Raw genomic sequence first — 537,500 nt, 5'->3', positions numbered from 1 at the left:
TTCATGATTCAAATTTGATTTTCAAAAGTCAAGATCACTGGGACCTCACAAAACATAATGATAGGATAACATTTAAAACAAAAGCCAAAGGTTAACTTTACTTCCATTATTCAGTGCTGTAACTCAGGGACATGGGGAGACATTTGCTCAGATACTAATCTTGGGTGTCCAACTTTAAACTGTGCTGATTGTGTGGATCTTCTGTTCTGCCTGGTTAAGGATGTATGTATAGGTATAACAAGAATTCTTGTTTTAGAAAATGTAGCTTCTTTGTTACATCATTTACAACATTGTCTACTGTCATGGCTACTTAACAGGCTGGTGAGACATGGATTTAAACTGTAACTGCTGCTTGACTGGTTCCAACCGCAAGGTGGTAATTCTAGTTCTAATTTTAGTTTAATTATTTTCCTCTTGCACACACCCCATATATGTTCACACACACTATTGGAATCTAGAAATATCCCCTCAGCTCTCATTCTCATTTTATATTGTGCTCTCTTGGTTTTGGGTTAGAAAGGGATAATTATTTCTGAATTGTGAGACTGGGGGAAAAAATAGTTTAATTCGAAGCAGCTACTGTTATTAGAGTGGCCAGTCCTGTCGATTGCTTCACGAACCCATGTTGAGTTAAACAATATGTCAGCTGTCAATTTTCAAATTTAAGTCAATAACAGTTTGAGACACAGGAGGTGTGATGGTCACCAGCAGAGCAATTAAATACATTTAGAGCTGTTGCGCAATGACTGTATAAACAACTGCATGAGAACTTAATAGCATATAAACAGCTGATGGCTGCTTTATAAAAAAGAATACAGGCAGGCTGTTGATCCATGAATAGCACTACACCTGTTCACAGAGTTTTCTTGGGATGCCTATAGTAGCTATTCATGAACTCAAACTAAACAAAGATGATGTTTTTTGGTTTTTTTTACCTCTGTTTGCCCCTTAAAGTTCACTGCACTGTGGATGACATTGGTCGTGGACATATTCTTCACAACTATGTATATATGTATGTTCAAAATGCTCAAAAGTTTAGACCTAACTTTTATGTTTTTCCAGATCATTCAAACAAAACAGTAGAGTGCTTAATAATTCCTTAAAGAGCTATGTGAAGGCTAATGAATAGGAGTTGACTCCTCCTAAGTCACCCATAAACTTAATGTTGGTGAGAGATTTGTAGGCTTACCAGCAGATATTTGACATATTTTTTTCCAGTGTTGACTAGATTTTTTTTTACTTATTTCAAAGGTAAGAAACTGTAATGTCAAATGCAGGTGCAACTCATTTTAGGCTTTGAAGTGGACCTGGAGAAAATCCACATGGACTACTAACCCAGTTCTTAAATACCTACTAGTTTCTGAGGTAAATTTGGAACAATGGGACCCAGATTAGAATTATGGAGGGAGGAAAAAAGAAACTAGCTGTAGATATTTGTCATTGTCATCTGTGAGGAAGCCCCAGATACTGGGGATTCATCATTGTTAGGACAGACTCCAGTAGATACATTTCCTAAAAGAAACAACCCATAACAGCCTGATTTTGCAAGAGCAGTTCTCCTCATATTAACTACCACTCAAGAGTGTAGTGGAGGGTAAACCTACTTCTCACATTTAAATAAAGCATTTTTCAAAATCTCCTGGGCATTTTGCAGAGTTTACAATGAGTAGTGCTCTTATTCCGGGGAAGTCTGGAAACACGAATGTAGCCATCCAACTGATCATTACATTACTTTTGAGCGTGAGACAGCTATTAGGTTACCACCCACTCATGCTATACAGAATATAAGGACCAACCAAGGGGAAATTGGCATTTTACGAGCTGTTTCCCTACTGCCTTTTCGAAATAGAAAGACAAAAAACGGAAAACGATCCATTTTTCATGTTTTGTTTTAATAATTATAATCGGAAAACGAAAAAATGGCTGATACAGGTGGAGACAGAAATCAGGCATTAAAATATTTGTGTGGAAATCTTCTGTCTCAATTTTGTAAAAACGTTTTTTGTTGTGACCCCGAAGTTTTCAGTGGTTTTCCACTTGTCACATACCTGCAAGGTACTACTTGAAACAAAATGTCTTTGCATGAATATGCAGAGAAAAGAATAAATGAAATGTCTTGTGGTGAGATGGCCACTGTGTTTGGTATCCAGTTTGGAACGACATGGGAGTTTACTGAGAGGAATGTGCAGAGGCGTTGTGCTGAGCAGAGGCTTGTCAGGGACTTCAGCTCCGATAGCCAACTTGTAGTTGAGGTTGCTGAAGGTATTGCTGAGGTTGATGTTTGTTTGTTTTTTAAATCATCAACTGCACATGATTACCGCTTTTGTTAAACATACAAATTAATGTTGCTCCTAAATAAGTACATAAAAGCAAATAAAAAGCTGACTTCATGTATATGTAAAGTCAGGTATCAGATTCTCAGTATTAATTCGATACATGTTGGGTTGTTTATCAGCTGAGGACATTTGACCTGGTCTGTGCATAAAGCAGGTCTATAATTCATTTGCAGTTGTTTATGTTGTTTGGTAAACCATCTGAGTTTCTGGAGTATTTTCTAATTTCATTGTTCTACTTGTGCTTGTGTAAACGTATGTTGACGAGTGTGTGAGCTCGTTCTTCAATGGCCAGTGTTTCCTAAACACTGGTAATGCTAATGAAGACACACAATGAATTGAAAATTGAAAGGTACAGTCAAGAGCAGGAAACACAGGTAGCTCGCCTTCAAAGTAAAAGTTGTGTGTTTTCCCCCACCATCAAAAACATGTACTTGGTACTCCTTGCTTATGCAAATTTCAGTGCAGATGAAATCCTACATTGGTCTTTTTTTATTCAGTTACAGCAGATTAATATATGTTCAAGCCACAGAAAACTCCAACACATAACTGTTCTGATAGACAGATGAACTTTCATTTTGGACGTATGGGAATGGACAGCAAAGTTTTCTTCAGTCTTTAGAGACAACACTGAAATCTGACAATTTGAACTCAACAAGCACTTTTGTCTTGCAAAGCATTCTGCCTGTTTCCCTCATCCCTTCTTTCTTCAGCTTTGCTTTTCATCCAACAATGACCTTTATGAATAATGAGTTGCTCCAAAGGTAACCGTGACAACGGGTCTACCTTGGAGGCGGCAAATAGGCACTGAGATAAAGTAATTCAACACCTGACAAGGAAGTGCAATGTGTTCGCTTCATCCTCTGAACAGAGGGACGGAAGTCTGCTGATTAACGCTGACAGTCTGAAGAGCACATTGTGCCAGAGCATTAATAATAAACTCTTAAAATGCCTGTGTATGCTTTTAGAGAAGGTTATACAGCCATGAAAGGAAGGTAAGATGTGGGAATGAAGGATGAGCGAGGGATGGCAGCAGGGTTAAAAGATAACTTGGCTTGGTTTCACACATTTTATTTGTGGTGCTTGTCCTATTTAAAGGTCTTAAGAAGAAAAATTACTAATTTTTGGGGGGTACTAATTAGCTCATTTTTTCAGCATAGGAGGATATTTTAGTATGTACAAAGTGCATAATTAATAAGCCAAGAAACTTAAATGGCTTCCGGGATGTTCAGCATTAATTGCCTCAGCAAATTACCATATCCGCCCCATCATTTTCTCCCACTGTGACTTTAACACTCTGGCTTACTCAGTTTTAGGAGGAGCCTCCCTCACAGGGGTCCAAGAGAGGTCATGAACCTGAGAACACATGTGGTATATTTGTGTGGTACATCAAGTATATTGTTATCCTCATCCATCAGGATGGTATCTAAAATCAGAGTTTCCTATTTCCTGTCCTCCTTTAAAACATGACAAAATCAACTTTTTGGTGTGTTTAGATGTCTTTATGCATGTTTGGATATCAGACTGTGTTTTTGTTGGCAGTATGGAAATCTCAAACACAGACTATGGTAAACAAAGCTGCTACTGTCTAAACTGCATTCAGTTTATACATGAATATCAAAGAGAATTTTTTTTATCATAAATGAATGTGCCTGTGGTTGTACACTGCTCAGATCATGTGAGCGCTGACCATTTAACCATCTACTAAACAGCATTCATAAAAATGGCTAATCCACCCCAAACATTCAAATGCATTTGAAAAGATGCATTTAAGGTATTTTAAAACCACTAAACTATGACATAATCAGAGACAGTTCAGAAAGGAGATGGCCCCTTTACTATGCTAGTGGCAGGTTCAGAGTCTCTTCACTCCCGTGCTAGAGGTGAACATGAGAGTACCTATTATGACCAATTATTTCGCCCCATCGTCACCAAAATAAATACTGGACCCATTTCTCACAAGCCACATATATTCTGATAGCCAAATCAGGAGAAGCTATATTATGCAGGATTTGTGACTTACTATTCGTAAACACAACATTTCAACATGATCCCTCCTTCCTCTACGCTGCTCATACTTACGCTGAAAGCAACCATTATATGAACGGTAAATCTGTTGTAATGAAAAAGCTGAAACTTTAGCAAGTTAACTCAGCTAACTGAAGGCACCTTCCTGTCCAACCAGCTTGTTCTCATTCTGAAGTCGTCAGGTACTGCCATTGCAGTGATTTCTGTGTATGATCCCGGCGCTAAAAGCCACCTTGTTCGGCTGTATGATGCGGCTGTATGATGCGCCACCAGGCGATGTCAGCTGACAACACAGCTGGATAGAACTGCGCATGACATTATGATAAATGGCCATATAGCTGGACAGCACCTGCAGTGGATTTGTGATAAGCAGACTGGCAGCGTCAGTTAAGAACATGGCTAGTTAGAATGTGACAGGTCCACATGATGCACTGCTAGATGGCATTAGGTTGAAAGCTGCCAGCAACAATGTTAGCACAAAGGTCCCTAAAGGGTGGGCAGGAGGGCTGGTGGATGGATCTAACAAACCCTGGATTTATTGCGGGAGTCCAATATTGCTTCTTGTATGAATATTATGTTTTATTAATGTACCTTACCAGGTGCCTCTTTTGCCTTAACCTAACCATCCATGCCTTTGTTGTCTAATTCTAAACATGTGCTTTTGTAGTATAATCCAGCCATATGCTTTTGTTTACATCCCAGCGTCGGTAGTGGCAACATGGAAAGTCAACAGCAGACACAGAAGGATACCCAGGGTTTAATATAAAGATGTGGAAGTCCACTGGCAAAGGGGCACTATGTGGCGACTTGGAATGGGAATGTGCTGGTCCAACAGAAAAAGGCCATGTCTGTGTCGCTCTTCTTCCTCTGCTTCAGTGCTCGCCAGTGAAAGTGAAAGCCATCCCCAGATTCACTCACATTGTGGGTGAATCTGGGGATGGGATTTTTCTGTGTTTCACTATGTTTGCATTTTTTTAAGGAAAAATCCTGCAAAGCAATAACTGATATGATTGTACTGCGTTGATATCAGATATTAAGCTACCAGATAAAAAAAACATGCAAAACGATAAAAAAGGCAACAAAAAGAGCAAAATTTACATTTGAATTGTATCTAATGTTGTATTGTTTTTTCAATCTTTTATCATCCATCTACACAATGTTCACAGCACCTCAGCACAAGCTGGGGAATTTGGGTTCACACAAATGAGGATGAATTGGTTCTCAGTGTATGCAGGGGATTTTTTGCAAACCTCACAGACTGATTTAATCAAAGAAAGCTGTGACATAACTGTGATATGAGGGCAATATAAAAGCTATTAAAATCCATTTGTTCAGGGCTTTAAGCATATTTAGGGAAATGACAGCTTGTGTTAAAACTTAGTTGACTTGTACCCTGCGTAGACGCAGTGATGTGTGCCCAATGTGCCAAGCCGATGTGCCAGCTCAGTGGGTGCAACTCCCTCAATGTCAGATGACCAGGTTGTGAATCATTGATCTGAGCAAATCAATAGTCGGCACGTCCATCTCCCAGTCACTCTCAGTGGGTTGCCATCTGTGTGTGTGTCCATATCCTGTCCGAAGCCATCACAGGAACCCATCAGCACGCACCAGGTGGCTGCCATCTGGGTCTTGCCGCTTAACACGCAGCATGATTCCCTGTGTAGGAGAGTGTTGTATGTATGCATGAGTCTGCAAGATAGAGAGTGACCATTAAATGTCACATTTGTGGGTGTGTATACTCAGTGACTGTGCTGTGTCTAAGTGTTGTTGAATCTGAGTCAGTGTGTCAGAATTTGTGTAGATGAAGATTTAACGTGAATGTAAAGGTGTTGTCCAGCACTGCAGAAAGCTGGGTAATAATAAAGAGGTAACAAGGTGATTGTTGTTTTTGGCATGCCTCTATCATGACAATTGGCTGTGAAATACTTTGGAGGAAAGACTCAGCTTGTTTGCATACTTTGGTCTAAGTACAAACTTAGATGTGTTTGATGCGTTGGTGTGAGTTTCTGACACTTCTTGACTAGCTCGTCTTCTCACTCTTCAGATTCACAGGGCTTTTTGTATGTGTTGGTTTGAGTCATGACACTCTTGACAATCATACCACATAAACTCAAATTTTGCTGTTGTAATGGGGACTAACTCCAAGTTGTTCCTTGTTAATTAAAAAGTCCTCATTCCTCTGTCTAGCCAGAAGGGGCAACCTCCAAACCTTGAAACCAAAACCAATGCAGAAGTGTCAAAAACTGCAGTTCATTGAATGGCCACTTGAGGTTGGCTTCAAAACAGGGTAAATCCCCATAGACCCCCATGTTGAAATGCCAAACTTTTACACCAGAAATAAACATGTTTACAGCCTCTATATAGCTCTCTATAACTAATTTCAACATTTGTGAGAACTGTACAACTGCTACAATTTTTTAAAAAATTGTTTACAGGTTTACAGGAAACCAATGGATGATGACACCGTAGCTACATCTATCATTTATACAGTCTATGTTCTCATCCCTTATACAGACATGGTCTCAAATGTTGGGGGCAGGGGACTAATAGAGCTGTTTCTGTAAAAAAAAGTGAAAGCTGGCTGAACTGTTTGATTATACAGTATATTATGTACTTAAAGCAACTAGTAGGAGTTTGCAGCTAAGGCCTGTTTCGCACAGCATGCGCCACCTGTGTGTGACTTCAGCATCGCCAAAATGCAGCGCATTTCATTCTTGTGGTGTTCACACATGCAGTGTTGTTGCAACATTGCTATAGCGTCACAGCTGCGTTGCTGCCTGCTGCTATAAGTTCTGTATTTCCATATTTATAAGGACAACTTCCACTTATTTATGAAGTTATGCAAGCCCCTGCATTGCTGAGGATGAGACAGCCATATAACAAGAATGGTAAATAAGTGTAATGGCCATGTTATGCCATTTTTATTGTATGCCAGTGCATCACTACCTGATGCGTATGTTATATGTCACACTCGATGTTGAAGCTGTTACACATCACACCTCATTTACTTACGGAACACTGGCGTGTTATCTAAAATCGCACACTGGGACGGCAGTATGCCTGCATTGTTTGTTTTTGTATAATAAAGCAAAGCAGGCATTACAAAGTGGCTTTGTTGCAGCAGTATTGCAAGATCTCTTCAAAAAGGGCTTCTGTTTAGTAGGTATTTCAAAGATCCCCTACCTGAAACATCACATGGTGCAAGTTAAAAGTACAGGATTTATCTTTTTGTGGACTGCATATTGGTTCAGTACCTGCACAGTGAGATCTGAAGAGGATCCTGCCATTTCCTTCTCCACAGTGCTTTGACTCGGGTGCAGGGTGGAATTTGTTGGCCACAGTTAGTAGCACTTCCTCTACACACATATTCTGCTTCCTTGGCTGGAATTGATAGATGTAACCCCCAGCCATGGCTCCAACTCTAACCTCAAAGACAAGACCCTGCTACATTTTCAAACAGCAGTCCAGCCAGTGATGCAACTGGAGTAGAGTACATACTGTATGCTATGAATATGTGCCCCACTGGTTCTTCTTTAATAATGCACTTTTAATGCAGGCATACATGTATGCATTAATGTACTCATAAGAACATTTACTTTGAAGAAGTAGCTACACTGCATGTTCGTGCATATACTTTCCACCACACCACTGGTTTCAGACCAGATAATGACTCTCCTCCAAAGTCAAGGACCAAACCCCCACAGAGTCATGATACACTGCATTGTGTTCAGGACTGTTTTTCTCTATTGTTTCTACCAAACTCTAGACATATGACTGTACTACAAACCTGGATTTGTGAAGGGATGTAATAAATACTCCTCAGACCTTTCCATATTCACCATACTACAGAAGGTCTAAGACCAAATAAACCACAAAATTAGCACATTAAACACAAACTGTATTTAAAGTGCAATGCATTTTGCTTTGTAGTTACATCTACATGCGTACAGTATGATATATTATTGTCTGTGTGTGTGTGAGAGAGAGAGAGAGGGAGAGAGAGAGAGAGAGACAGGTATGGATACAGGCACAAGGCCTCCTGGTTGTATTTTGAGTTACCTGCACGTTGTAGAGTCAATGCACATATCCTTTCTGTAAGATTTTCTCCTCTGCAGCATCTATCACTGCCACAACCAACAAGTATGGCACACCCCCGCTCCTGTTTGTGTATATGTTTGTATCGATACATACCTGCGAGTATGTTCTCATGTGAGTTTGCAAGTGTGTAGGCGTGCACATTAACATGCACATACTGTGTGCTTGCAGAGTCTTTGTCCCAAATCCCCAAACAGTACTACCTGCTATCAGAGATACAGTTACACAGGCTGCGCTGTGGAGCAGAAAAGTAAACACAGTGTGAAACACACTGAGTCCCTTGGTAAAACTAGCTGTGGCCATACATCACAGGAAACTGACCTAAAAAAAAGAAAGAAAAAGACAGATTTGCGTTCAAAGGCGAGGGTTGCCTAACTGAGAGGGGAAGAAGCTTGGAGTGATCACAAAAACAAAGAAAATATGCATAGGTGTTGTGTAATGCAAGTCCCAATGATTTTTCAGAAAAATGTAAGTCCGTTACATCAAGACATTTCATGTTTGTTCATCCCTTGTGTGATGACAAGGTGGTGTCTTTTCTTCAGCCAAAAGATGTCAGTAGTGGTTTGTGACCTGATGATATGACATAATTAAAAGGGAGAAGGTTTTTAAGGAAGACCAATGTACCTACAACCTCTAACCTGCTAATGTTGTTAATTAAAGAATAACTCCATATGATACAAGACTCAATTCATTGTTGCCACAACAAACAAAACACCAGAAGTGTTTTTAGCTACACTAGTGGCGTGACTAGGGATTGCAATGCTGGTTTTTCCACCACTCTGGTCGAGACCATTAACTGTAGACATAAGAGATGTAGCTACCGTAGCACCACACATTGGTTTATGGACTGCCATTTTGAAGCCTGGCTTGCAGCATTTTGTCCATTAGCATTTTTGTTTTTTTGGGAGGTTTTTTGTCATGAATGTTGAAATTAATTCAAGAGACCAAAAAAGTTTGATTTTTGTTTGTTTTTCCACCAGACTGCGCACATGTGGCATTTTAACATGGGGGTCCATGGGGATTTACTTGGTTTAATAGCCAGCCTCAAGTGGCCACTCGAGGAACTACAGTTTTTAACTCTGCTGAATAGCCTTAATTTCTTCGCCAAAGAGGTTGCCACTGGGTCGAAACTGAAATACTTTCATAACTATTGGATGGACTGCTGTTATGTTTGGTACAGACATTTATTCTCCCTTCAGCATGAATTGTAGTAACGTTTTGCAATCCCTCAATAATCTGTCTGTTATCCCTGTTATTGTCTGTGTATTCTTGCAAAATTAATGACATTTAGCCTCAGTTTTCCCTTGTTATAAGTGCTTCATAGCAATTACTAGCATACTAACATGCTAAAATTAGATAGTGTACAAAGAAAACAGCTACCCATGTTAGTTTGCTGGTGTTAGCATTTAGTCCAAAGCTACACTGTGCCAAAGTATGGAGCCGCTAGTATGGCTTTAGCCTCTGAGTCTTGTTATTATGAACGGAAAAATTGGATTTAATTTCACCGGTACAGGTTGCTAGTGTTACATGCACTGTTGAGTATTTTGAATGAAAAGAAACTTTGTTTGGGTTTTTCTGTGTGTTTTATTTAGCATGTCTTTTCACTGTGATGACCTCAATTTACACTTGCATGGCTGAGCAGGTCTGCCTGTCCTTCCTGCTTGATTGATTTTAAGAGGATTGTACACTGCCTAGTTTTATTTTTTTCTAAAACTGAAAATAAGCTCTCACAAAGAAGGTGGATGATGAACATGCATATATGTAGAGTTAAGTTGAGTTTCTGTATGTGTGTGCGTGTGCCTCTGTCAGCGGATACTTTGCGTCATTTCTCCAAGTTTCACAAGCCGTTCTACCCTATGAAGCTGAGATGACAGGGTCGTATGTCATCTCTCCTCTTTCCCTTCTTCAGGTGTCAACTTGGACAGGAAGTCAGAGGATTTAAGCCCTGTGCTTCCTGCCATAGTATGACTCAGTTATCGTTCAAGCACAGCTGTTTCTGCTGAGAAGTGTTGTCAACCCCTTGTTGCCAAGATCATTTCGAGTTAGGTATCTGTCACACATGCTGATGCATTTTTGAAAACGAAGACAGCCGAGTTCAGAGAAACCTTCACGAAGCACTGTTGTTTAAAATTCTGACCTTCAAAGTGCACCACATAAATTTAACACTTAACAAAGCAACAATTTGACAATGCACAAATCTTCCAATATTTTTCTCTTAGAAGGAGATGAATCCAGTGATTTATCATTGCATGTGTTTGGTCTTTTACTTTAAAGATTTTATAGCATATAGTCATAATAGGCATTTGTTGTGATTCAGGACTTGAAGTAATTCGAGCACAAATCAACTTTCTTCATCCCCAAAATGTCAACCTGCCATCTTGTTCTGTCACCTACTCAATAGTGAATAAACTGAATCAATATAGTGCCTTTAGGGCCCTCACACATGCTGCATTTTTTGTACCCTCAAATCTGTTGTTTTAAATGTAGATGTTTGGAAGGCGCACTCAAAAGTAAGAGCATCGCCTTTGTAGCATGCAGGCCTGGTGCCTGTTTTTTATGGTGCGACGGCTGCACCTTGAAATAAAAAAAAGTTTAGCTTTTGGAATGTGGACCGCATTTCATGTGATGAGGAGCAACCAATTGCAGTCGGTTTCTTCCGTAAATTTCGGTCAATGATAAATATGGAGCAATACATCTGTCACAGAAAATATTTTAGGCCTCATACACCAAACTCCAAACTTGAGATTTCTGTTAAGTAGGCTATGGTCATAGCAGTGTTGTACTTGATTCAGTAGAGTGTCAGTAAATCAGATTCAGCAGTTCCATACGAATATTCAGCGATTCTTTTTTTTTTTTTTAATACAAAGTTCTACAGTTTGAACAGGCTCAGCGGGAGGTTCAGCGTGACAGCAGTATTCATGTGATAAAGTAAACAAGCTAATAGCGCTAACAACAGATTGCAAATGTGCAACATTTTTTTGCTGAGAATAGATATCAAACAAAAGCCATATTATTTTGCTGTAAGCTGTAAAATCACCACTAATAAGCACAAGAGAGAGGATAATGTTATCTCAGAGCCTGATAGGATGATTTTCTAGGATGACTCTTATTCATGAAATTAGACAGGAAACGTTTAATACGAGCGCTCAGGTCAGTACGGAGACAAGGTAGAATGGCACAAGTTGCTGTCTGACACAGGGCAAAGGGAAAGTAGTGGTATTTGTACTTCTTGCCACTATACATATGGTTTCTATCAGTTAATGACACGTCAGGTGTAAGTCCACAGGGATAGATAAAAGATGTATTTCCAGACTTGCTGGCGCTGTTCCAGCACGACTATACAAAAAACACGAGACCTACTGTCCCTCAAGTATTACCATATGTCTGAACACAACTTACAGAAACAAAGAGCTTACTTTAGCTAGGTGCACAGTTATAAAAATCATATTTACAGAGCAGAGGTCACCCCCTGTCTACCAAAGAGTAGTGTGACAATCACTCATTCTCCAGCAAAGTCTGGAGACCAAAAGGTCCCACAGCACACTAACCAGCAAAAAACTAAACAAAACAAATAAACAAATAAAAACAAACTCGCTTGACTTAAAGCTATCTGTCAACCGAGGGGGTCTCCAACTGATGATTCAAATCTCTGACACCCGGGGGTAGTCCTAAATACTGGTTGCTAAGCAACTTTAGACAAAACTTGGCTCTACACCATTGAAGGATGGCAGCGATTAGGAACAAAAGTAGCATCCAGTGCTTGACCTTGCGTTTTGTTGCATACGTTCCGACCCTTAACAGACAAAGCGCTTTGCAATTTGCCTCTTATTTACCCTTTCAGACACACATTCGTACACTGGTGGGTGCAGGCCTGTCTATTGGGACCAACTTGGGGTCCAATGTCTTTCTCGAGGACATTTTGACATGAGAACAGGAGGAGCCAAGGATCGTACAGTACCCCCTGAGCTGCAGCTGTCCCATAGACACCCATTGAAATGGTCCCAGTCTAAGACTGAAAAAGAAGCCCAACTCTATATATTGTGCATTAGCCTTATTATAGCAGTTGTTTAAAGCGAAACTTGACACCATTCGCACTTTGATATTGGAGATTATGTCTAAGGTCTGCTTGGCCTTGGTCCATAACAAGTAGCTGAACATGTTTCATGGAAAAGAGTCAAAGAAAGCTACAAGGACTATGGCACTGAAAGAAGTTAATATGCTAAAAAAGTACAAGGGGATAAAGGACAATAACATAAACTGAAGGACAGTAACATAATTTTTAACCTTTTGTAGGTTCAGTTCTGGCAGCATGTTTTGCTCACTTGTGTAGGTCATGGTGTCAGGGATGAAGCACGCTACTAAACAGACTTTCTGTAGCAGAGCAGAAAATGTGACAGTATAGGAACAGTGTCACAGTTCAGTGTCCACTGCTTGTTCATGTTGTTGTTCGTTTACATAGAAACTGAATATAGCATGTGATCCATGCATGCATATGGTCTTGTATGGCACAAACACACTAAGAAAGCATATGATATGTTTTAAAAATAGGATTTGAGTCTGATTGGTCAATAGACTGAATCACTGTAACATCGCGCTAAAAACAAAAATCACTTCCAGTTAGATAACAGGCTACTGATTTGAATTGCGGAAACATGTAAATTCAGCAAACTTGTCTATTTCTGTTGTCATTTTCAGTTGTAACTGTAACATATACAGATATAGAATTAAACATAGTGGTCCGAACCATCTGACATTCCTATTGTGTTTCAACTGTGTTGTCTTGTTGTACGCTATATTTGAATATTTGCTCCTCTTTACTTTACACAGTATCTGATAGAGGCAGCGGTGGACCAGCAACTCTGCTGTTCAGTGGAGTAACGTTACTGATTTTCCTCAGTGGAGTCTGGATTGATGTTGATTTTTTTTTTTAAGGTGAGTGTTTTTTTTAAACGAATCAATTAAGGCGGAGTTTGCTCAGTGCTGTTTCATGTTATGTACTGTTGTACCGCTGTGGCTTAGATGTAATTTTAAGAAATGTCAATGGGGTAATTAGGGTTTGATGTGAAAAAAAAAAAAAAAGTATTTAAATATTTAAAAAAAATAAATAAATAAGAGTATTTTCAGATGTGTTAAAACATGTTGGTTATAGGGCAATTTCAACAATACGTATTACCATATATTTCAAAACCAAATATTTCATTACGAATTTCATGTAAATGTATAAAATTATAAAAAGAATGTAATGGTGTATTCCTAAAAATAATAAACTACTAACACTTGGGAAATAGGGATAGATCACATGTTTGTAGATTTGTAGAGTTCACAGGTTGATGTCACTGTCTGCATCATTCATGCATTGTTGTTTGAAACACTGCACATGTAGGCAATTGTTTTTCCCATGTTTCATCAGTCCAGAACTACATGCCAAAGATCAATGGACACTCATTTAATGGGTCATTTACCAGTTGGTCTGCATTGAGAGCAACGAAAAATCAGGAAGCTATTTTCCCATCTTCTTGTATCACTGACTTGTGTGATAATCAGTTTATAAGTGTGTTTATTTTAAATTTGAAGCATTCTATCTTTATTCAATATATCTGAAACAAAATTATTTAAAGCAGTGGTAGTTTTGCATTTTACAAGGTATAATGTAAATAAATGCATACAGGATTACAGCTCACGCCTTTTAATGGTGCTTGTGTTGTTAAAATATAAATGCTTTCCTAACCTCTGACTAAAGCTTTAAACTCTCTCCTCAGGTGTTGCCAGCAGCCCTCTTAAGGCACAGGTTGTTTCTTTCCTTTAAGTGAATGGGTTATCATTATCACTGTGTTCATCTCAGACAGGTCATTTATAACTAGCACAAGGTTAATTAATTAATCAAATGTAATGGAGGACCTTGAAGTTCCCCATGAAGAAATATGTGTTTTATAAAGGCCTTAATGAATGTGGCTTCTCTGTTTGCCAGGAGTTTATTGATCGGAAAACCTCATTCTTTTTAAAGGTCTGAGTAAGTCATGTTTTTCTTCAAGTATGTGAGATTTAGTTCTCGTCAGTTTTAGGCAGCAGTCGATGTAATTGTAGGTGTTGAATATTTTAAAATGAGTCATTTTCTTGTATTTCAGAGAATTTTATAAAAAAAATAAATTTGTCAGGCATTAGAGTACGGTTAAAATAATACATGACAGCTTTACGTTTGAACCGTTTTTACTGCTCAATGTGATTATTGTATTACACTATACATCACATAATTGACCACAAGGACTGTAATGATGATATCTAAATACCACTCTTTAAACAAAGCAAAGCTGATTCCCTTAAATCTAACTCTGTTTGCAGTACTTGTTCTGGAGTTGCGTAGAGTTCTCTGGGTTAAGTGAAGTAATTTAGCAGTCTTAATAAACATAACAGCTTCAGTTAATCCTCAGAGCTTGGGATAATGTATCAAATTCCATTTCCACTGAATTCCAGTTTTTATATCAAGTAGAAACAATTGCCCCCCCAAAAGCGGCAAATTGGCGCTTTTCCAACTGGCCCTGCTGGCAAAAATAATTTGAGGTTAATATTACTGTCCTAAAGAGGCTGTGGTGTGCTCATTTTTTAGCTAGAAACTAGACAGCTTAAGGCATCCATTAGTACCAGCCATGTTGGTTTAGCTTGATGAAGCATTTCAAATTTTGGCTAAATTTTGGCGAGCAAACAAATGACCTGAAAATTTTCTGAGTGGTTCCTTGAAATTTCACCTTAAGATATCTAAATGAAAATGGTATATCTGTACCCATGTGTCTGTGTTAAACTTGAGGAGACTTGTTCCCAGTAAATGTTTTGTTCCGTACAATCAATATACTCCTTCAAATCAAAGCAGTAAATTTGTCCTCATAAAGAAAAGGAAAACCAGCCTATTTGAAGAACAATACATACAGTACAACATACAGATACCTTACACATTAAACAAGGATTGTTATGGAACTCAAAATTTCAACTGTACCACTATTAATCTATGCATATCCGATAATTCAAGACATTGATTGCAAAACTGATTCCACTCTTCATAATGACATAGTTTTCAGCCAGCATATATACGACAACAGCATATGCGAATTCCTGAAATTCAGTTATGGCTTTCAGTTTTGATGTACTACTCCATGATTTTAAGTGGCCCCAGCTGGCCACCCCTTTAAAGCATAAGTAATGATTGTAGTCTCATCTTTTGCAAGAACTTTTTTAGGTTTTATGTTTCTAGGTTTATGTCTCCAGTCAGTGAGCGCTATTTGTCAAAACAAACAAACAAACAAATTTATACTCGTCTACATAGAGTTTGATTACTATTCTGGCACATAAAGAATGTGCAAGATGGAAAAGTAGCGAAAGCATCTCTGGCCAGATCTGCACTTCTTTTGGACATATCCAGAGTCTCATTGGAAGAAACCTAAATCCAAAAGCCATGTCTGATTGTAATCAAAGGTTTTAGAATCATGGCACTAACAGCTCTTCTTTCAGAAGAAGTGTTGAGAGAGGATTGTGGTAAAGCTGAGGTTAAGTCATTATTTCACTGCTATCATCTTGCTTATCAGCAGGGGAGAAGCACAGATGAAGCATTACGCATTTGGTCTCAAAGCATCACAAGGACTCCCAAGTTAATTCCTGTCTGTGTTGATTTTATTTTAGCATTTAACACTGTGCAGCCGCAAATCTTCATTTAGTAAGCCAGGGAAATTTTTTATCCAGTAGTGAGCAGTAATAACAATTGTCTGTCAGTACCAAGGTCAGTCAGCATGGGGGCTCCAAAAGGGTTGTTTCAGATCTTTGGTCTGATTCACATTGTGTACTGCATCGTTTTCTAGCCAGAGAGCTCATGTTATTAAGTTCTCTCATGGCAAAGCCACTCTTGGATGCATCATATTATCTCCTCGAAATATGTGTCTGCAGTGTGATTCAAAACATCAAGAAGATACTGGTGTTTGATCTCAGAGCAGTGAGTGAGTGCCGGCCAGTTATCATCTGCAGCCAATCTTTCACCCAGGTCAGCTCTTATAAATATCAACTATGTTGATGATGCAGTCAGCTGGAGAACCCATGATGAAATTTTAAGGTCAAAGCTGAATCAGCAGATTCATTGTTTTTACACAGACTTTAGTTTTTTGGTATCAATGAGAAGCGCGGTTAACTTTTTATAATACACTAAGATGTGGGAGCTTTATGGCTGCCTATGGCTTTCATAAAAGTAGGCAGATTATAACAACACCAGGCACCTTTATATTATAAGGGGCAACTCAGTTTAAGCAAAATTGTCTGAAGCAGTCAGTTGTACCTATGGCAACTGAACTACCAAACACCAAACGCTCAGATGTATCTCAGTGTCTTAGACGGAATTTGACTGTGTAATTTGTTGTGTGTGTGTAGAACCTGTTTATACACCTTATGGTAGGATGCTCTAGTGTCTCAGTTTGCTTTTATGGTTTGTAATTATAGTGGATCAGCCCTGCTGTTAGTCCAAAGAGAAGTCACCCCATGGGGATGATAAAGTAGGCTATATTATATCTAATCATAACATGCAGTTTGATTTTTGCAGGCACATTTTTCCAGTCATTCATACTATACCCTCATTTTGTTTAATTTTGCAGCATGGTCATTTATATTTCTGTGGCAGAGCTCAAAGACTATAAATCTACAACTTGTTTTTACCACATGATCACACAGAAATTACAGCAAGATTTAAAAAAAAAATACTTCTTTCTACAATATCTGTTCTTGTTAACTATTTTAATCATTGAGGGGAAAAAGCAATATTATTTGCAAGTCTTTAGTCTCTTGAGGCAGTCTCCATTCAGCATCCTGAACCCAATGCCAATTAGGTTTTGCTGTAATAAATAGCAGTCACACTTTGTTTACATCTATTAACACTGGATATAAATTGTGTTGCATTTATCATTCGTCAAATAATACGGGGTTAGCCTAACCCTTAACCCTAGCAATCTTTGCAATTATGGGCTGGATTATTATATCCTGTCCATTTCAGTTAAACAAGTGTCATCCTCAGTTTCATACAGATCATGCAGTATGACTCATAATTTTAAAAAGGAGTAAAATAATCAAATGCACTGTCCAACCACTATTAAACAATGCCAGTGTTGTTTGAGTTAAACAAATTTGTTCTCACTCCTTTGCCAGAGGCATCATCAGTTAGCAGAAATTTTGCAGATTTTGTAAATAGCTAATTAAGCATTGATGGTAAGGAGACACACATCATCCTTGTTTAATGCACTGGCAGACACACTCACTTGTTTCATAAACACAAGAGAGCATCCCAGCGTGAAATGAAAAGGTGTCCCTACTGGTAAATGTTAGGTTTATATTCCATATTAGCATGCAAGGTGTAATTAAAAATTGAAGCAAACTACCTGCACGTGGCCTGTGAAATGGAGTGTGCTGATGAAGCTGCATTAAAGCATTGGTTTTTAATTAGCAATCCCCAGGTGTGACATGAGCTGAAACGTGATTAAATATGGTTTCTGATTTCCACCTCTTATTTATCTTACATACATTTTTCTTTTTATATTAAGTATAGTTATTACTTGTGTTGTTCATGCTGTTTATGTTCATATAGCACATTAAAGCCATAAGGTGTCACTTTAACTTCTTTCTCAATTCAACAGCTTATCCTACATAAGCAAATTGCATTCTTGCCAGTGGTTTATTAAATTTACAATAGTGCCAGCATAATACAGAACGTAATTCCTCCTGCATTCTTTGTATCCATTACCGTAATATGACTGTTGAACTATTGTGATAAAAAGGGGATCCTGGTAATGAGAAAATCATACTACAGTATGCAGCAAACAACCATTGAGCAAATACTATATGTCACTCTAATCCACTTTGTGTATTATTCATATCCTTATGGCTTCAGTGACAGCGTAGTGCTGCTGCTGCATTTGCCAAACTGCTATTAACCTACCGTCATTTCCAAAGAATGGGCTCAATGGTTTGTTAAGCCAACATGTCGTTTCTCTTCCACATCTCATTCTGTGTGAATGTATTGTTTTTTTTCTCCAATCTTTTTAACAACTCTGTCTGGTCCTGTCAAATGCTCAGCTGGCTTGTATTTTCAAAGTTGTTAGAGGGCCATAAATTTCAAGCGTTTCACTCAGAATGAGGTGAACTGTAACTCAAACAAATGCTTTGGATAACGGTTGACCATGAATGAATGTGTACCACTTGATAGGTTCATTTGTAGTGGACGAGGACAGTTTGCTATTGTAATGTTTAAAAAAATATTTTAAAAAATATATGGCTTACTTCTTCTCAGTTAAGATTGTATTAACAGGTGGCTGATCTGGACTATCTTTAGAAATATGGATACTGACACTAGATACTATGACTTGCTCATTGTGTCTCATTTCTCGCAGCAACAGCTGTATGGAATAATCACATAGAAAACACAAGATGATGATGCATACATTGATGATGCAAGATTTCATTGCATCATCAATGCATTTTTGTGGAGTCTCATTAAATATTTTCAAGTTACTTTTTATATATTCAAAATTTCATTCCATATTTTCAAATTTTGAATTTCAAATATTCAAACTTAACATCAATATAATATGTACTGTGCACTGATTTTCTTTTAAAATCAAAACGCAAGCAAACACAGGTTTACTCAGGTCACTTTGGGGAATTTATTTCCTGATTTAGCCGAACCAAAACTACTACTTGTCTAATTCTAACCCTAACCTTAACCATTTACCCCAAAATCAGCATTTTGGTACTGGGAACATGATTCATCCCCTATGAACTGGTATTTAGTCCAGTGTCCCAGAAGGTAACTTTCGTCATACCAGCACGTACATAAATGCTTATACACACTCACACATATCCATTTGTTTTACACTGCAGCTTTAGTAAGCCAGGTTCTTGTACCATGATGCTGATTGATTGAACAGCCTTATGTATTTACTGCATCATTTACAGTGTCAAATAAATCATGCTAATCTGAGGTTGCCAGTCACAGTGCAACTGAAGCAGAGAGCAAAAGGTCTTTTTGTGATCTCCACACACAAAACACATATCTGACATACACAGACACACGTGCATGCATAAGCACATGCACACGTGCAGTCAGTTGGAAAATTGTTTGGTGGTGATGTTCCGTGTGTGTGGGGAGACAGATTGGTAGGGAGACAGTGAGAAACAGAGTGAGAGAAAGCAGGGGCTGTCTGTTTAAATACTGACAAATCCCTGACACTTGGACAGTCTGTTATCTTTCCCCTCTCTCATGCAGTTTGCTTTCACATATTATCATGTGATATTTTTTTATGGATTATGAAAGTGTTGGCTTGATTTGATTCACAGTGGTTTTAATAGTGCAGAATCAAATCTTTATTTCTAAGAAGAAAGGTCCAGTTGGTCAGGATTATCTGATGCATATCTACCAACTATTTTTAAATGTGAACTATGCAGACGTCTTAAAGTCACAGTCAAACAGAAGTTAGATCGTATACACTTTATCATCTGTAAAGTGACAGAGGTCTGCAGAAAATTGAGCAGAAAAAACAGCAGGCAGCAATTCAAATGCAGGGCAGCAGTGGTATTGACAAGGCAGAGGGAGAGCTGGGAAAGTTTTGCTTCTTAAATAAACTGCCAAATATGGAGGGTATGTTTTGTGGATGAGAGTGATGTATGACGTGTATGTATGAATCAGTACAGCTCGAGTTGACTGTCTAACTTCTACATTTAAAGTTTCTGTATGTGACATTCAGAGCATTAATATAGCAGCAAACCACTTTTTGCCGTGTTGAGATAGAGTGGGTGCCTGCAGAGTGCATGTGTGTTTCCCAATGGGTGGCTCATTACCACCGTTTTGCACCATGCTCTTCAGCAGTTATTGCTGATATTGAGACGGCTTTGTAGCAGAAGCGTGGTGTCCAAATTCCAGTTCTGCCCTTATTAACACTGTTAGCTCTGTCAGCACTGTTGCCATTGTTTACCGCTCTATGTGGAGTTAGCACCATTAGCTGCCAGCCAGTGGCATAGACATGTTGACAGTCATGTCCAGACAACTCATACGCTCTGAATTTTGTATAGAGGCCCTTTAAAGGGGTATATATTTGCAGAAGTAGAATAGAATAGAATCTACATAATGTTTTCATTACTTTAGGATCACCTGGAACTACAAATTGGTTGTGTTTTTCATTAACCTAGAATGAGCTGTTTATACCTTCCATGGAGCGGGTCCTCTTCCATGGAGTCCAACATGTTTTTTTCAATAGTAGCCAAGAATGGACAAACCAAACACAGGCTATATACAGGGCCATTCCATGTCTTAACATTTTTGCGTTGGGCACCGTAGTTGTCCTTCTTGGCACCCCTAACTTCCTCAATAAATATGATGTGGTTCCATCTATTTAGATTGCAAAAAATTACAACAGAAACAGAAAAAAATGGTATGAACTCACTAGTAACAAAGTAATTGACAAAGTCTGGAAGAATTTGGGAGGATATATTAAATCAACTGTGACATATGACAAAAAAGGGTTTTAAGTTCTCTAGTAGTATTTCCCACCACTTGCAATATTTCAAACCTGCTTCCAAAAAACAACCTTTAAAAGGAGTTGTAAATAGTGATACTGACAAATGCAGACATCACAAAAGTGATTGCTGGGCTTCCCGATAGTTGCTAAAATGACTCATCACAGAGTAAAAAAATCCTCTCAATTGGTGGTTACAGTGTAAATCACACAGTGAAAACAAGCCTTTGATAGCGTTGTCTCCCCTTTGTATCCTCTCTCAGAGATTTCCTGCTGGAATTTTTGTTTCAGAAGGCATGAAGCAGAATGGTGATTTTGTGATTTTTAATTAAGGCCGTTGGTTATGTCTTTGGCTTGATTATAACAGTGTGGCACAGCTCCGTTTGTGATGGAAGAAAGAAGCAGCTCCCCTCACATCGCTTCTCATTAGAGACACTCCCGGGGCCTCATCAAAGATCTTCCCCCCTCCTTTTCTGCAACTTCCCTCCCTCCCTTCTTCCATAATGCGCCGTTTTCCCAGTACACTGCTCCCTACAGCTCCAGGACATGCTTAACAAACACACCAGCAAAACACTCCTCCTGATGCTAACTTTTAGCCGTTTTGCTCCACCACCAAAAGAAAATCATAGCATAGTTCACTCTTGCTTCTTTGCCAACAAATGAGGTTTTCAGTGATGGATGTTTGATCTGTACAGCATGAAACAGCAGAGTTCCCTGTGCTAATGTTGTTCTAGACAAAAGTGATCGGGGGAAAGAGACATGCACTCTACAGGTGGAAAAACCTAAAACAAGGTACTTTAAGGCTGATATCAGTGTCACTATAGTGTGTTAGGTTTTCCACTGTTGCTGTTAGAAAAGTCATAGCATTTTATGGTAATAAAACAAATGAAAATTTAATTGTTGGCTATACAATAGATAAATGGTACTCCCTGGTTTTATTAGATGGTCAATAAGATAAATTGAGAAAATGTAGGGCATACAGAATAAGAGGAATGGACTTTTTATTTCTTTAGAAATTGTTTACTGCTTTCTTGTCTCTGGTTTCACTGACTCTTGAACGGTCTGGGAGGCATCAAGTTATGCCTGTTCTATTTAAAATTTACCATCTTGGTATCACTGTAGCATTATAATAGTTTCATGCAGGATTAATTGGCCCACCTGACTGTAAAATAGTTAACTCAGATGGAAAACCCATCCAGTGACTAAATGAAAATTCAGAATGAAAGAAAGTACAGCCAAAATGCAACTTAAAATGATGTACAAAAATGTATGATAAGTAATCACATTTGTACTCTTAATTTGAAGCAATGAGCTTTAGGATCAATTAAATGTATTTTCTGTCTGCGTTTTCTTCACGCACTCATACACAAACTCGAAAACATAAGCTCTTTCATTAACCAGTCACACAAACAGTGGATGGTTAACAAGCGCAGTTGCCAGCTCATGAATCATGAGATGACAGAAGGCCAGAAAACTTGTGGTTTCTTCGAAAGCCATTTAAGAAAAAGGCAGAAATGTGAAGCAGGTAGAGAGTAGAAAGGAAGCAAAACATGAAGTGCAGGGCTTTTATTTATTTATTTATTTTTAAGCAGACCATAGTCAAATAGTATTTAAATATCTTCAAGGTCTGGCTTGACAGTGCAAGACAGCAAATAGAATACCACAAAGTATTATGGAAAAAGTATTTTCTGTGTGGGAATTCAGTTTTATTTTTTGAGAAAAACTTTGCAAAGCAGGTTTAGAAATAAATGCCATTATTTACCTGCCAATACCATGCAACCAAAGGCTGCCTTATAATAAATGTTCTCAATAAATGTAAATGGGTGCAAGGGTTTAGTAGGAGCTGACAACAAAGAGATGAGTACTAGTCAGCATTAGATAAAAAAGAATTGTCCATTGGGTGAATTATGAGGAATGCAGATTTAAAAATGGCTGTTTGAACCCTGGACATCAGTTAGTACTGATGATTATCTGAGCCACAGCTGCTCAGTGGCCAGCGGTGGGCTGAAAGTCAAAATCATTAGGTATTTTTCGGCTACAGAAGTTGACAAAGTGGCCGCTCAGTTCTTTTCATTTTTTACATTACAGAGGGACAAACTAGGTACAGTGCCATGATGGGAAAGGGTGGTTCAAGTAACATTATTTTTTTTATTATTCATGACTTCAGAGAGGAACATTATTTACAGTGAAACATGGCTCTTGAAGTAACACCAAAGGGCTTAAAAACTGGTGCTTCATTCTTCATTCTGTAGGATATATTTTCCCTCCTCTGACTTCTCCACCACCAAAAGCTGAAGAAGGAGAAAAATTGCTTTTAGGATTTTACTTGTTTCTTTTGGTTAGACTTTAAACCACAAACACAGTTCTACAAGTCTGCTCTGCCAAGGGCACGTCCTTGTACAGACATATTGTACAACACCTTGCTGCCTCCCAGCATTCAAATTTGATAAATATTGACAGCATGTATCTGAAAATTGAGAAATCGGAAAACAACAAAAATATACCTTAAGGAGTTAACAAGGGGACTGAGCCACTGAACCTAATAGAAGCATTTGTTGTATTTATATTAGTATATTGGTATGACCTCTCTGGGATAGGTCACCTCTGAAACACTGGGTTTCTAGCCTCTTTTACCTATTTTAGCCAAGCTAGCAATTTGCAGGTCTGTTCACCACTTTGGTCCAGATTTAAATATCTCAATAACTTTCACATTGATTGCCATTAAACTTTATACAGATATTCATGGTCACCGGAGGATTAATCCTGCCGACTTTGATGATCTTCTGACTCTTCCTCCAGCCCCACCAGTAGGTTGATATTTTTAGCTTCACTGAAATATCTCAGACTATTGGATGGATGGCTATGCAATTTTAGCTTGTTGTCATTTCGACATTGTCAAATATTGCCACTTTATCAGTACTTTTGGCATATGATACTGACACCAGAAGCCACCTGTCACATCCACATATTACGCCGCTGGACAGCAGCAGCTGAAAATGGTGTTATTATATGTTGACGGATGGCTGGACAGCACCTGCTGTGGCTGCCTGATACACTGACGGCCAACATCACTTGAGACATTGGCCTGACGTAATCTGTCATGTCTGCAGAATGTCATCAGGTTGAAACGCTGCTGGTAACAGCGTAATATAAAGAGCACAAGGGCGCCTATAAAGTGGGCTGGGTGGGCAGTAGATGGTCCAACAAACCCCCGACTTTCATGCGAGAGTCCTATGTTTGCTTCCAATTGGAATGTGATCATTTTTTTCTCCTTCCCCTAATCCTAACCATTCGTGTCCTTGTTGCCTGATCCTAGCCACCCGTGCCAGCATGTGTGTTTGTTGACATCCCAGCATTGGTTGCCATGTGGTTTTGTTGACTAAACATAACCACTTGCAGTATAATCCCACCATGTGCATTTGTTGACATCAAAGTAGTGGCATCCCGCAACATAAATAGCAGATGCAGAAGGATACCTAGAGCGTAATATGTAAAAGCATAAGTCCACTGCGACGTGGCAATATGTGAAGACTTAGGATGAGAACCTGTTGACAATTTTGTACATATATTCAGGGTGCCCCTGAATATATGTACAAACTGAACAGATTGGCACAGAATTGGGCACATACATCCCTGAATGAAAAATCCTTAAGACTTGATGTTCTGGATATTCTCTCAGTACCACCATGAAGTTGACATTTGTAGTAAGCTTCTTAAAACATCAGGTCAAAATTCCGATGTGTCCAACATCAGCTTCATTACAGTGATTTTTTTTTCATAAAGCAGCTAAACCAGCAACCAGTTAGCTTTGATCTGTTCATTGATTATGTCAATATACAGCTCACTTAACACCAATCCTGAGCAGAACTCATTATATGCCATCAAGTGTTTCTATTGCATATGTGTCAACTTTCACCCATATCAAAATGTATAAGGCAACTTCCTGCAGACATTTAACTTTTATCACCAATGACACATGAACACACATTTAAACCTGTGTGTGTCATTCACACCTTAAAGATAGATGAGAGTTGTTGAGGTCACATGTGAGTTGTATGGTTTTCTCAGTCTTGTGAAAGTGGTGTAAGTGAAAGTGTGAAATGCTGAAAGGGATGTTGGAGTGTCATTGGAGGCAGCCACACTATTTCCGATTTTGCCAAAAATATCAATCGGAACTCAAAGAAAAAAAGGAAAAGGAAGAAAAGATGTGTAAGACTACACAGAGTTTGCAGTACTAGGGAACCATCTCATTGTACACAATGTGGTCTAATTATCTTCCTTTCGGTAGTTTGACTGGGGTCAGACAGAATAGAAAAATATATATTTAAAAGAGGGAAGTTGTGATCAAATAGATGGCAGAAAACATGCTAAGCCATCCTTTATCCATGCTCTCACTCCGTCTCCCTCTTTGTATTCCTCCCTCCATTCACAGCAAATTGCTCTGAGACTTATAAACTCCTCCAGCAGAGCCCTCACCTGGGAACTGGCCCGGGTCTACGATCTATGCCTCATGCACTTCTAACTTTAAGTGCGTTGCCATCAGCTCAGCCAATTAAGCCTCTTGTTTCCCTGAAGTCCTGCTTCCTCCTCTAACACAAGTCATTGGAAATGAAAATAAGGTAGAAGGTTTCCCCCAGACGACAGAGGGGAATAGTGTCTTCAGCTCTGTGTCTGCTGTTGGACATATCAAGCTTCTGATGTGAGCCTAATCTGGAGTATAAAGAGTAAAAATAATACAACCCTGCAGAAAACTGCAGGGCTTTTCATCGTGAGGTTAATAAATATCTTGTCAGCGAGCCTTGTCACCCGTCTGCAGCTATCAGAAGTCTAATTATGTACAATCCCAGGCCTTGCATGAGATGGGAATATTACAGGATACTAGCGTTAACCCCTTGAATACTAAAACCTTTACAGGTAAATTGCAGTCAAGAGCTGAGGGAAGAGTGAGGTGCAGGTAGCATATTAGGCTCCAGATTTTTAATGGTGTCCTCTGAGACTAACTTGGAGTTCCTTTTGTCCAGAATGGGCCTTTGCCTCTTCAGCTCATTGTGAAGATGTATATGGAAACATAAATGCGTATAGCCAAATGTGATATATGGCCAAATAAAATATGCATCTTTTATTGACCTCCAATGTGCCTCCATGGAAATGTTGACTCAGCTGAAGAAAAGCAAGTTAGGGATATTGAAAACAGGCTCTTCTGAGGACTAAACATGGTAGTCTTCTTTGTCTAGTGGTCTGTCCAAAGCTGGTTTAATGTTACCCATATCCTGCTGCTGATGTGAGCCTGGAGAATTAAATGTCCCTCTGAAATAGAAGCCTAATTTATGGTCAGTGTTCTGTTTGTGCAAGTATAATGGTATGTTCACAAAGAAAGAGCGAGACAAAAGCTTATATATTTATATACCGCCTTCATATCAAAATATTCGTTCTCATTTACCTGTTTTACCACATATGTGCACAGAAATATTCCAAAAGCTCTTAAATACAGTTAAATCTTAGACCGAATAAATACTACGTATAAAAAGTAGGTAAAAGTAATCGAACCTGCACCCAGTACAAAATTGCACTAAATGTTTAATGATTTAACACTCTGAAATGTACCATTCTGCATGTTACTTTGATAAATTTTGCTTTTGCAGAAGTACAATTTTGATTGGATTCCTTTTTTGACATTATTGTACTTTACAACCCTTACTCTGTGCTTTAAACTGTTCTGGACAGTTTTATAGTTGCAGAGCTTATATTCTTCCTTGAATAATGCAACATATCTCTTACTGTATGATCTATTATATTTTGTAAAAAATCATTGTTGCAACTATATCTTTCATATTCAAAAACAATTTAATACACCTTTTGGTTATTTGTCAATACATTTTTAAACAGTCATGTTGTATTATTAAAGTACGAGCACATTTCAAATGTTATTAACCATCATTAGAGCCGCCACAGGTTTGATTGCGGCAGTTACGCCGAGCTCAATGCTGCATAACATCAACGAAAGTCATTCATTTCTCACGCAAAATTTAATGATCAGCATCAGAATTGTAAGGTAAAAAGCATGGATTGTCAGGAAGGTGAAAATATAAGCTTTATTTATCAGAGTCTTTCTTGAGTCAGTGGAGTCCCAGCATATACCTGTCAGTCTTTTATTTAGGTCTAAAGAATGTGTTCTACTAGTTTTTCAGTCAGTCATAAATATGCGGCTGCCTTTCAAAAACTTAGAGATTAAGAAAAGTAGATTTGTACAGAAAGAGAATCTAATATGGTAAAAACTCCAGCTCTGTGTGTTTTAAAATCAAATTGGAAGATTATGGAAAACAATACATAGATTTATTCAAAATAAATTACTCTAAGGAGTAAAATACTGACTCTGTGTAGTTTGGTCCATTCTTATCGCACCTTGCTGCACATGGTAAACAATATTATTCTTACTGGAGCTGTGTGGTACTATTTCCTGGAGCTTTTCCCACTGCTTAAAAATACTTCTCATAAGTTGTTACATAGACATATTATGACCCTTCTGAATTCAGCCATGCCAGGTTTCTGCTTCCTTTGAGCACAAAACAGTAAACAAGTGCTAAAAACAGTCTTTAATTATGCATGGTATTAGAAATAAAAGTGTGAAAAACAGCATTATTCAGATAGGTGACACCTGTGCTTACACAGCTGTAAGAACTCAGGTAAACATGTTTTTCCTACAGTTGTTTTGTGTCTAATGAATACAAATTAATATCAGCCAGTCACAAGACAGATACTCACACCTCTCTAGTTTGTTACATTAATTCAACAGTATATTGATATCAAATACATTGGCATCTTTACAGCTGATAGTATCTTTATAGTGTTAAAATGTCAAAGTTGACACATATCTTTGTATCTATTACACATAGTATCCAGCATATTAATGTGTATATAATGAGCAGATTGTTCCAGCTACAGTTACAAGCACTTTCAAGCAATAAAGATTTCTGCACAAGTAGTTTCAACTTACACAGACCTTTGTGAAACAAAAGTCAGTTCCCAGTCATAATAGACCTGCCTACAGTCATCATATCAGTAATTATCTTTTAAGAGGAGAGTCAGCTTGCTTCTCCTGTATGGGTAAGATAGTAATAACGAAGAAGCAGGAGCACAATACTGCTCATAATTCAAGTCTACACTGTTATTTTTTATCTTGCTTGTCTGCAGGAGGCACTCACATTTTTACAAGCAGTGTCATTACCATTTTCTAAAGTCAAAGTATTGAAGTTCAAGATGTTGTGTGCATTATTTATGATATAGGATGCCATTTAGGACTCCATATGGACTCCTGTGTTCACATGGAATCATTTGACCCTCTGGCAAAGAGCACTATGACTTAAATAAAAATTTTGATATATACACCTTATGGAGTTTCGGCATGACCATAAACATACTGATATAAAAGCTCAGTTCAGTAATATTTTGAACATTCAATAGAGGGTACTGAAAACTAAATTATATCCCACACAGTAACTTGAAAGTCACTGTGTGTAGAGTTATTAAAGCTTACCTGCTCCTCCAAACCCACTTGACCCTATTACACACATTTACAGCAAAAGCATATTGCCAAATTCGTTTGACAGAGTTTAAAAAACAACAACAAAAAAACCCCCCAACCATATATCTGCAAGCTGCATCTCTAAAACTGTCATTTGGAGTCGAGAATGAAACGGGTTTGGGGAATAATCAAAGAAATCAGAAATGCATCATGTAGAAAGCTTGTGCTAATTATAATATGGATCTTCTGTTAAAATGAACTCTGCTTCAACAAGAACATAGATTCAAATGAAAAGTGAAATGAAGGCCAGATATGGCTAATATGAATATCATATCTATCTGCTTGCCTATGCTGAACACTGAATTAACTTTTCCATGTTTTTAATGAAAAAAAGCAAAACAATATGTTTTTCATAGTGTTATTGGCTTCAGTACTAGTATTATTTAGAAGGAAAAAAACCCACCAAGAAAAACCAATCCATGATATTATTGGTAGTGTAAGCTTTCAGAACTTGTCTATCTCAACATGCATTATCCATTCATTCCCTCCCCTCACCTCCTCCCTTTTGTGTGACGTTCATTTGCGCCCTGTAATTAACTCAGCATATCTCTGTCATGATGTAGAAATAAACCGCAATTTAGCTCACAAGGTAATTTAAGCAGGCGTGTGTGTGTGGAGGGGTAATGGTACAACAAATGATAGCAAGAGGTTAATAGGAAGAGAATTAAAAGTGAGATTAGACACTGATTAGCTCATATAGTGTGGTGAGAGCCAGATGAAGAGGAGAGGAAAATAAGGAATCAGAACTGAAAAGAGGAATAGAGGGAAGGAAGGATAGACGTTAAATGGAGGGAGGGCCTGAAGATGAGAGGAGATGTGGAGCAAAGAGAAGAGTCTAGATGAAAGCAAGAGGGTTTTAACTTGTGAGAGTGGAATATTTGTAGGCTATAAAACCAAATGGTGTCACATTTGTCAGCCAAGCAGAAATGCCTGATATCATGAAGTGGACGAGATAAGGAGCTCACACTTTCAACCATATGGCATTGAGGATTGCTTGAAGCAACCTGGGTCCTGTAGGCACTTTTTTTTTTAACAAACTGTCCCTTTTACCTCTGTTTATACTTAGTGGCAGAGCATGCTGTAAGTCCGAGTTCTCTTCATTTTGTGCCCCATCCTAATAGAGACCACTTTCTCCTTCTCATGTCCAGCAGTGAGACAAAGAGTGAGATCAAATGAATCCCACCGAGCACTGATCTGGCTAAGGCTTACGCAGGCTGGCTTGAGTTTAAATTTGTCAGCATGAGCTCTGATGAAGTCTCCATTAGCTGTGGCTGAGCAGCTAAGTCTATTAGTGAGGGGATGAAAGTAATTGACAAAATAGAGGAAATAAAAGAGATGAAGGGCTCTATTTTCATGCTGGCAAAAGAGCTGTGGAAGTGCAAATGTTGTAAATTGGCTTTCTTTGTCTGCTTGTGCCTGTTTGGTAATTTAACTCTGAGCAAACCTGTGGTGAAGCTGGTATTAGTTTTGGTCTGCGCTAGAGGACTGTATTGGGATTGGCATCCCAACACCAATCTCCCGGGAGCATGCAGTTTTAACTTTGCTGTCGGTGAGAGGGGGCAGTCAAGAAATATACTGTGGGTCCTGCAATTTGTTGGAATACAACACTAGAAGCACTACTCTTGATCAGTGCCTTAAAATTAGGGATGGGTATCGTTAAAATCTTAACAACACTACTACTCTCACCGATACTGCTTATCGATCCGATACTTGAATAGTACTGTCATTGGTTCGTCTTGGGGGATTTTAAGAGAGATAGAGAAAAAATCGGCAAACTGTGATTTGGTCCTCTCTGTGTGCCTGTCATTTGGGGTGTACACGCGGGCTCTCTAGTCAGTCACAACCAAGATATGCAAACTGGGGCTTGCATCAGAGTCTTTGCCCTGACCTCCTCTGTCGCTACTGTTGCAGCCATAAAACAGTGAATAAATTGTTTTGAGCGTCACGGTTCCCGCAAAACGACTCATTTTGCTATTCTAATTTGATCACTATGGCCAGAAAACATTTGGAACAAGAAGAAGAGCTGCACGATTGAATTGTTTTACTTTCACACTGCACTTCATATGTGAGCAGAGGGTGACGGCTATCACACTGAACTGCCGCTTGCACACTTGCAATGTTCACATAGTGTTTTTGCTGCAGCACTGCTGCAGAGATGCCTATTAGTCAGAAGTGGTATTAAGTCAGTATGACCATTAAAACACTATGTTCATTGTCTATGCTGAAAACTGTGTCACATTGTAAAAATCGGCAAGATTCCATTTCTGTAGATGTTGCAGCACTGCTCTCTACAGTGTGGCTGCTCTAACCTGTTAACATGGGTGCCTAAATAAATAAAAACAACAGGTGCCGCTATACACACCGCTGCTCACACAGGCAATGTGGCCTGGGCGTTATTCCCAGAAAGATTAGCACATGGCTAAAGCAGAAGCTGGTGCAGCTTGTGGAAGTCTCTATGCATGCCTGTGTGTGTGTGTGGAGGTTAGGGATGGAACCATAACTGACTGCTTAACATATGTAATCAGCCCTCACACTGGGCACCCCACGACATTCGTGCAGCGGGTACGGGCTTTTATTTTAAATTGACACATTGTGCATGTAACGAGCGAAAATTGACATGGTGTCCCTGAACTTCCAAAACTGATGCTGTAGAGGTACCTATAGCATCATAGTTTGACTTGAAGGACCACTGATCAAACATCGATATTTGACGAGATGGGAGTGAGAATGTGTTAAATTGTACCACTAAAATTACATTTGTTGACCACAACCATGTACACTGCAAACCTGCACTTGACCATGTGCTTGTGCCCAGATTTATGATAACAAATTTTATCACAGTAGAATGCTGTATAACCACAAGGCAACAGACTGTCACAAAGTTCAGTTCAGTTTGTTAGCAAAGGGTTAAAAGTCTCAAAACCAGTCTGTGTTAGGACTTTGATGCAGCAATGTCATCTGAGATGAGCTATTAATCTTACATTCATCACTTAATGAAGTGCCCTGTGAACAGGATCATTTTGGTTTAAAAAAAAATCCAACTCCCGTCTTCTGGCAAAAGATTTGTTATACAACAGGTAATGATTGTCGAGTGTGGGTTTTACTAATAAAGAACTGGACGGTGGCCTGAGGAAAATGTGCCAAATTACAACAGTATACTCTGTAGTCATCCTGCTCATTTGCAACATTATCTACATTTCCACCCTTGTGTTGAATGAATACGACAGCATGTGATAGAGGAAAAAAAGAACATAAAACAAACTTGAATCAAACCTCTTCATTTACTCATTTTCAGCATGCAAAGTTGTTTTTTATCAGGCGCATCTGAACACAATCAGCCCCAAAGCAGGTTTGTTCGTCTTGTTTTATGCATGCACCCCTCTTGTTTGTTTTGCAGTTATTTGTTGATGGGCTTTCTCTTTTGTATTACCAGAGCAAATTTAATTAGAGCTGAAGGAATACAAATCAGTGTTCACCCACCAAATGCTATTTGGTCCCCTAATAAAGGACTCGGAGAGAGGAAGGAAAGAATTACAAATGTGTTTTCAAGAGCTGGAGAGAGAATTGCTTGAGGAATGTGAGACTTTTAACAAATGAATGTAATTTTACAAACTAGCCCTACAGGCTAGAGTAAATGGAGCCACTGGAGAATAAAAGGACAGCGTTTTCTGGTGTTAGTCTTGATATGTTTTGATATCAGAGTACAGAACCTCGTCAAATTGCATGAAGACTTCACTTTTGGACTAATCTCAAGCTAAAGCATTACACGTGGTGACATTACAGAAGGAACAATGCATGAAAAAATGACAGTAAACGGTAAAAGACAGTAAAAGACAGACTGAATTTGATCCCATATTGAGCCATAAACTGCACTTTTCAGTCAGAAAAAAGACCTCACATCAAACAACTCCCATTGAGTGTAATTTCAGTCAACTTTTTAGTGTCCCTTTATCCTCTAAGGAACCTACTTTTAACAACAAAAACAAATAGCCAGGAAAAATACAAAAATGCAAAAATACACATAACCAGGCTTTCATCTAATATTCACCTACTGTTTGATAGTGATCGATTAATTATGTCTGTTTTTCTCCAGACATCCGTAGTTTACAATGTAAAATGACTAAATGCTTTCTCACTATCTTCATCCCACTGCAGTTCTCCTTCTCCTTCTGTCTTTTATTTCCCGTACCTCTTGTTCTCCCCCTAACCTGTGTTGGTTTGTTTTCCTCCCTTTCCCTCACTTCCTTTCTGCTTATTCAGTTTTCATTACTGCTTTTACTGTGTTTTTTTTTGTATTACTGCTTTCTCCACCTCTCTCCTTTTCTCCCTCCTTTCTTCTCCCTACCCCACTTTACTGCACTTTCTTTCCCTCACACTCAAACACACACCTTGACCTCGACTCCTTCCCTCATTCTCCCAGAGGCCAGCTTTGTTTCCCAGTATTAATTGGCCCGCTCTTCCTTCTGTTTCATGGGTCCATTAATAAATTATTTTATGGCTGCAGAGGTTAGGGAGCTGCAGGTCTGGGTCATCAAGAAACTGCAGCACACTAACATGTAAGCAGGCACACAAACTCAAACACAAATGCATTTCACACACGATTAACCTGCTTAACATTTGTTCAAATGTAGTCTTGGCAATAGCACTTAATTCGAACCTTTACCTAATATATTTCCAGCTTTTAATGCAATGCAACCTATTACAACTCTTCTGACTGCAGTCTGATCTCCTAGGAATTAGGTATGTATGTTACCAAACTGCATACATAATTGTGTTGTGGTGACAACATAATTGCTGCCTGGATAATGTTCAGAGACAATGGTTTGTTGAGTTAATGAAACACTATATTTACATAGCAAATACCACATGTGCAGTGTGCGTCACACCAGCTTTGCATCCCGACTCCTGTCTGTGCTCAGGTTTAGGCAACAAAAGCACTTAACTAAAGATTGCGATTTCAGTCAAATGTTAACAAAAATAAAAAAAAATCTGTAGCCACTACAACTGGATAGTGTATTGCAAGATTGCCTATTTTGGCAGAAAACAAATTAAATATGTTGTCAGTAAACGTTTGCTGTTAAGTTCAGTATCAACATCTTTTGATACTTTCTAGGTATGTTAATTGGCAACATTTACTTATTGTGTAAGTAAAAAAGGTATTCGCATGGCATTACGTTTCTCTCAAAAACGTATTTGCTGTTTCAAATCAGTTGTATATAAAAACATAATTTCTAGAAAACATGCTGCTGACAGACAATACAGAAAGGTCTCCTGTCGCTTTATTTATTGAAAGCTGCATTGTGTACATTAGGTTAATTACTCCTGTCGGTGCTCCTGACCAAGGCACTGACAGAAGACCTGGAGTTGGTTTCCAAGCGCTGCTCGCTCATTGCTATATAGAGGATGGGTAAAATGCAGAGGACAAATTTCACTGTACAGTGTACATGTGACAATAAAGGATCCCTCTAATGTAACATAATTGGAGGCACAAAGGTGAATTTATAGAATCTGCTGTTCTCATGCACAGTTTTTGCAAATACCCATGAAAAGTAATAAAAAGTAATTGAACCTGCAATTTATGTATAGGTCACGTAGTTGGGAAGGCTGTGGTCATGTGACCAATGTGCTGACAGGGGTAAAGAAGTAAGTAGTCTCCATTAGGAGGCAGGTTTGGTTTGCGGATGGGTCACAAAACACAAGATTTTCCCCCAGGACATTCCCAAAGGTGTTCTGGTGTAGGTACATTGTCACCATGTTTCTTTTCTACACCTAACCTGTGTAACTTTAGGTTAAGTATGCAAGTTGAAAAAAGTATGTAACGTCATTTGTGGGGCACTAATTTGTTAGATATCATATGAAATATTCAGTCTACATTTTCATAAGATATCATACGAACTGTGGCTAAGCTGTTATTGCAACACAGAGCAACACCAGAGACTGTGGTTTGATACATTTGATAGAATTGCTCCTGTAGTTGCTGGTTACTTCTGGCTCTTTGCTGTTTCATGCTGGGTATGTAACATACAGCCTCTTGAGAGATTTGACAAAAGTGTCTGGATTGGTTTTAAATGGGAAGTTGATTAGAGCAGTGAGACGTAACCACATCGCACAGAAAATCAAACCAATGAACTAATACTCTCCTCTGCTTTCAATGTTAAAATAAAAAATATTACTTTAGCCTGCGCTGCCCATTTAAAACAGCTCCCCTTTTTTCAAAGCTCATGCTTGGTCTTTGTGGTAGCTGAACTGTACAATTAGTTCAGCAATGAACTAATTTCCTGGTTACACTATGAGGATAATTAAAGGAGGATGTCTAAAACTTTGCACTTGAAATATTCCCTTTTAAAGCTAAATAAGAAAAGTGTATGTTTTATGGGTTCTTTGCTTGAGATCTGTAACAGACGCTGTAGTGTTTTTACACAATTTAAAGTTTCATATTTTCCTCGCACTCTTCTCTATTAGTTTTTCTTTTTTTCTGTTTTTCTTTTGCTGTCTATCTTCAGTACCATGTGTATAATACTTGCTACTCTCAAGACTTCATTGTGAAGATAGGCAAGGGCGGGTTTGAGGGGATTTGCTTACTCACTCCTCTAGAGTGTGTCTGCATGTGTTTGTGTGTGAAGGCAGAGCTCCGGCTGCAGCAAGACACAGTATCGTTACTCAGTTAAGTCCACAGCAATCAGCCTGAAACAAAACCAGTCCTCCAGGAATTCTCCCAATCCTTCTGATAACCAATCTGTCGCTGCTGATCACTGTATTATATCCTGCACTAACACCCTGCCCCAACAGGAGGTACATTAAGAAAAAAAAGAGAAATGTCATAAAGCCTTAAACCCATCTTCTTGGTGTGATTGCCCTGAAGTCACACTTCTGTCATAAAACTGCATAATTCTTCAGTCCATGATGTTCAATTAGTGTTAAGAGATCATGAAACTCTGTCATGGGGTGCCGTTAGACCAGTGGGCCCCAACCTTTTTCCTGAAGGGATCCTTGTCTATCAATAAGTAGAAAGACATACCCAAGTGGCAAATATTTTATATTATATTTAATGTTTTTATAATAATTGTACAGAACAAATGATAAATTGTACAACTAACCCAAATAGTGAATGCAATAACTACAGAAAGTTGGTAAAACAAGTAATTTGTATTAATTTTAAGCAGAATATTTCCTGTAAATGTTGCATCAGAGGTGAGTTTTTCCTGTCTTTTTTTTTTCTTAATGCAAGACAAGCCTGTATTAATGTTATTGTTATTATTATTATCATGATTATTTAATCTTTAAAAATGCCAATTTAATTTAGTTGTCCTCACAGAATTAGTTGAAATGTTAAAAAATAGACTGACTGTATATTGTAGAAAAAAAAAGTTTAGTACACCCCACAAAATCAAAAATGCCTCGAGACCCCCTGTGAAGCTTTGGAGACCTCTGGAGGGGGTCAGGACCCCCACATTCAGAACCACTGCTTTAGAGTGGTATGTAGTTGTACTACATATGTATATTTTACCCACAGCTGCAAGTTGTGCTTAAATACAGCACTAAAAATAAGCATATATGTAATATGCCTCAAAACCAAACTTCTCTTGCTTTATATGCTTCTATTTATCAAAACATGCCTTGACAAAATCAGTGTGTTTTTTGGGTGGGGGGTTCAGTAAAAATCACAATTGAAAAAAAAGGGATATCCTTAATGCAAAGCAATGCAAAAAGTTGAAGACTGTGACTAATAAGTAATTTCCCAGTAAAGTCATTTAGTTGGAGTTTTCAGAGAAGCCGAATCCACTTGACTGTATTATTCTTTAGAGCAAATCTACATTTCTGAGACCTGGATCTGAAACTGCATGGACAATTTGCTGCTTATAATTTTGAAAAAAAAGATTGTTGAGCTTCCAACTGGTCTATTCTGCAGACCTGGCTTCTCCTCTGATTGTCAGAGGTGGTAGGCAGGCCTTTGATACTAGACAAACATTGATTGAATGACTGGTTGAATGATTGCTGCTACCTTGACCTTTTTGCCTAAAAAGACTGAATAAAGCAATAAGTATAGAGTAAATACAGAACCACCTGGTATCTTTACTGCTGGATCATGAGCCAAATTGGGCCTGATGCTGGTCAATGCGGGTGAGCAACAGTATAACCACAGGGTGGAGGATAAGAGTGTTTCTTCATTTTGGCTCCAGGCCAAAAATGCTAAATAGATTTTTTTATGCACAAATACTGTGCTGTGACATGTTTTTTAAAGTAAGAGAAAAAAAGATACCATGTTGAGTTCAGAGAAGAAAAGCTTACCAAAACACATGTCTGGAAAACTTTGAAACAAAATAGATTCCACGTCTCATTGGCTCTTGGCTACGCTATGCAGAGATAGCTTTGCTTTACATGCAGTGCTCACGTCAAGGCCCTGCTGTATTTGTGGACACGTTCCTCTGTGGATGATACCATTTCCAATTTATTAAGCCACGCTTTGTTTGAGAGGGCCCACAAATTAGACTGCCGGATGTTGTTTTTTTCACCCTCTTCCCAACCTCCATCTCTGTGTATACTCTTACACAGCAGAGTGCTGCAGCGAGCATGACTTTGTCTCTGATCCTTTAATATACAGCTTGGGTCCTCTGTGCTCTCCACTGTGTGTGTGTTTGTGTTCTGTTGGAGTCCTCTCTGCTCTGCCAAAGAAACTCAGCCCAACTGAGTTCTTTCAATTCATTAGCTCCCAACCAATGTACCCTGCTAAAACAAGCAGAAGCGGTGCTTGTTTACTGCGTGACAATACACACTAGACTTAATAAACAATCTGATTCAACAAATAAGTATTCTATCTTTGCTATTTTGTGGATGTTGCACACCTTAGGAATTGGTTGTTAAACCAATGGAGCCAGTTAGGAACATTTCTGATTGTCTTCTGTTTTTATCTGTTCTGTTCTGTTTTCTTGCAATATTACTATTTCAGTGCAGTTCAGATTTATTTTTTTTTTACTAATTTATACAATTTTTACATTTAAAACATGGCAGTTATTTGTGACTCAGAGTGTGCTTCAAGTGACTGTACAGTATTGGGCAGATACTTCCCCCAGTAACAAGTAGTAGTAGTAGTAGTAGTAAAGAATTACTAATGAAATGTCTTTAGTTTTATGCCAGTTACCCCTAAATAATTAATTAATGTAATAAATTAATAATTTATTAAGTTACAGGCTTACTTTTATGGTCAGTCCCCTACAGGTTTGAGGCCCAACAATCAATCACATCTCCAGATTCATTTTTGCCAATGATTCACATGCACATCACTAAGCAGCAAGCTAGCTTTGAGGATGGAAATGCCTTAGCTGTGCTTACTGGAGATTACCCTGACATTCACACCGAGATGCACATGTCATTCTGTTTTTTGAGGTAAAAAGGAAACAATTACCAACTTTACAGGGGTGTTACAGGAAAATGAATGTGAGGACTGTAATGAACTACCTATGACAAGTGATACATTTACTTTTGAAAAGAGTAATGAACAACAAATTCATATTTTTGAGTAACAAGCCCATCACTGTTACCCAACAAGTAATGTACAGTAGTCACTGCTTTTGGCCAAATCTTCATGCTAACATTCTCACAAATATGTAGTAATATGGAAATTTTTAGTAGGCTTCAAGTTTACCATGCTCAAAATCTCATTTTAGTGTGTTAACATGCCAGAATTTACTAATTAGCACCTAAAGTGACACAACATTCAGCTGAGGCTGATGTCTAAATGTCAGTGGTTTTGTATTAATTTGGTAATGAACACCAATTTTTGATATGTCTATTTCATTAGACAAGTAAAATTTTTGACCTATTGGTGGCACTAGAGGAAAAGTCAGGAGATCACCAGTGTTTGTATGGGCCCGATCCTCTGGGGACAATGAATGTCTGTACAAAGCTTCAAGACAATCCATCCATTAATCGTTGAAATATTTGAGTCTGGACCTAAGTTGTGGACAAATCGACCTTGCTTAAACCAAATGATCAATAGTGGTATTGGATAAATGCATTCATATCCCAGATACCTACAGTTGTGTACCAAATAGATTTTGAATAATGTCACAGGGAAATCCAAAAGAAATAATGTTTCCCCTTTTTGGGCAGAGATATAGAGTATATTGAAAGATTTATTGCCTTCTTCCACATTTTATACAGCAACCCCTCTGTGCTTTAGGTAAGAATAATCTTTTTAATATCACCTCCCGCTCTTTTGCCTTCCCACCATTTCCCTCAATAAATTTGTACAAACCACCCAATTTACAAACCCAAACAATCTGGTTCAAAGTTCCACAGAGAGAGGGTAAGCAATATAGTGAGAACATTAACTCAGCTATGTTTTGTTTTCCTGTTCACTGTGTACTAAAATGTCTTTGTCTCTGCCTGAAGAGAGCCACACAATGTCTTGCCAAGCTGTATGTAAGGCATGCAGCATTTTAAAGGTGGAATCAGCAATTCTAATCCAATACAGTTTTTGTCAAATTCAGAAAATATCTCCCTAAGTCCGCTAGCTGTCTGCTCTGTGTACCATGGTTGTCTAAAGGCACCTGGATACAGCATTTGAGGTGGGACCCTGTTTGTTCCCATGAAAGTTTCCTATAGGTGCATGAAGCCAAAAATGTAAACTGATGAAGATAAAATGAGCCAGATAATTTGTACTGCTACTACATCACTGGGGCCATTGAGCAGGCGCACAGGAGATTTTAGCTGGCCAAGCAGGCTACCTCTGACTTAGCGCTCTACTAACTTGAAAGGGAAAAAAATATTTCCTTGTGCAACTCTTCCAGAGTTTTGAAATATTATTGGCCGAAATAGATAAAATTCTGATATTGAAATAAGTCATTTTGTGCAGGGTTGTGATGCTGAAAAAATGCATCCACTGATTTACAGATGTCTCATTCATTATGTAAGCGTATGGGAAAAAGTCTGGACAATGGCATGATGTGAAAAACTCTAAATCTGTAAATTCATTATTTTGCCACTACGAAAATTGGCTTTAATGCCCTGCACACTCGCCAGGGGCCTGGTGTGTACACTAAAAAATTATCTAAAAAACAGTGTTCATACAATGCCCAAAGAAAGCAACTCGGACAGAACTGCACAACACAATTCGAGCCAGTTACCAACAGAGTTTTTTTTATGCTTGTGCACAGGACAGGGGAAAGGCCATGAATGTATAAAAGGAACACAAGGGGTAGTATATCTGGCATGATGGGTGCATTTGTTTGAGTGATGAGTTCAAATATCAACAGTCTTTCTCCACAATAGCTGACTCCACCTTTAATGTTTTTGCATTTTTGTCCACTTACCGCATGGGAACCCTCAGCATCTTTGCCAAAGGAGTCTTCCTCACTTGTTGGCATTGATGGAATTTTGTTGCTGCAGTTCAACAGCAGAGGCGGTAGCAGATAAGCATTTTAGTAAAGTTGAAAGAAAGGAGGAGGAGGATGGCATTACCACGATGCCTCTCTATGAAATGCAAGTCAGGTTTAGCCCGGCTCCATGCTCTGGCAGAGGACATCTCACCTAATAAAGTTCTGAGAAAGGAGGACATGAAAGACAGAGAGGGAGAGAAACAGAAAGCATGAGGCCAAGACAGAGCCAGCACTCTGGGAGAGAGACCGACCGAGCAGAACATGCAAAGAGCTGAGACAGAGAGAGAAAGAGCCCACAGGGGGAGAGCCAGACAGAAAATAAAGAGTTTGGGTTTAATCCAACAAGTGCTTTATGCATTTTTTGCTGGTTTTGTGAAATGTGATGTTTTGGTGATAATTTAATTCAGAAGTAGTTTTTTTACTGAATCAACTTTTTGTTTCCCCTGTGGTTGACTTTCTGGTCATCACAAAAGCTATAGTTTAGCTGTCAAACTTTTCCAACAACTTTTCAATAACAGAGCTCAAAGATAAGCCAGTCACATTGGTGATTGTATTAACTGTTATCTAGCTGTTAGCACCATTGGAGAGCAAACATACTTAGTGCAATGCTCTATATCTGGTCCATGCTGATGTGGACTACACAGTTTGTACTGATTGTGGGTGTTTGTGGTTTGTGTGTGTGTGTCTGTGTGTGTGTGTGTGTGTGTGTGTGTGTGTATGACCACATTTATGCAGAGAGTGTGCAAACACGAGAACAGATAAGCAGTCGATTCAGTGAGAGTGGGTATGAGACTAATTGGCCAGTAATAAAACCACTGGCTTAATTACTCACACAGATATTTAGCTTGTCTTAAGCAGAAATCTGAGTACTGGAAAAATCTGCACAAGGTCAGCCATGCACTATAGCAACTCAGAGAGACCACAGCAAATTATATATGTATATACAGCATGTATACTTGCATCTGTCTGTTTATGTATCTATCTATCTATCTATCAGCGCTGTGCTATTGATCGAATTTCAATTTTGATTATGATTTTGGCTTCCCTCAATTGTCAAAACAAGATAATGGCGATAAAACAATTTTATGCAGCATTATTTGTAAATCAAGCCCACCCTTTCCTAGTGCAATGCACTGCCTCTCTGGTTGTTTTGAAACTTAAGTGTCTCAGTTTGGATCTAGACAGTGTCCGCAGCGAGAGCGCGAGTAACAGTAAGCACGAGTGGGGAGAACAGACGCGTATGTGACGGTGACAGTGAGGCTGCAGCGAGAGGAGCAGAGAATATGAGGTGAAACGTGGCTGTGTGATGTGTCAACAGTTGAGGCTGTTTGTCTGTGAATAAATGCTACAAAGACCCAATACACATTCCCATTTCTAGCTCACCAGCTGCTGTTTAAAGTGACAGAAGTTAGCCTCAAAGCAAGCTAAGTTAGCTTCCCACTGGAAACAGACCAGGCTCCCTTAAGTTGGACTGTTAAGGTGGACCAGCTTTTCTCATTATAGTGACACACCCAGCTGCTTCTAAACAAATAATGGAGAAATGTCTGTCTGCTGAGTCTCTCCTGATTTAGTGAAACAAGTATAGTTACATTATATTAGTTTGGTTAGGTCTGCTACAATACTTTTGGTAGGTACAAAACATAGGAACATTGAATAAAAACAACGTGCTCTGGTGCAATGATGAATTCTTTTTAACCATTTTTAACAGATTATCCTTGTTTGATTTTTTTAAACTTATGTATGTATGTTATTGTATGTAGTTTTTACCTGTTGAAGGGCCAAGGAGCTGTGGGAAGAAAAAACAACAAAAAATCAGCAATGTCAAAATAGAGATGAGCAGCATGATGCCTGCACAGGTGTGTGTGGCTTTTGTGGACAATGACGTTGATGCGACAAACCTTGTTTACACACCCATCAGAAATGGGAAAAAATTAGCATTGCTTTTGAGCCTAAGTTTACTGTGCTTTAAGCTATGTTTTACTCTCCACCTACTCCTGAAATAAATATGCAGCTCTTTAGTTGCTAAATGCTTCAGTGTGTCCCCAGCTTGTCTGTAACTGGTAGGTAGTGTATTGAGACATATCCCTGAAAACAGCTTCCTGCTGTAGTTGGAATTAGGGTTGATGTAGCGGTGAGCCAAATACAAAGTACAAATACAAAAACAATGAGCTGAAAGATGCAAGGTGATCATTTTTAGTGGGTTTGTCAATACAAGTTATATCCCCACATGATGTATGGAATATATAGTTATCCCTTGCACAAATACCAAAAAAGGTGTGGTAGTGATACAAGTAGGTATTGGGGCAAAAATTTAAGGGTGACGTTTTTCTTGTTGAATAAAAACTTTATATACTTTATATTAAAAAGAATTAAGGATAGAGTTCGGAGACATAAGAAGGTCACTATTTATTTTTTCACTTTGTAATCATCATCCACTATCACAAGAATATTTCATGTACCACAGCACTGTCAGTGCATCTGCACGTGAACTTAAATGTTGTATTAAACAGAGTTTGCTATCCATTATGTATTCAAAACTTTTAGTAGGAGGATTCTCCAGATGACCTGATCGCATTAAGCCAAAAGCTTGTAAATGTAAACGGATTCTTACTCCCACCTCATCATTTCCACTTACTGTTTGCTAATGAATAAGGTGAATGAATTAATTGTTGGGAACATTTACCAAAATTAACAAAGGTTAAAAGAAAAAGAGAAAAAGTCTTACAGCAATCTCAAGCTGCTTATGGATTTTTAAGTATTACATGAGAAAAAAAGTACTTAGCAGTGAATTGACACAGCATGTGACTGGGAGTTGTTATACTTCTCATTAATAGGACATTCAATGTCCTGCCTGCTGAGAGAACACATTGACACATTGAAACTTGCTCTTTAAGTGTATCTCAGAGAATCTGTACTCGTTTTTAAACATCTTTTGAGATGATTTTTTTATTTATATATATTTTATATATTTTATATATATATATTTTTATGATGAGTGGCTACAGACATCAAAAAAGTGAATCATGGATAAAAGAGAATGGAAAAGAGTAAAAACATGAGGCATTTAGGTAGATGCACATTTCTGGATTACTCTTCCATTCATTGCCCGCCTTGGTTTTCTTTTTATTCAACAGGTAAAATGTAGTTTTGTGAAAGGATGAGGCAATAAAGGCACCTCTGGGAATGGATGTGCTCCAAGGCCTCTTCTACCAATCTCTGGCTCTCTCTCTCTCTCTCTCACACACACACACACACACACACACAGACACACACACACACACCCACACACACACACACACACACACACACACACACACACACACACACGAACCAAAACACATCTCCTCTTGATGAACAGACCATTTACTGCAAAGATAATGTGATATTAGAAAACCCAACATTTCAGGGATCCATGTGATGACAGACTACACACCATAATTTTTCACAAAGTTCAATAGGTCTATTCTGAAGCCCCTTTTCCACTGGACAAGAAAACCTACGATTTCCCACTAACATCTGGCTTCTGTATTTAGTGGGAAAGTTTATTGGGATTCATTCTGGGGTCAAATGTCTGCTATAGTCATCGGTATTTGTCGACTCCAGCTCCCGCAATTTTCCGCAATTTGCACGAAGAAACAGCAGATAGGTGTTAATTTTGGTGGAAAGAGTATAACAATGTCTTGCATTCTCAAAAACCATCCTAACAACAGTAATATTAAACTCAGTTTAATAATTACAACAGTAATACACAGTAACGACTTTCAATAATTGAGTAATATTGTAAACATTACCACCAATATTTTAACACACTCTGAATAAAATATATATAATAATATAATAACATTTTAGAATATATTTTATTTAAAAAAGTATTAAAGTTTTGGCAAATGTAAAAATCATTTTGTGACAAGAAGGTTCTGAAAGTGAGGAAGAACTTTTTCAATTATTTCTGAGTCATTCAGAGCAACTTATTCCTCTTGGCTCCAGGACTGAATGCTTCTTTGACCCTGGGAGATGGCTAATAGGTGAATGAAGACTTTTCATATTTTGGAGAGCCTTTATGTTCTTTTGAATTACTACAGAAGTACAGTATTTAATAAAAGCAAAAGAAACAGTGTAGCTCAACAGCAACCTTGGTTTGTTTTTCACTCCAGACAGTCCTGTCTTGCATCGTTCATTGACTTCCATTGACTGCCAGCTGCTCAGAGAGGATTGACAGCCATGGTGCATGAGGGCTTATTTAAAGCTGTGTGATACATTAAGTTGTTCCACAGAGCTGCAGTAGTTTGCAGAACATTAATCAACAGCAGTTAAACATGGTCTATGCCCTTTATAAGTGATTTTTTTCAACTGGGTCATCAAATACTGATGACCAGACCACCAACCCAAAGCATCTGTATTTTTAGTTAGATAGTTTAAGCATGAAAGGAGGTGAAGAAGAAGATAACATGCAGAGGGCTACAGTTTGAAGCCAATTTGGCGAGGACACAGCCTCTGTACAGGGGGGGTCCGCGCTACTGGGTGCCCCAAGCATTGGTAATTTTTTTTTTTTTTTTTTGGTGTGTTTTTGTTTTACAATGTCTTAAATAGACAGACTGCAGCAATGGGATGTATTTCAAATGTTTACATCATATTCATTTCAGATTAACCTGGGATAACACTGATCTAAATGTTAAATGGATTGGTATTGTCTGGTAAATCCAAATGTGATTAAACCTGCTTCCTGCGAGGCCCCCATTTTTGTCTCTGTTGTTCTTAGTCGGAGAGTTTCTGTTTGACCTTGCCTATGCGGCACGGACCGATCAATAGCTGTGATTATTACAGCAATGTGAGTCACTTTAATTCCAGCTAGATGCCAAGGAGCATCAGTATTCATGACAACAGGTCATACTCCTTGGTATTTTCCAATCTCTAATAAAATTGTGCTGATTATCAAACCCTTTCTTGTTTTTCGACCAAACCCCTGTCCCATACGTCACTCCACAACGAATGACATGCAGAATTAAGTTTACTATGGACTTGTAGAGCACACAACAACAATTATTTCATAATGAGACCAAGAGTCTACAGTAGGGCAGCTCTGAGGCCACACTTTGGCACAGTGATGATTTGAGCTAAGTGATAATGTCAGCATGGAAAAATAAAAATGATAATGTTTGATGTCAAACACATATAATATTCATCATCTCAGGTTTGCAGGATGGCATGCTTGCATTTACTTATTAATAGTAAACTAGAATGGCATTAGTTTTCAGTTGAGACTTACCTACGGCCACATTGGAAAATGTTTCACGATGGCCCGGGCGGCACGGTGGCGTCGTGGTTAGCACTGTTACAAGAGGCTCCCTTGTTCGAAACCCGGTTGGAACGGGGTTCGGTCCGTGGGCGGGGGCCCTTCTGTGCAGAGTTTGCATGTTCTCCCCGTGTCTGCGTGGGTTCTCTGCAGGGTCTCCGGCTTCCTCCCACAGTCCAAAGACATGCAAGTCAGGTTGATTGGTGACTCTATCCAGGGTGTACCCCGCCTTCCGCCCTATGATAGCTGGGATTGGCTCCAGCCCCCCCACGACCCTTACAAGGACAAGCGGTTACAGAAAATGGCTGACTGACTAATGGTGGCCCAAGATTAAAAGTTAAAAAAATCATTAGTTATTACAATTCATACTGAAGGAGGCATGAATTTATTTGTGTATATATATTTTAATACCTAACGTTTTGCCTTTTCTTCCCTTAGAAAGTTTTAAAAAATAATTTTCCAAATCTACTTATTTCTTGCAATTTTGTGAAACATTTCTTGCCAAGTAGCTCATGCCTTTTTTTCTCCATGGTTTTGAAAGAAATCACTCTAATTTGCTTGGGGCTCAAAGGTTTAAATACTTGTGAAAGGCGTCTGAGGGCAGTATGAGAAGAGTGATGTCACTTCAGGTTTTAAAGGGTTAAACCAAAATCTTACAGTAATTCTTCCAATAGTCGAGAGCCATACAATTCAACCTCATGGTTATGCTAAAGGAAAAATCTGAAGATTTCTAAAGTCATGGGACCCACAACTTTAATGCCAACCCATTAAGTAGATATTGAGATATTTACCACATAAGGCACATGTTTGACCTGATGGTGGCTCTAGATATCAGAGGCTCACCATAGTCATTAGGAGGATGAGGCCATCTAGAAACTGTCCCATTTTAAATGCACAGTGTCAGGCAGGAATATATTCGGGGGAATCTGCACAAAATATATCAGTTCAGAACAGAAAGTAGACACTTGCTATCTTGTGTTATGGAGTTTGTAGGATTCTAATCTTTCTCCTTCTAATTAAGCCTTGCATGTCGGATAGCTAAGATCATATCACTGTCTAATATTTGAACTGATATTTGGACCAATGTGATCCTATATCTGTGAATCTGTGGTTAAATGTGTGAGACTTTCCGAGGTTAGTCAGAATGTTTCTGACTAACCTAGCTTTCACAGATAAAGATAGATATATTAAAAATGTATATCTGTTTAAACATATGTTACTATTCATTAACAAAATCATTCATCAATGCTGCCTATAAACTTAAAAAAAAAAAAAAATTAAATAAAACAAAATAAAAAAATAGAAATTGACTCATGAAGTCAACGAGTCATGAATGAACTTACCAGCGCAGTTTGAAGGGTGCAGTTACTCCTTGTCCTCGAACTAACACTCATCTTTTCAAGAAGCACCTCACATTCCCTCTACACTGAATTACATACCCTCTGTTTGACTCACTGAAACCGCTCTCAGATCGTCCTGAACTCTCCCTAATGTGTCTCTTCATATCACAAAGGTCATACATGTTCACCAAAATTCCATCTCTTCCAACCAAAAATAAGACACAAATAATAAATACCTAATGAATATACATACATGGATCAAATCAAAAGCTATTGATCCAAAAACAATAGCTTGCTTTCTGTTTCCGTCTGAAATAAGAATCATTAAAGCTCACAGCCCTCAACGCAACTGCTGCTAAGCAGAGGAGTCATCGTCCTGTAAACAACTTTTTCTTTTTGTTCTGCTGACATTGAAACAATGTCTGTACTGCTTGTTATGTTTACTCTAGTCCATCCAGTCTGTGTGTTTTCATGGTGATATCCAGATTTTTTTTACTATTTGTTTATTCATATGGGGATGTTTATGAACAGGATATAAGAAGAATTCAGAATGCTGTCTACCAGTCAACATGTTGAAGTATCTTTGGGCAAGATACTGAAACCCAAATTGCTCCCGTTGCTGCGTCATCAGAGTGTGAATGCGTATGAATGATTACTGAGTAGCAGGTGGCACCGTGCACGGTAGCCACGGCCACCAGTGTGTGAATGTTTGTGTGAATGGGTGAATGTGACATGTAGTGTGAAAGGGCTTTGAGTGGTCAAAAAGACTAGAAAGGCGCTATACAAGTACTGTCTATTTACTATTTAGGTAAAGTATGCCATAAAAATATACTAATACTGTGATCATTTTGTGCTTGCTTATAGCAAGGCATTAATTCATAACTGAGAATAGCAACCAAGTCTACATCCTAGCAGCAGTAAGCCAACACCTCCTGTGAGCAAATTTTTTGGGATAATGGCCACGCCAGGGCACCCTCAAAGGAAGAAGAACAGACCAAGGCATTCAGCACATGTCTGGGACTTACATATCTAACAGATATGCTGCTCCTGGCTGGCGATGTGGAGCTAAATCCTGGCCTGCTGCCCACAGATGCAACTAGCCTGGCTATTATCCAGCTAACACAGCCAGTACAGTTAGCCCAGCCACTACAGCTAACCCGGCTACCATGAACTGTACCCCATTATCATAGCTGCCATTTTTTGGGGGCCCGAATGGTTCAGGAATTCAATACTCATAGACGGTGATAATACTGCAGTCTAAGAGATCCTAAGATATATCTCGTTATCCAGCCATACTGCTGTTCCTGCACAGACTTATGCAGTTTTATTATAAAAGCTCATTCCATTCAAAAATCAGCCATGCTATGTCGTCCAAAATGGCATTAAAACTGCAAACTATAGTATATTGTCCAAAATTGAAAAAGTCATATTATAGCATGTCATCCAAAGGTGTGCCAAAAAGTCATACTAAAGCATGTTGTCCACAATCGCTCAAGAAAAAAAGATAATATAGCATGCAGTCGAAAATTGCGCCAAAAAGTCATACTTAAGCAAGTTGTCCAAAATTGTTCAAATATATCATAATATAGCATGCCGAACAAAATCGTTTAAAAAAGTCATACTTCCGCATGTGGTACAAAATCGCTCAAAAAATGGATACCCTACCATGTTGTCCAAAATCGCTTAAAACAGTCACATTATAGCTTTTTTTCCTAAATTGTGCCAAAAAGTCGACACCATAGCATGTCGTCCAAAATTGTGCCAAAAACTCATGCTTTAGCCTGACATCCAAAATCACTAAAAAAAAAAAATCATACTACAGTGTGTCGTCCAAAATCATGCCAAAAAGTCATACCGTAGCATGTCGTCCAAAAACTCTTTAAAATAAACTACTATAGCGTGTCGCCGAAAATCACTCCAAAACGTCATACTATAGCATGTCATCCAAAATTGCACCAAAAAGTCATACTATTGTATGTCGTCCAAAATCACTCAAAAAACATTGCAAGCAATGTGTTTTACATATTTCTTCACCAGGCATGCCATTTTATAGTTTTTTTTCAGGGCATTTTTTAGATGCATTGCATAACAATTCAAATACTGATACCACCAAATTAGCTAATAATGTGGGCAGGGGGATTTAGTGAGTCAAATCAACTGTTTGGATGTCTCTGTGTGTCTGTGTGTGTGAATTTGAGGTCGGATGATACAGGCATTAGAGAAATAACAGTAACAGAGTCATGAAAATGAGTGTGTTCACATTTATATCTGTACATTTACTTCTATGTTCTCTATTGTATTACAGAGGATGAGAGAGGGGATGCCCTGGCCACTGTCCTCATCAGCATGCATCCTGCAGACACTGAGGCTAAAGATGTGTCCAGGATGATCCATGCTGCCAGCAGAGGAGAAAGAGGGCCACTACATACTGTCCTCCAAACCAGTCCCTATACTGGGGAGGAGAGGAGGAGAAGAGGCCGTGCAGCAGAAAGGGACTTCATTTGGACTCAGTATGTTTCCCTCTCATTTTTTCCAGCTTTATGAAGATCATTGCACTGTTTGTTTATTTGCCAATGACATAATATATTTATCTGTCATTCTTTGCATAATTTGTAAAGATCGTTTGCACTATTTGTATTTAGTTTCTCATTTGCAATCAATATGTTTCTCTCTATTTGTATAGAATTTGTGGTGACAGTTTTCACAATTCATTTCACAGTTTGCATTTGTTGTTCATATTCAATTGATTATATATTTCTCTAAAAAAAGTCCCTTTTACTTCAGTCTCCTCTGTTATTATAGAAAACATTTTCTAATTATTCTCTGAATTTTTCTTTTTTCACATCTACATGGTCAGTAAAGAAAATATAGGAATAAACCTGTTTTTCACTGACTCCTGGGATAAAAATAAATGGCTATAACTTGTTGACGGAAAGTGAGAAATAAAACAAAATTAATTTGGAAGTCCAAAACATCTAACAACAACCTCCTAAATTAAAAAAAAACAAACTTCATGAAGTTCTCACTGTGTTCACACTAAAAAACACACACACATTTTCTTTTTAAATTCTGTTAAATTCATTCGTTATCAGACAAAGAATGTGTAAAATTGTAACTTAAAATGAGTCAGACAGAAGCTTTAGATCCATCTGAATAAATTTAGTATGGCACTTGATTCTGACTTGATAGAAAGGGTTATAAAATGAAAATAAATAAAGGAAAGGCAGGCGGCCCCAAAACTGCTTTAGGTCTTTAAGGGCTAACATGTTCATGAATGAGCAGCAGCAGCCGTTTGAGCAACTGTTGACAGGAAACCACATGCAGAGGGTGGAAATTCCCCAGCAGGAGGAGCAAGTTTCTACTCGAACATGCCAGCCAATGAGGAGAGACAGAGAGTGGAGAGAGTGATGAAGCGACGGACCTTCAGATGATAGAGGAACAACACATCACTGTGTGCGCTTTTTGCCTTATCTTGCCTAGACTCTGTGTTAGACAGTATATGTAGCTCCTGCAAAAGGGAGTGAGGTAACTGTTGCTTTTGAGTTATGCTTTTGACATTTTTACCTTTGAATAAAGCCTGCCTTGAGCAGTTTTAAACTTTTTCTTCCGTCCTTGGGTGTTCGCATTTGATTCCTCTGCGAATCTGTTGAGTGGGTAAAAGACAAAACAAGACAAAGAACAAACAGGTTGCTGGACAAAGCCAACCTTCTGTTTGCTGCCTTGTTTTGACTACGAGTGAATAAAACTCACAAAAAACAAGGGAGGGTAGTACCAGAGGTACTCCCAGAGCTGCCGTAAAAGCAAAAAGTCGATACCCCAAAAAGGGACGGTCTGGAGACACTCCCTTACCACCAGTGGTAGAGGGTTTTTCTCCTGGTTTGGTCAACCAAAAAGTAAAGACTGTTGGGTATCCATCACTCAAAAAGAGAAAAGACACCTTACCTCTCTAATAAGCCACTCTCTCACAGATCTGAGGTGGCGTTTGATTATTTAGAATGTCTGAGTAAGGGGGAGACACAGACTCTTAAAGAGGAGAGCGGCAACTCCTTGACATATAGCATGTCATCTAAAATTGCTAAAAAAATTCATACAATAGCATGTCGTCCATAAGCGTGTCCAAGAGTCATGCTATAGCATGTCGTCCAAAATTGCTCATGAAAGTCATACTATAGCATATCGTCCAAAATCGCACCAAAAGGTCAAACTTTAGCATGTCATCCAAAATTACTCAAAAAAGTTATACTATAGCCTATGGTCCAAAAACACTCAATAATATTATAATATAGTATGTCGTCCAAATTCGCTCAAAAATATCATACTGAAGAATGTCGTCCAAAATAGCAAAAATTCATACTAGCATGTTGTCCAAAAGTCATGCTATAGCAGGTTGTCCAAAATCGCTCAAAAATATATACTATAGTATGTCGTTCAAAATCGCATGAAAATATCATACTGTAACATGTCGTCCAAAAGCGTGTTCAAAAGTCACAATATAGCATGTTGTCCAAACTCAACTATTGTCTCATACAATAGGACAGTGGTTCTCAAACTGTTTTCGTTAATGTAACCCCTTTTAAATATTTTCTCAACCAAATACCCCCTAACCAGCACAATCACTTTTGTTAGAAAAAAAAAAGTTCCAACACAGCCATGCGCCATCAGTGTCTGATTAGTTAAACAACATCCTAACTGAAAAAATCATTTCATCAGATCATCAATCATTGTTGACATAAATTAAAACGTTGTTGTATGTTGTTTTCATCTATTTTCCAATATTTGACATTTTGCAACATACTATAATAACTTATGTCCTTCACAGCCATTATTGCGACATATTATATTACAACGTTTTGGGTCTTTTTTTCAAATTGATATTCTATGAAGTGTCTCTACAAGTTATAATATTTTGTTTTTTAGCCATATTTTTGACATGTCAAAATTTGCAGATTTTTAACTTAGTATACAATGTTGTTTTCAGATATTCAGACATATGACAAAAAATATCAAATTTTGAAGTTTCAAAAAAATGTCTGAAAACTACATATTATGTCTAGCAGAGACACGTCATAGTATAGCATGTCGAAAAAAAGGCCATAAACGTCACGATAAAGCATGTCAAAAAAATCCTTGAAAATTTTTGCAACAACTATGGAGTGTCTTGGCAAGCTATGTTTTGCTCTTTCAAGGTGTTTTCAGCTGTTTTTGGGACATGTCATATTTTGACATTTTTGCCATATTATAACCTTGCCTTTTCGGTGACTTTTTCAACATGCATTTTTATGGGGGGGTTTTGTTGCTATTTTTGCAACATTCTATGCTATGGCATGTCCTGGCCTGCTATTTTATGCTGTTTTGAGGTGTTTTCAGCTGTTTTTAAGACATGTCACATTTTGACATTTTTGCGATACTATAGCCTTGACTTTTCGGTCATTTTTTAAACATGCATTTTTTTGGTCTTTTTGGACGTTTTAGCTGAATTCTGTGCAATGGGGTGTCTCGGGACACTATTTTATGTTGTTTTGAGGTGTTTTTTCAAATGTTGTTGGGACATGTCACATTTTGACATTTTTGCAGTACTATAGCCTTGCCTTTTTGGTCACATTTTCAACATGCATTTTTTTGGTGCTTTTGAATGTTTTAGCAAAATTCTATGCTATGGTGTGTCTTGGCACACTATTTTATGCTGTTTTGAGGTGTTTTCAGCTGTTTTTAGGACATGTCACATTTTGACATTTTTGCAATACTATAGCCTTGCCTTTTAGGTCATTTTTTCAACTTGCATTTCCATGGTGTTTTTGGACTTTCTAGAAAAAATCTATGCTATGGTGTGTCTTGGCACACTTTTTTATGCTGTTTTGAGGTGTTTTCAGCTGTTTTTAGGACATGTCATATTTTGACATTTTTGCCATACTATAGCCTTGCCTTTTTGGTCATTTTTTCAACATGCATTTTTATGGTGTTCTTTGCTGTTTTGGCAACATACTATGCTATGGAATGTCCTGGCACACTTTTTTTATGCTGTTTTGAGGTGTTTTCAGCTGTTTTTGGGACATGTCACATTTTGACATTTTTGCCATACTATAGCCTTGCCTTTTTGGTCATGTTTTCAACATGCATTTTTTTGGTGCTTTTGGACATTTTAGCCAAATTCTATGTTATGGTGTGTCTTGGCACACTTTTTTATGCTGTTTTGAGGTGTTTTCAGCTGTTTTTAGGACATGTCACATTTTGACATTTTTGCCATACCTTGCCTTGCCTTTTTGGTCATTTTTTAAACATGTATTTTTTTTGGTGCTCTTGGACATTTTAGCCACATTCTATGCTATGGTGTGTCTTGGCACACTTTTTTATGCTGTTTTGAGGTGTTTTCAGCTGTTTTTAGGACATGTCACATTTTGACATTTTTGCCATACTATAGCCTTGCCTTTTCGGTCATTTTTTCAACTTGCATTTCCATGGTGTTTTTGGACTTTCTAGAAAAATTCTATGCTATGGTGTGTCTTGGCACACTATTTTATGCTGTTTTGAGGTGTTTTCAGCTGTTTTTAGGACATGCCACATTTTGACATTTTTGCCATACTATAGCCTTGCCTTTTTGGTCATTTTTGAACATGCATTTTATGGTGTTCTTTGCTGTTTTACAACATGCTATGCTATGGCATGTCCTGGCATGCTATTTTATGCTGTTTTGAGGTGTTTTCAGCTGTTTTTAGGACATGTCACATTTTGACATTTTTGCCATACTATAGCCTTGCCTTTTCGGTCATTTTTTCAACTTGCATTTCCATGGTGTTTTTGGACTTTCTAGAAAAAATCTATGCTATGGTGTGTCTTGGCACACTATTTTATGCTGTTTTGAGGTGTTTTCAGCTGTTTTTAGGACACGTCATATTTTGACATTTTTGCCATACTATAGCCTTGCCTTTTTGGTCATTTTTTCAACATGCATTTTTTTGGTGCTTTTGGACGTTTTTGCAAAATTCTATGCTATGGTGTGTCTTGGCACACTTTTTATGCTGTTTTGAGGTGTTTTCAGCTGTTTTTAGGACATGTCACATTTTGACATTTTTGCCATACTATAGCCTTGCCTTTTTGGTCATTTTTTCACCATGCATTTTTATGGTGTTCTTTGCTGTTTTTGCAACATACTATGCTATGGCATTTCCTGGCGTGCTTTTTTATACTGTTTTGAGGTGTTTTCAGCTGTTTTTAGGACATGTCACATTTTGACATTTTTGCCATACTATAGCCTTGCCTTTTTGTCATTTTTTCAACTTGCATTTCCATGGTGTTTTTGGACTTTCTAGAAAAATTCTATGCTATGGTGTGTCTTGGCACACTTTTTTATGCTGTTTTGAGGTGTTTTCAGCTGTTTTTAGGACATGTCACATTTTGACATTTTTGCCATACTATAGCCTTGCCTTTTTGGTCATTTTTTCAACATGCATTTTTTTGGTGCTTTTGGACGTTTTTGCAAAATTCTATGCTATGGTGTGTCTTGGCACACTTTTTTATGCTGTTTTGAGGTGTTTTCAGCTGTTTTTAGGACATGTCACATTTTGACATTTTTGCCATACTATAGCCTTGCCTTTTTGGTCATTCTTTCAACATGCATTTTTTGGTGTTCTTTGGACTTTTTAGAAAAATTCTATGCTATGGTGTGTCTTGGCACACTTTTTTATGCTGTTTTGAGGTGTTTTCAGCTGTTTTTAGGACATGTCACATTTTGACATTTTTGCCATACTATAGCCTTGCCTTTTTGGTCATTTTTTCAAATTGCATTTCCATGGTGTTTTTGGACTTTCTAGAAAAATTCTATGCTATGGTGTGTCTTGGCACACTTTTTTATGCTGTTTTGAGGTGTTTTCAGCTGTTTTTAGGACATGTCACATTTTGACATTTTTGCCATACTATAGCCTTGCCTTTTTGGTCATTTTTTCAACATGCATTTTTATGGTGTTCTTTGCTGTTTTGCAACATGCTATGCTATGGCATTTCTTGGCATGCTATTTTATGCTGTTTTGATGTGTTTTCAGCTGTTTTTAGGACATGTCACATTTTGACATTTTTGCCATACTATAGCCTTGCCTTTTTGGTCATTTTTTCAACTTGCATTTCCATGGTGTTTTTGGACTTTCTAGAAAAAAACTATGCTATGGTGTGTCTTGGCACACTATTTTTTGCTGTTTTGAGGTGTTTTCAGCTGTTTTTAGGACATGTCACATTTTGACATTTTGCCATACTATAGCCTTGCCTTTTAGGTCATTTTTTCAACTTGCATTTCCATGGTGTTTTTGGACTTTCTAGAAAAATTCTATGCTATGGTGTGTCTTGGCACACCTTTTTATGCTGTTTTGAGGTGTTTTCAGCTGTTTTTAGGACATGCCACATTTTGACATTTTTGCCATACTATAGCCTTGCCTTTTTGGTCATTTTTTCACCATGCATTTTTATGGTGTTCTTTGCTGTTTTGGCAACATACTATGCTATGGAATGTCCTGGCATGCTTTTTTATGCTGTTTTGAGGTGTTTTCAGCTGTTTTTAGGACATGTCACATTTTGACATTTTTGCCATACTATAGCCTTGCCTTTTTGGTCATTTTTTCAACATGCATTTCCATGGTGTTTTGGACATTTTAGAAAAATTCTATGCTATGGTGTGTCTTGGCACACTTTTTTATGCTGTTTTGAGGTGTTTTCAGCTGTTTTTAGGACATGTCACATTTTGACATTTTTGCCATACTATAGCCTTGCCTTTTTGGTCATTTTTTCAACATGCATTTTTATGGTGTTCTTTGCTGTTTTTGCAACATGCTATGCTATGGCATGTCCTGGCATGCTTTTTTTATGCTGTTTTGAGGTGTTTTCAGCTGTTTTAGGACATGTCACATTTTGACATTTTTGCCATACTATAGCCTTGCCTTTTTGGTCATTTTTTTCAACATCCTTTTTTTTGGTGCTTTTGGCTGTTTTTACAACATGCTATGCTATGGCATGTCCTGGCATGCTATTTTATGCTGTTTTGAGGTGTTTTCAGCTGTTTTTAGGACATGTCACATTTTGACATTTTTGCCATACTATAGCCTTGCCTTTTTGGTCATTTTTTCAACTTGCATTTCCATGGTGTTTTTGGACTTTCTAGAAAAATTCTATGCTATGGTGTGTCTTGGCACACTTTTTTATGCTGTTTTGAGGTGTTTTCAGCTGTTTTTAGGACATGTCACATTTTGACATTTTTGCCATACTATAGCCTTGCCTTTTTGGTCATTTTTTCAACATGCATTTTTATGGTGTTCTTTGCTGTTTTTGCAACATACTATGCTATGGCATGTCTTGGCACACTTTTTTATGCTGTTTTGAGGTGTTTTCAGCTGTTTTAGGACATGTCACATTTTGACATTTTGCCATACTATAGCCTTGCCTTTTGGTCATTTTTCAACATGCATTTTTATGGTGTTTTTTGCTGTTTTTGCAACATACTATGCTATGGTGTGTCTTGGCACACTTTTTTATGCTGTTTTGAGGTGTTTTCAGCTGTTTTTAGGACATGTCACATTTTGACATTTTTGCCATACTATAGCCTTGCCTTTTTGGTCATTTTTTCAACATACATTTTTTGGTGTTCTTTTGCTGTTTTTGCAAAATTCTATGCTATGGTGTGTCTTGGCACACTTTTTTATGCTGTTTTGAGGTGTTTTCAGCTGTTTTTAGGACATGCCACATTTTGACATTTTTGCCATACTATAGCCTTGCCTTTTTGGTCATTTTTTCAACTTGCATTTCCATGGTGTTTTTGGACTTTCTAGAAAAAAACTATGCTATGGTGTGTCTTGGCACACTATTTTTTGCTGTTTTGAGGTGTTTTCAGCTGTTTTTGGGACATGTCATATTTTGACATTTTTGCCATACTATAGCCTTGCCTTTTTGGTCATTTTTTCAACATGCATTTTGTTGGTGCTTTTGGACGTTTTTGCAAAATTCTATGCTATGGTGTGTCTTGGCACACTTTTTTATGCTGTTTTGAGGTGTTTTCAGCTGTTTTTAGGACATGTCACATTTTGACATTTTTGCCATACTATAGCCTTGCCTTTTTGGTCATTTTTTCAACATGCATTTTTATGGTGTTCTTTGCTGTTTTTACAACATGCTATGCTATGGCATGTCCTGGCATGCTATTTTATGCTGTTTTGAGGTGTTTTCAGCTGTTTTTAGGACATGTCACATTTTGACATTTTTGCCATACTATAGCCTTGCCTTTTTGGTCATTTTTTCAACTTGCATTTCCATGGTGTTTTTGGACTTTCTAGAAAAATTCTATGCTATGGTGTGTCTTGGCACACTTTTTTATGCTGTTTTGAGGTGTTTTCAGCTGTTTTTAGGACATGTCACATTTTGACATTTTTGCCATACTATAGCCTTGCCTTTTTGGTCATTTTTTCAACATGCATTTTATGGTGTTCTTTGCTGTTTTGCAACATTCTATGCTATGGCATGTCCTGGCATGCTATTTTATGCTGTTTTGAGGTGTTTTCAGCTGTTTTAGGACATGTCACATTTTGACATTTTGCCATACTATAGCCTTGCCTTTTTGGTCATTTTTTCAACTTGCATTTCCATGGTGTTTTTGGACTTTCTAGAAAAAAACTATGCTATGGTGTGTCTTGGCACACTATTTTATGCTGTTTTGAGGTGTTTTCAGCTGTTTTTAGGACATGTCACATTTTGACATTTTTGCCATACTATAGCCTTGCCTTTTTGGTCATTTTTTCAACATGCATTTTTTTGGTGCTTTTGGACGTTTTTGCAAAATTCTATGCTATGGTGTGTCTTGGCACACTTTTTTATGCTGTTTTGAGGTGTTTTCAGCTGTTTTTAGGACATGTCACATTTTGACATTTTTGCCATACTATAGCCTTGCCTTTTTGGTCATTTTTTCAACATGCATTTTTATGGTGTTCTTTGCTGTTTTTACAACATGCTATGCTATGGCATGTCCTGGCATGCTATTTTATGCTGTTTTGAGGTGTTTTCAGCTGTTTTTAGGACATGTCACATTTTGACATTTTTGCCATACTATAGCCTTGCCTTTTTGGTCATTTTTTCAACTTGCATTTCCATGGTGTTTTTGGACTTTCTAGAAAAATTCTATGCTATGGTGTGTCTTGGCACACTTTTTTATGCTGTTTTGAGGTGTTTTCAGCTGTTTTTAGGACATGTCACATTTTGACATTTTTGCCATACTATAGCCTTGCCTTTTTGGTCATTTTTTCACCATGCATTTTTATGGTGTTCTTTGCTGTTTTTGCAACATACTATGATATGGAATGTCTTGGCATGCTTTTTTAAACTGTTTTGAGGTGTTTTCAGCTGTTTTTAGGACATGTCACATTTTGACATTTTTGCCATACTATAGCCTTGCCTTTTTGGTCATTTTTTCACCATGCATTTTTATGGTGTTCTTTGCTGTTTTTGCAACATGCTATGCTATGGCATGTCCTGGCATGCTTTTTTATACTGTTTTGAGGTGTTTTCAGCTGTTTTTAGGACATGTCACATTTTGACATTTTTGCCATACTATAGCCTTGCCTTTTTGGTCATTTTTTCAACATGCATTTCCATGGTGTTTTTGGACGTTTTTGCAAAATACTATGCTATGGTGTGTCTTGGCACACTTTTTTATGCTGTTTTGAGGTGTTTTCAGCTGTTTTAGGACATGTCACATTTTGACATTTTGCCATACTATAGCCTTGCCTTTTTGGTCATTTTTCAACATGCATTTTTATGGTGTTCTTTGCTGTTTTTACAACATGCTATGCTATGGTATGTCCTGGCATGCTATTTTATGCTGTTTTGAGGTGTTTTCAGCTGTTTTTAGGACATGTCACATTTTGACATTTTTGCCATACTATAGCCTTGCCTTTTTGGTCATTTTTTCAACTTGCATTTCCATGGTGTTTTTGGACTTTCTAGAAAAAAACTATGCTATGGTGTGTCTTGGCACACTATTTTATGCTGTTTTGAGGTGTTTTCAGCTGTTTTTGGGATATGTCACATTTTGACATTTTTGCCATACTATAGCCTTGCCTTTTTGGTCATTTTTTCAACATACATTTTTTTGGTGCTTTTGGACGTTTTTGCAAAATTCTATGCTATGGTGTGTCTTGGCACACTTTTTTTATGCTGTTTTGAGGTGTTTTCAGCTGTTTTTAGGACATGTCACATTTTGACATTTTTGCCATACTATAGCCTTGCCTTTTTGGTCATTTTTTCAACATGCATTTTTATGGTGTTCTTTGCTGTTTTTACAACATGCTATGCTATGGAATGTCCTGGCATGCTTTTTTAAACTGTTTTGAGGTGTTTTCAGCTGTTTTTAGGACATGTCACATTTTGACATTTTTGCCATACTATAGCCTTGCCTTTTTGGTCATTTTTTCAACACGCATTTTTATGGTGTTCTTTGCTGTTTTTACAACATGCGATGCTATGGCATTTCCTGGCATGCTTTTTTATGCTGTTTTGAGGTGTTTTCAGCTGTTTTTAGGACATGTCACATTTTGACATTTTTGCCATACTATAGCCTTGCCTTTTCGGTCATTTTTTCAACTTGCATTTCCATGGTGTTTTTGGACGTTTTTGCAAAATTCGATGCTATGGTGTGTCTTGGCACACTTTTTTATGCTGTTTTGAGGTGTTTTCAGCTGTTTTTAGGACATGTCACATTTTGACATTTTTGCCATACTATAGCCTTGCCTTTTTGGTCATTTTTTCACCATGCATTTTCATGGTGTTCTTTGCTGTTTTTGCAACATACTATGCTATGGAATGTCCTGGCATGCTTTTTTAAACTGTTTTGAGGTGTTTTCAGCTGTTTTTAGGACATGTCACATTTTGACATTTTTGCCATACTATAGCCTTGCCTTTTTGTCATTTTTCAACATGCATTTCCATGGTGTTTTTTGACTTTCTAGAAAAATTCTATGCTATGGTGTGTCTTGGCATGCTTTTTTATGCTGTTTTGAGGTGTTTTCAGCTGTTTTTAGGACATGTCACATTCTGACATTTTTGCCATACTATAGCCTTGCCTTTTTGGTCATTTTTTCACCATGCATTTTCATGGTGTTCTTTGCTGTTTTTGCAACATACTATGATATGGAATGTCTTGGCATGCTTTTTTATGCTGTTTTGAGGTGTTTTCAGCTGTTTTTAGGACATGTCACATTTTGACATTTTTGCCATACTATAGCCTTGCCTTTTTGGTCATTTTTTCAACATGCATTTTATGGTGGTTTTTGCCGTTTTTGCAACATTCTATTCTTTGGTGTGTCTTGGGACGCTATTTCGTGCTGTTTTGAGGTGTTTTCAGCTGTTTTTAGGACATGTCACATTTTGACATTTTTGCCATACTATAGCCTTGCCTTTTTGGTCATTTTTTCAACTTGCATTTCCATGGTGTTTTTGGACTTTCTAGAAAAATTCTATGCTATGGTGTGTCTTGGCACACTTTTTTATGCTGTTTTGAGGTGTTTTCAGCTGTTTTAAGGACATGTCACATTTTGACATTTTGCCATACTATAGCCTTGCCTTTTTGGTCATTTTTTCAACATGCATTTTTATGGTGTTCTTTGCTGTTTTGCAACATACTATGCTATGGCATGTCTTGGCATGCTTTTTTATGCTGTTTTGAGGTGTTTTCAGCTGTTTTAGGACATGTCACATTTTGACATTTTGCCATACTATAGCCTTGCCTTTTGGTCATTTTTTCAACTTGCATTTCCATGGTGTTTTTGGACGTTTTGCAAAATTCTATGCTATGGTGTGTCTTGGCACACTTTTTTATGCTGTTTTGAGGTGTTTTCAGCTGTTTTTAGGACATGTCACATTTTGACATTTTTGACATACTATAGCCTTGCCTTTTTGGTCATTTTTTCACCATGCATTTTTTTTGGTGCTTTTGGACGTTTTTGCAAAATTCTATGCTATGGTGTGTCTTGGCACACTTTTTTATGCTGTTTTGAGGTGTTTTCAGCTGTTTTTAGGACATGTCACATTTTGACATTTTTGCCATACTATAGCCTTGCCTTTTTGGTCATTTTTTCAACATGCATTTTTATGGTGTTCTTTGCTGTTTTTGCAACATACTATGATATGGCATGTCTTGGCATGCTTTTTTATACTGTTTTGAGGTGTTTTCAGCTGTTTTTAGGACATGTCACATTTTGACATTTTGCCATACTATAGCCTTGCCTTTTGGTCATTTTTTCAACATGCATTTTATGGTGTTCTTTTGACGTTTTTGCATCATTCTATGCTATGGTGTGTCTTGGCACACTATTTTATGCTGTTTTGAGGTGTTTTCAGCTGTTTTTAGGACATGTCACATTTTGACATTTTTGCCATACTATAGCCTTGCCTTTTCGGTCATTTTTTCAACTTGCATTTCCATGGTGTTTTTGGACTTTCTAGAAAAATTCTATGCTATGGTGTGTCTTGGCACACTATTTTATGCTGTTTTGAGGTGTTTTCAGCTGTTTTTAGGACATGTCACATTTTGACATTTTTGCCATACTATAGCCTTGCCTTTTTGGTCATTTTTTCAACATGCATTTTTTTGGTGCTTTTGGACGTTTTTGCAAAATTCTATGCTATGGTGTGTCTTGGCACACTTTTTTATGCTGTTTTGAGGTGTTTTCAGCTGTTTTTAGGACATGTCACATTTTGACATTTTTGCCATACTATAGCCTTGCCTTTTTGGTCATTTTTCAACATGCATTTTATGGTGTTCTTTGCTGTTTTTACAACATGCTATGCTATGGCATGTCCTGGCATGCTATTTTATGCTGTTTTGAGGTGTTTTCAGCTGTTTTAGGACATGTCACATTTTGACATTTTTGCCATACTATAGCCTTGCCTTTTTGGTCATTTTTTCAACTTGCATTTCCATGGTGTTTTTGGACTTTCTAGAAAATTCTATGCTATGGTGTGTCTTGGCACACTATTTTTTATGCTGTTTTGAGGTGTTTTCAGCTGTTTTTGGGACATGTCATATTTTGACATTTTTGCCATACTATAGCCTTGCCTTTTTGGTCATTTTTTCACCATGCATTTTTATGGTGTTCTTTGCTGTTTTTGCAACATGCTATGCTATGGCATGTCCTGGCATGCTTTTTTAAACTGTTTTGAGGTGTTTTCAGCTGTTTTTAGGACATGTCACATTTTGACATTTTTGCCATACTATAGCCTTGCCTTTTTGGTCATTTTTTCAACATGCATTTTTATGGTGTTCTTTGCTGTTTTGCAACATACTATGCTATGGCATGTCTTGGCATGCTTTTTTATGCTGTTTTGAGGTGTTTTCAGCTGTTTTTAGGACATGTCACATTTTGACATTTTGCCATACTATAGCCTTGCCTTTTGGTCATTTTTTCAACATGCATTTCCATGGTGTTTTTGGACTTTCTAGAAAATTCTATGCTATGGTGTGTCTTGGCACACTATTTTATGCTGTTTTGAGGTGTTTTCAGCTGTTTTAGGGACATGTCACATTTTGACATTTTTGCCATACTATAGCCTTGCCTTTTTGGTCATTTTTTCAACATGCATTTTTATGGTGCTTTTTGCTTTTTGCAACATACTATGCTATGGTGTGTCTTGGCACACTATTTTATGCTGTTTTGAGGTGTTTTCAGCTGTTTTAGGACATGTCACATTTTGACATTTTGCCATACTATAGCCTTGCCTTTTTGGTCATTTTTTCAACATGCATTTTATGGTGTTCTTTTGGACTTTTTTGAAAAATTCTATGCTATGGTGTGTCTTGGCACACTATTTTATGCTGTTTTGAGGTGTTTTCAGCTGTTTTTAGGACATGTCACATTTTGACATTTTTGCCATACTATAGCCTTGCCTTTTTGGTCATTTTTTCAACTTGCATTTCCATGGTGTTTTTGGACGTTCTTGCAAAATTCTATGCTATGGTGTGTCTTGGCACACTTTTTTATGCTGTTTTGAGGTGTTTTCAGCTGTTTTAGGACATGTCACATTTTGACATTTTTGCCATACTATAGCCTTGCCTTTTTGGTCATTTTTTCAACATGCATTTTATGGTGTTCTTTGCTGTTTTGCAACATACTATGCTATGGCATGTCCTGGCATGTTTTTTATGCTGTTTTGAGGTGTTTTCAGCTGTTTTAGGACATGTCACATTTTGACATTTTTGCCATACTATAGCCTTGCCTTTTTGGTCATTTTTCAACATGCATTTTATGGTGTTCTTTGGACTTTTTGCAAAATTCTATGCTATGGTGTGTCTTGGCACACTTTTTTATGCTGTTTTGAGGTGTTTTCAGCTGTTTTAGGACATGTCACATTTTGACATTTTTGCCATACTATAGCCTTGCCTTTTCGGTCATTTTTTCAACATGCATTTTTATGGTGTTCTTTGCTGTTTTTGCAACATACTATGCTATGGCATGTCTTGGCACACTTTTTTATGCTGTTTTGAGGTGTTTTCAGCTGTTTTAGGACATGTCACATTTTGACATTTTTGCCATACTATAGCCTTGCCTTTTTGGTCATTTTTCAACATGCATTTCCATGGTGTTTTTGTTGTTTCTAGAAAATACTATGCTATGGTGTGTCTTGGCACACTTTTTTTTGCTGTTTTGAGGTGTTTTCAGCTGTTTTTGGGACATGTCACATTTTGACATTTTGCCATACTATAGCCTTGCCTTTTTGGTCATTTTTCAACATGCATTTTATGGTGTTCTTTGCTGTTTTTGCAACATACTATGCTATGGAATGTCTTGGCATGCTATTTTAAACTGTTTTGAGGTGTTTTCAGCTGTTTTAGGGACATGTCACATTTTGACATTTTTGCCATACTATAGCCTTGCCTTTTTGGTCATTTTTCAACATGCATTTTATGGTGTTCTTTGCTGTTTTTTGCAACATACTATGCTATGGCATGTCCTGGCACACTATTTTTATGCTGTTTTGAGGTGTTTTCAGCTGTTTTTGGGACATGTCACATTTTGACATTTTTGCCATACTATAGCCTTGCCTTTTTTGGTCATTTTTTCAACATGCATTTTATGGTGTTCTTTGGACTGTTTTGCAAAATACTATGCTATGGTGTGTCTTGGCACACTATTTTATGCTGTTTTGAGGTGTTTTCAGCTGTTTTTGGGACATGTCACATTTTGACATTTTGCCATACTATAGCCTTGCCTTTTTGGTCATTTTTTCAACATGCATTTTATGGTGTTCTTTGCTGTTTTGCAACATGCTATGCTATGGCATGTCCTGGCACACTATTTTATGCTGTTTTGAGGTGTTTTCAGCTGTTTTAGGACATGTCACATTTTGACATTTTTGCCATACTATAGCCTTGCCTTTTCGGTCATTTTTTCAACTTGCATTTCCATGGTGTTTTTGGACGTTTTTGCAAAATTCGATGCTATGGTGTGTCTTGGCACACCTTTTTATGCTGTTTTGAGGTGTTTTCAGCTGTTTTTAGGACATGTCACATTCTGACATTTTTGTCATACTATAGCCTTGCCTTTTTGGTCATTTTTCAACATGCATTTTTATGGTGCTTTTGGACGTTTTTGCAACATACTATGCTATGGTGTGTCTTGGCACACTTTTTATGCTGTTTTGAGGTGTTTTCAGCTGTTTTAGGACATGTCACATTTTGACATTTTTGCCATACTATAGCCTTGCCTTTTTGGTCATTTTTCAACATGCATTTTATGGTGTTCTTTGGACTTTTTAGAAACATACTATGCTATGGTGTGTCTTGGCACACTTTTTTATGCTGTTTTGAGGTGTTTTCAGCTGTTTTTATGACATGTCACATTTTGACATTTTTGCCATACTATAGCCTTGCCTTTTTGGTCATTTTTTCAACATGCATTTCCATGGTGTTTTTGGACTTTCTAGAAAAATTCTATGCTATGGTGTGTCTTGGCACACTTTTTTATGCTGTTTTGAGGTGTTTTCAGCTGTTTTTAGGACATGTCACATTTTGACATTTTTGCCATACTATAGCCTTGCCTTTTTGGTCATTTTTTCAACATGCATTTTTATGGTGTTCTTTGCTGTTTTTGCAACATACTATGCTATGGCATGTCCTGGCGTGCTTTTTTAAACTGTTTTGAGGTGTTTTCAGCTGTTTTTAGGACATGTCACATTTTGACATTTTTGCCATACTATAGCCTTGCCTTTTTGGTCATTTTTTCAACTTGCATTTCCATGGTGTTTTTGGACTTTCTAGAAAAAAACTATGCTATGGTGTGTCTTGGCACACTATTTTATGCTGTTTTGAGGTGTTTTCAGCTGTTTTAGGACATGTCACATTTTGACATTTTGCCATACTATAGCCTTGCCTTTTGGTCATTTTTCAACATGCATTTTATGGTGTTTTTGGACTTTTACAAAAAACTATGCTATGGTGTGTCTTGGCACACTATTTTATGCTGTTTTGAGGTGTTTTCAGCTGTTTTTAGGACATGTCACATTTTGACATTTTTGCCATACTATAGCCTTGCCTTTTTGGTCATTTTTTCAACATGCATTTTGTTGGTGCTTTTGGACGTTTTTGCAAAATTCTATGCTATGGTGTGTCTTGGCACACTTTTTTATGCTGTTTTGAGGTGTTTTCAGCTGTTTTTAGGACATGTCACATTTTGACATTTTTGCCATACTATAGCCTTGCCTTTTTGGTCATTTTTTCAACATGCATTTTTATGGTGTTCTTTGCTGTTTTTACAACATGGTATGCTATGGCATGTCCTGGCATGCTTTTTTAAACTGTTTTGAGGTGTTTTCAGCTGTTTTTAGGACATGTCACATTTTGACATTTTTGCCATACTATAGCCTTGCCTTTTTGGTCATTTTTTCAACTTGCATTTCCATGGTGTTTTTGGACTTTCTAGAAAAATTCTATGCTATGGTGTGTCTTGGCACACTTTTTTATGCTGTTTTGAGGTGTTTTCAGCTGTTTTAAGGACATGTCACATTTTGACATTTTTGCCATACTATAGCCTTGCCTTTTTGGTCATTTTTTCAACATGCATTTTTATGGTGTTCTTTGCTGTTTTTGCAACATACTATGATATGGAATGTCCTGGCATGCTTTTTTAAACTGTTTTGAGGTGTTTTCAGCTGTTTTTAGGACATGTCACATTTTGACATTTTTGCCATACTATAGCCTTGCCTTTTTGGTCATTTTTTCAACATGCATTTTTATGGTGTTCTTTGCTGTTTTTGCAACATACTATGCTATGGCATGTCTTGGCACACTTTTTTATGCTGTTTTGAGGTGTTTTCAGCTGTTTTTGGGACATTTTATATTTTGACATTTTTGCCATACTATAGCCTTGCCTTTTTGGTCATTTTTTCAACATGCATTTTTTTTGGTGCTTTTGGACGTTTTTGCAAAATTCGATGCTATGGTGTGTCTTGGCACACTATTTTTTGCTGTTTTGAGGTGTTTTCAGCTGTTTTTGGGACATGTCATATTTTGACATTTTTGCCATACTATAGCCTTGCCTTTTCGGTCATTTTTTCAACATGCATTTTTATGGTGTTCTTTGCTGTTTTTGCAACATACTATGCTATGGCATGTCTTGGCACACTTTTTTATGCTGTTTTGAGGTATTTTCAGCTGTTTTTGGGACATGTTATATTTTGACATTTTTGCCATACTATAGCCTTGCCTTTTTGGTCATTTTTTCAACATGCATTTTTTTTGGTGCTGTTGGACGTTTTTGCAAAATTCGATGCTATGGTGTGTCTTGGCACACTATTTTTTGCTGTTTTGAGGTGTTTTCAGCTGTTTTTGGGACATGTCATATTTTGACATTTTTGCCATACTATAGCCTTGCCTTTTCGGTCATTTTTTCAACTTGCATTTTGTTGGTGCTTTTGGACGTTTTTGCAAAATTCTATGCTATGGTGTGTCTTGGCACACTTTTTTATGCTGTTTTGAGGTGTTTTCAGCTGTTTTAAGGACATGTCACATTTTGACATTTTTGCCATACTATAGCCTTGCCTTTTTGGTCATTTTTTCAACATGCATTTCCATGGTGTTCTTTGCTGTTTTTGCAACATACTATGATATGGAATGTCCTGGCATGCTTTTTTAAACTGTTTTGAGGTGTTTTCAGCTGTTTTTAGGACATGTCACATTTTGACATTTTTGCCATACTATAGCCTTGCCTTTTTGGTCATTTTTTTAACATGCATTTTTATGGTGTTCTTTGCTGTTTTTGCAACATACTATGCTATGGCATGTCTTGGCACACTTTTTTATGCTGTTTTGAGGTGTTTTCAGCTGTTTTTGGGACATGTTATATTTTGACATTTTTGCCATACTATAGCCTTGCCTTTTTGGTCATTTTTTCAACATGCATTTTTTTTGGTGCTGTTGGACGTTTTTGCAAAATTCGATGCTATGGTGTGTCTTGGCACACTATTTTTTGCTGTTTTGAGGTGTTTTCAGCTGTTTTTGGGACATGTCATATTTTGACATTTTTGCCATACTATAGCCTTGCCTTTTTGGTCATTTTTTCAACATGCATTTTTATGGTGTTCTTTGCTGTTTTTGCAACATACTATGCTATGGCATGTCTTGGCACACTTTTTTATGCTGTTTTGAGGTATTTTCAGCTGTTTTTGGGACATGTTATATTTTGACATTTTTGCCATACTATAGCCTTGCCTTTTTGGTCATTTTTTCAACATGCATTTTTTTTGGTGCTGTTGGACGTTTTTGCAAAATTCGATGCTATGGTGTGTCTTGGCACACTATTTGTTGCTGTTTTGAGGTGTTTTCAGCTGTTTTTGGGACATGTCATATTTTGACATTTTTGCCATACTATAGCCTTGCCTTTTTGGTCATTTTTTCAACATGCATTTTTATGGTGTTCTTTGCTGTTTTTGCAACATACTATGCTATGGCATGTCTTGGCACACTTTTTTATGCTGTTTTGAGGTATTTTCAGCTGTTTTTGGGACATGTCATATTTTGACATTTTTGCCATACTATAGCCTTGCCTTTTCGGTCATTTTTTTAACATGCTATATTTATGTGTTTTTGGACGTTTTTGCAAAATTCTATGCTATGGTGTGTCTTGGCACGCTATTTTATGCTGTTTTGAAGTGTTTTGAGCTGTTTTTGGGACATGTCATATTTTGACATTTTTGCCATACTATAGCCTTGCCTTTTCGGTCATTTTTTCAAATTGCATTTTATGGTGTTCTTTGCTGTTTTGCAACATACTATGCTATGGTGTGTCTTGGCACACTATTTTATGCTGTTTTGAGGTGTTTTCAGCTGTTTTTGGGATATGTCACATTTTGACATTTTTGCCATACTATAGCCTTGCCTTTTTGGTCATTTTTTCAACATACATTTTTTTGGTGCTTTTGGACGTTTTTGCAAAATTCAATGCTATGGTGTGTCTTGGCACACTATTTTTTGCTGTTTTGAGGTGTTTTCAGCTGTTTTTGGGACATGTCATATTTTGACATTTTTGCCATACTATAGCCTTGCCTTTTCGGTCATTTTTTCAACTTGCATTTTGTTGGTGCTTTTGGACGTTTTTGCAAAATTCTATGCTATGGTGTGTCTTGGCACACTTTTTTATGCTGTTTTGAGGTGTTTTCAGCTGTTTTTAGGACATGTCACATTTTGACATTTTTGCCATACTATAGCCTTGCCTTTTTGGTCATTTTTTCAACATGCATTTTTATTGTGTTCTTTGCTGTTTTACAACATGCTATGCTATAGCATGTCCTGGCATGATATTTTATGCTGTTTTGAGGTGTTTTCAGCTGTTTTTCGGACATGTCACATTTTGACATTTTTGCCATACTATAGCCTTGCCTTTTTGGTCATTTTTTCAACTTGCATTTCCATGGTGTTTTTGGACTTTCTAGAAAAATTCTATGCTATGGTGTGTCTTGGCACACTTTTTTATGCTGTTTTGAGGTGTTTTCAGCTGTTTTTAGGACATGTCACATTTTGACATTTTTGCCATACTATAGCCTTGCCTTTTCGGTCATTTTTTCAACTTGCATTTTGTTGGTGCTTTTGGACGTTTTTGCAAAATTCTATGCTATGGTGTGTCTTGGCACACTTTTTTATGCTGTTTTGAGGTGTTTTCAGCTGTTTTTAGGACATGTCACATTTTGACATTTTTGCCATACTATAGCCTTGCCTTTTTGGTCATTTTTTCAACATGCATTTTTTTTGGTGCTGTTGGACGTTTTTGCAAAATTCGATGCTATGGTGTGTCTTGGCACACTATTTTTTGCTGTTTTGAGGTGTTTTCAGCTGTTTTTGGGACATGTCACATTTTGACATTTTGCCATACTATAGCCTTGCCTTTTTGGTCATTTTTTCAACTTGCATTTTGTTGGTGCTTTTGGACGTTTTTGCAAAATTCTATGCTATGGTGTGTCTTGGCACACTTTTTTATGCTGTTTTGAGGTGTTTTCAGCTGTTTTTAGGACATGTCACATTTTGACATTTTTGCCATACTATAGCCTTGCCTTTTTGGTCATTTTTCAACATGCATTTTTTGGTGCTTTTGGACGTTTTGCAAAATTCTATGCTATGGCATGTCTTGGCACACTTTTTATGCTGTTTTGAGGTGTTTTCAGCTGTTTTAGGACATGTCACATTTTGACATTTTGCCATACTATAGCCTTGCCTTTTTGGTCATTTTTCAACATGCATTTTTATGGTGTTCTTTGCTGTTTTGCAACATACTATGCTATGGCATGTCTTGGCACACTTTTTTATGCTGTTTTGAGGTGTTTTCAGCTGTTTTAGGGACATGTCACATTTTGACATTTTTGCCATACTATAGCCTTGCCTTTTTGGTCATTTTTTAAACATGTATTTTTTTTGGGGCTCTTGGACGTTTTAGCAAAATTCGATGCTATGGTGTGTCTTGGCACACTTTTTTATGCTGTTTTGAGGTGTTTTCAGCTGTTTTTAGGACATGTCACATTTTGACATTTTTGCCATACTATAGCCTTGCCTTTTTGGTCATTTTTTCAACTTGCATTTCCATGGTGTTTTTGGACTTTGTAGAAAAAAACTATGCTATGGTGTGTCTTGGCACACTATTTTTTGCTGTTTTGAGGTGTTTTCAGCTGTTTTTGGGACATGTCATATTTTGACATTTTTGCCATACTATAGCCTTGCCTTTTTGGTCATTTTTTCAACATGCATTTTGTTGGTGCTTTTGGACGTTTTTGCAAAATTCGATGCTATGGTGTGTCTTGGCACACTTTTTTATGCTGTTTTGAGGTGTTTTCAGCTGTTTTTATGACATGCCACATTTTGACATTTTTGCCATACTATAGCCTTGCCTTTTTGGTCATTTTTTCAACATGCATTTTTTTTGGTGCTTTTGGACTTTCTAGAAAAAATCTATGCTATGTTGTGTCTTGGCACACTATTTCATGCTGTTTTGAGGTGTTTTCAGCTGTTATTGGGACACGTCATATTTTGACATTTTTGCCATACTATAGCCTTGCCTTTTTGGTCATATTTTCAACATGCATTTTTTTGGTGCTTTTGGACGTTTTTGCAAAATTCTATGCTATGGTGTGTCTTGGCACACTTTTTTATGCTGTTTTGAGGTGTTTTCAGCTGTTTTTAGGACATGCCACATTTTGACATTTTTGCCATACTATAGCCTTGCCTTTTTGGTCATTTTTTCAACATGCATTTTTATGGTGTTCTTTGCTGTTTTTGCAACATACTATGATATGGAATGTCCTGGCATGCTTTTTTAAACTGTTTTGAGGTGTTTTCAGCTGTTTTTAGGACATGTCACATTTTGACATTTTTGCCATACTATAGCCTTGCCTTTTTGGTCAGTTTTTCAACATGCATTTTTATGGTGTTCTTTGTTGTTTTTGCAACATACTATGCTATGGTGTGTCTTGGCACACTTTTTTATGCTGTTTTGAGGTGTTTTCAGCTTTTTTTAGGACATGTCACATTTTGACATTTTTGCCATACTATAGCCTTGCCTTTTTGGTCATTTTTTCAACATGTATTTTTTTGGTGCTCTTGGACATTTTAGCAAAATTCTATGCTATGGTGTGTCTTGGCACACTTTTTTATGCTGTTTTGAGGTGTTTTCAGCTGTTTTTAGGACATGCCACATTTTGACATTTTTGCCATACTATAGCCTTGCCTTTTTGGTCATTTTTTCAACATGCATTTTTATGGTGTTCTTTGCTGTTTTTGCAACATACTATGATATGGAATGTCCTGGCATGCTTTTTTAAACTGTTTTGAGGTGTTTTCAGCTGTTTTTAGGACATGTCACATTTTGACATTTTTGCCATACTATAGCCTTGCCTTTTTGGTCATTTTTTCAACATGCATTTTTATGGTGTTCTTTGCTGTTTTTGCAACATACTATGCTATGGCATGTCTTGGCACACTTTTTTATGCTGTTTTGAGGTGTTTTCAGCTGTTTTTGGGACATGTTATATTTTGACATTTTTGCCATACTATAGCCTTGCCTTTTTGGTCATATTTTCAACATGCATTTTTTTTGGTGCTGTTGGACGTTTTTGCAAAATTCGATGCTATGGTGTGTCTTGGCACACTATTTTTTGCTGTTTTGAGGTGTTTTCAGCTGTTTTTGGGACATGTCATATTTTGACATTTTTGCCATACTATAGCCTTGCCTTTTTGGTCATTTTTTCAACATGCATTTTTATGGTGTTCTTTGCTGTTTTTACAACATGCTATGCTATGGCATATCCTGGCATGCTATTTTTTGCTGTTTTGAGGTGTTTTCAGCTGTTTTTGGGACATGTCATATTTTGACATTTTTGCCATACTATAGCCTTGCCTTTTCGGTCATTTTTTCAACTTGCATTTTGTTGGTGCTTTTGGACGTTTTTGCAAAATTCTATGCTATGGTGTGTCTTGGCACACTTTTTTATGCTGTTTTGAGGTGTTTTCAGCTGTTTTTAGGACATGTCACATTTTGACATTTTTGCCATACTATAGCCTTGCCTTTTTGGTCATTTTTTCAACATGCATTTTTATGGTGTTCTTTGCTGTTTTTGCAACATACTATGATATGGAATGTCCTGGCATGCTTTTTTAAACTGTTTTGAGGTGTTTTCAGCTGTTTTTAGGACATGTCACATTTTGACATTTTTGCCATACTATAGCCTTGCCTTTTTGGTCACTTTTTCAACATGCATTTTTATGGTGTTCTTTGCTGTTTTTGCAACATACTATGCTATGGCATGTCTTGGCACACTTTTTTATGCTGTTTTGAGGTGTTTTCAGCTGTTTTTGGGACATGTTATATTTTGACATTTTTGCCATACTATAGCCTTGCCTTTTTGGTCATTTTTTCAACATGCATTTTTTTTGGTGCTGTTGGACGTTTTTGCAAAATTCGATGCTATGGTGTGTCTTGGCACACTATTTTTTGCTGTTTTGAGGTGTTTTCAGCTGTTTTTGGGACATGTCATATTTTGACATTTTTGCCATACTATAGCCTTGCCTTTTTGGTCATTTTTTCAACATGCATTTTGTTGGTGCTTTTGGACGTTTTTGCAAAATTCTATGCTATGGTGTGTCTTGGCACACTTTTTATGCTGTTTTGAGGTGTTTTCAGCTGTTTTTAGGACATGTCACATTTTGACATTTTTGCCATACTATAGCCTTGCCTTTTTGGTCATTTTTTCAACATGCATTTTTATGGTGTTCTTTGCTGTTTTTACAACATGCTATGCTATAGCATGTCCTGGCATGCTATTTTATGCTGTTTTGAGGTGTTTTCAGCTGTTTTTAGGACATGTCACATTTTGACATTTTTGCCATACTATAGCCTTGCCTTTTCGGTCATTTTTTCAACTTGCATTTCCATGGTGTTTTTGGACTTTCTAGAAAAATTCTATGCTATGGTGTGTCTTGGCACACTTTTTTATGCTGTTTTGAGGTGTTTTCAGCTGTTTTTAGGACATGTCACATTTTGACATTTTTGCCATACTATAGCCTTGCCTTTTTGGTCATTTTTTCAACATGCATTTTTATGGTGTTCTTTGCTGTTTTTACAACATGCTATGCTATGGCATGTCCTGGCATGCTATTTTATGCTGTTTTGAGGTGTTTTCAGCTGTTTTTAGGACATGTCACATTTTGACATTTTTGCCATACTATAGCCTTGCCTTTTTGGTCATTTTTTCAACTTGCATTTCCATGGTGTTTTTGGACTTTCTAGAAAAAAACTATGCTATGGTGTGTCTTGGCACACTATTTTTTGCTGTTTTGAGGTGTTTTCAGCTGTTTTTGGGACATGTCATATTTTGACATTTTTGCCATACTATAGCCTTGCCTTTTTGGTCATTTTTTCAACTTGCATTTTGTTGGTGCTTTTGGACGTTTTTGCAAAATTCTATGCTATGGTGTGTCTTGGCACACTTTTTTATGCTGTTTTGAGGTGTTTTCAGCTGTTTTTAGGACATGTCACATTTTGACATTTTTGCCATACTATAGCCTTGCCTTTTTGGTCATTTTTTCACCATGCATTTTTATGGTGTTCTTTGCTGTTTTTACAACATGCTATGCTATGGCATGTCCTGGCATGCTATTTTATGCTGTTTTGAGGTGTTTTCAGCTGTTTTTAGGACATGTCACATTTTGACATTTTTGCCATACTATAGCCTTGCCTTTTTGGTCATTTTTTCAACATGCATTTTTATGGTGTTCTTTGCTGTTTTTACAACATGCTATGCTATGGCATGTCCTGGCATGCTATTTTATGCTGTTTTGAGGTGTTTTCAGCTGTTTTTAGGACATGTCACATTTTGACATTTTTGCCATACTATAGCCTTGCCTTTTTGGTCATTTTTTCAACATGCATTTTGTTGGTGCTTTTGGACGTTTTTGCAAAATTCTATGCTATAGTGTGTCTTGGCACACTTTTTATGCTGTTTTGAGGTGTTTTCAGCTGTTTTTAGGACATGTCATATTTTGACATTTTTGCCATACTATAGCCTTGCCTTTTCGGTCATTTTTTCAAATTGCATTTCCATGGTGTTTTTGGACTTTCTAGAAAAAATCTATGCTATGTTGTGTCTTGGCACACTTTTTTATGCTGTTTTGAGGTGTTTTCAGCTGTTTTTGGGACATGTCACATTTTGACATTTTTGCCATACTATAGCCTTGCCTTTTTGGTCATTTTTTCAACATGCATTTTGTTGGTGCTTTTGGACGTTTTTGCAAAATTCTATGCTATAGTGTGTCTTGGCACACTTTTTATGCTGTTTTGAGGTGTTTTCAGCTGTTTTTAGGACATGTCACATTTTGACATTTTTGCCATACTATAGCCTTGCCTTTTCGGTCATTTTTTCAAATTGCATTTCCATGGTGTTTTTGGACTTTCTAGAAAAAATCTATGCTATGTTGTGTCTTGGCACACTTTTTTATGCTGTTTTGAGGTGTTTTCAGCTGTTTTTGGGACATGTCACATTTTGACATTTTTGCCATACTATAGCCTTGCCTTTTTGGTCATTTTTTCAACATGTATTTTTTTGGTGCTTTTGGACGTTTTTGCAAAATTCTATGCTATGGTGTGTCTTGGCACACTTTTTTATGCTGTTTTGAGGTGTTTTCAGCTGTTTTTAGGACATGCCACATTTTGACATTTTTGCCATACTATAGCCTTGCCTTTTTGGTCATTTTTTCAACATGCATTTTTTTGGTGCTTTTGGACGTTTTTGCAAAATTCTATGCCATGTTGTGTCTTGGCATGCTATTTTATGCTGTTTTGAGGTGTTTTCAGCTGTTTTTAGGACATGTCACATTTTGACATTTTTGCCATACTATAGCCTTGCCTTTTTGGTCATTTTTTCAACATGCATTTTTTTTTGGTGCTTTTGGACTTTCTAGAAAAAATCTATGCTATGTTGTGTCTTGGCACACTATTTCATGCTGTTTTGAGGTGTTTTCAGCTGTTTTTGGGACATGTTATATTTTGACATTTTTGCCATACTATAGCCTTGCCTTTTTGGTCATTTTTTCAACATGCATTTTTTTTGGTGCTTTTGGACGTTTTTGCAAAATTCGATGCTATGGTGTGTCTTGGCACACTTTTTTATGCTGTTTTGAGGTGTTTTCAGCTGTTTTTAGGACATGTCACATTTTGACATTTTTGCCATACTATAGCCTTGCCTTTTTGGTCATTTTTTCAACATGCATTTTTATGGTGTTCTTTGCTGTTTTTGCAACATACTATGTTATGGCATGTCCTGGCATGCTTTTTTATACTGTTTTGAGGTGTTTTCAGCTGTTTTTAGGACATGTCACATTTTGACATTTTTGCCATACTATAGCCTTGCCTTTTTGGTCATTTTTTCAACTTGCATTTCCATGGTGTTTTTGGACTTTCTAGAAAAAAACTATGCTATGGTGTGTCTTGGCACACTATTTTATGCTGTTTTGAGGTGTTTTCAGCTGTTTTTGGGACATGTTATATTTTGACATTTTTGCCATACTATAGCCTTGCCTTTTGGTCATTTTTCAACATGCATTTTTTGGTGCTTTTGACGTTTTGCAAAATTCGATGCTATGGTGTGTCTTGGCACACTTTTTTATGCTGTTTTGAGGTGTTTTCAGCTGTTTTTAGGACATGTCACATTTTGACATTTTTGCCATACTATAGCCTTGCCTTTTTGGTCATTTTTTCAACATGCATTTTTATGGTGTTCTTTGCTGTTTTTACAACATGCTATGCTATGGCATATCCTGGCATGCTATTTTATGCTGTTTTGAGGTGTTTTCAGCTGTTTTTAGGACATGTCACATTTTGACATTTTTGCCATACTATAGCCTTGCCTTTTTGGTCATTTTTTCAACTTGCATTTCCATGGTGTTTTTGGACTTTCTAGAAAAAAACTATGCTATGGTGTGTCTTGGCACACTATTTGTTGCTGTTTTGAGGTGTTTTCAGCTGTTTTTGGGACATGTCATATTTTGACATTTTTGCCATACTATAGCCTTGCCTTTTTGGTCATTTTTTCAATATGGATTTTGTTGGTGCTTTTGGACGTTTTTGCAAAATTCTATGCTATAGTGTGTCTTGGCACACTTTTTTATGCTGTTTTGAGGTGTTTTCAGCTGTTTTTAGGACATGTCACATTTTGACATTTTTGCCATACTATAGCCTTGCCTTTTCGGTCATTTTTTCAAATTGCATTTCCATGGTGTTTTTGGACTTTCTAGAAAAAATCTATGCTATGGTGTGTCTTGGCACACTTTTTTATGCTGTTTTGAGGTGTTTTCAGCTGTTTTTGGGACATGTCACATTTTGACATTTTTGCCATACTATAGCCTTGCCTTTTTGGTCATTTTTCACCATGCATTGTTTTGGTGCTTTTGGACGTTTTTGCAAAATTCTATGCTATGGTGTGTCTTGGCACACTTTTTTTATGCTGTTTTGAGGTGATTTCAGCTGTTTTTAGGACATGCCACATTTTGACATTTTTGCCATACTATAGCCTTGCCTTTTTGGTCAGTTTTTCAACTTGCATTTTTATGGTGTTCTTTGTTGTTTTTGCAACATACTATGCTATGGTGTGTCTTGGCACACTTTTTTATGCTGTTTTGAGGTGTTTTCAGCTTTTTTTAGGACATGTCACATTTTGACATTTTTGCCATACTATAGCCTTGCCTTTTTGGTCATTTTTTCAACATGTATTTTTTTGGTGCTCTTGGACATTTTAGCAAAATTCTATGCTATGGTGTGTCTTGGCACACTTTTTTATGCTGTTTTGAGGTGTTTTCAGCTGTTTTTAGGACATGTCATATTTTGACATTTTTGCCATACTATAGCCTTGCCTTTTTGGTCATTTTTTCAACATGCATTTTTTGGTGCTTTTGGACGTTTTAGAAAAATTCTATGTGATGGCATCTCCTGGCATGCTAATTTATGCTGTTTTGAGGTATTTTCAGCTGTTTTTAGGACATGTCACATTTTGACATTTTTGCCATACTATAGCCTTGCCTTTTTGGTCATTTTTTTCAACATGCATTTTTTTGGTGTTCTTTGCTGTTTTTACAGCATGCTATGCTATGGCATGTCCTGGCATGCTATTTTATGCTGTTTTGAGGTGTTTTCAGCTGTTTTTAGGATATGTCACATTTTGACATTTTTGCCATACTATAGCCTTGCCTTTTCGGTCATTTTTTCAACTTGCATTTCCATTGTGTTTCTGGACTTTCTAGAAAAAATCTATGCTATGGTGTGTCTTGGCACACTATTTGTTGCTGTTTTGAGGTGTTTTCAGCTGTTTTTAGGACATGTCATATTTTGACATTTTTGCCATACTATAGCCTTGACTTTTTGGTCATTTTTTCACCATGCATTTCCATGGCGTTTTTGGACTTTCTAGAAAAAAACTATGCTATGGTGTGTCTTGGCACACTATTTGTTGCTGTTTTGAGGTGTTTTCAGCTGTTTTTGGGACATGTCATATTTTGACATTTTTGCCATACTATAGCCTTGCCTTTTTGGTCTTTTTTTTAACATGCATTTTTTTGGTGCTTTTGGACGTTTTTGCAAAATTCTATGCTATGGTGTGTCTTGGCACACTTTTTATGCTGTTTTGAGGTGTTTTCAGCTGTTTTTAGGACATGTCACATTTTGACATTTTTGCCATACTATAGCCTTGCCTTTTTGGTCATTTTTTCAACATGCATTTTTTGGTGCTTTTGGACGTTTTAGAAAAATTCTATGTGATGGCATCTCCTGGCATGCTAATTTATGCTGTTTTGAGGTATTTTCAGCTGTTTTTGGGACATGCCACATTTTGACATTTTTGTCATACTATAGCCTTGCCTTTTTGGTCATTTTTTCAACATGCATTTTTTTGGTGTTCTTTGCTGTTTTTACAGCATGCTATGCTATGGCATGTCCTGGCATGCTATTTCATGCTGTTTTGAGGTGTTTTCAGCTGTTTTTAGGATATGTCACATTTTGACATTTTTGCCATACTATAGCCTTGCCTTTTTGGTCATTTTTTCAACTTGCATTTCCATGGTGTTTTTGGACTTTCTAGAAAAAAAACTATGCTATGGTGTGTCTTGGCACACTATTTTATGCTGTTTTGAGGTGTTTTCAGCTGTTTTTGGGACATGTTACATTTTGACATTTTTGCCATACTATAGCCTTGCCTTTTTGGTCATTTTTTCAACATGCATTTTTTTTGGTGCTTTTGGACGTTTTTGCAAAATTCGATGCTATGGTGTGTCTTGGCACACTTTTTTATGCTGTTTTGAGGTGTTTTCAGCTGTTTTTAGGACATGTCACATTTTGACATTTTTGCCATACTATAGCCTTGCCTTTTTGGTCATTTTTTCAACTTGCATTTTTATGGTGTTCTTTGCTGTTTTTACAACATGCTATGCTATGGCATATCCTGGCATGCTATTTTATGCTGTTTTGAGGTGTTTTCAGCTGTTTTTAGGACATGTCACATTTTGACATTTTTGCCATACTATAGCCTTGCCTTTTTGGTCATTTTTTCAACTTGCATTTCCATGGTGTTTTTGGACTTTCTAGAAAAAAACTATGCTATGGTGTGTCTTGGCACACTTTTTTATGCTGTTTTGAGGTGTTTTCAGCTGTTTTAAGGACATGTCACATTTTGACATTTTTGCCATACTATAGCCTTGCCTTTTTGGTCATTTTTTCAACATGTATTTTTTTGGTGCTTTTGGACGTTTTTGCAAAATTCTATGCTATGGTGTGTCTTGGCACACTTTTTTTTATGCTGTTTTGAGGTGATTTCAGCTGTTTTTAGGACATGCTACATTTTGACATTTTTGCCATACTATAGCCTTGCCTTTTTGGTCAGTTTTTCAACATGCATTTTTATGGTGTTCTTTGTTGTTTTTGCAACATACTATGCTATGGTGTGTCTTGGCACACTTTTTTATGCTGTTTTGAGGTGTTTTCAGCTTTTTTTAGGACATGTCACATTTTGACATTTTTGCCATACTATAGCCTTGCCTTTTTGGTCATTTTTTCAACATGTATTTTTTTGGTGCTCTTGGACATTTTAGCCAAATTCTATGCTATGGTGTGTCTTGGCACACTTTTTTATGCTGTTTTGAGGTGTTTTCAGCTGTTTTTAGGACATGTCATATTTTGACATTTTTGCCATACTATAGCCTTGCCTTTTTGGTCATTTTTTCAACATGCATTTTTTGGTGCTTTTGGACGTTTTAGAAAAATTCTATGTGATGGCATCTCCTGGCATGCTAATTTATGCTGTTTTGAGGTATTTTCAGCTGTTTTTGGGACATGCCACATTTTGACATTTTTGTCATACTATAGCCTTGCCTTTTTGGTCATTTTTTCAACATGCATTTTTATGGTGTTCTTTGCTGTTTTTACAGCATGCTATGCTATGGCATGTCCTGGCATGCTATTTCATGCTGTTTTGAGGTGTTTTCAGCTGTTTTTAGGATATGTCACATTTTGACCAAACGAACACCGCTTAAAGATGACCTCCCATGTTTTGACAGTTCACAGTTGAGTTTTAGGGGTCTTCTAGGGATTTGGGGCACAATACTAAAACCAGGGAGTGTACTTTTAGTGGATCAAATCATTATCAAAAGCTGTTGCAGACTGTTTCAATCAACAAACTGTATTCTATTTATAAAAGCCAACCAGAGCACAGCCTGATTAGTGTAGGATCAGTCAACTGAGCCAAGAGACATCAGTGGCCAAAGGTGCATTTCGGTCATTTTTTCAACTTGCATTTCCATTGTGTTTCTGGACTTTCTAGAAAAAATCTATGCTATGGTGTGTCTTGGCACACTATTTTATGCTGTTTTGAGGTGTTTTCAGCTGTTTTTAGGACATGTCATATTTTGACATTTTTGCCATACTATAGCCTTGACTTTTTGGTCATTTTTTCACCATGCATTTCCATGGCGTTTTTGGACTTTCTAGAAAAAAACTATGCTATGGTGTGTCTTGGCACACTATTTGTTGCTGTTTTGAGGTGTTTTCAGCTGTTTTTGGGACATGTCATATTTTGACATTTTTGCCATACTATAGCCTTGCCTTTTTGGTCTTTTTTTTAACATGCATTTTTTTGGTGCTTTTGGACGTTTTTGCAAAATTCTATGCTATGGTGTGTCTTGGCACACTTTTTTTATGCTGTTTTGAGGTGTTTTCAGCTGTTTTTAGGACATGTCATATTTTGACATTTTTGCCATACTATAGCCTTGCCTTTTTGGTCATTTTTTCAACATGCATTTTTTGGTGCTTTTGGACGTTTTAGAAAAATTCTATGTGATGGCATCTCCTGGCATGCTAATTTATGCTGTTTTGAGGTATTTTCAGCTGTTTTTGGGACATGCCACATTTTGACATTTTTGTCATACTATAGCCTTGCCTTTTTGGTCATTTTTTGAACATGCATTTTTTTGGTGTTCTTTGCTGTTTTTACAACATGCTATGCTATGGCATGTCCTGGCATGCTATTTCATGCTGTTTTGAGGTGTTTTCAGCTGTTTTTAGGATATGTCACATTTTGACATTTTTGCCATACTATAGCCTTGCCTTTTTGGTCATTTTTTCAACTTGTATTTCCATGGTGTTTTTGGACTTTCTAGAAAAATTCTATGCTATGGTGTGTCTTGGCACACTTTTTTATGCTGTTTTGAGGTGTTTTCAGCTGTTTTTGGGACATGTCATATTTTGACATTTTTGCCATACTATAGCCTTGCCTTTTTGGTCATTTTTTCAACATGCATTTTTTTGGTGCTTTTGGACGTTTTTGCAAAATTCTATGCTTTGGTGTGTCTTGGCACACTTTTTATGCTGTTTTGAGGTGTTTTCAGCTGTTTTTAGGACATGTCACATTCTGACATTTTTGCCATACTATAGCCTTGCCTTTTTGGTCATTTTTTCACCATGCATTTTCATGGTGTTCTTTGCTGTTTTTGCAACATACTATGCTATGGCATTTCCTGGCGTGCTTTTTTATACTGTTTTGAGGTGTTTTCAGCTGTTTTTAGGACATGTCACATTTTGACATTTTTGCCATACTATAGCCTTGCCTTTTTGTCATTTTTTCAACTTGCATTTCCATGGTGTTTTTGGACTTTCTAGAAAAAAACTATGCTATGGTGTGTCTTGGCACACTATTTTTTGCTGTTGTGAGGTGTTTTCAGCTGTTTTTGGGACATGTCACATTTTGACATTTTGCCATACTATAGCCTTGCCTTTTGGTCATTTTTTCAACATGCATTTTGTTGGTGCTTTTGGACGTTTTTGCAAAATTCGATGCTATGGTGTGTCTTGGCACACTTTTTTATGCTGTTTTGAGGTGTTTTCAGCTGTTTTTAGGACATGTCACATTTTGACATTTTGCCATACTATAGCCTTGCCTTTTCGGTCATTTTTTCAAATTGCATTTCCATGGTGTTTTTGGACTTTCTAGAAAAAAATCTATGCTATGGTGTGTCTTGGCACACTTTTTTATGCTGTTTTGAGGTGTTTTCAGCTGTTTTTGGGACATGTCACATTTTGACATTTTTGCCATACTATAGCCTTGCCTTTTTGGTCATTTTTTCAACATGCATTTTTTTGGTGCTTTTGGACGTTTTTGCAAAATTCTATGCTATGGTGTGTCTTGGCACACTTTTTTATGCTGTTTTGAGGTGTTTTCAGCTGTTTTTAGGACATGCCACATTTTGACATTTTTGCCATACTATAGCCTTGCCTTTTTGGTCATTTTTTCAACTTGCATTTTATGGTGTTCTTTGTTGTTTTTGCAACATACTATGCTATGGTGTGTCTTGGCACACTTTTTTATGCTGTTTTGAGGTGTTTTCAGCTTTTTTTAGGACATGTCACATTTTGACATTTTTGCCATACTATAGCCTTGCCTTTTGGTCATTTTTCAACATGCATTTTTTGGTGCTTTTGGACATTTTAGCAAAATTCTATGTTTTGGTGTGTCTTGGCTCACTTTTTATGCTGTTTTGAGGTGTTTTCAGCTGTTTTTAGGACATGTCACATTTTGACATTTTTGCCATACTATAGCCTTGCCTTTTTGGTCATTTTTTCAACATGCATTTTTTGGTGCTTTTGGACGTTTTAGAAAAATTCTATGTGATGGCATCTCCTGGCATGCTAATTTATGCTGTTTTGAGGTATTTTCAGCTGTTTTTGGGACATGCCACATTTTGACATTTTTGTCATACTATAGCCTTGCCTTTTTGGTCATTTTTTCAACATGCATTTTTATGGTGTTCTTTGCTGTTTTTACAGCATGCTATGCTATGGCATGTCCTGGCATGCTATTTTATGCTGTTTTGAGGTGTTTTCAGCTGTTTTTAGGATATGTCACATTTTGACATTTTGCCATACTATAGCCTTGCCTTTTTGGTCATTTTTTCAACTTGCATTTCCATTGTGTTTCTGGACTTTCTAGAAAAAATCTATGCTATGGTGTGTCTTGGCACACTATTTTATGCTGTTTTGAGGTGTTTTCAGCTGTTTTTAGGACATGTCATATTTTGACATTTTTGCCATACTATAGCCTTGCCTTTTTGGTCATTTTTTCACCATGCATTTCCATGGCGTTTTTGGACTTTCTAGAAAAAAACTATGCTATGGTGTGTCTTGGCACACTATTTTTTGCTGTTGTGAGGTGTTTTCAGCTGTTTTTGGGACATGTCACATTTTGACATTTTTGCCATACTATAGCCTTGCCTTTTTGGTCATTTTTTCAACATGCATTTTTTTGGTGCTTTTGGACGTTTTTGCAAAATTCTATGCTATGGTGTGTCTTGGCACACTTTTTTTATGCTGTTTTGAGGTGTTTCAGCTGTTTTTAGGACATGTCATATTTTGACATTTTTGCCATACTATAGCCTTGCCTTTTTGGTCATTTTTTCAACATGCATTTTTTGGTGCTTTTGGACGTTTTAGAAAAATTCTATGTGATGGCATCTCCTGGCATGCTAATTTATGCTGTTTTGAGGTATTTTCAGCTGTTTTTGGGACATGCCACATTTTGACATTTTTGTCATACTATAGCCTTGCCTTTTTGGTCATTTTTTCAACATGCATTTTTATGGTGTTCTTTGCTGTTTTTACAGCATGCTATGCTATGGCATGTCCTGGCATGCTATTTCATGCTGTTTTGAGGTGTTTTCAGCTGTTTTCAGGATATGTCACATTTTGACATTTTTGCCATACTATAGCCTTGCCTTTTCGGTCATTTTTTCAACTTGCATTTCCATTGTGTTTCTGGACTTTCTAGAAAAAATCTATGCTATGGTGTGTCTTGGCACACTATTTTATGCTGTTTTGAGGTGTTTTCAGCTGTTTTTAGGACATGTCACATTTTGACATTTTTGCCATACTATAGCCTTGCCTTTTTGGTCATTTTTTCACCATGCATTTTTATGGTGTTCTTTGCTGTTTTTGCAACATACTATGATATGGAATGTCCTGGCATGCTTTTTTAAACTGTTTTGAGGTGTTTTCAGCTGTTTTTAGGACATGTCACATTTTGACATTTTTGCCATACTATAGCCTTGCCTTTTTGGTCACTTTTTCAACATGCATATTTTTGGTGCTTTTGGACGTTTTTGCAAAATTCTATGCTATGGTGTGTCTTGGCACACTGTTTTATGCTGTTTTGATGTGTTTTCAGCTGTTTTTAGGACATGTCACATTTTGACATTTTTGCCATACTATAGCCTTGCCTTTTCGGTCATTTTTTCAACTTGCATTTCCATGGTGTTTTTGGACTTTCTAGAAAAAAACTATGCTATGGTGTGTCTTGGCACACTATTTGTTGCTGTTTTGAGGTGTTTTCAGCTGTTTTTAGGACATGTCATATTTTGACATTTTTGCCATACTATAGCCTTGCCTTTTTGGTCATTTTTTCAACATGGATTTTGTTGGTGCTTTTGGATGTTTTTGCAAAATTCTATGCTATAGTGTGTCTTGGCACACTTTTTTATGCTGTTTTGAGGTGTTTTCAGCTGTTTTTAGGACATGTCACATTTTGACATTTTTGCCATACTATAGCCTTGCCTTTTCGGTCATTTTTTCAAATTGCATTTCCATGGTGTTTTTGGACTTTCTAGAAAAAATCTATGCTATGGTGTGTCTTGGCACACTTTTTTATGCTGTTTTGAGGTGTTTTCAGCTGTTTTTGGGACATGTCACATTTTGACATTTTTGCCATACTATAGCCTTGCCTTTTTGGTCATTTTTTCAACATGCATTTTTTTGGTGCTTTTGGACGTTTTTGCAAAATTCTATGCTATGGTGTGTCTTGGCACACTTTTTTATGCTGTTTTGAGGTGTTTTCAGCTGTTTTTAGGACATGCCACATTTTGACATTTTTGCCATACTATAGCCTTGCCTTTTTGGTCATTTTTTCAACATGCATTTTTATGGTGTTCTTTGCTGTTTTTACAGCATGCTATGCTATGGCATGTCCTGGCATGCTATTTTATGCTGTTTTGAGGTGTTTTCAGCTGTTTTTAGGACATGCCACATTTTGACATTTTTGCCATACTATAGCCTTGCCTTTTTGGTCATTCTTTCAACATGCATTTTTTTTGGTGCTTTTGGACTTTCTAGAAAAAATCTATGCTATGTTGTGTCTTGGCACACTATTTCATGCTGTTTTGAGGTGTTTTCAGCTGTTATTGGGACACGTCATATTTTGACATTTTTGCCATACTATAGCCTTGCCTTTTTGGTCATATTTTCAACATGCATTTTTTTTTGGTGCTTTTGGACGTTTTTGCAAAATTCGATACTATGGTGTGTCTTGGCACACCTTTTTTATGCTGTTTTGAGGTGTTTTCAGCTGTTTTAGGACATGTCACATTTTGACATTTTGCCATACTATAGCCTTGCCTTTTGGTCATTTTTTCACCATGCATTTTTATGGTGTTCTTTGCTGTTTTTGCAACATACTATGATATGGAATGTCCTGGCATGCTTTTTTAAACTGTTTTGAGGTGTTTTCAGCTGTTTTTAGGACATGTCACATTTTGACATTTTTGCCATACTATAGCCTTGCCTTTTTGGTCACTTTTTCAACATGCATATTTTTGGTGCTTTTGAACGTTTTTGCAAAATTCTATGCTATGGTGTGTCTTGGCACACTTTTTTATGCTGTTTTGAGGTGTTTTCAGCTGTTTTTAGGACATGTCACATTTTGACATTTTTGCCATACTATAGCCTTGCCTTTTCGGTCATTTTTTCAACTTGCATTTCCATGGCGTTTTTGGACTTTCTAGAAAAAAACTATGCTATGGTGTGTCTTGGCACACTATTTGTTGCTGTTTTGAGGTGTTTTCAGCTGTTTTAAGGACATGTCACATTTTGACATTTTTGCCATACTATAGCCTTGCCTTTTTGGTCATTTTTTCAACATGCATTTTTATGGTGTTCTTTGCTGTTTTTGCAACATACTATGATATGGAATGTCCTGGCATGCTTTTTTAAACTGTTTTGAGGTGTTTTCAGCTGTTTTTAGGACATGTCACATTTTGACATTTTTGCCATACTATAGCCTTGCCTTTTCGGTCATTTTTTCAACTTGCATTTCCATGGCGTTTTTGGACTTTCTAGAAAAAATCTATGCTATGGTGTGTCTTGGCACACTTTTTTTATGCTGTTTTGAGGTGATTTCAGCTGTTTTTAGGACATGCCACATTTTGACATTTTTGCCATACTATAGCCTTGCCTTTTTGGTCATTTTTTCAACATGCATTTTTATGGTGTTCTTTGCTGTTTTTGCAACATACTATGATATGGAATGTCCTGGCATGCTTTTTTAAACTGTTTTGAGGTGTTTTCAGCTGTTTTTAGGACATGTCACATTTTGACATTTTTGCCATTCTATAGCCTTGCCTTTTTGGTCACTTTTTCAACATGCATATTTTTGGTGCTTTTGGACATTTTTGCAAAATTCTATGCTATGGTGTGTCTTGGCACACTTTTTTATGCTGTTTTGAGGTGTTTTCAGCTGTTTTTAGGACATGTCACATTTTGACATTTTTGCCATACTATAGCCTTGCCTTTTTGGTCACTTTTTCAACATGCATATTTTTGGTGCTTTTGGACATTTTTGCAAAATTCTATGCTATGGTGTGTCTTGGCACACTTTTTTATGCTGTTTTGAGGTGTTTTCAGCTGTTTTTATGACATGCCACATTTTGACATTTTTGTCATACTATAGCCTTGCCTTTTTGGTCATTTTTTCAACATGCATTTTTTTTGGTGCTTTTGGACTTTCTAGAAAAAATCTATGTTATGTTGTGTCTTGGCACACTATTTCATGCTGTTTTGAGGTGTTTTCAGCTGTTATTGGGACACGTCATATTTTGACATTTTTGCCATACTATAGCCTTGCCTTTTTGGTCATTTTTTCAACATGTATTTTTTTGGTGCTCTTGGACATTTTAGCCAAATTCTATGCTATGGTGTCCTTGGCACACTTTTTTATGCTGTTTTGAGGTGTTTTCAGCTGTTTTTAGGACATGCCACATTTTGACATTTTTGCCATACTATAGCCTTGCCTTTTTGGTCATTCTTTCAACATGCATTTTTTTTTGGTGCTTTTGGACGTTTTTGCAAAATTCAATACTATGGTGTGTCTTGGCACACTTTTTTATGCTGTTTTGAGGTGTTTTCAGCTGTTTTTGGGACATGTCATATTTTGACATTTTTGCCATACTATAGCCTTGCCTTTTTGGTCATTTTTTCAACATGGATTTTGTTGGTGCTTTTGGACGTTTTTGCAAAATTCTATGCTATAGTGTGTCTTGGCACACTTTTTTATGCTGTTTTGAGGTGTTTTCAGCTGTTTTTAGGACATGTCACATTTTGACATTTTTGCCATACTATAGCCTTGCCTTTTCGGTCATTTTTTCAACATGCATTTTTATGGTGTTCTTTGCTGTTTTTGCAACATACTATGTTATGGCATGTCCTGGCATGCTATTTTATACTGTTTTGAGGTGTTTTCAGCTGTTTTTAGGACATGTCACATTTTGACATTTTTGCCATACTATAGCCTTGCCTTTTTGGTCATTTTTTCAACTTGTATTTCCATGGTGTTTTTGGACTTTCTAGAAAAAAACTATGCTATGGTGTGTCTTGGCACACTATTTTATGCTGTTTTGAGGTGTTTTCAGCTGTTTTTCGGACTTGCCACATTTTGACATTTTTGCCATACTATAGCCTTGCCTTTTTGGTCATTTTTTCAACTTGCATTTCCATGGCGTTTTTGGACTTTCTAGAAAAAATCTATGCTATGGTGTGTCTTGGCACACTATTTTTTGCTGTTTTGAGGTGTTTTCAGCTGTTTTTGGGACATGTCATATTTTGACATTTTTGCCATACTATAGCCTTGCCTTTTTGGTCATTTTTTCAACATGTATTTTTTTGGTGCTCTTGGACATTTTAGCCAAATTCTATGCTATGGTGTGTCTTGGCACACTTTTTTATGCTGTTTTGAGGTGTTTTCAGCTGTTTTTAGGACATGCCACATTTTGACATTTTTGCCATACTATAGCCTTGCCTTTTTGGTCATTTTTTCAACATGCATTTTTTTTGGTGCTTTTGGACTTTCTAGAAAAAATCTATGCTATGGTGTGTCTTGGCACACTATTTCATGCTGTTTTGAGGTGTTTTCAGCTGTTTTTAGGACATGCCACATTTTGACATTTTTGCCATACTATAGCCTTGCCTTTTTGGTCATTTTTTCAACATGCATTTTTATGGTGTTCTTTGCTGTTTTTGCAACATACTATGTTATGGCATGTCCTGGCATGCTATTTTATGCTGTTTTGAGGTGTTTTCAGCTGTTTTTAGGACATGTCACATTTTGACATTTTTGCCATACTATAGCCTTGCCTTTTTGGTCATTTTTTCAACTTGTATTTCCATGGTGTTTTTGGACTTTCTAGGAAAAAACTATGCTATGGTGTGTCTTGGCACACTATTTTATGCTGTTTTGAGGTGTTTTCAGCTGTTTTTAGGACTTGCCACATTTTGACATTTTTGCCATACTATAGCCTTGCCTTTTTGGTCATTTTTTCACCATGCATTTTTATGGTGTTCTTTGCTGTTTTTGTAACATGCTATGCTATGGCATGTCCTGGCATGCTATTTCATGCTGTTTTGAGGTGTTTTCAGCTGTTTTTAGGACTTGCCACATTTTGACATTTTTGCCATACTATAGCCTTGCCTTTTTGGTCATTTTTTCACCATGCATTTTTATGGTGTTCTTTACTGTTTTTGCAACATACTATGCTATGGCATGTCCTGGCATTCTTTTTTATACTGTTTTGAGGTGTTTTCAGCTGTTTTTAGGACATGTCACGTTTTGACAATTTTGCCATACTATAGCCTTGCCTTTTTGGTAATTTTTTCAACATGCATTTTTTGACATTTTAGCAAAACAGCTGAAAACACCTCAAAGCAGCATAAAATGTGTGCCAAGACACACCAAAGCATAGCATTTTGCTCAAATGTCCAAAAGCACCAAAAAAATGCATGTTGAAAAAATGATCGAAAAGGCAAGGCTATAGTATGGCAAAAATTTCAAAATATGGTATGTCCCGAAAACATCTGAAAACACTTCAAAACAACATAAAATAGTGTGCCCAGACACCCCATTGCATAGAATTTTGCTAAAATGTCAAAAAATACCAAAAAGATGCATGTTGAAAAAATGATCGAAAAGGCAAGGCTATACTATGACAAAAATGTCAAAATGTGACATGTCCCAAAAACAGCTGAAAACACGTCAAAACAGCATAAAATAGCATGCCAGGACATGCCATAGCATAGAATTTTTCTAAAACGTCCAACAGCACCAAAAAAAATGCATGCTGAAAAAATGTCCAAAAAGGCAAGGCAAACTATTTTATGTCGTTTTGAGATGTTTTTGGGACATGCCATATTTTGACATTTTTGCCATACTATAGCCTTGCCTTTTCGTTCATTTTTTCAACATGCATTTTTTTGGTGCTTTTGGACGTTTTAGAAAAATTCTATGCTATGGTATCTCCTGGCACGCCTTTTCGGCCATTTTTTCAACATGCATTTTTTTGGTGCTTTTGGACGTTTTAGAAAAATTCTATGCGATGGCATCTCCTGGCATGATATTTTTTGCTGTTTTGAGGTGTTTTCAGCTTTTTTTTTAGAAATTGAGCCTCTAGGTTATAGGGCAATGACCTGAATATGACATTTTAATGCAATATTAATATTATATACATATACATTTGATGTTTGATGATTTACATTTTCATACACATAGAACTTCTTTGTGAAATTTTAAACAGCATACTTCACTGTGACATTTTATGCTATTTCTTGGTGACATGCCGCACTGTGACTTAAACCAAATTACAGTGTAAAATGTCAAAAAAGTCATAGTATAGTGTGCCAAAAAAACTCAAAAAATAACTAAAACAAAATAAATTGAGATGTCCAAAAATGTCAACAAAAAATCAGAATATATTATGTCGAAAAAACATATAGTATTTTGAAAAATTACAGTAGTAGTAGTAGTAGTAGTACAGTAAAGGAGTTCAAAAAACAAGTAATTTTATAATATGTTCAGTATGGGTTGTGGAAAAATTCATATTATAGTATGTCCAAAAAATAAATTTAAAACAATCATAGTTTAATATGTCCAAAATGGCGCATGGAAAAAAGTCATAGTAATGTAGGTCGAAAAACTCCATATAATTAAAACAAAAAAAAATAGCATATTATATTAAAATAAGTCATATGGTAGTAAATTGAAAAATAATCTAAAAGTAATTTAGATTAATGCCAGTATACAGAGGACAGGGGTGGTTTGTTAGGCTCCACTTTAATCCAGTTTGTAACACCTATCCTGCTGCTATGTGATGTTTTTAATAATGTTTTTAAAGAGGCTTTTCAACTGATTAACGCCGATGTCAAGAAAGGTCCCAGGCAAGGAAGACAACTTGCAAACAATGGAAAAGTTCAGAAACTGGCCTAAACCAAACTCTAAACAATGGGATGCCAGGATTCTTTTCAGAAGGCACAAAGGCACAAAACGGAACTCTTTAGGATGTGGGCAAATTATTGTTAACTCAATCTGCATGCAAAAAGGATTACAAAAGGGACAATCCAAATCTGACAGATCCTCCCATAGATATGACAAATAGCACGCCTCAAAGATAATGTTCTTTCTGAAACTACTTGCCGGCGATATTCAACTGAATCCGGACTGCCTGTGATAACACAATCTACAAACAATTACAATATGTCATGTTAAAAAGGGGTCCTACCGGGCTGGCCAGGACTCCGGTCGGTAGTGTGGAGCTGAATGGTGTCACCTGGCTTGGCTGTGGACACCTTCGGCATGGATTCTCGCTTGCGCTGGGGACCCGAACCTGCTGGGGCTCCCGGTGGCGGTGGAAAGCTGGATGGTGCGGCCCCATGCACGGCTGGCACCGGTGGTGTCTCGAGCCAGGATCTTCGCTTGCGGTTGGAGCAGGGCCGGCGGGTGGCGCTTGCAAGTGCCGATGGGCGTGGTCTCTGCGCCGTGCTGAGCACGGACTGTAATCCAACAGGTATGCCAGCTCAGCACACAGGAGTTACATGGACCTGGTGTGGGGGACATGCTTGCTGGGGATTTAGGCCCAGCTAAACTACAATGAGGTAAGAAGCGAGCAAAGCCCTAGACTGTCAGGCAGCGCGGAAAGAAACACAATACATTTTTTCAAGACGGTAAATCACGCAAAAGTGACATGGGATGCACAGTCCAAGCCAAAGGGGATTTTAGGTGGACACCTGAAGAAGCATCATCGCATAAGGGGACCAGATTCACACATTACTGACAGAATCAAATTTAGACTACCTTTGTCTAAGAGAAACTTGGCTTCATTGTAATATTCCAACAAACATAAACGTCCCTGGCTAAGTCTGCTATAGAAAGAACAGATCATCTGGCAGGGGAGGTTACATTCCCATCTACTTAAAAGACACATTTAAAAAGAAGTGAATTACAACTAAACTCTGCTCTTAAATGTCTTGCTCTGAATATAGTTTTATCACCTCAGTCTAATTTTAATATTGCCTTTTTGGATAATCCTCCATCACACAATGTTTCTTTTTATAATGATATGCAAGAGCTAATGAAAATACTTGATTTCTATACTGACACTATTATATATGGGGATTATAATATTAAATGACTAGACAAGCAAAACGAACAGAAATTGAAAATAATCATTTCTACATACAGTTTCCAACAAATTGTCAGTACCCCTACAAGAATAACTGGAAATAGCAGAACATTAACTGATCTAATATTCACCAATAGAGAAGAATGGATAACAAAAATATATAATCTAATAACAGGATTCTCTGACCATAACATAACTTTGGCTGTGAGCTGCCAAAGATCCAAAAATGGGAATAACCAAAGATAAAATTAGACAGTTGGAAAATGATATTAAAGATATGAACTGGGACAAGTCTTTGCAAATGGATGCAAAGACCCAGTTGTTGTTGTTCACAAAGGAAGACTCGCCTACGTTGGTTAAATAGCAAAATCTTTTCACTCATGAAAAAAAAGAGATCTTGCTCTTAAAAATGCACTATCAAGTGGAATGTCCACAAAATGTATTTTATACAAAAGTCTTAGAAATAAAGTGATAATAGATTAAAGAAAGGCAAAGGCTTCATATTAAATCAAATCAAATCAGCTTTCATACTCTGAGCAGTTTGGGTTTCGACATAAACACTCTACAGAAACAGCAACTTGTTTTTTTGTTGAAAATGTGAAGCACTTAGTGGATAGGTAATGTTGTGGTGGCAATGTTTCTTGACCTAAAGAAGGCATTCGACACTGCCAACCACTACATCCTTTATCAAAGCTGACTAAATTTATATTCTCCAAGCAAGATTTTAGCTGGTTGGCTTCTTACCTAAAGTCGAGAGAGCAATGTGTAAAGATAGACTCAAAAAAGTCTGCTCTCAGACAAAATAAAATGGGCATCCCCAAAGTTCAACATTAGGCCCACTGATTTTTAGTTCTTTTTATTAACAATCTGCCTGAAAGTCCGGGGGCTGGTTGCCAGCTTCATGCTGATGATAAAGTTATCTAGCCTCAGCAAAGACAACAAATGAGGCACATTAGATATTATCATTACATGTGAACAGAGTATGTAAGTGACAAATTTTTATAAAAAATTTCATCCATCAAACTGATTTTTAAATGTCTTCAAAATTTAGACCCGGACATTTCATGCAAATTTGTCAGCAGGCAAAATGGTAGGAACACTACAGGCACAGCAAGGGGTAATTGTAAAATTGTGCATCGGAAGACCTCCTTGGGGCAGTCAGCCTTTTCTATAAAAGTCTCTAAATTATGGAACACACTACCAATAAAAAATTAACACAAGATACTAAGATTTTTAACAAAAGTGATGTGAGCATTCTTAACTCTTCTATAAGGTGAGTGTTATAACTGTATGTAACATTGATATTGGTGTATTTTTATTTTATTTTTTGTTTGTTTTTGTTGAGTTTTTTTTAATGTTTTTTTCACTGTCACTGTATATTGTACTTCTATATATGTACGTAAATGTACACCTTTTGTCTTATTTTTACCATAGCTGTTATTAAATGTGAAACATCAGTTACTACAGCTTGTTTCTAACAGGCAGAAGTTGCACCATGTGTATTCGCATGTTCCCTATCAGATAAATTATAAATTAATAAATTAATATTACCATATATTGAAAATAAATAGGTAAAAGAAATTTTTAATAATCCTGAGTGAGAATCCAAATGTCAGAGGTATTTCTCAGGAGCAAAGTTTGGATGCTATCATTATGAACCCTGCAAAGTCTTTGAATCAACAGGCGCAGTAGCAAAGCCCTTCTTCTGTCTTCTTACAAGTGTAAGGCAACTAGAGTCACAGGCTCAGTAAGAAATCCCACCTCCCCAGTGTCAAACACAACAAATGAAGGAGAACAGTGCAGCTCTGAACCATTCAGCCCAATTCCCTCTACCCTGCGCTTCACTAAGAGGCGGCTCAGAGTAGAAAGCACACATTAATTAGACCTCTATCTGTACATCTCTGCCTCACTCAATTGAGAGAGGAGGAGAGAGAGTGAAAAGAGATGAGAAGGGCCGAAGAGAAAAAGAGCTGTGTGTAAGTACATGTCTCTCATGTCTAATTCTGTGCATGTAAGCCTACACCAGTTACTTCTTTTTCTCTAGTTTTCTCTGATTTAACTATGCCTTATGAGAAAGACATATAGAAGCACAATCAAAGATATAAAATCAAATATAAATGGAAGGTAGCAAAAAAGGAGGGTGGAGCTTGTGTGTATGTGTGTGTGAGTGAAATTGTGAGAGGGAACAGCTATGTCTCAGCTAGACTTTGAAGTTTATTCTGAGAGGAGAGAGCTCTCTTACCAGAAGTCAAAGGTCAAAACGTACAACAAACAACTTGAGCAAGAATAGCTGAAAACTCAGGTATGTGACACCTATCACTTTTCCCAGCTCTCCAGACTGAAGCAAGCATACTGAACAGGAGCAGACTGTTACAAGAAGGTCAAAACTAGACAGGTTCTTTATACTGTCTGTATATTTTTGGCCTGTATCTATTTCAGTTGTTTTGGAACAGAAAAAGGAGACAATGATGGAAGAAAAATGACAAAAAGCTGAGAGGAAAAGACAACAACAGAGTGGGAGAAACAGAAAGAAATTGAAAAATACATTTACAGCTAGTGTTAATGTCAACACAAGTGAGAAGATAATCAGGCGCCATCGGAGTGTAAATGAGTTCCGATTATTGCATTCGTTGTGATGGTATGACTTTGTGGTGACATCCTATGCCAAGGTGCTGAAAGATGGGAGAAAGCCATTCGTGTGACTTCCATGTACACATCTCACAAATTAGGAATGCATGAGCTGGCAGCTTTGGCAGTAAAGTCATTAGCGAGCAAGCGCTGAAATTTGTTTAGCAATTTATTCATTCCTGAGGATTCTCATTAATCGTATGTTGCCACCATGACACGTGTGATCTATCACATCCACTCTGAACACAGAGCATTAAGGTCACGTCCACATAAAATACATGATAACAAAAATTATTGAAGAAATGCTTCATTCACAATAAGGCCGTTCAAACCATTAATTTTTTAAATCACAATGAAAGTTTCAAAAGTTAATTGCGATTAAACACCCTTTTTTTAATCACCTGTTTTCAGTCCCATTATTTTGCATTACAAAGCTGTTCCTTACGTCTTCTTGCTTCAAATGATACCAGTATCATTACACTGGCTTTTATACTCAGCCTAGTACAGCGTCTAAAAGATAGGAATGTTGGCCAGCAATTGTGATTTAAAAAAAAACAAACCCAAACAACAATTTCCAAATCACATTGCTGTTAAAACACAGCCCTAATTTGAAAATGTATAATAAATATCTACTTGTTTCTAAATCAAACCGGGAAAGCTACTTATATCTTTGATGATCTGTGTACTACTTGTTTTTTTTTTGTGAAGTCCAAACACATTGGTCTATTAACCAAAATGAGTTATAAAGTGTGTGTAGTGATTAGGCACATGTAACACTTCCATAATTACCCCCCTGCTGTTGTGATGCATTTCCTAGCAACAAAGGTTGCACCAGGCAGCATCTCAGGCAGTCTGTCTCAGCACTGATCTGCAACACTTAGCCAGATTGAATCACAGTCATTTCATGGTATAAACCGAGTCATTCTTGAAATCATACATACAGATGTTACTGTAAATAGCTCTAGGACATTTGTGATGTACTCCACTGCTGGCAATGATCTGGCATTAGAATAGTAGTTTCAGAAAGGTAGCTGGAAAAAATATTGATTGTACTATTGTTTACAATGACATCAAGACAAAAAATGGAAGAAAGAAAGAATTACTTATATCGACAGCCCTGACTGTAGATTAGTTTACTGTAAAGACTGTGAACACAGGACACCCTTGCCTGGCTTTGTCCAAAATTAGAAAACTGGCCTCCCAGCACCTCTTTCAGGGGGCTCACTAATGAACAAAATCTGAAGTGTAAAAACAACATGTAACTTAGGTTCTACAGGGGGTTAATGAGCCTGGACTATTTCTTGGCTTGGAAAAGTACATTTTTGAAGTCTCCGCTGGTTGCCTGGCAACCTCACTGTGACAACAAGGCTACAGAAGGTTACTCCACCCAAGCCAAGGAACTGCCCGGCACATTTCTTGGCTTGGAAGGGGTAATACATGAATGACTGTGTTATGAATGAACTCTCTTATCTCTAATGTCTGGTGTATCGGAAGGTATTGATGTTTGATGTGTTCATTCTAAACAAAAATTCTGTTCAAACTAAGAACTTGTTATTGAAAATATCCATCAAAGTCAAAATGCAAAACACGATACAAGCAATGTCAAGGGCATCCCAAACCAACCAGCGGCAATATAACCCTAACAGTAAGCCATGCAAAGAAGATGATGCTGAAGCCTTAGAAGCCTGAATAAAGTTATAACCAGAAGGCTTCCTGAAACAGTGACCTCTAAGCACATTCTGACACCTCTGTTCCTTACTTTAGTGGAAAAGTAACTTTACATTTATGCATAAACATGTAAATAGTCCTGTTAGCATTTTAGGTCAGTTTCTACTGACCTAAAATGCAGTGTATGTGTGGCCAAAAATGCATTAAAAAACCTATGATTTCAAATTTACCAGTATACCTGTAAACTAGGCCTTAGAGTCAGGCTAGCCATTTCCTTTTGCCTCTGGTGTTTATGCTAATTAGGATAGCTAGCTGTAGCTGTGTATTTTATGTACAGACATGAGAGTGACATTGAACTTCTCATTTCACTGCAGAGACAGAATACATGTTTCCCAAATATAGATTTGCTTTTCATACAAGAGCAACTACTGCAAAAAACACTTACTGAACCTGTTTGTTTCATCAATGTTTATTTATACCTTTCTGAGTCATATTTCAAATATATTTTTCCTCTAAAATACTTAAGTACATGACAGAGATATACAACACCCAGCACTGTTTGAGACCCCTCTCCCTTGTCTTTCCACGAAAGGTGCATTTCACATCTTTTGTTCCAAAATGGATCAATACATAGACTGGTGTATGCTGTAAAAGCTGACAGTCAGCATGTGCACTATCATTGTGGCCAATGCACTGTTTCCCAAAACTTACTTAATGCCAAGACAAAGCTTGTCACAGTGAGATACATTAGTCAGGTGAGCCCTAAAAAGAGTCATTTTAAAGGTTTTAAGGCTTTTCACTTTGAAGCTGCTAGGTGAACAATGGTTCCACAGAAGACAGAGACACCTTTGTGTAAAGATGTGCCAGATGTTGAGCATAAAGTATAATTTTTCAGAATTATTTTATTTTTATTAATCAATTCATTTTGACCTTGTTTTTGGGAAACCAGGGCAAGGGCCACAGCGTATTGTGGAAAAGGTCCAGTCTGTAAACCAAGGCTGTAATACCCTCATTAGGTTTTAAGTAACATCACAGGGAAGCTATACCCAAGAGTGTTACCAGCATTTAGACACTGATTATTTCACAATGTCTGTTTACCCAAAAAACAAACAAAATACGAAACAAAACAGAACAGAACTTTTGAACATGTACCTTATTTATTACTGTTGCCAGGAGGAGTACTTGATCTATTGCCACACAGTTGCTCAGCGTATTGGCAGGTTTTGCAGTTAAGGAGGGGACAGAGGCTGAAGACTTCCAGACAGACTCTTTCAGGTCAATTCCAATCAATTCAACAGTATTCAGTCCTGTAGGTGGACAATTAACAGTCGCTTTGTCATTCCAGTTGTTGTTATCTATCTGTATATGTACTGTATGTGTGTGTACATGTGCAGCTCTACAGGGGCTCAGTAAGCAAATGAACGGGCATGTTGCTAATAGGAAGTGGAAATGACCAAGTCGCTCACATTAAATCGACACAAACAAGATCCCACAATGATGTACTTTTTGGGGAGACTACACTGAGCACTGGTGCTTTACTGACTTAACCCAAATTAGAGAATGTCAACTGAAATAGACCTTTCAAATATTACATTTTGGAATAAGACTCTTTTTTATTTAGGTAGATTCACTGTGTCCTCTACCTGATAAGATAAAGTCAAACTGGTTGGGTCATTTTCAAGACTAATTCATGTGGTGAACATTTAACTAGTTGTCTTATCTTTGGTTTGTCTTTATCAAAACAATTTAAAACTGGATTTGAAATCAAATTAATCTGGGATTGCCTTCAGTGGGCCCAGCAGACACTAAGTGGTTTTTAACTGTTGGACAACAAAACATTGTTTTTGCTAAAGAAAAGTCACAGAAAGTGATTAAACTGAACCTCTGTTTGGTTCTATTTACAAATAACTTTTGATTGACCTTCATTCTTCTCTTTCACTAAAAAATATCAGTCATAGTCATTCCATTTCTGTTCTACAGTTGTGCTACACATCTCACTGTGCTTAGTCACAGCACTGCATGTCAAACCACGACATATTCTTATTATTGAAAAAAAGCTTTTCATTTTGTTGCTTTTTTAAATTTTTAAACAAATGAGGCAGATGAAGTTATTTTCTACTCGAACAATAAATGTCACTTTCAGCATGTGAATTTATTATGAAAGATATATGCAAACCTTGCTTTGCACATGTCCTAGACATGGCATTAGCAAAATGAAGAGTTGCTACAGGTGTGATTACACCTCTAAATGTCATGATATGGTAACAGATGAAGCATTATTAAAATAGTTTGTATGGGAACAAAACCAAACACAAATACAGTTGCTTGATTTACATTCTCTTGAAAACACTGTTTCCCAGTTGGACTGTCATCTACTGGGAATCAAGCACAGCTTATGATGACTCAGAGTTGTCTGTAGTGTGCAAATTTGGAGGAATTTTGTTGATGCTTTTTTTCTTTTTCTTTGCTCAATCAGTCAACACAACAGTAACAGAAATGCTCAGCAGTGGGTTGAATTATTTGCACTTGTGTATGTAACTCTTTGATATTCAGAAATTATACATTGTCTTCCTTTTAAATATTGTAATAAAAAGCCAAAACAACCAAAGTGTGTCAGTATTGGGAAATATAACAAAGGCTACAGACAATACTTGTTAAGATTCCAGAGTATTATGTCTGTTAATTTGCTGATGAAAATGCAATGACAACAACCGTTTCTGCTGTTTCTACTACCATTGAAATATGTGGCAGTATGAGGGATGATTCAACAGTTAGCAGGGTAAAATGCCATGCACACCAATGCTTTATGATATTTCTAAAACGTATTTCATACTATATCAGTAACATATTGACCCATACTGTGCTGCTTTAATGCTGAATAATGTTAAGCTGATATAAATGCATGTAGCCAACACCCTTAGCCACATAAGCTGCTAGAATTGGAGGTGTTGCAATGAATACCTAAAAACAACCTTTTTGCCCAGTTGTGTTTTGAGAAGATGACAGGGGCATTTTGAGGAGAATATTTTTTAAAAAAGGAAACATTTTCAGCATTAGAGTATATGACTGCAAAATGAATAAATTACATTTACAGGAAAGCATGTCACTCAAATTCCTTTTCTAAAATAGTTTGTGTCGTTCAGGTACAGTTTGCCATCATGTGAACTCAACGAACCAAAGCAAATTCATGATGACAGAGTTAAAGCTAAGATACAAGAGCAGTGAAGGTTTGCTTACAGTAGGTTTCAAACGGTTTCCATGATCTTATGATACACGACTATCAGAGGAGCTTCACAAATTTCTCCCACATGACGTATGCAGCTTTGTGTTAGCTAAAAGCTGGCAATGATACAGTGTGATTTTCCATACATACATCAGTGCCAATTTAAAATGGGAAATGTCACTTACACCAGACTGGGGCAAGTCAATTAGGCACATTATGTCTGTATGTTATGTATTATTTCTGATTATAAAATCAATAATACAATATGTACCGACCACAAAAAAAAACAACTAACAAAACAAAAAAAAAGTGCAATTATCAAATGAGAGTGACATAGCATACAAAAGTACACAATGACTGATTAAGATGTAACGCGCATGATACGGAAGCAGATCAGCATACACAAGTAGATCAGTTACTGGAGCAGGACGGTCAAAGTGGAGCTGTCTTCATTTAAGTTGCCACACAATGCAAACATACTGACTGTCCCATGAAAGATTCACATAGCTACAGCTTTAATTATTGAATTTTTATGAATGGTGAATACAATGGTTATTATAAATCAAAACTGATGACAGAAGTACCCATGTGTTTTGACAAGATATTGCCCTCAAAGCAATCACAAACTATTGTATATAGATCTATAGATATGAGTATTGCTTAACTTTAACAATCATATCTATGTGATTATGAAAAACTGTTTACACTACAGACATTCAACGTTATTTAAACAATGACAGAGAATCTGATATGCAATCCACGCTGCACACCCGCCAGATACTGACAATCTTCTTCATCTTTCACTCGTGTGAAAGAAGTGTATGGGGAATTCATACATAACATTCAATAACCTGTAGAGAAAGAACTAAACTTACTCCAGGCTCTTTTCTGCCCTCACATACCACATTGTGTTTTGCTCTTCATTAGAGACATGTCCAGCTTTTCCGTCGTTGTTGATCAATACGGATCATCTCAGTCATGGTGTCCAGTGATGGGAAGTTCATGGTAAGGGAGCAGAAATACGAAAACTGCATCTAGCATCCATGGTTTTCCTTTTGGGTCATTCAGAGATGAGACATGTATTTGAGGCAGAGGGTGAGCTGACTGCCTGGCTGCGATGTCAGCAAGGAAAACGATGTATTTGTATGTGTCTGTGTGTGTTCACTATGTGTGAAGAAAAGTTGAGGTTTCTATCCAGGTAACTTGGGTCATCCTCACATTTCCCTCCCCGTGCTCAATTCTGGACCACAAATCATCTTCTCTTCTTCTCATAAATATTAATATAATACTTAATTACCCATTGCCCTTGACCCCTTATAACGCCTTTAACAAAACAAAACAAAAAAAAAGCAAAATATCAAAAAGGTATAGGTCTGACAAATTGCAACATCACATAATAGGTAGAATAAAACCCAAAGGATCAGCAGAGGTTGTATAAATGTTGTGCTTCTTTAATTTCACTTTGTAAAGTCCTCCACTGTCCTAGTTGTGTTTTAGTTTAAACTTTGTTATATTTAATATATAGAGAGATAAATGTACACGTATAATCCGCACTGAGGTTCGTCTCTTGTGGCAAGCAGAGGGCAAGCAGAGAGGCTACCAGGAGCAAACTTCTTTTTCCCTCTGTTTCTGGTTCGTTATCTCCTCAGAATTTATCCGGTTATCATTCATTCATTTATCAGTGTTCTTCTCTTGGTCCATCTCTTTGTCATTCAGTAGCTCCCATGGTCCTGAAGGTTGGGACAGAGGGGAGATGGTCCTTGGGAGAAAGAAGGATTTTACCCACTTTCTCTCTCTCACTCTTTCACTTTCTTCCTGGAATTCCTGTTCCCTCGTTTTATTCCCTCAGGTCCTTTGTCATCTTTGGTAGAGTGTCCGACACTTTGGTGTGTCTGGGGAATAGGGTGGAGGGGCCGTTGAGGATTGCGGTCCAAGGGAGTGGAGATACATGAGAGGGTGCATGTATGGATGAAGGAAGTTGATGAAGGAGAGGAAACGGTGACAAAGTGACAAAGATCATTAAGTATGTTCACGTTAAATACAGTATGCGCGTCACTTGGTTATACTGAGTATCTAGGGGGGAAATGTTCAAAGAAAACAGAGAAGGAGAAACTAGACAAAGACTTTGTGTTACCATTAATCTAAGCAAGAAGGACGAGATGGATGCATGAAGGATAGAAAGACAATGAGGGGAGAGGGACAGACAGTTAGGGATTCAGAGAAGTAGAGGAGAGGACAGGGAGAAGGGTAGAGAGAGAAGAAGAAGAGCGCGAGTCAGGGCAGTGTCTGTCAATACAGACAGGTGGTGCTGCAGGAAGTGCTCATCATCTGTAGAGTAGCGACAGGAAGCAGGAGAGGCCAAAGGTAAGCCAGCTGGCCAATGGGAGTGAGTGTGATCCACCGATCAGAACTATGGAAACAGACAAAAAAAAAAGCGTCTTATTGCTTCCTACATAAAATACTGATGGATGCCTTGTTGCCAGGTTCTGCTGTTTATTCAGGACTCCAACTGGTTAAATGGTGACGTTCCCACAGACACGTGGATTACTCACTCTCCATCTGTCTTTTATTTTTGTAAAATACTTAAAATTAAAGGCGTGCCAAAAAATCATAAAAGCTTACACTAGCCATCAATTGCCCTAGAATTCATTAAACATTTTTTAAATATCAATAAACAATAACATAAAAACAGTATAAAAATTAATCAAATTTCTGATCATCTGTAGCACACAGAAATGTAAAATATGAACATTTGAAAGTTGACAGTACATTAAGATTTTTTAAACATCAATAAACAACAACAAGACAATTATGAAGAATAACTAACTGTATTATTGTTGTAAATCTGTACTGTGGGATTGAAGGATGAGCTGCTTAAAATCACCAGGCCTATGAAAAATCCACCTGGCGACTTGGTCACGTTTCTGCTGGTGGCATATACAATTCCTGCAGTGCATTTTTTGAATTTGCTTTGGAGTCTTGTGTCCCGGCAAGTCTGAACAAGGTCCACCCATCCAGTGCAATAGCTTGATCCGGGATGTTAGGGGTTAACCATGTCTCTGTCATAATATGCGCAGAGCAGTCTCTGATTTCCCATTGCTAAGTGAGCCTCAACCGCATGTCATCTACTTTATTCTCCTGTGACTGGACATTAGCCAGAAGAAGGCTTGGTAGAGGAACACCTCTTGGTCCAAGTCGGGTCAGCCTCGCCCTGATGCTGGCTCTTCTCTCTCTCTTCGTCTGGCGCTTTCGGTTTGGTTTCTCCCCTCTGATCTGACTGGCTGCTTGGCATATGCTATTGGTGGGGATCCTCTTGTGGTCTGCTGCATTCAGACCAAGCCCCACACAACTTTTTCCGATGCTGATAATGACTTCTCTATTGTAGAAAAGTCATTCTTCAGCAGAGGGGGGCATGGAGTCCAAAAAACAGAAAAATATGGCAAAAAAGAAGGAAGGATCTGAGGAGCTACTGGCTGCTGCATCTAGATACGCCGTAGTCATTTACATAAGTAGGTGAGGATTCTCTGACGCTTGCAACAGTGGCGAGACATCCATCAACAGATGAAGAAAGAGAGACCAGAGATGCAACATGGGGATGTAACTTTTGGAATGAACACTTTTGTTCCTGGACCCAAGGAGGTACAGGGCTCCGCAGAGTCGAGGGCGCCCTACCTTGAGTGTCTGCTATTGCACCTTAAAAAGTTTGCCATACTAATTTATGACACTAATAAAGAACTGCCCTCAAAATACACCCGCTAAGTAAATCCATGATATACCTACATTTGCAGGGGTTAAAATGCCCTTTTGAAAATGACTGTATCCTCTTAGTTTATTTCAGCCGTCTTTCTGACTGTGAGCAGCCGCAACAGGTGTTTCTTTCAGAGGGAGATTTAGTGATTTCAAATGAGGTTTTTCCAGATGAGGTCAAACTATTAAAACCCACACAGTAAAAGTCCTACTATCAAATGTTTAATTAAAGTGAAAAGTGAAAGAGAGGAATTTTTAGCACAATGCACTTAAATTCACTTACTGCAAGTTGATGGTGGAGCTTTCGATTCTAATGTGATGCTGAATACTTTAATGAATAATAACGTACTATATTTTAATTGTTATATTTTGTGATTAAAATTGAAATCTGCAGCATAACTTGTGACATGTCTTTGTCAAGTATTTGTTGTAGCATGTTTTCCTCTTAAGTGTAAGTAGTATAAGTATTATTGAGTTGCATATATTTTTAAGTGCATTGGAGGTCTTATGTACATTATTGACCACAATGAGTTAAAATAGCAATATAATTCAATATTTCTTTTCATATCTAAACATATATATATATATATATGTGTGTGTGTGTGTGTGTGTGTGTGTGTGTGTGTCATCAAAGTACAAACTCTTCCTCCTGAACACACTGTATACTGTATTTATCAGAAGGTGTAAATGTGATGTATAATATTTTTGTCCCTTTTAAACTGCATTTTATAAATAACAATCTCACCTTGACATAACATTAACCATAGGCTAAGTAGATAACCGTACATGTATATATTTATCTCTTTGGCCTAAGGCTGTTTTTAAGCCTGAGGCTGACTGCAGAGGTATGTGAAATGAAAAAGCCCTGGTGTGGCAGAGAGTTTAGAGTTTTCTGTTGTGTAACAAGAAGCATTATTTGAACAATACCAAACCAGGTTACCAATGTTGAAAGCAGGATAAGGGTTGTAAAAAAAACAGGTCTGTGTTTTATGATCTCACGTGGAGAAAAGCGAGAGACTGTCAGGGAAGAAATAAAGAGTTGAGCGGAAAACGATGGACGGGGAAAGAGACAGAACCAAGAATGAGGGGGCGGATGAGTAAACAAGTAAGAGAAACAGAGATTCACCATTGAGATGCTTCACTTTGTCATGACAGCTTTGAGATATTAATGAGAAAAAGAAGTTGCAATCGATGTCATCATCACCAATATGTGATGGATTGTTTTTCTTCGATTTTTTCCCCTGCACATTGTTACTGTTTATGCGCAGTTTGAAGATGCAGTACACACGTCTTCTGAGGTGTGATTTGATTGTTCAGACCATTCACTGATAAGACTTCCTATTTATTTTGTTTTCTGTTAAAATCTTAAAATCCCACACAGAAGGAGCATACAAAAACACACTCATTCTCTTCTTTTACGTGCATACAGTGAACTCTCTCTTTTACTGTATGCACATTGTTACAAAAATGCAGAAACAAATCACACATGCATGCTGCTCAAAGACAGAGTTTCATTAATAAAAAGTAGGTATTGTATTAAAAAGATCAATATGATTTCATATCAAGGGTCCGTCCTCCAGGCAGAAAATCAATATTTATAATATAGCTTTGATCTGTACACCACACACACACACACACACACACACACACACACACACACACACACACACACACACACACACACAAAGATTACGGTATCCTATCTTGTCCTATCCTCGCTCTCTCTCTCTCTCTCTCTCTCTCTCTCTCTGTCTGTCTATCTATTTATCTATCTATCCATGCATTAAGTATTGTAAGGGAGCAGTGAATGATACAGATGTATACATCATACATCTATTGGCTCTGTAGTGGAATTAAAACGAAGTTGAAAGAAAATGGATTACTGTAGGGGTATAAAATGTATTTGTGTTTCACTGTACATGTGTGTATGTGGTGGGTGGTTCCCTGTATAGACAGTGCACTGGCATTTTCATCCACTCACATTCATCTGAGTCTCAACACCTGCTTCTTTTTGCTGCAGCTAACAACAACATCAACAAAAAACAAGCTGTCTGTTTAGCTAATGGTCTCCAAATGATCAGAGGTAGTCATAAATTCAAAATTACAACTAAAGCCTGGTATACAGTGTGATTTTGAGCTGTCCCAGATAAAAGATGCATAATGTGACAGGAAGAATATCGTCTGTTGTGGCTCTAAAATGGTGGTCCTACGTTGCACAGTGAGAGAGGTTCAAAAGTGGCAGTTGTCATGGTCTTGCAATCAATGACAGCCTGGGATAAAATTCTGAATGTCAGAATTTTGGGATAACCATCTCACTGTGTGACTGCTGTTAAGACCTACTTCTACTGACCAGTGAATAGAAATTAAGCATGAGCTGGATCTGTACAGTGCAACACTGTTAAGTGCTAGTAGATGGTAATCAATACTTTGACCTCTTTTTGCAAAATTGGCTTGCCAAGTTGGCCTTTTTTTCCTCTGCCACAACCGCATCCACATCCTCCTCCTCCTCCTCTGTCTTTTTTTGTCACACATAAATGCCACTATAGCGAGGACTCGATTCATGTCAGAGGACATATTCCTTTATTTTTGGTGGACTGTAGGAAAACCGTGCCCCGTGCATTAACCTGAAATAAATGTGTGTGCATGTGAGTGTGAGAATGCATATGCTATTGTTGTCATTTGTGAGCATCCCTGTGCATGTGTATGTGCCTACATATACAGTAAGTATGAAAAACCACTTGTATCAGTTAGTGTGTATGCATTGTGTGCATGAATGTGGGTGGCACATGTGATGTGTTGGCTGTGTGACACTGCCAGGCTCACCTACTCTCCCTCCAGATCATATGACATGCAGCGAGCAGCAGCAAAGTGTCATATTGTGCACTCTGGCTCAGAAACATACTGATTCTCTCTCTCACACACACAACAAGCCATATGACAACTTACTGATCAAAGCTCCTATTGATGTTATTTGCTGCTTTGTACTTGTGTATTCAAAAGCACTACCTCACCATGCATGTCTGTTTTAAGCTATTTGTCATTTAATTATCCTATCTATCTATCTATCTATCTATCTATCTATCTATCTATCTATCTATCTATCTATCTATCTACCATCTATACATCCATCTAAAATACCTGTACCTATATGAAGAGCACCTTACCCAAGAAATTTGTTTCACACTCAAAAATGGAGCTAGTGTAAAAATTACCTTATGAGACTCCTCCACAAGACTTCCTATTCCATATTAGATTCTGCATTGAGTGTAATTTGTGGTATGAGTGACTTTGTGAGGTAAAGTGAGGATTAGAGAAGGATTAAACTCAATTTGTGATGAAAGGTATGATGAAATCAATGGAGTATGAGTTAGAGGAAAACGCAAACTCCAGAATCTGCACTCAAGACAGACGCATTTGTGTTTCTTTCAACAGCAAAGGCTCTTCAGTCGCCTGCCTGATAATAACCCATCTGTCAGCACTGGATGTCTCTGCCTTCACAAAACCTGCAGGACACACATGCACACGCCAAAACGCGCACACACGCAGAGCTCAAGAGCTTTCCTCTTCCTGTTTACACCTTCATCCATTATTCACTCCATCCGCCAGTGTCTTTACATGCACATATGTGCGAGATCGCACACATACGCAGGCGTCTCACAACTGGGGGTTGAAGAAGAAAAAGAAGGTAAAAGCAGGATGTTAATAATTCACTTTCTCATTTTTTGTGTTGTTTCCATGGCTCTAATGTTATTGTGTAGTATGTCCTAATAATAAAACCATGTTGCTACATTAAACCTTTTGTACTAAACTCTGTATACAACATCTATTACATGTCTGTCCTTTCTGGAAGTGGGTACCCCTCTGCTCTCTGTACCTAAGGTTTTTCCCTTTTTACTCAATTAAAAGGTGTTTTGACTTTTGTTTTAAATCAGAATTGAGGGTGCCGTTTTCTGCACAGATGGCAAATCCATGAGTCGTGTTGGACTATATGAACAAAATTAACATTACTTAATTAAAACTAGTAACTCTATTTGCACATAAAAATGTGGCTTAATTTTCATTAAAAGGGAGTCCACTACCCAGTGGCTAATGCCAAAATAACATGCAGTCAAATAAGTTAGCTGAATAAATGGTTAAAAGATCAGTTGTGTATTCTTTTATAGTAATGATAATTGCATGGTAGAATACACGTTTGATTCTTGTTCAGTTTCACAGTTTCAAGTGTCCTCATTTCACCTAACAGCAATGGCACTGTGCAACAAGAAAACGGTGCCAACTAGCTGTTGCCGTGCATGTCTGTAGACAGAGAGAAACCAATGAAGGCTATTACGAGAATTTAATGATGTTTATGCGGTGTGTGTGTGTGTGTGTGTGTGTGTGTGTGTGTGTGTGTGTGCGTGTTTGTATGCACGTCTTGGCTGGCAGAGGGCAGCTCTACTGTAGTTAAACTGCTGGCAGGTTTTAGTTTCATATTCTCTTTCTTCTTGCAGTTCTTGGACCTGTTTCTCTCACCATTTCTTTCTCCCTCTCTCTCCTCCTCATACACACAGACGGCACTAATACACACTCACACTTGAACACACTTTTGGTCACTGTCCGTCTTTGACCTTTTCTCTATCTGTGTCTCCTCTTCACACCCCTACCCTTTAGGCTATTCGAGTCTCTCTCCACATGCTTACATGGACATGCACTCACTCCCTGAAACTCACTTGTTTTTCTCTGCGGGTCACCCTGAAGGCAGAGTGGACCGTCACAAACAGTATTTAAAAGCAGCAAAATAGTATTCTGGTGTTCTATTTATAGGCAGAAACCTTGGCCTACCTTGTCGAGCATGTCAGCATGAGTTGGAGGAGAAATTATGGTATGGAGTAAAGTAACTCTCCTGGTGGACTGATGCGATTGAGTGGGGTGGCATAGCTAACCTATCGTTTGTTTTTTAATAAAAGCACCAAATTTGGTACAAATATAGCCTTTGTGTATCTAACTCCCTTGGATTTGTAATGCTGTAATGCATATTTGATTGGCTGAGTAGCGTCACAAGAGATGATTTAATGCATGCAATTGGTCTGTGAGTTTCCTGGTCCGCTAAACCAATGACACAGACACTGCACCTGTTAAAATAGACATCAAAATGGAATAATTCTCAATAATTTATCCATTTTATGAACCAGTTTCAGTGACAGAAACAATCTTTGGGAAAAATGTATTTGGCGTGTACTTTGAGTTTTTAGTTTGTCCCTTGTTCATTCACTAACATGGAGGGGTGGGCTATAGGACCTATACTGCAGTCAGATGCCAGGCTGTGGACGAGATTGAAAAGAGACACTTTGGTGGAGCTTTCATGTTATCGATCTTTATATACAGTCTATGAGTCCGACACAGAAGTAACCAATGAATTGCTGTGGATGGTGGTCAGCATTAAAACATATTTTAGCAACCTAAAAAAATCCTACCTTAAAAAAAAAAAATCTACAACAGATTTAGTGTATGCCATGTTAAGAGTATTTTCAAAACTTTACTTTCCGTCGGACAGCCATGTTTTAACGGGGAAGCTGTGAACGGCTTCAGTTCCGGATCTATGCTCTCTCTCTTCAAAGCCACTGGACTCAAAAACAATAATTTTAGCTCGCTGCACACAGGAGCAGCTGGTGTACCGCTGCCTCCATCAGTTAGTGTTTGTGTTATTGTGTGACTCTGATGAGTTTAAACTAACCACTTTAAAAGCCAAAAAAACCAAAAAAATAACTGATCAAGGCAGCTTTACACGAGCAATCACTCCTATTCTCAATAGAGTCTGGCTTTGAAGAGAGTGATATAATGGCTTCAGTTTCCCCAAATGTGCCTGCACACATATACAATACAGGAGGGGAAACACATAATCACAGATGCATTTTTGTGTTTCTCTGGGTGTTTATGTCTATCTTACCTGTCTTACCTGCGCTGGCTACAGTGTTCTCCTGCTTGCACTTCCCTATGGTGATGGACACGTCATCGATGGCAATATCCCCCTCGAAACTTGGGCCTCGGATTCCTTCAAACACAATCTGTTTAGGGAAGAGACAAAATGACAGATGGATGCTGGGTGAGTAAAGCATATGATACAATATCCTGTATACTGTTAAGTCCAAAACACAGCCATTGCACTGCTAGAATAAATTTGATTCAAATAAAAAACCTATGAGGAATTTTGTCTGAATAAAATTCTTGCTGAATGTACTAAAGAAATTGCTGTTTCCCAGTCTTAATATGGCTAAATAAAAAGGAATTTAATGATGAAACTTGTTTATTTTAGACTGAGCATAAAAGATCTCAAACTGGTCAAATGAATTAATTAAATGGCAATGCATTAAAAGTAAGACATTATGCTGAAACATTAATTAAAACAAACAGCAGAGTTAACAGAGTTAAGCAGGAGGTAGTACTCTTATTAAGTATTTAAAAGTTGTATTCTTATCCCATAATCGTTTATGGAGACACAACAACAAGCCCAAACAGGAGACTCATCTGAAAACTTTCCAGGCGACTTCCCCATCTTAGCCACCAGCCATCTGGTTTTGACTGACAGCCTAATTACTGTGGTGTACCAAGGCACCCAGCTAATCAAAAACCCAGCGAATTCTGTGTGGAATATGAGGAGGGAAAAAGCGAATAAACAAGGAAACTTTGTTGCTCTGAAATAACAACAAGGCGACTCTCTTGACTGTAGTTGTTATTGGCTTTAACTGCAGACTTTGGCGCTTTGTAATGTTTAATTTAATATATGATAGCCAAAGTGCTTGCTGTGTAATGATGTCTGAGGGATTTTCAATCCTGCAGTAATAATGGCTCATTTGATCTGTTAAGTGGTTTCTACAGAAATGCGCTGCATGCTGAAATCGGTGCGTGGGCTGGCACATATAACAATATTTTCTTTTTTTCTACATCTTCCAAACAGCTCCTGAGCAAGGCACTTAACTCATGAGTTATTCCAAACAGACAGAGGAGCAGGTGTGACTGTATGTATGAATGTGATGCTGCTGGAAAAACTGCCTGCATATATGCCTGTATACATACATAACAAGAGAGCAAGCAGGTGCATACATGGAGGGGTGCCAAATGTGCACGACTGGCCGCCCTTTAAGTCCTCCATCTGTTAAGACCAATGCACTCTGCAAGAGTATATACAGAGTGTTTACAGTAACCTGATGAACAAGCAGAACAGACCTGCCATCTATCTGTTTATTAATATATCAAGCTGCTATATGAAGAGGGGGCATCACTTAACCCAGTTCTGACACGCCACAGAGAAAAACCTGACCCAACTTCATGTTTTGAATCAAACACCACAGCAACCATCTTGCAATGCAAGGGCTTTCTATTACCTGTGTTTTAATCTGCAAGTGTTGCTGTTGGCGAACAGCGATGTCAGTTTGACATATCAAACAGAAATTCATGGGGCAGATACCGAAAACCTATTCATTGCCACAGACATGGAGCAGCTCGGCTGTGTGCATGTGAGGTAATTTCTCCAGTTCACCTTTGCAGCATAATCATGAAAAGCCAAATTACAGGTGAATAAAGACAGAAGGTGGAAATTGATCATTCTTTAAATGCTCTCAGTTGGATCGACCTCTGGCTCAGTTGTTGTAGCTCTTACTGGTGAATTGCCAGACATTGTTTGCCTGCCTGTGTGACCTCGACCAGCACAATGCAGGGTATGCCATGGCTGAAGACACAGCCTTGCTCCTCTCCTAAGCCAATACAAACTTGCATGTGTTTATACAAGTATCAATACAATTCAATAATTTTCCTGCTGTTTCTCTGTGTCTTGCACTGTCCTCCAAACAGAAAGCTCAATCAATTACATTCATAAAGGGGAGGGAAACACTAGAGCACTTCCACCTCTTTCCCTCATGCATTCCAATTAAGCCCCGAGCAAGAGATCTTCTTTGAATGGATAAATAAAAATAATTAGGAGAACCTTGAAGCTGATTGGGTGGTGTTGAGGGAGAAAGAAAAGAAGTGCAGTGGCACAGGCTGGATGGGTTTAGCTGGTCACCTCATTTGTGCAAAAGTCTTATTTGAATTACTTGGCAGAAGGGTAGCTGTGAGGGAAATTACGGGGTAGAGAAAAGAGACAAATTGGTCAAAAGGCCACGGTCATCTCATTTATAAACGCCACAGTGTTGATTCTTTACTGTGTGTCTGTGGTTAACATTTCGTTTTATGTATGTACTCTCCTCCTCGAGTCGTATTCTCTGTGTGCATTCGTGTCACTAAGAGAACCAGCCCAGCTCACTACGGGATCCCTATAGGCAACAACACCTACAGTGGCACTTAGCTGGAGCTACGCATGCCTGCCTCTGTGCACCCGCGAGCATGTCTGCATTAAAACAAGTCGAAGCACAGACACCAGATTGATGTATAATTAGACACGATGAAGGAAGCCCAGAGAATTACACCGGCCTTGACACACAAATCAGCGCAATAAAACAGCACAAATAACCGTCCTCCTACATAATCACACAATCACACTGAGCATAATAATTTAAAAAAGATAAAGATATCAAACAGAATGGCACAAAGCAATGTAATATCCTGCCATGCAATGCAGGATGGCAACATAATGATTCTGTGTGTTTATTTATTTTTTTCAGGAAAAGCTCAGGGAAACAGGCCTGTGCCCTTTCACTTTATGTTCACTGCTGACAGATCAAGCTGAAGTGTGAGTAGCCAATGCCAGCAGTGCCTCACACTTAAACATTACTGCTGGGCTCTGTGCTGAGGTGAAGTATATCTCAAACTTTCCCAACCATGAGAGTGGAAAGGTTGATTGATATACGGTCATGGAACATTTCAGGAGCAGTACTGACCTGATATTTTCCAGATATATTTTAGTTAAAAATATAAAGTACATAGGGTGCAATACATCATTATTTTTGAAGGCCTATGACCTGTGCCAAAAAATAAAGTATGAAGGGATATTTTTTTAAATGCACATGATAACTTGGACACCCAATTCTCTTTCTTGGGTCTTCAACAGTCTTGGGTCTCATAAAAAATAAAAATATAAATAAATAAATAAATATATACATACATAGGCTGCTATTAATAATAATAGTACTAACAATAATAATAACAACAAACTTTCTTCATGAAGCACTTTTCAAAACAAAATTACAAAGTGCTTTACAAGGTTGATCCCAGATTTAAAATATTGCAGGATTAAAGCAAATAAATCAGGCAATAGAACTGGTTAGCTAACAGTTATATACTCTAGTGTACGGACATTCTTGTGAGCCATAATGGATTGCTGGATCGGACTTGGACACACTGTCCATCTTGGAAACCAGCTGCTAAAGTGCAGACTGGGGAGGCTAACACAACTAGCCATACTACAACTGCCACAGGCAAGCACAATTTGAAAAGAGAAAATTATTCAGAAAAAAAGTGCTAAGGGTTATGAGATTGTAGGATGTAAAATTGGCATTGTGGGCCATAAAGCCTGGTGCTTTATCTAATGTACGTGATATTTAACTTTGACTTTTAAACTAAAGAAACAACACACTGTTTCGGAATGGTAGACTACAAAAAAATTCTAAGTAGAAATCTCAAAATTCCCATTTCTTGTCATAACAGTGCGCAGTGTGTGAGAGTGTGTATGACGACACCTGAATTGAGATAGACAGCTTGTGTGTGTGTGTGTGTGTGTGTGTGTGTGTGTGTGTGTGTGTGTGTGTGTGACTACAGGATCAAAGGGTGTTCAGTAAAGTGTCAGGTTGGTGTTGTGAATGTGTCGTTTTGTCGAGGCTTGTAACCTTTAATGTTCCCATTGATGTGCTGTCCATATACCAGAGGGGACACAGCCGAGAAAGAGAGAGAGACAGACTGTGTGTGTGTGTGTGTGTGTGTGTGTGTGTGTGAGAGAGAGAGAGAGAGAGAGAGAGATGTACAGAGACAGCTTTGAAATACTGGTGCAGAAGAGAGTCAGTGTAGTGTGAGGCACACAAATGTGGGTTGGCCTGGTTTCCAACAAGCCCCCCAGGTACCAAACACTGCGAGGAACACAGATGGCCTCTGGGTAATCCACAGAGGAGCGAGTAGGGACACAAATAATCTACTACAACATGTTACATCTTTCTTTTTTTTTTGTAACTCCATTGATTTTATGTGTACATGTAATTTGTGCTTTTTAAGTTGGTTTCAGTGAACAACCAGCTTCAAGGCCAAAATACTGATTATTTTAGGTTTTAGACATGAAACGTGATTGGCAAGACTGCAGAAGTGAGACAGATGGTAGTTCTATGGACAATAAAGACATTCAGCAACAGCAATCGTTGAAGATAAAATGATTGACAATTTTAAACATGTATGGGCAGCTCAAACAAAAGCATTTAGTTTTTCCTAAAGATGCAACAAACCCAAAATCAAAAGTAGAAAAACTCATACAGTGGCGGATCACATTTCATGAATTTACAACTTGAACGTACACAGGCTGTAATCACAGCCAACGGGCAGTAAACAGTTTAAATTCTAATGCTCCCTTATCGGTTGGCTCTACCACTGTTTACAATAAAAGCCTTGTATTAATGCAAGCCATCGGCTGGGCTACAGCGCTTTGAGAAAGGCAGGAAAGGAAGCTGTTCTCAAAAACATCATTACTTTTGTTGGATAGAGCACAAAGAGAGGGGAAATGCAGAGACGAGTGGCAACACCTCAAAGGCCTTCAGTGTATGCAGTCAGTGAGCTGTGCACAGGACTAGAAAGTTTGTGTTCTCCATGGACATGCTCTCTACATGAAGCAGAAATGAAACAAGCATCAATATGCAGTCACTCCTGCACTATGTGGAACAAAACAACATTTACTTCAAAAAGCAATCCTCTGCGAATTCTTCTGAGTTATAAAATCATATGTGTGTTGTTCAAAGGGAAATTTTGAGATAAAAGATAATGGACATGATGAGGTTATCACTGTTTCTTTTTCTTGGGAGTTTAGGTTAATGGTTTCTTTAAATGCAGAGATAAAGAATCAACATTAAACTGCAAAGCACTGTACTCAACGATTCTGCTTCAGGCCAGTTAATAGAGGTTTATTCTGCAAACTGTATGATAACAGTGGTGTAGAACCTCATTGGTTAAAAATGCAGTACCGTGGGTTGAAATCACATGAGGAGACAATTCTGAAAAGGTCTACATGTGTCACCTGACCTGGATTCACTGTCTTCCTCCTGACCCCTGATTTAACCCAGTATGGACTTTACTCGACTTTGGTAAAGAGGCCTTGGAATGAATGTAGCAGGACTGACATTTAATATTACCAGATTTCCAAACCTCTTTGAAAAGATCACAGAGAAACAATAACACAGAGACAGAACGGCGTGTAGAGTGGGTGAAACTGAAACTTAAAGGGGCACTCGACTACTTTTTCAGTACATGTTAAAGAAAATTAAGTAGTCAAAGGCAGTACTACTCAGCTGGTAAAAAACATTGTATGTCTTCTGTGGTTCTGGAGAAGCTTTTTCATGTCTAAGAAAATAACCCTGATGATGTCAAAAGCATCATTGCCACTGTTGCCATCTAAGCTTTTTGGAGTCAGAGTCATATCTGGATGATAGGTTGGAGCTGTGAAGGAGTGAGGGGTAGATCTGACTCATAGACTGCAGTGATGCCTGGCAGACAGCCTGATACTGCAGCCCTGCCCTTGAATATGAGTAAATTTGGGTCTCAATAAAATGTAAAAGGCTGATTTATAAAAAATAAATTAATAAATAAATCACCCTGAATACAATTGTTATGACAGTGAAATTCCGTTGTAGACACCAATTTTTTTTTGGAACCAGACTGTAAACATAAAATTGGAAATTTAAAATGGGGGTCAATTGGGATTTACTCAGTTTTGGAGCCAGCCTCAAGTGGCCATTCCATAAACTGCGTTTTTTGGCACTTTGGCATTGGCTTCAATTTTTAAGCCATGGAGGATGCTGCTTGGCATTTAAATGGCAGGGAGAGTCTAACAAAAGAAATCAAGTTGCATTGTAGGAGGCGTAGGTTCCAATGTTTGTGGAGCTTGACTGAGGGTCGATCAGGATATCTTTGCTGATAGATTCTGTTACACTGATTTTGTCCAGGCTTTTTTGTGTACAATTATCTCTTACTGTCCCCAACTGTGTGGAGTTGTAATACTAAATCAAAAGACTACTGGCTTAAGGTTTTTTGGTTGTAACATAATTCTAGGTGATTCTTCTGCAGACTCTGTTAACACTGACTATCAGAGATTGTGGAGACTGTGGAGCTTTGACTACTAGTAGCGCCGGCTTGTTTTGTTTGTATCCTGTGCACGCACAAGGCTGCACATGCCCAAAATGATGCAATTCACATTCTGCTATTGATTTTATGCTCTTCTGTTGATGGACAGTTCGTGAAGGTAACACATCAAACAAGGCAGCAATGCACTAACAACAAAGACAAAAAGGAGGACTAGCAATTAAATATCGATGTAAACAATGCAACATTTTAAATATTTTGAAAATCAGCTTTGGAAAGTCTAAATATAAACATTATCTTTGTTCATTTACGAGAAACTGCCATCTCGTATGAATGGGATCAATAAATGTATATTGAATGTTGACTGTAAATTCAGTAGACCAACATCAGACGTGACTTTTCCTGCTTCAAAGGGGTTATAGGTAATTTACATATACTGTAGCTGAAGCCCAACATTTTAAACAAAACACTTGTGACTAATCCATGTGCAACATGCTGTCTTTACAGTATTAGAACTTATGGAAATAAGCAATGAATATGGACAATGTTTGATGCCGTTTACCTACCAAAGGCTCCAAAACCTTGCATCATTTACTTGTAAAAGCACAGCAATGTCTAATACAATCATTTGCCTCCCAGCAGCGAAAACACAATCCCCGGTCATCTTTAACAGTCTTTTCCTCCATTAACATCACTAAGCAAGATTTTGAGATGCAGCGATCCACAGCAATTGGCAAAATAAACCTAATAGAACTGTTCTTCACAATTTCAAATTGTGGAAAAGAAGCTAAACAGCCAAACACAACAACAGCAATTGTGTCAGGTAATTCCCATTGTCAACAGCAGACAGCTCAATCATTATTATTGATTGTAAGGAAACCAGCACTCCCTGGAGACAGAGAGAGATAGTGAGGGAGAATGAGAGACGGATAGAGAATGAGGGAGGGCAGGGCAACTGGACAAAACATCCGCAACAGAGGGCAGTGGTGGGAGAGGCAGGGATGACATCTGAAAGAGAGTAGGGAGGATGGCAGAGGGAGAGAAATCAAGAGAGACAGACAGGTATATAGTCGAGAAATGGGGTTCACCCTTCATATTTCATTTCATCAGGCCCTTGGGGAGCTCAATACATAGCAGAAAGAAGTCAGAAAGAAGGAAAAGTGAGAGAAGGGGGAGAGAGAGTAACAAAGTATGTTTATCCGTTCACCTCCTCTGGCTGGTGCTGGGATCAAGGCTGCATGCTCTCTACATTATTTAACAACTCTATTTGTTACACAGCAGCTCTGTGTGTGTATGTGAGTGTTTGTAAGTGAGTGTGGGCAAGAAAGTGTTAAACAGATAGAGCAAACTGAAGAACTGAAATGCCTCGTAACAGTATTGTGAAGGGAAAATTACTAGAACCGGAATTTTAAATGATTAAAATAAATCTGAATTCTTTTTTTTCCCTTTTAGTGATTTCAGTTATTTTGGCTAGATTGTAGCATCCAAGGCCAGTCCTATACCCACAAAACTCTGTCCATGGGTGAGTGAGTGAGTGACTGACTGACCGAGTAATGAAGCTGAAGTACTGGTCAGTGTTACTGATGGTGTGATGTTGCTGTTTCCCATTGGCCGTTGTTTTTTTGAACATGGACTCCATCACAGGACATGGTGGACATGATGGACAGGCTGACAGACGCTAACAATCTGATATTACTCTAAAGTTATTCCTCATTCTCTGTAACCAGTGTAACATGGTAGCTTAATGGAAATAGAAAGCATGATAGCTCACTAGCCATCTGCGGTCCATGTGTCAGTTTTGGATGGTGGAGTGAGGATCACCTCATCAGTTTGGCTAAGGAACAGCCCTGCCTGTTAGACACAAGTCTTACATTTATTTAAACTTAATCAACTAATTTGTGTTACAATGTCAGAACAGGTGGCACTGCCCTTATAAAGAAAAGAAGAAATTAAAAATCTGATTGAAACTGAAGTTAATACTTCATGTTACAGTGTTGGACCAAGAGGCGCCGCAATGACAAGAATTTCCATTTGTTAATCAGCGCCAATAAGACAATTCACAAACTGGTGGTATCAGCAGAGCTTGGCTCTGATAGTGGCCAAAGGCAGCACAGCCTCCGCTGGTCACACTAGGACATTCATCCCCAGGTCGTACCGAGCTGCAGAGGGAGGATGTGTTCAATGATCAGAGGGTACAGATTCTGAGAAAACAGCTCCCCTCCACTATGTGACCGTGCCTAATGTTAAGTGTATTGTTCAACATGTATTTAGGCTACATTAACTTTTGGTTGTAGCGCAACAAGGCATCACATACACCTCTGGTTCCCAGCCTGGGACTTCCTGGCGCACTATGGTTGCCAAAGCTTCCCAGGGGAGCATAGACTGAATATAGAGTGGTGAAGTAATGAGTCCTAAAACGCGGAAGTCGTATAGCCTTTTTGCACCTCCAGTTCCCTCGTTTTAAAGTCTATTGGTTTTTTGAATGGGTTTTCAGTAAAATGCCTTCAATAAGGTCTGTGGTTAACACAGGCAAATGATATTTAGACATAATGCGGCACGGTGGCTTTGTGGTTAGCACTGTTGCCTCACAGCAAGAGGGTCACTGGTTCAAATCCCGGTTGGAACAGGGTTCAGTCCGGGCAGGGGCCCTTCTGTGCGGAGTTTGCATGTTCTCCCCGTGTCTGCGTGGGTTCTCTCCGGGGTCTCCGGCTTCCTCCCACGGTCCAAAGACATGCCCTTAGGTGTGATTGTGAGCATGTATGGTTGTCTGTCTATATGTGTCAGCCCTGCGATGGTCTGGCGAACTGTCCAGGGTGTACCCCGCCTTCCGCCCGATGACAGCTGGGATTGGCTTCAGGACAAGCGGTTACGGAAGATGACTGATGACATGAATGATGATGACTGTTCCGCAACATAAAATACGTCCGTATAAACCTGATTTTTTAACTTTTATGGTTTTACTCATCTTAAAAAAGTAGAAAAAGTAGACTTCTAACAAGTGACAAAATGGGACTACAGCACATTAAATGTCATTAAATTAAATGACATTAAATGTCATCACACTGACACAAACTCATTAAGCCCACTTGCCTGCCTTTATAGCTTTACAGAGTCACGCGGAGAGTTTCTGTCACTGAAGGTAGTTCTCATCACCCTGATGTTCGTTCAAGTATTTGTTTTTTATGATAAGTTCGGTTTTAGTGAGTTATTGAATTATAAAAAAGGAGGCTATTCTGCCATGACAGCCAATCTGTGCAACTCGCATTCAATGGAGCTGCTCAAGATTGGTTGGACGGGTGTTTGGGCGGGAACTCCCCCACCACGGATATCGCTTCTGCGCAGATGTGGGATCTCAATGACATCACCCTCCCAAGATGGCATCGCTCATATCTTGGATATTTTAACCTCACTTCAGCATAGCAGGGGTAAGTGGGAGTGTGTCGTCCATCTATATTCACAGTCTAGGGTTGTAAGGCCTTCTTTATTTTAAGGGGTGTTAAAAAAAACTATATCTAAAATAAAATGAACAGTAGGTCTATCTCAGCATTTCATTTATTTCTGTGAAGATGACTAAATGGAATTAATTTTTTTTTTTTAAGTTTAGATTAAAATTCAACATGTACTGTTTTTTTTTAAATCTCATGAGGCAAAGTGAGAACCTGAACACAAGGGGTGTTCACGGAGCCTTCAACCTGCTAAACAGCCTTGTCCTGTTGTAGAAAAGATTGCCAAGCAAAAGGAATTTCTAAAAAAAAGAAGCCTTTAAAGAATGTATGATAATAGATATATTGAATCCTATAATAAATTAGAACAAATATCAGGAAAACTATATTCACAGGAAATAATATGCTCAAAATGTATCATAATTGCTAACACAAACTTCATGCAGTAGGCATTTAGGTTAAAGCTAAAGTTCATCAGTTGTTCTCTATTGTTATTGTTAGCAATTTAATATAATATGAAATAACACTGAATGATGTTATCGGTTTACTCAATGATAGTAAAAAGATCCCTGAAGAAAAAAGGTTTATAACCACTGTACAGCAGAATATGAGATTTTAACCTAGTTTTGTTGCTTAAAGGGACAGTTCAACCTTAAATCAAAAACATTTTTTTCCTATCTTGAGTGCTATTAAGTAATCTAGATAGCACTCAAGATTTTTTTTTCTTAATTTAAATTATTATTTATCTATTAATCTAGATTTTTTTCGGCATTAGCTGCTAGTGTCGAAGATATCATAAGAGATGTCTGCTTTCTCTTGGATGTCATGGAAGTAGATGGCACTCCAGAGTGACGAGTTGGGATGAGAACATGTTGCTACAGCTACTGTATGGATTCATAGCACTACCAGGTAAGAGGAAATAGGAGGATATGTATTTTTTTGTGAACTGTCCTTTTAAACTCTTTGCGAGAGAAAATTATGTTGTGACAGAAATCGTTAACTAATCTGAACTAATAATATGCTGAGCATATGGTATTTATTTGGCATGCTAAACCTGTGGTTTACTTAATACTGCATATACCCTCAGTGGTTTTCAACAAAATTATGCCAGCATTATAATACAATGCAGGTTTTCCCTCCACCCAGAACACAGCAGCAGTTTTCACTTATTAGCAAGTGTTGAGCCAGAGACAGATCCTGTGATAAGCTGCAAACTACAGCAACCAGCAGACATTTTGACTTTCCATAGCAGGTAAAAGCACAGGTGATACAAATTTTATTAACAATGGATCAGTTCCATTAAGTTTCCTAGTAAGCCATGTCAGTGAGCCAGCATGCATTATACCACAACAGTGGAACAAGTTTACATGAAAGGCATTCAGTCATATAACTTGTACATCTATTAATTACACCTGTGCTTTTGTTGATATACCAAAATGTGAAAAGGGTCTACTGGACCTCAGTAGAACATGCTTGAGAAGCCCTACATTACTTAATATAATTAACAGTTAATATAGTAGTTAGTTAATAGTTTCCGGTACATACTTGGTCAAAGACACACAAACACAAACATGCGATGGATGTATGCATGCACAAATGTGAGAGAAAAGTGAGGGCACACAAAACCACATTCATACGCCCCCTGTGATGGAGTCGACAAGTGAAAAATAGTCATATATGAGGCAACCTTCAGTTGCCAAGGAGACAATCTCTCTCTTGCTTGCATGCATCCTTTCTCATTCATCCATCCTGCCTCACCTACCTCAGCCTGAGTCACGATACAAATGGAGGGATGAATATTTAAGATGCATTAAGTGCTTTATTGATGAGACAAACACACATTCACATCTCATTCCTACGTTGCACACCCTCTTTCTGTGCCTCTAAAACACTTCCCACTTGCTCACAAACACATGTACACGGTTCTCCTTGCTGTCGTCTACTTGACTGTATAATTCCTATTCATTACCAGCAGGTTATGGTGTCTGAACTAATTAAGCTGCCTTCTTTAACACTCCATAGACACAGTGTGGAAAGGACATGGCTCTCCCTGGTGTCTGCCTCTCATGGCACAGTGTGGGTAAACTATAAGTTTGTCGTGTGTGTCTATCAGCACATGTCTGCATGTCTCTATGCTGTGCTGAGTGGGTACGTTCTGTTTCAAGCTCTAGAGGTGATACCTTCAGACCTTTGATATACAATTTTTTCCCATTTGGTCCTGAACCTGCATCACTGACCTTGGTCTTCTCTGGTGATGCAGTCTCCTATTTTCCATTCCCCCCTACACACTAGTACTTACACATAAATGGAAAACATAAACAATTCAGGCTGCCTTAGTGTGGGGGTACGAATAAATTCTGTTAACACACTGGATGAACACTCAAGTGACTTGACAGGCGTTGACAAGAGTGTCTGTATCAGACACTTATATTTAATGTTTTTTTTAAAGACTTTTCAAGATTATTTTTAAGCCAAATTTAAGACTTTTGGACATCATATTTTATTTATTCAAGCATTGCAGGTAAGTATAAACACAAGTACGTGTTAGGATTATGTTTGTATGTTTGTTACATTTAGAGATTTTTAACATCAGAAATTTGGACTTTTATGCAAAACAACTTGGCTCATTTGACAAAAAGGAAATTTAAAGATGGATAACTTAAATTAAATAAAATGTTTGTGGCAATGAAAACCTCAAATTCACGATTATTTAATGACTTCTAAGGCCTAATGAACTCTGCCAGTTAAAACCCCGTCACTGGAAGTTATGTATCTTGAATTTAATCTCTCTCTCAGAATTAGCAACTGTAAGTAAAATTTTCACACTATTAATTCTGATTTAACTGAGTGCATCACATGAAAAGCAGCAGTATTTTGAGAGTCCTCAGCTTTAGGCAAGTGGGATTCAACACTTCTTTTAGACTTTTTTTTAATGCCACCCAATTACATTTAAGACCAATTTTAGACAAAAATTGAAATATTTTCTTGAAATAAAAAATAAACAATGACATTTAAACAATTACTTGCAGTTGGGGAATTTTTTTCCTAAATATTTATTGTAACATAAAATATGACTTTTGGGGGCATTAAGAAGAGACACAAGTTAACATTTATTTTAATCAAACTATTACCAATTAGTTTACAAGACTTTTGAAAGATTGATTTAAGACACTGTAATACCAATTAAGGCCTTACTTTAAGATTAATAAAGTTGATGCCTTTTAGGACTTTTTTAAGGATCTGTGGGAACCCGAACAAAATCTTTTGGACACACACACACACACACACACACACACACACCATCAGTCTGTACAGTACAGTAACATCAGTATGGTAGCTAATTACGCAGAAACATCTGAAAATGATGGTAGTTTGTGTATTAAGTGCATGTTTCTTTCCTCAATTTACACACTGTTTGGCATCAAGTCACACAGTCTCTTATTTTATGGCAAACGCATCATATGCGGAACAATATGGATTAGTAACTAATAAAAGAAAAGAATTTAGACTAAACTAACACAGGCTTGATGATATACAGTACATAACAGTAAAACATAATAAATTAGCTAAAAACATAATACAGATCAGTAATGTCAAAAAGTGTGACTGGTTCAGAGATGACACCAAGTTAGCCTTGTGTAGGAGAACAAAAAGAGGCTGTTGTATTCTGAGTGTGTGTGTGTGTGTGTGTGTGTGTGTGTGTGTGTGTGTGTGTGTGTGTGTGTCTGTGTGTGCAGCAGGTGAAAACTTCAGTCCAACTGACTCATTAACATGCAAATACCATAAAACTTGCACTATATGATATCACAGAGGAGCCCTTAAACATACAGTATGCCCACTGTTTCAGACTTAATTTTCCCTTTAATGGTGAAAGAAACATGGTGCTGCAGAGGCATAGTTAATGAAGAGCAAATGCAGCCCCCAGCTAAGGCCTTCAGCCCACATTCATCATGGATTCAATTTCCCCCATGCACGTACAGAGAGTATCTGGAATCATTACAACACAACTAGCAGGCATCCCTTGCTCATAAATAAGCCTGTTAATTGACCTGTCATAGCTAATTGCTGCAGGGGATAGGAGACTAGAGCGTGTGTGTGTGTGTGTGTGTTTAAAGAAGAGTTTGCATGTGTGCATGTGTGTGGATCTAACACAGTGTTTATGCATGAAAATGTGAGTGTAAGATAACATAGACAGATATATGGAGAGAGAGAAGGTGTGTTAAGGGTGGTTAGTGTATGAACAGTTGAACACTCTCTTTCCTGGGTGTGTTGATTTTAGAGCCATTAGTCATCAGCCTTGAGACATGGGGGTGTGAAGTGGACCAGGGCAAGAATCGACCCAACTGGCCCGCCCGTCCCAGCACAGGGCCGGAGAAAAGAAAAGCAGAGACACAGAAAGCAGAAACAGAGAGAGATCGAGAAACACACACAGGAGGATAGAGGCACGCAAAACAAAACTCATCATCTTTTTCTTTTTTGCCCTCACTTTTTACCCTCTCAGCTGGGTTGAAAAAAAAATACACACTCATACACACACACGCACAAATAGATACAGTGAGGTAAAAAAAACAAACTGGGAAAATGAGTGAGAACGGAAGCATCATGTCCAGTCAGAAAGGAGGACTGAGTCATAAAGTTTACTCGGCCACATCCCAACAGGGAAGAGCTAACTGCAAGCGCAGCTGCCAAAGAGCCAGAGGGACCTCAATGATGTGTCAACAGACAGTGCTCAAACACAGGCGCTTCCTCTGTTATGTCTCCCAGTCCATTTTCTTCCACTATCAACTGAATGTGTACAGTAAACTTAAACTTTAAACTTCTGGTAAACTTCAACAAGAAGAAATTATAGCTCAGCTCAAATGAAGGAAGGTTGTACCCCACAAGCTTATTCTCTGACCAAGCTCATTTGAGCTCATTTGAGCTTGGTCAGAGATTTAGATATGAGAAATGTTTGCATCACTTCTTAATCGCATTAAACAAAGTTTAAAAGGGAGCAACATTAGTAAATAAATATCCTTGTATCAGCAAATAAAATATGACAAGCTGGGAATTTGCCCAGGTGGAAGCTTTCTGTACTCTCTTCTAGTTCACAAAATTCATGACTGGTTCGATGCAATACGTTGGTGTCACGGTTCAGCACGTTCTTTCATACAGCAAAAGTGTAAATGCCAAAAAAATAGCTTGATATAAAAAAAATTAATAACTAAATACATCACAAGTATGATCGTTTCTGACTTTAAACAGTGATGGAGCTATACCTGAGTGACTTATCTTCTGCGGTGTGTTTTTAGAAGCAACAAAATAATAAGAAGCAAATAAAAAACAGGAAGTAATCCTGTTTCTGAAATTGCTGGAAAAATGTCCTTGTTTTTTTTTGTTTTTTTTTTTAATGTTTTTAAACTTACATCATAATTTAGACTTTTTGTGAGGGAAAACTGAAATGCACTAAGTGTATTCATAAAAAACTATGTTTTCCACTAAAGAGTAGGGTCTCATATCTTTTGCTGCTGTTTGAATTAGTTGGGAAAGGCTGCCAAAATGCAGCAGGGATAACTGCTTGCTTCTTGTTTTCATCTAGATCCTCCAACTGACACACTGGGGTGACATTGGGAGTATTCCCGATTACCGTGGAACCTACTGTTGTGTAACAGATGTGGCATACCCTTGTTTCTTATCCACCAACAAGGTTTATGAGGCCCGTAGATTATCATAGGATCTCCTGTTTGTCGTCTTGTAACTTACTAACCATATTGCAACAAGTTAGCTCAGTGCAGCATGCCTCCCAGTGTGTCTCATTGGAGGAGAACATTTTGGTTTGGGGGAGGGGAGGGCAAGCAGCATTTTGCCTGTTACCTCATGAAGACTGCCTTGTTAAATGCAGCGGCACTGTGAATGTTATACTAAACACAATTCAATTTGTCTATTTCATTTTCCAAATGTAATAAAATATTCAACGCATCAGTGGGTTTGTAATGCATACCAGAGCCTCTTACCAAATGGTTGAATACAAATATGTGTATTTTTACAACCCTTCTCTTTTGCTCTTCAATCATATGCATTGTCTCACAGTGCGTTGGTTTCCAGAGTGTGCCTGTGCATTCAAACTATATTCAAATTAAAATGTACTTTTTACTTTTACTGAATGGCATACATGAATATAAACTCTGGCAAACAAAGTCCAACTCCTCAATAACATCCTGTATGCACTGATCCTTCTCTCTCTATACTGATAGTGATTCTGACACTGAACTCAGGGTATTGGTCGATACAGAGTACTGATCTCTTACAAGCGCTCTTTTTCTTTTCACTTCAAAACCTGTATACCTCTTTGAGGGGAAATAATTGGGATTATTCAGGTGATGCTGTAATTACACAACACTTCTTAAAGAGCAACTTAATAGCCCATTACAGCTTGGAAATATCAAATCCCATCATTCTTTGAAAAAATGTAAATGATATTATTGCAATTGGTTTTTGAAATTAACTTCTTATAGTTTTTTTTAAAGCAAGGAAAAGAGGTGTTTAATTTTGATTGGTCACATTTGGCTTACTTCTTACATGTTTGTTTGTTTTTTTTCTATAATATTATCTTTCTTGGACAGTGAGTAGCTACATAAGCATGCTATTTCTAGATCTTTCAAATCAGTGAGAAACCTTGTTCACTGTCCTGAGATCAGCACATTCTTGATGAAGCGAATAATCCTCTGGTTACTGTGTGGATGGGCTCGTTGCTGACATTCAGCAGAAAATGAGCTGAATGTTCACTCAAAGGTCCTCATTTATCAATATTCCCCTCAGTACGAAAATGTCAAAATGCTGTACCAACACTTATTTAACAAAAGAAAAATGCACCCAAGTCTCTCATTTAAAATCTTGAGGTTAATTTATATTTATCACATTTTTTCATTGCCTTCATTAGTACAACTTTTGTCACCAATTTGTGTGGCTTGATAAATAATAATGTGATGCCATATTGATTCCAGTGTGCAAGCACTCTCATTGTTTACATCCTGAGACGCAGGCACTGGCAGAGGCACAACAGGGCAGGTGCTTGCCAAAAGAGTGCTTGAGTTCTTTCTCTAACCTTGCCACCACTCTGCTGCTTAAAACCTTAATTTATGCCTAATGCCTGTTGATATTTTGCCAAGGAAAACAAGAAAAATGTTGGATATGTGTTTATATCACATATGGCAAAGATTCTGTGAGCTTAACAGAAGATTTATACTCAATGACTTTCTCAGGGTCTTTGGGGGTTTAAATGTCACCGTGGAGAATCTCCTGTGAAAATTTAATCAAATTTTCAGCAGAGTTAAGAGCCATTTTTTTTGGTATTCCCTCGAATCTTAACAGCCACAAGAGTATAAACCCCCTCCTGTTCTTTCTAGGCTGCAGTGAAGGCCTTCCTCTAGGGGAAAGACACCGAGAGAGGAAATGGCTGCAATAGATGAAACATCTCAGAGCTGAGATAGATGGCAGAAAAAGGGAATACAGTGATCATAATGTCACTCCATTTTTTTCCTTCCTCTTCCTCTTAGAGCAAGACAAAGCAGACCTGACAATGCTGTCAGCACATGAAGGAAATTAACCCTCAAGAGGTGAACATTGGAGGCTGATTCCAATTCAGAGGTTGAGGTCTTCCAACATCAAGCAAACAGTATTCAACTTGCAACAACTGACCCACTCATACCTTTAGACCAAGTTATGCCACATATCTCAGCTGCTTAGTGTGGCTGCAGGGCGAAGGGGTGGAGGGTGGGAGGGGGTGATGGCTTTATTGCTGTCTTTAGCTCTTAGTTTACATCCTTTGGTCTGTTGTATGTATGTTCATCTATAGCAACAGATATATTCCTTGAACACTATACTGCTGCACTGTGCACTTTCTTCACTGCTGTATTCAATGCTGTGCATGAAGGTGCTTATGTTTTTGGTGAACATTGAACTGAAATCATTCATTTGCATCTAATGAATTTAAACATCGTTAGCTCTTGAGTCGGCTAATGACATTTATGCTCAGTGTTTTATGGCACCCAAGAATTTATGGCAACTGGCATGCTGTTGTTGTGTTGAAAATAGGTAGGTAGATATTAGTTTCCTCAAACCTTAATCTGAACCAAACCTTTACCTTCACAGAACAACAAAAACGAGAGGGAAAAACTATTCAGCTAGGGAACAAACTTCGACATGATTGCTGCATGGCTTTTGCAACATACAAGTGAGACGAAGCAGCTGCTGGTAACTACTGCTGAAGCCAGTTCATCTGAATATTTGAAGGAGTTTTACAAACAAATCAATACATACTCCATCAGAAAAAAACAAAACTTAAATTTTTATTTAAATTGTTAAGCTAGGTGTGAAAAAACAAGTCCAAACATCAGGCACATTGGCAATATATTTTTTAGACAACACACTGAGTTGAATCATCTAGCCAGTTTTATGAAATATATACGAGTAAATGATAATCAAGATTTATTTTTGTTTGTTTTAGTACTAGAATTATTGCCTAGCGGTTGAATGCCTCTGCAAACCAGTCAAGTTGCACTTACAGTTGACATTTATGCCTGCACTAACATGGATGCTTCACACACATTTTCCCTCCAGCAGCATTGAAGATCTATCCAGTCAGTGTGTTTTCAAGGTGGACACCAAAGATTAGCGGCACCAATAGTATCAGACCAAATGTCTCTTCTTCTTTTCCTAAGTTACATTGAATAATGGCCAGAAAAATGTTATTGCAAAATATTATCATATGACCTTTGACCTTTTGTATAAAAAATTAATGGGTTAATATTTTTTTCATATTGAACATTTGTCTAAAATTTTGTAGTAATCAGTGTATGAATTAAATTGAATTGAAAGGCATGGCCAAAAATGTGTTTTGTGAGGTCATATTGACCTTGACCTTGGACCTATGACCACCCATTATAATTTTATCCATAAGTCCAATTGGATGCTTGTGCCAAATTTGAGGAAATACCCTGAAGAATATATGGAAGTATCACATTCACAATAAGACAGACCAGGTGACAGTGACCTTGACCACCAAAATCTAATCAATTTATTGTTAAGTCCAAGTGAATGTTAGTACCGACACTGAGTGCCTCCAGCCACAGCTATCACCAGCGTAGAGGCATAAAAGGGGAGAAATGAATGTAAAACAATTCATTTTTTGTGTGTATTTTTGTCTTTTTTTAAAAAAAAATCTGTGTGATTTGAACTTTGAGTTAGCTCCTGAAGTGTAAATATGAACAGCGCTTGCTTTATTGTTGCTTTTATAATTTGCTTTGTTGAGGAAAAGAGTAATTACCAAGTCATTTACCTGAAAAGGTCCACTGGGACTGATATCGAAGAATGCTTTCCTCCAGTCTGGCCCCTGATGACCAGATTTTGTCCACACCACCGAGTCCACAGAGGCAATGCTTCTCACTCTCAGAAGTACGTTTAGAGTGCCTGTGAAAAATATGCACACATGCATTCCCACAAGCACACAGCCACACACACAAACAGTACAGATCATTAGAAACTGTCAGTGAACTGTCAGCAAGCAAAGACAGAGAATTGAGTCATATTAAGCTGTTTACAGACTTTAAGATCATTAAAATCTAAGGCAAAACATTCAAACATATCAACCCACGCAAATTGACTTATATCTTGGCAGTCAGAAAGGAGCACATATCGAATGACAGTTAAAGCACCTAACAAATACTGTAGATTATAATGTGAGTCATGTCTGAACAGTTCTGGTGCCTATATCCAAACTGTAATAGCCAATAAAAGTTATGTGTGTCCAACTCTTTATCAGCTACATTAAAGACAAACTAATGATAGACCCTACTGTACCCACAACAAGACAGAGTGTTTGGTTGGACCGTGTACAGTGGTTCCCAGCCTTTTGCCTTCAGGGATTTCTTTACTATCACTGAGTAAACTGAAGAGATATTTTAGGGATATTTTATATTCAATTAAATTCACAACAATAGTATTAGAGAACAACTGATAAACTGTACAATTAACCCAATGCCTACTGCAGGAAGGTTGTTCGATTGTTGTTAGATTAGCAGTTATGATGAACTGTGAGCAGATTATTTGCTGTGAACATTGCATCAGAGATGAGTTTTTACTTCTTCTATAGCTGCCAACAGCCTGCCAACATTAGTTGTTAAAGTTAAAGTAAGGTTGAAAATAAGGCAATGTGTCTGTGGCCCAGAGGCCCTTAATCACTGCATCTGTCCCTGGCAATAACAATGAGAGCTCAGCGCAAGCGGCTGGATGAGACACGGAGCGATGCGTCCTAGTGTTTCTAAATAATTCAATCCAAAGTCTGCATGAACCTGAAACTAAAACAAAATAGTCTTCATCAGTCTAAAGAAGTCACTTTCCACTGCTGAATATCTGGTTGATTGTTCATTCAGACACTTTGGTGCTGTGAGGAGAAGCTGTTTGTCTGTCTGTCTCACTGCGCTGCTGTTAGACCATCAGCTGTTTGATCCAAGATAATGAAATGCTGCTCTGTTATCAATTACTCAGCTATATCAGAGTCAAAATCATTCACTGTATTACATGACTGTTCAACACTTTTCTGCTGTGGCAGTATTTTGGCATCAGATTTGCGTAGACAGCGTGAGAGCGTGAGACTGACGTTGAAAGTGTGTGTCACACGCCATGAGCATGAGAGTTAGCAACCCTTAAATATGTGCTAAATGTAAAACAATACACTTAATGTTAGATGCAGTCACACAGCGAAGGGCAGCTTCTTTCTCTAAAGATGTACCTGCTGATCAGTAACACATCCTCCCTCTGCAGCGCCCCCGTCTGACCAGCGGAGGCTGTGCTGCCTGCAGCCGCTATCAGAGCTAAGCTCTGCTGATACCAATTGTTTGTGAATCGTCTTATCACTGCTGATTAACAAACAGAGAATTCTGTCATTGCAGCAGCACCCAGTCCAACACTCTAACACATAATGTTCACTTCAGTTTCAATCAGTGTCTGATTTTCTTCTTGTCTTTATTATGGCAGCGCCGCCCATTCTGACACTGTAACACCTATCAGTTAATAACTTTGCATAACTGTAGGGCTCCGGCTTTACAGACATATATTCCTCAAACAAACTGATGGGGTGATCCTCTCTCTCGTCCCTCTAAGACTGACATAAACACTGCGGATGGCTCATTAGCTGTCTGTCTTGTTATTTTCACCATGCTGCAATGTTATACTGCTTACAGAGAATGAGGAATAACTTTATAGTACAGGACCATCAGCGTCTGCGTCAGCGTGTCCACTGTTTCCATGCCTATTTCATTTGAAAGAACAACGGCCAACAGGGAAACAGCAACGTCACATCCTCAGTCACACTGACCAATGATGCAAATGCACTCACGCACTAACGCACTCACTCACTCACTCACAGAAAACCCAATTTCTCTGGCTGCCCCACACGCTGTATGTAAATGATTATTTGTAGTCACAAGAGAAACAGAGGTTAATTGATTATAGCCACCACCTTCATCCCAGAGAAGCCCAGCAACTCAGCAGGGTTCTGACATTGTCATTTACATAAATCCATCCAACACTACCAAATATATCTGCAGTCAAGCTGTTAACATTAAATGCTAGAAAAAAAGGAGTGTTTTCCTCACAAAATCTAAGGAACCAAACTCTAAGCAACAGAACACACTGCTAGATGTGCATTTGACCAGATACTTGAAATTGCCTTTATTTCTATTGGCAAAAACATGGCTGTGCTTTGGACATCACCCAATTTATATAGGAAGTGGAAACAAATGAATTGCATACTTCATATGCTAGGGTGAAGTTCTGAGGTCAGACACTATATGTGGATGACATTTAGGTGGGAATGAAATGTGCGGGGGCCCTTCTTGAACCCTACATTGACAGTCCACTGGTTAGTTGTATTTTGCATAATGGAGCAAAAGGACAGCATAAAGGAGGAAGAGACAAAGAGAGAAAGTCAGATAGAGGTAATGATGGAAAGGTGATGGAGAGAGGTTGCAAGCAAAGAAGGTTTCCTGTAATCTGAAGTATACATGTCGCTGCCAACTAATGTTTGGTTTAATTCCTTAAAAACAAACGACATGAAGATCAATTGTCCTAAATGCTGAAAAACGACCCATAGAGAATGACACCATTCAAGCCAGAGGGAAGTGATCCAAATAGTCTCTCTCTGTGTCTCTCTTTGTCTCTCTCTCTCAGGTCTCTAAGGTGCAAGAGACCCATTCATCTTCTTAACGATCCTCAGCTAGCTCCTAATTGGAACATTAACCAACCACCAGTCTCTTAAACAAATATGCAGGCAGGGGGCATGCTCTCGGTGCGTGTTATATTTTATATGTATGTGTGTGCGTGAACATACAGTATGTTTGTGCGTGTAGATGTATAAACACAATTTTTGCATCATTCTGTTGTGTGTGTGTTTGTATCTTTGAACTAATGTTCTTAAAACCTTGAAATAAGCAGAAGGCTGGCAGTAATTAACTTCTTCCTTCATCACAAGAGAAGCGTGACAAGGAAAGTGTAGTGTTTACAGGGGCAAACAGGGATGTTGCGTAAATAACATGTTGAGGATATCTGTACGTATGTGGTACACAGAAAAAAGCCGTGGGAAGCAAACTGTCGATCTAGTTGTAAACATTAGTGGAGCCTTTGACCATCTATACATTCGCAAATAAGAGTTTTCCGATGTGTATGCAATCTTATTTAATGGAACATGACTGAAGCTAAACAAATCATTAAAAAACATGCTTGTATCTAAATCTGTCAGATTTGTAAAATCCTGTGGACTTTGGGGTACTTTTTGTTTTGCTGGGGTTTGACATGGGAAATGTGCTTGTCTACTTATTTGCTGAGAGATGACAATATACCATACGCCATATCTGTCCATTCCAGAGCCAGCAGTTGGTTAGCTTAGCTTACCATGAACTGGGGCCAGAAAATATAGAGAAAATCAAATAACACAATATTTTTGACCACATATCCTGATATTGACAACATTTTAGGGCTGATTATTGGTGCTGCCTCAAAAAAAAAAAAAAAAAGAAATTTTGAGATTTTTTTATAAATAATTATCGGTAATTGGATATAATGAATAAGTGGGTAAAAGCAAATAATAAAAACATTCTGGTAAGGTTAAAAAAGTTAAAATAGTCAAAGGCAACATTTATTATACTACCTAACTGAAAATGTACAAAAATAATTGGCCTTTTATTAAGATATCAATATAATTTCTATATCATATTTATGTACTCCTGGTTTTAGTCTTATACTAACCTAAGCTAATTAGCTTCTGGGTTCTGACTGAAAAGACTGTAAAGATAATGGACATAGCAAACCTACATTACCAACTGAGTGATGGACTGCTGTTTTATTTGGAGCCAGAAGTGACGGTATTTTGACGACAGGGTGGAGTTGTAACAGAGCTAATGGTGGATCTGACTCATAGACAGTAGCAACACCTCACAACCAGCCTGTAACATGTTTATTAATATTGTGAAGTTGGGCATTTTCACATACGTCTACGGATATTTTGTCTGTTTTGGAGCCAGCCTCAAGTGGCCATTCAAACAACTGCAGCTTTTGGCACTTCCACAGAGGCTCCATTTTTCAGCCTCAGAGGTTGCCACTTGAGTATTGATTTTATCGTCTAACTCTCGGCACAAAAGCATATAAGATTATTTTCCCAAAATGTCAGACTATTACTTTAACAGCAGTTTTTTGGGGTTTTCTTTGTAAGGTTGTCTAAAGTTCGGATCATATTCCATGAAAAACGATGTACTGATATTGAAGCTGGAATAGCCACATTTAAGAGTCACATGCAACTGTTCATCACATTGAACTTTTAAAGGACATGGGTGGCACTGTAGTTATATAATGGAGAGGAGTATTAGCTAAATGCTAGTGTAGCCCACTTTCACCTGTTCAGCCCACTCTCTCATTCTACCTCCACATATCTGAGCCTCGACTGTTTCTTCACTCACCATCCATTCTCTCTCTCTCTTCCTATCTATGTTGCACCCTCACCATCACCACCTACACACCCACATACGCATGCTCGCACACATGCACGCACGCGCGCGCGCACATACACACACACACACACACACACACACACACACACACACACACACACACACACACACAGGATGGGAGGAAAGAGGACTCTGATAAACAGTCTATTGATTGGACGGAGGTAAAGCAGAGTGTGTTGGTAAGAGTGTCAGAAAGGTAGAGGAGAAGGCACAGCTCTATCAGGGCTACTTGTCTGTAGAAACGTTAGTGGGGATGAAAGCAAAGATAAACAGTCATAAACACAAAGACAGAAATACACATGCACTGCCATACTTGAACTCAGCTGAGTTATGCTGTCTTTTGTTAGATTATTAGAAGTAGGTCTGCATTGGATCTCTTCTCCCTCTATCTCTCATCTGCACTTAATTAGGGTCCATGCCCTGTTTGTCTCTGCTGCTGTTTAGCCTTAGTGCCAAAGCTATGCTAAACTGTGCATTGAGAATGACACCATTTTTCCACCAAAGTTAGTGCATGTATGCAGGTTTTTTATGGAAAGCTTGTTAAAAAAAATAGCTTAACCACTGCTTTCCCTTTGCCGGTAGTAAACCAGCCCAACACATTCTCATACCAAATCGTCAATATCACTGGTGGGTCAATAGACTTTATCATCTACTTATGAGACACTCGGTATCCTGCGTCTATTGTTGATGTTCTGGGAAGCCATGTCAATTTACAGGTATTGTGTCTTTTCAAAATACACTTCGGTTTCACAGGAGACGTACAATTTCTGCTTGTTAAATGCATAGAGGTTTTTTACAAAATAAACTTATAACATGGTTATAAGATACCTTTTTGCGTTGGTGTCTGATGGAGAAATCGTTGACTGAGGGGTACATTTGATGTATTGGAAATGAGAACTAGCAGACCAGCTATGAACTCAGTAGCAGATGATGTCTGCCTTTCTGCATTTGTTTGTTGTTGTTTTTTCTCATGTGATACATTAAACATGATGGTTGGCTGGAAAACAAGTTAGTTAACAGTAGGAAGCAGCATAGAGGAAAGTGAAAATGTTATTGAGGTGACCTTTTACTTATTTCTGTCACCTACACTCTCTATCATAAACTAAATGGAATAAATTTTGAGCAATGTTTGAGCACTCCTTGGACGAAAAGTATTTTGTGGAGGCCTGTCTTCGCATTGCACAGGCAAAATTAGCGTGTCCACCCGAGTGTCATGTTTCCCTCACTGCTGATCAGAGATAAAGCTGATAAATACCCATGACTTCTGCAGAGTTATTTGTCCTGGGAGTTAATGCTGATTGTAACCTTTACCATTAAATACAAAGCAAGACATAAGCAGGTGTAGGTGATTTTTTGTGCAGTAGGAAATGGACTTTAGAGTCTTACTTCAGCCACCAAACAAGCAAAAGCACTGAAATTAAAGTTCTGTTTAGATAAACAATTGAGCGTGAGAAAATGAACAAATCTAACACCAACCTAGCTAGACAACAAGCTTATCAAAAGGTTTTCCTGAAAATGAGAATCTAACCCTAAGAAGTTAGTATGAAGACATCTTTTAGCTAAACACAGCTACACTGTCACAAAGGCACACTCTTCCTCCTCCACACAGACCTGTAAAACATCAACACAGCAAACTAATTTCTTAAAACAACATACAAGAAGTATAACATTTAAATAACCTCAAACTCTAATTTGCTTCCATCACTGTGAAGTAAAAAAATAATCCAGTGATTCCAAGTAAGCTTGCCAATGGCACTCCGCAAACCTGAGCCAGTCTAGAATACTACCCAATGCCAAACAAAACTAATTAAATGTTGTTTATTGTTGCTGCCAGCAAGCCCAAAGAGAAACACATTAAGGTGAGCAAGAAAACACATCACATGGGGAGGTCTTTATTTGCAGTGCTGGCCTATTTCACACCTGAAATCCAAAAAAGCACTGTGCTCTCTTTCCTCATTTTGCAAAAACCTCAAAAAAGATACTTTTACCTGTTTCGTATTCACATAATCTCATGATTATAAAACAGCTGAGGTATATGGGTCAGGAAAGAGCAACATTTCAACAGCATTTCTAAAAATTTCTTTTGTGTCAAAGTACCTAAATGCTCTCAACATATACAGCCCTTTAAACACTTTACAGTACTTTAAAGCTATACTTTCAGGTACATTAAAACTAGTTAGAGTGCTTAAGCATAAAGCACTACCGCTTGCATTCTCTCCTCTGAACATTAACAAGTTGATGGCCTCTCCTGCAGCCCTCTGCTCGAGCCTTTTTTTACTTCCCTTCTATGCCTCCTCATACTTGTTTCCTCACACTTCCTTTGTGGTCGCACTTCATTTTTCTCAGTCTGTCTCTTTTCCCTACATTCCTCTTTGCTCTGTCTCTTCATTAAACCTCCTTTTTTCTTCCGCAGGCTCGCCCACCCCTCATCGTCCCCTCACTCTTCTCGTCTCATCTCTCCTCTCACTGACCCCCTCTGTCTTATCCTCATCTTGTCTCTTTTCGTCATTAAGAGTCACACTGTGTCTCTCTAGCAGGAGTGTGAGCTCTGCCAAGGTAAGGCAATTAAAGTGACAACAGATTGGAACAGACTGGGAGAACAACAGAGTAAATTGAGGGAGGGCTTGTAGCAGAGCTGGGCGTAACTGGCAACAGAATGTGCTAATCGTAGGCAAGCGCTGTGTGACTGATGTGGCATTGTTTTGCCTCATTGTTTTGCTGTAAAACACTGACAAGACTTTGAGCAAAATGCACAATACAAGTGGTATAGCATCCATTACAGATGGAAACATAAAGTGCTTTGAATTGTGACATGAAGAAATTTGTTGTAGGAGATGATACAGAATAGTCAGATGGAGCAAGGAAAATAAACACACTCTGCTGAAGGTTTACTAAAGTAAGACAGCTATACATAGGTACCAGAAGTTTTTTAGGGGAAACTGTAATATTTACTTACTTTTGAGGCCTTAACTAATTTTTAGACACTATGAGGGATACAAACCTAAAAACTGAAATTAAACCAGCACTATAGTATTATTGGTTTATCAAGTACTTATTGCTAGTTAGCAAACAACTGGCCACTTGCGCAGGAACACTGCAGAATGGGTATCCCATTTGGGACATGTTTCTAGCTGATTTATAAATGTCAGTCCAATAAATATTTAACTTTATGCTCTAGTTTGGTCCATTACCTCTTTGACTTTTAGGTGCACTACTTGGTTTAGTTCATAACTTTAGCATTTTGTGGGGCTGCACAATATGATTATAATAAGCAATAAGGTGTTGAATATTGTGATATATTATTTGCAATAAATAAACAGATATTAAAGCATACTTAGTTTACATTTTCTGCTGCTTTCAGTATACTAAAAAATACAAACTGCCTGGTGAATTAAAAAAATATCTCCAACATATCTTTTATTGAAAATATTTAACACTGAATTGAACACAAAAGGATACCAATAGAAAAAAGAATGATAGTTACATCTACTGCTTCTCTCAGCTGTCTCAAAAAATCCCAATATCGCACAGTGTCACAGTCTTTTGCGATGTGTTTTTTGCGCAAGCTGACGATAAGAAAACAATAAATTGTTGAGCCCTGGTACTTTTGCTTGGCAGGCAGTGTCATTGGTTTTTCTTGCCCCAAAACAGCTTTCCATAAACAGCTTCCAGAGTGTATAAATCTTAAAAGGCCAGCTTGGTAATTAAGTTTAACCATTAAGCAGGAAAGCTGAGCTTCTGTAAACCAATGATGTAAGTTAGCCCACTGAGGGCCAGGGGCTGTGTAGCCTCTGTCACCTAAAAACTCCTCTGTCATTGTTAATTTCAGAGATCAGTATAACAAAATACAAAGCAAGAGCTGTTATCATTAACCTGGATCTATGCTGAGTGTCAGATGATGATACAATTATAAAATAATGATTTTATCACCACACTTCAGCTGCTTCAGATAGCCTGGTGGTTTACAGGTAGTATTAATGAGACATGATTAATTCATTTTTTCATACTTGTTCTGTTGTCCGACGATGGAAACAGAAAAATATGTAAATGAGAAAAACTATTTCATAATTTGGGCTATATTAAAACATATTATATGTGGTCAAAGAGAGCAGGAGGCTACTGAAGATTGGTTGAATAGGCTGTCAGAGTAGTTGTCTGTGTGTATAGCCTCATCACTGATGGGGGCTGTATGGCAGCACAGTCAAGAAGAAAACTTTATATCGTCTTTAACTGTGGTTACTTATCTTTAAAGGTTGATTATACAGCACAGCTGTTGTCATTAACTTGTATTTATGTATGTCAGGCAGTAGCCATACAGTGTAAATATGGATCATAACCAAATAACCAAGGTAGCTAAAAGTGACTAAAAGGTGCAGAGTTAGGTGTTGACTCTCAGTTGGTGCAGCACTCTAGTAAAAAAAGATGGTAAGGGACCAGTTCATCAAGGATCAGTTTCATACAGCTTTGACATGTGCTAGTCAACATAAAATTAATTAAATGATTTAATAAATCTAATGTATCTTTATCTAAATGAATCAAATGCTTTAGTTTGTATTTATTTTTCTTTGTGCTTTTGTAGGAGCGTTTTCAAATCTGCAAGGCGGTGTCTACATAAATACTCTCAATAAATAGTGTCACTGCCTGCCTGCAGGTGAAATGGTTATATTCAGCTTTTCACTGTGTTTGATTTATAAGTGAATACAGATTAGGCACTTCAAACTCTTATCAGTGCTGCAGTCAAGTGAGAAACGCAAACAAACCTGGGACAAGGGTTCACCCAATAGTCGGAAACAAGTCAGCTATTGTAGTAGCTCTGTGAGACTATAGTTCAATGCTCACATGCTCACAATTAATGAGTGGAAGATTCTTATATTATCTTATCTAATCTGATCTGATCTGATCTGATCTGATCAATAATAATGCTAGCATACTGAAATTTAGCTGGTATAATATTACCATGTTCACTGTGGGTTCTTTTTAGTGTGTGAGCACGCTAAAATTTGCTAATTAGCATTAAACACAAAGCACAGCTAACTAAGGCTGATAGAAATGATACATCGTGTAAGTGCTATGAGAATGAAGCTTCAAGAGAACTTAAAAATCGTTGTGTATGGCATGGCAGTCTATCTGATAGTTGTCCATTTAATAACTCTGAACCACATATGTCATTTTACTGTGGCGGTGAAGGAAATGTATGGGGGTCTGTAGGATTCATCTTCCAGTGACCAAGAATGAATACAATTTCAGAACAATCCATCTGATTTTGTTGAGATGATTCAGGTTATTTCAGTTAAATAAAATAGCGACAACAAACAACAGATATTGCCATCCTATGAGCCAAACCCAAGCATGGCTAAAAATGTTATAAACTTCGAGCAAATGAGTGAGCTTCTCTATATCATATCTATTAAAACCTCCAACTAGTTTTAAAGAAAACACCTTTCGTCTCATTTATACACTTAACTACACATAATCATTACATACTCTTATCTGCACAGACAAACACTGTGTCCTTCTATACACGCCAACATTCATGTGACATGCATTACATACGAAACACTTTGACATAAACATGTTACAGTGAAATCTGTATACTTCCGCTATGGACAATCAATAATGTGCATGTGTGTGCTTGTATCTGTGAATAAATGTGGGTGTGCCTTCACGCATTTGTAACTTTTACCATATGTGTTCTGTGGAAATTTTGTATGTATGCTTGTGTGTATAAGTGTGTATGTGTGTTTGGGTGGTTGGTGTAAAAGTGTGTGTGTGCAGGTGTGTATGCTACAAGATGTATGCTTTCTAGCGGTGTGACAGAGCATATTATGATGAACAGCCCCCCCAAATGACTGATTGTGTCTTGCCGCTGCCATAAATCATACACCCACTGCCCCCTTCAGCCACCTCCAAACACACCAAGGCACAAGCAGAAACATACAAACAGAACTTTGGTAACACCCCATCGCCCCCTTTCTCAGTCACTCGCTCTCTTTCTCAAACACACACACACACCCACGTACAATGTTGCATCTGACAAGCTCTACAAGCAAGGGTCAAGCACAGGGTTCAGCTTCTGACAGAAGCTCAGTGATATGAGAACCCCGATAGTATCGAGTGTCAGCATGCTCTGTACTGAACTTCCATGTGTGTCGTGGTTTTTCTATTGATGTTCTCTTCTGGCAGTGGACAATGTGTGTGTGTGTTTGTTTATGAACATTTTTCTCCGTTGTTCTACTCACCGATATGTTTGCCCTTCATGTGATAGTAGAAAGAGACACAGTATGGGACTCTTCCGGAGCCCTTGGGGCCTCTGACGGAGGTCACATTAAAAAGTGGAGAAAGTAGACGAGCCTTGTCCCCCTGAACACGTGGCCGTGATGCTTCTATGTACATGTAGTACCCTGAAACCAACAAGAAAACACTCTATTGTCCACAGTCTTGAATACAACACAGCACTGAAAGTGATTATGATTCTGTGTATTGTGAAATACAGAGTTCTGTCATGCTCTGCTTTAAACTACTTCACACAGAACTGAACCTGCATATAAAAAGCTTCCCCAGTTTCCTCACCCTCCTTGGTTCCACTTCTGTCAGTCTCGGGGCCAGTATTGGCAGATCGTTTAGGATTCTGTGTCAGGTGATTTTGTCTCGTCCAGTCAAAAACATCACTTCGATCTTGAGAGAAACCGCAGATCCTATCATCCTCAAAACCACACACATGGTCTGGAATGTGTGTGTGTGTGTGTGTGTGTGTGCGTTTGAGCATGTGGGTGGAGGAAAAAACAAGACAGGAAAATACATTAGATCAGTGACATGTCGTGCAGGTGGCATTAAAAACTACAGGTGAAATAATTTACGGGTGTTTTTGGCCCACTTTTACCAGGAAATTAATGGCGACAATATAGCTGTATAATAACCTCTGCAATATGCACTTCAGATGTGAAGATCAGACAGCCACACAATTACCGCCAAAGTGATAGGTACTGTGTAGGAGGAAGGGTGTATAATGTGAAACTTTGAGTGGATTCCACACATTATGCATATTTTGATGCATGACTCCCACATGCAGAACATTTTACAGGTAACTATGATTAGGTCAGGCTGTGTCAAATGTGATAAAAGAAAAAAAAATTAAAAAGACTTTCATCGAAAGGTTTTATTGTCAGAAGATTTGTGATAAAAAAAAAAAAAGGTACGTAACCGGGAGATATTCTTGAACAGAAAAAAAAAACACAGCAGAGCACAATTATCAGAGGAGAAGCTGTTGACCCATTGAACCCTGGTTTAACAAGCTGTTTCTTCAAATATGACATTTGTTGACACTTTTCAGGCAGTAAGAAAGATACTGCTATGTAAAGCTCCAAGTTCTCTGAATGGGGAGACTGGGGGGCTTACATTCATGGGTTAGTATGTTTTGAATGTAATATATATACATGCACACGTCCACTTTTCTTCACCCCTGTCTCTCAGCTGGCTTTGATTCTCTCTAAATATTCCAATATGCTTTATTCTCACAACAAATTTATGATCAGATGCAGCCCCCATATGACAAACAATCTTCTCCGATCCATAAATTTTGGCTGTTTGCTATTGCCACAAACATCAGCAAGTAAAAAAAAGAAGTATATACATTTTGAGGAAGACCTCTGCAAGGCAATTGTCATTATCCTTGAAGCTGATGTGTCTTGTTAAGCCAGATAGAGGGGCTTCTCTCTGTGGTGTCATCCCTTTCATTAGCCCATCTGGAGAGCCCTGCAATTATCGGAGACTCACCAAACAAATGAAAATCGAGGCAAGCAAGTAAAACGAAAACCATCCAAGCTGACAGATTCCGTAAAAGCTTCCCGGACACTCACACAGTCCGCTGCAGATGCATATGGCTCACGCTACCCACGAGGATGGTTTGTGTGTGCCGCTTTGTTTTAGGGAGCTAATCTATTACTATTCACACCCTGCGCCACTACATGCGCTCCTTTCAATTTGCACTGTTGTTCTCACAGTCTGTTCCAATCTGCTGTTGTTTTAATTGCCTCACCCTGACGGAGCCAACTGCCACTCCTGCCAGAAAAATGCTGCGTGTCTCTTAATGAAGAAAATAGACAAGATGCAATTGACTGAGAAAGAGAGAGGGATGGCAAGAGAGAGGATGAGAGGCAGGATACGAGCAGGAGTTAGTGCAAGAGAGCAGCGGGCGGGCTAACAGAGAGAAAAAATAGGGATACATTTAAGGTAATATGTAACATAGTTTAAATATATTTTCATAAAGTTAATTTCAAGTACTTTTCCCATAAACCTTTTAATCAATTCCATTGCATTATCCAGTCTCATATCCTCCGATCATAGGCACTAGAATGACATTTTTTGCCTGCATCCTACTGTTACCCCACCCTCCTCCCTAGCAACAAGATTTAATCAAGGCCAAGGCTGGGTCCTGACAAACTTTGCCTTGACAAACTTGTGCTGACATGGCTTGCAGCATACAGGCTAAATTAGCTTGCATCAAAATTCAACATGCCTTCCTAGCTTCACCACCCTGTCATCAATCAGGTCACAACAACGAGCTTAAATCTGTGACTTGTAGAAATGTGGAAGAGCAGAGAAGGGTAGTTGTGACAGCTGTCTCACCTGAGGGTCTTGGGTAGGTGTAGGCTGTAAGAAAAAAAACGTTGATTAACATTCACACATGTACAAGTCAATTAAACATGTTTTATTAAATGTACACACATGTAAATAAAAGATAATGGCTTCAGAAAAAAAGATGAAAAAACAAGACTCACGCTCTGAGTACTGTATGATGCGACTGACGTAGTCCCCGGTGCTGTAGGTGGTGACTGGAGCCAGTCGGACCTCATAGGACAGAGGGATTCTTAGGTCTGATATGGTATGGGTCATCAGCACACCCTTCTCTGGCTCCTTGCCCTTAAGGTCTATTTGCTGCGGCAGCAGGTTCTGCTTGTTCTAGGTTTGTGGAGGTGAACACACACACAAGTGGGGAAGATGCAGACATGTTAAAATGTATACTCAAAAATATGCAGTGCGAAGACAAATAGACACAGCAAACAAATAAGATTATCACCAGTAAATCTGACAAATCTGAGCAAAAGTACGAGGACTTGTTGTCAATATTGTCAGGCATACCTCTGATCTTTCCTCCTTCCTTTGACACCCTCACCCTCATTTCCACCATTTAATGTTGATATACTCAGGTATTAAAACTCCAGTAACAACACAGATGTCAAAGTTATCTCCAGTCGGGATGATTTTCACTGCAATACTAACTTCCAAGATAACACTTGTGATAACACTTTTATGGAATTTTGTATAAACACGCAAACAAAGTCAAACTCATGTTAAAGGTCCCATATTATACTTATTTACAGGTTCATACTTGTATTTTGGGTTTCCACTATAACATGTGCAAATGCTTTTATGCTAAAAATACTTTATTTTTCTCATACTGTCCATGTGAATATACCTACATTCACCCTTTGTATGAAATGCTCCATTTTAGAGCCTGTCTCTTTAAGACCCCCTCCCAAAAAAGCCCAGTTTGCTCAGATTAGTCCAGGTCTTCCATAACTGCGCTCTCAGCTTCTTTTCACCCCTTTGCATTCAGAAAATGTTTATAACAGTGCTGTAGCAACACTGTTTACCAATATATAGTGTACTGGTGACATCACAACTTCACAGAACTCCTGATAGCTCGTTAAAAGGTGAAATCTTTGAAAACTAGCTGTGTGCATTTCTTTTTGAGCGATTTGATACTGTTACAGTATTTACATAGTACCTTTACCTGTTCTAAAATTAAAAAGAGATGGAAATCAGATTTTTTATAATAAAGGACCTTTTAAGATATGTTTTGTTTTTTTTCTGGCTGGCAAAAGCACTGTCTGCTCAAATATAGTTTAAGTCCCTTACCACTGATCAAAGATATTTGCTTTGGATTGTTGAAGCAACAATCCTTTATCTACACACAGGCTAATAATCATATATCATCATATTATCTTAATTTCCCATATTTGTGCAAGAGTCCTCATATTTCCAGTTATTGTCAATGAAATTTTGTAAGGGCATACAGCCAGTTCTGGGCATATAGCCAGACAGAATACCTCATGACTTGGATTGCACCTATCTTGGACTGCATATATTTTCAATCTCATCTTTTATGCAAAGCAAAGTTAAGCAGATGTCCAGGAACCATTTGCAACAATCACTTCTAACAAAATATTTTAATGCCAGGACGTTACTCTCAATACAGAGGTTGTACCCCCACAAAAATCTGCTCTCAGAAACACACCTTGTTCCAGGATTATTGTAGTAAGCAAGCTTTGTGATTTCCACCTAGTGTATTACACACACTCTTAAAACATGGACTTAAAAAATATATAAATTAAAGGCATATTTCTTTCACAGTACAACATACTGGCATTAAATCCCAAAAGGCCTTTAATAAATTGAATTGGCTGTGCATTACAGGAACCAATATACAAATAAAAAATAGTTATGATGTTAATCCAGTCAAATTGTTGTCTTCTCATTTTTCAAAAGTTAAACTAGTGATGGTATTTTTTTTGTTAGCACCACTTTTAATAGAGCTATCACTATGTTATTCCACCCACGGAGAGAAGGATCCATTAGCTGTGTATCTGCCTCTGATCCCAGCTACTTAAAGACCTGACAGTGAGCTCAATCTAATGCATTAGGTCAGCCACTCCACCATAACACCTTAGTACACCCACAGCATGCCATTATCAGGTAATGCATGCAGCAGAAGTGTGTGTAAATGTATGTGTGTGCTTGTGTGTGTATGGTAAATGTCTACAGCACTGAGCCCTAACAACAAAAGTTCGCTACAAAGGTTGATAGATGTAAATGAGGGCCAAAGAGAAGCAACATAAAAGTTGTAACAATTTAGCTATTTCAATTTTGTGGGATAATAATGCTAAAAAGAAAATAAGACAAGCTTTATATAAATAATAAGGAAAGAGGCTGAAATGAGCATGCTTGCTGTTCTTCTTCTACACAGCTCCTCCATTCCAAAGAGTAACAGTTTGGCAGTTTGGTAAGTCATAGAGGCACTGATGCATTCCATAACTTTCCCCATAATTGCTACAATACTGCATGCTCTGACACCGCTACGGTGAAATCTGCTTTTCCTCCTGTCCTCTGACATTCAAGTTGAGGTGTGCTATTCCCATTGGATGTCAACTCACCACCACAAATTCCAACTCAGCTAGACTGAGCTGATCATTTCTATTGACGAGACCATGGTGCCTCCTGCCCAGGCTGCAAAGAATTAGGTCTGACTGCAATTATTGTGCAAGTCTCATATGGCAGTCACAGCCTGATCTCTGCAAGTTTGTGCTGGGCAACATACTTGGAATCAACTCCTTTCTTCCTCACCAGGCCCCGTGCCACTAATAGCTGTTAAATCTTCTTTTCCTAGTGCCAGTGTGGCTGTTTCCATTTTTCTCCAAATTTTCATCCCCTTTTGCCAGTCATGGAACGTCCTTTTCACGCCTTGCACAACAGCAGGTACCTGTCAATGTAGGCGAAATTATCTTTTTTCTAAACATAAACCGCATTTCCACCCAACAAATAATATGCCCTCTTCTCTAATTGATGCTAAGTGTTCCAAAATAATCATCCCATCTGCTCTTTCACTACCATTTCCTAAGCAAATTCAATTCAAACCATTGCATTATGGGACCCAGGATTGTCTTTGCTTGTACCATATTTATAGTGTTGTGTAATTTTGGGTTAATCTACTATTGTACCCACTGAATTATCACTCTGGTTAGTGGCATTAGCTAAAAGGGAATTCAGAAAAAAGAGACTTTACAAAGGACTTAGTAGCAGGATGTTGTATAACAGGATACTGCTTTTTTCAATGAAAAGGCAGCAAAGTGACCTTTTAGTTTAAGAGACCATCACATCAAGGAAAGGTCACAGGTTTCGATTTCTTAAACAGTGATGTGTCTTGTTGAAGTTCTCATGAGTAAAGTCCTGGACCCCTAGCTGCTAAATTGTTCTGAGTCCTGATAGTGTTATCAGGTAAATGTCTAGTATTAGTGCCAAATTGAGCTTTTGAACAAATAACAATTTGGGTGTATGCAGGTCACTGTAAATATCCTCTGTGTGTCTGTAATTGAGGACAAAGAGGGATAGTGAGAAGAACTTCTATTTCTGAGACAAAGTAAAACAAGTAAAAAGTGAAATGCAGGCTCTCCATTCATTTTTTGGGAGCACACACTTAATGTAATGGCTATCGTCAAAACCAGTAGAAGATGCAATCAAATCTGATTTTTTAAAGTCCCAATGCAACAATGTAAAAAATAGCCCATAAAAGTTCTCCATTTAAAAATCTCACAAACGAAAAGTACAAAAATACTATGATCAAAAGACAGGGTTGCCACACATTTTCATGGACAAAATTTTCAACCTTTCTGTGACTTTGCAAGGACTCAAAATGAAATTTAAATGACCATTCACGATGTATAAAATGGACATTGTTCTATCTTAAAAATGCAGTAGAATTAAACATTGGAAACTAAATTACATTTTCAAAACACATCAGATTTAAACTCTATTCCGACATGAATCCAGCAAATTGGAATACAGGGAGGGCAAGCTCGACCGTGGAAAGAAAATGTATATGTAGAACATACGTGATGGTCAACAAAACCTCACACATCAGAACATATAGGCGCTACGTTACATCAAAAGCTAACCTACAAGAAATAAACGTGCTGTTATGTTACATTACATGAAAGGTTATCCACAGAACACTACTGTAACAATTAAGTTATTATACACAACAAAATTCCATGACTTTCAAAAAAACATCTAAGGATTTTACCATGACTTTCCCAGGCCTGGAAAGTCATTTCCATTGGAAACATCAAAAGATACTAAAAGAGTTTAAAAAAAGTAAAAGTAAAAAGTATTTGCTCTGTAGCAGGATGTCACTGTGAAAGATAAATTATTGTATAATGCAAACCATTTAGTGTGACTTTTTCATACCCAAGTGAATTTGTCACTTTATATTTAATGGATCAATCTGTTACATTCTGATTTAATTTTGCATTCAATATTCAACACTCACTTCATATTTTAAATTTACTCTTAGATATCCCATATACCTCTTTATGTCTGTATCCATTGTGTCTTAAACTAAACTGGGTCCAAAGCTGGACCTCCCTCTATCTATGTATGGTGAACCAAGGTTGGTGGGGGTTAAGAAATCAACATCTCATTTCCATCAGTCTTAAGATTACTATAAAATAATTCGTTATCTGTACTAACATCCGAACTGGTATTTTATCTGGCATGGAACTTAAGAGTTTTCACAAGCTTTCTTGGACAAGGGCTTTGCCACGTCCATGGCACAGAAGCACTGCCTACACACACACACACACACACACGCACACACACACACATGAACAGGTGTCTGCACTTAAACAATCAATGCAATATAAGCAAAGGGATTTCTGTGTCCCTTCGCTGATTCTCTGATATACCTTGTACACTGCGATCTGTTCACACGTAATAATAAATGTACCTTTAATAAGAATCTTTTTGTCGCTTGAATAATTTAATTTTCCTCTGATTCCTGACTTAGTTATCTTCCTTTCAGAACCACAGGTTGATTCCTCAAGTGTTGTATTTCATAAGCTTATGATGTGTATTTTTTTATAAAATCTGTAAAGTAACATATAACTACATCTGCTGTCTGTGGTGGTATTAATCCTAGTATTGGATTAATACAGAACTTCTACCATTTTTAGTTTTTTAATTACATTTTTCAGTCTGAGATTATATGAAGCATCTAAATGCCCCTTACATTGATGGTGCATTGCTTGGCACTTTTTCCACTGTAGACATATTCAGTAATACTAAACGCTCTCAGTGTAACTGCATTGAAAGAGATATGTTTAGATATTTGCTTTGTTGCCACTATAGCTGACTCCACAAACACCTCATATATTATAATACCCTGTATAATATTTCACATTGAAGCAGTTACATAGTAAAATGCATTGTGCCCTTTTAATACCCATTTATGCTCACAATCATCCATATAAACATTTACAGACTGCTCATACAGCATATGCATAATTATGTGAAATATAGCAGAAAAGAAAAGCTATGCTCATGTAAAATGCATAGAGTGTGTGTTAGCGGGGAGAGATGAGTTAATAATGCTGAGAAATTGGAGCTTTAAAAGAAAGAGGAATGTGCTTTCTTTATGACTGGACACACACACACACACGCACGCACGCACGCACGCACGCACGCACGCACGCACACACACACACACACACACACACACACACACACACACTTATTTTAGTCCTGGTTACAGTGTGTGGGATATAGATGGAACAAAAAATGATCTAGACTAAAAGCATGAGCAGACACACACACACACACACACACACACACACACACACATATATACACATTGCAGACTTGAAAACACACACTGGATCAATGAAGTGCTGAAGTGTGACTCAGAGGAATTCAGAATCTCCTACTGCAGGTAAAAGTCTGTCTCCTGACCTCTTCCTCTGTCTGCTTCCCTCCCCAGGTCAGTGGACAAAATGTCTGTGTGTCTCTGTGTGCTTGTGCCTATATGACAGGGGAAGGGGCACAGGGAGGGAGAGAAGGATAGATAGTGTGTGTGGACAGAGGACCAACAGAGGGAGAGTCAAAAGTGACCAGAGTGACTGTGGCAGATAGGTGGTTGGTTGATTAAATGATATGGAAGTCCATATACCTCTCTTGACGTGTGTGTGTGTGTGTGTGTGTGTGTGTGTGTGTGTGTGTGTGTGTGTGTGTGTGCGTGTGTGTGCACGCCTGCGTGTGTGTTCCTTGGACACATGCTTTTAGGAATTTCAGCCAGACAGTGTTTTTAGCTGTGTCTCCATCAGGCTGTCATCAAAGAGACAACAAGACAAAGAATGTGTGAAAAAGGGTGAGAGCGACGGAGCAGCCGTGAGATAGAAACACAGACACACAGTGACATTTGTGTGTATGTGTGAGAAATTTGGAATGACAGCGTGAGAGGAGGCGGCCTCTTCAAACAGTAAGGAGTGTGAGGTTAATTTTTCTATTATCTCTCTTACTGATTCCCTTTCATGACCGATCCAGCAGTTCACTGATATTTACTGTGTGCACGTGAACAAGTCATCATCTGTGCCTGTCTGCATGAATGAGTAGGCTTATATGCTTTCTTTGTGGCTTTTTGTGTGGATAGACTGTATGGGTATATCTGCATAGTGAGGTTGGTTATGTACATAAATTATTCATACATTTGATTTAATGTACAACTCTAATTCATCATGAATATTCTTAATTTCTCATATATATGATAATGGGGATGTGTGTTTGCATGGGAAAGCAACTGTGTGCGACTGTGTCTCAGTTCTGAAAGAACCTGGGTGTAGTTATGATCTGAAGCCAGGTCAGCTACACTACTTCAGTGGCACACATAATACACAATTCAGTGCCTGCAGGCAGACGAGCGGTCGATAAAGAGATGAGGTGGAAAGATTAAGAAATGGGAGGAAAAAGGTGTGAAGAGGGAGAAAAAAGCAATAAGGACGGCACAATACAGAATGACACAAAGTAAGGAAGCAATGAGAAATTTGTCTTTCAATGTAAAGCACTTTGAGTTTACATGTAATGAAATGTGCTATATAAATAAAATTGCCATTGTCATGTTTATTCTGGTATGGTAGTTCTCTGAACAAAGTGTCTCTGCAGTGTATGTGTACAGAATATGTACATTTTGCTGTGATACATGCTGTGTGTGCTGAAGGTTTATATTGTATGTCTGCATCACGATAGTCATCATTTCAAAGGCACTACATCGTAACACATTAAGTACAAAACACACATAAAACTAGGGCTGTACTGAACAGTTCAAAGCTTTAAAGTGCCATTTATAAGGTTTTATAAGCTGGGTAATGCTAACAGTGGATCCATGGGGTGGCCTAACAGCAGTCTAACTGCACTATAAATTAGATTTATTGACGAAAGAAAATGACCAACTCATTTAATCCAAACAATCATTATATTCATATAGAGAATTTTGTTCGTTTTGAATTTTGAATTTTGTTTTGTTGTTGTTTTTTTTTCTTTTTTAGGGGGATGGCATTGTAAAATTTGACGACAGACATTCAAAGCTTTGTTTGAAAACCTTAACAGAGGCTTTGAATGTTCAAAAAAGAAAAAAAAAGACATTTGGTTCAACCCCACATTAAACCTATTCCTTACTGAAGGCATCAGATTGAAATGGATAAACATTAAACATTTACCGAGGTCACACCAAGGTCTGGGCATAAACTATGTTGATGTAAATGACGATGTAAATATTTTTTATACATTCAATAATAAACAAATGCTGTATGGGTAATCAAACTGCTTGCTGTGATTTCAACTAATTTTCAACTGCTTAAAAGTGAAAGGATAATGTGGTTAGGCCCGAAACTTCCGAGTAAACCATGGATGTCTAGATGCACAAATATTTTTAAAAAGTGCATATCTCGGGGCTTTATGAATCTGCTTAATGAACGTACAGAAGGTGAGCAGAAAAATGAGAGAGATGGTGGTAAAATTACAGAAAAAAGTTGAGTTCCTGTTGTGAGAAGCTGAGCTAAGCACAAACACACACAAACAAAACACCATACATAGAGACAGTGCATCTGGTACTAGCTAGCTATCATTTGTTTGGCTGGTACATTGGATGCTGGAATTGGATATAGAACTGCACAGTCAGGGGAACAGTTCAGGGGTCAAATTCACACAGTTGAAAATTAACTTGGCTTTCTGTTGGAACACACAGTAAAGGAGTGGAAGAAGAGATAAAGCAATGTTCACTGAGAACATTAGCACCTCGGTGAACATCAAGTTCAAAACTTCTCTCAGCACTTTGCTTGTAAAATTATCATTTGTCAGATTGGCTAATAGATGTGTTGTTGTTTGTTCGTTTTTGTACGCATATATTGAAGCTAACTTGCCCACTGTTTTGTATGTGTCTGATACTAAGTTTTCTACAGAGGGCAGGTTACTTAAATTTCCCCCTCCCTATACATAACCTTCTTCAGAATATGTGAACAAAGTAGCAAGCAGCTACTTACAGGAGGAAAAATTTTCCACTTAAATGTGACCCTCCCAAATTAAGTAAAAGTGAATGCAACATAATATTTGCACCCTACTCCCCTGAATGCATATGCATGAGCAACATGCACTGCATTAATTAATAGGGTGTGACTGTGAAGACAGATAATTTTCTTTTCCAGTGTGGCCAAATAAAATGAGCTAAAGGATTGAAAAAAAGGTAAAATCATCACATGTTAATTATCTCTCATGAATCAAAGTACTCATTTAAGAACCGTGGGGGTTGAAGTTGATGTGTAAAAAAGGGGTGTGAGGACAGCTTGAGGAAAACAAGGAGGGCCTGTCAGCTCTGTTAATTCCTACACAGGGAAACCCCCTGCAGGGAGAATGAAACTAAATTGAGAAGTGTAAATGGGGATTTTACAGCCTGGCAATGACTCATGGAGCAAAGCATATCATCTGCCAAACACACACATGCACACACACACACACACATAGATGAGCATACACTATAAACATCCCTAAATACAAATCCATTCGAGGCTATTCATATAAACATACATACATAAAGGTAAAAAGCTTTATAAATATACAAAACCTCATGTTAGAAACACACCAGCTTACACAGAAACAAAAGGAAAATGGACACACTTAACGCATATGAGCAAAAGTTATGGGCGTGTGCTCAGAACTAACGTAGAGAGCACTGCTCCGCTGAACTGATCTGAGTCCTTTTTATTCCCCTCTGTGTCTGCATGTCTCCCCCGAGACCCCCTACATCATTTTGTATGTGCTAAAAAGATAGAATGTCAAGGCGTTAAGAGGATGAGCCGAAGAGAGTGTTGCAGAAATAGATGGGTTGTGAAATTGAGATGGTATTACATTTGAATGTTCTCGTACTCTATTTAATAGTCGAGAGGACCAGTGAGATTCACTGTTTTTTTTTAATTTGCATCTTATTTCTCTCTTTTGCACCCTTTCATTCACTCCCTTGCTCACTCTCACCGTCTGCTCTTCTTCTTTTTTTTTTTCCTGTCTCATCTTTGCCACTCTCTGATACACATGTAAAAAAAAATGTATTCAGGTAAAAACCTTGAAATTAAATTAAAGTTTAACAACATTTAAGACGGTCCTTAACTGCCACTTATTGCAACTCATTATTTTAACACCGGCAGCATAACAACTCGCAGCGACTATTTATCAGCGCTATTTCAGTTACTACGGTTCACCCAGCATTAAATGCCATTAAGTCTGCACTCAGTAACTCAAAGCTGAAAAAACTAAAAGGGGAGAGGGATAGGGAGTGAGAGAGAGACCTGCACTGGTGGAAGCAAAAGAAGACTGTGAGACTGCAAAAGAAAGAGGAAGAAATTGGGGAGAAGAGGAAGGCATGCTGTGTCTGAAAGATAGAGAAATATTGGTAGAAGGACAGAGGACAAAAGAGAGGGAACAAGAGAGAGGCGGAGTGAGCATTTTCAGAGAGCTGAGGCATGCAATCAAATGTGCATCTTAGGAAGGCCAGTGCTCATTTTCTGTCTCCCTGTAGAGTCTTACTTAATGAGGTAAGCAGCCAAGTTTTAAAGTAGGAGGGGAATTAGCTATTCATCCACACAAAAGCAAGCTGGCAGACCCTGCATTCCCTCTGTTTCAGTGCCTCACACACATATACACACACAAACACACACACACAGACACATGCACACACACACCTACCCCCAGCCAGTTGTGTATAATTCACTATTATCCTTCCTGTCTTCTGACTCAAGGCCAGTAGTCTATGAATAGATGTTTGAAACAAAACAAGAGGGTGGCCTGAGGTTGCTCTCCTGTTGTGGACAAAGGTTTCCAACTTCCGATCAGGGGCCCGCTCACAGGGCTCCAAAACTGTTTATAGGAAGGTTTGCTTGGTGTAAGCAGAAACCCTTTGAGTTCCTTGAAGATAAAATCTTCGGCAGGTAATTTGGTTCATGGTAAAAACCTCCTGAATGTCTTGATCACATGAAAGTTGAGCACAAATCAGCAGGTGCTGGACTCACAGCCCATCTGCAAGGTGGCGAACAACATAAGAGAAACATTGATTTGTAACTTGAAACTTCTTTGTTTAGTAATTATACCGGTTTTAAGCACCTGGTCGGTTTGTTTTGTAGAGGAGATGACCTCTGTGATAAATTCAGCTCCTGGTTAAAAAGCTCCAACTAAATGAACACTGAAGGAAATCTAACTGGAAAAAGTTTCAACTAGCTGAAATGTGCAATCCTCACTTCTAGATTCCACTAAATCCATCTAAATTTTAAACTCTGCTCCTTTAAAATCTACTTAAGGTAAATATAAGTATTGAGGCATAAGAGGCTATTTAAGTGCATCCTCTGAATTCAAGTTTGTGACTGCAAGACTAATTTAACACCCCTCACAGAGTTGTGAAAATTAAGTCATGCCAATGCAAAGTCACTAAATTAAGAACAAGATAAAACATGAAAATACCATTAAAAATGTACTCTCTTAACTGTCTCTGGGCTGAATTCTGGCTAAAATGAGATATGCTGGCAGCAGAGGCCTGGTCTTTCAAAATTGTGGTTACAACACAGTGAGCACATTTGTGTCTGCCTGGCATTCAAAGCAAGAATCTTGCAGTGAGAGCAAAGTAACTGTATGCTGAAGTTTGGAATGATGGTTAGGCATTGTAACCTTACTTCTGTGAACACAGCATAACCCTCTGATGGGGCTTTTCAGGGCTGGCCACTCATTCAAACATGTATGGGTGCTGGAAAGTGGAAAATGAAGTGAGTGATGGGAGCTGAAGGAGATATTTATGAAAATAGAATAACAAGAAGAGAGGAGACAACATAAGAGGGAGACAGCACAAGAATGGAGTTCCCTAGGGTTCATTTAAAACAATCTGAGAATCTACCCATGCTTATTTTTGATATTGTATAAACTGGATTAACAAAATGTAAACATCATACAAAATAAAATGAAATGCAGCTTGTATTTCCTCTTGCTTACTTATTTTGATGCATAATAGGAGTTAGGTTTTCATTTGCTTTCTTTTCTATCTGCTTTGTTTTTATTGAAAGCATTCTGAAATGTGCTTACTGCATGATTTGTTTACTGTGAAGAGCTGTCCTCTCGAAAACAACAACTTCTCTGTGCATGGGAACATGAAATGTGGGTATAAATTGCATCAGAATAGTCTGTTATTTAAAGAAACTGGGTTATTTTTAGTAAAAAATGGTAAATAAACTTAAATTATGAGCTTCAGAAATCAAGGAAAGGAGAGGAGAGGAGAGGAGAGGAGAGGAGAGGAGAGGAGAGGAGAGGAGAGGAGAGGAGAGGAGAGGAGTGGAGAGGAGGCTGCAATGTTGTAATTCAGTGCAGGTCTCACATTGATTGACTACACGCGCCGGACACTCTCCGCAAGCTCATAAAGCCCCATGTTTACTTAGCATACAGACTTCACTACATGCAGACTTGTGCGTCTGTGTTCTTGTCTACATTAGTTATGAGCCTGTTCAGTCAAGGTGAAAACAAACTTGCAAATAAAACCAGGTGGCCAAAGTTTGCTTTAGTTTAAGCCAGACTGATCAATGTCAGTCTCAGCAGTATTTGATGAACAAAGTCAGTGAGTTCCTGTATGTCAAACCATGAACCTGCCTGTTCAGATCTCATGCATATATGAATGCTTAAGTACAGTACATGGAAGTGTTTATGCATACATGTGTGCAGCCTGGCTCTGAGCTTGGCATGAGTACCAGCTTTTTCATAGGCTTATGTGTGTATGTGTGTGTGTGACGTATACTTGTTTTTGTACAGTGTTACTTTACCTTTCTGACAATAATCCAGTAGCCTATGATTCTGTCCGTGGCCTCTGGATCTTTCTGTGTCCACTGCAGGTTGTAGGAGTAGTTGTTTCCTTTTAGAATCCGCACTGGATTTGGTGTGTCAAAGTAGAACTCTGCGCTGTAGGGTTGTGCTGTGGTTTAGAGGTAAGAGAGAGAGAACCCAGTGTCATTGTTAAATGGATCTGATGAAGAGATAACTGCTCGATGCTGAGTATAAATACAAGACAGATGGATGAATAGTAGATACGTCGATATATACATTGATTACTTTCCACAAATGGATAACTACTGTCCCAAGTCTTTTCGCTCACCAGATACATTAAATGTGCAAGATGATGTCCCTGCACTGTTGCTGACTCGGCACTCATAAGAGCCGTTGTTGGTGGGTTCCAGTTTAAACTTCAGCTCCGGTGTCTCTTTCAGGTCTGGCATGGGCATGCGGATGAAGTCACCGTTACGGAACCAGCGGATGTCTGTTAGGCGTGGTGGGTTTGACCGCATGACCGTACACCTCAGGGTCACCATCTGGTAGTTCCTAGAACGCACGTCCTGGAAGACTGGGTCTAGAATGGGAGGAACTGCATAGACAACAGAGCTATGAGTTTTAGTCAATTTAAAACATTTGGTCATTTATGTTTTTAAGCATTGTTTAACCTGCCATGATAATAGATAAAAAAGTGATAAAAAAGTGATAAAAAAAGCCATGTGTGTCTGAGTTGCAGACACACATGGCTTTAATAGCATATGTAGATGCTGTCCATTAATGTATTCATGCTTTGCATTATTTACTGCAAACTTAAGCAGTGCTTACGCTTTTATTTATTTATTTGAGGGGTATTTCCATTGCCTAAAAACATCAGACACGCTGATTTCAGTCACTCCTGTCACTTTCTCTGAACTGAGTGGACATTAACAGGTAGTTCATTTAGATAAATATTCACATCAGTTAATCATTGAGACGTTATAATTACTTATTATGTCCAAAGACATTCTTTTTATGCCAAGAAATCTTTAATGATCTACATCAACAATTTAATCATCTAAATGAAGTAAACAAACTCTAATTTCTCATTGTTGTTAATTTTATCTTTAATATGTCGTAACTTTTATTTAGTCACATCTGTTCATCTTTTGCAAGCTCTCTCTGTCAGAAGCAATAGTACAGTTGAAGGTTTTGGTTTTGGTTTTGGTGGATTAACTTAAATATATCTTGTGTGCATTTCAATGTTTTTATTTTCAAGGCATAAAAAATCATTTCTAAGCAATGACGTAGTCTTGTATAGTATGCAGATGGCTAGTGTTATAATGTCACATGTTTTAGGTTTCCATGGTATAACAGGATGTTATTGGAGGGACATGTGCATTTTTTACTCAGCACAGTCATTTTTCTGCACTGCACAAACTACAGTAATGTCTTAATCTTTGATTTCTGGGTTTCAGAATGTTATCCACTTTTGTACTCGAAGTCACTATACAGTACCTCTCACATGCTCATATACACTGACTGAAAAAAATTGGGACACTTACTTTGTGATTAAGTATGGTTATGAGGTGTATCCATGTAAAACCCATTATCTCTAATCGTTTAAAATCTATTTCCATCATAAAAGGGGGTCGAGATAAATTGAAGCAGAACAGGTTGAAAAAGAGATTTCAGCTTGGAGATGTGGACAATGCAAAATGGACTGCAATGAATACATCACCACCATCTCACCTTGCCTGCATTATCTTTTTGTTCTCTGCAGTGTAAATGTCCTCACAGCATCAGAAAACATTCGTTTTGACAAATAATCCAACACAGACCAAGTGTTATTGCCACAAGGGATCAGGCATTTTTACAAACGTAGTCCCATCTCTGCTGCTAACCTATCCTAACCAGCTGTAATTATCCTGTCAGCAGGGATGTGCGGCTCTGAGCTTAATGACTGACTAGCTGTTGTTGCCCTGGGGTCAGCCAAGACACAAGACAGCCAAATGACTCTGCCACAAATCACCAGCCAGCCAGTTCACCCCTGGCTAACCATGTAGATAATAGACAAGATGCTAATGGTGGTATAGCGGTACTAACAGTGATGAGATCTGGTGTTGAGGCCCCTAGAGGTGAGGCAGCATGACTAGAGTCCCTTATGAATCAAGTTTATCAGACACAGATGTGTAATTATAGTCTAATCTGTGTTATGCCTGTAATTTAGATGGATAGGGCCTCCAATGAGCTACAGTAAGGAGGAGCGGAAGAAACAGACAGAAAGATAACACGAGGAACAGGGGAGAGGACTGAAACAGAGAGACGCTCTTATTGTGCTTGATACAATGTGGAAATCTCTGAGCAGAATTAACTAGCCCAGGGGTAATGAAAGTAATAACAGAAAGTGATTCAACAAGGAATGTATCCAATGACAAATTATTCTGATGTTGGAGGAGGAGTCTATGACATCTTGTTTACTGAACAATGATTACCCTGTGCTGACATCTTTGAACATCAACTTAAAACCTACCTCTTTAGCTTGGCTTTTTAAATTGGAGGTTTTATACGTGTTATTTAGGGTCAGGGAAAAATCAATACAACATAGTATTACAATATATTTTTGCTGGGCAATACTGTATCAAAACACAGATGCCAAGTATCAACTATTTATTATATAAATTATTAATATTACAAATTCTATTTTGGTAGCCTACTAGAATAATAAAATCAATTGCTTTTACAGGCCATTAGATACAATTTCACAAAATACAAACTTAAAATGTTATCTTCAAAACAGATGTAGACAAAGTTTTCCTTTTGGGACAGAATTTTTAATCGAGAAAGGAAAAATATTGCATGTTTGTTATCATAATACTCAGCCTACAGCAACACATTTTAAATCGCAACAATATTGTATCGATTGAGGCTTAAGTATCACCATAGTATTGTATTTTGATCATATCAGCCTCTAGTGATTATTATTATTTTATTGACTTTTTTGTATTGTCCAATGTGCATCTCAGCTTTTTTTTCCACTAACTGAAATTTCACATCAGTCTCAAATTATTTTATTGCACAGACTCTGTTAAATGCAAATTGAAATACAAAAGCTCACCAAAGAGACGACAACCGTTACCAGGGTTTGAGCTCATGCAGATATTGACTGTGCCTATATGGCTGACAGTGTTGTTGAACTCAGGATTTTTTTAAATAAAAGCCTTATTGTTAGTCAGTTTGTCCCTGCTCACCACCACTGTGGCTGGATGTATAGGTGTAATGTCACTGAATATGATGCTTTTTCTACATCTTGTTGGTCATCTTTCAACCACAAAATTGGTTGAATCTGGCCTCCACACATTTTTACATAGTGAAAGTTAATAAAAACCCAACAAATGTAACTAACTAACTAGTTATCACTGCAGACACTGAGTCTTCCTTTAAAATCTGGACCTTGCCTATTCTCTGTGTGAGTAAAGCTTTCACTGTTTATTTTTGCTATGAGTACATTTATGTGCAGCCAAACCAAATCCTTGTTTGGAATCATAGTTTACCATTCTGTGCTTGCACTCACTCAGAGGAACATGAGTAAGCACCTGCATGCTAACAAGACTGGAAACCACCATAAGATTTAACTTCTTAGCTTCTGTGTTGATTCAGTCTAGACTCCCAGCATGTGAATAAAACATACATACAGCTTTCTGACATGTAGAATCTAAGTTGTCGTTTGCTGCTGTGTGTCCAGTCATTATTATCTTCTGACCTTTGGAAATAACTGTGTTGCTCGTACTTCCCACAGCCACAACAGAACCATGTGATAGAGCTGAGAAATGGGGGAGCGGTCAAAGGTCATATTGCAATCCGATGGACTGATTAGTGTATGGTCACATACCCTGCTCCTGCTTATGGACACACATGTGCATACTGATGGCTATGTGACTTTGAAAACAGGTGGCAAGGGTAAAGAAAAGCAGGCAAACCGTGGGGCGATGGTAATAAGATAGGGAGCAGGGAGGGAAAGAGGAGGAGGTCTGTTGTGAGCTGCTTTGTGAGCAGTTTATAAATCATCCCATCCCCAGAAGAATTTGGTAGACAAGTTATTACAGACCCCTTACCCAACCTTAAGTGTTTATTTCAACAATTACGCAAGTTTTGTAGAAGAGTGCTTCACTTTTTGAAGTCGTGGGGTTACTTCAATGTCTAACCCAACTTTTAGAATTCTCTGCAGCATAGTTTTTGCATTTATTTGCTCCTCATTTGGGACTCACAGCACCACATTGCAATGTTTCATAGTGTGAAGACCATAATCCATGTAAACGCGCCATCGCTATCTGTCTTATCGAATGCAAAATGGATTCCATCCGGGAATGCAACACTGGCCAAGCCAAACATTTACAGTACACAAAGAGAAAATCAATTTACATGAGACTGAGAGAGGAGGGAGGTGAGTGGGGGGAGGAAGGCGGGATGAAGGGAGAGAGAAACAGCTCTTAAAGGAGAAGACAATGAGGAAGACAAATGATAGGGAAAGTGCGGTGTGAAAGTGAGAGAAGTCGATGATTGAGTATGGGAGGTGGGGAGAGAATGAGAGAATGCAGGATGCAGAAAGGGAATGACAAGACAGAGAGAGGTCCTTTCTCATGGCCAGCAGTTAGCTGATTGATGATGATGAGAATGGCAATGAGGAAGAACAGCCACCTCTCTTGCAGGAAAAGTGGGCAAGTAGAGAAGGGATACAAGGCGAAAGGAGGAAGTGGGTGAGGCAACAGTGGCAAGAATCTGCGTATCCTCTTAATTATATCTGCCATAAAAAATGATGGCACCTTCCCTAACATCTATCAACAGTGCTGAGTGGAAGGAGGCAAAACAAACCCGATAAAATTAACAAATGAGGTAAAATGGATGCACAACATCAAGAGGGGCAGTGGGATAAGAAGAAACACGTTTTTGTTGGCTGTAGATATACAGCAATAGCTCCTCATTTAAGGTGTTTCTCCATCTGCCAATCTGTTTCTCTTTTTTCCTCCTTTCCATCTTCCTAACCCCCAAATCACACATTTTTTCTTAGCACCTTACCATCCCTAACCCTGCTCTCCTGTTTCAAGTTTGTATTCTCTCTCTCCCTTGGTCCTGCTCATGTATCTGTCTCATCTCTCTGTCTCTTTCTCTGTCCAGAGTGGGGTGGCCACCTGGTCCATTAATCAGAGTTGGCCAGTGTGGACAGCAGAGCTCACAGAGTGTTGCCCTTACGCCCCGCCTGCATTAGAAGGGCCTGTAAATCCTTCTTTAAGAGGAGAGGAGAGACAGAGAGAAGAGAGGGCACTGATTTGGGTGTGCTTTCATCAAGTATGGGAAAGAATATAGGTCCAGGGTTTAAAATATATTTATCCAGATACAGTATATCGTCTCTCTGTAGCATCAGAATGTGAGAGTTTTGGTCCAAGAAGGAAATATTTCTCACTTGAGGTTGCCTGATGAATAGAGGCGTCCAGCCTTTCATTCTTCATCTCTTTTTGAATCATTAGTTGTTTTATGTGTTTTAGATGTACTGCTCTTTCTTTTTGTATCCTAACATTGGTACATTTCATCACTTTAATTAATAGTAGTCTTTTAACTTGACCTTGTACACAGGGCACACTGGGAGTGTGCCAAAAGGGTTGCACTGAATACTGAATTCCTGTTACCATAAATTTACTAAATTAAACCAAGCACTTAGCAATGTAATGATACACTGCTGTGCAAGAAAGCAAGCTTTAAACTATAACGTACACATCTAATGCCACATCTAATAACATTTACAGTAAATTTATATTTCTCAGATTTAATTAAACATCTTGGATGACTGTTAAAACAACAGTAATACTTAAGTTTGGTGTCTTTAATTGTCCAGAATAAGCCTGTGGTGTCATGGAGAAGCTCAGACTCAACCGATTACCCTCTAGAGAAAATTATTTTCTATTAGTTATTATGTCTGATTTTACCCATTGGTTACAATACACCACATGAATGACAACCCTGTCACTAACGCAGGGAAATTCAGCAGGGGACCCTGTGTTACTGCTGCTCTTGACAACTTCTATATGGAGCACTGATTGTGCCCACCTGGTGCGAACAGAAATGAAACACAGCTAGTGTTAGTTCAAAGAAGAATAAGTATATTTACTGTTTTGTATATGTAAAATATTTTTTCTGGCATTTTTATTAAAATATATAAATGCATGTTTTTATGTTTTAAAAAATTTAATCAAAACAGGCTTGCAAAGCCCACAAAACGTAGAAATTGCATGTCATGTATATCGAGTGATTTTGTATGGTTTATTAGATACATGAAAATGCCTAAAGTATGTTCATATTAATTGATAGTTTCCAGACAAATCTGAACCAAATTTGTATTTCATGTTGAGCTCTAAGCAGTCTCAATAGTCAGAAGTGCCATTGCTTAGTACCACTACATTTCAAGCATTGTAAAAGTAAGTAAAAGTTAGTAACCTCTTGGGAAGGGAAACGGTATTGAAATCATGTGTTACTTTAGCAAGACAGACTCCTTTCTCAAAGCCCATCCTCTGGGAGAATTATAATGGCAGCCCCCACTGAAACGCTCACAAAGGGGAAGGGGTGGGTTGAGAGAAAACAGCCTTAAAGCCATAGGTGTATCCTCAATTCCTTTTACTTTTCTCCTTTGGCATCCTTTACATTACCATACACGTCCTTATTTGTCTTTAGGGTACACAGTTTTGGAAGTGTTTTTAAAGTGTGAAGATTATGCCATTACTGAGTGTAGGGCAAAATAAAAATGCAGTGTTTTAATGCATCGCTGATATTGCCATAGCAACACATACTTTTTATGGCCTATGGAGGTCTACACAAAGGCACTACTAAAAGATCTGTATTTAAAAAGTGAACTTCTGTCACAGATAGCTTTTATATAGTCATTGAGAACAATACCTACAAAACATTTTTCTCTGCTGGTATTTCCACTGTTACTGTTAATGCCATATACCTGCTATCATCAGTATGTTTTACACTTATTTTTACTACTGTAAATATTCTAGTTCAGAAGTTCTGTTTTGTTTAATGCAGACATTACATGAATACTATTACTGTTTGCTACTGCCCCAGGTATCAAATAAGTTTCATATCAGCCTATCCTATCCTAGTAGTACACAAGATGCATTAATAATAGTATTTTAAAACAGGTCTGGACTCAGTTAGCAATCCTATTTACACCACAATCCACTGTAGGAGATGAAGTGCTGTCAACAAGTAACCCCAGCCCTCTTCCTCTTCTCCCTCTTCCTGCCTCCACTGGGTCATATAATTCAGATTTTTTTCTTTTTTTTTCCACTAATATGCCAACGATGCACAATTATATCTACCATTACGACAAAATTATCCCAACTGATTTAGTACTCTCAGAAACTCTCTCAAGGACAATAACAAGGCCTGAAATTCATTATTCAAAGTAGTGGAATTCCCTCCCTTAAATGCTTCACTTATGGTGGATATTTACACTTAAAATCTCAGACTGCATTTTCTCTTCTCCTCTCAGGAGTCTATGAGCTCCACTACATTTGATAGAAGGCAGACATCTTCATGGTACACATCTCATACACTACAACTCACATTAAGACAATCTAGATGGATAAATAGCACTACAGTTAAGAGAAAAATATGTATTTTTGGTTTTTGGGGTGAGCGGTCCCTTTAACTCTTTACACTATAAGCAGGAACACAGCCTTAGATGTTGAAGCAAGTGCATTTGGGTTGCTCCATGGTCCAGACTAAAGGCGACTGCACTTTACAGCACCTGTACTTTGGAAAAACTTGTATGAGGGAATCAGGTTAGCAAAATCCCTTCTACATATACAATGTTATAAACAGGCCTTCACATGAATTAATTCCTGTGAAATCACTATGGGGTCTTTTCAATTGTATCACCCTGTTCTTCGATCTATTATTATTTTTCAGCGCACACAATGTAAAGCTTTGACTTTTTCTTAATTCTATCCTGATTTGTTGGTGTGTTTTTAGTTTTATCCGTTTATCTGATAAAATACTTTTTAATTATTTATTTTTTTATTGTTGCTTATTATTGTAATATGTAAAGCACTTTGTAAACATTGTTTTTTTCAAAGATAAAAATTAAGCTATTACTATTATTATTATAAAACAATGTTGTTGTATGTTTAAGGTCGAGTTCTTGTTTAAGGATGAGGTAAACATAATCTGATCCCTACTTACACAGCACATTGAGTTGGACCTGTGCCTCTCTGCGTTTGATGTTGAGACCGTTGTATGGAGCAGTCTGGCACCGGTACGCTCCCATCATGTCCCTGCTGACGTTCTTTAGCCTCAAGCGGCCATCAGGTGTCTCCATCATGGTCCTCCCTGATGGCATTAGCAGATCCTTCTCTGTCCGTGACCAGAGTATAGGTGGACGTGGTTTACCGTCTACCACCAAACACACCAGGTCAATGTTACCACCTTCTCGCACACTGACCACCTGACCTCCTGGTGGAACTGCCAGCACTGGAGGAGAGACTGGAGGGAAAAAAGAGGAAGGAAATAGTAAGAAAAGGTATTATTCTCTAATGAAGCCAAAGGAAAAATCAATAACTCTAACTTATAATTATCAGCTAAAATGTTATATGCAAAAAAAAAACCCAAAACATTTCAGGATACTATTTTAAAAATACAACAAACACAATGCAATAGAAAGGAAGAACTACATGTTTTGTAACAAGTCTGGAGGAGGATATGGCATACAAATTACAAAAGGTGTGAACAGAAAAACTGGGTAACAAAGACATACGGAGAATAAAAACGTATGAAAGAAACCGACATTGACAAGGCTAATTTTACTGGACAATCACAGTTTCAACATAAGGACAATAAAAAAGATTACTGCTCAGTAATTAAGTGCCAACATTAACCACACATGAGAAGGCACACATGAACACAAAGAGACACAAAGTCCTTAAACAACTTGACAATGACTGTGTATTCATGATATATTCATACTGAATAATGAATTTACAGCCTGTAAACCCAAACATGCCCTGATTGACATTTTTGTTTCTTAAACTGTAAGCACTTCAATACCTCTGACCAGTATATTTGCCAGCAAATACAATATTGACTGATGCTACTGATGAGCAGCTACTTGCATACATTTAATTACAGCACATTGGCACAGTTAATACAGAATTGGCCAATCGAAGGATTTTTGAGTGAGCTATATTGTCTTTCTTAGTCAGGCAGAGATATAAAACAAAAAAGAAAGGAAACCTCACCACTGTTCTGGGAGATGTTGACATCCACACGGAGCTCCGGCACTCTGCTGCCTGGGAAGTTTGCCACACAACTGTAGGTAGCCAAGTCTCTGAACTTCATGTCCACAATCTCTAAGCTACTGGTGCCGGGTGCCATGTCTGGGTCGCTGCGCAGCAAGATTAGGCTATCTGAGTTGAAGACGGGCGCACCGTTCTTGTACCAGGTGTAGTTGACCTTGTCCTGTGGGGTAGCATCAACATGGCACGACAGCTTGAGGTCCCGACCCATCTGGATGGTCTCGCTGTCCTTGTTGGAGTCTGGAGTAATCTGGAAGGTCAGGTTGCTCATCGCTGTGTGTGGTGGTAGTAGAGTGAAGAAAAAGAGAGACAGAGGGGTTAAATAGATGGTACAGAGTCAGAGGTTGGCTGTAGTGCAGTCTTGAAAACAACAGTTGGGGACGAGACTATTTCAAATGCTTATTAAGAATGGACTGGAAAAAGATCAAAACAAATTGAAGGACTTAATAAATTTTCTCCTTACATAATTACACGTGATCCCTATCATATTTCCCTTTCAGCCTGAATGATATTTTACAATGCAAAGCACATTGTGGACTTAGCTTGTTGTTCACTCACAAAAAGAAGACGCTATTATTTGGATATAGTTAAGACATTACTATCAACAAATAGCACAAATACGCCAACATTTGTGTACCAGTACACAAAAACAGTGATCTCCTGTCTGTTTTGCTGTCATGGTAAAACTGAATTTACCACCTTGCAGATGTATGCCTCAGCGACGCAGTCAAGTTGCTGTTACAGTTTATAAGCATGTCCATAAAAACATGGATGCTTCACACACATTTCTCCTGGCAGCACAGAAGATCTTTTTAATCAGCACAGTTTCAAGGTAAACACCTAAGATTATTGTCATCAATTCAGTATCTGACCAAATGTCTCCCCTTCTGGTTCTGACTTATGACATCGAGTAATGGCCAAAGAAGTGTTATTTTTGCAAAATATTATGATGTCATAGTGAAACTGACCTTTGACGTATTGGATATAAAATGTCATCACTTTATCTTTATATCCTATTAGACATTTGTGTGGAATTTTGTATGAATTCTTGATGTATGGCCACGAATGTGTTTTGTGGGGTCACAGTGACCTTTAACCACCAAACTAATCACTTTATTCTTGAGTCCAAGTGGATGTTTGTGTCAAATTTGAGGAGACTCCCTTCAAGGTGTTTCTGAGATATTGTATTCAGGAGACTGAGATAAACGAAAGGTCACAGTGACCTTTGACCACCAAAATCTAATGAGTTCATTGTTTAGTCAAAGTGTGCCAAATTTTTAAAAAATCTCTTAAGGTGTTTTTGAGATATAGCATCCATAAAAATGAGTCAGATGAGGTTACATAGACCTTCACCATTGACCACCAAAATCTAATCAGTTCATCCTTAAGTTCAGATGGATCTTTATGTCAAATTTAAAGAAAAGCCCTCAAGGTGTTTTTGAGATATAAGGATGTATAAGGATAGGACCGACAGACCACCCAAAGACAAAATTCCTCCTGCCACAACTAGTACTGGCAAAAAATAAGCACATTTTTAAGGTTTTCAAAAGCATTTTGTCACATGCTTAATACAGATATGAACAAATAACTCTTGCAGCAACCTCTTGTAGCATTAAAGCTGATAGATAGTTTTAAGCGAGGTCAAGGTGCACTGAGTTTAATTGATAACTTGTGATTGTCAAATCAAAATTGCAAGTGCAAATCGAATTGTGCTTGGCATTGGTGAAAATCTGTTTTGTATTGCATGTTTATGAAACTGTAAGTGTTGATTAATCTCATTCTGTTTACATAACCTTTTTATTTTTACATTCTTTGACAACACGTCATGCCAATATCGTTTGTTTGTCATTAACTCCAAGAGAGTTTTGACATAGTAGTTAGGATTAGGGATAAGGAGTGAGTAAAAAAGCAATTAAAACAGAAAAAAAGTGGATGGAGGAGGTGGAAGATGGCTAATACAGAACGGTAGATGAGTTTGCGACACAGCGTGTAAGGAGGGGGCAGCGTGACAAAAAGAAACCAAAGGGAAAAGGAAATTGAAGAAGAAAGAAAGAGAGAGAGAAGGAGGAAGCAAATTGTGAAGGAGGGAGAGACAAAAGGAGCCAGATACAGAATAAAATAACAGGGGGATAAGGAGGAGGGGGGGAAACAAAATCAAGGACAAAGAGTAACTCTCACACTGTCACATTTAATTTTCAGTTTCAAAGGCTGCGTTTCCCCAACAGATTTCCATGTTGAATACAAAACAGCTCTCTGTTTCCTCACTAAGGGGAGAGACAGGCGGCAAGGAGGAGAAGAGGAGAGTTGATTTAAACTCCTCTCAAGCTTATTAACAAGATGCTTGGGAAGAGCCACAGATAGAAAGCAGTGACCATATGTTTAACATGATCCTGCAACTTTACCTGGTTAGTGCGGAGACAGTGTCGCATGTACATGTGATGTAGTAGCCCTTGGTTGTGTGCATCCATGTTCATTTGCATTGCCTGCCTACCTGCAGACTTTTATCTCCATGCACTCTCTGAAAGCAAGTGTGTGTGTGTGTGTGTGTGTTTCTTTCACCATCTTGCCACCTGTGCTGGTGTGACGATGCGTTCAGGCCCATTAAGCTAACAGGAGAAACCCATCCAGCATACGTTCTCTACTGTGTTAACTAACAGAAGAGACTGTCGCTAATTGCTTCCACTCCAGTCTAACTAATTGGAGTGAATAAAGATGATTAAAGGGACTAAAAATAGCCAGAGGGGAGAGAAAATGGAAGGCTTCTCTTTAACAGCAGGGGAATTAGAAAAAGAGCGATACTTAACTCGCCTATTCTGACAAGATTCACATCAGCTCTCTCTAATGATGGATCAGCTGCTTGCCTGTCACAAACCACACACACACATACACAAATGAATACATTTGCACACTTTCACACATTAGGGCCGATGAACAAAGCTTACAAGGACTGGACAGATGGCACTTTTAATTTTAAGTAAGGGAAACTATTTCAGCTTTAAATACCTTAATGAAAAAGGCATGGACTAATGTGATGAAAATGAAAAATATAGCATGTTTGATCAAATAATTTAAAGAATATTGAGATATTTATCAGGTGTGTGTGTATTCGCTTTGTCAAAAACAATTTAAAAAATTTGTTGGCATATGGCATAATTTAAAGTAGTTAAAGGAATCAAAAGTTGCACAATTTATTTTGAATTCTTTGCAAATGTCTTCATTGTTGCTGAGTGAACAAAACATCATTTATGCCAAGTTTGGACCGAACAACAGCAGCACGAGAATAAACACACACACACACACACACACACACACACACACACACACACACACACACACACACACACACACACACACACACACACACACACACACGTGTTACTTACTCCTGACAACAAGATTGACGTTCTTGCGAGCCGGGTTGCCCACATTGTTGACAGCCGTGCAGTTGTAGAAGCCTGCGTCAGCCGGCATGGCGGCCCGCAAAATCAGTGTTGCCCCTCGAACTTGGGCACTGAGGGGAAGAGGGCCTGGGTAACGCGACCACGTCACAGCGGGAGGTGGGAAACCTGCCGTCACCTCACAGTTTAAGAACACATCCTGGCCGGGATCAACCACCACCGTGTCGTTTACTGACAGCCGGATCATTGGGGGAGCTGAGGTCGGGGGAACATAAGAAAGGAGGAGAGAAGAAAGGATTACAAGGAGAGCAAATCACTTTCTCTGTGGTTACATGGAACAGGGCTAAGTTGTTTTTCTTTTTTGCAGCTGTTGTACAAGAGTGGCAGTTGAGTGATGCTGACTCCGACAGTTGATGTGAATTGTGTTAACTGTCTCTCTGCAAATGTAATACGTAGATTCAAATGAGGTTTCCTGGTGGGATTGCAAGATGGTTACAGGATTTTGCAAATGTAAGTGATGACATTATTTAAAAGAACCTTGTGTAAGATTTAGGGAGATCTAGTGGCATTTGAAAAATGCAAATTGCAACCAGCTGAAACTTCATCTAGTTATAATTCTTTCAGTGTTTATGGTTCAGGAGGTTTTTACGGGGAGCCGAATTATCCAAAGAGGTCTCCGCCTCTCAAGAATAAATGCACTGAGCAATTAAAAAAACATATTCACGTTACAAATCAGCAGTTCCCTAGTGCTGTTTGTCATTGTCCATTCTGGGCCACTGTAGCAACATGCTGGTGCAACGATTACCATAAATGAGGAATATATATATCAGCAGCTCACTCTAAGTTCACAAAATCACAAAGACTCAAGGTGATTATGCACTAAAGAAAACATGCTTGATATAATATTTTTTTATTTCTGCCAATAGATACCCCTAAATCCTACACAATGGACCTTTAAAAGTGAGAATGGGAGTAAGACTATGTGGTAAGTTGATGTGTGCATGTGCGTTTAATATAATGTACGTAACATTATCTGACTAAGGAAAAACAATTCCCCTACTAATTCCTTTAATATGAGGTTCTGGACTTCATAGGCACCTTTAAATATCACAGCTAATAGATTTCAAGTTGCTCTAAATTACCGTAAATGTGTTTATTAGGTGTGCAACTCAATTCTTCTCTTTTTGGCCAAAGTAAATATCTGGAAAACTGTGGTATGTGAAGACCGGACATGCAATGGTATGACTGAATCTCTATCGGCAATGAACTCCCAGATGGTCAAAACCACTTATGAATGCTTCAAGGGAGAGAGTTGAATCTGTCTGTATAGGATCACCACTTCACTTTGTAAATCCCAAGACACAATATGTGACCTCCAACCACATTAGCAAACAGTAAATATGTTCTGATTGCAGATATGATGTGCGTGTATAAGTGTGACTATGTGTGTTTTTTTTTTGTTTTTGACATTGTGTGTGTGTGTGTGTGTGTGTGTGTGTGCGTGTAAGCATGTATGTTTGTGTGTGCACACACAAGCCTGTGAGCCACTGTACAGTCATGTGAAGGTTTTTGAATTCCTAGCCTTTTCTCCACATCAGTAAACCAAAGGTAATTCTTCTCCTGTTCTCACATCAACCAAATCTTCCTCAAGCCACTGCGTCATATTCCTATGACTGACCTAACAGTAAAAGTACAGGATGACCCAAAATGCATCTGCAGAGAGGGGAACAAAAAAACCTGCTGCCAGACAGAGATCGATTGGACCCCAGCAGTATCAAAATACAAAAAAAAAAGGGCACAGCAGCGGGAGTGAGGGGCACACACACAGTACAATACTGAACATCTGAAGAGGAAGGAAAGAATAAAAGACAGGAAGGGCCAAAAGACAAAAAAAAGGATATTAATCATCTTTGAGGAGGTTTGGAGAGAGGGAGGAAAAAGAAACACAGACAGTGATAATGAAACCAGAATGTACACACACACCTTGATAACTGCATGGCATCATACAGTGAGATGTGTGGAGATAGTTGGATCCTCATATGACAGCTTTCTCACTCTGTCTGTAAACCCCAAAATCCACTGATATACTTATACAAGAGCAGAGTTACTGTTGCATTTTTGTTTTACTTTAAGATCAGCAGATAGAGTTGTCAGGAGACAATAAATGTCAGGTGTGCCAACTGATGGCTCAGCTGCATCAGGCTGATGATGTCACTGTTTGTTCCTCTCCGTGCGAGTACTTTTTCTTTTTGCAAATGAAATACAGTGCAGATACTGTGTAAAGGAGTTTGTGTTTTTGATTCCACTTGCCGTATATCCAGCAGTGTAGGGTTAGTGATTCACAAGATTTCCTCCTCAGTAGGTAGGCTAAATGCCACTGGCAGTTGTGTGTAACTTGCCAGCTGATGAGAGATGTGCAGAGGTAGCAAAGGTTGTCTTGCTCAGAGTTCAGTGCAACTTTGGGAAATGACATGCTCTACAGAGTTTTGAAAATGTTACCAGGAAGCGCTTGAGTATAACAGTGCTAAGCTGGTCATAGAATGTAAAACTGTGCAGCCAGCAAACAAGCTACCTAACATAAGTAAGTGCTAAAATAACCATCAATCATTCCTTCATCCGACATCAAATGCCACAGCCTTTTTCCTGTTTTCTCTAGTCATGTTGCACCAATTTCCAAATTATTTGTGTCTTTCTTACATTACTCCATAGGCACCTAGCCTAATTTTATGAAAACACCATCTTTCCAGCTGTACAATACCTACTCATCTTGCCAGATATAGTGGTTTTAAAACACACAATCAAATGATAAATGTAATGCAAAAGACGTTTCTCATGACAAAGCCACAAAAAAAGACAGCCTAACATTAGCCTCTTTTAGCTCATGTTACTTGCTATAGTTTTTCAGTTAGCCTAACTGCAGCCAGACCCTGGAGCGATGGAGTGATACTGTTGTGTCGCTCTGTGCTTAATGGTTGTATAAGGGTTTTTTTTGTTTGTATTTTGCTAACATGTTAGCCATAGCAGGTTTTTAAGATGATATGTTAATGCTGGTATTCGGGTATTCTGCTCCCTAGTGGCCAAAAGTCATGTGATGTAGCAGGTTTGGTTTAACAAAAAAACCCAAAACATAGTTTATTGGTCTATTATTATTATTATTATTATTATTATTATTATTATAAATTGGCTGACATATAAAAAAAACAGTTTAAACAGTTAAACAGTTGCAAGGCATTTGCAGTTAACCACAAAAATAGAATTTCTATGCAGTAAACACACCTTGTCATTTTGTTTGTCTGTGTAAATCTAAATTAGTACCAGCTGACTAAAACTGTGTTGGCTACATTACTAAATGATTGTGTAGAAGCCTAAACCGGCCATAATAATTCCAACAAACTGTGTGTAACCTACTACTGAAAACCCTTTTTGTAAAACAAGGCTCTCCTTGTGGTCAATTAGAGCATCAAGCAGAGTTTCCCTGCAACCGAATAATGGCAAAACCCGATTCACATGGTTGTAGGCTACAGTCTAGTTCAATGTAAAACTGAGCACTTTTTAAGGTACTCAAAATAGGTGGCACCCTATCTGCAACATCCTGTAATAGGTTTTTGCATATCTTGCCACAGGGCGTAAATGGGGTGACAGGAGGGTAACTTTGAGAGAAATGAGCTTGTGACCAAAATGTCACCTGTTTAAATCCCTGGAGTGGCTACAAAAATGTTTTTTGGTAGAGTAATATAGAAAGGTCTCCCCCTCCCTCATCAACTCCAGTAAAAACACCCTGGGGCAGAGCAGTCAAGCCCCAGTTTCTCTACTGGAACTGCTTCACTGGCCACGAGTTACTAATCTGTGGTACTGCTGAGCTCTGTGCTGTGAATTGTGTGTGTAACTGTGCCTCTCTCTTTAAGTATTTGGCCAAGTTATAGCAAAAAATAAGAACAACAAGGTCATTGTAATTTGCTTAAATGTGCTCAGTCAACCTGCCTCTTTGAATTATGTCTTAAAAGCTGCCATGTCACATGGGGTAATGTTTGTTTTTGTGTAGCAACCCTGTAAGAGCAGGTGCTAAATCTATACTGTTTTGTATATGAAGGCATGATGATTTACTTTGTTAAAAAAAGTAATTTAGGGTCATTTTGGATATAAAATAAAAGCATATGCAACACATCTGGCTGCTCAACTTGTTGCACAAAATTCTCCCAAGTTTCTATATAATAATTTATTTCTCAGATAAATGCCTCTTGTTTGGAAAATGTGTTTCTTCTGGCACAAAAACTAAACAAGAGACAGCACACACACACACATGCACGCACGCACGCACGCACGCACGCACGCACACACGTACGCACGCACACACACAAAATAAAGAGCTGTAGCTACAGTGGTAAACACCTACTTCATTTTCCAATGTGAATTCATTCCAATTTGATGGATGAAGAAAGATGAAAGAAGCTTACATTCTCTAATAGGTTTAGATGCTTGAAGAAAATAAACAAATCCAATCTCAGAGTCAGAACCAGGTGAGCCTCAGTAAAGATTTATGTGCAGCTGTTTGTCCATGTCATCTCAGTCTACCACAGGCGACATTCAGGACCTTGACAGCATTGTACACTTCTATACCCTTAAATATCAGTCACAAATAGTTAAAAAAAAAAAAGAAGTAAGCTGAAGAGAATTCTGCCCTTTTTATTCTTGACTTTTAAGGTGTTACATTCAAACAGGGCCTATGATCCAGTATAAATGCAGGTTAAACTTCTTTTTTATTTTTATTTTTTAGTCACAGTGGTTGAGAATTGTGTGCGTGCGGGTCCTGACAGCTTTGAGTTTTTTTGGGTCTTGTCTGAATGCCTCTGTAGTCAGCAGACAGGGAGGAAGTTGAAAGGTCAGTTCATGGTCAAAGAGACATTTATCCATCTACACATCTTCTCTCTAAATTCAACTGCCACTTTCAGTTTGATAATCCAAAATCCCATATGGGATTGTGATTGCATGAGTTTGTCTTTGTCTTTGTCTTGTATTCTAAATACAAGAGAAGAGCCTAACAGCTCCCAAAAAGTGAAGCCAACTCGATTGCCCTTTTGGTGGCTGGTTGCAATATAGGTCATAAACCACACCCCCTTCTGTGTTAGTGGATGGGATGTACGCCCAACAAAAAACTCAAAGTACACACCAAATAATTTTTCATCATTTGTCATTTAATGTAGTTCTTATCATTGTGATGTTTGTTAAAGGTCTGTTTTCCTGATAAATTTGGTTTTAATTAGTTCATTGATGCATAAAAAAGGGGACTTTACCTCATGTTTGACAGTTGTGTGTGCCAATCTTGTGCTCGTGTTCAATGGAGATGCTCGTGTTTGGTCAGATGGGTTTATGGGCAATAACTTTTAACACCGAAGAGACTGCCACTGTGCAGACTCTGGCTTCAAATGATGTAGACAGAGCAAGACGGCAGCGGCAATGTCCGGGATATTTCCCCCCTAAGGTTTGCCTAGAAGTGCTAAGGGGAGATGCATTGTCCTTCTTTATATAAAGTCTAATGCACAATGATCAATGCAGAACCTGTTACATCATCCTATAAAGTAGGCCTTCTGCATATCAAAACTTTATAAATGTTTTTTTTGTTAGTATTAATTAATGGATGTTTGAGTAATGCATTACAGTGTATTCAAATTACCTGTAAAACAGTAAAAGCATAATATAATAATGATTATATTTTGGTAAAATTAGAATCCATTGAGTGATTACATATGAACTTATAATTACAATGCTATTATTAATATTGAGCCATTACAGTGATGATACAACATGAATTAATGCATTTTCTGTTACCATTAGGTTCCCTTGAGCAAGTAATTTAGTTAGTAATGCATTATTTAAGCATGGACGTGTGTACACTTATTAAATGTTACCATTTAATGTTCATTTTTTTATACAAAATGTTTGTTTATCACCAAACATATTGAGTTATTAAACCTTCTGCATGCATATTTAAGGTTTTAAATATTGATGTGTGAGCATTTTCAAGGAGTGCACACCAGATGAGGTCTTTTAAATGACTCTAGAAGACAAGAAGGAGGAGAATCCAGGGTTTTTATCGACCCGAGAGAGAGTTAATCCTTAGTGAAAGAGCAACCCCACAGAGTACAGGAACCAATTCATTCCTCTAATAGTCTTTATGCAGTACATCCTCTCATCTAATCTCTTTTTTAACAGATTGCAATCGCCATAATGAAAGCGGTGCATGGAGACTCAATAAACTAGTTTACCGGCGCATGTTTTTACAAATACAAGGACACGCACGATGTCGTGCACACACAGAGACAGGCTTTTCATTCTCTCACATGGGTGACAAAAATGGGCATACAAAAACACACACTAATGGGACATCTCTTTAGCTAACCTCACTAGTGATGGCTCTCAAGCTGACAAGACATTTCACTGGTGTAACAACTGCAATCAGCACATAAATAGCACTGTCCACTTCCATTGTATCAAATCACAACGCTAGGAAACTAAACCCCTGTAGACGTAAAGAGCTTTAGAAGTGCTCCATGAACCTTCATGAAAATTATGTCTGTTTAAGTACAGTTACATTAAAACAGAGTATCAGAGCAATTAATAATATATTTTAGCAAAGCCCTGTATTTTGTCATACTTGATTAGACTAGCATTTTAAGATCCACTAATGGTTTTCTTTAAAGGGCACTGTTTAACCAGACTCTAACTTGAGTTATAGGTGAATGTTAATATATAACAGTATAAGAAAAGTGTTACAAATGAATAAACAACTAAATAAATTAAAATTTCTGGAAGAGAAAAGGCCAAAAGTACAGTTGGGGAAAGTCTGGGAAGAAGAAAAAAATAAGAGAGAACACTATATGTGGAGCCAGGGGGGGAGGAACTGAGGATTGGAGAATTATAGCTTCAATTTCCTGGGGATGCGTGGGTGACGGTAACGGTGGGATCAGCCAGCGCTCTTCCCAAAGTAATGGGATTTATGTGCAGCACAGCGGTTTACAACCAGGTAACAAATGCCTCTCTCTTCCACGCTCACACTCCCTCTCTCGCATTTTCTCTCTGTCAGTTTGTCACCTCTGTATCTTCAATATCGGTCTTTTTCCCTTCCCTTGTCTCTCTACACCTGGTTCTCATTCTTTCTGCATTTTCTGTTCACTGCATTTTCTCTATGACCTGCTCTACCTCTCACTACCATGCTCTATTGCCTGTTTCAGATTTGCAGGACTTAATTAATCTATGGGATAAATGAAAGAAGGGTATTGGTGGAGGGGCAGGTGGAAATTACAGCTCTAAGGTTTGTATAGAGGAGAATTCCGACAGGTGCTGTTATTGTTTTGTACCCAGGAACAGAGGGTGCCACCTTTACATCAGCCATAAATATAGTGTATAGGCATATAATATATATGCCTCAGGCGTTAGGTTTGTGTGTGTTTGTGTGTGTGTGTGTGTGTGTGTGTGTGTGTAGTCTTCACTCTTTACACTTGAAAACTGAGCCATCAGCATGACTTTGTGTTGTGTTTACATCCATAGTGATTGTGTGTGTTTGTGTGTGCACACTTATGTTTGTTTATCTGGAAACTGGTGTACATAAGTACATATCAGCTATGCAAGCAATTATGGAAAATACACACCACAACAGGATGAAGCAAACTGCTGACCTGTGTGATTATGCATTTACAGGTGCACAAATACAAATAACCCAACAGTTTAATTGATGCACTATATGTAATTAAAATAGCCAGGTCGAAGACAGTGTTTTCAGGTCAGAACAAGTTAAAATATTTTATCGGAAGCCAGGACTTAGGGAGTGATTCAAAGATGCAGATTGTGACCAGAATGTTGCCAATTTAGATCCCAAGTACTGAGCATGTGTAGAGTGCGGGTCATGAGTAGAAATGTGCGTCATTCTGTGAGTGTGAAGCAGAGTGATGCTGAAAAGAGGCTGCGAGTTCACTTGTGTAATTAAAGCAATGTGTTTCAAAACTGGACAGGTCAAATGCAGAGGGCACAGAACTGAAATTCGAGATTCTTAAAGCCCCTTCCAGTGACTTCACCAAAAAAATGATCAAAGCAGCCTTACAAGTAAAGTGATTCTTGCTATTGGTGTGGCTGTATATCCCATCCTGATCCCCTGACTGAACTGGATTTGAGACTGGTGGAGAAAATGACCTGGTAAAGACGTTCAGTAACCAAACAGTGTAAAACATTCCTATGGGAGATCCTAAACCTATACAGCTCAGACAAACATGATTACTCTGAGATAACTCTATATGGAGACAAATAAAAATTGAAACAAAGAGGGAGCATTGTCAGGGATAAAAACACAACAGCTTTAAATAAATATAAAGCTTTTAGTTGATTTTGGATGACTTAAATGTTTTTTTTTCTTGCCCCTGTTATTTTTCTATTATTTTTCCTGATTCTCTCTATATTTCACATGACCACACTCAGACATGGATTATAGCACAGAAATGCACTACAATGTTCTGCCACAGAGGTTTTACAGTAATAAGAGTTATTGCAGATTGCCCATCGATCCTCAATTTTCCAAGGGGGAATTCATGTGCAATAGCATTTGCCACCTATTGATCTCATCATATATATTACACACTTGTACGACTGTCATATTATTGTGAGGGTATATTGTAGTAAGAGTTACAGTAATCAATAAAAGACTGAATCAACTCTTCCATTGCTCAGTCTTAGCGGCTGACTCAGTTCACTCAAAGGTTTTCAGCAGCTTTAAATCAGAGTGTGTGTGTTTGTTTGTTTCGTTTAACACATCTGCCACCGACATTACTTTAATTAATTTTTTCAGTAAATGTGCATTTTGCTCCATTTATGTCAACAGAAGAGGAGAAAAAAAAAAAACATCATCTTAATGGATGCATAGAGCTGTATGATGAGTTTCACAAGTTCATCAAAGGCATAGCTCTTAATGTCAGAAAGTCTCTGATGTATATTAGCTGTGAATAGTTTTCTGAACCTGACAATTAATAATTATTGTGACAGATATAACAAAGCCTATTTTGCATTACCTATTTTTACTTTCTGTATGTGGGAAATCTCTTTATAGTTATTATATACATACACATATTGTCCAGACTCCAGGCTACTTTTGTTTTATTTTTTTTACAATAGAGTGCTGCAGGAATAATGCTCTAAAACCCAGAAATTAGTTAGTATTTGAGCACTTTCAGATCGCTCATCTCAAGGTAAATGGGCTTTTGGAATGATGCCTGAATGTCTGTGATTAACACAAGCTTAAAAGACAAACATGTTTTGTTCTACAACTTAAATTATGTCAGTCAATACCCCATTCATGAATTTTGAAGCCTTTATGTGTCTTAAAAAAAAGCCAAGACTGTGACTACAGAAAGTCATCAAACCGAACACAGCTTTCTGGCATTATTATGGTGGTGACATTAAGTCATATCACCATGGTGAATTTCGATTAGCCTTACATAAGCTTTTTACTTCTGATGATTGCATTTATGCTTCAAAAAATATAAAAGTAGTGCTCATTTGTGAATTTTATCTGGCTGAACAAAATGTGCAAATATCATAAACATTTGTTTGCCACAGAGCTTATTTATTATAATCGAAAATCTTATGAAAAAATCCCATTGATTTTTTTTGGTGAGGGACCCAGGGCAATGCCAACTTCTACAAATAAATATCATCCCCACTGCACTTTAGAACTCTGCAGGAGCCCACTACTAGAAAATACCTAGGGTCAGATTAATAATAAAAAGTTTTGGCTTCAACTCAAACTTAAATAAATAAAATAAATGGTTTCCCTCCTTTTTCAGTTTTTTTCTGTTATAGAACTTGCAGGTGTTACTAGCTGCTTAGAAGCAGCCCACTGGGAATGGTAGTGTATTCAGGCTATAGGTAACGGTAAAAGAAGAAAACGACTGATATGATATATAGATAAAAAGAGAAAGAAAAATATTTTTAAGAACTTTAACATATACATCAGTAGTTTGAAATAACTGACTGGTTAAATTATTACTTTTTCATTTTTATTTTCTCAAGCACATTTTCCACTCGCAACAAATGTCTAAAGTCCACATTTCGTTATGCTAGAAATCAATCTAATGCAATCTACTGTTTTGCTCCATCCCTCCACATGTCCAGGCCTTGTTCCATTACCCCCCTCCACCCCTGTGCTACACCACTTTAAATAACATGACAAGCTCCGGAGCATTGCCCCTGTGTTCTCTTTATGAGAGGCGGGGGAAGAGGATTTGGCCGCTGTCAGCAGTTACTGGAGGGCAGAAGCCCCGTACTCAAATCCCTGGCTGGGATTATGATATAAAAATCAATCAATCCCCTTGTCCCAGCGCGGTGAATCAGCGGTGATGGCGTGACCTAGTTGGATGAATCTAATCTAAGCAGTGACTGACGCCACAAGGACAAAAGGGAGCTCTGTGGGGAATAACAAAATACGCTCATTAGATAAATATTATAGAGGATAAAAAACAAAGCAGAAACTCACTGTTTGTTTTCCTCTTTTACAATCTCTCTCTATCTCATGTGTCCTTCTGTCTGTCTCTCCCCCGCTCTTTGCCCTCTGTGTATCTCATTTTCTCTCTTCTCTCTTTGTACTTTTCAGTGTTTTCCTGTCTGTAACTTTTGTCATTTCTGTGTTATTTTGTCAACCTGAGTTGTGATTTTTCTAAGATAACATCATGTTTACTCTTGTAAACAAGTGTTATTTTTCTCCTGTATTATTTTATTTTCACTTTGCCTATTTGTTGTATATATATTGTATCTGAGTGCTGTGGTGATAATGTGTTATAACAACCTAAAAAGCTAACTTTAAACATTTTATTGTGAGAGATATTTTTGTTCTTTTTCACTTTTGTTGTACTTTTTTTCTTTCTTTTACTGTATTGATACCAGCATTTACTCTTCATTTTGAAGAGTAAATGCAAGGTTTACGGCAATAAGTGTATCATTTGGGGAAACATGTTAATGTAGTTTGTAACATGTTTTGGTTTTTTTTAAAGTGTTTTAGAAATAGAGAAAAACTGTTTAAAAAAAAGAAAAAGGAAATTTCAAAAAACATGTAAAACTTGTAATTTCTTGACATGTAGCTTCCTCTACCCTTTACTCCTCGAGTCAGTTCATCTTATTAGTGACCTGATCTCTCTATCTCTCTGTATATCTCTCACATGCATGCACACCAAACGCATGCACGCACGCACGCACACACACACCAACCTTCTTTTCACCCTCTTTTTTCTTTCTTCCCACTCTGTGAGGCTGTGAGGTCCAGACAGATTGGCTGCTCTGGCAAGTCTCTGTGTCCGTACATGCCAGCACCAGCAGACATTTATTGTTATGGTGACTGACTGTGTGTGTGTGTGTGTGTGTGTGTGTGTGTGTGTGTGTGTGTGTGTGTGTGTTGACTGAGCTGTGGGGATGCAATTGATCTGAACCACAGGAGTCTAAAAGGGGAGGACAGGAAGACAGAGGGAATAAGAGTGAAGAACACCTATCACATACAGCTAGAGTATTAAGACCTGTTTGTTTTTCCGTCTGACCTGTTGATTTTGGACAACAGTTTTTGTGACTGTGTTGCAAAATAAGACACACTGCAATGCACTGATCTAAAAAATCTATGGACTTCTAACTTGTAGGCCTTCAGCTTTCAAACAAATATTACCCCCTGTATCACTTTTGGAACAATACTCAGGATGTTTTCAGTGACTTTCAGTTGCTCTTACTGGTTTTAATATTTTCAAATTTTATACATTTTCATTTTTATTGTTTTAAGTTCATCTAACAACTTTTATTCTGTTTCAGTTTTGTGATATTACGTTTTATTTTTTCCATTGTCGTTAATGTTGTTATTGTGCCTTTTTAAATATAATTCATGCCTTATTTATGTTATTTTACTCACTATTATTGTGCCCTTCACTCTTATTTGCGCAGCACTCAGTAAATCTGTTTGGTTTTAGATGTATATTTAAAAAAGAAAAAAAAACATGACTTGACATTCAAAAGCCATTCATGTATTTAAATAAATCAGAACCATGACTCAGATAGTAAGCGCTGGTCAATATCAGGACTTAAAGGTCCAGTGTGTGGGATTTAGTAGCATCTAGTGGTGAGATTACAGAACCGAAACTTGTCCCCTGTGCCAAGCATGTAGGGACAGCATGTTGGCCGACACAAAAATGCAAAAAAACACAAATTATGGCTCTAGAGCCAGGGTTTGGTTTGCCCATTCTGGACAACTGTAAAACATGACAGATTCAGAAGAAGACCTGCTTTGTATGTAGATATAGATGGCTCATTCTAAGGTAACAAAAACACAACGGCTCTAATTTTCAGGTAATCATAAACTAATTAAAACATAGATATGAATATAATATACCATTTCTGCCAATAGATACACCTAAATCATACACACTGGACCTTAAAAGTCCAGAAAAGTTTTAGCTTTATTTTTTTTTAGCTTATCTCAATTTTTGTTCAGTTTTGGTTACTGTGTTAAAAGCATTTCTCTTTTACTATAATCTATCATTTATCATCTCTAGTTATATGTGTTATCTGCTGTAACTGATCACCTGTCACCTGAGGCTGATTCATTAGTGTCACTCCATTTTGTGAAGCATTTCTGCAAGCAGTGTCCATCTCTCTGTTCTGTTTCATTCATTGCGTCTTTCATTTCCTCCTCTTTTTCTTTTGGTTTGCAACCCCCCTCTCTCATGCTCAGTCTTCAGAGATGCCAGACACTGTTTCCACTCCTCTTATCTTTATCACAGAGTCTCTTTTTTATCTTCTCCACCTTCAGCTCACTTTAGAAGACTCCTGGGAACATTTATCTCTTATCTGAAAGAGGCCATATTGCTCAATTGATAACCTCTCCTTAAGTTCAAAGTCTATAAATAAAAGCTAAAAGTAAAAAGTCGTGGAGACTTGTGGCCATCATTAAAACATATTGTACCACTGACTATTTCTGATTTTTTTTTAACCTTGAAATATCTTCCTAATTGTCTTTTTCTGCATCACATCCAGAGTTAGCATTATTCCCACCATGAGAACTGAACAGCATAGAACATGAGTTGCCTGTCTAAACAGGCGTGGTTTAAAGCCTTCCTCAAGGGCAACTTCATGTTAAAGGTATATTTTTACATTTGAAGAGGCATTCTGATTTGCTTTCTTGCCGATAGCTAAAAGAGAAGATCGATGACACCTCATAAATTGTTAAATATGAAGCTGCTAAGGTTATGTACAAGAACAACCTTCTGTTTACACACATTTCGTGTTGATTAAATAGATACTGTAGATACTTATGTACATACATCAGAGTTGGGTCGATTTCCGTGTTTGTCGGTCCTGTTGTATGAGCTTAAACCAGTTTTCATCCATTTTTTTCAGTGGTTTCGTCTACAGTCTAATTTCCAGCACATAGCTCTTATCTACATGGTTTCTGACAACACAGAAACCAGAATTTTCATTTTGTTCACAGCAAAATGATAGTTAGATGTTTAAAGCAGTATGATAGTCAGATGCAAGATAACTGTTGGGACACAGTGTGATTATGTTCCAAGTGCAACACCTGGTAAAATTTAGCATACTGGCCCATTCTGGCTCTTAATATTTAACCGGTTTAGCTCAACCATAGCATACAGATATACACATATTTATTTATGAGAAAGGCTGTTTCCAGTCTTTTTGTTAAGCAACACTAATAGGCTGCTGGCTGTAGCTTCATATTTTGCTGAGCGATATGAGAGTGTCAATCATGTAATCTAACAAAGGGCAACAAAGCAGATACATGTATGTCCCACTTTGTCAAACTGTTAAGGTAGTAATCATTTTAAGCACCAGTTTGCAGATTTAAAGACACTATATTTTGGTAAAAAGGCTGCTATTCTAACCTAACCTAGATGTAACATTAAAGCACATTTTCAGTGCTTATCCATTCTGACCGTCTGACTGTGAGAAATACTGGATTAAGATAAGAAACCCTGAACAGTCCTTCCTATCTTCAAATGGTTCTTGAGCATGTAGGATGCATGTTTCATAAACAAGTACCTTCTATATTCATGCACTCATGGTACTACAAGGAATTCAATAAAACTGATGGTGGAACACATCACTAAAACACTTTGAAGCAATCCACCTTCACATTTAGAAAATGAGACAAGAAGAAAGAAAAAAAACACTAGAAAAAAGTGCAGGGCTTTCCCTTGCGGTGTATCGGTCTGATTGTAACAAACATGACAGGGTTGTCAACAGCAACAATGTTGTCGTAAGTAACAGAGTTGCTGGGCGGTGGTGTGGAGATGGACAGAGCTGTGTAGAGTGAATTGGAGATAACAGGGAGGGTGACAACTGAATTACAGCCGACGGCCTTGAGATGAGCTCTCAGCAAAAGAAAAACAAGACAGATAGACAATACGGCACACTGGGAGGCAGGCGAGGAGACGGAGGGAACGAGAGCAAAATCTGAGTCGAGAGTCAGAGGTAGAGGTAAAATTCGGAGAGAAAGGAAAGGAAGGCAGAGAACGAGTTAGATTAAAGAAAGTGACAAAATAAAGAGGACGAAAGCAGACACAAGTAAAGATGGGAGACATTTTTACAGTGAGAGAAAGAGACAGACAGCAAAATTTTCCTGAGCTGAAAGACAACAATCAAGCATAGAAAAGTCTGATGAGATGGGAGAATCAAAGAAAAGAGTATAGAAGTCAAAGCAAGAAAATGAGATTGGAGGAGAAAATCTTGGCTTTGTAAAGGCATGTAAATGTCAGTGAACATACAAGCATTTGTTTGTCTTCAGTATGAATTAAAAAACAATCAGAAGACTCACATGTGGCATTGGTCAGCCTGAAGGTCACAGATTTGTCTTCGATGTTACACACATTGCGGACAGACACCTGGCACGTGTAGTCAGCAAAGTCCTTGGGTCGGAGATTTTTCAGCTTCAGCACCTTGGTCTCACCCTGGTAGGATGCAACACACACACACACACACACACACACACACACACACATACACACACACACACAACATCATGCAAAGATATAAAAAACATTCTCCCACATAATCTTTATGAGACACATATAACCATTATGACCACATTTCCAAAGGCCTACATTACACATAACGTTGCATCAATGAGAAAGCTCAGAGTCTAAACTGGGTTGTAATCTTGTATAAAAGTGACTTCAATTTTTGATGAGCTGCAGCGTGATAAACAGGGTCAAAGCCACACTGAAATAAACACACACACACGCAAACACATACACACACACACACATGCACACACGCACGCACTCACTCACTCACACACACACACACACACACACACACACACACAGTATGCCTGGCATGCCCTCATTATCAACTGAAGCATCTCAAATCTACATATAGAGTAATATGAATGATGCATTTCAAATGGCTTTCACATGAGACCATTAGGAAAATGAAAGTGATCTGATTGCCAAAAATAAAAGCTAAATCCATCTGTCCTCCATCCGGACTATTCATAAAACAATGTCTCTCACAACTCCTGAAGTCCTCTCTGTGGCTCTCATGTGGACATACTCAACACACTCTGCTGAACATACAGAAGAAGTCAAACATCTTTTTGAGTATCACTGATGATTTTTAGGATCAAGACTTTGAGTCTGATACTGTATAACAGTCTGTCTGATATAGTGGGAGGTGATGGGCCAACAGTGTCTTAGGCAGCCATGGGAAGAGCTTTGCTTACCGGCTAATTGAACTCAAGGGGCACTGCTGTGTGGCTGACTGATGCTTTGAAAAGTGGAGAAAAAGGGAGCAGTTTTGCTACGCAGCAATTATGTTTGTAAAATTCCCCTGCTTTGACTAAGTGCCATTTCTATTCTGACTGTACAAACAACAATTATGTGGCTTACTCTGATATTGACAATTTAGTCTGAAACTGAGGAGTCCACAATTGACTGTTTGTAAAGGTCTTTGCACATCAAGAACATATTTTTCAGCTCAAATTATTGCACATTTACAAAACAAATGTGTCAAAAATGTTTGCACACCTCCATCATTGCTCCATCATTTTCTTATAACTTTTACACTAATTTCTTGCTAATTGTTGGGTCATGTCTTGTTAAGGTGTTCATTAACTTTTCACCATCATCAAAGGGTTAACAGTATTCATGTAAACTCTTAATATTAGACACACATGGATGGAAAAATTAAATAAAAATAAGAGAGACATTTGAAGAGAACAATTCTCAAGACAAGGGTAAAGGAGAATAAAGTGGGGATGATTTTCAGAGGCACTTCTTAAAAAAGTGAGCAGAAAGCAGGTAGTGACGGCACACCTGGCCGCTTGTCTGCGCCATGTATGTGTTCATGTGTACCTGAGTGTAAAGCGGTTCATAGATGTCCACTCCATTGTCCTTGCTCTGTTCGATGAGCATGCTCCCACGTTTCCAGATGAATCGTGCAGGAGGGTTGGAGTTGACGGTGCAGCGCAGAAACACTGTCTTCTCCTGGTAGTAACTGCCACGCACATCGCTGATGGTCTGGTGCACCGTCAGAACAGGTGTGTCAAGGTCTGCAAAACACAGCAAAAGGCACAAAAAATAAAAACACGAAGAGTCATGTATTGCTGCAAGGGGAGAATATTAGTTATGACATTTACAGAAGCTTGTTCAATAACACCTTATTCTGCCCCACACACAAAAAAACCCCAGCAAGGACCCCACAAGGTAGTTTATAAAAGCACAAATTTGACACGGTATTAAAATAACCTTCAGTTTGTATCGTGTTTTCTGTGCAAAACATTGGCAATATTATGTGTGGCAGGAATGGGATTTGGTAACTGGGACACAACTGTAAATAAGGGCAAACAAGTGCTGTTTGTTGGCTGAATTTACCGCCCACACTGACCAAAACCGTCCAAACAGTCGCCTATTGATCATGGCTTCTAACAAGCACAAATGTCCAAACAATCTGCGTGTTTTGCCATTCCCTATCTGGCTGTGATTTCCTCACACATTATTATTTATATATTACTTCTGTCAGTTTTATCTCTTTGCCCTCCTCTTGCCTCGTTTCCCTGCACATTTTCCTTCTCCCTTTTCCTCCAGTGGATAGGATTTCAGCTGCTGTCACGAGCATGGAGGCTGCTCTCCCCTGGTTTCTGCCATCTCTCCAAAACTCACTGCCACTTTCACTCCTCATCACCATCCCTCCCTCTCTATCCCCTCCTCCTCGCTCCGTGCCTCTATCTCTTACAGGGCAGAGTTGTGTCTATGTGTGCATGTGTAATCCCAATTCTTTGCAGCCCAATTGGGATGTTGCGGACTTCAAACATCATGGATACAATTTCTGCCAACAGCGGGGTAGCCCCCCCCCCCTTATCCTGCCTTTCTAGCTTACCTCTCTCCTTCCCTTTTTTCTCTTCTCTGCCCCTGTCCCTCGCTTCCTTTTCCCTGTGTCAAACCTGCTGCACTCTTTCAAGAAGGCATGGTGCAAGCTATACTGTAGAAAAGAGGTGAGTCGGGAGTGCAGCCACTATGTTCTTTTCTTCAGATGGGAGCATTGCAGGGCCAATGTGGCAGAGGAAGAACGGAGGCATTCATATTTAATATATCTTTGGTTGAGACATTTGAGAGAAACAATGTGTGGATAAGCATGCTCGATTTTTGAGTGCCGTTGAAAAGGGCACAGCTGTCACACGGGGGCTGTGTCACATACACGTGCGCATGCATGCACACTCACACTGGCATCTGGACCAGCATCTTAGTGAGTGCAGCTTCAGCACAGCATCAGAGCACTTTTGTAGTCTGAAGGTTAGAGCTCCGGGAAAAGACTGGCACATAAACACACAGAGGCAACTTGAACTCATTCAGGTGATTTTTGTGACTCAAAAAAAATATATAAAAAAAACAAGCATTGCATGACACTACAGCTTTATTTTTCAAGTGAAAGGTGAGTCACAAGGGCATGGAAAGATTTACTGATTCGTAGCATGTGATATAACTATTTCTTGCATGCTTTGAAGCAAGGTACAGTGTGCAGAAAGCTTGCCTGAATCTGACGGGGAAAGAAGGGTGAGTCAGAATGGGTACGACACTGAAACTTTCATGTGAACACTTGTGACTACAGATGTTTCGTCAAATCATCTTCACAATAGTTTACAAAAAGGAATCAAAGCTGCAAAATTTGGTTAGGGGCTTTGACCTAACGTGTTTTTGTTTGAGTATTCTGTTAGTTGTGATACCTGTGCAAGAAAACTATGCAATTAATAATTAATATGCAAAAGCAAAACAGATAATTCCTGCAAAGTTGCTTTGAAATCCACTTAATCAAATCAGCATCTTTCGTCAGCATGTTTGTCTAGAAAGATTTAAGTATATAAAGTTAAATATGAAAGCATAGGATCTTTTTGGGGGGAAAGGGTAACAGATTTCTAATAAATAATGAGCTTTCTGTGTTTTTTTACATGTTTTTTTTCTATGGTGATGTATTTTTGGATCTCAAGATTGTGTTTGTTGAATGTCCTATGATTCTTTTTTTTTTTTTTTTTTAAGAAATAAGCATAATTATTCTAACATGTTCAGCCAAAGATAAACAGGAAAGGAAGGAGAGAGAGGAGGGACAACACACAGCAAAGGGCCATGGGTCGTAATCGAACCTAGGCCACTGCAAAGACCTCAGCCAGAGCACAAACTTGACCTTTTGAGCTAGAGGTTGCCCCACAAAATTAGCTTTTACTGTAAAAAAAACCCCCAAAACATTCTTGCTTTGTTTTATTTTTTATATTTATCTATTCAAATATTGTTCATATAATAATTGTAGTTAAAATTCTACATATCCATCCTTATAAATTTGGTGAAATAGAGTGAAATGCATGCAGTTGTTATTTGAGCATTTAGAAAAAATAAAATTTGAGCTTCTAATATAATGTCTGACCTGATACAATGCTTTCTCTAATGCACAGAGGCATTTTTGTGTCTCTGTTATTTGAGATTTTCTCAGTGATTCAGCGCTGCGCTCTGTGAAGTGCTCACCTGTTTCCATTCCTTTCATCTCCCCGTGGACACCCTCATTTATAAAACGACAGCCCACAGATTGGGACAAAGGGCCCAGCAGGAAACCAGACACTGAGGTACCAGCAGCCTCTCTAAAAGCCTCTGCCAGTAACAGGCCATCAAACCTGGGCACCTATCAAAGATATCTGCCCCTTGGTTCTGCCACATGTGCATGTGTGTGTGAAAGAGATCTGGCAAAAGAGCAAGCACCTTTGTATATTTCTATTTGTGGATAGGTGGATGCATGCGTGTGTGTGTGTGTGTGTAAGTGTGTGTGTGTGTGTGTGTGTGTGTGTGTGTGTGTGTGTGTGTGTGTGTGCGCGCGTGCGTGCGTGCGTGCGCGTGAATTTGTCCAAGACTGGCACAGGATTTCTGTATGATTTTCACAGATCATTTGCAGCGCAGAGGGGATCCTTGCTGACTAATGCCCTGGTAGTTTGTGTGTGTGTATGTGTGTGTGTGTGCATGTGCGTGTGTCAGAGAGTGAGTGAGAGTGACTATCTCCTGTCATTCTGTCTGTTTCCTGACACTATGAATGTGGTGAATGAGAAGAAAGTGGAAAGTGACAGATTGACACAGACAGATGCAGATACAGATGAGTAGATTTCCGAGCACTTCACACAACTTTAAACAGACAATCACTCTTGAGTCAATCAGGTGTCCACTGTGTATCCTCATATATATCATAAATAACATATTAATAGCAAATATTGGAAAACATAATTTACTTACACTGCCAGTATCAACTCAATCAAGTATATTTGTGCAGTGCAAATACTAAACTAATATTAAACCTACGTACCTACGTGTACTAAGAGCATGTGTGTGGGGAACAAGGAGGTCGGGGCACTAGAAAACAGAATTTCATTAAAAATGTTGTAAAAACTGTGAATCATCGTAACCATGAGAGGTCCTTGAGCATACATTCAGAAATACGCAGACAAATATAAGGCTGATGGGTCCATTACCATGTGAGATTAGCTACGAACAGACAGACTAACAGACGGACGGACACACACACACACGTACGCGACCAAGGCCAACGCCTGTTGGAGATATAACAGATATGTTGGTGGAACACACACAAAAAAAGTTCCTGCTGCCCTCACATTTCAAAACTCCTTCACTGTGGTCATGGTAAAAAAATGACAATACTTTTACTGCTATTTTTTTCAGACAGCAGTTGTGTTGTTAAAGCTTTTACAATCCAAGCTCCCAGGGTGAGTCTAACTTTATTCAGTTTGGGCCCTTAAGTAAACAGAGACACAAGATGAAACTGCAAGTGTACAGAAATACAATATGAAACTTTAATGAAGCTTCTGATTTCCCCAACGTCCTGCCTTTGCACACAGTTTAGATCAATTGCACTGCACTGCTTTTGTTAGCCACAGCTTTTAATGTACATCTACGCTTTCAAATTACAAGCTGGACTGAGGGTCTGGCATTGCTTCCCACACAGACACCACACAGTGGTGCTGACATGAAGACATTTTAGCTCTCCCTTGGAGTGCGGCCCTTAGCTTAGACAGATACACGGAGAAGGCACAAAATCACGAATCTTGTATAAAGTTAATACTATGTAATAAAATGACCTGACCTCAGATGGCTAATATCTACTATCTATACAGATTTATGTCTGTCCTCCAAGACAAGTCTTTGCATGTTTGTTCTGGATTATATCTCGTTTTAAACTCTTGATTTGGGTATTAAGGGGGCAGAGCTGTCTTTTAATAAAGAAAACAAGTACTTTTTTCTTACTTCTAATATAATAATGACGATTTTTCTATGAAAGCACCAAACTGGATTCAGATCAACAAGGTCACAGATGTAGAGTTCGCCTTAGTTACTTGGTTGTTATCAACATAAATTTAAACAGCACAAACAGACAGCAGCTGGAAACTAGAAAACTGTCTACAAAAACTTCATCTGCTGGCGTTTTAGCACTTTAACACTGACATAATGGCAAATACCTCAGTTAAAATCAAACTTTGTGAGTAAATTTAACATTGTTTCATTAATTTTTTTTTTGATTAAAAAAAAGAAGAAAAAAGGCATATCTCTAGGATGCAGTCTTATCTGGTTGACACAAATGAATTCAAACAGGGCAATCCAACACTGTGATTTATACAGTTTTGATCAGGCAACCAGATCCTGTTAGACCAGCTGCTTCTTAATGAAATTCCTTTATCATTAGAGACAAACACTGTTGAGTCTTTTACTTCTATTCGCTCAAAATTATTCTCAGGTCCCAGTTCATCCCAATTATATTAAAAAATGATGCAGGAAACCCTCTTATATGGCAGCGAGTGCTTCAATATTACCAACTTGTTCGAGGTATTCCCTGAAGGGTCGGACTGAGTTCAATTTTGGTCAGGTATTCCAATTATGTTTGCACTTGAAAATTGTGTTTGTTGTTTAAATACTAATTTCAGGGTGAACTTACTAGCACTCCTGTACAGACTTTGTTTGCTTGTTATCTGAAGAATTCCATGATCAGAACAGTGATCAGAATTACAAGTTGTCACAGACATCAAGTGAGAACGCTGCTAGAAAATGGAAAACCCAGCAAGGAGAGGAAGCACTTTTTCTCCTGTACTGACCATCAGACCATTCAAAGAGTTTATCTGACGTACTTTAAAATGGTTTCATGACTTGTTCTAAACCCCTTAACTCTGAAAAGTAGATTAAATCTTGAGTGACAATGTGGAAGAAAAAAGGCCTTGATTTAGCTTCAGACAGTCATACAAATGAATGCACAGTATCTTCTTTAGTCTCCTGGTAATATGTCTGCATGCCATCAGTTACTCGCAATCACACCTCAAAAATCGCCCTGAAATAACTGTAGTAACCATGGCAATGATGGAAACAGAGATTTACTCAGAAGCAATCCATCTGAGCGGTCAGGGTTGACCGAGTGTGTTTTTGTAACAAGTTGACCTCTGCTGGGTGCTTTCCCCTGCAGGAGGACGCCCTGGACTCCAAATCCTCTTTGATTTCCAATAACATGTCCTGTACTCTAATAGCTCTCCAGGAGTAGACGGCCATTAGGGGACCAAAGAGAAGATGACAGGTTCAATTGAGTGTGAGCGTGCAATGGAGGAGAATAAGGTGTGGTGTGGTGTGGTGCATGTGTGTGTTTGTGTGTGTGCTCATGGTTGGGTGAGGGGATGTGATTATATGAGCTAGTATCTATTGTACAACACAGAGCACAAAGTTTATTATCCTCAGTAAACAGAACTGTAATTGTGATTCACTAAAGAATCCATTATGACTTTGTGAGATAATGAGCAGGAAAGAAACTGTATATAAGATAGACAAAAAGAGAGAGAGGGAGACCAAGCCAAGCTGTATTCTTGCTAAACGAATGAGATACAAAAAGCTTTTCTTATTCGACACAGAAAAAACAGGTGAATAGGTGCTGCTGCACAGCTTTAGTTCTGACGCTGAGCACAGGGCTGGTCAAGAATTTTGTGGCTGATGTGTTTAATATGAACATATAAATTCAGAATGCTACAGAACCCAAAGGCAGCTGACAGCTGAGAAATCGAGAAATTTACGTTGCATTAGAGGACAGTTTAGAGAAAAGAGTGTCTCATTTCTATAAATATCTCATATTTCCTCAATTTGTGGATGTCATTAAAAGAATTGGGATGTACCTCAAGAGTCTCCAGCCATGCCAGCGACTCTGTAAACCTGTACTTTGGCATAGCCGTGCTTTACACTAGGCACTAACATCTGCATGTTAATGAGCCACGCTGACAATGCTAAAGCAAATCTTTACCATGTTTCCTGTTTAATTTAGCATACTAGCATGCCAACGTTTGTCAGTTAGCACATAACATAAAGTACAGCTGAGGTTTTGCAGAAATTTGGTCTTAAGCAAAATATACAACATATTACAACTATGACTCGATGATGGCACTAGATGAAAAGTCAAATGATCACCAAAATTATTGTATCCTGAGGGGGACAAGACTGCCTCGGCAAAAGTTCATGGTAATCTGTTCAATAGCTGTTGAGATATTTTAGTCTGGATCAAAGTGGCAGGCCATTCGAAAGACTTGCCATACATAAAATTAAAAATAAAAAAAAACACTGAAAATAAGTGCTTTAAACTTGGTTATTTCTGAATAACTTTCTGAATAACGGATGTCATTGGAAGTCAATCAGATTTAAATCTAAATCAATAAAATGTCTCAAAAATCAAAAGCACCTGGTTTTCTTCACTGCCACGATACATAAGATGCAGAGATTTATCATCTTTGGGGATATACAGAGATGTAAATACGCAGCCAAAATATTCCCATTATCAGTGAGTTTGAACATGGATGGTTAAAGTGATAGTTGACTGATGAGAAATAAATTCAGAAAAATTAATAAAGATAAACACAGATTTTGTGATAAAGACAACAAAGGCAGTGCTTCCTCATGGGCGATAATGTGACAGACATTTGGATGTAATCAAAACCGCTTCATCACAGTTGAAAAGTCCACAAAAACCCACTGAGTTCTTTATGTAAAAACAGCTATTTCTATGATAGAAAGTCCAAACCTATTTCAGTCTGCAGTAATAAGTGATCATCACACCCACTACAGAAAAAAACAGAAAACTCTGTCTGACTCTTTTTTATCTTTTGCACACTCACATACAGACACACAAGTTGAACACACAGTCCTATAGGCTATCTACCACACAAACACTCATGCATGCACACACTCACACACAGAGAACAGCCTGTGCATACAGAGAGGCACAAACAGAAGCAGACTTGCCGTTTGATCCAGCTTCGCGTCTCGTCAATTATTCAGCATTCTGCTCATAGACATCGCCTTAAAGAGGACATAAAACATGCACGAGGCCCACATTTCGAAATAACGAGAACATTGCCTGTGTTTAAAATGCAATGTTGAGAAGTAAAGATTGATTTAGGCAGATTTTCTCCTCTCGGTTTTTTATGTATAAAGACAGAAATCACTGGTCTTTTGCATTTTTTAACCTCACTAATTATGGGTCTGTGTGCCGCACTCTCTTTATTGATGTTACACATCAAGCAAGAAAACTAATGATGTAACTGTGATGAGACTTTGTCATTATTATTAATATCTTTGTATACAATCAAAAGAATTAGATCTACATTCTACATGCCCAATGCAATTAACATCAGCAATGTGATTTATGCACTGGGCCTTTTGCAAAAAGAAAAAATTAAACCAGAGTTTACTCAAAAGAGACATAAGCTCCCTTTAAATTGCTTACTCAAAGCGGGAATGTAACGCTGTTATTCTGCCTTGCTGTTCTTTATAAAAGGTAAAATCACAGAATGGTGGGACAGAGCTGTCTTGTATTTAAGCTGGCAGCGGTGGTAATAACAGTGCCAAAATCAACGTTTGTCTAAAAGGGACAGCCAGCAGGCACGTAACGACGACTTGTTATGTGTGCGATCTACCGCAGGAAGATGTAAAAAGCACCTAGCAGCAAACTCAAGAAGGAAGAGCAGTGGCTGAAAACATCTACAAGTTGGGGAGACAATGAGGTTTCCATTTGAGCAGACGATGAGATCAGCTACCATGTACTAACAGAGATGGTAAATGATTGTTATTAGCAAATTCTGCCATTGCTATTTTTTAAATAACGCCGCAAACACGTATGTTATGTGTCACACTAATGGTGGAGGCTGTTGAGGTCCATGTCACGCCAGTCATGCCATTTATGCTTCTGGGATGCCAGCATGCTAAAAATCACATAGCAGGGCAGCATAATGTTGCCGATGTTTGGTTCTATGTAAAAATGGTGGCATAATGAGAGGACTTTATATCTGCACTATAGCGCAATCTCTGCGTAAAAAGGGCTACAGAGAAGAATGGAGCTGGGACTAAGTTACAGTTTAGATCCACGTCTGTCTGGTGACAATGCTTAAATTTGGATGTTGCTGCTAAGACGCTGCATATTCTAAAACATGGATGCTTCACACATCCTCCCCTTGGCAGCACAGAAGATCTGTAAAATCAGAACATAAAATTAGTGTCATAAATTCAGCATCAGATCAAATGTCTTACCTTATGTTGCTGATTTATGACATCCACTAATGGCCAGAAAAAAAGGGAATTCTGCAGAACATTATGATGTGACAGCAAAGCTGATATAAAATGGTTTGGATATAAAATGCCAGCACTTTGTCATTTTTGATATTTGTGTGAAATCTTGTTGGAATTAGCTTAAGATTTCTCCAGTAATGGCCAAAATCATATTTTATGAGGTCACAACATATACATACATATATATATATATATATATATATATATACTTTTTTTTTTTTTTACATTAGTTGCCTTATTGTAGCAAAACTGACTCTTCACTAAAATAAAATAAAGCCCTTTAACTTTCCTGATAACTACAAAGAAAATAAACCATACTGCAGTCCACCTATGATTACACAGCATCTCGTGTTACACCTCGTATTGTTAGGCTAACAGCAGGGCACAAGAGACTCTGTTAAGAAGAATTACACAGTGAGTCTTCTCCCAAACTAACACTCATGAATTTGCTGAAAATGGCGCATTTTCGTCGAGCCAGCGCGTTATGTACAAGCCTTAATTATGCTTTTGTCAGCAGAGAGCCTGTGAAATGGTATTAAACATTCATGATGGTGTGACTCTATTATTTTAGGCCATAAAAAGACTAATTTGGGCACGGTTATTTACCCTGAGTGCGACAGTGTAGCTGCACAGCAGCGGTGACAGCAAAGAGGGTGTTAAGGGACAAAGAGGCATAGTTCAGTCAATCAGCCTCCAGGCTAAGGTAACACAAACACACAAAAACACACATGAAAACTTGGACACTGTTATGCAATAATACAGACGCACACATATATGCATACGCACACATATGCACTCAAAAACAAATACACACACATCAGGGCCAAAATAACACATGAATCTCAGTTCCCTCGCTGCAGCCCCTGAGGGCAAAAACAAGAAAGTCCTTCCGTGTCCCTGTAAGTGCCTTCTGAAGTGATCTATGGGGAGCAGAGTGGATAAAGGATGCCCTTCTTACTTCTTCTGTGGTCATATGAATGCCTGGGTCACGGTGTAACAGCTGGGCTCCATGCAGCACTGTGTGACTGTGAGCACTGTTTTGATGCCAGGTTTAAGAAAACAGCATGATGACATCTAGAGTCATATGTATCTGCTCCTTAACTGTGGCAAGAGACATTCCTGTTACACTTGTGTCAGTGCCAGTGTCTATCATGCACACAAATACATACACAACCAGGCACACATCTGTAGTGCCCGTGGCCTGCTGTATATTTAATTAACTCTGTGGCATGCAGGGCACTCTGGAGCACAACAATAAAGCATATGGAAACCACATATAGGAACACAGTGGTAGAGACTGTTGCTGCTCTTAGAACGATCAAATTGCTTGTGTTTTATTGTGTTGTGGTGCGGGACCAACACCAAACTCTGGGGCAATCTGCACAATGCCTTTATTAAAACAACTCTAGACCACCTCTGTGGATTCCTGCGCAGGTACTGAAGTGATAGTCAGGCACAACTTCACTTTCATTGTCTTCATGGTTAACAGGAGACAGTCAACAAATAAATAAAGAAGAGCTTGCGAGCTCCCAATTTAATGACAGGCTGGAAAGTGCTGGAATGTACCGGTCTCATCACCACAGAAGTTTCAGCGCTTGGCCTTAAGCACGCCATTGTAGATGATGTTTTACAAACTGTAACACTGCGTTAAATTTTATCAGTCTGTTTTCTTGCACTGTTCATATGCTTTCCCATGAAAAGCACCAAAATTCATAAATATTCCACTTAATCATGCGAAGTTAATTTGTGCATAACCTACACATTGGAAAGGAACGTGTTTCTTTTACCAAACCTGACCTATGCAACTGAATGGTAATTACATAGCTTTACGTTAAGGACATGACTTCTTTCTTGGTGCACTACTTCTTTGGGTATCATACCAAGTATTGTTCATATATTGTCATGTCATTGTGATATTGTGCAAACTGTTGTAGGAGGATACACTGACTTTGAATACATGCTCAAGTAAGTTCATGGAGTGACACGTGATAGTAAAACATCACATTACTCTAAAAAACATCAATCTTCGTTTATTCAAAATAAATCTTGTTGCCATACACACACACACAAAAAAAAAACACTAGCCGTCACATTTCCATCTCCTACTTTAAGGGTATTGAGGTTATATAACAGGAAGTACTGACCACCTCATACTCACAGAGAGTCAGTATGGATTTTTAAAGCAGAGTTCCTGTGGTTTTATCTTTCCTTGTATTATTTTCTATTTTAATTTAATTTAATTTAATTTAATTTAATTTAATTTAATTTAATTTAATTTAATTTAATTTAATTTAAGTTTAGTTAAGTTTAGTTTAGTTTAGTTTAGTTAAGTTTAGTTTAGTTTAGTTTAGTTTAGTTCTTGCTAGTTTCACCATCAGAGCCATACGGGGAGCTGACCACACAAAGCTATGGAGGTCACGATTAAGTAGAGGACAAGGATACTTAACTGATCTTAACTCTCAGGTAAGCAGTGAGTGGGCCAGTGGGCTTTTGGTTTGTCAAGTGACCACATCCTCTGTGGCTAAATAAAACCATCCATTTACTAATCCACCACCTGTGAAATCCATTATATCAGTTTCAATTTAATGAGTCAGTACTGAAGCATAATGTATTCAATTGAGGAAAAATTGAATACATCATGCTGTTTCTGGATTAACAAGATTATTACCTCTACCTATCATGAGAAATTGCCATGGATTAAAAAAACCATTGAAAAGAAAAAAAAAAAGCTTTTTTTTAAAGACTTTACAAGATTATTATCTTGTAAATTTAAAGCAGAACAAAATCAGAATGTGTTTTCCAATAAACATCATAAAGAGTTTAAACATAATGATCTGGTTAATTCAGAAAAAAAACAGGCAATGTTTTTCTCAAATGAATGGACTTGTTCCTACAAGTAAGTGTCCCAAAAACATTTAGAATGTATATGGTTTTATTTGCAGTGCATTGTCTGTATTTATAATTGCCTGAACTACCTAATATCTAGTCTGTGTTTTTCTGTTTTTAGGAGGAATATTTAAGTCAAAAGTAAAATTTGAAAAACTGTGTTAAAACTCAGGAAGCTCCACCCTCAGCAAGAATTTATCAAAACAAGATTATCTTAGTTGTGAATCCCAGCCAATGCTGTACAACAACGTGATTCGAGAAAATAAAATTTAAAAAAAACAGTGGATAGTGAATAGCTTATTGATACAAATACTATTGAAGTTATGAAAATAAATAGAGGTGTAACAGTTACATGTGTAGTAATACTTACAACCTTTGTTATAAATATCAGTCAATTTCCAATACTGTCATCCCCTCACAGTTAGTTCTTCAGGATCTATAGAGCAATGGCATTACCAAATATCTTTACTATCTCTCCTGCAGGTCAAAGGGTCAGCAGCCCTCAGCGGCAGCTAATAAGAAATCTGACCAAACTGCCCTCAAGTATTACACCAGTAACCCATCTGCTTTCCCCATAAATATTTAACAGCCCCAGCTAAGCACTTGAAATGTACATATACATTTTGAGACAACAGAGATTAAAAGCACTTTTAGATATCATAAATCTGACTTTCATGTTACTTCAAACATACAGTAGATCATGTTTCAACTGAGATTTGAGGTCACGTGATATAATATTTGTGTTAGATCTTATCTTAGATGTTCCCTCATGAACCATTTGGGAAAAAATGAATTGGTACAGATGCATTTCGCCTATTTTGCAGTCATGCTAACAATTTATGTATTCTGGATATATGGGAATTTAACTCGTGGCCTTTGTGACCTTCACAATGCTTTATGGGGTCAAAGGTCACAGGGAAATCTCAGTTTTTCACTGTAATGCAATGTTATGAGCTCAGCAGCAGATGATTGTGTCAAAGCACAATTCAATTTACATGACATATAGAAATACTATTGGTGCAATATACAAGAACACTCATAGTGAGAGTAAATAAATATATTTGATGAAACGATGAAATTAAAAGCTACTTAAAGCACCCTTCACAACTCATGGCACACAAACACACACATAGAAACACACACACTAACATAAGTGTTAGTGTGTGTTAGTGTTGTAACATCTTTGCAAGTCAGTGTTGTTGCGTTTGCTGTTACAGGTTTAATTGTGTGTCTTTTGGGATAGAAATGTCTAGTGTGCTCACATTTTGTCACATATCAGGCAATTACTTGGTTTGTTCAAACTGGTACCAACAATAACAAAAGAGAGAGAGAGAGAGAGTCTGGGAAGATTTACGTGTGTGTCACCTTCCAAAAAGGACACATTCCCTCTCTTGCAAAAGTCAAACCCCACCATGAAGGATCTATTTCAAACCAAAGAATGGCTTTTCGAACCGCCAACAATCCTCCAAGTGTCATTTTAGAAACTGCCCACAGCAAAAACTCTTCACTGGGCTTATTAGGCAACACCTTGAGAGAGAGCATACCCCCCACTGCCTGTGGCTCTGATGGTTATTGTCTCTCCAAACTGATTTGTGTGGCACTCGCCACCACCAGCACCCGCAAAGTGCTGAGCTCGCCCACTTTTAACAAAATTTAACACCAAGTGTGTGCGGTAGTGCACCCACCGGATACCTGTTTCAGGTTTTTGCTGGGTTTATTTTCTGGTTTATTTGCTGCTTTCTTTACATTTTTATCTGTTTGTGTCTCTTACAGTTTTTCTTTTCTTCCCTACTTTTTCTAAAGATTATTTTCCCCAGCTGAAGCTCCTGCAAAAGTTTTTGTGAACAGATTTTGGGTCAGGGAGTGAAAATGCTACATTATTCACTTGCTATAATTCACTTTGGACTGAGGTTAAAAGCTTCATATTACTCCTTTTCTATATGTGCACCAGATGAAAAAGAAACAACAACAACTTTTCTCCAGTGTGAGAAAAAAAAACATGGCTTCTATACCTTCTTTAGTTAGTTTAATTAGGTGTGTTATGTTTAATTGAATGGATTGTTACAGTCAGCACCATATAATTTCTATGTGTGTACGTAGAGCATGTAATATGTCACCAAATACCCAAGTGAAGTGCATTACTCTGCAGTGATCAAAAACCAGTGAGTAGCCCTTTCATAGCCAAGTCCCTCCCCTCCATCACTTTTTATTATTCTTTGTATCTTATTTCGCTTTATTTCTCAGTCTCTGCAAACTCAGACTCCAATCACTCTTTCACGCTCTGTTCTTTCCAAGCTGTATCTTTCCTCACAAGTAAAGAGACATCTCTTTCTAGCAACTGATAAAAAAAAGATCAGGGTTAAATAAATACTTCCTAAGGAGATATCTGTTTATTTGCTCCATTGATTAGACATTTTTCAGAAAAATATATTCACTCTTTTTCTCTTTATTTCTAGCACATGTTACAGAATAGAAAGACACTCCCATACCAGCTTTCTTTGTTCCTGTTATATTTTTCTACATTTGTCTAATCTTGGATCTTTCTATGTTTCATGGCCATCTAATCCTCTCCTCTCTGCCCCTCTGTCTTCATCCTCATCCTATTTCAATTTTTCTATCTGCCGATACACAGGCTTTGAGCCTGCCCGGAGGCACCTCCCATACTTTATAACACTGCCTTCATTACCAGGCTTGCTGCAGCTGGCCATAAATGAAAAACTGAAGATGTGAGAGGAAGAAAGTAAGGGAGGAAGAGGAAAGCAGAGGAAATGGTCAAAAACCACAGAACGAGTCAATCGTGAAAGAGATAGTAAGAGTAGAGATTTTGAGACTGAGAGTGACTGAGAGAGAGAGAGAGACTGAGAGTGAGTGAGCATGAGAGTAAGAATGAGGAACAGTATTCAGAGACACACTGAAAAGGGAAAAAAAAAGCCAGGAAGAGCAAAGCCATAAAAATTCTAAGTTGGAAGTTATTGGAGACTGGCTGGATGAAAAATGCCATTGCCATAAAATAATATTAGAATTGGTCTGGCCTTATGGCATTGATGAATACAGATGCTACCCAGCGGGGTTTTTCGCTCGGGGGGAAGTGGCTAATTTGAACAGCCATCCCACCTGTGAGGGCGGTAAAAAATATTAAAGGAAATGAAATGAAAGGTTCACTGTCAGTTGTTTGCTTTATAGCCTCACATTTCCATCTAGTAGCTGGTTAGGTGTCAGACAGAAGTCCCATTTGCTTAGAATAGCTACCAGCAGGGGAGTTAGCCATGTGTGCAGGATTTATCGTTAATATCCTTAAAATTAACTACAAACCCTGAGCAGAAATGGACCCGCTGCAGCTTTAAACAAATAATGTATGACAAGAATCAAACCTTCTCTCCACCTTGCACACTGAAATTAAAGCTTATTTCAGCCTCATCCCACTCCAACACGTCGTCAATAATTAGCCCGGAGGGGCCCTGAGTACTGGCAAATTGATGACGGCTGAGTGAAAAGGGACTAGGTGAAATCTGATCAGCCATATTGACTGGAGAATATCGAAAAGACAGCTGGACGTCTTAATTACTGCAACGTCATGGTAATGCCATTTTATCACATTTGAACTGGGTTTACAGAAGGCCATCAGCAAACCATGAGGTCATTTTAATGACAGGGGAAGTGAGTGAAATGAAAATGATTCTCATTAATGCCTCTCAGCAAAGATCAATGGTGCAATCTCTGTAGAGACTTACAAAAGTGGATTATGCTTAAGAAAACAGTTGGGATATGTGGCATGTAATCTAATCTATTTGATTCTAATGAATATGTGCTGTTGTTATACCAGGCCTACAGTGTAAATCTATATGTCTATAATCTATTAAAATAAGTCATTCTTTTCTGCATAAAAGTTGCATGCTGTAGCACTTTACTACAACGGTTGATCATGGAAAAGCACATTACACATACTTAGCAAAGTGTCTCAACACTTACATTTGTCTTTCTTTCAGTTCCCTTCTTTTATGATTCCCTGTCTTTCTTTATGTTGGCAGCAACACGGGAAACCCTCCATGAACCACTTGATTTATGCTTTATTCCAGTGCAATGGTTATTTTCTCAGAGAAAACATCAGCGTGTGCTACAAGAGCCTGTGGTAAGGTCAAGATAATTCCAAGCCAACACTGCATGGTGTAACCTTCGTTGAGAAGAGAGTCAATAAATAAGGGATGGAAAAACAAAGTGGAAGGTAGAGAGAAAAAAAACACTCCAGATAAAGCTGGCCAAACGATGTCGACAAGTGGGGTGGTCTTATCTCCTCATGGTCTGCAGGACAGCTTATAACCAAACCATACTTCACCCCGTGTGCGTGTGTGTTTGCGCACACTCACAATGGTGGTCTAATGCTTCAGTCCCCATCAGGTGCCTCAAAATCCAGTACAGATAATTTATGTATCTAATAAAAAGGAAACATAGATTTTAGAATATGAAAAAATCAAGATTGTGATTATAGTCTATCCCCGTGGATTGAATACATTTACACATGGCTATGTCTGTCTGTCAGGATATCTCCTCCACATATATTCTTTTATTTCCCATTCCTCTCTATCAATGTCTGACAGTCGGCCTTTTTGATCGATAAAACACAGTTTTCTTATCTTGTCTCCACCCAGCAAAATGATATAAAGCCTTACCTTACTTGACTATGTATGAGACATTGGCGAACTGCCATAAAAAAAATCCACACTCCTCCCGGCCATTTTTTAATGTCTGAAGCTATGGTGTTATGGTTTCAACATCACAATGGCTCACACACTTTTACAGCCACTCTCTATTACGCTTTTTTTTTGTATGTTTTACCAATCATCAGCTGTGCTCTACATTTCACTGTGTTGCTAGGCTTCTTACCTTTCTTCATTTTCTCCTTACTCATGCATGTTATCCCCTTACACCTGCCTTCATCTCTCCTTTTCTCCACCTTCAAACCTCACTGTTTTTCCCCCATACCTTCATACTGTACTTTTTTTTTGACAAAAGCCTTCAAAGTGCTCTGATTTTAAAGGGGTTAACCATGATGTAGTACCAGAGTGTGGCTGGGTGGGGACATGGGCGACCCCAAACTGTCATGGAAGCCCATGTCACATGTTAGCAGTGACTCACCACGCTCGATAACTGGGGACTCTGGGTAAGGAAACTGTAAGGAGATTGTGGTAGGAAGCAGATGGTTGTCTGTGTATGCATGGAGACACACAGTCACTTAAGCTCATTCTATCAAGACCTCATAATTTTACACATTTCTTTAAGGATGCAAACACACAACACCAAACAGCATCACAATATATCAACCAAACTGTAGTCAAAAATCAGGCATCTTCCCTCTGTTCTAACTCTATGGGTGCAGTCACTCAGTTGTTGTCTTTATGATATGGATGGGTACATTTTGACATGAATCTCCAACGTATTTCAGAAGAAAACAAAACTTTGTGCTGATCCACTTGTGTGTGTGTACATGTTCCACAAAAGGAGGCTCTAATGGTTAATTTATGCTCAATGTTACATACATACACAGACACAAAAGGAGCCTTCTGTCTGCACTCTGCAGAATTACAGCCTGTAGTTTGAGTAACAGCCCCAGGACCCAGTGAAACTGAGTTTCACCAGGGGGGTGAAGGTGGGATATCTACACACTGTTTAGATGGAGGAAAGTTTACCACAGTTCATCTACACATACTTCCCGCATTGTTGTGGTACAAAGCTGGTTGAAAATCAGCAAAATATCCCTGTAATGGTCTCACAGACCACTGCCATCTACAACACTTCCCTATTAAAAAGTGCATTATCACACACCCCCACACCACCGATGTCTCATTCTTTTTGTGTGAAACTTTTAACATTTATTGCCTGTATTAATGCAATTATCAAGGACGCATAGAAGTATGAAGGCTGTGATGTTTACAATGTTTGAAATGGATGTATCTATTTTCATACATAAAAAGGGAGGCTTTCAAATATGTGGAAAATACATCCATTATACAGCAGTGGTTGGACCAAAGCGAAGCCTTGTTGTAGATGGCCTCTTTCAGTATGAAACGTAGCCTTGTGTGTCATTGGGCCCACCTATATATTAACTGACATTTGTTTAAAACGAAAGGACATCAAATACTTCCTCCAACATACGTGACTGGGGTTCAGGGTTTGTGCATCAGTGGAAACTGAAATGCATGTCTATGATAATGTATTGTTTAAGCAGATATCTGTGGAGTTTGTTGGAGCCGAAAGCAGAAAATTTCTCTCTCTTGAAATCTTGAAATATTTCACACAGTGCGATTACAATTTCTTAAGAACTATTCAGAGAGGCCATTGGCGTGATCTAACCAAAATCCAGAATTTGGATCTGTTAGATGCTGCTGTGTTGAAGCAATGTGACACAACTAGATGGTGCCTGAAATTTGGATAAATGAGGCTCCGTTGTGACAGTGTAATTGTAACATGTCATATTAAGCATATGTCTGGGAAGTAATGGCAGGCTGATTGTGGTTTGTGCTCATCACCTCCATCTGCTCATCCATCTGTCCTGACAAATACAGCTGATTTGCAAGCAAACCATGAAACTTCTCAAGTCGCACTAATTGGGGACCTTTGATAAGGCTGTGTTAAAATGACCTCATTAGTTCTGTGATACAGTGGTGATTGTCTTCCCAATTCTATGCTTGCTGTAGGCTAAATTGATATCAACATTAGCTATTGTAGTAGTCCCTCTCAATAGTGCCTGAGTGAAGGACCTCTATAACAGCTACTAGACAAAGTTACAACAATTCTAATCAATTTTCTATAGCAGCTGTGCATCAAATTGCTGCAAAGGTTAACATTTTTGCAAATGAAAACACTGTTATTGCATTGAACTTTTATCCAGAAGCTGAGGCAGACGGTTTACCTTAACATTCTTAATGGGAGCTAGCGTTACTGTTCTTTTTTTACACTTTATGTCACACAGTTTATTGAGGAAATGGCACCGAGCTAATTACTATAGTGTCTGCACGACGATTGCGGGCTGTTTTTTAAGCTGCTCGCACTCAGCCTGTCAGAGGTGAATCAATACAGTTCAATACAGAGTCATATAAACGCGGCTGTAGTTACAATAAAAGGTGTCTTAGAGCAGTGCCTGTCAATATTTAAATCTCTGAAACTAGTAAACCATATCACCATCTGCTGCTTTCAAAATGGTATTTAATATTCAAGCTGGTGTCCTTTTAGATTATAAGAACCATTAACTCCCCAACACCAAGACTACCAACACAATCTCAAACATCCAAGCATGCAACCATCCACAGCTCTCTAAAGCTTACACTTTGCATCATATCCAGATCTTATATATATATACACATATATATATATATATATGATATTAATTAATATGATATTAATATTTCTTTTCCACATAAGATCCATTTGAGATCAGATCACTCCATCCAGGTCAAGCAGCTGAAGGGTTGTAGCCGTTTTCTAATTTTGACTGTGGCCCCTCAAGAATAACCCCAAAGGCCCCCCTCCGTCTAAACAATTCCCAAAACATTACAACTACATACTGTAGGATGCATTTCATTATATTGTTTGCATTTTCAGAACCAATGTTGGTGAAAAATAAAAGAAAAATTGAAAAAAACTATTTGTAGGTTTTCTGTGTTTCGTTCGTACATCAATGAGGAAGATTTAGTAGGCATCAGTGAGGTCAGTGAGGATGAAGCATGACTTTCTGATTGTAAAGACTAACAGGAAGAATACATTAAAGATGTGGGAAACACCTCAGTAGTGTCAGCATCAGAAGAGAGAAAGACCACTGTGCGCCTTGGAGCTTCAGCGTCAGGTGAGAGAGAGCCCTGTGTGCCTCAAACAGCTTGACAGCAATCGTGATACTTTATAGTTTGTAATGTTAAAAAGCTCCAGCATTTAGCCCTCTCAAAAGGCTAGAGTTTAGCGTGTAATCAGTGTTCACTGTTCTAAAATGCTCTGTTTAATTTTGTTGTGCATTTGAAATGGTAAGTATCCTCAAGCAGGCTAAAAATAGCCTGCTCTGTGCTGCAGTAAAAGGGCACAATCAGGGTTAGCTGTGGGGGACCCTCACATGTTTGCGTTAATGTTGCTGTCTTGACTGCATCCATGAGTGTCTTGCATCCATAAGTTTGCTAACTGGCTAATGGTTGCTACCTTGCTGGTTTGGAACAGTCATATGCAATTATGTACGTTGGCTAAATCCTGGAATACCAGACAACATTCAACAAAGCGACTCTTTTTCTCTGTGCCAATCAAACAAATCAGAAGACTCTGGCAAGAGAAAGAAAGGGGGTGTGCGCTTCATGACAAATAAAGACAGGTTTGACAGTAGAGATGCCTTGAGATGGCAGTGTAAATGGGGCTTGACTCTGTGGTGGATTTAATTTGTAAAACAACAGAAGCAGCTGTACCCAAAACTACAGTTAAATCATTTCACAACCACAAACCATGGACTACCAGAACCATTCGAAAACATGGACAATTATGAAGCAGCAGCCTACATTACACGAGGCAAAAAAGGACTAAATTGCAATGCACAAGTTAAAGTAGTTGACATGATCGCATTTCACTGGAATTTAACCTTATATGATTTTATGTGACAAATGATTGATTAATGTGTTTTGGGTCACATCTGTACCTTCATGTGGTCAAGCACTATCTGATTGCAATCTCATCACTCAAAATGCATTTTAATGCAAGGTGTACAGGGCTCTAAACGAAAAAAAACTGCCACGTGTGCTGTAAGCACCCTTGGTATTTTCTAATCCTCCTCTGAAGTCCCGTGTGACATACAGCTATATAATTGTCCCGGCTGAATGGTCCTCCAGGGAAACCAAATGACCTCTCACAATAGAGAGACTAGGGCTAGAGCGGGAGAGAGGACATAATTCTTGCATAATGAACAAAGTAATTGGCCCAGAGCAACAGCACTGTGACAGCATGATGTTTAAGGAACAGAGCCACCGATACAGTAAGGTGTTAGATACATTCTGGGTCAGTGGGAGGACATTTTTATGGAGCCTTCTCTGTGTGAAACACTTTACCTGGAAGACCAATTCATTTTAATTCAGTTCTTTAAGGCTGCTGATGAAATGATTCAGCAGCAGTTCATTGTTTGCTAAATAGGAAAATTACACTTTGGAAGACAACAGCACTTTACTTTGGTATTAGCAATTCACTCCAAACTTTTTGTCCAAATGGCACTGGCTCCTAGTAGTTTGTTCAGTATAAAACAGAAATTAAGGTTCAACTCCATAGTTTAGCAAGTTAAGTGCTTAATGGACTGAATATAAATATGTAGTAGTGTTAAAGAATGACAACAAAAATTAACAAAAAAAGAGTTTGTTGCTGTTTTAGTGAATTGAGCCCATTTTGAAAGATTAGCATAGCCTTTATGGAAATGAAGGTGAAAATCGACAGCGTACGTTTAAAGGTTTGACCTATAGCAGCCCCATTATGCAAATCGGTGTCATTTGTAAGCATAGCTTTATGTGTGTAGCAGGTTTTATGTTAACCACATTTACGCTGTGAGAATTTGTGCCTCTAAAAGATTAAAATTCTGACCTGTAATTATATTACAGCTATCAGACAAATTAGAGCATTTTTTAATACTGCAACATCAAACAAAAAAAGCATCACTTCAAGAAAAAGAAAGGTGATGGCTGGGATATCATCTGAGCTATCACATGGCATAAACCATGCTACCCCCAATGTTTGAGTACTATTGAATAATGAAACTATACCTGTGAAAAATGAAAAATGAAAAAAAACAACAACAACAACACATTGCTAATATAAGGTACCGTTATATGCAGGGTGATGGTGGAGGAATTTTCACATTGGCCACCTCTGAATAAGTGTTATCAGAATGAAAGCCTCCTCTTTCAGACATCCTCTCTGTTAAATATTTTAAATCACAAGCATTTAGCTAAACGTTGTTCTCTAGAGGAACTTATAGTACAACAGCTTCACTCTTTTATGTGAATGTCACTATCTGTAACATGACAAAAAAATCCCAGTACTAGCGTGATACGGGGAGCATGAAAATATATCACACAAGATCAACTCTGTGAGGTTTTAAAAGCAGAGAGGATTTTTTTTATTCTGTTCTCTTTCCTGATCAAAAGATTTGTGGGATTCATTTAAGTGCGTTTCCCTGTTTGGTTTGATCCATATTCTCTTGGACACAGAGAAGCCATTATCTGCAGTTGTGGTTTCCTTGATGTCTCAGTATGTTCCTGCGTCAAGGTGACACCAAGCGACTTGTCAGTGAATGCGCATGTCAGATAGTAAAAGATGCTTTTTGCTTGAAGGCAAAGGCTCTGCTAAAGACTCAATCCAGCCCTCTATCTCACTCTCTCCCTGCCTTGTACAAGCGCACACAGTGTCTGGCAGCAGGAGAAAATAATTAGGCCAGGGTGGCAGTCTGAAGCATAAAGATCCATTAGTAACAGAGCTTATACATTACATGCTGTCTTTAGAAAGGTAACTGGGGACTGATGAGGAGGGCAAAGAGAAACCACAGATCTCAAAAGGAACACACTCCTCTGTCACCTACACTGTATTTACACCACTGTAAGCTAACATAAAAGGCCGCTAGCAGTGTCCACACACGTGCAATACTTACCAAAATGCACATTTGGCCAAATGCATCTTTAACTGTGCACATTCAACAAATGAAGGTATCCAGGTAGTTTTATTTAGAAAAGGGTGGCTTCCCTTTTCAGGAATCATCAGTTTCTACTTTTGGAAGCTCCACACCTGCTAACAATTACCAAGAAGGACTGAATCAGGGTGCATTTTTGAAGGTGCAATCCTGAAATTCTGCATATTTACACTGGCAATTTCCAATAAGCACACTGAAACTAAAACATAAAAAAAAATACAAATGATGTTTTCTGTGATTGGTTAATTTCACCATTTTATATTGTTACTAAGCAATATGGAATTTGTTCTAATTTGTATTTGCAGATGTTTACTGAGGAAAATCTGGAAACAGAAAAATACCCTGGCATTTGATGACATATGGTATGATAAAGGCAAATCTCTCTGAAAATATTTGAAAGGAATCATATTGAATGAATTGAATTAAATTTTGAAAAACCATTATTCTCAACAGATGTCATGAAATTCCACTCACTTGTGTGGGCAGTTGGACACCCAGTAAAACAAATATGACCCCATGGTACATATTCACAGCGCTGTCACCATCACAAAGAAATCATTTTATACTCAATGACATCACAATGTACACTGTGAAATGTGAACTACAGACTGCTGTTAAAAACAACTGAAAGCCCCCATTATTTTCATGTGTTATTTGAGATATTATAGCATTGTGTCCCTACCCAGAAGTATTCTTTTAGTATTAAAATCCAAAATTTCAAATGTTGGTGTAATTATGTTTAAGCATCAAAATGCTGTTTTCCTATGCCTTTCTAAAATCTTTTCCCACTTGACATGGTTTCTGCATGACAATGTCGCTATTAACCCCGCGGCTCACTTAATGTGCCTCTTTGTGACTGAGCCAAGCCTTCTCTGAGATATGTGTTATCAATCCTGTGTCCTTCCAGGTTTGGAGAAGCAGTTGGGAATAACGACACAGAGGCTAAGCAGTATACTGCTGTAGATGCCACATTAGTGCCTTAATGTTAATCACACAACACCACAAACAAACTAGATGATCAAGGCATCAGTCAACCAGCAACTATCTGTGTTCTACAAGGTAAAATGACTGTTTCTTTCAATGGGGTCTGGTGACTTGGAGGACTGCGAAATAATAACTTCAGTCTCCCGGAAAAAAGTGCTCTCTGACAGCAGAGAAAGGTGGTAACAATTTTGTTAATATAGCATATACTTAAATTTTATTTCCTTAATATGCAGTCACTTTTTTAATAGGCTACAACACATTATGCTGCTGTCCCTGTCCACAGCCACCAGAGTCCTTCAATAGAAACAGCCGTTTATCTCACAGAACAGAGGCAGTTGCTGGTCTACCACTGCCTCTGATTGGTTAGTTGGTTGTATAATTGTGTGACTTTCAGAAATGAAGTAATGTGGAATACGCAGCAGTAAATTCCCTACCATTTGTGCCAGGGTACATCTGTCTGCTTCCCCAGACTGGGAGCATGATGACTGTCATCTACTGTTAGTAATACACAGACTATGGATCTTTAAATGTGTAAACAAATAAGAATAATATATATAAATATTAGTTGATATTTGCAGGATACATGTAGTGTTATATTATATTGAATCTCAATGTGTCATCTGGTTAAATAAAGGTTTAATAACAATAAAATCATCTTCCAGCTGCAAGCCCAAATCTCCAAAAAAGCCAAACAATCACCCATATTATACATGGAAATATAATGCCAGTAGTGCGGTTACATACAATATGTGTACTCAAGATTTTGTCATCATTTAAACCAGGACCTTAAAAAAAACAATCTACCCACACAGTGCTAACGCATGACTGCACGCACTTACAAACACACACACACACACACACACACACACACACACACACACAAACACACTCACAGAGAGAGAACAGTGCAAAACAAGATGGAAAAAGATATTTTTATTATAAACACACCCAGGAGAGGGCTGCCTTTGCCTTCCGAGCACTGAAAATAACTCCAAGGTCAGTGAGCTTCCATTAGGGATTTATACCATAGCAAAGTGCTAATTAATTAGGCCTAATGTGAGACAATGGTCGGATTGCCGGCTCGTTCCCTTGTAGGAGATACAATGCAAAGCACTGCTGGTCTTTTAGAGGTTATTTCAGGTCAAATAAAAGCCTGTTTTTGCCTTTATTTAGCTGACAGGCTTTGTCTAATATGCATGCTTTTTCAGCAGTGCTCTAATACATGTGGTTGGCTAAGCCACATTACTAGCAGGAGGCTTTTATGAAGCATTTCAGGGTTAAGTGCCATGCATAGATGTCTTATAAGAAAGGCGACATTGTTAACCAACTTGTTCATACCGGCAACAGCAGCTATGCGGCAACTCCACGGCTACAATGGTGTTACCATTTTGCTTTAGTCCTATCAAATTTTTAGGTGAAGAGGGGAATCTGTCTTTTTTGTTTAATTATGGAATCCCCTTATTAACAAGGCACATCCTCAGCAGACACATAATAAAATGCCTTGTACTCAACCAGAACAAAGACTGAAATCTAGTACAACTGCCAAAGAGAAGTGCGATCATTTCATAGATGTCATTTCACAGCAGGATCATTATTGGTTCATCTACTTTAATCACGAGATCTTCATATTACTGACTACCATTTTCAGAACGTTACATTGTTAAGGGTTTACTAATATGTTTTATCTACTGTACTTTCCACCATTTTCCATTTATTTCCATGCAGTATATAATCTAATTGCATAGACATCACACTGAACATCATCTCTGCCTGCATACTACATTACTGTTGAGTTTTGCTCTTATAATGCGTTGCAGAATAACAATAACGATATAACAATAATGAATCACTTCAACTGAAATATAAGCAGAAATGATGCTCACAGTGATGGGTTATTGGGTCTAATCCTCACAAGTTTCACATATTACTTCAACATTTCCTATTCTGTACTTCATATCACATAAATCTGTGTAATTACCCTATTGACCTTATTTAAACTATCTATATCGCATGTTCTTAAGTGCATGGCGCAAGTTCATTTAAGTTGTGTCCAACCATTTTTGTTACCTAACTGGTGCATAATCTGAGCGCAAAGTAAGGCACAAGAAACACATGGTTGTATTTAGTCCCTTAAATAATTATGTATGTGTTTTGGCTGCACAATGTAATCAACCAATCAGAGTGTCTTCTCCCATTCCCTCTAAAAGCCAAGTGCGCCTAGAGTGTTGCAGATTCATCAAATTGGAGAAGTGAGCAGTTTTCTGTTGAGAGTAATGAAGACCACTGGATGTTTAATCAGGTTCAAGTTCAATCAAGACTTTCTTCATGCGTCATTTTTTCACAACTTTCTCTCTATCTCACTCCCCCCCTCTGCTTCCTCCAATCAGTTGATCCTGGGCGTTTGCTCTTCCAGTTAACCAATCAAATTTTGTCATGATCTCTCTCAGCCAGTAATGCCGCTACTGCCAAACTCTAAATGTGTTCTCATCTCTGCTGCTGTCAGCTGTCATTTTGGGCAGATTGATCATACCCTCCTCAACCTTATTCATCTCCAGTCATTGTAACCAAAGTCCAGAGCAAGCTCCTCAAAGCCTACTTCTCTTCACATCCAGATCCTCGGCATCCTCTATATCTCATCAACACCACTACCCCCACTAGTGTATCGACTCCATAAGAGGGGTTCCCTATTCTACTATGGCTTCACCACCCTCCTTAAAATACGACATCACAATGGGGTCTAAGCTTCAAAAGGCGATTCACATTTCTAATGTGCGCATTTAAATAAATACTCTATTAACTCAGGATGAGTCTCTCCTGATTGAGATGCTGTGAGAGCAGTAATGTCACGGCAGCATATACTGTAGGCAGCAAAACTAAAAACTGTGGTTATAAACTTGACAGAGGAAACGACCAAACTTTAGCTTCTGAAACGATTGAAGTTACTCTGCTCCTCAAGTAAATGTAAACATAATCTCTTTTAAAGGAAAGTCGGACAGCAGCTCTGCTCTGCTCTCTGCTATGTTCACATTTTAGAGAACGTAACCCATCTGCATGTCTCTGTGTTAATCAAGTAGAGTGTACGTGCATTGTGAACCCGCCAATGAAGGCACAGTTCACCATCTAAAAAAGTCCAAGTCTAACTTTGGATCATGTATTTGCTGGTCAATGGTGCACTCACTTCCTGCTGCCTAAAAATAGCAATGAGTCAACAATGTGCCTGGCCACACCTCATACATTTACTATAGGTACACAATATGGGTGCTGGCTGTGAAAAATGACAACTGCATCTGTCTGAAACTAGCAAGAACAGTTGTGCTGAGCTTTGTTTTGGGTGTAAGATCGGCCCCTTTATGTCTCTCCTGACTGATGGAAATAATTGGAAAATGGCAGCATGGAAAGCATTCAAAAATTCCGTTTGTACAAAGTACAGCTGTACGAGAAGGCAAGTACAGCAAAGAGTTAGAAGATCAGTTAGAAGATGTTTGCTATCCATAGCAATGTTTTTTATAGGATTGCTGTGAACTGGTATACTGTGCACTGCACCACTAAGCTGACACAAGAGGCAAAACATTTTCAAATAAACAGTGAGCTAAATAATTAGCTTTCTCATAAAGTAGATATGACAGAGACCTTGAAGCTGAATGTTGTGCGGGGAACAAAATCTCTCTCCGTTGGGTTTATCCAAAGGACTTTAGATATCAGACAGATGAACTTAATCAAAAATATGTATTCATGAGGAACAGGACAATAGCTCCCTCACCTTTTCATACCTCCCTGCCTTCCCATATCTACAGAACATCTTTTGCCTGTTCAGTCATAAAAATAGGATGCGCTGTGGGACTAAATTAGATTTTATAGAAAGAGAGGGGTATTGTTTTCCTATGACAATAGTCCTCCTGTTGCTGCTTTGCATACACACTGTCAAGCACATACACTTGGACACACTCAGTCACTTGTACACACATACTGTACAAATTCATTTTACTCTGAAATACAGACGGACACACGGTCTATTTCGCTCACACACACACACACACGCACAAAAAACACACAAACATTCAGTATCTTCTATTAAGTCAAGCCCATTCATCTGAAAGAGACCGAGTGAATATATGTGATTGGTAATGAAATCCACCTTAGTATTCCATCATATTAGTTCTGAAGTGGATCTGACAACGATATGATGATAATCTGGAAGCTGTGGAGGTGATAATAATCATATTCTCCTCCTTACAAAGTTCAAATGAGAGCCCAGAGTGACTCGGCTCCGGCTCCTCATAGTCCTACCGTATATTTTACTTCATATTGTGAGTAAAATTATTTCATTTACATATTTGACTGAAGGTGAGATAGTGGTAATGAGAATCTGTTAGATGCACAGAGTGAGCAAAGAACATGACCGACAGGTCTGTCTATTACTGTGCATGCATTATAAATATTGAATAAAGCTGCATAGCTCTCCCTTGGATGTCGGTGCATCAACTTTTTTTCAAAATCAATTGCTAACTGGGTTCATGTTAAGTTCATGTAACTATAGCATAAGTTTGTTTTAAGATAATATCACTGAGGAGACATGAGCAAAACTAGTATCCAGCGACATTCAGTATTGATTTTACTGAGCTGCTCACAGGCATGCACATGGACCACCTTTGTCACGCTTGCTACTGTATGGAAACATCCAGCCTGTTCTCACCCCCAACTCGTTAAATACCACGGCTTTTTCAGTGACGTCGGCATCAGACCAACACAAAGAAGCACCTTTCATGGTGGTATGATACGCAAGGGGCGTGTCAGCTTTAGAGGTGGTGGGCAAAAATCTTACTCATCAAACACTGGTGCATTGTCAGTGGAAATCAGCATCAGAAACAGATGCACCGAGGCACCTTTCATAGTGGTATGACACGCACAGGGTGAAAGCAGTGTTTAACATTGCAAGCAGCTAGTGTAATATAAAGAGCCGGAGAGAGGGACCTCATAGGGCAGGTGGGAGAAGTGATGGACATGTCCAACAAACTCTGGACTTTGACCTGGTAGCCCACTTTTCCCTTATTGTGCAAATTTCAAACTAAACCACTATGTCTTTTTCTAAACCTAACCACATGCTTTTGTTGCCAAGAGTTTTACGTACTATGTTGAAAGTTTAGTTTGAAAAAGCCTATATGCATGCAACTGGCAAAAACTATATATCACTTGTTAAAACTGAAGAGACTTGATACATATAACAAGCACAAATTCACACACTATCCCATAACATCCAAACCAGATGCAGATGGAGTACTTAGTGTGTCATATTTATGCAGGCTGGTCCAAATGACAAAGCAGTGGTATTTGATGAGTTGGGATGAGAATCATATGTAGCCAACAAAATAATGGAAGCACATTTTAGTCAACAACAAACTATGGCTTTAGGTACTTCTAGATACAAAATGCAGCATTAAAAAGTGACGTAATTTGGCGGTGTGTTGTTGTACATTGACACGGTGTGACTCTGAACCTCAGGGCCACAACACAACAGTGTCCTATTGAGAGAGGCCTAAAGCTGTTTACACATTATCAACACCAGAATACTAAATGTTGCATCAAGACAATCTTTTCTGATGGAGGGCGCATTGACACCGCAATGCTAGCCTATAATAAGTGTAGCAAATCTATGCTGAGCCATGAACCTCAAAAGTTCAAGTGAAACAGTTGTGTGTGTTGGGATGTATTTGTGTGCAGGAGAAGCTAATTTTTTGTGTGCTTGTGTTTGATGTGAGATTATGACACAACTTGAATAACTAGCTTCTTGCCATAAACACTGAGTGCCACTGTCAATGCTTCTTTTACTTTTAGGTTCAAGTACATTCCTGCAGCAGGATACAGAAGCATTTACCATGGATGTATTAAAGAGGATCAGCTAGTATTTTTGAAAGCCACATAAGTTGTGCTTCAATAATGTTTCAACATCCCCTCCAACATATTGCTTTTTCCTCTCTGCACATGAAGTAAGGCTGTATCTTCTACTTTAAACTGAAGCAGAATTATTATAAGCTTCAACAACATACTCAACGTTCACTGCACTGTATGTGATTTGGTAGACAGTTTAATCCAAAGTGCATTGCTACAATATGAGTGGCAGATGGGCCCAGTGGGACTTGGACCCCTAACCCTGGCAGTGTTAGCACCATATTAAACTCAGTGAGCTACTGTACAGCGGTGCCCATACATCACTTAAGTGGAACGTTTTTTTTACTTTCAAGCATGTAGCCTTTGGTACTGACTGCCCCAGATAGCTACTGACAGCTCACAATGTGTGCACATCACAATGTGGATGTTCACTCTAGGTATTCAAGTGAACACTGCTTTAATCTGGAAATGGATTTAAAAGAAAAATAAACCAATAATGTAGAGTCTAAGGCTGGGATTTGTGTTTTTCAGAATGTGTGGGATTCATCACGCCATACCTACCACTGAAGACAACAAGGTCATGGCATGTTTTTCTTTTTTTATTCATCTTTTATATAATCCACTTCATTTAGGATGTCTAAATATTAAGACAGTGAAAGGACTACCTGAATGGACATCTTTGTCTGTGGGACAACACACACTTAGAATCTATGTATTGTCTTTTGCGTCCTCCTGTATTCTGAAGAGGTCAGCCTGAAAGAATGTCTTTTTAGAGACAAATAATGATTTGTCCATGCTCTAAAACATGTGCCCACTCATCTTAAGGTTATTTTTTAAAACTCTGTCTCCATCCCTCTCCTCTTTTCTCTTTCATGTCTTTCATGTGTGCCAACTGCATCAAATTGCTTTATTGAATTACTATAGTGGATGATGAGGACAACTCTTGATAAGAAGATATTCAACTGCCTAAGCAAAACTGAAACTTATTCTGGAGATTCCTTAAATGACCCTCGGGGTCAGCTAATGGACCTAACTGCCTTGTTGAACTTACGACTCTCGTAAGCAGAACTAAATTACGACAAATTTTATTGCCCAACCGACAGTTTGAGTTAACTTACGACTCATTTGGGGCAGGGAGCTGTCAACTGAGCTCCTGCAAAAACTCAAGGAGATACAGGAGATCCCTGCACCATAGAAACTGATAGTTTATCTACAATTCTACAATTTCATTTAGCAGACGCTTTTATCCAAAGCGACGTACAACACAAGCAAGAATTTAGACTTAGCATCTGAGATTCAACAATCTCAGTATCACTACTTACGATGACAGTCAACATACAACATCACACAACTTTGTCAGTGCTAGATAATCATTAGGTGCTGGGTTTTGGACCATCTGACTTAATCTACCCCAAAGGGCAAAGAGGAGAAGAGTCAGGTTACGTGCCTAGGTGTTCTCGGAACAACTGAGTTTTCAATTGTCTCTTAAAAGTAGAAAGGGACTCAGCAGAACGCACAGAGTTTGGAAGTTTGTTCCACCATTTGGGAACAACAGAAGAGAAGAGTCTGGCTAGAGATTTAGAGCCGTGCTGGGCTGGAAGCACCAGGCGTCTTTCGCATGCAGAGCGTAGTGGGCGAGAAGGAGAGTAGACCTGCATCAGGGATTCCAGGTAGGCTGGAGCAGTTCTTGTGATTGTTTTGTAAGCCAAGAGAAGTGCTTTGAATTTGATTCTGGCTGCCACTGGAAGCCAGTGAAGAGAAATTAGCAGCGGGGTGACATGTGCTCTTTTGGGCTGGTTGAAGACCAGACGTGCTGCTGCATTCTGGATCATCTGAAGAGGTTTGAATGAGCATGCAGGGAGGCCTGCCAGAAGAGAGTTGCAGTAGTCAGTGCGTGAGATCACAAGAGCTTGAACCAGAAGCTGTGTGGCCTGTTGGGTCAGGAAGGGTCTGATCTTCCTGATGTTGTAGAGGGCATTACGACAAGACCGAGAAACTGAGGCCACATGAACCTTAAAGGTCAGCTGGTCATCAATCATGACACCCAGGTTTCTGGCTGAGTTTGTGGGCACAAGTAGGCTCGAGTCAAGTTGGACACTGATCCGAGGCTGAACAGATGGACAAGCTGGGAAGACCATGAGTTCGATCTTAGACAGATTTAGCTGAAGGTGGCGTTCCTTCATCCATGTGGAGATATCAGCCAGACACGCTGATATCCGAGCTGAGACCATTCTGTCATCAGGTGGAAAGGAAAGGAAGAGCTGAGTGTCATCAGCATAGCAGTGGTAGGAGAAACCATGGGAGCGGATCACTGCACCGAGTGAGGTGGTGTACAGAGAGAAGAGTAGGGGACCAAGCACCGACCCCTGAGGAACCCCTGTCGATAGGCCATGTGACCTAGACACCTCTCCTCGCCATGACACTCTGAAGGATCTGCCTGTGAGGTAGGACGTGAACCACCATAGGACAGAACCTGAGATGCCGAGCTCAGAGAGTGTGGAGAGGAGGATTTGATGGTTCACCATGTCAAAGGCAGCAGACAGGTCCAGCAGCAGTAGGACAGAGGATTGACCAGCAGCTCGAGCCAGTCTCAGTGACTCAGTGACTGACAGGAGTGCAGTCTCAGTGGAATGGTCACACCTGAAGCCAGACTGAAAGGAGTCAAGTAGGTTGTTGTTCCGCAAGTGTTCAGAGACCTGATTAAATACTGCGCGCTCCAGTATTTTCGACAGAAATGGTAGAAGTGAGACTGGCCTGTAGTTTTCAACCTGGGCGGGGTTGAGATTAGGCTTTTTGAGCAGTAGGGTGACATGGGCTTGCTTAAAAGTAGCAGGAAAAGTGCCAGTTTTTAGGGAGGAATTGACAATGTGTGTGACTGCAGGTTTGATAGTGGGCAGGATGGTCTGCAGGATGCGGGTGGGTATTGGATCGAGAGGACATGTTGTAGGTTTTGAGCTCAGAAGAAGTCTGGAGACCTCATCCTCGGTCAGAGGAGCAAAAGAGCAGAGTGAATCCGGCAGTAGTGGATTTGAGCTGACTGGGCCGGTCAGGCTCAGAGAACTGGTTGCTGATTGCAGCCACCTTTTCAGTGAAAAAGGAGGAAAACATGTCTGGAGTCAGTGTGGTGGAAGGCTGAGCAGCTGGAGGAGAAAGCAAGGAGTTAAACACCATAAACAGTTTTCTGGAATCAGTAGCAGCACAGATCTTGTTCTGATAGAAGGCTTTCTTAGTGGACTGCAAGAAAGAGGTAAAGGAAGCAAGTTTCTGTTTGTATGAGGACAAATCAGTGGGTTCTTGGGATTTACGCCACTTTCTTTCTGCTGCCCTGAGTCCAGTTCTTTGTTCTCTCAGAACTTCAGAGAGCCATGTCTTTGCTGCTCAACTAACACATGACATACCCGCACATCTCCAGACTGAGAGGACCACATTAAGTGATTTTCGTTTTCAAAGTAAAACGTACTTTGAAATGTTGTGTGGAAGTCTCATATCTACAGAACTGGAATTTTGCTTACCTGCCGATTTTGAGGCCAAACTCACAAACACAAGCTGTGCCTGTGTGTGTGTGTGGAGGGGTGTGACCTTTCATAACCCCCTGCCAGCAGCGTGCTACACACTGAATGGAAAGACTTTTACAGATGTGTATTTTGATATGCATCTCCTCTATCTGTATTTTAATCATCCTTACTTTAAACTGTTGTGTACAGATGCTATATTGTTATATAATCATGCAATTTGTGATTTTCTAATTATAGGTTTTGTTGATAGACTTTTGGTCATATTAAGTTAAAAAGTTTAAAATTGGCTATATATTGACATAAGTTTTAGGAGACAGGATCTGTGTGTTGCATCTTAAAGACAGCCAACCCCCACTTTTGGTGCCCCTTCCATACTCAGTGCATCAGAGCGCTGTAATCTGCCACAAACTGCTCCTTTTTAATAAAAGAGGAAACCTAAAGCATACGTAGGACGGCCTTCCATCTAATATTATGGTGAATCACTCCTTCAAGACGAGAGAAAGGTTTCTTTCTCAGTGAGTGAATTCAGAACTTTATTGTATTTATAACTTTATATTATTATTTTTTTACTTGACAGACAGATCAGAATTGTTATAAAATATATTTTTAAAATAGGAAATGTTTGCAAGTTTGATTAGAAAGCAGCAGCTCTTTCCACATTGTGTGCAGCAGCATGAGTGTATGTGTCCACACTGGATTTGCCGGCTCCGGAGGCTCGGGGGCAACGTGAAGCTGGACAGAAATGCTCACTCTCTATTCCAAGCCCTCTTGTCAAATGCAATAAATTTTAAAGATTTCACAGTGGGGAGATGAATATCTAAAGCTTTACAAGGCAAGGGTTTTGCACACAAGGCAAGGATTTTTTTTTCCCACCCATTGGACGCATGATGTCCAACACTGTGCTTCAGGATGCCTCTGATGTAGATCAATATATGCGATAATTCAAGCAGAAATTTTACATTAGCTGCCACCAAAGACATAATTTGAAAGATGATAGTCATGGGATTAATCTGGGCTGGATTTCTTCTGTTTTCTTTATGATCTGAAATAAGAGGAGTTTCAGGTGTATGTCCATTTTACTGTATCTATATTATGCAGCCATAAGACTATAGACTGCCTGTGGCTGCCAATTATTTTGAGTGAGGACTATATCCATACATACTCTGCATACACACGCACACATACACACAAAAAGCAGATACTACACTTAGTTACGGAGTGGCAGGAAAGAACATGGTGTCATGACAGCACAAAGCAGCTGATAAAACAGTGCACCACTTAAGAGAAGCATCATAGAACTTTGTCTTACATATAAAAGTAAATAAATGCTGAGTTCTCTCCTTAATTATAGTAAATGTTTGCCATAATAGTAAATATATTTTTATTTACCCATACAAGCTATACCAAGTCCTGTCAAGCATGTCAAGCCTGATTTGGTCTGATGTCCATTCCTAAAACCAAAATCAAAATAGGACTGACGATGTTAAAATACAATTCACTTTTTTTGATGAAACTGCTTTGCTTGTTCTATTTCTTAACATCATATAATAAAAGAGTTTTTTTTTCTTAACTTCCTCCAGCTATGAAAAGCATTCCTTGAAAATTTGACATCATGCTATTCACACAAAAGTTAAAAAGAGGTAGAGGAGAGGATTTTTACTTTGACAAAAGACATTTACACTATAAATTAAAGCAGAAAAGGCAGCAACTGGTGCATACAAATTCACCAGAGTGCAGGAAATCAATAGCCTGAAATTGCCAGACTTATGAATTCACAAATGTGAATAAGGAAACCATTCAGTTCATCTTCTATTTTTAGTAAGCATTATCAATGGACAAAGACCACAATGCCTCTGGACTCAGTCGGAGAGACTTTGAACCAATCAGAGCACTATGAAGTAGCGCTGAGTGACAAATGCAAGTTGGGAGAGTGCTTACACTTTTTTTTTGTTTCTGAAAAGATTTAAGGCGTAAAATAGTCAAGGCAGTAACAGAATTGCACTGCCCACTTAGACAGCTGGACCTGACTTTCATGAGTCTGGTGCATTGTACAGGAAGGAGAAGCTCAATTACAAACTAGAATTAGATCATTGTTGAGTCCAAGTGGACGTTTGTACCAAAGTTGAAGAGATTCGCTCAAGGTGCTCTTGAGATAACACTTTAATGGGAATTAGAAGGATGCAAAGTCATAGCGACCTTGACTTTGACCACCAAAGGTCTGTCCACCTGAAACCACAGGACATTTGTAACAAATTTGTTCTTGAGATATCACATTCAAGATAATGAGATTGAAGGACGTACCAACGGAGAGATGGATGGATAATCCAAAAACATAATACCTCCAGCCACGGCTATTGCTGGAGGCATAACAAACAGAGAAGCGAAATGTGTAACGTGACTTTTCAAATCTGGACTGATGTTGCTTCTTTATCAAACATTGTATCAAACCCGCCCCATATCAGATCAGCAATTGTGACTGACCCAGCTCAAGTCTGATTGGCTGGAAATCTGTTTAAATGGGACCACACATATCTGCCAGAGTGAATGAAACATGGTGTTTCGAATCAGTGATGACCATCTCCATTTAAAAGACAAAAGAAAGGCTGCTTTTCACAGAACCAAAAACCAGAAAATCCACACAAGACCAAAAATCTAACGCTATGAGGCAGCAAGCAGCCGTATTCAAAAGCAGCGGTGTGGATACCAAATGGTTTTCTCCTCTGAATGACACCATATTTCACTTTACATTGTCTACAGTGTATTATAGTCCTCACTGTACATCTTTTTACATATCAGATTCACACACATTGTACCTCCACTTTTTTAAATACCTTTCAGTTTCATTGTGTGTTATAATAGAGCTTTCTCGTGGCTGACATTTTTATTTGTCAAATACGTGGAACTAATAATGGCTGCATTCAGGTGTAGATGTTCCTCTCACAGCACCCTGGTTTTGCACATACTGGCTCATTGGCACACCTTAATGGACCAGAGCATTTTATTAATGTTAATAATTACACCTTCGCTTTTGGTGCAATGACAAGGCACAATGTCGACTGAGAAAAAGACAGGCCTTTTAAATTCACTCTCGGTGATCTCTTTCATTTTTGTAAATTGGGAAACATGAAGATTATTGGTCATTAACAAAGAATGCTGTCTAAAAATGAGTCTGGCAGGCTAGGGAGGGTTCTTTCAAAGGCAACACAGAATAAGACAATTTGATCTGTTGAGAAAGAGGAACGTAGAGAGTGAAATACTGAGTTGACACACACAGTATCCACAGTCACATAAAAATTTCCTTTTGACTGTGTGTGTGTCTGAACATCAACAGAACATACTGCACTTCCTCCAAGCCAACGAGAGCTTCCAGATTACTAGAATCTGACTTGATCCAACACATTTCTTATGCGTTTGTTCTAAGTTTGTGCTGCAGACCGAATCTAATCATGGAACAGCAAAGTAAAAATAGCAAAACAGCAACCATATAAACTAAAATCACCTCCTCAATATCAGTCCAGTAGGGGAACTGCGGTCATCCCTTTGCAGACAGAGACAGAATAATAAAAAGTGGACAGGGGATGACACTAACGAAGAAAGCAGAAAACACATATCCCACAGAGACGACGCTAACTGACAGAGAAAACACAGCAGACCAAAGGAAATCACAAACAAGCATGCACAAACAGAAAATATATATTGAAAGGACTGCCGAAAGTAATAACAAGTAACACACAGGGAGAGAGGCATTGAGCGCCACAGAGAAAAGGATAAACAGAGAATGTTAGGAAGAGAGAAACATGTGGAATGAGATGTGAAATAGATGATGAGCAAAGGAAAGAAAGTTTGTGGGAGTTTTGGCCACTCTGTGTGACTCAGACGGTAATGTGGTAGTCCCGATGATTCACCCTGCGGCTTTTGCTTCGATCCCACAGAAAGGTCAAAGCTTCTTTTAAACTACCTGTTACCGCTTTCCCCTTTATCTTTCCCTGTCTATGCCTCACATTTACTTGCTTTCTGTGTCAAAGTGTGTGTGTGTGTGCATCGTGTGTGTACAGCGGAAATGTCCATTTCTCCTGCTCCAACCAGGACTAGCGTCACCCTGAAGCATAGAGCCCATGTTGTGACAGAAGACTCTGGACAACAAGGACAGACTGAATGCCACCAAGCTGGCTGTTTATGGGTGTGAAAATGTGTGTGTGTGTGTGTGTGTGTGTGTGTGTGTGTGTGTGTGTATGCGCGGGTGCGCAAGCATGCAAGCCATTGTTAAAAATACCGATTCTAAAGCACTTGTCCACTGCACTGGGACTATTTCTAAAGCCACAGTGTGGGAACAATAGATTACACATTCCTCTATTGACCCCCATAGCCAGTGGCAGTAAGGGTGATAGCTGCCAAAGCTGTGAGAGAGCTTGTGTCCGTTTTGAGATTCATGATCTTATACTCCATTGACTTTTTCCTGTCATTACTAAAAATGCCACAAAAGGTTAGTGCCAGTTTCAGAAGCCAAAATCAGCTGAATTTTAGCAACTGGATTTGCTTGGCAGTTGTTTTGTCTGGGACGGGAGACCCACAGTGGCTACTTTTACATCCACGCTAATATCCCACTACGATTCCCAAATATGACAGCATTGGATTAGATGCAGGTCGTGTAAAGAGCATAGTCTGTTTAGATTTAAAGAATTATGCCTTTTTTCAAATGTAGCATTTTTCAATTAAGACGTGGGATATATCGGAATTCGGATATGCCAAATATGCTGGAATTGTCCAGGTTTTAATAGCATTTTTGGACATATATATATACTGCATTCAGAATGCGTCTCAACTACAACAACAACAACAACAAAACTGGCCTTCTCAAGAAGGAAGAATGAAAGAGAGAGGCTGTGGTTGCATGGTCGAGCAAGTCAGCCACCGGTGGAGAACTTTGAAAAAACATAATTTGAGGCAAAGAAGCAAAATGACAAATAGTTCCACAAGCCATTCCACTTTTCATATTTGACTTCATAAACAGCATGTTAATGCATGTTAAAGGGAGTATGCAGTAACCATGTAAAGAGCTTGGTAGGAAAGTAGGAATATTGTCATTTCAGAATAAGGGCAACCCAGAGTATTCTGTGCATGTAAACATAGTCGGTGTCACACTTTTAAAACCTCTGCTTTAGGGTAATAAGTCAGTTTCACTTTTGCATTGTCTTTTGCAACATTGTTGAGTCAACTGTTTCACTGACACACAGCGACTAAAAACAGAAAAAAATAAAATAAAATCCTGCAAAGGCATCATGAATATCATCATCGCTGCTACAACATTAACATTAACATAATCAACATCAATATAATTACCATTACCCCCCCACACTTTTCCACTTACCTGGTGGTGTCCTGAAGAGAGGCATGAATCCACAGAGAGGATTTGAACCAAGCTGAGCTAATCTTTTTATAAAAATACATTTTTTAAGTGTGATTTTCTCAAGATTATCATTGGTTGGGTTTCTGAACCAAGTCCATCCCATCAGTAGAGGCTACTTAAAGTTAAACCCCGCCCGCTCACTGTCCTACTGCCTCAGTGGTTAGAGTGCCAGGTCATTGGTCAGCTGGTTGATACAGGTGGCCCCCGTGTGATGGAGGCCAGACAGGGAAAGAAGGCTGATGGGTTGATGAGGTGCTGCTGAGTAGAAAGCATTTGTGTCAGTCTGAGTGTAGATTGATGGAAAGATTGCTGTGCTTTGCCAAAATTAATAATAATAAAAGCTTTAATTTTTATGGCGCCTTCCAAAGGACCCAAGGACGCTTTATGTATAATATATGTGTAATTGGAAAGGAGAGGATTGACACGTCACCTGTATTTGCTCATTAGGTACACAGACTTAAGACTTAAGACTTTTTGGCTGAAGGTCTTGCATGTCGATTCATATGGGAAATAAGCTGACTGGTATCAACAATTCTCTACTAACTGATTTATTTAAATAGTCCTATGGTTAATAAGTAAATACCTGCTAAATTAATAACACAGGCTTGATTCAGAGTAATGAAATAAAATGAGGGACTTGTAAATAATGAAAAAAGGACAGAGGAAAGATTTCTATGTGTGAGTTGTGGAAGAAAAAAGTAAAATTATGAATTGGGATGCAGATACGGAAGACAAAATGGAAAAAAAAACAGGAAGATAAATGAGATATGTGGATACAGGATGTCGGCTACAGAAATACATAGGTGACTTTTCCTCTATGTGCCTTCTATTCATAGAAGAATATTGACTATGCACCTTTTCTTTAATCCTGAAACTCTCCACTCATTTTCTCTGCAGTTTTTTCAGCTCCAATCCATCATTCACTCTTTCCCCTCTTCATTCTTCCCTGCTGTTCCTCTTGCTCTCACACACTGAACTTTGAAGCATGAGCGTGTGCTTTGGTGTGTTTGCGTGTGTGTGTGTGCACGCATGTGTTTCTGTGCTTTTGGACATATTTGAGTATATGTACATACTTGAGAGTGCATCTGTACTACTGTATGCATCAGAGTGCGCGAGTGAGAGCAGGCAGTTGTGTGTGTGTGTCTGTGTGTGCATGTGTGTCTTACACACCTGCTTGCATCCATGTGATTGTGTGAAAGCAAAGTTAAAGCCGAACGCACGACAGATGACCTAAAGGTAGACACTGCTGTGTTTGGTTGAGCCTCACAACTAAGAGGAGAGAGACCCCAGCTGAATCACTTCACTTCACAAAAAAAACCAAAAAAAAATACACATCATTGTTTCCTAACACATTGCTGTGTGTGTTTTAGAGAGGACGGCAGGAAGGAAGGAAAAGATGAAGAACTACATGAAAGAATGAGGAATGAGGGACGGACAAGAGCAAAAAAACGATTGTAAATAGAAAGTCCAATGTGTGGTTATATCAGTTAAAAAAAGCTTTAAAAAGACATAAATTTTGTGATTGAGAGAAACAGGGAGAGCTGAAGCTCTTCTTTGTACTCTGTGCAGGTAACAACATGTTCTGCCCTCTAGTCCAATAACAGGTCTGTTGGATGCATCCAAATTGAAAAGCATATGAGTGCATCTACCGTATTATGTGCATCTCTCTCTTTTCCCTCCTGAAATTCCATTTCTCCTTTTCACTGTCTTCATTTTTTTCTTCTTTTTGCCTCTTCCTCCATCAATCTTACTCCCTTTCATCTTATTTTTTGCTTCTCCTTTCCTCTTTTCCCCCTTTTTTGAGTAGAAATTACAGCTCCCTCAATTCTACAATCTACTCAGTCATAATCAATTAACATTCTTTTCTATTTCCGCCTTTTCCCATATTCACTGTTCATTTTTTCCCTGGAAAGGTAGAGTGCCCTTAAGATTTGTACAATCTGACCTGCATGTCCAATAGACAGGATCAGGGTCAGCATTAATATACTGTATATTTGGTTTACTAAAATAAAGTAACATTTTCTATTCATACATTTTCTCCTTCACATTTGTGCTTGAACAGCACTTGTTTTTCCATTCCCTTGTCCTATCTCTGCAGGCAAACATGGACATATCATCTGTGACGTCTCCCGTTGGCTTTTGACAGAGCTTTTTGGAGCCAGGAGTTTTTGTTTACCACTAGCTGCCATCTTGTCAATTGTTTAGAGCCAGAAAAAGCCACATTTTGGCAACACGGTGGAGTCTGGATGGAACAGATTTTTGTCAAACAGGCAGCAATCACAATGACTAAGTGTTCAGACCTGAAAGATACCTGTCAATCAAGCAAAGCGGACAAGCTCCAGCTGCCACACAGGGCACGAGGGATCTGTGAATGGTTTGACAAAAATTAAAACAATATGATTTAAATGCCACAGCATTCACAGTCAACAGAGCTAAACCCAAAAGACCTATTGGAGATTTTTGAGATGCTACAGAGTTTCAAAGACTTGTTGAATCTATAGCTATTATCGTATAAGAGTTGTAATTTGCTTTGGCTTGTAATTTGTGGTGTTTTGCTTTTCCTTTTATTTGTCTTAACGATTTCAGCTTTCACCTTACTGTCAGAAATTCCCCAATCTCATCATTTTTCCAGTGAGACTTTTTATACACCTCTTTGTGTAAAAGACCCTTCTTCTGTACCCTCAGATGTTTACTATGTCTTTGTGTTATGCAAGCCACACAATAGAAACATCATCAACACGCCCATTGGCTGGTACTCTTTGGACGATTACCTGCTCTCTTTACACATGGGCTCAGTCGCACATTATACTGACTTTGCTATAGGGACTTGGCAGAGCAAAGTTCATTTAATGTCTGATCCAAGTGATTTTGACATTTGGGTTCTCATCTACAGCTTCTCTGGGTAATGATAATTTCTGGTTTGCAGTGCGTGTATGAAAGGGGCTTAGGTGAAGAGTACAGAAGCTGTTCTGGTGGCTTGCAGCGCAATGCATTACTAAGAATCTGCACTGTTTCTCTTTAAATTCATCATCCATCTGTGCATTAGAAGACTTGAAGTAAATTTACTTGTTTCTGTAATTCCAAAGAGAATTGGATGGTCTTTCCAGCTGGCCTTCTGTTCAAACTGCATCTTCAGGGACATTCAGCCGTGGTGGTCCCTGCTTGTTCCCTCTCTGCTCATGACCCCTCTTTCCTCACTCTCCAATCCATCTTTGCCTCCACTTTCATTTATCTCTCTCCCTCTCTTTCCCTCTTTTTCTGTGGTAGCCTGGGCTAATTGTTACATCCCTCTAGCACTGAAGTCGCCCTGTGTAGGAAGCGTGGCTGATCGCCGCTGGGTCTAACACAGCATGGGGGATGGGGAATTGAACAAGCATTGGCCGTCAGAGCTGGTTAGCCTCACAGAGCTCCTGTCACAACTACACTCACAATACAACCTGTTTACTACCCAGGCCCCCTGCAATTACCAGCTCCCCAACAGGGGCCAAGCTGGTGCCTGGGGAGAACCGACACAGCAGAAAGGGAGGAAGAAGGAGGGAGATGGAGGGGGAGCCCCATTAAGAGGCTGAGGCAGGGTGGTGTGTAAGTGACAAATCCTAGAGGGACAAACATGGGCCGAGCATGTATTTGTGTGTATGTGTGTATGCTTGTGACTGTACAGTTTGGTGTAAGAGCTTTGATGCTAGAGAAAGAATGGCAGAAGATGGTGTTGTACTGATCACAAAGTAGAGCAGACAAAGAAGAGTATTTAGAAAATGAAAGGTAGGTAATGGATGTGTAGTGTTATAGGGCCCTTGGAAGATCTGCCGTTTTCTATTTGTCTATAAACCAACCATTAAAATGATTGAATCAATGAAGAAAGAGACTATCGACGCAATAAAGTGATGTAACGGATGTATAAGGATTTTAGGGCACTGGGGTATTGACCTGCTGAGTATACAGTTGCGTGTGCGTCAACCTGTCACCATGACCTGGCCCCTGACTCACAGGGACAGTGGGGCAGTGAAACAAGCAGCAGCACGGGGCCCCTACAACACAACACTGCTTCTTGACTGTCTGTCTGTGTGACAAACACTAACAAAGGGCCCTTTATAGAGCCGCAGACTACAGGGACAGCTCAAAGGATGTGTAACAAGGTGTGAAAAGGAAGGGTTATCTTTTAATTATCAGACAATTAGTAATTTAGATGCAAATTGTGGCAGGCACTGTGAAATCTGAGGATGTGACCGAGCTAAACAGCAAGAAATGTTAAGGATGTCTCAGTTTGAACAGCTAAAAACCTGATTTTGTGGTTGTAATTTGGATTCGCTTACAAACAGTGGGTTAGGGAGCCCGTGCCACCTGGACTAACTGTTAGAAAAACTCTTGATATGTCCCACAGACTTCACTTTTTTCCAGGAGTGTCTGACAAAACTTATTTTTACTTATTAGTACCTACCCCTGCATTAACCCTACAATAAACCAATGATTATTGTAGGTTTGGAACAGGCACACATTTGAAATGTGTTGCATCATTACCTTTTCCAAATACTGCACTTCTATTTGATCTGTCCTCTTCCCCCCTAATCCTCCCACCATGCTTTTCATCCTTTCCACCATAAGTCATCAGATACTCCTGGAAGCCATTCCCACCCGAAATCTCATCATCCATCCAATCTGTCTTTCATCTTTCCTCCACCAATCTTTCCATCTCTCCCCATCTCCATCTCCTCTAACAGTGGGAATAGCTGTAGTGATAGTAAGCTGTGGTCCAGAAGTGGAAGGAGGTTGTATTTTTTTCCTCTTTCTCCCTGCCCACTTACACTGCACATCTACGCGGATGGACTTGATGGCAGCCACCCCCACCCCGTTGTCGGCCTTGCAGTAGTAGCGACCCCCCTGCACCCTCTGGATGCCCTCGATGCGCAGTGTCTCGTTGTAGATGGATGTTTCCTGGAACTTGTCTGATGCACTGCCCGCCGTCTTCGTCCACCGTACCTGAAGAGAGCAGAGGGAAAAGGTGAAAAAACGGTGAATTGACGAAGAAGCTGCCGGTAAAAGCAAGGTGTAGCAAGGACATAATCAGTCAAAGTGTGATAGAACAAAGTTAAGATGGAAGCAGTGAAAAAGACTACCGAGGTAGGCTTTGACATTTTATTTCCAAAAATACTTAAAAGAAAGAGTGTAAATAAAAATGTTGAAAAGCACTCACTCAAACTTCTCTCCACCCAAACAAATATTAACGTTTATGCACACAATTTGTAGTCACACCAATAAAAGTATATTTCAAAATAACATTCTGTTCTCATTTCCTATTAAAGAAAAATAAGTGTCGCATAATAATCTAATAGATGATTTAACCTTGATTGTAAATGAAACGCAGTGTGTCACTGCCTCATTTGGAAAGGTTTGAATTATACTGTCTTAACATACAAAAATTGATTGTCTGTTTCAAACATTGTAAACATTAATGCCCTCGTACTTCGGTGCGTCCTTTATGTTGGCATAGATGCAGCCAATAGATGGCACCAGACAGCGGAGTCAAAAGTTCTAAACAACAAACAAGTCAAAGTTGAAAGAGGTCGTAATAATGTACCTTTTAATGGAGGCAGCGTTGTAGATGACAGTGGTCTGTGAGGCCATTAAATACATCACAACACGTGGACAGAAAATACTTTTCACTATATTATCTATTCATTCTATTCCACCTTTTTAAAAAATGTCTGTCGTCTCCTGTGGTTGTATTTTGCTTGATCTACACTACATTGCTCTCACAGTATGTGGTGGTACTGCTCCGTTTAATCTGTAAGCTTTCAAGAAGCAAATAAGGCTGAAATGAATGCACAGTACAGACAGAAGGCTCCATTCCTGCCTGCATACATATCTAATATTAAGTTTACATGAGTTCTAAATCAATTTCTCTTTTGCACTTGTAATCACATAGTGATGTCACAGTGTACTGAGACATCTTGTAGTACATTTCAACATCACTGCAGCAGCAAGTTGAGTTGAGTTGATAAAACCTGTCTTTTCGACAGCATCAGTAATTTTTGCAAATAGCTGAAAACAACATATAGTATGTTAACATTCAGCAAGTGGCTACAGGAATCATGACTCTCATCCATTGGACATTTTGTTTGACTGTGATATGCAGCTACAAAGTACACAAAAAAAAATCTTAGTACTGGAGTCTGGCTTTGAAGAGAGTAGAGATGATTAGTGTCACCTTTCAAATAGTGAGGTTTTGGCAAAAATGCATGTTTCCAAATAATCACTAAACCAATATGTTGGCTGTTTTCAAAGGAGGCATGTGAAAAAAAACAAAGTTTTCTTCACAAGTCAAGATAATATGGCATGACTAGATGATTTTGGTGAAGTATTCCTTTAACCATGACCACCATTTTTCAATGGTCTTCAAATCTGAACAAAGTTAAAATTTCAGACCAAAATGATTCCTTTACGTTAACCAAGTAGTTATTCTAAACCAAGCTATCATATTTTCCTAACCCTGACCACATTGTTTTTAAGCCTGAACTTACCAAACCATAGCATTGTCACATTTTTAAAAAAAAGTTTTATTTTTCAGCTATGACAGACAAATGACATGGTCCTGAGAGCATGATGTCACTCTGAAGGGCAGTTGAAAGGTATGTCTACATGGGGAGAATTCATTGACCTGAAGTAATAGAACAGAGTGAGGCAGACAGAAAAAGTCATTTCACTCAGCAGGTCATTAAATCTGAATAACTAGAATAAGTCTGGTCAAATTTATAAATGCAGTTATGACTTTTTTCCCCAGTGATAAAATCTCTGTCTGCTCCATAGAGTGGAAGTTAATGACACTAAGCGCCGTACTCATTGCATCCATGATGCTAAACTCAGACCATTAAGAGTTTTGACAAACTCTATATGGCTTTTTCACGCCTCAATTATCCCATCAAGCCGTGGGAATGCTGCGTGGCCGACAGCTACATGATACTTTCACTCTATTAATCAAATGCGCAAACACACACACACATGCGTTGGAGATACATGAAAGCCTGTAAACTCATCAGCACTGGAACGTTATTCTCGCTCTGTGTGTGTGTGTGTGTGTATACAGTCCATTAATCCCTATTAACCCTTCTGTCTGTTATCAAGCTCGACGAGACTATCAACCACGTCCTGTTGAGGAGGTCAGAGAGGATAATGGGCACAAGCCACTGATATGGCGTGTGTGTGTGTGTATGTATGCGCACATGCAAATTTTTGTGGGCATAAGTGTGAGTTTCCTGCTTTCATGCACAGTCGTCGGCTTGTGTTCCTGGGTATGTACACAGAATTGGTGGACATATTCACTCCTGCATGCGTCTGAGTGCATGTGAGTGTGAGAGTGTTGGTTAGAAAGCAGGTTATATGGATTAGCAGATTATCAGGGTCTGTGTAAATGCTCCCTGCCTGTTTATTCAGCTCTGTTTGTGGGAAGGATTTGGAGAAGGCAGACTGCCATTGATCAAACCAGCCAAGGTGAGCAATGAACCGAACCCCGTCTCTCCATGGTTTAGTGACTCCAGTTTGCATGCGCGCGTGTGTGTGCGTGTGTTGGTTGGTTGGTGTGTGTGTGTGTGTGTGTGTGTGTGTGTGTGTGTGTGTGTGTGTGTGTGTGTGTGTGTGTGTGATTGTGAGTGAAAGTGAGCATGAAGTGTGCATCTGTGTTTTCTTGCTTTTATCCTTTCTATTCAAGGATTAAAAGATGAGCAGAAATCTTACAAATTACAGACATTTTGTTTGTGCTCGCTTTAGAGTCGTTCTTAGGATGAGAGTTCAGGAAACATTAAGATTAGTTTCAAGTTCAGATGATTTTTAATAGTAAGATTATGTGATAAAGGCTTTGTAGACAGAGTGGCTGCGCTTGGGCCCCTAGGATGGGATGGCCCATGGAGAAAGCATGCTGGGCAGAAAACAGACCCTTGCAAGTGATTCAGATTGCCACCTTGGTTATACAGAAGTGTTCGGGGTCAGCACAAAATTGAGCATTTATTGACATAAACTATGAACTATCACACTCCCAAGAATGAGATGAATGCAAGGTCACGGTGACCTTTGACCATCAAAATCTTATCAGTTTCTCCTTGAGTCCATTGGGAGGTTTGTGCAAAATTAAAAGAAAAAGGCATTCTTGAGATATCACATTCACTACAATGCCTCTGTCCACAGCTATTACAGACGTGGAGCCATAAACATTATTAATTAAATGAATAATGTTTTGATTTTCTTTAGACTTTTTTTGTTATATACAGATATGCAATGATTATTTCTGGGTGATATGGAGGTTGATGTTGTTCAGTTTCAAGTCACTATTCGATCATGTGACAAGATGATACAATTTAGATTTGCTAGTGTGGGCAGAAAATCTGTCAAGACCGGCAAGGTAAGCACATATGCAAGCTAAGCGTGCATTTTTTTTAAACATTAAAGTGTCAGAAAGACATATTGTTGATGAAATCTATATAGGCATAAAGCTATGTGTGTGCTTTATAACTAGTAACTTGCGTGCACTTGGACCTGTCATGATAGCATGCCCTGGCTCCCATTGCAACTACCTTACGCCACTGAGCTTTGGTACGGGGGAATAATATATTCCAGTTAAAAGCAGTGTCCTCATTTTTATGTGTATATAATGAAACTTTGTGTGTGTAAAAAAAGGGGATGAGCTTAAATTTAGGATGATGTATTGCACTCAAAAGATTACAGAAAGTCAATGGAAGTGGAAGTTGCCTGAGGGCTTATAATAATACTGCTGAGTGTTGTAATATATGTGGATTGGGGGATAAAGGTTGTGCGTAAGGTCTGTAAAGGGACCAGAGCAACAAAGTGTGAGGAAAGAAAAACAGCATGAGATGGTGAGGAATATAGTAGGTAGGGAAAGGGTTTCGGAGGAAAAAAAGACTGCATGTGTAAGTGAGATATAGTTTTGTTTTTTTTTTCTGCAAGTTAGAGCAAGAATAAGAGGGAATGATATATCCAGTATCGCTGGCAGCTGTGTGATGGGGAGAGAAATAGTGCATCACGCTCAGGGCTGCTACTCCAGGAAGGCAGATGAAGCAAAATAGAGAGAGGTGATATTGCGAATAAAGGGGACATTGTGTGCTATGCAGATGACAGGCAGGCAGCAGAGGAGCCTATATCCGCCTGTGACACCGGCAGCTTAAAACCATCACCTGCGCTCTCTTTCTCTGACCTCGTTCCCTCTCCCTCCACACCTCTTTCTTCTCTCTTCCTTCAATAGACGTGTGACGCTGCTCTATTTTTTCCACTGAGGTCCCGACGGATTGGTCTGGATATCTCTGCCGGTCCTTTTTCTCTCCCTCATCTTATCCCTGTCTGGGCGCTTTTTCTCTGCCTTCCCCGCCTTTATTCCTTTACAAAGTACAGGAAAAGCCAAACACTGACTTGCCATCAGATTTTGTGTCTAAATGCACATCCATTTACACACATAAAACACACACACATATTCCCCCAGACTTTTTCCCCCACACACATGCTGGGAAATGAAGATGCTTTTGTTGAGTCAGAGCCTTTTGTAATAATAGCTCTTACATTTGGTTAGAAGTGTAATGTGAAGGGAAGGTTCGGGATCCCCTGGGATCCAGCTCGACATGAAATGCAGCAGGTTTTTGTTCGCTGTTTCTGTATTCAGCTGGGGGAGCTGTATGCTGTCTAGGACACAGATGTTTCAACAGGAGAACAGAAACAGTGCAGAGTACAGGCTTGTCAGAGTATTGCGAGGAGGAAGTTGGGGACCACTTTGTGCTTGTGGTTTTATGGGAGGGTGGGTGGATGCTGCTTTTAGGCCCAACTCAAACTGTGTTCTTGACAGGTGCACTAAAAATACTGACCAGAGCCAACCTTCCATTAGTTGTGTGAACATCATTTGCAAAAATCCCCCTTCCAACCACCACCAGTTCTACATTGAGAAATTCATTAATGCTAATAACCTGTCCTTGAATCTATCACTTTGTTCTTGTTTACACCGATACAAACGAAGGCAAGTGAAGATGTTTGAGTCTGTGTGCTGTTTGACACAAATAGAGTTAAGTACCCCCTATCGCCTAGTATTGCATTTGTTTTGAAATTCATTTCAAGATTTCACCAGGTGTTATTCAGTTGCCTTGTCTTTGAAGTTTGCAACGTTCAAACTCAGAAAGTGAAGTCAATATTGTTGGGTGAAACGCGGCTCTCTCCATTTAAGGCTTAAAGCAGCAGTCCTCTCCAGCAGCGTGCACACAGCAGCAAAGATGCTTTTGATGAGTCGTGGAATGTTTTGTGGACACCTGCTGTTTGTAAGAATCTGATAAACAGACTTTATTGCCATTGTCAACCATGTTGCAACCTGACAAGCAAGTCAACACATTCTTTGCGGTAGCTCACAGCATCTCCAGCCACAGTAAATCTGCTGTACTCCATCACACAGATGGATATTTTAACAATAGACCCTGGTGCCAGTTTATTAGGCACACACACCTTGCTAAATCCACTGCAATCCAATACACAACAGGTCTGCAATAAAACCTAACTTTATAAAGCTTATAATGTTCAGTTTTTTGGTTGAGACAGCGGACAAAATATTAGATACCGCTTTCAATACCCAGCAACAAAAATGATGGAGCTGAAACAATAGCTCTCTGACAACAAATGCAACATTATGAGCTTCTTAAAGTTGGGATTTATTGCAGAACTCTCTTGGATTTAGCTGTTTGTGTATCTAGTAAACTGGCAACAGATTCCAGCTTCGAATCAGTAAGTCGTTGTCGACTTGCAGGGATAGAGGGAAGGACAGCTAGTTATGTATGAGAAATATGGATGGGAAATGATAGAGAAGAGAAACAGTAAAAGGTATGTGCTTCTTTAGGTGTTGAGGGAGAAGAAGGCTAATGTGTGTCAACGACACCGACAGGTGGCCTGCAGCTGTCTATCTAAACACCTCTCTCCCTCCACTCACTCTCTTTTCAATATGTGTGTGTGTTAGGTCAGATGTGTTTGGTAGATGTTTCTTTAACGTCTCTCATATATCTCACCTCCCCTTCACACGCACGCACGCACGCACGCACGCACGCACACACACACGCACACATACACACACACACACACACACACACACACACACACACACACACACACACACACACACACACACACACACACGTTCCCCCCCTCTCCTGATCTGTCTCTGAGCCTCTCACTTCTCTCCTCAGAGTGACACATCCCAACAGGATCTAGCAGACATGGTCCAATGACTGTCAGACCCTTTTGCCCCACTGTCTTAACTGGAAACTGTCAACACTATGCAACAACAGATGAGAGACCTTAATGCTAAATTAATATTTAGCCCAAAAAAGGGAGGTTGTAATGGTTGTTCACATCTTGCTCTTTATGTTAATTTGCCATCAATATTCAAAACATCTCTCACAAATAATAAAAAATAATGCAGACAGCCCTATTTGATCCAGAATTATAAGGAAGCAGCTAATGGACTGGAAGAGTCACCCATCCAGTGCTTCACACTCCCATTTTTTACGTTTACATTTCTACCTCAGCAATCAAGGGACTAAAATCAGCCTGGCTACATTACATGTTACATTGGTAACACTTGATGGTAAGGGTACATGGATTACCATAAATTCAAAAAACATGAACTCAATAATGTACGTTTTAAAGCTAGAACAATATGTAAATTAATGCAACAACTGTCTACTAAGCATTGGAATCATTTTGATTTTTGGAGGTATGATGTTCCCCTCTTCTTAAAAGGCAAGTCAGCACTTAAAGGGACAAACAGGCTCGAAAACTGACCAGTCACAGCAGTGCACATGTAATCTGGCGAATTCCAAATGTTCTAATTATGATTAACTGAGCATTACCTTACGAGGCTTGAAATACTACATGCATATGCGCATTTGAGCTGCACAGAATTTTAAGCTCTACATGTACCAGTGCATGACTCCAGGCATGGTCAGACGTGTGAAATTAACGTTGGCTAGTATTTCCCCCCTCGTTCACTTCAGTTCAGTGCAAGCAAATGGGTGAATAAAACATTTGTTTCCAGTAACAAAGCCAATTTGGATCTGAGCATTACATGGAGTTCAACTTTGCTGAACTTTGACTGGCCAAGTCACAGCCCCAGCCAGCAGTAAAGAAGCATGTGTGGTCGTCCCCGCTCGACTGTCATTGGCTGCAGTTCTCAGAGTAAGCCAAGATGGAGGAGACACTGATTGTTACCTTGTCAAACCAGCCATGAAAAAATAATGCCCTACATGAGAGATGCTGCTTGCTGGCAGTGAGTTAGAAGACAGGCATGGAACGTGAGAAAATGGAAAATTAATAAATAAATAAATAAATAAATACATATCTCAATATTTATTAGCAAGCTAGATAACATAGCACGAAAATCCCCTGGATAGACGATGGTCACTTGCCGGTATTTGCTCACAAGTGACCGTAGCCTCAAGCCACTGACACTTTTAACATGCTCTCAAGCTACACGTACATTTTCTCACGCAGTGAAAAATAATGTTGCGGTGCAAAAAGGACACTGAGCACACAGACAGACGAGACAGATCAGCACAGTGCAACTGCAGCGGCATTAAAAAAAAACTGTGTCAAGCCAGCCAAGGTGAAGTTAGTTTTAAGTTGGATATGTGTTCCGTATGCAATGATGTCTTCTTGCTCAGTTTCATCAAATGTATATATGTATGTAAATTCCTGATAGTTTATGGGGTACTACTTGAATGAATATATACTTTTCTGTGCATGAAGTCATACATGATTCACGATAATTTATGTACCCGTACCCTTAAAATGTTACCACTACATCTCCTTGTTTTGTGGACCAAGACTGCAGTGTTTGTATTCAATTTCCATCAACCACAGAGAAAATACTGCTGTGAAAAGTTAAATCCTTCCTTGTCTGACATCACTGTAAGCAATGCTTAGCTTGCAAGCCTGCCCCGCTCTAAACCACTGCTGCTTCCTGGGGTGTTACAGAGCTTGAATCCTTTATATTCCCTCTCAGTAACTCACCGAGAGCTTGCTAGGCCTGCCTTCTACAATTTTTCTAACTCTTTTCTTGATGTAACGCCAGCGGAGTTGACGATACAGTGCTTTATCCATCCAACTGGCTCACTTACCGTGAATAGGCTTAAGATGGTAATCCTGTTATCGGGGAATACTACTTGGCACGGACGCAGACCCACACACACACACAGACGCTATGACATACACAAACACATGCGTAAGCACACAGGATGCAACATCTGAGGGAAAGTGTGGGAGCGGAAAAGAGAGAACAGGCAGAAATGACAAAATGACAAAAAGAGGAGCAGTGCAGGTTGATAATGGCAGCTTGAACAGATACTGAGGTGTAATGGCTCCCGCTTTGCTTTAGAAACAATGGTTAAACTGAATGACTTAAAGTGACAAGGTGTAGATGACATACAGTATAAGACTAAATAAAGTTGCTCATGGAAATATCCATTGTAATTATCTGTCACTGAGAGAAGAGACTGGGGTATAGAGTGAAGCAACTGGGAAGAGAGGAAGGATAAATGGATGGTTAAAAGAGTAAGAGAATAAAGTGAGCAATAAATATAATTTCAAGCATCGCTGCCTGAATGGACGTTGCTTTGCTGATTCATGGCATTATGTGGGAAGCTCAGGGGAAAAGAGCAAAGAAGGAGAAATGTGTGGGAACAGGTGAGTCAAAGAAATAAAGGCACAGAGTTTTCTTTCTTACTTTTCTTTCATCTCAAAATGAATTTAAAAATGTGGGAGAATAAAAGAGGTAGGTGAGGAGAAACTATCAGTGAAAGGGTGTAATGGAGAGGAGGAGAGAGCTGTTACTGTGAGAAAAAGAAGAGAGGAGAAGGCAAAGCAGGGGAGGGAGAAGGGGAGCACAAAAAAGGGTTAAGTGACATGAACAAATTTGGGAGCAAATAAAAGTATAACCAATAAGTGAGAAAAGCAAAACTAAACAAAGATTATAGCAGAAAACAGGAGGGAGCACAGAGCAGACATTTTAAAGAGCCAAATAAGAGGAAAAATGAGGTGAAAAGATGAGATGAATGTATTCATATGTCAGTTAAATGGTATTTTCATGATGTAATCTCCATTTATTAACTATGGCCTGTTTAAATGTCTAATCAATAGCCTAGGTAATTGACAGGACTACTTTAGGCAAGTAGCGTAACTGGATTATTGTCAATATGAACATAATTGATTTCACATTAGTAAGCTCTTACATACGTCATTCAATTCAACTCTATGTGAATAAAACTGAGCAGCAGTTGCCACCAGGCTGTTTTTTTTGTTATGTTTTTTTTTGTACACACATCAGAGTTAAACACCTTCCACCCCTCGGTGCAGAGATCACACAGTAAAAAGTTCAATCAAAATGACTCATTGATATTGAATACACCATCCCTCACCCTAACCTTGTCATACAATACGAATGTCTTTCTGCTCTTACTGCCTGTGTAATATGAGAGCAAGGCTGCGATGAAATTACACGAAGCTGAAGAATCATCAGAATTTACGATAATGTCCTAATCTATAAAAGCATCTATGATATGTGCTCTTATGTGTTCATGTTGATGGTGATGTTCACTATGTTTGTAAGCATGGATAATAATTAATTTAAGGGTGCAGGTTTGGTTTCAACCTTTGGGACGGACACGTATGAAACTGGGTTTTGGGGTCTTCAACCCTTGGTGGAAATGTCTTTCATTCTGCCAAAATAAAAGTCATGTTCTGAGGAAGACGAGTGTAGCATCTTCCCTGGATGAGAGAACATGACACTTAGCTCAACAAATGTTTTCCATTGCTTGTTCGAGAAAGACACCTGATTTTTAAGCATATTCAGATATTCTACTCATTTGCCCTCTCCAAGTTGAACAAAACAAACAACATTTACATTTTTTTCATTGGAAGGGTTCACTGAGCATTTCCTTGAACATTAGATTGCTTGTGTGTGAATACAACAAACCACTGCGTACAAAATTAGCAGACATAGACAGCTCTCTCCGAACGGCCCAGTGTCTACAGCATCAGCAGCAGTGTCAGCCGCAACCTTACACGCTCCGCCCATGTTGGATGTGTTTGTTGTAATGAGCAATGGCTAATTAGCACAAGCATGGCATGAGATGGAGAAATCTGAGCCCTTGCTTTTATGTGTGTGTGTGTGTGTGTGTGTGTGTGTGTGTGTGTGTGTGTGTGTGTGTGTGTGTGTGTATGTGTGTGTGTAAAGAAGATGATGTCATTGCTGAGTGGCATCATGATGCTGTGCAATTAGAAACAGAAGGAGGGAGGGGTGTAAAGATCAACTAGTATGTTTCGGAAAACCAATAAAATAGTCATTGATTTTCCTACATTGATATATAACCATTGATCTGACAAACACAATATTACACTTGATCAGATCACTGTAAACTTAAATTTCAAACGTTTGTACTGGACAGACATTATGCATTACATGTTTCGAGCTAGCCATGTAACATACCGATACAAACTATGTTAAAATCTCAGAATATCGATCAATATCTCTGTTTCTCAGTTTCTGTCTAGCCACTATTCAATATAGAGTCTTTTTTTCCAACTTTGTGAACACAGATATTTAGACATCACCTTTATTATTTTTAACCTCAGAGAGGAGCTTGTCTGAAAAGTACAGTGCGTTGCCACGGCAGCAGACACTCCAGAGACAACATACAGACAAGGCATAGAGTCCAGCACAGACTTGACCCCCCAGACTCATCACCAGCGATATTAAGTGTTTTTGTTTTTCTTTCAAGATCGAATTTGATTCTGTCTTTGTTTTCTCTCACCGTCTCAAGCAGTCGAGGACACAGATGCAAAAACTTGCTTGCACGTCTCACAGACTCATCTGAAGTAGTTTGGATTTGTTGTGCTTCTCTTTGAACTAAATTGTGAAGTAAAGTGATATTCACACACAGCACAAAAGCTACCTTTTAAAGTCACATTCATCAAATGTTGGATAAGTGATTGCAGTGAAAAAAGTGGACTACCCTGCTAATGCCACCAGACACTTCCTCGTGACATAAGACAAACAACAGCAATTCCTCCGCCTTTTAAGGCCTTTATACACCAGGGGTGGCTTTTGCACCACAAATAAAGGTACAAACCAATCTTTTGCAAAACAACATATTTCTTGTGTCCCAACTGTATAGTCTATGATTCGAACCAAGATGGCAAACTTTATTACACCTTTTAACCATGACAGAGGCAACACATAATTGATCCACTCCCTCTTTTGTCATCTTTCCCAATAAAAGCCTGTTCACCAGAGGGAATTTAAATTCACTCAGAGTGTTTTGCTGTAAGGCAACTCAACAAATAGTTCAGAATCCTGTTCTTAGCACTGATCGTAAGTATGCCAAAGAAAAATTATGCACCACAATTTGTATTACCCATGTAATCATGAGCCAGTAATTTGTGTTTCACACACCTATTGTGAAGGCAGCAATCACACAAACAATGTGCTGACGAGAGTGAAAAAGAGTATGTATGTATGAGTAAGTATGGGCATATGTAGGTAGGTTGGAGTGATAGATCGGTCAGATAACGCATGACTTTCCCTCAGGAGATCGGTGTCCTGAACCATTTGAAACCTAGGGAACTTTGGGTTATTTTAGGGTACGTCATCACCATGTTTCTTTTCCTAAGCTTAACCTATCTAATTTACTAGCCTAAACCGGGGGTCTCCCACACATCTGTTTGTGGCAGCCTGCCATGATCAAAACATCTACAGCCACGTATTGATTTTATAGTTTGGGATCTAGACTGTTCAGTAGGAGTGCTATTGGAATATTTCGGCCATTCGGTTATGCATCACACCACACTCTTGGAGTTCAGAGCATAAATTGGGCACAAACGGAGCTGAAAAATGCCAGAAACAGTAAAAGTGAAACTTCTTCTCTCATCCATAGATATGATCAGCTCTGACCAGCCTAACAGATCAGTATTGAGTGTTGAGAATGTAAAGTCATTCTTGGTGTGCTAATTCATTATGTTTCATACAAACTGTTGTATGTGTATTTTCACCAGATAACACACATCATTGGAGGATACATACAGTTGTTCAGGCTTTACAGCAGCATATCTCAAACAGACTGCCCAGATGTTGCTCTGGGTCAAAAGGATACAAGTAGTTTTCTCCTCTGTCTCCTCAGATGTGGAGCTAGCCTCCACAGAAAGACCTTAGTGAGTATTTTACCATTGCATTGTTTATTTGTCACAGCCCTGGTTGGAAAAGACCTTAAGACATGGAAAGGGGCAACAGTATTATCTCTGTCTATGCCACATTTTGCTGTATCTACTTATATAAAAAGCACTTCTGTGTATATCTTAACAACAGAATGACCTTCCAAAACACGAAATGAACAACAATGCTTTTGTGTGCAGCACACTGTGTACACACGATGCACATGATATGGATTGCACATGTTCCCTCTCCTCCTCTATTGAAAGCTTGAATTCATGGAAAGAGCTTCTAGGTAAACTTCATATAATTATTTTCGTCTGTTTACATTCTTCATCCCAATTTGCACATCATCAGGCTGCTCACTCTCATGCCTTAACCCTGTCTGTCCCTTGCACAGCGCTGTGCTCATCCCGATATTCACCGGGAAAAAGCACAGCGCTTTTTATTTAAGTTTTTCTCACTCTTCCACTTTCTACATCTTTAACTTGTGCTGTTTTTCTTCTTCTAATTAACATTCATACTCTCAAACACACAAATGTATATACTATTTCATATGGTTGTGGGTGTATTATGTTGTTTTGAAGCATTTGTCTTCTTATGATTTTAAAAGGAGTCGTATCATCAAAGAGAGTCAAATGTATCTCCCCCCGCTTTCTCTTTCTAGAGTATATAACATTTTTGTGCCTGATGTTCTTATTGTTTTATTCCACCAGCATACTGTATATCCCTGACTTGTCTCCTTTATCACATATTTATTTTACCCAAAGCTTCCTTCATTTGCTTCCATGTTTGATTTTTCAGAGAAAACCTAGAAGATAAAAAAATTGTTCAGTTGCAACTTTAACCTCTTCTCCCCAGTTGTCTAGTGACCCCACACCTCTTTAACCTTTTCCTACCACGCTTGAGCTTCTTCTTCTACTCTCTTCTACCTCTTCTTTCTGTCTCTCCATCCAGTTAGGGGTCGGGCAGTGACCTTGTTTGTGTCTAGGTCGTGTTCCCGCTGAGTGCCTGTGCAGCCTCGTGCTGCCACCCGATCAGCCTTGCTTTCAGCCTCACTATCGATCGCCTTCCACTCACCCCTCAAGGACGGAAATCCAAACCCATATTCCAAACCGCAGCCCTCATCTCCCCGACCCTCCCTCCCTCCATCCCCTGCTTCTTTCTTTTCTCTGCCTCTCCACTTTTCTCTTCTATGGCTCTCTCTACCTTCTCCTCTCTTATAGAATTCATCACACACACACACACACACACACACACACACACCACACGGTTCTCAAGGTTGCAATGACCAGCAGACCCATGAATAAATAATAAGGAGGTAGGAATCACTTTCAGAAAAACCATTTACTCTCCTATTGTGTTCTTGAAGAAGCCATGTGAGTGAGTGTGAGTGTGTGCGCGTGTGTGTGTGTGTGCGCTTGTGCCTATGTGTGTATGCGTAACAAGAAAAGCTTTGTGAGCGAGACTACAGTGCTTTGTTAACTAAAAGCCCCGCTGTCCCTAGAGTTAACTTGAACGGTGCTACAAGCACCTTTGAGGTGACCTCTAACACTAAGGTTTCTTCTTGTCTTTCTTCCTTTCTTTCTTTCCTTTTTTCTTCAAGTAGTCTTAAAATAAAGAGAAATAATCAATGTACTGTAGGAAGAAATCCTTGCATATCATTGCCTCAGCCAACTGCCTCCTGTTTTCAAACTCTGTACTGAAATGCTTAAAATTTCGTAAAGTGGTCTATGGTAATATTTGTCACAAGAAAGAGAAAAATATAACACCTAGGTTTGAACCAGCAGTTTCTTGCTGCAAAAATATGCACACAAAATTGACTTTTCCCCAAACCAAGCTGCTCCTTCAAGTGAACTAACTGTTTCTGACTTGATGTATGGCTTGTTGCAGTTGGTCTGAAGTATGGAGAAGATAGAGGAGGGAGAAAGCCTAGAGAAAAGGGGGCAAGGAATGGGGAAATTGGGAAAGCCAGACAGGGACAGGAATGAAGAGAAAAAGATCAGTTTGGAAGAGAGGAATAAGACAAGGGTGAGAGAAGAGCGGAGAGAACAAAGACATGCAAAGAGATCCGTGGTGAGGGATGGGAAGAGTGAGACAGAGAGGGAGGCCAAGACAGAGAAAATATGAGGGAAAAGGCTGCAACAAAAAGAGGAAGAAAAAAGGCAGACACAGAAAGACAGAGAGAGAAATGATTAGATTTCTCTCTCCTCTGTATAGATCAGGGCGAGAGCTCCCTTTTCAATCCAATCAAGCTCAGGCAAAGGTAAACAATCAGTCTTGATAAAGGATTGGATAAATCCTCAATCAGACTCATTCTCAGTAAAGCAGCTATTTATTGGGCCGGCCTCACATGGCTAAATTGGATCCTCCTCCCTCTGAGAGAGGTTACGAGAGAGAGAAAGTGGATGGAAAAGTCTACATCATTTCAGTCCGAGAAGGCGTGGATTAAATTTTTGGGAGCAAAACAGTCTTTGCATTACAAAATAATACACACTCTAAAAGTCTTTTTCGGTAATACATCTCGACTCAAAATGCAAGAGAAAATCCACTGCCAATCACAACTCATACATCATATTCCTATGATCTTAAATAGACCCATCAAAATGTGGGACACGAGCAGCTCTATCCCAGAGCTAGAAACCAAAGACAGATAAAAGATCCCGAACTGCTATGAAACAACTTATCTGATTAATAAAATATTACAGTGAGCTCTAATGTCTTTAAAAGGCTGTGTGGTCCGCTCTGCAGTGGGTGTGTTTATCAATAAATGTATTAAAAAACGTTGTCGGCACAAATTTGTAAGCGCATTGTTTCTCTGAAGGGTGAATACAGAGTGCATTATGAGGACATTCACGCTAAACTGGAGTACATCCATAAATAATAACAAAGCAGCCAGAAGACTTGAACATCTTGTGTGTCTGCCAGCACCTTGAGGCCAATACAAACTTCTCAGTGCAGATGGAAAAAAAGGAGACATGGTTCACTTTGGTAGCTCTTCAACTGTTGTATTTCTTTTTCTTGTTCTTGAGGAGAATCCATGAGTACTCTTGCTCCAAAATAAGAAGAAAACTAGATTATTTTGATATCCCTCTGCTTTAAAGATACTGACCATTCTGCTTTACATGTTTATCCTTCAAGACGTTGGTTTGGGTATATTGTTAAAATGACGACTTTCATGTATGCAACATATTTGTCAGACGTCAATGTTAATTTGCTCAGTTATATCAAGAACCTTTGCAAAAATTACAGACTGAATGGACAGATATAAATCATATGTATGAGTCACCCAATTACAACATACTAAGCATCTAGTCAGCACAAGGAAGCAACATCCAATTCAGCAAAAACAAATTCTATCTAACCACTCAAGTTTGAGTCATGAATTTAATTCTTTTGACGCATGAATTGATGTAAGCTTCCTTTAGGTCAATGTCACAAATTACTTTCACCCCAAGGCCCCCTGAGCTTCCTGGTTCCGGTATGTTGTCGTCATTCTGAATGTGAATCAAACAGCACTGAAAGGCTTGAAAAGCTTTATTCACATTCACGTTGATAAAAATATGATTTAAAAAAATTACGTCAGAAACTAGAACTTTGTGCAATGACAGGACACTGTGTAAAGAAGAGGAGGTATGGACAGCTGTGAGGATGGATGAAGGAGAGCTGGGGTGACAGGGATCAGGTTATCAATACAGCCAATGGAGTGCAGTGGAAACACTGTAAGCCCAATGGGACCAACTGCAGAATGCTGCAGTGTGCTGCATAAGCAGAAGCAGTGGGACAGAGGTCAGCACACTCACTGTTTACTTCAGTTCTGCTCTACTTTATTCTGTTCTAGCTCGCAGGCTAGATAGACAGATGCCTATCTGGCTTCTCTACTTATTGTGTGTGATTGTTCTTTTCTGAGTTTTTGGCAGATTTGGACACCTTGAGTCGTAGAAGTTTTAACCAACCCATAGAGAGTGGTCTGGTCTTGGTCTTTCTTGGTTTCAATCCCTCAGAGTCTTAATCTTGTCTTAGTCTCAATACACTCCGTTCTTGGTCATGACTTGGTCTCTGTTTAAATGTTCTTGAGTACAACACTGCCACTTTTCTCTTCTATCATGCATTGCTACTATTGCTCAACATGCACAGAGCAGCAATGCATAAACTGGTTAGGATGTACTAACACATACACACGCACACACACACACCATTATCTTGACTTTGAATCGTTCTTTCCTTCTTTCCTCTTTATCACAATAAGCATCAACATTTTTTCCCTCTTATCTCTTCTCACTGTGTCTTCTTCATTCCTCTAGAGCAACCACAATCTGTCATCATTCGATTTCTCTTTTATTGTCCTTACATTGTTTTATCCTGTTGTCATTATCTGATCAATCTCTCTCTCTCTCTCTCCTCCTGAATGTGTATATACATTCTACCAGAAAATCCTCTCCTTGACAACACTGACACATGTTGCCACATGTTGTCGTTTATATGTGCTGCACTCAATAAAAACCTTCAGTAATACAGCATCTTGTCTGTTTGAATCTATTTTTACATATGTACTGACATGGGCCAATTAATGTTTGTGTGTCATTGACAGATATAATCTCCAAGGTTTTAAACTTTCATTAGGTTTCATATTTGATGTATAGTGGATGTAAAAAAACAAAACTGTGGGCTATTCAATAGTTTTAAATGTATACAGTATAAAATCAGAAAGCGAAATGGGATTTATCAGAAAAAATGTTCTGTCATCTGGTACTTTTTCTATCACCATGGCAATAGGTGCTTATGTTGTTCAATAAAATGTGTTTGCATTATATTGTTGGTTGCTTTCCTTGCAGCAGTCAGTGTCACCATTGTTTGATGAATTATTTCAGTGTCAAAATTAAGAATAATTAACTCACGGTGCACTTACTATATTTTCTCAGCTTTCTGCTGCATCATGCTGTCTTCATCAGCAAATCAAATTAGTTCAGCGGTCATCTGACACTGTGATATCACATAATGACATCTTGTCAGATAACACCTGAGCCAGCCTGACATGCTGACAAAGACCTTGAGTTGTGGTTAAAAGCCCTGGAAACAACTAGTAAGTGGACATTGATTAGGATTAGTTTGTCACTATCAATCCTAAAAAAATTTAAGAATTAATTTCTGTATGCAAAAAAACAATTCAGGTCATTTTTAAAAATTTTTTTTTTAAGTTTGTGCACACACCATTAAGTCTTACGGCACACCATAAAGTCTGAAACAAGTTCAGAACCTCAGTTTGCCTTTTTAAAATTGCATACATTTGATCTGGTCATCTTTGGTTCCAAATGGCAATTATATGAGTGCACTTGAGAACAATACATGACATACCCTGTTGTAATCACTTTTGTGAGCTGCATTTTCAGATACTTGACATTGATTGACATTGACAGGCTCTTCTGTGTATCCTTCCGCTCTCATCCTCTCAGAAAATAACTAAATGTAGTACTTATTTTTTCAGTTTTGCCCAATTGACTCTTTATAAAGTCATTGGGCCAAATGTCAATAAAACATTTGGTCTCGACTCATCGTCCTCTCCCCATGTGCTACTTCTGCTCATTTTGTTATGTCTCTCTCTCTCTCTCTCTCTCTCTCTCTCTCTCTCTCTCTCTCTCTCTCTCTCTCTCTCAACCACACACGGAGTTATTTCTTAAAGAAGCTGTGACTCTTGTATGACATGATGATAGCCTGCCAGGACTTACTGTAAAGTCGAAACCAAAAAAAGGCTTTTTACACTACAAACAAACTGGACCATAATATTGTTTGATCCGAACCACGGCCACCTCTTTTTGTCGAACAAAGGCTCAGCTGTTGGGTGTCCAGACTGAGGTTTCAAACCTAGAATTTTGGTCTGGATCCAAGTGAAAAGTCTGGCAGTCCAGTGCAAAATACATAAAATTTGTTTAATTTTAGAGAGGTGATGACGATGGAAATACATTGATTCATTTGAAAAACATACATGATTTGATTTACTTGATCTGCCTCTGACCCTTTAAGTGGAAGATTCAATTAAAGATTATTATGAAGATTACTCAGTTGATTTTTGTTTTCTTCACATTTGATCATATTAAATGAATTTATTCTTGAAGGCCCACTGCTTTAGACTAGTGGTGGAAATCTTTTTCAAATAATAAAAAAAATTGAGCTGACCCTTACACCCATGTTTTGCTCTTCAGTGTTGATGAATTAAGAAATGTTGTCTCAACTTCAGTTTTCCTGTCCGATGGCATTAGGTTACCAAAATGTTTTCACTGCTGCAGCTCTTTGCCTTCGTCTGTTATCTGCTTCTTTGTCTCTGTCTGCCTTTGTTTGTTAGTGTGTGTCAACATACACGTTTTCTCACAGACAGACATGCAAACGTAGACACACATACACACACACACTCACTCATCCAATGCCTCTTTGCCAGAGGCAGTGTAAGTCTTGACTTGTGCGCACACTATATATAATTTACATTCTGACAATGTGACCAATGTGATCATTATTCAAAATACACTACCACCTCTGACCCAGAGAACAAGCAATCACTGACGCAATTTCCTACATCTTTGAACTGCTCCGGGGAAATGAAGTTCTGTAGTATGTTATGTGTTTTTCAGAGAACGTTTTTATGATGATTATTATTCCAGTGTCGGTCAAAATAAAAGTTTTATTTAAGTTGGTCTTTATTTGGTTTAGGGCATGCAGCCTGTAAATGTGGTGTGTGTGTGTGTGTGTGTGTGTGTGTGTGTGTGTGTGTGTGTGTGTGTGTGTGTGTGTGTGTGCGTGTGTGTGTGTGTGTGTGTGCGTGTGTGTGTGTGTGCGTGTGTGAGAGTGAAATAGCCAGAGCAAGATGGATGGATCAAATGAGAGAGAAATGACAGCCACAGTTAGTACAGGCAGGTTAGGTCAACAGTTCGGTTTGCAATTAGATTTCGCAGCTACATATAAATGATTAGTTTGCAGCTGCAGCTTCACACAAGCAAGCTGCCTCTTACACAAATGCACACACACACACACACACACACACACGCACAAACACACACACAGACAGAGTGGATACACACATAAACAGAAACAGAAGAAAACAAGGCCTAGACACAGGCGCTGTTTTATTCATACTGATGTGATGCCAGTGGACATGCACCCGTGAGGAACACTGCTTTTCTCACCTCACACACTCCCACACAAATACACACAAAACACACAATCCCACTGCAGTCACCTCAGTTCATTCTATATCTAGCTCTGGAAGCTCAAACACACACACACAAACCAACACCACATGCACACGCACTCACAGAGTCCCTGGTCCAAAATGTTTTGCTGGAGTTCAACCCAGGAAGCCAGATGTGTCCACTATTGGCTGAGTCTACTGCTGTGTGTGTGTGCGTACATGTGTGTGTGCGTGCATGCGTGCGTGTGTGTGCGTGTGTGTGTGTGTGTGTGCGTGTGTTAGCTGATTTGATTGTATGTCTGACTGCATGCATGTACATTTCTGTGTGTTTAACATGCACATTCAAAGTCTGCACGTGCTTTAATGCACTTGTATATAGAATATGTCTTTATAAAAGAAAAAAGGCTATTCTCTTTTTTTAAACCAACTATTGGGCTCCACTCCAAACGTGTGCAATCCTGTCTGAGCTGTTGTATAATAGCATTTGTTCTTCTTCACTTCTTTCCAGTGTTGCTAAAGAGGACAGAAGGAAATCCAGAAGCTCGCTGAAGTGGACAGCAAATAATTTCATACTGTTGTGCATTGAGTTTTTACCTTCAGACATAATCTTTCTTGTGTCTTGCATTTTAATTGTGTATGTCATATACAAAAGACCCGCTGGTGCACAGTTAGCCTCGCTAAAAGGCAACATGTAAGTAAATTGTAACTGTTAAGAGCTGCAAGCACACATTTAGCTCACCAGCTGTTCTGGGGAATTAAACCTTAAGTCACTGTCATCACTGTCAAAATCCTGAGCTACTGCTGCGCCTATTCATCGTTCTGTATCATGTTAACCCAGAAATACTGAATGTGTCAATAACAACACAGTGGACTCAGTTACTGTAAGAGCAAACTGATATCAAACTGAAGCCGGGTATGATTTCAGTTAGTGCCACTGTAAAGTGAATAAAGAAGGAGATGGTGTGACTCAGCACAAACAGAAGAACAGTGACACTGTAAACATGACTAATGACTTGTGGATGTGTCATATCATTTATGCCAGCCAGGCCAGCACATGTTTTGTAACTGATGCTCGTCAGAGAATATGTCCATGTCGCCTGCAGCCTTTTTAGTCACCAGCATGTTTTGCCCCAACATACCTGCATATAAACAGGCACGCCATGTAACCAGATTAAAGGAGGTGTTCAAGCATTACAGCAACATCAACAGCTTGATAGGACCTCGGGCTTTGCTATATTTGTGTTAGGAAATGAGGACAGAGGTATTAACTTGAATGTCAGACATTCATTAACAATCTAGCAAGATTTAAGTAGGAGAGGTCTGTAAATTCCAAATGTTTTAAAGATAGAAGTGGGCCTGAGTGCTGACTAATGCTTATTGATGACATCATTGCCTAAGTCTTCAACTTTGATTGGCTAGAGAATGGATGGCTGGCAGATGCTGATTTGGGATAAGTGCAAGGCTTTTAGGTTCTATTTTATGGCATTCTACAATTTAATTGTGAAACCACACTGAAATTATGTTTAAATACAATATTTTTTTCTCAGGTGGCTTTATGACACCAGGCTGACTAACCAATTTAATAAATCTATTTAAAATATGTAAATGTCTATGTGTGTTACTTAAGCAAAATTGTGAAAACGCTCCATCATCCATTCAAACATCAGTTGCCATGTTCAGCTACTAATTGCAGAGTTTGTAGCATGTTGGATTGTTGACAAGTTGTGTTCACTGTCGCCACAAACATAATTGTTCTAGTGTCCTTGAGCACCTAAGAATCTCAAAGCCTACCTGCTTACTCGGTGAAAGCCTCTCTGAATAACAGGATTAGCATCAACATGTATGTCAAACAGTCCATTAACAAATGGCACACACACTTTTCTCAGCAGGTGGTTTGGGAGTTTACCTGTGGTCGTGGGTGTCCTTTAACAATACACTGCAACACAAGTGTGTCTCCTTCTTTGATGGTGTAGATTCTCTCGCTGATGTTATCATCCTTGACGTTACACGCCGCGCCTGAGTGCACGATCTGGGCGTTGGCTGGAGCTGTGAGTGAACGCATGGACACACACACATGCAGAGACAGGCATGTAGCCATTCGGACAAACACACACAGAGACACAAAGGGAGAGAAACCATATTACATATTTAGTAACGTCTCTGCAGCAAGAAAAAAAGGTCACTGTCTTGTGGGTGTATGTGTAATACTAGTGCTAGTATCGATGACTCAGATAAATAAATATATCACATTACCCCTGCATCTGCATGAACAAGGCCTTTTGCAAAAATGCTGGAGTGGTACGTGTGTCAGTGTTTGATGAGAGATGCAGGCTTTTATTGGGAAACTGAAACTTTGGTGTCCATTAGAGGGTCAAAAGGCTGATTCTTGCTTTTGTCTTGTACAGTACAGAGTGTGCATAACAACAGTCATAAGTTAAGCGCTCAAAAGCTCAAGTTTAATGAAGTCTTGGTTGTAATTTACGTCAGATGTGCTATATCAGTTTTGAGGCATGCCAGATTGTGCAACCAGGGAAGAAAAGGTAAGATGAGTTGTCAAATTTTCAAAGTAAGCTTGAGGTAAAAATGTTTTTTTGGTGCCCTGCCCCCCCAACAAGACCCCAACCCCCCACCTAAATTCTATTTTATTTAATTTTATTTCATGTATAGTGCCAATTCACAACAGAAGTCATTCAAGGTCACTTTTCATATAGAATAGGTCTAGACTGTTTTTACTAACTAAATATGCTTTATCAAATTTATGTTTCAGTCTCTACTGCGTCACTGTCAATTTTCCTCCACTCACACGGGGCTTTGCCTCGACACGCACGCTCTTGTGTTCAATTACACTCGGTTGGGTGGAGGCAGCTCTCTGTCTACTAAGCATAGTGGCGCTACATAGCACAAAAGGAAACAAAGGAAGAAGACGACTGAGATAAAACAGTCAGGTGATGTACTGAACTGTGTCGCTGTGATCTGAACTGGTGATCATTATGTTGTAGATCAAAACGCAAGTGTGCACTTACTGTGGTGCACAGTCCGTGCGCGCTCAGTGTCCTGTGTTTTACTGAACATCCAACATGCAGCAGCTGGTTAGAGAGTTAATAATAAAAATGCACAGAAACAGTTATTGTTTTGTTGTTACGAAACGTGCCTGAATACAGACTGTGAGCCAGCTGTCTGCACATTTGGATACTACTGAGAGCTGCTCTGGCCGCTCATGTTTGAACCCAAGTGACTGAGCCCAACAGATTAATTTAACCATTTTCAACCACTGACAGAAATGCCTACGTCTAATGAAAACAAATAACACATTTTGCCCATCACACAGCTAATCAATAGATTGCAGCAGACTGACAGCGAAGCCCTGTGACACAGACAAACAGCGTTTTTTCCTTTTAGCGCCACAGCGTCTGAACAGTAAAATGTTAAGAAGGGGGAAGTCCCTTCATCAGACTTCTACAGATGACTTTGTTTTAGTTCCAGTTTTTAATTCATAAGCTATAGATGAATACAGTACATACAATATGAATGGGGAATCATTTAAATTTTCTTTATCGGATGAAAAACATCAGCCACTACCATCTGTGAATCTCATCTTATTTGCCAATAGGCAATAAGGCAACTAGTCGAATACTGACTGATATGGACGATCAGCTGATAAATTGGTGAATCCCTACTGAGAACCAATCATTTGGAAAGTAAATTTGTTTTTCATCTGACTAAGGTAGAGCATATGACATAACAATATTTAAGTTGTCTCGTAACCACAATCCCAGGCGAGATCTACTCAAGTCATCACATTGCAATATGACAACAGGCTGTGACGGCTACCGTAGGAATAATGGATGACAGATGCATGATGGGAGAACTCTGCAGCGACGACAACTACAATATCTGAGTCTCCACTGCGCTCACCCATGAGGAGGGCTGGCTTGCGTGCGAGAGGCCTCAGATGGCTTCACCTCCCTTATGATGAAGGGAGACAGAAGCGAGGAGGGGAGAGACAGAGACAGAGACAAAGAAACAGCGGGTGAGGAGGAAAAGGCCAGAGAGGAGTGTGAAACCCCAGAGAGAAAAAGAGAGAGAAGGCGGCGTGGGGGACGGGGGAAGCACAATGATGTGATTAGCATCGATTCACAGGGGGAACAAATTTTCACTGCGCTCTATGACTGTTGTCATTGAACAGACAGGGAGGAAGTGGGCGGCCTGTTCACCTTAAACTTCAACTTGATCAGACGTTAAAAACAGAGTGCGATCCCGAGAAGAGATTTCAAGTTCATACTAAAAGAAGAATCTGTCGTTGCATGTTCTCTGATATGGAAAAAGCTGGAGCTGTTAATAGCTTCAGGTATTGAGACGTAGAGTGCGGCTGTCCACTTATATTTTTGTGACATTGCCACTATGGATTTTTTTTTCTCTTTCAAGAAATACTACAGAAAAGGAAGTCAAGAAAAACAGACTGTAGGTCAGATTCAGTCATGGTTGTAAACATGGTTATTGAAGAACTGTGCCGTTGTCTTTTGACTGTGCTCCACAACCAGTTAGATAAATGCACAAACAGCCATACTTACAGATCACACACTTACACACTTAAAATAATATCTTCCAAAGTCCGAGTATATCAAAAAAATAAAACCCTCTGGTATAAAAGTGGGCATTTTGAAGATCTTAAGAAAATACTACTGCAGATCTGCACTTCACTGTAACTGACAACTGAAAACAGTCCGCTCAATATTTATCCTCAGCTATCATTCCTTTTGTTCTTATTTTCACAAAGTGGATGTTTTGAGAAGAAAAGAGAAAGCAAGAGTGTTTGCAGTGTGATTCCCACAATGCCTACTGCATATACTCCTCTCTGTTTGTGTGTTTCTGTGAGTGTGTGTTTGTGAGAGCCACACTGTTGTGTTTGAGGAGCTCATCAACAGAGCAGTCAATCATTCACTCCTTCAGGCTTTTCATTATTCTTTCAAAAGACCTCTTTAGCATAACACAGCCATTTCTTCTCCAAAGTAGCAAAATATACGCATACATGCAAACACAGACATACTCACTAAAAAACGCGCGTCTGTGCACAAATACAGCTACCCGCATACACAGTGCGCTACAACACTCCTGCAGCAGCTCTCTACATTAAAACAGGCTGCTTGTTAAGTTCTCTTCTTCTTGCTCTGTTGCCCTTCTCCATCTTTCGTCTTAACCTCGGTGTGTTTCTGTCTCTGCAGCACATGGTGTCTGACTTAAAGGAGAAGACAAAAAGTTCAAGCGCACTCGAGGAAAAACCCCACAGCACATCCAACAGTAGTGAATATGGGTTCAATGTTAAAGGCTACTCCAAGATATAGAAGGTGGGAGATTTAAACTGGTTTTAGTTTATATATTTTAAAAAAATAACTCGCATTAAACAAAACTTAAATTACAGCAAACTCTCAGCTTCAGTTTTATACAGTTACATATATTCACACATGGGAACTGCCCTGTATAACTGCAGTCTTTATCCACTGGACACTGAGCAGATCCAGTGGAGCAGTTGGGGGTTAAGTGCCTTGCTGAAGGGCATTTTGATTGCAGTTGCTGTGAGATGGGAGATCATGCTTTATTTATATTCCCTTCTCCCACATTTTCTCAGTTGGCTTACATCTGACCAACAATCTTTCAGTAACAAGCCAACTGTAACCTTTAGGCTGCAATTCTGCTACAGCAAATCTCTAGCAATCAGTCAATGAAAATGTTAACCACAAAAGGATGAAAGTATTTAAAACACTATGTGGGGTAACAGAGCCGGGCTCTAGAGGTGTGCTGCGCTAACTCAGTGAGACGGTGAGCTGATATAAATGGTGAATAATTGTCTCCTTACAGCTTATTGGCGTGTCGGCATTAGTTTGCATCTCCAGAGAGGGAGGGAGGTCGGACAGAGCGGCTCCTCTGTCTGCTCTCGCCTCCGGCAGCTTGGCTGCTTCAACTGTCTGATCGACTAGGGAAAGGGAGGCCGAGAGAGAGGAGGAGACAAGAAAGGCAAAAGAGAGAGGAGGAGGAAAGAAAGGTGAAAGAGAGAGAGAGAAAGGAGGAGGATGCAAAAGAGGGAGAGCAAAATTGGGAGGGAGACAGAAAAACAGCAGAGAAGAGAGAGAGAGGAAGGAGAAAAGTTGGAGGAGAGACAAACAGTAGAAGCAAGGAGAGCAGAGAGAATGAGACTTAAGACGGGAAGCAGGGACAGAGAGAAAACTGATGTAACCAGGGATTTGATAAGACAATTGAAAAGAGATCAATGAGAAGGGGTGCTTCAGGTGAACAAGAGAAATGGCAAACAGAAGTAGATGGTAATAATCATAACACAAACAAAGAATATTGTTGGTGGACTATGAGAGACTGACAGCTGGGCCAGGGGGCGGAGATGGAGGGAGGCTCCTCAACAGGGCGAAGCAGTCAAAGGCAAAACAAAGGAGTGATGCAACCAAAGCAAGACAGCTCAACCTGTTACACCACAGAGACTCTAACCCTCGCCTCTCGTCTCACACACAGCACAGACATACCAACACAGATCACATCATTGAAAAACCAGCCAGACAGTGTACCGTGCCAACTAACTGACATTTAACAGCTTTTGTTAGTATTCCCTGAAGAAACACGATGCTTGACAACTTTTATGGTTAGAGCTGTTGCATTCTCACGTGTGCATGATGGTTAACATACATACAGCATCCCCTGCTTTGTTGCTTAGCAACGCAAAAGGAGCATCACAGATTACTTTACACACTTCATGATTAATTTAGCACAAAGTGGCAAGATTGTCGTGAATAAGGTATTATAAATCAGCATGATTACTGTAATAAAAACTGTTGTCTTTTTTTAAATTGCTTGAAAATGAAACCCAAATTTTTACAGTTTTACCATCATTCTGAAGAGATCTGATAGTGCTGCAACAAGGTTTTACTTATTTCTTTGTGCCATAAGAAGTAACAGCAAAAACATATTATTCTAAAAAGGCAACACAATCAAATGTCTAAATCAGGCCAAAGGCTGTAGCAGGGAAGAAAAGAAAAAAAAAATGCGGGAAGTAGTTATTAACACAAACACCGGCACAGTGTTGTGTCCTGCTCCGAGGTGCGTCAATTCAGTTAGTGTGGAAGACCGTCATCAGTCATAGAAAGCTGCTGTTTTGACAGCAATCTATCTGACTCTGATGATTCATCGATCAAAACTGCTCCAGGGGATGCTGATTGAAAGTGTTGTCCATGCATTATTGGAAACTTTCAGAGACATTCAATGCGCATTAGTTGTAAGTGAAACATAACTATCGGCAAATGCCTCGTCTGATTAATTGATTCGTCACCGCCTGCCATGTTTGTTTTTGTTGAGGGGACAGGACATCTCTCACTAAAACTAATGATGAGACGGGCGAGCTGGTGTCAAACCGCAGTGACAGAGTGCTGAGCAGTGTGTGTGTGTGTGTGTGTGTGAGTGTGGTTGGAAGAGTGAATGAGTGCGTGATATGCGAGCGTACGTACATGCATGTGTCAGTGTCTGCGCGTGTGTGTTTCTGTACTGTATCTTGCCAGAGGAATCCCTCAGAAGGTCATGAATCCTGTCGAACACGAAGACACGCAGAGCGTGATTGATATGCGTAGTTACTTTATGGGAGCTGCTCATGCATGCCAATGAGCACTGTCTCAATTCACTTCATTCACAAGAGACCATTTAGATGCCTTGGCCCTTCCCCTGCCATCACAAGTAGAAAGGAAAGGAAGAGAAAGCGGGAGAAGGAGATAAGAGTGGTGGAGAGTGGAAACCCGAGGGAAGAGTCACAGACTTTATTGATTAACTGCAATAGAGGGAAGTGTTCATCTGACCCAAAGAAAGACTAATCACACACACATACACACACATAAATACACAAACACACACACACACACACACACAAAAACAGCCTTATGACCAAAAGCCTGGGTGACTCACATTGCCTCATCATTTTTATCAGGATTCTTCTCTGCAGACAGGACGGAGAGAGATCAAACTGTTGATGTCATGACCCCATCCTTTTCATTTTGGCTCGATTGGAGCTCCAGATATCAAAACGCGTCTGGGACATTGATTTAACTTCTGACCTAACCGTTAAATGGCTGTTGTAAATGAAAGGACTAACCTTCAGTAACCTCTCTGGCGCTTTCAATCGACTGTAAACTGCCGTTTCTTCTCGTACACACTGATATAAACATGCATGCACACAATGAAATAATAAATAAATGTATATTATCTAACTGTGCAAGTTATTTTCTTTACATATGCTTCAATGAGTCACCAGCATACAAAGTCACCCAAATGTTCCCTGTACCACTAAAAAAAACACAACCTCTTTTAAGCTAGTGCTGTGTATTCCATACAAACATGAATTTAAATGGTGCAGAATTCAGTGGCGGGTTTCCAAATTCAGACTGTGACCAGTAAGCTGCCTTTTTTTTCTCTCTGCCTTGTGTCTCCTAATTTGATTCTGATTTTGGTGCCATCCACGTCCGTATGCAATTTTCCATATGCAATTTTTCCTTCAGGCAGATTCAAAGGTTAAAAAAGAAGCTGTAGGAAAAACTGACAATACTGATATCCATTAAAATGCACATTCTTATACTAAAATTCAGTCACTTAATAGTAAATGGAGACATATATTAAAACACAAGAACACTGTGTTACAAATACAAAGTGTCATGACTGACGATGATGATATCTCCCTGTAAGCTACCATAGCTACCATCTAGAGGCAAATAACTAATATCTTATATTTTGTGGACAAGTTATGAATTATTTACATGAAGAAAAAAAATACTGAATGTATTGTTTGTTTACTCCAGAGCTGGCCTTGGGAAGGAGGAAAAGAGATCTGAAGTAGCTAAGGAACACAGCCAGCTTGATTAAGCATGGTAACTGTAGGCTTCTAAATCATTTCTAATGCAAAACCTGCTGCACAATTAACATTTTTGTAAGACTGTATTTATTCATTGTTTCAAAGGAATAATTCATCATTAGTCTGTATAAAAAAAGTCACTTCCTGGAGTCTTGTCATTGCTGTGGGTTTGAAAGCAATGTTGCCAATTTGGCGACTTTCTTGCTAGATTTCACAACTTTTCAGACCCTCTTAGTGACTTTATCTCAAAAAAGTGACTAGGAGCGGAGTAGGCGCCACTCACTGCAGAGTTGGGAATTTAGTTGTGGTGAGTTTCTGTGGTTACGTTGACACTCTGACTCTCTGGACTGAAAGTGCAAGAAAGTGGTGCACTACAAGTACCATAGCTCTAATGCAATAAAGTTTTGTTGAGAGTTCTTATATTAGATCTAATTTGGCAATGTCCTGATGCTTTTATTGTGCTATATGCAAATGAACGTGCAATGGTGTCACCAATGTGCAAATGAGCATATGGTATCATTCTGCAAATTTTGAAGCTAGTGCTAGCTATGGGAAAAGAGTTGGCAGTCGTTGCTCCTGGCCAAGAACTAGTCTGGCCCTTAATTCCTTGTAAATGTCCCTGTCACTTTTACTTACTTTTTAATATTTCCTTTCTCATTATCTACATTTTTGAAGTGCCTGGACTTCCTCTCTGTGTATCCTTTGGTTTTGAATGTATTAAAAAATAGATATAATGTGTTAATTCTGTGAGCTTTAGAGGTGCGTGCAAGTGGGTTTTCTTAACTTTGGACAGAGCCAGGCTAAATGTCTCCCTCTGCTTCCAAATATTTTGCTAAGCTTACCTCACCAGATGCTGATTGTAGCTTCATATTCACTGTACAGACACAAGATTGGTATCTATCTGTAGGCCGATGGATATATTCAATTCATTAGATCAATTAGAATTTTTGTTTTTACACAATGTGTGAAATCATCACATCATCAATATCAGTTATTACAACATGCAGAGAAAGTTACGTAGAGGACTTGCTATATTAAGTCTCATGAATCACCTGAATCCCTTAAACTGTGACATAAGTAGATACATGATCTGTGCACCAGCCACGACTGTGGTGGCTCCACATGGCTAGCTGGCTCTTCTATCTCGTAGTAAAGGGTTGCATCGACAAAGCAGGAAAGACGGCACACTGATTTGCACTCTTGCTTTGTGTTTATTCACAAAAGGCAAAAAGGGTCAAGCCAGGAGGAGTCAAAAGACCAGTGCAGATTCTACTTTGTTAGGTCTGTCCTACCTGAGGGTTTGTAACGCTAGCCAGCTGAGATATCAGGCTGATGCCATGAATACATAAATGTATCAGATGCATTAGACTTTTCTGCTCCATAAGTGCTGAAAGTCACTATTAAAGAGGATGCCTGTGCTGTAACATAGTTAAGGCATGGAAAACAGAACAACAAACACACATGATGTGTTTTGGGGGTTTTTTGGTCTGTCAAAAACTAATATAAGAAAGGGTGAGGAAGCAGCCTGGTCAGGACAGTGAAAAACACACATATCAACTGATCACAACAAGCTGAGAGGTATTGATTAAATGACCACGGCGGAGGAAGAGACAGTAAGCCAACGTGAATCAATTACACACACGCGCGCACACACACAAGCACCAATCATCACTTCCCTGAGGGGAGCTTAATGCAGAGTGCAAACAGGAGAAAAACATTGGCAGAGAAAGAGTGATGGAACAGATAGACCAGGACAGAATCTTCTTTCCAAGAGAAACTTATTCTGGTTATCAAATAAGGAATCTCCATATGTCTAGTAATTCCGTAGGTCTTCATTCTTTCCTCAAAGTTTGGCTGATATTTTGATGCTGGTAGTTATTTATTGCAGTGTATATTTGTGTGCAGTGCTTTAGATTGGCCATGGTTTTCTCTGTGGATGACCACGGATGAGACAGAGTGTATTTGTTAGCCAACAGTACATTCAGCCAAAGCCAGCAGCTCGAGCCCCGATTCAACTTTCATTCATTTTATCCACACCAACCGAGGGTTTTTCTAGGATCATGAAATCGGCGTGTCAGGTTGTGTTTGATGGTGTGTGATACACCCGATGATACCTGGGGTATGTGTGTGAACCTGTGTTTGTGAGGTGAGTGACTGTGTGTTTTCCACCACAATCACTGTAAGAGGGGAAAGAGATTGTGCGATCAACAAAAGTATCAGATGACAGCAAAAGCTAATAAAGGGGATCATTGGAGAGCAGAGGGTAGATTGGAAGGGCACAAAGGTGGAGAAACAAAAAAAAACTGTAATGGAAAAGAGAGAGTGAGAGAGACGGGGAAGAAGAGCGGCAGTTTCTTGGCAGCACTGCAGGCTTCATATCCAAGGACAGTGAATCTTCTCTTTGAAATATTGTTCGATATAGATTATTGGCAGGCAAAGAGCACGCAATCCAAGAGGAAAGGGAGGCAAGAAGAAATTCAAAAGATTTCAACTTTGTCCATAGCTGAGCTTCTTTTAATGTCAATGTGAGATTTTGTCTATTTTCTCATACTTTTGAAGCAATCCTGAGAATTACCCCTTCGCACCTCACCCTGATCCTATCCTAAGATCCCAAAATGTTCTCTTTTTTTGCCATCTTACGATATTTTAGTCTTTGCTCCCAAGATAACAAAAAGGTCCAAAAACAACTCCAGAAATTTTAATAAATCTGGCTTAAGCAGGAAAGAGAGAGGTGAAATTCCAATTAAGTCTGCAAATCCCCGACTTATTACATCAAACACTTCTTATAAGGGAACTAACACACAGGTTTGGGGATGCATAACCAGGTGAATTTAATATGTGAATAAAATGACCGTAGCTGTTTGAAATGTAGACAGAGAGAGGTGAAAGAGAAGACAGAGAGAAAAGACAACAAGGCATTGGTGGGGGAGTCGGGGATGCGTCTGTTTTGAGGACTGGAGTGATGTGAAGTGATCAGGGGTTTGTAGAGCACGGTCAAACATGACTCGTTCTCGTCCATGGGAGTGTGCGCCCGCCGTACTCGAGCTTTCCGAGGATGAAAAGATGAAGAGAGGAGGGAGAGAGGGAGAGAGTTCCGACAGAGATGAAAACCCGCTTAGATCTTTGGCAGAGACGGACGGAGGGGGAGACGAGCGGAGAGCAAGGAGCGGGCGGGAGAAAGGAGCGAAGGACGGCGAAGAGGAGAAAATAAAGAGAAATGTGTGGCTGGCATTGTCTTTGTGAGCGCTCCATTCACAAAGCCTGTCGTATCTAATATACGCTGGGCTGACAGGCCGAGGAAGAGGAGAGGAGAGAGGACAGATGAAAAAAAACAGGGGAGAACATAGACAGCTAGCTGCCTTATTGGGTTTCATGAGCACAGCTTAGAGATTTTGTTGATATCCAACATTTTCTGCAAACAAAACACTTTCTTTCTATCTGCTAATCATCAGTCATGTAGTGTTAATTCAGGGGGACACATTTCGTCTATAATGTCTATAACATTAACTACCGGTTGCATTGAGAGATGTTAACATCCAAAATATTACCCACACGGTTACACCCAAGTGGTTCTGAATCCAGTGATTCAAGCAGCATCTGAGCACAGTAACATAAAAATAACATTAATATATATTCTATACATGGCCATTAGCTTTATGTGTAGTCTATAGAGCTGCAACTAAAAGTATTTCAGTTATTAGTCCATCTGACTACTGACCACTTTTTTTCCTGAGAGACCAATGCCAGCAACGTGGGTCTAGAGATGGCAAAATCCATCAGTTTGTCATTATACAAGGTACATGGTATATTTATTTGTCATTTTTCTTAAATGTGGTTTAAGAAAAAATGAAATTAAAGTTGACCCCAAATCCTGCTACATCTTTTTGGTGTCGAAGGAGGAGTTGAGGAGCCTCACAGTCTGTGGAAAGAAGCTGCTCCATAGTCTGGTGGTTCTGCAGCGGATACTTCTGTATGTTTTCCCAGATGGCAGCAGGGTGAAGAGACTGCGGCTGGGTGGCTTCTGTCTTTCAGTGTTCTTTAGGGTCTGAGCAGACACCTCACTTCACAGAGGTCACTGATGCTCTGTAGATGGGAACTGGTGATGTTCCAGGCAGTTTAATCACCCGCTGTAGAGCCTTCCTGTTCTGAGCTGTGCCTGAACCATGCCAGTTTGTGATGTTTCCACTCAGTATGCTTTCTATTGATCCTCTGTAGAACTCAACCAGGATCTTACTCTGGAATTTAACCTTCCTAACTTTCCATAGGAAGTAGAGCCTTTTCTGTGCATTTTTAACTTGGTTGGTGATGTGTGTTATGTGGGTCGGTCCATCATAGTGGTATCTCAACAACATTCGCCATGAAACTAAAGGCTGAAATACAGTAGCGGCAAAGCCACCCCTGCTTTTGTCTATGTAGAACCCTGCAGCAGCCAGCGCAGCGGCAGCTAGTCACGCGGCAGTGCTCGTGGTAATAAAGCCCCACAACACTGCATGTCATATTTATTTCTATAGCACATTTTGTACAGCAGGCGTTAACTCGGTATGCTTCTTTTTTTTCTAGTCTCACCACCCCTGAAAAAACATTTTTCCCCTCTTGCTCCCTGCTTGTACATCCCAGGTCCTCTAGCAATTCTTCTTCTCTGCTCCCATGGCAGCTAGACTCCTCTCCTCACCATGGATGTATAAAGAGAACTCTCATCTCTTGCTATCACTTCTCTCATCTGTCAAAGAATGGATGAGGACAGACTAGCTGTTGAGGTTAAGAAATATCCTAACTTATACGGCCCACAATCTTGCATTATGTAGAAGATGGAAAAAAGGTTATTGCATGATGAGCCACAACTCCGGAGTTTAGCAGTTCTGGTAAGAAATCGAGTTAAATCAGTAGTACAATTTAAATTAATGCAGAGTTGGCATAAGAACAGATTACAGACTTTCAGCAAAAGCCTTAGGGTCCCCCAGGAGGAGCTGGAAAGTGTTGCTGAGGAGAGGGATGTCAGGAATACTTTGCTCAGCCTGTTGCCTCCGCGACCTGGCTCCGGATAGGCGGATGAAAATAGATGGATGGATGTTCGGATGCATGGATGGATGATCTGTTGTTTGTTGATGCACTCCAGCGGGACTCTTCCTATTGGTGCTAGGGGCAACACTTAGCTTGTGTCGTGTATTTTTGACTTCAGACATTCACTCAGATCCTTTTAGATGAAATACTTGCAAAACTAATGACATTACCATTAGCCTCAGCTGTGTGCTAATTAGCACATGTTAGCATGCTAAGATGATAAGCAAGAATGGTGCTTAACATCAGTGTGTTAGCACTGTCATTCTGAGCATGTGCTATGTCAATGTTTAGCATGCATGGCTGTAGATTGTTAAAAAATGCATTGAATAACTGTTGATGACTAATGGATTAATCACCTTATTATTTAAGCACTAGTGTAGACTGAAGGCTGCTGTAGATTACTCATGTTTGTCAATTTTGAAGGTCTACAAAAGGAGTATCTGTGCAGATGGACCAAGTGAAAAAGATTTCCTGTTCGAAGACCCCGTTATTGTTGAAAGATCATTGTACCTCCAATATCCCAATGAATTCTGAGTGTTAATGATGTGGTGAGGGCCATGTAAACATTAACTGAACATATACTGGCCTTAACTGACTGTAAAAAGATTGGAGCATAGGGACTAGATCATGTGCATATGTTTTTAAAAAACACATTTAAAGACTTTTGACTGAAAAAATAATACTGAAGTAGTCGATGTAATTAAACCTAAAGTAAAGGAAACAAGATACGCAATGACCTCCAGTTTGAACTTGAACAATACATCAGTGTGCTGTTAGAGTTACTACAGCACATATTGATATCTTGATTAGACTTGTGTTCAGACAAAGTCGTGTACACAGACAAATCCACCCTTGCACAAACACAAACACACATGCATCTCTCTGAGTGGAGCTTCGTGCTGTTAAAATCAGCAGTAGCTTTGTGCCCGGGGGGTGGGTAAACACATCATGGCTTCTTGCAGTTTATTTGAACTAATTAAGTACAAAGTTTGGGGGTTTTGACATGAATAAAAAACACAATGATGTAAGATTTTCACAGATCTTAGCTGGACAAAAATCTGCTTCATCTTTTTTTTTCTTTTTCAAATGTTTAACCAACGATGTTACCTAAACGTCTAAATTCACATCAGGCCTCTCTTGCGGACACACATAAATCTCTCGCCTTAAACTACAAGACCTCTCCTGAGGCTTTCAAAAAGTTATCCTCACTCAAATCTTTTAATAGTGTGAGACTGAGCTTAATAGGGCACCCTGCTGGGCAAGCTGTGAACCCCTGCTATTTTATGTTTCAGCTCATCTCTTGACTGTCGCAAGTTAAGCCTACTGCCCTGTTATATGCCACTGTACACGCTCCATTAATATTGTCAATATTATTTGAAAATAAAGCAATCTCATGGGGGGGGCACAGCTGATTCATAAGTCACGCCTTCTTTTAGAAAAGATACTACTGTAAGTGATGTTTGAAACTGGCTTTCCACACTACCTACACCATCTTACCCACCAACCTCTGGGTCTCTTGGAGCAACATCTGTTGAGACGGGGAAATATAGAGCAACGAAAAGAAAGAAAGAAACAGACAGAGGACAGTAACAGCTGGTGAGGCTTAAAAAATTGCAGCAAAGGTTTTTACGTCTTTCATTGTGTATGTGTGTGTGTGTGTGTGTGTGTGTGTGTGTGTGTGTGTGTGTGTGTGTGTGTTGTTTTTTTCCTGTGTTTGCACAGCATATGCCACACAAACCACCTTAGGTGTAACATATGGTTATTCTAGTCAATGTAGCTTTCTGGAGCAGGGTAGTCTTGATGAGGAGAGACAAGTAAAAAGTCTCCTTACTCTCTAGTTTCTGTGATGACACTGATGGAGAGGAGAGGGGAGAAAACAGAAAGTCACGAGGCAGAGAACAAAATACTCAAATGACAGGGAGAAAAGCACAGTATTTAGGAGAAAGAGAAGAAGTGGAGATAAGGCCGTGTGGTGTGGAGGTCATGTGCCTCACATCATCCATCTGCCTGATTGTCAACCTGACCTTATTCTATTTAACCATAATGCTTCAACTCACATAGAAGTGTGTGAGTTCACATGCAAACACATGCAGTGCCAGATAGCATAGGGGCACTTGATGCGCAGTGGCAGTGCATGTGAAAAAAAGGCAAAAATTCTTGTCTGTGTACGCACAAGAGTGCAGCGGAGAGCAGCCAACAATGCAACAACGGTCAGCCCAGGTGAAGTGGTTGGAAGGAAGGAGATACTAAGAAAGGATGTCGATAAAGAGAAGAGCGAGAAGAAACGCTTGAATAAAAGGTCAAAGTAAGAGCTGGAGGTAAGGCAGGGAGGCAGATGTGTGTGTGGATGTCTGTGTGGAGGGAGGAGGTTCCTCACAAGTAAAGTGGAGACCAGATATTATGTATTCTATCCGTTCAAACGGTCATGCCAAAAAGTGACTGAAATTGGAAAATTGAAACTAACAGAGAAAGGCAGACAGACAAAGAGTCACCGGCACAGAAATGCTGAGGCAGACAGAGGAAGAAAGGCACAAAGAGAAATTTCCTAACAAGAGCAATGTGTAAATCATGCAGAGAGAGAGACGAAGAAAAGGTGAAAGGGATAAAGTATTGAGTGCAGGTAGAAATACAGACTCAATTGTAAGAGACAGAGAAACAGCAGCAATTACTTAAAACTTAAATAGAACTTCCTGTCAGCCTGTCAAAATAGCCTGACTTCTGATATTGATATCAGATACCACACACAACCACTGGATCCATTTTACTAACTGATACATTAAACGCCATTAATGTGTCACTCTTCATTTCTCGCGGGCCCTTTTCAGCAGCATAACAACACTGATTGGTGACATTCTTAGTTGGCTACCCCTCAGTGGCCCAGAAAAATATGAGTACAGTGTAATAAATAAGATTAAAATAAAACAGAATACCCACTTGCCTGAATGGGCTAGTGGCAAAAAAAAAGTAGAATTACCGACTTTCGGTTATATGTCTCCACGCATAAGTCAAGTTGTACAAACAGCTTAGATCCATGTCTGTGAAAACATGGATGCTGCACGTTTCCCTCGGTAGCACAAAAAGTCTATAAAATCAACATCGCTTGAAGATAGGCACCAGTGACTAGTGTCAACAATTCAGTATCTGCCCAAATGTCTCCCCCTATGTTTATGTGTTATGATGTGAAGTTATAACCAGAAAAGTGTCTTTGCAGAACATCATGATGTCACAGTGAGGTTGACCTTTTGGATATAAAATGCCATCACTTATCATTTTATCCTATTGGACACTGGTGTGAAATTTTGTTGTAATTACAAATGAATTCTTGAGTTATGGCCTAAAACATGTTTTGTACGGTCACAGTGGCCTCGACCTTGACAACAGAATCCTAATTGGTTCATTCTTGAGTCCAAATGGACATTTGTGTCAAACATAAGAAAACTCAAGGTGTTTTTAAAAAATATTGTGTTCGAGAGAATGAGACAGATGCAAGGTCACACTGACTTTGACCACCAAATCTAATCAGGTCATCATTAAGTCCAAGTGGATGTTTGTGCCAAATTTGAAGACATTCCCTCAATGCATTGAACAGATAGATATCGACGGACAGATGAACTGACAGATGCACAACCCTGAAAACACACTCTTATCACTGGTGTGATAACACTCACACACTCAGTCACTCACTGAGTCACTCACTAGCTAACAAAGGAATCAGGTGGAATCACAAAAAGAAAAATGTTAGAGACAATTTGGAATGACATTTAATTCTTTTTAATTGATAAAAGCACAGGCATTCTAGGAGTATGCACTGCGCACAAGTGCTAGCTGTATCTGATGTTTATGATATTTATGTAACTGATGAGTAGAAAATGTACCATATTCTTTTTAAGAATATAATTAACATTCTTTGACACAATAACAGTATAATGTAGCACTGTTTTCCCTCAGTGCCAAACTGCTATCTTTATTTTCACTCAGAGTAAGAGAACTGTGAAAGATTGTTAGGGGGTACAGGGGAATTACATCTGGTGCATTTGGCAAAGACAAGCCATGATAATTACAATTACTGAAGGTGTGTGCGGAGGAGAGGAGATGGAAAGAAAAATAGAAAAGACAATAATGCACATTAACAACTGTTGTGAAAGCGTAAATCTGGCTCATCTGAAAACAGCTTGATAACACACTCACAAAAATGCCGCCTTCATAAAAGCTGGAGCATTTGCTAAGCAAAACTGTTATGGAAATCACCACATGGTCAAGTGGTTTGTAATGCACATCAAACATAACCCTTCTCAGAATATCATATGTCATCACCCCTCTTCTTTTTGCACAATGTCCGGAGTTTGTGAAAGGAGAGAGACAGAAAGCTAGAGAGGAGAGGGAGGGGAAGGGGAAGGAGCAGAGATGGGGTTTAAAGGATAACTGCAAGTGAGAGACTTCTTAAGTGATGTGAGAGAGAGTTTAAATTCAATTTGCTATGCTTTGGAATTTGTATTCTGAGTGATGACTAAGAAGAGGAGATGGGTTTAAAATCTTACCGAACACAGACTCACATACAGGTACGCACTATTTCTGACAGTATGCGTTTTAGTATGTTTTAATTCATTTCAGAGAGCCAAAAAATTCAGTTATCAGTGAAAAAACTGAAATTGCTGAAAAGTAAAACTCAAAATGTGTATGTGTAACACCCAGTACCATCAGCTATGATGGATTATGAGCTATAGGGCTGCCCTGGATGAGCCCTTATATGAAATTGGAGCAGTGAGCTGCACGTTAAAACCTGACAGGGGCAGCTGGCCAAGGATTACCTTCACTGGCTGTTTGGTTTGAAAGCGAGGTCCGCAGGTTAATGTAGACTAGGAACTTTTTTTTTTAAAACTTAAATGTTATGCTTGCTGAGAAAAAAATGTATATAAAAAAAAAAAAAAAATTGTGTTATTAGTTAGGGCTGGAGCAAATACCAGCATGCGCTGGGCAGACACAGTACAAGCTACACAGGTCATCCATCTATCACGGGGCTAACACACATAGATTTACAGTCATGTTCCAAAACATTTTCACTCCCAACTCATTAAATACCAATGCTTTGTTAACGCTCTAGGTACTAGGTCAAACCAAGAAAATTACAATGTATGAGGAAATGTTATGTGAATTAATGTACCTAACGTACACAAGAGTCAAAAATGTTACCGAACATTGTCGATGGCAGGATAGGGTTTGGCTGGGCTACAGCCCACCCAGAAATTGCCTTAGCCCCACCTTAGACCTACCACTAAACAACCAAGAAAAGTACCATATCAACTCTTTTAATTTTCATCTATGTTTGCCTGTACTCTGTGCTCTACTGACAAGGTCCAACAGCGCCTCTGCATCTTAACAGTTAAGTGCAGTGTCATGTAGTGATGGTGGCAGCTTCACACATGAAACTGATCCGAGTTCAGGAGTTAAATCGCCTTTCATTCATTAAATTTCCTGGTTGGTAAACAACGTAAGGTTATCACTGACTTGAGATAAGTGACACAGCTCGGACATGCTGCATCACTGACGTTACTCGCGTGCCGCCGCGCCTTCACCAGCTAAAATTCACCACTTACTACTGTCAAAACTAGCTAGTATCTAACCGAATTTAAGTTGGGAAAATTGAAATGTCAAAATGGACCATTTCATTTTCAAATGATAGAAAATGTGCCAGGCATGTTGGATAACTTTTACATCCACACCTGAGGAGGAACAGGACAGGGAGGAGCCCGCTTCCTCCACCTGCCAGAGCAAGTGAATGTAAATATATTTAAATCAATCAATTCAATGTCTCTCTCTCTCTCTCTCTCTCTCTCTCTCTCTCTCTCATTTTGTGTGTTTGCGTGTGTGTGATACATGATTTCAAATGCGCAAGGTCTGGCTGCCGGTGTGTCAGTGCAAGGAGTCAGTGCAATCATCCTATAGAAATCATCTCAACTCATGCATTATTTCTGTTTTTTTCTCAGCAAAAAATAACATCTTTTTTGTGGCACTATCCCTACTGACTGGTTGCTACAAAACACCCCCATTTGGAGCCTAAAAAGCCAGTAGAAACACAGCAATGACACTGCAGCCTTTATAAGAGCCGGAGATGAGGGCAAATAGGAGGGCAGCCAGGTATCAGACCTGTGCAGAGCATTAGAACAAAAACACGGACACATCACCGACAGCAATATTATCCAAAACACAGGTTTCACTCTCAGTGGTGTCTGTGAGCCTGATAAGACCATCCTGATGACGTGAGCTTAACACTCTGCCTCACTCTCTCCATCACTCTGGACTCTCTTACGCCATAACACTTTCCAGAAATTAAAATCCAGTCAGAGCCAATAAGGGATCCACGTCAAATACAGGCCTCCACTTGCAGAACAGTAATGGCATCTCCCACGGTCGCCCCAATTCAACAAGTTAGCAGAGTAAACACAGCAATAAGTGAAGTTAAATCAGTAATAGTGTTGATAACATCAAATAAACAACAAGAGGATGGACTCATGGAGTTTATCAGAGGAAATGATGAAAAGACTGAGTCTCATTGCCATGCAGATCAGTGTTCACAATGCTTTGGACAGACAACAAGGGCACTGCCAGCCAGTATTAAGCAGTCCAGAGGCAGCTAGGTGCTGAATGAGAAATGGCAAAATATGCTGGCAACGCCAGTGTATCGCTAAAACCTCATCGGGATTGTTGTCAACAAGGTACACATCACATACAAATGGCAAACATACATAAATTGTACTTTTTTTATATCTATTGTTACTATCTAATCTAACAATGAGTTTGTTTGTCAAGGTGAGAACATATGCCCACAGAAAATGTTTGGAGTGGCAGAGAGTCCCGACTGATACAGTGAAAGACAAATAATGGTGAGGTCATGTGCTCAGGATTACCAAGTTAGGTGTCCGTGACATGAAAAGTACTTTTACAAAAAGTCAAGTGAGACCACCGTACAAGGATTTGTTGTTCACAGTGTAGCATTATTAGGGAAAGAAAATAGTGCATACCCCAGATGCATCAATGGCTAGTGTACTGAGTCCATGCAGATTCAGGGATGCAGGACGCATACCTTGCAACAAGACTGAGACAGGTTGCACAGTGTGACTGGTTGACAAGCATTTTAATGAGAGCAAATATCCCCCATAAAGAATTCCTTTCACATATTTGTAATTATCACATTGCCTTTTAATACCTACCTGTAACCATAGCAACTTCTGATTGGCCACCTCCTGGGCAACACAATTAGCATCACATATTTTACTAGGATGGAAAATAATAAATTCTTTTCTTTCAAACCTGTTGGTACCTGAAAGCCTTTCATTAGTTGTAGATGGTACTTAATAAAGACATGTAGTTCTGCATGACTTGCAACCTGTCCTTTGTGAACTGAAAGTTAAGTTAATTTCCTGTCTTTGCCAGACACAAGATCTCTTTCTTCCTGCCCTCATGAAAAATCAGGGCTGTGGTGGAATCCAGAGCTGTAGAGATTCTTCTTCTAATCAAACTTGATTTTTGGCTTTAATAAATTACTAAGTGAACATTTTTATAAATCTTTAGACCGGTCATTTCATTAACTCATGTGTGATCATTAAATACACAAGGTCTCCATTAATTACAGACGAAACATTTGTAAATGAACTATCAAACTAAAAGCATTGTATTTAAAACAATCCCTGTGTCAGAATGTTCCGAATTTTTAAAAATGTTAAATTTGGAAAGTGTCAAGCCTTAGATATCTTAGATTTACTTCAGTGGGAGAAAAGATAGTGAGATAGAGAAAAGAACCCAAACAGAATAAAGACTTTTGAAAGTCTCACACTCTTGGAAGGTATTCTTGTCAGTCTGTCTGTCTCCTGTTGGCATATTAGATCTCTTTATATATGATAATGCCTCTGTCCTCCATGACGTATTTGATGTTATATGCACGGATATATCAGCCAAACTCACACAGGCAGAAGAACACTGAGGGTGGATAAAGATCCCAATGGATTATATCCCAACTGAGCATGCATCAGATACTGACTTAGCTAACAAGAATGAACTGTGTAAGCTCCAAAATTCATTGCAAGTGGGAGGTAAAATGTCCAAATGGGGCTTATAGTCAAGAAATGCAGTCTGCTGAAATACAAGGTAAAAACGGACATCTGTGCTTCCTAATTGACCGTGTGATGTTGAGCATGCAGGCCGTCTCTGTCTGACAACATGTTAGTGTATTCTCCACGCTGACACAAGTATTTAATTCAATGCAATAATCATATTCAGTAGTATTTCCACTTCTTCATAGCAAACACACCCTCTGAAGAACACTGCCCATTGTAAACAGAGTCAAAGAAGCAAAGAACCCCATATTGCAGCAGTGCTGTTCCAGTGTATTTTTTTCATCTACGGTTCATGAGCCCAGCCAGGGTGGGGAAACTATGCCTGGAGGGTCCCGACGGCTTGAAAAGGCTGCTGACATGTTTTTCCAAGGCATTTTTTCCAGGGTGAGAGACAATATTTTCCAAATTTGCAATATATGCCACAGAAAACAAATACTCCTAAATGTGTTTGAAAGACAGATTGTGACTCATCAACAACATGTTATTTAACAGCAGATTAAATATTAACTCGCAGCTAAGAAGAGTCAGACGCGAAACCCCAGAGGAGGGTGGATAGTAAGACAATAACAGATTGATGAAGAGAGATTAAGTGAGAACGAGAGGCAAAGAAAGGCAACAAAAGGACAAATGGTAAAAAGAAAGCAGAAAATAAGACAGAAAAAATAAGACAGCAACTACAGCATGGACCTGCTTAATTACAATGAGCACCACCTTACAATAGTATGTACCACATGAGAAACGTATCACTTAATGTGCGATTAAAACTTTCATCAGCTTAAACCACACTATCGTGAAAGGTTAGTAAAGGCTATCATGACATCATGTTCTTAATGAATCTTCAAATATGAAGTAAGACACAGAAAAGACCTCTCTGAGGGAAAAATCACAGGCTGAGTGCCACTCTGGATTCTTAAAGAGGCTAATAATGAATTTAGAAATAGTGTGAAGTTGGTCATGGAAGAGTCATTTTGTACATCCAACACAAAATTATAAAATATAATCAACGCATTTAACAGAATGAGCTTCAGCCCGTGGTGTAACAAGTGTGAAAAACAATGGGATTTTTTGGGACGTTTTTCCTTAAATTTGTTCTTCTACTCATGACGTGGTCCTAATCCACAGATTTGTTTCAACCTGTGTTGTTATTATGATGAATCCCATTGTCCTTGTAATTTCAAAGCATCTGCTAATTACTACTAAATAGCAATGGTAAGCAACCAACCAATCCACAAAAAAGGCCATGAGACTAAGTCTCTGGTGAGCTCGGCAAATGGTGTTTTGTTTTATCTCCAAGGTAATCATAAGTGATAACGTTAAGGCCTGCTGTATTGCAAATCACAGATGTTTCTTTTCATTTCAAATTTTGCTCTGCAGACCACGAGGGTTGTTTGACTAGGAGGGCCAAAGTTCAAGGCGCAATGTTATGACAAAGAAGTACATCGTTTTTGCGTACATACTGCACACAAAGGGCACCTGCAGCACCTACTAAAAGTAACTCAAAACACTGAAAAATTAAGTAGTTCTGTTAAGGTACCACTATAGGAAGTAAACACCAAATGAACTATTATTATTGTAGCATTATAAGTGAATAAAAAATAAAACAAAAAAAGATGCACGGGATGCTATTACTCATTCAGCGTACGCTGTATCCAGAGAAGGTCGAACAACTGATGAGGTGAAAAAAAAATCTCAAAACTGAGGCCAAATATTTGCACCTGACCTGACCACAGGAGGTGGACAGGCTAACCCGCATTACTCTGTAAGCAGATGTACATGAGCTTGGTGGATATATTGCCTCCTCATGGCGTGATCTGTTACCTTGCACAGGGTGCAGAAATTACATTAAACTTCAATTAATAGCCCAGGCGATTATTTGGTCTAATCACTCAACAGGCTTATATTTGGAACAGGTGTTTATATGGGATGAGTTTTTAATGTTGCTAAGCAAAGATGGAAATTCAATTAAATAGTTTTTTTTTGTTGTTGTTGGCGCCTGTCTTGTTTACTATGCCGGTGTTACTCTTTTCTTGAATTGTAAAGAATCTTACCAAGCTAATGATGTGTGCAGCATGTCCATATTGATAAAAGTTTAAACATATATACGGGGATTTGCATGATCTAAGCAGCTAACTAACGTTCCTGTGGGTAGCCAACAACTTGGTTTTATATATCCAAAGAACTAAAAATGAACTGCATGGCAACTAGGCCAGGCTTCTAATTGAGACAGGCGCTTATTCGTAAAAATGTGTGGCCACACCCGGCTAGTAAAAGGGACTGTGTGTTTAATTGGGACTGAGCTTTTATTTGAAGTTTATCGGCAGGCCTACTTTGGGTTTACGTATAAGTAGTGTGATACTTCATTAATTATTGGATGTAATTTTCAAATTCAATTTAAGTTTTAGTGTAGTGTGTGTCTTCAAAGACCATAATGCTTTAGAAAATAATGAGAATAATGAATGAAAATAACATAAATCATGAAAAATATTTAAATCCGATCATATGACTGCATTATGAAAGAAAACACACTAACAAACTACTTTGCACAAACATGTCAACACTCATATATTCTTAAGTGTGCTCTTGAGTTTGCTTAGAATTAGCTGCATACAGTAAGTCAGCTTGAATGTCTTACACACGCCACATATCATGAACAATAAGACACAGAGCATCAAGTGATTTTCTGTGTGTCTCTCACGTACATACAGATAGTGAACATTAAACCACACAAACAGTATTAACCATTTCAGCAGCACATTTTTTGCACACAAACACACAGGTGGAAACACACACAGACAAATACACACACACACAAAGCGTGAGGCCCTTTGAGCTTTCTGTGTTGTCATCCAAGCACCTCTGTAGTTTCACTCTGGGTTTCAGAAAGACAGAATTGGGGGGAAAAAAACAAGACAACAGAGTCTTTTGAAGTCTCCTCTCCCCTGTTGTGTCAAATAACTTTGACAACAGTGGAGGAGGAGTGTGATGAGAGCAAGAGGAGATGGATCCTAATTGGCTGCATGAAGAAGGGGAGGACAATACCAAGGAAGCTTCTTGATAAAACGCAGAGCTGTGAGTGACAGCTTGGGTGCGTGCATGGTGACAGCACTCACAGGCTAGTATTCAATTCACTCCAGTGACAACACGCAATCAGTGGATTTATTTACAGGTAAATCCCAAGGGGAAGTACAGCCAATGCGGAGCTGCCTTAGCCTGCATTCATTCTAATGGCAAACAGGGCGACTCCAGTGACTGTCAGAGTCCATGAGAAAATGACCCTTCTTCTCATTTGATTTATTACCTCAGTAAACATGTTCTTCATTAGTTATGGTCTCAATTGTTAGTTACAAGTTTACTTTAATAAAGCATTCATTCGGTAAAATATGGTACCAATTAGAGTAAAATAGACAAAAAACAGTGTATGCTTTTGCATGTGGCTGGCTTTTAATTGAATAGTCTCTACTATGGTGATTCAGGCACTCAGATTTATCACTCACTCCACCCCAGCTCCACTTATCATGTTGCCTTGCCAGTGGTAAATTTATAATAATTATAATTATTATATAATAATTTTTCACACAGAGTTCAACTTTGGTGAACTCTGACCAACCAATCTGCACCATTCACAAACAGCAATCCATCTTGATGTCATGTCCTGCTCTGAGTTAAGTTCCTGCTATTTTTCATTTTTGTCAATTCTTGCACTTCCTGTTTTATTTTGGTGTCTTACATCTCGTTTCAGATCCAACGTCCTGTCAAGTTTCCCTCTCGTGTGATTGCCTGCCCTGCCCTAATGTGTTTCCCCTGTGTTACATTGTCTCACCTGCCCCAGTGTATTTAGCCTCTGTCTTCCCACTCCTCTGTGCCAGATTGTTTTTACCACCGTGTGAGCTTTCCAGCATTCTTCCCAGTGTTTCTTGTGTATTGATATTGATCCTAGCTTGTTTTTTGACCACCCTTTTGCCTGCCGTTTTAGATACCTTTACCTGTGGACTGATTTACCGTGTTTTACCGACCTTGCTTGTAGTAAAGATCCTGAACTGCTTCTCTGCCTGTGCCTGCTTTATGAGTCCTTCATTTGTTTGAGCCTGACACTTGACAGTGCAGACTTTAGAGATATGGATGATTTATTACATCCAACAACCAAACTCCAAGATGGTGCCTATTTAGACCAATGACAATTCCTTGCCTGGAAAATGTGCCAAAAAGTTTCCAGCTCACAGGTGTTTATCCAGGATATTCAGCCCACGGACTACATGAACAGTATTGTTTCTCCTGCTGGCTCCACCTGCGAGTTCCCTCTTGGCTAATAAACTTAACATTATGATGTTTTTGTTTGTCTTGTTTTTTTTTCAGCTCAAGGGAAGTTTGGCAAATATTAAAATCTCCATTGGTCAAAAATTCCTAATCAAAGGAGTCAGAGTTGACCTTATTGGCAGTTAAAGATGTCCTGGTTTGACAGATGTCTCCTTTATAATGGTGGTCTATGGGGAAAATGCTTTTTGGGCTACAATACTGCAAGTGGCCACTGGGAAAAATGATAGCAAAACTAAGTGGTGTTTTCTGGGGTCCTGTTTTGAGGTATCAGAGAGCTAGAAAGTCCAACATGGAGGAAGCTTTCAACGGTGCTTCTCCACGTTCTTTGATTTAACCAGCCCTGTCAGAATATAACCTGCTTTAGAAATGCCTGAACTTATTGTCCCATTAGCAGTTGCTACTACAACTAATAATTAGGGCCAAGTAGTCTCAAAACTTCTCCAGTCAAACAATACCAGCATGTGATCCTTCATGCTCCAGGAGTTTTATTGCCCTGGATCGCAAACTGTCACTGGCGTGGAGCTCACACTCCTGTAGCAGCAGCTAGAGCCCATACAGTCTGTGGTCTAGTGAAGTCGAGCGCTGAGTGGTTGTTCAGTGTGCCAGATGCCACTAAAATGTTTAGAAGTATGGCTGTACTAACACTTTTCCATTCACCTTATGGGTACTGAATGAACTGTTCTATTGGTATCTGTGCCACTTTAAGGGTACTGTTATTGGTACTGGTGTCGTCATGTTTTAAATGATTACCAGCCCTACTAATAATGCAGTACTCCACTGCAGTAATAATGAGGACACATTGAGGATACGCAGAAGTAGGATGGGGGAATTCTATAATGGCTGTTACTATACATATTCAAAAGCATGCAAGCATACAGCAACATCTTGCTCAAGGACACCATCATGAGTACAAGATACAGCAGCAACAAAGCTTTTCTTCTGCTTTTCTCATATACTGTATGTACAGCGATGCAGGAGATTACATATTTTGGATTTTCTGTCAAACTGAGTATTCTGTCACATCTTAACAACATCAGCACAATGTGGGTCATTGTGGAAGGAGCAGGGAAATATATGTCACAATAAAAAGACTAGACACTCCATAATGTGCACGCATGCACACACACACACACACACACACACACACACACGCAAGCACAAAAACAACTCATAGAGAAAATCCCCAGATGCTGTTTGAGTTTCACAACCAACTTTTCAACACAACCATTAGAAGCTTTGAAGAGCGTAGGAGGCAGACGAGATTGAATTAAAGTGACAGAAAAGAAAAGAGAGGCTGAAAGAGGAAAAAGGAGAGTGAAAGGAAAGTAAATTAGGAAGTCAAGAAATAAAAAGTGCAGAAAGAGGGAGGAGAGAAAATAAAACAAAGCAACAGAAAGAATGAAGAGGAAGAAAATGTTCAAAATTGAAAGGAAAGAGAAAGTGAGAAAGAGAAGAAAAGAGAGAGAAGACGATGACAAAGGCATGGGTAGAGTAGGGAAAGCGAAAGTAAAGAGCGAGCGATGTGCTGCCACTGAGTGAAATGCCACCCGGCCTGTCACATATCTCTACAATATTAATTACACTGTGCCACGCTTCTGAATAATGGAACAGCCCTATTTAACCAGACTGAATAATTTAGCAGCTGCTTGGCCTAGTGTATATAACAGGATCGATAAGCACCGAGTACAGGTAATGAAATTCCAAAGGGAACCTCAAGGAGGAAAGTTGAGTTCACCTGCACTCGGAGTTGGAGCCCATTCAGACGACCTGTAAGTGTGTGTGTGTGTGTGTACGTGCGTGCGTGTGCATGCTTTTGAGTTTATTTACTGCATTATTATGTACTTAAGAATAGAGTCCCTTGAGAAGCCTTTGTGCATGTTTGTGGGTTGGCTTGCACTCACATTTGATGTTTTTATGAATATGTATTAGAGCTCCAAGGTGAAGGCCTTTGTGTGTGCAATTCTTACAGAGCAAAAACAAGACAATGACAATGCAATAAGGCTCGCTTATTAATTTTGCCTTTCTTATTGACAAACTGAGTGTTAGTTCTGATGCTGGACTGTCAGCAGCTACTCGAGCAAAGCACCAATCTAAGGAATTTTAAGCTTACAAAGTTATGTATCAGATAAATGTTAAAAATATGACTCCTACCTGGGGGAAAGTGAACTTCACAGTGAGAGTTTGGAAGATTTATTGACAGCGTCAGGTTTTTGTGAGGTATACCAACACAACTCACACTGATGGTCTGCAGGAGATGTATTTTCTGTAACCTGTATTTATCAAGGATATTTGCCCTGAGATCAATGCTATGTATTTTCTACAGAACCACCGAGAACACACACTCAGAGTTTATACACATGCATACCTGAAAGTTGCCCTGCACAGCTTAGTCCTTAAAAGAAGAACAACAGCATCAGCAAGTGCCCCTAAACAGCATAAACTGTATGGATATTGAAGTGACAAAGCCCTAAATGTGGCTGTTGAAACTGTGGGAGCCGTCACAGCCCTCCTAACATACTGTAATTGGAAATATAATGAGGGAATTTTCTATGAAGTTTTCATACATTAGGCTGAATTATAGACTGCACAACTCATGGATAATTCCAAGTGCATTCCCAAACGGTTCTAGACCATTTTTCCACGCTGTTTGTGCTACTGACGAACAAGCATTCATGGTTAGAATACCACACCAGACTTCGGCCCAGGACTTTACTCAGGAGACAGGTGTTTGGAATTGTGCGAACTTTAAGGGAACTTTGTGTCATTTTAAGGTACAATGTCACCATGTTTCTTTTCCTAAACCTTAACACAGTAACTTTACTTGCTTAATCCAAATCTAAATTTATGTGAAGTACATAATGTCATCTGTGGCGGAGTGCTAATTCGTAGGATATCATATGAACTATTGTGTGTTCATTTCCGTAGGATGTCATACAAACCATTATGTTCAGATATGTTGCACTTTTACACCTGTTAGAACCCAACAGGAATTGGATTGACATCCTTCCCATTTCGGCTACCATAAATGTATTCCAAAGACATAAAATCAACTAGTCCATATAAAATCCAAGACAGTACATGACAACTTCCTTCCTTTTCTACATGTGCTACAGTATAGCTCTATTGGTGCAGAGTGGCATGTTTTGAGAACTGGATACAGTATGGCAAAAATGGTGCCCATTCTTTCAAACAGAACTTGCTCGCTCATCACATGCAGCTCATGATGAATGAACTTTGTTCCCCTGGCTCCACCTGGCCTGCATCAACAAGGTTTAGTCCGCAGGGACATACATAGGCTACTGTCTTTGTACACTGAGATGACGTCACAAAAATGAGCTTTTCTGGGCTCAGAAGATGGAGATTTAAAGATTTAAGATCTTTGTGGTTTGAAGTTAATACAGAGAGCAATAACTGACATTTAAAATGTCATGTCAATAGTGGTGGTTTATATTTAATGAGGTTTAAATGTCACAAATGTCAGAGGTTGTTGCTTAACCTGAACGTATGTCACACAGTATGATGATCTTATATCAGGGCTAACCTGGTGTGTGCTGCCACAATTACCACACTCATTAGTACATACCTGACATACACTAATATTCAACACATTTTGCTCTCAGATTTTACAGATTCACAGATACAGTACAGATATATTTAGATAAAGATTCCAATAAAAGCACAACCTTGGTATATACATAGTTGAAATGCAAGCATAAATAGGCATACAGACACAAAATGGTCTCAGTGGAGGAGTGACTTGCATGAAAGCTGCTCTTTTTAAGATTAAACATTCAGATAGAGCAGTCCCTGTGAGAGAAGTCTGCTCTCCTGGAAAAAGGTTGTAGCAATAATGGCATTGTCCTTCTGCTGAACGTGTTTTTGTGTTCACACTGTACACAGCTGTGTGTGTCCCTTAGGTAACATAGCCCTGTGTTCATATACACGTGTGAGTGAGTGTATATACAAATATCTTAAAGGAGCCCGTGTGTGGGAGGAAGGTGCTTTGGCTGGGCACGGCAACCCTCTTCACAATTAATCAGACCTGCCATCCTCCCCTCCCTGGGAAATGGATGTAAGCAAAAAGTTAAAAGACTTAATTCATAAATAAATCACACAGTAAATAATAGGTGTTTGTGCTGCCCGCGACAGTAGACAAGGCTGTGAGTAAGCCAAGGGAGGGAGAAGATTTACTCTCACACACTGCACATGCTGGATGAGGCAAGACCGCTGAAGACAATAAATATGCATTACTGGCGGCTGATAGTGAATATAGCCACAAAAAGCTAAGAATGAGGAAAAGAATGGAGGAGATGGGGCAGAAGAGGTTGGGGAGGGAAGGGGGTAGGATGCTGTAGGAGAAGGAAACATGAGGGAATCATCAAAGAGGCAGAGTAGAGGCAAAAAGGGCTTGCAGAGAATGCAGGAGAAGAGAAAGTAGGATGGTATTACAGATGATGGGCTGTGGCAGAGATTGAGTGAACAGATGAAGGTGAGAAGAAAGAGGAGTGAGGATGGAGCAGGCCAAAGGAAAAAGCCTTTTTTTGTTTTAGGTTAGATATAGTGAAATAGCAACAGATAAAAGCAGTCTTACTCCTTTGGTTTCGACTTGTAAACCGCCCTGGAGACGACTAAAGAACAAATGCAGTTTTGTTCAACTGCTGTGTTCACACAAACAATTTGCTGAAAATATCCATTACTAATTCAAATGGCCCAAAAGTACTTTTTTTTTTTTTTAAAGCAGTGGCCTATTTACAAACTTAAAGGATAAAGTGAGATAATAGTTAACAATTTGGACCACAGAATGCTCACCTTTGTTTTTTTGCCTGACCATTTCATTGCAATGCATACACGGACATAAGTACCCCTCTTCCACCAACACGGAACAGCCTCTGCTCTGATTCGGACATCTAATTTTTAACTTTCCAGAGCATTTTGACCAAAAATAACTTGGTTCAGTGCAAACTATGACAACACCAGTGGGCGTGTCATATCCTACAGTTTGGAAGGAGAGGATGGAGAGGGCAACAATGGCGGAATCAGTTATCTCATTAATAGTTGGTCCATGCTTGTTTTGATGGCAAAAAAAAAAATCTATAACCTAATAAAGGTTTGTAGGTAATCAGTGTAATCCGCAATTTTGCTAACACTGTTTATTTTTGTTGTCCACTGTGCAATGCCCTCTGTTGAGGAGACATTTTTGATAACAAAGGTTGCACACAAAACTAGTGGAAAGGTGGGCAGGCACTAATTTGGTACATGAGAGCACAAAAGAGAGTGGCACTCCAGCAGAGAAAATTGTTCCAGTGTTAGATACATATATTTACATAGATGGAGCCTTCTGTCCATACTTTGTATTCATTTTGTCTGTATTTGTGCATGTTTTCTGAAAACTTACAGATATGGACGTATGAGGGCAGTGACTTTTACAACATTTGAAATGGACTTGATGGACCTTATTTTTGAACGTAAAGGGAGTATAAATGAGCCCTTGGTAGCACATCCATCCTGGACATACAGGGCTTTGGACTGCTGTTAAGCAGAATGAGGTGTAACTGCTTTACTTTTTAAATGCACTTACTCACAGCACATGCTTAAGACGCCATGAGACAATTAAATATTCACATGCAAAGAGAGAGGGGGGAGAGATAATCACATGCACACACAATCTACTTACTCAAGCATATATATTCTAGTTTGCCATGTATCTTTATGGGCACTGAGCCATAGCCTATAGAGTTATTACACCTCCACATCCTCTCACTCACTCTCTCTGTGTCAGTTTCTCTTTTTTTTTTCCTTTTCTTCTATAATCAGCTCATTCTCTGGCTCGGTTTCTCTCCCAGCTCATCTGGAAAACACAGCCATCACTGCGGTTATTGTCTCTCAATGAATGGTCATTACTTTGGGGATAAAACACAGTTCTTAGTACTGCTTGGAGCTACAAGATCCAACAACAAGTGTCTAATGCCTCAGTAGCTAAAAAGCCATCCATCAGCATTTATTATTATGTTGTACTGTGCCAAAACTATGTATGATCATTTCCTTTTGGTACTTATTTGGAGTCTTTGCATCAAAATGCAATATGTAGATTGGGGTGTAAATACGATATTGTGCAAAAAAGGAAAATGCGCCATATGTCACAGACTTATACAAGTCACAAGACATGAGTCACAGTTTCAAAACTGCCAGTGAACTGAATAGAAATAAATGAATATCTTCTTTTCTTATGTTTTCAATGTCTTATCAACTATGCAAGATGGATGTACTGTTAAGGCCCAGACACACTAAACCGATATTAATAAACAAGTGGTGATGAAAACTAACTGTTGCGTTGCCTCACATTGCCTGTGTCTCTGCAAAAAAGTTGCACATGAACACACAGCAAAGACTACAGCCAACGGCAAACTAGCATGTGCATTTTGCTCTGTGTTAGAGGAAATAATTATCCATACCAGCAGATGGCTGTAGACTGTATTCACCAATTACAAAGGGGAAACTTGTAGACCATCAAGGCTGTTTCAAGACACCAGTTAGCCAGTTAGCACAAAGCCCAATGTTGAAAGAACAAAGCTTATTTACCTGCGCAGGCGAACAATAACACAAACAGTTGCAAAATGCTTTTTGCCAAAGAGCTCAATGCTACAAAGAAAAAAAAACTGTATGACAGGTTTGTTTTAGATGTCACTTCTTTTTTTCATTAGTCATTTGTTTAATTTTCTCACTTCCATTTCTCTTCTCATACATTGAGGTTAAATGCCAATAAGAGGGATGTCATTCACAGATGGGCTTCGCCATCCCCAATATCAAAAGCTGAAACAGCTATAAAAAAGCTGGCAACCCCACCTAGGTGTTCACTATGTCTTATGGAAGGATAACCAATACTCACAAAAGCCACGTTTCCACTAAAAGTATTCAGTATATTACCTTTGAAACCAAGAGTACCACCTAATAAGATTTACATGGACCCTAGTTCTGTGTAGTGTATCCACCACAGACAGTACTGTTGGCAGGTTGTGGTCACTCACTGCTCAGTCCTGCAGCATTTGCTGTATTTCCTTGTTCACCGTTGACACAGAGTGAAGTCAGCAATCTGTTTATCGTCCACAAAACGGGGCTGCACAAAAAGAGCAGGCTGCAGAGAGTTTCTCTATGGGATATTTCCAAATAGCGGATTTGTGCATTGACTCCTTGTCAGGCAAGAATGTGGGTATATTCTGCCCGAGCACACCGAATGAAGCTCTGACAGTCCGACACGTTCTTTTTCCCTGAGTGAGGATTAGATTCCACCTTAAAAGTGGCCTGCAGTCAGCCAGTGAATTACTTTTTTTCCCTCAGTCTGCAGCTGCCGCTAGAGGCTGCAAACATCCTTTCATTTTGTAGTAAGAGTTTACTAAGATATGAAAAACTTGTCACGGTATGAACAGTAGTTAAACCAGCCTCAGCAGTGTTGATCCTCTACTGACCAACGAATGGACTGAAGCACTTCTAGCTCCACCTTTTAGGACCCAATCTATGTGCTAGGTACCCCAAGCACAGGGGTGTCAAAAAATGGAAATGGTTCCAAAGGTACTAAAGGTGCCATCAACAACTTTTCACAACGGAAACTCAAAAAGAAATGCATACCGAACTGACCTGAACCCTACCAACCTGCTGGTGGAAAAGCCCCATAATGGCCCGACAGTGTCCAATGGCTGACCTTCGGCTTTGTGTGTCATGGCCCTATGGTTGATCTCCATTCGTTCTAACACTCCACTCACAATTCGTCAGTTTTTGTAAGTGGAAATAACCAGATACCTTCCAAAAACCTGTGATAACTGTGGGAATCCTCAGATGCATCCTAAAGTCTAGGCAAGGACCAACAAAATCAATGCTACAAGCAGAGATCATGTGGCTTTTACTACACTTTAGGGCTCTCTACAGATACGCCAGTGCTGTTCTTAGCTCATTTGTGTCTGACAGATGTTCTATACCTTACTGTAGCTGAGGAAATTCTATTTTGAGTTGAATACTTTTCACACAAATGCACACTTGTACACACGGCGTGTTCTTTAAATATCCCTTCTTATCCCCCTGCAGAGCCTCCCTTTTTCACAATGACTTTCATTTTTATTAGTGCACTTGGCATCTGATTAAGTCCCATTTGGAGTGTTAATTAGCTGAGCTGCGCTGCTCCGGTTGCCTATACGCCAAATAAGGTCAAAACAACAATGACAAGACCGTCAGGTTTCTTCGAGAGCAATGCCGAAGTTCACTGACTGGGACATTGCAAGCTCTTTTTTTCATGGGACAGGTCAGTTTCTTTTGATTCTCACATCAATAGAAGCAGGTGAAAAAAGGCAACCTGCAGCCTGTAGTCTGACACCACTTCTAACAAGACTGTCCTCACTTGCATTAGATGTCTGTTTCAACTCTTGAAGCTTCCGTTTATGTTTCGTGATAAGCAACTTCTCAATAGGCCAAAGTATAAGTGCTACAGTCTTCTTAGATGCTTTTGATCTGGGCTTTATTTAGCCAATTCCTGTGGCCAAACAGCAAAAGTACCCAAAAGGCACTTTTTCTTAGTACATAAAAAATGAATACTCTGAAGATACATGGTTTGCACAGATCAACATTAGATAACATTGCATAATGTCAAAATGTTTCCACGAGTACAATTGAAAAAGTAAACAGGGACATTTTCTTCATTGATGATTTCACAAATGTTTTGTTTTTTAGCCATGCCTTCAGAATGAAAGAGCCATGGCTTCTTTGTAGACAACAGTTTGCACAAATGTTTACCAACTACCAGGGAAAATCTCAGTAGAGGAGGAAAAGATACCAGTTTTACCCCTGACAGTTTCCTTAAAAGATTAAAATTCAACAGCTCTAAAATACACACTTTTTATGACTGGAAAGGCTCACTGTTGTGTTAATTCATTTTTGGCCTCTACACCTGCTCATACCAAATGCAACAGTTCCAGGTGTTTTCAGTGGGAGTTATCTGAAAAATGGAAATTGCTGTTTAAACAAGGCCAACAAAAGAGTATATGATAATGTATTGGGTATCCAAGGATTCACAGACTTTGTTTGTATGAGCAAACAAAATCTCATGACATCCACTTTACTTTTCAACACATCTGTTTCAGTCTAGATTCTCTTTTAGCCGTACCAGCACTGACAGTAACAGCGGCCTGTGTTGCCATGGCAATTAACTAGACTTGTGAATATCAAAGTCACAGAGACAAGAGGCTTATGACTTTCACACACAGAGATCACTCAACTGACAAATGGATTAATTAAAGCTTGGGCTTACTTTCACACTGAAAGCCGTGATTGTATTAGTTCCCCTGATTCCAGTCAAACAAAGGCTTCTTGACAACACTCCACATTTTATGAAATTCTACATATAGCAGTAATCTCAAACAGCTTATATCATTTATGTGTGAACAGGATAAGTGTGTGTGTGTGTGTGTGTTTATGTGTGTGTACTTCTAACTTCATAAGAGGCAAATGTGAGTTTAAGGCTTAATAATAATAATATTAATAATAATATATTTGCAAACAGATGTGAGTCTGGCATATCCTCTCTGTTTAACAGGCTATTTGAGGGCAAGGATCTGGGTTCAGTGTTGAAGGAACAGTTCAACATTTCTGAAAATATGCTTAGCTGCTTTCTTGCCAAGTGTTAGGTGAGATAAATACCACTCCCATGCCAGTCTCTTAAATATAAAGCTGCTATAGACAACAGTCAGTTAGTTTAGCATTGAGACTGGAACCAGGAGGAAACACCTAGCCTGACTCTTACTAGCTTTTGATCCACACAAAAATTAAAAGTGTAAAATCTACAAGCTTTGGAGAGTCAGGTTAGCTGTTTCCTGTCTTTATGCAAAAATTTAGACCCAACGCTATGAGCAATGCGTCTGGTGCTCTACTGCTCCATCTGTGCCCAGAGTACACTCTGCATTGTGGCACAATGAATAACCAAACAGTATATTCCAACAGTGATCCTAATGAACAGTCCAGCTCCGAAAATAAAAAAATCAATATATGGAAGCAGATGTTGTTATCATGGTTGGCCACCACAACTAAAAGAATGTGTGGAAAACATTCTTTTTTAAATAAAAATTTCTTTCTTAACATCTCTACTTTGCCTCTCCCTCTTCCCTTTCCAACTTTACTACTGATGTCATCACTGCTCACATTTCAGGTCAAGAAATACCTGATATTTTTGGTTCAAGCATGGAACCAACTTTTTGAAATCCAAACCAATTTACTTTTTTGTTGAAATGTTCTTTCAATGTTCGGTTCAAAATGTCCAAGTTAGTGGAAATAGCATAACAGCATAATAACTTTTGGGAAGCAACTTTTTTTCAAAAATGAATGTTCACTATCTTTTCAGCATAGTTAGCAACTAGCTGGCAAACACAGTGGAGCATTTAACACCTTCTGTCAGGAGGACAGAAACACACAACTCTGAAGGAATTATCATATTTCTCTGTAACTGATGAATGTGTAAATAAGTAACTGTTCGGTAACAACTTCCCTGTATCAACTCAAAAGGTGATGATCTGTCAGTGTTTTTTTTTCCTGCTGCCCCCAAGTGGCCAATAGTACTTATTGCAGGTTCAAGGTTGATCTGTGATGATGGGGATGTAAGTTGTTTACTGAAGGATGTGCATTTACAAAATATGTGTGCAGGACTTTGTGCTGTATGTGTGCTTGAGCATGTGTGTATAATAGGTTTTGGTTTTACTCCTTTTGGCTTTGCTGAGTGTATAAGCAGAGCACACCATTGAATAATGAGGCTATTACAACCACAGCAGACCACAGAGCACCGCCTGCTCTCATTCAATAATGTGTGTGTGTGTGCGCGCGCGCCTGTGTGTACTGTAAACGTGTGTGTGTTGTAAGTGTGTTAGTTAATCAATATGCGTGATGGACCCTTGCTCTATATTTTCTTTCTGTGAAACACTCCTGCTGGAGCATCATGGGGTAATTCAATATTCAGTTTATGGAATGAGTCCTGTGGAGAATTGGTAAACCTGTGTGTGTTTGTTTGTGTGTGTGTGTGTGTGTGTGTGTGTGTTTGTGCAAGTGTGTGTCTAATATTTAAAAATTTAATACGCGTAAGCATGCATTTGTGAGAGCATTTTATTGACCGTCCTTCATTCTGAAAGCCTTTTACTCCAAATTAACTCACAGATACATGTCTCACCCTTGGCCTTTCTACCTTTCCTGAATATTATGTGTAACCTCGTCCCATAATTTTTAAAATATCTCCTCCCTTATGGAGGATCAGCAACAATGCGCCATCATTTTCTGAAGTGCAGCCATATCTGTGAGGATTTCCAAATTGATTGTGATCAACGTAAGGTATGGAAATGGTTCTACTTTTGGCTCACTCTCACTTAATACACACTGTCCTTCAGAGTCAGTCGTTGCCCTTTGTAGTCCTTCATTAGGATCATTGACAAATCTGCAAGATTACAGTACTACCCACTCCCCATCCCCCTGATAACACTTCTGACAAATGCCACATACTGTTTGCCAATGGAAAAGAACAGATAATTCGCGTGGCTTTGTGAGTCTTTGTGTATGTGTGATGTGAAAGGCAGTAAGAGATAAAATCAAATTAAATACAGTACAATAGAGCTCTTGGCCTTTTGCATGCATGACATTTTTAAACCCCTTGGGGTCAACTAGATGCAGAAAGGTAATTTATGGCTGCATCCTTAAAAACCTTTTTTTCTAAGTATGAAGCAAAAAAGTACAAGAGTGTCAAAAAAAGGATTGAAAAGGATAGATACGTGGCTGGTGTGTATTGTGTATACAAGATTTCAGAAGTCATATAAGAAGTCTAAGGTCAAGAGGTTTTCCTGTGAGATCTGATACAAAGACTGCAGATACTTAAAAGGTGGGAGGATTAATGGTGTGGAAAGTGAAAGAAAAAAAAGATCATGACAGTAATTATACAACAGAGTTGTAATTACCTAAATTTGCTGATGATTTTTTAATCATCAGAAAAGAAAATGTTATGAAAATGTATCAGAGAAAAAGTCCTTTAAACCCTTCCCTGAAGTGAGCTTGGTTGTATTTAAGACAGCCAGGAAGACAGCACATCTCTCTGTGACCCCGTCACCTCCTGCAGCTTCTGATAATGGCTGCTCTGTGATCAGTTCCCCTGTGTGAAGACATCTTTGCACCTCCCCTGTGGCTGACTTTACATCTGTCCCAGTTCAGCTCTGAGCAGCATGAGAAGACAGTGAAAAGAAAATCCACCCTCAAAGACAATTCACTATGACCCACTGTTGGAGTTTCACAGGTGGGCTACTTGACTTTTCTGTGTGTCTTCAACCACAGTGGTTTTATCAGCACTCATATTCTGATTGTTATTTAAAACGACCCCCACTGAAGTGAGCAAGGCAAAGTGTGTTGAGGGGGGTCCACCCCCATTTACAGCTAAGCTCAAATAAACAATCTTATTGATCATGCAGCATTTGTAATGAGGCGCTAAGTCAGGAGAGATGATTCACCCACCCTGAAAGGAGACGGGGAAAAACATATATTCTCACTTATGTGTGTGTTTCTGTTTCTGCGCAGTATGTGAGTACACCTCAGAAAATCTAAAGGCAACTGCATCAAGTTACACATAAGGAATACATATACCACATGAAGCTACAGCAAGCAGTGAGCCAGTTAAATTTCTAATGTGGACATGGTTCATTAATGTGAGGTCAGAAATTAACAAGTGATAGATGGCTTCTGTGCATTGATTACAATATGGTAGCATGATAATAATCTGATAACATCATGTAATATGATCTCTGTAGGAGACTTTTGCTTGATATCAGGAATTGTGTTGTAGGTCGTGTTTAAGTAAAAGAATTTCAGGACACCTCAGCAGCATAGACAGACTGTGTAATGTTCTTAGACCTGCTGAACTAAAAGTGCTACATTTAATGAGCATCTAGGATCGATATGAAAGAGGATTTACATGTTAAAGATGACCAGTAAGTAGGATTAATTAAATACACACATTCTACCAACCTCCACACATTAAAGGGTAAGTTTGGTATTACTCAATCTGGACCCTGTTTCCCAGGTTTTTATGTATGAGAGACAAATGGAAACAATGATTTTTGAAATTGGTCCAGTATTGAGAGACAACCAGCCGGCAGCAGTGAAACAGGCTGCAATGTCAATTATATATATTATAACTTTTAAGGTCTGACGACATTATGGAAAGCAGATAAAACCTTTTTGGTAAAAATCTTTGTTGTTTAACCAGAAACAGCCCTGAAATTGCTTTTATCAAACCCACCAGAATCTATTTCAATACACACTAATCATAACATCGTAAAACACGCTTCATTCAAAGTCAGCAGAAACAAAATAAAACTCACAAAAGTTATTTTGGTTGGACTTCCCACTGCTTCCACAATCACCAACTCCTGTTTGGTTTAAAATAAACCCTTCATTCACCCACTTAGATGTGAGAATATCCAAGATACACCCTAAAATTGTTCTTTATGTAAATGGAGTGCAGTGGGTTTGGTGGCGAGATTTCCGGGCTCTTTCTGGTTAAACAAAATGGATATATACATATTTTTAGCAAAAACAAGCACTTTTAGGGAACATAAATTGATGGTGCACAAATGCCTCAAGTGGTAAAAGTGCAGCCTGTTTTGCCACTGCCGACTGCAGCATTCTCGCTCAGTACTGAACCAGTGTCAAAAACTGTTGCTCCTTTTCACTTAGCCACAAAACATGTGAAAATGCAGTCCAGGTTGAAAAACACTAAAGTTACCCTTTAAAATCATTCTGTTACCTTTATTAGTTTTAATAAAACACTTCATTTGAAATCCCTTGTAAAGCTCAAGGACAAAAGCTAGAACTAAAAGTTAACCCGGGGATGCTCGCAAACATCTTAAAGGGTAGTATCTGCTCTAAACCCGAGCCAAAGTACATTCATCAACACTCTGGCAGGGAGCCGATAGCGTGGTGAGGCACATTGATATTGCATCAACAATTTTCAATTCAATTTGGCACCAATAAAAAACATATTTTCTTTGGGCATGGATTCAAAGCCTTCACTGCCAAACAAAAAGCAGCAATTAGAGAAGTGGGCATCTTAAAGGAAGATGAAAGTGCATGAAATCCCCCGTTTACCAATTACAGAATTCATATCTCCTGTGGGTGAAGTATTCGCGGTCTGGTCAGGCTTTTAGGAAAAACCCAAACATAAAAGATGGAAAAATGTTCTTATATAAACCCTTTAACATAATGTCTTAAATTCTTATCATTTTATTTTACTCCAACTACTTTATTGCTATTTAAACACTTTTTCCACTGCCCTAGTTATGTTTTTTTTCTTATTATTATTAGATTTTTTTCCCACAAATAATGATTTATGGATGTTTTCCTATATAATACACATAATATTCATGAGTGTCTGTTAGTGTCTGTGAGTGTGTTGTGGCAGGAATCTTTGAAAAGTTCAGACAGCAGCCCTTTATCTACGAGTATGCTCTTGGAAGTTCAAATGCAGTATCATAAAACAGATTTTATACAATATGTAATGTCAAAATAAAAAAACATACTTTGTATGAAAACAACAACAAAAAAGCAAAAAAACAGAGTGCACCAGGTCTAACAAAAACACACAAAATGTTACCAAATACTACATGCACTTGAAGTTTGATTATTAAGTAATTATGTTAATCCAAAAAGTCTGATTCAGTGAAGTGGCTTTGTCTCAGTGAATTCCGACACAAAGGAGCACTATGTTGTGAAATCAGTCTACAATGTGCTCCATCAGCCGAAGCAACAACTTCATCTATTTCTATGTCCTAATGATAATGTAAATGTATAATTAAACTACTCTGATATGATTACCTTTATGTTTTTTATTCTCTCACACATCAATAGTTTTGTTAATTTGTTCAGTGTAATTTCGTGTATCATTTTAACTGGACTGTCGTTGGACAAGTCGAGGATTTATCCCTCTCTCTCTCACATCAGCATATTTCCATCAAGAGCACTTTAGGAGTCCAGGCTGCACAAAGAGAAAATGGACTGAATGATGCATCTAATGCTGTAAATCCATGAGCTGCATGCATAGTTTCACTCTTTGGTGCACTCCAACCCATTGTTCATGTGAGTCCCTCCCCAATCACATGGCTGCTGCAACACATAGGGGATACACTGCTCTGCACATCCATTCCCTACACATCCTGTATGAATAAGCCCCAGGGCTTAAGTAGCCTATTACATATTATATGATGGAGTACCTGGACAGATCTCAGTGGGCCAGAAAGAAACAAGCAACAGTTTTTCTTATTCTGGTCTATAGTGCAGCACCGTGTGATAACCAGTACAGCCAGTGTTCTCACATTACTTGTGTGCAAAGGCATCACACACAGATGCTTTGATCAAAGTACCAAACACTTTAATGCTTTCTATTTGATTTTCTCACTAAAGTCTCTTTGCACTGTGTCCGTCTTACTGTCCAGCTCCCATAATGCAGAACAGAGAAGACAGGAGTTGGTACACTAATCCAAATCGCCTACAATTTACTGTGTGTTCAAAGCAACACATTTAATGAGCAGGAACAAGCAATGCAGCCAGTGCTTTAAGATTTTTTTTAAAAAAAAATTTTGTACTTATATCTTTGTGACTTTAAGATGTGTCTATGTTCTTTTGTTCCTGATGTGATTACAGTGCATGGGGTGTGGCAACTCCCACGCTTGGATCCATTATCCAATAGATTTGAAATCCTCTGCAACCAATTATCCAAATTGGACGCATGTTCCTTTTAGACTCTGATGAAGACACACAGATACAGACACATAAAGGCTGCAAATCAGTCACTGTGCTCCAGGCCACTTTTTATTGCCCTTGAAAGTTTGCTGTCCTTGTGATTCTGATGCAGACTGCTGGAAGGTGGCGTGTTTAATTTTTGTTTGTTTTTTGTTATTTTACAATTGACCAATTCTTGCTTATGATAAGAGGAACTAGAAAACTGGGCCTCATTTACTAATCCATACAAACGTCTTACTCTGCACACAAAGTAAGTGTGCACACAAAACCATGGATTCATGATACATGCACACCACCACATCAGTTGACTTTGTTCTTACTATTGTGCATATGGTGGGGAATCAAAATCATTCTAAATTCTCAGGCATATGCAGCTTACTGCCGCGCCCACAGTACTCTACATAAGGAAATCCTTTTGACTGAAAAGCTGTTTGTCACTCGCTTCAAACATGTTAGTCTCTGATGTGCTCTCTTATGAAGGCACGGACTGCATCATTTTCCAGCAAGGTTAGAAATGCAACATCTGCTTGGAGTTAAATCAGATTTTTTTATATTCCCTGCATGCTGATGAATAAGCTCCCAATTAACCAGTTGGCTGCAAGTGAACATACAGTATGCACAATTTCTATAACAAAAATCGGCACTGTCCATTTTCGTAGCTGAATTTAACGAATATGTAATGAAGGTAAAAGGGTGTCAACTTTATGGTTAATACATCTGACCAATTTATTAGTAAATTAAAGGTTTTAGGTGCTGTTTATATAGCTTTATTCAAATAATTCTGGTTTTAATACATTATGCATTTATTTAAAAGTTGTGTTTACATTTTCTAAGAAAGTCTGACCTTGTCATTTGTGTGTTGGTATGGTCTGAGGTAGTTCTAAATTTGTTGGCGAAGTACAAGCAAATTCGGGTAAGGAAATATTGACTAACCCCAGATTTCCAACTAAAACTTTTGTACCCACGCCTTGAGCACAGATTTGTGCGGAAATACTATTTGTGAATGAGGCTCAATTTGTCCAATACACTGAAGAAAGATTTTCAGTATTGGCATGAATTTATGCAAGGAAAAAACACAAGATAAAGAGTGAATGAAACAGAGAGACAGAGAGAGAGAAGGCAGAGACGGAAAATGACACATTACATGTCAGAATGAAAGACAGACAGACTGTTAAATATGTAATGACATCTAGACCATTACCGCACTTTTTCATGTGAAGTTCTCAGAAATGTATATTTGGGCCTGTATGATGAGAACCTTGATATATATCCCCAAAGCATAATTTTTTCATGTTTCATATCTAAAATAGTTCCATATGGTAGTTCAATGCTTCACTATTCGGTCCCAAAGTAAACCCAGTTCCACATACCATAGAGACGATGTCAACAAAACTATATTTCTCTAATGCTTTGCACCTTGAACCCCTCCTGCCTTTGTCCTTACAAATCTATACTCTCCAATTCTTTCATCCACCCCTCATTCCTCCCTCCTTCCTTCCTCTGCGGCCCACTTCTGCAAAGAGGGAATGGCAGCAGCAGCTTCAATAATTCACTTCCCCTCAGAACAGGTTGTGTTTGCATTGCAGGGTGCTGCAGGCGAGAATAGAGAGGGCGAGGAAGAAAGATTAAAAACAAGGAAGAATGAAGAATGAAGTCGGAATGGATGAAGACTTTGAATAGAAAGATAGAATGAAAGTAAAGGAAGAAATGCAGCAGAGGAGAGAGCCTGTTGTGAGTAATCATGATGGGAGAAAACCAAAAAAGATAAAGAAAACCAGGAGGAGATTGTTTTGGAGGTACTAGTCAGCTTTTTCTAGTCTCCTGTGTTTGCCTTAAAAGGTGAGAAAGAGTAAGATAAAGAAAGAGACGGGGAAAGTAACTAGAACAGGAGAAAGGCTCCCAATACAGAAAGGGGAAAGGGAAGAGATGAGGATAGTTAGACTCTGATAAAAGCCAAAGCAGTAGTAAGCCAGCACCTATAACTGACACATTTTCCCTCTGCAACCTGTGAATACCTCACGAGGATGAACTAAGTCTCAGAAGTCTCAGCCTCCATCTTTGTGAGCTCTTTAGATCCACAGCGGTGTGTTTGTGTGTGCAGTGTTTGAAGCTCTTCATTTGAATGTTAAGTCCTTAAGCTTGGCTCGTTGGCCAAACCAATGCCAAAAATCAGACAGCTAAGATGATTAGCTGATTCACTCAAAGGTTAACCAGCAACAACTCTGAAAATTTAATTAAAGTTTTTAAGGAATAGTGTGTAGGATTTAGTGGCATCTAGCCATGACGATTTCAGATTGAAACTAGCTAAAATTTCCCCCATGCGTGAATTTCCCGGTTGGGATTCTTTCAGTGTTGTTTAGGAGGTTCTTACTGGGAGCCGAATTTTTCAGATGCTGGCCTAGCAGCTGCTAATATGTGCTTGCCTTTCTTTTCCTGAAAACTTGACAGTGCTCATGTTTTTTTCTTTGGTAACTTAAGATTCAGATGTTGCCATGAACAGATTTTTGGAGCTGGACTGTTAATTAAGAGTGCTATCGGAATACATATAATGTTTGGTTATTTACAGCGCACTTGGGGCACAGATGGAGCAGCAGACTTTCAGACGCTTTGAAAGTGAAACTTAACCATTCATTCTGCGGAGTCTAAAACTTTGTTATCACTTACGAACAACTGCAAAAGCTCCTGCCATCCATTGATGTGGTCTGATCAGCTGTGAAGGGTTTTACAGATCAATCATCCACCAAGCAAACAAACTGCTTCAGAGTTTAAAAAAAAAAGGTCATGAAAACTTTGCCTGCTGTGCTGCATTCACGGACACACAGAATAATATGATTATATGATGATAAATTAAACTGAAGTAAAATGCAAGCTGAACTGTATTTTTCCAGATGTTGTTTTCATGAATTCTCTCCTGGTTTGGTGAAAAGTTTCAGCAAAGAATATGTCCATCAATCTCACCTTGAAGTTACAGGAAAGGAAACCAGATTTGTTTCATTGCCAAAATTTGACTGAAGTTCTCTCATACCTGAGCTAAAGCAAATAAAGTTTAGGTCGCAGCCTCATTCCGACTTTGTCTCGCTCTCTCACACTGGCTCGTTCCCTCCCATTTCTTTCTCATTTTCTGAGCCCCATGTTGGTCTAGCTCTGTGTCTCTAGGGAAGCCTTTCTTCTTTTAGCTGCTCTGTATCTGGCCCTGCCCTTTTCAATGTCACTCTTGCTGTGTCTCGCTCTGTTTTTCAATATGAGCCCTTCGCTCTGCCACGTGTACTTTTTCTCTTCTTTCATAAGCCCAATCCAAGTAATTTTATTGAATGTCAAATTCAGCTACAATCTCATCAACTTCGCCTCGGTGTTATAATGCCTGAAGTGGAAAGGTGTTGTTGCTGATGAATAAATATGGTGATACATTTCCAAGAAACAAAGTTATGTCAGTCCCATGAAATTATTTAACTCTGATTTCTTTCCAGATCACTTCAAATCCTCAAGTGTCTTAAAATATGTACATCCCAGCTGCTCACAAAACCTTCTGTTGCTTCTGTCTGCGTTATGGCTGTATGGCCATGAGATCAGCTGACGAATCAGAATACTGCAGGGTGTATCTCTGGTGTCTTTCGATCAAAGTGTGAATTACCTGATACATCACCCTGCTGAAAAGCACCTCCACCTCAAATGAAGTGTGTGTAGAGAAATTATGTTCTATGTGGGATAACTTGTCCCTCTGAGCCACAGGCATCATAGTGATTGAGTTAGAAATGATATTCTCACACATGCACCTGGAAATAGCAGATCTCATTTGGGGGGTTTTTCCTGTCCTCGTTGAGCTCGTTTCAACAAGATTGTTACATTGTGAGCTCTCTAACATTCCCACAAATTAATACTTGGATCGTTTCCATCTCACAAGACTTTGATTAGAAAAGACTTCCATCAAGTGATTTCCAACCAGGAGTACAGCACATGTGCCCAAGGGGGTTCAAGGAAAGATTGTGGAGTAGTAAATTGAGCAAACAGAAATTTAGATATGGTCAGAAAAAATTTACCCCTGTATTTTAGTTGGGAAATAAACACACAAATACGATTACCAACTGCCAGCCACAATACACAACTGCACTTGACACCACTCACACACTCAACACCTTCAAAGAGTACTCCACAGATTTAGCATTGCACTCAACATTGTTGAAATCATGATGGACAGTTTTTTGAAGTATCAAAATCTATGCCACAGAGGGCGAACTCTAGCTCAAAAGGTAGAGTAAGCACCCAATATACGCAGAGTCCCTCGCAGCAGCCCAGGTTCAATTCCAATCTTCGGCCCTTTACAGCGTGTCATCCCCATTCTCTCTGCCCCTTTCCTGTCAGTTTATAGTCATCCTATTGTAAAGGTAAAAATCATACAAAATAATCTTTAAAAAAATATTTGCCAAGGAACCAGATATATCAACTTGCCACCTACATTACCTACAATGCAACCCCACCACCAAATAACCTATGGTTTAAATTCCATTAAAATGAACTCATTTGGAACATGACAGATGGTGTGGATGAGGGGGTAGCTGATATTATTTGGTCGGGCTGTGGGGGTACGCCAGTCAAAGGATGTGTCGTCCACACTCAGCTGGACTTTATGTGAACTAGGTAGCAAGGTTTGCATAAAATTCACTAAATTTACACTCATTCTTTCTGTTACTGTCAAATTCCAGTCAGGGTTTAAACTACACATCTCTTCATATAACATAACAAGCACTTCATTGAATTCACAACTGTTAAATTACAGTCCCCTGTTTGTGTCACCTACTTCCACCCAAATCAAACCCCCTCGCCTCATGATGCACCTTTCCCTCTGCCCTCATTTCCTGAGGTGGCTGCTATAGTGCGGGCTGTCTGCTTGCTCCCCAGTGTCAGCCCTCCACCCTGCTTCCCAAAGCCTGTCTCCAGCTTTCAATGACAGTGCGTGCTATGTCCTATATATTCAGTAAGTGGAGAGGTGGGTGGATGCTTGCCACAGAATCGGCGGATGATAGCGAGAAGATGACAGGGCTTTGGAGGAGAGAGGTGCTGGGTGTAAAGAAAGGGAAGGATAGTGAGGAGGGAGAGGGGGAAAGAAGCGAGGAGGAAAAGCGGCGAGGAGAGTTAAAGGGATGTATGTGTTGAAAGGGTTTGGATGAAGGGAGAGAATTAGGATGGAATGAGGATGTATGGGTACATTTTATCCCATTTTGACATGTTAAGGGTAGCTATATGGATGGCTGGAAAGGAAAAGAGGATCAGAGAGAAGGGAGAAGAAGGGAAGAGAGGAAGATGACAAGAACATCTTTCTTGACAGGTAAAAGTTTAGCAGATGGGTAAAGACAGAATGAGGGAGGAGGGGGAGGAGGACAGGGATCAGGATGTGTAGCTTGTGGCAGGTAAATTGCTACACTGACAACATGGGGACTTTTTAACATATCCGACAGATTATACCCCGTCTCCTCTGAGCCAGCTGAGATGCATGGAGAAAGACGGGAACGTGTGAGAGCAGCAAGCTAAAATTTCAAACATTTAAAGTGCCAGATTTTTTTTTTTTTTTTTTTTTTTAACTGAAACCGTCATGAGCAGGAGGGGGAGAGTAGTTTGCTGCTGAGAGCGAGCAAGTTTGAGAGTGAGAACTAGAGAGAGAGAGGACGAGATCTCCAAGCAGCACGCATCGCTGAATTATTGAGGCCAGACGTGTGTAGGAGCAGAAGATAGATTTCCAGTGTTGATCCCTTCCTGCTGTCAGAAAGTTTAGTTGGACACGACCAATTCCGGCACTTGTGGTTGTTTTGTTGTTGTTCGGGGGTTTTCAGCGCACACCGCAGGGAGAGGCAGAGCATATGTGGGAGGAGCAGTCTTAAAAAGTGTGGTTTTAGCAGAGTGTGTGTGTGTGTGTGTGTGTGTTTGCTGACACTTAAAGTCGGATCAGATCTGTATGATAAGGTTTTCCCAGGCAGTCAGGAGCTGTGTGCAGGCTTCTGTGAAGTGACAGATCAATATACGTCCGTGCTGAAGGTGCGACAGGCGGCGAGAATGGCTGGCTGTATGCATGGCACTTTGCACACTGTGAAACCTCACCATTTGCTCAGTGTGAGTCAACAATAACAATTTAAAGCTCCCTGAGGAGATTTACACCTACTCTTAAGACAGGCACAGTGTGCCGATGCCAGCAGCTAGGGGTTGTCAGAAAATATTAAAGATAACCAAAAATAATAAAATTAACCCTTAACTGTTACATTCTAAGCAGCTTACATGGAAATAAGGTTTGTTTTGTATACCATTAAGATCATTTGTTGATGAAAAAAACATTCAAACCTTCAAATCTTCACACAATACTGTTTTGCATATTGTTACTTAACATGGATGTTTGAGCTTCACTTTGCTGAATGATGTTTGATACTAGAGGGGCATTTTTAAATGTATCTGCAGAGAGGGGAAGTTTCTCTGTGGTCACCTGAAATCTCTAAAACGCATGGGAATGATTTTGTGGCATCACAACTCGATTTAAAGCCAAATATGGCCCAATATATAACTAACAACCCTGTGACAATGTGAAGCCTCCAGTGCAAATGCAAGGGGTTTTTTTTTTTGGCTTGGCAGTGTGCTGTGGAGACGTTTTAGCCCCAAGATTTTACTGCAGGGTGAGCGCTCTTGACTTTCACGCTACTCTTTGGTACAAGCAGTTGCAGACACAAAGCACTGACACAGAGGAGAAGTGACCCTGCACTGAGATACAGTATCGTCTCTCCTCTGCTTAGAAGTGGTTAGTTTACAGCTCATAACAACTTAATATGACAAAGTCTCTGGCTTTTGTTTGACATCTAGCCTCACCAAAAAAAAAAAAAAAAAAATGTTGCACATTTGCGATCCGTCAGTCGTGCTATTGGCTTGTTTACTATAATAATTGACCGTCATCGTCACACTGAACATCCTGCTAACAAGCTTTTAAAGTGTGACTGTGATGTGTGTGTTTTCTGATATGCTTGTGTTATGTTGCTATGTTTTTGTCTTTTGTTGTTGTCGTTTGAAACGCTCTATCTATTGTACAGTGTCTTTGGGTTTGTGAAAAGCCCTTTATAAATGAAATGTATTATTATTATTAATAACCTTGTTGAAACTTTGAAACTTTATATGGAAGAAAAACAGATTGTCAAATATTTGTATTGAACTGAAGAATTTGACACACTTGACATAAATCTGAGTCTGGTACAGGCCTGTACAATACTTTTTTTCATTTTCTGATAACACAACAGCAAAATTCGCGCACGGACATATTAATAGTACACCTTTATAGCTCATCTCTTAACCTTGTGCTCTGTTTACATTTGTCCACCGCTCAGGGCTACATAATGTCATTGCTCCGTTTGATTGAGGGTCTATCCAATTGTGTCCAGAGCTATTTTGATCTATGGCTGTTGATAACGCTCTTTAAAAATCTAAAATATACTGAAAGATTCCAGGCTAACACATCTACAATTTGGTCCTGCAATTTCAGGCTATTTCAAATCCACAATGGTAGCAACAAGAAAGACACTGTGGCAGACACTGGTGCAATACTGAAGAAAAATGGCATAAACTGCATTTATTTTCACTGGAGGAGTAATTATTTTTTTCCAAAGATAAAAAAAAAAATCACATTAAAAAAAAATCCTACACATAGTGGCTTAAAAATTATATTTCAAACATGACCTGGAATTTCAAACTAAAACGTGCAAAAACATTTCAAATACAAAGTTTGTTAAAAAGAATGACGCCAAAGTAAGAAATAAGTGGTGAAGACAAAGAACAGGAGGGTGAAGGAGAAGGCAGTGAAGAGGAAAGAGAGTGACAGTGTGAGAGAAGTGCAGGGGGAGGCAGACGGTCTCTGATGTAAGTCATGTTCTCACCGCTGTTCACAACCGTCCTGTCGCCTTTATGAATAAGTTAGATGCCAAATGTTCCCTCCCTCTTATGTCCATGCATGGAAACAAACACACACAATCACACACACACACACACAAAAAGCCTTATTCAGTCACTCTAAAGTCACTGAGATAATTAGTCCTTGCCCACACAATAAAATAAACACACCTAAAAAAAAAGCCTTTTTTATTTTAACCTTAGCTACAGTAACTAGACTATTAAATGGCCTTGCATTCATAAATTGTGTACAAAGACAAGACCACAGTCACACATACGTCAATATTCCCTCATGAATCTGAGCAAGTAAGAGGTGCTTGATAATGTCTGACAGAGTGACAAGACTACAGAGGAGAAAAGTGAAGTCTCCTTGACAGTTTTTCCTACTCACAGGGCACCCACGTCGTGCTGTTACGCTCTGGACCACTCTCATCTGAAGAAATGTGTGTGTGTGTGGGCCTGTGTGTTATTACTGTGTGTGTGTGTGTGTGTGTGTGTGTGTGTGTGTGTGTGTGTGTGTGTGTGTGTGTGTGTGTGTCTGTGTGTCTGTGTGTGTGTGTCTGACACTGACTAACATCCTGGTACAGAAGCATGAGAGTGGGTGAGAGTGAGGTAATGATCTATGAGTTCAACGAAAGGTAAATGCAGCGAGAGATGTTTGTGCACGTGCATGTCTGTATGCGCATGTGGAAAACTGTGCGTGGGCTCTTGTGTGTGAGATATGTGTGTGGATGTGACCTGCATGAACAAGAACATCATCATCCAAGAGAGTGGAGTACATGGAGAGGCAGAGAAAGAAATAAAAATGAATAGATAGAAAGGAGGGTTACGCGATGATCTGTGAGCAAAAAAATTTGAATAATTCCGTTGGCACTTTGGTACAGACGCACACTGCTGGAGCCTGCAGTCTCAACATTTCCCTCCTTCTCGTCAAACTTCTATCTTTGATTTCTTTCTCCTAACTTGGAAAAAACGGAAACGTCTTCAGGGAATGTAGATAATAAAATTCAATCAGTCCATCAATCTGTATTTATTCAAGCACTGTGGACTGGCAAAGGGGTTTTATAATAAAGGCTGACAGCGAACAGACAAGATATATGTCACACAATCAACCACGTCAATCAATGGGTTTTAGTGCATAATTTTATTAAAATGTACCTCTTGAAAGGGATAGCTTGACATTTTGGGAATAACACTTATTTGCTTTTTTTGTCGGGCATTTGACGAGAAGATCCCATTCCCCAAGTTTATAAGAAAAACGTAAAAGTCAGGCAGACAGCTTACACCTCAGTGTTAACGCCTATATATGCCACCACGACTTGCTAGGCTTTGCTTTCTAAGGAGATACATTACTATCGCACCTCACTCTGGGCCCCTGTGTGCCAGACTGCCCACCTCTACCCTTGCTTTGTGCCCACCGCAGGCTCAGAGTGTAACTGGTGGGAAGCAAGGTGATAAATCAGACCTCCCAAGACGTTGTCTTAGCACTCTTATCCTTTAGCCCCAGGTAGCAGGGCTAGTGTAAACCACAGTCAACATATCACTTTGGCCTTTGGCGCATAGGCCTATGGCTCTGCTGCTGACCTGCAGGTTAATAGAAATGTTGTCAGGTTTTAATATCCAGTCAACCATACAGAAAAATACGAGGAGAGGAGAGGAGAGGAGAAAATCAAGGCCAAAAATAGTGGCAAAGAATGAGCTGAGTAAGCATCAAAACAAGGGGGCTGCGTATTGTATTTTGTGTGTGAATGTTCTCAAGTAATGACCTTTTTAATATTAAGGTAGCAAGGGCAACACCGCCACACAATGGACCTAGTTAATGTGAGGAAGAAATGGGAGCAAGACGAGATAATTAAAGCAGCATGTGTGCTAAAATTTTTAGCAGAAGGGATGGGATCAGAGGGACTGACAGAGATGAGTGGAGACAGACACAAAGAGAGGGAGGGACGGAGACAAAGAGAGGGAGCAGGCAGATACCACCATCCCTGTATTAATAGGTAAATTGGTTTACATGAAAAAAAAATTTTTAATTATGGCTAATAATGCAGAATCTGATGTACATTAAACACACTTGCCAACAGCTCTCTATCTCTTGACATCCAATCACCTCCTATCTGTTCTGTGCAAAGACCACGTTTCATAACCATCTTGCACAAACAATTAAGCTTTCTGAAAAGAGAAATGGCTAAATATTTACATGCTTCTCATGTCTCTTCTCAGATTGTCTGTCTGTCTGTGCAACACACTGTCAGTCCCAACTCATCAAATACCAACGCTTTGGTCAGTGGCCCTAAAGTCAAACTTTGATGCTCTTGGTACCCTCCAGCTTCAGTTATAGATACTCAGGGACACCATGTCTATTTAGACTTGTTACATGCATTGCATTTTTTCAAAATAAACCTTCGTTTTCATAGGAAGTGTACACTTTCAGCTTGTTAAATGCATAACATCTCTTTTCAAAATAAACAAAGGATGTGGGTAAATCTTTGTTTTTAGGTTTACTTACTTTACTTTAGTACTTCTTCTTTACTCCTTTACTTCCGTATTTGACTGTCTATCTATTATTCATTTGGACAGTTTGGAAAAACTGTTTGAGCATGACTAACAATAATTCCAAGGACTTTTAATCAAACCTAATACAGAGGAAAAGGTCATTCAACAATTGTGGTGTGCGTGTGTGTGTGTGTGTGTGTGTGTGTGTGTGTGTACACCTGTGAGTACAGCTAGCAGAAAAATAAAGCAAAGAGGTAAAGAGCGAGAGGAGAACAGTAGGTGTCAGATTGTGGGAGGTAAGAGATTATCATCATCTCTAGTTTAATGCTTCAGTCTCTTTCTATCACCATCTCCCCTCCCCTCCTCCATTGCCTCAGAGCCACCAATAAATTATGGATGCTTATTAGAAAAGGGCAATATTCAGCATCCAAAATAAACTCAGTAGCAAGAGACATAAAAGAGACACAAACAAAAAGTGCTGATGTGGGGAGAGGAAGAGTTAAAGTCACAGGGGAGCCAGTGGCCAGGCCAGTTAAACCTGGAATGATCTCTTTCTAGGTCACCGGCTTTCAACCCATGTGCCACAGCAAACTAATGTACTGCAGCGAGTAAAGCTCCACATTAAGACGACAACCAAATGTCGGGTGCTCGTCTACATGCTCATACACGCAGACAGCAAATTTAAAAAATAGCAATGTATTCCAAGCCCTTCATTCTTCCTTGGGCAACATCTTCAAAGTGATGTTAAATTTGTGCGCAATGTAGGCATATTAAACTTTTTCACTTTCTGCATCTCTTGTAGTGCTTTGTTCTATGGCCAGTGGCAAGGCCTCAACTCTGAAGCTGCTGCGAGGGCCTTACTCAAATCTAACACTGTTAAGCAAAATCATTGATTTAAGTTCATTAAATTTCCTGTTAACAAGCACATAATGAAGCATCATATTGCAGGCTAATGCAGCTTGGATTCCATCTACAGCACCGGCTAATGGTTTTGTGTGACTTTGTCGAGCAATCAATAATTTGGTGTCCCTGTGAACTCTGTTGCCTCGCACAGTGTGATGTAATGCGGCACCATGAAGATGGAGAGACACTTTTTCTGGTACATTTTGTCTGTATTGACATTGTAACTGTTGAGTCCTCCGGATGCAAGCAGTCACATCCTTCAAGAATGTCTCAAAATTTTCTGAACCTCCCCTAATCCTTAAATACGTTAAGAGTTGCCGCATGAGAATGCCACATCAGGCTTGTAATGCCTTGGATTACAGTATATCCAGATTAAATGGAACTTGAAAATCGCTGTATATGTATGCGAGGATGTTTGTGACCAGTATGTGGAGATGCATATAAAATGCTTATCCTCAACCCTGGAGGAGAGCACTCTAATAAAAAATACATAATATAAAATGATCTTAATAGACCTGCATAACAACGCTATAACAAAATCTGGTGTGCAGCTTTTCCTTTTTCCTTTGAAATAAGGCATGGCATTTCCTCAGTGCACTTGTCTGTCCAATTTCTATTTGACAGACAGGTGTTACAAGCTTTTTGACAGCCTATCAAAATTCACAGAAGTACAATCAATACTACACTGCTGCAAGAGAAACAGTGACTGATCCACAAGTCCCTGCTGAGCCAGCAAACTGTTGCAGTGGGAAGAAAAGTGTGTCTGCAGCACAAACACGTCCCACTCACACACACACGCATACACACAGGCTCACAGGTTTCGCAGGCTCACACGCTTCAGATCCATCCGTGCGTTTGGCATAACTCACACTCACGAGCACGAACACCTGCACACACAGCCTCACAAGCGCGAGCTGACAAAAATGCGCGCATCCAAACACACCCCAGAGAAGGCTACAGTAAATGAACCTCACAGCCGTCCAAAGCGCTGACATCAATCAGGCACGCTTACACCGTTGGGCTCCCGACGGACGGCGAGTCGCATCTGTCTGCTGGAGCAAGTGCTAAACAATTCCAAAGTGAGGGAAACCATTTTATGCATATCTGCATGCACAGCGAGCGAGCGTGCCAAACTCATTGGCTCCCTTCCCAATCTTCCCCACTTGTGTTCTTCGCCGCAATTGTGCAAATTGTGAAACGATTTGTTCTGTCTGAATTGGTCTTTTTAATGATGATGATTTACCCATACATAAAAACTGTTGTTGCACAGGTATGCACAGCTGAGCACTGCCGCCACACAAGCCACCCGGGAATGTGGGGCCTGTGAATGCCGGCCAGTGTGATTCCCACAAAGCTTTGGGAGTTTTGGTCCCTCAGCAGAGAATGAAAGGCGGCTGTTGCACACAAGAAAATAAGGTATTACACTGGGAAAAAAAAATGTTAGAAAAAACATATATTATCACAGCCTTCACCACTGCCACTGACTGCATACCTCTCTGCTCTGACCCGCTACATATTTGTGACAGAGCCCATGAGGCACGGATGCACAAATTCTTTATGACAATCAGTATATCACCCTGTAGAGAACCCAAAACTGTTATTATGGAGAAAAAATGAGGACAAGAATGCACAAGGGCAAACTGGAGATGTGTCTGCAGGACGGCGTAACTAGATCACAAAAGTCACTCCATGAGAAGAAAACATGTGAAACACGCACTCCTACAAAATGATTTCTGGCATTGTAGGCTCTGGTTATCATAATATTTTAAAAATGTTTTGTTCTGAAATATCTCAAATACAAAAGCTGAAAATATTTTTGGAAGGAACATAACAGATTTATGGTAAACCCTGGCTTTATCACAGCGGATAAGGCTTGCACGAACAGGTAAATATCCTAGGTAAGTGTGATGCTAAGGTGCATCAGGTACACTCTTTTTCATTATACCGCCATGCTTGACATTTCCTATAAAACCAGGTAATGGGAAAAAAAAAGGCCTTGCAGCACTGTCAGTGCATACACACTGCGACTGTAGGTCACTAAAATTCAACTGATTTTGAAGATAAAAACACATGCCTTTGTTTTGTTTATGAAGGCATCAGAATAATACTTCAACTGGTGGTCAAAACTAAAAATATAAAGGACACTATGCACTCAAGTTAGATATAATTTACAGGAATACTGACAAGTCACCTGCAGCATGAAGTATTAGGGCAGTCTAAGCCTGATTAGTTAGCAAGGACCTCAACACGGGCCTACATGCTTCAGCAAATGACAGATTGTCAGCATTTCTCGGCGTGACAGCAGGCTGCGGGATTGCTTATGACAACAGCACTCCATGCTACTATGACTAAACAGACCTTGTTTTCAATGGCTGCCACATGCCTTCAAACATCAAAATCAAAGTATCAAAGCTGACAGATCATTTTGTGTGTTTGCCTTGCCCGAAGGGACAGGACGATGCATATCTGGCCCGTAGCTGAAGAAACTGAGCCTCTGTAGTAAAGCGAGGCAGTCTTAAGAGGGAACAAATCTCTGCTTTATCCCTCAAAAGCACAGTGTGACTGTCCTGTTTAACCTGAGAAAGGCGAGCCACGTCTCCGAGAGCTCTGCCACTCTTATCCTCCTGCTGAAACCTGTTGTCTGTCTGTCTGTCTGCGTGTGTGTGTGTGTGTGTGTGTGTGTGTGCAGTAAGAGGGACATAGTGTGAAGTTAAACAGTGGCCAAACTACCACTATTCAGTAATAACCGTAAACCTTGAACAATAATTTAAAGTTCGATCGTACTTTGTGTAATAAAGAACTAATCTGCAGGCCTAATGTGGATTGTTGCCATAAAGATTTATATCAGCCTAAAACTTGAATTAGATTGGATTTACAGTAGGTGGGTTTCCCCCTTCACTCCAGTGCTGGATGTTTTCCCAGCCGCCTCCTGCGACTTCTAAGAAGCAATATCTCCCTTTCAAGTTAATTTGCTGTCGATCTCCCTAAAGCTATTCTCGCAGTAGTTTAAACGCCAGTTATTATTACTGCCTCCTATTAGCGTGTGGTGCTGAAACGTGGACAATATGTGGCGCACAGAAGCCCTTAATTAAGATTATGGGCTAATAATTGGACAAATTAACATCGCTGGCTGCACTGGAGCTCAGTCAGCCTGCACTAATAAAGCATGCATTGATGTGATAATAGGAATGCATTTGTAAATATCTTACCGTAAACTCCTTGGCCCCAGGCAAGAGGGTAGACACTAGAAAATAAGAAAATCCAGAAAAGCTCCATGTTCAGCTCAGTTCCGTCATAACCTGAGAGACAGGGGAGACAAAGAGAGAGGGGAAGGTGAATACGGAGAGGAAAAGCCTGCAGATGTGTGTGACAAACAACTGCTGAGTGATTGTTATCAGAGGGGAAGAAGAGGTACTTTGAATTGTTTTTTTCATGTTCAATTATGTCTCCTTCAACCCCTTAAGCCGTGAAAATAATATAACAGAGCAATTCAGCTCCCCGACGCACAGCCTACATGGTTTCATTCGACTTAAGGGACGCGTAATTCAATCACAAATCGTGGATTATACAAAGTTTACGAGCAGGGTTGTTGTGTGTGCTTGAGAATCTGAGATTGTCTGCTGTTAAGCGTGACTAAACTTCCTCCTCACTGGTGCCCAGGAGGAGCTGGAGGAGCTGGAGGGAGGGAGGGAGGGGGCAGGTGTAGTCAGGACAGGAGAAAACTAAAGGATCGGACAACTGCGGTATTCATGGAGGATTACCTACAACAAGTGGGGTCATGCACGTTAGACCCCAACCACCCACACATGCACACAACGCTTTTGCTTTCAAATCAATATGATCATTTTTGCAGTGTTTCTGCAGTAGCAAAAGGGTGATAGGTCCATTGAAAAAGAAAAACACACTTTTATGCTGGTATTTGCAGCACCGGCTTTAAATGCACCACATGCCTTTTATTTCTCTGTACAATTTGTGTAAAAGCTGGAGAGAAAAAAGGATGAGAGGCAAGTGGAGTCAAGGGGCTAATAGACCCTCTTATGTGACTCTTCTGACCGAACATGAGGATTTCCTCCGACGCCTGACCCTCACACATTTTGTGCAGCGGCACTGAGCCGGCTGCATTGACAGGTTGCATGAGACAGCGCGCCTTGATCAAAGTTTCACACCATGCGTGTGAGTTAATACCCTGCATTAATGTCAGCAGGGTGCGCTGAGTTTGACTTGCTTATACTGACATGTAGTCCTGTAGATCGTTATATTGCCTGCGTAAAAAGAGATGATGCAAATTAAAGAAAGGCGGGTAGGCGAAACCAAAATTTGAACGTCACCGGTAAGGCATATTAACTGTGATTACAAAGCAAAGGTCAGATTTGGCACTGAGGCAGAACAGAGTAAAACTGAATACTGTGTGTTTTAAAACGTTCACACATTTAATTATTTTATATGCAAACAGACATGATCCAAACTCACTGTAATCCTGACAAAAAAAATAAAGCATAGTCTGCGTGCGGGCGTGTAATTCCTACCGCGTCTCTACCTTGTCTCCGAGGTGCCGTCCTGTGGGTCAGTCTGCTACCCAGCGCAGCGCGCACTCCTCGCGGCTCAACGAAGAGGATTCCTCCGCTCCCCGTTCAACCAACCCGCTTCCGCGTCTTTCCACAAAATGCGTTAAAAAAAGTTATAAATCCTCCTCCTGTTAGTGTCCGGTGTGAGCTTTACAATTCCCGGGGAGTCTAACGGAGAGTTTGCAGAGCTCCCACACCTCTCAAATTATCTCCTTGGTGTGTTAAACTTTATTTTACGCACGACGAGAAGCGGAATCTTACCGCTGCTCAGGTCCACACGAGAGTCCCTCTTCACAAAGATTAAAAAAAAACTCTTTCCTTTTGAAAAACTCAAGCAAGGCTAGTTTGGAAAAAAAAAATCCTACGTACTCCGTCTTCTCTTTTGTGGGTTATATACTTTTAAAGGCGTGGTTGAAATGTCTTTACTGTCTCTGTCTCTTTGCCTCTGACCGGTGACAGTCAAGTGAAGCCCTTCTAACACAATCATGCGCTCTGAAAATGAGCTCCCCTCCACTCGTTCAATCAGCGCTGTGTCTGTGGACTCCAAGTGATGCTGGCCAAGTGGAATATGTGCGCAGACTGAGAACGACCGCCCCTGTCTATGAAGGGAGAGAGAGGGATGGAGAGAGGGGAGGGGAGGGAGGACAGAGGCTTCCACATAGATGCGCTCAAGCCTCACAGCTCCACACTGAACAGGTTGTCAAAAGAACAACATTGCCCCCCTCTTTCTCTCTCGCTTTCTTTTTCTCCCCTTTACCGGTCTCTCATTCAGTCTGAAATAGATTTCCAACCCTTTGGGGTGCCACAGGATGTCTTTAAGAGCCGAGGGGGCAGCGGTGGTTTTTATGTTTTTCTCTGTTGTCGACTCTTTGGTGGAGTTCGCCAGCTGCGGTGCCACCAATCGTCGGTGCCAATTAGAACTGAAAGGCGCTCCGAAAGTTTTTCTGCCTAATGGAGGAGCCCTTAACACCACCGCCCCTCCCCGTGGACCAATTATTTATGACAGCAAAAATAGACCCCCCCTCCCCACAAACACACACACGCGCGCGCGCGCGCACTTTCTCTCTCTCACACACACACACATACAACAGAGAGAGAGATACACACACTTGCATCGGCTGCCCCCACTCGCTCTCTGTTTCTCCACTCATTGTGCCGGCGGGTTTTTCTTTCCACCGTGGCCACAGGGGGGCGTGCTTCAGCTCCCTGCCACCATTGGGATGCATGTGCGGGCGCGCGCTTTCTGTGTGTGTGTGTGTGTGTGTGTGTGTGTGTGTGTGTGTGTGTGTGTGTGTGTGTGTGTGTGTGTGTGTGTGTGTGTGTGTGTGGGAGGGGGGGTCTTAAAGCGTCCTGTGTAAAGGGACCCCTTGTATTTCTGGCCTCTCCACGAGAGCTGTTGGTTTATCACAAAGCAGTGTCTCTGTTCGCAGCTGGACTGAATGAAATGGACACTTTAAATATCAAGCAGGCTGCTTATCAGAGCGGAGCAAGCAATCTGTCACTGAAGACAATGGAATCAATTTCACTGCCTTGATTTTGACCCTACAGCAGCCTACGTGTTTCACGAGGACAGGTTTTAACTAAAAAAAATTATTCAATACCAAGCTAGTTCTCCTTAATTAAAAAACTTCTGTGTGACAAAAATATCCATACTTTAACTTTGAGGATCTACTGCAGATCTTATTGGTAAATATTTGCTTTAGTCTGCTTTAAATACTGAGCGCATGGATACTATAGTTCAGGAGAATGGTCGTGTTGGAGAGTGTATGTCACCTACTACTAAATTACAGCATAATTGCATAAGATAATATAACATTAATATCCCACAGAATATCTACATCTGTTAGTTTATATTTTAACTTAATTAGACACACACACACACACACACACACACACACACACACACAAAGGTGTGTTTCCATCACTTCAGTGGACATTACATTGACTCACATACATTTCCTACAGACTTACCCTAACCACTACTTGCCTAACCCTAACCCCCAACCTTATCCTACATACCACTACAATTCAATTCTATTTTTTATTTGTGTTGCAGCAACTGTAAAAACATAGGAAAAGCACATAAAAGTACAAACAATATGACACAGAAACATATGACAGCTGACATTAATCTGAGGTCGAGTGACTTGCACCTGTGTACATTCAAGCTCCACAGGAAGATTAATAAGTGTCCACCCTAACTTCATAGAGCCTGTAATAACTCAGTGAGCATTAAATATGACAAACATCTCCTAATAATATAACCTTTTTCCAATGTAGAATACATCAACAGTAACAGGTCACAAAAGTCACAATAATGCAGCATCAGGACTAGCGCCATGAAGGTCACTTCTACAGTATAACACACACGTACAAAATGTACTGCTATTGTTACCATTTCACTGTCATCATCATCAACATCGTACACAACAACATTAACTTTAACCCATCTTAACCCTAAAATTTAATGATTTACAGTATGAGGACTCACATTATGTTCCCAAAAGGAAGACAAGTCCCCACAATGTTGGGGCAATGTTGTTCTTTTGACAAACAACATAAGTAACACACACACACACACACACACACACACACACACACACACACACACACACAGTATAAGGCATAAATGTCCAAACACAGATATAGTAATTTACAGTGAGACTTTTATCCAGCTTCACTGGTGCAGCTAAGGGTGCTTTGCTCAAGGGAACCTCGGCAGTTGTTGTGGCAGTGAAGAGCATTCCTCATTCTCTTCAGCTGTCAACATTTCCCCGTATTGTGTGGGATTAGAACTAGCAACCCTTCCAGTCAAATACTTCTGCAGGCGGTCACAGCCTCTGATGTGAAACTTCAAAGTGGTCTGTACTCTGAATGCCTTCTTTCTGCTGACATAGCTGAGGGATAATGCCTGACGAGGTGTCCATTATCAGTAATTAATCGACTTTGCGGGGGCGCCACTGTGCAATGGACAGTTCTGGCCACCCCTTTGTCCATTAATTCCTGCTTATGGATACCTCAGAGAGCATTATCCTGCTTATACCATGGTCATGTGCAATAGAAAATTGCATTGTGCAATCAAGATCAAAAGTTTTTCCCACATTAGCTGGTAACACCTGAGGTTTTGACTAATACCTGGAGCAATCGTTACCATTCTGTAAGGTTCTTATGCAATGAAAACATTCACTACTCCAGTAAATCCGATTATCCTTAGATACAACTTGGCAACGGGAGATACTTCTAGTCTGCTCAGCACATAGAACCATTTGGCTCAGAAAGCGAATGTTATGCTTGCAAGATTCGAATCCAATAACACTGCGTAGCAACTGAATTGCGTGCAACTGTGCAACGCTCATACCACATACATAGCCACACAGCACATTAACTTCAAATATTGAATACAGTTTTACTGTGACTACATTGTAAGTGTCCTACAACGATATTAGGAATTAATGGACACATCGCAGCCAATCAGAATTGAGTATACACCTATACCATGGTGTATGCAGCGTTTATTAACCTCATGTGACAGTCTGAAACACGCTAAACAGAATTAAACTTTTTCAAATAATTCCATTTCGATTATGATGGTTCAATCATAAAAGTACAGTGAACTTGCAGTTTTAAATTAGGTATTTAAACTGGGGGACTTAGATGTTGCATACAGCACTGAAAGAAATGAATTTATTCCTCACTCTTGTCACAATAACCAGACACAGAGCATTTAAGCTATTTTGTTATTCAGCTGAATCATAATCATGACCAATGGGAGCAAAGTTTTTAGAAGAACAAACTTTTAACACTGATTGCTCTGTGACTAACATACAGTAGCGGTAACATTTGTACACTTCAATCTGGGCAACAGTGAGCAGTAAACATTCAGGGTTTTCTTCTGACATCCATAAAACAGAATCAAGACACTCAGTAATTACTTAGCTCGTTCAATCCAAATGAATCTTTTACTCAGAGTAAACAAAATCATGGGATCTGGCTCAAGTATCTGTCTCTTTCCTTCCCTTTCTTTCCTTTTTGCCCCTCATGTTGGGCTACAGCCAGCACTCTTGGCATGTCTTGCTGAGAGCGCATCATCGCTGCTTAAGGCAATGAATCTCAAAAGACAACATGTTGTAGGAACAACCTTGGGTGGCAGCCACACACACACACACACACACACACACACACACACACACACACACACACACACATCCCACTACACAAAACTATGTTTTTTCAAAGAATTGCAAAATGCTTCTGAGAGAGGCAATAATTGCAATATGTAGTGAGCCAACAAAGAAGTGAACACAACAAAACACTGTACCGGCCAAATTCACTATTATGATTCTGCTGCACACTCTCACAGATGCACTTCTTACTGTTGAGTAAGTTGGTGGAGCTGCACAGTTACTGTTACATGGACATCGACAGTTAGAGATCAAATACACCATTTTCTTTCAGGATTTATTTACTTTTAACTGAAGGGGCCATTTACACGGCAAACGGTCTTGCATAAAACCTTTGCTATGGTTCAGACTTTTGTCCACACAACAGCTGTGTTTTGGGGGCCTGAAAACACAAACTTTTGCAAGAGCGTAATCTTTTGCAACCTCCTCTGTCGCCGTGTAAACTGGCAATGCGGGGATCCTGTGAGAGGGATGATGTCATGGCCGCATTTCGCATGCTTGTGGTGTTCTTCTATGGTGGGTCATTACAAAGTTACACTGCTATCTACTTGCTCAGCATGCACGCTACAGCATTTTCGGTTGTTTCTGAGGATCCGTGTATATGAAGATCATTTTTATGATGTTAATATATGAACACAGATTTTTTAATCTGAATGCCAAGGAAAGACTTCTGTTTTTAGTAGGGCCATTCTTGTCTGAACATGGCTGTAGTGTTTCATTTAATTATTGTTCAATTATTATTATATAAATTGTTCCAACCAAGCAATCTGATTGGTCGACAAGACCTGTAGAACTTGCTCAAATATGCATTACAGCACACCTGCCTCAGCACTAAAAAGATTACTCTGCCGTTTCTGAATAATTGCTCCTGGAGACATTAATTTATTACCGCAGTTATAGAAGTAGCGGACAGCAGCAAGTAAAATATTATCATTACATTGATAACAAAATGTAATTACCTTTAAATACAGCTGAAAAAATGAAAAGTAAAAGCCACCTCACTAATGGTGTAAACTAAAAACTAACACAAAGGCAAAATTAATCAGAATGAATTGCCATGTTCTTCACAGATATGTAAAGTGAAATTTGTGTGTATGACCAGAAAACAGCAAACTTATCTGCAAACTAAAAACCACTGAGTCAAAATGTAGGCATGATGGGAAAGTGATTAGGACCGCAGTGAAACGTGAAAGTCTAAACGGCATCAAGAAGCAGAATATTTTGCTAGATAACAAGATTTTTTATCTAGTTATTTGTTATCTGCTTGCGGAAACGCCTCGGTCCTGACCGCATCACTGTCGTGCTCAAATTACGTTTATACACACCTCCTCATGCAATATTGCTTAATTTCAGATTAAAAGTGACCTGTGGAGGTTTCTAGCAACCAAGCAAAAGTTATGTTTACATTTAGTGTTAGTCACCAAAATGTGTTGTGTATATCCTTGAGCTCTGTTGAGTTAGATAAATGCCTCTCTTTCTCACAAAACATTTGCAAAGCTGTTTTTTTTTAGGAGTTTCAACTCTGCACCCACTAGCTGAGTCTTCTCCATTGCCTTAGCTGGCACATTGTTGCATTACTTCCACCTTCTGATCAGTGGCATATGGTGAAATCTGTGCATGACACATATGAATTGCACTACCAACATGCCCTTTCAAAATGAGGGCCCACTTATAAAAAAGAGGGGGGGGGGGCTCCATAGGGTACCTATCTAATTATATAAGGAAAAATGATAGTCACACAAAGTACAATTGAATTAATTTAAATTTATGAAACATGCTCAGGATTAGAGATTGATACCTTTATATTAAAAAAAAACCCAATACCACAATGCCACCACCACCACCACTCATCCCCATCCAAATCATTTTACACAAATACATTTTGAAAATGTTCAAATTATTAAAACATTATTAAATAACTTTACAAAAACAGATGTATGGGGTCACAGTTTTGCATTTAACAGTGATGTCGAGCTATTTTAAGGAACTATTTGTTATAGAAAAAGAGACTTAAGGAAAATTACCATGAAAAAGATTTTAATATGTAATACATATTAAATACAATTTTTACTGAAAGGCAAAACAAAATGCTTTTAGTGGCTTGGCACATACATGTTAACTTTAAATATGTGGAAATGGCATAAAGAAATATTTTCTTGTCATAAATTTTAAGAGCACTGGAACTACTATGAGCAACTACACTAAAATTAACATCTTAAGATAGATAAAATCCTTGCTTGCGTCTTTAAATGTACTCTATCTCCAGCTCAGACTTATTTTTGCAGTGCAGCAGAGTCTGCAGACTGTAAAATGATCTGTGGTGCCTGGTTAAGTTTTTTTTCTGGTACCATACTCAGTAATTGATGTTCCCATCAGTGTAATTCAATCAGACCTCAAAGTGCTGTATATCAGCAGCAAGCACTTCCCCACATAGAAACAGTTAAATGGACAGAAAAGATACACTTGAGACTGCCAATAATTTCATTGTCTGTGTCTGTGTGTTTGTGTGTGCGCGGCAGACACACTGAGTAAAAGAAAAGCAATGTAACTCTTGTAAAAAAAAAAAAAAGATGTGATAACAGGCATCTCAAGCTGACAACTCAGCACGCCAATACAGAGGAGAGTAAGGAAAGTGGACGATGCAAAGGGCCGACAGGATTCAGGATACCAGAGAAGTTAAAAACCGACATCTGAGGACAGAAAGACGATGGGAGTTTTTGCCAAATACACAGCGAAGATTAAGCATTATTATTTTGGTTCTATAAGCACATATTAACCCTTTGAAACCTCAGCAAATTTGCTTGTTTTCTCTCAAAAAAAATTTAAAAAATGGGAAAAAGGCAATGCAAAACTTAACAAGAAAAGACCCAAAAATTAGCAAGAAATTAGTACAAAGTTACAAGAAAAAAAATTAAAACAGAACCAAAGAAAAAACAAGAAATGCAACAAAAGAAACAAGAAAATGACTTTCAGAAAGTGCTATCTATCTAATATATATATATATATATATATATATATATATATATATATATATATATAATTTTTAATTTTCCTGTAACACAATTTTAGATCTAAAATGGTTTTCTGGTGGATAAGGAAAAACTCATCCCTTTGAACCTCCATTGATTATGTGCTTGATTTAATATTTCTCCTATATCTGATTATTGTAACTGAGGAACAGATAAGGTAAGGTTAATGAAGAAGTTCAATACAAAATCAAAAATACATATTAGTCCTTTTACCTGTAGTGCTATCTATCAATATAGGTTGTTTGGGTGTGAGTTGCCAAGTGTCAGAGATATCGGCCGTAGAGATGTCTGCCATCGCTCAAATATGATGGAACTAAATGGCAATCAGTTTGTGATGCTCAAAGTTAAAAAAAAAATGCACAGACCTCGTTGTGAGTAGTTTCACATAGAAACAGTTTTCTTTCTACCAAACTACACCCACCAACTGTATCACTGCGCAGAAGGAAGGATGCATCTACTCATGGACGAAAGGCCTGTGACTACGCGTGGCGTAAACATTAATAGCTTCGTTTTCGGCTGAGCTGTAATGTTAGCTAGCTCAGTGGTGCTAGGTGAGCTAGCAGAAGATGTACGCCTCCTCCTGCACAGTGATATAATAAGCAGATGTAGTGCGGTGGGAGGAAGATAGTTCCTTCATGAAACTGCTTAATACAAGGTCTGTGGATTAGCTTGAATAATCGGGTCATGATTTCTGGAAGGAGATTTTGCTTATGAGTTTTTAAGTGCCACCTAATTCCATTATATTAGAGGAAAGGCAGACATGTCTACAGCCAATATCTCCAACACTCTGCAGCTCACACCAAAACAATCTACACTGATAAATAGGTAAGAGATAAAATCATTAATTTTTATTTTGGTGTCAACTGTCCCTTTAAGGTTAGAAAAGTTAGGAACCTACGATATCCACATCCTCACTGATGCACTGAGCTAAATCAATGGGCCCACAAGCTCCCTCACTGGCACTGAATGCTGGCATTTAACACAAATCACTACTGCACAATTGTCCATTGTGAACATAATTTGCAGGAGGCTGGTATTTTATGCTTTTCACATTTTGATCAACCTCCTCTTCCAATACATTATCTTGACTGAGGGCAATTTGACAAACTGGCAGACATGTTTCATTGGCAGTTTTTAAGAGAAACAAGTTTTGAAGATATAAACTATTATCGTTGTTTTGACTGAGAGAACAAAACTGCAAAGGGTAGCAAAATGGGCTGAGATGATTAACAGATTGGCTGCAGTATGATAGAAATGGGGACCACTGACAGATGGCTAATAACCGATGTCTATCAAAAACTCTGCTCTTTTGCTTTGGTATAATGTCTGTTGTCTGCTGGAGTTATGGTGTATTATGTGAGACTGATCACCACCAGCACAAAAAGCTCTCCCCAGTGTGTAGTAGCAGACATCCTGTAGTCCTCTTAAGCTGATGGATAATTTGCTACACCTACACAGCCTCCAAAAAACAAAGTAAACACAGAAAACAATGATCCTCATCAGTCACAATGTGCAGCCTTAGTTAAGTAAGCGTGTGCGTGCATGAGGGTGTTTTTGGACAGAGAGGAGGCATAGCTGTCCACGAGCATGTGACACCAGCTGGTCTGTGTCAACCTCTCCACCCACCTCATAAGCGCACACACATATCTGGGTGCAAACACACACACTTACGTCCAAGAAAGGGTCATTTTTCACTGGGTAATTGGCGGCGAGGCACATTGCCCTTGGGATTCGATAATTCATAACCTCCTCCCATCCGATATCGGATAGCGGGTAGAAATGGGCTGAGACAAGGGGTGGTGTGCGGAGAGAAGAGAGGAGGGAGGGGGGGGGGCTGCATCATTAGAGAGGAGAGGTAATGGCTCTTATTGATTCCGCCCCGCCGGGCCCTCTCACCATTTCATGTTTAAAACAACACTGATCCTCATTACCCAGGCAGCCGCCACCGCCCTGATAAGAAAGAGAGGAAAGAGACGGAGAGATGAGGTGAGAAAAGAGTGAGGAGAGGACAGGGAAAAAAGAAAAAGGAGGAAATGAGGGAGGCGGGTTAAGACAGAGACAGACAGTGAAAAGGAGGAAACAATCAGGTGAGGGAGGAAAAGGAAGAATGTGGGTGCACAGCTTGTGTATTTAATGCCTCAGTTTGAGTGGTATAAGTAATTACTGTCACCCTTTAATGCGTGTAATGCAGTATTACTTGTTTAAATCTCTCTACCCCACCCCCCCACCCCCCGCAGTGTGTAATAAGGCTAAAGAATTGACTCAAACACAGACTGCAAGGATCTGTCTAATAATTCTCTGTGCTATTATCCTCTCTTTGCTGCTAACACACAGCTCGCTCTCTCTCTCTGTGTTTGGCCACAGGCAAACACTATCATTACTGCAACAGTGGTATAAGCCCAGCTCTAACGTGCGTCTCTCTCCCTCCTTACTCTCTCCTTGACTCTTTCCAAATTTGAGATTTTATTAGAGGGAGGTAATTTGCAAGCTAAAATTGCTCCAAACTCACAACTGTAGGATCAAATATCTTATTAATTTCCAAGTCTGTATCTCAAGGACTAACTTCTTAGTTTTTCTTTCTCTTATTAGTCAGCCATGCGTCCCGCTGGCCTGTATATCTAATGATTAAATGCCTCCTTGCATTGAGCTTGTTTGTGTTTATGTGTCTGTTCTTGTGTCTTTCAATATAGTGATTAAACACAGTACCACCTGAGCTGAAGTCCTCATCAAATTTTAAGATTTAGTCATTTTCCTTTCTTTGATATGCATCCTGTTCTTGGCTTCTGGGCCAAGAATTAACATAGATATGAAGTTTTTCCAGCTGCCTGAACTTTAAAATAGCTGAACAGAGGTGTGAGCCTCTTGCCTCTAACAAGACAATTCTACCGTGTGAGAGCTAGGTATGATGACACTATTTTTAAATGCTATTTATGCTCTTCACAGAACACTGACAATTCACTGCTACTACCATGCCACAACTGTTTATGACATGCAGAGGGTGCATTATTGGCACATAGAATTCAGATTGGCACCTCTGGATTCATATTACTTCCTATACCAGAACAACCAGAGGTAATATGCATTTATTAGAAAAGGTATTAGGCATTGCACCAATAAATAAAATAAATGGCAACCATAAAAAGATAAAGATTAAGTCAGTAGCCAAGACGATCTGTTGGATGGAGTGTGTTTTATTTCAGTTGTCGATAAAGTGTAACATCCTTCTATAGTTTAAGTTGAAGCTTAGCGCACCAAGCTACACAACAGCATTGCATGTGTGTAAACAGAAGCCCCTGCAAGTAAATAACCACCAGCCTCCACTGACCAACATCCCTGGCCTGCATGTTGTCACATCAGTTGATTAGCTGTGGGTTACAACTTGAGTTTTTTTAAATATACGTTTACATTTTGGAACTTTAGCACCATTATTAATTTCTGTTTGCAATGTACCCCCTAATGTAGACTAATGATCACTGAATTATTTTGATACTGAAGACAAGTTAAAAATGTGATGATACTTCAGTTCTGGAGTTGGAGCATCCTTTTTGTATGATTAGTAGCAGATTTATTTAAGATGTTTATTCTCTATGATCATCAGATAGTGTTAATTCTTGGGCAGTGAAAAACTGCACATACCATGAACAATTCAGCCCATTTCTTGCCCAATTTTTGAGCTGTATGACTCGTTTTCAAGGCGGACTGAATTTCAGCTTCGTTACATTGTTTGTTATGCAGTGTATGGAGGGAGCAAGGAAAGATCATGATTTGATCAACTGCTCTCAACCAGCTGTCAGACATGCAAATGAATTTCTGATGTCATAAACTTATAGTTATCAGGCTCTTGTACAGTGGAAGCAAAGCAAGTTAATTCCCCAAAGGTAAGTGCCTGTCTTCTCACTCTATCAGTCATACAATGTAGCCAATACGAGATAGTTTTAAGCTGTAAGTGTGTGTGTGTGTGCGTGCGTGTGACTGAGAGAGAGAGCGAGAGAGAGAGAAAGAAAGAATAAAAACTTGGACTGAGACTGATCTGTCTCCACACTATTGTGAAACGTACCTCCGCTAGCAAACTAACTTCTACCTTCTCACACTTTGAGCTTTCAAATGAATCTATTGACAATTGTCAAAAGCCATAACATTCGACAAAGGCCACCCGTCATTTCATTGTCTACTACATGTACAGTGGGAACACTCAGGTCATGGGTTGATGATTGGACAGCATGGCGTAACAAACAAATCGTGGGTTTTGGTTTTATATTGCAAATGATAAAAATTGTGCAACACATGCCCAGCTTAAGTTGGACTGAATCTAAAATTACAGTATGTCTGTGTTTTACCATGTCTGTGTGTTCAGACTTGTTAGAAGCATCTTGGGTCACCAGCCTCGCACTGAACTCTGCAGTGCTGTTAGTTCACTAACAAACAGACCCAGACACAAACTAAACTAAAATTATTCAGAGATGAAGGTTATCACTCATTGTCCATCATGGGTTTGAAGAAAAGTGCCTTGTAACAGCAGTGCACTACTCACACGCCCTCTGACAGGCTCATATTAGGTTGTTTTTTTTTTTTGTGAGCACTTTTTTTCAGATGAATGAAAACTGTCCCAGAACCACAACCTCAAGCACAATTATCAAAACTCATCAGATTTCTCATGAGATAATTTCTTCAGCATTAGCTGTGTAACCATGACACACTGAGAGCACACAGAAAAAATTCAATCTCTAAGCAGCTGTTTGCCGTCACCTCTATTGTTGTATTCCTAATCGCAGATGAAATTAGTAAATTGAAGCAATTCAATCAGACTGATTTTGCAGTAGCCGAGTTGTACAGCGCTGTTGAATGCAGAATGGTAGATCTCTGCTGTTCAAGGGCCACTCTCATATATGAATCATGTCTGTTTTTGTCTGGATAAAAGATATTCTTAGAGAAGGGACATCAGCTTTGGCTCTTCAAAGAGCTTTTCTGCTTTTTCTCCCACCACAGACCACAGAAGAGTCTAGGATACCAAAACAGTCAGTTGTCTCCCTGCCCATTGCCTCACCCCTGCCTCCTCTCTGATGCCCTCTCACTCTGCCCTTGTTCCCTGACAACAAACAAGCAGTCAACACTCTCCACTCGCTTTCAATTATGGGTCCTTTGTGACGCTGGCTATCCCCATACAGGCCAGTTAGCAGAGCAGAGGAGTAGCAGAAAGGGAAGTAAATTGGAGAGGTCGACCCCTGAGGGGATAATCCTTGTTCTGTGGCGTGTTGAGGGTCAGCTCTTCGCATGCTGCATAGTAACGAGCAGAGCATGAGAAAGAAACAGAAGAGACACTGATTATTCTGATTAGCTATGCATTCTTCCATCCATCTAACCCCAGTGCAATGCTGCCATCCACACATCCACACAAAGCCTTACCAGACTACCAGCAGATCCTGAGATAAGCTAGCTAAAGGGCACTCAGAGTGTCCACAAAGCTGAATGCGCACAGAAAATCATCAGCAGACAGACATGTCGGTCTTCGTCTTTTGACCTCGTAGATAAACCGCTAGCTGTATCAACTCAGTCACGGCCTGAAAAGCCATCATGCCCCCAAAGCACCGCTTCTACATCAAGTGCTCTGTGAGTGTGTATGTGTGTGTGTGACTTGAGCATTAATAAATAATGATTTGCCACAAAGAGTCTGTCTAGGCCTCTGCATTCCCATCTCTTAGATGTGCAGTTGCCGTCACCCCCTCTGTGTGCGTGCATGCATGTGTGTGTGGTTACTAGTGGAGACATACTTTCCGCAAAATGCCTCTATTGATGGTAGTCAAGTCAATGGCATCCTTGCAATAGTCATCCACACAGTCAATTACCTCACAGAAAGATGGGTTATCTCCCAGATAGTCTGAGCCGGAGCTGGCAGTGTGCCCAGAGTGTCTGTTAGGCATGAATGTCTTTCTAGAAACAGCTCCTTTTTTAGGATATAATAGGAATTCAAATATTGGGCCTGTCTGCAATTGACACTGAAATGTGCAGAGAAACTGAGGTCAAGTGAGGAGAATGGTTTTCATTTTATGCCTGGACCAAATCAAATCTATTTTCTCAGCTTGGGTTAGGTTCAGGTTTGTTTCCCCCTAATTATCTCATCATCTCAGGTGTTGGTTAAACAGATTTGAACACACATGTAGTTGAGTGGCAGGTTAGAAGCTTTAATCTCACCATGTCCAGTTGACACAACAACCCTGTGGCTGTCATGTCTCTGCAGACTAGAGCTCCAAACGAGTTTTTTAATCTTGCCCCAGGAAATCTGGCTCATTAAGTACTCTGGTAGTCTTATGATGTGGGGATAAGACAGAAACTGGTCTACTGTAATGCCAGAATTGTCCTCTTGTCCACACACAATGGGGGTTTTCATCTGCTACTCTGATGTGTCACTCAAGAATGCGTTTGATAGAAGCAAGCAGTTTGCTGAAAAATAAGTAACTGGATTACTTTTACTCTTCAGTGCAGTTCCAGACATGCCCTCAAACTACATAGCTGCCACACCAACACATCATATGTTCAGTATGAATACAAAACGAGGCATAATGTATTACGAACAGCCAGCTTGGAGGCGTTACTGACCATCAACAGCAAGATTAGGATGACTGAGCACAGCACTGCAGAAGTCCTGTCCTGAAAATGACGATGAGGGGTTCACACTCCCTTCAAACCGTGAAACCCAGAGTATGCCTGAATAGAGGTTTAGCAGCTAAAAAGACACAACATATAAATCAGGCTTTTGAGTTACAATAAGAGGTACAGTAAGAAGTAGCGTACTTCAGCATCAGGCTTGTAGACCCCAGTCAGTTTTTCCACTGAATACACCACTTCAACTTCTGGCAAGACAGCAAACAAGCAGACCCTCCAAACAGTTTAAAGCCTCAGTCTCACTGCATAAAAAAACCTGCTAGCACCGATGAACATCTGGCTTTTTAATGCCATGGGAAAGTGTACAATCTTCACATCTGGGTTAAATGACTCTTAAATGCAGTTGTCACAGGTATTAATCGCCTCCGACTCCAATTGGCATTGATGGGAATGCAATACCCGCGCTAATTTCAGCTGCTTAAGTGATGGGATGCAATGACAAGCCACAACTAATTACTGTCCCTCTCCATCTAAGCAGCACTAAGACATCGATCCGAATTAGTCTGCACCAAGTTTGAAAGAGAGACTGAATCAGTCTGAGACATATAAAAAGAAGTAACCACCCTAAGTTTTCACAGACCTGGCCATGCTGCTTTCTACTGCTTACCTGTTCTCCTGCCTGTCCGTGACGTCGACCGTGGCACACCAAAACAACCCACACAAGACCCAAAAATTCAGTTGTTTGATTAGTGTAAACACGGTGTACCCAACTGTACCCAGGCAAAATTTGTCAATTTGTGCCTGGGTCCACTTAAAAAGGTGTTCTTGAGTATGGTTCATGTGTGGTCAGGTACAGTTTGCACCAGGTGTGAAAACCAACTCTACCAAAAGACAGAAATGGGCAGCTATTAATAGCAAGTAGCAGTTGGCAAGTACAGTTGCAAAGGAATTTCTCAATGCCACCAGTCTCTGTATATGCGACGCACACGCTTATCTCATCCTCTGAACTGCACTTTCATTTGTGATGATGGAAAAAAAACGGTGTGAGCTGGAGACTGATGACTGAGAAACTCAGGAGACTTCGATAAATTACACACAGTGTTTAATAAAGACTCGATCGAGGAGAATCACAGTTGAACATGCAGAGTGTAGCACAGTGTATGCCGCCCAGAGACTCTGAAGGTGTCCTTGTCTAAGGCTGGTACTTTGATTTGATGAGGACTACTACAACAGTCTTCCCTAGGAAGACACCACATGTTCCCAAGTAAGGTTATTTTGCATACATCTATGAGTGAGAGAAGATTCTACCAGTCCCTAAGTTTAAACAAACAAAGTTTGCTCACCCTGCACGTCCCTAAGAGACACTGAATCTACTGAGACCAAGATAAAGAAGGGCAGCTGTGTCTCTTATAGGTCTGGTACTGACCTAACTTTTGCTTCACCAAAAATTCTCCATCAGGTGATTGTATAAGAAATAAGGCGAGTTGGTCGTTCTTGACATCGTCTCCAAAATATAAACCATAGGCATGATGCGAAAGTTAACTTGATGGTAAAGGCCTGGGATCTTGTGATATCTTGTGATGCTTTTCTACACTGCAGCCACAACATAAACAAATGTCACATAGATGATAAGACAAGATCATTTTTCTGATGCAAATAATAATGATCGAGATATTACCATGGCAATGGTTTGCAGGTACACGTTGAGAATTAGTGGTATTGCTGCTATAGATAGGCACAGCCGTGCATGATGACAGCTGCTCTGGTGCTGTTGGAAAACTTTGCAGATAAGACTCAATCGCTAAAACTGCACTGCTTCTTTGCCATTCTTCTCATTCATCCATCCATCCCATCTAATAGTTCTTCAGGCATTTGCCCATTACCAAAAATGTCAACTTCATGGTGGCACTAGATAAAAGGTTAGGGCATCACCCAAAAAAGTAGGATACATCATCTAGGAACCATGTTTGTCTATACAAAATGCCAATGTGCCAATCCATCTAGTAGACTTTGAGATATTTCACTTTATAAGTGAAAAATTGGACCTGCTTATGACTTTAGAAGAAAAGACAGGGTATCGTGTATGATATTATGATTCAACTTTTGGGAGCTACGAATGTCTGTACAAAAATTCACGACGAAATGACCAACCAAGACTGCCATCCCTCGAGCCATGCTGCTAGCAGCCCCAGGAACAGCTTTCCAGGTGATCAGAATGGACCAACATTAATTCTTGTTAGACATTTTTAGTCTATTTAGGCACCTTCCTCAACATTCAAAGTAAATTTCCTTTTATCTGGCCATTATTTTACATTTTCTTTGTGATCTCTGACCAAACAAAAACCACTGTTTTAAAACCACTGATAACATGCTTTTCACAAAAATAAGACAATGGTTTTGACCTCCGTTAAAAATAAAATCAGTACCCTGGGAGACAACCCTATTACAGGTGGACAAAAGTATTCTTATTTAAGCAATTATTTGAAATAAATAAAATAGACAGGTCTAAAGCAATGTTGACAACTAGCTGGATAGAAAGAATAAGATGGGAGTAGAGAAACAATATGAACAGAACTCATTTGAAACCACCCAGGAGTTAGTTGTCATCATGTGTTAATTGAGCGCTACAATGAATAAGCACGCATCAGATGAGACCTTCTCATTCAGGCGTTGATCAGCTATGGGAAAGTGATGAGAATAGACTGAGAGTCTCAATTTCCAATAGCAATCACAGTGTGACATCTCTCTTTCCAATTAGGACTGAAGAGGAGAGCTGAATCCAGTGGGAGCCGGTGTTGCTTTGAATAAGTTGTTGCCTACTTTAACAGTCTCTTTCCCTCTCTGACCTGTAAATGATGCGGACACTGTTGAGCCCACGCACACGTTCTGACAGCAGCTATTGTGTGCTGCTGGGTGAATTACATACCACATATTGTGTTACTTTCAAACAACTCTTTTATTTGCTTGTCTTGAACTGTAAGCAATCTGGCCGCATGTGAAGCGCAAGTTGTCCAGAAAGGCTGAATTTGCTTTGACGAAGGCAGGAAGCAAGTCTGTGTTAGAGAATAAGATGTTTTAAGGAAGGGGAACCCAAAGTGGTTATTTCTCTTTGACCATATACAAAAATGCATGTTATATTCCACTAACATGTTCATGGTAACAACAGAGGCTCGACACAGAAAAGAGCAGCAGATGTAATCAAATTATGTATTTAATTTCTTTTGAGTATTTTGTTGTTTTTTCTTTGCTGGACTAGAAAAAAAAATAATTTGTGACAAAGTACTCTATGACTATTTCATTTTATTCTCAACATATTTTTATCCCCAGGTTTAAACTGTAGTTGTTGTTGGTATTTGGGGGGAGGGGTAGAGTCTGGTATCATTGAAAACTATGATCAGTATCAGTATCAATGCCATAAAGTGATGCAGATACCATCAGAGTACTTCATCCAATACATATAATGTGAAAGGAGTTGTGTGTATTGTAGCAATACTAAATATTTTGGTCATCAGCATGCCAATTTGCCGACATTTCTTTTGTAATTGTTGATTTTTTACTTTGTTTGTAATTGTACATTACATACAGTATTTTGCATGTACACAAAAATTTGAAAGGGAGCAACTGTTTGAATAATTTAGCAAGCAAGAATGAGCCTTATTCCAAGAACATATTATTCCTGACAAATAAGTTGGGTAGCCTAAATCTTATTTTTTGCTGTATGTATATCAGTGTAAACAGCATTATATTATTCACAAACTAGTATATTTCTTGAAGTTAACATTATATAAATGATACTTACTACTAGCTAATTAGTCAGAATGAAACACTGCTGACAAAGCTGTACCCAAAAGTGATAAAATATGAACACCTTTTAGTTAAGTGAAATATTGCTTATTATGTCAGCTGCTATACCATGTCATCTTATTACAGCTAATTAGCACATAGCAGCAAGTGTTTTAACGAGCAGGGTAGAGAGCCACAGGTGTTCACATAATTAAATAACATTTCCCATTGGATGTCTGTTATGGAATATGTACGGCAAAGGAAATATGTAATTACTTTACTGCTTGAAATCTGTGTGTAGCTGCACAGTTACAAAACACAAAATAATACTGTATGATAAAATAAATGTGAATGGATCACCATAGAAAATGAAAGAAGATGATGCATAGAACTAAAATAGAAATGCAGTGTTGTACAATTTGATTTGATTTTTAAGTTTTCATGGTTTTTGGGATGGCATTTTATGTCTAGTGGTCAGTCCATCCACCACTGTGGTCCAGACTGGTATATGTCAACAATTATTGGATGGATTGTGCCCAAACATTCATGATACCCAGAAGATTAATCCTACGAACTGGAGTTTCTCTGACTTTTTCAGCACCAAAAGAGGATCAAAGTATTTCATTAATTCAGTAAAACATATCCATATGTTGGAGTGGCACCAAATCTTGAACACAAATTCATGGTTCCCTGAGGATGTCGTGTCGAAATTTTGATCCCTGAATTTTAAACCAGCATCTTCATCAGGTAGAAATTTCAGTGTGTTAAATAATACCAGCAAAACTCATGACATCAACCTCTGCTGTACTTTGCTTGTATGCAAATACGTAAATGTTAAAGTGTTAATCTGCTAAATTAAGATGGCCAACATAATACCAGCTAAACATCGACATGCTAACATTATCATCGTGATATGTTATAATGTGCTTTTTCATGATGACTAGTCTTCAGCGTGAGGCCGTGGACTACACACTTCACACTTCACACTCTAATTATTCTATTCTGCAGCCCTGTGCATCCAAGCACAGCATTAAAAAAAAGCAACTTCTTTTTCCAGCTACCCTCACTCCCACCTGAAAGATCGATTAAAACCAGACAAAGGCTAGACTGTCCACTCCACTCCCCTCTCTAAAGTAAAAGGTAGCAGAGGGGGTTGTCAGGTGTTCTCCATTAGAGGATAAAAAAGCAGCATCTCACTCCCTGCTGACTGTACACTCACACAGCAACATGAAGGCATATGTGTGTGTGCGTATGTGTGTGTGTGTGTGTGTGTGTTCATGAAAAAGGAAGTCTGAGAGGGCAGAGAGAACAGAGCAGCAGCAGAGCGAGATGCAGGTCACAGCAGCAGGTAGAAATCCTGTTTTCCTTTTTTGGTAGTCATTTCGTTTCCAAGGTAACTTTAAACATGCTTTTTCTAAAAATCTAGACGACATCACCTAATGGTGCCTCAGTGGGCAGTGAAGGTGACTAGTCCATCTAGATCTCATAACAGGCTTATGGGAGGCTGCAGACAATGCGTGCACCAGCAGACACACATCTGCTGTTTTAGAGGTACAGCACTTACCTATTAAATAAGTATGACAAAGTTTGTCACAATAAGAAAATACACAAGCTGGAGTTAAATAATGATTCCTTCTCTGATTATTTGAGAGGCTGAATGTATTGAATTTTGACAAAAACGGACACACAAGCAGAGCTTGTCATGTGTCACAGGTAGAAATGTAGATATCTTGCCTCTGAACATATCCCACTCAACGAATACGTTTGGCACCACAGATTGGAAAACAGATTAGTACTATGTAAAAGTAAATTGTGAGGCTGATTTAAGACAGACCACTGAGACACAATCCCTTACAGTCACATGGACTAAACTGACAAGAAGAAAATCAAGAGGAATGGGAAACTAATCATCACTGCAAAAAACACATCAACAGTGATCAGTCTTTAAAAGGTGATTTAGACAAAAGACACTGTTTTTTTTCAGCTAGCCAGAGATGGTGTTCTTCTGTTGCTGCTCAGGGATAAAGTTACTCACTTCTTAAAAAGGTTATGATGTCAGAGATACAACTGAAAGCAAAAACTTCACCTGTGGTAAAAGTAATTGGAAAGTCTTGATGTCAACACAAAACCAGGCGCTAAAACCTTTCCAGTTGTAGGTGGATTCTGCAATGCTTCTTTGAGCCTGAAGCAAAGAGGCTTGGCAGAAGGAAATAAAATAACAAGTGACTTTCTCCATGTTGCTGATCAGACAGTTTTTTAACATGCACAGTACTTAAAGATAATAGTCTGAAAGTGTGTGCAACACTTTTCATTTTTAACAGTATGAAATTAAAGCACTGATGCTTGGTGTTTAGCAACCAACTAACAGAGGTTTCAGGTTTGACAAAACTTCAACAAATTTGCCTTGGAAAACTGACTCTTCCTGTTCACACACAATTCCTTCATGGGAAAAATGTCAAATTAACTGTAATAGCTGCATTATGTGAAAACACCTTGTGGGTGCTACATAGTTTGTTTGTCTGAGATGAGCTTTTAAATTGCTTTACCGTTTGGTGTAGATGTGTCCCATGAGCAGAAGTAGTGCTGCAGTGGTCACCAGCAGAAGGCTGCGGTGTGAAATGAACACCTGCCAATTTACTTTAATGTATGGATGCGGAGCAAGTGTGTGTGCTCAGGAAACTTGGATCGATAAAGGTTTATGCGACTTTGAAAGTGTATAGTGTAATTTGATTACATACATCCTGTAAATGCTGTTTGGTTTCATGATCATTTCTGTTGCACGTATGTAACAGTGCTTCCACGTCCGAGGTACTTCAAGCTGTTTTTTATTTAGACGGCAGTTTATGGTTTATTTTAGGAGAAGGATAAGTCTCTAACACTAACACACACACACACACACACACACACACACACACACACACACACACACACACACACACACACACACACACACACACACACACACACACACACACACACACACACACACACACACACACACACAATCTGCTTTTCTGTGAAACCCAACCTGGAATGAGCTGTCCGCGATCACTCTGGATAAATAAATTTACTTTTCCACTTCCTCCTGACTCAATCCCGTCTCCACACACACACACACCACAGAATTACAAATTGTTAGCACCCGCTGCCTGTAATGTGATATTACAACAATTAGCAATTAGACACTATACAACACTGGTACATTGAATTTATGTTTCTGTCTGCGCCTTTTGCAGATGCGATGGTGCTGGGTGTCACTGGGAAATTTTATCACTGCTTGGGTAATGGAATCGGGGAGGGAGGTGGGAGGGGTCTGAGAGATTGTGTTGTCAGGGCTTCCTGACAGACGAGCAGAGCTTTTCCTTGCAGACCCTTCCCAACCCCCTTACTCCTGCTCTTTCTATTCACTTTTAATGTAATGAGCTTCACTGGTATGAAAGTTCACAAACAATTATTGCCAAGGAAATTACATACAATTAATATAAAACTTAGATAATGACTAGACCTTCCTTGAGTCCATGCTTGTGGATTATTATAAGTGGGAGTGTTTAACAAATTTAAATTTTAAGAAAAAAGAAGCAGAATAACAAAATAATAACAGCAACGCCAAAGCTCATGAATAAGAAAAAGAAACGGGTATATTATGTGGAGAAAAGTAACGATTTCATGTGATGTGTTGATAAATTGTTTTTCTCCGTCTCTGGTAAGCGCTATTACATTTTTCTACCTTTAGGGTACCTGAAGAGCTTTTGAATCATAAATTGTTCTGAGGATGCATCAAAGTCTTTACATTAATGCATTATTTAATATAAGAACTTCATCATTATCTGACTGTTTTTCTACAGTAGAGTACACAGTATTGGCAGCAAGGGCTGTTTGAGTCTATGATAAGGTTGTGGTTAATGAGTCCACACAGTTGCTATTTTTCTCAGTTTAAATTGGTTCCACTGGTCAAGAAGTCTGCTAAATTGTACTTGAAAAATTAATAGTACTGACATTTGCAATGAGTCATTGTCCATCTATTGTGTTCATCTTTGGTTATAATTTGGTTGGGGCAGGTTGCTGAGGCTTGTTAGTGGATGTGGACTCAGAGACTCTTCTCTATGTTCAAGTGTCAACAACTGTCCAGTCACAAGAGAGACTCAAATTTAACTGTCAGTGGAAAATTAAGGCTCATGAAAACATAAAATGTGTTTTTATAATGTCTTTACAACAAAGCTTGAGTCAAGGGACTGTGATTAGTATAAAGAAGTGTTTCACCGCTGGAAAGACGTTCTTTAATATAACTGGTCTTTCTATGCAGTAAAGCTTTGGCATTTGCTTTTCTCAAGAGGTAGAAAAATCTACAATAACCAGAATGCATCCCTTAAATGTAACTAATAAACCAAACTTTTTCTTTAATGAGCCGATGATCCATATTTTATAGCAACAATGCATCAAATGACAACATGGAAAAGTCAGCAGTGATGATGAACCTACACTAACCGTACTTGTGGCATTGTTTCCAGCTGCAGCAGGCAGCTGTTTTCAGCAAAAAAAAGCTCTGATCAATCCACTGTGCTACCAGCTCAGCAGAGGGCAGACAGATTTTGTCTAGCTGTTAAACATAGTGGAAAATTTAGCAGCTAAAGAGTGTTTTATTTCCCTCAGGAGTGAGTGGACCAAAAACAAAGTGAAAAGAGAGCGCTAATATTGGACTTACATTCACCAGGTGGACAGAAACATGACTCCAAATGAATGATAATGTTGCTCCGCTTACTGCTTAAGGACTAGTAACACGTTTGCCATATCAACTTGCTAATGCTGTGTTCAAAACTCACACATGTTGCTCCCAAATTGCCAAAAAAAATCAGTTATTGCATGTTTAAATCAAAGAACCCTTCCAGCCCAGTGATTATATTTGGGCCATCCACACCAGACTTCAAAAATAGGCCAGAGTTCAATCTGCAGTGAAAACGATTGCCACAGGCATATTGCCAAAGCACATTATGCTTTGCAGCGATGATTGAGGGTCATAAATGTTACCTGCTCTGCAAGGTTTAGTAATTCCTGGGGTGATTACTGGGGTGTTATTATTCATGACCCTCAATCATTTTGTGCAAGCAGCTGATAACAGAAAAATATGTCAATGACAACAGCGGTTTTGTGTGATCAGCTAACACACAAAAGACATCACAGAGTGTCAGAGGCTACAGAAAGACGGCTCCTTGACATCACAGACAAGCACTATGTTAGCCATGTTTGTTAGATACATAGCAATAATACATCATCGTTTTCAAAAGGATTACTCTACTGAGGAGTTTTTGAAAAGCTCAGTTTTATGCTGGTCAAAAATACCAACATAGTGTGGTTGAAAAGCCAAAAAAGTTTAGTTATGTTTTCACATTTATAAGGTTATTAAGGTTATCAAGGCCTTAAGGTTACTTTATATAATCCCTGCATCCATGTGTCCATGGGGGTATGTGGGGGTCCACTTTGGTCATGTGACATCTTTGGTGAAAAAAGAAGGATAAGAAGAAGATTAAGAAGATAACAAAACTGATGCTTGTTCTGAAGAGAGGCTGTGCAGGAAGATCCACATTTATATAATTTGTCTTTAAAAGAGCTCAAAGCCAGCCAAATGTAATGCTTCTTCTTCATTATCTTGATTTTTATGGCGGTTGGCAAACAGCTTTATGGCATATTACCACCACAAACTGGAATGGAGTGTGGATCAGGAATAGGTCATACCAACGCAGATCCTCAATTGTAGTTTCAATGGAACACAGTGCAGTACTCGTGTACCCAACTGGCACAAATCTGCAGCTGTCTGCGGATGCGGAACGCAAAAATATGTCTGAGTCTTTAGGGCGGACGTGATCCTACACACACAGGTACACACAGATACACACACAGTGGTCTCTCTCATCCTATACAGTTACCAGATCAGCAGCAGATAAGGAGAGCAGTGTGAGAGGGAGATTATGGTAAATATAAAAGTGTCAAAAAGGGTTAAGAGACAGAGAAGGAGGAAGACAGGAAAAGAGAGAGCAGAAGAGGGAAATGCATGTGTGTGTGAGAGAGAGAGAGAGAGAGAGAGAGAGAGAGAGAGAGAGAGAGAGAGAGAGAGAGAGAAAGAGCTCAGAAAAAAAGAAAATAATAAAACATACAAGATAATTTGCAGTCAATCTTTCCCTAAATACTGAATGCTGAGTTTTATAAGATGTTTTTGTGTCAAAGAAACAGGACCGAGAGAGGGGTGTACAGGAAGATGCCAATTTGTGTGTGTGTGTGTGTGTGTGTGTGTGTGTGTCAGTATAAGTGAGTGTGTGAACCCTCTGAGATGTAGTTTAAATGCTATTTAACATTTAACAGCTACCACAATAAAATAACTAATCCAAAACCTGTGCAATGAAAAAGTTGAAAAAACTTACCCAGGCTGACATTTACCACACAGATACGCACTGCAGAGGCACACACAAAGATGCACTTGCATACACTGAGACATTAAGGCACACATATAGTGCATGAACACATACTCCAGGGGGTTTATCCTGGGTTATCAAGGATCCCATTTCAGGAGATGGGCCTCGACTTGGATTGGTTTTCCCACTTGGGAGAGAGAGAAGGAAATGGATTGTAGAGCCGTCCTCTGATTAATAAACCGCATATGTGGTTTCCTCAGCTCGCCCTACAAGCATGTCTAAAAGTGAGGTGGTGGAAAATGGGAGTCTTTTAGATTGAGCTGATACTAAAGGACTCTTGACGTGATGTAGCTGTGTGTGTGTGTGTGTGTGTGTGTGTGTGTGTGTGTGTGTGTGTGTGTGTGTGTGTGTGTGTGTGTGCATAGCTGTGTGAGTTTATACACTTCTTTTATTTAGCTCTTGAGTAGCTTCTTCTTTCTGAGCAGCAACAACACGCTGTTGCGTCTTGCATGACAAACAAGGACATCAAATCAGAGATTTATTTTGCAAATGGATGTTTTTTCTTAGTTGCTACCCTATCAAGATCACCCAGCACAAATACAAAGCTTTGTGACATTGGCATGACCAAAATTTAAGTGTAGCAATAATTGGTAGAGTTCTCTTGTTATTATCTTAATTGAAAATGTGTGCTCAAAAGTAGCCACCCACGTTAAGACGTAGAAAGAAAGAAAGACAAAAGTCTAGTTAAAGTTAAAATTATGGCCTTGAAAGAACAGGGAGTTTTGAATCTTGATGTGCTTGACATTTATGGGGATGGATCACAAGCACCGTCTCAGAAAGGACTGTATAGGCATGGTAAGACACAAAGGAATTTTTTTTTTGGCCAACACTTTGATTGAAGCTAAGTGTATTTAAAGGCATGCAATACTCCCACATTCCCACAGAAATCAACAAAGTTATGTTTTTGTTTACAGCCCCATCAGAATAGCAGGCTAACTCAGGACATACAGTATCTGTGCTGCAGGTATTTTGCAGCCGCTGTTACAGCATACACCAGCTGCTTAGCTCAGTGAGAACAACAAAACAAAAACACTTACATAAATGATTGTGAAACTTTCAATATAATGGTTTCATAACAGTTCTACAGCACGTTCACATTCATGCATCAACATCAGATGTCCTCTGCTTTCTATGCTACTGTAAAATATTCCCTTATCTGCATCCTAAAGGCCAAACTGTCTCTGACTGGTTCTGACTGGATATGCAACACACAAAGTAGCAACAGCAGGAGTAAACTTTCAGGTAATTTTTCACAAGTGTGAATTACCTGCAGCATTCAAGGCCCAGACACACCACTGACATCAAAGAACTAGTGTGACTATTTGCGTAGTCTCACATTGCCTGTGTCTCAGCCAAAAGGTTTTACTCGAACACATCTCGAAGACTACAGCCAACAGCCAACAAGCACGTATGTTCTTCACCTGTGTGACAGGAAATAGCTATACATGCCAGCAGACAGCTGTAGTCTGAATTCAAAAGGGAAACCGCAAGACCAACAGGGTGGATTCAAGATGCCAGTTAGCACATTGACAACACGACCCCGATGTTGAGAGAAGAAATTGCATTTACTGTGTGCTAGAAAAACAATAAGCAAACGTTTTTCTGCTAAGGTGCTAAATGGCTAATTTTTTTTACCCAATATAACAAGTTTGTTTCAATCTCATGCCATTTTGACTTTAGCCATTTTTTTGTGCTTTTCTCACTTCCGTTTCTCTTCCTGTGCACTCAGCTCCACTTTCAATCAGAATTTCTCTCACTGATAGACTTTAAAGTCAATTCAACATGCTGAATAGTGCCAAATAAAAAAACTAAAAAGAGCCAACAACAGCTGCTCGGTGCCAGCGGTGCAGGACTGCAAAAAACTAAGCCAACAGACACTCACTGACAGCCCGACACTGACCAGTAGCCGATCTTTGGTGTGTCAGGACCCGTAAATTTGAATTGCAGTAAACTGCATTTATTGAGGTTTTAATAAGGATAATATCAATAATGCATGCCTAATGCGTGCCCCTATGCACATGAAGTGTGATGCAGACTAAATAAGCACAGACGATGAAAAATCCCAATAATAAAAACATAGCAGTACGATAATTAAAATTCAGAATTACAGTATATTACACAGCCCAGTCAGCGTTCGGCAAGAATTGATCAAATGGCTACCAGAAGAACACTGCAGACCTGCACAAACTTTACTAAGCTTTTTTTAGCACTGTGAAAGTAGAAAAAAAGTGCTAATATCAAAGGCAGTGTATTCTGCACTAGGCAGGGAAAGTGACTGAGAAACATTTAGCAGCTGCTCTTAAGGAGCGGCATGCCCAGCTGCTCCAGTCAGGTCCGAACAGTGAGGGATTGTGACTCAGCTGGATAGAAGCAGACTGCATGTGTGAATAAGTGCAGGTTTTGCATGGAGAACAGCACTTGCACTAACTGGAAAAAAATGCATATGAGAAAGATATCAAAATCTCTTTCCTATGAAATGATCCCAAATCTGGGGGACATTAGGTGGCCTTAACTGGCTACAATGCACAGCAATTCTCAACTCTTGTTATGTTGTTATGTGAAATTTTCCAAAAATCAATTGGAGGAAATAATTCTAAGTTGAAATTGAAGCTCTCACCTGCTTCAGATTTTTAGTGACTTAAAAATGTTAGAAAATAAAAAGTCTTTCCAAATTACCTCAAATTTTAGTTGTCGTCTTCATCAACAAAGTACACCTTAATGAGTTGAATCAATAAGAATGTAATTTTACATGCAATGTGAAGGTATAGTTTGTAAGATGTCTTAAAAGCAGTTTTTCTATGAGCGCACACTGCATGTGTGATGTACTGCAGATACATGTCTAATGCATTATAACACATGCAAAATATATCTCAAGGATTTATAGTCAATTATTCAAGATGCATTATGTCTTATTAAAATGTGCCTTAAAGCATTACAATTAACAAATAATTGCCTGTATTTGCTTTATGTTTATAAAGGTTACACTGCATGATGTAATGACAACTGCTACACATTTTTGGTTGCTTTGAATAAACTGATAAGAAAATCCAAACAATTCAGCCACTGACATTTACTACAGTAACAAATATCAAGATGTGATACATGCACATATATTCCTTAAAATAATTCCATTTGGCTGTAGAAATATTAGAAAAGCAGGGTTGCATAGAAAACCAGTTAAGTATAACATGCTATTCAATTCATTTACACTCACACTAGTATTTTCTGATGTCATTTTTGAGTCATCCAAGAGTATGGGGGCTGTGGGTTGCATATAGCCGGTATTCCCAGTCAGTTGGTGATGTCCTTTTAACAAGGCTGTGGCTCTGCGGCGCTGCCACACTTCCACTTTGAATGTCTGTCATGCTCTCTCGAGATTGTGAATGCGAACTGTGGTGTAGGGATCAACAAACAACATGATGGCTGTGTCCTGCTCCTGTCAGAGCCCTTCAGCAAAGTGTGTTCACCGGATACAAAACCAACCACATTCATCCATTACTGCTACACAAAGACTTAACGTAACATCTTATGAGTGCCTTACAATTGATAATGCATGACATCATACTATATTATGGAAGCTTTTAACAATTATTAATATTTACACATGTAGGTATACTTTTGCCCAATAAAGGTATGGGCTTCATATTTGATATTACTGAAACCTTTAGAAAGAGTGGGTATTAGTAGAGAGTAGATGAGTTAAATTCTTTTTTGAAATATATGCATTTGCAGAATGGACGTTAAAGGTTTAGTTTGTAGAATATAGTGGCATCTAGCAGCAAGGGTTGCAGATTGCAACCAACTGAAACTTCTCCTCTTTGCCAAGCTGACAGGAGATCTACGATTACCAATATTAAAATGTAAACAACTCCAACATGGTGGACCCGCTCCATGTGTAGATATACAAACAACTTATTCTAAAGTAAGAAAAGCACAATGATTCTTAGTTTAATGGCTTAGTTTGATAGCAAATGTTGCAGCTCATAAATTTAAGATACCACGGTAACAAATCAGCACAGTTTTGACTGCACTGGTTATTATTAAAGAGGTATTCCTGGAATTTAGCATTGCACCTCCATAAAATTTGGAAGAAACACTTTTTTTTCTTTTTTTTTTTAAATGCTCAAAAAAAAAGCACAGGCCAAGATATAAGTACTTTTAATCATAGCTAGCTAGCTATAGCTATAATCATAGCAACCCCCAAAATGGGTGGATCCAACAATATCCATAATGCAACTTAATGGCATCCTCTGTAGGACCCATCCTGCTTCAAAACATGCTGATCCCAAATCTTAGGCAAGCCACACAATACACTGTCCAGTCAGGTCTCGTTTCCAGGGCTGCTTGCTTGGGCAAAGTCTCCAGTGTCACTATGATGACACCTGGGTCATCCATTAACGCCTGTATGGACACACTAGGCTTTCAACCAACTCCAAATAAAACCTATTTGCATAATTATTGGACGTTCACAGCAACAGGCGTAGTATAAAGAGTGCCAAGTAAAGAAACCTTAAATGGGTAAAACAAATAAAGGACTTTGAACCAGGAGACTGGTGTTTCTGTCCCATGTGAGACTAAAAGTCAGCATTATTTTGTCATATCAGTCATTAGTTACATCAATTGTCACTTCTTATTCATTCACGTAGGTCATCCGGCATGAGAAACATCAACCACAATCTTTTCCTAACCTGATAACAAAGTGGTTTTGCTGCATAAACCTAACCGCCTACTGCTTTCTAAGTGTAACTTGTGTTACCAGCTTGCAAAAAATTAAGCAACTTATTCAGACAATCAGGAAAAAAGCCAGAAATAGATTAAGAGACATTGTAATTTATTCTCATGCACGCTGCTGAGAGTAATTGCAGTCCACAGGTCTTCTGCAGACAGTCCGGGACCTTTTGTGCCATATGCAGGAAGTTGGTAGATGAGGGCCAGGCAGGAGAATGCTGCAGCCTGCTGAAGTTTTGGTTTACTTTAACTACACTTCTACTTTGCTACTAGAAGAGCATCATAAGAATGCAGTTAATTTAACCATTTAAAATTGTAGTCTTTCCTAACTCACCTATTTACAGACATAGATACTTACACAAATTATGTCTGTCTCTCTCACACACACTTCACACTGCTGATTTTCTCATATTTCATAATAATCTACTCAAAGACATAACAGCCTCAGCGGTTTCAGATATGTCCAGAAGGCAGAGATTATTTGATAGGGAGCTGAATGCTTCAACATTTCCTTGATGATGAGATAAACAAGTCACGCTCTTCTAACCACAAAGAGGGAGCTGCTGATGAGGGTTGACATAGAGCTGATGTGGTGAGTGATGCAGGTGTTTGCAAGACAGTCACAAGAAGACCTCTGAGCAGAATGGCTGCAGTCACAGAGCTCTGCTTCCTGCTGTTCGCTCTCATCAACAACATGCATGCAGAAGAACTCATCATCATCAAGGAGGAAGGTTTCTCTTACACCTTTGACCTCCCAAAGGAGGCCAACTCCTGCCTGATCTCCAGATATGTTGGTGAGGAGAAGCTTGTCCTGTGGAATACCTCTGACCTCTGGTCTGAGAACTCCACACTGCCTGAAGACTTGAAACGACGCCTTTCAGAAGTCAGCAGGGAGAATATTTCTTCTTACGTGATTAACAAACTGACCCATTCAGACTCCGGACCGTATCAAGAGGAGTGTTGGACCGAGGGCAAAGCGACACATGAGAAAAATATCAATATCATTATTTGTACTTCCAAGATGAATACCCTGGTAGAAATTCCAGTGAGACCTGGAAGAACACTGGCCCTCAAATGTACTAGAGGGGCTGACAATCAGGATGTCCAGTGGTTCAAGCGTGACTTTAGAAATGAACGAGGTGCATGGACCAGAGTTTCTGGGGACAATGCGACATCAGTAGCGGAGCATCTAAGAGGAAGATACCAAATGGTGAAAAACACATCAGTTCTCCGTATAATCAACTTCACAACAACAGTCGTTACAGATTTTATCTGTCTGGTGATGAAGCGACAGCAGTGTGTGGACAGTGACTCTACAAGGTTACGACTACTACCAGAGACAATCTACCACTCAGTGGAGGAGACGGCTGTGTTGCCATGCACTGTTAATGATTTAAGTATTAGCCAGCCCCCACAATGGATATCCTCCAACACTGACTTCAGTGCGTCTTCAGTGAACCAAAACTACTCTCTGGTGTTTTCATCACTGATGCTAAATCAGTCAGCTTATTACTCCTGTAAATCCTCTATGGGACTAAAAGCATATTTTCTGGTGGTGTGCCCCAAATTTGGCCCACCTGCTGTAGAGCTCTTTTCAGTGGGGGAAAAAGTAACTCTCAGATGCAAAGATTTGGTAGGAATTACAAAGGTCTATTGGTTCATCAAGTCAAACCAAACAGAGGGCAGAATCTTAAGCCTGTCTGATCTGAGCATGAGCACTATGAGAATGTCCCCTGATCAGGGGTTGGATATCTTTAATGTCTCACTGAAAGACACAGGAGAGTATTGGTGTGCAGTTTTGGACATAGATTATCAGTGTCTGTCAACAACCAAAACTCTTGTAAAGTACAGAGAGCCCTTTGGGATTCACTCCACCTTCTACAAAATAAGATGCGCAGTGCTCAGCAGTCTGCTGGTGATCCTTTGTGTTGCTGCAATCGTTGTGATGGAAAAGACAAGGAGAGGAGAATAGCTTTGAGTTCAGACAAATGCATAATATGCATGTTTATTTCCTCACTGTCTTTAATAAACTGTGTTATATACTTGATTTAAAAACAATGGCAGTTAGACATTCATGCAAATGACAGAAAGACAGAGAGAGATCTAAAAGACAACAAAAAAACAATATGCACCCATTATGTTTTTATGAATGAGTGTGATGACGATGAGTATGATGATGATGAGGATTATCATTATTAAGTGAAATGACAATGTAAAAAGTACAAGAGGTGAAATATGATAAATTCCTAATTAAGTAAATATCAGATTATAATAATCATAAAATTTGTATGGTAACAATGAAGTTCTTCCGGTTTGAAGTCAACCTTTGATCCTGACAGAATGCAGATATATACATGTATATATTACATTTTCAACATTGCTTTTATTGTGGATACACGTGATTTTAGGGATTGTTGCTTTGAGCTGCACCTGACACACAGCAGAGTCTGTGATGTGATATTGTATATAATATTGATATTTCAGTAATTAACTTTTGAACATTGTTCTCTCATAAGTTTTTTTTATCGTGTGTAATGTACTGATGTTTCATTTTAAATCAAATAATTAGTCTGTGGTGTTTTTTTTAATTATATGTGAAGGAATTGGAGTTGCCTTTTATGCATTTATAATTGTTGTATCTTGTGGTTACAGCACTGTTACATGACGTTTTTATACCTCGTCAATATCAATCAATAATCAATTGTCTCTATAATAAAGGTAAAATATAAACAATACCACTTCGTTTCCAGTTTTTACTGTTTTGATTGTATTTTCTGATTTGAATTATTATGAGCAACATATCTCTGGTTGTGAAAATGTATCTTTTATTGTAAAAAAAAATACCAATTCCAAAAAAGCTGGAATGTTAAAAGATAAATTAAAACAGAATGCAATGATTTGCAAATCCATTTGACCTATATTCAATTGAATACAGTATAAACATAAGATATCTAATACTCAAACTTGTTAACTTCATTGTTTTTTGTTATACACTCATTCTGAATTTTATGCCAGAAAAATGTTAGAAAAAAAAGTTGGATGTGGGCATGTTTACCACTATGTAACATCACCTTTTCCTTTAACAACAGCCAGTAAGTATTTGGCAACTGAGGACACAAATTGTCAAGTTTTAACAGTTATAAAGAAAAATGTGGGTTCACAAAAGTATCATGACAGATGCAAATTTTAAACTCAACAGAAGACAAAGGATTGCGCGGCGCAAACACCGACAAAATAATGGACCAGCAATCAACAACACTGAGTAAAAACGCACGTCGCGTGTAAATACACACAAACGAACACAACAGCATGACCTGCAGTGCTGCCTAAAGGTGCAGACTTATGCACAAATGAATGACTGAACAACATAAAAGTATTTTACACATCGGCATGGCCCAAACCATTGCGTAAATAAATTTGCACCAAAAAGCATCACGACAACAGTTTTGTTTAGGCCCTATACTAGCCCAACCAGCTGCCCACGGGCAAACAAATACACACAAAATACAGAGAAACAACACTATAATCAACAGCATTGAACAGCAGACATGACATAATAATGAAAACAGTCTACTCACCCTCCCAGTCAGCGCTGCTCTGCTCCTTGTTGATGCTAACAAAGCTGGAGACTTTCTCCCTTGAAAGAGAATTTCCTTAACACACAGTCTTTCCACTCATCCTTACATTTCTGGCTCAAGTCCTTTTCGAGCTGAATTAGGTGAGCTTCACGCGGATAAAGCCTACTCCTTCGGTGAAACGTCTTTCAACGCTGAAAACGAGCTAGCACGCGCAACTTCTCGGCTAGCTGCTTCAGGTCCAGGGTCGTCCTCTCACCCGACATGTCCTTGGGTTTTAACCGTATGTCCATCATGAGTTTAAAACACAGTACCGCCACTGCACGTTTTTCTAGCTTACATAGCTGCTCCGGTTTCTACCTGTTTGAAAACTCGCACGTGAGCTGGGAAGGCAGACACGTCATATGGGCGGGGCCGGCTCGGTGTGGCCCGTCCTTTACAGCGGGCTTGTATTTGTGCCGCTCTAATTTTATGTTTTTCACAAAAATGTATGTAGTATTTAACTGGATATACACAAGTTTCATATTGCACTAACCACTAACAACAGAGAAGCATTGCGGTCACAATTTTCTAATCAGATGTCATAAAGATGATAAAAGGGAGGATTCTGCCAAAAGGGGAATAAGAGAAAAAAGGCCAATAGGGTCTTTTAAATCCAGTGAAGCAAAAAGTGGGCAGTATGTTTTGCTGCTTATTATGCTGCAGCTGTCAAAGCCGCTTCTTCAGTCCAAACTGAATTCAGCTTTCTTAACCTCTGGGTCTTGGAAACAGGCCGAGCATACCAGCAACAGAAGTAGAGCAGAACATTACACCAATGAGTAAGAAAAAGGAGAAATCTAGGAAGGGACAGTTTGGAGGTAAAGGTTAGGAACACGAAGGATGGAAAGGTGAGAAAAGACACACAGAGAAATAGAGGGAGAGAGAGATCCATTCAAGCTGCCCAGTTTGGCTTCTGTTTAGATAACTGAGAAACAGGAAATCAATAGCTGCGGCCACCCAGGCAGCCAAATAATGGAGGCTTTACAGTGATACCCAGCAAACGATGACTACACATTAATAAGGGGAATGCTGGTTGGTGGGAAATGAGACGTATGCTGTGGCCATGTTGTGGAATGTGAATAGACATATAGTTTGACTCATCAAATGTAATGCTGATTTTGGCCACCTTCCTTCCACTACCTGCACATTATCGTTTCCAAATCCCTTTCATTGCAGGGTTCATTCGGGGCTTCCAGGATCCAGTGAGTTCCTCCAGAGCTAGAGTCTAGTAGTATGTATAGTATTGCTTCACCTCTAGGGCAGCAGTTATCAAATTATGTTTGCCTTTTTTATGTCTAAAAGTTTTTTTGGGGTTGCATTTTCTTTTGCAGGGTCATTTTTATAACAGTGCTCACCTTCCCACATGCAAATGTTCAGCCCGTTCTCACAGCAGAGAACACTGGCGACTGCTGCGACACCATGATACACAGATGGTTGGCGTCTGTCGATAATGCAGCCAGATTGTACCTGTCACATCTGCATGATAAGCCACTGGACAGCGTTAGGTTTTAATGTTGCCAGTAATGATGTAATATAAGGGGCACATAGGTCTATATAGGTTTGGTTGGAGGAACAGTGGATGGGTCCAACAAACTCTGGACTCTCATGTGGGAGCCTGGCGTTCGCTTCTCATCTGAATGTTATGTGTTTTTTCTTCTACATCTAAGCATGTGCCTTTGTTGCCTAATCCTAGCCATCCATGCCAGCATGTGCTTTTGTTGACGTCCCAGCATTGGTCGCCATGTGGTGCAGTCTAAACGTAACCATGTGCAGCGTCATCCCACCATTTCTTGACATCACTATGCTGCCATCCCACAACGTCAACAGAGGCAGAAGGATACCTAGTGCGTAAAATGCAGACGCAGGAGTCCACTGCAATGCGGCAATATGTGAAGACTTGGGATGAGAACATGTTGAAATGTTCTACAAAAATAAGTAACCCCTGACTCTATTTTTAAGGGGCACCGTCGCTGCATCCTGGGCTTATTGCTGCCCAAGACAATGAGATTGGTTTAAAGAAACAAAAAAAGCCATTTCATTTTTTTCCCCTATAGCATAAAGATAATCAGTGAAGCCTGACCTTTCTCTGGCACTGACAACACTGTGGAGATAGAGGAAGTGACATAGAGCGGCGGCTGAAAAAATAAAAAATATCATGCGGATATCTACACTACTCCTATGACTTTATCTCATAGTGATCTCCTGTGAAATGTATTATGTGTTAGATCGAATGGCGTAAAGTGTTGCAAAGAAAACATATGAGAATAGACAGAAAGCCTTTAAGATCTGAAACCGGTATAGTTTTCTGTAGTCTTGACTGTTTTTCGGAAGGGTTCAAAAATCTAGTGGGAGTTATATTCACTGTGAGGACTTTTTAGCCTTCAGTCTTCTTGAACCATGATATAATGAGTGAAGCGGGGCATTTTAATCCCAGGTAAATAATGACTGAAGATATAATACGCCTCTCTCTCTTTAATTGCAAAACTGACACAAAATTGAGGCAGGAAATTATACTCACTGTCGGTAAAATTACTAAAGCTTTGTGAAACTGAGCTTGTCAATTTGCTATTTGAAACCTGACACCTTTCCTCTTTGTATCCTTTACAGGCCTGTCTCACTGTAATGCAGACTTCCCAATTGGTAAGAAATTCTTCATTAAAGTCTCACCCTTTCTGCTGGTTTAGCTCACTCTGTTGAAGTCATCCAGTAATTGAAGAGAAGTGTGCAGTCAGCTTCCTTCTTAAAGGTCACACGGAGGAAAAAAAATGTCCGACTGACAGTAACGGCTACACTGGGATTGGATCTTCCACCGTAGCTGCTAATTTCCTCTTAAACCTGACCAAATGTCAGCAGCACGCCTGTTTGAGGCTCCTGCAGCATAGTGTCAGTTTGTGGTGGATAAAAAGGATGGTACTGAATGGCACAGGAACATTTGTTATGGTATGAGAGGTGTCTCTGGGTGTAGGGTTACACTCAGAGACTATCAAAGAATACACCTCAACTCATGATGCATGATAATAACATAGATAGATCAGCAGGAATGCATGCTGTCCAGCCCAGTTGCCTAAAGAAAATGTTGCTGTTTGATATGAATCATATCAATGTCTGTAAAGCGATGTAGTTCTGATTGCATGTATATGAGCTGGCTTTGTCATTGTTAGGTAAGGGGGACGGTGTGACATCTGGGCAAGGTGGCTGCCAAGCCACAGACCACTGCTTGAGACCAATAAACAGCAAGCAAGATATTACAGCATTTCCAGCCAAGCATGTGGCACTAAAACTGGGTATTTTGAGCCAAAACATTTTCTTATTATATTATAAAATCTACATTATAAATATGCAATTGTACTATGAATAGAAAATATTTTCTTTCTTCTTTTGTTCTTACAAGAATAGAGGAGGCAAGGTCATTATTTCAGAGTGTAGAGTGAGTTTATCAGACTGCTGACTGCACCTGGACACAACACTAATGAGAGCAGTTAGAGTGAAACAATATATTTGCAAACTTTTTATTATTTTTTTTAAGTAGCCTGGATCCCCACCAAAGATTGTTGGTTTTGGCACTTAGACTTACATGTTGCCTTATAATTTCATGACTCATTGTCTCTGCAGCTGCTTTGGAACTGTAACTCTCTCTTCCTTCCAAATGTAAAATAATATGCAGTCCTCTTGAATAAATCAAGCAAAATTTAACCAAAGCAATACAGCCTTTCACTTTTTCAGTACTGCTATATTCATATATTTGAGACATTTGAAGAATAGCATCATTTAATCTTTTTCACTCAAGTACATATGCTAGGTTATGAAGATCTGCAGTCTGTTGGCCTTGTTTGTGTCATTTCTTTGTATAAAAAATGAGAAAGGAACATCATCTGTGCTGAAGTAGATGTAATGCATCCGATGTAATTACAGACACACTTTCAAACTCACAAGTGCTGAGGAAATGTAATAAAATCAATAAGTGATTATGCCATTACACAGGGTAACACCAGCACAGCCTGGAAAAAAGACTGAGATATGAGACAGTGAAACTGATCCTGTGATCACTTGAATGTATCTACCGTTAATCCTTACCACATAACTGACATCACTCACTGCTTTCCCCACAAGTGTTGACTCACATTTGCACAGTACAAAATAACAACAACGTTTCAACAACAGAGACGTGAAGGCGCAGATGAACTAGCAAGAGAGACCAAGTGTTTAACAAAGCAAAATCCCATACAAGGATGGTGTATATAACTGATGTTAGCCAATCAAGGCAGTGAGAATGGCAGGCTTCCTTGTTTGTAGAGCTGTAAGGAGATTACTAACCACCGGCCATAGCATCTTATCCCCCAAATCCCTCTCTAACACTAGGCAGCCTCCTGCAAATACAGATCTCATGCTCCTTGTTGCCACCCAATCCTGGCACTGAGCTTTGTCCTGTGTGTGAGGATATAATCAAGACAACATAAAACACAAGAGTGCAGACACTGACAAACAAAAAAAAAAAGGAGAGAGCTCTTAAAAGCCAGAGAGGGATTTAAAAGATTACAACCCACCCCAATGTATTACAGCCAGATTCAAAAGGCTGAAATGTGGGAAAATATGTACTCTTCTCTTGAAAAACTGGGAGTCAGAGTCAGAATATTTCGGCATTTACACAGTTAAAAAAGAAGAAATAGAGTAGAATATGATGAGAATGTTTTCTTTAGTGTGATCATCAGCAGAGTATAAGAATTCAGAATGTACAATTCAAGCACTGGACCTAAACAAAACCATTTGTGTTTTTGCATCAACCACCATAGTTAGCAGACCTTCCGCAATAAGCCAAACAACATCAGAAAAAACACTGATTTTTAACATGAAACTGCTATATTTTGTGTTCTACTGGTTTAAATTACCTGGTCCATTTGTTTTGCTGAGGAGGAAACCTCTGCAGATAATGTTGCTCTCTGGAAAAACCTCCTGAATGTCTGGATCTTAAGTTGTAAGATGAAAAGGTGAGCACACATTAGAAGGTGACGGGCCAGTGGCCCATCTGTGACAAGTCGAGCAGTGTCTGAGAAACACTGATTTTTGAGTTTTAAATTCTTTACTCTGTTTTTAAGCTGTTTTAATAACCTGATCGGTTTGTTTTGGAGAGGAAGAGACCTCTGTGGAAAATTTAGCTGCTGGTCAAATCCTCCTGACAATTGAACACTAAAGGAGGCCTGACCGGGAATTCACACATGGCACTTTGCAGTCGGTTGTAATCTGCAATCCTTACTGCTAGATGCCACTAAATCCTACACACTGATCATTTAATATATACTGTATGTCAACATATGGCAAGCTTTTGTACAAATAAGAGTATAAAGGGAGCCCCAAATGGAACAAACAGAAATGATCTTTTTTAAAAACTATCTTTTAATCAAAACTATACCTATCAATCTGTATCTCCTGTGATACAGTCTGCATGTCAAATAACTCCATGTGGGGTCCAAAACCAGGGCTGAGAAACTTTGACGGAAAAATCGACATAGAATGTAAAATTAGAATTACACAAGGACACACAGGGCAGGTTTTAAGAGATCAAAAAACTGTCTGTAACCCAGCAGGGTTGTTCAAAGTTTCAACCACCTTGACAAAGCAGAAACTTTTAACTTCTTATACAACGACTTCACATTTGGTGTTGGTAACTTTCTTATTTTTGGCTCAGTTTGGGGCGAGGAGGAGGGTGAGAGATTACGCTGAGGCTGGCGGCCGGCCAACTTCAACGTTTGAAGATGCCTTTTGATCATGGCTACATATGTTTTCTTTTTTTTCCCACAACATTAATTAGTGCAGCCGGCCCACAAGGCTCATCGCTGCCATCAGAAGGCTCTTTAGTTAAAATTCTCCATTAGCGAGCACACATGTTCACTTACACACACACACACACACACACACCCGCACTCAAACAGATTTGTTAAGTAAATGAGAGTAGCTTTATAGCAGCCCTCTGTGAGTAGTAAACAGACATTTACATCACTATAAAAATTGGCAGGATGTTAGGACATGGCAGAGAGCCAGCAACATGTTGCAAGAAGGCTTTGACTCTTAACCAACCTGGGCTAACACATGTTTCCATTACAAATACACATTATGCAAAATATGCATATATGCTCACCCCAATCACAAACTTTCTCCTGCAGAGTGCACCTGCAAAATCAAACTAGAGAGGTGGACAAAAACATAAACTATCCCTCATCCATTCACCCATCATGTCAATAAGCACAAAAAAGATGTTCACACTTTGTCTAATCAGGTTTATTCTTTCTCAGTAAAAGAAAAAGTCAGAAAGGTGAAGCATAAAGTAAAGCCATGGAAACAAAAATATAGAATTTTCCACATTCATTTTCCCGTTTTATAACCACATTACAACAAAAAAAGCAGCTCTACACTAAAGTGTAAGTGGAAAGAAAAAAGGGGTTAAATGAGGTTTTCTTTAAGATACAGAATATTCATTCGTTATGCATTTTCTGTTCATTCCTTCCATAGTCCACCAGGAAAATGTTTGGAAAGTAATTATTTGCTGATTTTAACTTTCAGCACTCTGCTCACCCCGCCTGCAACCTCTCTCCTCTACAGCAAGAGCGAAGGGAGGGGGAGACAGAGAGGGTGAAATAAGGAAAAATAGAGCAATCAATAAGGGGAAAGATGAGAAAAGGAAAGTGAAAGACAGGAGGAGGAGAATGTGTGAGCTCATCATGCTAGCTGGAAATGGAAACATGGGGCATTAAAGGAAGGATGACCGTTAAAGTACTGAAAACCAAAGACGTCTTGTATCAAATTACCTATAAAATGTGGATAATTGAAATGAAGGCCTAAGACAAAATCCTGAACTGTAACAACGGTCACCAATCTCAAACAGAAAACTGAGTGACACTCTTCTGCCATCTCAGCTTCAGTCAAACTCAAATTGTAATGCAATGATCGATCTTGCCCGTGTGTGCTCAAGCTGAGCGCATAGAACAACACAAAAGAGTGTGTGTGCATTTATAAAAGTATAGAGATTTGTGTACAGTGCAGACATTTCAGGCCGAGTCATGAACCATATGCACACTTTAATGTACGTCATGTCCCTGTAAATGCTGTCTTCCAGGAGTTTGTACACCAGCACACATAATCCACATGTTGCTGAAAGACAAAACATGTGGAGAGGACATGTTGTCATACGGTAGGGCTGTAGGGCAGATGAAGACTGAGACAAAAAGAGGAAGACAGGGGAAATCTGACAATTTTAAGTCTTGATCACTCACATCCCAACATAGCGATCCAAGGACAACCAGCTGCAGCTGCCACCAGCATAGTGTGTTTGAGTCCGGCTCACACTGCAAGTTCTGAATTTAGACTTACAGTATCACCCCAGTTCCATTACAACAGCCTCCTTAACAGAGAAGAAACACCTTTAGAATAATACAAAGGAGTAAAAATGTGTCCTTTAGATGAAAAGAGAAGGATGCAAGTTGGCAAGGGGAGCAGTGAAGATCGGGGTTTGATGTCCTGATAACCTGAGGTGGGTGATTAACAGGTGTTTCTACAAGTTTAGGATTAGGAGTAGCGGACGGCCGGGGGGTAAGACAATGACTTAAACTGAGGCTGGCTTGCTCCGTTTGCTTCACAAAGTCCATGCTTGGCGCAGAGTACAAAGCAGCTCTGTCTGATTTTGAGGTAAAGAGCACAGTCTATAAACAGCGCCAAAGCATAAGTGTACGGAAAAAGTAACCATCCTTTTCTCTTCCATCTTGTCATTCTTTCTTTTTTTCTTTGTTTTTTTCTGAGGTAAAGAGTATAGTCTTAAACTGGCTTCCAGGACAAACATTTGTATAAAGCATTTTATTTCTTCTTGTCATCCTTTTATTCATTCTTTCTCTGCTCACACTTGTGTAGTCAGGAGCTTTCAAAAAATGTGAAGAAAATGTGTATTTCCTTTGCTCTTTATTGTTCTGTAATTCCTGGGTTTGGATTTTCCAAAAAGCATCTTAGCAGCAGGGATAAGATGAACAGAGCCAGAAAACAAATGGGATATGGGTAATAGTGAGATTTAAAAAGAGCGAGCATAATTTAAAAGAAAAGGGGTGGTTTGTATCCAAAAAACTGCAAAAGTCTTGAAAAACCAAAATGAGAAGAAAAAAATCAAATCCCTGTTGGTGCTAAGACACAGTCTGAACACCGAGATTCTGCTGAAGGCGTGCCCTGCTCAGGAGCACTCTTCTCCGATGCGCTGACATGAACGGCCCACCTTACGGTCGAGCTTGACCATCTTTAGGACCGCCTCCTGACGACCACGGCCCAGGTGGTCAAAGAGACACTCGTGCTGCTCTGGGAGCCGATGGAGCATACAGAAGACATAACCTGGAAGGTGGGTGAAGGGTTGGGGTGCATAAGAGGGGGAGTGGTTAATTTTAATTTTTAGTTCAGCAGATGTACAGTACAGTTACAAATTAGTGTGGCTGTGCTTAAATTAAATCTGAATTTATAATGCAGGACACAGAACGCAAAATAATATATTAAGTTATATAAACACTTCATTCAACATGCATCTCTACATGCAGGGTAATTATCTGAAAACATTTGAAATCACTACAACTTACACAAAAAGTAAAAAAAAAAAAAAAAAAGAAAGCAACACTGTACATGCCAGAGAAAGCTGTAAAACATTTCCTTGAATTTAAAAGTACCTTTTTAAATGCCCATGGGCAGATAATATTTACTGCTTTGCTACCATGTCTTTGTAAAAAGGTCTTTTTGCTAGAAAAGACATTCTAGTTGATAGCTTCCTCTTTTGACTCTATTCAACAGAGGCAGACAACCCTCATCTCTCTCATTGACTCTCTGTCTCTACTGTAGCACTCTCAACAAAAGGCCCTGCCACTGTAGGAGGCTCGTTAAGCTCAGAGAAGCTCGTTAGCTCTCATCGTCTTAAATTCATTCATTAATACACATAATAACACTGCTGGCATTCAATGAGTGGTGATTAAAGGCCCAGTTTGACAGCTGGTTGCTATGCAATTAAAACCTATGTGATTACAGCGCACACGAATGGAGTGGAAGGGAGAGAGTTGTGTAACATTTAAGGCTTTTAAAAAGGGAATGGGCTGCTAGACACTGTCCGAAACCAGCAGACGGTGGAAATCACAACTTCTTACTTTAATAAAAGTACAACGGACTATAAAGGATATAAAGAGCTCATGAAAGATTCTTTATACTATGTATGATAGCATGAACATATCAATCTTTTTTAAAGGAAAAACAAACATAAATACAAATGTTGATTTCCTCCAAGCATTTTAGCTGCCTGAAAATAATTTGCGACAGATGTCCATTACGCCATTTAACTGCACCCACTGACAATAAACACAACGTTTAGGACTCTTTTACGACCCTATTTTAAAACGTTGAAATAAAATACTGTGATTTTGTTATTTCCCCCATTAGAAAGCCTATATCAATAATGTTCCATGGATCTCACAGCTGATGCTTTGTAAATGAACTGTGAATCGAGCTGAGTTTTAAAACATCGATGAGCTGGGAAGAAATTCAGTGATTTCAGTATGCATTTGGGCAATATCTATGGTAAGAAAGTTTTGAGTTTTCAAAGTTTTTATTGCATAAAAACCAAACTGTCTTAAATATTTATTCTGCCTAAGGTGAAACTGAAAAAAAAAGCAATTTCATAAGTAGCTGCGACACACACACACACACACACACGCACGCACGCACGCACACACACACACACACACACGCACGCACGCACGCACACACACACACACACACACACAGTAGAGAAATGCTTTAAACATCTCCAGTTAGTTTAGCAGACATTAATTAATAGGCTAATTATGTTATTAAGTGTTTTTTGCCATCACTGCCACTGCACATGCAGGCAAGACCAAAAGAATTGCAGGCATGGTGCGATTACAGCATTCAGTAGTATGACTGGATGATTACTTAAACAATCAACAGTTTAATCAGCTTAATTCTTCATATACTGGAGCCTGATCACTAACAAAGATTACTGGTTATGGAAATAGTACTGTTTCTCTGTTTCTCTAATTTTATGATAGTTTCTTGCAAAATGAAAAACACGCTGAAGTGCCAGGCAGGAATAAGTTCTTGCTTTTCTTAGATCTCAGAGGAGAGCCTGTATGATCCAATTAGCTTTTTAAGTTCCCGTGCTTTCACTCTGTGTCACACTAACACCTAGTCAGATGAATGTTATAGTCGCTGTGTAGCAGCAGAATATACCGAGTGTGACAACACTGGCTCAGATTCTCTGCTGGAGCTATATTTTCTCCCTCATTTACTATCTGCAAAGCATTTGTGCTTTCAACTCATTATCAGACCTTCTTGGCTTACACTGAGACATTCTGCAGAACCATTAGCAAAGTAATCTGCAATTACAGCAATAGTCAGAAATCACTATAATTGCCACCATTTCCCCTTCAGTCTGTAAAAAGCATGTTTTCATAGTAAGCATTGGACTATTAAGAATGGATGGCCCGTGATTTAAGCAGCGCCTGGTGGAAAAAAAAGGCAAGTCAATTTCCAATTTAGAAATTATTGCGTGGGTTTAAGCAGATGGTCTTTAAGCAGTGAAGAGCTGTGACTTTTTAAGTACTTTAATTTGTATGCAAACAAGTTGATTAGCAAGCCAAGTATTGCTTTAAACTGCATTAGTGTTTGTGGTAATTGGCTTATGTTTTATGTGCAATGTGAAACATTCAGGCTTTCTGTAATGGTTCCCCGCAGGCTAGCACAGGCACTCTGGTCATCGACATTTCTGTCAACACACAAACACATGCTCAGGTAGTACATTCATTTCACTGCACTGGTTATAATATTCACAAAACCATGACTTAGTTAACAATTATGTATTTATGTATTTAGGGGGCAATATTAAAAAATTAAAAGTAATTTATCACCCCAAACACATGCAAGCAGCAGTCTGAGGTCTGTAATAATAGCTACCACGACTTAAAGCTGGGGTACAAAACTTTTGCCCAGAACACCACCAAAATATGGTCAGAGCAATTGGATCCCAAGACGCATTGAAAACACATTGGGTGCATTCACACCTGTACTTAGAGCAGTCTACTTATGAGCCGATCACCCAGGACGGATGTTAATACCAGGTGTAAACAGGGCCACAATCAGCATTGTGTTAACTCATTTGGCAAGAGCTAGAATGTAACAGAGATGTAACAAGTCCCACACTCCAGCTTATATGTGTACGCTCTTATGTGTGAGTGAGCCTGTGCATATACAGTTGTTACCGTTGATGTGGTTGTGGGTTAAAGTATGTATTCTAACATATGTTTATGCATGTAGAGTTGTATCATCGTACCACAGCGACAGGAGCCCAGCTCTTGCTGAACCAGCTCCAGTTTGGTTTGGCAGCGATGGCAGCGTTTGCGGCTCCGCTGTTTTGAGCTACTGCGCGACGAGGATGATGATGATGCAGACAAAGATGACGATGAAGACTCCTCACCCTCTGGCACCTCACCCACTCTCGCTCGCTTTTCGGGTGAAACATCGCTTTCTGACTCAGAGGCTGGAAACACACATTGGCAAAAATAAAAAAAATAAATGTGACTGTTAGCTGCAGTCATTGTGATCCATAAATGCAACTCTATTAATGTATTTTTCTATTTAACATTTTTGCATTTTTCACAAAAGTAAGAACAACTAAAAGTCAGGAGTCAAATGCAAATAAATAGTAAAACCCTGACAGCTCAACAGTGGATACTAGAACGTCTTAAAAAATTGCTATTGGGCCAAAACTAGTCGATGCAATACAATAACACATGTTTAATTATTCTGTTTATACTCTCCTGTTCAACGCAAGGTAATTTCAATAATGGCAACTTAAAATATTTATCTTGGGCAGACTGTCTGCTCTACTGTGTTTGAAAATACGAAATGTGAAGTTGTATGACCTAAAATATTCATTGTATGTTGCAAATTTCCAATTCTCACAATTGTAAAAATATTGAGATCATAGTGTGTGCTAAAAAGGAAAAAGAAAATAAATAAAGTCAATCTAGCATCATCCTGGGGCGATATAAACTGGAAAAAAATCAGCTAGTCAGATATACAGAATTAGGCAAACAAATAGGTTTGAAAAAAACTGTTTTCTGTGGTGGACAAATACAAAAGCATGTGAAGGTTAATTGACCTGCAAGAAATGGTTTTAAATAATTAATATACCAATTTACTTTCAGCTAAAAATTCTCTGCCGTTTATTAATCCCACTACTCACATAATAATTTAAAAGGATTTATCTCTTGTGTCTCTCGTGTGTCCAGGAGAGCTACTTTGACTAGAATTTCAAGAGAAAACTTGAGACCTACAAAAATAAGCTCTCACAACTACCATTGAATACAAACAAGGAGAGAACAGATCATGGCATGCTGGAACAAAAACAACACTTTGTGTAAAATAAAAAGGGTGCTTTGGAGATTAATGATTCTCCTGCATTGGATTACATTCAACTCAGCACCTGAGACAGGTAGAGTATGTAGCTGGTTCCACTGGCCGGCTGGAATTTCAACTCAGCTTTTCTCATCAGTCCTGCAGACTTTTTCCCCTGGCCCAGCCGAATGCTGATCAGCACTCAATAAATCTCTGAGAACTAGGCCAAGCTGAGCAGCCAGATCCCCCTAGCCTGCCCCATCGATCCCTATATGTGCGAGAGCATGCGTGTCTGTACATGTGCAGGCAAATGTTGTTTAAAAAAAAACAAACTGTTTGCCTTTTATTATCCTGGTAAATCTCTGTGGCCAATTTACACCAGCTGTCAATAACTAGCAAGTTATTGTATTTTTGTTGTTGATTAAAAAAAAAAAAAAGACATTTTATTGATGAACCGATTCAAGCGTTTAATGGGTTGCACAAAAGTGTATCCGGGCTTTAAACTAAAATACATTCAGAGAGACTGCAAAAAGAGAAACGTCGACTCAACTCGGTCACAGCACAAGGTTTAAATGATGCTGTGTGTGCTCACATGATCCCGCTGCATTAGACAAGGGATCAACATGTTCACACACCATTGCTGAGCCTTGCCAGCTCTCCAGTTGTCTTAAGTCATGTGTGAGTTTTCACGTGTGTGAGTGCAGCAGGTGGTGTCACCTGAGGGTAAAAGCACAATAGAGGAAAATGTACTCTAGAAGAGAGTCTGCAGTCTTTAAGACCTCATTAAATTCATTTTAATCAATACTGCTAATGCTACCATCTACACCAGTTCCTACATGTTCTGTGCATTAGCTCTGTCAGAAGTGTGTCATTATGTCCTTTTTTCTTTTTAATAATGCAAGAATCAAACACAGGGCGTTCTTCATAAGATGTGAGAGTGAGCTAAACTTCGCTTTTGTGTAACTAATGTATATTTACATATTGTATATATACATTTGTTGAAAGGTTTAGTCTACAAAGCACTTGACATACTTTACATTTGCACCTTCTCACAGATGCACTCTAATGCATCCCCAATATCCTTCACTTTGCTGTTGCCACTGGAAGTACAATTAACCTGGCTATTTTGGGATCAATCCAGTGACGTTGAGGCTAATGGATCCCCACTCCAATACTTTAAGTGGACATGACAAGCACACAGTACAAAACACAATAATGGACATTGTAATGGTAGCGCTGAGGTGTACCTGACTCAAAGGAGCGTTTTGTGGGAGTGGAGAGTGAACTGAAGACTGTTTCTGTGCTGGATACCTCTGGAAGAGAGATACAGGGAGAAAAAGAAAGAGATAACGTGAAAGGAAAGAGGAAGAAAAGAGGACACAAGGACATTGGTTTCTTACTCGTAAGACGTTGTAATTTCTCTAATATGAGTGTAAAACAAAATCAAATGTCTTCTGGCTATATCGATTTAGAGCAGACCAATGAATAATTCAACAATAAATCCTCTAAAAATAGACAATACAATCACAAACTGTATAACAGTCCTGAAATTCACACTTGCTCAAAAATATTTGTGCCTTTGCAGTGATGGCTCCGACACTATGGAACAACCTTCGTATAGACGTACAATCTGTGATTTCTGTTGAGGTCTTTTAAACGCAGCTTAAAATTCTCTTATTCAGGCATTTATTTAGCCGTGTGGTGTCTAGTGTTTGTAAATTTAGTGTGTTGCTTATGACTATTGTTATGCCCGCCACACTTAAGCCTAAAGGAGATCATGCGTTTGCGTGTGTGTGTGTTTATGTATGTGTGTGTGTGTGTGTGTGTGTGTGTGTGTCTGTCTGTCTGTCTGTCTGTCCGCAGCCAATGTGGCAAACTACTGTACCAATCAGCCTAATAATTTTTTTGTGCACATTTATGACTGAATGCTCAAGGCCCTCTCATGGTTGCAGCAATTCGCAAATGTTAAAAACCTATTTTATTGGCTGTTTTTTACCATCATGTGCTTCTGAATTCTCACTTCTTTTTTTTTAAGATAACATTTTTTGGGCTTTTGCCTTTATTTGATAGGACAGCTTAAGTGTGAAAGGGGAAGAGAGAGTGGATGCATACAGCAAAGGGCTAAGGCCAGAATCGAACCTGCGGCCGCTGGGGCGTGGACAAAGCCTCGGTACATAGGGCGCCTGCTAAAAAAAGCAAGCCTTATCTAGTCTGTTGAAGGCCACATTTTGGCTTTCATCTGAAATCCATTGAAAATCTGGGTCTTATTTTGAACCAGAGCATCTGCAGATTAATTCCATTCCTAATATGTTGTGATCAGAAGCTAGGTACAAAAGGAGATCAACAAGCCAACTGTATTTCTTATCCTCATCACCATCTTGACTGTAAGGGATCCCCTGAGCGTATCTGGGCCTCAGTCCGGTTGCCTGGCTGCTTTGTTGTCATTGTTATTTGATAATTGTGCCTTTATCCTAAATGGTATCTTTTTTGTCTGTTTTAGTTGTCTTTTTTGTTTTCATTTACTCCTTTGTTGTGATGGAGCCTACACACAGTTAATACCATTTAAAGTCCAGTTATGAACAACATGGATAACAGATTTCTGGCTGTGTTTTAGTAATTTAAAATATATGCATCCTCATAATTACAAAGTATCTATATTTCATATACAATGCCTATTGGCAGAAGAACTCAATCTGCTCTGTCCAACACGTTGCAAACTTGTCAAAAATAGACAAGGCAGTTTTTTTTCTTTAACTTCTGGGACACCTCTGAATCGGGCTGCGGCGCATTTGCCACAATTACGAGAATTGTCTAGACTGGCGGATATCTGCAGCCTAAGTGCACTTTTCTAGTTATTCCTTTTTTACCATTTTTATGGTCTTTTTTTTTTTTTTTAACAATTTTACTCCTGTGAAGCACTTTGAGACCTTGCTCTTTGAAAGGTGCAATACTATATAAACTTAACTTACAGACTACACAAACACAAAAACAACTACAGAAGCCAAACAACTGTGTAAAACCTTGTTAAACCGCAACTGGTTAACAGATTAGGTTGCCCAAAAAGGAACATAGTTAATATTGTAACAAGTAGAGGACAGATGATGTTGGAGAGTCTCCTGGTTGTTGCTCAGATACTGCGGTACCATTTTCTACACGGTAGCAAGATAAAAAGACCGTGACTGAGGTGTGTGGAATCCTTTACTATGCTGTGGGCTTTTTTTCACAGAGACTGTGATAGATATCTGTAAAGGAGAGACCACCGTCTGTATGTGTGCAGACTGAAGACAGTCAAGACATGAGTGACTGTAGGTTTAAAGAAAAAAGATATTATCCACCTAATCCTGATACTGCTTTAAATGCTGGTCTTGAATGTCTTGTTTTGCACAGCCAGTAGTTAGAATCCCAAAGATCTTCAGTTTACATTAACATAACTGAGAAAAAGAGAAAACCTTTACAGCTGAAAAGCTAGAACCCATTGACCTGTTGACATTTTGCTGGAAAAAAAAACTAAAGTAATTAATCAATTATTAAAATAGCTGCTGATTAATTTCCTGTCAACTGACTAATCAGTAATTCAGTAATTCAGGAATTTATATAGGCTTCTCTACATGGGTTAAATGTTGAACTTAAGTTGAAATTTTTACTTGTTGATGGTGCATGAATGAAGTTAACATGAGTAAATGAGTTTGTTAGGTGAATGTTGAGCCAAGTTCCTGAGGATCATTTTTTAATTTCCCAAATCATGCAGTAGTCATGCACATATGCATATCACCCAAAAGCTCCTGCTCTAACAGAGGACCAGGTAAGTGTGGACACGTTTTTTCACAAGTTCCACACATCTATTTGGTGCCACTTGTCCTGGATTGGCCTCCACAAATAACCTTGTCACTGTACAGTGACCGATGAACTGGAAATTGTAGGTGTCCCTCTTAAAACCTTCACTTGTGAATGGATACCCTTTGCTATCATTCTTTCTATCTGTGCCATGAGGACAAATATAGCCAGGGCAGGGGCACTGCAGCTGCTGCTGATAGAAAGAAGAAGCAGTTTTCTAAAGAAGGATGCCCTTAACTAACACACTTCTAAATAGGCAGCCGATGTAGCATACATTGCTTCAACATGTAGGGAAGCATTCCAAACCAAAACAGACTGTCTTATATAGGCCTTACAGCGACATTATGCAACTTTCTACCCTCGTTCATTCCCACACCCCAAACAAGTGTTCTTGCACTATTTAAGTTTGGTGAGCAGGTAGCATCTCCTAAGGGAAGTACATAACACTTTATGACATTTGTTAGCTTGGCTGCTAGCTCAGTATTCTTAACACTGACATCATGGCAGATGTAAAGAGACCGAAGAGGAAGCATGCTTTTCTGGCTTTTCTGACCCACAATCCTCTGCGCAAGGAAGGACGCGTCACATTGTCTGAGCTGCAGATGACAGCTCGACAGCTCGTTGACAGCTTATTTTGACAGCTGTCAGAAGCCACAATGACAAATGACAACCAATCAAGTGACTGATGACCAGTTGAATAGATATTAATAAAAGGAATAGGAATTGTTTGAGTGAACAAAATAATCCTAAAGATAACCAACAACAAAAGGACATAACTATGAAAATGACAATGACAGACATGCATATGTAATTTTACTGTCATGAACATGAACATACGTTGGAATCTAAAGTCTCTTAAGTTATTACTTAAAATTAAATCTACATAGATTGCAAAGTAATGGATACATAACCTAAAGGGTCAAAGTTTAAAGCGCAATCTAATAACAAAGTAGTATGTCCCAATTTTATGCATACTCTATGCAACAGTAAAACAGTGCTTTGTAGGGGCCGCTGCAGTTCGTACTGATAGTATAAAGAAAAAATAGCAATTGGGAACTCAGAGATAAAGTGACAGAGCAAGAGATGAAGCAAAAATAAACTAACAAACAGACAAATGCAGGTTGCAAACTTTTTACAGTGGAACTGTCCTGATGTAAGCTATAGTGATCCATCTCACTGCTAATGGGAAAAAAAACGACAATATGACAGCAAGGTGTCCATCACTGCCAATGTTATTTCTGAAAAATTGCCTACAGGCTTTAACCATATTGGTGTCATCACCGTGTTGCTGAGTTTCATAGTTTTCCCAAATGCCAAGAGTCACACTTAGCAAAGCATATATGTGGGCTGAAAACTATGGCCCATGGTAAGCCACTATAGTACATGAAAAACCCTTTGAGCTAAAAACAAAACCTTATAACATGAATTCCTTACTGCTTAAATGCTGTCTTACCATCCTGAGCAGGTAGAGATGGCGCTCCTGTCTCTCCTGGTGAAGAGTTGCCTGATGTGTTAGGCAGCGACATCAGCGACTGACTAATGCTGCTGTTTGGTTCGTTACAGAAGATGTCTGCTTGGCTGCTGCTGGAGCTTGAGGAGGCCTTTGGGGCACAATCTTCATCTGGCTGTTTCTTCTGAATGTCTACAAAAAAATGTCATGTGGTCAAACATGTGTGTGCACCCGTGAAACATGTTTAAATGCATCTTGCTTTGGGTTACTGAGTGGTTGTTAACTTTTTGACAGCCGGACAAACAAGAGTGGCATAGGAGGAACTCAGGTGCACTATTGTATGATGCTAAATTTCATTTAGAACTGGTGGTACACTGACACAGTTCTGTTTAAATCTTATGTAAGCAGACAGAATTTTTAACTCATAGCTCTGGCAAACTTCTTGTCAGAGGATGGACTATTGTGACATGAGTGAAAAGAGCCAAAATATTCTGATGAGATCTGAGCAACGCTACCACACATGTGACTGCCAAAATTTGTGGTTGTGATGACAAGAAGTTTATAGAAGTTACCAGCAGCTGTGCTGAACGAGAGGCAGAAATGACCATGTCCACCCAGGTGTCATGTTTTAATTGTTGCCAACTGGAGTGGATCAGAGCTGGAGCTGATAAATACTAGTGACTACTTGTATTCGAAATGAATGCTGATTTTTGCTTTTTGCACTATAGACAAAGACCAGATGTTAGTGGGTGTTAGTGGATTTTTGTCCAGTGGAAAAGGGGGTTTAGACTTTTCACTTCTTGTCATTTCAAGGCCTTTCCACAATTGCTGAAACACAATATCAGTCAACCATACAAGAACACAAAAGAACAAGAACTTACCTGCAAAACATTTCGAGCAGAGATTCATAGTTTTGCTCGACCTGAGGGAAAGAGAAGACAGGGAAAGCATGTGTTAATCAAATAGCATGAACACGAGTTGCAAAAGATGCAGAGTGGGATGCAGAAAAAAACGGCTCGTTTTAACAACATGTTTCCACGTTCCCAGGATGATGCTTTATTTCTCATTTGGGATCCCAGCAGGGGAAAATTCAAGATTGTGATCTGGGCTACAGTATTAAATTATTCACTGAATCCAAAGCTGCCATGCTATGTACAAGGCTGTCAAGGTCTAAGCAGCAGACTTGCCGGGAGGATAAATCAACTGAGGTGTGACTTTTGTTTCGATCTATTTCTGCACATCTTGCAACCTACGCAGGAATATCAAATATAAAAATATTAACTAAAAATTTAAAACCTTACTTTAGTTTAATGTTTCTGAAACCCCAAATGTTGCCAAGGTTTGCAATTTGTAGGCAGTTAACACACAATGTAATTGCAGATGCAGAGGTGATTTTGCATTAAAACAGTTTTTTTCAATATTAACATGCAATCAGTTAAGTTTCTTTATTCCAGCAAACACGCTCACTAATGTTGACTATACATGTAACTGTAAAGCAACAGGGAGCTGCAGTAAATAGATGTGGGAATCACCAGTGGTCCCCCTATACAATATTACTGTGATTTTAAATGTTTTGCGATTACACACAGTGTGTTATATTGCAATATATTACAGTTTTCCAACCACAAATTAAGGAAAAAGTTGGGAAAAGTTAGATTCTCAGTTATTGTTTTTGTAGCCTAATTTTTTATATAGATCCGACAGGAATTTGGACTTACATATAGCATATCGGTAGTGGTAGATATATAACACAATCAAAAGTATGGTGTGTAGGATTAAGTGGCATCTGGCAGTGAGGCTACAAGTTCGTAGAAAAACTAACAAAGCCGACACAAAAATATGAATAAGCCTTTAAAGAGCCAGTGTTTTGTCCATTCTGGGCTACTGTAGAAAACATGGTGGAACAGGAGGGAAAGGAAACACTCCGTATGGCAAATTTGTGTTTCCTATAGCAGTTGTGTTTCATTGCCTCAGTCTAGGCAAAAGGATTGAGATCATCTGGGGCAAGAAAGTTGGGGTAAGCCAATGAGAGGCAGAGGTAGAGGGGAATCTATCCTCGGCTATCCTAGGAATCGCAAATTTGCGCTCAATATTTCTATATAAAGACCTCATTCTTAGTTAACAAAAAATAAAACGATTGATGTTTTCAGGTGATTATGAATAAATGACAATGGAAGTATGACAATTACATACCCTTTCTGCCAATAGATTCCCTTAAATCCTACACACTGGGTCTCTAAAAGGTTATAGTCAGATAATAGTCAATGTCAGTTATCTCTGACTAACAAAGACTGATTGTGTAGTAATAATAATGTTGCAGCAGTGAGGTTAAAAAATGTCAGTATAATGGAGCAAAATGGTAAGTAAGTGTTGATTTACAACAAAAATCTGAAGGTCTCTTGCCTGTGTGTTGGCAATGCACACAGTTGATGTGGTCTGATGAAGGTGAGCAAGAGAAAATTACAAATGTCTTCAGCCTGCCCTTTTTACAAACTACAAAAGCTTCTGAACACACGTTTCCCTCCCTGTTATGGATAAAGACCTTTGATATAAAATTGCTGTTATAGGTTTGATCACTGAAGCCTTGCTTATTCTGGTGGCACAACTCGATCACAACAGATGGCTCTAGCTTTCCTCTGGGAGGGCTCCTCTCATTTCCGCTCCAGCCCTCGTCCTTACTGTCTGCGCACTGAGCGTGACGGTCGCTGCTATCAGTCACATTCTATTTATTTTGGGTGCTTCGTTGCACACCTTTGTCCTCATTTCTAAATGTAGGGGTCAGCTGCAGTCAACCTGAGGGTTGTCTATCAGTCTGCTGGTATGTGTGTTCTTGGGTATGAAAGAGAAAGGAAGAAGCAGGAAAGAATGATAGAGAAGAAATCTCATCATGAGACAAAGGCGGTGAGGAAGGCGACAGGTCATATCCTCATGTCAACCTTATAAATCAGAGGCAATCAAGTCACAGATTAATTAAGGAACTAAAAGGGGCGAGAAAGGATGAGAAACATAAACATGCAGGAGGAAGCTGCTGCCTGCTTGTTAGGCTGAGTGAAGTTTGAACAGAGTGCACACAATCAGTCGATCTCATAGTCAGCACACTGCTGTTACTAATAAGTATATCTGATTGGAACAGACAGGAAGATGGGCTCTGTCGCCTTGGTGATGCAGCTGATGAGTGACACAGAGGAGCAAAGGGTTGGATTGGTGATAAATGTTTTGAGGGAATTAAGTTCAGCTGAATATGACTGATATGAGCAGTAAAGTAAAAAAAACAACTTCATAAATAGAGATAGGAGTCTGTTAATAGAGAGGCATTTTGTCAGCCAAGCACAGTTAGCTATTAAAAAGTGGTACATCTATGGGGAACGAAACAGCGACAGAGAAGAGCTCAGCTGTGTTATATGTTAGAGCGCGAGGACAGATTATAAATTACAGTTCTACATTTACACCTGGAACACATCCAGTTGTTCTTTGCTATGCTGATGGGCCCCTCAATAAAGGCCGTAAGGCCAGCACAAGTTTGCTGAGCTCATCCATCAACAATTCAAAGTGGCAACTTCCATGTTGAAAACCCATGCATTCAATACTGTTGTTAATCTGAAACATTTTTGCCATCAACAGCAATTCAGGGCTAATTAATAAATTAATTGATTGCTTGCAATTGTGTGACTAATCCAGCTATTCTCTATTGCCCTGGCAACAGCAATCTTCATTACTTTTCAGCATTATACATCGTTTGTGCTAATATGAAATCATTACGGTGGGTCGGTAATGTAGTGGTATGGATTTTACAAATCAATTTCATTATCATGTATCCCACACAAAATACTTCAAACAGAAAAGAAAGCATATGATGTAAAGCATAGTTTGGCAAAATAATGAATATTTATCAAGAGGTAACATCATTTCTACAGAGGTATCTTTAGTATTAATTAATGTTTTAGGCCTTTTCCAGCAACAGAAATGCAATGATTAATCAATTAGTTTGCAACTTTTAAATTAATCACCAGCTAATTGATAACTGATTAACTGGTTTCAGTATTTTAAGAAAAAAGTCAAACTTTCTGATTCCAGCTCCTTAAATATGAATGTTTACTGTTTTTTTTCCTTAAGGACATTATACTGAATATCTTATTAGTCATTTGAGGTCATCATCTTGGGCTTTAGGAAACACTTTTTGGCACTTTCCAGCATTTTTCTTTTACATTTTATAGACCAAACAACTAATTGACCATTTGATAAAATAATCTACAAATTGAGAATGGAATAATAATAATAATAATTGTTAGTTGAAGCCCTAGTAAGTAATGCTATATTGTACACAATTGAGCAGATCAATTTTATGGCAAAATTGAAGTCACATTTGAACCTTAAAATAAATGTAACATTACATATATGCTCCACCAAAAACCTACAAGAACTAACTTAGCAGCTAACCATAGAATAATTTTTTGCAAATGGACATGACAAAGAAACAGGACTTTGTTTGATTTACTATGTTAAGACAAGCCCCATTTAAGCTGCACTTGCCAACCTTGACATGAGCTCCATGGACACATGCACAAAACTAACAGAGCCCAATACAAACAATCCACGCCTGCAAGGAGAAGGAATGCAACAACTGATAACAAGAAGCTTGCATGAGCAGATTGTAAATAACTAACCTTACATCCGACAAATTTGTGATTACTAAGCCAAGACGTAGTTCAGGTTCATGCCTTCTGCAAATAAAAATCATCTTCTCCTCCAAACTAGGCAATCCAAACAAGGCATTCAATAATCTTGGTTTATTATGATACGTTTTAGAAGCCACAGTCAGTGCAGCTCTGCCAAATCAGCTACAATCTAAATTTCGAAAAGCACTCCAGGAGAACCTCTCTGATACCATACTGAGAAAAAACGACTAAGAGGGGTGAATAAACATATCATTTCCGCTTCTTTATTTGCCTCCCCTGTCAAAGATCACTCTGAGACAATTAAGTCTCTGCTCTCAGGGAGAAATAACAAAAGGAAGAACAAGCATTCATCTCCTGCTGATGTCAGACGCAATTATGGTTTATGAGCCACAGAGCACCAATCACAACCATACACTGGTGCACCTGAAGGACCCTCTTCAAGGAAGTTTGGGGCAGAAAGAGACAAATAGAAGTCAAAAAGTAAAGGGAGTGTCCTGATGCTATGAAACAACCTGAAGGAACTTATGTTTCAAATGTTGTCATACATCATGCTGACAAGTGTGGAGCATACAAAACGACTCAGGTGATTTCAACCCATTCCCATTTCTTTGTCCCAACCTAATGACATAATGTAATAGTCCTTCTGTCCTATGGATGATCCAAGGACCCACACACACCCCACAACAAAGCCTATGAGCAGGAGAATCTGAGTGGACTTTTTACACAAAATCCATCATAATCAAGAAACAAGGCCTGCCCTATTTCAAAGGCCCCACCTAAAAACTAGAAACAGATAAATTTAACCTTATTTTGCCCAAATCTTGAAGACTCTATTTGTGCATACTTAGTGCACTCTCAATGTCCCACAAGCCTCTGGTCAACTGTGTAATGACACATTCTGTCAACTAATAAAGTCAGAAAATTTGACACACATGACCACATCACATGTATTATTTTCGAATATGTCATTTGTTACTGGTACATTTATCACCTTGAAACTAGGATGAACATGTTTCCAGGGGCATTACAGATAAATGGAAATTATCGATATATTAAATGAACATTATTTGGCGATTTTCCGCTCTGGGGTTAAGTGAAAGATCATAACTTGTACTGAAAAACACTGGTGTCTTCAACCCTTGCCCCACCCCTGGTTTCCAGTGTCAGTGTTGATCACAAACTTTGAAATACTGTAATTATTATAATTGGAAGTTTGTTCTTGTGTCCTCTGGTATCAATCGTTTTCATTATTAGATAGTCTGCAGAATATTTATTTGACTGATTGATAAGTTGTTGGGTCTATATTTCATCAAATTCAGGAAAAATGCCTATTATCTTATTGGGATCTTGTTTTGTCAAAACTTAAAGATATTAAGTTAACTATAATAAAGGAGTAAGAGAACCAGAAAATGTTTACATTTGAGAAAGTGGAGCCAGAGAACTTTAACCATTTTTTCTTGAACGATTAATCAGTATGAAAAATTGTTGCCAAAAGTTTCTGGCAATCAACTAATTGATTGATCAACTAATTGGCTCATGTTTTGCTACTACAGAGGACACAAATTCCTACCGAGCAAAAGCATCTCCAATCAGGTGAACCTTTTCCTCATTTTCAATAGGGAAGGTGGGGGTCTTATAATCAAGGTTAACTCATATTCAGGCAACACTGTAAATGACAGCAGTTATGATGAAGTGGCTTTAAAAATTAAAGGTTGTTTTTTTTTCAATTTCTTACGCAACAATGTCAACTGATCATCATCTACAAAATCAGTCACACATTGTCAACTAACGAGGTATTCAAAACAACACTCAAAACATTTTAATGCCAGGTGTGACATGACAAACTTAGAGCTTGTGATCAGATCACCCAAGATCCATGTTAATGCCAGATATAAACAAGCTTAAAGACATTTTTTGATCAAATACTCTCTGTGGTATTGAGATCTAATGGCTGCAATAGTTTTTCTTTCAGGTCATTTCCATGCTTATCCAACCAATGAGTGGGTGAGCGGTTGCTTCCAAGCTAATCACTTCTTAAAATATGCAAATTGTGAATATGGTACTTTAGTGCACTAGGGAGGCTCCCTGAGCTTATATTTAAATGGGAAAAGAAAGAAAAGAATTATATTCCTCTACTATTAAAAAAACAGTCTTCATTGGACTGGTTGGGTAACACATTGCTTCCACTCCTTTATAACTGAGTTGAAAATTGAAGACTGTGAAAAAATGTAAGCCATTTAAGTAGAACATGTTAACCATATTGTGTTCCAAAGGTGTACAAACATGAAAAAAGCAAGCCCTATCTAAAGTGGGATCTTTGTACAAAATGTAGCTCATAATAACATTTAGGTTAATGCAAACAGTAAACAAAATGAAAAATAATCTCAATTTAAAAAACCATAATGCATTTCTAACTGCACGTTTCTGATATTTTTTAATGTCTGCTTTTTCAAATCATGTTTACCACCGCAGATGTCCTCTAGGGGGGGTGTAGGCAGTATTTAAGCAAACTAAATTGTCATGAAAAGTAATGATAAAATCATGTGAAGTGCTGGTAAATTAATGCCACAAAACCTCATGGTATCTTGGGTTCATATTACTTTGTTGAGCTGGGCAAAGCTGACACGATTGCCAATACGCCTGACACCATATATTGTTCTCATGATGACTTCTGTGAAAAGGAAAACTAAACAAGTATAGAGTTTCCATTTGGGATACGGCGAATTGTTGACATAATTACCTCAGGTAGTTGCACACTGCAACATGTATGGTTGAAAGAAAAAATGCTCCACGTTGGAGGAGTTGACTTCCAAAAGCTGGAGTGATTACTGTAGTGTGGAATCAGTGGCATTGTTAGGTTTAGGCATCCCAAGCTACAGCCCTGAATGTTTTAGCAACAGACTTTTTGGCCTCTTCTGGCAATGACGCTTTCAGTAAACTCAGTTTCCAGCTCTTCTGGCCGAAAACAACTGAATCATCAGCTCAATCATAAAGGATTTTTCCAAAAGAGACAGAAATTGCCTGTTAATTTATTTTATATGTATACACTATAGACTCAAGGGTACTTATTTTGTATTTGGCAACTGTTTAGGTATGTCATTTATGGCTTTTTTTGTTGTTGTACTAATTATATTTTAACCAGAATCTGAATCTCACTCTGAATTACTGTTGCTCAGAAAACGAAAGAAATGAGAGACAATTTTTGTTTAGGTTTTACTAGGGCTGTCAGCTGTAACACTTTAATCGTGATGCGAATAAGGTGCGGACACAGTGCATAACTTTTTTTCTTGTTAAATCATGTTAATTGGCTGTACCAGGCTGAGTTTTTAAGCTACACTGATGAAACTAGAAGACTTAAGGAATCCAGTGGTGCCAACCAGTCATGCTTCTCAGGTAGGGGGCTGGATGACACTCCAAAATTAGGATACATTTTGGCAATGGAAAAACAGCAAGGCCATTTCACAGGGGTCCCTTGACCACTGACCTAAACATTTCTGAATGAAAATGTATTTTGTGGATACCAGTGAGTCTCCCCTTTACAGACATGCCCGCTTTATGCTAGTCTCAGGCACTGTTTTGCTGTCATTTGATTCCTAATCAAGACAGTCTGGCAAGAATTACTTGCAATGTTCTGTTTACGCAGAAATATGAAACTGTGACAACTGTTGTTTTGTTGCAATTGTTTGTTTTTAAAATTAATATATAATACGGTTTTTTGTTTTTTTTTTAGAATTTTGTCATATCATCAAGAATATCGTTATTGCAAAAAATAGGCCATATTGCCCATCCCATGTGTCCATATGTTGCACTTTATAGCACAATTTTCACCGATAAAAACCGTCAGTGCCAAGTTTCCACACAGCTCCAAATGTGACAGTCTAACAGCTGCCCTGTGTGCTAAGTGCTTCATTTCTCAACTTGAATACTTAAAAACTAGTCAGCATATTAGCGCTGTCACACCTGTCACATTACCTGCATGGCTTATCCCACACCTCTACCCTGCTCTTTGCCTCTGCATGAGAAGGTAACCGAGGCCAGCTGGTGTCAAGCTAGCAGCTAATGCTACAAAACAATGGGGAGGGGGTAATAACAAGAAAAGCAGCTCATCCCTGTTTGAGCTGCTAACGCTAGTGGCTAGCGACTCTGCTAAGTGCTGGCAGGGAAAGAAAGCAACTGCGAGCAAGACATTTGAGAGGTTTTTCGCCTTACCCCCAGAAGCCACAGGGGCAGCGAGGAGGTATAACGTTAACGTTACTCGGAGGTTTGCTGCCCTCGCTCCCCGTGTCCCCCATGTCGGTCTTCCGTGTGAGGCTCTCCGCGTAGCAGGTGAATCCGGGGATGGAGTGAGGGCCTCGTATTGGCGTTCAGTTCCTCTAGCTTTGACAAGTACACAGTCAAAACCCCGGCCAGCTTATCCTTCAGTGGTTCAACAGACGAGGAACGATTTGCCGACACGAGCGGCCACTGACTCCGTTAACTGAAAACCGTTTAAATAGACGTTTAAACATTGAAGCCGTCAGAGACAACGACGGGCAGAGCCACCGGGGAATCCTGGGCCGATCAGCTGGAGAGGGGAGCGAACCACTGTCCGAGAGGGGGGTGTGTAGGTAACAGGGCAGCCAAAATTTAACTTTTGTGACAGAAAGTGACAAATACAGTTATGATAAATATAAATGGTAAACGTGCTACAGTGCCAAGGGAACGCAGCGTAGGCTGTGCTTCACTTTTAAAGGTTTGCTTTTGAGAAGTACTTCAGTTAACATGGTATGATCCGCACAAAACTATCTTCCCACTAGCTCCGCTTCCTACAACTAGAGAGAGCCCACAACACCGTGGTACAGTATTCACAGCTGTCAGTAGGCATATTTTACAGTTTTTTTCCATTGCATACCCACAAAAGATGGAACTGTGCACACAATTTTGAACAGCTTGAATCTCGTGTATCAACAACAGGACTTCAGACTGCTTAACTGAGCATATTATCAGTATTTCCACTCAACTCATTCACTTGTTTTCGTAAAACTCTAAACACAAATTGCATCATTTAGGACACTTTGTTCACCCAGAAAACACTGTCCGGCTTCAAATTGCCACACTCTTAATACCAAATGGTCTCACTCATGTCTCACCTGTTCAAACTCAGTTGGCAAAACACTCCAATCATGTGTCAGAGCACAAAAAAAGCCCCTCAGGTCACCTCCTGTAGGGTAAAAATGGAGCAGTGTGGAGAGCAGAGAGGAAGGCCTACAATTAAAAAAATGTCATTTTTCAATTATTTGTAGTACAGTAACAAACCAATATTTGCACCTTTTTGTATTTATGCCCTGATTTCATCTCCAGAAAGACAGACTGAAAATATTCTTACTGCAGTGTTTCTCATTTCACTTACAGTATCAGTGACAGAAACTGTTTTGCCAAAATAGGTAACATTTGTTTATCCCCAGAACTTATACTGTTTGTCCTAAAAATGCAGCCTATTTTGGGTCAAATAAACTTCACCATAAAAAAGGGGGTGTTATATATGTATTACGCAATTTTCATACATCTGAATATGTAGTATGGCCTCCTGAGGCCAAAACATATCTAAACAGTATTTTGATGGTGTTGTTTTAAATTTATCACATCAGTGTTAACTGGTGTGTGTATTTTTTTTTTTGAGAAGATAGACTATAGTTTTGAGCACAGCATTTCATTTTGCTAGACACCTGTGGGATTTTGACAAAATGGTTTACTCTTTACACTTTTGTGTTCAGAGTTTTGAGAAATTTAGCTATAGTTTCAGGAAACATACTTATGGTTGAGGATAAAGGTAGGTAGAAAAAGAGCAAATTTGGTCTATATTTCCTTCATTTTCCATGGTAATATCTGATTTCATTTAACTGGACCCACATTTTTGTTGTAATAACATGTTATTGTATCTCTTTTTGTGAGACACACAAATCTCTAAAAAGGCATGTTTTTCTATGTCCAAAAAGCAGAATCATGGTGAACATATGCAATCCTACCTCCACAGGCTTTTGTTTTTATATGTAGGTTGATGAAATTTACCATATTACCATAGCAACAGGTGTGCAGTGGGCTGAAAATTATCCTTTGCCATGCAAAACATTGCAATTTTAACATGTAACAAAAGTGTAGATAAAGTTAAGGATGGCTGGTTTCCATTTAGCTGCCTTGGTTTTAGGATTCTGGCTTGAATGGGACAGAGCCATCTTTAATGTCATTAGTAACACCTCCGCTTTTCCACTTTGACAAGTTCAAATGCCTGTGAAAAGGTCTATTGTGATGTATTTTACAATGTTCCTTTTATAGCGATAATATGCGTAAACTGAGCACAGTCATAACATATACACAACATAGCATGCCTTTATCACCTTAACTTACAGTTACTTTAAAAGACTGCTTAGGCAGTTTTGATCCTCGTTAGCTTTAGGATGGTAGTGTCTGCCGGTCGTTCAAGATGTCCTTCAGTCTGTTTCCAACACTTTATTAAACTGCTGAGGGTAAAAAACTCCAAAGTTAGTGGATGGATTGCCGTGAAATTGTGCTATTCATCTAATTTTATAAACCCAAAAGGACAAATTCCATAGCAATCACCCCTGAAATGTAACTACCTGAGAACAATGCAGCCTACTTACATGAAAATGTCATATGTTAAATACCAGCATGGAACATCCATTAAGTCTCTCTCATTCTGACTCATCAGGTAGAGGTGTAACTAATAATGTCAGTGTCTACAGATGACGCCTTCTTGATGTCAGACATTGGTTTCTGGACCGCCATTTTTTGAGTTTGGCATATTGGGCATTCCCATCTTGGTTTTTTGGATCAAGTATTTTTTTGGTGGATGGGTGGCGCTGTGGATGAGCAAGGGATGGATCTGACTCTTAGACTGTGGCAATGCCTCACAGACAGCCAAGCAGCCCTACTCTTAAATGTATGTAACTGTAACCTTGATTAACCTAAATTAGAGAGTCAACAGGTTTGTGCTACTTAATTCATTACCAAAAACATGTAATCCTAAGCAATCATTTTACTCCAAAAAACACGTGCAACTTGTTATGACTAAAGAAACCTAAGATTTAGTGTTTTGCTGACATCACAGGTGGCTACAGCTGTCTGGTTCCTAGCTTGGGGATGAGGTTGTTTCATGTTCACAAATATTGATGGCACTGTCTACGACAACAGAAATAGCATCAGTGAATTCTGCTTTTCACCTCAAAATGACTTTCAGAAGAATGCAACACTTTACTTTGGAGCCAGGAGGTTTGGATTCCCCTCAGCAAGACCTGCCAAGAAGTAGCTTCTGTCTGCAGGGAAGGACAAGTGGGCCCTGGGTGGAATGAAGATAGATAGCTGATAGTTCATTAGCTAGTTAGGCACAGGGAGGGGTATACCGCAGAGGATTGCAGAATCTTGTATTTCAGCATTGCTCAGAGCCCATATTCCAGTACAGGGCCAAACAATGCCCAGCAAGGGTTTGGTTATTATTTGCCTCTCAGTCTTAATCAATGCACACTTTTCTTTGGTGACCTTCGCACCTTAAGACTGTGTATTTCTGATGGGACATATTGTTTCAAAATAAACAGATAACAATGGTAATTTGGTGTGGAAAACATGGCCATGGCGAGCCCCAATTTTGGCCCCACAGTGGAAAAATGGTTGTTACTTCTCTCCCCACAGCCTGAGTCCAGCCTCGGGCTTGGTTATCCTCTAGAGATTTGCAGAACACCACTTCAAAGACAGATCCCCTCTCCTTACATACCGTATACCCTCTCTCCCCTCCCCTGCTATAAACACAAGAACTTAAGGAATTAATTAGACACTGGATCAAACACGGGTTAGCAAATTCAGCTTGCTGAAGATACCAGGAGTAGTGTAATCACATGTTGAGTGTTGTATCTCTTGTCATGCGGGGGTATCTTTGATATGTATGTGGAAGCCTGTATTTCATTTCAGTTCCAGCATGACAGCTTTTGCTGGCAGTCTCTTGACCTCTCTCTTATTCACTGAGGAATACGGTTAGGGATATTTTGCAGAGCTTTGCTCCTCACACTGAGGGACAGTACTACCGCTCTGTAAAAATGCAATGAAAAAAATTTCTTCATACAGCAACTACTCCTTGATGGCCTGTTCTTTAAAGAGAGTCTCTGCCACAAGGGCAGCTCCCAAATTCATTCTTCCATGGCTCACATCAAAGACGCAGAAGTTCTGATAATCTGTGAGACATTACACAATCCTTTTTGTGTGGAAGGTGAAAAGGTGGAGTAGTTGAGCAATATATTTATGTTTGGGGTAACCTAAGATGGTTTAATCGTTATCCAAGGTGTTGCTTTTCCATCCATGTACCAGTGATATATATTTATTTTTAGATAAAGTAACAAATCGCAGCTTACACTGTGCATGCCGATTACCCAGCTACACTTGCGTTGCTTCAAGTGTCAATAAAGAGAGTTGATTCATGGCTGCTAATATGAAACGCAGGCTCTCTACAGTATGCCATTGATGGATTGTATGGGAAATCTATGTGAACACATTTGTCCATAAATGAGAGTCTTTCTTATCTTTTAATGCCATTCCCAGATAGGCAGGTGGGGTGTTATTGACTGGGGGACCAGCAACATGTCACAGCTTGTAAGATTTGCTCTGAGGGGGGTATATCAGAAAGCAGTCTTACCTAGTTTTGTCAGATAACTGTGAAAACAACATATTGATTTGAATAAGCTAGCTATTTGGATTTTTTCTTTTTGGATATTCTTTGTTATATTTACTGCAGGCCAGGTTTTAAGTTTATTTAATAGTTACAAAATGACATAACAGTCCTATGAAGTCTGCCTTAAATGATTATTCAAGTTCAGTCTCTCATGCTATTCCTCTTACTGTATTTTTGCAAAACACTTGACAATGCATTGTAATGTATTGCACTTGCTCTGTTTTGGTTGTTGAATGGTGCTAAGTGAAAATGCTTTTTAACAATATGACATTTCATCTGCACAAATGCTTATTGACAGTCAGGGAAAACCATCTTTGACAAGGAGCTGAGAGATCATGGCACGGCTGTAGCAGCAATGGCTGAAGATAATGTTTAGAAGTACACACAGGCAGGATACACATCAGAGATGACCCTGCCAGGCAGCCAGTAAAAGCTGTTTGTGCTCCTTCATTCAAGACAAAATGACCCCCACCCCCAAATAATTCCTTCTTAATCATCATTCCTTCTTGTCTCTCCTTTCCTCTCTTTCACCACAATTTCTTTCTTTACATTTTCTTGCTTATGTACATCTTCCTCTAGCTTTTTCTGGCTCTCTGTCATTCTTTTACACAAACACACACACACACACACACACACACACACACACACACACACACACACACACACACACACACACACACACACACACACACACACACACACACACACACACACACACTAACCATCCAGCCTCCCACTGTGTGCAGAATGTGTATAGGGAAGCCACCCGTGCATCAGGCGGGGGAGCCAGCATAACCAGCCTCCCTACCATCTCACTATCTGCTGATCAAAGAGCCGCTAAACAGCCAGAAACTACAGCGGTTGCAAGAGCGGAGCATGCACAGCAACACAATTAGCAAGCACCACTTTTTTTATATGCTAAATTCCACTCTCGATCCCTGACATTTTCACACACAAACACAGGCATGCATATATGTGCATACAAATTTGGGAAGTATAAACACAAACATGCAAATACCTCTTGTATTAAATATTTTGCACACACGTATACAAAGATGAACTTTGGTTTCACCTGTGATTGACTGTTCACGATGTCATCAGCCACTGATCTCTAAGTTGCTCAATTAAAGTTAGTGAAGAACCTTAACAGGGCGAGGAGAGGGAAGGAGGAGGGAGATCAAAGAGAATACAGAGAAAATCCTGGCAGGAGAAAGAGAGAGAGAGCGAAGGAAGAGTATGTGTGAGAGAGTGCACAGAGACACAGGGTGTGAGTGAGAGAGAGACAGAAAGGCTGGGAGACAGTGAAAAAACAAAAACAGAAAAACTCACCCAGTTTTCAGGTTTCTGTTGTAATAAACTGTCTCCACCAAATGATGTAGGAGTCATTGCAGAAGTCATTTTTATTGAAAAATCCCCATAAGCTGGTAGAGTTGGTGAGAAAACAGAGGTCAATTCATGTCATTAACAATTTATCAGCAGCAGCATCCACTGCCCTGGGCACAGCTCCTCCACACCTGGAAATGGTTGAAACACAAAACAGACAAACAAATCCACATTTTTTAGATTGGTGGGCAGTTTGTGTGTGTGTGTGTGTGTGTGTGTGTGTGTGTGTGTGTGTGTGTGTGTGTGTGTGAGAGAGAGAGAGAGAGAGAGAACGAGAGAGAGAGAGAAAGAAAACTCAGGATGTCAATGCTGATGAATTCATACATAACTAATAACTTAAATGAATATGTAGACTTTTGGGAAGCTTCTCACACTTATAATAGGCACACCGATTCTTCTCACAGTATCAGTTCCTTTGAGTTAATACAGGTAAATTTACAGAACCTGTGGAGTTGTGATACTTTTGTCAAATATGATGTCAGTTTCTCTGTGACAGTTTGTTATAGTACATGGGTGTTCAACAGCTAGTGCTACCCACCCCACAAAACTTTGTTTGAATGCATTACCAGTCATCATGTATAGATTTACATTAATAAAAATAAAATATCAATTTTAAGGCATAGATTCAGCATCCCACCTGTATTTAGGCTATGTCTGCTCAATACGATGACAGTAATCTCGCTGACCAACAATCTGTTGTACAAGGCAAGTAGCATTCTTCCCAGTTACCTCCATAGCCTTGTGCTGAATTCATGTAGTGTCAGAAAAATCTGAAAAATGAATTCCCAATCATATTCCATGGCTTACCTGGTCCGTGCCATTTGCTATTCATTATTATCAACAGGCTCTTTAAACGCTCTGAACAATAAAATAATCCATGTGGTTTTAACATTACAGCCTAATGTCCATAAACACACAGAGGTTCATCCAAGGAGAACATGAACACACCATTGGCCTTGGCTAGTGGAGGCCCCTAATGTCCAATTTAATAATTTCTTGCTTATTCATTCAGTGCCATTGCTGTACTATGTTACAATGCAACACATTACATATCAAGCACTCATAAGAGTTATTGGAAATGTTACGTTTGCTCATTTAGCCCATCACCGTCTTCCACACAAAGCTTTAGAATTAAAGCAAGACTGTTGAATTGAAGATCTTAGGACACCTGATGGATTCATAAGCACACAAGAGAGCTAGGTTCATTCACTTTTGCCCATCACTATCTTCTACACAAGGCATGGGTATTAAAGCAAGATTGTAAGTGCAACACAAAATAACATTTATCTTCAAGTAAAATTAATAAGCGATAAAACACACCCTTGCTCAATGGTAGCTCATGTTAGCAAGCTTTAGAAAGATATTGCTGCATAAATGACCTCATTGGGTTGATTTTAAGACTCTTTCCTACTTCTGTTACTGTTATACTACATTTTAGCCATCAACATCATCCCATAAATGCCACCAGTGACATTATTCAGTAAACATTAAGTAGGCCTACCGTCTGGCTGGAAAGAAGAAAGACAAACAGGCATTCCTGGTTGCAAGAGAAAGGCTGTCAAACAATGTTATTAATGAGACATTTGTGAGAGAACAGTCATTTGAAACATAATAATTCAAATTAAGAGCATTTTTTCATAATGTTCTTAACACTAAAGGCAATGCCAGGACATTTCTGGGAGCAGTGCCAGGTGGGGGTGAGCCACAAATCTAAGGAATGTGTCTGGGAGAAATGGATGTGGATCCTCTACTGTAAAAGGATCACAGTGCACATGAAAAGGCTCTGGCTCACTTCACCACCAGTGCTTATTCAAGTGTGCCCTCCAATGGAGGAAAACGAGTCATGTTGACAAAATAGACTCCTCTGCTAGATATTTAAGTGATACTTGATTCTTTTTTTTGTCACTTATGTTTGGGCCCTGCAAAAATGTTATTTCCTGCTGTGACTTAATTTTCTCTGCCCGCAGGTGCCAAAATCAGTGAGATGAGTGCATTTACAGTTAAACTCTAAAATCACAGGCACTTGTAACCATTAAGTCTAATTTAATATTGCAAAATACTCGGTGGAGCAAAGTGAATAACTCAAGTCAAGGATGTCAGATGAGTCCTGAGTTAGCCCAGGAAATTACAAACCTAAAGTTTTGAAAACTGAACATTTTTCACTCTCTAAGGTCTTGAAGCATTATTTCAGATAATCCAAAAACAGTCAGAACAAGACTTCATTTGTAGCATATGTTCATTAGTGACACATTATAATGCAGTTTTTGGAAAGGTCGCTGAATGATTGCAAGGATTTTATCCAAATGCTAATTCAGTAACTGATTGGAAAAGCGCGGTAATGTGATGATAATAATATGCAGATGAGTTCTCATCAGAGCTGTCTGTCCATTAATGAGATGATATTTGAGTGTACTGTATGTGTGCATGTGTGTGCATCATGTGTGTCCATGCAGGCAAGGCTGTATGCATATGTACAGAGAGTATGTGTATGTTGGAGTGCGCATTCACTTTCATCAGAGTATTTAGCATATTAATGTTTAATCAATCTGCACGAGTGCAATGTTTGATTAAGACAGGCCAAAGTCGGTAATAAACAGACAGGAAGCAAATGCATTTGATTATGTCACAGCCAGCTTATCTGCTTTAAGGAAAGTTTTTAATAAATTTTGATGGATGACCTGAAAAACTTTTAGGCCAGCATATGAGAATTTTATGTGTGCAGAGAGAGTTGTAATGCAGGTGACAATCAGACACTGTTGTGTAGTGTCCAGTTATGTCCTTGTGTCCGTTTCCTGATGGAGGTATTTGAGCTCAAGTCACTCTCCCAAAAATATGCTAGTAAGTATTAAACTAAGCTTCTGAATTCAACACAGTTGTGTAAAGTAACCAAATAGGCTTACTCAAGAACTGTACTTAAGTCAAATTTTGAGGTACTTGTACTCATATCCATTTTAGGTCACTTTATATGTCAAGTCCATGAGATTTCAAAGGGATATATGATGCTTTTTACTCCACTACATTTTCTAACAGACAGAGTCAGTAGATACTTTTTACAGATTAAGTTTTTGCATTAAACAATTCATATGATAAGCTCAAAAATACAATAAATTGTTAAACATTAGACAGGTGGTTTAAACAACAATTGAAGGTTGAAGGAGGTAAAATGATCCAATATTTCCCCAAAAAGCAAAGATTAAAGAAAAGTCAAAAAAATGAATATACATTTGTGGTAGATGGATCTGCCCTTGTATAGCACCTTTCTAGTATTCTGACCACTCAAAACACTTTTACACTACAGCCTTTCACAGACACATTCACACATTGGTGGCCAATTAAAGCTACCATACATGATGCCACCTGTGGCTCAGAAACCATTCACACGCACACCATGGAACAGCCACCTACAGCAATTGCAGCTGCCCTTGCCCAAGGATATTTTGACATGCGGTCTGAAGGAGCCAGGGATCAAACCGTCAATCTCTGGATCAGTGGACAGCCCACTCTACCTCCTAAACCACAGCAGATAATCAATAACATGATATGCGGCAGAACTTTCTTCTTTTTTTTTTTTTTTTTAACTTTCGATACATTAAGTACAGTTTGTTCACAACAGTAACAGTTCTGCATTTACTTAAGTAGGATTTTGAGTGTTTTTTTTTTTTTTTTTACATTGTTGTATTTTTACTTTTGCTGTAAAGAATAATACCTATAGCAAAACAGCCATTTATGTATCTATTACTCACCGCGTTTTACCTGGAATTTGTGAAGGAGACTTTTTTTTCTTGCATGGCTCCACAATGAATAAAAAAACAAAAAAAATAATTTTAACAGCAAAACTATACCAAAGCATCCGTTTACAAATTCTCACACAACTCGTGCAGTATAATCTAAGTCTCATTTATTCACTCATATCAGTATTTCTCAAACACATGCATATTTGCTAAATGAGATTGGATAAATGAGACTTGGACTACACTACTTACACTATAAGAGTTGCGTGAGAATTTGTAAATAGCCATTTTGGATTCTCTGTCCACTGTGGAGGCATGCAAGATGAAAAAAGTAACACATGGTGAGTAACTGATATACAAATAGTTATTTTGCAGGTGAAGAATCTCTTTGAGCAAAGGATCTAAGGACTTCTACCACTGATACAAAGTAAAAAAAAAAAAATGTATGTGCCATTTTGACAATGTCAGATCAGTAACAAACAATTTGTATGCACTTGATCAATGTAATGAGACATCCATATTCATGACACTGAACTGAGTAACTGCTTCATCTGTCCGGCTCCCACACCATTAGCAGCAGGGAGAAGGATGCCTCATTTTATCAAGCACACTGAGTCATTCATGAAAATTCACACACACATATCCAACAGAGACATAATTCACACTCTCCTGTGATCTAAGTGAGTTCAGCGTAGATCTCTGAACATGAATAATTATATTTCACAACTACAAATAAGTCTCATTCCTAATAGCCATCAAATCCCTGAACTCCACTGACACTGAATGGAGAGTTGTCTTGCATCATCTCAAAAGCACCAACACCTCATAAAGACTCACTCAAATTAAGTTTTTTTTTTTTTTTAAATTTTTTGTTTATTCAGAGTGATTTTACTTTTTCTTCCCAGGATCCAAATGAAAAATGTTGTTTCTTTCATCCTGAGACCCAATGCCCATTAAAATGATGAAACACAATGTAACTGCTCGTCTGTGCTTAGTGCAACATTTCAAAAAGCCAAAAAATATAGGGGGAGATATGTAAGCCAATGCACTTATGTTATGTTATGTGCACTGAATCACAATTCCATCTTTCCAGCTGATTCCTGCAGGAGAGTCCTGCATCTTGTCAATGTGCCCTCATGTGGGACCAGTTGAGTTGATTCAGGACAACCAAGAACATATAAACAGAGTCAAATGTAACAGGTTACACACCAAACATGCTGCTCCTCTACACATTTCCAATCTAATATGGCAGAAGTAGCAGTTTCTCTGAAAATGTCCTCTCATTTAGCACAGCCAGTGCAGAATTAATGGCACAGATGGCTCAAAACCATCACTTTTACAGGGATCGTGTTTGAGAGACCTCAGTTTGACTGTGTATGTAGAGACTATGTGCCACTAGAGGGCAACAAGAGTTTCTGCAATAGGTCTGTCATCTGTATGAACATACAGTGTAGAACTTCATTGTGCACTTGGCCAGAGACATATTACCTTGACTTATGCTTCCTCATTCTGCCCTCCAAAGTAAGACTGTCACTGCATATTCTGACAATGATTACACTTAAATGAGAACCAGAATCGCACATGTGCCTTTGCAGGTCTGTTTAACAGTGCTATATTGACATCTGGTGGCCAGCCTTGGTACAGTTCAAATCAAATACAGCTGAGAGTATCAAACATTTTCTCTAAAATAGATAATGGTGGTTATATCGTGAGGACTCTTTTTTTTTTGTTTATGTTTTTCTAGACATTCACACATATCCGTATATATGAAAATTGTTTATTATTTAATAGGTTGTTTGTTTATATAACAGGTTTTTTTCTTCACTTTTTGTGAGTTTTTCTCCTTTGTTTTTTGTAGGAATTTGGTCTTCTTTATCTTTTTATTTATTTATTTATTAAAATCATTTTTTGGTGTCTTTTGTGTGCATGTTTTTGAGATTGTTTCTGCTCTGCTCTTCATTTTCTACTGGCCTACAATTTTGAATGCAGGTGATGTAGACTGATGATGAATTTTGATATAAAGAGTTTTGATCAAATATTTGTATCAATTGAAATATCCTTTGTGGCTGATATTTTTTCAATGTGGCCTCTGCATCACTGCTTTCTTTCTCCATGTACTTTATTCTATGTATTTTCTATGTATTTTTTTGGATTGTTGATTGTCACTGATTCACCACCCTGAATGGTATAGATGGTTAAACACACCTGCCACTATAGCTTGTCATCCTATTAGTATGCATTATTGTGGTTTCATCCTTTAAAAAAAAAAACAGGCCTAAACTAGCTACTGTATGTCATATAGTCTTGTCAAATGATCAAATAGAGACTTGACGATGGGTATACATATTACAGAGCAATTATCATTACATAATAAAAAAAAATAAAGAAGGAAAACAAGAAAGTATTTATGTACTTCAATAGTTTTATGGTGTATTTATATTTTAATAGTTTACATAGAATAAGCATAAAATGTTGTTAAATCACTCCTGTCGGGCACAAACCTCCTATCTCCAAAACGGCTATTTTTCAGGAATTGGAAAAAAAACCCCAAAAAAACCGCTGTGTTTTTTAAACAGATCCAATGGAGATAACAGGTTCAGTCATGATGAGAAACTTAAAATAGTGAAATAGTAACATTTGTTCTTTGAATGCAACATTGATACAAGATGACAATCTGAAACATTGCCATTCTCTGCTTGATACACGGGCCCCTTTCACCCCACAGCCCTAGTGCAACTGTACTCTCTGCACTGTTTATATGTATGCCCTTGCTACTTTGCTGGTAAATAGGAATTTGTTGAAGTTCATCATCACACATAACTAGCCACATTTCACTCTATTATTTCTGAGTTTGTTCTTAACCTACATTAGACATAATACAAGCAGTTTCACAAAAGATACTGAGCTAAAGATGCAGCTAGGTGAGGAAGACACAGAAGGAATATTCACTGGAAACCCAAATTGTTTATTTCCCATGCCCACTTTATGCTCAGCAAGACTGATGCATTTAATAACCAACAATAAACACAATGCAGCACTGCTCCAGTATATTGCAGTAGGAACGATAAGAGTGAGAGCATTAATAAACAATACGCAATCACCATTCAAGAAACTCATCTTTCAGTTTACAATCTCAGGATCCAAATAAACAAACATGTTTCCACATCTTGCTGAATGATCTGCTGAGCCGTCATGTTGTCTCTGCAATACATTTAACATGTATTCCTCTTCCTTTTGCTCAAGTCCAGATTAATGCATATCTACTTCCTCCCACAGCTCAAGTGATCTTTGGCCTAGTAAAAACTTCATTGTACAGTAACTATATGAAGAAACAGCATGGTTTATGTTAGTGATTTATTTCTTCATGTGGAGAGAGACATTGTGTGAACACATCCCTCAATTTCATTCTGGCCTCTATTTCAAATAATTAAATATATGTTTAAGTGAATTCTCAAATTAGAGTTATACATATAGAAGACTCTCTGGAATCCTCTTTTATAGTCCCTGAACCCAAATGCCTAATGTTTTTATTTTGTAGTGACACCACTACAATAAAATAATATCCACACATCATACAGGTGTCTTTTGAAGTTTATCTTTTCTCTCTCTCTCTGTCTCTCTTTGTCAGCAGACACTAGGAAAACTACAAGAAACCAAAATACAAAGTTTCAACTATACATCTCTCCATAAATCATCCATTGATAAACAGAAAATCTATCATACTGTCCATGTTAAGGCGCATCAACAAACAACAGATACAAGTATGAAACAAATAAAAGAAAATCCTTTTGAACCTCATGGTAATTTGGGGACCTTATATACATCTTCTGCATCCATATTGGTTCATACCCATAATGCAGCAGTTATGTTTTTAACTAAACTCTGGTCATGTGACCTTTACATTTAACCTATTCTGCCCAAACCTAATTATCAATACCTCATCTTTTTTTCTTACTCTTTTATCCTCTTTTTTCTTACATTTTAATAGTTTTTAATGACTTTATGAACTCAATTAATCATGAATCAGAAGCATAGAACATAGAACAGAAGCATAAAAAATAAACATCTCAATGAACGCAGTGCATCAACATTCAACAGCTCTGATTTTTGGCTCTGATCCACTCTTGGCTCAAAATTGTGAGGCCCACTCTTTCCAAAACCAGCATGGACATGTTTCACGACAAGCAGCAGGGGTTGACCTGGTTGTCAGAGTCCTTTCTCATTCAGTTTTCTCAGGAGGAACTACCTCCATCAGCAGCTGTAAGTGCTTAGTGATGGGCCCTACGGGGGAATGGAAGTCATGACGTCTCAAAGATGTCAACTCAACTTGACAATGTGTTTCATTTATTTCCTCCTTTTGAGGACATTTCTTCATATTTTTTTCTATACTGATGTTCAAGAAGTAACAGAAATATTTCAACTTACTCATGAGTTTGCGTCCCCAGTTGACCTTTCGGTGGACAAACGGGTAGTAGAAGAGAAGTCCACTGAAGATGAAGATAGTACAGTAGAGGTACTCCAGTTCTGGCTTATCAATGATGGGAGCCAGGACCAAGTAGCAGGACACCAGGACCATTAGCACTGCTACAAAAATCGGCACCTTTGAGTAATTGTAGAGTCCACTGTTTAGTATTTACTTGTACTTCTGCTATGTCATCACAAGATTAAAATCTTTAAAAAATGTGCAGTTGTTACTGTCGCAGGGGTATGTTATATGGAGGTTTATTTTGCAAACAAAATAGAAAAATATAATAATATAATAAAATATGATCTACTGTTTAAGGCAAAAAAAGCTAATGCAAATGTTTAGTTTAACCTTCAAAATGTCAGCCTATATTGGGTTTTCTTTTTAAGAATAAGAAGAATTTCAGCCTATATTGGGTTTTCTTTTTTCAGTTTAACCAAGAGTAAGAAAATATATTTTTTTCGTCCCATATCATATTCATCAAACAACATTGTTTTGGTGTGAACTGCAGAGTTTTGGAAATAGCTGTCATAGAGATGTCTGCCTTTTCTTGAAAATAATGGATGTAGATGGCACTTGGCCTGTGGTCCCACAAAAATACATTTGTCAAACTCAGCAGTGATGTCTCTTTCCAGAAATCATGACCTGGATACTCAAGATAATCCACAGATCTTGTTGTTAGCAGTTTCATGTAGGAACTATTTTCTCTCTACCAAACACCTGCCAAGTGTATCACCACGCAGAAGGAACCATGCATCTACTGTTAGTTGGCACCACTGAGCTATCTAAAATTACAGCTCAGCCAAGAACGCCATTAAAGTTTGCATCTCGTGCTGTCGAGAGCACGGGTCTCTCGTCCATGAGTAGATGCATGCTTCCTTCTGCATGGTGATATGGCTGACAGGTGTAGTTTGGTAGAAAGAAAATAGTTTCTGTGTGAAACTGCTCAAAACAAGGTCTGTGGAATATCTTGAATTACTGGGTCACAATTTCTAAAAAAAGAGACATTACTGTTGAGTTTTTAAAAGTATATTTTGGGTGCTTTGAGCATCACAAGGCAAGTGTCATCTTGTCACTTTATAGTTTAGAGATGGCAGACATCTTTACAGTCGACGTCTACAAAACTCCAAATTGAAAATTAACACTACAGGTAAGAGGAAAAATATGCATTTTTGCTTTTTCGGCTGGACAAAACACCACAACGAAGAGCTGACTCTAAAAGGACAACTGAGAACTCCTTGGTCAACAAGCCTCACCTTTACAGGTCTATGGAGCTCCTTCCTGGTGAAACGCATAACTATGAGAGCCAGCGCTGCCAGACCATAAAACCCCCACTGAGCAAAGCTGAAGTAGTTAATGAGGGTGTTGATGTCTGATGGAATAATGTAGAAAATAGCCAAAATACCCTAAAACAGAAAGAAGCCGAAGAGAGAAATATCTTGTTTACTTGACAAGAAACAGCACAGTGAATAGATTATTTATCTGATAAGACAGTAGTAAATATATACTGTTAAAATTACACAAGGAGGTTTTTTAAAGGGAGCATAGTGAATGGCTATCCAGATGATTAAACATTAAAAAGTCAGATGGTCAAACCAGTTTAAAAAGTATTCAAGGGACATTGGTAAATATGAAGGACTCACATTGAATATTAGGGCAGGGGCTGGAGTGTAGCGCTTCAGGCTTATATAGGACAACACTTTCACCATGTGACCCTGTCTACCAGCCACATAAGCCAGTCTGTGAGAAGAGGAAGATAGAAATATGTTTTGTGTTATTGAGTATTCTTGTTGTACTGTACTCTCTCGAGTTTTTTTTCTATTTCTATCTCTTTCCTCTTGTCTGTCAAAGTCTTCCCACCTCTAAAGCATATCAGCATTCTCACATTCACTTTCAAACTCTGTTTACTTGTGCTTTCTTTCTTGTACATACAAATATGCACACCACACAGTTTTATACAGACAGACAGAAAATATATTCTTAAGCTTCTGTAATTCATAAATAATGTGACAGCTGTTTTTGTTTATACCTGCCAGCAGTGAAGCAGCTTCCATTGGCAGAACCAAATGTAGAGAAGACAACAAAGAGAGGAACGATCCAAGACATGGAGTAAAAGACTCTTTCTCCAAAAGTCTAAAGAGGCATAAACAAATCCTTCAGAAAAGACAAGGGAGCGGAGTAAATTAACACTGAGCTTTCTCTGAGGTTTAATCTAAAATTCTGCAATATAAAAAAAGAGTGTACATTACTGTAAATTACTGTAAAGTCATTGAACTACTTTAAGAACTTAATGGCTCCAACTTCTCTATAGGAAAAAAAGTCAGCACACTTACTCTGTGCCACAAAAGTTTATCACAGACAATGTGTCAATCTTACTTGGATCTTTATCTGGTCAAAATGTTTGCAAAGTGAAAAGCAGACATTGAGCATAACGTTCAGGCAGGCCACTGTGATGAGCTCAGCTCACATTCCAGCTACATCAACTGATCTCAAGCAGCCCAAACAGCTGATGGACCACATTATACCCTTCTATGCAACCATTTGGCACATTTCATTCTGTGCACCCTATTTAATGAGTTTTAGCCTTCCTGCCATTGCTGCTTTCTCTGCGAGCCACTTTGCAACCCACCTCCACCCCAGCTCCTCCTTTCATGCTGTGTCTGACTTTTCAATTAAATTTCTGATTGTCACTGTTGCTTGCTCTGTTCTGTACTGGAGGTCTTTGACATTGCTCTCCCTCCTGGCTTTCCATGCATGCGTGTGAAAGGGCAGAGTGGTGCGCTCTTTTTGCCATAGGCTTTCCAGACCCAGCATGTGGAAGGGCAGAGGGGTTCCACAACAGAACCACCAAATGTCATACTGCAAATAGAAATAAAGCTGTTTTTGGCTGAAGTTGTCCTGACTGAACTATATTTATACATAATACAAAAATAGAGGTGTGGTTTCCACTTCTCAAACATTGATATCTTGAATAAGTATGCAGGCATTTTCTTTACGTTGTATGTTATAGCCTTGCCCCCATAAAATGATTGGTACTTTCTTTACTTCTCTTTAACCAAGGCAACATTCCATGCTTCTTACCACGGCAACGGCGGGAGACAGCAACAGTTCAGTGGTTGTTAAAACAGTGAAGTAAGAGACGTTGACCAACACATAGCACACAGATACCAAAGGAATCCCAATGAGAATGGCCAGAGGCAAGTTCCTGAAATGAATTGACAGAAAAACTATTTACTCAAAAGGATGTGCAGCCAACTTTGTCACACTTTGACTTTGGATAATGACCATTACATAATTGCAAAAAAATTCAGACTTCAGTTGTATATGTACATCTTGAAAACTACTGAGTAGTATAAGGACCTTTTAAAACTGAAAGATATGTTTTAGTTTGTCTCACCTGAATGGGTCTTTCAGCTCTTCTGTGATGAAATTCAGTTGATTCCTAAAAGAACAAGGAATATGTGTCATTTCTGAAATTAGCATTTGGCCATAAAGTACGAAATACAACAACTGCTACAGTCCATTTATCACAAGCATTTGTCCTCAAAGTAATCTAAAGCTTGATCACTCTCCTCTGAAAAGCAGCACACTGAAATTTGCATGGACTTGCATAGCCACTCAGACAGGCCTATTTTCCTTGTAGTAGGGAATCACTGTAAGCCCTTCAGTTTCCGTGACATAATATTTTTATTCTATGTAGTTTTTCCACACAAGAATCACTATCTAATTGGCCTTTATTGGTACTCAGGGTTATAGTCTGATTCTCACACCCCTGCAGTGATCTCAGCATGACATAAAAATGAAACCTCTCCAGGTGCCCTAAGAAAATGTGACTAGAATAGAGACAGATCCATATTGACCTTAAACATAATAAAGACAGAAACCTCGGCCATGTAACAATGCTCTGCCACACACTCCAGTGTCAGGAGGAGATGGATGGAGGCTAACTAAGATCTCTCGGAACAGCACAGGAAACCAAACAGTGCAGACACAAGCACAGGAAAGGGACCCAGTCATGGAGAGGAGGATCTAACACAAAATTACAGACTTAACCCAACATTTACCAGAAATCTGGAGTATTTTTAGTCCCCTCACCAACAAGCTGTGCAGACAGGGTTGTACCAATGGATGCCTTATTTTGTCTAGTTTCACAAAGATACCACCAAGTTTTGCCTGGCGTAAAAAAGGAGCATGCTACAGCCTCTTAAAAGCAGTACTGTCTGCCTCCAATTAATTTTATCAGGAGGGCCGGTGGAAGGTGGGGATAGACTGACTGACTGAAAGAATGGAGGAACAGTAAGCTACCTGTGATATTGCAGGCTATTCTCACAAACGGTTTGTACATTCTCCTATGAAAAATGAATGCACCAAAACGTGTGCATATTACACATATTTTAAAAGGTTGCATTTATGTGTCCAATTCACTGATGGAAGTAAACAACAAACCAGTCCCAAGCAGTAAGATAGTAACCAGGCAGGCTGGTGTGGTAGATAAGTCACAAAATGCTAAACTTTTACCCAGGACATTCCCATGGAGACCTGTGTTTTGAAGCGTGTGAACTTTGGTTGATATTTAAGTCATTTTAAGGTACGACCTCAACATATTATTTTTCCTAAACCCAACCACTGTGACTCTACTTCCCTTAACCTAAAGGAATCCAGTCATATTTCTTATCCCAAGCCTAATGATAGTAACTATTATTGCCGAAACCTAACCTGGAATCGTACATTGATTACGCATTTGCATAGGATATCATACAACCTGTTCTATGAGAATACGTTGCATATTTTTAGTCTTGGCGTATCTCCTTGCCTTTTGAATATAGCATACATATACCTGTTGATCATATTTTCCTATGACAATCCCTAACTTGGTTAACTTCTGTCACTGCACTATGTAGAACATGGCCTACTCTGGAAATCATGATTAGGTTGCCCTGGGGCTTAATCCTTACATTTGAAGAAAGGGCAAGAGGCTCAAGAGTAGCTAAAAAGGCTGAGTGTGGTCACAGTGCTCCTTGTATACATCAGTGTCACAGGAAAAGGCTGAGAAAGTATGTACACTTCAATGCACTGCTTTAGAGAGGAGCTTGGTCAGCACATCCTGTTACAGGGAAGAGTGAAGTGACATATAACTGTTACCATCCATCATAAGCCCAAAGCCCATTATAAAATGCAAGTCCAATTGCTCCAACAGACGTTGATGCACCATCAAAAGCATTTGACAAAGTCTCTGTGTTTCCTGGGCAAAAATACAAAACAATATATGAATATTAATTGCTATTATGAAATGTTTCATCAAAAAAAAAAAAAAAAAAAAAAAGAAAAAGGAGTTTTACAGTAAAGACACTGAGAGTGCAAGCAGGCCCACCTTGTGCCAACATAATCATGCCGGCTACCACTATGACAAGAATGATGAAAAGTTTGGCTGCAGTAAAGAAGTTCTGCACGTAGCTCGCCAGTTTGACGCTCAAACAGTTGATGATGCTGATCAACACTGAAAAGACACAAGAAATATAAGAATATACAGTTCAACATTCTCACTGAGATTTTTTTAAATTAATTGTGTTTCTTTAAAGATGTCATTCTTTCCAAACTTCTATCAACTCAAAAGTCATGTTATTTTCCCTTTTACATAGATGTGAACAATTTCATAATGATTCATATTTGTTTTTCATTTATAAATGTGTTAATAGTATGGGTTTCAGCATAATGCATGTGTTTGAAAAGTACTGAGCATACGATTGGACAAAAAAAGTTTGGATTATACTGCATGAGTTTTGTGAGTTTATTTAGGGATGTTTTAATAAAGTTTTGCTGTTGTTAAACTCAGCCCCCTATGACTTCAATTCATCAAGAATTTTCTCAGTTTTTGGATTCTTCTTCCACTGTGGAGGCATGCAACAAAAACTTTTGTTTTTTCACACATTTAACATAGCATGGGGTAGGTAACTGATATAAAAATGTTCATTGTGTAGGTGGAGTATTTCCTTAAGTTACAGGCCATAAAACCAAAACAATTGCCTGAAACTTGCCAAAATGTGATGGAAATGCATAGGATGTAATTCTCTTGTGGTTTAGCACTGCAACATTTTACTTTTAACAAAGTAATTTGATTTGATTACTATAAAAAAAACATTCATTACAGCAGATTTAAATATCAATAAGCTAAGTGCAATATATTGCTTTTAACCATTAAGTCACAAGGATTAAAGTAAAACTTACGTATAGCTGCTGCAGACAGACACTTGGTAACAATAACAGGAGGCTTACAGCCAGGGTAAAATGGTGTAGAGGCATATTCTGCAAAGCTCAACGTGATGATGGCGAAAGAGGAGGGCTTCAGCACCATGATAGTGGTCCAAGAGTAAAGGTAGGATACAATGGAGCCAAAAGCCTCTGTTAAATATGCATACTCTGCCCCCGATTTGGTGATCATGGTGCCAAGCTCAGCATAGCACAATGCTCCTATGTGGCCACACATACAAATACACACAAACACAGAGGCAGAGAGAAGAGGACATGTAAAATAAAATCATGTAGGGGACTTCTAGTAGAAAGTTCAAGAAAAGTTCAGAATGTCTTTTTTTTTTTATTCATCTTAAATCTGTGTTTATAACTTTGCCCCATAGACAATGCAACCCCAGTGATATACAGTACACTATAAGGCTATTGGGCACTGTAATAGAAATTATACAATTACACATTTGAATATCTTTATTACACATAGTCAGGATTAAATATATTTATTAGAAACTGCATTGTTATATAAAATGCAGTGTTTTAGTAATGTTTTCAGCAGCAAGTTTTCTTTTAGTTCCCAGAATGTTCTTCTTAAAGTTAAGGTAACATTGTCTATAAACATCATACAAATATTATTATCATTATTATCTTTTAAACAGTGAAGAATTTTGTTAATTAGCAATGATTTGAAATGTCAAGGTCAACCACCTTGGCTAAAGGGAGGTCAACCAAACAAAGCAAAGGATAGTACCACTCCAAGCTGTAAAGGAGATGCACTCCTTCTCCTGGTTGTGCACTATTTGAACCAACTTTTGTTTTGCTCTTTGGATTAATAAATTGTAATAACACTGTGGGAGACTTTAGTTACATTTCACTTTTGTCAAAGTGGAATAGCAAAATTATCATGACACTAATGGTAATAATTTGTATGGAGCATTATACCGCACATTTTCCACTTTGTTTTTTTATAAGGAAGCAAATAAAGTAAATGTGCTCATAGACAGTAAAAACAAAACACTGTAAATGGGTCAGTTTTGCAGATGATAGCAGATCCAGTAGTTTCCCAGGGATTTTACTGCAGTCTAAGGAGGAGTGGTCAAGTAAGCATTACAAGGTTAAACATTTATGACAAGTAAACACAATATAATTCACCATATTCTTTAAGGTTATGATAAAGTAATTTAAAGACATAGATTTGCAGCTCATATAATTGTATTACACAGATACAGTATTTTCAGTGTGTTTTCAGCTATGTCTACACTTTTGTTGGTTAAACTTGTAAACCAACCCTTATATTACAGATAAACATTAACATTTACCACCTAAAATGTAAAGGACAAAGTCTTGTGCATCCATATTCTGAGCATTTTTTACAATGCCCCAAAAGAGCAGCTTTACTATGGGGAAGTCTGGGCATTTTTCCATTACCAAAACAACAGCGTGACAGCTTTGACACTGACTCAGTAACAGTTATTGGATTGCAGAAGCAATCACACTTTCCTCACCAAGCAATTCATTTTGTTGTTGACAGTTTATTGTGTCAGTTTCTCTGCGTGTCCTTTCAGTGACATCATTCTGCCCATTGTGGCCCTCCAGTCAAAGTGCTATGGATGGCTTACAGTGTGTTTACAAAGACAGAGAGAAATGGCATAAAACATGCTGCAAGCAAACATTAACTGAAAATGTGAGCAAGTTGATGTTCTCCCTTTGATAACATGGCCATACATATACATGAGTATTAAAGGTCCCATGTGATAAATAGTCAGATTTTCATGTCTTTTTAAATGGAAAACAGCTGTTAGATGAATGCTGTGAGAGTTTGAAACACTCAATCCATAGAGCAATTCACACAGTCTGTATGCAGAAACTTTGTTTTAATACAAGCCGTTAGGAATTCCATAAAGTTGTGATGTCAAAACTTTACTGTATAAACTGTTTCACTTTAAAAACATTCTAAATAGAGTATTCCAGGAATATGTGTCCTAAAACCTGAAAATCAGTTAGCATTTCAGCACCTCTGGCTCCTTCATCTAAAATTTAAATTTGTTATTTGTACGGGTTTTGGTTAGATGACTTAAAAAAAGGTTAGTGGTTTCACACAAGGTTAAGAGACTTGTTTGTTACTTCAATGTTTTGTTTAACAACATAAAAAACATCAGTAAATATCCCAATTGTAAATTTTTAAAAAGGTAGTTACCAACTCTTTAAAAAGGCAGTTGCTAACATATGGCTAAAGGATTCCAAAGAACGTCATCCCACTAACATGGCTTTGCAGCCTTGTGGTAGTGGCAATGTTAATCATGTGACCATAGTATAGTTTGTTTATAGCCTGTTTGTAGCTGTTTGTTTCTGGCAAATGCATGTAGGCCTTAAAAATCCTATAAGTGGTGTTCATTAAGATTATTTGCCTGAACGCGTAAGTATCATAAATATTTGTTTGCCCCAGAGCTTCAATTTTACCATAATCCAAAATCCAATGAAAAAAACCTATGATTTTGATGAGGGAATCAAGGCAAAGCTAACTTCGGCCTTCAGAAAAAACATCATCCCTGGGGCACTCTGTGGGTCCCTTTGTATTTCCTGCAGTTTCGCTTATGTGAATGACATCGGCTGACAAGAATTAAATATGAACCCAAGCTGTTGCCTCATGATGCAATTCCAGTAAAACAGTCTATAATGATACAAAGTGGTGTTAGGGTCATTCTCCTTTCAATGACAGTGCTTAAACTATAGTGCAGATGAGGGAGTCCTGCACACACTGACCAATCAGAGCAGACTGGGCTTTTTCAGAAGCGGGGCGAAAAGAGATAGCCACTAAAACGGAGTGTTTTAGACAGAGAGTTATTATAGGTATATTTAGGCAATGAGTCTATGAAACATGAAAGCATGTAAACATGTTCTAGTGGAATCCTAAAATACAAGTATTAAACTAAAAATTTACATAATAGGAAACCTTTAATTAAGTTTGTGTTGCATTTAGAGGCAAGTTTTACTTAAAAATATGTTTTCTCTTTAGAATCAAGTACATTACCCCATAAGAAGATGCCAGGCAGTGGAGAAAAATATGACAAAAACAATGTTACGCCACTGACCTCGAAGATGAAAAAATAAAAGAATGTGTATTGTATCACAAGTCCTGTCATTATTTTTGTGTCCATGTTATAGTGTGCTTGCTGTGTATTGTATAACATAAAATGCTTTGTGAATCTCAATTAAAGTGATGTACTGGCTTGGACGCTGTCTCACCTAACGTGGATAACACGCCACAGGCAGCCCAGATGAGGAGGCAGGGTCCCACAGCTCCAGAGTACAGCAGGACAGATTTAGGAGAGATGAAGATGCCCGAGCCAATCATCGTCCCAACAATCAGACAGATGCCACTAAACAGGCCAACCTGAACACACATGTGAAAAAACAGTGGTAAAGATACTACTTCAATTCTCATAGCTGAACTTTCTTGAATGTTATAATTAAATTTGTCTGGGAATTGTTGGAAGGAGTTGTGTGAGCGTGCATGTGTGAGAAAGGGAGAGAGTTTCTTCCCTTTTCTGCAATCAGTCAGTGCCCAATCTAGCTGAACACCTGTAAACAGCTCACACTTACCCACTCTTTGCCAGGTCATTGCCTCAGCTTATTGTGGTAGTTAGATTTTTTCAGGTCTCCAGGTAATTCTGTGAACTTTATTGGTATTGTTTTATAACCAGACATTAACTGTGTTTTCCCCCTGAGCCTCATGATCATCTGCCTTTCTGTTTTCCAGCTGTCCTCATGCAACCTCTCCCTGCCCATGCCAACTAGTTTGCCATCCGCCTCTGCTCTCTGCCTCAGAAGGCCTCTTTGCTCCACTCCCTCCTTTGTGCCTACAATAAATATTACCTTCACAGACCTCAGTGTCAGTGTCCTGTATTTGGGTCCACCTACCATAACTATATGGTTTATTTAAACACAAATCTGGTCTTCCCAGCATATGTTAAACTGACAGTAACACGAATAACATGAAATAAGGAAATATCCAATGAGAACAGTCAAATGTCTGCAATACACACTATTGTGAAGGGTTCTCCCCATAACCTTCCCCATGCCCTGATTCTCAATGGCAGTCACTGACTTCAGCTTGATTAGGACACCTGTGTCCTGTTAGACAGACTGAAGCTACCAATTAAGTGTTTTCTCCCTATTGTTCCCATTGAAATGACTCAAAATTGGGTTTTCATAAACCAGGTATTGTGTTTATATATAATAAGTATGTTTTACTCTTTGTTCACCAGGGCCATTGTGATTGCCACAGTGCTCTTCTTTTCTTTTCTGGTTTATTAATAAATTACTGCCTTTATTTTTTTTTTTTTTAACATGGACCTCTGCCTCCTGAGCTTCCTTAATACACCACCTGGTCCATTTAATTCCAGAGCCAGCCAGCCACACCAAAAAAACAAACAAACAACAAAATCCTACATTTTGCGGTGGTGCTGTTTGCACCGTTAAAATCATATTATGAATTTGACAGTTTTGATACCAGGAGGAGAGCACATTCTCTGGGATCTAAATTACCAGATGGCCTTTATCTCCTCACATAGTCAGATATGTGTAAACACCATTGTGACCCATCTAGTGAAGGCCAACCAAAGCAAAAAGGTATGTTAAAATTGGACATGTTTCTGTGAGTCGATTTGATGTGTATGGGCAGATGCCTCCGTGCATGAGGCCTTCCTGAATGGTTTGGTGAGGATGCAAATGATTTAAAATCACCAGATCTCAACTCAGTGTAACACCTTCAGAAGATTTTAGACCAACATGTAAGAGAATGCTGTCCACCATCGTCCCCATGAGCCCAAATGATATTAACTTTCAATTTTAAATCTATGAGTGATGTCGGTGATTGTCTCTGATGGTTTTATATATAAATGAGGGAATATTTTATGGAGAAATAGCGTTCATCCCTACAATGGAGTTCAACAGGCTTGGTAAGGAGCACTAAAACTGTTGTAGCAGCATCTCATTGCCAAACACTATACTAAGACTTCTCTTGTTTTTCCTATAATTTTTCACCAATCTGTACAGTATTCATTATCCATGACCGCTCAGCATGTTTGAGGTTGCGGAGTGGGGGAATGGGCTGGAGCCCACCTCAGCCACATTCTGCAAGAGGCAGGGTTACACCCTGGACAGGTCACCGGACAATCACAAGCCTGACACATAGTCAGACAACCATTCATGCTCATATTCACACTAACAGGTTACAAATGTAAGTACAATGTTACAACTTCCACTGTTGCCTCTAGTGCCATCTATTGGCTGTATTTTTGCCAAAATAAAGGATGCATGAAAGTATTATCTTGACTAACATATATAATCAATAAACTATTGAGAATTCATGTTGACAGAGTGATTTTATTTCCACAAGTGCTGCATTTGTAGTACTGGTTTAGCAACCAGGAAACTCACAGATCAATTGCTTGCATTAAATCATCTCATGTGATGCTACTCAGCCAATCAAATGTGTGCGTTCTGGAGAGCACTGTGACTCGAGTAAGCGAGATACACACACAGGAGTGACAAGTTTAGCTATTTTGTATTATACCACAAGTTAAACATTTCTGTTAAAAATTAACAAATCAGCTACTGCTCCTGAGCAGTGACATTAAGCCCTACCAGCAAATCCAACATGTCACTTATCTAACTAAAAAACAAGGAGTCTCTGTCTGTCTGTCCTTCTCATATCTCTAATTTGATCATCTGATCTACTTGACACTTGGGGGGTGTATTTGTTGGCGACCCAAGGGTGCGCATTGTCAAATTTGATGCAATTAAGACATGCAACATGTTCGACATTGATCTGTTTTGAAGATTATTCTGGGGGGCTTTTATTGCTTTTTTAATTGCAGCTGGACATTAACAGGAAAGGGAGAGAGAGGGAGGAGATGACATGCAGCAAAGGGCCACAGATTGGAATTGAACCTGGGTCATAGCACAGGTCTCAGCCTATCATGGGTGCACACTCTACCAGGTGAGCTAGAAGTGGCTCCGCAACATGTTCAATATAGATACATTTTCAAGCTTAATAGAGCGGGCGCCCCATGTACAGAGGCTGTATCCTCACCGCAGTAGCTGCTGGTTTGATTCCATTCAAATCAACAATATTTGACTTTGTTCAACTTTTGTTTATGAACATGTTCTTTCGAAACGAATGATTTTTCCACCACCTTGCATTAATCCAGCCTTACAGAGCTGCTCGTATGATTGGAAACCCCTTGTCATGTGATTCCGACCTATTCTAAACTGTAATGGATGCACAAGCAATGCTGACATGTCATGGATTTTATCTTGATGAACTCACTTTAGCCATCTCATAAAACCAGATATGTCACCTCAAATACCTTAGTAAAGTGAGGTAAAATAATGAATATTATTAATCATTTAAAAAAAGTCATAATAATCCTTATTTATCCACTGAAATGTATCCTTTCATTCCCCCTAAATTCACCTTAGGGCTTAGGGAGCTTAAGGGGCCTGGACAGCACCACTCAGTAGATCATTGTGGAGTTAATATGTCGAGACGGTTGTTGTGGTACCGCCTGGTACTCAATTCCAGCCTAGCTATTATTAAAAGGTACGGATGGTGGGATCCTACTGTGTGAACATCTAATGAGACTTGTTCTCAGGAACACACTCACATCTTTTTGAAGCACAGTGGCCTTCACAGGCTGGTTGTCTTTGGTCTGACAGTCCAAGCTATGGCTGGTGGAGCCGTTCTGCAACTCCTCCCTCTTCCCGATGCCGCTTTCATCCATTTCAGTCTGCTGGTGCATGTGAAAGCACAAATGTGTGCACAAATTTTACACAATTTGTATTAACTTTTACAACATGTTTTACAAGTTTGTGCTACATAGTTGAGTTAATCGGTGATAGGGTTTACTCTGCTGCTAGCAATATAATTTCCTCTCATTTAAACAATGAGGCTCACACAAGCATTAGAACTCAGTGAAAATCCACCCCAAAATAAATCTATTTACATTGTTAATCCGGGGATTTTACGGATTGTATGACTGTAAAGGGCCGTGATCCGACTTTGAATTTGACTTTGCACAGTGTTTCTTTAGGTTTCTAGATGATGACTGTGACATTGTGGTTCTGAACCACAAATCTTGCCAAACCAAGTGGCATCTTACAGTGTTTACCATAAATGGAGCAGCATAGGAAAAGGTTGACAGTCTTTGAAAGCGACTTCGTCTGCTGAAAAGCAGCTAAACTTCTTTACTCTGGTTTAGGGTGGATTTTCACTTTGCTGTAAGAGGACCACCATACATTCCAAGAAATTTTGCACCTTGCATAAACCATTGTTTGTGGAGACTTTTAATTCAAATCACTCCAAGTACAGTACAAGTGATATCTCAATTTTGATTTAGATAGATAGATAGATAGATAGACAGACAGATAGACAGATAGATAGGAAAAACACACTAAGTCCCCATGAAAATATTTAACTTTGAATTGTTGTTAATGCCTAACAGACACAGGATTATGTCATGTTAATATATTTAACAAAAATGTCAGGGTCAGTAAACCAACAGTGACTTTGTTAACATACCACTTGATACATGACAAAAAATAGCTAAATAAATAGTTTAACAAATGTTTCACTTACATATGACTCTGACGAAAACCACCTCAGTGATGCTCCATGAACCCTGTCTGTTTGAAACAGAGCTACAGTGATATGAAACCACAAATGATACCGGACCAAGTTAAAAGAAGGAGAGCAGAAGTGTTTGATGCTAATGAAAACCTGGGGCTCCCAGTGACTGAGCTCAATCCTCCAGTGGGAGGTTCCCAGTGCTGATTGGACATCCTGGATAGCCCTGGGAGGAAAGGGAGGTGGGTACAGACAGGGAAGCAGAGTTGCTCTGTAGACACTTTCAGGCCAGTTTCAGTTTTCAACAGAAAACTCTGAAACTCTTCGTCCCTTCTGAGCTCTACAATGCCTCTTTGATAAGGATATGCGACACCCTTGCATGTGTGTGTGCGTCTACATTTGTGTATGTGTTTGTGTGTTGCATTCCCTTTCTACTCTGCCTCTACTTCTCTCTTCTCTCCATCTTGCTGTTTGCAGACAATTTGTATTTTAGGTTTTCCTTTTTATTTGAGCAGACTTTTTAACAGTGTATTATCAGATTTTATTGTAAATTTGTCAACCCGTTAGCATCAGTTGTGTGAAAAGGTCTAACTTCATTGACCAAAGCATTCCCCTGCTTGTGCATGTCTGCAAGCTCCAGCATTTGTTGCAGAAGTTGTCTATAGTCGGACAAAAATAAGAAAGGTGTACACTAAAATATGCAGATCTGTGGAATGTTTTCTCCGGCATGGCCTTTGAGGCATGCTTTATAATGCTTTATAAGACTGACTGGACAAAAGGCTACTCTGTTTTTACTACTACTTTTTGTTCGGATTTATTTTCTTTGTTTATGCGCTTAATCTCAAAGATAACAAAATAATACAGAGCATGTATGAATAGTCAAATGACAGCAAAGTTCCAACGCTGATTTGTATCACTGACTTCCTCTGGTGGTTGCAGGTCTTTAGGCACTTGTTGAAATACAAAGGACATGTTTTTTATGGAGCCTGTTTGAACAGTAGCTGCAGACAGACAGCCTTGCCTGCTCATGGTAATCTGCTAACACACTGGCATATGACCAATAACAGAATGCAAGTTTCAGACACGTTTGCTGGGGCTTAGGATCTGACTAAGTGCATTTACAGCAACAATTCAGGCATTTGAGCCTGTGCCCTTTCAGTACCGCATATCAACTAACTGGGGGAGAAATTTTTCCCTAAAGAAAGAGAAAATAGTCTGTGAGAAAGCAAGAATCGTATCATAGGCTGTATTTATTTATGGGCTGTGATATATCAACAGATTTGCAGACAGTATAAAGACTGTGTGTGCTGCGCATAAAACATAGACCAATCCTTTTAATACAAAGACAATTTGCCATCGTTGAAGGGGAAAGACCCCTGCATGTTTCAAACGCAGACAGCACAACTATCAAACTACAAGGACCAGTTCTTCATTCTTCAATCACCCAGGAATGCTGCACCACATTAGGGAGATTTACAATATCCTGCAAACATTAACGATCAAGATAAGAACCCTTTTCTTCTGCACGGCCACTAAAACAGACCACGGATCTGAACCACCTTTGATCCCTATAAGATCTCAAAGAGCCAAAGATGCAAAGACCAACTCAGACCCCAGTGTGAACTTTTAGTACCTGTTGGGATAAGCAGAGATTTTTCCACAGTCACTAACTTGTAACTTTAATCAGCAATTTAGAACAAAGCTATTGTACACTGACTTGCTGCTTGTCAGGTAGCTGTCATCTCATCATACATTTGAGTCATTATGTACCAGTTACCCCCTTCCCTCTTGTTTATAAAAGTGTTGTATTTCAGTTTTTAGTATTCGTGGATGTAGTATGAGTAATAAATGCACATGTAACTAAAAGTAAACTTGATGGTGTTTTCTTATGCTTGCATCTCAATCAATAAGACCTACGCCCAAAATCATAATTAAGATTAATAATCATAACTCTAATTGGCCTCTCTTGTGTGGCCTACAAGGAATTTCCTGATTATTACACATACTCTAATATGAGTTAAGTAACTGGAGGAATTTTTCATATTTGAGTCGTGCGCAATAATAAATAATAAACTCCTCCTTAAAACCATAACACGTTTCCAGTGTACACACTCCTTAATCATGAAATGTCAAACAGCCAATAACTCACATAAGGTTGAAGTCAGCAACATAGTTTTAAAACTTGTGTTGTCCTAGGGTCATTCTGACCCCAGATGAAATATTTGGTCATCAAAATGTTTTTTATACTTATGTAAACAAGATCTATTGGCCCTAAATTCCAAAACAAAGGGGGAATGTGCGGTAATGGGTTGGACTGAAGTAAGACTAAAGGTGTAACACAGAACTGATTGACAATTTATACAATATATTTTAAATAATAGTCAAACCAGGCGGGGTCATTTTTGCCCCCCAGAGGACTAAAGGTGTATAGCAATTGGGAGGACCTTGTGATAGACAAGATACTGTGCAAAATGACAAAATTCTAATTATTTAAATAAATGATGCTGAACCAAGAGAAGTAAGAAATAATGGTAAAATGGTAGACAATAAGTAGGTACCATGTCCATATTAAGACATATTATATGCAAATATAAGCTATACAAAATTAAAGAACTTAACAAACAACATCTCTATTTCTTACCTTTTCCAGTTTTTGCCTGCTTGACCTTTTTGGGGTTTTTTCGGTAAGACCTCTTTATAATCTCTGCCAGGATTCCCAGCCAGCCATCCTGTCCACACCTCCAGCTGAAGACTGCACAAGAACACAGTTCCCCCCTCACCTCTGCCAGTCACCCTATCCATCACCATATCCAACTCTTCATTTTTTCTAAAAGTCGATTTTTTTCCGTCCTTTGGGTCCTCAGTCCCAAGCATGACATTCACCATATTAGGCTCACACCAGTGTAAAATACTTCTCTTTTGTGGCACCAAAAGCAGTGTGGAGAGGAAAAGAGTGTTACTCTGATAAAAAGCACAACACATAAAGTTAAATTTAATGTATCTGAATTTGTTCATGAACTAAAATGAAGCACAGTTTTTAATTTAGGTCAACGGTTTATCAAAATTGACCCATTTATTTAAATGTGGCATAGTGGGCTGGTGGGTTGCCAAAAAAAAAAAGACCAAAAAAAGTTCAACCAGAAGTTTGGAAGTTTTAGGCTGTTGACCATTATCAGTCACCTATTTATTCACTCAAATATAATTTCTGGACTTCCTGATGTATCCGAAACATATCCTAAAATATAATAATTATTTTAGTTATTTTATTACCATTTATTTTGGTTTGAAGAAACATAACAAAATTCCATACATAAAGAGTCACAGATTAGAATTTGGAAATAAATTGCCTTTTGGGGGCCACCTGTATCTCTGCAGCTCTGTAGGTCATCCAGCCTGCAGGTGGCGGTAGCAGCGCGGGGTAAATGTGCTCGTGTCCTTCCAGAGTCGCTACAAACAAAACAAACATCGCGAGACAGCCGGTCAGAGGGCTGAGCACGCAGCCCGGCCAGGGGAGCTAACTTTTAAAGGCTAGTAGTGAAAATAAACAAACCATTTGTTTATTTTAAGGATGAACACCAGTTTGAAACACTGGAGGGAGGCGGCCACCCTTATTTTAGCCGCAGGACACAGGCTCCGCGCGGACAGTTTCCCCTCAAGGACACCGCTTACCTCCGCCTCCGGTTCACCGCTGGACAGCAGCTCCGGACGGTCACACCTGCCGCACCAGGCCCGCTTTGACTACGACGTTTTAATGCTTAAACGAAGCAGTAAAAGTGGTTTCATGCCCAATGCATATGTGTTCCCCGGTGGCATGGTGGACTCCTCGGACTTCTCCAGTGAATGGCTGGACATTTTTAAATCCTTTAGGAACTCGCCAAATTTTGGTTTGAGATCTGTCACCCAGCCGATGGAGACCAGACCACCCATGTTCGCCACAGACCGATTCAAACTGGGCTCTCCCATCTCCGGAGAGGTCGCCTTCCGGATCTGCGCCTTGAGGGAGACGTTTGAGGAGTCCGGTGTGCTCCTGGTTGTGTCCAAACAGGAGGAGAAGAGTTTGTTAAAAAGCATAGAGGACAGGTGTGATCGAGTACAACATTACAGAGTAAACGACCTGTGCAGTACTGAACTCACCAAGTGGAGGGCTCTGGTAAACCAGAACCCGTCCAACTTTATCAGGATGTGCAGAGAGTTGCAGGTGTTGCCCAACATCTGGGCTTTACATGAGTGGAGCAACTGGCTGACTCCAAAAAGGCGAAATCCGAGGTTTGACACAGCTTTCTTCATATGCTGCCTGCAGGAGATCCCAGACACACTTCAGGATGAGAGGGAGATAGTGCGCTTTCAGGTGATACACACATTTGTATAGGGACTGTTAATTATTTATGAGGAGGGAGGGTGGTGGGAAACGGGGGAGACATGTCAAATATATTTTTATGGTGTAAGGGGACGACCCCACTCTTTAAATGGTTGTGTTTTGTATTTAGCTGAAATACCCCCTGAACCCCAAATCCTGCTCTTAGGTTTGGAAGGTTTGTTTTCTTTAAAAGTTACTGTATTCATCATAGCCAGAAATGGTAAAAACAGAAATTATTTTTAAAACGTCAACTTTTCGATGGTCCTTCCAGGGTTCCCACGGTCATGAAAAAGCTGAAAAAAGTCATTGAATTCCATAATCACATTTTCCAGTCATGGAAAAGTCTGATTTTGTGTGTGTGTGTGTGTGTAGAGTAATGTGCGTTGACATGTGACATTTTGTTTTCCATGAAGTACATTTCTTCATTTTCTCCCTGCTTTCTGTCTCTCCCTTCATGTATGCTTGCTAGCTGAAATTATGTTTGGAAAAAATCAAATTTGAGAGCCAAAAAGCCATTCATGGTGAAGAGATGGCCATGCATTTTCCCTCATCCACTCAGGGAGTGTCAAGGGAAAATATTTGTAGTTTCAGGGAAGGAAAAATAGAAGTCACACCCCAGCCACCCCTGTTCTCTGACAAACGAAGTACAGTCCCTTATTGGACATTGTTTCTTCATTTTTCGAACATTCATTGACTGTGAAAACAGTGGTACAACACTATGCATAACTTGAATTAATCATTATGTCCCACAAGGCGCGGCGGTTTTTTACTTTGGGTCAGTTTAACCATTATTTATTTAACTTTAGTAAAACTGTTAGTAATTAAAAACCTCTACAGTCAGACAAATATTGTGCAGTTTTTTTCCAATACATTAGTGGCTCTGGTTGGTGTCTTCTCAACAACAGCTGACAAAGTTAACAGATACTACAGTATTTAGTGCCATTTGATGTACCAAACTAAGGGGAAAAACCCACGTGCACAGCTGCTAAACCTTTCTCTGTGTGTTGCAGTGGTCCACACCCTCAGAGGTCCTCCAGAGCTACCAGGCACGGGAGTTGTGGATTGCCCCTCCACAGTTCTATGAGTTGAGCCGCTTGTGCCGCATCCCTCTGCTGAATGACCTCCACAATTTCTCGAGCCAGCGTGCCACGGAGGGCTGCGAACAGTGGCTGCCTGTTGTTTCCCCTAAAGATGATCTCTACATATCACTGCTGCCAGGTATTGATTGTCTATCTCATCTAACTCACTTTCAGACCAGCAGTGAAGCATGCCAAATTGATTTTCCATAAAATAAACTTTATCTTTAGTGCAGCCTTATAATATGATGAATGAGTGGGAAGCAATATTCTGTTTTTGCATTATTGTCTCATTTTATTGTCTATGTAGTCAAAACCTGCTATTATTCCCTTGCATCATCGTGCTCCAGTGCTGTCCAAAAACTATTAAAAGCATACCAGAAAGCTATGTGGTTGCACTGGATAACATGTACCATCATGACAATAAACATGAGCACTGTAGTTTATTTTCAGTCATTTCCACACACTGATGGCATAAATACTATTAGTAACACGATGAAAAAAAAGTAATAAAATACAGAGAATCATCAACTTCACCTTTTAGGAATCTCATTGGTGAAAAACAAACAGGTTGAGGTAGTATTGTAGTAGTGACCGGACTCAATCTGCTGCTATTGTTGTCGTTCAGCTGTTCAACTAGCTCACGAGAGAGCGGCGTCAACAATGCTGATAGATGAACCTTTTTTTCATCTTGGTTATTTTCTCTTGCTTTCTTTGTTTCTCTGCTCTTTCCAGGTGACAAACATTACCCGTTAGACATGTCAGTAGAGGCTGAGGTGGATACCAACACAGACCATCAACTAGAGGAGCTTCAAGATGATTCTGCACTTCACCGCTTTGTGATCTCAGATCCAAACACTATAAATCTACAGATCACCATCACACCCAGAAACAATCATCTGCTCCCTGTTTTAGAGAGAACCTCCACACATACCTCAAAAAGTCAGCTGTGACTTGCCCCGCCTCCTCTGTGCACATGTAATGCAGCAAGACAAGTTTGCAGCTTTGATAGTATCAGAAGAGCCTTTGTCTCAGCAAAGGTTTCAACTTGTCATCGTAGGAAAAGCACACATGATTAACAATGAATTAACAAAGATTAACAAAGGGCCTGTTCTGTTCATGTGTCACACCACACTGTTAAAAAACAGATGGAGGACTGAGCGTTGGTACTCAGTGCCTTTGAGGTTTCGACCGAAATAACAGTACCAAGTAGCATTGAAGTTCAGGCAAATGATACTTCCATTCGATCGTTTACTTGCAACCAACAACCGCAAGCAATCTCGATTTAATGTGATGTGTGATTTTCCCACTGCAGCAGCAGCTACAACCGTGTGATGCAGTCCACTGTGGTGTTTTCTTTTTGTAAAGGTCGACAGATTATCGGCCTGGCCGATTATTGGGACAGATATGTGGCATTTTGCCAATTATCCGTATCAGTATTTTATTTTAATGATCACTGATCAAATTCATTAATTAAAAAGCTGATTCAATTCATTCATTTTTTTAAATTAAAAATTTCACTTTATTAAAAAAGCTGGGAACTTGCTTTATATGATGATGGACGTTTCAGTTATGATTAAATATTTGCTAAAGGTGTTTAAACAAAGTTTTGTGTTTGAGTTTGTTATGTTCCAATTTCTAAATATTGACAGAAATATTTTCATTTTTATTATAAATGCACGTTGATTCCAAATAACAATTTCAGTCTCACTACTAATAATTACATAGGTCCTGAAAAACCAATATCAGTCACCCCCTATTTTTTTGGGCCGGGAGGTGGCAGTTTAGTGTGAAAGGATGCCGCCAAAATGTGCGAAAGTATGACTATAGTCTACTACATGCCTGTTGTAGAACAAGGGTATGAAATGAAGGGGCTGTTAGTTAGTGAACTGCTGTAGCTCATGAACTAACCCCTGAACTAACCGCTGTTGCCAGGAGCTATTTTCCATGTACTGTTCCATTTAATCTCATTTTTTTTTTGTTTTTTTTACAATTGCACACCGTATTGTTCAATAAAAAGATACTGAAGCAGGAACATAAAGCTCTCCACACTAACAAGCCTGCTAATGATCGTAAGCGCTGCGCTCATATGGCTGTTACCGCTGATAACGCCGTCTTGACCCACGGTGGCTTGACAACGTCGTTGCAGAAGCGTAGCATCCACCCTCCGCTTCAGCCTTTTTTTGGCCTAATAACAGCTGCAGTTACATGGACAGTATTTCTTCAATCAGATTCTAATCATTTTGATTGAAGATTCTAACTTACCTGTTTACATGGACGCTAAATAAAGCGACCCAATGAGATGTGCATTTACAAGCCCCAGAGCATTTGACCAGAATATAATTCTTTTGACTTCGCAAAGTGCTTCTGCCCGCTGTGAAGAATAGAATCGGCCAAAAATATCTCTGACATTTTCTTATGATGTCAGAAGTCATGTGCAGGCAGGCAATCATGGCCCCGACTCTGAATGTCGTGAAGATCCTTTAACTTAAGCTGTGAAAGTGTGAAACATGCATGGTACCCGGACCCCGAAACTGAGGCAGCTAAATGGAATTCAGCCATTCATAGTTTTATTATTCACACTTACACTTTTCCTACTGTGACATGCCAAAATGTCCTCAATGGCAAAAGGTTTATTGTGTCCTTATCAGTGAGTGACAAGTCTAGATTTGTTTTCTTTGGGAATACCCCTGGTCTGAACCCTACTGTATTTATGACTATGCTATTTTTTACCGTTATGTCTTTGCCATCAGATCAAGAGACATCTGTCTCACCACTAGATTCCCCACTTGTTTTTTTGTTTTTGTTTTGTTTGTTTTTTTATGTAACAAATTTGTAATTGACAAATAAGAAGTGATTGCTAATGGCCTGTTCAAAGTTTTTACTCCGATAATTTGCAGCGCATGTAAAAGAAATAGTCATCAAACTTGAAATGATTCAGTCATAAGCTGCTGGGTTTAAGCTTTTTTTTTTTCTTATACAATATGTTGATTACAACAAATATAATGGATGACTCTCATTTTGTCAAGGTTATTAATTTTGTTAAAGCCATTGCCACAGGGCCCAAAATGACAAAAGACGAGACAGGCCCACTCTTTGGTGAACTTTTATTAATCGTGTTATACTTGGAAATAAATACTAAATTGTTTTCTTGAAGTCCTTCCTGGACAGACCTTGTCATTACATTGTAGTTTGCTCCACACTGAAAAAAACATCACTCGGTAACCTTTTATTTTGACCAAATTTAGCTTGTAGCCATAGTAACAGTCTGACTACCAAATATATTAAAGGGATTTAGAGACACCTACAGTGTGTGTGTGTGTGTGTGTGTGTGTGTGTGTGTGTGTGTGTGTGTGTGTGTGTTATGGTGATCCCTCTCAGGAGGAGTGCATATGTCAGGGATGGAAGTGCTGCAGGGCTTCCACCCTCTCTCCTTTGGGTTTCTTTCCTGCTCACAGCAGCGCCCTTCATAGCAAATTGATAAATCACAAGAAATAATCTCTGTCAAATGGATTGCACCCTGTGTTTGCCATTTATAAATTAATTTATTATTAAACAGATCAATGTATGCATTATTGATTTGACCTTCCCACCGAAGTTGCCTCACACTGCTTTTAGGTGATTTGTTCTTTATGATGGTGTGTGATGCGCACAGTGAGCTGAATAGAAGAGGCCGAACAATGCGTCTAATGGGTGCTTGACAAATTTCAGCATCAACTGCCACAATGCGTGCTCTAAAAAGGCAGTTTATGTAAAGTAATTGAGCAGATGCAGACACTCACAACCATCGCTATCTATAGCTTAATGATGTTTATTTACCAGGCTTCTGTTTTATTTATTAGAGGTCTGGACCTCTATCCATCTTTTAAACAATAGACGGGATATGCACTGGAAACTTGTCAGAGGTCGTTTAGTTTTGTCCTCCTCTGTCCTCACAACACATCTCCCTCTGCTTCCAAGTGCTCTGTGCGCGCATGTGTGTGAGTGGGATGGTGGTGGCAGAAAGGGGGCGAGTTGAAATAACACTGCTCAACCTTCTGTGCTGTTTGTGGTGGAGAGTCTGTTGAGGGTTTCTATGGTAACCCACAGCCCTGGAAACCAAGCATCTTTATCCAGATGATACAGCGGTCTGTCAGTCTCTGCCAAGTATGTAGCTCGCCTCTCTGAGAACCAGCCTGCTTGTTTCCAAGCGACGGAGTGAGGCAAATGAATGGCTCCATAATGCAAAAGTTCATATAAAATGCCTGCAAACAATTGTAGGGAAAGTCGATTTACTCACCTGTGAGGGGTCTGTTTTTTTATACCTAATGAAGCACATACTCTAAAAGATTGATTCTGTGGCTATTTTGAGTAACAGCTTGCAAGTAAATCGTTTCTGCATGCCTGAAACAGTCTCAAAGTTGCACCAAAGTACACTTTTCTACAAATATTCTTCTTTTATTTGAAATATGGGGGACAAATTTGAAAGGGCAGTGTTTCCAGAGGCTTTATCTCCTCCACTATTTGAGTCCCCTCCCTTTCTTCCTCATGTTTAATTAATAGCCTTTATATTTTTGGAACTCTGGATGACAATGCAAATCTGTCGTGAATTTCAAAGAGGTTCATGACTCACTGTTAGCAGAGCTTGGTGCCTCGGTGAGATGACAACAAGGATAAACAAGATGTCAGAAAGCCTTCTGTGAATCGGGTGTGAGCATAGCATGCCGCTGATTTTCATGCATCAGTGTCCTGCCAGAAAAAGAAAAAAAACACTCTCCCTTCAGTGGCCTTGGTGCTTTTAGAAGTGGAGTTGTCTTGCATTTCAGCACTTTTTTTCTGACAATGTTCTATTAATGTTTTTCCACAGGTTTTCAACCTCCAGAGGCTGAGTAAAGACAGACAGTCTGGAATAAGCGATAAAACACAGGAAAATACATTCAAGTACTGTCTACTTGATAAACATTTAATGTCCCAAATGATTGCTATATTATTCTGCAACGTGAATATTTTACACTCATCACGTTTTTAATATGTAATTTTTTTCCATTACTCCCACAAGGAGTCAGACCTTTGCTTGGAAGAGAAGGGTAGCTTTAATTAAATGTGATCCTTTGAGATTATTACACACATCCACAGTCAGAAACCAAGGCTGAGTGGTCTTTAAATGCCAGGGGTCTATTTATCATATACGATTATTGGAAAAACCCCTCAGGGATGAGAAGAGAGATATTTAAAGTCAATTTAGAGCTCATTTGATGTGCAACCATTGAACTGCACGCGGTTACAACAGACTTTTCATTAGAATTCCCTTTGGAGCAAAAATTCAAATGTATTTGTTAAGTTATGATGACAAGTATGAATTGCTGCACTGTACAGCTGCACTGTAGATTGTTGATAGACATGGTATAAATTATCCCGAGGTCTATCCGTTTCCTGCTGTGGTGCCTCCAGAAGTTTTTTAAAGACTGTAATGTCAGCCTCCAATTAATGTCACATGCAGTGGGAAGCAGCAAATGTAACAGGAGGGCTATTGCCCCCTGGCTCCCCTTTGGGTCACCACTGGTTTGCTGCCTGAAATCACCACCTGTAAAACAGCTGATGTCTATGGATAATTGTGAATCTGTAACAGAGGAGAGACACAAAATGTTACAGATATAGTGGCGTAACATCTCAGCATTGATAACCAGACACTTCTTGTTAGTTAGTAGCATTTTAGACCCTTTTTATGTACTGCTCAAATCTTTCATTCTCACTGTCTCATTTTTACAAGTTTCCTATAAAAGATGTTCTCTGTCTGTGTCTGCTTTTTAATTCAGCCCCTGCCTTGTAAACAGTGATACAGACTATGTCTTTAATAAAGTACCATGAAGTATGTAATTTACTGTAAACCCAGAGATATAATAGTTATATCTATTTAATTGTGGATTAATCGTCTCAATTCCAGTTTTGAAAATTAAATGAAAACTTATTTTTTTGTTATCAGCCCCGTCAGCGGACTATAGCTGACCCCATAAGCCCCCCAACCCCCTATGCTGACCCAAACCAACCCAAGACAGCTGTCAGCTACCAACCTGCCATAATTTACAGCCACCCAGGTAAAGGCTTTGGCTCTGGCAGACCCAATACCTTCAAAGCATCTTACAACTAAAACCATTAGGGAGTTATCTGTTTTAGTCTCGTTTCTATTTCTCACTGTACGCTATTTAAACCCAAGGTGGTTACGTCTAAGATACTAATCCTCTGCTTAAAATACCTCTGTGTACATCTGATGGATGTGTGTCAAGCTTTACAGTGATTACAAACTGGTGTCATCTAAAAGCCATTAACTCCATACATCCCAGAACCCTGCACATCCTATAAAAGTTGCATTGAAGTCTTGTTGCATGCTTGTAAAGCCCCTTTGTCTTCAAACTATAAGCATGTTCTCAAGTGTGTTTCAACATTTTATTATAATAAATATACTTATGTATGTACATTATCTGAAACAGCAGTCTGTATGTACAAACCCCTCTATATGCACATGTTGCAATGTATACATTCAACACTGTTTGCAAGAAAGACCCTGAAAAGGAACATGAAACAGGCTTACAGTGAACGGGTGCATTATTAAAAGACCATGGACCGTCTCTCAGGTCCCCAAGGCTCTTATGAAGCACATTGTGATTTGATGGAATGAAGTGGCTGCGGGCCTACTATACGAATGTTATGATGTATTAAAACTGTGCTAACAGGAGTGTTGAACAGTGCAGATTTTATCACATCCAACTGTGACACTGGCTCTATTAGTTTCCATACAACATGTCCCCCATTTCTCTGACTACCGATGCTCCCCTCTGCTGTGTTTCAACAGGTCTGACTTTGCTGGATTGAATTTAAAGCATCAGTCAGCGGAACATCAACACTGTAAAATCTAACAAGTTTATCTTATTTAAAATAATCTTGGAAACTGATTGCCTTGAACAAGGACAGAACTTATAACTATAAATCTAAATGTATGTTCCCTTTAAATCTAATTGTTCATTTGACTTGCAATTGACGTGTATTTACTTATTTTGTGAAGTTGTTGGATCTTGAAAATGACAAGTGAAATTACTTTGTTCTTTATGAGTGTTAGTGGAAGTAAGCCAATTTAGTCTGACTTAACTCAGTCATCACAAAGAGGATTTTGCTAATGATGAAGTTAGCAGATCTATGACTTCAGTTTATTGAACATGTTTAAGAAAATACAAATATAACTGAAATGTTTGCAACCAGCAGAATACAGATATATAGCACAGTAAACTTGGTTTACTGAGGTTGCTAAAACCTAGAAAGATTAATTTGATTAAACGTGTCATTTTTAAGTTGCAACAACTTCAGAAAATCAAGTAAATATAACTAAATTTTAACTAAATTTAACAATTAGATATAAAGCAAGCATCACTTAGGACTAATGGTTATATTTACTTAATTTTTCAAGGCAATCGGTTTCCCAGATTAAAAAAAAAAAGTAAAATCTACTTGTCAGATTTTACAGTGAAGGGGGAATACTTAACAATGGGCTACATTTACGCTTGAGCTTTTCCACTAATCCACTTGGATTACGTGTTGTTTGTATCATCCTGATGGCCAGACACTGTCACGTAATTTCATGACTTTTTTTTTCTCTTCCAAAAATACACGACCCCTTGGCCCCTCAAAATACTTAACCTCGAATTGTGTCCGACGTCCATTCTATCGTACTACTTTTTTTTCTTTTTTTTTTTTTTAATCTAGTGCAACTCCTCAACTCCACCGAATACATTCACAAATTCGAGAAAGATTAATAACTTGGCGTGTCCACAATTTTTCAGCCCCTCAAAATGCTCTTTGTGGAGCTGCTGGCTCTTTTACGCGCTCGTGGGCAGCCGCGCGGGGTGTCCATCAGCTGCTGGTTACACAGTTCAGGACATATTGATGACCAAATATCCTAGAACCACAGCGACCGTGACGATGATGAAGAATACAAGCACGGCGCAGATCGACGCAAAGCCAGTATCCCTGCTGCCCCCTCCGTCCTCCTCTTTGGGCTCCTCTTCGCAGATGGAGATGACACCCACGGAGGAATTTCCTACACTCATGTTGGATTTGAGCTCCGCGCCCGCCTCCTGCTTCGCCTCCACGGCCCACGGCGCCACCTGCACCTTCATCTCCATCTCCTCCATCATCTGGCTCACCTGGGTGATCTCGGACTGCAGGTCCCGGAGATCCGCCGTGTCGATGTTGCTGTCCGCCTCGTACTTCATGTTCTGCACGCTCATGGCCCGGGCCGCCACCGTGGTGGTGCTGCCGGTCATCCCCGTCTGGATGAGGTGTCTTGTGGGCACCTTGAGGGGGAAATCCTGCCCTATCTCCAGGGACCTTTTCATGTCCACCTCCAGGAGCTCCATGCTGCTCGAAAACAGCACCCATAGGCGCTCATACTCGGCTCGGTCCTCTTTGCTGATGGTCTTGTCTTTGAGCAGAGAAGTCAGTTTAGTCCTGTTGGCCACGGCCAGCTCCTGGGCCTTTTTGCGGGTCCTCTTCAGCTCCTCTCGGAGGTTTTGCGAGTCCGAGGTGCTTCCTAGGGCGATCACCAAATGCCTGTAGCAGGCGGTTACTTTGTTCAAAGCGTCCAGCATTGTTTTGCACTCATCTTTCCCCATGATTGATTAAAAATAATAATCTATCCACTCGCCAAAAAATAATAAACAAGCTCAAAGAGACGGCGCTTTATCCACTGTCCTCAGTTTAGTTTCAACAGGAGCACACCCCGAGCTCTACAAATCCCTTCAGCGCACTGGTCAGAGCAAATTCCTCTCTATCCATGCTCCTTCCTGTCTGCAAGCAGCACAGAGAGCGGCTTAGATATTAATGCGTCCGTAAATGGCTTTAGGCTACCTTTACGCGTCCCCACTCGAGATCAAACAGCGCCGGAGCACCTCTCCTGCAGGGCGGATGCTGAATGGATGTGAAACAATCCAGCCTATACCTCTTTACGAGATTGGGATCCAGACCCAGCTACAGGTGTCAGAACATCCGCTTAACCGACGTTTTCGGGAACGAGAGTGAACACGGCACCTTTTCTCCTCAGCAGCTTAAAATAAAGTCCATTAATGTTCAAAGATGACGCGCGGCTGGGCTGGGGGAGATGGAGATCCTCACTGAGAGTTAAAGGGAGAGGAAGTCTTCAGGGCATCCGTGGAGAGGGAGCCTAAAAGACCATTGTGTTTTGGTTTTGGTTTGTTTATCTGTATCTGGGAGCTGTCAGCTTCAGCACCCAATCGATGATGTTTAAATACCATGTAAGCGCCTTCTCAGGTCACATGTGCGCACTACACAGAGCCATGCAGGCAGGGAAACAAAGCAGCTGCACTCCAATTGGTTTGGTCTGCTTCAAAAGCATGCTTTCATTGGCTGTTGTGTCTACTCAGTGGGCAGTGCTGTGACGTTATCAGCTGGAGCGTCAAATCACAGAGCCCTAAACTGTCTGCCACTATCTGCCATTTGTCTTCAGGATCCCTGATGACAGTAACAAGTGGAGCTGTAACTGACATGGTATTCAGTATCCTTTATGTTTATCTTTGCATTTAAAGACAGTGAATTGTGTTCATGCTTTTCCTGGTTAATACAAACAACCACTTGCTCAGTAAAGACATAATCAGTGGTGGACATAGAGACCACTCCAGTGCTTGAGTCAAAGTATAGATCCTTCTGACCAAATATTACTCTAATACAAGTGAAAGTCAAATTATTACTTGCATTAAAGTACTGGAGTTCTTGCTTTAATAAGTACTTACTCAAGTACTTTAAAGAAAATCTCAATACATTGTTGTACTGTCACAATACATACAAAACCTAATGACTTTTTTTTTTTTTTAAATTGAATTTTGGGAAAACATCCACCCAGTGTTTCAGGCCAAAAGTGAACTCCTGGCGCCAGTGTTGTTTTGGACAAACAGGCGACACGGCCACACACTACAATCAAACTACAACAAATAAGCAGTAATCTGATGAACACACCCCAGGAGTATTGCACATTGCCCTGGACCCAGGTGTTGCACAGATGCACTACCTTTGAGAGCTGCAAATGTAGTGGAGTCAAAAGTACAATATTTGCCTTTCAAATATAGTAGTCGAAGTAATACGTTTCCAAAAAAAATAACACTTTGTTAAATCACAGATAATCAAAAACTGTGCTTAGGTACAGAACTTCAGTAAATGTAGTTAGTAACTGTCCACCACTAGGCACAATACCTGTATGGTACTGTAGAGAATGCACAATAATGTTTGAACATGCGACAGCCTTACCCATTCATTTCTCCTCTGCTGCTTTCATGCCTTACATTCAGTTGGACCCACACTTGCCTGCACACAGTTTCTACCCAGGAAGGATGCCAGTTGTTGCACACCCAGTGTTGGAAGGATAATGTGTTGTTTACCTACTTGGCTCCTGCTGTGTTGAGAGGCGAGAGGCAGATAAAGGCTGTGCAGTTTGTGTGCTTTGTTTGCTCTTTTTGCATTATTGAGGCGGATGGGGCCTAATGATCCATTGACTGCAGTGTAAAGCTCATGGTGTGAAATGCAGAGGATGGCGAAGGAACTGAAAGAGAGAGAAGCTCATTGTTTTGCTTAATTGTGGCATGAGGATGAAAAAATATATATTCATGCTTATATTAACTCACTCACTCAATGACAAGACTAATTTAATCTTGCAGTGTTGTGCCTCTGCTCTACTTATAACTGTGCTGTTGGATATATTTTAACTGCTGGTGGCCATGCCAGTGATGTCTGACTAATAAGAAATATCTTGGCTGAGTCAGATGTTTTGTTAAGATCTTGGCACATGGATCTTCTTCCCTTTGAATATGTTTCCATGACAACCTCTCACCTCTTGGCAAGCACTCTTCAGTAATTTTTCCACAAGGTATTCAATTACCACCAGTGCAGTAAATTGTCAACAGTCATTTTCAATGTCTCTGCTGAATTTACAGTTTCGCTGTTGTCAAAAGAAAGATTCATGAATAGCAGGTGTTAAAACCTTCCTCTTTTTTTGTATTACAAAGAATTGCAGCGTCCTTGAATAGCATCCTCTCAGCTCATAGGATATCAACCAGTTATTCCAATCCTGGATTAACAAATATATAAACACACAAAGTCTGTGAGACAAACAAGACCAGTGGCATGTTTGCAATCACAAATTTGGGAGTTTATTTCTGTTCAGTCTCTTCTTTATAAATTTGATAGCCTTTACATGGAACTGCTGACAGCATTATGTAAAAATTGGCTGCGGTGTCTGTCTGTGTTCCTATAAGAAGATTGCTGATAAGCTGGTCTGTTAGATTCAAGTGTTGAGATGAGTCAGACGCTCTGTGGTCTGATTGCTCTCAGAGTGATCACATCATGGAAAACTCAATGTGATTTCCCGTGCAGAGGCTTTCTGTGGTTTGCTGTTACACATAGGAAAGAAACAAGATGGAGCCCCAGATGTTAATGTTGTTTTTTCACAGATGAATACATTACACTCTGCTGTGAAAAGATAAATATATCCTGAAGAATTTTAAGTGGTACTAACGTTTGTTTTATGGCATTTTGTAAGAACAAATGCCATTTATGTCTCTCCTTCCTGATAGTATTCCAGTTTTATTAGGATTTTGCATATTATTATTAAAGACGAGCCATCTATTTTTTACCTTTTTGGTCCATTTTTAACTTGATGGATATTAGCAGGGTTACAACCAAGAGTAGAAGAGATAGTTGAAGGAACATTAAGTGATAACAAAGCAATATTAATCATGTATTTAAGATTTAACAGTAATTTTGAACATTTTTTGGTTGCCCCAATAATGCATTTTAGCATTTTTTAAAGGTATATTATGCTGGATTGTTGGTTACTGATTGTGAGCAGCTTGGTAGCTAAAATGAAAGTTAAAACCAACCCCATACAGATTCACTCTTGTTTGGTGTTATGCCTTGCTATTTCTGTTTTTTTTTTTTTCAGCACTGTGTCTCTTGGATGCATGCTGTTTACAATCTCACCCCTCACAGCTACTTTTGTTAAAGCCCTCATTGAGCGCTGTGGGGGCATACGGCAATTAACATCCTAAACAGAGAAAATAAGGAGAAAATAAGAAAATACAGACAGAGGGCAAAGTCTCTGCAGATAAATTAATATATCCTCATACAAGAGTTTGTATGATTACATAAGAAAATGCACATGCAAATATTTGTATAACTAGCAGATGGTGAATGAAGTTAAAGATTTAATATAAAGTTAATTACTTAACATAAAGTTACATAGGTTTCCTTTAGGCAAATAGACTAGAGGAACATAAGTTAGGTTTAGGAAAAGAAACATTGTGAAGTCGGAATTTAAAATAACTCAATATTCACTCAGTTTCACAAACTCCTTTGGGGGAAAGTCCCGTGTTGTTAAACCAGTTTACTGCCCCAACCTGCCTCCTTACACAACTACTTCTTTTTTTACTGCCATCAGCGCAGTGGTCATGTGGTCACAGCATTCCTCATTATGTTTGTTATTCATGAATTAGTGGCTCATGATTACTTGAGTTAATTACAGATTGTGGTGCATTATTTATCATAATTTGGTAGTTAGCCTATACATACGAAGAGTGCACGAAAACAGCCTGAATAAATACACCTCCACACTCTATGAGTCTATACATTAGGTTTTTTTTCTTTTTCAAGGAAAATCATGCATAGCATATCTTACGTAGAATACCAAAATATCACTGCAATTTTTTACATTGTGATTATACTATATTTATATCATTTTTGTGCACTATAGATGGCACTAAAAGTCGATTCAAAGGACAGATGCAAATGTTAAATTACAGCCATTAAGGCCACAGACCAAACTCCACTGACATGAAAGCATATGTGACTGCTGTTTGACATCAGTCTGCTGCATGCAGCTCTTCCACCTTTTGAAAATAGCAGCAGATGTGTTTGTGTTTACAGCAGGAAACACTTGATTTATGTCACACTTTTAAGTGGTGTTTGCTTTGGGACAAAGTGTATTTTGTTTATATATGAGCACCAACTCACATCTGGCTATTAACTTTCAACCCCAACAATACAAAATTTGCCAAAATATGTTTGTCATTAAAGGCATTCTAGAATATAGTATATTATATCACTTACATTATAAATGACTGCAAACTGTCCTGAAAATAAATATACAGTATATGGCATGCTCAATTGAGGCGTGTCGTGTCATTACCAAAAACCTGGACTTAAAATGAAAGATGAGAAAAACACCAGTAGGTTTCAAAGTTAAGACGATGAAGTCACAGGAGAGGAAAATAACTTGACATAGGGCATCTGACAAGTGATGCTATAAAATGATCTACAAACGCTATAATCCAGATTAGTAGGGTCTCAGAAATCCTGGGATTAGCAATATAATGCCCTCTAATGTATCTTTTAATGGAGGCTGTCATCTGTCTCTCATGCATTTTCATCATATGGAATCAATGGTTCAGGCAGGAAATGGAGCCTGCTGGTGCTCACTACACTTCATGTGAGATAATGGTCAAAAGGGGACAGACATAAAGATGTTTTCCCTCAATAATGCCCTGCGCAAACACATTAGAAAACTCTTGAATAACCTCTGTCAGCTCTTTCTATAATCCCAGTTAAGAGCTGCTGCACGGCGCTTTCCTCAATCATTCAAGTACGCTCTATGGATAAGGCCCACACCAACTTTTGGCTGGTGCAGTCACTATGATATGCTGCTTCAATCAAATGTTTGAATACATTTGCATTTGTTTTGTTGCTGTTAAAAGGTTTGTAGTTTTGTCTAAACCTAAGTGTGTCTTTTGGTGTGGATAAGTACCATCCAAAGTAAACCCACATAAACTCAGGGGAGAACAGAGAATCTCCTCATAGAGAGGTGCTCAGTCGGTGTATGTTCTTACTGTGAGGCAGTAGTAGCCACTAACCACTGAACCGCTGTGTGGTCAAAATATCATCTCCTAAAATATTCCAAAAATCCACACTTATGACTCCTCCAAGTTTGCCATCTTACTTAGCGATGCCCACATCTGAGATAAAGTGTCGGGAACAGGATTAGCATTTGTGTGGCCCTAATCTGACATGATCACCAAAAGCCAACTTGACGTCTTGTGCAGAAAAAAATCCCTTAAAAGCCAAAGATTACTTGGGCCTCAGATTTGGAAGTGCATTGCTACTTGTTTTAAGTGGTTTGGGACGACTGGGTTAGCAGAGAGGGAGGTGGGATGAAGGAGCCCAGAGATGGAGGCTGTTTGTAGAAATCTGCGGAAGATTCAGTCAGTTAGAAACACAGCAGAGCACCAAGGGGAGAGGGAGCGAGAGGGAGAGAGGGGGCGAGTGAGAACCAGAGAAAGAGGAAGTCTGTCTTTGTTGAATTATTGATAGACTTCATCCACTATGTGGTCTCTTACACCGTGCAGCATGCAGCACTGGGGTGAACCATGAGTCATGCCTCAACTCCACCAAGGTCCAGACTTGGGAGGTTCTCCACTCAGCCGTGACTTATACACACATACACACACACACTCTCTCTCTCTCTCTCTCTCTCTCTCTCTCTAATGCCCCTCTCTCAACTCCCTATGAAAAGGAAAGCTAAGCTTACCTTAAAAGCCCTTTTATAAACTTTGTATTGATCTTCGTAAATGTGATGCAGCACTCAGGACAGGCAGAATGTGTGTGGTGTGTTTGTGTGCGGGCAGGCCTAACTTATCATAAAAAGCTACCCTTTTGCAGTGCTAACGAGGCAGTCATCATTCAAGACTAACTGCTGTTAAAACTGTGTTCTGAATGCAGCAGTAAAATCAAGAATACTTTGACATTTTGAAATATGTGTTTATTCGCTTTCTGTCAAGTTGATAGGCAAAGTGATACCATTCGCATATCTGTCTGTAACATAAAAAAAACATCAATGCCAATCAGAGCTGATGGCAATAAAAACCTGTCTACTGCAGAGTCATTTGACCTGTGTGTGAATGCCGATTGTGCGCATACCCATTGCATTAAAAAGCCAGATGTTAGCGTTTTTTTGTGCAGTGGGAATGAGGCTGAAGTGGATACTAGCTGTAGACTTATGTTTAGGAGGAAATTTTGCAGATTTTCAATCAGCTCTGTGTCAGTGTTTGGAGTGTGCTCAGATGAACAGCGTTTGGCTTTCCCCATGCCCCAAGCACCTGCAACTCTCCACCAATCTGTCTGCAGAGGTTTTGGATAAGTGGGAAGTTCTGGGCGCTTGCAGCAGAGATATGGACTCGAGTCAGTTGATACTTGATACTTTCTTAAAGCCCAAAGACTGAAGTGTGTTATTTAGAAATTGCGTCACAGATGAATACATCACCCTTCCTTTCCTGAACAAACATTAAAACTATTAATTTCCAGCAAGTGGACATTTAATTCCCCAGATCCACTTTGTTTGAACCAAGCTGACAGCATCCAACAAAGTTGCAGAAGAGATCCATGAAAAACAAATGTTATGTTACTGAGCACCAGTTGGTAAAATGACACAAAACTTAGTTTTGTTTACATACAAAAACTACACTTTGGTAGTTACACTTTACACACCTAACAGCAAACATGTTTTAACAAATAAATACAAGTTTTAATTTCTTTTCCGTAAATTTAATATATCTTTACGATATACTATATTACTCAAAAATGGAATTATATTTGGTGAGGAGCACAATAGGACTTACATTGGGCTTGAAAGGACTTTGGACTTGTCAGTCTTGACTTGTGATTTTAACTTGAGTGCAAGACTTGGGGCTTAATTTGAACTTGCAAAACAATGTCCCACCTCTGGCTTGCAGCATGGGGGAAGTCAAACATTGTTGATCTGCACACACTGCAATGACACAGAGCTGGTTGAAAATCTACAAAGTTTTCCTTTGATGGATAGTGTGGTGTCAAACTTCTCATCTAACTCTCTACCAGATAGCAATTAGGCATTATTTCGCAAAATGTGAAATGTTTTCTTTAAATCAAATCCTCTTTCAGTCTGAACGGTGTCAGGGATTTGCATGGAGTATTAGTCTTAGCCTAGATTTCCTTGAATAGGAGTTCTAATGAATTGGCTGGCACTAAAGCATGAACATCAGTTTTTTAAGTCGAGTGGAGAAAGGCTCTCTAGTGTGTATCCTACAGTATAAAATAGTACACTTTCCGTGCTAAACTGAGATGAGCCAGAAGGATCCGTGGTGTCTGCTGGGTCAAGGCTTAGCTCTAATCCTATGACATCAAGGTAAATGTCGGTGAACCCAAGGGGTGCTTGGCAAAAGTGAAAAGCGATAGGTTTGTTGAATAATGTCAGCATAACAGGCTAATATGCACGCTGCTTATTTCGAATGTTACAGGTCTGAAACATTCTCATAACATTTCTCCCACACCAGCCACTTTTTGTTGCCTTACTCTCTCCACTTCATGCCTCTAAGAAAAATGTGTTCAAACAAATACAACCTGATGCTTTTCATCCTCTGGTGTGTGTGTGGATGTCAACTAGGTGCTTATTTGTCCATGGGCTCCTCTTACTAAAGCCTAATGTAATCCATTATACCAGTGCCTTTCTGCAGAAAACAGACGAGTACAGGCAAAGGAGGAAGCTATGTTTGGACTCAAAAGGTGCCTTTTCCAGGCTCTTAAAATTCAACATTCAACTCCACTTAAACAACATACTGCTTCCTATAAATAAGCGAAGTGCATTAATGACCTTTACTGACGCTGAGCTGTTAACTGTTACTTATTTGTAAAGCTCCATTGTAGCTTTTCTTTGGCGTGTGCACACTGCAACCAAACATACAAGGAGAACTGATGTTGTAGAGGACTAAAGGTCTTGGCCCTTGTCTGTTTTACTCTTGTGGTTTTAGAAAAGCCAACAGATTGCCTTTCTCAGAAAATCCCCTCTAAAAGGCTTCTAGGTTGGATTTGTGCAGGCGCGGCGAAGGTAGATGCAGTAGAGATAAGCCTGTGCAAGGTTATAGGTCATATACCATCGTGGTCCTGGTCAGTGTCACTCCTCATGCCAATGAGGAAAAAACTCCAGACGGTCAAGACTTGGATACTTCTGCTCATGTTTACTGCCAGTCTGCCATTTCTTATCTGGGTTTATCTGTCTAAAGGAGATTTTGCATGCATACATTTTTCTTGCATATTTACAGCAGAGACAGATGGCAGCGTACACTCACCCCGCTGAGGTCTGCTGTGTTGAATATAAATGAGCAGAATTAGTTAGTAAATACCGTTTATACTGCAATGCAAATACTGCAAAGAAATAGAGAAGAAGAAAACAAAAAATAGTCTTTAGTTCGTTTTTTTCCTGAATTCTGAGTGAAACATGATTACATTGAAAAGATGCATGAAGTAATCTAAAGGGACACAAAACATGATTGTCAAATATCATATATATCAGTTCAAGACATTTGTGCGTTTTAAGTTAACTGGACCCTTTTTAAGATTAGCTATTTCGATTCCTATTATTAATATTATTATATAATTCTGTAAATACTACAGTATAGCATCATATGGTTGCATATACCCAGCATACATCGTACCTAGCCGCAGCTACATCACATTCGCTTCCTAACCTTTCTCCTTTTCTCACTCTCTTTTTAACACAGATGAATTGATGCCAGGTAGCAGTATTTAATTCAAACATACCAAGGCAATTCCTCTTGAGGTGTTTCTCTCTTTAAAAATTCATGAGGACTTCTCTGCCTTCTCTTTTTATTTTTAACAAGACATTTCCCTCAAGTGTTTCCCTTGTATGTCTCAACAGGCCTCTGCACTGACATCTCTCACTGTAGCTCAGGCCTCTTTGTTTAATAGCATTAAAAAATTGGTCTTTGGAAGGGAACCATATGCAAGCAGTGCGAGTGTGAGGAGGTAATTTGTGTATTTTTTTAAAGGATGGTACGACGTATTTGGAAATATGTTCATTCGATTTCTCATTAAAAGAGAAGATGACACTCTCATGTCTGTACAGTAAATACATAGCTATATCCAGCAGCTGCGGTTAGCTCAGCACAATGACTGAAAACAGCAAACTTGGCTAACATTATTTACCAGCCATGTCCATAATAATCTCTTCACCTCATGGCAAGAGGTGATACTTGCCCAAATTAGGAAGTATAGCTTCAGCGTTGCTGTATTTGACATGTAGAGTACATCTACTGTATTGGGTCTGGGCTGGGATTGCCTTACTGGCTACGACAACAAAGAAGCTTAGATTGCAACCGTATAATATTAACTACAGCTGATTTTTTAGCACTTTCTTGAGGTCTTTTTTTCTTCTTTCTTTTCATTATTTACAGGCAATTTTCTTGTAACCTTTTCCTGATTTCTTGTTAATTTTGGATAATTTCTTGTTAAGATGCTTGTCGTATTCTAATGAAATCAAGCCAGTTTGCTCAGGTTTCAAAAGGTTAATTAATCTGACATGAATGTACCACAACAGACAATGTACAAAAGTAATTTACAATGGATTTCATAAAAACAAAGTGGTGTGGTGAGATGTTGATATGTGAGGTTATGCAAACACGTTCTTTAAACGCCCATAACATCTTAATCTGTCATTCTGAAGCATCTGGCAGACAGCCAACAAGTGAGACTGCCTAGCTGTGGCTTTGTTCGCAGACCATATGAATATGAGGGAGTCTCCACTGATGGGCAGATTTCTGTGATAATCGCTTCTTGCTTGTGTGTTGTTTCTCTCTCATCTTCTAAATATTTTTTTCTATCCCATCTTCCAAGCAAAACCCCGAATCTTTCCTTCCCCTTTTATTCCTACAACAACACAGACATACACACACTGACAAGGGGACCTGCTACAGTCACATCACACACTCACTCCAAACCACTCTGCTCTCCACTACACTTTGCTTCACTTCATTTCATTTGAAAAGCCAGCATGGGCTGGGGGGGGGCTGAGGGGGGGACTGTGTCAAAATAATAATGCACATGGGAACCCAAGGCCCCCGGCGGGAGATTTTGTTTGTTACATGAGCACTTAGCATTCATTATTTAATCGGATACAAGACTCCTGATTACATCAAGAGTTAAAATCAAATACCCCTGCTTTGTTACCATTCTTTCTAATGCATATTCTGGTACATCCACGCAGGAGATGTTTTGGGGAATGTCGCTTACATCAGGTGGGGAGAGCCTTTTGGAGGATGCAGACGACTGTTTATATGTGACTGCTCTTTTGGCAGTCAGTCAGATGCTCATCTAGCCATAATGGAGAGAGTGAGAGAAGCAGGTCTGGAAATGGAAAAGGCTTCAGTCCCCTGATTCAGCCTTTAAGCTGCTTTAGAGGATTGCTGGGTATTTTTTCTCTCCCTCCCTCTAAAACAGACAGCTGATATTGGCTCTGAACCAGAACAGGAGAGGGCAGAAGCCCTGAGCTTTCACTGCACAGCTGCACACACAGGGTAGAGAAGGGCCAAGCTGCTTTGTCTTGGCTTTATAATCCACTCTTGGGAGACACGTGACAGCAGAGACTGTAGCCAGGAATGTCCTGCTGCTCCCTGGTGGGGACACACCGCTACAATTGGGCATCTGTTTCCAGCTGACCTCAAAAGTCTCTGGTCAGGTCAAGGTAAATATTTTACTCAGTCAGACAGTATGTTCTTCTTCAGCTGTCAATCCCCAGACTACCTGCTGTGACATCACCAACTGGACCAGAAGTGTAACATGCATGAAAGTTTTAGTCTGGAGCAGGACGGCAACAGTTTTCTGCTATGCTGAATTACTCATGCGGGGATTTTGCTGCAGTTCAAGGTTATGGTAACTGCAGGAATGTCAGGCGGACTCAGTTTGGGCTTTTTAGAGAGACTGAGTTCAGATCAGGCAAGCCGCAGAGCTGTAAAATATTTATCCATTTTCTATCCTGGTCAAAGTTGGGCTGCTGAGCAGTTCAACTGCAGGTTACTTTGAAAAGTGTCCACACAACACAAGCAGTAAGAGAAAATGACGCAGACTCTGTTCACTGTGAAGGTTTACACAGTTCAAGTATTGAGAGTTTGATCATTGGTGAACATACAGTAATTAAAAATCAATGTCTTATTGGAATTGAATTTAAATAATGCATCCAGGAACTTAAAACCACAAGTCATACATTTGAAAACTCTCTTCAGAAATGCAAAGTAAATGTTCATATTGCATATTGCTGTTAATGCAAGTATAAATGAATTGTTAAAAATGTAAGAATGGCAAATAATCAATAATATATTATTAATACGTAATCTAATGATACAAATAGAAATGTAGACTTGTGCCTGCAGAGCAGAACATACATCCTTGATCCATGCACATGCACAGTGCATATATACATATATATATAGATGTGTGTGTGTGTGTGTGTGTGTGTGTGTGTGTGTGTATTACACATATGTATAGTATATCACAGTATATGCACATCTACATCTATTTTAATATAATGTAAAATCAACATCATATGCATTGCATGCATTCTCAGGAACATTTACCAGCTGCACTTTCACAAATCTGAAAAATCGTTATCATGATAGTTAGAGCTTTAGTATAGTTTCTATAACTTTACCTAAAGGTCAATGTAGAGTCACTGTATTTAGCCAACAGCACCAACGAGTGGAGAATTGAGATTATCGCAGTTTGTAGTTGCAATTCTGTCACTATCCACAAGATGACGCCGTTAAGCAAATATTGTTTTCCCGGACTTTAACGAATGGTTACGGAAAAATCCGAGGCGAACCCCGGAAGCTCCGTCGTTACTGGTCACTGTCGTCCCGTTGTTAGAGCGATGTGTTGCCGCTGTTTCGGGTACGGCTTCGTAGGAACTGGAGTTTACCTCAAACGGGACATCATCATGTGTTAAGACGGCGTTCCCAACAGAAGAAATTAGGAATATTAAGGTATGTCATTGAGCTGTCACTCGAGAGGCTCTGCTTTCGCACTCGTTGCTCGCACACAGTGTTAGCATGCTAGCGGTGTTAGCTTCTGTTAGTGGCACGTTAGCAAGCGAGATTTACCAGCCAGTCCGGATGCATGTGAAGTGTCAAGAGAGCAAGCTGCTCGTGTGTGTGTGTGTGTGTGTGTGTGTGTGTGTGTGTGTGTGTGTGTGTGTGTGTGTGTGACAGTGTGTGAGTGAGTGTGTGTGTGTGTGTGTGTGTGTGTGTGTGTAGTGTGAGTGTGTTGATAGTGTTGAGTTTCAGTCACGACCTTTACAGTTATCATTGCAGCGTGGATGTGAAGGAGGGCTCTAATCTCAGTCACACCTCTCCAGTTAATCTGCTATGGTGCTTCAGTTTGTTGTTTGTCTGGTTAAATCAAAGTATATCTGGCAGAATTCAAGGTTGGACAGTTTTTTCACTCCCGCCATGTAAAAAAAATGTGAAAATGTCACTTACATTGCAGTGTGGCAACTTAACACAGATTCTAGCACATATTTCTGCAGGTATTAGTATCACTGATTTGGGGGGGCTCAGTCATTGCTGCGCGACAGTATTATCACCTTGGTTTGGTGGTTTGCATAGAGACCTCAGCTACAGTGAGTTTAGAGAAAAATCTGTGATCAGGCATCAGACTACAGTCAGAAAATACTTGCAGTGTCACCACATTTCTATGAATAGCCATCATGATGGGTGTGTTTCCTGGGAGTAAGAAGGAAATGCTTGCAAAATCTGGGACATCATATAGACCCATTCAGTTGATGAGGAAGCAAGCATTGTACAGTTTATCAGCAAATAGTTAATGCAGTCTAGTCCTGTAATAAACTCTTCTTTCATGGAGCTTATAAAGCTTTTGTTAAAACTGTTTCATACAGGTGTTGGTTCAAATGTATGGTCATTATGCAGACTGTAGCTTGCTGTGCTGTTTTATTGAAAGGTGTTTCTAACATTTGGTCAACTCACAACAGTTACACCAAAAACAAAGCATTATACCCTTAGTGAATTAGTAAGCTGTATTAGGTTAAGCACAGTGTACAATAAAGTGGCAGCTGACTGTATATTTAGATGTTTTGATTGTAATATTTAACACCTTTTGTGTGTTTCTTTTTTAGGGGTCAGCCTACATGCCAGCCTCCATATGCACCTCATCCTGAATGCTGGTCCAGGAGCTACACACCACAGCATGTTAGTGTGAGGACAGAACATATTAGGTAGGTTGCCACATATTTTTTTTCTTAATTTGCACGTCTTTTGTTTCATAGAGTCAAATGTGTAACAAGGGCAAACAGAGCGGAGCAGCCAGCCTCATGGCGTCTGTTTATCTCTTATGCAAAAGCTGGAAGAGTGGCATTCCTCATGTTGGCTTTCGCTGGTGTGATGGAGGTTTTCTAGGGAGGTGCTGAGTAGTAATAGTAGTAGTGTGACTGTCTGTACTAGAGAGTATTTTTGCTTGTTAAGTCATTTGAAACCTGGCTGAATGTTTTGTAGTTTCTTGTGGGCAATTTTTTTTAGTTTGAAAATGAATAAGAAAAAGCCTCAAGCTCCTGTCAATCACCTGTAAAAATAGTTTTGATGGACTAGATTAGTTCGAAGCAGCCGCGCATTAATCATTGTCAGTGAAACAGCGTTATTATGACTGATGTTTATTTTAGTTGTGCGACAAATAGTGAATTGACTCTTAAGCTGGACCATGTGTTTCATGATTAAAAGGTTTTTATTTGCTTGCATATCTTGTAGATTGAGTCTTTTAACAGAGCAGGCCATGAACTGGTTCTGTATGTAATGTTGGTGGCCATTAGATTCTTTTTGTTTTTTGTGTCTATTCTCGCCCAGGCGTGATTTTATTTTTGGTCCTCACTGTTTTCTGTAGCATCGGCATAAGGTTGGCTGGTATGCTGTTTGGCAATTTGGAAATGTAACAGTGAAACATGAACCCACTTAGCAAATCGAAACCCATTTCTTTCAGGAGTATTTTTGGCTATTGTTTCATCTAATTTTCTTTGACAGTAGATGTCAGCCCTTGTGTGTGTGATGACTCTGCAACAGAGTGACCCTGCAAAGTGATCTGAGCTGCTGGTAGTGTATGTCAGAGCGAGGAGAAGAAGAGAGAAAAGGAGAGGGGTAGAGACAGGGGCCAGTAGTTCTGGTGTTGTGCCCTCTGACTAGGAAGGGCAGACAGCTGGACAACCAGCTGGTGTGGCTTTAATGAACCTCCCTCTCATTGACCACAGAAAAATCAATGCGCCCTAAAGAGCATCTGCCCTCTTAAGGGCAATGCTGATTTTCTTTGTTCAACAGAAAAACAGCATGCCATTGGTGATGTGTGGTAAACAATACTGCCTGTAACTGAATACACTTGTTAAAAGACATATTTACAGACCCTTGTCAAGCTTCTACAAATGGCATTGCTATATCACTACAATATTTCTTGACATCTTTGATTTTTGGTTGCTAAGTTTCTCATTTTTTTTCCCATCCACTATGGTTTCTACTGGTGTCAGCTTTGTAAAAATCAACAACTTCAGTATTATTTAATGTAGGCACAGGAAGCACGGAGCATAGCTGATTTTGTTTATTGAGCCACTTCCATCTATTTTCCAACCTGCAAAAACTAATGCTGTTCTCTCCTGTCATTGTGACCTACTACTCTGATTTTATCCTGCAGAGAAAACACATAGCCAGAATCTATCACTATGGTTTTCTCAGCTGACTTTCAAACTCTCAGAGTCTGATACATTTTGTCTTTTGTGATCAATTTAGGACTGCATGATGTGCAAAAAAATCATATTGCAATCATTTTGATAGATATGCGATGTGACTTTAGTGGGAAGGGTTTTTTTGCATTATTTTGGAGTTGCGCAGATGAGGTTCTCTCTCATTTTTTCTCAGTACCTTAGATAAACATTTGATTAGATGTCGCTTTTCTAAGATGCTGCTGTGTCGTATTTGAATTAGACGTTAAAAACACTCTCCTCAGCCCCTCCAGAGGATGAATGTCTGTCTGTGTATGTGTTTCCATTCTGTACAAATAAACCTGACGTGACATTGAGACAGGGTAAGTTGCTGCTGTAATGAAACACTTTCCCTCACAGGATTAGTTAAGTATTTCTATTCCATTGTATATAAAAACACAGATGCACAAATGCAGAAGCTGAATTTCCTGATCACACCTGCAGCATTTGTTTTTTTTATTTCACATTAGATGTCAGGAAGAGTCTGTCTGTAGGCCTTTTCCCCATTTTGTTCATATTCTCCACATAACGTTTCTTTGTTATCTATTACAATTTGAATTGAAAGCCACACAGCATTTTTGCAGCTTAGCCTTGGGTAAGCCATTTTACCACCAGTTGCACAGATTTAAAGTCACATTGATTATAGTTTCCTGGGAACTTCAATTGGTGTGTCACCAGCTGTGACAAGCCTACAACCAACCCAATTTAAGTGCTGCTCTAAAATGACCAGCTTAACTAGACTCTTACTAGCATGCCTGTCTTATTCAATGGAAAGAGTTTAATAGCAGGAGACGCATCAATTACACTTACTCTCGATCGATGTCTCAATCTTTTTTTTTCTCTGGCTGTCAGGGAGACATCTTTGATCATGGGGGATTTTAGCTCTGTAGGCCACAAAACTCTCATCCCCGTTGGCATTTCCATTTTGCAAGCAATTTCGATGACACCCACTGACATGGAAAGTTTTTGGATGCAAGCAGAAACAAACAGCAGTGTGGTGTTTGGAAGGCCGCCTGGTTGGCCAGTCAGCTGAAGACTGAAAGCTTAGCACTGCGCTACACATCTCACTGGAAATGTCTCATTTGATTTAAAAGCTCAGCAAAAGGAAGTCGTTTGCTTCACAGCATTACATCAGAGTCTACCAGAGCACTGCATCAAATGCAACAACTTGAGCCTATTCTGTGGCCAGATAATAAGTGACTGGTGAAGTGTAGAAGCATGTTAAACAGGATTCTTCAGTGTAAGGTTGTTCTCTCAGCTGTGTGTCACTTACTTTCTTTTCCGGAATAGAGAGGCCATATATGAGTGGTTGGTTCTCAAAGAGCGTTTAAAGATGAGAGCACAACACGTGTATAAAAGTTTATGATGCCTTTCTTGTATAAGACGATGACAGAATTTAAAAGTCAGAGAGGAATCTCACTGCTATGTCTCTACATTCTCCAATTAGGAAAAACTTTCTTTGGTTTACCAGGGTTGTGGATCCTTATAAAGCCATTGAATTCAGTAGTCTGAAAATATGGCCTTAATTGGCTTTAAAAATCAGTCTTTCAAAAGTCTTAAAAGTGCTAAAACATGGACACTATATGAGGAATAGTTTTCTCTTTCTCTTATCCCTTGCATCATAAAATCTTAAAATATTTGGCATTATCTATTTTTTAAATAATATTTTGAATGCCTCTTACATTAATGTCATGTAGACCAGGATAGAGAAACCAAGAACATTCATTTATATTACCACATCCAATTAAATGACAAATAAACAAGATTTTTCCAAAGCAAATCATATGATTACTTTTCTGAAATTTTGATATGTTAATTGATTCAATGTGTTCCACTCAAGAAATCTTAATTTCTTTTCAGCTCTTGAAGTAGTTCATCCATAGTGTCTGTAGTTTGTAGTTTTTTTCCTTCAGTTTTGGTTATTGTGAAATTGTTCTTCAATTTCATTCTTAATGGCATTACAAAAAGTCTTAAAATTTTCCTTTAGCTGCAGGAACCGTGTTTAAAGTACATGCTGTACGGTTAAATATATTTGTATCCACTTCACTGGTATTATCAGTAGCAGCCAGCCATTTTTTTTTGATCTGACCCCTGTCTTATCAAAGAGTAAATTACCATATGACCTTTTAAACCAAATAAATCTAAAATCATTGATGTTTTTCTAAAGCTGTGTTTAATGGGTTTACTTGGTCTCAGTGAGTTTCAGTGACGCCTCTCAGCAGGAGGTATCTGGGTCTTTAGATTATTCTATTAGCCTGTATTCTTCACATGTTCCTTAAAGGGATCAGGGCAGCCATTGATTAATCTTAAAGCTGTGAACATGGTCTCTGGGGCAGGTCTTGACCATTCTCTTGTGACCTTGACATAAGAGGAAGAACCGCCAATGACTCATGCCGCTTGTGATAACAGCTGCATGGCTCAAAGGGCCCTGAGCTTGAAGAGTTGTGTACAAGGTTGACTCACCCTCTACATACAGTTTCTTTTTGTACCACCTAGTGGTGTGGTTTAAGGATGGTGAGGTTTGCTGGTGGTCTGTCCAACACTGTGGTTTGAGGAAAAATTTCTAGCTACAAGCCAGATTACCATAAGAAAAGAGGGGGAAAGATCAGTTCAGATTTTGGTGACTCTTCCTTGAGTGCAAAACCACGGGCAAAATATTATCATGGTTTGACTGTGGGCCCTCTCTGAATGAACTCTTTACTCTGTAAAAAGCTTATTTCAAGAAAGAAAAATCAATGTTTCATGATTTAGCTGCCTCTTTGTACTATATAGATACGTCCAGAGATGCAGTACACTTGATAATAACTAATCCTACTTGTGAAGTTTGTATATCAGAGAATTTTAATCTTAAAAAATCCAGAGTACTGCTATTTTCATTGTGAGTCTTATGTACTATAGATGATTCACCATGATGTTTTGCAACAACAGCAATAACCTCCTAGTAGAAAACAGCAGTTGACTTCTCTTTTGGATATGTGTAAAATCTGCAAACCTGTTCATTTATGTTGTCGTTCTCTACTGTTACAGTAGTGTTTAAAGATATACAGTTAAACATGAGGTCTGACCTATCTGACATTTCTTCTGTGCTTAATTTATGTACTGTGTTATTACTGTGAAATTACTGTGAACAAGTATTGTAATTTTGCCTATATCTTTAATGTTCTAATTAAGTGTTTCGAATATCCATCCTTGTGTATTTGGTTTTCCTGCCACATCTCTTCTTTGTGAATCTCATCTTCCTCAGTCTCTCAACCTTTTTATCAGTCCCTCAGAACCCCCCTCCTTTGGTCAGGTTTCAGACATTTTTAGCTGCTTCTCATTGATGTCTAACTCTCATACGTTCTAACAGTTGTTACGATAAAGTTGTAAAAATGGTGTGTATTTATGGAAATAACAACTGTAAATGTCTGGTCCTTTTTTTAATGTGTGAAGACACAGTAGCTTCCAATTTCATCGTGCTTTAAGAATTTCCCTTCTTTTTAGGGCAGGATGCAGTCTTCAAACCACCGACTGCGAGATATGGAGCAGCACCACCCGCTGCTGGCGGCAGGTTCAGATGTCGAGACAGGGAGCCTGGCAGCCGGGGTGATGGTTGGGGGTACTCACGCCGGCCACACAGCGGGGAACCGCACACTGTGGTTTATTCAGGACAGCTGTGGGATGGTGTGTGCAGGCATGACCTGGTTCCTGGTGCTGTATGCTGAATTTGTGGTGAACTTTGTCATGCTCCTGCCTGGCAAGAACTTCTGGTACTCGCTACTCAACGGGGCCACCTTCAACTCCCTGGCTGTGCTTGCATTGGCCTCACATCTACGCACCATGTTGACTGACCCGGTAAGGATGTCAAGGAAAGTGAGAGTGGGTGAGATTGAGGATGCAGGTAGATTGATTGGTTTGACAGTACAAGAAAGCTTGTGTGTTTACTCCACAAATACAACACTACAAAATCAAAAGTAATACAGAATTAATGTAGTACTTACTGTAAAATCTTAATGAATAATGGTACTTAAATGTAAATTAATTGATATGGTGTTTGCCGTCTAGGGAGTCAGGGCTGTTGTGATAACAACAATGACGCACTATTGTCAAGTAAACCGCAGGAGACTGCAAGCAACCGCCGCAACCGCTATGTCTGTGGTTTTGCATTTTTTCATCAAAGCACTTTATATTATACTCTGCTCCAAATGCCAGCAGCATGACAGAGGGGCTAAACGTCTATTCTGAGCTGACTGCTGCACGTTTTGCCATTATTTTTGGTCAATGCGTATGCAAACGCGGTGTGGTCACACACTTTGGATAAAAGGAAAAAAGGAGGATTAGGACATATTCAGCAAAGACCAACCATCATATTGCTTAACAAGAGATAACAACAATTGAGGAGAAATTAATACTGAACCCACACAGACCGGTGGGTCCGTCCTCTCTCCCTGCAGGCTTCAGCCCCCCTTCATTCAGAGCAAAAAGGCCTTCACTATCTGTTGCCAAAATTTTTACCTCCATGGATATTCTGTATCAAAGCAACCAGACGCAACCAGAGCCTCTCAGCTGAAAAAATGCTATGCCCCTTATTGCACCTCATTCCCCCTCTGTGTTCTGCATTTTACAAGTTATTTATATTGTTTCAAAACTGTGTCATCTTTGTCATTTAAAGAGCAACAATATACCGAAGAGCCCAACAATGAAGCGAACTTACAAAGCATTCAAATCAGGATAAATGAAGTAATTTGGAACAACAACAAATATAGCGGTAATACAGCATATTGCACTGTTGAACAACCCTTCATCACCGCAGGGAAGATTCAGTCTCCACAACAACTCTAGTTGGGGTCAGTAGACACACTGTAGTAGTTGGCAGCACTTATTACAGCACATACTTGAAGCACTGCCATGGTCAGACACTTGTAGTCACTCACTGATGTAATCTGGGGCACTGAGCTGACTGGCAGTGTGTGAGGGATGTTGGATGGGAAAACTGTGCAGTCTACTAGAAATGTCCTAATCTGAGAACAGTAGCATTTTTTGACCAAAAGCTCCCAGAAAAAATTGGTTCAGGACCAAAGTCAGAACCGTAGTGTTTGCATTTGCATGAACAACTGAATGTTGTTAAAGTTTTTGTAGAGAATCTGAGTACTGTTTGTTTTGTTTTTTTAATTTTAGTCAGAAAAGTGAATTAGTGAAAAAATCTAATTGCCTTGATGTAGTTAGTTCCATTGACATTCTATAAATTATATGAAGATTTTTGATATTTTCAAAACAATCAATAATTTGGCCTCCCTTTTCCTGCTGCAGTGTGTGACTAATTTCACAGTAAAAAGTAGGTGCCACAGGGATAATATTCTACACTTTGCTACTGATGCTTTGTGACTTCTCTTTGTAAATTCAGCCAATTCGTGCTCCAGGGTGTTGTAGGTCAAATAATGTTAGTGCTGCTGCTGCAATGTTGACTCATGTTTACTCAGAGAAACTAGATGCCTGATGACAGCTCCACTGGTGCTTTGTAGCCCCACAGCCCGGCCTTAACAATTGCTCCACTTAAAAACCCAAAATAGTACACAGAAGGTCTTGCAGCAGTATGTCAAAATTCAAAAGTCTTAAGTTTATTTATGCATTACACTCTGAGTGGTAGTTAAATGAAATTATCATTTGCTCAGGTAATGGCTCTATTACAGGCCTTCAAACCAAGAGAGAGGGAAACACCAAACGATGCTTTTTGTCAGGCTGAGAAAGTAACCAACAGAATCAGTGTCTTATGCAAATTCAGTCAATCATCCGGTCTTACTTAACTCCCAAAGACAAGTAATAATTGGAACAGTGTGTACAAGTAGTGGGTGTTTGAAGCCTTTCTCACAAGCATAAAAACAGTTGTTGAATTGCTGCATACACAAGGACACAGAGCTCGACTACTCTGAGCTATAATGGTATATATAATAGTGAATTTATTTGGACATTTTTAACTGACATTTTTAATGCCGCCCCGACCCCCCCCCCCTCCTTAGGGTGCGGTTCCTAAGGGCAATGCAACGAAGGAGTACATGGAGAGCTTACAGCTGAAGCCTGGTGAGGTCATTTACAAGTGCCCGAAGTGCTGCAGCATCAAGCCTGAGAGAGCACACCACTGCAGGTCAGCCTAACTGTAGTGGCCAATTTTACCCAGAATGAAATTCTTATACCTTAAAGCATCCAAATTATGCTTTTGAAAACATCTGTATCAGCATTTTTTGTGCAACCAGCAGCAGTATAGTTGATAATATTAGCAGGGCCACTGTGTCACACATTAATGTCGTCTCTCTCCTGCCTGCAGTATTTGTAAAAGATGTATCCGGAAGATGGATCACCACTGTCCCTGGGTCAATAACTGCGTGGGAGAGAAGAATCAGAGATTCTTTGTACTTTTCACAGTAAGTACACACAAGTACACATGGAGTAGTCTGTTTAATTTTCACCAAGCCTGTCTGTGGTAACGGTAAGAACTGTGCAGTTCATGGATGGCAACACCTTTGAATCCCTCAACATTCATTATAAAAATAAACAAGCAAGTTAACATGTGTCTCGACTCCACACATTTTTCTTCATTAACATGTTTTTAATTTCAGAATTACTTAGATTACATGACTTTATGTCAGTAAAAAGGAAAAAACTGGCAACATTCCCATCCCAAAGATGTTTTTTGATGCCATAACCAACGGAGGTTTGCAGTGATGTAATGCACAACAGACACAGGCCTCGATGAAATGTACACTCATAGCCATTTATGACCCTCACAACAACATCAGCACTTTTTATGGCTTCTTGTGCTGACTGGAACTCTTTTGATGACAGAAACACAAAGCTTTTGGATATGGCTGAGCAGTACAAGGTCTCCTGTGAGATCAAATGATTAGTTTGCACTCCTTACAGCCATAGATATAGAGCTATGCACAAAAGAAACTAAAGCAACAAAGCAGCATGACTTTTGGCTGAAGATTTAGCTGAAGTTTTTCTGAATATTTAACAGTTTTATTACACGTGAAATCAACACTGCAAACCAACTTTATGTGACAAGAGTGGTACTGCTTCTCTCATTTTTATCTCATGTCCCACCCCCCTTTTCCTCTGTCTGCAGATGTACATAGCCTTGATTTCTGCCCATGCCTTGGGCCTCAGTGGTATGCACTTCTTCACCTGTATTAAAGTCCAGTGGAATGGTAAGGCTTCTCTGTCTTGCAGCATCGACTTGCGTTTGAGTCAAAAAGACAAACATAGAATGTCAGGAAGATGTAGTTGATGAGTCAGAAATAAAAAAAGAGTTAGAGACTGCTTAGAGAGAGGAGCAGAGACAGAAAGAGTAGAGTGGAAAAGAGAAAGAGATTGTTATCCTGTTTTAAGAGCAGCTGCTCTGCACCGGTCACCACAGAGCTGCCATTGATTGTTTCCTGCTCCCTTGTGGGTCTCTGCAGGAAGGGACCAGAAAATGAAGATAGTATTTCATTCTTCGTACTCCAGCCTCTGCTGCCCTCTTCAAGAGGACTCTGGCACTTAGCAAGCAATTGTTTCCGCCTATTTGTTTTACATACCAACCAGTATTTCATGCCACAGTGCTGGGTGCAAAATGACAGTCAGGTTTACACAAGAGCTTGTCCTTAGCTTCAAACCTTTTTCTCATGATTAGATTTAGTTTTCCAGCTTGTTAGAATCAGGTAGCATTATTGGGGAGGATACATGCAGAGTTACTGTGTGCACACCCAGTCCTGTATTAATATATGCAATGTTAATTTAGTCAGTGTTTTTAATGTGACATTTCAGCTGTTCAGTGCAAAATAACAACTCCACCTTTCCATCTCTTGCTGTGGCCAGAGTGCAGTGACTTCTCTCCAGGGGTGTCTGTGCTGCTGCTGATCTTCCTCTGTCTTGAAGCCATCCTCTTCCTCACTTTCACAGCTGTAATGTTTGGTACGCAGATCCACTCTATCTGCAATGACGAGACGGTGAGTAGCCGCTGCAACCCACAAGTTTGGTCCCTCTCAGCAAGTTGTGTGTGTGGCAGTGAGACTCACAGTAAGATGAGAGCATATAGGAAAAGATGACAAGGAAACTTAGTCTTGATAAATGCCCTTTGGTTCTTCAATAATATATAATATATAATTAGTTTAATCTAATACCTTGTTTTCTCCGATGAGAAAAAAAGTGTCAGTATGATACCCTTATAGTGATGCGTGCTAAGGGTTTTTGGAAACCCACACCAATCTGGCCTGTTATGAGAGCCAGTCTGCCCTGCCTGGCCTGCAAACATATCCATCAATCAATCACCTGAACCCAACCCGTAAATCTGAGCTGAAAGATTCTTGTAATGATCATCGCTAATAACAACCTACGTGCTGTTGGCTATATTTTATGACATTTTCAGCGAGTATCACATTGTAAGATGTGTGTTATCTGTTAAAATAACAAATGTTAATAAAACACAAATGTTGGAAGACAGCCGGTACTTACCCATCTTGTAAGTAGTTACAACTGACCTGTGGGTTGTGGGTCAACCCATGCTTCACTATACCCAAAGATTTTCTCTCAGGTTTATCCTAGCACTAATGTAACTGTGTATCTTAGCATGCTAATGGGCCAAACTAGACAGATAACTAAATTGGGAATCTTTTATTTACAGAGGGGTTTGAATGTCTTGCAGGAGATTGAACGTCTTAAAAATGAGAAGCCCACGTGGGAGCGTCGCATGAGATGGGACGGAATGAGAGCTGTATTTGGGGGTTCGCCCTCCCTTCTGTGGTGCAATCCATTCACAGGCCTGCGTCTGCGGCGCCTGTTGCTGTTGACCCACGGTCGCCGCAGCGGGTCTGAGTTCTCTGTCTGAGAGCTGGGTGGACTGATGCAGCTCACCAACACTTGACAGTCTCTAAAGCAAGATTTCTTGTAAGGCCTCCTTGTCCGGGGCTCAGATGGACCTCTGCTCCCCGAGGCCGTCCTTCAGGTGTGGGTGACAGGGAGATGGGCTGCTCCGGTGGGACCCCAGCGCATCACAACCGCCACTAAAAGTTTGTATTCTCACTCTCACATGCTGATGTAGACACTTCGATCTGCGCGAGTATGCAGAACAACTGGAATATTGTTCCTAACATGAGCAGATTCTTTTGGTTTGTTTGTGTGTTTTTAGGTGAAGCATGCAGTATGTAACTCAAGTGAGTCTTTTGTTCCTTGTGAGACGTCCAAGGTGCTGTTGGAACTCATGCACCCTCGGTTCACAACTTCAGCAGTTTGTTTTCTTTGCTGTGCACATGAGATTCAAGATTAGTGTTTGCATCAGCAACGTATCTTTCATCATCACTGGACCCAGACAAGTGAATATTAATGGGGAAATGCTTGAAACAGCTTTATTGGACCCAGACAAGGGAATCACAGCTGAGGACATGCACTTCTTACATGGCACTGGATATGGAGCACAGTGGACATCAGAAGTGGAACTGTGCTGCCTTGATTTGCATGTATAACAGCCCAATCAGTCAGCATCTCAGCCGGAAAATGAGGCTTTCACTATCTTCAAATGAATCAACAGGCTACTGTGAACACAAGCCTCATTCTTATTCAAGAGGACTGAGTGTCTGCTCCTATCTGTTCATCCTCTCTGTCATGTTTTTCCTTCATTGAGCTGGAATTACTGATCCTTTAGGTTACTCGGGCCAGTAGAAATGTCTTTTTTGAATAACTGCTAAAGCTTCTTTACCTTTCATCATGCTGAAAACTCAACAATTAACCATAATGACGCACTGGAGATGACTACTTTTGTTCTAAATCTTCATTTGGTTTAAAAGAACTTTTATATTAGTTGTACGTTCATGTCCATAAATTTGCTCATGCTACATGCTGCTCCATGTCTCAGTCTCTACAGACAGTCGGTGACCCTTAGACCACTGATATGCCTCCCTGTGTTTTCATAAAAAAGTGATTCAGGTTGAACCCTGAACAGAGATGACTGAATGTTATTAAGTTTGAATTGTTTAATTTGTACACAGTTTTTCTCTGTGGAAACCTGAAGGCTACTTCTGTGTGTAGTAGGAATCCATGAGCAAAAACACTTACTTTATAGCATTTAAACTCTGACAAACGACATCACAAACGCTGGAGACAGAGCTGAGTTTCAGACACAGCGGCTTTGCATGCTCCTTGGCTGCCCAATGGTGTGACATTTTCAAAAGGAGAACTTAAAAACACTGGCACCACCTCTTTTGGCTGGTTTTGAGCTCGCTCTGATCTTAAGAGCCAAGCTCCATTGTGCAGTCAGCCTGTAGAATTACAGAAGGAGCTGAACTTCTGAAAGAGGCCGAGGTACCAGGCTCATTATACAAGCTTTATTACTGAACAAAGTCTCGGGGAGCTCAGCAGATGCTTATGGAGCCTTTTCCTACTTCACTCCAGAAATGTCACGCCTGTAACACCTAGTGGCAGGACAGTAGCAGATACTTTTCCAGTGTTATTAGAACACTTTTCCATGCCTTTAAAATTATTCAGTCAAGTGATTTTATCACCTTGAAAGATTTTGTCATTATTGCCATATTTACGAAAGTGTTCTCCTTTTGTCTCCTATTTTTACTCTACATTAATTAATGAGCCTGTTTGCACTGGATGGATGTGGCTTTTTGATTCTAGAGTTCAGGATTTAAAGTCAAGTCTACCTGACTGACTGGACGGTGTCTTCAAAGTATTGTCAAATCTAGATTCTCAAAGTCTCATTTTTATGGCGTGTTGGACAATATACTGCTGTTTGTTCTCATCTGTGGTTGTCAGGAGAGGGAACTCCACTGTTTACACTAAAAGATGATATCCAATGCTCTATGGCTGTATTGTTTTAAACTTGCTGTCATTAGAATGTAAAACACATCTATTTTAGGACTAAGGGACGCAGCACTGAAAGCTAAGTAATATCAGGGGATTTTATTAATGCTGGCCTCATTTCTCATTTTATTCTGCATCACCTCAGCAACAGTTTTCAGAGTAAATGTTGGGAGGATATCACTTTCTTATTTGTGTCACACTTTTTCTATATTCAGCATGGTTCAGTCGGCAAGTCCTAACATACTCAATGTGCTTTTTAATTTATGAGGTGCAGAATGATAATGGAGAAAGTTCATCTTAACACAGCATATCCATAAAAATCATATGTATAAATGGAGGATGGATTTATATTGACTAATTGGAAAACTACAGGGAAAACCATGCTGTTGAGTTTGGCAGATCCACAAATGTGTTGCTAACGGCGCAACAGCTGGTATTAAATGTAGTTGCAGTTTTTGGTGGCAAAATTGCATTCAGAGCCAATAAGAGAGTCTAATAAACATAAAGTGTCATTAGAGTAGAGGTTAATGTCTGATGAACTAATGGTAACAGTGGCAGGACTAATATGCTGCTAAACTTTTAGTGGCATTTGTAGGAAGCAGAAGAAGACCAATGCTGATTGTGGACTGACAAAATTTCGGTGTTGACTGCATATGAATATTTGACTGGTATTATTTGAGTAAGTGTGGTTGATGTGTATTTCACAATAGGAAGGTCCTGTTTCATGACCAAACTCGGATGCTGTAATTATAGTGTCTTAAATTGGGACTCCGTTACAGGGTTTGTAGTTTAACATTTATGCTCAGCAATAGAATCAATGAATGATGATCTTTAAAGGGTAATTTGTATTTTCTCCACCTTGTGCTGTTTGATTTATCAGAATACAATCATGGGAGGAGGATTGTTGTGCAAAATTGTGTAAACCGGTGCAACAGTACCCTGTCAAAGATTTTTTCCTCACATTAGTGAATTGTTAAAGGGGACGTGCTGAGTAAAAGTGGAACACTTTTGTGATGTTTAGTAATGATTCTTATCAGGGCGGTTGGTGGATTAAAGAATTAGCATTAACATTGCCATGAACAGTTGAGAAAGATTTTGTTTCCTACTTACCTGAGAGAATGTTTCCTCAAGAACAAAAGTCCTTCAGCTTTATAAACAAAGTATATTAACAATATATAAATGGAATGTTTTATTCAAGTTTTTTAATTAATGTGTCATAATCTTATAATGTCTTATATCTTTAATGTCATTCTTTTACATAATAAACAATTAAATTAAAGCTAGAAATTGTGATTGATTGTCCATCATAAACATTACTATTCATTACTTCTGGGTTTTTTATGGATAGTCAGGATGTGTGTCAGTGAGGTTGGACAAGCTTGGAATGGATGTTAGTTTTGCTTTACTTGAAATTGACATAAAAGAAGTAGTAGATGTTAACTGATCGTGGGGGGCTGGAGAAAGTTATTGCTGCAGCATCTAAGAAGAAAAAAGATCGAACTAGAAAAGTTTACTCAGTGAAGTGCATATTTCTGCCAGGTGGCTGGAGCTGATCGTGGTCAGCAAAGATAACAAAGCTCATTCAGAGTTGATGGCGATCATCCAGAGAATGAGCTGTAAATATTTGCTTCTAAAGTCTTCAGATGTTAAATTGAGTACATGAAACATCTTAAGGGCCCCAATACTGCAAATGATCTGACAGTATCATCTTGGAATATTTACGGAACAATTTACCAGTGTGTAGAAAATTCACAGAAGGTCAAGGTAAGTACTGTTACATCCTGGAGTATTGTTAAAACCAAGGTATTGGAATTAATCTACAGGTGCTGCGGTATAAATTGAGACCAAACTTTTCAATGAATGTCATTTTTTCAGTTTTATCCCAACATGGCCTGCATACGCTTCTTTTAATAGCTGAGAGGATTGCCAGAAAGCCTTCTGTTCTAGCTTTTGCTTGATTGTTTAAATGGTTGGCAGCGCCTACGAGCTGGTTAAGAGGAGTGAAGATTCAACTGCACATGAAGCTATAACAGTCAATAAAACAGGTTTTTCAACTATTATGAATCAACACAACCACAGGAGATCCTTGCGCAAACAGTCGTACTGTAAATGTGCACACAAAAAATTGGGCTGGTTTGTTCAGTAGTTTGCAAGATAACTGAAGAGAGACAGGTAGCAGAGGGCTTAACATTACTCTCAGATGCGCACACACAACCAAACTAGTGATCACCTTCAGGCTTATGCCTTGAAGAAGGAGTGAAAGATTTTTTGTGACCCACATGTGATGCAGAAGTCCTGCAAGCAAATCAGTAATTCTACATAATCATTCCAAGTATACATTAATGACAGGCACAGGCATACTATCCATTTCGAGATGTGGAATATCACAGAATTTAACAAAAGCAACAAAAACACTTAAATAATAAAATTAATATATGAGGTCTGTGGGACAATATTACAGTAATATGAGAGTGTGCCATGTTAAAAATGGTGAGTTTAAAAATTATTATTATTTTTTTTAATTTGCCATTCACTATTTAAAAAAAAGTCATTGCAAATAGTACACACACAGCAGACATAGAATACCCTGTAGCAAGGAAGCAATATGTCCAATAAATGACCAACCTTTAAAACAGATGTCCTGTTAAATGGCTTTAACATGAAGGATTATAAATGTAATGATACATTTTTTTAGACATACACTGCCCTGCAACTTCTCGATGCAAACATTATTAGAATAGTCATTTTGAAAACATTAATGCTGGCACAGAAACACTTAAATTTTCATTTTATGAATGTATTAATGAATATGTGAAATTCTTCTGGATTGATGTTTTTAACATGCTTTTGAAATGTTTTGTGGAACCAAGATTAATTTACAAAGAAGAGATATTTTTTTTAGTATTGAGTAAAAAATATTTGATCAGAGATCATATTCTTATTTTGAATCTTCTTATTTTATATGGATTTTTTCCCCCAGTAAATGCAAATGGTCTGAAATGACATCCAATATCCACCACTACAAGTATGAACTGAAACTGTACTTTGAAACACTAAAAGGACTGACACATACAAAAGCCACCAGGACTATGGGTATATACAATGCCTTAAAAAAAACCTCTTTTTAACCCTTTGAAACCTGGATCGACATCAGTTTTCTTGTGCTGTGTTCAGACACCTTTCACAAGTATTTGAGCCTTTAAATCCTGAGCAAATTTGAGTTGAATTCTTTTGAAAACATGGGGAAAAGGCAATGAGCAACCCCCCCAAAAAGATGTAAAATTAGTCAATTTAGAAAATTGGTTTTTTTTTAAAAGCTGGGTAAAAATGTCTAGAAAACTAAATATACAATTATCATAATAATATAGCCTATGTAATATTATAGTTCAGAATTATTCAGATTATTTCCTTTTTTTCAAACATTACTTTCTTTTTTCGTGCTAATTTGCATACATTTTTTTTTTTACTTATTACCAATTTCTTGCATTTTTTTGAATAACTTTTTTGTAATTTTTTTTCAGGTTTTAATTTTGTGTATTTGTACCCCTATGACACATCGTTCTGTCCCTTCTGTCCAGTTGGCGGCAGTATAATCATTTTCTGCTGGTGTGAGTTCCGCTAATGAACTCAGAACGACCCGATGTATTTTTATTCCCTCCGTTACAACTCTCAGGAAGAGCTTTTTTTTTTAACATAAAAAAAAACTCTTGCTAAAATTTTATGTGGTGCAGTTAGATTGGTAGATCCTGATTCGACTCAATTTCACTTACAATCCTAATTGTATTCGTGTATATTCAACGCGTTTGAATGATTCCTCATACGGCGCCACATAAGTGGGTTAAAGCGCTGCCTGAAAAGCCAAGCTCAGAGAGCAAAACCCCCTGCGGTACTTCCCTATAATACATGCAGGATTGGAAACAAACAGCTCCCTTCTGCTTCCGCTGACTGTGTGAATATGGCGGCAACCGAAGTCCAAGCGACCGTCAATCGTTGGATAGTTGAATATTATTTCTCTTTGGCAATAGAGCTTTTTAGAAACCAGCAATATTCGGAATTCTGTGCCATAAGAGATGTACTTGACAGTAAGTAGCAAACGTCTATTTTCCGCCTTCTACCCGCTAAACCGGGTTAGAGTCATTGTTAGTTAAGCTAACTCTGTGTGTCCGACCAACTTCTTCGACGTTAACGGACTGTTTTACTTACTGTCGGCCAAGTGTGAATCGTGCATTTTCGTCACTGAAAGTATGATTATCTTACAGTTAGCATTAACGTTAGCCCGATCGGGACTGTTTTTTCCTGTTGCTGCGCGCTGCCGTAACGTTAGTTAACGTAAAGTTACAGTTAACCAGACGCATATTCGCAAAACTAACCATTGAACGTCAGCTAGTCCTCGTTCTCAAAGTCAGTTGTTTAAAAAAAATTAATAATAGATACTGTCTCTCATGTCGACGTTTGTTTTGTGAGTGTGTAATGAGCTTATTGTTGCCCCTGTACGCCCATTACTGCTCAACGATGGTGCATCACAATAAGGAGAAGAAGTGACTCAAACGCAGCGGTGGATAAAGTACCTTAAAGCCATATTTCAGTAACAAAAACAACAACAGAAAATTACTTTAGTATAAATGAAGGTCACTCATTAAGATATTTAGTAAGTAACAGTCTTAAAGTATCTGATGTTGACTCTACTTAAATGTACTTTGTGTTATTAAATGTACTTAAGTATTGAAAGTAAAAGTACAAATCAGTGCTGTTAATTAACAAGCAAGCAGTCAGAATTAAAATTAAAATTTACTTCTTTGTGACATACACCAACTTAAAAATAGAGCCTATATTACACCTAAAATAACGACGTCTGTATTTATTACTCAAATGATTTTAAAACCAAAATCTTCCTTCTCTATTTTGTAGCAAGTAACAAATGTTAAGGGAAAATATACTGGAGGAAAAGTATATACTTTATTTATGAAATTTAGTAGAGTAAAAGTTGACACAGATATAAAAACTCAAGTCAAGTACAAATACTGAAGTATTGTTACTGCCTTGCAAAGTCATTTATGAAATTAAAATTTGTCCCTCAATCCTGCTACATCATTTGGAGTTATGGAGATACATTATGTATCTTTTCCCAGATGGCAGCAGGGTGAACAGACTGCGGCTGGGTGGCTGCTGTCTTTCAGTGTCCTTTGGGCTCTGTGCAGACACCTCACTTCACCGAGGTCACTCAGTATGCTTTCTATTTTGATGGCCAAAATAGATTCTCAGTGATGGTATTTCCAAGGAACCTATAGCTATTTCACCTGCTCCACCTCAGCTCTAAAATGTAACATTTGCACACAGGTGCTTTTATGGGGCCAACAGATGTCAAAGAGGCAGTCATGTCCAGTTTGTGCAGTTTTTCAAAGGGGAGGTGACTGGACTGTGTCCTAACCCCTTAAACATTAGATGTAGCCTTGACTTTTCCAAAATATATAGTGAAGTGAGAATTGTGTTAATGGACACTTTTGGGCACCATATGACAGTGAAATCATGATCAGAGTTTAGCATGTGTCGGTTTCTCCAACCTCCATTTGACTTTACATAAGTAAATTAATTGAAATGAAGGGCACAGTTTAGAGCCTGCTATGTATTTGAACTATTAACTTTATATTTGAGCATGCATTTTTAAATGTGAATGACAAATGTATTCATCTGTTGTTACAGGCATCTTGGTTCGTCCTGTGGAGCCCACTGATGTCATGCCAACAAAGATTCAAATCCTGCAGTTTCTCTCCCGGATAAATGATGGGGAAAACCTGGGTAAGATCAACATTAATTTGTTCATTACGGCACATATAAGTAGCTTAGTCAGCACACGTGTATTGCTTTGGATTTCACTTTGTAGCATCTATGTGTACCATTTACTGTTTGTACATAATAGAATACACTAAAATGAAAGTGAAATAATTCCGATAATTTGCAGAATTGATGATGGTAATGTCACAGTTAGATGCATTGTCAATACAGCATGGCTGTGCCTGATAATGATGACTCAGTTGAAAACAGTAGAGATACTGTTTTCAACTTATTTAAGCAGTTTCATACAAATAACAAAAAAATCAATACCTTATAGGGTGTCAAATAAGTAGTGTTTCAATTTTGGCACAACCACCACAGATTAAATCTGTTGTACAGATTAAGACTAAATGTCTGGCTATTTTATTCATCAACTGTGTTGAATTGTCTTATACTTAAAGATGTAAAATAATTAAGTGTATTGTAACATCCTAACTGTAATATTGAATTCAAGGCTTTGCCTTTAATCTGTAATTGAGTTTACATCCAAAGCTACAAGCATATTGTGACCCGTTCACTACAATTAATGCTGCTTTTTCTTTGCCTATAGACATGTTATTTGAGGCTGATCAGTCAATTACTCCTCTGGAATCAGCCTTAATGATGCTGGAAAATATGAGCCAGCAATGCAGTGTGCCTGAGCAGGATTTGGAGAAAGCATGTGCTTCACTTAAAGAAATGGTAAGTGTGTGTTTGTTTTAAATATATTTACTGTATTCTAAATATTTTTGACACAAAGACATACGAACACTTGGTAATTCGAAAGCTATGGCTCAAATTATAAAGTGAAAGCTTTGTCCTGTGTGTGTGTGTGTGTGTGTGTGTGTGTTATCCTCATCGTCAGATTTAATGATTTAATGTAACAAATTGTTTTTTGTTTTTTTTTTAATTATTATTATCATTAATTCTGTCCTTAGATGGTGTGTATAATCATTAAGAACAGTCAGTTTGACAGAGCAGAAGAGGTGCTGAAAAAACACTTTCCCAAACCAATGGTTGGAAAGGTGAGTTCTTTAACTAAGGCGGAAGAAAAGCATTAGCGTGTAAAATCACTAAAGGATGTGCCAATACATTGAATTTAAAGGAGCTTTGATGTGCAGAACTTTTTTAAAATGTTGTCATTAGTAAAATAGGCTGTTCACATAACAACTCTGATTCCTGTGTATCACATTAGCATTTAACTTCCTCTCTCTTGGTTACAGCACTCATGTAGTCATTAGTTGCACTGTTATTGAATTGTTATAAAAAAGGTGTGGTGTCCATTGTGACCTAACATGTTGTTCCATGTTCCATCCATGTTGCGGGAGTGCTATTTATTCACTCAAAGCATATTTTTACTACTAAATAAAATACTAAGCCACAAAGATACATAATTTCTTCTGATTACCTTGTGATGATTTCCAGGTAAATGAAGGAGTTTTTCTCAAACTAAACTGTCGGTCGATTCATTCAGAAATAGAAAGCGCTATTTCTTAGGACAACAATGGCGTCATTTTTGTATTCTATTGTTTTTCTAAACTACGGAAGGCTAAACCAGTTGCCTGCTGTCCAGCACTGGGTCTAACCTATGTAACAGCAGCAATGAAAAGTTTGCTCTTAATTACTAAAATTTCTGCCTGCGCTGCATTTGTGGATCTGGTGTGGACCCGGATGTAGGGTCATAATATGCCTCTTTATTATAAATCCTTTTCAGTTTGACTTGTAAGTCTAAACATTTTGAAATCAATACTGAAATGATACATCATTCAGCCTGTTAATGAACTGAAACAGTTTCAACTTAATTATTTTATGTTTAATTATGTTCATGTCATGTGTGCTACATTATTGAATGTCTTTGTTCTCTGTAGGAGGCTATATTCATGGCTCTCATCAGGAAGAAGAGTAAAATGCATGAAGTCATCAGGCAAATCGACTTCCAGCAGTTCAAGGAGGAGATGTTGACCTTTTGTCAGAGTCTCTGCCCATTTAATGATCCTTTTCTTCACAAGGTATGTTGCTATGTGTCAAGCACAACATAAAGGCTTGCTGCATTTAAACATTCTTTTTTCTTTTTGTTAACCTTCTTTATGTTGATGGGATATTTTGACTGCAAAGGCTATAAATGATTGAATATTAAAAATATAGGTTTGAGGGTTTTAAGATGCACATTCAATTGTTTACCGATCATAAGTCCTCTTGAGACATAACACTTTCATGAGTTCAATAAAAAAACCTTTCGTGATGACCGACACATTTGTTCAGCCAGTTCACAAATACAACAATGGGGATTTGTTGGTGAAATAATTGTCTTTATACTTATTTTATGTTTTCTGATTGTGTACGTGTAACAGGCTGCAAAACAGCTTATTGAGGAAAGACTTTTGCAGAAAGAGGACAAAGCAGCAAGTCCTGATGAGCAAGACGAACCAGGTCCGTCCTCGAGACCGATAACCTCAGTCCAATCGCAGTTTGTACCATGGTAGGATCTCTCTCCCTCTCTGTTCATTTTACACAAGCTCTTCATTACTTTTCTGATACAAGATTGCTGAAGCAGTATGGTCTTTCTTAAGTCACATTGCATTCTATGAAGTACTCTCTACCTCTCTTATCATTGGGCTGCAGCAGTCGCAAAACAGACACGTTACAGAGACAAAATTAACAAAGATCCCCAGTTCTGTATCTTCAGATCTTTTCTCCCCAACATTTCTCTACTTTTTTTCAGATGCTGATAAATACATCTCTGACAGACAGGCAAGGCATTACACTGGAAAGGATAAAGGGGAGGCTATTACGTCCCCCAATAATTTGTTTTACTTGTACGCTCCACTAGACACTGTGCTAACCACATTTAAAACTCACATAACCATATATTGTCACTTTGATTATCATATCCAAGTACTCCATTTGGTTTATTAACATTTATCGGTACTTGGTTACATCTGATGTGGGCAGGGTAATGTTTTAGGGCTCTAGGCTTGAGTGTTTCCAGTATATTTTTATGGGAAACTATACTGTTCTAAACTAGCGTATTGACTGAGGGACCCTTCTTATTCTCTGACTGAAATACGCTGTTCATTGCTTTTTCTTGTTTCTGTCTCATCTGCCAGTAGGCATATAATCCAGAAGAACAGGCTGGAGGCAGCCTATGAGGCTTTGGCTGCAGCCTCAAATAAGAGAACATTTGCTCAACTGGAGGAAGAAGTGGAGGGAGAGGAGCAGGCAAGAGAAGATCTGTCCCTGCGCCTTTCACCTACTCCTAAGAAGGGCACCAATCAGGACTCGGAGCAGGACGGGCTATTTCAAAGAGACTCAGGCAGCCCATTGGAGGCTTCTCCAGCAGACCACCCAGCACAAACAGATGCGCTTCCTCAAACACAGGCAGGTTCGCTCTCAAAATGTTCTGCAGTGGTAAGGACCAGGCGACCTTTCTCTGTGGCACGACTGGTGGTCGAGCCGGACAGCCAGGGCAGCTCACAGTGCTCAGCAGCTTCACAGGAATGTGAGACTGATGTCAGAACAGAAGAGCCACCAGAACCACCAGCTGTCCCCAGTCAAAAAGACCCGCAGAGCCTCGAAACAGACAATGAGGTCACCACACCCAAGCAGATGTAAGTGACTTGGCCTTTAATTTCACAAATTTTAAGAATTGGTTAGCAAACTGACAATAAAAATGTTGGCATCACATTGGCTTGTTCCTGTCTAGTCTCTCAATTAATTGAGATGATGGTTTGACTTTACTGGTTTCTCAAAGTAATGTCGGGCAGGCAGTAACCTTGAACTATCATCATCTGAGGGCTACAGTCCTGTTTTAGCATTAGGTCCCTTGAAAGGTGGAGATTTGAATCATAAGTCAGAGACCCTCTGAGATTTTGCTAGTCAATGTGCTGTGCAGTGTACTTCTGGGGACATTTTGGTCCTTGGATTTTGCTATGGAGTGAGTGCTCTTGACTTTCACACTACTCTTTGGTATAAGCTGCTACAGACATGCAGACAGCAGCAAAGAGGAGGAGAGAGGAGAGACCTAAGAAGTGGTGAATTTACAGCTCAAAACGTTACAGTCTCTGTTTTTTATTGGATATCTAGTATCAACGAATAATGTTACACATCTACGACCCGATGTTAGCGCCGCTAGCTTGTTTACTATATTAGTGAATGCGACTGTCACACTGATTGTCCCGCTGAGCCCTATTCAAACTTTGTAAAGTAAACAAAACAAATGATCAAATATTTGTATTGGCTTGTCAAATCTGATTCAACTGACATAATTCTGAGTAGGGTACATGCCTACTTTGCATGCAACAAACTAACGAAGTGGGGTTTTTTTTTGTTTGTTTCTTTCAAAAGTGCAAACAGGAACAGAGCGCAACTACATTACATGATACAGAGAGCAGTTAATAAACTAATAATAGTTCTGAAATGAATATCTACTACTGTACAGGAACTCGCTCCTATTTTGTGGTAGTGAGTCTAGTTTGTAAAAACAGCAGTAACAGATGCCAAATCAGTGGATTTTACGTAGACTAATAAGAGATGTTTGAAAACAGGAATTCAGTCATTGGTATAAGATGATTCGACTCTAACTAGTACATTGATTAGCAGCCGCGACAACTTTGCGATAGCTGGTATTGTTTTCACCTTGTGAGTCTGTGTGGGTCATTTTTGTAAAATGTGGTGTAGGTGACAAAAAAATTACCACAGAAGCTATTTTGAGTATTTTGCCAGGTGTTTTAATGTCTTGTCTCTAAGTCAGTCTTTTTTAAGCGCAGACTGAGGACATACAGTGCATCTCCATGGATGAAAAAAATGTTTACACCTTGTTTTATAAAGCATATTAAAAAATGACTAGGCTGCTTGCGGTTCTGTATTGCTCAGTAAGTGTACGTTACTAAATCGGCTTGTTTTGTCTTGCAGAGCCTCAACTAGTTCGGCAGACTTGTCAGGCCCTGAGGAGGACCCCCCTGAGACTGTGGCCAACAGGGACATTTCTGAAGAACAAAGCAGTAACCAGCTCAACAGTCCACTCAGCAGGTAATTCCAAATGTACAGTACCACCACATATGGGGCTGCTATAGTGGTCATTTCTATGTTGCAAGGTTGAGCCATGTTAGTAAGAACATAGGGCTGTAAAGATAGCTGTGATGGTCTGTTATAATAACAAAAGTTACATTTTAGTTTAATAAAAAACATGGTCTCTGCTGGCCACCAATAGGTCTTTTGTTAGTTTTCCACCACAGAAACCATTCCGAAAACCCAGAAGCCTGTTTCTTACTGCTCAAACTCAAAAACCTAGGCTTACTTTGAAAACTATTTCCAACAAAAGCTTTTGGAACCAGCTGTAATTGTGGAACCAGTCAGTGTCAAAGTGAATAAAACTATGTATTCGTATTTTTGAAAATTGCTGTAATAAAACTCTTGCTTTTAGTCGACAGGGTTCTTTGGCTTCTGATATTGTATTTGCCGGTTCCAAATCCTTAAGCTCGTCAACAAACGCAGGTGTACAGATATCCATGAGACTCTGTGAGACAGGGATAACACTGATAAGGTCACAGCAAATGTTGAAATCTTTCATAAATTATATTTACAGGGATAAAAGTGTAGATGGATCACTTCAGCTTATGTCAGGATACTACAAACATTTGGCAATCCTACAGAAGTATGCATTTACTACAGTGCTGTACCTACTTCTCTCAGAATCAGCGACATCTTTTAAATCACTTCTTAAAAAATACTTTAATTTTAGCACATTGTTCATTTTTAATTTGTATTATTTTATAATAATTTTTGTTGTCATCTTGTACTGTCATCGTGCATTGTATTTTTATTTATTTTTTTTTCTAATTTTCTGACTTTATAAATGTCAGTGTGAATTTTTTTGGCACTGAGCAGCCAACTTTGTCTATCTGCTTCACTGATGGTATTTATTTTATTGTTGGGGTTTGTTGTTTCTTTGGCTTACGTGAAATTGCTTGGATCCTGCATTGTTTTTAACCTGGGACCAACCTTGTAAACACTCTGTAACTTTGTTTCAAATAGCACTGTAAAGTTTTTTATTATTATTATTGTTATTATTAATGTTCCTTTCAACTCAGGAACTATACAGGAAACTATATATCCTTCATGTACATTTGCAAGTTTTTTTTTTCCTTTTGCCTTTGAAGAATGGCATCTAAACAGTATGATCTAATTTTTAGAGGTTGTCTACTTTAAAAGTTTATGGCTTAACAGCCTCCATTTTAAGCTGGGATCTGGCCATTTGTTGTGCAATGTTATTGCTCCAATTTGGTAGTAGTAGTTAGTTTGATTTTCATTTGATTCCACTGTAGGGGATCAAGAAGGAAATATAAGCCTCTTTATGTCTTAAAAAGTACCTTGACAGTTGTAATTGTGGCTATAGAACAACAAGGCAGACAACAAGGGCATCACAATTTTACAGATCTTTTCCGGACATATTTTGACTGAGTCTCAACTCTCATCATGCAGAAACTCTACAAAGTCACAACAGTCTTCATCAGACAATGAGGAAGACCAACAGGAGTCAGTGGCACCCTCCAAAACCAGCAGGGATCCAGATGCCGTCCGTAAGACAGATTCTTCATTGGACAGCTCACCGACTCTGTATCCTCTTCGCTCCCCTGTCCCTCAAACAAGCTCCACTCCGCACAAGGTCTCCGCTCAAGACAAAAGTCCTTCCAATTCAAAATGGTAAGAAGAGATTACACCAGCAGCTTCAGCCCGGAGTGGGTCAAATCACCTCTTGTGAATTAATTCTAACAAAACATGCAACAATAAAAAGTATTTTAAAAATTCACCAGATGACAATTTAGTATGCATTTAGGTGTCCGGGATCAAAAATGTTACACATTTTGATGACTGAAGAGAGATCAACTACTTAAAAAAAAAATTAAGGTTAATACTGTGCAAACACAATGAAATTACATCCAGCATATTTCAGTAACAGCTCTAAAATTGTTTAGGATGTGGCCATTTCTCACAGCTGTTATTTGGTTATGAGTCATTGTGCCAAGCGTGTAAAGAAGCTGTTTATCTTCACAGGAAACAGCTGTTCAATGCTGCAAAGGAGACTAAAGATACATGGAGTGACGAAGAGTCATTTTTCACCTCAAAAAAGAACACAAGCGGTAATATTTCTTCAAATGCCCACTTTTATATCATCTGGTGTATATACAGTTGTAAATAAATCTTGAGTATCTGGTAATGTATTTTTGTTTTTAAAGGGTCGCCCAATAAGAGCAGCATTTTGAATCCAAGCCACAGGAAGAGGGTAAGCATAACAAGTGGTGTGTTTATGTGTTGGTCAGAAGTCACAAGGTGTATTGTGGGACTATCAAACCTGAAACATCAATCATTAAAAATCAGTAAATGTATGTTTGTAAAAATAATAACATGGATTTGCTTTTTACATTAAAAAAAGAAGAAAAAAAAAAGATTTGTTGTCAGCCTGGAACTTTCAGATGTCTGATTGTTCTGGCAGCGGATGAAAGCCCCACACAAGCACACTTTTCAAATTGGTCAGTTGCACTACCATGTAACAACACTGACAAAAATCAAACAAAGCTGATTCACCTCATGTTTCTGTTGTGTTGCAGAAGTGGACCGAGAGTGAGACTAAGAAGTTAAAACAAGGGGTCAAAAAATTTGGAGAGGGCAACTGGGGTAAGATTAAGACATATTACGACTTTCAGGATCGAACAAATGTCAACCTGAAGGACCGATGGAGGACAATGAAGAGGTTAAACTTGGTCTGAGTGTTTCGGGACAAGTTCTAAGTGAAAGGATGGACATTATACTGTGGGCGTTTTCCACATCCACATTTATTTCTTTGTTCCTTAAATGAATTGTATTGTTTGTATATTATTTCAGGGTCAGAACCATTATTCCCCTTTTTTAGTCTTGTTTCAGCATTAATCATGTGTAAAGATACTGAGCAGTTTGAGTTTATAACACCTAGTTCAATACATATAAATTTTGTTATGGAACTGTAATGGTGTCTGATGTTTTTTTTAACTGCATCCTTATATACAGTAACAAACTTGCCAAGACAAATAAATACAAAGACATTATGAATTTATTTGAAAGATGACATTTATAAAAGAAAACAGAAAACTCCCCTTCATTCTGCTCAGGAGTATGAGGAGGCTCTGAGGTGTGCTCTGTATTGTGATTTACAAAATGGGCCAGTTGTAACGACTGCTATGGAGAACCCCAGTTATGAGTCCTAAAATCCAGAAATCCATTAGCATTTCAGCATCTCCGGTTCCCTGGTCTCAAAGTTTTTTATTGGGATTTGGTTACAAGCCTGAAATAAGATCTGTGGTTAACACAAGCTGAAGAGACTTTAACGTTTTGTTCTACAACATAAAAAATGCCAGTAAATACCCCACTCGCGAACTTGTAGCTTTTTTTGCGTCAAAATGACACTTCATAACAAGTGGCTAAATAAGATCACAGAACATCATCACACCGAACCGCAACGAAAACAGCTTTTCAGCCTCATAGCGACGAAACCGTAGTGTAGTTTCTAGAAACCTAACATTAACTTTTCACTTCTGGCAATTACATTTAGGCATTAAAAATCCTGAAAGTGGTGTTCATTTGTTAAGATTATCTTACTGAACAAAACGTGTCAGTATAATAAATGTTTGTTTACCACAGATCCAGATCCAGAATCCAATGGAAAAATCCAAGAAACTTTTTGACAAGGGAACCAGGGCGATGTTAGCTTCTGGGTTGACCTACAGAAAAACATTATCCCTGCGGCACTCTATGTAGGTGCCACTGAATCAAGCCCTTAGAGCCAACCACTTCTGTTTGAAGAAAACAACTGTTCTGTGTGTAAATTTTAATGGATGTGTCTGGGTATGAAAAGGGTTAAGAAAAAGGGAATTTCACAGTCCAGCTGTTGAGCGTCTTTATGTTAACGTGTCTTCATTCCTGATGAACTCTCCGACGTCCGCCTGGTGGAACACTACGATAGACATGGGGTCTACTCGCCGACACTCCTGGGTAGTCTTTGCTGCCACTCCAAACCCCTGAGAAATGAGATACAACTGCTTCAAAAATCACCTCAGTAAAAAATGAAGAAAAGTTAGACTGTGACAAATAAGGTATTCTGAACATTTGGTACATATAGTATGTGTTGATATGTTTAATTAAGGAATGATACATTGTTGTGAAGAAAGGCAACTGCAAGCACCACTTATAATATTTATTCAGGATCCCCAATAGGTGTTACCACAGTAACGACTATTCTTCCACACAAAATGCAAAAACACGACTACGTATGATTATCACGTTATATCAGTGCAGCTTGTGCTTTTATAAAAAGCATGTTAACCATCCCATGTGCATTTTCAGCATGAGTGGTCAGTGGGAATTTAACCCTTTAATAGTGCACTGTCCTCAACCACTGTAGCAATTTAGAAGCCAAAGTAATAAGAACTCACCAGAGGTACATCCGCCATGGAGTAGACTACAACTCCCTGGTACTGCATGGTGTTCTCAGTGATTCGCCCAAGCCCAGATTTTAGCACATGGTTCCCATACAGGAAAGATTGCTCCGCTCCAGGTTTCACCCACACCTTGAACTTGGACGTGGAAAAGACACTTCAAGTTATTCATAAATGCACTGAGTATAACCGCATTTATATTATTGGCAGAAATAAAACATTTTAACAATAAAAATGCATTCAGGACAAGTTGTGGGAGGCTAGGACTGTAACACAGAATTATTTTCATTTTCAAACAGTGAATTAATTGTTTAGTATATGAAATATAAAGTGGTGAAAAATGTTGGATCAGTGTTTCCGAAAGCTCAAAATGATGTCCCAAAATGTCTAGTTTTGTACAAAAAACATAGAGGAGGAAAGAAAAAAAACAGGAAAATGTTCACATTTAAGAAGCTGGAGTGAAAAAATTATGCTTTTATTCCTTGAAAGTATTATTTGAACTTTTATCAGTTATTCTATGATAGATTTAATATTTGACTACTAATGAAGTAATCATTGCAGCTTGATAAACAACAGCTACTGCCCAGTAACTTATAAGCGCAAATCTTGAGCGTATATGGTGTTTGGCTTGACGAATGAACAAATGCAGGTATAAGCATCAGGGAGCTGTCTCACTAAGTATCTGGTTGCTCAGTAAAACCTGGACAAGGTTATATATCTTATATCTTAATCAATCCTGTCTTATGAAAAAAAAACAGTACAGGTACATGTGTGTCTGTCTCAGCAACTTTGTTAGTTACTGTAGCTATGGTAGGCGCTTATATGTTTTCAGACCTAAGAGCTTCATCCGTTACTGCAGTTAACACCTATCAATTCATGACTAATTTATCTGTTTAGTCATGAATTCACTTGTTTAGTCTGCTTACATTATTGTTGTTTATCTGTTCAGTCAGCTTGCCAAACTAATGAGTTATCATTTTGTCTGTGGTGTTTTTCTCTCTGCTGCTATGTCTAATTGTAATTCTTAGACTATGACACACTACATCATTCTTTTTTTAAATTTTCATTTAGGTGTTAGTCTAGCATTCAGATTGTTTCTATATCTTAAATTGTCTAGACTTTTAGATTTGTACTGTAAATCAACGTGCAGGACCCCAGGAAGACTAGGGGCCCATGTTCCACTGACAGGAACAACCTGCATACACCTGACATAACAGTCACTGGCATCTACTCCGCAGCAGTCAACATGAAGGGATCTGATCTGTCACTCTGGGCTACCCTGCTCTTCGTGTAAGCTATTCAAAGACTGTAATCTGACATCAATGGTAAATGAGGCTCAGCTAAAAAGGACGTATCACTTAACCTAATATTTTTATTGCCTCACTTCCTCTTTAATCTCAATGCATTACTTAATCCAACTCAATTAGCAGGAGCCAAGGATAGAGCAAGGGGTGCAAATGATGGAAGCAGAGAAACTGAGCATCCCATAGTCACCTTTGCATAAGGCGCCAGGAACTCCAGAGCTGTGATGTGCAGGCGGAATTTAGTAGTCTTTGTGAACTTTCCAAAACATGTCCCCACGGACACGAGCTTGTCCCTGGAAATGTTTGTGGCCAACTTGAGAATTTTCTCGCTGTGGACAAAAAATGTGAATAGATGAATTTCTGAGAATGACTCATGAATGCCAGTACTCGAATAAAGGCTAAATGTATCACCTCATGTAGTACACGCGGTCATTGTGTAGCCTAAAACAGTAGGTGCCGTCAGGTCGGTCCACCAGAAGTTTAATGTTTTCACCGATGCTGTTGTGGGAGAGAAGACAAGGCTCACACACATGCAGGCTAACGAGGATGCTACCATTTCTGCTATACTTTGAGCCATAATAGCCAAACAAACATGTCGTCTGCGTTCACTTACTATTTCGACAGCTTCTCAAACATCGTTTTTGTCTCTTCGTCCGTTAGTGGCCTCATGATGAGATTTCAAACCGACTTTAATCAAAAAACTCTACAGTCTATCTACAGTTAGAAAGGCAAAAACGTGGGTCAATACGGAAGTCGTCACACTTCACAGCGGAAGTTGGGTGATGTCATCAGGGAGCGTAGTTCCTGCTTTTTTTCACATTCTTTAGCTTTCAGTCGATCGGACTCCTTCACTTCGGCAAACCGGTGGCCATCTGGTAAGTTTATTCAATTAAAATTAAAATAACTCTTGCTAACGTGTTTATTATTGAGCCTGTAAACAGAAACGTGAACATTCGTTTGTTTTACATATCGTTTTTGCCGAATATTAAAGTCACACCTTCGAAAATGGGCTCAGCTAGCCTGGTTAGCTAGCTGTCAGTGGAAAAAAACATGAACCTGCTGCTGTTAGCGAGCTAGTGAGCGTTAGCTTGAGAGCTAACTGTGTTAGCAGCTGACAATGCAAACGCTGCAGGCAACGACCCCGCTCTACTAAAGCAATTCAGGTTAAATCAATTGTGAAACACTGGGCTGTCACTGGTTTCTGCGCTGAATCGCGCCCAGTTGTGATTTTAGCTCGGACCCGCCGTGTGAAGAGGAGTTTTTGCCGCAGCGGTGCGAAGTTACATAACGTTCATTTGTTTGTAAATACCGATTACGTTCGTGTGATCCGAGATCAGAGGCAGAGCACCTGATCCTTTTAAGGATTTCAACAGTAATCAAGATCAACATTAAGCACCTCTGCACTCAATCTCCGGCACCCGATAAAGTGATCCACCTGCATGCAGTGTGCAGTAGCACTTCAATGTCAGCGATGTGAAATGTCAGCCAGAGTTACAAATAAGGAAATGTACTTTGTCAGCGAGCTCTTTGCATTTGGCAGATCATTTGATCCTCCTGTCTGACAGCAATAATGGCTGAAATAAACGCCTGATCCTGTTTTTCAGATGCTGCCAAATAAGGTTGTGCACAGCCAAAACATTATATTCTCTGACATGATACAATTCAAAATACACGAAACTGATGCTGGTCAGCCATTCTTGAGATTTTGGAATTATTCATTAAAATACTTTTAATGTCTTCCAGACAAAGCAAGTAAGTACTGAAGTTTGGGAAGCCTTTGGTTGCACTCCTCATTCTAACAAACATGAAACAGGTGTCATCTTAAGTCACCCTGTAGATAAGTACGAGATTTTCATGGTAAAATAACCATGCTAGAAAATATCACGATTTCACAGAATCAAAGTATTACAGAAATATTATTATCAGTCAGATTGGCCCTTAAAGGAATGACAATGGAAGGGTTATTTGTGGTTGAACAACCGTTTTATTACTACTACTACTACATTGAAACGTTTTTTTTTTTTAGTTGAAAAGTGAATGACCACAGTCTAACAATACTCAACTTTCATACTGCAGTATACCTTAAAACATTGCTGCAACCTTACATGTGGAGATCCTGTACTTCTAAAAACAATCGACCATGATTTGGGGTATGTAGTAGCTTTGCAACGTAAAATGTAACAGCATTGGTATTTTCTGTCATTTTATCAGACAAGACTCCTGTTTTTCCTTAATAAATGTTCTTGTTTTGGCAGTTAATGGAATAAGCCTCTGGATAATTTCAGCCCCGGGGAGATGTTAATTAAAATGGATATCTAATCATGGTTGCAGTGCTAATGACAGCATAATGAACACTGACACTTGAGCTGATCGGTGACCATGAAATCTCAAGGTTATAATCAAATACTTTGTTGTTTACCACAAGAGATGACTTTCAAAAGGAGAAGTGAAACGAATCGATCACGTGGACAAACAAATAGTAGGTGACTGCTCAGGTTCCCAAATTGAAACAAACATGACCCAAATTCTTCCATTTTGATGTTTCACTACTGGTCTTGTGCGGTAGATTTCATGTTGTAAAACCTATTACTCTATATGATAATGTCAGAATACCTGAAATGTAAAGAGTAAAAGTCCAATTTGAAAAAAGGAAAAATGAAATGGAAATATCTTACAGTAAGAAGAACTTAAACTGCACCAGCGTGCCTACCTCGAGGTTTGATGTCATTATCTGTGGTTCTTACCAGAGGAGAGACCTGCTCAAGTGAAGGCGTCGGCACGCTCGGCACAAAACTACTAAATCAATAAGCAACAACCGCATGATACTATTTTTCACTTCCAAATAGTGTTATTAGCTGGTATGCAACAGCTTAATTCAGGAGAATTAGACCTGTGCCTAACAATGAAGCGCCCACAAGTTTGCTTGTCTAAATCGATGATTCCTTGAGAAGAAAAACAAAGTTTGGACATTAGCATAGCTTTGACAGTAAATTATATATTTTTTTGAAAAGTGTTTCAGTTTAAATAAAAAAAAGATTTTTCAGGTTTAATAATTTTTTTCCCCCTTGTTGACAGGAGCTTGCTGTCCTGTGTTGGGAGTACAGTTCTTGTGCCAACGGTTTACCTCAGAGAAACCAGAGGTCTGTGTCTGTCATCAGTTTCCGGCGTGTGTTTGTGGCTCTGGTAACACTGAACAGGAAGACAGACGCAGAGAGACGTCTGAACAGAGAGAGGAAACTGCTGCGGCTTCTTCTTCAGCCTCAGAATGACTGAGTTCTGGGTTTGTTTCAGCTGCTGCATTGCAGAGCAGCCACAGCCAGTGAGTATGAAACCAACTTGGAATCCAAATTTTTTTACTCAATTTTTAATGTTGTGACCTTGAGGGAAATTGGTATGAAACATGTTTCAGTTAGATTTTAGGGTAAAAAGTGGAGCCGTGTTCTCTGGTGTTGTGCATTGTACTGGCCCATATCGCCTCCTTTTTTCTTAACAAACATTCACCATTCTCAGACAAAGTTTCTTTAAAAACATTGTGGTTGTGTCATGCCTGAAATAAATATCACATCCTCTTTTTATTTTGGATGAAATAAGAATGTGATGGGGCCTCTAGCTAACCACATACAGATGCCTGTCATGACACTTACTTGGATTCAATAAGGTTCATTATTGTGACAATCAGTTGGTGTGTCTCATTGTAGTCAGCCAGTCTGCCTGCGGACAGATAAGATAAAAAGAATCATGAATGTTGACCTCTGTCTCAGATTTGGCACCGCAGCGTGTTTACTGCTTATGGAAGAACATGTCAGAATGTATACAGGAATGAGCAAGTGGTTTCAGCTGTTGTTTACTTCTTCTCCATACTCACTGATGAGTAATGTTACCTTAAGAAATGTGGGGCCATATGAGGTACTCATCCATAGTCAGTTCAGTTATCAAGGTCCCAGTATGGAGAAGCAGGTAGTAGTACCACCACGTAAGGAATGTATTGTTGTGTACATGTCGGCAACAAAAGCAAATTTTTGCGACCTGAAAAAGTCCCACCCAAAAAATGTAATATCTGTTTAACTGTAAGCTGTACTGAGAAATATTGAGAATACTTTGACTGCTTTACAGCCGTTTACGTATTCAGTTCCCTGTCGATGCTCCCTTCAAAGCCACCAGATTACATTGATATAAATGCTAATTTAAGCTCACTGAACACAAACACTGCTGGTCTTCAGCTGCCCCAAACACTCTGCTTTTTTCTTTTATTGTGTGACTTTGGTGAAACTAAACTCTTTTAAACTCTTAAGTCACTCAGTAACATAAAGTAACAAGCTTACAAACTCCTGTGTTCAGTGATGTTAAATTACTGTTTTTCCCAGGTGAGACTTTAAAGAGTGTTGTAGTGGTGTCAATTTTCTGTTGGAAGTTGCTGCATGGCAGCATGGTAAATCAGTGAAAATATTCTAACAAGAGACCATCTTGCAAAAAGATCTCTTCAGCCAAGATACAGCAGTCTGCAACTAAAAACAAGCATGAGCCAGGAGCATAAATGAGTGGGCTAATGGTCTTTCGCTACTTCCTACCTCCCACTTCCAGCCCCTTGCTGGGACTGCACCTATCTTTAAACTTAGCATTTATTTGATATCAACTAAACACCGCTGAAGTTTTATTACTGTATCATAAATGGTTGTGACGCTCTAGTGTTGTCAAAATCTGTCCACAGACGGACATAAACACCTGGCAAATTACTCAAAACTGCTTCTGTAGTTGTTCCCGCTACACTTTGTGTCTGCTGGTAAATAAAGAATACACTTAAATCAAAACTGATCTCTTTCAGGGGTTTTAAGTTAGGTGTCAAGAATTCGTTTTGTTGTTGATTCCTTGACAGCAGTGCATTGCTAAGCTTCCTCGTTTGTATTCCTGCTTTCTACGCAGTTTGGGAGCGTGCCAACCAACATCGGCTGTATGTAGTGCATTGACCATGGACAACTTCCTTATACAACCCCACTTTAAGAGATGTGAACTACCCCCTTATGTTTAAGTTTAAAAGAAAGTTTATTTTTATGGTTCTCATTTTCAGAAACGGCGGCGAAGGATCGATCGCTCCATGATTGGGGAGCCGACAAACTTTGTTCACACCACACACGTAGGCTCGGGGGAATTAGGCCTGGGATTGCCATCGGTAGGTTTTTCATCATCTTTACAGAATAATCAACCAACAGAGTAAAGCAAACAGACCTTTTCAGTCAACTAACATTTACATCTTAATGTTTGTAGGTGGACCTTGTTCAGGCCCAGATGAAATCTAAAGGGGGTTATGCGCATGGAGGATCTGAAGGTTCTCAGTTGTAACAAGGTGAGAGAAATGGCAACAGTTTACTTTGTGGAAATGATATTCAGCCAGAGAACTTTCACTACCCAGAGCCACACAAGCGCAGCTCAGACCTGTTTTATGCAAATAGCCCTTCGTCATTCCCAAGAGGTCATGGTTGTTTTTAAAGAAATCTTACATACCTGCAGATTTGACATTTCACAACTGATATGCAAAATGATTATTTTACAGGGTTTAACAGAGCAGTGCAGCCCTCTTGGCATTCTGATACGCGACATGCAGTGTTTAAGAGGTTTATTTCAAAAGAAAGCAAATATTTCTTCTGTCTTCCATGCTGTAATCATCTCACAGGCGTTTTAATAGTAAATCATAATCGGAAACATAATTTTCGCTTTTTTAGCTCTAGCACATTTGCTTAGACCGATTAGACACCGGTCCTGAAATGTGAAGACTTTCCAGTCAACATCTATAACTAAAAGTCCCTGAATTGACTCCACCCATGCTTTAAACAGATGATGGCAAAGCATGCTTACACACAACAGCGAGCTTGTCTTATGTGGCTTTGAGAGGAACAAGTGAAATGCCTGACAGTGCGTGTACTGTACTGTATATAGTCAGTTTTATAGGGGAATTTATCCCTCCACAAAGGAAGGACTGTGCTCTTTCCTCTTGATCAGCTTTGTTGTGCAGATAACTACTCCAGTTTTCCTTGTGACAGTGACTCAGCTGTCAGTAACCTTATTTTTTTTCAGTTGTATGTTTTTTAATTTGTAAGTTTTGTTTGTTTTTTCCATCTCTGGCCTGGTTTGGGCAGTGGCATTCCTTTCTACTGACCTCAGGCAATGGGTTACTGTTAATGTTCACCCTGCCCTGTTTTTATACTCCCACTGGATGTTGCCATGGTCACTTTCACTTTTTGTTTTTGTACCTCGTCACTCTCTAGGTGTTCAAACAGATTTCAGCCCAATACTATCATACATGTTTGTGAAAAAAAAGCCAGAGCCAACAGTCTGTGAATTCCCTCTCAAACTTTGAGCAAACAGATTTGATGGTAAAGTGGCGTGATTTGGCAGCCCACCTGTCAGTAGCATTTAAGGTCCTAATGTTTATCCCACTCTTTTCCCCCTCACAGCCCTTCACAGTCTTGTGGAAACTACTGTTGTTGATATGAGGAATCATTTTCAAAAAGCAGTTCTGTCTGTAACGGACACAGGACCAAAAGATGAAACTACTGCTTTTCCATAATGTTGTATATATTTTTATTTTCCATTCCTTTTTTTTTTAATGAAAGCACTGCTATCCATTTGCTGCCATACTGTTGCACTGTAAAGAGTAACTGTTAAGAATAGATAAGAGGATTTAGAAAGCTCATTAATCTCAGTCAGATGTATGCTTGTGTGTATGCATGAGGAAAATATTTTCAAAAATATTTGCTGTTGTAGCCCATTTGGATGCCTGTATTTATTATCTGATTTGTAAACGGACCTCATGGTGGCTGGGCCACGCTGGAGATTTGAAACATTCAGTTTCCTTCTTTATTCTAAGAGGTTTATCAAAGGACAGGTAGAGGTGGCAAGGCAAAAATAGATATGTTCATTGTTTTATTCTGAGAAATACTCATGATTCTCTGAGTTGCTTTCAGGGTTGAAGATTGCTGTCTTGTAATAAACTTGAAATGAGTAGAGTACACTGGATCACACATTGTACGCTCAATTGCTTAGGAAATTCGCATTGATTTCAACTGTTTTTTTTATACTCATTTAGATTGAACCATATAGAATTTTAATAAACTATGAACTTCTTAATCTGCCTTCTGAAGTCACGTTCGTCTTTTGTTTTTCTGGTGTCGTTTGGCGGCTTGATGCCGCAAACGCCGAGCTTAGTAGTTTCAAGAGGATTCATATTTTTCTATGTAGTTTCTTCTTTTCAAGGCTTGTGAACCAACAGTAGACCAAGATTTTAAACTTGGAAGTAACCAAATCACGCTGCAAACACTGGCACAAATGTGGGTGAGGTTTGATGCAGTTAGCAGTAGTCTCAAACCTGTAGTTTACCTGCTGTATGTCCTTCTTTTTGGTTCATTTTAACTGCTGTAACTTTTTCCTCACGCAGTTTGTGTCACACACAGACTTTTGTCATGACATCTTATATTTCTTGTGACATAACATAAGTTTTCTGTAATGTTTTGGCTGATACACTCATAATTTTGGGCAGAAATGATCTTCTCCCTTTGGAGGTCCTCTGTGTCTTTGAAAACTCGAATGTCGGACCTCTTAAAGCTGACTAAATGGCATTCAACCTAATGCGACCCACCTTTGTAGCAGCGTTTGTGATTAAGTTGCTCCAGTGTTTAATGATGTTTTCATGTGATGTTAACATTATTTTGTCAAAAACATTTAAAAAGTACAAAAAGTTATATCTCTTTTTTTTCAAGGAGATACATTGTTCTATCAAGGGTTCCTCTCTTCAGAGAGAGAAAATAAGTGCAGCTCTTACTGTCTGATTTCGCTGGTTGTGACTTGTGTTGGATCGGACTACAGTTAAAGGGGAACCCCACCTGAATTAAGAGTTACAATATATTATTTCCATGGCTGAGGAAAGTTCAATCAATTTTTGTCAACATGAACTTCTCTCTCAAAGCCAGACACCAGAGAAGAAACTAGTGATGTCATAGGTTATAAACTCTTGAGCAGCTCCAAAGACCCGTGCTTTGTTTTTCATTTTTATACCCAAATGAGCTTTATTCTGTAGTATTATTTTCAGTTTTGAAACAGAAAATGTGCCCAAATGCTCTTTGTCTCATGCATTGTCTGTTGAGCAGGTCCCAATTTTACACCCTATGACATCACAAATTTGAGTTTTAACACTTTGGCTTTTAGATTTGGGAGAGGATTGATAATTGTAACTAATATTTTGGACTGTCTTAGACCATAGGAATAACATGTATACATTTTGAAAATGGGTGAAGTTCCCCTTTAATATTTTCCGTTTTCATTAACCAGCTGGTACATTGTTGTACCTCAGTATTGTCACATGTAGTCCACATTTTTGACCAGGCTCCATTGAAAATACCTTGACGTTATCTTTGCAAGTAGCGATGGAGAAGTCACAGTATGAATATTAAATGCATGACCGCTCCTACTTTGGGTGTATGCCATGCACACACTGCCCATCACTACTTGCAGGCAAATCTAAATGTCAAGTGTGTCGAGCAAACCAGCAGGCCTGGATCTATAAATACACGTGATTATTTGTCCTTCATGTTCGTCATATGATTGACTAAAAACAGAATGTGGTTGTATTATTAAGTCAAGCGAAAGTCTGTGTAAATTGGTGTTAGTATTGTCATACTATTTATGATAAAAGAATGAAATCTTTAGTACCAGGCAGCAGGAAATACCTGATCGATATCGTCACACTTGTAATATCTCTTACAGCCGTAAAACTGCTGGTAACCATTGTTCCCCTCACAGATTTAATAATGTCATTCATTGGGCTAAAAAAATGTCACAGAGCATATGTTCCTCTTTAAATGTTTCTGTAGTTATCCCTATGTGAAAAGAGATCCAAATATGTGTAGAGTAGTTAGTTTTTTTCCAGCTCTGTGCTGAATGCGGTCCTATGTGGAGTCATACTGGGATAGCAGTATATCTTGTGACCAGCAGGCTGTGCTAGTGGACTGGTTGAATGTGACTTTAAAAATTGTATTCTTTTGGGGATTCCTGTCATTTGACTTCTTTTATGATGATTCTGTAAATACTCAACATGAAAGTAATGGATCCATTTCGATGTATTCAGGGTCATATATATGTTTTAGGTTACTTTTCTGTATAACTTTACTGGGAGGGCAGAGACTTGGAGCAGTGTTCTGTCTTGTTTGTTTTCCTCAGGAACTGCCTGAAATGTAGTTCCCACTTTTAAGGGAAGTTCATCTGTCTTTTTTTCTGCATTATATTTTCAAAATAAGAAATGAGAAATAAATGTTCAATGTTGATGTTTGACCAGCTGTGTGTTCCATGTGTTTTTAATGAAAAGACGGTGAGAAAATAGCAACTACAAGTATGTGTGTTAAGCATAGTGAAGTAAAAAGTACATCTACTTATGAAATAAGGCAAATAGAAGTAGGAAACAACAAAAAAAATAGAAAAACTCATAAAAGAACCTCAAAAGTGTTCTTAGTTAGGCACTGAGTAGAGTAAATGTACTTAATTGCTTTCCACCCCTGTAAATAACGGGTGGAAAGCTGGTTATTCTTGACGTGGCTTTAAAGGTCCAGTAAAAATAAGAGTAGTTGTGTTCATCCATAGCACAGAACAAACAATTTGCATTTTTGCATTTCCGTTCTAGCCACCAAAGTTTTGCACAGTTCTGCACATCATTTAAAAAAAATAAAATCAAATGTCAGGTGTTTTTGATGAGTCCAAAAAGCACAGGTGCAGTCAGGCTGCATTAACCTCAGGTGTGGCCCTGGTGCCGTGCATGTTGACTCAAACAACTGTGACACAGCAAAGGAGCAGAGGATTAATTTGTGTTATTTGCACCTGAGCTCCTTCTGCAATGAAAAGTCAAATAGTTCGGGAACAGGCCTGTGAAGCACAAGCACAAATAACTATTGTGAAAATATAAACCTGAAATTTTGTATTTTGGGGCAGTTCTAATTAATAAAGTAAGGCCATTCTCATTTGAAATTGAACGGTGTAACCTCACAGTCCCTGTATTCCCTTGAGCTGTCAGAAGCTTTTGAGAGTTTTGGTATACTAACATACTAAAGAGATGCGTAGATGACATTTAACTGAAACTGGAAGTGTGAGTTATATTAACTTGTGGCTGTCTCTATTTATAATCAGGCATTTAGGTTTTTTGTTTTTACAGTCAGAGAGTGAGTCTGACTATATATTTTAGTAAATCACTCACAACAAATAATATTTTCTCTATCGAATGTTCTGTGCTGTTAAAAATCTCTTTCTTACATGTTAAAATGCATTGAATTAACAATAAAAGCACATTACAAGTTCATCTTTTTATTAATCACATCAGTTCAGTGGAGAATCGACAGCAATAAGTGATGCCAACTATGATTAATTACGCTGCTGGTTATAGATTTTAATAAAGTAACACACACAGCCGCTGTCTGAAGCCATAGCCTTCAGTTCAAACACATTTGCAATGAGTCTTGACAAGGTAATGTGCTTCAGTTGCTTTTACAGTTTGATAATGCAGGATTATTTTGAAAATACAAAACCCGATATACAATGCCTCAAAAAATAAAAAAATATACAAAATTGAGTAGGAAAAACCAAATACATAGAAGGATAGGAATCAGATGCATATATTGGACATATATATATCAACTTAAATCAGTTTCCTGTGTAGTACTGTAGTATTTACAAACACAGCCTGCAAACTGTTAAAGGCTCTGTGTCCTGTGCTTTATTCACTGTGTGTTGGCTAAACATGCAGTAAAACTCAGAATAATAGAACAGTAAGTGATCTTGTACTGAAGCGAAATGAGATCTGTTTTCTCTGGGAGCTTTGGTTTGGGCTTGGTGTCACATCAGTGAGTTTGAGGCACTGAACCATAGCGAACCCAAATGATGATGACAGAAGTAAAGCTTGGCTTGGAACAGGATCTTCACCTCTGTGTGCTCAGCAGAAAGGATGGCCACCCGACTGACTGACAGAGCAATATTCCCCATCCGCTCCCCCTCTCCTGTTTCCCTTTTTCAGCGGTCAGCTCTGCAGACAGACAGCAGGAGGAAATCAGTTGAGGTTTAGCAAGAAAGCCTGGAGGGAGAACATTTTTTAGTCAACATGTGGTTAACACACAACAGAGTAGGAGGATGGGCCATTTTGTGTAGAGCTACGGCATCAGTGTTTGCTGATGTGTGGACCAGTCAGAAAGTTCCTTGATGTAGTTTGGACCAAACAGATCAGTGTAGTTCTCTGTGTATGGAGAGCACAGGTTATCGTCAGCACCTGAGGAGCACAAAACAACATATAAACACACTCAAAAACATGAACAGATGGGAACTCTAAGCATTGCTGGATTCTGTTTAACTTGTCTTTTTTTGCATCTGATTATTCTCACACAGGCACAAAAGCTTTTGACCTGCACATCTAACCGGCTTTTTGTGGCTTGTTGAACTAAGAACAATGTGCTTTTATTGATCTGTTTTTCATTATCTTTGTCACAATACATTTTTCTATTAGTCACTTCGAAACATCTCTTAAATCATAAATGATTGCTGTTTCCTACATTATCAACTGCTTATGTCATGCTGATCAAAATTTATCAGACTGATTCATAAGTTATTATATGCAGATCGGTTGAACCAGTTGCCATATTCTGTTAACCTTATTTCTACATTTCGATTATTATAATTTTGTAATTATGAATTGCTTTCAGGTGAATCTTGACTTTCACTAATAAAGGAGTTGTTGGAGTGTTCGATCAATGAACGAGTTCTCAAAAATTGCTTATGTATGCTGTTCTGCTTAAAGGCCGTTTCCTGTATTTACATTTTGAATTTTGTATTTTGTTCCTTTTATGCAGCAAACAGTTTTATCTTTATATTCTTTTCTCTTTTGCAGTGAAATAACAGTAAATGTTAAAACTGTCCAATCTCTTGCAATCACTCTCCCATATACAGTAATATGTTGCATTGTATCGTTGAAATGTATGTAATATGGAAAAAGCGCAGCCTTGTACATTTCCAATTATTGTCATTAAAAATTCAGATGAGAAAGTACTTTGTAGATCTAGAGCAGTGGTTCCCAACTGGTGGTCCTAAAGTAAAAAGCACACTTTTTTGAAGTACAGTACATTTCCAGCACAGAGTTTTTATTCTGAAGTGCTGTTTATGTTTATTCTTGCAATGTTTTATTTCTTTGTGTTCTAAGCCAACGTGCTGTTTACATTTTGTGAAATAAACCTGAATATGTTATTATTTATAATGTGTGGCCCTTGAACAAATGACAAAAGAGAAATCTGGACCCTGTGACTAGACGATTTGTGAACTGCATAGAGTACACTCAGTGTTATATTGACTTGATTGAACTGACCTTATTTTTGACTATCTATGATATAAACTTTTGAGTAATAAACCTTTGAGCAAGTTACACGTTTTTGCAGGAACCCTACTGTGTGATGCTGTTTGTACTGCTAATTGTTTCGAGAAATGCACTCACTGTTCAGCACGTTATAAATGAAATGAGAAATGTACTAAAGTGACTGAGAAGAACTGTAATACTCCCCCTAAAATCCACATTTTGTCTTTAATTTGCATATTTTTGCAGAACTGCATTCATCTGTGAACACACAGTATAACCTGCTATGCAATCTTATGGAGATTTTGAATTAACTCAACAGTATCGTACAGTGCCAGTGGTCCCACAGTGTATGTGTTCTCCATCCTCTCTGCTCTCCAGTCTGGTTCCAGACGTCAGCGTTGCTCAAGTGGTCCATCAGCTACAGGAGACAGAATACCTATATTCAGTCAGACAGACAGACATCTAGAGCACCACCTACTGAACCTAAACTGCATCCCATTCAACTGATCACCTAGCAGTTAGGTCAAAAAGGATGCTGTTTCATTATGGAAGGAGGAGAAAAAGGGCATGACATACAATAAAGGGCCTAGACCAGATTTAAAACCAAGCAGCTGCAGGAAAAACTCAACCTTAATAGTACACGCTCTACCTTGATTGTATTTGAATCTGTGTATATATCGTATTTGGATTTGTATATTGTCGTGTATTGTTTGTATTGTACTTTTTAAATAGGACCCCAGGAAGACTAGCCTGGCGTTTGTGCGTCGGCTAATGGGGATCCTCAATAAACATAAACATAAACATAAACATAAACCTATTGAGCCATCAGGGTGCCCCTCAGGGAAAGAGTCAGTCATTCTGCCAGTGAGTGTCTCTGTGACAGAATAAGAGATGCTCAGTCAGTCAGTAAATAAAAGATCTCATACCTTAAACACAGCCTCATTCTGCTCCAGGTCCTCCGGTTTGGCCTCCCACATCCCTGAACAAAAGTAACTATAATTGTTAGTTTTACGATCAGCACTCAGAACAACAACAAAATACTTTGATCTCAGCGACTGACCGTGCGTTTGTGTGTTGCAATATGCGTCTCCTGCGGGGGTCTCCACCTTTTGTTGTGTGTCTGAAAAGGCTTTTGTTGGTTGCCAAGCATGTGTGATGTGTATGTCGTCACTCGCCTGTCTTTCCCTGGGCCTGCTGAATAACTGCAGCCCTGAGCGAGGGGAGGAAAGGATGGTAGTGTCACATAAGATCTGTCTGACAACATGTCAGAATATGTTTGATCAATACACGTTCAAGACCTCTCCTCCGTCTGTGTGTTTGTGTGCTTGGCAGCATCCTGTAGACTCTGTAGGCGTTGCTGCCTCTTTTCCTGCTGTGCTCCCGCAGCTCACAGATGTCAGGCAGGGAGTTCAAGGCACAGCGGAAATTTGCCTTCCATGTCTTAGGATCTGGCTTGTCTTTACCTGGATGGTACCGTCCTGAAGTGAACAAATATACAAACAAGCATTGGTGTGTGTGTGTGTGTGTGTGTGTGTGTGTGTGTGTGTGTGTGTGTGTGTGTGTGTGTGTGTGTGTGTTGCTCTTTGTCTTTAGGTTTCCTCCACCCCCCATTGTCTTTGCTGGAACATCTGTCCCCAGACTTGCAATTCAGGCTTACGAAATTTGTAAGCCCAAACTTTAAAAAAAGCTTTTGATACATAAATGCTCCTGGGGTCTTTAGATTAGTTAGTAAAGCGTGACCCACCTGACAACAATTGTTGTGTAACTTTTCAAATCCTCCTACCTGAAAAAACAAAAAGGTCAGTTCTAAACACTTTCTGCCCAGCAATAGTATGTTTGAAACACTAAGCTAAAAGCAGGCGTAGCAGGCTCTTCCTATATATGCCTCCCATTTATATCTTCCTCATCTCTCCCAAGCCACTGGCTGCGCTCCATTTCAGTGCACTGATGCACCGCTTAACATACTGCAAGGACCGAAAGAGCTGTTTGAATGGAGAGTAATCTGCCAACAAGCTGTAGCAACCACATAAGTGTAACCTGATGAAACCAACTATAATATTTCTTTACAGAACAAAATCCATGATAACGTTAGTAGTTGACAAAAAAGTGCCTACATGGATAGTAATACTTACAATTTGATTTGCAGAAAAAACCTGACCATCATTCAAACATTACCTACTTTATCTGCTTTTATTTGTTTGTATTGGACATACTGTCATGGTGACGAATATCCAGCTCTCACTTCTCAAATTTAACGGTGAATCCAGTATCTGCTGGCTACCACACCAGCCAAATGGTGCATGCCCACTATACATCCAGTACAGTACAACCAGCCATCCGCTCCTATCCATTTTGTATTAGAAGCCACAGATTCCTACATTTATTCCTACAGATTCCCTGTACAAAGTATGCTGGGATACCTGTGATGAGGACCAAGCGGCCCAAAAACAGGAAGTGACAATTTCAAAAATTCAAGTGGTGCTGATATCAAGACCACCTCTCCAGTGACATTATGAACAGTTTTGTATAAATCCAGGAAATTCCAGTAGAGAAGAGGGCGGGAGATTATAAATCGATATAAGCAACCAGTGGTGCAGGGCGAACGCGCATTGAGGCAAATTGGTCGCATATGGAGTGCAAACTTGGCGCACGCAGGCATGGAAATGGTGGGCAGACAATTTTACCTGCCTGGTCACTCTCGCCTCAAAAAACATCCCCTGTCTTTATTTAGCTTTGACGTCCAACTATGGAAGATTGCGCAAAGTTAAAAGGAAGAATTTAGAAAATATGGTTAATCGATGTTACACACTCTTGTACAGTAGATGGCGCTCTGCACCTTTAAGTTGTTTGCGATCCGCCAAGAAACCGTGAGAAGAAGAAAGTTTATGGAAGACGCCAACACTGCCACGCCACCGCGCGAACTGTCATACCCGGACAGTGGGATTTAAATACTCCGTGGAGCGCGCGCCTTTACAAAGCTGTTCTCACCTGTGCGCATCACTGCCGTCTCCAGCGCTGTTCCTCTGGTCGACAGGAAGTCTGAGTTCATCTTCAAGGTATGTGTACTGTGTGTGTGATCAGATTTTGCGGTTTATCATCACTTGCCTGTGTATTAGGCTGATTTTGTCACCTGATGACGACAGGTACACATAACCCCAGCGCTGAGCGTTTGTGAAGTGGCGGATTGAGTGTGTGAGTTGCACATTGCCCGATGAGGTTGCAGAGTGAGCGTTTGGAGTTGCAGGTTGTATGGTTGGAGCGGCAGGTTGAGCGTTTGGAGCTGCAGGAGATGGCCTAAAACCCACCTGTAGAGGTAGGCACTGCTACGTGCTATTGTCGCCCAGGTTATTCCCGCATCGGCTGCCTCCAGATCACTGTATTGTTTATGATGTAGGTGTCCTGAGGCGGCTGGAGCCGCATGTTAGTAGGTGGTTGTGTGGCTGGAGGGAGAGGCAGGGTGAGACATGTTCATGCCCATTTAAAGATCTCGTAGGAGATTTGTAAAAATAAATTCTCAGCAAGTATTTTTTTTTTCTTAAAATGGATGGTACAGAATGATACAATGCAACCAATGCTGTGTTTTAGTAATGTTTTTTTTAGTTCTCAGAATGTTCTTTTTAAAGTTTGTGGGTAACATTTCCTATAAACATCAAACAATGTAACAAATGTTTTTTTTTTGTGTGTGTTAACATATCACCTTATGTTACATTTTCATTCAAAAATGGTGATTACAGACCACAGACGTGCTGAATATGGCTTTGGCATTTAACGTTATAGTTACATTTTTAAATTATTATGTACAATTGCACTTTGTGTGTGTTAACATATCACTTTATGTTACATTTTCATTAAAAAATGGTGATTACAGACCACAGACATGTGCTGAATATGGCTTTGGCATTTAACGTTATAGGTACATTGTTTGAAATGATGAACATCCTTAAAACGTTCTTTGAATATTAGATTAAAATGTTTCCTTTAAAACATCATTGCATCTTGTAGGTAATGATAACTAATGTTGTGGGAATGTTCGCTTCCGGCTGGGTTTTCTTTTCGTCTTATTTTTAGAATAGTTTGGTGCTGTTTGGTTTTACTTCTTATGTCTTTAGCTTTGTTTTCAGTATAGTTAAGCATTCAGCTAAAATTGCTGTTTTGTCATAACTCTTACCTTTTGAAATTATTCATGTACAATTGCACTGGAAGCCACATCTCTGACTACCTTTACTGTTATCTGTGTTTTGACCTGTTAATGGTTTAACTGTGCCCCTTATCCTTCAGTTGGTCTGGTCACACAGAAATGACTGCTTCAAGTTTCAAGTATGTGCCACTGGTGGTGGCTGTGGTTGGATGTGGTCAGATGTGTAATTTGTTCCACCAACTACACCTAGCAGATATGTTACAGTGCCTTAGGACCTCTTGATGGAAACGTCTCTATCTTAAACACAAAAAATAGGACCCTTGAATAGCCACGTTGGCTAACTACACAGGGAGCAACACATACCCCTCTCAAAAGACGAATTCAATACTGAACCTGATAGAGTTGGATTTTGTCAATACAGCTGGAAGATATTCAAATCAGAACTATACCAGCCTCATAAATATCAGGACAGGATTTATCAGATGTGTTCATCTTCAAAAACATAACTGTTACAACACAACTGTGTTGATACCATCTGTCATCAGCATGTTGAGTTCTCATATTTAGCACCATGGTGTGGTTTGGATCAAAGCCAGTCCTCTAGATATATTTACTAGACTCAATAATAAATTCACTGGAGTTTTAAGTGATCCACTATGGATAATTTCCAGCAGACAAGGGCTAAAAAGAAGTAAAAGACAGAAGGTAGCAGCAGCTATATTACACACATGCTGCAATTTTCAACTTTCATTTATGACTTGGAGATCCTAATGTACACATGTTTTGTGTCTTTTTTTTGTTTGTTTAATTGATGGTTCAATTTATTTCATTATTACTTTTCATCGGCTTAAACTGTATTTGAGAACATACCGGTTCTGCCCAGTGTTCTTTCACACATTCAACTTCCTTGTGGAGGAGCAGGGCTGTTGTACTTTAGACAGCAATATGATCACCTTACACATTCAAAGCAACTGAACCGAAGCTTTCCCATGATGTGATGTGCAACTATAATCACAAAGCGTGACCTTCCTAATACTAGAGTGTTTGATGATGTGTGTGTGTGTGTGCGTGCATGTGTGTATGTGTGTGTCTCTGTGTATGTATGATGACTTTACTCAAATTTTTGCTCAGAATGTACAGAATTGAGATGACAGAGCAAAAACATTTAGTTATGAGATTATGAAACAAAAGCAATTTAGACGAGGACTGAACCTTAAAAACCACATAAACCGATCAATCTTCTTTTTTCAAGTTTGATCCTTTGAATTCAGCATTTATGTTTATTTAGCACATACTGATGTATTCACGGTTTCTGTGAAATTCATATTATTTAGCTGGAAACTGGGATGATGGTATGAATGTGGTAAATCTAGAAAGATCTGGGTTGAACAATACTGCGGCTGCTCTTCAAGACTTCTGCTGGCAGAAAACAGGTCAGCAGGCAAATCTCATCAGGATGGTCGAAATAATAAATGCAGGGAAAATAGCAAAATGCTGCAGGGAAATTTTAACTTTAAAAACCAATTTAAAAATCATTTTTATTGTCTTGTGTAATTTTGAGAAATGACTGTACTAAGGGTTTTTCTTTGGACTTTTTCTCATGAATGAGGTGATGCAGTAACAACAACTTTTGGAGGGCATTTTGACCCTTAATGACCTAGTCAGATTTGAGCCAGGGACCTCTCAACTACTTTGACGGCCTGTAAAAGTGAAAATGAGTGGCAAATAGAAAATGAGGCGAGAGCTTAAAAAAAGCTACTGAAGTTTGTTTGACATGTGTGAACACATTACAGTAAATAAATTCAAACATTAATCATAAATGAATACGTTTGGCATGTTGTAATATTTTCTTCTTGATGATATGCTTGTAAATATCATCTCATCTTCATTGACATATTGCCTTGCAGCAGTGCTGTGGCTCTGACCCCAGCAGTCCATTTAGATTACAACTCTAAGCTTGGTATAATGTAAGAAGTATAACATAAGCTTGTTCTACTTCAGTTTTACTTATTTGTTACTCTACATCAAAGCATCAGCATGCAAGTGTAAGTCTAAAAACATAACACAAGCAAAGTGCTTAAAAGACAATAAGAAATAGTATGAATAGAGATGGGAATCAATCAACTGGAACTGATGTGTGTGTGTGTGTTTGTGTGTGTTGTTATATGTTATATGCTGTATGCTGTATGTCTACAACTTAGTTAAAAATGAATGTGACCTTTTTGACCAGTGCACTGTAGTAAAGGAGATTTTTTTTAATTTCAACAAGGCTTTTCCAGGTTAAATAAATAAATAAATAAATAAACAAACAAAATATTTACATGCTTGCATATGTGTGGGGCTCCTACCTGTATGCATGGCCCAACTCCTAAAGAGAGTAGCATCCCGGTCAATACTCCAGCCATGCCGAGCGGCATGTTTCCAAGGAATCTGGAAGACTCGAGCTGACTGTAGAATAAAAAAAAAACAGAAAAAAATAGCTGCCAAAAGAATTTCATTATTTACATTTTCTTTTGTCTGCTGCCCTGGAGAAATTAGATATAGAGCAAAACTTTTTACACCAAGGTGCATGTGTGTGTATGGGATGATGATGAGATAAAGGGTCTACCTGGTCCAGCCAGCTGACTCCTGGATACCTCCCAGACTGAATCTGCTCCTCCAGCCATGGCCTCAGCCTCAGCCGGCCGGGTTGTTGCATGCTTCAGACTAAGCACCAGGTGTGCTGAAAGGTGTGGACGCGTTACTGGCTTAACGGGAGTTTCAGCAGTAACAGAAAATTTCTCAGGAGTTCAGATTTAATCAGAGGTTACTCCAGGGCGCCCTTCCTCTTCTGCTGCATTCTTCCAATCAAACACCTCACAGTTTGTCCTGCTCCTCCTCAAATGGCCTTCCCTGCTGCTTGGGAGACTCCTACAATTACAGGAAATTCTGTTTATACTGTATGTTGTCCTTTTTGAAAGAGAGATTGAGTTGAAGTATTATGGAGTAGAGAGTTGCTGAGGTCCCTGGAAAGGTATCTAATGCTAAGTCACTTGAAGGGTTTAAGTGAGTGCTAATTTTTTTGGGTGATCTTGTGGTTGGTGAGGTTTTTGTAGCAGCAGTGAGACAGTGTGTTTTCATGTAAGACCCCCAGGTGGAAGCAGAGTTCATGCTATATGTGACAGAAGAGCAGCCTCACATGTTGCAATGGTGCCTTACTTTTTACTTTATATAACCTGAATATCTTAGGTGGTCGAGTCAATTTATCAGTTCCTCTTAACCAACTGACGACTTGCATAACTCTTTTAAATACCTCTAAAATTATGTCCTGCCCTTATACCCACTTTCAACAGAAAATATGTCAAGATAAAGAAGGTCTGCTTTTTTGCACTGTCAATCTATATGTATATACTGTTTGTCAGTCTCAGCTCTACTGTTTTAACAACTGTGTCTACTTTTCCAATCATTAAGTTTTAATATGTTTTAACACTTTGGCCAGGGATTACAGAATGAATTTTTTTTAACCATGTGTATTTATTCATTTGCATTGTTCCTTCTCTCAAATAAAATAATTATATAAAAAAGCATACAATACAATTGATTGATACAAATGGAAATTGCTTGTTTTAAATTATAACATTAAAAATTCAGCAGCAATGTATTTTTGGAGCAAACACAACCCAAGATAATATAAACAACTTTTATTTTAACAATTTTCTTTCAGAGAAAAAGTACATTTTACACGTGTAACATTTCTTCACTTTCAAAAATACCAGCATGTCTTTACCCTTTAATAGTGAAATGAGTGTCTTCGGGCACCATGTCTTTGCTGTGATAAGAACAGCGTACCGCTTGAAGAGGATGTGTGTTTCTGTGGAAATGCCGTAGCTGTTTCCAGAGAAGAGCAATGAGGAAGTAATTTGAAAAACCTATAAAGCACTAGCTCAATATGGCAGCTGATTGTTATGACTTGTTTGAGACACATTTCATTTGTAATTTTGCTTAAAGCGCTCAGTGTTGATGCGTGGAATGGAACAGGTTTATTTTGTGACTCCTCTGGTCAAATCAAGTTCAGAGAGGAATTGACATAATCTACAAGAAATGACTCCTCTGACACATTTCACTGAAGTCTAACTAATATTGTACTTGATGGTTAGTCATGATTTACAGAGACAGTATATACACTTAATGAATTTTCTATGTGACAAAAAAACGAAACAAAAACCCTCAGTGGATTATGACATGAGGTACAGATATGTGACTGCAGCAGTTTTGTTCAAGCAGTTGCAGCAAGCACAAACACAAAAAAAACTCAAATGCAGTCTGTTTTTGACAGACATTTTGAGCTCATATTTTGACTGCATTTGATGCAAAACATCTTTTTTACATAGTTTGTTTTTACATACTTTGCATCAAATGAAGTCTTACACAGTTGTGAAGTATTTATAAATAAAGGAATCAGCCGCTCTTACGGTGCAAAGATGTGTTTTCTACAAATTACTGCTACACACAAAATCTGTAGGTTTCCATTAACCCTCAAATTGTACAAATTGAAACTGTGATTATAAAATACACCTAAAGGAAACATGTCAATTTTGAAAAAACTTGACTGCAAAAAGTTTGTATGCTCGCATGAAGTGATATTTCAGGTGAATCGAAAAAGCCATATTTTTCAAAACTGCAATGAAAAACACTTTGTGCGATTTAAAAGGTCACATGATGCTATGGCTATATGTCCATATAGTCCATATAAATTAGCGCTACACACTCTGATAGCCGCTCTCTGTGATGATCGGCACAGACTGGTCAGCAGGGATCAGTGAGAGAAAAGGTCTTTGGAGCTCAGAGGAACACTGACCACCCTGGACATTGTCAACGAAACCCGGAACAACTTGGCTTAAGGAGCTTTGAGGCATCTTGGTGAAGAATTCATCTGGACATTTGTTCAAATGTCTTTCCTCCTCACCACTTCTCTCCTCTGAAAACACAATGGCAGGTTGCTCCACCAGATTCTGAAATGACTGGTAGTCGTCATCCACCGGAGGAAAGCTGCTTGAAACTGCAGGCACACCTCTGTAGCAGGGATTTTCGTCACATATAATTTCACCTTCAACTTTTCCATGTAGCTTTTTCGCCTCATCAAAGCTCTCACACCCGACCTCAGCTGTGGACACAGGATCACATGACGCAATTGTGCCAGTGGAAGTGGAGGACAAACTGGATGACAAACTGAAGTCTTCTGCATATGCAAATCCCCCCAAATCTGCATTGCGTGGATGATACGACATGTCTGTTGGCATCAGAGACGAAACCACTGGTGGTGAATTCACAAGCAGACAAGCTGGTGCCTGCTGGTCGACAAAGGTCACATCATCACCTGCAGAAGGACGGTATGCAGAGTCACAAAGCATTTCAGCCTGCGTCTGGACCTCGGAGCTGCTGGTCATCATCTCATGTGGGACGCTTGGAATGAAGACGTTGTAGGTTTTATTTTCAAAGCAAGATGATCCAGATTTCATGTCATCAGCTCGGACATCACAAGGGTTGCAGGAGGAGGAGAGCAAACCACTGTCTTTGTTTACTTCTGCATTAAGTGAAATAGTGGTCAAAGGTGATATTGGGCTGATATTGGGGAAAGCTTTTACAAGAGCATCCTGAACACCAGCGATAATGTCAGCAGGTTCTGTGTGAGAACGAGTAAAACCAAAAGAGCCAGTACTGATTCCATTGCTTTGCTGAGGGCTCCTGCTGCTCATGTCTCTCAGTGACCCCTTTAACCTGGATACAGAGAAATGGGTTATTGAAATTGCCAATATAATCACATGAAAACCCTTAAAGAAATGGGTTGTATTGTTGTACAAATGCAGTCAAACTAACCATGGTTTGCTGTCACTTGGAACAAGAGGTTCAAAACAGATAGAGGAGATGATGGGTGGCTCAGGTTTCAGGATCTGCAACACAGGAGAAAAACAACAGACCTGAAATGTATCTTTTGAAGGGGTTGGTTTAGAAACGTTCTTTTCCTATTTCTTATTTAATATGAACTATTCAAAAGTGCAGGAAATGACCTTTTCTAATTGACTTCCGCTTTCTGAAAGTATCTAGAGAGTTTCAAAGTTAGAATCACTAAGATTTCAGTCCTGTTTTTTGGTGAAACCCCTGGTTACTGGTGGTAACAGCAAGTGTAGTTTTAATACTACATTTGCCTACATTTACTACAAATGCCTGCTGAGCAGCTACTTTGACAATAATAAAGGCAATCTGAATGTACATTATAGAGATTAATTCCAGAATATAGATGCATTGAATGGCTATTGCTGAAACATGCCAACAATTAGTGAAATTCTTGAGGATTGTAACCCTGTTTATGCATAATTAGGAAAAATAAACCGATGCAACAATTGAAGCTGTAATAGGGAAGGTAAGGGGGAGGGGGTATTGAGAGGGGACAACAACATGAAAATCTCTCTTCTGATAGGTCAGTGGTCAGCAATTATACCATGTGGACAAAATGTGGGGTTAAGAACATGACTAGGTGACTCACCTCTTGCTCATTTGGATGCATTATCAGAAGTTTTGGATTTGGACATTTGGCAACTGTGTCCCACCACTTTGATTTTAGCCTAAAAACAATTGCACATATAAATAAACAAAAATAACACGCATAACACATGAACACAACACTGGACTTCTATCTCACACAGGCTCTGCTCCCTATTGAACTCTTTGGGTAATACTCCTCTAATCACGAGCATGCATGTACACACTGAGATCTTCATGAACGTAGCAGGCAGATTTGGACGTGCCTACCCTTGTACATGCGGACCTCACAGTATATAAGGATGCACATTGTGACAGTCCAACATCCTTTTTTTCTTCAGCGACGGCACACAGAGTAGCTTCCTCTATGGATGGAGTCACTGCCTCTAGAATCTCATCAGTGCCTCACAGCAAACCACACAGAGAGCGGTGTTCAGCATCCACCAGCCTGTGAGGCCTGCTTGGCACTGCCCAACTTTAGATGCCAGCAGGGATGGGATTACTTCAGCTGCTGCTACATGATGATTCACTGCCATGACAGTGGGCAGGTGCTTGTGATTGATGACATCAAGACAAACCTCTCAGAATGACATTTTGGACCACAGTATAACCATATTCATAACCTAATTCAAGGTGTTTCTGCAGTGGGCTGTTTGATGTCTGCCACAGTTGGCTCCTGTCACATGTGGCTGAGACTAACTCCCCCTAAAAAGGACCCCCTGGAATCTCTGAGAACTACTGTCATCAAGGAAGGGCTTTTTGGATCTATCTCATCGGTTACTCAGTGCTTCAAAAAACTACAGGAGTCCCACCCACTGCTTGATCATCACAGAAAGAGGATGATATGAAGTGTGTTGAGGGGCTGAGACAAGAAGAGAGACCATGCTACAAAACTCTGCCCGCCCCAATTTCCAATGCTGCCTCTTCTGAGACACTCCAACAATGTCCTCCTCATTGCCAAGGTGCACGGCCACATTGTTGTAATATACTGGTGTTGATGATCGTGTTGATAATGTGAAAAAAAATTTTTGGGTATGTGAATGCATGCTTGTTACTGGAGGAGTATTACCCAATGACTCCAGTAAAGGAATCCACCCATTATAATAGGACTAGGGTTACAAATATCTTAACCTTTATTGAGATATCTTAAGAAAAAACCTTTCATATGTAATTCGCTAACAGAGAAACCATGCCGGTCTTAGACAATCTTGTAGACAATCTTTTATCTGCATGACTTACTTCCCATAACAGCCACATACAGCAACACTGATGATGACTGCAGCAACACTGAGGCTGATGGTGATAGCCAAGGGCATAATGTAAGGGGACACAGCTGTTAAGTAAAATGCATGAAGTCAGTTTAGAAATCGCTTAATTTCAGTACACATGACATGCAGTAGAGAATGTGAGTCGGGAGGGAGGGCCCATAGGGTGCAGCAATGAATTTAAATAAGTGCATGCAGCGCACATTTTTGGTAGACTACTCCTTTTTTTATTTGGAAATAGTTAGTAGTTCCTGGGCCAGATCCAAGACCAAAAGGAGAAAAAAATATGCTGCACACTTATATAACCTACACTATGCCTATGTTTACTGTTTTTTTTTTCATGGTAGTGTCATGCAAAGAACAATGAAAGCACAGCAATCATGTATGCGTTGGTATTAATTATAAAAATTGACAAAGACTGAAAAGATGACACTTACGGGTGGTGAATTCCCACACTTTACTACTGTCACTGAACTTGGCACTTCTGCTTGTGTAGCTTTTTACGTTGACCACATATGTTGTACTTGGCTTCAAGTCTCGACCAAGTATTTCATAGTAATTCAGTCCACCAAGTGTATTTGGTTTGACAGATTTAGATACCTGGTATGGAGAAACAAGAATAATATATTTTTTAAAAGGATGGTTTGGTAGTTTGTTTAACTTAATGACAACCTGATTGTCTATATCTCCACTACAAATGATCTCAGTATTCAACGGTGCATGACTTTGCTCCTACCTTTTTGGTGTCCCCTTTTTTATAGTAAGTCACATTCGCAGTCAAGCCTTCACCGAAAATGCCATTGTAATTTGTTTTCCAAATGATTTGAAAATTCCCATTCGATTTTCTTACTGAGGTGATTGTTGGGGTTTTGGGCTTTACTGTAGAAAAGAGATAAGAAAAGTAAGTTTTATATTATTGACTGTTAATTCTGGATCAGTCTATTTCTGGCAGATGCTGATTGGCTTTTACAGACTTTCACTGAAAAGAGTCAACTTACTGCTGCCTCTGATGCTGATGTTTCTAGACTCCATATGTTTGCCTCCTTTCAAAACTGTTGCCATGTAATTGTCCAAAGGAGTAAAAATCATTTGGTTGAAGGAGCAAAAACACTGTCCAATGTCATATGTTTTGGCAAAGCAATGCCTGTCCCTGTAATACAAGACAACATACATCTTACTCTTTATATCAAATATGCAAAGTATTGGCTGCTCGGGATGCTTCTGTTGATTTTTAATATTAGCTAGGGTGAAGTCAGATAATTTAAGACATTAGGTAAAATAATGTGAATAAGGTTTTACATCTTGGGCTCTTTGAATATTTGCAGTCAGTCACCAAACATGTTATTAAGTTGTTGGTACAAAAGTGTTTTATATGAAACAATCATTTTTATTTGGTTGAAAAAACTAGGATGGGCATAGCAAACAATAATAAAATAAAACAAATCCACTGGTTTCAGACTTTCATGGAAAGCCATGTGGTATATTGATTTTCTCATGTTAGTAATGTGAGAACTGCATCTAAAACAACAAGGGCATTACAATAAAACTGGTTATAGGGTGTTGCTTTTTATTAAATGATTGACTTGTAATCGAAATATTTTAACGTCACACTTTAGTTTTTATGGGAAAGGTTTTTGAGCGAGTACAAAGGCCTAATGCATTCAGGTAAAATTGGGCAAAAAAATCAGCTAAAATTGGACATATTTCTGAAGTGAAACCAGCATGTTTTAGGCCACCAGATGCCATAAAATTATGATTTGCTATTTTATGGCCATTTATATATATATATATATATATATATATATATATATATATATATATTTATATATTTATATATATATATGTCAGTTAAAAATATTAAATATGCTGTGAGTCCATGTCAGCTATAATAGTCCAGAATTAGCCATGATTGTAAGACACATGCACGTCCATTATAGACAAAACAGTGCAAAGGACACAGGCAACAATAGAACAGGGGAAACATGTCAGAAAAGTTGAATATTTCTTTAGATAGCTACTGGTTAAATTAATTATTTAATGGATTAAAATGCCCTCCCGCAACAAGTTATTAAAGTAACACTTCAGGTAGTCTGCAGAGATTGAGGTGATTTACTTTGTAATCTACCAAAAAGTCTCACAAATTACCTGACTTCACCCTGGAGATTAACAATTTAGGCCTTCTCAGCATTATTTTACTGAATCATCATTGTAAGTAAGCCCATGACTATAAAATGACACCCATGCATTTAACATAAAAAAACACCCTACTGAAATCCGTTGTAGCTCTGGAGAATCAGTTTGTATTCAGTGCAGTTTTGCGCGTTGAAGTTGCAAAACATCATTGTGTCATAGTCGTTGACACAGTCAATGTTTTGGCCTAAAACAGACATTACACAAAAAGATTAATACAGTGAATGAGTTAATCTGCACAAAAGCTGTCTAAATATCCACCAAATTTACCAGAGAGAGCCGTTGCGATGTTCCCTAAAATAAGCAGGACAAATGATATCCTGTCGCGACCTCGCCTGAAAGCAGACACAAAAGCAGATTTTCGTTACTTTGATTATTTGATGAGTTGGTTAACTCAGACACAAGAATCCAGATTACCTCTTAAACTCCATACTGAAACGATTTAATCCAGTTCTTCTTCGAAAACAGCAATCCAACTCAGCCATCCACTCCGTGGGAAAAAGAAAGCAGTCTGCTGAATGCTTGACCGCACGTTTCACACACTTCCTGATACTGCAAAGCTTTTTACGGGAAATGTTGCTCCAGTAGCTCTGGATAAGTGCATCTTACTCACCTTCCCTCAAAGAGAGGCAAGACTGTAACACGTTCACTCAAACTGGCATTAGATTTCAGTGCTACCATACCGCAAATGAAGCAACTCGATTTCCACAGACAAGTATGAATTTGTGTAAATGAACGTGCAGCGGTAAAAGTGTTGGTCAGGAGTTGTGTATTTTTTGTGTTGTGCCATGGGTTGATAAACTTTTTCTCATAACACGTAATGTTAGAGGGATTGCACATTATGTTAAAAGGAAGTAAAATAATGAGTTTCGCTAAAAAAATAAAATAAAATAAATAAAAATAACGTTTACTGCAAGAGACTCAACGCAACTGAATATTGACCTTTTGAAACCTGGAGCGACATCACTTTTCTTGTGTTGCATTCAAACAAGTATTGAAACCTGTAAACCCTGAGCAAATTGGTGCAGTTTCTTTCAAAAACGTGGTGAGAAGGCAATGAGCAACTTGGTTGCAAGAAATTAGCAGATTGTGAATTATTTTGAAAAGCTCAAAAGTAGGTAAAAAAAATAGGATAGTATAGGGAAAAAAAAAAACAAAACAAAAAAGCTAGGTGGGAACAATATTTAAAACCATCATAATTGTATATATAAGAATGATCATAATTGTATATTTAAAATAATGTTACAGAGCTGTTATACTTTTTAGGCAAATTTTCCAGGTAATTCCCTTGTCTTTTAGCTGCCTTTTTTCATCTTCTTTTTTTAAAAACTAATTTTAATGGAATTTTCTTGTTTTTCTTTATTGTTTGTATGTGTTTTTTTTTTTTTTTTTTTTTTTACAAATATCTCACTAATTTTTGGATCATCGCCTCATTCATTGCTCATTGCCCTCTTAAGAAATCACAAAAAAATCAAGTGAACTCAACACAAAGCGTTATGCAGGTATCACTATACTTCTTCAACAAAGGGTCATATTTCCATATTTTATGTGAATGTGCTTTTGATTGAAAGTTTTGGACTGAAGTTATTCAGCCTTACCCTGCACTCTATAGTTGGGGTTCCATCAACCCACAATAACTAACAACACAATAAGTGGATGTCTGTAGCTCTTGCTGTTGCCAAAATGTTTTAGTTTTAGTTTTATGAAGAAACTGCAATGTTCCACACATTCAAGACTGGACTAATATACTGTTTAAAATAGGTGAACTCTAAAATGTTTTTACATGCATATAGTCTCAGTAAATTACCCTTAGCAACTGTGACCTGAAGACAACAGACAGAACACAAAATTAAAATGTTTCTTTTTAATAACAAATGTAGTTAGACCAATGCGCATCTATCCACTTACAGTTACAGTAAGATAGTAAGTTTACAACCAGCAAAACTTTGCACCCACGTGTGGATGCCATGACAGAAAATATTTCAGGAGGTCAGATTTCATTCTGAAGAGCTGCAAGCTTCATCCTGAAGACAATGCTAAACTGTTTTCACAGGCTGAATGCTACTAAAAATGACGCAGATGCAGCAGCTCCTCAAATCTGTGCTACTTTTTTGCTGTATTTTTCTATATTTTTCAACACCATGACCTCTTCTGTTGAAGCACCACTTTTCTACAATAGAGAAGCACTTATCAACATGAGGAAAAGTTGTGTGGGTTTTGGACTGAACGCAGCAGACCGCGAGAGGATCCCCACCAGTGGCATGTGCTGAGTGGCCAGCCAGACCGGAGGGGAGAAACTTTAACCGAAAGCGCTGGACAAAGAGAGGGGAGGAGTGCCAACATCAGGGCGAGGCTGACCTGAGTTGGACCGAGAGCTTCTCCTCTACCAAGCCTTCTTCTGGCTAATGTGCGGTCACAGGAGAGTGGAGTGGATGAGATGTGATTAAGGTTTATTCGGAAATGGGAAATCAGAGACTGCTCTGCGCATATCATAACAGAGACATGGTTAACCCCTAACGTCCTGGATCAAGTTGTCGCTCTGGATGGACTGTCCTTGTGAGAGTCATTTGGCCGCAATACTAATGCAAATTCAAAAAATGCACTGCAGGAATTAAATGATGCCACCAGAAGCAACATGCCTAAGGAACTGGATGGAATTTTCACAGTAGCTGCTGATTTTTATCAACTCACCCTTAAAAACTAAAGATGTAGCTGGATCAAGGACAGAAGTAATTTCATTTTTTAAACTTGGTTTAAAAATGAACAATAAATATGCCTTCTACCTTTAATAAGGGGTTACTCCAGGGTGCCCTTCCTCCTCTGCTGCACGGTTCCAATCAAACACCTTGCAGTTTGTCCTGCTTCCTCTCCAGTAATCTTCCTTGAGTGGCTCCTCCGATGACAGGAAGTACTGTATGTTGTTATGGTTTTTAATTCCACTTTATTTGTCACTCATTTATTCACTTGATTTTATACTTTGTGCTGTCATATTTGACTTTGCCACTCTCACTACCTGCTCTCATCAGTAGATTCACTCCACCTGTTCTTCATCATTCACCTCTTCCTCATTCCCCCATTGGCCCTCTAGTATATCTCCTGGTCCACTTTCACTATCGCTTTGCTAGATTTCCTTTGTGTTCTGTGTCTTAGTTTTGCAGCATTTTATATCTACATTTTTTTTTTTTTAGGTGTCAACCCTGCCTATATTTTTATATTCTGCCTTAGTCCTACCACATGTTCTTTTGCTGATTGCCTGGATCATTTTTTATCCTTTCAATATTTTGCTCAGTAGGGACTCCTTGCTTTGTTTATCTGCCTTCTGAGTCTTGCTTTTGGGTTTTTTTCATCTGTGAACTGTGACTGTATATACCTGTACTGTATGTTCACCTTAAGAAAGAGACTGAGGTGCATGAAGGACTGGAGAGTTGTGGAGGTCCCTGTAAAGATTTTTATTGCTGTTTTTTGCAATTCTACTGGGTGTGGACAGAATTGTAATTTTCCCAATCTAACTTATTCAAAGTCACATATTTCATTCAGTGCTAATAAATAAATAAATATATATATTTTAAAAATGTGATCATGTGGTTACTGAAGTTTCTGTGACGGCAATGAGGCAGAGTGTGTGTTCACTGAAGACCACCAGGTGGAAGCAGAGGCTCTAAATTCTACTTGAATATGACTTGGCATTTTTGTGATTAAGGCAGTTGGCATCACTTTATGAAAGAAAAAAAAAACATCTCACTGTATTTTGCCATGCATTTAGTTTTTGTGTTTGTAGATATATCTAAGATGCCATCTGTCACATACAGCACTAACCTCTCTTTGCTGCTGCTTTTTTAAATATGTCCTGCTTGTTTTTTTCAGTTCTGTTTCAACTGTGTGTCCTTTTCCAGCCTTGAGAGCAGGCTCTGTTTTTGTTTTAAAGTCTTTTTTTAAAAAAAATCATCTTCACTTTTTTTCACAATGTATTTATTAATTTATCCTCTCAACAAAACAATTCAGAACAAACATAACATTAAAAACTCAACAGCAATATATCTCTGAAGCACACACTACCTGAAATAATATTTAAAAAATACATTTTACATATGTAATATTTCTTCACTTTCAAAAACACCTACATGTCTTAACTCTTTTATAATGATGTAAATGTCTTTGGGCGCCATGTCTTTGCTGTGATAAGAACAGCGTACTGTCTGAAGAGGATGTGTGTTTCTGTGGAAGTGGCGCAACCGTTCCAGAGAAGAACAATGAGGAAGTAATTTGAAAAACCTATAAAGCACTAGCTCAATATGGCAGCTGATTGTTATGACTTGTTTCAGACACATTTCATTTGTAATTTTGCTTAAAGCGCTCAGTGTTGATGCGTGGAATGGAACAGGTTTATTTTGTGACTCTTCTGGTCAAATCAAGTTCAGAGAGGAATTGACATAATCTACCAGAAATGACTCCTCTGACACATTTCACTGAAGTCTAACTAATATTGTACTTGATGGTTAGTCATGGGTTGCTAAGCAATTCAGACAGAGTGAATGTAGGCGTTCAAGCACAGTCACTGTGGGGAAAGTAATTTAACAATTTATTTAATATTAAAGCTTATAAACATGTTCTAGTGGAAACCCAAAATACACATTCACTTGAAAATGAGCATCATTCGTCCCCGTCAAGTAAGCAAAAACTACACAAAAAAATCAGTGCATGAAAATCAGTGCTACACACACTGGTAGCCGCTCTCTGTGATGATCGGCACAGACTGGTCAGCAGGGATCAGTGAGAGAAAAGGTCTTTGGAGCTCAGAGGAACACTGACCACCCTGGACACTGTCAACAAAACCCGGAACAACTTGGCTTAAGGAGCTTTGAGGCATCTTGGTGAAGAATTCATCTGGACATTTGTTCAAATGTCTTTCCTCCTCACCACTTCTCTCCGCTGAAAACACAATGGCAGGTTGCTCCACCAGATTCTGAAATGACTGGTAGTCGTCATCCACCGGAGGAAAGCTGCTTGAAACTGCAGGCACACCGCTGTAGCAGGGATTTTCATCACATATAATTTCACCTTCAACTTTTCCATGTAGCTTTTTCGCCTCATCAAAGCTCTCACACCCGACCTCAGCTGTGGACACAGGATCACATGACGCAATTGTGCCAGTGGAAGTGGAGGACAAACTGGACGACAAACTGAAGTCTTCTGCATATGCAGATCCCCCCAAATCTGCATTACTCTTCTGATACGACATGTCTGTTGGCATCAGAGATGAAACCACTGGTGGTGAATTCACAAGCAGACAAGCTGGTGCCTGCTGGTCGACAAAGGTCACATCATCACCTGCAGAAGGACGGTATGCAGAGTCACAAAGCATTTCAGCCTCCGTCTGGACCTCGGAGCTGCTGGTCATCATCTCATGTGGGACGCTTGGAATGAAGATGGAGTATGTTACATTGTCAAAGCAAGATGATCCAGAACTCATGTCATCAGCTCGGACATCACAAGGGTTGCAGGAGGAAGAGAGCAAACCACTGTCTTTGTTTACTCCTGCATTAAGTGAAATAGTGGTCAAAGGTGATATTGGGCTGATATTGGGGAAAGCTTTTACAAGAGCATCCTGAACACCAGCGATAATGTCAGCAGGTTCTGTGTGGGCATAACTGAGACAAGAAGAACCAGTACTGATCCCGCTGCTTTGCTGAGGGCTCCCGCTGCTCGTGTCTCCCAGTGACCCCTTCGACCTGGGCACAGAGAAATTAGTAAATTAAACTATCTATATAATGACATAGAAACCCTTAAGGAAATGTGTTGTAATGTAGCCACACTCACCATGGTTTGCTATCATCTGCAATATGGGGCTCAACACAGATTGAAGAGATGATCGGTGGCATAGGCTTCAAGATCTGCAACACAGAAGATGAAAATGAGTGATTCAACAGATCTGAAATGTTTCATTTGAAGAGGTCTATTTAGAAATATTCTTTTTCAATTTACGATGTCACATGAAGGATTTGAAAAATGCAGGATAAATGTTTTCAAATTGACTGAAAGCATCTGGAAAGGTTTAAAATTACAATCATGGGCAGATTATGCGACAATGGGCCCCTTGGCATGGATATACAAAGGCCCCAAATCTCTCTGGCATAGAAGCAAGACACACAGACTTTTTGGTTGTTTGTCTATTTTTCCTCCTGTTGTTTTTTTTTATGATTTTGTGTGTCTTTGGAGTTATTTTTTGTCTTTTTGGTCATTTTGTGTGACGTGCTTGTTTTGCCCCTTATGTAGTTCTTTTGTGTCTTTCTATGTTCTTTGTATCTCTCTGTGGTCATCTTGTGTCTCCTTGTGGTTGTTTGTCTTTTTGTTGTTGTTTGGGTCTCTTTAGAGTAATTTTGTGTCCCTCTAAGTTATTTTTTTGCTCTTACAGATCAGTTTGTGTTGATTTGTTTACATTTTTTGTCTCTTGTAGCTATTTGGCGTCTCTCTGAAGTTATCTTTGTGGTTTCTGTGTCCTTGGTCAGAATTGTCATTTTGCAGGTGAATGCCTGAGGGGCATCTGGGCTTGTGCTGTTTAGGCCCATTCAGTAATTGATGAGTAGATACAATCATTAAGATTTCAGTCCTGGTTGTTTTTGTGACACCCATGGTAACTGGTGGTAACAGCAAGTGCAGTTTAACAAAAGCCTGTTGAGCAGCTACGGTGACAAAAATGCAACACAGGAGCAACTAGTGTGTCAGTTCATGTTGTTTAATAAAAAAATAAGTCAGTAATATTTGCAAATGCAGTCTGATTTCATGTGCCCAGCACAAGTAGTTTTCCAAATTAAAATGTTGGTGAAGTCAGATTACATGCTTTATTGTTTCCTGTGAATCCTTCATGCATGTGAAGACTATCTGAATCTGCTATATAGAGAACAAATTACAGAATATAAATGAATTGAATGGCTACTGCTGAAAAATGTTTTGAAATTATCAAGGAGTATAACTATACTGTTTATGTGTAATTAAGCAAAATAATCAGATGCAACAATTGAAACTGTCATTTCTAGATGACTCACCTCTTGCTCACTTGGATGCATGATCAAAAGTTTATTTGGACATTTGGCAACTGTGTCCCACCACTTTGATTTGACCCTAAAATCAAGTGCACACGTAAATCATCAAAACTTACACACATGGCACATGAACATAACAGAGGTGTTACAATATTTACTAACACAGAAACTATACAAAGACAATCATATCTGCATGACTTACTTTGCATAACAGACATATACGGCAACGCTGATGATGACTGCAGCAACACTGAGGCTGATGAGGATAGCCAAGGGCACAACGTAAGACGACATATCTGTGAAGAAACATGCATGAGGTCAGTTAGGAAATCAGTCCATTTCTGTACAAATGACTTGCAGAAGAGACAGACCCGCGACTAGTTGATTTGGCACCATTGGTGATGAGTCAGACAACAAAACACTGCACAAATACAATGAGATGGTCATGATTCTTGTTTGAAATGATTATTTGACCGCTTGAAACACCTTTTTATTTATTTCAATGAGGCCACTCAGTTTGTGCAGCGCGGGTCTTGCAGTGGTGGTGGTTCAGTTTTTACCACGATGCAACACAATGCATAATGCCAAATAAGTACACTCAGAGCACGTTCTTGGTAGATATAACATTCTGTATTTGGAAATGTATGGTAGTTCCTTGGCCAGACCCAAGACTGAGGGGACAGACAAATATGCTCCATCATTTTCAAAACCTAAATTATGCCTTCTTCCTTTCAGAGAATGTTTACTGGTGTTGTGTTTCTGGGGTGGGTGGGGTGTGGTGCGCCACAACAGGGGTCAGTGTTGTGGAAGTATTTTCTTTTTGTCACTGTGAGTTCATTTTAATACCAACCCAGATAACAGACGTAACTCCTGTGCAGTTGCTGAGTAGCTTTGTAGCGCTTCCCCTTTCTGGGGTAAAAGCTGTAATTGTTCAAGTGACGGTCTTTTTGGATTCGCTGGAACTACTATGTTCTTTACTACCCCCCCACTGTATTTAATACAAAAAACACAATCATAACTATTTATTATAATACTTTGGAGCTGATTTTAAATAAAACAGATTTTTAAGTCAAAATTTTGAGGATTTTAGGAGTTCTGAAATTTCAAATAATGGCTCAGACACACCGCATATTTCACCTTAAAATAAATGGATTATTAGTATGTTTAAGGAATCTTATCATGTCTAATAAACATACAGTACACTTAATAACATAACGAGTGACAAATAAAGACTGAAAAGATGACACTTACGTGTTGTGAATTCCAACTCTTCACTACTGTCACTGAACTTGCCACTTCTGTTTGTGTAGCTTTTCACGCTGACTGCATACGTTGTACTTCGCTCCAATTCTCGACCAAGTATTTCATAGTTATATAGTCCACCAAGTGCAGATGGTTTGACAAATTTAGATACCTATTATGAAGAAACAAGAATTGGTACATATGGTTTGGTAGTGTGTTAAACTTAACAGCAACCTGACATAATAAAAATGGCAACGACTAAATGTACAAATGATCTGTGTTAAAAAGTGCACATGACTTTGCTCTTACCTTTTTTGTGTCTCCTTTTTTATGGTAAGTCACCTCAGCATGCAAGCTTTCATCTAAAGGACCAGTGTGGTGTGTTTTCCACATGATTTGATAATTCCCATTAGATTCTCTTATTGAGGTGATTGTCGGAGTTTTGGGCTTTACTATAAGAAAGATAAGAAAAATATGTTTTACATCTTTTCACTGTTATTCTACATCTGGATCAGTCTATTTCGGACAGATGATGATTAGAGTTATGGATTTTCATTTAACAGAAGTCAACTTACTGCTGCCTCTAATGTCGATGACTTTGGACTCCATGTGTTTGCCTCCTTTCAAAACCATGGCTGTGTGAGTCTCTCCAATAATAAGCATCATTTGGTTGAAAGAGCAACAACACTGTCCACTTTCACACTGTTTGGGAATGCAATACCTCTCCCTGTGTAATACAAGACAACATACATCCTGTTCTGAATATATTAAATATTTATATGCCATTAATAGCTGTTGATATGGAATATTAGGCTACACATGAAGAAAATCAATTTAACTGACATTAATTTGGTAGTACTATTTTAGTGAAAAGAATCATCAGTCAAAAGTATATCCATGATTATAATAACAGTCATTCACTAGCTCTGTTGTAAAACATAAAAACAACACCTTACCCATATCCGTTGTCACTCTTGAGGGTCAGATTATATTCAGTGCAGTTTTGCGCGTCAAAGTGGCAAAACATCAAAGAGTCATAGTCGTTGACACAGTCAAGGGTTTGGACTGAAACAGACACAAATAGATTTATACTGACAATGAGTTATTGTATAACCTAGACCATACAAAAGCTTTCTACATATTAACTAGTTTGGATCAGAAACTGTTTACATATTAATTAGACTTACCAGAGAGAGCTGTTGCAATATTCCCTAAAATAAGCAGGAAAAATGATATCCTGTCGCGATCTCGCCTGAAAGCAAAAACAATAGCAGATGTTTGTAACTCTGATGATTTAAGTAACTCGGACAATTCCCAAGACTCGAGATTACCTCTTTAACTCCATACTGAAACAGTTTAGTCCACTTCTCTGTCGAAAACAGCAATCAAAATCATTCCGACGACAAGAGAAAGTAGCTTTATATTTTGCTGCGTGCGTCAGTCTCACAGTCTTCCTGATAATGGAAAACTCATCCGGAAAATGTTGCGCCACCAATTCTGTGGAATTGCGATTCACTCCCACTTCCTTAAACAGTAAAACGCACTCACTTCACTCGAATGCAGATTTCAGCAGAATATAAGAAAGAAATGTAACTCGATTACCCCATTAAAATAATATATGATGAAATTGTGGATAAATGTGTAATAATAGGGTGGAAGAAAAATAAAATATACATGCTCTGACAGTTTCTGTAAGCGTTCGTTACGTTTTACCTAATAGATCATAGGATATTCCATTTTATCCGGCAGACCGAGAGAGATGACACAAATGATCTGATGCAATCTAAATGTCAAGCACCATTAGTTTATTATTATGCGCTGCGGCGTGTTATTAGAGAGCAGTTGGTGTGGCTTTCATGAGAGATGGTTAAGTCACATGCAGGCAGCCAATTTGCGTTACGCAGTATAGCAAAGGCTTGACCCGCCCTACTCTGCCTCTGATTGGCTTATCGTGACATTCTAACCAATCTAATCAACGAAGGCAACGGATACTAGCCAATCAGAGGAAGGATAGGGCGGGCCAGAATGCACTTGAATCCCGCCCCCTGAGGAGGGGAAAACAATCTCACTTCATTTAACTTTACGTTTTAACTTATCTGTCAACCCGAAAAACTGAGCTTTTAAAAGGATAAAAGTGGATCCAGAGGTGAATGATCAGCAGAGCGGGGTGGGGGTTGGAATTAAAGTACTGTTTGCAACAAGCATTTTTCTAATTCGTCCAGACAAACTGTAGAGGTTAAAGCTAACTGCTGTTAATTATCTGGGAGACATATGGTGCCAAAATAATCCATTGACATACTGGTGTCCAATATTTTTGACTAACTATAGGTCTGTTTGCATTATACCCTTAGATTGAATTCTTCGGCAGTGGTAGTCCCTCCATCTGTGGGCGCGATTTTCAGAGTATGGTGTTGCACTCTGTCTCTATGCCTTCGCCATCCTAGGAAAATTCAGAGTGGGGAAGAAATAACAGCGCAAATGCGTCCATAGAAACTGTCTCTCAAAGCTCCTTTTAGAAAGTAGCCTAGGCACAGTCAGTGTGCCACACAAACACACAGTCATGTGATTTCAGACAGCTAAAGAGATGTCAAGAGGTAACTGAATGAACTTAAAACAGAAAATGAATTGATTCCTGTCATGCAAATTAAGTGAATCTGTCAAACCACCACAGATACAGATGTAGTTACAGCTGTCTGAGGGATTAGGTTGATTACACATAGTGCTACCTAGCTGCCGCTAGTGTGGCAGACAGTGTGCAAAAGAAAACTTGGTGCAAAGTATGATATCCAGCAGACACAGCCACATGTTTACCCCCCAAAAAGGAAAGTTCTGGACACTAGACAAGCATAAAAACCATCTCGATGTCTTATAGAGCCTCTATAGATGGACCAATGATCAACCAAAATTGCGACTCAACTGATTTCGATGCAGCTGTCTATGATTATGAAGACAAAGACATAATCATTCCTCCATCTCCTGCTGCTAAAACATCACTGAGTGCAAAGATGGTTGATGATGGGAGTCTGGATGGATCTAAATGTCACCTCCTTGATGATAAGAATGAGGTATATGTTTGGACGTAATCTATAAGTTTCTGTTGCAGATACAAATGAATCCAAGATTTAAAGTTTTTTTTTAAAATGTAATGCAAGATACGGCAGATCTGCTGCTGTTACTGGAAGTACTTTTGCCGGTCCTCCAACTCTGTGCTGGAGGATCTAAGAATAGGGCACATACATTAAATACTAAAGTTGAGCTGAGACGGGCTGTTGAAAGACACTCCAGAAGACACTTTACTTGCCTTACCCTTTGCTATATGCATTTTGTTTTTAAAAATGTAATAATTTGTGGGTTCAGCTACCTCAAGCACATCTATCGCTAAAAAGTGCATGCAATTAAGCATAAAGCCATGCAATTTTCACTGATAAACATTTGCAGTAGATTCAGCGATAGCAAAGATCTCACCTTCCAACTTCAGCGCCAGACCTCAAATGATCTCTTAGCTGGATGGAAGCATATCACTGAAACCAGGATCTTTAGCCTTTCATTCGCTTTCCAGAAAAGTGAATGCTTTTATTAATGGCTATGGTTTTGGCATCACATCTGAGCTTAATGTTTAGATGTTTAGATGATTTATTTTGACATTAAGAAACTCATGCACGCAGCCCTTTTTTTTTTTTTTTTTTTTTTTTAAAGAAAGCTCTCATTGGAAACATCTCAGTAAAAACTTCAAATCAGATTAACTCTTGAACTTTCAAGTTTGGAATTTTTAACCTTGTCTGAGGTATTTGGACTGTATTGTGTGCACTGTGTGTATAATGTGCCCATGACACATAACACTGCATTTTGAAATGTTTCTGCAGCTGCATTTTACTCATAACACCATCTGTTGTGTATTGGTTCTGCAACTCAGTGAAAGGATATGTGTATGATTCAGTGGGTATCTGAAAAATGTTCTGCTGCTGCAATTTAAGAACCACTTTTAAAATTATGTTTTTCCTGTGTATTAACCTCTAATAATAGAAAATAGAGGCCGACAAGAAATCCTGGCTCTGGAGCAAAAATCCCCAGCTGGAGTTGAACCAGGGACGTTCCCCTTTCAGTATACGGTATGCATTCCCAAGGCCAACGAGACACTCTGTCACTTCTGAAAGCTATCCAGTCTTCTGTTGGCAGTAGAGAGATGCTGTTCACTGCTACTGTGTGTGTGTGTTTTTCAGGGGTGTTAATGTACGGATAAGTGTGAACAGTGTCATGCCAAACAGCTAAGATTAGCAGTCACCAAATATGACAACGATGTTCTGGATGTGTGAGTAAAAGAGAGAGAGCAAGATGAAGATGATGTTACATGTGTAAAAAGGGAACCAGGACAAGAAGTTAACAGTTGGACCTTCGTACTGTATGTGTTGCAGAGGCTGGATCAAATGGGTTGGCTTCGTGTGCGACTATGTGGATGGCACAGCATCCTGTTTGGTCGATCTTTTCTATTTGAAGTGCCATGTGCACATTTTCAGCTTTAGGAGTCTTGATCTTGGAAAACCCCCGAGGTACACATGAAAACAATTTTGTAATGATATGTGTGTGAACATTTATTGTGGGCTTAGGGCCAGAAAGCCAGTTAATTTCTATCAAAGACTTTTAGGACTTTATTTTTAGCCATACTACTGTAGAAGAATACCTCTAGGGATGGCTCTGTTGGTCCAGACCAGAATATCTCAATGACTGTAGAATGGATTTCTATTAAATTTTAGTATGCAGACATTAATGGAGCCCAGAGCATGAATCTGAAAGGGTAACATCTGTATTTTTCAACTTGGACCCTATATTCTTATGTTTTTGTGTCTAAGTGACTAATCAGAACAATTTTTCAAACTGGTCCAGTATTAAGCAACGAGAAGCTGCGAAACAGGCTGCAATGTAATGCCTGTGGGCAATTGTGCATCTTCAATTTAGGTACACTAAAAGTGCTTGTTTTTGCTTCTAATGGGCTCAGATGATCTTCTGTCTGACAACATAATGAAAAGGATTCCCATAGATATTGACCCCATTGCTAAAGGGTAAGATCCTTTCTGTTCAACCAGAAACAGCCCCGAAATCACTTTCGCCAAACCCACCAGACCACACTTAATTTAAAGTCTAAGGAAACAAGAAACAAAAAAACAACCTTGCAAAAGTTGTCCTGGTTTGCCTCTCCACTGATGCCAGTATTAACCAAATCCTGTTTGGTTTATATGAACCCTTTATCTATCCAATTAGATGTAAAAAGATTCTGAGGTTACTGTTTATTTAAATTGAGTCTGGTGTATTTGGTGATGGCTGTTTCTGGTTAAATACAGAAGATCTCTATCTCTTTAACAAAAAAGACTTTCTCTGTAAGATCCTTTCTGTAATGCTGCCAGACACTTAATATAATAATCTGACCCTGTCAGTGGCAAAAAGAAGCACTTTTAGTCGCTGTAAATCGTCCGTTCTCAGTTGCCGTAGGGATAACATTGAAACGTTTTTTGCAGCAGCAGGCTGCAGTATCATGTTCTGGACCAGTTTGAAAAATTGTTATTCCCATTACTCACTGAGTCACAAAAAATCTGAAAATAGGATCCTGGTGGGAAAATACTGGTTACCCTTTAATGACTTTGAGGATCCCCTGACATTTGAAGTGTCCCAAAAATGTTTACTTGCATGACTATGCAATTTGATGTCGACATTCATAGCCTTTGTGAACTGTGATTTCAGACTAGTCACCTAGGGCCATCATAAAGTCACTTTGTTTTGTACTATGGTTTGTCTATCTCATAGTTTGTTTTTCTTTGCAATGGGCACCATATCCTCACATAGCTGCTAACATGGCTCTGGGCCTGTGTCTGTCCTGTTAATTTTGCCAAAAAAAAAAAACAACGAAAAAAAACAACCTACAAAATTAAGGCATGATAAAAAGCTTTCTTTGTATTTGTAAGCCATTAAGCTATGTTCTGTCCACTTCACCAGTTTCTAAATGTGATCCATTTGTATGCTGCAAAAGTTGTATGCTGGGAATGCATGTTTATGTTTTGTGCTCTTGCAGTGTGTCTGCTGGCAGAGACATCATGTTGCAGCCTCTTTACAATGCATGTTTGTTAGTGTAAGGAAGACCCCGTCCTCTGCCTTGTGCTGGAAGGGAGTACAGGACGTTAGCTATGGCAGTACTTCAGACACATAGAAGTATCAGTATGCGCCAGAGAATTCTGGCTTCAGTTGCTTGAATAATAAAAATAGTAAATATAACCTTGAGTGGTAGTAAATATAACCCCAAGTGTCAGTTCATGCCATCTTAAATACAAAGTGGTGACTGTGCTTAATATGATTTTACACGATCTGAATGACAGACACATCTGAAGATGCACTTTTTTCCTGGTTTGACCTTATTGCAAAGCAGTTTGTCTTAATAACTAAGTGTGTTTGCAGCTATAATTTGGGTGTTTTTTGTGTGTGAAGGCAGTAATTAAAGAAATATGTATGGGGATGGGAAATTGCACATCCGCTCCAAGTATACTCCCCTAATATATTGAAAAAAAAATATAAATTTAAAATGTGAAGTCTGACTTAATTGTCAATCATTTATGTAGACAGTATGTAATATATGTAGACACTATAAGCTTTCATTAATTGCATATTATACTGTATAGATGTAGTTGCACATAAAAAATATTAGACTATAATATGGTAAGAAATGAGTTTTCACATTTTTTAACTTTTTCCCCAGACCCCTTGGCAAATTTTGGTCTTTTTCCTTTAAACTACATTTTCCTTTTAATGGATTTAGGAACCATGTCAGCAATATGATGCTGTATGGCTTACAGTACCCTCACTATGAATATGGGAGTTTAAAGTGGGATTGACACAATACCAATTGGCCTCTAGCCTTTACATGATTTTTAGATACAATCCCAGAACATGATGTGTTTCCAAAACGATGCAGCTGTGTGTGTGGGTGTTGGTGTTTGCCAAAGGGATACCCTCTCTCCTTAGCACCTTGCTTGCACAGTACATGAGCTATGTTCCCAAGCACCCAGTGAATGGAATCACTCCAAGCCACTATTTGTAGAGCACCCACATTTCCAATCTAATTCTAATTCTCTTTATACTTTCATTAGTATCCATGTTGTATGATTTTTTTTATCCAAGATAATTTGGGGGTGTTTTAACTTTATTTGACAGTCAGAGTATACAGAGACATTGTGAGGTGCAACGTGCATTAAACATGGAGCTGAAATTGAACCATTGATGTTGTAATTATCTTGAATGCGTCTGAAACACCCAGGTTTACCTGTATATTTAATTCTGACACTTTGTTCGCACGCTACACACTCAAATACTGAAAACACTTTTGTATGAAATGATAACACTATAACATGGAGCATCTCCAACTATGAGGAAAAAAGTAATGCCTGCACACTTACTGCATGCAGCACAAGTCTAATGAAGTGTTTTTGTCAGTGTTTTTGAATTGGTTGCGCACCTACATAATAAGGTTTTAAATCATCTGCTATATATTTGCACATACATATTTTACAAAAAAATATATATATCATATAAATATTATTGTTATTTATATGATATATACATTTTACACATATTTATTTGGTAATGAAAATAGTTGTGTAATAAGTTATTATTATCTTGTAGGTCGTGCCCAAAGACTTATTTTATGTGGCCCACTATGTAATGGTTTGTGTTGCAGTAGCATTTCCATTGCACAGTTGCCAGAGAAATGTACTACTGACCAGTACAGCTCGAGCTGTGGTGGTAACATTATAGTGCTGTAGAGATTAAGAGGCGTGACAAGCACATGGTGTGGAAGGGTGGAGAAATGGCTTAGTATGGAGTTGTCAACAAAGCGTCAGCCAGTGGGCCGGCTCAAAGTCCTGGCACTGGAGAAGCCCCCGTTTCTAGAATTGGAACACATAGAAATGTTCGGATACCTACATCACAGATTTCTTCAGTGTGCAATACAGTTGCAGACTCATAGGAAGACTTAAAGGTGACAAATCCAGGCAATTTAAGATTTGATGATAGATCCAGTTTGACATATGCAACTGCTTAAACCCCACATTTCAAACTCACTACATTCTACAGACATTTCCTAACTGACCTCTGACCATCCAGTGCAACAAAGACAAAAAAGGGAGCTCCCTACAAGAATGAAGTTATTATTCTTTTTAAAGTATTAATGACAAGCACTGCTCTGTGCTCATTTACTTCATAAAGAGAACTCTGAATTTACTGCATGTTTGTATATTTTTTAAAAAACTACTGTGCGAATAACATCTTTTTGTGGCGTGAACAGAAAGATTGGCTCTGTTTGCTCCAGTTCTGTGCTCTCCTGTTGGTTCTCTGTGGGCTGGTCTCAGGCCCTTTCCATAACGGGCCATGGAGATTGTGACGTTAGATGCCAGCGGTCCTTATAAGCACCTGTCCCTCTGCGTCATACCAAGCACCCAATATGAAAAGCGTGTGATTGTTTTCCGAATGAGACAGTGTGCGTATATAGTAGGCGAAGACTATATAGCCTCTATAGAGGTTACTTTCTCCATTCAACTGCAGGGCCTGATAGGACACTGCACACAGGGAGCTCTGCACCGCACTTTACTGCTTTACACTTTATAATCTTTTTCTTTATTCGCTCCTCTCCCAGTATAACATGGAGGTAAGAGAACATTCATTTATACCTGATGTATGTGTTCAAGAATTATTATAATGATGACTTTGGTATTCACTAAAAGGTTAAACTAATCTAGCAACAGTTTAGTGCACTATAAGATGATTGTAAACATTTATTGAAAATTATGCATGTTATGCATTATGCATATTAAAAGTCTACGTTTATTTTCTTACTGATGTGCTTAAACTACAGAGTAGTTATAGGTCTCAACATGATTAAGATTGTTTTTAGTGTAAAAGAAAAGACTTCTTGTGCTTGTACACTCCTAGATGTAACTGACAGATCATGCAGAGCAGTTTTGCTCATTTAGCAGAAATAAGGACATAAGGTTTCAATCAGTCGTAAGATGCACTGGCTTGCAAAGTCTAAACACCTGTTTAAGCTTTAAGTTGCAAGCCATGGTGCATGTTAAGACTGTAGTGCAATCGATCTCCCTGAAGGAGTTGCAGGTGATGATAAGTACCTACTGAAAGTATTTACAGTAGCAGCAACAAATGTAATCATACTTAGCTAAACTGTATTAAGGAACATAACTTTCTTAAAGTCATCAAAAAGATTCATGAGATGGAAAATCTGACTTAACTACTTAGATTGAGAAATTAGACATTGCAAGATGGACAAATGTATTTGTTGGCATAAGGAATGTGTTTATTGTGTGTTTTCACATGGCATGTCCTCATTGCTTAAAATGTAATGTACCTCCCTTTTGCTGTCTCCTTTGATAATCATGCTAAATATTACTTAAATTATCAGGTGCTGTAGCAGGACCCCCTGCCTATAATCAATAACATAGTGTTTCTATCATGTAGATATGATGTATGTTATACTAACTGTCAGGTCCTTTTTCTCTAAAGCAATAATACAGAACAACAGGAACACTAATAAAACCTTAGTATAGAACAAAGTATAGCATAGTCTGTGCACCCTCACAACACAGAAAAGGCATATTATCAGAATGGGGTTTATTTGAGCTTTTCAGTGCCATTCTCCTCTTTAATCTAAGCAGTAATAACCACCAATGACTGAGTCCTATATTCTCCAGGTGGTTCCCTGTGTCAAGAAAGTGAGTAGCCATGCAGCATCACTGTTGGCAAGTCTGAATTTCCAAAGAGAAAAAGCTCAGTTCTGTGACTGTGTGGTCACACAGAGATATGGCCCCCGTGAACTCCACCCTGCACACCGGTGAGCAACATAAACACTCAGCACATCAACAAGAACACATTGGTATAAGAAAATCTTGTTTATATTGTTAGTGCTATGTCTTACATGATGCTCATCATTTTATGCAGCATCACATGTTGCTCCTTGCTCCCCCAGGTGTGTCCTGGCAGCCTCTAGCCCAGTGTTGGCATCTATCCTATCCTCTGCTGGTGCCCTGGTGGAACTGCAGGCTCCATGTCTGTCTGACTCTGTACTGTCACTTCTTCTGGATTACATTTACACAGGAGCATTGCCATACGCTCACAGCCAGCAACAGTATAGCAACCTGCTCACTGCTGCCCACCACCTGCAGATGGATGAATTGCAGGAGGATCTGAGAGCTTTGCAACAGTCTGAAGAGAAAGCTGCAGATAATACGAATGCTTCTGCTGGAGATGAGAATCAGGCATATGGAGACATTAGTAATACTTATAGAAAAACTTTGAAAACTAAGTATCTGCCATTATCACTGGAGAGAGAGGATCATTCATATTCAGTCAATGTGCATGAATGTGATAACACAGATTCATGTAAAAGTAGCTGTAAAAATGATAGAAACCACTTAAGCAAAAAGGGTGCATGCACTTTAAGCAATGCAAGTACCTGTTTTAGTTTATCTGAAAGCACTGAGAGCAGTGTAAATACAGATAACTGCAGACAAGCACCTCAGGATTTGATTCAAAATATCCACCGCACAGCTGAAGTGCATGGAGTTTGTGGAGTGGACAAAGAAGTGCAAAAGGATCAGTTTCATTCAGCTGGCACTGTAAAACCAGAAACTTGGCAGAGGAGCACAGAGGAGGAGCCAGAGCGGACAGTTGACAACAGGAGGAGGTCAAATTTACTTTGCACTGCTGAGATCCAAGAGGAAGAAACAAGCAGAGCAGAGAAGACACAAACTAACAGAAAAGAGGAAGACAAGACTAAAATCTGTCACTCTATCCTTCTTCCTCTTTCCATCTCCAACCCTCATGACAATGTTTCACCCTCACATTGGACCTCTTCATCATCTAACTCATCACCACATCCGTGCTGTGGTGCAGTACCTGTCATCCGTCACAGCAGTAGAGCAGTTATGCTCCAACAGGCAGAAATGCCACCAATGCCTTCTTCTTACCACCCAGTATCCCAGGCCCCAGTCAGCTCCAACAGGGCCTCTAACACAAGAAGCTTAAGCAATGACAATATTGTTGAAGGTATAACCATGGGATACAAAGATCATCTTGGGGCACAGAATCAGGATTTCAGAAACATTAAAGACCACATTGGGACAAAAAGTTGGGATTACAAGGACAGTTCCAATCATTCTGACACCCTAAAACAGAACAACAGCAGCAATGCAGATGATTTTATAGGAAAGAATGGTCAACATATGAGCAATGGATTATCTCACCATACAGATCATGATGATCGTCATGCTTATTATGATTCATTTCAGAATAAGAATCACACAAATCATTTTAGGGATAAGTCAGTTCCACAGAATATAGATTGCAGCAATTTGACCAGAAGATTAAAGTATAAAACTAATCTCACTTTTGATGATTTCCCCTCCAAACATCGACGGATGGCAACTACTGCAGAGGCTCCAGAAGCTTTAGTTCCACTTCCTGCAAAGGAACCAGAACCAGGAAGTGACCCGCAGTGCGAAGATTTGTGTTCCAAGGGAGAAGTGAAAGAAGAAATCAATAACTCAAGGTCTCTGGCTGAAACAGATAAACAGGACAGCCACTATAACTTGCATACAGCTGAGACAAGCACAAAAGCTGCTTCCTATAGCCACCATGAATCTGACAACAGAGACACAGGTATTACAGACAAAAGTCATGTCTCCACCACACCAGAATCATGTTTGGAAAGTGTCACTAGTGATCTGTCTAGCTTTGAATGCCACACATCTCCTGAAAAAAGTGCTGAGATCTCGGAGCCACACTTGACTTTTACAATGCCTGTGGACTACAACATGTCTCACCCTACGTATGGTTTTGTGGGGCCATCATACCATGGACATCTTCAATATCACTGCCTACCACAGTCAGAAACACACTTATCACATGAATACTCTAGTCACAAACCCTCCCACCCCAGCAACCCTGATCATTCAGACCAGTCCAGTGATGAGGAGGAGGGGGTTGGCACCTTTGCCAGTCCAGGTTACAACCCTCTGAGGCAGCACTTTGCTTCAGGGACAACAGACCAGGTTCTGCTGCTGGACATTAGTGCTAAACCTGCTGAGTTGCTAGTTGCTGATGCATTTGGCAAAAAGCATACATTTGGATATAGGAATAATGATAGAGATCAAAGGAATGGAGCAACATCTATAGCAGGAGTTGACACTAATTATTTGTTTGGAGAAATCAATGTTGAAGAAAGAAAATCTGTTGGTAAAGACCCAAGCAGACCAGGAGCTGAGGTCATACATAAAGCTGGGGTTGTGGAGAGGATGTCCAACCTGAAAGAAGGTGAGAACCAGACCCCTGGCCTGACAGCCTGTTCCCCTCCTACTGTGTTGGAGTCTCTACAAGCCTCGGTGTCATCTACCTTGTCTGTCTGCATACCTTCTGCATTGTCATCCAGTATGCCAACGAATATATCAGCTCATCTGTCAAACCCTGTTCACCACCCGTTCCAGTGCTCTCTGTGCGACCGGTCCTTCAGCCAACGAGGCTCTCTGAATAGACATGTGCGGAGCCACCTTGGCGTACGGCCTTTCCCGTGTCCCCGCTGCCCTATGACTTTTTCACGACAGTACCGCGTCACAGAGCACATGCGCGTTCACCAGCGCTATGTCTTCAAAAGTGACTTTCAAAAGCCCCATGCCTCTTCAACTTGAGACAGCAAGTAAGGGCATGTAAGTTATTGTCCCATCATTGAAGAACAGTATTATTCAAATGTATTTGCTAGTTTCATGCAGATGTCCAGCCATGTTCTCAAGTGACACTGCCTGTGGTCGTATGATCGGGATGTGCCAGGTGCCTTCTGTTGGGATAAAATAACGCAGCAAATGGTTCTTGCCTTCTCACCTGATGCAGTCCAGCAGCATTTCATGTGCATGTGAAAGGTAGCTTTTGGCATAGCAATCTAATGCCAAAAGCACTGTCATAGCAGCGGTATTTTACAAGTCCGGATATTTGAGTTGGAGTTGGTAGAGACCAAAAACAGAGCTAAAAGAGAGTATACATTAGCCACAAAACCGCAAGCTGATTACATGTCAATGTTGTGTTCACACCCAAGTATTATTGCACACCCCAGTTATTGCAGATTTAAGTCACTCCTTAAATGCTGAATGTGTAAGGCAATTATTTCTTAGAAGCTAGCCAGATAACATATAAACATAAAAGGTGATGGTATGCATACTAGCTTAGCATAGCATAGCTTTTTACTGCCAAAAATGACCAAACAATCTGTTAAAAATGGTGTATTTCTGATTCTTGATTGTAATTAATCATGTATTAATCATGTTTGCTTTGGCAGACTTAATTTTTCACATCTGGTATAGACTATAGTTACTTACTTCTGTATTGCATGTCCAACAGTTACCAGTGAGACTCATATTAGCTATTTAGACTATGCATACGATGTCAGTCTTTTTGTTTTTATAATTCATGAAGTGTTACAGTAATCAAATGAAAATAACCTTAATAGTATTTCCATTCCTTTATTTATGCATGATTTCCTTTGTTCATTGGATGCTGTATGGTGTGTAATCTAGAGGAGATTCAAATTAGAGTTTAATTACAGTAATTTATCTTGTTTTCTTTGTCTGTTGTAGATCTTTTTTTTGTTTTATTGTTTTCAAATTTCAGAAAAGCTAGCCTTAAAGCATAATCTGAACTCACTGCAACATAAAGAACTTTGTGTTTGCATAATTGTTTAATTTGTTGTTATTGTGTTTGAAATGTGAATATTTGAACTTGTACACACTTTGAACAGGCATATTGTAAACTGTTATCGCCTGTTTTTGGTAAAATGAGCCAAAATCAAAATGTAACGTAACCTGCGTCTTGCAAACTTTTGGTGACAGTTAGATGTGTCATGATGTGAATATCATAGCCCTGTTCATATCACCAGATGTATTAGTGATACATCTCACATGCTGTCCTCTGTAGGTGGGGACAGTATGTTGGGTGTCACAGTGTTTGTACTTAATAGTGTTGCTACTGAAACATGAGCTGACATGGTTAAAAAAAAAAAATGTGTCAAGGGCAGCCATGAGGATCTGTGCATGGTCTGTCCTGATGCCAAACGTCTTCTTTAAGGGACAGTGAGGTGGAAAAGGATCACATGGCTCTGTGTTCAACACCTCACATAGTAAAAGCATACAGAAAAGGTTACACGAGGTGACATGTTTATGATTAGAGTTGTCAACATTTTCGATTTCCATGTTCAGATGTTCTCGCTCTGTTGTTTGAAAAAAAAAAAAAAAACCCTCATTAAATGCTTCAGAATAGACATGGCTGTGTGTGTCTCCATTTGGTAATGATGCAATTCTATATGCCAACTCACTTACTCACTTTGTAATAAGTCATTATGTCTGCAGTTCTAAAAATGAATAAGCATTAATAAAGATCAGGATTTCCCACTTATGCCAAGACAAGTCTGTAGCTCATCTGAAGTTGTAAGTGTTGAAAGTAATTGGTAGTTTATAATAAAGGATTTTAATATGACTGCTGATATGTGATTTAGGAGGTCTGGAACCAAGCTGTTCAAACTGTCTGTTATGGTCTTTCTTGTGAGTAAAAGTGAAGTGTGTTAGATTGAAGGAAATTTAATGGCATCTAGTGTTGAATTGCAGACTGCAACCACTTGAAATTTCTGCCGGCTTAATTTCTTCAGTGTTCATTGTTCAGGAGGTTTTAAGCTGGAGCCAAATTATCCACTGAGATCCATTCCTCTCCAAATCAAACCGAAGTAGTCTTTCAAACCAGTAAAAACTCAGAATAAAGCAGCTTCACATTAGTGTATCTGCAATGCAGTTGTGCTCATCATATCAACACCTGCCAATGTGTGCTCACCTTTTTTTTTTTCCGCTAATTTAGGATCCAGACATTCAGGAGTTTAATATTGGGAGTTGTATTATCTGCAGAGATCTTACTCTCTCCATAACAAATGGAGTAATTGAATCTAATACAAACATGGAAAAAAAGCAGTTTCACAATAATAACCAGCGACACTCAAAGACTGCTTATTGCAGATGGGCTTTTAACTACAGTGACTGATGCAAAAATGTGAAAATGGGAATGGTTTTATCCTGTGTTTTGTTTATCTGTCATGGGCTACTGTTGAAACATGGCAGAGCAGCATGGCAGTCACCCGGCAAGACCCAGCCGCTCCCTTTAATGCAATATAATGAATGAATCAATCATTAGTAAGTGATTGTTATACCATTTATAAAGCCATTAGTTGAAAACTGGGTTTCAGGGTGCCTTATCAATATGTGGTGCTGTACCAGAACACCAGAAAGCTCTCCCCACTTTCAGCCCGTCTCATTAGTTAAAAGGTTTTTGAGGAATCAAAACAGCCTACATGGGTTTTCTTTAGTGTCTCAGAAGGGCATTGGTTTCACCTGGACCCTTTTCCAGTGGTGTACTTGTTCAAACATAATGTGCTGACAGGTCAGCCAACATTACACTGCAGTACCCAGTACCCAAATATAAATTTAAATTTAAAAGAAATACAAGGTGGAATGTTTTTCAGTCTTCAAGAGTCACAAAAACTGACCATTTGAGGTTGAGGTTCCCATTTGATACAAAGATAGAGAAATTTTGTGTTGTTAGTTATGTTGTTGAACGTCTTATAATAAAGCCTTTGTTTAACAGTAAAAATGTAAAAGCTGAAACTATTTAAACAATATTAAAATGGACTTCAGCACATATAAAAATATGAAATAATGATTAAAAAGAATGCTTGCGTGATATGTTGAAGAATTTGCATTAGCATCCATCTCTAGAGGGTTGTCATCATAGCCTCCATTGTAGTGGTGGAAAGTGTGCTCTAAGTAATAATAATAATAATAATAATAATAATAATAATAATAATAATAATAATAATAATAACAACAATAATAACAATAATAAAAAACCTTATTTATAAAGCACTTTTTACAAGGCTGATGCTTTACAAGGCTAATTCCAGAATTAAAACAAGAAAATTTCAAGAAAAACAAAGAAACAGCAACCTCAACAACATAGGTGATTAGAATAAAACAAAAAAAAAAGCATGAAATGTGATACAATGACATATAAGATGATAAGATGGTAACAAATATGATAACAAAATATGACGTTTAAAATAAGCAGTGTGCTAGAAATTTTATAAAAGGCTTCTTTTTTTAAAGAGACATTTTAAAAAATTACTTACACAATGTCACTCATTCTGAAAGCCTTGGATCCTCAGGCAGGCAGTGCCAGAGCTGAGGGGCCTTGACTGCAAAAGCCCATCACCTTTAGTTTTGAACTGGTACTGAGGAACAGCCAGCAGAGCCCTGCCTGAGGATCTGAGACTGTGCCCTGGCTCTTGGGGAGCAGCATCTCATCAATGTAACTTGGGGCTAAAATATGAAGTGCTTTAAAAGTGATGACTAAAAATCTTAAAATCAGTTTTAAAACTGACAGGTAACCAGTCAAGAGACGCTACAACTGGGCTGATATGGGCATGTTTTCTAGAATTCTTCAAAAACTAGAAGCTGCAGTGGCTTTTATGCTCAATCCTGAATACAGTGAATAGCTGTATTCTAACCAGGAAGAAATGGGCAAGTTACCAGATATGGTAACTTCTGTGGACATCAAAAATGGCATCTCCATTCCTCCTTGTGAGGTCGGTCAGCACACGATCAGTTTCCCGCATGCGCAAACAGTCTGCCATCTTGGACAGCTCCGTACGACTTATGATAGAGTGGTGAAGGGATGACGTATTTTTGTAGGCCAACCAGGAAGTTGGCAACACACTGGTTCCCTTGTCAAAAACCTTAAGGGATTTTTACATGGGATTTGCGATTATCACCAAAAATGTTGCCAAAAAATGTCAGAATTTGACATCGCACATGCAGTTGGAAACCACCTAGAATAGTCTGCTGATGCATGCTATAGCATAGAAAGTTGAAAAAAGTACCAAAAAAAAACCCATAACTTGGCATGTCGAAACAATTACAGAAACTGAAATACTGTAGTATGGCCAAAATTATCAAAATTCAACATGCAAAAAACAGTTGGAAACCGCTTAGAGTAGCCTGCTGATGCACACCATAGCATAGGAAGTTGTATAAAGGGCCAAAAACAGCACAATTTGGCATAACGAAAAAATGACTGCAATGTAGTATAGTATGGGGAAATATCTCAAGATTTGACATGTGCCACAAGCAGCTGGAAACCACCTAGAATAGCCTGCTGATGAGCACCATAGCATAGAAAGTTGCAAAAAGGGGAAAAAATAAAATTATTTGGGTTGTCAAAAAAATGACCAAAAATGCCAAATTATATTTTGGCAAAAAGTGTGAAAAGTGTCATGTATAAAAAAACAGCTGTAAGTGGCCTAGAAAAGCCTGCCGATGCAATCCATAGCCTAGAAAGTTATAAAAATGGCCCAAACCACCATAATTTGGAATATGGAACATGACCAAAAAACACGATAAAAATGCATGTTGAAAAATGACATAAAGGCAAGGCTATAGTATGGCAAAAATGTCAAAATATGTCATGTCCCAAAAACAGCTGAAAACATCTTCAGACAGCATAAAATAGCGTACCAAGACGCACCATAGCATAGATTTTTGCTAAAACAGCCAAAAACATAACAAAAATGCATGTTGAAAAAATGACAAAAAAGGCAAGTCCATAGTATGGCAAAAATTACAAAATACGACATGTCCCAAAAACGGCTGAAAACACCTAAAACCAGCATGAAATAGCGTGCCAAGACACACCATAGTACAAAAGTTTGCAAAAAAGGCCTAAACACCATAAAAATGCATGTTGAAAAAATGACGGAAAAAGGCAAGGCTATAGTATGGCAGAAATGTCAAAATTTTACATGTCCCAAAAACTGCTGAAAACAACTTAAAACACCTCAAACCAGCATGAAATTGCGTGCCAAGACACAACATAGCATAAAATTTTTCCAAAACAGCCAAAAACACAATAACAATGCATGTTGAAAAAATGACCAAGAAGGCAAGGCAAAAATTAAAAAAAATGACTTGTCCATAAAACAGTTGTAAACGCCCCAAAACACCATAAAATAGCGTGCCACGAAACAACATAGCATAAAAATTTGCCAAAACGACCAAAAACACCATAAAAATCCATTTTGAAAAAATGACCAAAAAGGCAAGGCTATAGTATGGCAAAAATGTCAAAATATGACATGTTCCAAAAACAGCTGAAAGCACCTCAAAACAACATAAAATAGCGTGCCAAGACACACCATAGCATAGAAGTTTGCAAAAAAGGCCAAAAACATAATAAAAATGCATGTTGAAAAAATGACAAAAAAGGCAAGGCTATAGTATGGCAAAAATATCAAAAAATGACATGTCTCAAAAAAAGCTGAAACCACATCAAACCAGCATAAAATAGCATGTCAAGACACAACATAGCATAGAAGTTTGCAAAAAAGGTTAAAAACACCGTAAAAATGCATGTTGAAAAAATGACAAAAAGGCTATAGTATGGCAAAAATGTCAAAATATGACGTGTCTCAAAAACAGCTGATAGCACCTCAAAACAGCATGAAATAGCGTGCCAAGACACAACATAGCATAGAAGTTTGCAAAAAAGGTTACAAACACCGTAAAAATGCATGTTGAAAAAATGACAAAAAAGGCAAGGCTATAGTATGGCAAAAATGTCAAAATTTTACATGTCCCCAAAACAGCTGAAAACACCTCAAAACAGCATAAAATAGCGTTCCAAGACACAACATAGCAGAGAAGTTTGCAAAAACGGGTAAAAACACCGTAAAAATGCATGTTGAAAAAATGACCAAAAAGGCAAGGCTATAGTATGGCAAAAATGTCAAAATTTTACATGTCCCCAAAACAGCTGAAAACACCTCAAAACAGCATAAAATAGCGTTCCAAGACACACCATAGCATAGAAGTTTGCAAAAAAAGGCCAAAAACACCATAAAAATGCATGTTGAAAAAATGACAAAAAAGGCAAGGCTATAGTATGGCAAAAATCTTTAAAATGACATTTCCAAAAAACAGCTGAAAACACCTCAAAACACCATAAAATAGCGTTCCAAGACACACCATAGCATAAAACTTTGCCAAAACGACCAAAAACACCATAAAAATGCATGTTGAAAAAATGACAAAAAAGGCAAGGCTATAGTATGGCAAAAATGTCAAAATATGACATGTTCCAAAAACAGCTGAAAACACCTCAAAACAGCATAAAATAGCGTGCCAAGACACAACATAGCATAGAAGTTTGCAAAAAAGGTTAAAAACACCATAAAAATGCATGTTGAAAAAATGACCAAAAAGGCAAGGCTATAGTATGGCAAAAATGTCAAAATATGACATGTTCCAAAAACAGCTGTAAACACTTCAAAACAGCATAAAATAGCGTGCCAAGACACAGCATAGCATAGAAGTTTGCAAAAAAAGTTAAAAATACCGTAAAAATGCATGTTGAAAAAATGACAAAAAAAGCAAGGCTATAGTATGTCAAAAATGTCAAAATGTGACATGTCCTAAAAACAGCTGAAAACACCTCACAACAGCAAAAAATAGTGTGCCAAGACACACCATAGCATAGAAGTTTGCAAAAAAGGTTAAAAACACCATAAAAATGCATGTTGAAAAAATGACCAAAAAGGCAAGGCATTAATATAGCAAAAATGTCAAAATATGACATGTCCCAAAAACAGCTGATAGCACCTCAAAACAACATAAAATAGCGTGCCAAGACACAACATAGCATAGAAGTTTGCAAAAAAAGTTAAAAATACCGTAAAAATGCATGTTGAAAAAATGACAAAAAAAGCAAGGCTATAGTATGTCAAAAATGTCAAAATGTGACATGTCCTAAAAACAGCTGAAAACACCTCACAACAGCAAAAAATAGTGTGCCAAGACACAACACAGCATAGAAGTTTACTACAATGACCAAAAACGCCATAAAAATGCATGTTGAAAAAATGACCAAAAAGGCAAGGCTATAATATAGCAAAAATGTCAAAATATGACATGTCCCAAAAACAGCTGATAGCACCTCAAAACAACATAAAATAGCGTGCCAAGACACAACATAGCATAGAAGTTTGCAAAAAAGGTTAAAAACACCATAAAAATGCATGTTGAAAAAATGACCAAAAAGGCAAGGCTATAGTATGGCAAAAATGTCAAAATATGACATGTTCCAAAAACAGCTGAAAACACCTCAAAACAGCATAAAATAGCGTGCCAAGACACAACATAGCATAGAAGTTTGCAAAAAAGGTTAAAAACACCGTAAAAATGCATGTTGAAAAAATGACAAAAAAGGCAAGGCTATAGTATGGCAAAAATGTCAAAATATTATATGTCCCAAAAACAGCTGAAAACACCTCCAAACAGCATGAAATAGCGTGCCAAGACACAACATAGCATAGAAGGTTGCAAAAAAGGTTAAAAACACAGTAAAAAACTGCATGTTGAAAAAATGACCAAAAAGGCAAGGCTATAGTATGGCAACAATTTCAAAATATGACATGTTCCAAAAACAGCTGAAAACACCTCAAAACAGCATGAAATAGCATGCCAAGACACAACATAGCATAAAAAATTTGCTAAAACGACCAAAAACACCATAAAAGTCCATTTTGAAAAAATGACAAAAAAGGCTAGGCTATAGTATGGCAAAAATATCAAAAAATGACATGTCTCAAAAACAGCTGAAACCACATCAAACCAGCATAAAATAGCGTGCCAAGCCACACCATAGCATAGAAGTTTGCAAAAAAGGTTAAAAACACCGTAAAAATGCATGTTGAAAAAATGACAAAAAAGGCAAGGCTATAGTATGGCAAAAATGTCAAAATATGACATGTTCCAAAAACAGCTGAAAACACCTCAAAACAGCATAAAATAGCATGCCAAGACACAGCATAGCATAGAAGTTTGCAAAAAAAGTTAAAAAATACCGTAAAAATGCATGTTGAAAAAATGACCAAAAAGGCAAGGCTATAGTATGGCAAAAATGTCAAAAAATGACATTTACAAAAAACAGCTGAAAACACCTCAAAACACCATAAAATAGCGTGCCACGACACAACATAGCATAAAAATTTGCTAAAACGACCAAAAACACTATAAAAGTCCATTTTGAAAAAATGACCAAAAAGGCAAGGCTATAGTATGGCAAAAATGTCAAAATATTACATGTTCCAAAAACAGCTGTAAACACCTCAAAACAGCATGAAATAGCGTGCCAAGACACAACATAGCATAAAATTTTGCTGAAACAGCCAAAAACACCATAAAAATGCATGTTGAAAAAATGACCAAAACGGCAAGGCTATAGTATGGCAAAAATTTTAAAAAATGACATTTCCAAAAAACAGCGGAAAACACCTCAAAACACCATAAAATAGCGTTCCACGACACAACATAGCATAAAAATTTGCTAAAACGACCAAAAACACTATAAAAGTCCATTTTGAAAAAATGACAAAAAAGGCAAGGCTATAGTATGGCAAAAATGTCAAAATATGACATGTCCCAAAAACAGCTGAAAGCACCTCAAAACAGCATAAAATAGCGTGCCAAGACACACCATAGTATAGAAGTTTGCAAAAAAGGTTAAAAACACCGTAAAAATGCATGTTGAAAAAATGACAAAAAAGGCAAGGCTATAGTATGGCAAAAATGTCAAAATATGACATGTTCCAAAAACAGCTGAAAGCACCTCAAAACAGCATAAAATAGCGTGCCAAGACACAACATAGCAGTAAGGTTGGAAAAAAGGTTAAAAACACCGTAAAAATGCATGTTGAAAAAATGACCAAAAAGGCAAGGCTATAGTATGGCAAAAATGTCAAAATATTACATGTCCCAAAAACAGCTGAAAACACCTCAAAACACCATAAAATAGCGTGCCAAGACACACCATAGCATAGAAGTTTGCAAAAAAGGCCAAAAACATAATAAAAATGCATGCTGAAAAAAGGACAAAAAAGGCAAGGCTATAGTATGGCAAAAATATAAAAAAATGACGTGTCTCAAAAACAGCTGAAACCACATCAAACCAGCATAAAATAGCGTGCCACGACACAACATAGCATAAAAATTTGCTAAAACGACCAAAAACACCATAAAAGTCCATTTTGAAAAAATGACCAAAAAGGCAAGGCTATAGTATGGCAAAAATGTCAAAATATGACATGTTCCTAACACAGCTGTAAACACCTCAAAACAACATAAAATAGCGTGCCAAGACACACCATAGCATAGAAGTTTGCAAAAAAGGTTAAAAACACCGTAAAAATGCATGTTGAAAAAATGACCAAAAAGGCAAGGCTATAGTATGGCAAAAATGTCAAAATATTACATGTCCCAAAAACAGCTGAAAACACCTCAAAACACCATAAAATAGCGTGCCAAGACACACCATAGCATAGAAGTTTGCAAAAAAGGCCAAAAACATAATAAAAATGCATGCTGAAAAAAGGACAAAAAAGGCAAGGCTATAGTATGGCAAAAATATAAAAAAATGACGTGTCTCAAAAACAGCTGAAACCACATCAAACCAGCATAAAATAGCGTGCCACGACACAACATAGCATAAAAATTTGCTAAAACGACCAAAAACACCATAAAAGTCCATTTTGAAAAAATGACCAAAAAGGCAAGGCTATAGTATGGCAAAAATGTCAAAATATGACATGTTCCTAACACAGCTGTAAACACCTCAAAACAACATAAAATAGCGTGCCAAGACACACCATAGCATAGAAGTTTGCAAAAAAGGCCAAAAACATAATAAAAATGCATGCTGAAAAAAGGACAAAAAAGGCAAGGCTATAGTATGGCAAAAATATAAAAAAATGACGTGTCTCAAAAACAGCTGAAACCACATCAAACCAGCATAAAATAGCGTGTCAAGACACAACATAGCATAGAAGTTTGCAAAAAAGATTAAAAACACCGTAAAAATGCATGTTGAAAAAATGACCAAAAAGGCAAGGCTATAGTATGGCAAAAATGTCAAAATATGACATGTCTCAAAAACAGCTGAAAGCACCTTAAAACAGCATGAAATAGCGTGCCAAGACACAACATAGCAGAGAAGTTTGCAAAAAAGTTTAAAAACACCGTAAAAATGCATGTTGAAAAAATGACCAAAAAGGCAAGGCTATAGTATGGCAAAAATATCAAAAAATTACATGTCCCAAAAACAGCTGAAACCACATCAAACCAGCATAAAATAGCGTGTCAAGACACAACATAGCATAGAAGTTTGCAAAAAAGGTTAAAAACACCGTAAAAATGCATGTTGAAAAAATGACAAAAAAGGCAAGGCTATAGTATGGCAAAAATGTCAAAATATTACATGTCCCAAAAACAGCTGAAAACACCTCAAAACACCATAAAATAGCGTGCCACGACACAACATAGCATAAAAATTTGCTAAAACGACCAAAAACACCATAAAAGTCCATTTTGAAAAAATGACCAAAAAGGCAAGGCTATAGTATGGCAAAAATGTCAAAATATGACATGTTCCTAACACAGCTGTAAACACCTCAAAACAACATAAAATAGCGTGCCAAGACACACCATAGCATAGAAGTTTGCAAAAAAGGCCAAAAACATAATAAAAATGCATGTTGAAAAAATGACAAAAAAGGCAAGGCTATAGTATGGCAAAAATGTCAAAATTTTACATGTCCCCAAAACAGCTGTAAACACCCCCAAACAGCATAAACTAGCGTTCCAAGACACAACATAGCATAAAACTTTGCCAAAACGACCAAAAACACCATAAAAATGCATGTTGAAAAAATGACCAAAAAGGCAAGGCTATAGTATGGCAAAAATGTCAAAATATGACATGTCTCAAAAACAGCTGAAAGCACCTTAAAACAGCATGAAATAGCGTGCCAAGACACAACATAGCAGAGAAGTTTGCAAAAAAGTTTAAAAACACCGTAAAAATGCATGTTGAAAAAATGACCAAAAAGGCAAGGCTATAGTATGGCAAAAATATCAAAAAATTACATGTCCCAAAAACAGCTGAAACCACATCAAACCAGCATAAAATAGCGTGTCAAGACACAACATAGCATAGAAGTTTGCAAAAAAGGTTAAAAACACCGTAAAAATGCATGTTGAAAAAATGACAAAAAAGGCAAGGCTATAGTATGGCAAAAATGTCAAAATATTACATGTCCCAAAAACAGCTGAAAACACCTCAAAACACCATAAAATAGCGTGCCACGACACAACATAGCATAAAAATTTGCCAAAACGACCAAAAACACCATAAAAATGCACGTTGAAAAAATGACAAAAAAGGCAAGGCTATAGTATGGCAAAAATGTCAAAATATGACATGTTCCAAAAACAGCTGTAAACACCTCAAAACAGCATAAAATAGCGTGCCAAGACACACCATAGCATAGAAGTTTGCAAAAAGGCCAAAAACATAATAAAAATGCATGTTGAAATAATGACCAAAAAGGCAAGGCTATAGTATGGCAAAAATGTCAAAATTTTACATGTCCCAAAAACAGCTGGAAACACCTCCAAACAGCATAAAATAGCGTGCCAAGACACAACATAGCATAAAACTTTGCCAAAACGACCAAAAACACCATAAAAATGCATGTTGAAAAAATGACAAAAAAGGCAAGGCTATAGTATGGCAAAAATGTCAAAATATGACATGGCTCAAAAACAGCTGAAAGCACCTCAAAACAGCATAAAATAGCGTGCCAAGACACAACATAGCAGAGAAGTTTGCAAAAAAGGTTCAAAACACCGTAAAAATGCATGTTGAAAAACTGACAAAAAAGGCAAGGCTATAGTATAGCAAAAATCTTTGAAATGACATTTCCAAAAAACAGCTGAAAACACCTCAAACCAGCATAAAATACTGGTCAAGACACAACATAGCATAGAAGTTTGCAAAAAAGGTTAAAAACACCGTAAAAATGCATGTTGAAAAAATGAGAAAAAAGGCAAGGCTATAGTATGGCAAAAATTTTAAAAAATGACATTTACAAAAAACAGCTGAAAACACCTCAAAACACCATAAAATAGCGTGCCACGACACAACATAGCATAAAAATTTGCCAAAACGACCAAAAACACCATAAAAATGCACGTTGAAAAAATGACAAAAAAGGCAAGGCTATAGTATGGCAAAAATGTCAAAATATGACATGTTCCTAACACAGCTGTAAACACCTCAAAACAACATAAAATAGCGTGCCAAGACACACCATAGCATAGAAGTTTGCAAAAAAGGCCAAAAACATAATAAAAATGCATGTTGAAAAAATGACAAAAAAGGCAAGGCTATAGTATGGCAAAAATGTCAAAATATGACATGTTCCAAAAACAGCTGCAAACACCTCCAAACAGCATAAAATAGCGTGCCAAGACACAACATAGCATAAAACTTTGCCAAAACGACCAAAAACACCATAAAAATGCATGTTGAAAAAATGACAAAAAAGGCAAGGCTATAGTATGGCAAAAATGTCAAAATATGACATGTTCCAAAAACAGCTGAAAACACCTCAAAACAGCATAAAATAGCGTGCCAAGACACAACATAGCAGAGAAGTTTGCAAAAAAGGTTAAAAACACCGTAAAAATGCATGTTGAAAAAATGACCAAAAAGGCAAGGCTATAGTATGGCAAAAATGTCAAAATATGACATGTTCCAAAAGCAGCTGAAAACACCTCAAAACATCATGAAATAGCGTTCCAAGACACATCATAGCATAGAAGTTTGCAAAAAAGGCCAAAAACGCTGTAAAAATGCATGTTGAAAAAATTAGCAAAAAAGGCAAGGCTATAGTATGGCAAAAATGTCAAAATATGACATGGCTCAAAAACAGCTGAAAGCACCTCAAAACAGCATAAAATAGCGTGCCAAGACACAACATAGCAGAGAAGTTTGCCAAAACGACCAAAAACACCATAAAAATGCACGTTGAAAAAATGACAAAAAAGGCAAGGCTATAGTATGGCAAAAATGTCAAAATATGACATGTTCCAAAAACAGCTGAAAACACCTCAAAACAGCATAAAATAGCGTGCCAAGACACAACATAGCATAGAAGTTTGCAAAAAAGGTTAAAAACACCGTAAAAATGCATGTTGAAAAAATGACAAAAAAGGCAAGGCTATAGTATGGCAAAAATGTCAAAATTTTACATGTCCCAAAAACAGCTGTAAACACCTCCAAACAGCATAAAATAGCGTGCCAAGACACAGCATAGCATAGAAGTTTGCAAAAAAAGTTAAAAAATACCGTAAAAATGCATGTTGAAAAAATGACCAAAAAGGCAAGGCTATAGTATGGCAAAAATATCAAAATTATTAAATGTCCCAAAAACAGCTGAAAACACCTCCAAACAGCATGAAATAGCGTGCCAAGACATAACATAGCATAGAAGTTTGCTAAAACGACCAAAAACACCATAAAATGCATGTTGAAAAATGACCAAAAAGGCAAGGCTATAGTATGGCAAAATTTTAAAATATGACATGTTCAAAAACAGCTGAAACACCTCAAAACACCATAAAATAGCGTGCCACGACACAACATAGCATAAAAATTTGCTAAAACGACCAAAAACACCATAAAAGTCCATTTTGAAAAATGACCAAAAGGCAAGGCTATAGTATGGCAAAAATGTCAAAATATGACATGTTCCAAAAACAGCTGAAAACACCTCAAAACAACATAAAATAAGCGTGCCAAGACACACCATAGCATAGAAGTTTGCAAAAAGGGTTAAAAACACCGTAAAAATGCATGTTGAAAAAATGACAAAAAAGGCAAGGCTATAGTATGGCAAAAATGTCAAAATATGACATGTTCCAAAAACAGCTGAAAACACCTCAAAACAGCATAAAATAGCGTGCCAAGACACAACATAGCAGAGAAGTTTGCCAAAACGACCAAAAACACCATAAAAATGCACGTTGAAAAAATGACCAAAAAGGCAAGGCTATAGTATGGCAAAAATGTCAAAATATGACATGTTCCAAAACAGCTGAAAACACCTCAAAACAGCATAAAATACTGGTCAAGACACAACATAGCATAGAAGTTTGCAAAAAAGGTTAAAAACACAGTAAAAATGTATGTTGAAAAAATGACAAAAAAGGCAAGGCTATAGTATGGCAAAAATGTCAAAATATGACATGGCTCAAAAACAGCTGAAAGCACCTCAAAACAGCATAAAATAGCGTGCCAAGACACAACATAGCATAGAAGTTTGCAAAAAGGCCAAAAAACACCAAAAAAATGCATGTTGAAAAAATGACAAAAAAGGCAAGGCTATAGTATGGCAAAAATGTCAAAATATGACATGTTCCAGAAACAGCTGCAAACACCTCCAAACAGCATAAAATAGCGTGCCAAGACACAACATAGCATAAAAATTTGCTGAAACGACCAAAAACACCATAAAATGCATGATGAAAAAATGACAAAAAAGGCAAGGCTATAGTATGGCAAAAATGTCAAAATATGACATGTTCCAAAAACAGCTGAAAACACCTCAAAACAGCATAAAATAGCGTGCCAAGACACAACATAGCATAGAAGTTTGCAAAAAAGGTTAAAAACACCGTAAAAATGCATGTTGAAAAAATGACAAAAAAGCAAGGCTATAGTATGTCAAAAATTTTAAAAAATGACATTTACAAAAAACAGCTGAAAACACCTCAAAACACCATAAAATAGCGTGCCACGACACAACATAGCATAAAAATTTGCCAAAACGACCAAAAACACCATAAAAATGCATGTTGAAAAAGTGACTAAAAAAGCAAGGCTATAGTATGGCTAAAAACGTTAAAACATGACATGTCCAAAAAACACCTGAAAACACATCAAAACAACATAAAATAGCGTGCCAAGACACAACATAGCAGAGAAGTTTGCCAAAACGACCAAAAACACCATAAAAATGCACGTTGAAAAAATGACCAAAAAGGCAAGGCTATAGTATGGCAAAAATGTCAAAATATGACATGTTCCAAAAACAGCTGAAAACACCTCAAAACAGCATAAAATAGCGTGCCAAGACACAACATAGCATAGAAGTTTGCAAAAAAGGTTCAAAACACCGTAAAAATGTTGAAAAAATGACAAAAAAGGCAAGGCTATAGTATGGCAAAAATGTCAAAATATGACATGGCTCAAAAACAGCTGAAAGCACCTCAAAACAGCATAAAATAGCGTGCCAAGACACAACATAGCAGAGAAGTTTGCAAAAAAGGTTAAAAACACCGTAAAAATGCATGTTGAAAAAATGACAAAAAAGGCAAGGCTATAGTATGGCAAAAATGTCAAAATATGACATGTTCCAAAAACAGCTGTAAACACCTCAAAACAGCATAAAATAGTGTGCAAAGACACAACATAGCATAGAAGTTTGCAAAGGTTAAAAACACCGTAAAATGCATGTTGAAAAATGACAAAAAAGGCAAGGCTATAGTATGGCAAAAATGTCAAAATATGACATGTTCCAGAAACAGCTGAAAACACCTCAAAACACCATAAAATAGCGTGCCAAGACACAACATAGCATAAAAATTTGCTGAAACGACCAAAAACACCAAAAAAATGCATGTTGAAAAAATGACAAAAAAGGCAAGGCTATAGTATGGCAAAAATGTCAAAATATGACATGTTCCAGAAACAGCTGAAAACACCTCAAAACACCATAAAATAGCGTGCCAAGACACAACATAGCATAAAAATTTGCTGAAATGACCAAAAACACCAAAAAAGTCCATTTTGAAATAATGACAAAAAAGGCAAGGCTATAGTATGGCAAAAATGTCAAAATTTTACATGTCCCAAAAACAGCTGGAAACACCTCCAAACAGCATAAAATAGCGTGCCAAGACACAACATAGCATAGAAGTTTGCAAAAAGGCTAAAAACATAATAAAAATGCATGTTGAAAAACTGACAAAAAAGGCAAGGCTATAGTATGGCAAAAATGTCAAAATATGACATGTTCCAAAAACAGCTGAAAACACCTCAAAACAGCATGAAATAGCGTGCCAAGACACAACATAGCATAAAAATTTGCCAAAACGACCAAAAACACCGTAAAAATGCACGTTGAAAAAATGACAAAAAAGGCAAGGCTATAGTATGGCAAAAATGTCAAAATATGACATGTTCCAAAAACAGCTGAAAACACCTCAAAACAGCATAAAATAGCGTGCCAAGACACAACATAGCATAGAAGTTTGCAAAAAAGGTTAAAAACACCGTAAAAATGCATGTTAAAAAAATGACAAAAAAGGCAAGGCTATAGTATGGCAAAAATGTCAAAATATGACATGTCCAAAAACAGCAGAAAACACCTCAAAACACCATAAAATAAGCGTTACCAAGACACAACATAGCATAAAAATTTGCAAAACGATAAAAAAACACCATAAAAATGCACGTTGAAAAAATGACCAAAAAGGCAAGGCTATAGTATGGCAAAAATGTCAAAATATGACATGTTCCAAAAACAGCTGTAAACACCTCAAAACAGCATAAAATAGCGTGCCAAGACACAACATAGCAGAGAAGTTTGCAAAAAAGGTTAAAAACACCCTAAAAATGCATGATGAAAAAATGACAAAAAAGGCAAGGCTATAGTATGGCAAAAATGTCAAAATATGACATGTTCCAAAAACAGCTGAAAACACCTCAAAACAGCATAAAATAGCGTGCCAAGACACAACATAGCATAAAAATTTGCCAAAACGACCAAAAACACCATAAAAATGCACGTTGAAAAAATGACCAAAAAGGCAAGGCTATAGTATGGCAAAAATGTCAAAATATGACATGTTCCAAAAACAGCTGAAAACACCTCAAAACAGCATAAAATAGCGTGCCAAGACACAACATAGCATAGAAGTTTGCAAAAAGGTTAAAAACACCGTAAAAATGCATGTTGAAAAAATGACAAAAAGGCAAGGCTATAGTATGGCAAAAATGTCAAAATATGACATTTCCAAAAACAGCTGAAAACACCTCAAAACACCATAAAATAGCGTGCCAAGACACAACATAGCATAAAATTTGCTAAAACGACCAAAAACACCATAAAAGTCCATGTTGAAAAAATGACAAAACAAGGCTATAGTATGGCAAAAATGTCAAAATATGACATGTTCAAAAACAGCTAAAAAACACCTCAAAACAACATAAAATAGCCAAGACACACCATAGCATAGAAGTTTGCAAAAAGGTTAAAAACACATAATAAAATGCATGTTGAAAAAATGACAAAAAGGCAAGGCTATAGTATGGCAAAAATGTCAAAAATATGACATGTCCCCAAAACAGCTGAAAACACCTCAAACAGCATAAAATAGCGTGCCAAGACACAACATAGCATAAAACTTTGCCAAAACGACCAAAAACACCATAAAAATGCACGTTGAAAAAATGACAAAAAAGGCAAGGCTATAGTATGGCAAAAATGTCAAAATATGACATGTTCCAAAAACAGCTGTAAACACCTCAAAACAGCATGAAATAGCGGTCCAAGACACAAAATAGCAGAGAAGTTTGTAAAAAAGTTTAAAAACACCGTAAAAATGCATGTTGAAAAATGACAAAAAAGGCAAGGCTATAGTATGGCAAAAATGTCAAATATTATATGTCCCAAAAAAAGCTGAAAACACCACCAAACATCATGAAATAGCGTGCCAAGACACAATATAGCATAGAAGTTTGCAAAAAAGGTTAAAAACACTGTAAAAATGCATGTTGAAAAATAGACACAAAAAGCAAGTCTATAGTATGGCGAAAATGTCAAAAAATGACATGTCCAAAAAACGGCTGAAAACACCTGGAAACTGCATAAAATAGCGTTCCAAGACACAACATAGCATAAAATTTGCTAAAACGACCAAAAACACCATAAAAATGTATGTTGAAAAAATGACAAAAAAGGCAAGGCTATAGTATGGCATAAAATTTCAAAGTATGAAATTTTCCAAAAACAGCTGTAAACACCTCAAAACAGCATAAAATAGCATTCCAAGACACAACATAGCATAGAAGTTTGCAAAAAAGGTTAAAAACACCGTAAAAATGCATGTTGAAAAAATGACCAAAAAGGCAAGGCTATAGTATGGCAAAAATGTCAAAATATTACATGTCCCAAAAACAGCTGAAACCACATCAAACCAGCATAAAATAGCGTGTCAAGACACAACATAGCATAGAAGTTTGCAAAAAAGGTTAAAAACACAGTAAAAATGCATGTTGAAAAAATGACCAAAAAGGCAAGGCTATAGTATGGCAAAAATGTCAAAATATTACATGTCCCAAAAACAGCTGAAAACACCTCAAAACACCATAAAATAGTGTGCCACGACACAACATAGCATAAAAATTTGCTAAAACGACCAAAAACACCATAATAATCCATTTTGAAAAATGACCAAAAAACAAGGCTATAGTATGGCAAAATTTTAAAATATGACATTTCCAAAAAACAGCTGGAAACACCTGAAAACACCATAAAATAGCGTGCCACGACACAACATAGCATAAAAATTTTCTAAAACGACCAAAAACACCATAAAAGTCCATTTTGAAAAAATGACCAAAAAGGCAAGGCTATAGTATGGCAAAAATGTCAAAATATGACATGTTCCTAACACAGCTGTAAACACCTCAAAACAACATAAAATAGCGTGCCAAGACACACCATAGCATAGAAGTTTGCAAAAAAGGCCAAAAACATAATAAAAATGCATGTTGAAAAAATGACAAAAAAGGCAAGGCTATAGTATGGCAAAAATGTCAAAATTTTACATGTCCCAAAACAGCTGTAAACACCCCCAACCAGCATAAACTAGCGTGCCAAGACACAACATAGCATAAAACTTTGCCAAAACGACCAAAAACACCATAAAAATGCATGTTGAAAAAATGACAAAAAAGGCAAGGCTATAGTATGGCAAAAATGTCAAAATATGACATGTCTCAAAAACAGCTGAAACCACATCAAACCAGCATAAAATAGTGTGTCAAGACACAACATAGCATAGAAGTTTGCAAAAAAGTTAAAAACACCGTAAAATGCATGTTGAAAAATGACAAAAAGGCAAGGCTATAGTATGGCAAAAATATCAAAAAATGACGTGTCTCAAAAACAGCTGAAACCACATCAAACCAGCATAAAATAGCGTGCCACGACACAACATAGCATAGAAGTTTGCAAAAAAGGCCAAAAACACCGTAAAACTGAATGTTGAAAAAATGACCAAAAAGGCAAAGCTATAGTATGGCAAAAATGTCAAAATATTATATGTCCCAAAAATAGCTGCAAACACCACAAAACACCATAAAATAGCGTGCCACGACACAACATAGCATAAAAATTTGCTAAAACAACCAAAAACACCATAAAAGTCCATTTTGAAAAAATGACCAAAAAGGCAAGGCTATAGTATGGCAAAAATGTCAAAAAATGACATGTCCCAAAAACAGCTGAAAAAACCTGAAAACAGCATAAAATAGCGTGCCAAAGACACAACATAGCATAGAAGTTTGCAAAAACGGTTAAAAACACCGTAAAAATGCATGTTGAAAAAATGACCAAAAAGGCAAGGCTATAGTATGGCAAAAATTTTAAAAAATGACATTTCTAAAAAACAGCTGAAAACACCTGAAAACACCATAAAATAGCGTGCCACGACACAACATAGCATAAAAATTTGCTAAAATGACCAAAAACACCATAATAATCCATGTTGAAAAAATGACCAAAAAGGCAAGGCTATAGTTTGGCAAAAATTTTAAAAAATGACATTTCCAAAAAACAGCTGAAAACACCTGAAAACACCATAAAATAGCGTGCCACGACACAACATAGCATAAAAATTTGCTAAAACGACCAAAAACACCATAAAAGTCCATTTTGAAAAAATGACCAAAAAGGCAAGGCTATAGTATGGCAAAAATGCCAAATATGACATTTTCCAAAAACAGCTGTAAACACCTCAAAACAGCATAAAATAGCGTGCCAAGACACAACATAGCAGAGAAGTTTGCAAAAAAGGTTAAAAACACCGTAAAAATGCATGTTGAAAAAATGACAAAAAAGGCAAGGCTATAGTATGGCAAAAATGTCAAAATTTTACATGTCCCCAAAACAGCTGTAAACACCTCAAAACAGCATAAAATAGCATTCCAAGACACAACATAGCATAGAAGTTTGCAAAAAAGGTTAAAAACACCGTAAAAATGCATGTTGAAAAAATGACCAAAAAGGCAAGGCTATAGTATGGCAAAAATATCAAAAAATTACATGTCCCAAAAACAGCTGAAACCACATCAAACCAGCATAAAATAGCGTGTCAAGACACAACATAGCATAGAAGTTTGCAAAAAAGTTTAAAAACACCGTAAAAATGCAAGTTGAAAAAATGACAAAAAAGGCAAGGCTATAGTATGGCAAAAATGTCAAAAAATGACGTGTCTCAAAAACAGCTGAAACCACCTCAAAACACCATAAAATAGTGTGCCACGACACAACATAGCATAAAAATTTGCTAAAACGACCAAAAACACCATAATAATCCATTTTGAAAAAATGACCAAAAAGGCAAGGCTATAGTATGGCAAAAATTTTAAAAAATGACATTTCCAAAAAACAGCTGGAAACACCTGAAAACACCATAAAATAGCGTGCCACGACACAACATAGCATAAAAATTTTCTAAAACGACCAAAAACACCATAAAAGTCCATTTTGAAAAAATGACCAAAAAGGCAAGGCTATAGTATGGCAAAAATGTCAAAATTTTACATGTCCCCAAAACAGCTGTAAACACCTCAAAACAACATAAAATAGCGTGCCACGACACACCATAGCATAGAAGTTTGCAAAAAAGGCCAAAAACATAATAAAAATGCATGTTGAAAAAATGACAAAAAGGCAAGGCTATAGTATGGCAAAATGTCAAAATTTTACATGTCCCCAAAACAGCTGTAAACACCTCAAACAGCATAAACTAGCGTTCCAAGACACAACATAGCATAAAACTTTGCCAAAACGACCAAAAACACCATAAAAATGCATGTTGAAAAAATGACAAAAAAGGCAAGGCTATAGTATGGCAAAAATGTCAAATATTATATGTCCCAAAAAAAGCTGAAAACACCACAAACATCATGAAATAGCGTGCCAAGACACAATATAGCATAGAAGTTTGCAAAAAAGGTTAAAAACACTGTAAAAATGCATGTTGAAAAAATGACCAAAAAGGCAAGGCTATAGTATGGCAAAAATTTTAAAAAATGAGATGTCCAAAAAACAGCTGAAAACACCATAAAATAGCGTTCCAAGACACAACATAGCATAAAAATGTGCTAAAACGACCAAAAACACCATAAAAATGTATGTTGAAAAAATGACAAAAAAGGCAAGGCTATAGTATGGCATAAAATTTCAAAGTATGACATGTTCCAAAAACAGCTGTAAACACCTCAAAACAGCATAAAATAGCGTTCCAAGACACAACATAGCATAACACTTTGCTAAAACGACCAAAAACACCATAAAAATTCATGTTGAAAAAATGAGAAAAAAGGCAAGGCTATAGTATGGCAAAAATGTCAAAATTTTACATGTCCCCAAAACAGCTGTAAACACCTCAAAACAGCATAAAATAGCATGCCAATACACAACATAACATAAAACTTTGCCAAAACGACCAAAAACACCATAAAAATGCATGTTGAAAAAATGACAAAAAAGGCAAGGCTATAGTATGGCAAAAATATCAAAAAATGACGTGTCTCAAAAACAGCTGAAACCACATCAAACCAGCATAAAATAGCGTGTCAAGACACAACATAGCATAGAAGTTTGCAAAAAAGGTTAAAAACACCATAAAAATGCATGTTGAAAAAATGACAAAAAAGGCAAGGCTATAGTATGGCAAAAATCTTTAAAATGACATTTCCAAAAAACAGCTGAAAACACCTCAAAACACCATAAAATAGCGTGCCAAGACACAACATAGCATAAAAATTTGCTGAAACGACCAAAAACACCATAAAAGTCCATTTTGAAAAAATGACCAAAAAGGCAAGGCTATAGTATGGCAAAAATGTCAAAATTTTACATGTCCCCAAAACAGCTGTAAACACCCCCAAACAGCATAAACTAGCGTTCCAAGACACAACAAAGCATAAAACTTTGCCAAAACGACCAAAAACACCATAAAAATGCATGTTGAAAAAATGACAAAAAAGGCAAGGCTATAGTATGGCAAAAATGTCAAAATATGACATGTTCCAAAAACAGCTGTAAACACCTCAAAACAACATGAAATAGCGGTCCAAGACACAACATAGCAGAGAAGTTTGTAAAAAAGTTTAAAAACACCGTAAAAATGCATGTTGAAAAAATGACAAAAAAGGCAAGGCTATAGTATGGCAAAAATGTCAAATATTATATGTCCCAAAAAAAGCTGAAAACACCACCAAACATCATGAAATAGCGTGCCAAGACACAATATAGCATAGAAGTTTGCAAAAAAGGTTAAAAACACTGTAAAAATGCATGTTGAAAAAATGACCAAAAAGGCAAGGCTATAGTATGGCAAAAATTTTAAAAAATGAGATGTCCAAAAAACAGCTGAAAACATCATAAAATAGCGTTCCAAGACACAACATAGCATAAAAATTTGCTAAAACGACCAAAAACACCATAAAAATGTATGTTGAAAAAATGACAAAAAAGGCAAGGCTATAGTATGGCATAAAATTTCAAAGTATGAAATTTTCCAAAAACAGCTGTAAACACCTCAAAACAGCATAAAATAGCATTCCAAGACACAACATAGCATAGAAGTTTGCAAAAAAGGTTAAAAACACCGTAAAAATGCATGTTGAAAAAATGACCAAAAAGGCAAGGCTATAGTATGGCAAAAATGTCAAAATATTACATGTCCCAAAAACAGCTGAAACCACATCAAACCAGCATAAAATAGCGTGTCAAGACACAACATAGCATAGAAGTTTGCAAAAAAGGTTAAAAACACAGTAAAAATGCATGTTGAAAAAATGACCAAAAAGGCAAGGCTATAGTATGGCAAAAATGTCAAAATATTACATGTCCCAAAAACAGCTGAAAACACCTCAAAACACCATAAAATAGTGTGCCACGACACAACATAGCATAAAAATTTGCTAAAACGACCAAAAACACCATAATAATCCATTTTGAAAAAATGACAAAAAAGGCAAGGCTATAGTATGGCAAAAATTTTAAAAAATGACATTTCAAAAACAGCTGAAAACACCTGAAAACACCATAAAATAAGCGTGCCACGACACAACATAGCATAAAATTTTGCTAAAACGACCAAAAACACCATAAAAGTCCATTTTGAAAAATGACCAAAAAGGCAAGGCTATAGTATGGCAAAAATGTCAAAATATGACATGTTCCTAACACAGCTGTAAACACCTCAAAACAACATAAAATAGCGTGCCAAGACACAACATAGCATAGAAGTTTGCAAAAAAGGCCAAAAACATAATAAAAATGCATGTTGAAAAAATGACAAAAAAGGCAAGGCTATAGTATGGCAAAAATGTCAAAATTTTACATGTCCCCAAAACAGCTGTAAACACCCCCAAACAGCATAAACTAGCGTTCCAAGACACAACATAGCATAAAACTTTGCCAAAACGACCAAAAACACCATAAAAATGCATGTTGAAAAAATGACAAAAAAGGCAAGGCTATAGTATGGCAAAAATGTCAAAATATGACATGTCTCAAAAACAGCTGAAACCACATCAAACCAGCATAAAATAGTGTGTCAAGACACAACATAGCATAGAAGTTTGCAAAAAAAGTTAAAAACACCGTAAAAATGCATGTTGAAAAAATGACAAAAAAGGCAAGGCTATAGTATGGCAAAAATATCAAAAAATGACGTGTCTCAAAAACAGCTGAAACCACATCAAACCAGCATAAAATAGCGTGCCAAGCCACACCATAGCATAGAAGTTTGCAAAAAGGCCAAAAACACCGTAAAACTGAATGTTGAAAAAATGACCAAAAAGGCAAAGCTATAGTATGGCAAAAATGTCAAAATATTATATGTCCCAAAAATAGCTGCAAACACCACAAAACACCATAAAATAGCGTGCCACGACACAACATAGCATAAAAATTTGCTAAAACGACCAAAAACACCATAAAAGTCCATTTTGAAAAAATGACCAAAAAGGCAAGGCTATAGTATGGCAAAAATGTCAACATATGACATGTCCCAAAAACAGCTGAAAACACCTCAAAACAGCATAAAATAGCGTGCCAAGACACAACATAGCATAGAAGTTTGCAAAAAAGGTTAAAAACACCGTAAAAATGCATGTTGAAAAAATGACCAAAAAGGCAAGGCTATAGTATGGCAAAAATGCCAAATATGACATTTTCCAAAAACAGCTGTAAACACCTCAAAACAGCATAAAATAGCGTGCCAAGACACAACATAGCAGAGAAGTTTGCAAAAAAGGTTAAAAACACCGTAAAAATGCATGTTGAAAAAATGACAAAAAAGGCAAGGCTATAGTATGGCAAAAATGTCAAAATTTTACATGTCCCCAAAACAGCTGTAAACACCTCAAAACAGCATAAAATAGCATTCCAAGACACAACATAGCATAGAAGTTTGCAAAAAAGGTTAAAAACACCGTAAAAATGCATGTTGAAAAAATGACCAAAAAGGCAAGGCTATAGTATGGCAAAAATATCAAAAAATTACATGTCCCAAAAACAGCTGAAACCACATCAAACCAGCATAAAATAGCGTGTCAAGACACAACATAGCATAGAAGTTTGCAAAAAAGTTTAAAAACACCGTAAAAATGCAAGTTGAAAAAATGACAAAAAAGGCAAGGCTATAGTATGGCAAAAATGTCAAAAAATGACGTGTCTCAAAAACAGCTGAAACCACCTCAAAACACCATAAAATAGTGTGCCACGACACAACATAGCATAAAAATTTGCTAAAACGACCAAAAACACCATAATAATCCATTTTGAAAAAATGACCAAAAAGGCAAGGCTATAGTATGGCAAAAATTTTAAAAAATGACATTTCCAAAAAACAGCTGGAAACACCTGAAAACACCATAAAATAGCGTGCCACGACACAACATAGCATAAAAATTTTCTAAAACGACCAAAAACACCATAAAAATCCATTTTGAAAAAATGACCAAAAAGGCAAGGCTATAGTATGGCAAAAATGTCAAAATTTTACATGTCCCCAAAACAGCTGTAAACACCTCAAAACAACATAAAATAGCGTGCCACGACACACCATAGCATAGAAGTTTGCAAAAAAGGCCAAAAACATAATAAAAATGCATGTTGAAAAAATGACAAAAAAGGCAAGGCTATAGTATGGCAAAAATGTCAAAATTTTACATGTCCCCAAAACAGCTGTAAACACCCCCAAACAGCATAAACTAGCGTTCCAAGACACAACATAGCATAAAACTTTGCCAAAACGACCAAAAACACCATAAAAATGCATGTTGAAAAAATGACAAAAAAGGCAAGGCTATAGTATGGCAAAAATGTCAAATATTATATGTCCCAAAAAAAGCTGAAAACACCACCAAACATCATGAAAAAGCGTGCCAAGACACAATATAGCATAGAAGTTTGCAAAAGGTTAAAAACACTGTAAAAATGCATGTTGAAAAATGACCAAAAAGGCAAGGCTATAGTATGGCAAAATTTTAAAAATGAGATGTCCAAAAACAGCTGAAAACACCTCAAAACCATAAAATAGCGTTCCAACACACACCATAGCATAAAAAAGTGCTAAAACGACCAAAAACACCATAAAAATGTATGTTGAAAAAATGACAAAAAAGGCAAGGCTATAGTATGGCATAAAATTTCAAAGTATGACATGTTCCAAAAACAGCTGTAAACACCTCAAAACAGCATAAAATAGCGTTCCAAGACACAACATAGCATAACACTTTGCTAAAACGACCAAAAACACCATAAAAATTCATGTTGAAAAAATGAGAAAAAAGGCAAGGCTATAGTATGGCAAAAATGTCAAAATTTTACATGTCCCCAAAACAGCTGTAAACACCTCAAAACAGCATAAAATAGCATGCCAATACACAACATAACATAAAACTTTGCCAAAACGACCAAAAACACCATAAAAATGCATGTTGAAAAATGACAAAAAGGCAAGGCTATAGTATGGCAAAAATATCAAAATATGACGTGTCTCAAAAACAGCTGAAACCACATCAAACCAGCATAAAATAGCGTCAAGACACAACATAGCATAGAAGTTTGCAAAAAAGGTTAAAAACACCGTAAAAATGCATGTTGAAAAAATGAGAAAAAAGGCAAGGCTATAGTATGGCAAAAATCTTTAAAATGACATTTCCAAAAAACAGCTGAAAACACCTCAAAACACCATAAAATAGCGTGCCAAGACACAACATAGCATAAAAATTTGCTAAAACGACCAAAAACACCATAAAAGTCCATTTTGAAAAAATGACCAAAAAGGCAAGGCTATAGTATGGCAAAAATGTCAAAATTTTACATGTCCCCAAAACAGCTGTAAACACCCCCAAACAGCATAAACTAGCGTTCCAAGACACAACAAAGCATAAAACTTTGCCAAAACGACCAAAAACACCATAAAAATGCATGTTGAAAAAATGACAAAAAAGGCAAGGCTATAGTATGGCAAAAATGTCAAAATTTTACATGTCCCAAAACAGCTGTAAACACCTCAAAACAGCATAAACTAGCGTTCAAGATACAACATAGCATAAAACTTTGCCAAAACGACCAAAAACACCATAAAAATGCATGTTGAAAAATGACAAAAAGGCAAGGCTATAGTATGGCAAAAATGTCAAAATATGACATGTCTCAAAAACAGCTGAAACCACATCAAACCAGCATAAAATAGTGTGTCAAGACACAACATAGCAGAGAAGTTTGCAAAAAAGGTTAAAAACACCGTAAAAATGCATGTTGAAAAAATGACAAAAAAGGCAAGGCTATAGTATGGCAAAAATGTCAAAATATGACATTTTCCAAAAACAGCTGTAAACACCTCAAAACAACATAAAATAGCGTGCCACGACACACCATAGCATAGAAGTTTGCAAAAAAGGCCAAAAACATAATAAAAATGCATGTTGAAAAAATGACAAAAAAGGCAAGGCTATAGTATGGCAAAAATGTCAAAATTTTACATGTCCCCAAAACAGCTGTAAACACCCCCAAACAGCATAAACTAGCGTTCCAAGACACAACATAGCATAAAACTTTGCCAAAACGACCAAAAACACCATAAAAATGCATGTTGAAAAAATGACAAAAAGGCAAGGCTATAGTATGTCAAAAATGTCAAAATATTATATGTATCAAAAAAGCTGAAAACACCACCAAACATCATGAAATAGCGTGCCAAGACACAATATAGCATAGAAGTTTGCAAAAGGTTAAAACACTGTAAAAATGCATGTTGAAAAAATGACCAAAAAGGCAAGGCTATAGTATGGCAAAAATTTTAAAAAATGAGATGTCCAAAAAACAGCTGAAAACACCATAAAATAGCGTTCCAAGACACAACATAGCATAAAAATGTGCTAAAACGACCAAAAACACCATAAAAATGTATGTTGAAAAAATGACAAAAAAGGCAAGGCTATAGTATGGCATAAAATTTCAAAGTATGACATGTTCCAAAAACAGCTGTAAACACCTCAAAACAGCATAAAATAGCGTTCCAAGACACAACATAGCATAACACTTTGCTAAAACGACCAAAAACACCATAAAAATTCATGTTGAAAAATGAGAAAAAAGGCAAGGCTATAGTATGGCAAAATGTCAAAATTTTACATGTCCCCAAAACAGCTGTAAACACCTCAAAACAGCATAAAATAGCATGCCAATACACAACATAACATAAAACTTTGCCAAAACGACCAAAAACACCATAAAAATGCATGTTGAAAAAATGACAAAAAAGGCAAGGCTATAGTATGGCAAAAATATCAAAAAATGACGTGTCTCAAAAACAGCTGAAACCACATCAAACGAGCATAAAATAGCGTGTCAAGACACAACATAGCATAGAAGTTTGCAAAAAAGGTTAAAAACACCATAAAAATGCATGTTGAAAAAATGACAAAAAAGGCAAGGCTATAGTATGGCAAAAATCTTTAAAAATGACATTTCCAAAAAACAGCTGAAAACACCTCAAAACACCATAAAATAGCGTGCCAAGACACAACATAGCATAAAAATTTGCTAAAACGACCAAAAACACCATAAAAGTCCATTTTGAAAAAATGACCAAAAAGGCAAGGCTATAGTATGGCAAAAATGTCAAAATTTTACATGTCCCCAAAACAGCTATAAACACCCCCAAACAGCATAAACTAGCGTTCCAAGACACAACATAGCATAAAACTTTGCCAAAACGACCAAAAACACCATAAAAATGCATGTTGAAATAATGACAAAAAAGGCAAGGCTATAGTATGGCAAAAATGTCAAAATTTTACATGTCCCAAAAACAGCTGTAAACACCCCCAAACAGCATAAACTAGCGTTCCAAGATACAACATAGCATAAAACTTTGCCAAAACGACCAAAAACACCATAAAAATGCATGTTGAAAAAATGACAAAAAAGGCAAGGCTATAGTATGGCAAAAATGTCAAAATATGACATGTCTCAAAAACAGCTGAAACCACATCAAACCAGCATAAAATAGTGTGTCAAGACACAACATAGCATAGAAGTTTGCAAAAAAGGTTAAAAACACCGTAAAAATGCATGTTGAAAAAATGACAAAAAAGGCAAGGCTATAGTATGGCAAAAATGTCAAAATATGACATTTTCCAAAAACAGCTGTAAACACCTCAAAACAGCATGAAATAGCGTGCCAAGACGCAACATAGCATAGAAGTTTGCAAAAAAGGCCAAAAACATAATAAAAATGCATGTTGAAAAAATGACAAAAAAGGCAAGGCTATAGTATGGCAAAAATGTCAAAATTTTACATGTCCCCAAAACAGCTGTAAACACCTCAAAACAGCATATATTGCGTTCCAAGACACAACATAGCATAGAAGTTTGCAAAAAAGGTTAAAAACACCGTAAAAATGCATGTTGAAAAAATGACAAAAAAGGCAAGGCTATAGTATGGCAAAAATATCAAAAAATGACGTGTCTCAAAAACAGCTGAAACCACATCAAACCAGCATAAAATAGCGTGCCACGACACAACATAGCATAGAAGTTTGCAAAAAAGGCCAAAAACACCGTAAAAATGCATGTTGAAAAAATGACCAAAAAGGCAAAGCTATAGTATGGCAAAAATGTCAAAATATTATATGTCCCAAAAATAGCTGCAAACACCACAAAACACCATAAAATAGCGTGCCACGACACAACATAGCATAAAAATTTGCTAAAATGACCAAAAACACCATAAAAGTCCATTTTGAAAAAATGACCAAAAAGGCAAGGCTATAGTATGGCAAAAATGTCAAAATTTTACATGTCCCCAAAACAGCTGTAAACACCTCAAAACACCATAAAATAACGTTCCAAGACACAACATAGCATAAAACTTTGCCAAAACGACCAAAAACACCATAAAAATGTATGTTGAAAAAATGACCAAAAAAGGCAAGGCTATAGTATGGCAAAAATGTCAAAATATGACATGTCTCAAAAACAGCTGATAGCACCTAAAAACAACATAAAATAGCGTGCCAAGACACAACATAGCATAGAAGTTTGCAAAAAAGGTTAAAAACACCGTAAAAATGCATGTTGAAAAAATGACCAAAAAGGCAAGGCTATAGTATGGCAAAAATATCAAAAAATTACATGTCCCAAAAACAGCTGAAACCACATCAAACCAGCATAAAATAGCGTGTCAAGACACAACATAGCATAGAAGTTTGCAAAAAAGTTTAAAAACACCGTAAAAATGCAAGTTGAAAAAATGACAAAAAAGGCAAGGCTATAGTATGGCAAAAATGTCAAAAAATGACGTGTCTCAAAAACAGCTGAAACCACCTCAAAACACCATAAAATAGTGTGCCACGACACAACATAGCATAAAAATTTGCTAAAACGACCAAAAACACCATAATAATCCATTTTGAAAAAATGACCAAAAAGGCAAGGCTATAGTATGGCAAAAATTTTAAAAAATGACATTTCCAAAAAACAGCTGGAAACACCTGAAAACACCATAAAATAGCGTGCCACGACACAACATAGCATAAAAATTTTCTAAAACGACCAAAAACACCATAAAAGTCCATTTTGAAAAAATGACCAAAAAGGCAAGGCTATAGTATGGCAAAAATGTCAAAATTTTACATGTCCCCAAAACAGCTGTAAACACCTCAAAACAACATAAAATAGCGTGCCACGACACACCATAGCATAGAAGTTTGCAAAAAAGGCCAAAAACATAATAAAAATGCATGTTGAAAAAATGACAAAAAAGGCAAGGCTATAGTATGGCAAAAATGTCAAAATTTTACATGTCCCAAAAACAGCTGTAAACACCTCCAAACAGCATAAAATAGCGTTCCAAGACACACCATAGCATAAAACTTTGCCAAAACGACCAAAAACACCAAAAAAATGCATGTTGAAAAAATGACAAAAAAGGCAAGGCTATAGTATGGCAAAAATGTCAAATATTATATGTCCCAAAAAAAGCTGAAAACACCACCAAACATCATGAAATAGCGTGCCAAGACACAATATAGCATAGAAGTTTGCAAAAAAGGTTAAAAACACTGTAAAAATGCATGTTGAAAAATGACCAAAAAGGCAAGGCTATAGTATGGCAAAAATTTTAAAAAATGAGATGTCCAAAAAACAGCTGAAAACACCATAAAATAGCGTTCCAAGACACAACATAGCATAAAAATGTGCTAAAACGACCAAAAACACCATAAAATGTATGTTGAAAAATGACAAAAAGGCAAGGCTATAGTATGGCATAAAATTTCAAAGTATGACATGTTCCAAAAACAGCTGTAAACACCTCAAAACAGCATAAAATAGCGTTCCAAGACACAACATAGCATAACACTTTGCTAAAACGACCAAAAACACCATAAAATTCATGTTGAAAAATGAGAAAAAAGGCAAGGCTATAGTATGGCAAAAATGTCAAAATTTTACATGTCCCCAAAACAGCTGTAAACACCTCAAAACAGCATAAAATAGCATGCCAATACACAACATAACATAAAACTTTGCCAAAACGACCAAAAACACCATAAAAATGCATGTTGAAAAAATGACAAAAAAGGCAAGGCTATAGTATGGCAAAAATATCAAAAAATGACGTGTCTCAAAAACAGCTGAAACCACATCAAACCAGCATAAAATAGCGTGTCAAGACACAACATAGCATAGAAGTTTGCAAAAAAGGTTAAAAACACCATAAAAATGCATGTTGAAAAAACGACAAAAAAGGCAAGGCTATAGTATGGCAAAAATCTTTAAAATGACATTTCCAAAAAACAGCTGAAAACACCTCAAAACACCATAAAATAGCGTGCCAAGACACAACATAGCATAAAAATTTGCTGAAACGACCAAAAACACCATAAAAGTCCATTTTGAAATAATGACCAAAAAGGCAAGGCTATAGTATGGCAAAAATGTCAAAATTTTACATGTCCCAAAAACAGCTGTAAACACCCCCAAACAGCATAAACTAGCGTTCCAAGATACAACATAGCATAAAACTTTGCCAAAACGACCAAAAACACCATAAAAATGCATGTTGAAAAAATGACAAAAAAGGCAAGGCTATAGTATGGCAAAAATGTCAAAATATGACATTTTCCAAAAACAGCTGTAAACACCTCAAAACAGCATGAAATAGCGTGCCAAGACGCAACATAGCATAGAAGTTTGCAAAAAAGGCCAAAAACATAATAAAAATGCATGTTGAAAAAATGACAAAAAAGGCAAGGCTATAGTATGGCAAAAATGTCAAAATTTTACATGTCCCCAAAACAGCTGTAAACACCTCAAAACAGCATATATTGCGTTCCAAGACACAACATAGCATAGAAGTTTGCAAAAAAGGTTAAAAACACCGTAAAAATGCATGTTGAAAAAATGACAAAAAAGGCAAGGCTATAGTATGGCAAAAATATCAAAAAATGACGTGTCTCAAAAACAGCTGAAACCACATCAAACCAGCATAAAATAGCGTGCCACGACACAACATAGCATAGAAGTTTGCAAAAAAGGCCAAAAACACCGTAAAAATGCATGTTGAAAAAATGACCAAAAAGGCAAAGCTATAGTATGGCAAAAATGTCAAAATATTATATGTCCCAAAAATAGCTGCAAACACCACAAAACACCATAAAATAGCGTGCCACGACACAACATAGCATAAAAATTTGCTAAAACGACCAAAAACACCATAAAAGTCCATTTTGAAAAAATGACCAAAAAGGCAAGGCTATAGTATGGCAAAAATGTCAAAATATGACATGTTCCAAAAACAGCTGTAAACACCTCAAAACAGCATAAAATAGCGTGCCAAGACACAACATAGCAGAGAAGTTTGCAAAAAAGGTTAAAAATACCGTAAAAATGCATGTTGAAAAAATGACCAAAAAGGCAAGGCTATAGTATAGCAAAAATCTTTGAAATGACATTTCCATAAAACAGCTGAAAACACCTCAAAACACCATAAAATAGCGTGCCAAGACACAACATAGCATAAAAATTTGCTGAAATGACCAAAAACACCAAAAAAGTCCATTTTGAAATAATGACAAAAAAGGCAAGGCTATAGTATGGCAAAAATGTCAAAATTTTACATGTCCCCAAAACAGCTGTAAACACCTCAAAACACCATAAAATAACGTTCCAAGACACAACATAGCATAAAACTTTGCCAAAACGACCAAAAACACCATAAAAATGTATGTTGAAAAAATGACCAAAAAAGGCAAGGCTATAGTATGGCAAAAATGTCAAAAAATGACGTGTCTCAAAAACAGCTGAAACCACATCAAACCAGCATAAAATAGCGTGTCAAGACACAACATAGCATAGAAGTTTGCAAAAAAGGTTAAAAACACTGTAAAAATGCATGTTGAAAAAACGACAAAAAAGGCAAGGCTATAGGATGGCAAAAATGTCAAAATATTACATGTCCCAAAAACAGCTGAAAACACCTCAAAACACCATAAAATAGCGTGCCACGACACAACATAGCATAAAAATTTGCTAAAACGACCAAAAACACCATAAAAGTCCATTTTGAAAAAATGACCAAAAAGGCAAGGCTATAGTATGGCAAAAATTTGAAAAAATGACATTTCCAAAAAACAGCTGAAAACACCTGAAAACACCATAAAATAGCGTGCCACGACACAACATAGCATAAAATTTTTCTAAAACGACCAAAAACACCATAATAATCCATGTTGAAAAAATGACCAAAAAGGCAAGGCTATAGTTTGGCAAAAATTTTAAAAAATGACATTTCCAAAAAACAGCTGAAAACACCTGAAAACACCATAAAATAGCGTGCCACGACACAACATAGCATAAAAATTTGCTAAAACGACCAAAAACACCATAAAAGTCCATTTTGAAAAAATGACCAAAAAGGCAAGGCTATAGTATGGCAAAAATGCCAAATATGACATTTTCCAAAAACAGCTGTAAACACCTCAAAACAGCATAAAATAGCGTGCCAAGACACAACATAGCAGAGAAGTTTGCAAAAAAGGTTAAAAACACCGTAAAAATGCATGTTGAAAAAATGACCAAAAAGGCAAGGCTATAGTATGGCAAAAATATCAAAAAATTACATGTCCCAAAAACAGCTGAAACCACATCAAACCAGCATAAAATAGCGTGTCAAGACACAACATAGCATAGAAGTTTGCAAAAAAGTTTAAAAACACCGTAAAAATGCAAGTTGAAAAAATGACAAAAAAGGCAAGGCTATAGTATGGCAAAAATGTCAAAAAATGACGTGTCTCAAAAACAGCTGAAACCACCTCAAAACACCATAAAATAGTGTGCCACGACACAACATAGCATAAAAATTTGCTAAAACGACCAAAAACACCATAATAATCCATTTTGAAAAAATGACCAAAAAGGCAAGGCTATAGTATGGCAAAAATTTTAAAAAATGACATTTCCAAAAAACAGCTGGAAACACCTGAAAACACCATAAAATAGCGTGCCACGACACAACATAGCATAAAAATTTTCTAAAACGACCAAAAACACCATAAAAGTCCATTTTGAAAAAATGACCAAAAAGGCAAGGCTATAGTATGGCAAAAATGTCAAAATTTTACATGTCCCCAAAACAGCTGTAAACACCTCAAAACAACATAAAATAGCGTGCCACGACACACCATAGCATAGAAGTTTGCAAAAAAGGCCAAAAACATAATAAAAATGCATGTTGAAAAAATGACAAAAAAGGCAAGGCTATAGTATGGCAAAAATGTCAAAATTTTACATGTCCCCAAAACAGCTGTAAACACCCCCAAACAGCATAAACTAGCGTTCCAAGACACAACATAGCATAAAACTTTGCCAAAACGACCAAAAACACCATAAAAATGCATGTTGAAAAAATGACAAAAAAGGCAAGGCTATAGTATGGCAAAAATGTCAAATATTATATGTCCCAAAAAAAGCTGAAAACACCACCAAACATCATGAAATAGCGTGCCAAGACACAATATAGCATAGAAGTTTGCAAAAAAGGTTAAAAACACTGTAAAAATGCATGTTGAAAAAATGACAAAAAAGGCAAGGCTATAGTATGGCAAAAATTTTAAAAAATGAGATGTCCAAAAAACAGCTGAAAACACCATAAAACACCATAAAATAGCGTTCCAAGACACAACATAGCATAAAAATGTGCTAAAACGACCAAAAACACCATAAAAATGTATGTTGAAAAAATGACAAAAAAGGCAAGGCTATAGTATGGCATAAAATTTCAAAGTATGACATGTTCCAAAAACAGCTGTAAACACCTCAAAACAGCATAAAATAGCGTTCCAAGACACAACATAGCATAACACTTTGCTAAAACGACCAAAAACACCATAAAAATTCATGTTGAAAAAATGAGAAAAAAGGCAAGGCTATAGTATGGCAAAAATGTCAAAATTTTACATGTCCCCAAAACAGCTGTAAACACCTCAAAACAGCATAAAATAGCATGCCAATACACAACATAACATAAAACTTTGCCAAAACGACCAAAAACACCATAAAAATGCATGTTGAAAAAATGACAAAAAAGGCAAGGCTATAGTATGGCAAAAATATCAAAAAATGACGTGTCTCAAAAACAGCTGAAACCACATCAAACCAGCATAAAATAGCGTGTCAAGACACAACATAGCATAGAAGTTTGCAAAAAAGGTTAAAAACACCATAAAAATGCATGTTGAAAAAATGACAAAAAAGGCAAGGCTATAGTATGGCAAAAATCTTTAAAAATGACATTTCCAAAAAACAGCTGAAAACACCTCAAAACACCATAAAATAGCGTGCCAAGACACAACATAGCATAAAAATTTGCTAAAACGACCAAAAACACCATAAAAGTCCATTTTGAAAAAATGACAAAAAAGGCAAGGCTATAGTATGGCAAAAATGTCAAAATTTTACATGTCCCCAAAACAGCTGTAAACACCCCCAAACAGCATAAACTAGCGTTCCAAGACACAACATAGCATAAAACTTTGCCAAAACGACCAAAAACACCATAAAAATGCATGTTGAAAAAATGACAAAAAAGGCTAGGCTATAGTATGGCAAAAATGTCAAAATATGACATGTCTCAAAAACAGCTGAAACCACATCAAACCAGCATAAAATAGTGTGTCAAGACACAACATAGCATAGAAGTTTGCAAAAAAGGTTAAAAACACCGTAAAAATGCATGTTGAAAAAATGACAAAAAAGGCAAGGCTATAGTATGGCAAAAATATCAAAAAATGACGTGTCTCAAAAATAGATGAAACCACATCAAACCAGCATAAAATAGCGTGTCAAGACACAACATAGCATAGAAGTTTGCAAAAAAGGCCAAAAACACCATAAAAATGCATGTTGAAAAAATGACCAAAAAGGCAAGGCTATAGTATGGCAAAGATGTCAAAATGTGACATGTCCAAAAAACAGCTGTAAACACCTCCAAACATCATGAAATAGCGTTCCAAGACACAACATAGCATAGAAGTTTGCAAAAAAGGTTAAAAACACCGTAAAAATGCATGTTGAAAAAATGACCAAAAAGGCAAGGCTATAGTATGGCAAAAATTTTAAAAAATGAGATGTCCAAAAAACAGCTGAAAACACCTCAAAACACCATAAAATAGCGTGCCAAGACACAACATAGCATAAAAATTTGCTGAAACGACCAAAAACACCATAAAAATGTATGTTGAAAAAATGACCAAAAAGGCAAGGCTATAGTATGGCAAAAATTTTAAAAAATGAGATGTCCAAAAAACAGCTGAAAACACCATAAAATAGCGTTCCAAGACACAACATAGCATAAAAATTTGCTAAAACGACCAAAAACACCATAAAAATGTATGTTGAAAAAATGACCAAAAAGCCAAGGCTACAGTATGGCAAAAATTTCAAAATATGACATGTCCCAAAAACAGCTGAAAACACCTCCAAACACCATAAAATAGTGTGCCAAGACACAACATAGCATAGAAGTTTGCAAAAAAGGCCAAAAACACCATAAAAATGCTAGTTGAAAAAATGACCAAAAAGGCAAGGCTATAGTATGGCAAAAATGTCAAAATATGACATGTTCCAAAAACAGCTGTAAACACCTCAAAACAGCATGAAATAGCGTGCCAAGACACAACATAGCAGAGAAGTTTGCCAAAAAGGTTTAAAAATACCATAAAAATGCATGTTGAAAAAATGACAAAAAAGGCAAGGCTATAGTATGGCAAAAATATCAAAAAATGACGTGTCTCAAAAACAGCTGAAACCACATCAAACCAGCATAAAATAGCGTGTCAAGACACAACATAGCATAGAAGTTTGCAAAAAAGGCCAAAAACACCATAAAAATGCATGTTGAAAAAATGACCAAAAAGGCAAGGCTATAGTATGGCAAAAATGTCAAAATATGACATGTCCCAAAAACAGCTGAAAGCACCTCAAAACAACATAAAATAGCGTGCCACGACACACCATAGCATAGAAGTTTGCAAAAAAGGCCAAAAACATAATAAAAATGCATGTTGAAAAAATGAGAAAAAAGGCAAGGCTATAGTATGGCAAAAATTTCAAAATTTTACATGTCCCCAAAACAGCTGTAAACACCTCAAAACAGCATGAAATAGCGTTCCAAGACACAACATAGCAGAGAAGTTTGCAAAAAAGGTTAAAAACACTGTAAAAATGCATGTTGAAAAAATGACAAAAAAGGCAAGGCTATAGTATGGCAAAAATGTCAAAATATGACATGTCCCAAAAACAGCTGAAAGCACCTCAAAACAACATAAAATAGCGTGCCAAGACACACCATAGCATAGAAGTTTGCTAAAACGACCAAAAACACCATAAAATGCATGTTGAAAAAATGACAAAAAAGGCAAGGCTATAGTATGGCAAAAATGTCAAAAAATGACATGTTCCAAAAACAGCTGTAAACACCTCAAAACAACATAAAATAGCGTGCCAAGACACACCATAGCATAGAAATTTGCAAAAAAAGGCCAAAAACATAATAAAAATGCATGTTGAAAAACTGACAAAAAAGGCAAGGCTATAGTATGGCAAAAATGTCAAAATATGACATGTTCCAAAAACAGCTGTAAACACCTCAAAACAGCATGAAATAGCGGTCCAAGACACAACATAGCAGAGAAGTTTGTAAAAAAGTTTAAAAACACCGTAAAAATGCATGTTGAAAAAATGACAAAAAAGGCAAGGCTATAGTATGGCAAAAATGTCAAATATTATATGTCCCAAAAACAGCTGAAAACACCACCAAACATCATGAAATAGCGTGCCAAGACACAATATAGCATAGAAGTTTGCAAAAAAGGTTAAAAACACTGTAAAAATGCATGTTGAAAAAATGACCAAAAAGGCAAGGCTATAGTATGGCAAAAATTTTAAAAAATGAGATGTCCAAAAAACAGCTGAAAACACCGTAAAATAGCGTTCCAAGACACAACATAGCATAAAAATTTGCTAAAACGACCAAAAACACCATAAAAATGCATGTTGAAAAAATGACCAAAAAGGCAAGGTTATAGTATGGCAAAAATTTCAAAATATGATATGTTCCTAAAACAGCTGTAAACACCTCAAAACAGCATAAAATAGCGTGCCAAGACACAACATAGCATAGAAGTTTGTAAAAAAGGTTAAAAACACCGTAAAAATGCATGTTGAAAAAATGACAAAAAAGGCAAGGCTATAGTATGGCAAAAATCTTTAAAAATGACATTTCCAAAAAACAGCTGAAAACACCTCAAAACACCATAAAATAGCGTGCCAAGACACAACATAGCATAAAAATTTGCTAAAACGACCAAAAACACCATAAAAGTCCATTTTGAAAAAATGACCAAAAAGGCAAGGCTATAGTATGGCAAAAATGTCAAAATTTTACATGTCCCCAAAACAGCTGTAAACACCCCCAAACAGCATAAACTAGCGTTCCAAGACACAACATAGCATAAAACTTTGCCAAAACGACCAAAAACACCATAAAAATGCATGTTGAAAAAATGACAAAAAAGGCAAGGCTATAGTATGGCAAAAATGTCAAAATTTTACATGTCCCCAAAACAGCTGTAAACACCCCCAAACAGCATAAACTAGCGTTCCAAGACACAACATAGCATAAAACTTTGCCAAAACGACCAAAAACACCATAAAAATGCATGTTGAAAAAATGACAAAAAAGGCTAGGCTATAGTATGGCAAAAATGTCAAAATATGACATGTCTCAAAAACAGCTGAAACCACATCAAACCAGCATAAAATAGTGTGTCAAGACACAACATTGCATAGAAGTTTGCAAAAAAGGTTAAAAACACCGTAAAAATGCATGTTGAAAAAATGACAAAAAAGGCAAGGCTATAGTATGGCAAAAATTTTAAAAAATGAGATGTCCAAAAAACAGCTGAAAACACCATAAAATAGCGTTCCAAGACACAACATAGCATAAAAATTTGCTAAAACGACCAAAAACACCATAAAAATGTATGTTGAAAAAATGATCAAAAAGGCAAGGCTATAGTATGGCAAAAATGTCAAAATATGACATGTTCCAAAAACAGCTGTAAACACCTCAAAACAGCATGAAATAGCGTGCCAAGACACAACATAGCAGAGAAGTTTGCAAAAAAGGTTAAAAATACCATAAAAATGCATGTTGAAAAAATGACAAAAAAGGCAAGGCTATAGTATGGCAAAAATGTCAAAATATGACATGTCTCAAAAACAGCTGAAACCACATCAAACCAGCATAAAATAGCGTGTCAAGACACAACATAGCATAGAAGTTTGCAAAAAAGGTTAAAAACACTGTAAAAATGCATGTTGAAAAAATGACAAAAAAGGCAAGGCTATAGTATGGCAAAAATATCAAAAAATGACGTGTCTCAAAAACAGCTGAAACCACATCAAACCAGCATAAAATAGCGTGTCAAGACACAACATAGCATAGAAGTTTGCAAAAAAGGCCAAAAACACCGTAAAAATGCATGTTGAAAAAATGACCAAAAAGGCAAGGCTATAGTATGGCAAAGATGTCAAAATATGACATGTCTCAAAAACAGCTGAAACCACATCAAACCAGCATAAAATAGCGTGTCAAGACACAACATAGCATAGAAGTTTGCAAAAAAGGCCAAAAACACCATAAAAATGCATGTTGAAAAAATGACCAAAAAGGCAAGGCTATAGTATGGCAAAAATATCAAAATATGACATGTCTCAAAAACAGCTGAAAGAACCTCAAAACAGCATAAAATAGCGTGCCAAGACACAACATAGCATAGAAGTTTGCCAAAAAGGTTAAAAACACCGTAAAAATGCATGTTGAAAAAAATGACAAAAAAGGCAAGGCTATAGTATGGCAAAAATGTCAAAATATGACATGTTCCAAAAACAGCTGAAAGAACCTCAAAACAGCATAAAATAGCGTGCCAAGACACAACATAGCATAGAAGTTTGCAAAAAAGGTTAAAAACACCGTAAAAATGCATGTTGAAAAAAATGACAAAAAAGGCAAGGCTATAGTATGGCAAAAATTTTAAAAAATGAGATGTCCAAAAAACAGCTGAAAACACCATAAAATAGCGTTCCAAGACACAACATAGCATAAAAATTTGCTAAAACGACCAAAAACACCATAAAAATGCATGTTGAAAAAATGAGAAAAAAGGCAAGGCTATAGTATGGCAAAAATGTCAAAATATGACATGTCCAAAAACAGCTGAAAACACCTCAAAACAGCATAAAATAGCGTGCCAAGACACAACATAGCATAAAATTTTGCTAAAACAACCAAAAACACCATAAAAATGCATGTTGAAAAAATGACGAAAAAAGCCAAGGCTATAGTATGGCAAAAATTTCAAAATATGACATGTCCCAAAAACAGCTGAAAACACCTCCAAACACCATAAAATAGTGTGCCAAGACACAACATAACATAGAAGTTTGCAAAAAAGGCCAAAAACACCATAAAAATGCTAGTTGAAAAAAGGACCAAAAAGGCAAGGCTATAGTATGGCAAAAATGTCAAAATATGACATGTCTCAAAAACAGCTGAAAGAACCTCAAAACAGCATAAAATAGCGTGCCAAGACACAACATAGCATAGAAGTTTGCAACAAAGGTTAAAAACACCGTAAAAATGCATGTTGAAAAAAATGACAAAAAAGGCAAGGCTATAGTATGGCAAAAATGTCAAAATATGACATGTTCCAAAAACAGCTGAAAACACCTCAAAACAGCATAAAATAGCGTGCCAAGACACAACATAGCATAGAAGTTTGCAAAAAAGGTTAAAAACACCATAAAAATGCATGTTGAAAAAATGACAAAAAAGGCAAGGCTATAGTATGGCAAAAATGTCAAAATATGACATGTCCCAAAAACAGCTGAAAGCACCTCCAAACTGCATAAAATAGCGTGCCAAGACACACCATAGCATAGAAGTTTGCAAAAAGGCCAAAAACATAATAAAAATGCATGTTGAAAAATGACAAAAAGGCAAGGCTATAGTATGCCAAAAATGTCAAATATTATATGTCCCAAAAACAGCTGAAAACACCTCCAAACATCATGAAATAGCATGCCAAGACACAACATAGCAGAGAAGTTTGCAAAAAGGTTAAAACACTGTAAAAATGCATGTTGAAAAATGACCAAAAGGCAAGGCTATAGTATGGCAAAAATTTTAAAAATGAGATGTCCAAAAACAGCTGAAAACACCTCAAAACAGCATGAAATAGCGTGCCACGACACAACATAGCATAAAAATTTGCCAAAACGACCAAAAACACCATAAAAATGCATGTTGAAAAAATGACAAAAAAGGCAAGGCTATAGTATGGCAAAACTGTCAAAATATGACATGTCCCAAAAACAGCTGAAACTACCTCAAAACAGCATAAAATAGCGTGCCAAGACACAACATACCATAAAAATTTGCTAAAACGACCAAAAACACCATAAAAATGCATGTTGAAAAAATGAGAAAAAAGGCAATGCTATAGTATGGCAAAAATGTCAAAATATGACATGTCCAAAAAACAGCTGAAAACACCTCAAAACAGCATAAAATAGCGTGCCAAGACACAACATAGCATAGAAGTTTGCAAAAAAGGCCAAAAACACCATAAAAATGCATGTTGAAAAAATGACCAAAAAGGCAAGGCTATAGTATGGCAAAAATATCAAAATATTACATGTCCCAAAAACAGCTGCTAACACCTCAAAACACCATAAAATAGCGTGCCAAGACACAACATAGCATAAAAAATTTGCTAAAATGACGAAAAACACCATAAAAATGCATGTTGAAAAAATGACCAAAAAGGCAAGGCTATAGTATGGCAAAAATATCAAAACATGACATGTCTCAACAACAGCTGAAACAACAAACCAGCATAAAATAGCGTGCCAAGACACACCATATTATAGAAGTTTGCAAAAAAGGCCAAAATAATAATTAAAATGCATGTTGAAAAAATGACCAAAAAGGTATGGCAAAAATGTCAAAATATGACATGTTCCAAAAACAGCTGAAAACACCTCAAAACAGCATAAAATAGCGTGCCAAGACACAACATAGCATAGAAGTTTGCAAAAAAGGTTAAAAACACCGTAAAAATGCATGTTGAAAAAATGACAAAAAAGGCAAGGCTATAGTATGGCAAAAATGTCAAAATATGACATGTTCCAAAAACAGCTGAAAACACCTCAAAACAGCATAAAATAGCGTGCCAAGACACAACATAGCATAGAAGTTTGCAAAAAAGGTTAAAAACACCGTAAAAATGCATGTTAAAAAAATGACAAAAAAGGCAAGGCTATAGTATGGCAAAAATGTCAAAATATGACATGGCTCAAAAACAGCTGAAAGCACCTCAAAACACTATAAAATAGCGTGCCAAGACACAACATAGCAGAGAAGTTTGCAAAAAAGGTTAAAAACACCGTAAAAATGCATGTTGAAAAAATGACAAAAAAGGCAAGGCTATAGTATGGCAAAAATGTCAAAATATGACATGTCCCAAAAACAGCTGAAAGCACCTCCAAACAGCATAAAATAGCGTGCCAAGACACACCATAGCATAGAAGTTTGCAAACAAGGCCAAAAACATAATAAAAATGCATGTTGAAAAAATGACAAAAAAGGCAAGGCTATAGTATGCCAAAAATGTCAAAATATTATATGTCCCAAAAACAGCTGAAAACACCTCCAAACATCATGAAATAGCATGCCAAGACACAACATACCATAAAAATTTGCTAAAACGACCAAAACCACCATAAAAATGCATGTTGAAAAAATGAGAAAAAAGCCAAGGCTATAGTATGGCAAAAATGTCAAAATATGACATGTCCAAAAAACAGCTGAAAACACCTCCAAACACCATAAAATAGTGTGCCAAGACACAACATAACATAGAAGTTTGCAAAAAAGGCCAAAAACACCATAAAAATGCTAGTTGAAAAAATGACCAAAAAGGCAAGGCTATAGTATGGCAAAAATGTCAAAATATGACATGTTCCAAAAACAGCCGAAAACACCTCAAAACAGCATGAAATAGCGTGCCAAGACACAACATAGCATAGAAGTTTGCAAAAAAGGTTAAAAACACCGTAAAAATGCATGTTGAAAAAATGACAAAAAAGGCAAGGCTATAGTATGGCAAAAATGTCAAAATATGACATGTCTCAAAAACAGCTGAAAGAACCTCAAAACAGCATAAAATAGCGTGCCAAGACACAACATAGCATAGAAGTTTGCAAAAAAGGTTAAAAACACCATAAAAATGCATGTTGAAAAAATGACAAAAAAGGCAAG

At 38.6% G+C, this 537,500-nt stretch overlaps 14 protein-coding genes across 25 annotated transcripts; 6 read left to right on the top strand and 8 right to left on the bottom strand.

The window, feature by feature from the left end:
* Window positions 1-97,298: 97,298 nt before the first annotated feature.
* mdga1 (MAM domain containing glycosylphosphatidylinositol anchor 1) lies at window positions 97,299-335,226 on the bottom strand. Of its 4 annotated transcripts, none has more exons than XM_088079421.1 (18): window positions 334,881-335,226; window positions 301,162-301,251; window positions 246,375-246,514; window positions 224,861-225,035; window positions 181,916-182,112; window positions 180,379-180,511; window positions 165,519-165,788; window positions 162,079-162,408; window positions 161,027-161,326; window positions 153,135-153,401; window positions 152,806-152,954; window positions 140,638-140,818; window positions 140,486-140,509; window positions 138,431-138,583; window positions 138,100-138,261; window positions 127,138-127,268; window positions 108,062-108,179; window positions 97,299-100,798 (listed from the first exon to the last, which is right to left on the bottom strand). In XM_088079421.1, the coding sequence occupies exons 2-18, from the start codon at window positions 301,226-301,228 to the stop codon at window positions 100,713-100,715; spliced, it is 2,883 nt and encodes a 960-aa protein (XP_087935547.1). In that variant the 5' UTR covers window positions 301,229-301,251; window positions 334,881-335,226; the 3' UTR covers window positions 97,299-100,712. The 4 variants fall into 4 exon arrangements, with proteins under 4 accessions (XP_087935547.1, XP_087935548.1, XP_042342861.2 ...); XM_088079422.1 differs by lacking the exon at window positions 334,881-335,226 and adding an exon at window positions 302,479-303,075; XM_042486927.2 differs by lacking the exon at window positions 334,881-335,226 and adding an exon at window positions 302,490-303,075.
* On the top strand, window positions 331,942-334,014 carry LOC148190438 (uncharacterized). Its single transcript, XM_088082086.1, has one exon. It carries the CDS (start codon window positions 331,946-331,948, stop codon window positions 333,272-333,274), a length of 1,329 nt encoding a protein of 442 aa, XP_087938212.1. The 5' UTR covers window positions 331,942-331,945; the 3' UTR covers window positions 333,275-334,014.
* Window positions 335,227-341,171: 5,945 nt separating the features above from the next.
* LOC121959780 (AN1-type zinc finger protein 3 homolog) lies at window positions 341,172-361,890 on the bottom strand. Its single transcript, XM_042509305.2, has 6 exons — window positions 361,506-361,890; window positions 353,502-353,542; window positions 352,624-352,812; window positions 348,584-348,649; window positions 346,270-346,476; window positions 341,172-343,277 (listed from the first exon to the last, which is right to left on the bottom strand). Exons 1-6 carry the CDS (start codon window positions 361,586-361,588, stop codon window positions 343,123-343,125), a joined length of 741 nt encoding a protein of 246 aa, XP_042365239.1. The 5' UTR covers window positions 361,589-361,890; the 3' UTR covers window positions 341,172-343,122.
* Window positions 361,891-373,536: 11,646 nt separating this feature from the next.
* On the bottom strand, window positions 373,537-389,619 carry slc7a9 (solute carrier family 7 member 9). 3 transcript variants are annotated; one of them, XM_042489154.2, is made up of 13 exons: window positions 389,474-389,618; window positions 388,503-388,625; window positions 385,078-385,225; window positions 381,814-382,056; window positions 380,960-381,085; window positions 380,731-380,830; window positions 378,986-379,030; window positions 378,670-378,793; window positions 377,618-377,721; window positions 377,232-377,328; window positions 376,845-376,994; window positions 375,549-375,723; window positions 373,537-375,404 (listed from the first exon to the last, which is right to left on the bottom strand). In XM_042489154.2, exons 2-13 carry the CDS (start codon window positions 388,617-388,619, stop codon window positions 375,343-375,345), a joined length of 1,491 nt encoding a protein of 496 aa, XP_042345088.1. In that variant the 5' UTR covers window positions 388,620-388,625; window positions 389,474-389,618; the 3' UTR covers window positions 373,537-375,342. The 3 variants fall into 3 exon arrangements, with proteins under 3 accessions (XP_042345088.1, XP_087935505.1, XP_087935509.1); XM_088079383.1 differs by having other exon boundaries at window positions 373,538-375,404; window positions 388,503-388,628; window positions 389,474-389,619; XM_088079379.1 differs by lacking the exon at window positions 389,474-389,618 and having other exon boundaries at window positions 388,503-388,637.
* Window positions 389,620-392,881: 3,262 nt separating this feature from the next.
* On the top strand, window positions 392,882-396,500 carry nudt19 (nudix (nucleoside diphosphate linked moiety X)-type motif 19). Its single transcript, XM_042488472.2, has 3 exons — window positions 392,882-393,809; window positions 394,829-395,036; window positions 395,630-396,500. The coding sequence occupies exons 1-3, from the start codon at window positions 393,030-393,032 to the stop codon at window positions 395,845-395,847; spliced, it is 1,206 nt and encodes a 401-aa protein (XP_042344406.1). The 5' UTR covers window positions 392,882-393,029; the 3' UTR covers window positions 395,848-396,500.
* Window positions 396,501-402,529: 6,029 nt separating this feature from the next.
* LOC121942378 (regulator of G protein signaling 9-binding protein) lies at window positions 402,530-404,476 on the bottom strand. Its single transcript, XM_042485567.2, has one exon. The coding sequence runs from the start codon at window positions 403,534-403,536 to the stop codon at window positions 402,796-402,798; it is 741 nt and encodes a 246-aa protein (XP_042341501.1). The 5' UTR covers window positions 403,537-404,476; the 3' UTR covers window positions 402,530-402,795.
* An 11,102-nt stretch (window positions 404,477-415,578) lies between these two features.
* On the top strand, window positions 415,579-430,658 carry zdhhc7 (zDHHC palmitoyltransferase 7). 2 transcript variants are annotated; one of them, XR_015776863.1, is made up of 9 exons: window positions 415,579-415,785; window positions 416,934-417,032; window positions 422,037-422,387; window positions 424,550-424,674; window positions 424,855-424,951; window positions 425,656-425,737; window positions 426,387-426,517; window positions 427,213-427,576; window positions 427,696-430,658. XR_015776863.1 is itself a non-coding variant. In XM_088079371.1 (8 exons), the coding sequence occupies exons 3-8, from the start codon at window positions 422,043-422,045 to the stop codon at window positions 427,393-427,395; spliced, it is 963 nt and encodes a 320-aa protein (XP_087935497.1). In that variant the 5' UTR covers window positions 415,579-415,785; window positions 416,934-417,032; window positions 422,037-422,042; the 3' UTR covers window positions 427,396-430,658. The 2 variants fall into 2 exon arrangements, 1 of the variants encoding a protein (XP_087935497.1); XM_088079371.1 differs by having other exon boundaries at window positions 427,213-430,658.
* A 2,636-nt stretch (window positions 430,659-433,294) lies between these two features.
* Window positions 433,295-443,185, top strand: terf2 (telomeric repeat binding factor 2). 2 transcript variants are annotated; one of them, XM_042509059.2, is made up of 12 exons: window positions 433,295-433,453; window positions 435,072-435,167; window positions 435,754-435,884; window positions 436,121-436,207; window positions 437,051-437,191; window positions 437,534-437,661; window positions 438,293-438,790; window positions 440,094-440,210; window positions 441,663-441,884; window positions 442,236-442,321; window positions 442,418-442,464; window positions 442,790-443,185. In XM_042509059.2, the coding sequence occupies exons 1-12, from the start codon at window positions 433,327-433,329 to the stop codon at window positions 442,946-442,948; spliced, it is 1,839 nt and encodes a 612-aa protein (XP_042364993.1). In that variant the 5' UTR covers window positions 433,295-433,326; the 3' UTR covers window positions 442,949-443,185. The 2 variants fall into 2 exon arrangements, with proteins under 2 accessions (XP_042364993.1, XP_042364914.1); XM_042508980.2 differs by having other exon boundaries at window positions 438,290-438,790.
* A 65-nt stretch (window positions 443,186-443,250) lies between these two features.
* On the bottom strand, window positions 443,251-446,742 carry nip7 (NIP7 nucleolar pre-rRNA processing protein). The gene is made up of 5 exons (XM_042508767.2): window positions 446,567-446,742; window positions 446,365-446,451; window positions 446,144-446,282; window positions 444,647-444,787; window positions 443,251-444,232 (listed from the first exon to the last, which is right to left on the bottom strand). The coding sequence occupies exons 1-5, from the start codon at window positions 446,620-446,622 to the stop codon at window positions 444,113-444,115; spliced, it is 543 nt and encodes a 180-aa protein (XP_042364701.1). The 5' UTR covers window positions 446,623-446,742; the 3' UTR covers window positions 443,251-444,112.
* LOC121959512 (CDC42 small effector protein 2) lies at window positions 446,700-455,274 on the top strand. The gene is made up of 5 exons (XM_088079358.1): window positions 446,700-446,828; window positions 449,029-449,272; window positions 451,019-451,120; window positions 451,216-451,294; window positions 452,403-455,274. The coding sequence occupies exons 2-4, from the start codon at window positions 449,219-449,221 to the stop codon at window positions 451,288-451,290; spliced, it is 231 nt and encodes a 76-aa protein (XP_087935484.1). The 5' UTR covers window positions 446,700-446,828; window positions 449,029-449,218; the 3' UTR covers window positions 451,291-451,294; window positions 452,403-455,274.
* A 548-nt stretch (window positions 455,275-455,822) lies between these two features.
* On the bottom strand, window positions 455,823-465,211 carry LOC121959306 (uncharacterized). Of its 3 annotated transcripts, XM_042508669.2 has the most exons (8): window positions 465,067-465,211; window positions 464,807-464,906; window positions 459,619-459,798; window positions 459,381-459,530; window positions 459,247-459,299; window positions 458,648-458,738; window positions 457,097-457,246; window positions 455,823-457,006 (listed from the first exon to the last, which is right to left on the bottom strand). In XM_042508669.2, exons 1-7 carry the CDS (start codon window positions 465,154-465,156, stop codon window positions 457,131-457,133), a joined length of 780 nt encoding a protein of 259 aa, XP_042364603.2. In that variant the 5' UTR covers window positions 465,157-465,211; the 3' UTR covers window positions 455,823-457,006; window positions 457,097-457,130. The 3 variants fall into 3 exon arrangements, with proteins under 3 accessions (XP_042364603.2, XP_087935455.1, XP_087935468.1); XM_088079329.1 differs by lacking the exon at window positions 465,067-465,211 and having other exon boundaries at window positions 464,807-465,045; XM_088079342.1 differs by lacking the exons at window positions 464,807-464,906; window positions 465,067-465,211 and adding an exon at window positions 461,309-461,779 and having other exon boundaries at window positions 455,824-457,006.
* LOC121958972 (uncharacterized) lies at window positions 461,164-495,083 on the top strand. Of its 2 annotated transcripts, XM_088079298.1 has the most exons (4): window positions 461,164-461,376; window positions 484,738-489,397; window positions 490,455-490,594; window positions 490,730-495,083. In XM_088079298.1, the coding sequence occupies exons 2-4, from the start codon at window positions 489,392-489,394 to the stop codon at window positions 493,443-493,445; spliced, it is 2,862 nt and encodes a 953-aa protein (XP_087935424.1). In that variant the 5' UTR covers window positions 461,164-461,376; window positions 484,738-489,391; the 3' UTR covers window positions 493,446-495,083. The 2 variants fall into 2 exon arrangements, with proteins under 2 accessions (XP_087935424.1, XP_087935420.1); XM_088079294.1 differs by lacking the exon at window positions 461,164-461,376 and having other exon boundaries at window positions 483,385-489,397.
* On the bottom strand, window positions 466,124-473,103 carry LOC121959077 (uncharacterized). Its single transcript, XM_042508291.2, has 10 exons — window positions 472,850-473,103; window positions 472,703-472,767; window positions 472,511-472,619; window positions 471,241-471,392; window positions 470,979-471,121; window positions 470,680-470,842; window positions 470,217-470,310; window positions 468,982-469,060; window positions 468,315-468,388; window positions 466,124-468,215 (listed from the first exon to the last, which is right to left on the bottom strand). Exons 1-10 carry the CDS (start codon window positions 472,915-472,917, stop codon window positions 467,198-467,200), a joined length of 1,965 nt encoding a protein of 654 aa, XP_042364225.2. The 5' UTR covers window positions 472,918-473,103; the 3' UTR covers window positions 466,124-467,197.
* On the bottom strand, window positions 477,000-482,639 carry LOC121959163 (uncharacterized). 2 transcript variants are annotated; one of them, XM_042508479.2, is made up of 11 exons: window positions 482,428-482,639; window positions 482,046-482,239; window positions 481,902-481,966; window positions 481,671-481,779; window positions 481,290-481,441; window positions 481,024-481,166; window positions 480,724-480,886; window positions 479,675-479,768; window positions 479,476-479,551; window positions 478,250-478,323; window positions 477,000-478,161 (listed from the first exon to the last, which is right to left on the bottom strand). In XM_042508479.2, the coding sequence occupies exons 2-11, from the start codon at window positions 482,057-482,059 to the stop codon at window positions 477,144-477,146; spliced, it is 1,908 nt and encodes a 635-aa protein (XP_042364413.2). In that variant the 5' UTR covers window positions 482,060-482,239; window positions 482,428-482,639; the 3' UTR covers window positions 477,000-477,143. The 2 variants fall into 2 exon arrangements, with proteins under 2 accessions (XP_042364413.2, XP_042364339.2); XM_042508405.2 differs by having other exon boundaries at window positions 482,046-482,639.
* Window positions 495,084-537,500: the final 42,417 nt, after the last annotated feature.

Source organism: Plectropomus leopardus, chromosome 1 (assembly GCF_026936395.1).
Source record: "Plectropomus leopardus strain MGB_pleo_1.0 chromosome 1, ASM2693639v1, whole genome shotgun sequence".
In the NCBI taxonomy this organism is placed as follows: Eukaryota; Metazoa; Chordata; class Actinopteri; order Perciformes; family Serranidae; genus Plectropomus; species Plectropomus leopardus.
This window is presented reverse-complemented; position numbering and strand designations above follow the sequence as displayed.

Excerpts from the sequence above, each read along its gene's own strand:
- LOC121959306 (XM_088079329.1), bottom strand. The coding sequence starts at position 465,029 with ATGCACCTTGGTGTAAAAAGTTTTGCTCTATATCTAATTTCTCCAGGG. Across the intron at positions 458,739-459,246 it reads AGAATGAGGCTGTGTTTAAG|CTGATGGACCACTTGAGCAA; the intron begins GTATGAGATCTT and ends TGTCTCCTGTAG. Across the intron at positions 457,247-458,647 it reads ACTGTGGGACCACTGGCACT|GTGCTGACGATAACCTGTGC; the intron begins GTACGATACTGT and ends TGTGCTCCTCAG.
- LOC121942378 (XM_042485567.2), bottom strand. The coding sequence starts at position 403,536 with ATGGGGAAAGATGAGTGCAAAACAATGCTGGACGCTTTGAACAAAGTA.
- LOC121959512 (XM_088079358.1), top strand. The coding sequence starts at position 449,219 with ATGACTGAGTTCTGGGTTTGTTTCAGCTGCTGCATTGCAGAGCAGCCA. Across the intron at positions 449,273-451,018 it reads TTGCAGAGCAGCCACAGCCA|AAACGGCGGCGAAGGATCGA; the intron begins GTGAGTATGAAA and ends TCTCATTTTCAG. Across the intron at positions 451,121-451,215 it reads TAGGCCTGGGATTGCCATCG|GTGGACCTTGTTCAGGCCCA; the intron begins GTAGGTTTTTCA and ends TAATGTTTGTAG.
- terf2 (XM_042508980.2), top strand. The coding sequence starts at position 433,327 with ATGGCGGCAACCGAAGTCCAAGCGACCGTCAATCGTTGGATAGTTGAA. Across the intron at positions 438,791-440,093 it reads GTCACCACACCCAAGCAGAT|AGCCTCAACTAGTTCGGCAG; the intron begins GTAAGTGACTTG and ends TTTGTCTTGCAG. Across the intron at positions 442,465-442,789 it reads ATCCAAGCCACAGGAAGAGG|AAGTGGACCGAGAGTGAGAC; the intron begins GTAAGCATAACA and ends GTTGTGTTGCAG.
- LOC148190438 (XM_088082086.1), top strand. The coding sequence starts at position 331,946 with ATGGCTGCAGTCACAGAGCTCTGCTTCCTGCTGTTCGCTCTCATCAAC.
- LOC121959163 (XM_042508405.2), bottom strand. Across the intron at positions 481,780-481,901 it reads TATTGCAACAGCTCTCTCTG|TCCAAACCCTTGACTGTGTC; the intron begins GTAAGTCTAATT and ends TGTCTGTTTCAG. Across the intron at positions 481,442-481,670 it reads AAGAGTGACAACGGATATGG|GGAGAGGTATTGCATTCCCA; the intron begins GTAAGGTGTTGT and ends TGTATTACACAG.
- zdhhc7 (XM_088079371.1), top strand. The coding sequence starts at position 422,043 with ATGCAGTCTTCAAACCACCGACTGCGAGATATGGAGCAGCACCACCCG. Across the intron at positions 424,675-424,854 it reads GAGAGAGCACACCACTGCAG|TATTTGTAAAAGATGTATCC; the intron begins GTCAGCCTAACT and ends TCCTGCCTGCAG. Across the intron at positions 425,738-426,386 it reads TATTAAAGTCCAGTGGAATG|AGTGCAGTGACTTCTCTCCA; the intron begins GTAAGGCTTCTC and ends TGCTGTGGCCAG.
- slc7a9 (XM_088079379.1), bottom strand. The coding sequence starts at position 388,637 with ATGCACCAGCAGACTGAAATGGATGAAAGCGGCATCGGGAAGAGGGAG. Across the intron at positions 377,722-378,669 it reads TGTCTCCCGCCGTTGCCGTG|ACTTTTGGAGAAAGAGTCTT; the intron begins GTAAGAAGCATG and ends ATGCCTCTTTAG. Across the intron at positions 375,405-375,548 it reads CTGGGGACGCAAACTCATGA|GGCCCATCACTAAGCACTTA; the intron begins GTAAGTTGAAAT and ends ATTCCCCCGTAG.
- mdga1 (XM_088079421.1), bottom strand. The coding sequence starts at position 301,228 with ATGGAGCTTTTCTGGATTTTCTTATTTTCTAGTGTCTACCCTCTTGCC. Across the intron at positions 180,512-181,915 it reads ATGAACCGCTTTACACTCAG|GGTGAGACCAAGGTGCTGAA; the intron begins GTACACATGAAC and ends GCATCCTACCAG. Across the intron at positions 152,955-153,134 it reads TTGCACATTTAATGTATCTG|CACAACCCTACAGCGCAGAG; the intron begins GTGAGCGAAAAG and ends TCTAAACCACAG.
- LOC121959077 (XM_042508291.2), bottom strand. The coding sequence starts at position 472,917 with ATGGCTGAGTTGGATTGCTGTTTTCGAAGAAGAACTGGATTAAATCGT. Across the intron at positions 472,620-472,702 it reads CATCGCAACGGCTCTCTCTG|GCCAAAACATTGACTGTGTC; the intron begins GTAAATTTGGTG and ends TGTCTGTTTTAG. Across the intron at positions 471,393-472,510 it reads CAGAGCTACAACGGATTTCA|GGACAGGCATTGCTTTGCCA; the intron begins GTAGGGTGTTTT and ends CTTGTATTACAG.
- nip7 (XM_042508767.2), bottom strand. The coding sequence starts at position 446,622 with ATGAGGCCACTAACGGACGAAGAGACAAAAACGATGTTTGAGAAGCTG. Across the intron at positions 446,452-446,566 it reads TTTGAGAAGCTGTCGAAATA|CATCGGTGAAAACATTAAAC; the intron begins GTAAGTGAACGC and ends CTCCCACAACAG. Across the intron at positions 444,788-446,143 it reads TCCTGGCGCCTTATGCAAAG|TTCAAGGTGTGGGTGAAACC; the intron begins GTGACTATGGGA and ends TCCACGTCCAAG.
- LOC121959780 (XM_042509305.2), bottom strand. The coding sequence starts at position 361,588 with ATGGGGGACACGGGGAGCGAGGGCAGCAAACCTCCGAGTAACGTTAAC. Across the intron at positions 352,813-353,501 it reads CTGCTCGAAATGTTTTGCAG|ACATTCAGAAGAAACAGCCA; the intron begins GTAAGTTCTTGT and ends ATTTTTTTGTAG. Across the intron at positions 348,650-352,623 it reads ATCTCTACCTGCTCAGGATG|AGGTATCCAGCACAGAAACA; the intron begins GTAAGACAGCAT and ends TCTCTCTTCCAG.
- nudt19 (XM_042488472.2), top strand. The coding sequence starts at position 393,030 with ATGAACACCAGTTTGAAACACTGGAGGGAGGCGGCCACCCTTATTTTA. Across the intron at positions 393,810-394,828 it reads GGGAGATAGTGCGCTTTCAG|TGGTCCACACCCTCAGAGGT; the intron begins GTGATACACACA and ends TGTGTGTTGCAG. Across the intron at positions 395,037-395,629 it reads CTACATATCACTGCTGCCAG|GTGACAAACATTACCCGTTA; the intron begins GTATTGATTGTC and ends TGCTCTTTCCAG.
- LOC121958972 (XM_088079298.1), top strand. Across the intron at positions 490,595-490,729 it reads GAACTCCACCCTGCACACCG|GTGTGTCCTGGCAGCCTCTA; the intron begins GTGAGCAACATA and ends TTGCTCCCCCAG.